At 45.0% G+C, this 566,052-nt stretch overlaps 5 protein-coding genes, 2 long non-coding RNA genes and 3 other non-coding genes across 31 annotated transcripts; 7 read left to right on the forward strand and 3 right to left on the reverse strand.

Annotated features, from left to right (window-relative positions):
- Positions 1 to 1,522: 1,522 nt before the first annotated feature.
- Positions 1,523 to 27,142, forward strand: LOC133234252 (uncharacterized). Of its 5 annotated transcripts, none has more exons than XR_009732081.1 (5): positions 1,523 to 1,779; positions 4,921 to 13,592; positions 22,189 to 22,362; positions 22,931 to 23,692; positions 26,639 to 27,142. It is a non-coding gene; the product is annotated as an uncharacterized LOC133234252 (long non-coding RNA). The 5 variants fall into 5 exon arrangements; XR_009732082.1 differs by lacking the exon at positions 26,639 to 27,142 and having other exon boundaries at positions 4,921 to 10,268; positions 13,476 to 13,592; positions 22,931 to 25,508; XR_009732079.1 differs by lacking the exon at positions 26,639 to 27,142 and having other exon boundaries at positions 4,113 to 13,592; positions 22,931 to 25,508.
- On the reverse strand, positions 3,170 to 12,812 carry BCL2A1 (BCL2 related protein A1). The gene is made up of 2 exons (XM_061394562.1): positions 12,393 to 12,812; positions 3,170 to 3,450 (listed from the first exon to the last, which is right to left on the reverse strand). The coding sequence occupies exons 1-2, from the start codon at positions 12,810 to 12,812 to the stop codon at positions 3,343 to 3,345; spliced, it is 528 nt and encodes a 175-aa protein (XP_061250546.1). The 3' UTR covers positions 3,170 to 3,342.
- A 37,774-nt stretch (positions 27,143 to 64,916) lies between the features above and the next one.
- On the forward strand, positions 64,917 to 119,824 carry ZFAND6 (zinc finger AN1-type containing 6). Of its 3 annotated transcripts, XM_061394569.1 has the most exons (7): positions 64,929 to 65,079; positions 96,043 to 96,203; positions 110,298 to 110,468; positions 111,686 to 111,794; positions 112,695 to 112,795; positions 116,460 to 116,573; positions 118,911 to 119,824. In XM_061394569.1, exons 3-7 carry the CDS (start codon positions 110,315 to 110,317, stop codon positions 119,057 to 119,059), a joined length of 627 nt encoding a protein of 208 aa, XP_061250553.1. In that variant the 5' UTR covers positions 64,929 to 65,079; positions 96,043 to 96,203; positions 110,298 to 110,314; the 3' UTR covers positions 119,060 to 119,824. The 3 variants fall into 3 exon arrangements, with proteins under 3 accessions (XP_061250552.1, XP_061250553.1, XP_061250554.1); XM_061394568.1 differs by lacking the exon at positions 96,043 to 96,203 and having other exon boundaries at positions 64,917 to 65,079; XM_061394570.1 differs by lacking the exons at positions 64,929 to 65,079; positions 96,043 to 96,203 and adding an exon at positions 75,318 to 75,403.
- An 11,718-nt stretch (positions 119,825 to 131,542) lies between these two features.
- FAH (fumarylacetoacetate hydrolase) lies at positions 131,543 to 162,002 on the forward strand. Of its 2 annotated transcripts, XM_061394565.1 has the most exons (14): positions 131,544 to 131,695; positions 135,319 to 135,429; positions 137,134 to 137,255; positions 137,772 to 137,821; positions 143,626 to 143,716; positions 145,890 to 145,987; positions 146,093 to 146,145; positions 148,368 to 148,467; positions 149,739 to 149,869; positions 152,177 to 152,252; positions 152,682 to 152,728; positions 154,135 to 154,236; positions 155,026 to 155,143; positions 161,803 to 162,002. In XM_061394565.1, the coding sequence occupies exons 1-14, from the start codon at positions 131,615 to 131,617 to the stop codon at positions 161,880 to 161,882; spliced, it is 1,260 nt and encodes a 419-aa protein (XP_061250549.1). In that variant the 5' UTR covers positions 131,544 to 131,614; the 3' UTR covers positions 161,883 to 162,002. The 2 variants fall into 2 exon arrangements, with proteins under 2 accessions (XP_061250550.1, XP_061250549.1); XM_061394566.1 differs by lacking the exons at positions 155,026 to 155,143; positions 161,803 to 162,002 and having other exon boundaries at positions 131,543 to 131,695; positions 152,865 to 154,227.
- An 8,777-nt stretch (positions 162,003 to 170,779) lies between these two features.
- Positions 170,780 to 287,560, reverse strand: CTXND1 (cortexin domain containing 1). 4 transcript variants are annotated; one of them, XR_009732085.1, is made up of 7 exons: positions 286,922 to 287,560; positions 243,349 to 243,467; positions 243,166 to 243,239; positions 221,206 to 221,334; positions 219,796 to 220,258; positions 175,526 to 175,688; positions 170,780 to 175,323 (listed from the first exon to the last, which is right to left on the reverse strand). XR_009732085.1 is itself a non-coding variant. In XM_061394584.1 (7 exons), the coding sequence occupies exon 7, from the start codon at positions 175,259 to 175,261 to the stop codon at positions 175,082 to 175,084; it is 180 nt and encodes a 59-aa protein (XP_061250568.1). In that variant the 5' UTR covers positions 175,262 to 175,323; positions 175,526 to 175,688; positions 219,796 to 220,258; positions 221,206 to 221,334; positions 243,166 to 243,239; positions 243,349 to 243,467; positions 285,584 to 286,104; the 3' UTR covers positions 170,780 to 175,081. The 4 variants fall into 4 exon arrangements, 1 of the variants encoding a protein (XP_061250568.1); XR_009732083.1 differs by lacking the exon at positions 286,922 to 287,560 and adding an exon at positions 285,584 to 286,165 and having other exon boundaries at positions 219,796 to 219,990; XM_061394584.1 differs by lacking the exon at positions 286,922 to 287,560 and adding an exon at positions 285,584 to 286,104.
- Positions 210,309 to 210,381, forward strand: TRNAG-CCC (transfer RNA glycine (anticodon CCC)). The gene has a single exon. It is a non-coding gene; the product is annotated as a tRNA-Gly (tRNA).
- Positions 225,022 to 230,617, forward strand: LOC133234258 (uncharacterized). Its single transcript, XR_009732086.1, has 2 exons — positions 225,022 to 225,161; positions 227,306 to 230,617. It is a non-coding gene; the product is annotated as an uncharacterized LOC133234258 (long non-coding RNA).
- On the forward strand, positions 275,217 to 478,630 carry ARNT2 (aryl hydrocarbon receptor nuclear translocator 2). Of its 12 annotated transcripts, XM_061394577.1 has the most exons (21): positions 302,261 to 305,483; positions 305,588 to 305,632; positions 306,223 to 306,466; positions 324,994 to 325,108; positions 332,677 to 332,724; positions 344,953 to 345,166; positions 350,342 to 350,555; positions 387,087 to 387,189; positions 389,818 to 389,883; positions 390,406 to 390,491; positions 424,192 to 424,268; positions 435,085 to 435,219; positions 437,691 to 437,765; positions 444,274 to 444,425; positions 454,512 to 454,584; positions 455,787 to 455,910; positions 460,654 to 460,753; positions 463,368 to 463,506; positions 464,230 to 464,395; positions 472,082 to 472,218; positions 474,555 to 478,630. In XM_061394577.1, exons 4-21 carry the CDS (start codon positions 324,996 to 324,998, stop codon positions 474,651 to 474,653), a joined length of 2,121 nt encoding a protein of 706 aa, XP_061250561.1. In that variant the 5' UTR covers positions 302,261 to 305,483; positions 305,588 to 305,632; positions 306,223 to 306,466; positions 324,994 to 324,995; the 3' UTR covers positions 474,654 to 478,630. The 12 variants fall into 12 exon arrangements, with proteins under 12 accessions (XP_061250566.1, XP_061250556.1, XP_061250555.1 ...); XM_061394575.1 differs by having other exon boundaries at positions 305,588 to 306,466; XM_061394576.1 differs by lacking the exons at positions 302,261 to 305,483; positions 305,588 to 305,632; positions 306,223 to 306,466 and adding exons at positions 312,573 to 312,859; positions 313,757 to 313,973.
- On the forward strand, positions 407,850 to 407,922 carry TRNAC-ACA (transfer RNA cysteine (anticodon ACA)). Its single transcript has one exon. It is a non-coding gene; the product is annotated as a tRNA-Cys (tRNA).
- Positions 468,970 to 469,042, reverse strand: TRNAG-CCC (transfer RNA glycine (anticodon CCC)). The gene has a single exon. It is a non-coding gene; the product is annotated as a tRNA-Gly (tRNA).
- Positions 478,631 to 566,052: the final 87,422 nt, after the last annotated feature.

The following is a 566,052-nucleotide window of genomic DNA, read 5'->3' on the forward strand; positions in this document are numbered from 1 at the left end:
AGAGCCAGACATCCTGGAATGTGAAGTCAAGTGGGCCTTAGAAAGCAGTACTACGAACAAAGCTAGTGGAGGTGATGGAATTCCAGTTGAGCTATTTCAAATCCTGAAAGATGATGCTGTGAAAGTGCTGCACTCAATATGCCAGCAAATTTGGAAAACTCAGCAGTGGCCACAGGACTGGAAAAGGTCAGTTTTCATTCCAATCCCAAAGAAAGGCAATGCCAAAGAATGCTCAAACTACCACACAATTGCACTCATCTCACACGCTAGTAAAGTAATGCTCAAAATTCTCCAAGCCAGGCTTCAGCAATACGTGAACCACGAACTTCCTGATGTTCAAGCTGGCTTTAGAAAAGGCAGAGGAACCAGAGATCAAATTGCCAACATCTGCTGGATCATGGAAAAAGCAAGAGAGTTCCAGAAAAACATCTATTTCTGCTTTATTGACTATGCCAAAGCCTTTGACTGTGTGGATCACAATAAACTGTGGAAAATTCTGAAAGAGATGGGAATACCAGACCACCTGACCTGCCTCTTGAGAAATCCGTATGCAGGTCAGAAAGCAACAGTTAGAACTGGACATGGAACAACAGACTGGTTCCAAATAGGAAAAGGAGTACGTCAAGGCTGTATATTGTCAACCTGCTTATTTAACTTCTATATAGAGTACATCATGAGAAATGCTGGACTGGAAGAAACATAAGCTGGAATCAAGATTGCTGGGAGAGATATCAGTAACCTCAGATATGCAGATGACACCACCTTTATGGCAGAAAGTGAAGAGGAACTAAAAAGCCTCTTGATGAAAGTGAAAGTGGAGAGTGAAAAAGTTGGCTTAAAGCTCAACATTCAGAAAACGAAGATCATGGCATCCGGTCCCACCATTTCATGGGAAATAGATGGGGAAACAGTGGAAACAGTGTCAGACTTTATTTTTCTGGGCTCCAAAATCACAGCAGATGGTGACTGCAGCCATGAAATTAAAAGACGCTTACTCCTTGGAAGGAAAGTTATGACCAACCTAGATAGCATATTCAAAAGCAGAGAGATTACTTTGCCAACACAGGTTCGTCTAGTCAAGGCTATGGTTTTTCCTGTGGTCATGTATGAATGTGAGAATTGGACTGTGAAGAAAGCTGAGCGCCAAAGAATTGATGCTTTTGAACTGTGATGTTGGAGAAGACTCTTGAGAGTCCCTTGGACTGCAAGGAGATCCAACCAGTCCATTCTGAAGGAGATCAGCCCTGGGATTTCTTTGGAAGGAATGATGCTAAAGCTGAAACTCCAGTACTTTGGCCACCTCATGCGAAGAGTTGACTCATTGGAAAAGACTCTGATGCTGGGAGGGATTGGGGGCAGGAGGAGAAGGGGACGACAGAGGATGAGATGGCTGGATGGCATCACTGACTCGATGGACCTGAGTCTGAGTGGACTCTGGGAGTTGGTGATGGACAGGGAGGCCTGGCGCGCTGCGATTCACGGGGTCGCAAAGAGTCGGACATGACTGAGCGACTGAACTGACTGACTGAGTGCTTAACACTCCAAGTTTCCAATGCAGTTGTTGCTATTAAGTCGCTAAATTGTATCCAACTCTTCTTCCGCGGGCACAGATTGGATCCCTGGTCAGAGAGCTAAAAAGTGAAGGACAGGGAAGCCTGGCATGCTTCAGTCCATGGGATTGCAGAGACAGACTCGACAGCAACTGAACAACAACAGGGAGCTAGGATCCCACATGCTGCATGGCAGAACCGAAAAAAAGGAAAAGAATCACCATGAGAGGTAAACATGAATTAACTAAAATCCCCTGAAGGGCAATGGGGAAAGGAGGCTCTGGTTTCTTTACTGGATCCCTGGACAACTTCAGAGGAAGGGTAAAACAGCCCCAGGGTGGGTAGAGATTGTATTGTGGGAGGAGAGGAAGAAGGACAAAGTCTAGAACAAGGTACTGCTGCTGCTGCTGCTAAGTCGCTTCAGTCGTGTCTGACTCTGTGCGACCCCATAGGCGGCAGCCCACCAGGCTCCCCTGAACAAGGTACAGTGCTCCCATATTGCAATCTGATGTGCTGATGTAAAAATCAGAACACAGGGGCTAATAAATGACATCATTTTCCACTTTGTGAAAATTTTTTTGTATTTGTTTTTGGCTGCATCCGATCTTAGGGTTAGGTTGTAGCAGTGCACAGGCTCAGTAGCTGTAGATTGTGGGCTTAGTTTCCCTGTGGCATGTGGGATCTTAGTTCACCAACCAAAGATTGAACCCATGTCCCCCATATTGGAAGGCAGACCTTCCAATGGACCTTCTACTGGACCACAAGGGAGTCCCTATTTTGTGAAATTTCTTAAATGGAGAGTTTAACAGTGGCTCAACGTTGAGTCATTTACCTGACTATCCTTGTTCAGATTCTCCCAAGGCATCCTCCATATCTCGCTGCCATATTCATAAGCTTTAAAGGACACCTCTGAAGTGAGCTGAGAGGGCATCAGTGGAAAACCACACGTAACCATTCAGGGGCCCTGGGGTCTTCAGAAAACTTGAATCCCAGAGGCATGTGGGCAGCAGACCTCACCCACTATCAGTCTAGACTGTGGTGTAGTGGTTTAGTCGGTAAGTTATGTCTGACTCTTTGTGACCCCAAGGACTATAGCCTGCCAGGTTCCTCGGCCTATGGAATTTTCCAGGCAAGAATACTGGAGTGGATTGCCATTTCCTCCTCCAGGGAATCTCCCTGACCCAGGGATCGAACCCGGGCTTCCTGCATCTCCTTCTTGGCAGCGGATTCTTTACTGACTGAGCCGCCTGGGAAGGGGCTTCCCTGCTGGCTCAGATGGTAAAGAATCTGGCTGTAATTCGACCCCTGGGTCGGGAAGATCCCCTGGAGGAGGGCATGGCAACCCACTCCAGTATTTTTGCCTGGAGAATTCCCATGGACAGAGGAGTCTGGCGGGCTACAATCCATGGGGTTGCAGTCAGATACGACTGAGTAAGCACAGCACCTGGGAAGTCCATCAATCTAGACTACTGACACTGGGAATGATTTGGGGGTAGTGGACACACCCTTAAGAAAATCTGCCAAAGACGTCACCTTCCGGGTCATCCTTCTCTTAATTCAGCCCCTGTTCCCTTTATTGAGCTTTATCATTTTGTTTTTAGACTCCCAGACAGTACACATCACATATATGTACAGTTTATTCACTAAAATGGGGAGAAAATTCCCATAACTTCAGAATGTCAAGTTACATCATCAAAGTTCTCTGTGTAGAAGTAGAAGTAAGTGTTGACAGTACTTCTTGTATGAGTTTAAAAAATTGGACAAATTTCACAATGTGGAGTGTCCTTTTCAGTCAATAGTATTGCTTCAGGCGACATAATGTTTCACAGATCTTTCCTGTAACTTCCAGAAAAGTCAGCCAGCCAGATTTGGTTTCAAACTTCTTTACAAACCCATTTTCCTACAAGAGAACAAAGTTAACATTTTAAAAATCAGTGGAGACTAAATTTGTTGGAATGAAAAGCAAATAAACTTTCATTTAATTAATGTAGGTAGTCTTCTCTATATTTTCACTGGTTTTATTCTATTCAGCCTCATTACCATTCTCTATCTTCAATTCCAGACCACCCTAGAGCAGTACTGTCCAACAGAAATATAGTGCAAGCTATATACGTAATCTTTTTAGCCACAGGTTTTTGGTTTTTTTTTTGCTGGATCTTTCTTATTTCCCCAAGCAGGGATTGAATCTTCTCCCCTGGAATTGCAACCATAGAGTCCTAACAACTGGACCACCAGGAAATTCCCAGTAGCCACATATTTAAAAGTAAAAAGAGGCAAAATTAATTTTAAAAATATAATCAATTTATCTAAAAATATTATGATTTTGGGACTTCCCTGGTGGTTCAGTGACTAAGACTTTGTGCTTCCAATGTGGGGGGTGTGGGTTTGATCGCTGGTGGAAAACTAGGATCCCACATGCCTTGCTGTGCATGGCCAAAAATAAATAAATACATAGATAAGCAAACAAATAAATTGTGATTTCAATATGCAAGCACGATGGAAATAAGATATTTTACTTTATTGGTACTATGTCTTTACTATCCAATGTGTTTGAACTTACAGCATATCTCAATTCAGACCAGCCACACTGAAACTGTTCAACAGTCACCGGTGACAAGTGGCTACTGTATTGGATGGCATAGCGCTGGAGGGTAGAGAGTCTATCTTTCCCCCGCTGCCCCCCACCCTTCTTTTTCTTCTGAATGTTTGGGACTAAAATATGCATTTATTAAATAATTTTATTTATTGATTTGTTTTTGGCTGTGCTGTGTCTTTGTTGCTGCATGCAGGCTTTCTCTAGTTGTGGCAAATGAGGGGTAACTCTCTAGTTTCAGTGCTCAGGCTTCTCGTTGCAGTGGCTTCTCTTGCTGCAGAGCAAGAGCTGTAGGTGCTTAGACTTCAGTAGTTGTAATATGTGGGCTCAGTAGTCGTGGCTCTCCAGCTCTAGAGCACAGGCTCAATAGTTGTGGCACATGGGCTTAGTTGCTCCAAGGCATGTGGGATCTTCATGGATAAGGATCGAACCCATGTCTCCTGCATTGGCAGGCGGATTCTTTACCATTAAGCCACGGAAGCCCCTGAAATAAGCCTTTATTTGTAAACTCCTTTGTGCTGAGAGTCATGAGGATGCAACAGTAAAGTCAGATTACATTCATTCCTTTTTTAATCAGACTTTTTTTTTTTTTTAAGAAGCATGTAAACTGGACCCCCTGGAGTAGAAAATGGCAACTCAATCTGGTATTCTTGCCCAGAAAATTCCATGAATAGAGAAGTCCATGGGGTTGCAAAGAGTTGGACACAACTGAGCAACTGAGAATGCATGTACACATAAACTGGACACTGTATTTAATTAACTTTTGATTTATTATAGAGCACCCTCACTGAAAAGCACCGCTGAGCTTATCCAGCCTAATGTCCTCTCTTATTTTGACAAATGAGGAAACAGAGATCCAGAAAAAAATGTTATGTAAGTAAGGTTACCTGATTTCTTAGTACCTGGACCTGTACTGAAATGAAAGCACTGCTCTTTTCAATCCATAAATTTTCAAACCACTCCCAAGGAGATTAGAAAATTGTTTAAAACAATTTTTTTAGATGTTCATCTAGTAAAGTTCCATTTCTGGGGTTACAAACGTCTTCAAGTAGTTCGTAGTTCATAGTCTAGTGTGACTAACACGAAAGTGTAAACCAAACATATTTCTTTGAGAACTCAGTAATGCTACGGAACTGTCTTTTGGAGCATCACCGGCAGCGAAGACTAACACCATTCAGAAGAGTTTTCCATTGAAAAGATTGCATAAGAAAGCCAACTTCCGCCTCCGTGTGAAGTGTGACGTCATGCCTGGAGACGCTTGCTGTCACATGCTCACAGAGGGGACAGGCTGCTCCTGCTTTTCTTCCTCTTTCTCCTGCCTTTACACACTCGGGCATTTCCCACCCGTCCCAGGTGTGGGATCCACTTCAGTGTTCCTCTTCCTAGAATTTCTATAAACCCCGTACTGTGGGGGCAACTCTACAATGATTTTTATTATTACCACAATGATCACCATTATGATCAGGCAGTTAATGGTTAATATGTCACCCTCTTATATTTATTAAAGTTCTAAAGCAACAACAAAGGAAAAAAACTGACAATTCAGCTATATGAAGATTCTTTTTTTTTTAAGCTATAAGAAACTAAAATAAGAACAACAGACCAGGATACTATTTATTACACATTTGCCATGAAAGAGTTCATTCAAACATAAGAGGAAATCATCAAGCCCTCAATAATTTAAAAGGCAAAGGCTGTTGAGAAGATAAATATCAATCATGAGCAAGTATATGGGGAAAAAACTCCACATTATCAGCTCTTAAATTCACATTGTAATGGAATCTTACTGTTTTTTAGACTTATTAACTTGACCTTGTTAATAGAAGTCTATTAAACCCTCAAGATTATGTTTAATGGTTCCACCTAATGCTGATCAAGTTGTGAGCTTGTCCCATTGGTAGCAAAACTTTTGAAGGCAATGTGTATTCCAAAATGTATGAGTAGTGTGATTATAGATGAACCAATCATTCTATTATAGATGAACCAATCATTCTATTGTGAGAAGGTGATCATGAGGCAGCCTCCTTTTTTTTTTTTTTTTTTTTTTTTGAGGCAAGGAATAAGACTTTATTTGGAAACCCAGCTGACTGAGAAGATGGCAGACTTTAGTCTCAAAGTAACCATCCGTTGGGCCCTGGATACCAAGTTCTTTTCTAGTGTCAGAGAGAGAAGCAATGAGGAACTAAAGTCAAAAGGCAGAATGGAGAGGGAGGGGCAGTGAAAGGCAGTCTTCTTTTATGCTGTGGGGGTGGAAAACCATCTCCATGTTTAGTATTGAAGCATTATCTCTAAGAAGGAAAAACAGAAAACAACCCAAATGTCTAGCTGTTGGAAATTGCTTAAGTAAATTATGATGCATAAAAATGATGGGATAGTCTATAAACATTGGAAGTGTTAACATGGAATACGTAAGGCGAGTTATTGTAAAAATTCCTCTGACGGCTCTGATCACTCTGCTATGTGGGGAACAGAGCATCGCATGGCAAGCTTGGAAGCAGGGAAGCTGGGAGGAGCCTATTGACACAGTTAAGTGAGAGAAGACAGTTGCTCCAGTGTGCTGGGTGTGCAGAATCAGAATTTGCTGATGCGTCAAATGCAGGGTATGCACGGAAAGAGTCATAGAGGACTCCCAAGGGGAGAGAGCTGAGCTGGTCAAGTGGAAAGGATATTCCACAGATACTCCCTGAAGGAGCCCTCAGGGAGACCTGAACTACATTTAACCTTATTCTTCATTAAATGATTTTTAAATCTCAAGTTAAAATTCAAAAAGATATACAAGAAGAATCTGGCCCCCAAATCTATTTTATATATCAAAGGATATATAAAAAATTTTGAGCTTGTATTACCTCATTTTGGAAATGCCTTTGCCAGGCTGAACACTTGGTTAATCATCTAAACGCCTGTGTAGGTCCTTTGATTTGCCCTCAAATTCACCAGACCATTATTGAGAGCAAGATGATCATAAGAAAATAAAACCTACTTTGCATAACACTTATGACTCAGACTTCAACATGCTGGTTACATGGAAAGCACCAGTTCTGATTGTACATTCCTACTTTCAAAGGGGGCTTTCTTTTGGTATTAGAGTAGTTTTAAGAATTTGCATATTTAAACTTTTTGGAATTTTCCATGTAACCTTCACAGTTGTATTAAATCTGACAGTTTACAAAACACTCTTACAGAAAAGTTCTTTCAATTTTTAATGGTATATATTATTGTCTTTATTATACATTATGTGAGGTGAAGTGAAAATGTTAGTCCCTCAGTTGTGTCTGATTCTTTGTGAACCCATGACTGTAGACACCCAGGTTCCTCTGTCCATGGGATTCTCCAGGCAAACATACTGGAGTGGGCAGCCATTCCCTTCTCCAGGGGATCTTCCCCACCCTGGGATTGAACCCGTGTCCCCTGCATTGCAGGGGAATTCTTCACTGTTTGAGCCACCAGGGAAGCCCATATATTATGGAAAATATTATTTTATATTATATTAGGAATTTGGGTCTCAAGTGACTTCAGTAACTCACCCAAGATCACACTTCTAGTGAGTGGGAAAACCGGAATTTAGATCTCACTTTCAATGCCAGTTCATTCCATCACCCCATTAACAAATATTTGCTGGCTATGTTCTATACCACAGGCCCTGGGCCAAGCATGATGTATTCAGTGTGCATTAGGTAGAGGTGATTCCTCTCATGTGAAGCTGGAGGTAGAGTATCCTTTCCACTCGACCAGTACAGGGGCAGGAGAGTGTTTTACTGAAGTGGGCAAAAGCAGGAAAGCCACCTGGCTGCAAAGGAAAGGCAGTCCCAGGAGGTGAGATGAGTGTCTTCTCAGACACATTCTACTGGTTTTTAAGAACCAGGCTTTCCTCATGAATGCCAAAGACTGCTAAGAAAAAACTAATAATAATAGCACTGGCTCTCCTGTCAGATCTACGAGAGCCTTTTCATTTCTAGTATGTCACGCTGGCAGAGACAGGAGGAAGTAATGGTAAATGTGGAAGAGGAATAAAAAGTGACATGAGAAGCAGCAAAGAAAAGAAAGAAAGAAAGGAAGGGAGAAACAAGGGAGGGGGAAAGGAGGGAAGGAAGAAGGAAAGAAAAGCAGCTCAAGATGATAAAAATGAAAAAAGAATAAATCTCACTGGTTCCCCCCCACTCCCTTTAGGGCATCTGTTTTAGATGGTGGCTAATATCTAACTATATAGCTGGTGATATAATTTCTGGAGATTACACCTATCTATTCAGGGAAGTTGGGCTTCCCCAGGTGGTGCCGGTGGTAAAGAACCCACCTGCCAGTGCAGGAGACATGTGAGACTCGTGTTCGATCCCTGGGTGGGGAAGGTCCCCTGGAGGAGGAAATGGCAACCCACTCTAGTATTCTTACCTGGAGAATCCCATGCCCTACAGTCCATGGGGTGCAAAGAATCGGACACGACTGAGTGACTGAGCAGATATTCAGGAAACTTAGGTGATACTATGATGCTACTAATAATAATAGCCCTAAACTTGTATTGAGTTTACTACTTAAGAAGGCTTTCTTTCTTTCCTTGCTATTCTCTAGAACTCTGCATTCAGTTGGATATATCTTTCCCTTTCTCCTTTGCTGTCTGCTTCTCTTCTTTTCTCAGCTATTTGTAAGGCCTCCTTAGACAACCACTTTGCCTTCTTGCATTTCTTTTTCTTTGGGATAGTTTTGGTTACCACCTCCTGTACCACCCCCGAAAGATTAGTAGCCTTCTAGAATTTCTCAGAGACAATTCCATACCATCCACTAGTTATCAATTCCAGGAACTTACAACATTTACTGTGAATAAGTTAAAATTTTTCAGGAATATTTCTTAATTTTGTGTGTGTTACAAATACAGTACAAGCTCATATGTTGTTTTTGTTACTGTTGTTGAGTCACTAAGGAGACATGTGAGACTCGTGTTCGATCCCTGGGTGGGGAAGATCCCCTGGAGGAGGAAATGGCAACCCACTCTAGTATTCCTAGTACTCTAGTGTCTGACTCTTTGCAACCCCATGGACTGTAGCCAGATAGGCTCCTCTGTGCATGGAATTTTCCAGGCAAGAATACTAGAGTGGGTTGCCATTTCCTCCTTCAAGGGATCTTCCTGACCCAGAGATCAAACCTGCATCTCCTGCAATGGCAGGCAGAATCTTTACCATTGAGCCACTCATATGAAGTTTGCCAACTAGGATTTCTCTACACATAGACCTCTGTGCTAGAAACCTTCCTGCATTCATTTGAAATCTACATAGCGTAATAGCTGCAATTCCCACCCATCCTTCAGTATAGCTCCCCACAGCACCCAGAAGAAAACATGACCAAATATCTTGCATGCTTTGTCCAGCCCCAAGTCAGGCTGAGTTCCAAGAAAAAAAGGTGATAGAGAAAGGAGAGTGATTGAAGGAAGCCCTTTCATTATGCAGAAAGATCTCAAACAAAGTGCAAAAGACATCAAGTAAAAGATTAATACGTATGATTTCATCAACTTTTAAAACATTTATGAGCACCAAAGACATCTATAGTTTTAAAAAGCAATCAACATATTAGAAGATATCCACCATATACAAGGGGCTTCCCAGGTGGTATTAGTGGTAAAGAATCTGCCTGTCAATGCAGGAGATGTAAGAGACATTCAATCCCTGGGGAAGATTTCCCTGAAGAAGAAAATGACAACCCACTCCAGTATTCTTGCCTGGCAAATCCCATGGACGGAGGAAACTGGTGGGCTACAGTCCATACAGTAGCAAAGAGTCAGACACGACTGAAGTGACTTAGCATATATAAAGCATATATATAAAATAATTTGTGTTCAGAATATTCCAAGAATTCCCACAAATCAGTGAGAAAAAGACAAAAAATGGGAAAATGGACACAGGAGAGAAATAGGCAGTTCCCTGAATAAGAATTACAAATAGTCAATAAACATATGAAAAGATGCTCAATGTGAAAAGACACTAGTAATCAAGGAAACTGATTTTAAAAAGAATTAAAACAGCAAGACAGAAGACTTCCCTGGCAGTCCAGTGGTTAAGACTCTGCGCTTCTATTGCAGGGGGCATGGGACTAGGATTCCATATGCCACAGGGTGTGGACAACAACAAAAAGATAATTAGGTATGTATTTTTAAGCCAACAGAGTAGGGAAAATACGACAGACCACCATAACGTAATATTAGTCAGCCGGGATGAAAGGAAATGTGGTGTATTCCATCAAGCTGTGATAGGAGGGTAACTAGGTTAGAATCATTCAGGAGGACAAGCATCTACTAAGTTTGAAAATGTGTTGACACCATGACTTAGCCATTCTATATCCCAGTATTCACCCTAGAAAAGCACAGGGAAGACATGACTAAAGATATCCAATGAAGTATCGTTCATGAGAGCTCTGGAATAACTCAAATAACTATCCATCAGCTAGAAATGATCATTCAACAGCATTCACATACAACAGCATATATGTAGTACTCTTTTGTGTGTATGTGTGGCCATGTTAGGACTTCCCTGGTGGCTCAGACGATAAAGCGTCTGCCAACAATGTGGGAGACCCGGGTTCAATCCCTGGGTCGGGAAGATCTCCTGGAGAAGGACGGGATCTTAGTTCCCCAACCAGGGACTGGAACCCATCCCCCTGCAGGAATCTTAACCACTGGATCTCCGGGGAAGTCCTTGTGCTGAGCTCAGTCATGTCTGACTCTTTTGGACCCCATGGACTATAACCCGCCAGGCTTCTCTGTCCATGGCATTTTCCAGGCAAGAATAGTGGAGTGGGTTTGCCATGCTCCCCTCCAGGTGATCTTCCTGACCCACAGATCAAGCCCATGTCAAGAACTATTTACACAAACAATTTCTGAAAGGCTACCCATTCCAGTATTTTGGCCTGGAGAATTCCATGGACTGTATAGTCAATGGGGCCGCAAAGAGTTGGACACAACTGAGCAACTTTCACTTCAAATATTAGTATTAGTATTGTTAAATATTATTTAACAACTTATAATATTTTTACAAAGAAGTGCTATGTATATTTTCTATAGATATATCCAACAAGCATTTTTTTTTAATTAATAGGGATGCTTTAATAATTGATAACAGTGGACAGCTTTGAGAAGAGGGGAGGCCAGGGATTGTGGGTTGAAGAGAGGATCTATGGGAAATCAGTGCTGTAAGAAAAGTGAGCATTGAGTTTATTGGAATATCAAGAAAAGTATGTACATTCAGCCGGGACAGGCCCCTTATCAATGAGTTGTGTGGGGTTTCCCTGGTGGCTCAGACAGTAAAGAACCTGCCTGCAATGCAAAACACCTGGGTTCCATCCCTGGGTCAGGAAGAGCCCCCTGGAGGAGAGCATGACAACCTATTCCAGTATTCTTGCCTGGAGAATCCCATGGACAGGGGAGCCTGGCAAGCTGTATAGTCCATGGGGCTGCAAAGAGTTAGACACGACTAAGCGTGCATGATATGCTACAATTTGAGTTGTGATCTAGGACCCCTGCATGGTCTCAGTTTTTGAGGCATTGATAATAAAGTGAATTTTTATTTGGAAAATCTTGAATAGATTCTAGCTGGTGATATAGTACATTATGTTTTTTTAATCGCCAAGCTTTCATGGCCAGAATTTGGTATATTAGAAAACTGGGCGGGGCAGGGAGAGGGGGCAGGAAGCAACAAACTCGTAAAAATTTACACCTGTCTTTTGCAACATAATAAATACCTAAATATAACAGATTCTAATATCAACTCATTCTGTACTAATCCTACATTGTCATGACAACCCTGGCAAGAGCTCAGTCCTGTGGACTAGACTCTGAAGAAGCATTAGGGAGGTGCTTTATTAATCCCCCAAACTCACTTCTTCAATTTACACTGTAGGTATAAAAACTGAAACCTCAAGTGTTTCTCAGCTATAAAGTTTTAAGATTCACTGGAAATCGGCTAGAAATGTCTTTTTTTATTATTTTAATTTATTTGGCTGTGCTGGGTCTTAGTCGCACCATGTGGGATCTAGTTCCCTGACCAGGGATTCAAATCCAGGCCCCCTGAGTTAGAAGTGCAGAGTGTTAGCCACTAGACAACCAGGGAAATTCCTCTTTATTTTAAAATTAAAAAAAAAATTTAAAACAAATTACTCAAAGAAAATATAATCCTTTAGGTAAATTTCTTTTTTAAATTACCAAAGAGACTTGCTATTTCAATTCCTATTTTAAAGTAAAGAACAAAGAAAAATACTTCCATCACACATACCCAGCCTCCATTTTGCTTTATCCACTCTCCTGTATTTTCGGTGATGAACTCCGCCACAAAGTAAGAAATGTCCTTGCACATGTCCATGTCTGAGGCAATACACTTGCCCAGAAGTTTCTTGGTAAGAATACCTTCAAAGGCGAATATGGTTACAATCCTGCCCCAGTTAACAATGCCATCTTCAAATTCCTTTTCCATCACTTGGTTGAATATTGTTCTGGCAGTGTCTACGGACACCACATCAAACTTATCCAAGCACTGCTTCAGAGTCCTTTCCACTTCGTCCTGGACAGAGGAAGCCACATCTTGTAACACCCTGGATGTTTTGCTTGGCTTGGATCCAGGTTGCTGTATCTGCAACACATATTTCAGATAGTCCTCAGCCAGCCCGTGAACGTAGCCAAACTCAGTGTCAGTCATCTTCTCCTGGCTGGGGAGCAGAGTCTTGAGCCTGCTCACCTGCAAGTGACCGAGACAGTCTGAAGCTCAAGCTTGTGGAGCCTGGTGAAACATGACACATGATAGTATCTGGAGGCCGGTGGAATTTCTGTTTGCATCATCTAAAGCTATCCTTCCTCCTGGTCGCTTTCAGGCGTGGGCTGCAAGTGAAAGAGAAAGTATAAAATGTGAAAGAGGAAAATATCTCAAAGACAGGCCACTTCCTCACCCTGTAAGTGATTAATGTAGTTTCAAAGAAGTGGAGGAATCAGAACCCTCCTGCATTGCTGGTAGGATTGTAAAACAGTTTTCACGAACTTTTACTGTGAAATATTTGGCAGTTCCTCAAAAACTTAAATATAGAGACTTTTCTGGGGGCCAGTGTTTAATTTCCACTTCCAACACAGGGGGCACAGGTTTTATCCCTGGTGGAGGAACTAAGATTCTACATGCCGAGTAGTGTGGCCAAAAACAAAGAAAAAAAGTTAAATATAGAATTTCCATATGACCCAGAAATTCCAGTTATAAGTATATGCCCAAAAGAAATGAAAATAGGGACTCACACAACTCCTGACACACGAATGTCTACAGCAGCATCATTTACAATAGCCAAAAGGTGGAGACAAACCAAATGTTCATCCACAGACGAAGGGATAAATGAATTGTGGAACGTTCTTAAGCCACAGAAAGAAATGAAGTCCCCATACACTTTACCGCATGGACAAACCTCCAAAACAGGACACCCAGTGGAAGAAGCCAAAGGTAAGAGCTCTCCTACTGTATCATCCCATTATGTGAAAGAGCCAGAATAAGTAAATCCACAGAGAAAGAAAGCAAATGGTGATTGCTGGGGGCTGAGGGGAGAAGGGAGTAACTGCTGAGTAGGTACAGGTTTCTGTCTTGTGATGAAAATGGTTTGGAACTACATCGAGGTGGTGGCTGGCTGCGAAACATTGTGAAGATGCTAAACGTCACTGAATTGTACACTTTAAAATGGGTCATGTGGGGACTTCTCTGGTGGTCCAGTGGGTAAGACTCCGAGCTCCCAATGCAGAGGGCCCAGGTTTGATCCCTGGTTAGGGAACTAGATCTTACATGCCACAACTAAAACCCAGCACAGTGAAATAAATAAATATAAAAAATAAAGGGAAGAAAATAAAATGGATCATTTTTACATTATGTGAATTTAACCTCCAAAGGAAAAAAGTTCAATATAGCCCAGTGGCTAAGCTGAATTAATGAAAATTTGGAATACAGCTTAGCAAACGGCCAGTAAACAGGGCCTCTCAAGCACTGCTGAGGCAACACGGCGCTTGACACTTTGGTGCTCAGATAGGATGACATGGGAGGGAAGAAAAACATATCTGCTTCATTCCTCACATCCCATTTACCCTAGAACTTTGGTTTTTTAGGCAAATATTTGTTGCATAACAGATGAACACACATTTTTTAGAAGTACAATCAAGAATGAAAAATACGTTTCCCAAGAGCATTAAGCAATGGGTTAGGTGTTAAACACATACAATTCTAAAGACTGCAACACAAGACACTTCTAGACAAAACTAAAGGGGTTTAGGACTTCCCTGGTGGTCCAGTAGCTAAGACTCTGGGCTCCCAATGTAGGGGGCCTGGGTTGATGCCTCAGTGGGTAAGGAGTCCACCTGCCAATGCACAGGAGATGTGGGTTCGATCCCTGGGTTGGGAAGATGCCCTGGAGAGAAGGGAATGGCTACCCACTCCAGTATTCTTGCCTGGAAAATGCCATGAACAGAGGAGCCTGGTGGACTACAGTCCATGGGGTCGCAAAGAGTCGGACACGGCTGAGCGACAGAGCACACACACAGGGAACTAGATCCCACATGCCACAACTAAGACCCAGCACACCCAAATAAAGAAATAATTAAAACAAACAAACAAAAAGACAAAATCCTGCTATAAGCCAATACCTCTATTTCCTCTTATTTAAGTCAGCCAAATTGTCCAACGTGCAGATAGAATTTAGGCGCCAGAAGGAACACTAAACTTGGCGTCAGAGGACCCAAGCCTCATTCCCACCCAAATCTCTGTTCCCTTACTCAGTATGTGCCCAGGGTTTGTAAAATGCAGCCATGCGCAATGAACTCCCAGGGGTGAGGTATGCAACTGATGACCCGTGTAGCACCTGTGACCACAGCTGGCACAATGTGGGGGCTTCATCAGCCCTAATTCTCCATCAATCTTTACAGACTAATGAGAAATTCGGCTTCCCAATAAGAGCATAACTTCCTAAACGCTTAGGTTCAAGTGAATTGCAAATCTGTCATTCATTTAGCTTTGGCACCAGTTCTGGGAAACAGTTGGTGGAAACGGTGAAAGTGTTGGCTAAGAAGAGCCCTGGGGAACAGACTATATGGCAATGAAGGCAGTCAGGGCACTGTATCCCTGTCTGCTGGCAGCATCTTTCTGTCGACCGAGAAGCCAGGGTTGCTAATAGGCAGGAGTAGAGAGTGGGAAAAAGAGTAAACAGTGCAGGGTCCCTAGAGAGATGGGATTCACTATTTTTGTTGTTGTTGTTCTATCCACATTTGGAGTAACTTTAATTCTTCGCCTCAGTGTTTCTGAAGAGTGGCAAACAGGAAAAAAAAAAAAAAAATCCCACATACCTTGTATTTCTGAATTATCTCCAAAGGGTTAAGGAGGATGGGAGAGCTGCTGCTTAGGGTGCTGGCTGAGAGGGACTTGTGGTGGCCGTGAAAATGCACCCCTGGGGCTTCCTTGGTGGTCCAGTGGTTAAGGCTCAGCCTCCGAATGCAGAGGGTGCAGGTCAGATCCCTGGTCGGGGAACTAAGACCCTATATGCCACAGGGTGTGGCCAAAAGTTTAAAAATAAATTAATTACTAAAATTAAAAAATAAAAAGAAGAAAGAAAACAACAATGCACTGTAAACCTTGTGCCACAGTGGCGTAATTGCTGTAACTGACCAAGGGCCCCACGGCTGGTCCTTAATCTATCGCCCCCATGACTTTGCACAGAGGTTGTGCTGCCTGCAGGCTGTCCCTGTCAATGACTGGTCAAGGCACAAGTAGGAAGAGCCGTCCCTGTAGGTCAGCCTCCTTTGAAAGGTGGCTCGATGACTCCTCATCAGCTTTGTGAAGAATGGCTGAGACTTTGCTCCAATTGAGACTCTTCCTCCTGGGTCCTCCTTCCTCCTGGTTCTTCTTCAGCCCAGGCCAGCCCACACTGTGGTCTGACAGCTCCCTCCCGGTTCTCCCTCACAGGCATTCCCCCCACTAAATCTCTCGCACATCTAACCCTCTCTTGGCATTTTCCGCCTAGAGTTATAGAACAAAGGAGCACACAGACCTGTGGTCAAGTCACTTCTCTGGGATTTCCCCTGGGGAGGTTCTTCCTCCCCTCCTCCCACCACCTGGGACAATGCCTCTTGGCCCACAGGAGCAGGAAGCCAAGTACAGCCAGCTTTTTCTCCTCAAATCATCCTTGAGCACCATAAGAACCATGGCAATGATGGGAAAATTTATTATAACCTGCCACCCCCCACCCCTGCCCAATTACATTCCTGTGGTGATGAGCATTTCTGGAAAAATAGTATGAGCAGGTGGTTTAGGAGTTACTGTACAGGGGACTTCCCTGGTGGTCCAGTGGTTAAGATTTTGCCTTTCAATGAAGGGAGTGCAGGTTCGAACCCTGGTCTGGGAGTTAAGATTCCACAAGCCTCTTGGCCAAAAACCCAAGACATAAAATAGAAACAGTGTTATAACAAGTTCAATAAAGACTTAAAAAAAAAGTCTGACTTTAAAGAGTTGCAATTCAGTCTCATAAGGTCAGGGTCTACCTTTTTTGCCCTGTCTTGCCAGTGTTCAAGCCTGGACCTAGGGAAGCCAGGGACAGATCTCTGTTGAATAAATAAAACATGACCAATGTCACACCTGGAGCCAACTACATTTAGGGCTCTGGGTTCCTTATCTGGAATTGAAAAGAAATTGTTGTAAAAAGTCTTAAATATTGTAGTCTGCTTTAGTTTATTTTGCAGTATTTCCAAATAATCACTTTTCCAGGATAGGTAGAGGAAAGACAAAGTCTTTTCCAGAAAGAATTATTTGTATATAAAGTATGAAAAGACTGGAATGGGGTGTGTAGGTTTAAAAAACAATCACAACCTAAAAGTTGAGTTGTTTTATTCGGTGGGAATTATTAGGACTTCAGGCTAGGAAGTAGCATCTTAAGTAACCCTGAGAGAACTGCTCCAAGGAGGTGAGGTGGGAGCCAGTTTATAGAAGTTTTGCAACAAAGGGAAGGTCAAAAGATTGTTGTTTGTTAAAGGAAAACCAGACATCTCAAGATAGTGCTTTTCTTTGTATAGGAAGATGCAAGAGTCTGGGCTCACTGAAATCATTCCTTTGATATGCACCCCAGGTATCTGGGACCAGTGTCCTGTGTTCTCTCATCCTGAGTTTCCTCAGGGCTTACCGGAGGGCATGGCTGCTAGATAGCAGGTGTTCTTTCCTTCTTAAGCTCCTTCAGGCTCCCTGACTCTGGAAGGTGGCACCTGCTGATGACTGTGAAATTCTTATTTACTGATAGGGCAGGAAATGTCCCATTTCTCAGGTGTGTTGGGATGGAGGGCCATGTGGGACAGAGACAAGTAGCTGATCATGAAGCAGGTATAGATACAGAAGGACGTATCCTTTGTTAATGCCACTGTGACCTGGGTTTGCATTCACCAGGCTCCAGGGCTTCCCTGGTGTCCCAGACAGTGAAGTATCTGCCTGCAATGCAGGAGAAGTAGTTGCATCCCTGGCTCGGAAAGATCCCCTGGAGGAGGGAATGGCAACCACACCAGTATTCTTACCTGGAAAATCCCATGGACAGAGGAGCCTGGTGGGCTACAGTCCATAGGGTCACAAAGAGTCAGACACGACTGAGCAACTAAACACACACACACACACACACACACAGGAACTACACCTCCGTGTCTATCTGTGGTGTTTATATAAATTGCCACATCTGTATACATATGTTATCTATTGCTTTCTAGGGAGTTCCCCAAATTCAGTGGCTTCAAACAATAATCATGCATTTTGCTCATGAAATGAACCTTGGGCAGGGCTCAGATGGATGACTGGTCTCTCCTCCATGTTGTCTGGGGTTTAGCTGGAGTGTTTCAAACAGTGGCAGCTGGAACAGCTGGGGTTGGCTGGGCATCTCTCTTCACGTAGTCACAGAATTTTTCCGTGTGGTCTGTCCAGCATGGCAATCTCAGATTGGTCATACTTCTCATGTGGTGGCTAAAGGTGCCAAGAGCAAGCATTCCAGTGACCAACATAGGAGTTGAATAGCTTTTTATAACCCAGGTTAGAATTCACAGAGTATCAGAACTTCTCTGGTGGTCCAGTGGTTAAGAATCCTTGCTTTGGAGGGGATTAGCCGGAACCAGATTGAATGGCAGCCGACGTGGGCATTGGCCACCGGCTGCAGGAATTCAAGCCTGACGTCTGGGTTAGAGTCCCCAGAGGCCGGCTGGGGATCTAGAGTCCTTACTTCTCTTCCAGAAATGGAACCAGCTCTCCTACCAACTCAAGGGTCTAGATTTCCTCCCAGGACCAAGGGATCCTAGACTCTTAACTCAACACACTACACCAGCTTCACATAAGGTCCCTGGATCTGAGCTTTAAGCTCTGATCTAGGCCCTCAGTTTATCTTCTGGACCCAGGCATCTTCCAGGCTTCCAATTCCTGTTCAAGACTAAGAGGCCCAAGGACAAGTCGCAGCAAACCAAACTGGAGTCCAGACTCCACTGGGGAGGAGGCACCAGGAATCTTCTGACCCAGGCAACCAGTCTGCTTCTCTTGACAAGTCTGCCCTTGGTCCCGAGCCTGGAAGGCCCTTTGGGGCCAGGAGACACTGGATCTTCCCCTCCATTTCTTCCCAGGGTGGTGGACAGTGTCACAGACGACAGACTGACCAAGCCACTAGGGTCCTTCATGTCCCTGCCTGATTTCAGCCAGAGACACTTGAGCATCTAGGAGAGAAGAAGGCCAGGAGGAAGCTCTCCACGGGCCTGGGTTCACACCGCCCCTGCCAACCCCTCTGTGAGACCCCCACCTCATAGACAGCCAGGTCGGTGCAGGCATACGGGATGATGCCAAGCATGTTGGGGAGGTACCCACGGTAAAGGGCGCGGGTGCCCTCCTGCTCCAGGATCTGCCTGGCGCAGTCCGGCAGCCCCTTGTACTGGCCGGTCTGCCGCAGGGTCAGCCGCGTCTTCAGCACCTGGGGAGGATGAGGAGTGAGGCAGCTTATTTGAGCTAATCGCCTCAATGACTCTCCAGCACAGGAGGCAACTGCTCAAGAATGCACATAGCTGGGTTTCAAACCCAGCTGCTTTGGCCTGTAAGTGCTCTCAACCCAAAGGGTGAGGGAGGGACTTCCTCGGCAGTTCAGTGGTTAAGACTCCATGCTTCCACTGCAGGGGGCACAGGTTTGATTCCTGGTTGGGGAACTAAGGGGGCTTCCCAGGTGGCGCTAGTGGTAAAGAACCCGGCTGCCAACACAGGAGACATAAGAGATGCAGGTTCAATCCCTGGGTCAGGAAGATCTCCTGGAGAAGGAAATGGCAACCTGCTTCAATATTCTTGCCTGGAGAATCCCATGGACATAAGAACCAGGTGGACTACAATCCATGGGGTCGCATAGAGTCAGATACAACTGAAGCGACTTAACATGCACACACGGGGAACTAAGATCCTGCATGATGTAAGATACAGCCAAGAAAATAAATAAAACTAAAAAAAAAAAAAAAATGGATGAGAGAAGTGATGTGAGCTGGGTGGAGACTGCAGTGGCCCTAACCCAGCCAAACTCGCCCTACCTGGACCTCAGGTAGGCAGATCTGCCAGTTTTCCCAAAGAAGCCAGAAACTGAAGTTTTTATGAAATGCCCAACATCAAAATGTTGGCAACTCAACAGCTGTGCAAAAGACAGCACACCGTGTATGGTAGGCAAAATTCTCAGGTGGTCCCCATGATTTTTGTCCCCATTATACACTTGCTCTGTTTAATGGCCTCCTTTGCCCTTGAAAATGGTCTACACCTGTGAGCATGATGGACTGTGACTCTCTTGGATCAGGGTACACAAAGGACAAAGGCAGAGAGATTCTGCAGATATAATAAAGCCCCTAACCAGTTAACTTTATTTATTTTTTAGGTTTTTTTAATTGGCATGTAATTGCTTTACAATGTTGCCTTAGTTTCTGCTGTACAGTGAAGTGAATCAGCTTTACATGTACATATATTCCCTCCCTCTTGGATCTCCCTCCCACCTGCCCCCCATCCCATCCATCTCTATCATCACAGAGGTGAGCTTCTTGTGTCAGTTGACTTAAGTTAATCAAGAGAAATCATCCTGAGTGGGTCTGACTCAATCAGGTGAGCCCTTTAAAAGAGTCTGAAGAAGAGATCGAAGGATCAGAAACACTCCTGGATTGGTTTTTTATATCTTGGCCATACTTCTCAGCTCACAGGATCTTAGTTCCCCAACCAGAGACTGAACTCAGGCCCATGGCAGTGAAAAAAGTGTGGAATCCTAACCATTACACCGTCAGGGAGTTCCCTAGGGTTGGTCTCAAACAAACTGTTATGGAGAGGACCGCAGGGCAGGGAACAGTGGGTGGCCTCCAGGAGTTGAGGACTCTGTCTACAGCCGTAAGAAGCTGAATGCTGGTAACAACCAGGGAGTTTGGCAGAGGACACCCAAGCCTCAGATGGGTCCATTGGTAGCCCCACCGACTGACACCTTGATTTCCACCTGATCAAATCCTGAACTGAGGACCCGACTAGTCAGTGCCCAGACATGACCCACGGAAACAATGAGATAATAAATCTGTATCATTAAAAAAAAAAAAAAAAATCCTTGCTTCCACTGCAAGAGGCACAGGTTCAAATCCCTGGTCAGAAAACTAAGATCCTACATGCTGTACAGCCAAAAAAAAAAAAAAAACCCGAAAAGAACTCACACAGTATCATTTCTATACTAGTCTAGTTGTACAAGTTATTACATGACTGCTCAAATTCAAGGAAAGGAAACATAGATATTTTTATTGATAAGAAGAGTGTCAAGAATTGGTAGCCATGTTTTAAAATTGCCACAGCATGCAACTCACATGCAAGGTCACTTATAGGCACAATCACGTACAATTTAACCAATGTCACTCTCCTACACGACTTAGTGACTGAACAACAACAATACCCTCCTGCCATCCTTTGGACTGGGAAAGCAGGGAGGCAGTTCAAATCTTTGAGTGATCCAGGAGGTCCTTCAAAGTCACCTTGCTCACCTCTATAACCATCAAGTTACTAGAGGTCTGAGAATCCTCTGAAAAGTAGACCCTCCGAAGACAGAGGTGTTCTAAGTGGCCTGAAGCACAACTGCCTGAACATTTCATTTCATCTCCCTCCTGACCTCAGAGATCTTATTAGGTCATGAGCCTACCTCCTGCTATGACCCAGGAGGAGAGAGCAATGACTGACAGTGGTGGAGTTTTGATGGGGAATCTGAGGGGAGAACCCTGAAGCCACCCTGGCTGACGAGTGGCCAGAGGAACCCAAACTCCGGGACGGGGGGCCCATGTGCGTGACTTCAGGGAGGGGCTGCTGAGGTCACACTCTCTTTTCTCCAAATGCAGACGTTGGGAGGAAACTTGCTGCGCTTTCAGCTGCTTCAAAGGAGGTGGCCCGGGGAAACTCCCAGCCTGGCTCACTCTTCAGGTCCTCTGAGCTTATCATGACAACTTCCTTTTTCCACGCCTCTTCCTTTTTTCACACCAAGCAGAGAACAATGGTCTTCAGTGGGAATGCTGTCGTAACACAAAAGGGAGGGGGGAATAGAAGTCACTTGCGTGCCCCCCACCCCTGCATCATCTCCCTGGGTCTGGTGGGGCCAAGCCTTGATCATCAGAAAGCACAATGGAAGCTTGTCCACACTCTGTGTCAGGAAAAACGAGTTGCTCAGTATGACAGGGCTCCCAGCGGAAGCTTGGTTCCTAGCCGGGAGATCAATATCCAGGAAATGCTATGAGCAAAATAAGCAGGTGGGACTTCCCCCAGTTCCCCTGTTGAATTTGGAGACAAGGCTGAAAGTGGGCCCTGAAGAGAACAACCATTGTGAACCAAGGAAGCTGAGAGGCAGAGAGGGAAGACAGCAGGTGTCATAAATGCGGCTTGTGGGGGTGGGTTTTTGACTAACATTGTAGAGGCTACAAAGGAGATAGAGGTGAAAAGAGGAGAGGGAAAAGCCAAAGAGAGGTTGATTTTTTTTTTTTTTGGTCTATTTTGGTGGGCTGCCATCTATGGGGTCGCACAGAGTCAGACACGACTGAAGCGACTTAGCAGCAGCAGCAGCAGCAGCATGGCATGTGGGATCTTAGTTCCTCCACACTGAATATTCATTGGAAGGACTGATGCTGAAGCTGAAGCCCCTATACTTTGGCCACTTGATGCAAAGAGTCGACTCATTGAAAAAAGACCCTGATGCTGGGTAAGATTGAGGGTGGGAGGAGAAGGGAACAACAGAGGATGAGATGGTTGGATGGCATCATCAACTCAATGGAGGTGAGTTTGAGCAAACTCTGGGATAGTTGAAGGAAAGGGGAGCTTGATGTGCTGCATTCAATGGGGTCACAAAGAATTGGACAGGACTCAGCAACTGAACAACAACCAGGGATCAAACAGTCCACATGTCCTGTGCAGTGAAAGTGCAGAATCTTAACTACTGGACCACCAGGAAAGTCCCAGCAGAGGTTAAAATTATAGATGGTCACACATAAGGTAGAATGTCTGAGTGCAACATGTCCTGATGTGTTGATTTGTGATACATCCCTTGTGCACACCTGTGTGCACAGGTGCGGGCCCAGACCCATTTTCCCTTACCCTCTCTGAATCTCACTGGAACACCCATTGCTCATTCTGCTCACCAAATGAAGGGCTTCGTGTTGACTATGAAGAGGAGCCCAAATCCTGGAAGGGTCTTGGTGCTCTGATTTGACCTCCTCTCACCCCAATTCTGCCCCCTGACCTGACTCTGTGATGTGTTCTCTTGTCTCTAGGAACTTGTTCTTCCAGCTGTCTCCAATGGCAGTGGCTTTTTTCTTTCATGCACGTGTCTTCAAACCTCCTCCATCTTCCACATCCAGTGAAAATAAGCCTTTCCCACTCACCTGAGCCAGGAGAAATCTCAGCATGTGTTCCCATGGGACCCTGTGCCCGTGCACATCTCCTGGTACATCTTATACTGAAGCCGTGCTGCTGGCTGGTGCCCTTGGCTGGTGGCTCCCCAAGGAAGAGAGCTATTTATCTTTGACATGCAAGACACACATGGACTGGATTCTACTATCATCATTGCCAGTAACACCAAATATTCGACCAATTGCCCGCTTCACAATCAGAGTGATCCTGGGGCTGAAGCTTTGTTACTATGTCTGTGAAGTTTTACTTGGCAAACTGAAAGTAAAATTATCTTTTCTTTCCTCAAATGTCACCTTGGGAGAAGTATAAGAGAAAAGCCTATTTGAATAAGACCTTCAAGTGATGTAGGCAGAAGGACTTGGACTTTCTTTTTTTAGAAAAATCAGTTGATCAGTTGTGCCAACTCTGCGACAACATGGACTCTAGCCCACCAGGCTCCTCTGTCCATGAGATTCTCCAGGCAAGAATACTGGAATGATTGCCATTCCCTTCTCCAGGGGATCTTCCTGATCCAGAGATAGAACCCAGGTCTCCTGCATGGCAGGCAGAATCTTTACCATCTGAGCCACGAGGGGCTGAAGCTGTATTACTATGTCTGTGAAGTTTTACTTGGCAAAGCAAAAGTAAAATTATCTTTTCTTTCCCCAAATGTCATTTCAGGGGAAGTACAAGACAGAAGCCTATTTGAATAGGGCCTTCAAGTGATCTGGGTAGAGGGCCTCGGACTTTCCACTCCCTAAATGGAATGGCCATAAGACACAAAGCAAATGCAGGAAGTGTGCTTGGTGAGAGCAAGTGAAACTGGGCCCCTTAAGGGCAAGTCTCTGTTGGAAAGGCCAGAACTCAGATTACCCCAAAGAGCAAAGGACAAACAGCCCATAGCCACTCACTAGGCTAATTGCTCAACAAATTTTACAAAGCGCCCACCATGCACTGGCCCTGCCCTGGAGCTGGGGATGGGTATGCAAGGAGTTTGTTTCATTAACACAGGTGTAAAGGGATCTCACATAAAACCACTGAAAAATTCAAATGCAGAATAAGTGCCTTGAGACTCTGAGACGTGAAGTTCAGCCTGAAGGAGAAAGTAAGGACTTCCCAGAGAAGGCTTGGATGTGGCCATACTTCCTGCTTTGGGAAGGAAGTTGGTAAAAATGAATGAAGTCCATGTGCAGAAAGGAGGGGGGCTGACAGATGGTGAGAGGGTCCCCGTGGCCTTCCAATCCTCTGTTCCAGTTGTTCCGTCCCTGTTCAGGTATCTGAGACATCTCAGGGTGCTTCCTATAAATTCTTTAAAAAAAAAAATTATTGTTGGCTGCTCTGGGTCTTTGTTGCTACATGCAGGCTTTCCCTAGTAGCAGCGAGAGGGGGCTGCTCTCTAGTTGGGTGGGGTATGTGGGCTTCTCAATGCGGTGGCTTCTCTTGTTGCGGAGCACAGGCTTTAGAACATGCAGCCTTAGTGGTTGAGGTACATGGGCTCAGTAATTGTGGCTCACAGGCTTAGCCCCAAGGCATGTGGGATGTTCCTGGACCAGGGATTAACCTGGTGTCCTCTGTGTTGCAAGGTGGATTCTTTACCATTGGACCACCAGGGAAGCCCAATAAATTCTTTTTCTTGTCAAAGTTAGAGTTGTTTCATGGAAGGGCTTCAAACAAATGTATTTCCCCAACACAGTGCCAGCAGAAGAGTAGGCTTTGCCTCTGTTAAGAAGTTTCCTGAAAAAATGGTCCAGATTAAAGTGTCCTAAGAAACACAGTTCATCATCGAGGGAGGTGAACAGTGGCTGCCATGAGCTAGATGCATTTGTGAGTGTTAGGTCCAGTGTTTCTCCCTTTCCAGTGTGGAACGGTGGTCTCATGACCTCCATTATTATTATTATTTTTTTGGTTGCACCGGGTCTTGATTGCTGCATGCGGGATCGTCTATCCTTATTGCAGCAGCATGCGGTCAGTCTTTAGTTGTGGCATGCGGGATCTGGATTGCCCTGACCAGGGATGGAATCCAGGCCCCCTGCATTGGGAGCACAGGGCCTTAGCCCCTCCCCTGCCTTTAAGGATACCTCCCAGTGGGCAGTGAGGGAGAAGACTCACTCCAGAAAAAGGCTGTGTTCCTTCATACCCAAAGGTTTCTGGGATGTTCTTTTGCTCCGCTGCACCAGGAAGCAGGAAGATGCTCTCTTGCTTGAGGGGGAACCCCCTGCACCCTGGCCTTAGTCAGAAGTCACTGTGGCATCAGCCATGAGCAGATCTCTCAAAGGAGAACAGATTCCCTCCCCTGACAAAGCCACTGACTCTGTGGGTTTTCTTCTTCAAGGAAAGGCTATAATTAGTCCTTGGAGGCCCAAGGCTCTTAGAGTTCAGAGAGCAGGGATTCAGCAGTAAAGCCCCACCCCCACCTTCCAGCAGGGACACAGCCCAGATGAGAGAATGGCCCTGGGGCCGGATAAGATGTTCTCAGATCTGGGTGCTAGTCCTGGCTCTGCCACTCACTTAAACCCCTTTACCTTCCAGAAGCTTCTATGGCTTAGTGGACACAGGGGAGGAAGGGGAGGGCAGGATGAATTGGGAGATTAGCACTGACATATATACACACTGTGTGCTCAGTCATGTCCGACTCTTTATAACCCCATTAACTGTGACCCCGTGAACCCCTCTGACCATGGGATTCTCTAGGCAAGAATACTGGAGTGGGTAGCCATTCCCTTCTGCAAGGGATCTTCTTGACTCAGGAGTCAAACCCAAGTCTCCTGAGTCTCCTGCATTGGCAGGTGGATTCTTTACCACTAGTGCCACCTGGGAAGCCCCTAGAATGATAACACCTACCGTTATAGATGTTGTGGGGATCAAACTCTGTAACCACATTCCATAACCAGCAGCTCCATGTCAGTGTGAGCTGCTTCTTTGTGCTCTCAGGACTCTGGGATTTGAGTGCTCCTAACATTTTCCCTCCTTCACAGTAGATTTTGCTGCAGGGCTCAGTGACCTTTCATTGCCTGGAACCAGAAGAATCCATGCACTGGGAGTGCCCAGGCCTGGTTTCTTGGCCCATTTTCCTTATTGGGCCTCAGTTTTTGCACCTGAAACCTAAGAAGGCTTCCCTGGTGGCTCAGTGGTAAAGAACCACCTGCTAAGGCAGGAGACATGGATTCGATCCCTGGGTCAGGAAGATCCCCTGGAGAAGGAATGGCAACCTACTCCAGTATTCTTGCCTGGAGAATCCCCATGGACAGAGGAGGCTAGTGGGCTATAGTCCATGGGGTCGCAAAGAGTAGGACACAACTGAACAACTAAACAACAACGTAAGAATGTTGGACCAGAACGTTTTCAGATTTCCTTCTACCTCCACAAATTCTTCAATCCTTATCTTAAATCCTTATAAGGCCTTATTAGCCTCCTAAAATAAGTCAAGTAGTGGCTACTCTAACAAAAAGGTGGGGGCAGGGAGAAGTCGGGAGAGAGATGAAACAAGCTAGGCAAAAGGCTGGAAATATGTGAAGCTGGTTAAGGAGCACTTGGGAGTTCTCTATTCTCTTTACCTTATGTATGTTATTAACACCATTTTTCTATGCTAGGGTTTCTCGTGTGGCTCAGTGAAGAATCTGCCTACCAGTGCAGGAGACATGGGTTCAGTCCCTGATCCAGGCAGATCCCCCATGCCTTGGAGGAACTAAACCCATGCACCACAAATATTGAGCCTGTCCTCTAGAGTCTGGGAGCTGAAACTACTGAGCTCATGTGCTGCAACTACGGAAGCCTGTGCGCCTAGTGCCCGTGCTCTGCAACAAGAAAAGTCACCAAGACAAGAAGCCTGTGTATCACCACCAGAGAGTGGCCCCTCTCACTCAAACCAGACAAAGCTCGCATGCAGCAATGAAGACCCAGCACAAAAATAAATACAAAGTTTTAAAAATTCTATGCTAAAAAATGTTTTTTTGTCTGTTTTTTTTTTTTTAATAAAAGTTCCATTGAATTTGAGTGTCTCTATGACCTTTATTTTCTGGCACCCTCGAGAAGTAACCACCCTAATAACAGGTACCTTCCAAAGGAAAGCCCCTCTCTCTGTCACCCTTGGCATCCGCATCTCCATCCCTGAGACAGACAACTTCAGCTGCTATGCTGCTCCAGCGTTAGAAAAGCCTGGGGACTTTCCAGAATCTTCAATTCCCACTTCCCATTTCTCAAGAGATGAACTATCACATTTCTAAAGAAAAAAGTCACGAACAGGGGAAAACTCAAATCCAGGGTCAGCCAAGTTAGAGGATTTAAGGAAGTCTCCCAGGGGAGCTGCTCACTGGTGAACTGGTTGCAGTTTGGGGTGAGCTGCTCAGCTCTTCCCTCAGCCTGAGAGGACTTGAGGTCACTCCCCATTGCAAACCTGGCTGGACTGGCAAACCCAAGGGCACGTGCTGCTCTCCCCAGCCCAGGAAAGGGCTCCCAGGGAGATGCCTGAACCTCTTCCCTCGGGGGAAAAAAGGGTTTTCAGGATTGCTGTTCTAGTCACTAAGTCATGTCCAACTCTTTGCAACCCCTTGGACTGTAGCCCACTGGGCTCTTCTGTCCCTGCTATTTCCCAGGCAAGAATACTGGAGTGGGTTGTCATTTCCTCCTCTTGGGGATCTTCCCGACCCAGGGATTGAATCTGAGTCTCCTCCATATTGGCAGGCGGGTTCTTTACCACTGAGCCACCTGCTGGCAGGATTACTGAAACTAAAACAGAACCCCAGGACTTGATCCCATGGGCTACAACTAAGACCTGATACAGTCAAATAAATATTTAAAAAAGAAAAAAAACAGAACCCTAAACAGAAGGAGGGCAACCCCAGCCCACCCGCCCTCTCTGGCTCTGTGCGCTCCCTGCCAGCAAGCAAGCCAGGGTTGTAAGGGCCACCTACTGGCTCCTGCCCACAACAGGTGAGTTTGCATCTACCTTGAGGAGTTGTGCACCTCTGCACAGCCCAGGAGGGCGGTCTTTCCAATCACGGGATTGCAGGCAGGCTGCAGATGGTGCCTGCAGCCAAACAAGCCTCCAGGGTTGCTGGCAGCATAAGTATCAGTTCAGATTTTACCAGATTTCCCCCTATGTGTGTTTAATGCAAAAAAATAGCCATGAACCTAGACCTGAATAACATAGGTTTTTTTCTGGCCCAGGAAGAGGACACTGGTGCGAGAGGAGGATTATGAGGAGAGGGAGGGGAAAAGAGTGCTGTGTTTACTTAATATCATTTCATGGAATATTTACCAAATATCCACTATGTACCTGGTTCTGAGCTGCGTACTGAAGTTAGAGAAAGATCAGACAAGCCCTGCCCTCAAGGAGTTCCCAGATTAGAATAAGTAGCAACAAGACAGATGATGTTCTTGTTGAGTGGCTAAGATGTATATGACTCTTTATGACCCCGTGGACTGTAGCCCACCAGGCTCCTCTGTCCATGGGATTTCCCAGGCAAGAATACTGGAGTGTGTTGCCATTTCCTTCTCCTGGGGATCTTTCTGGCCCAGGGATTGAACCCACTGTCTCCTGTTTAGCAGGCGGATTCTTTACCAATGAGCCACCTGGGGAGCCCAAGACAGATATAGAAGCTATTAAAAAAGAAAATAGATGGAGAAGGAAATGGCAACCCACTCCAGTATTCTTGCTTGGAAAAGTCCATGGACAGAGGAGCCTGGAGGGCTGTAGTTTACAGGATTACATAACTGAGCATGTGTGCATAAGGGTGGAGGGAAATAGGTTGGTAGCAATAAACTGGTAGAACTAAAAAAAAGAAAAGAAAATAGAAAGCGGTGAGTGTCAAGGAGGCATAGATGGTGATACAAAAATGCTTAAAAGGAAAACGAATATTTTTTGAACACCCAGCATGTGCCAGAAAGGATGCCAGAAACCTTGAAAACCTCATTTCATTCAAAGCTCATAGAAGTATCAACTCTATTCCACTGGGACGGAATCTGACCGCTAGAACCTGACAGGTCACACAGCTAGAAGCATCAGAGCAAGGAGTGACACCGGCATGGTCTGAATCCAAAATACATAGATAAAATGCTGCCTGTAAGTTTTTCTTACATTCACATACACACATAAATGAAGATATGTAAACATTTGTTAGCTCTATTCATCATGACAAACACATGAAGTGTCAGTTTTGTTCCGGATCATCAGGGCTCCTTTGTTGCTGGATTAGGCAAGCTCCTAGTCCAGACCTACCTCCACTGGCCTCCGTAGATCGCCACCTCGTGTTTCCAAGTGGGACTGCAGTCGAGGAACAGAAGCCTTTGCCTAGGTTTTGACTGTGCCAAAGCCTTTGACTGTGTGGATCACAATAAACTGTGGGAAATTCTGAAAGAGATGGGAATACCAGACCACCTGACCTGCCTCCTGAGAAATCTGTATGCAGGTCAGGAAGCAACCATTAGAACTGGACATGGAACAACAGACTGGTTCCAAATAGGAAAAGGAGTACATCAAGGCTATATATTGTCACCCTGCTTATTTAACTTCTGTGCAGAGTACATCATGAGAAACACTGGACTGGAAGAAGCACAAGCTGGAATCAAGACTGCTGGGAGAAATATCAATAACCTCAGATATGCAGATGACACCACCCTTATGGCAGAAAGTGAAGAGGAACTAAAAAGCCTCTTGATGAAAGTGAAAGTGGAGAGTGAAAAAGTTGGCTTAAAGCTCAACATTCAGAAAACGAAGATCGTGCCATCTGGTCTCATCACTTCATGGCAAATAGATGGGGAAACAGTGTAAACAGTGTCAGACTTTATTTTTGGGCTCCAAAATCACTGCAGATGTTGATTGCAGCCATGAAATTAAAAGACGCTTACTCCGTGGAAGGAAAGTTATGACCAACCTAGATAGCATATTCAAAAGCAGAGACATTACTTTGCCAACAAAGGTCCGTCTAGTCCAGGCTATGGTTTTTCCTGTGGTCATGTATGGATGTGAGAGTTGGACTGTGAAGAAGGCTGAGCACTGAAGAATAGATGCTTTTGAACTGTGGTGTTGGAGAAGACTCTTGAGAGTCCCTTGGACTGCAAGGAAATCCAACCAGTCCATTCTGAAGGAGATCAGCCCTGGGATTTCTTTGGAAGGAATGATGCTAAAGCTGAAACTCCAGTACTTTGGCCACCTCATGCAAAGAGTTGACTCATTGGAAAAGACTCTGATGCTGGGAGGGATTGGGGGCAGGAGGAGAAGGGGATGGCAGAGGATGAGATGGCTGGATGGCATCACTGACTTGATGGACCTGAGTCTGAGTGAACTCCGGGAGTTGGTAATGGACAGGGAGGCCTGGCATGCTGCAATTCATGGGGTCTCAAAGAGTCGGACACGATTGAGCGACTGAACTGAACTGAACTGAATATCCAGAGAAGGGGTTCCCTGGTGACTCAGATGGTAAAGAATCTGCTTGCCAATGCAGGAGTTAAACCAGTTAATCCTAAAGGAAATCAACCCTGAATATTCATTGGAAGGACTGATCCTGAAGCTGAAGCTCCAGTACTTTGGGCACCTGATGCGAAGAGTTGACTCATTTGAAAATACCCTGATGCTGGGAAAGATTGAAGGCAGGAGGAGAAGGTGATGACAGAGGATGAGATGGTTAGATAGCATCACTGACTCAATGGACATGAGTTTGAGCAAACTCCAGGAGATAGTGAAAGACAAGAAACCCTGGCGTGCTGCAGGCCATGGGGTTGAAAAGAGTTGGACATGACTGAGCGACTGAATAACACCAACAATATCATGTGGAAAGGGCTGCAGTGCCCATTACCAATGATTTGGCTTCAGTTGGAAAAATCCAAGCCCCTGGCAAGGGCAATAGCAACCCTTCTTGGGGAAGCACCTGCAAGTCTAAGTGGCTATCTCTTTTGTTTACAATAAAGTCCTTTGTATTTTCAGAAATCCCTTGTCTGTCACAGCTGTTTGGGAGGCACCAGAGATTTGGGAGGGAAGAGGTTGTCCTTTGAGTTGTTCACAGTCTAGAAAAGAGATGGCCAAGTGCATGAGCATTGCAATCCCATGTGCCAAGTGCTCTGATAGAAGGGAACACAGGGCAGGTTGGAGAGCCTCCCCACTAGATTACCAGGGAACTGGCGCTCTAGCATGTGTAGGAGTTTATCAGGCTGAGAAGGAGGCGTGGAGAGATAGGGTGGGAAAGAGAATAGATGTCAGGGGCCAGCTCAATATCACCCAGTGCCCTACAAATGGAGCCTCAAAAACCAGGGGAAGAAAGGGGAGCAGTGGTCAGGGGCCCCAGTCATAGAGTCTTAAGTCATGCTAAGAAGAGTAGTACTTATCCTGTGGATAGTGGGGCTTGAAGTAAGGCACTGACAAAGTCAGACTTGCATTTGAGAAAAAACATTTCAGCAACAGAGGAGACTCTGGATGGGAGAGGACTGGAAAGGATGAAGGCCGGGTAGGATGCTTTGGGGTTTTTCCTTTTCAATATTCATTTTTAATTATTTGGCTACAACAGGTCTTTATGGAGTCATGCGGGATCTAGTTCTATGCTCAAGGATAAAACCCAGGGGCCCTGCATTGGGAGTGTGGAGTCTTAGCCACTGAACCACTAGGGAAGACCTAGGATTCTTTTGTAATTTTGTAATGCTTGTGTGGGCTTCCTAGGTGGCGCTAATGGTAAAAAACCCACCCACCAATGTAGGAGACAGAAGAGACACCCTGGAGCGGGACATGGCAACCCATTCCAGTATTCTTGCCTGGAGAATCCCATGGACAGAGGAGCCTGGTGAACTACAGTCCATAGGGTAGCAAAGAGTCAGACACGACTGAGCATGCGCACACACAATGCTTGTATAACTAGGAGAGAGATGCTCGGGACCCAAATAAAAGTAGAGCTCCTGAGGATGGAGAGGAAAGGATGGGGGAAAGGCATTTGTGAAGCAGACCAGCAATGACTAGGGACAGGGGGATGAGGAAGCTGGAGGCGCACAGGAGGTAAAGGACACACTCTCAGACACCCAAGAAGGAGGGCGTGTCTGGTGGAGAGGAGGAGAGTTGCCCAGGACATGCTGAAGGAATATCCAAGGGAGGCAGTCCAAGGGGTCTGCAGCTTAGGAGAGGTGTACTTGGAGCTGTGTATAAGAGAGTGTTCATAGCAACTTATTCATGATAGTAAAAAACTGAAACAACTCAGATATCCCCCAACAGAGAAGAGATAAACAGATTTAGAATAGTAGTTCTCTTAGGAAGGAGGCTAAGTGATTTGAAAAGACACTGGGAAGCCCTTCGGTTTGCTGTAAGTTTCTGTCTTGATCTGAGTGGTGATTACATAGGTTTATATTCTGTAAAAATTCCTTGAGCTGTATACTTAAGCTCTCAGAGGATCATGCATGTTAGGTCACTTTAGTCATATCCAGCTCTTTGCGATCCTATGGACTGTAGCTGACCAGGTTCCTCTGTCCATGGAATTCTCCAAACAAGAATACTGAAGTGTTGTCATGCCCTCCTCCAGATATATATACATACATGTATAAAAATATGTACATTTATATACACATGCATACATATATATGTGTGTATATATTATTGTTATGTATATTATTATAGATATATATATACACATATGAAATGTATGCATATTTACAACATGTGTACATACATGTATCAATTATTTTATTATATATATTATTCTCTCTATATATATATTATCCTGGATATATATATATATATATAAAATAAGGAAAAAAAGAATACACAGTAAAAAAAAAATAGTGAAAGACTTGGATGACCACTTTGCAATAGAATACTAAAGGGCCAATGCTGCTGCTGCTGCTAAGTCACTTCAGTCATGTCCAACTCTGTGTGACCCCATAGACGGCAGCCCACCAGGCTCCCCTGTCCCTGGGATTCTCCAGGCAAGAACACTGGAGTGGGTTGCCATCTCCTTCTCCAATGCATGAGAGTGAAAAGTGAAAGTGAAGTCACTCAGTCGTGTCCGACTCTTCGTGACCCCATGGACTGTACCCCACCAGGTTCCTCCGTCCATGGGATTTTCCAGGCAAGAGTACTGGAGTAGGAGGCCATCGCCTTCTCCAAAAGGGCCAATAAATAGATATAAAGGTGTTTAATTTCACTAATCATCAGAGAAATGGAAATTAAAACCGTTTACTCCCACCAGAATGGCTAAAACTTAAAAGACCAACAATACCAAGTACTGGTACAGATACAAAGCAGCCTCTACTCTCATAACCTTCTGATGGGAACATAAACTGATACAATCACTAGTGTGCTGGATTTGTTCCAGTGGATAACATGCACACCCTAAGATCCAAAAATTCCACTCTAAGGTATGTCTCCAGCAGAAATGAAGGTGTGTATAGAACAGCAGAGTTGCTAAAGAATACCCGCAGTACCGTTATTCACAATCAGCAAAAATGGAAATAATCCAAACGCCTGTCATAGTAGAATGGATAAATAATCTGTGGTGCATTTATATGAAGGAAATCTATGCCACTTTGTAAGTGAACTACCTACAGCTACGCACAACAACCTCGATGAATCTCACATGGACACAACTGAAGCAGAGAAACAAAACATAAAAGGACATTCTACATGATTCCATGTATACAGTGCTTGAAACAGGCAAAACTAAATGGTAGAATTTAGGGCTGCATTCCTATGTGGTAACAAGAAAAAAAGAAAAGGCAGGGACGTGGTTTACATAAAAGTCAGGCTGATGGAGAGAGAGGATTGTAATTAGAAAAGGCTTGGGGGAGGAAAATTGAAGCTGGAGGAGGCGATGCTGGCCGACTGAGGAGGTTCTATTTCTTGAAGTAGGTGTTGTTACTTGGATATTTGCTTTATAATAATCCACGGAGCTGTGAATTTATATTTTATGCACTTTTTTTTCTATGTGAGTGTTACATTTCACAATATTTTTTAAAAAGAGACAAAAATTACTGGGGGGAAAATACAGTATAGAGGACTCCACCAAGCAGAGAAGAGAGAAGGGCATCAGAGAGATGCAGGCCTTATAGAGCCCATGCCACGGTGGGCAGGAGGGTTGTCTGATGGCCCCCAACAAAAAAGGGAGCAATGGGAGATGAAGCCAGGACAATTTCAGACCAGATTGTGCAGGACCATGAATATAGCCATATGTGAGCCTGTGAGGCTGTGCTACACTCAGCCAAGAGGGCAAGGGGTCCACCTTGCGTGTGCCGTGTCTGTTGGAGGAAGGGAGTTCTATTTTGCACAAAATTCCACCTCCTCAGGACTTCTCTGATGGCCCAGACTTAACCCAGCAGGTGGTTAAGATTTCACCTTCCAATGCAGAGGGTGTGGGTTCGATCCCATATGTCTGGGGGTCAAAAAACCAAAGCATAAAACAGAAGCAATATCGTAATAAATTCAGTAAAGACTTTTAAAATGGTCCCCATCGGAAAAAAAGAAACTTAAAAAAGTTCCACTTCCTGGAAGGGACAATATCTCTTCATATTATTTTCTCCTGTAAGTCTGAAGTTTTCTTTTTTCAATATGGTTAAGACAAGGGACTTTACTCTGGAGGTATTGCCACATGATAATGTGCACCAACATCAGACTCCTCAAGTCTGTGCAACACCCACTTCCCGGCCCAAGGTGAGGGCTCCTAAAGAGAGCCTTTGGCTTCTTGGCCATCCTCTGCCCCTCTACATCTGGGAAGCGTTCATCAAACATCACAGTCACCAACTCACGGGCTCTTTGCCTCCACTCAGCATCATTACTGAGGCTGGGCACAGATGGCAGAAGAATTAAGCCATTATAGTCATTAGTGGAATGTGGTGACCTCACAGGTGGGGCAGGTCCCAACTGTTCCAAAACACAGAATAAGGAAAGGCCAGACTGTTGGCAGAGATTTTACAGGGGCAGGCTTTGTGGACAGTGGGGTCAGAGGGACCAGCGAAGAGTCTGACATGAGGAGTAAGCCCTGCAACTGTCCAGGTGAGTTTCCTCAATCCCACCTCCCACCCCACTCCATTGCACTTTAGCTTCTCACTGCAAAGGCCTTGTATTGGGGAAATTCCCTGGGGGTCCAGGGGTTAAGAATCCACCTTGCAATGCAGGGGGTGAGGTTCAACTCCTGGTCAGGGAACTAGGATTCTACATGCTTTGTTCAGTTGCTCAGTCATGTCTGCCTCTTTGTGACCCCACGGACTGTAGCCCGCCAGGCTCCTCTGTCCATGGAATTCTCCAGGCAAGAATACTGTAGACGGTTGCCGTTTCCTCCTCTAGGAGACCTTCCCAACCCAGGGATCAAACCCATGTCTCTTGCATCTCCTGCCTTGGAGGTGGGTTCTTTACCACCAGTGCCACCTGAGAAGCCCTTCGTTTAGTTTACCTTCATCCTATGATTGTTTTTATTCTTGCATCCTTCCTTCTTGACATTTCACATACAATAGCCAGAGAGATCTTAAGATCTGTATCAGATCATGTTAACTCTCAGCTGAAAGTACTTCAATGATACACCATTATACATGCCAGGGGCAACTTAGCCCTCTTGGCACAACAAAGTAAAAAACCAGCACAGCCTCCCACCACCCAAATAAAATAAATAAATATGACTTTTAAAACAGGTCTGGTATTGGCTGAATATCTCCCCTTTATTAGATGGGTAAAAAACTAAGTATAAGCAAATACCCTTCAAGTCGGCAGGAAGGTGAGCAGGAAGCCATGCTATGTTGACCATTCCTCGTGAACACATCAGCACCTGCTAGGCTCTCAGCTGTCCTCTTTCCTCACTGTGGCTCTCTGACTCCCATTGGCCCCAGACTCCCAGACAAGCAAGACTTAGGGGGTCCTGGAGCATTGAGGGGCTTTAGCAACAAGGCAGTTTGGCTGCCGCCTTCTCCTCTGACCTCAATCTTTCCAAGCATCAGGGTCTTTTCCAATGAGTCGGCTCTTTGCATCAGATGGTGAAAGCATTGGAGCTTGAGCTTCAGCATCAGTCCTTCCAGTGAATATTCAGGCTTCATTTCCTTTAGGATTGACATGATAGCAGAAGAGATGGGAGACAGGCATGTTACTATGCTTCATCTAGTTGGAGTTAACTGCTCCACACTTTACCTGGTGGATCAGACAGTAAAGAATCTTCCTGTAGTGCCAGAGACCTGGGTTTGATCTCTTGGAGATCAAACTGGAGAAGAGAGTGGCAACCCACTCCAGTATTCTTGCCTGGAGAATTCCATGGACAGAGGAGCCTGGTGGTCCCAAATAATTGGACACGACTGAGTGCAGAAAGTGAAGAAGAACTAAAGAGCCTCTTGATGAATGTGAAAGAGGAGAGTGAAAAAGTTGGCTTAAAGCTCAACATTCAGAAAACTAAGACCATGGCATCCGGTCCCATCACTTCATGGCAAATAGATGGGGAAACAGTGGAAACAGTGGCTGACTGTATTTTTCTGGGCTCCAAAATCACTGCAGATGGTGACTGCAGACAAGAAATTAAAAGACGTTTACTCCTTGAAAGGAAAGTTATGACCAACCTAGACAGCATATTAAAAAGCAGAGACATTACTTTGTCAACAAAGGTCCGTCTAGTCAAGGCTATGTTTTTTCCAGTAGTCATGTATGAATGTGAGAGTTGGACTATAAAGAAAGATGAAAAAGAAAAAAAAAAAGAAAGCTGAGTGCTGAAGAATTGATGCTTTTGAACTGTGGTGTTGGAAAAGACTCTTGAGAGTCCCTTGGACTGCAAGGAGATCTGCAAGGAGTCCCTTGGACTGCAAGCAGCTGCTGCTGCTGCTGCTGCTAGGTCACTTCAGTCGTGTCCGACTCTGTGCGACCCCATAGACAGCAGCCCGCCAGGCTCCCCCGTCCCTGGGATTCTCCAGGCAAGAACACTGGAGTGGGTTGCCATTTCCTTCTCCAATGCATGAAAGTGAAAAGTGAAAGCGAAGTCGCTCAGTCGTATCCGACTCTTAGCAACCCCACGCACTGCAGCCCACCAGGCTCCTCCATCCATGGGATTTTCCAGGCAAGAGTACTGGAGTGGATTGCCATTGCCTTCTCCGGACTTAGCAGCAGCAGCAGCAGCTAATACATTTTGCATGACGGTTAGGAAGATGAGGCATAAGTACCTCAAAATGAAACTCAGTCATGTATAATTACCATGTAATGAAAAGAATATAATTTTAAATTATTTAATTTAAAAAAATGTCTGCATTGAGAGTTAGTGATCTTCCATTAAGGATAAATCCTCATGAAACATATGGCTTATAGTGGCCTAGGGGTCTCGCTTAAACCTCACCAAAGGTGAGTTCAATTAGAAGTTCATTTTGGTTTCAAACTTTATCAAAGCCTTGACTTTGTTAATAATTTCAATAGCTCATCTCTCTCATTTTAAGCCCTTCAGGCTCCATTACACCTAATTGTCTCCTGGATTTGAACCTATTGAAGTCTTTTTTTTTTTTTTTTAAACCCAGGTCTTTAGACAGAGCAATATTTTAATTACACAGAATGCTGTAATTTTTTAGTTCCCATTTTCTAGTCTCTGTTATTGTCACCTATTCATCTGCAAATGCTTAGACACGGCTACTCTTTCCAGGATGAAGAAGCCAGAAACTATTCTGACACTGTAATAATCTCAAACTATACAGGTTTTTCTCATAGCTTAAAAAAAGTGTGTGTAGCGGAGAGTTGTGTTTCATAAAGTTATCTTTTGAAATATGTTTACTCTGTTTAATGTTCTCATATTTTTAAAAAATTTATTTTCTATACCTAACAACTAATTTTAAAATTTATTTTCTATACCTAACTTTCTCTTTTTAAAAATTTCTGGTCACACTCCCATGGCATGTGGAACCCTAGTTCTCTGACCAGGGATTGAACCCACATCCTCTACATTGAAAGGCAGTGTCTTAACCACTGGACCACCAGGGAAGTCCCTGTTCTTACATCTTTATAATGAGAGGCCAGCAACTCAACCTACAGAAGTGGAAGCACAGAACCCACCCCACATTCTCCCACTCCTCCAAGCCCCCCGGTCTGTGGGGGGTGTGCAGGGGACACTGGAATTCTAAGGGAGCTCCCTCAAAACTGGGGTACAAATGGGGTCGATGGACCAAATGGTATAAAAAGGCTGGAGGTGAAGGTAGAGACGGAGATGCAAATAGAAGGGGAATATCCTGGACTGGGGGAGCCCCAGCAAGGATGGAAGTAAATTTCAGAATATGGGAGGTGAGAAGCAAAAATCCCATGGAACATTCCAGGGGGCAGGTTGAGAAGCAGGATAGGGGGCTCTGGTCTCCCTATTCTCTGGTCTCCCTACCCTCTGTTTTCCTGGGACATTAAATGTTGCTTTGTATCTGGGGCATGCATGCTAAGTCACTCAGTCGTGTCCAATTCTTTGGGACCCCATGGACTGTAGCCCACTAGGCTCTGTCCATGGGATTCTTCAGGTAAGAATACTGGAGTAGGTTGCCATGTACTCCTCCTGGGGATCTTCCTGACCCAGGGATTGAACCCACGTCTCTCATGTCTCCTGCATTGGCAGGCTGGTCCTTTACCACTATCACCACCTGGGAAGACTTCTGAATCTGAGGGAACCAGAAATTTAGGTTAGCTTATGTGATGACTGGTGGCAACCCACTCCAGTACTCTTGCCTGGCAAATCCCATGAATGGAGGAGCCTGGAAGGCTGCAGTCCATGGGGTCGCTAAGAGTCGGACACGACTGGGAGACTTCACTTTCACTTTTCACTTTCATGCATTGGAGAAGGAAATGGCAACCCACTCCAGTGTTCTTGCCTGGAGAATCCAAAGGACGGGGGAGCCTGGTGGGCTGCCGTCTATGGGGTCGCACAGAGTCGGACACGACTGAAACGACTTAGCATGTGATGACTGAGCAGCTTGTTGATACAGAAGCCTGAATAGTATTCTGGTGAGGAGACCAGTGGACATTCAGACAGTACCCCTGAAGCAGAATTTTTCAGCCTATTTGCCTAATACCAGCTCTGTGAGCAGTCATAGCATAAGAGTTAAGAGTCAGGGGCTAGTCTGTTGCTGCTGCTGCTGCTAAGTTGCTTCAGTCGTGTCCGACTCTGTGCAACCCCATAGACGGCAGCCCACCAGGCTCCCCTGTCCCTGGGATTCTCCAGGCAAGAACACTGGAGTGGGTTGCCATTTCCTTCTCCAGTGCATGAAAGTGAAAAGTGAAAGCGAAGTCGCTCAGTCTGTATGGGTTCAAATCCTGACTCTGCTGCTTGTTAGCTGGATGTCCCTGAGTTACTTAACCACCTGTGACTCAGTTTCCCTATCTGTAAAATGGGGATAATAATAGTATTTCTTCTACAGGGTTGTTGTGAAGATTTCATGATTAACACACGTGAAGATCCTACAACAGGGCCTGGAACATAGTAAGCATTCAATTAATACTAGCTACTATTGGTATTACTGTTTCCACTCTCTTGGTTCAAGATCCCGACATCTGAAACATCCCTCATAATTCTTCCTTCCTCCCCCAGGCTCCTCCAAATTCCTACCCACCTTTCTTTACCCCTGGACACCAAAAGTCCTTATTCACTCATTTTTTCTTACAGTAGCTGTAGAGTTCCTATCAGACAGAGCCTGATTACTTCACAAAGAAGCTATCCTGTTGCCTAAACAATAAAAGAAAATAATAATACATTGGATTTCACCAATTTTCAGAAAATATTCAAAAGATATTATTAAGAAAATGAGACTTGGAGGAAAAAGTAGACAGAATGCATATATCTGACCAAGGACTTGCACGCAGAATACACTAAGAACTTTTATAACTCAGTAACAAGAAGATGAACAGCACAACTTTGAAAAATGAGCACAAGACTTAAATCGGCATTTCACAATAGATCGACAGCTGATTAGCACATGAACAGAAGCTCGACATCATTCCTAGGAATGGAAATGCAAACTAAAACCACACTGAGAGACTTGGCAAGGATGTGAGAAAAGGGAATCTTCACACACTGCTGGTGGGACGGTAAACTGGTGCAGCCTCTACAGAAAACAGTATGGAGGCTCCTCAAAAAATTAAAAATAGAACTACCATCTGATCTAGCAATCTCACTTCTGGGTATATATCCAATGAATGAAATCACTGTCTGGAAGAGACATCTGCACTCCCGTGTTCATTGTGGTATTTATTCACAATAGCCAAGACTTGGACACAATCTAAATGTCCATTGAGAGATGAATGGATAAAGGAGATGTGGTCTATACATACAATGGAATATTATTCAGCCATAAAAGGAAGGAAATCCTGCCTGCGCAACCACATGGATGGGGCTTGAGGGCATTATTCTAAGTAAAATAAGTCAGAGAAAAACAAATAATGCATGATCTCTCTTATGTGTGAAATCTAAGAAATAAAATCAGCTTCCTAGAAACAGAGAGTAGATTGGTCGCTGCCAGGAGCTGGAGGCAATAGGAAGATGTTGCTCAAAGGGTACAAACTTTCAGGTACAACAATAATAAGTTGCAGCATGCAAACTCTTAGTTGTGGCATGTGAACTCTTAATTGGCCCAAGTGGATCTAGTTCCCTGACCAGGGATTGAACCCAGGGACCCTGCATTGGGAGTGTGGAGTCTTAACCACTGGACCACCAGGGCATGCTGCAACTAAAGATCTGGCATGCCACAATGAAGACAGAAGATCCTGCATGCCACAACTAAGATGTGGTGCAGCCATATCTTAATAATAAACAAATAATTATAAATATTTTTTAAAAAGAAGTTCTGGAGATAATGTATAACATGGTGACTATAGTTAATACTACAATATTTTATACTTGCAAGTTGCTGAGGGTACATTTCAAGCATTCTCACCAAAAAAAGGGGGGAAAAGATAATTCTGTGAGGTGATAGAGATGCTAATTAACTCGATTGTGAGAATCATTTATTTCACAGATATGCATATATCAAATTGTCACATTGTACACTTTAAGTATATATTACTCATTTGTCAACTGTACCTCAAAAATGGAAATAAAACACTTTGAGAGATTACCTGTCAATACCCTCTAGCATGGCTGAATTAAAGGAAACAAAAAAGATGAAAACAAGTGTGGCAAGGACATAGAACAAGTGAGACCTCATATACTCCTGGTGGGACTGTAAAATCGTACGGTCATTTTGGAAAAGAGATTGGCAGTTTCTTATGAAGTTAAACATAAATTTATCATCAACCTCACAATTCCACTGCTTGCTATTTTACTCAAGAGAAATAAAAAGATAACCATGCAAAGAAGCATACTCAGCAGCTTTATTCACAACATCCCCAAACCTGAAACAACCCAAATGTCCATCAACAAAGGGATGGATAAAAGAAATGGTACATCCATGCAATGGGACACTGATCAGCCATAAAAATGGATTGCCAATACATGCAAATACAGGGAGACTTTTTAACATGTTACGCTAAGTGAAAGAAGACAAACACACAAAAATTACACGCCATCTGATTCTTTCATAGGAAATTCTTGTACAGGCAGAACTCATAATAGCACTGACAGCAAATCGGTGGTTTTTTGGGGCTAGAGTCCAGGAACTGACTGCACAGGGGCACAAGGGAACTGTTGGAGGTAGTGGAAATATTCTATAGCTTGCTGGCAGTTACATGGGTTTCAAAACTTGTAAAAACCCACTGAACTGAAAAGAAAACAAAAAAAAACCCACATCAGATTGTATGTCTAAAATGGGTGCATTTTATTGTATGTAAATCTTACCTCAGAAAACTTGATTTTTCTTTTTAAAAAAAGCAGCCAACCTCATTTCTTTAGCAACAGAAAAACCAGTTCTAATTATTTAATTTTTTTAAACAAGTAAACTAGATTGGATACCTCTTTGTCCCAAATACTGTGAAGACATTCACTACTTTTAGAGAGAACTCTGACATCCTGAAGCTGTCCTTAGAAGCTTTGTACTACCTCCTCCTGCCAGCCTCTCTGCAACCATCTGATGCCTGCTTCTTTTTACTCCTGATGCTTCAGGCTACCCTAACCCTCCCACCTCTCCTCCAATACACCTCCTTCCCTGCCTCAGGGCCTCTGCAGGTGCTGTTCCCTCTTCTTGTGTGGTCTTCTCCTCCTCTGTTCATTTGGCCTACACTCCAGGCTTTAGTTTAGAAACAACTTTCTGCTCCTTTATGTAATTTTTTCTTCATGCAATTTGTCATATTTTAAATTATACATTGATTTATGTGATTATTTGTTCCCTGTCTGTTGCCCTAAAGGGCATAAAGGGCAACAATAGTGTCTGACTGTCTCATCACTGGATGCTTGAGGCTCAGCATTGTACCTGGCACTTTAGAGGCTTAAGAAGATATTCTTTTTTAAAAAATTAATTAATTAATTAATTAATTAGGGTGTTCCGGGTCTTAGTTGCAGCATGCAGGATCTTGGATCTTCATTGCAGCATGTGAGGTCTAGCTCCCTGACCAGGGATGGAAGCCAGGCCCCTTACACTGGGAGCTCAGAGTCAATCACTGGACCGGTAGGGAAGTCCAAAAGATATTCTTTAAATGTATGGATGAATGAATAGAGGAGGGTTTTTATTTTTATGTTTGTGTATCTTTTTTATCATACCAACTTATGTGTAAAGAGGTACCTTCCACTTAACATAAACAGAGTCTCATACTAGAAATTCCATGGGAAACTGAAGCTAGTCCTTACTTGCATTCTTTCAGGCAGAACATATAAACTGGACAGCTTTCCTTGTGTAGGAAATGTAATATCACAAGTTGATCATGTACTGATCCCCTCGTCATAATCCCCTGATATTGTTCCAAAGTGCTGAGTTGCTTGGTTTAGCATTTCCACAGTCTTTCTTTATCTTAGCTTTTAAAAACAAAAATGTACTTAAATGAATGATTTTGCTGGCTGCTTCCATACTGCTTCATTCAAAGTCCAAGATGGAATTTAGAAAGAGAACAAATAAAATTGTATCTTAAGTGCAAAGTACATGTCTGAGTATCTGCCAAATCGATACACTCAATCCAGTGTATTTCTTCCAATTCCATGCATTCTCCATTGGACCCCTCTTGAAAGTGTCAGTAGTTTTCATGAACCACACAGAACTGTCCCTTAGTTTCTCTTCTACTCTTTTTTAAAAGTCTTTATTGAATTTGTTACAATATTGCTTTTGTTTTATGTTTTGGGATTTTGGGCCAGAAGGCATGTAGGCTCTTAGTTCCCCAACCAGGGATTGAACCTACATCCCCTGCATTGAAAGGTGAAGTCTTAACCACTGGACTCCCAGGGAAATCCCTCCCTAATACTCTTAACATAACCAACTGCCTAGAAAGTACCATTATTGTCATTCTGTTGCCAAGTCGTGTCTGACTATTTGCCACCCCATGGACTACAGCATGCCAGGCCTCCTTGTCCCTCACCATCTCCCGAAGTTTGCTCAAGTTCATGTCCATTGAACTGATACAATGTTGTTCAACCATCTCATCCTCTGCCACCCTCTTCTCCTTTTGCCTTCAATCTTTCCTAGCATCAGGGTCTTTTCCGATGAGTCTGCTCTTCGCATCATATGGCCAAAATATTGGAGCTTCAGCAGCAGTCCTTCCAATGAGTATTCAATGAAGTGTTTTTAAAATCTGGGCTTTATTACTTTTCAGGTATAGTGAAGTCAACAGATCAGGAGACAACTGCCTCTGAAAAAACAGTTACACCCACAGACCCCAAGAGAAGGAGATGTGGCAGACCATGGGTGACACACAGAGAAGCCTCAGAGTCAGTCTGGGCGGCAGAGGGAGTGAGGCGCAGTTTGGACAAGAGCCTTCACTGGGGTTTCCTCAGGAAGTGACAGATGACACAGGCAAAGAAGCCTGAGGATTGGCTGGTTTAAATAATCTCAGCTGATGCTGGGCATATTGGGGGCTGTCCTTAGACACTTGGGGCCTTGCTCCTGGGTGATGAGGGCAGGTAGATAACCATCTGGAGTGGAAGAACCCAGTAAAGGAAGTGCTTAGGGGTACAAGTTCTGGATTGGTCTACATTTGAAAGGTCCACTCCCAGGTGAGTTGCTTACTGTTTCCAGGAATGGCTAATCCCACGGAAGGGCAATCTCTCCAGGGCCAGCAGGGCCCCAAGATGTCAGAGTATCAAAGAACAACAAACAGAAGATGTGACTAATATAAGAAGCAAGCTGAGTGTTTGGTCTGAAGGAATTCCCCAGATTAGTCCTTCAGTTATTAACAGACACACACACACACACACACGCACACATACAGAGGAAGCAGCTCCTGGGCCAGGGTTATTGAAACAGGTGCTCAGGACTTCCCTGGTGGGGATGTACAGGGCAGTGGGTGGAGTACATTTCAGAGATATTTCTAAGGCAGAATCAGTGAAATTTGTGTCTCATTACATGTTGGAGAGGGCAGGACTTGAGAAACGGATAAGTCAAAATTTAAAACTTTGAAATATTGACAGCATTAAGCAAGTGAAAGGACAACCCACAAAGAGAAGATGATATCTGCAAATTATATACCTGATAAGGGGGTTGTATTCAGAATACGTAAAGAACTCTTACAACCAATAATGAAAGATAAATAGCTCAATTAAAAAATGGGCAAAACGATACTTCCCTGGTGGTCCAGTAGCTAAGACTCCAAGCTCCCAGACTGATCCCTGGTCAAGGAAGTAGATCCTATATGCTGCAATTAAGACCCAGCATGGGTTTCCCTGAAGGCTCAGATGGTGAAGAATCTGCCTGCAATTCAGAAGACCCAGGTTCAATCCCTGGGTCGGGAAGATGCCCTGGAGAAGAAAATGGCAACCCACTCTAGTATTCTTCCCTGGGAAATCCCATGGACAGAGGAGCCTGGCAGTCGGTAGGGTTGCAAAGAGTCAGACATGCCTGAGTGGCTAAAGAACAAAAACAAGACCTGGCACAGCCAAACAAATAAATATTAGGGGAAAAAAAAGAAAGAGGTGCTCAAAGTATAGTTCTCTGCTTTCTTTCTAGAAGGAGAACGAACACGTCTTCCTTCTTGTTTCCTTTCAACCAGGACATTAGGAACAGCAACCACCTTTCCAACTGGAAGCTTCCAGTTATAACTCCCAGGCAACCTGGGCTTCTGTTTTCAGAAAAGGATCCCCATGCAGCTGGAACCAGAGCAGGGGCGCAATCCTCGACTCAGGGGAGGGCTGCATGCTGGCCTGCTCCACGCTCACAAAGTGCCTCTCAGAAGGCCTGTGAGTTACCAGGAAGAATCCAACCGCGCAGGGAGAGGCATTCCTCCCAGGGGTGGGGTGTTGATCACAGTTCTAGGTTCTAGACCACAGAATCCACTCCAGCGAGTTTGAGCAGAAAGGTATTTATGAAGCGTTAAAGGCTTCCTGGGTGGCTCAAGTGATAAAGAATCCGCCAGCTAATGCAGGAGACCTGGGCTTGATCCCTGGGTCAGGAAGATCCCCTAGAGAAAGGAATGGCAACCCACTCCAGTATTCTTGCCTGGGAAATCCCATGGACAGATGAACCTGGCATATACAGTCCATGGGGTCACGAGGAGTCAGACATGACTGAGCACAACACAACAGCAACAACAACAAAGAAACAAAGCAGCAAAGGCAGACCACAGAATCACGGGAGGGATGAAGAAGCAGACACCAGGAGAGGCTCTGGGAAGAACTCCCCAACCACAACACACAACTGGGCAGCCACGGAACCTTTGGCTCTTGCATGACCAAGAAGCTTCAGAAGCAGGAAATCTTCCACCACAGGCATCTCTGAGGAGTGGATTCCTAAATCAGGACGTCCCCAGCAGCCTCCAGGTCTACACGGCTTCTCCCACAGCCCCTGGCATATTTTCCTCCCGACATAATTCAACATCACACGCGAGGTCATCTGGTTGGTAAAATGTAATTCACACCTTGTATACTTGGGGGCAAGGAAGTCTAGAAAATGCCATTTTTAGCTTCAGCCTCTCATGCAATGGGTATGTCTGTGTCTATTAATCCATGTGTCCACCACACATGGTTTGGTACCTTTCACTGGGTCTAGTATATGTTTGTTTGTTTAAGATATTTTTTGATGATGTGGATCATTTTAAATTTATTGAATTTGTTACACTATTATTTCTGTGTTATATTTTGTTTTTTTGGCTGCAAGGCATGTGGGATCTCAGTTCCCTGATCAGGGATTGAACCCCCACACCCTACATTGGAAGGTGAAGTCTTAACCACTGGACTGCTAGGGAAGTCCCTAGTATATGTTTTTAAAGGACTAAGTGTGTTTACTTTTTTAAAACTGTGAACTACTGGACAAAATTCTGTCCCTGAATCTCAGTGGCTATGGCCCTACTCCCCATGATCCAGTTTTGCAGATGCTCACGGTCCACTATCCTGGACATTTAAAGATTTCTGTTTTCTACCTCTCTTGGCGTGTACATGGCTTTTTAGAACGTAGACTCAAATATTTGCCCAAACTCCAGCTAAAGATGACAGCTGCTTATCTAGAATGTGCTCATGTTTCCCAGCTAGACAAGCCATTATTTTTTGCTGGCCAGCTCACGAGGCTTAGCAAATGCTCTTGACCTTTTCTGTTCTCCTGAAATGCATTTTAAAAAATCCCTGTAGGGTGGGAGGATGAGGGGAAGGTATAATTAGGGAGTTTGGGACGGACAGGTATACACTGCTATATTTCAAATGGATAACCAACAAGGGAACTCTGCTCAATGTTATATGGCACCCTGGATGAGAGGGGAGTTTGGGGCAGAATGGATATATGTCTATGTATGGCTGAGTCCCTTTGCTGTATACTTGAAACTATCACAACATAGTTATTTTGGTACACTCCAATACAAAAAAAAGTTTAAAGAAAAAATCCCTGTAATCTATAAGACACACTGGTGAGGAATACCTTGTCAGTATCCTTGGGATTTATTACATCAAGATCTTGGAGTTCACATCTTCAGACTCTCACGATTTCTATGTGTAATTTTAGATAAGTCATTTAACTTCCTGAGACAGCAATTTTTTCACCTATAAAACAGGTCTGGTAGCAACTACTTCATAAAGCTGTTAAGAAAAGGAAACAATATATATAAAAACACTGTGCAAACTGAAAAATTATTGACCTGAGCTAGCAAGTAGACTTCATCTCATGAGCCAACTCCCATGAATTTATTAGTGCTGCCTGGAGACCTGGGTTGAGAAGGATTTTGAGGCTGTATCTGAGTTCATTGGGAAACAGCACAATGGATGGGTAGAAATGCCTGTTGTGATCACCAGAGATTGCTGTCATGGGAGGGTGTCACCTATATAGATGTCACCTACATGACATTACCATTCTGGATGTGTGGGTGGTGTAATTACCATCATAATTGCAGAAGTCTTCTTTGGTGGGCTTAAGAAAACCAGCCATGAAAGAAGCAGCAAAAAATCACCTGAAAAAGAACAAGGCTTGAAAGATCAAGGGAGAGACTTCCCTGGTGGTCCAGTTGGCTAAGACTCTACACTCCTAATGCAGGGGACCTGGGTTCCATCCCTGGTCAGGGAACTAGATTCCAGTTCTAAAGATCCCACAATTAAAGATCTTCAGTGCCACAACTAAGACCTGTCACAGCCAAAAAAAAAAAAAAAAAATCAAATCAAAAAAAAAAAGAAAGAAAAATTAAGTGATTTATTTTGTCGGACTAGGAATCCATTTCCAAAACAGCAAACTCTAGAAGGGCCTCAGCATGCTGGGAACAGAGCTGAACCCTTGGTTCCTTCTCACTTCCCTGGGAGCCCCTTCTCATCTGTTACCTGTCACATCTCCAGGCCGGGCCGTCTTCCATTGCCATGACATGGACTCCCAGATCCATCTTGTCCCCTCCCATGGCTTCACACCCTTCCAAGGGTATCTCTGGCTTAGATCTCCCCAGAGTTCTCTACCTGTGTATCCAACTGTTATCCTACAGGATAGCATGGACCCCCCCAAAAAAAATTAATAAAAACTTATTTTAGGCCATTGATATTGTGGAAATTTATTTTTCTTTCTTTCTTCCTTTATTTATTTTGCCAACTGTGCAGCATGTGGGGTCTGAGTTCCCCAACCAGAGATCAAACTCATGCCCCTTGCAGTGAAAGCACAGAGACTTAACCATTGCACCCTCAGGGAATTCTCTGCAATTTATTTCTTAGAGCAGTTAGTATTATCCTAACTTTCACAGTGGCCAGAATTAAACATTTCCACTTCCTTGTCTCAACAGGTATCTCAAATTCAAGAGAATTTAAGTTAAAATCATCTTTATGCAACACCTCCAAACTTGCTCTCTTGCTTTCTGTCTGCCCTGTCCTCTGTCAGAACCCTGGTTGTCACCTTGCATTCCTCTCTCTGCTTCCCTCCTGAAATTCAACCAGAGACCAAATCCTGCAGATTCTCTCCTGTCAATTCTCTCCTCAACTTTCCCACTTGTGCTGCCTTGGTCTATTCACCAATTCTCATTTTTCTCTTGCCCTGACAATTGGGTCAGTCTCTTAGTTGGTACCTATCTGCTTCAGCTCTAGTTCATCCATCCATCCATCCATCCAACCATCTGTCCATCCAACCATCCAACCATCTAACCACCCATCCATCCACCATTAATCCATCCATCTAACCATGCATCCATCCAATCATCCATCCATTCATCCATCTATCCATCCACCCATCCACTCATCCATCCATCCATCTATCCATCACTCATCCATCCATCCATCTAATCATCCACCCATCTATCCATTCAACTTGCATTTATTAAATGTATTACCCTGTGCTAAATAGTATAAATACTATAACAAATGAGTCTCTGACAGAGATGATTGGGAGAACCAACATTAATGAAATAGTTCCACTAATAAGTAAATAATTACAGATGCTATGAAAGAAAATGATGGGTTGTAATGAGAGTAACACACTGGGGCCTTAAACTGGTCGAGTGGCCAAGGAAGCCGTCTCCATGGAGATGACCTTCGAGCTGAGGTCTAAAAGATGGAGGAGGTGTACTGGCAAAGGTGGGGGCTGAGAGGAATAGGACTAAGATCTTCCAAACAGAGGGAACAGTGAGTGTGAAGGTTCTGAGGCAGGGAGGAGCAAGACACATTTGGGAACCTCAAGTCCAATGTGGCACAGGAAGTGTTAGTCACTCAACAGTGTCTGACTCTGTGATTCCATGGACTGTAGCTCACCAGGCTCCTCTGTCCATGGGCTTCTCTGGGCAAGAATGCTGGAATGGGTTGTCATGTTCTACTCCAAGGGGATCTTCCTGACCCAGGGATCGAACCTGGGTCTCCTGCATTGCAGGCAGATTCATTACAATCTGAGCCACTGGGGAAGCCCATGTGGCACTGGAACCAGTCTTTTTTTATCATCATATTCCCCAGATCTAACACAGTGTCTGGTAGATCATAGGGTTTCAGCAGTTTGTGAACAAGCCAATGAATGAATGGATAAGTGAAGCGATGGGTGACAGAGGACAGATGGGCAAGGCACTAAGCTGAAATTCATGGCATACAATATTCACAATGTACAACCAAGGATTAGAGCTTCAGCCTCGTCCTCTCCCTACTCTGGGTTTGCCCACCTCCAGCCCCTGCTCCACCCTATGTCCACAGGTGTTTATACCCTGTGTATAATTTTCCGGTGATTGCCTTCCTCCTCCTTGATGATGAGTTCCACCTGCACTCGTCTTGTTTACCAGTGTAGCCTGGGGCCCAGTCCACCGGCTGCACAGAGGAAACATTGTATATAAGCATTTAATGAGCTGGTAGGTACAGGAGGCCAACACCAAGAATCAAAGTCATGGGGGCAGGTGAGGGTGGAGTCAGCTGTGAGTAAGACATGAGTCAACTGCCTGGGTCAGTTGGCACGAAAGAGGCTACAAGCCAAATGGGGCACACACACATACATGTTGGTGGTACTTAAGAGCCACATCTAGAGACAAGCCCAGAGCCAGCACAGGTGAGCAAGGACGCAGGTGCAGGAAACACAGGGCAGGCCCGAGTCACCAGGGATGGCACCCTCTGGCTCTTCAAAAGGTTTGGCTTACACCTGATAGGTCACGCCATGGCTGTCAAAAGGAAACACCCACATTGGACACTTCATGGCTTCTCTACCACATCATGGCTCTCTGTGTGTTTGGGCCAAGTTCCTCTGGGACACATGCATTCTCAGGGGAGTACATTTTTCTATTAGCTTCAGCACCCTGCTGGGCTTCCCAAGTGGCTAAGTGGTAAAGAACCCGCCTGCCAAGGCAGGAGATACAAGAGATGTGCGTTCAATCCCTGGGTCGGGAAGATCCTATGGAGGAGAAAATGGCAACCCGCTACAGTATTCTTGCCTGGAGAATCCCATGGACAGAGGAGCCTGGCAGGTTATGGTCCATGGGGTTGCAAAGAGTCAGACACAATACACAACTAAGCGACTAAGCGTGCACACACCCTACTATTGCCCACCCAGTGCCCTTGAAGTAGGATCCAGCAAGTGTGTGTTGAAGCAATGAACAGCCGGCAGAAGACCTGGCAGTCAGACCAGCTGGTTGGGAGGACCTGAACAAACGGACCTTCTGCCAGGAAATCTAGCAACAAAAGGCCCCCAGGATGACTATGAGGTTGTTGTCTGACTGCTTCCTATTTGCTGCCTTGTAACCAGACTTCCTACAGTTGTCTATTCCTGTCCTCTTGTTTTGACTTACCAGCTTTCAGAATGATCAGCTTCACCATGTCATCTTGTCCTTTTAGCTCCTAGTTTCTGTAAGAGCTAAATTGAATCTTCCTGTATTTATTCATTAAACATTTGCTTAGTGCCTATTATGTGCTAGATACTAAATTTTCAGAGGATTCTGAAGGGTCTGGTAGAAAAGCCAGCCAAAAAATAAAAATGCAGGACTTTCCTGGTGGTCCAGGGGTTAAGAATCTGCCTGCCAATGCAGGGAACACAACAAGTTCGATCCCTGGTCCGGGAGGATCCCACGTGCCTTAGAGCAACTAAGTCCATGTGCTACTACTACTGGGCCTGCACACCTAGAACTGGTTCTTGCTAGCAAGAGAAGCCACCACAGTGAGAAGCCCATGCACCCCAACTAGAGAGTAGCCTCTGCTCGCCACAGCTAGAGAAAGCCTGCTTGAAGCAATGAAGGCCCAATGTAGCCAAAAATAAATTTAAAATAATTTTTTAAAAAATTTAAAATAAACGCACAAGATGCCTCGTTAGCGCAGTAGGTAGTGCGTCGGTCTCGTAAAATAAGCATGCACAATCCGGGGTGATAAGACAATAGAGCACCCAGGGGCCGCTGGGAACAGGTACCCAAATCAAAATAATATATGGTTTAATCTTTAGTGCTTTTTCTGACTTCATTTCCTCATATATAAGAATGACTAAGGAACCAGAATTGGAAGAATCTGGGTCAGAGATGCCATTCACTAATTGATTCCCACACACCGAGCCGTGGTGTGGCCCCTCAAACCATCTGGGAACAAATACCAACCCAGAATCCTTCAGGTTTCCAAGGCTCGAGCCTAGGGAGTTTACCTCAGGGCCAGCTATTACACACTTTGTGTGTGGCCACCTCTCCTTCTCAGCTGCCTGAGGGCCTCAGTCCTTGGGCCTCATTGCTCTCTGCCAGAGAGACCAACTGCCCCAGTTTCCCCAGGACTGGTTCCATTTTAGCATTGTCCCAGGAAGCCCTTCAGTCCCAGGTAAACAGAAGAGCTGATCCTCACCCTGCAGTCTGTACCCTTTGCCATATGTGCTGGTCTGCACACTTGGGCCAGGGCTGCAGGTCTGGGGCTCACAGCGGGAGAGGCGGTCCCTGGCACACTCGGAGGGACCTCGGTGTTAGCATCTGCCCCTCTGATGTGGCGCCCTGCCAGCCCCAGCTCCCAGGCCCCAGGCTGTTCCAACCTGCTGCCTGCTGACTCAGCCACACCTCAGCTGCTGAGTCAGTCCCCAGGGAGGCAGAAAGGGTAGCTCTGAGCTCATGAGGGAGGGCGGAGACATTCCTCCATCCTCTGTCTTAAAAGCTAGCAGAGTGTTCCAGGCCACAGTGGCCGAGGATGGATGCGCTCAGAGTAGCCTGGGTCTGTCCATTCAGTGGGGCTTAGGGGACGCCCTTGACCCAGGCCACACGACCGTCTGCTCAGGTCACCTCTGTTACGACTGCACATAGGATGTCCAGACCTGAGAATCAGCCTAGAGCACCCACATTGCCTGGAATCTAGCCCCTCTCATTTTCCCACTCCATGGGGATGCTTTAGAGCTGCCCAGCCCCCCTGGCCATTATCCGACAGCCCTCTGCCCCTTCCTGCCCCCAAGTAGCCTTGCTTTGCTCCCACCAGCTCCTTTCCACAGCTTAGAGCCAGGGCGTCCACCTCCTGGGCTCAACTCCAGGGTGCTGGCTTCCCAGTCGCCCATAGTCTGCAGTCTGGCAGCTGCCTGGACGAGGATCCTGTGTTTTACCCTGCACCTCCCCGGGAAATCTCAATGTTGAGTTTTCTGAACCTCTGAGTTGGCAGCTCCCTGGGACCATCCCACTCTACCCAGCTATCCTCTCCGGTTGGAGTCAGGCAGCTGATGAGGTGACAATGAGGCACCCAGGGAAGTGTCAACCTTCCTCTTTTCCTTCCCAATCAACACTTTCACCACCAGCTGGCGGCTGGGTCCCCTGAGAGCTGTGAGGAGGGTGTGGGAGGAGTGGGGGCTATTTCTAGACTAACCACCTCAGCGCTGAAAGGAGCCTGGCCTCCCACCTGTGCAGGGAAGCCATCTTGCTGCTTTCTGCAGAGAAGTCGCCTTTAGCCTTGGCTTAAATCTACCTGGTGGGATGTATCTAGTGTCCCATTTCTGGTGTCTAGGGACTGGTTGGGTCGTGCCCATCGTTAGGAAGGAGAAGAAGGAAACATGCTTCTCTCTTACAAGGAAAGCAGCCCCTTTGTGTACAGACGGATTCCCGGGTTGAACTTCTAGATGAGCTGAGTGGGCACCCTTGTGTTTGGGGTAAGAACTCTCCTGAAGTACATGTTGTTGTTGTTTAGTCGCTCAGTCGTGTCCAACTCCTTGTGACCCTATGAACTGTCACCCATCAGACTCCTCTGTCCATGTAATTTCCCAGGCAAGAATCCTGGAGTGGGTTGCCATGCCCTCCTCTAGGGGATCTTCCTGACCCAGGGATCAAACCCATATCTCCTGTGTCTCCTGCATTGACAGGCAGGTTCTTTAACCAGTCTAGCCATCCGGTAGCACTGGGGCTCTACCTCCACAAGCCTGTGGGATCAAGGGAAGAAACCTGGGCAGATGGAGTCTGTGTATCAGAATGACCTGAGGGTTTTCAAACAGCCTGTCCACCCCAGACTCCCAGTGCTGGGGTGGGGCCCAGGGGCAGGGGTGGGGAGTTTCAGGTTTTCTTGGACCAACTACTGGTGAGTGCAAGCTGGATCAGCAGGACCTACAGCACAGAGAATCTGGATTTGATCAGGCTGAGTCTGGGGCTGAGAAAGAGCAAAGTTCTGAGGGCTCAGGATTCAGGCAGCTGCCGGCCTGAGCAGGAAACATGGGCAAAGTGCACAGAGAGCCTTCGAGAGGCCCTGCAAACGGGGTGAGTGCACGGGACCTGTTGTAATTGGGCTCTGGTCCTGGTCCAGGCCTCTGCTGCTCCCTAAGATTTCTTTCTTATTCCAGACACAGAATCCATTTCCTTGAGTAACTGATCACACCTACCTCTTCCCACCAGGGAACTCCTTCTGTCTGGACTCTTGTGTCCCTGTCCATTCAGATGGGTCCCTGTCCTGTCCTGCTAGTTGGTCCTGCTCAGTGATGGTCTCACCTTTGGGCCTAGAGCCTTGTTCTAGGGGCCCATGCACTGACAAGCCAAGTCTGTGATCCAAACTAGTGCTTCTCAAAGTGTAAGATGCATAAAGATCCTCTGGAGATCTTTTCTTTTATAAAAATTAATTTTTTGTTTGTGCCTGGTCTTAGTTACAGCATGCAGGATCTCCATATGGGATCTCTTAGTTGCAGCATGTGGGATCTAGTTCCCTGACCACAGATCAAACCTGGGCCACCTGCATTGGGAACTCAGAGTCTTAGCCACTGGACCACCAGAGAAGTCCCTGTGTCTGTTTTTAACATAAATATAACCTTAACATAGTACTGTTCTGTGACTTGCCTTTTCACTTAATATATTACTGAAATACTTTCCTAAATTTTTGGTTTTATTCACTTAATTTCTACAGGGAGTTTACAGACTGTCTGTAAACTGAAATATTCAACTGAATAGTTATTGAAACTCACTTAGCATTTCTTTGATGTTATTCCTGATTTTATTTTTTAAATTACACAAGCAGTATCTGAATGCATTCAAAGTGTAAAAAATTCAAAGTACAAAGAAAAAAGAAAAATCTCAGTCTCCTTCCTTCCTTCCCCACCCCTATTTCCCCTGTCCAGCAACACCTGCTAGTGATTGTCTTTTGTATGCATTGACATGTATGTACATATTAATTTAGATGGAATCACACTGTATCTATTGTTATGCAACTTGCTTTGGTCATATACACACAAGTCAAAAGGGCCTTTACCAGCCTTGAATTGCCTTTACCTTTTACCAGATTTAGAAAAAGGAACTCCTTCCTCAGATAAAATATTTTTGTTAGGGTATTACTACACAAGCTGATCAGCTCTGCCAAAGGTACAAAGAGGTCTGGTTATCCCCAGCATCCACACTCTTATCCACATATAATCTGAACTCCCTGGACACAGGGTCCCTGGGCCTCCAAACAGCGCACCCTCCATTTCCAGATGAGGAATGGGTGTGAATCTCCAGACTCAGAGTTGGGCAGGAGGCAGGAATTGGTGCAGCAGGTGAACAAGAAGAGACTTCAGTGGGCTCCCTTGTGTGGTGGTCGACCTGAAGATGCTTTACTGACTGAGCTACTTGGGAAGCCCCTCAAGTTGGAGATGAACTTAATCGTATTCCACAGCTGCATAGTCACCCACAGGATGGCTGTACAAAATTTAGTCAGCTGTTCCCTTATTGACAGATATTTAGGTGGTTTTATTTTTTTTATATTTATTTTTTAAAATTTATTTCTTGGACTGAAAGGTGCTTTCCTGGTGGCTCAGATGGTAAAGAATCTGCCTGCAATGCAGGAGACCTAGGTTTGATCCCTGGGTCGGGAAGACCCCCTGAAGAAGGGAACAGCTACCCAGTCCAGTAGTCTGGCCTGATAAATCCCACGGACAGAGGAGCCTGGTGGGCTACAGTCCCTGGGGTCACAAAGAGTTGGACACAACTGAGCAACTAACACTCATTGGACTGTGGTGGGTCTTAGCTGCAGCACGTAGGATCTTCTATCATCCTTGTGGTATGTGAAATCTTAACTGGGGCATGGGGGATCTAGTTCCCTGACCAGGAATGGAACCTGCGTTAGAAGCACCGAGTCTTAGCCAATGGACCACCAAGGAAGTCTTGCATTTTAAGTTGTGAAGACTATGGTGTTCTGGTATTGTGGAGGGCCCAAACTGCACGACTGAGAGTCTTGGTTATGTCCTTTTCCAGCTTTACATATTATGAAAGCAATTTCCTAATTTTGTAGGCAAGACATAGTCTCTATTATTTGCATTTCTTCGCTTCCTGGTTAGGTTGCCTGTGTTTACAGCTTTGCTGGCCAGTTCCTTCTAGTTGCTTGCTAATTGTCTGCAGGCTACTCATTTATCTAGTGCAAGAGGCTGCATAATTTTAGCCATGATTGGATTTAGATAACTAATTAGACAACATTTATAACTACTGTTTACTGAATGTTTTTGTGCCAGACACTGTGCCAAGCGCTTTGCATAAACTCTTTTTACATTTAATCGATACAGTGAAGAAAATGGAATTATCTTCACTTTGAAGATAAGAGATTGAAGCTCAGAGAATTTAACTTATCCCACATCACTCAGCTGGCATGTGAAGGAGCTACAATTCAAGCCCAGCACTGAGTGCCCAGTGTTCTAATCACTGAGCTGCTTTTTGGCCAGGGTTTCTTATAACTTTAACACTCTGTGATTTATTGACCAATTCATTTGACAAACATATACTGAGCTTGGGGCTTACAAGGTGGCACTAGTGGTAAAGAATCTGCCTGCCCATGCAAGAGACTTAAGAGACGTGGGTTCAATCCCTGGGTGGGGAATATCCTCTGGAGGAGGAAATGGCAACCCATTCCAGTATTCTTGCCTGGGAAATCCCATGGACAGAGATTACAGTCCACGGTGACGAAAAGAGTCAGACAAGACTGAAGCGACTTAACAAGTACAAGCACAATATTGAGGGCGCACAAAGGGGCAAACATACATCTACCTGGTATCCAAGCACCAGAGGGGTTGCCAGGGGCTACCTGTCAGGACAACACCCATAGTGCTGAGTGAAGGCTGTGCTGCAGGCAGATAAGGGATCAGGGGATCCAGTGTTACTGGAACCTGGATGAGTAGCTGAATGGAAAAGGCCATGAGGACAGGAGCTGTGTAAGTTTCTGTGACCTGGCAGGACTAGGACCAAAAATGGGTAACCTAACTTCACGAACCTTCCTCCCTCCCACTTTCTGCCAGGGTTTCCCAAGGACCAACCCCAGATGGAAGCCGAAAGACAAGAATGCTCTCTGAGGCCATCTATGTGGGTCAGCTTCTCAGGGCACAGGGTTGGGGGTAAATAGGAAAAAAGTGTATCCTAAGAGGCAGACAGAAAACAAAAATAGGAAAGGAAACTATCCAGCATCATCAATGGTGGGTTCTCAGCAATGGTTGGGCATCCAATTGTCTCGCCCACTGAAGAGGACGCACTGTAGAAGCGGCCAGGAGTGGGGCCTGTTGGTCCAGGGCCTGGCCAAGGCAGGTCACTGATGCGTGCGAGAAAACAGGCTCTGATGGCTGTCAGGGGGGTTACTGAGAGGTTTTTTTATATAATTGTTTTAGAATAGTTTTAATCTCTTTTTAAAGTAATTTTTTGGAGTATAGTTGCTTTACAATGTTGTGTTAGAATAATTTTTAGATTTATAGAAAAGTTATAAAGATAGGATGGAGCACCCAGTTTCCCCTACTATCAACTACTTACTGTACATTTGTCACAGTTAATGAACCAATACTGGTACATTATTATCAACTGTAGTTCATAAATACTTTACTGAGATTTCAGTGTTGTTATTTGCTAAGTCGTGCCCGACTCTTGTGACCCTATGAACTACATGTGGCCTGCCAGGCTTCTCTGTCCACAGGATTTCCCAGGCAAGAATACTGGAGTGGGCTACCATTTCCTTCTCCAGGGGATCTTCCTGACCCAGGGATCCAACTCACATCTCCTTCATGTCCTGCACTGGCAGGTGGATTCTTTACCACTGAGCCACTTGGGAAGCCCAGTGGTTACATTCAGGTGAGAAATAACAAGGGGGTTGTACAGGACAGTGGCGGTGGAGTACATTTCAGAGATATTTCTAAGGAAGAAGCAGTGAAATTTGTGACTCATTAGATGTTGGGGAAGGGAAGACTTAAGAAAAGGATGAGTCAAAATTTAAAACTTTAAAATGTTGCCACCATTAAGCAAGTGAAAGGACAATCCATAAAGGGGAGATGATATCTGTAAATTATGTACCTGATAAGGGGTTTGTATTCAGAATATGTAAAGAACTCTCACAGCCAACAATGAAAAGATCAATAACTCAGTTTAAAAATGGGCAATGGATCTGAGTGAACTCTTTTTCAAAGATGATATACAAATGACCAATAAGTACGTAGAATGATGCTCAACAGCCACTAGGAAATGTAAATCAAAACCACAAGATATCACTTCATACTCACCAGGATGGTTACAATCAAGAAGATATGTGTTGTCAGGACTTTCCTTGTAGTCCAGTGGTGAGGCCTCCACACTTCCATTGTCTGGGGCTCAAGGTTGATTCCTGGTCGGGGAATTAAGACCACACATGATGCCCAGTGTGGCCAAATAATAATAACATTGTCAGGGGTGTGGAGAAAGTACAATTCACTCTTTGCTGATGGGAGTATAAAATGGTATAGCCCCTCTGAAAACAGTCTAGTACTTCTTCAAACAACTAGACAACAGAGTTACCATAATTTCACTCTTAGGTATATACTTAAGAAATAAACACGTATACCTCCACAAAAACGTGTACACAAATGCTCGGAGTAGCACCATTCAGAGTAGGCAAAAAGTAAAAACAACTCAAATATCCATGAACTGATAGATAAATAAAATAGGGTATGTCCATATAATGAAATATGATTCAGCAACAAAAAAGACTAAAGCATTGATACAACACAGATGAACCTTGAAAATATCATGCTAAGTGAAAGAAGCCAGTCATAGAAGGCCGTGTATTGTGTGATTCCGTGCTGCTGCTGCTAAGTCGCTTCAGTCGTGTCCGACTCTGTGCGACCCCATAGATGGCAGCCCACCAGGCTCCCCAATCCCTGGGATTCTCCAGGCAAGAACACTGGAGTGGGTTGCCATTTCCTTCTCCAATGCATGAAAGTGAAAAGTGAAAGTGAAGTCGCTCAGTCATGTCCGACCCTCAGCAACCCCATGGACTGCAGCCTACCAGGCTTCTCTGTCCATGGGATTTTCCAGGCAAGAGTACTGGAGTGGGGTGCCATTGCCTTCTCCGGTGTGATTCCATGAAAGTGAAAGTGAAGTTGCTCAGTTGTGTCCGACTCTTTGCGACCCCGTGGACTGTAGCCTACCAGGCTTCTCCGTCCATGGGATTCTCCAGGCAAGAATACTGGAGTGGGTTGCCATTTCCTTCTCCAGGGGATCTTCCAGACCCAGGGATCGAACCCAGGTCACCTGCATTGCAGGCAGACACTTTAACCTCTGAGCCAGATTTCCATATTTATGACTAAAATAGGCAGATCTATAGAGACACAAAATAAGTGCGTGACCCAGTACAAACTGAAAACTACTGTATTGGAACTATAGTTGATTTATAATATTGTGTTAGGGTCAGGTGTACAGCAAACTGATTCAGTTACATATAACTGAGTGTACCTGTAGGGAGGATTCCACATATAAGGTCTGAGCAGACACTAGATCTCCTGGAGACAATAAAGCAAATTATCATTTGAAGGTGAAGCAGTCTCCAATTAGACTGTAGCCTACCATGGGATTCTCCAGGCAAGAATACTGGAGTGGGTTACCATTTCCTTCTCCAGGGGATCTTCCTGACCCAGGGATCGAACCCCGGTCTCCCGCATTGGAGGCAGACGCTTTAATCTCTGAGCCACCAGGGAAGCCTTGAGCATCTATTAGGTGCCTGTGCTATAAACACTGCTTTATGTACACCCTGCCAGTGAGTTTTATATAACCATGTCAATGAAAGGGGGGCCTTTAGCTCTCTTTCTTCCTGCTATATCCTGGTACTTAACAACACAGGTTGGCAGAAAGTCAGCATCCAATGTTCACTGGATGGATACAAATGCAGTAGCTTTTAATCCACATAACAACCCTTTGAGGTAGGTTTTTGCCTATTTTACATGATTTGCACAAGACCACAAAGCTAATCGGCCTCCCTGGTGGTTCAGATGGTAAAGAATCTGCCTGCAGTATGGGGGACCTATGTTCGATCCCTGGGTTGGAAGGATCCCTTGGAAAAGGGAATGGCTACTCACTCCAGTATTCTTTCTTGGAGAATCCAATGCACAGAGGAACCTGGCGGGCTACAGTCCATGGGGTTGCAAAGAGTCGGATACGAACCCTTTCACTTTCATAAAGCTAATTAGGGGCGGCCATCTACCTGAATTCCAAATCACTATGCAATGCTGTCATCTCTCAGTACAGACTTGGGACACAGGGGACTGAATAGGCCACATAAACCAATTTCTGTAAATTCATAACAAATATACGTGAATACCCAACTGTGTTGGTGCCAAGGTTAATACCAGATACACTGGGCAAGAAGTGTAATGAAATTTAAGACAAAATCCCTATGAACTTACTCACGTCCTTGCTAGGTCACAAAGATCCTTCACAAATATTACTGTAAAAAAAAGTGAAAATATACACAATGGAATATTACTCAGCCATTAAAAAGAATACATTTGAATCAGTTCTAATGAGGTGGATGAAACTGGAGCCTATTATACAGAGTGAAGTAAGCCAGAAGGAAAAACATAAATACAGTATACTAACGCATATATATGGAATTTAGAAAGATGGTAACAATAACCCGGTGTACGAGACAGCAAAAGAGACACTGATGTATAGAACAGTCTTATGGACTCTGTGGGAGAGGGAGAGGGTGGGAAGATTAGGGAGAATGACATTGAAACATGTAAAATATCATGTAAGAAACGAGTTGCCAGTCCAGGTTCGATACACGATACTGGATGCTTGGGGCTAGTGCACTGGGACGACCCAGAGGGATGGTATGGGGAGGGAGGAGGGAGGAGGGTTCAGGATGGGGAACACATGTATACCTGTGGCGGATTCATTTTGATATTTGGCAAAACTAATACAATTATGTAAAGTTTAAAAATAAAATTAAAAAAAAATAAATAAAATTAAATTTAAAAAAAAGAAAAAAAAAAGTGAAAAACTGCAAGTGTTAGTCACTCAGTCATGTCAGACTCTTTATGACCCCATGGACTGTAGCCTACCAGGCTTCTCTGTTCATGGGATTTCCCAGGCAAGAATACTGGAGTGGCTAGCCATTCCCTTCTCCAGGGGATCTTCCCAACCCAAGTCTCTTGCATTGCAGGCAGATTCTTTACTGTTTGAATGGCCAGAGAAGCCCCAGTCCTCTACATAAACACAAGTTTCATTCCAAGAGTGAGTTGGTTAAGTCCAATTTGTTTGAAAGTCCAACAAAGTTAGCCTAGGTACCCAACTAACACAACTGGCTATATAATACTGTACTGTCGTAGGTTTATAGTATTTTTCACACAAATAATACAACAAACAAACACAAAAAATAAAGAAAACATTTTGAATCTTACAGTACAATACCTTGGAAAGTTCAGTATAACAGCTGGCACGTGGGGTTGGCATCACATTCACATCTTTGAAAGTTTTCAACTTAAAGGTTCACATGTAGACTTACTGTGTTGCGTTAACGGCCCCCCCACCAAATCCCCAATAAGAAAATTTTATCACCACTCCCATCAGGTTTCTACCCTCCACCCAAGTGATACTCTCCAAGGTGAATTCCATGTTGCTAAATGCAACAGTCAGTTCTCAGTCCTCTTCATACTTGAATGATCAGCAGCTTTTGACACTCCCTGTGTGACAATGTTTCATTTGGCTTCCAGGACACCAAACTCTGTTTTCCTTCATCCTCTGATTCCTCCTTCTTGGTCTCCCCCGTGAATTCCCACACTTCTCCGTGAACTCTGAGTTGTCAGAACCCCCAGGGCTCAGTCCTTGGTCTTCTGAGTACTCACTTCCTGATCCATCTCAAGGCTTTAAGTGCCATTTATGATGATGACTCCCTAACTTGTATCCCTCCAACACCCATGCCACAAACTCCAGGGTTATACATCCAACTGCCTGCCTGATGTCTATACTAGGATGTGCAGATAGAATCTCCAGTGCAGTGTGTGCAAGAAGAATCTCCTGATCTTCCCTCTGTCAGTTACACAAGCCCTAAACCTGGATATTACCTTTACCTCTTCTCTCTCCCACCCTCCATCCCATCTATGAGGAAATTGTTGGTTCTACCTTCAGATTATACCAGAATCTGACCACTTCTCACTGCTTCCACTGTCACCTGGTCCAAGTAACCATTATCTCTCACATGGATGCTAATGTGCGTGCATGCGTGCTTGGTTGCTTCATTCGTGTCTGACTCTGCGATCCCATGGACTGCAACCTGCCAGGCTCCTCTGTCCATGGGCTTCTCCATACAAGAATACTGGAGTCGGTTGCCATGCCCTTCTCCAGGGGATATTCCTGATCTAGGGACCAAATGTGCGTCTCCTGTGTTTCTTGCATTGCAGGCGGATTCTTTACCACTGAACCACGGGGGAAGCCGTAGATGCCAACACTCTGTCCTAAAAGATCCTGTTTTTACACTTTTTGCCATGTTGGTCTACTCTCAACACGACAGGCAGAATGATCCTTTAAAATCTAAGTCAGATCATGTGACCTTTCTGTTCAAAACTTGCATTGGCTGCACTTCCACCTTTCACTCATAGTCAAAGCCCATGGCCCCCAAGGTCCTACATGAGCAAGTCCTCCCAACCTCTCTAACTTCCTTTCTTACTCTCCGCAGCTCACCTGGTTTCAGGGTCACTTTCCTTGCCATTCCTGCCTAGGGACCCATGTTCTAGCAGTTCTGTCACGGGGAAAACTGACTGAAACTGCCCACCCTATCCAGGCACCACAGTAACCATGTGCATGAGTTATTTCATGACAGGAGGTCCTGGTAAGAAACACAGAACAAGCTACCAACAAACTAGAAGAATTCGGGAAAGGTCAAAAGGAGATGCCACATGTCCTGCCAACCTCCCAGAGTCCTCCGCTGGAATCCATCTTGGCTGAGTGATGCACCAGCCACCGGAAGGACCCTGAGTCACCAAATACGGGCCAAGCAAGATGACTGACCAGAGACAACTCGGACTCTAACTCCATCACCATAAAACCCGAGACTGTGAGCCACATAGCAGAGCTGGTCTCCTCGGTTCCCTTACCCTGCTGCTTTCTACCTGGGCACCCCTTCCCAATAGTCTCTTGCTTTGTCAGCCTGAGGGTCTCCTCCGACAATTCATTTCCGAGTGTTAAAGAACCCACTCTTGGGCCCTGGAAGGGGGTCCCCATTCCTGCAACAGTTCTCTCAGTCTGGAATGTTCTTCTCCCAGGTTTTCACGACTATACCTTCATCTCTTACAATTCTGTTCAAACCTCACTTTCTCAGTGAAGCCCACCTTGACAACCCTGTTGAACATGGTGACCCACCCTCCTCCATCCACCACCCTGCTCTACTTTTTCTTCAAGCTATACTACTTACCATCTTCTTACTCACAGCACAAAGACCTAATTGTGTTTTATATTTCCCCCATGAGAATGAAGAATCTATAAAGAGAGTGATCTTTGTTTGCTGAGGTTTCCCAAACTCATTAAAAAACTGAGACCCAAGGAGATTATGAGTATTGATCAAGGTCACTGAGTGACCCATCTGATTAGGAACCTGAATCCTGACCAAAATCCTAAGTTCCTTCCTGTAGTTCTTCTACCTGGAGACAAGAGGGCAGTGAATAGCTGAAAGTACCCCAGGTGGCCCAGGCTGCAATTATTCCTAGTATCGGAAGAATCCACCAAATTGTTCTAATTCACCATTTGATGCTTTCCTATTTCCCACTAAGTCAACGACTCAACGTGGTTTCGAAGATCTGTCAAATAACTGACCCCAAAAGGGTCTTGTCTCCATTATAACCTGATCTCCAGGTCTGCATTATCAGGGATGATGACCTTGGGCAAAATCCTCTTGTGCTGGGTGAGTCCATTGTTTGTATGTATGTTTTTACAATTAAATTTGAATGCCTTTTAAATCAACATTCCTGGGCAAGTCCCCCTTCTAATGCTCACACTAGGTTTAACTTTACAGGATGTTCCTTACCTTGCCCCTAAAGCATCTGTTTGTCACCTCACAACCTTTCACATTCGGTCCTTCCAATCCCACACTGCATTTTCCAGCCTCTTAAGGAGAGCAAGAACATGTTTCTCCAGGTTGCCAGCAGGCTGAGCCTTACACACTCTCAGTGCCAAAAACCAATGCCACCTCCTCCTTGAAAACTTTCTGGCCCCTATCTCTCCTCTATAATTAACCTCTTCTTATCCCAAAGGCCTATTGCAAAATACCTTAGTCAGTCACATCAATCTCTCTCTCCACACAAGTGAGATCCAACTAGGGTGAGGATAGTGAGATTTTTGAAACGGAAAATTTTAAGGGGCACCAAAAAAGTTCAATAATCAAATAATATTTTTTACTCCATTTTTTTAACATGAAAATTTCTTCCAAAATATTCCTAAGCAAAACATCAAATATAAAACCAAAAAGGACCCGCAGGACCCGGTCCACCTTCTACCTGCCAGCCCCATCTGAACCCCTCTAATCACGGCAAGACTGAATGACCTCGAACTATGAGCTTATATTTCTTGTGCTGCATCGGAGACCAAGGGTGAGAAGCTGCGGGGGAGCCATTCTGCTCAGCACCCCACGCCCCCAGCGCAGTAGCTGGGAAGTCCACTCAGCTGGGAAGTGGACGTGCACTTCTGCAAAAAGTTTTGCACAGGGGTCCAGGTGCCTGTGGGGGCGTGTGCATCCATGTATGTGTGTGTGTTGGGGCGGGGAGGACACACCTGTGCATGCTCGCTTCTACTAGTTTTCCTTATCTTTCCAAGCAGTGGCTCAGGACCGGGCAGAGTAGTGCCCCAGGCCTTGGATTCTGCGCTTGCAAAAATGGGGGGTGGGGGCACAATGTTGCACGTGGGGGAAAGCTCAGAATTCCTTCTTGCACAACTGGCAGGTGAAGCGCAACTCTTTCTGGCTACTCGATCCGGCACAGGAACATGCAGCCGCCTTCGAGGTAGCAGAGGGACCTGAACCTACCGCCCCAGACTCGATGACTCTCCTCTAGACCCCAGGAAACGCCCTCCTGTTGTCGGCCCCGCTACCACCCGGAGGAAGCCCCAGCGGAGGAAGGACAGTGGAGGCGGAGAGGCCGGAGGAGCGTCTCCCCTCGCTTCGCCCCGCCTCTGCGTACGCTCCAGCCAATCGCAGCTTGCTCCGAGCCCTGGCCCCGCCCCTCTTCGCCGGCTGCGGCCTGCGGCTCCGCCCCGGCCGGTAATAATTAGGCTGCGGGCGGGGGTTGCCGCGTCAGCGCCGGGCGCCAGCCAATCGCGGAGCTCTGCCCCGTAGTCGCGTCACAGGCCGAACAACCAAACAGAAAAGTTTAATAAACAGCGGACGGAGGGGCCGGCGGCGGCGGGGCCGGAGCTACCAGGGGTTTGGCGGCCTCACCTGTCCCCATTCACCGGCGGCGACCGGCGGCGGCAGGCAGCGCGTCAGGCGGAGGGAGCCGCCGCCAGGTGAGGAGTGGGGCCCGTGGGGCCCCGGCGACCGGCGCTTCCCTTCCCCCTCCCGCTCCCTTCCCCCACCGGCTCGGGCGACGCCAGGCCCGCCCCCGGCCCCTCCCGGCCCAGGGGAGCAGGAAGCGGAGGGCAGCCGGCGGGCGCAGCAGGTGGTGGGTGGCCGCAGGCCCGGGCCGGGCTTTTGCTGAGGGGTGAGGGGCTTCCTGGCCCCGGGGGCAGGGGCCGAGGTGCAGCGGACTCCCCCGGACGCGCGGCGGGCCCTCGAGGTCCTGGGCTTCCCGCTGGGGGCGGGGGCGGCGCGCCGAGGTGAGACCCCCCCTCCCCATTGCCCCCAGGCCTCGGGGGTGTGGGGAGCCGCCGCTGTCCTCCGATTCCGAGCAGTTGGCGGGCGGGGGCTGGAGGGACCCCGGGCGCCCTCTGGCGCGTCCCTGTCACCGGCCCGGGTCAAGTTCCTCGCCTCACGCCTCCCAGCCCGGGCCCTTCTTGGAAGGATTTTTCACCTGCCGTGTTTCCAGCCACCGGCCAGGGGGAAAGTCTAGCAAGTCAGACAAGGAAAGGGGGTCGGGGGGGGGTGGTCCTCTCTTTCCTCTGCTTTTGTTGGGTGGACTCAGAATTTCTCGATTTTCCTCTGGAGTAGTGTTTTCACGTTGCCGTCTAACTACGTAAACAAAGAAGAATAATGCGTCTGAGATGATTTTAACTTTTATGTAGAAAGTTTTGCCAAATCAACCACCCGATTAAGACGCTGCGATGATTTATCTTCACACTCAGATTAGTTCAGCAGTGTGAAGAAGTTACACACAGTTGTTTGGTGGTTAAAAAACTGGTTCGTTATTAATGATTTAATGCTCCGAGCAAGAGGTTTAAAGTCGTCTTGTCAAATCAAATTCGGAATTTGTTTTAATGTAAAATCCCATAGACTTTTAAGGTTAGTTACGTAATATTTATGTTACCAATTTTAGGACATTTTGCCGAGTTACCCTTAGTCCAGGGCTTCAAGGGAAAATGTTTTCTTTCTGCAGAATATGCACATTTATATTTCCCAAACAGATTATCTTTTAAACTTTTTTTTCTTTTACGTTTTAAAATGTATTTAAGGGAAATAGGGATTGCAGAAGTGTACAGGAGGAGAATTTCGGGGTTGTTGGCTTATTATCTCAATTGTGATGATTTAATTTCCTGTGTCAAAACAGATCACATTTTACACTTAAGTATATGCAGTTTATTGTATGTTAATTACAGCTTTTTAAGCAAAGTATTCAAAGTGTATTTAATACCACAAAGGTATGAACACACACAACACAGTATTAAAGTATGCTGTACACAATAGAGTATAAAGAGATAAAAATGTAATAAAAAGCCATGATTTCCATCTCCAAACCAAAAGTTGGAATATTACCAAAAGTTGCGTATGTTTATGAGTTTCTTATCTGTCTTACACCTCTGCCTGTCCTTTCCGAGGTCATCATTTCAGTCTAGTGTATTTTGTTTACCATCCCCTTGCGTTTCACAACATAACGTCTGTGTGCTCAGACTGTGTGTTTAGTTTGTTTTTCTTTTGAGCTTTTTTATAAAAAGAATATGTGGCTGTAGTTCACTCGTTTCATTGCTCTGTTAATATAAAGATTAATACTGTGTTAATCTTCCACGACTCATGGGCCTTTAGCCTATGTCTTTGATTCTGTTTTGCTGTCACCAGCTGTGTCCCATGAACATTTCTTGTTTCCTGGCTCCTGGTACACAAGTGCAAGAGTTGCTTTAGAGTGAATGCAGATTTCATTGGGACATTTTAGGTACTCAGGAGTAAAACAGATTGAAATACTGGAAATAAATGAAAAATTTTAGGATTCTCTTTTATCTTTTGATGGCAAATTCATATCCATAGTAATTGGTTCATAGTTTTTGAACATCTGCATGAGAAACCAGGATTCCTGTCAATCCGAATGAATCTTGTCCTTGGAAATCCCATGCTAAGAAGTCTGGCACTATTTACTGTCAAACTTTTCACTGCAAAAATGTAAATATAGTAGAAAAAAACACTTGATTGGGTATAAAATAAATCACTTTTCTGGGGTTCCCTTTCCCACTTTTTAATCTCTGGCAAGTTTCTTAAAACTTCTCTTGTGCCAGTACACATGTGTAAAAGAAACCTGTTCTGAGTTTATCCTATCAGTTACGCAGACTTTAGTTAAGTGAAGCACCTATCAAATGACAGAGCTTTTAAGGAAAATGATTAGGGCCAAGGTATTATTCTCTGAAATTACATTGATTGTGTCCTTTGGAACACTTTTGAGAAAGGTGTGTGGTGAGTATTGATCAGGATATGTTAGCAACACACAATTAAGTACTTTTTATGCCACCCTGCCCCCCACCCCCACTCCCACCCCCCCACCCCCGCCTCAGATTTGGGATTTATTGTGTGAACAGCAATGCAAAGATAAATTATGAAGCAGAATTAACTTCCTGAAAATGGTGTGTATATAAGTAATAAGAGTTTATGTATATCTTTGAATAAACTTTTTTATAGACATGAGAAGTGGTGTTTTTTGTTTTTTAAGAACAGTGCACGCAACCTGCAGACAAGTTGTCAGGAGGCTTTGTTTTGATAGGACTATTTTATCTTGCTTTAAAAAAACAAAAACAAACCTCAGTTTTGTATTTCATTACGAGGGCAGCTTTTTTTCCCCCTAAACCATCAGAAAAGTTAACAAAGAATGAGTAATTATTAATATTTTGGCAGGTATCCCACCAGTCTCTCTGTTTTTGCTTTTCTTATCCTAAACAATTAAACGTTGAATTCTAAGCAGTACTAGGCTGCTTCTGTGTTCAAAACTTAAACCAAATATGATCCATCTCAACACCTTTGTTGTACATGGTATGGTGGTGGTAGTCACCTCACTGGTATCTTTGCTTCAAGGTTCTCTCCCTTTCCTGTGCAGAACAATCGTTTCAATGTGTAAATTAGATTATCTTATTCTCAGACTCAAAACAAATCCAGATTTTTTAATACTCTTGACCAACAGTGTCCAATGAAAATACAATAGGAGCTACAAATGGGAACCACATAAGTAGTTAAACATTTTCTAATAGCCACATTTACAAAGAGAAACAGGTGAAATATTTTTTAACCCAAAATACTGTGATTCAGCAAGTAGTCAGTGTAAGAAATTACTAATGGGATATATTTTACTTATCTTTTTTCAGACCGTCTTCACCATTGGTTGTGTGTTTTCCGTTTAAGGTACCTCTTGGGCAGGCCTTGTTTGTGGCTGATCTAGACTGTTGGGCCTATCAGCCTCACAGGCTTATCTTATGCTGCTCATCCTGACTCCTGTACCCCCAGCAGTGCCGTATGCCAAGCTTAGTTTTCTTAAAATTGTTTTCTGCCTGAACACCCAGTCGTGTTTTGCTCAAATGTCACTCCTTATGAGACGCCATCTCAGATCACTTTCCCTGTCAGCTGGCTGTGTTACCTTCTTTGTGTCCTTTGAGAACCTAGCATCTGAAGTGATTTATCTGGTTATTGTCTGTATCCCCTGCTTGAAGTAAACTGCTTATGGGCAAGGATTTCCTCAGCTTTACTGTTCAGTTCAGTCGCTCAGTCGTGCCTGACTCTTTGCGACCCCATGGACTGCAGCACACCAGGCCTCCCTGTCCATCACCAACTCCCGAAGTTTACTCAAACTCATGTCCATTGAGTCGGTGATGCCATCCAACCATCTCATCCTCTGCGTCCCCTTCTCCTCCTGCTTTTTTTTTTAATCTTTCCCAGCATCAGAGTCTTTTCAAATGAATCAGTTCTTCACATCAGGTGGCCAAAGTATTGGAGTTTCAGCTTCAACATCAGTTCTTCCAATGAATATTCAGGACTGATTTCCTTTAGGATGGACTGGTTGGATCTCCTTGCAGTCCAAGGGACTCTCAAGAGTCTTCTTCAGCACCACACAGTTCAAAAGCATCAATTCTTTGGCGCTCAGCTTTCTTTATAGTCCCAACTCTCACATCCATACGTGACTACTGGGAAAAACAGCTTTACTGTTAGGTCCCTATATATTGAAAATAAGATTTTTAAAAGGTACATGGCGTTTCATTTTATGAAAGTACTGTTAATTTAACTAGTCACTTATTGTTTATAACTTGCTTCTTTATCCTTTTTTTCACTATTACAATGTGTGAAGAACATCTTAAGAGCTACATCTTACTATGTATTTCTTATTTCTTTAGGGTTCAGCCGTCTTAAAATTGCTTAAAGTATATGAACATTTTTTTTTACTAATGAATACTGACAAATTTTATCTTAAAAGTTTGACTAACATTGCAGTATAAGTTGACCAAACCTGTATGAAGTTCGATGAAAAATATGAGAGAGTACACATTTCCTCTCTATCTTTACCAGAAATGATATTTTTTCTTTCTTTTCATAAGATTTATAATTTATTTCTTAGTGAGTTATGATAATGAATAGAGGTATAGGTTCTGGACATCTTCTGGTTTGTCTTTGGCTCATTGGAGTGGTGTTTATATTTAGGATAGCCACCCTTTGACTCATCCTACTAACATTTTCCCTTGCTCTTCATTAGCCTTTTGTTTATTTACTTTTTTAATAATTAAAAGTTTTTGTCTTTTAAGAAGTTTAGGTTAATAACATTGTTTTTACAGCTTCTACTTTCATAGTTAATAAACTATCCTACCCAGATAACTGTTTTCTTCTAGTTCTTTGTGGTTTCATTTTTCACATCTCTCTCTTCTGTTCATCCAAGATTTATTTTGACATAATATGTGAAGTGAAAAAATTGTCCTTAGTTTTCCTTAGTAGTTAATCCGTTATTTTAGGCCCATAAAAGAAAACTTTTTCTTTTGCCTTCAAATAAAGCTGCCTTTGTCATATACTAAATACATTTATGTTTGGTTCTTTTTAGCTTTTATTCAGTACCAGTCAGTGCACATTGTTTTAGTAACTGGGAGTAATAATGTGTTTTCCTTTTGTTATTGTTAAGTTTTACCATCCTCTTCCCCCAACTCCCCCTACAATTTTTAGTTGTTGCTTTGTTAGTCCTCGAGTTTTTAGTTGATTCCTTAGGGTCTTCAGGTTGTTTTTGGTCTTGAATTTTTTAATTTAGAAAATACTGTTATTTCTACTTAATGTTTTATGTTGTATAATGAAAAAAATTTAATGCCATTAAGTTTTCCTTTGAGCCTAGTTTAGGTATTTTTTCCTTTACATTTAACCTGTAATATCTTTATTAAAATCCCTGCTGTTGCAGTTTTCTTTTTTTTTGTTGTTGGCAATTTTCATTCAGCTGTTCCTCTATGCTACTTGGGCATTGTGCTAAGTGTTGAGGAGACAGAGATGAATGATACAGGATCTTTGCTGTCATGGAGTTTACTGTCCGTTGGAAGAGCTAGGCTGTTAACAGACCACTGCGTAGAGTTTTCAGATGACAACTGCTGGGAAGGAGAGAAGTAGGGTGTGCTGATAGAGATTGGAAGGTGCTAGTTGGGATGTTCTGAGAATGTAACGTTTAAAGTTAGTGATGGTGTGTGTGTTTTGGAAGTTTTCTTAACTTCCCCAGTCTGTCACAGCATTAAAAAAAAAAAAAAAAGTGACACACTGAATTAGTTCTGTAAACATGTTTTGTAAAAATTGTCTTGCAAACAGGTTCAAGTCCCTGTCCCACCCCCTCCACACCATATCCTCCAGTTGGATTACTGCCTCAAACCATGTATGGAATAGAAATTTTGGAACTGTGATTCTGACTTCTAAGATCTGAAAAATACTGGGGCAAGTTTCCCGAGTAAACGGGACAAAAAGAACCTGGCTCAATTTAGGAGGTGACCGGAGATTGGAATGGCTGGAGTTTACTGAGTGAAGAGAGTGGGGCAGACTTTATTGCAAGACTTATTTCCAAGTGCTAAGGCTGCTTCCGCTTCACCACCTTCCTATCCTATTTATAGTCTGTGATCCAAATTGGTCACTTACAAATAAGCTGGATTATTTTGCTCCTTGGTACTTTACTTCATTATTTCTACTGTATTTTCACTTTCCTCCCACTCAGGATCTTTGCATAGGCTGTCCGCATTTGCTAAATTGTGATTTCCTTTGATAAATTAACCCTTAATGCTGGCAAAACAGGTTAAGTTCTCTGTTGGTTATATTTATTAATTTCCCATTTCCCATTGGACATTTCTTTTGTAAATACTTGTAACAACTGCAGTTCATTAAATGCATGTGATTTGTTTTAGCAGTCTTTTTCTCCTAGAGCTGTACTTTTCAATCTTGTAGTTACTAGCCACTTGTGGCTATTTAAATTAAAATTAAATAATGTAAAAAATTCATATCCTCAGTTTTACTAGTCACATTTCAGGTGCTCAGTATCCATATGCAACTAGTGGCTATTACAGTGGACAGCAGAGATAAAGAGTCTTGTGCAGTAATGAAAATTTATATTAATTTCTGAATAATTATGTGGCTAAAAGCTACAGTATTTAAGTAGCCATATCTGGCTATTGAAATATGGCAAGTCTGAATTGAGATGTGCAGTAAGTATGAAATATAAGCTTGATTTCTAGCACAAAAAAGGGAAAAGAGCTCAATTTTTAAGATATTGATTATATATTGAAGTAATGCTACTTTACATATTTCCTGTTACAGAAAATATTTATGACAGTTAATTTAACTTTATTGTAGTGTTTTAATGTGGCTACCAGAAAGTTGAAGATTGCATGGGACTCACATTATTTTCTAGGTGGTCAGCACTGGTCTGACTCTAGATCGTAAGTTTCTACAATGGAGGGACAGTTCACTATGGCGTTCACAGCAGCCAGTGGTGCCCAGCATATACATAGTAGGTGTTCAAAATGTTTGATGAATGAATAAGCTTTTCAGTAGGTAGAAAACATTACCTATTCAACTTTTGCTTTTTAAAATTGTTGGTTTTCTTCTGGACTGTAATTTAAAATTTTTTTCCTATGACTGTTGAGAAAAGAAGCTTTTCTTTTGATAGCTAAATAAAGAACTGTCCTTATTAAATAATTGCTGTGTATCATTCATCTTTTGGTTATGTTTTTCTGGCTTTAGGCTGCTAACCAGAGAGGGAATTTAAAGTCTGCCAACCTGTTTTCTGTCATTTTTCTTTGTGTAGCAGTTAACTTAGATGATCGATTGTGTGTTGTTTGGCACATGAAAATTCATGACTATTAAATCTAAATAATTGAGGACTATGAATGCTTTTCTTTTACTTATACTTTCGTCTCCATATTATGATCCCTGTTCCTTTTTAATTTACATTTATTGGTGACCTTGTCTGTTTCTTTAGACTTAGAACAATTTACTGTCTTACAGAAAGATATCTCTTTTTCAGCTTGGTTTATGCTTTTTTACCTGTTTACTTCCTAAATGTTTCCTTTGTGTTTTGTACTCTCCTGAATGGACCCTCACTGCCCCCCTCCTTCTCCCCCATACTCACTTTGTATTTTTTTCTCTTAATGAGAAGATAGTCATCAGGAGTTGCAAACTCAAATACATAACCTCACTTCTGTAGACACTGTGTATTTGTCAGGGAAATATTTCTTAAATATTTTTTTCCTCCATCAGTTGATGGTTTTCAGACTTTATCCTTAGTGATCCTAGTCATGTTTTGCTATTGTCACCAACTATTTCACCAGCTGTTGCCTTAACTACCTGTAGCACTCAGGGATATTACTGCCAAGGAATAATTTCTGTTGTAGGAAGAATATTTTGAGCCATTCTCAGTCCCTGAAAATTCCGTGGAAGTTTTCCCCCTGCTCTGAACGTACCAAAGGTTATTCCTAAAAGTCTAGGTATTGCCTTTTTATATAGGGTCTTTTTAATAGTAAGTGAAATGAGACCAAGTTGTTTAGTGGCTTGGTCTCTTCTAAACTGTTTTCAGTTGATAGATTTGTGAAAACCTCTGAACTCTCACAAAGAGTACACCCTTTGAATACTTGATGTTGGAAAAGTGATGTCACAAGCAATCAGGGAGCCTTGAGGAAGCCTTGACCCTTTTGCTGCCTCCCTGTTCCCAGGAAGCAGAGTTACTTTCAGATAACCTCAGTTGTGGTATCGCTCTCTTTTTAGTTATTTTTTCTGTTGTTTTCTTCTATTGCGGATTTAGAAGAGGAATAAAATACTCTTACTTTTAATCTGTAAGCCACCTAAAATGATATTTATCAACTTGCAGTTCTTTTAAATAGGTCCTGGAGGTCTTTGAACCATCTGGAATAGTTCAGTCTATATTTCCATCTATATTTTCTTTTGGTTATAAATGGAGGGGATTTTGGTGTTAGATTAGTGTATGTTCTACGTCTTTGTTGTACACAAATAGTTAAACTTTGATGTGAAAAATTGATGTTAGAACAAAGGTTTCATTTGGTTCCCATAGCTGAATACTAATTTTATGTTTGCCAAATTTTAAAAGTAAATGTTTGCTGTCTCTTTTTCTATAACCCTATAAAATTTTGGCCATCTAAAACTTGTTTTATGATGTAACTCAAGTTTGATGCTGTAACTCAAATTGTGTATTTTTTCTATTGTCTGCTCCTGTACCTCTTCTACTCCAAGGGTCTTTTTACATGTGTCCACACAGTGGGAAGAAAACCTGAACTTGACTTGTGAAGTACTGGGCATTCAAAGCTGTGAATCCTTGCAAAGGATCTTGGGACTGGACCTCTGTGAATTGGCTCTTTCAATTTGTCCACTTAAAAGGCATAATAGATTATGCAGCTGTTTGGGCTTCTGTGGGGTATTACTCCATATTCATGTCTAGTTGCAATTATGTGCATTTTCAGTTTCTTACAAAGACTTCCCGTTGTATTCAAAATAAGTTTGTTGGCTTTATGTTGTTTTAATGTATGAATTTTCTTTGAGGAAAAATGCTTGCAAGATTTTTAACTCAGAAAATATTGTTTTAATGGATGAATTTTCTTTGAGGAAAAAATGCTTGCAAGATTTTTAACTCAGAAAATGAAATTTAAATGAAAAGTTCTTACGTAAAGTAACTGAAAATATATTTTAAGAAGGAGCTACTCTGATTTGTTTTAATTTTGAGTTTTTTATAAGTTAGTCAATTTTGGTAGAGGTGAATACTCTTTAAATTTGTCATTCAATCAGATAATGATGAATGTCAGAGTAATAGTTAATGGATCAATCCTAAAAACGTAAACGGTTCTAATTTAAGCATACAGCAAAATTTAAAATACAGCAAATTTTGTAATGTACAAAGTGACCAAAGATCTTTGTTCAAAAGTCAGAATCTCTTTAGAATCTCTGTAGTAAAAATAACATTTAATGTAACTTATATTTTAAGAGGAGGATACCCTTCAGCTCTCCCTTAGGGTTACTGTGCCACCTTAGAGTAATATCTCAGTAGGATGCAAAATAGTGTCCACGTTTCTTTTAAAAAAAACTAAAAAAGAAAATGACTTGAACCATCCTGAAGTTTATACTTGAACATGTTCATTAGAACAAGTTGTCTTCTCCTTGTTTTTGCAATGGATAAGCATTAACCTTGCAAAACATGACATCAGACCTGTAAGTGTGGTGACATAGAAATAATATTTGCCTCATTTTTCTTCAGTTTTAAATAGAAGTATCAGTCTGATGTCACTGAAAATTTTACTCTATTCTTGTGATGTTGTATTTGATATCTTAGAAATTTTTGCATTCAATATTTTAGTGCTATGTATTTTCATTTAAGATACAGTTAAGTCTTAGAGAAAATACTATTTTGTTCTCATTAGCAAAATTTTTGTGGTGGATTTCTGTTGCTGTTTTAGAATTTTCATACCAAATGTGAACTCTATTGAAAAAGGAATCTTGTCTTTATAAAGCATAACTTCACTCTCAGGCTCTGTTAAAAAAAAAAAAAAAATCAAATAATTTCATTTGAAGGCATTGTATTTTAAACACTTGGTCACTGAACTGCAAATTAACACTTCTTCTGTGAGATTTTCATTGCTGTTACTTGGTTTATTTATTTTTTACCTAGACAAAAGAGTAAGCAAATAGTATATGATTGGAAAACTGAAACATTACCTACTGTTTCTTTAAGAAACCAGCTTATCCAGGGGGTTTTAGTATGTTTAACCTAACCTGCTAGCAAGGAAAAGTTCTTTAAAATAATGGATATTAGCCGTATCCAATCACAATTATCAGTTTCACTAACAGGGAGGAGATTTGACTCTTCAGCCACTAGAATTGGAGAAGGTGGAGCTTGGTATTCAGGTTTGGTTGCTTTGGAGTGCAGCTTCAAGTGAAGTTAATCTGAGGTGAAGCAAACAGAAAATTGTGGAGGTTTTGTTGGTAGGATTTTTGTTCTAATCTTTTAATGATCCTTTATTTTACACTTTTGCTCCTTTGTGCTTCTGTGTATGCTAGCTTTTGTCATTGTTGGTATTTTCTGATGCAAACTGAACATTAAAATTAAGCAGGGAAGCAGAACAAAAGGGCTGTTTGGACAGGAAATAGGTGTTCAGAGAATCAAACTTGACTTTCTTTTATCATTATTTTTAATTCAGAATTTAAGTGTCATTAAAAAATACTTGCATAAAAACCATCTCCAGTAACAGTCTTTTCTCTCGGATTGGATGTTTGAAGAGTCATTTGTCAGTTTTTATAAATGACATCTTGAGGAGAAGGTCTGTTTATGTCATTTTCCTTAAACTTAAGATGTGAAGTTGCTAAAAGACAGATATATGTAGTAGGTTTAAATGTGTCCTTTTTAAAGAATTGAAATGCCAACTGTTAATTTTTTTTTTTTTATCCCCCAGCATACATCCCCTCTTTTTAAACTTGAGTGTATTTTATATCTACCAATGTGTTGGTGCTTTTTAGTATGCTCATAATTTTAGTTTTGCTTTTTTTAAAAGATCATAGATTCATTTTATATAGAACAAGGTAAAACTTTGTCCTCCTTTCAAACTTCATTTCTTTCAAGGTGGACATAGCAATCAACACCCTTTTGAAACAGCAAATGAATGAATTTATATTTTTAAGAAGTATAGATAGGCTGCCAAAACTTAAAAAGTGTCTATGAATCTATTGACATTTCTTACTTAAGAAATAATTGTACTATGTTTCAGTACCAGAAGTTTCCTTTAGAGGCCCTTGTTTTTATATTGTTGCTCTTTGATCTCATAGAAATTAAGGTATAGAATAATTTGAATAATTGGCCCAAATGCCACCTAAGCATTTCAGTCAGTATACTTGTATTTACTATGCTGCTTCTTTCAGATCACGCAAAAGGTTTTAAATTAATGCTTTCTGCTCCATCTATTGCATAAGCAATACTATGTAATAAAATCAAGAAAAGTCACCCAAATATCCACAAGATCGTTGTGAGATGGTCTTATTTATTTCCCTGTTCTATTCTGTACCTTACCATATTCTTATATTTTTCCCATAATTGTGAATAAAGACAGTTTTCTATTTTTTATCAAACTGTATCATTTATTATTAAAATTGTTTTCATTTCATTTGCTATAGAATTCTCTTAGGTTAATAGGACCTTAATCTACCTAGTTTTTTGCCTGTTTTACATTTAGATTGTTCCTAATTTTTCACCATTTTAAATGGTATTGCTGAATAAACCTCTTTGTGTAAATTTCAAGATATTTTCTTCTGTGTTTCTTTTGGGAAAATCCCCTTGAGTGGGCTTACCTAGATCAAAGGCTATAAACACTTCAGTAGCCAAATTGCTTTTTAAAAAGGTTATTCCAGTTTATATTGCCACCAGAAAAATGTGCTTCAAAATTTCTCTAATGGGTAGCCCCTAAGTGTTCTCATTAAAGTGTGCCTCTGAAGGTGTCTGACTTGTTGATTAGTTTTTGCCTAAACTAATAGGCTATTTTAAATTCCGTTTTCTAAGATGTAGATGAATCTGAATCCATTTTCTGGACATTAAAATCAGCTGAAGAAAATTGGGAGAATTTTTGCCTATTTAAGTGAGCAATTATATCTTTGTTGGTTGTATTGTGTGTGTTGCTATCAGTTAAGTACAGGGCTTAATGTTTTACATTGGAATTGTTGCTCACACAAGTTTTCCTCAGTACATGTTTCTTCTGGTAGCACATATCAGAGGATTTTCTTCTAAGAAAAACATCAGAAACATTTTTAGAGAGGGAGCTGTAATACTTAACTTCACTCTGAACAGATATGAATAGCCTTTGTCACTTTGTGCATTTCTGGTTTTTTAAGTACAATATAGAAACATAGATCTATGTTATAAATCCAGGTTTTAAAATATTAGCACTTTTCTAGTGTTTGTTGGGTTTTCAGTTGAAGGTAAGATGACTTTATGTACACATAGTGTGTTTCTAGTCCTGTGTTCTTCCCGTTTGTCTTTAAGAGCATTCTTTGGCAATAACGACCGCATTGTGTATGTGCTTGGCAGCTAGTCTGTTAAATAGAATAGGCTAGGATTGTCAGGATGTGACCTTGTTAACTCATGTTCCAGAATAAACTTAAAAAGTTATTTTAAAGCAAAATTCTATAAGACATTAAAAAAATCTAATTTATAAATAGGAGTCAGTGATAAGTCATGGGTTAAGTTCTAATTCACTGGTGGAGCCAGTAGTTAAGCATGTATGCATAATCTTGAATTAAATAGTTCAGCTCATTTTTCAGTTTAAATAATTTACTTTCTGTAAATTTTTGCTGATAAATCTTTGGCTTTTTGTATATTTATGGGGGAAGTTTTTTTTCATGTCTGTTTTGTTTGTTGTGGCTTAGGAGTGACTTTTCCCCCCCAGATATTTTGGTTTTCTTAACATTTGAAATGGATGAGAAAAAAATTAAAACTGATGACTTTTAATTAATGAAGCAGTTGTTGTGAAATACATTTTCTCCATTTAAGTTTGCTAGGTGTGTCAGGATTTTATACAGATAATCTAAATACTTGATTCATGAGTAGAACAATTGTTTCACCTAAATATTTAAAATTTATGTTGGTGCTTAAACATTTGTATCATATTTCCTTTGTTCTGAATTTAAGAAAATGTATTTAATTTTCTTCTTAACTGATTCATCTTATTGCTGCCAGGTAGAGATGAAGGTAATTGTAAATATAACAGTTTTAGTGAAAGTCATTTCAAATTTGGCTATAGATTATATTTTAGTGAGTAGGCAAGATAAAGATTTACCTCCTCTCCTAGTACTCTGGTAACATTAGAACGTTGGGCTTCCCTGGTGGCTCAGACAGTGGAGAATCTGCTTGCAATGCTTTTCAGAACAGATAATCTTCCATTGTTTCTCTTCTGTACTTCTACTGCTGATTTCTGGTGGACAGTTTGAACTAAGGAGTATCCTTTTAGTACATTAGTTTCATTCCGAGGGTAGAGGCCAATTTTCTAGGGGGAGAAGAATCTCTAAATGACCTAATATTGAGACCAGATAACAGTAGCAGTAATTCTATTTTATTCTTTTAGAGTGAAAGAAAAAAGTGATTTAGAGGAAGGATATTAAATACATTCAGTGTCTGTTGTTAGTCTTCATTCAGGGAGAATGTATTGATTTCTTTTTCTTAATGACAGAGGAAAAAGGTTAATGGACAGAAAGTTGGTAAAATGTGAAAGAGCCTTGAAACTGTGGCTTAGTAGTTACAATGTCTCTTTGTGTAAAAGGGGACTTTACAGTTTTGCAATGGTTTTCCCTTTATGGCATCTTTATAAAAGTAGGTAAATGTTTTAGGAGTTTTTTTTTGTTTTTGTAACTTGAAAATGCTTATTTATTAACTGATAATGTATATTAACCTCTTTGGCTGAATCTGATTTTCTGTGTTTTTGTATATTGTTAGAAAAAAAATGAACTCAAAACATTATGGTTAGTACTGTTTTTGTAGAAGCGAACAGATCTTTCTATCCTTATACCCATTTTTTTCCTCCACAAATAAGCACCTTGGTTACTTCTCCTACTCCCACGTTTTTGGTAGGTCCGTGATTTCTTAGCAGAACTTAGTATATTGACTACGCTTTACTTCTTGAGACTCCTCCCCTAAGTTTAGTGATGTGCCTGGGCTTCCTTTTGTTTTTGAGATCTATCCTTGCTGTTTCCTCATTACAGCTTTTAAGTATTGGAATTTCATAGGATTCTGACCTTAACACTATTCTTACTCTATACTTTGGGATAATCTCCAGTCCCATATCATCAGTTAACATCTTTATATATTAATGGTTCTGAGATTAGTGTCTTAAATACAGATTTTTTGTTTGCACCTAAGACTCCTGTTCATCGAACGCTCCATGAATGTTTCTTCCACACCTGTGTTAAACTCATCAAAGCTAAGGGGCTTATTTTGTCCTCCCCAGCAGTGTCCTTCAAGACCTTTTCCCCTACTCTCAAAATAAATGTGCGGTGGTATAACCATGCATGTCAGAACCCAAGTGTCGCTCTGAGCCTTCCTTCTTTTCTTCCCAGTTAGCCACAACTTCCCATCGATTTAAAATCCATAGTAACTCTGGAATCAATCCTTTTTTTCTTCACTGTTTTAGCACGCATGACAGTTTGGTTTCTTAGATTACTAAAACAGTACCCTGACTGATCTTCACTTTTAGTTTTGGCTCTCTATAATACATTCTTCACTGTTCATTCACGTCTGTCTCTGCTTAAAGTTCTATAGTGATTTCTTATCACCTTTTGAATTTTTTACCAGCTGATTCTGTCCTAAGGGTTCTCTGAGGTAGTTACCCAACAACCTTAAGAGGGGGAAGTATTGTTACCTTCATTTAACAAGTGAGATGATTTAGAAACACTTCCTATTAATAATTTGTCTAGGGTTGCCTTAGCTTGTGAGTGGCTAGCATACTTTGAACTGAAGTTTGCCATATCAAAGTCCCTTTTTACCACCCAGCCATGTGACTTCTAGGCTAACCCCTGCTTACTAATGCGTCTCCCCGGCCCCTTCCTCCTCCCCCCACACACCATTCTGAGCTGTTAGCAGTCCTTCCTTCTAAGACAAACTCAAAACCTGTTGCCTGCCAGTCAGAATGGCTGCGATCCAAAAGTCTACAAGCAATAAATGCTGGAGAGGGTGTGGAGAAAAGGGAACCCTCTTACACTGTTGGTGGGAATGCAAACTAGTACAGCCACTATGGAGAACAGTGTGGAGATTCCTTAAAAAACTGGAAATAGAACTGCCTTATGATCCAGCAATCCCACTGCTGGGCATACACACTGAGGAAACCGGGATTGAAAGAGACACGTGTACCCCAATGTTCATCGCAGCACTGTTTATAGTAGCCAGGACATGGAAGCAACCTAGATGTCCATCAACAGATAAATGGATAAGAAAGCTGTGGTACGTATACACAATGGAGTATTACTCAGCCATTAAAAAGAATATATTTGAATCAGTTCTAATGAGGTGGATGAAACTGGAGCCTATTATACAGAGTGAAGTAAGCCAGAAAGAAAAACACCAATACAGTATACTAACACATATATGTGGAATTTAGAAAGATGGTAACCATACCCCTGTATATGAGACAGCAAAAGAGACACTGATGTATAGAACAGTCTTTTGGACTCTGTGGGAGAGGGAGAGGGTGGGATGATTTGGGCGAATGGCATTGAAATACGTATAATATCATATATGGAACGAGTCGCCAGTCCAGGTTCGATGCACAATACTGGATGCTTGGGACTGGTGCACTAGGACGACCCAGAGGGATGGTATGGGGAGGGAGGAGGGAGGAGGGTTCAGGATGGGGAACACATGTATACCTGTGGCGGATTAATTTCAATATTTGGCAAAACCAATACAATATTGTAAAGTTTAAAAATAAAATTTAAAAAATAGATTAAAAAAAAAAAACAAACCTGTTGCCTGAGGGAATTCCCTGGCGGTCCAATGGTTAGGACTCTGCTTCAAGGGCAGGGGGGCGTGGGTTCCATCCTTGGTTAGAGAACTAAGAATCTGCATGCCATGAGGTTCAAGAAACAACAACAACAACTTGGCAAAGCCTAATGTTTTCAAAGATGTAGTTCTGACAGTTTTTTGGAACCTGCCTAAAAAGATACAGAACATTTTAGCATCCCTAGAATGTAAGAAGATAAAAGATTGAAATATAGGAAAAATTAAGGTAGTTTTCCATGTGTGGTTAGTTTTGAATTTCATAGCTGTTGAATTCCTCACATATAATAAAAGCTTGAGACCTGGTTGTATAAGAGGAAGATTAGGCAAAGTGTGAACGCACTTCATCTGAGAGATTTAAAATGCTAATAATCTCCTTAATGTTAGCCAGAACCTTGTGTTCATTTTTGCATCTGGGTGTATAAAGAATCTATCTATGAACCCAAGTCATATAAGCTTCTGAGTAAGTTACAGATAGGGAAATAGGCTGCATGTATTTTATATCAAATATTGTATCATCAAAAAAGTTAAATACTAAAGCTAATCTTGTCTAGATTAGCTGGACATTCCAGTTTTAGAACATTTCTATCACTCCAAAAAGATTCTTTGAGTGTTTCTAAACAGGTCTCATTTCCATCCCCAGTCCTGGGTAACCAACCAATAGCCTGCTCTCTTCTCTGTAGATTGTTCTTTCTCAGCATTTGATATAAATTCAATCATTAAATACATGGTCTTTTGAGTTTGGCTTCTTTCATCTAGGTTGTTTTTGTGAGGTATATCCATGTAGCAATGTGTGTCATTAGCTTGGTCCTCCCCTTTCTTTTTTTTTTTTTTTTTGCCTCTTCTTTTTTTCCCTTCTTTTCTCCACCATCCTCCGCACCCCCCACCCCATGCCTTTTTTAATCTAAGTGGAATCAAACAGTGTTTATCCTTTGTGTCTGACCCATTTCACTTAGCATAATGTCTTCAAGGTTCATTCATCTAGTAGCATATATGAGAATTTCATTCCTTTTCAAGGCAATAATATTGCATTGTATGTATGTTTATCACATTTTTGTTTTTTTATCCATCCATGGCCATTGGGTTGTTTCTGCTGCTGCTGCTAAGTCGGGGCAGTCGTGTCCGACTCTGTGTGACCCCATAGACGGCAGCCCGCCAGGCTACCCCGTCCCTGGGATTCTCCAGGCAAGAACACTGGAGTGTTTCTACCTTTTGGCTATTGTGTAATGCTGGTATAAACATTGTAAATATCTGTTCTAGTTTTTGCTTTCAAATATTTTGGGTATATACCCAGAAGTGGAATTGCTGGATCATAAGTAATCCTATATTTAACTTTTTGAGAAGCTGCCAAACTTTTCCACAGAGGCTGTACCATTTTACATTCCTACCACCAATGCAGAAGACTTCCAATTACTCCACATCCTCAGCAAAATGTACTGATTTTTTGAGAATAGCCATCTTAATGGTATGAAGTGGTATCTCATTCTGGTTTTGATTTGCATTTCTTAATTATTAGTGATGTTTTCAGCACTAATCATGCTAAATGATTAGCATCTTTTCATGTGCTTATTGGCCATGCTTGGGTATACCTTCTTTGGAAATAACGTCTATTCAAGTCCTTTGCCTATTTTTGGATTAAATTGTTTGTTGAGTTGTAGGAGTTCTTTATATATTCTAGATATTAAGTATTTTTATCTTTTGCCATGTGTTTCCTCCTAGAAGTTTTGTAGTTTTAGCTCTTTTGTTTAGGTCTTTGATCCATTTTCAGTTAATTTTTGCACGTGGTATAAGGTAAAGGGTTCAGCTTCGTTATTTTGCATGGATATTCTATTTTCCTGGCACCATTTGTTGAAAAGACTGTCTTGGGTTAGTCCTTTATTGCCAAATAGTAGTTATTTTCTTTATCCATTTACCAGTTAATGGACATTTGCTGCTGCTGCTAAGTCACTTCAGTCGTGTCCGACTCTGTGCGGCCCCATGGACTACAGCCTACCAGGCTCTTCCGTCCATGGGATTTTCCAGGCAAGAGTACTGGAGTGGGGTGCCATCGCCTTCTCCGAATGGACATTTGGATTGTTTCCAATTTTCAGCTAATCTGAATAATGCTGCTATGAACATTTATGTGTAAGTTTTTGTGTGGCATACATTTTTGTTTCTCTTAAGTAGAAACCTAGAACTGGAATTACTGAATCATGTGATAACTCCATGTTTAACTTTGTAAGAAATGGTTTAACTGTATTCCTAAGTTTCTTTTGTGTTCTGTGTTCCCATCAGGAATGTGTGAGTTTTTCTCTTTAACCTTGCCAACACTTGATACAGTAGTAAGTCTTTTTAAATTTTACTGTTCTAGTAGACATGATGGAGAAGGCAGTGGCACCCCACTCCAGTACTCTTGCCTGGAAAATCCCATGGACGGAGGAGCCTGGTAGGCTGCAGTCCATGGGGTCACTACAAGTTGGACACGACTGAGCGACTTCACTTTCACTTTTCACTTTCGTGCATTGGAGAAGGACATGGCAACCTACTCCAGTATTCTTGCCTAGAGAATCCCAGGGATGGGGGAGCCTGGTAGGCTGCCCTCTATAGGCTCGCACAGAGTCAGACACGACTGAAGTGACTTAGCAGTAGACATGAAGTGGCATCTCTTTGTGGGGTTAATTTATGTTTCCTAAATGACAAATGTTGAATGCTACCTACTGTTCCTCTGGCTTTAGCCTCCTGTCATTCCAATTCTCACTCCCCTTTTCCCCACCACACTTAGTCTTAAGCTGTATCAAGACCTCACTCCCAGTACTTCCTCTTTCTTTTCCTTCGCTTCAGTTCCCTCTTCAATCATTTTTCTTCCTAGTATTCTTAGCTTCTAGTCTTGGAGCAGTTCTACCATTTATATACTCTGCTTTTAAACCTAAGCCACTGAATGCGACCAGAGAAAGTCACAAAATTTTTTGTTTTGATACCACTGTGAGTTTTTCTGTAGCTTTTTACTTGGATTTAGTTTCAAACTTAAATAGAAGCTGCATGAACAGTACAAAAAGGTCCCATTCCCTCTTCACAGATTCTCAGTTAATTGTTATGCTTTTTCCCATCTGATTTATATTGTTTCTCTCTCTCTGTGTAAAAATATAGGCATATATATATTTTATTTTCTGAGTCATTTGAGAGTAAAGCTGGAGACTTACCTTGGTTACATAGCTATTAAGTGGTAAAGTGGAGAATTAAATTCAGATCTCTTTTTTTGGTCTCCTTTGTATCTGGCACATATGTGGTGCTCTGAGAATGCTTCTTGACTTGACCAATGACTACACCTTACATGCTAGAATCTGTGTATATCTCGTCTCCTTTTGCGGTTTTAAAAGTATAGGTGCTTGAGCTTTGAAGTTAGACTCGCTGGATTTAGATCCTTGTTTTACCAGTTACTTACTAGCCGTTTGACCTGAGCAAGTTCCATAATCTCACTAAGCCTCTGTTCCCTCATTTCTGAAGTGGAGATGATAATAGTCGTACTTGTAAGGGATATTATTGTGAAGATTGGAGGAGACATTGCAGGTAAAGAATTTATCATGGACCCTCTTATTTCTGTTCTTCTTTTGTCCTACTACTCTGATTTAGCTATAAGCTTCTGGTTTGTCCTGGGCCATGATCTTTTACTGGCAGAGTTGATAAGACATCTAAGTGAATTTCTAGGCAGTTAGCAAAGAGAGACCTTTTAGGAGAAAGGTCTGGGCTAGAGTCATGTTTTGAAGACATTTGTGCAGAGCTGCTACTTAGAGCTTTGAAACTTGAACTTTGTACATAGGAAGACAGATTGCCGGTGATGAGATACTGAGATACAAGTCCAGGACCCACACACCTTTGGACATTTCAGTTTTCAAGTATTTTTTTATTGGCTTCTCAACTTCTGAAATATTTCAGTAATACCAACTTTTTAGCATCCATAAAATGCAGGGTCACATACCTGGAAGTAGTATAGAAATTTCAGGTAGTCCGATATTTCTGCCCATTCCCTGCACCCTTTCCGAAGGTACTTTTTTTTTTAATAAAATATTCTATCTTGTTAGATCACATATCCTAGGTTTTGATTCAGAAGATAACGGTCATTTAACATGGAGGGGGGAAGAGAAATCATCAAAGGAATTAATTCCAAAGTAAGATTTCATTAATGTTGTATTGTCTTTTTAGTCAGTAAGATGTCAGACACTATTCATTAGGTGATTGATTTATCAGAGAAGATGAGTAAAGGGAGATGCACCTGAAATGAGAGGAAGTGTAAATGATAATGAGAGAAAATGTAAAAAAATCACAAAAATCTTTGATGAATCTAGATGTTTAATTGCTGATTTGTATATGATTAAACTCCAAGCCATATTTTATCCTTTTAATGATTTGATAATTTTCTCAGAATAATTATCCCTTTGAAGGAAATGGGTTGCCAGGGCAGGACCTGTTGTCTGATTCCTTTTACAGAATGAGTTCCATGTAGATAAAAATTTTAATATTATTCTTTATGATGCTGTCTTCCTACGAAAATCAGGGGTAAAATATTCTAGAAAAATAGCACAGAACCTTGCTGATTTGTCACCAATATCCTTGGTTTGGTTGTCTCTAATAAGGAACAGATTCTGGGATTTTTCCTGGTGGTTCAGTGGTTAGGACACCCACACTTGCACTGCAAGGGGCTGGGGTTCAGTCCCTGCCTGGTTAGGGAACTGAGATCGTGCATGCCTTGTGGTACAGCCAACAACAAAGAAACAGTCCCAATTATAGGTATCTCTTAATACCTCACTCTGACTGAGCGTTAGAATTTTACATTCTAGAATTTAAAATTTTACTGTCTGATAATAGTGAGGAAGCTTACTTCTCAAGACCAAATCAATTGCAGTGATTATTCAGTTGACATTTTGGGATGGAAGCTGTTTTATATTTTCAGTACCATAATTCTTAAAATGAGACTGCTGCATAAATTGAGGGTGTGTGTTAATAAAGAGAGAACAATATCCTGTTTTGCTGCTTGTGTTTGCTTGATTTCACATTTGTGGTCCATCTTAAGAGAAAACAGGGGCTTCCCAGGTGGTGCTGGTGGTAAAGAACCTGCCTGTCAATGCCAGAGACATAAGTGACTCTGGTTTGATCCTTGGAGTGGAAGATTCCCTGGAGGAGGAAATGGCAAACCACTCCAGTAGTCCTGCTTGGAGAATCCCACGGACGGGGAGCCTGGCAGGCTACAGTCCATGGAGTCGCAAAGAGTCTGATACGACTGAAGTGACTTAGCACAAAGACAAAACAAAAAATATATATATGAATAACACAGAAACAAATATATTTCATACTAACCAGAAATCTTGCATGTAAAATGAGTCTAAAGTGGCTGTCAGGTTTTTTTTTTTAAGCCGAGGGGAAGGAAACTTGAGTGTTTGTTAACAGGAAAAAGAATTATTTTGTATTGCAGGTAAAATATTTTTTTCATTACCTGTCATTTGTTAGACCTAGCTCTTTAAATAGTTAGAAGAGATAAAAAGGTATTAAGTAATGTTCAAAGTACATAGGTAGCAAGATAATTGTACCCCAGAGCTTCTGTAAGGTGTTAGCCACAGCTGAACATTTTTAAATGATCGTAATCCCAGGAGGTCTAATTATTTCATAATTCACATTTGCTTAATTGGAATGTGTGTATTGAATGGACATTCCATCTTTTCAAGGGAAACCTTTATTGCATAGTTAGTTGGTTTTAGAAGTTTAGAAAAAGCAGGGAAAGAAACCACATTAACCACAGAAGTTATTCTCTGCAAAATACACCCACCTTGCAATAATACTGGCATAATGGCATAATTTATTCTATGAAATCAGACATTTGTATACCTGTCACGTGTGTATGCTAAGTCGCTTCAGCCATGTCCGACTCCTGGAGACTCTATGGACTGCAGCCCACCAAGGCTTCTCTGTCCATGGGATTCTCCAAGCAAGAATGCTGGAATGGGTTGCCATTCCTTGTCCTGGGGGGATTGAACTCACGTCTCCTGTGTCTCCTGTATTGCAGGTGGATCCTTTACCACTGAGCCACTCACTGGGGAAGCCCCACATGTCGCATATGTTACCTTTTTTATTTAAAAAACAAAACAGAGAAAAGTTCATAAAATCCTTAGTTGTTCATGAGAAATAGACATGTTGAAGGACTTGTTTTGTCTCTTCCATTAGTACAGGAGGGTAACACTGACAGTATTCTCATGTGGTTTGGTTCTCACCCTCTGGAAAGGATTGAGGCAGAGTGTGTGATACCAGGGTGCTTTTTTCTCTCTAAAATATTTGTTTTCTCATTGGGGTGCCTTTATCTTTTCGAATTAGTGTTTATATGTGTATGTATCCTATATAGAGTGGAGTTGCTGGGTCATAGGATAGTTCTATCTTTAGTTGTTTGAGAAACCACGTATCTTCCACAGTGGCTGCATCAATTTACATTCCCACCAACAGTGTATGTATGAGGGTTCCCTTTTCTTCACATCCTTTCCAGCATTTGTTATTTGTGTCCTTTTTGTTTGATGACGGCCATTCCTGTTGACAGGTGTAAGGTGATAATCTCATTGTGCTTTTGATTTGTGTTTCCCTGGTGATTAGTTGCATTGAGCATTTTTTCGTGCGCCTGTTGGCCATCTGCATTTCCTCTTTGGAAAAATATGTGTTCAAATCCTCTGCCCAGTTTTTAATCTGGTTGTTTGTTTTTTTAATGTTGAGTCGTATGAACTGTTTATATCATTTGCAAATATTTTCTCCCATTCAGTACTCTGTCTTTTCATTTGGTCGATGGTTATTTTTCCTTTGCTATCTGTAAAAGCTTTTAAGTTGAATTAGGTCCCGTTTGTTTATTTTTGCTTTTATTTCCTTTGTCTTAGGGGATGGATTAAAAAAGAATTGCTATAATTTAGGTCAGAGAGTGTTCGGACTATGAGGAAAACTCAAGACTTTTAAAACTTGCTTATCTCTTGAAATTTTGAATCATACTTTCCTTGGTCTTGGGTTTTCCTGGTAACTCAGAGGTAGAGAATCCACCTGCCAATGCAGGAGATGCCGGTTCAGTCCCTGAGTCAGGAAGATCCTCTGGAGAAGAAAATGGTAACCCACTTCAGTATTCCTTCCTGGAAAGTGCCATGGACAGAGGGGCCTGGTGGGCTACAGTCCATGGAGTTGCAAAGAGTCGGACACAGCTTAGCGACTAAACAACAAAAACAACAAATCCTTGGTCTTTGATTCTATATGACTTAAAGCCAGGTTCTTGGGACTTTTAACTTGCTGGCAGTATTTTGAGGCTGCTAATGGAACTAGTTGGACTTGATCCAGCAGGTGTGAAACAAATAAGGAGCTGTTATAGGGCCCATTGTTGATGAAGTAGATACAATTTCAGCTGAATGCTAAATGGCTTCAAAGAGTATGGTGCCCAGTAGTTTATTTTGTGTTTTATAACTGCACATAGAAATAGAAGAGGAAAGTCTGATCTTGGAATGGCATGTATCCTAACAGGAACTTAAAATTATCAAAATGATCTCTATGTATTATTGAAACAAGATCCAATGCAGATTTGTGTGTTGACTTCTAAGTAGTTTTAAAGTTAATATGCTGCTTTTTTTTTCTTAATTTAGGGAGACTTGAAAATTACAGGTGGTTTTTTCAGCTTTTGAAGTAGTGAAAAGATACATGTAGGATATTTTAATGGTGTGGAAAAGGGACTACATTGATTTTTCTTGAAAGGGAAAGTTGCTCAGTCATGTCCGACTCTTTGCAACCCTATGGACTAATACATAATACCAATATAGAATCCATGGGATTCTCCAGGCCAGAATACTGGAGTGGATAGCCTTTCCCTTCTCCAGGCGATCTTCCCAATGCAGGGATCGAACCCACGTCTCCTGCATTGCAGGCAGATTCTTTACTACCTGAGCCACAAGGGAAGCCCTTTATTTTACTTATGTATAGTAATAATGTCTGTCTTAAATGACCTATCAGTTCAGTTCAGTCGCTCAGTCGTGTCCGATTCTTTGTGACCCCATGAATCACAGCACGCCAGGCCTCCCTGTACATTACCAGCTTCCGGAGTTCACTCAAACTTGTGTCCATCGAGTTGGTGATGCCATCCAGACATCTCATCCTCTGTTGTCCCTTCTCCTCCTGCCCCCAATCCCTCCCAGCATCAGAGTCTTTTCCAATGAGTCACCTCTTCGTATGAGGTGACCAAAGTACTGGAGTTTCAGCTTTAGCATCAGTCCTTCCAAAGAACACCCAGGACTGATTTCCTTTAGGATGGACTGGTTGGATGTCCTTGCAGTCCAAGGGACCCTCAAGACCCTTCTCCAACACCACAGTTCAGAAACATCAATTCTTCGGCGCTCAGCTTTCTTCACAGTCCAACTCTCACATCCATACATGACTACTGGAAAAACCATAGCCTTGACTAGACGGACCGTTGTTGGCAAAGTAATGTCTCGGCTTTTGTGCTGTCTAGGTTGGTCATAACTTTTCTTCCAAGGAGTAAGCGTCTTTTAATTTCATGACTGCAGTCACCATCTGCAGTGATTTTGGAGCCCAAAAAAATAAAGTCTGACACTGTTTGCGCTGTTTCCCCATCTATTTCCCATAAAGTGGTGGGACCAGATGCCATGATCTTACTTTTCTGAATGTTGAGCTATAAGCCAACTTTTTCACTCTCCTCTCTCACTTTCATCAAGAGGCTTTTTAGTTCCTGTTCACTTTCTGCCATAAAGGTGGTGTCATCTGCATATCTGAGGTTATTGATGTTTCTCCTGGCAATCTTGATTCCAGCTTGTGCTTCTTCCAGCCCAGCGTTTCTCATGATGTACTCTGCATAGAAGTTAAATAAGCAGGGTGACAATATACAGCCTTGATGTACTCCTTTTCCTATTTGGAACCAGTCAGTTGTTCCATGTCCAGTTCTAACTGTTGCTTCCTGACCTGCATATAGGGTTCGCAAGAGGCAGGTCAGGTCGTCTGATATTCCCATCTCTCAGAATTTTCCACGGTTTATTGTGATCCACACAGTCAAAGGCTTTGGCATAGTCAATAAAGCAGAAATAGATGTTTTTCTGGAACTCTCTTGCTTTTTCAACGATCCAGCGGATGTTGGCAATTTGATCTCTGGTTCCTCTGCCTTTTCTAAAATCAGCTTGAACATCAGGAAGTTCACGGTTCACGTATTGCTGAAGCCTGGCTTGGAGAATTTTGAGCATTACTTTACTAGTGTGTGAGATGAGTCAATTGTGTGGTAGTTTGAGCATTCTTTGGCATTGCCTTTCTTTGGGATTGGAATGAAAACTGACCTTTTCCAGTCCTGTGGCCACTGCTAAGTTTTCCAAATTTGCTGGCATATTGAGTGCAGCACTTTCACAGCATCATCTTTCAGGATTTGAAATAGCTCAACTGGAATTCCATCACCTCCACTAGCTTTGTTCGTAGTGCTGCTTTCTAAGGCCCACTTAACTTCACATTCCAGGATGTCTGGCTCTAGGTCAGTGATCACACCATCGTGATTATCTTGATTGTGAAGATCTTTTTGTACAGTTCTTCTGTGTATTCTTGCCACCTCTTCTTAATATCTTCTGCTTCTGTTAGGTCCATACCATTTCTGTCCTTTATCAAACCCATCTTTGCATGAAATGTTCCCTTGGTGTCTCTAATTTTCTTGAAGAGATCTCTAGTCTTTCCCATTCTGTTGTTTTCCTCTGTTTCTTTGCATTGATCGCTGAGGAAGGCTTTCTTATCTCTCCTTGCTGTTCTTTGGAACTCTGCATTCAGATGCTTATATCTTTCCTTTTCTCCTTTGCTTTTCACTTCTCTTCTTTTCACAGCTATTTGTAAGGCCTCCCCAGACAGCCATTTTGCTTTTTTGTGTTTCTTTTCCATGGGAATGGTCTTGACCCTATCTCCTGTACAATGTCACGAACCTCCGTCCATAGTTCATCAGGCACTCTATCAAATCTAGTCCCTTAAATCTATTTCTCACTTCCACTATGAGTTACATTAAATTCTTGAAAAGAATATCATACAAACTAGAAAGTTTTAAGCACAGACTTGTCTTCTGGCATACTATTTTTAGATTGTCATAGGTTAATCTGCTGGTTGTTTAATGGCTTGGAAAGGGGAAAGGAACTAATTTAAACTGGATTTGTGTGTTCTACACGTGTTAAAGCATTCCCAGATTCTAAAAATTAAAGATGGAGATACTGGTAATTTGATTTTTACATGGGTGATTGGATTTCATATAATTGATATATAAAGGTTCAGGGCTTGTTTTTGTGATGTGGGTAAATGCAAGTCAAGTATTAATCCATTATATAAATATTTGAGTGCCTAGAACACCTGTTCTATGTAGGTGTGCCAAATACTAGAAATTTAGAGGTTAGCAAGACAGATGGCTCCTAAAATATGTTGTTATCAAAATATAGTGGGGCTGAATTACATGGTCTAACTTTGACCACAAAAGTGACTTGTGTATTAACATGTCTTGGAGCCTTTTTTCATTTCTTTCTATAGCACTCCCTTTCTCTTCAAAGTTGGGACCTGTATAATACGGAAGAGCTAAGGAAATATGGCAAATACAGGTAAAGGTTCATGATTTGCTGTGTCCTGTATTAGAGGTTTGCTGGAAATTCAGAGGAAGACCATGTTGATCTGACTTAATAGAGCTCTGAAGTGGGCTGTATTTTCTGACTCACATGTGTATGTGTTAACAGTCCCTTGGCAGTGTAGGTTAAGAGTTGATTTAGAAGCAGGTAGGTGATACCTGAAAATTTGCTCCCTGTCCTCCAAAATACATACACAGGTATACATACAGATGCCCATGTGCACATCCCATATTTGAGCTAGAGATTTTAGGTTTAAAATTGGATTAAATTTTTAGGCTTGAGTTGGTCATATTTCATTCACAGTATGAGTTGTTCTGATCCTTTTATTATAACTGTTTGCCTGCAGCATTTAGGGAATTGAGTTTTGAATCGAGATCAGAGGAAAAGTTTGTAGAGCTAGCAGATAGGTTTGGTACTGGAGAGTATCTGACACATGCTATCTGAGAAAAAGTGAGAGAAGGCAGGGTTTGGGATAAAATAATTTTGCCTGTTTTCTAGTTGGGTAGAATCCATACTAGAAGGGTTAGATCCCTGGCTGGGGAAAATCCCCTGGAGAAGGAAATGGCTACCCACTCCAGTATTCTCACCTGAGAAATCCCAAGGACAGAGGAGCATGGTGCGCTACAGTCCCTGGGGTCACAAAGAGTCAGGCACAATTTAGCGACTAAACAACAACAGTTCTACAAGTGCCTATTCAAGTGCCTTTTTTTTAAACAAGGTAGCGTTTGGTGCTATATCAAAGATTAATCTGATACAGAGCTTGCCTGAAAGAAGGCCACGGTTCAGTAACAGTGCTCCTGACTTGGAATTAGCTTAAGGACCAGTGAATATTCTACCAGTTAGGTTGCTCGTACCTGACAGAGGGTGTATTCAGATTAGTATAAGAGACTAAATCATCCCTTCTTCTTTGTCCTGACCCTTGTTTTCCCTCCAGTTCCTGCCTTTGTCTCTTTTAGGCTGTGAGCGAGGTGATGTGTTTTTCTGTTCCTTTTCAAGGTGAACCGTTTGTGAGATTTCCTACTAGAGAGACTACTGTTCTGGGCCTCCTGACAAGTAAAACAAAAATGGAGTATAGGCATAGGATGCAAATAATGATTGTGTAGTCAAAGCTGTGCTCTTAACAGCTCTTGCCATCTTGCAGAGACTGACTCTTACAGTTAGTAAAAGACAATTGAAGATAAATTAAAGTGAGGGAGAGTGTGTTAAGCCATTGGAGGGAAAGGAGAATGTGAAATCAGTGAAGTGGTATGTCGCTGTCAGGATTTTCTTCTTTCTTGCCTGTGTTCCTATTTTCTCTTTTTTTTTCTCCCCCTTTCCTTTTTTCCTCCCTCTCTTTGTGGATTTAGACCACTGAAATGTTGTATATTATCCATTTATACCTGGGCCTCTCAGTGATTAACATTCTCTTGTCTTTTCCAGGTGCTCTGTAGTCATTGTGGCATTGTCCGCTTATTGTGGGCAGTGCAGGATTTGCTTGGGTGGGACGTTTGTTTTATTAACGGTATTTCCCTTGTAGGTTACTGATCACTGATTATCTCTTGGCTTTGGTAATGCTTTGCTACCTGGCATACCCAGAAATTAACTTAATTTGGAGTTTTTAGCAAGGACACACCCACTACCGCGTATCCAGTTGAAGAATAGCTGTGCTGTCTTGTAGAAGTTTGTCTCTAACTGCATAGAGTAACAGGGTTGAGAAGAGGTGGACATTCACTTGAATCTTTAGCTCTCACATCGATGTTTTAAATGAGAGCACTGCTTCTTATAATTGATTAAAATGGATAGTCACGAATCAGTTTAGACTGCTGTTGGGTTGGATTTGAGTGTACAGAGATGGCTATAGGAAATGATGGTTCTCTTGTTCGGTATCTGGTTGAACTCCTTGAGAACATCAGGTCCAAATATTTATTTTTCTCAAGTATAATTTTGAAATTATAGAAAATTGCATTAATAATACAAATAGTTCCCATTTACCCCCTGGCAAGATTCACTCATTGTTAACATTTTGCTACATTTGGGCTATCACTTTATTTTTTTCTGAACTTTTTGAGAAGTTGTGTGCATCCTGTCCCTTTACCATGTAGTACCTAAAGACGTGTATTATCTAAGAACAGCATTCTTATAGTTTCAAGGACATTCCAGTTATCAAGGAAATTGATACAATACACTTCTTTAACACACAGCCCACATTCAGATTTCTCTAGTTTCCTCAGTAACGTTCTTTAATAAATTTTTTCCAGTCTAGGATCCAATCTTCAATCATTTATTGACTTGTCATGTCTCTAGTTTCCTTTAATCAGAACCCTATCCTTAGCCTTTCTTTGTCTTTTGTGACACTGACACTTCTGAAGAGTGACAGACCATTTATTTACGGAATCTCCCTCGATTGGGATCTGTCTGATGTGTCCTTGTGATTGAATGTAGGAGGTGTCGCAGTGATTGGATGTAAGAGGTGAGCAGGAATGCTTCGTTACTGCGTGTGATTCTCAGGGCCTCTCATCAGGAGGAGTGTGTCCACTTGTACTCTTTGCAGTGATACCAGCTTTGATCTTCCCATTAGTGTGGGAAAGTTACTGTTTTCCTTTTTCCAGTAAGCAATTCTGGGGAGATACTTTGAGATTTAATATATGCTCTTCATCATCAAACTTTCATCCTCAAAAAATTTTAACATTCTTTGGCAGTTTTGCCAGAATCTATTGTTAGTATGGTGGTTGAAGTTCAAATCTTTGATTGCACAAACCCAGTAGTATAGGAGGGAGTCTGTTCCAGCTGTTGGTTTCCTTGGCTTTATAAAGTATTTTGTGTTGAACTGGATTTTCTCTTCTGAGACTTTGACACATTATTTCAAATTTTGTACTTCTATGCCACTTGTGAGATAAGCCTGCTGTTTTCTTCTTTGTAACAGCCCCTCAGAATGCATTCCACTTTTGTCTTTTCTCTCAGTTACTACTCCCATTTCTAACAGTTGTTTGTTGTGAGAGAGAGCTTTCCTGAGTTTATAATCATACTCTTGGTTTCCTGCTAACACTCATTTATTAATGTCATAGATCTAGCACCAAATCCAGATACCAGTTCCAGATATGGTTTATATCAGTTCCAGATACGGTTTATTCACTACAAAAGATTGCTGTTGCTTATAATCTAGTTTGAGCACGAGGCTTTGGAGTCAAATAAATCTGGATTCAAGTTCTGTCTCTTCAACTTATTAGCTCTGTCCTCTTCAGCAAGTTCGTAACGTCTCTGAACTTGAGTTCCATAATCTGAAAAGAGTTGGTAATAATTGCAGCTACCTTTTAGGGGGGAATGAGGATTAAGTGTGCATGTAAAATTCTGGGAATGGTGTCTGTTGCACTGTAATCACTCATCAAATGTTTATTGTTATTATATAGAAAGGATGCTTCTATTTTTACACCCAAGATTGGTGTAGTTTATTTTTAGCTGTTGTTTTTTACTGTAGGCTCATTTAAATCTGTGGTGAAAATGAGAACGTTTTAGTGTTACTGAAGCACAGTTAGACTCTTGAATAAATATTTTAACTTATGTGAATATTATTCTATCAGTGACAACTTTGATAAAGTTTAGAGTCATTTCTTAAATTATTTATATGTCCATTATAAGTAGATTATAAAGTAACAAACATTTGAGTTATTTTGACTGAATCCTAAAACCTTTAGCCTTTTAGTGCATAGCAAATACACAATCAGTTTTTCAGCATTAAATAATATTTTAAAAATTAGCCAGTGAATTTTGAGTGTTTGTATGCTATTTCTTACAGCATTTTAAAACCATGTTGTTAATATAAATAGTAAATTACTTTGTGAAATCCTAAAACTTTTCCTAAAATTTACTATGGAAACTGAGTTTATTAATACACACATATTGGGGGAACAGTTATCCAGGTATTTTAGGACATATTGATTGAACACAATTTTATTTTCCAGATAAGCTGTCTAGAACACTTGGAGAACCTGTTTCAATAATTATAATATAGGAATTTGAGTCTGTGGGGAAATGTGCTGTAACCTTTCATTGTAATGTTAGAAGTATAGCTCCTCTTTGTATCACAACAGGACCAAGAGTCTTATTCTCCTTAGTCAGAGGGTCCCCAGGGATATTCTTGGTACACTCAGGGCACCCCATTGACTGTCTCTTTATAAAAAAAGTTCTTTCATTGGTGGTTATTTATGCCAAAGAAATAAGCTAAACTTTAGGGAAAAAAAGAAAGACCTAGTTTTGCTTACTTTGAGTATAAATGATTATAAAAGGTAGAAAAATCTATATGTTACAGTTACATATTGTTCTGTTACATACATTGGTGTCAGATAGCAAGTGAAATGTTATTCCTGATTTTACATTGCACCCCTTTTTATGTAGCTGTAAGAGTGAAAGCACTCCTTAAACTTGTAGACAATTAAAGTGTGCATAGTTAATTTGAACTGTCTCAACTCTCTTTCATGTTAAATGTGTTACAGGAATGAATCTGAAGTCTGCTGCAATAAAACACTGAAGGCTTTAAAATGTTTTCTTGCATAAAACTCAAACTTTAAGTAGCTGCTTATGAGGCTAGGGAAGGGAGGAAGCTAATGTCTGTCTCAAGATACAGGACAGCTGTTTGCTCATCAACCTCAACTGTGTGAGTAGACTTAAGCCTGTAACACTGTGTACTTAGGCATAATAATAACTTACAGTTTTAAAATCTAAAGTACTTAAAGATACACTTAAGTCAGCATGATGAGGTATTTTTTAGGGTCTATTTTTTTCTGGTGGGTAGAATGTTGAGGGTGGAATGGGTGATAGGTTTTTATTTATAAAGTATTTTTGAGAATAAAACTTAACAACTAAGTATCATTAGTGACCATGCTCTTTTTTCATTATTCTATTATTGTGAAGCAAAAGAAGAAAATTCTGTAGATCACTCTGTTTTATAGTTGATTTCATCCTTTTAAAATAAATATTTTAATCAATCATAAAATGTATTTTGGAAGTATGATGTGTTAGATATTATATAGAAAATAGTTCTTGGAAATAATTTAATAACTTAAATTGTAATTAATAATTTTTATAATGTCTGTGTTTAATCAGAGAGAGTATGTACTTCAAAATAAAGGAACTCTAGTTTATTGAATGTAGTTAGAAGTCTTTTACACTTGCCAACTTTGTTTTTAACATACTTAATATAAATTCCTGTGGAAAGAAGAATTCTCCTTTTTCTCTTACTAAAAGCTATCACCTTAAGAATCATTTTGGAATAGAGGGGTCTGATTTTTTTTTTCTACTTTCTTTTTTTGTTTTTGTATTGGGTTTTTTCCTTCTCCTTCATGGATTTAGGAGTAAGACTTTTTTTTTTTTTTTTAGGAGTAAGACTCTTAATTGAATGTTTCCCGCAGTAGAGAAACGTATGGTTTTATAGAAAAGATAATTAAAATATAAGACATTGCCATGAGCAGTGTGATGACCATGGAGGTTAAGATTTATCAAATCTTATTAACTATTTAGGGAACTATGAAATAAAAGAAATGCTGTTTGCAGTAAGATGAGCTTACTTTCTCTTTCACATCAGAATGTGTTGACTGAAGGAAAATAAAAATTGACTGATTTTAGAATCAGTGAGTGAGGAGGCTCTTAGAAAGCATAATGAAGAACATGTAGTGAATATGGATATTCTTATGAAAGTAGTCAAAGAGTACATGCCAGAAATGAAGAGAGGAATATAGATACATTCAAAAGTAGTTAAAAAACTTGAAGTTTCAGTCTGTTCGATTTTTTTTTTTTTTCCTTTTCTGGGCTGGTCAGTAAATGGACAGTACTGTATGAATCCCCAGGGGTTACCTTAGTCCTAATTTTTCAGTAGCTCTAAAGAAATCATGTTTAATGATGACAAGTCTCACTTTAGTAAGGTTTTAAGGTCTATAATATGAGGTTTAACTCTACAGTTTACAGTCATTTGGTATTTCCCCTGTAAAGGGTGAGTTTAATTTGGTACTATTTTGTGTAGTACTCTAGCACTCTATGCTCTTCTCTTAGTGTTTCTTTATTGTCGAATAAAGAAAATGTAGGTGAAGGAAGCCTTTAGTACATACTTAGTGAAAGTTTGATTTATTTATTTTTTTATTGAAGGATAATTGCTTTACAGAATTTTGTTGTTTTCTGTCAAACCTCAACATGAATCAGCCATAGGCGAAAGTTAGATTTTTAAAGATAAAATTAGGCAGAAAGGACACACAGTAGGAAACAAGAGAAGCTTGTATATAACTATGGAGGATTTGGGGGAAACTGTATGCCAATAGATTGGTCCTGTTTACATTTCTCCTTCTATCGCTCTGAGATGATTCTTCGTGTCTGTGTTATTATTCTACTGAGCAGGTAGAGCGGAGTGCTGAGGAGCTAATTAAGTTTCCTGGGCTAGGAAGTGCTTGCAGGAGAGAGTGAGCACCATTCGTAAACTCTGCTTCTGCTCTGTCCCTGGCCTGCCCTACCCTTAGCATACCACATAGGCTTCTTGTTGATCTTGCACTCACTTCTGTGACAGAGTTTTGCCTAGATCATATGTATATTTTAACTTCTTATGTTGTTGTGTCTTGCAATATGCAGTAACATGGAGTTCCTGAGTTACACTGAAAGCCATGTAACATGCATGGTTAAGGGCCCAGGGTGTACAGTCAGGCTGCCGATTCAGATCCTAACATGATAGTGAACAAATGACTTAAACCTTTCTGTGACTCACTTTTCTAATCTGTAAAATAGATACAGTAATAATTTGTTACCTGATACGGGGTATTGTGAGGTTTAAGTGAGTCATCGATACTTGCAAATTATTACTTTTATTATTAATCTTTTGTTTCTTCTTTGAGAGGAATAATAGTAAGTGGCCTATTCCAAGTCCTTAAAGTAATCAGTTGTAAGGCTTTAGGATCTAGAATTGGAAATTCAAAAAGGAGGGTATTTTCAGTTGGGTATCATGGAAGATCTCTCTTGATCAGTAGAATAGAGAACCTTACTCTCCTGCCTTCTGTTCTCCTTCTGCTGTATTAGCTAGCCAAGTTTCAGTTTTCAGTACACATATGTGGCTAAGTGTATTGGACAGTGCTGTTCTAGATGGTTGGATTTGAATCTGTAATATATTTACTTTAAACATGGCATATCTTGATGACACGCAGCTGTATTTGTCTAGAACATGAAAGATTGGTCTTGGTGTCAGATGTAACTCCACACAAGAGGAAGAAAGGAAGGGAAAATACTTATTGAGGAATATTGGTTAAAGTTAGGAATATTTTCTCTGACTTTTAGGTCAAGTGATTTTTAGGCACTTCAGCAAAGTCAGTATCAGTTTAGTCACTCAGTCGTGTCTGACTCTGTGACCCATGGACTGCAGCACACGAGACTTCCCTGTCCATAATCAGCTCCCGGAGCTTGCTCAAACTCATGTCCGTTGAGTTGGTGATGCCATCCAACCATCTCATCCTCTGTCATCCCTTTCCCCTCCTGCCTTCAGTCTTTCCCAGTATCAGAGTCTTTTCCATTGAATCAGTTCTTGGCATCAGGTGGCCAAAGTACTGGAGCTTCAGCATCAGTCCTTCCAATGAATATTCAGGACTGATTTCCTTTAGGATGGACTCACTGAATCTCCTTGCAGTCCAAGGGACTCTCAAGAGTCTTCTCCAACACCACAGTTCAAAAGCGTCAATTCTTTGGCACTCAGCTTTCTTTATGGTCCAGCTGTCACATCATACATGACTACTGGAAAAATCATAGCTTTGACTAGAGTCATTATAATGATATTTTAAAATAAGGCATGGATGGATGAACTAAGCAGTATTGAAGGTCTTGAGTTCTGTCAGTTTAATGCTGGAAGAGTGCTTTCTAATCTAGAAGCACCTTTGAAAGCTTGGCAATGTAATGGATGGCAAACTTAAGTCTCTCAGGAAGGACTCAGTACCAGTGTTTTATTATAAGAGAATCTTCCTCTGTTGGAGATGGTCCTGCTAAACCTTAAAGTAGTCTGGAGTCAGCACTGGTCATCACTCATTGTGTGTGTAGAAATGTGGTGTGTGTGTGTGTGTGTGTGTGTGTGTGTTTCTGCTGCTTCTAATAGGAAGAAGTAGAAACATGGTTTTATGTTCTGTAAGATTTTGCTGTTTTCTGGAATCTAATCAGGGGCCAGAACACATTGGAACAGATATCCATTCTAACTGAAAAAGGGAAATGGGAGATTATTTTAAAAGAGATGTGAAAAATCTCAGGGAATTGGCAAGAGGTTTACAGCTTTGGTACCTTTTTCTGTGTTTGGTGTTCTTCCTCTTCTCCACCACCTTTTCAGATTGGGCCATTGGGTCAGGTTTTCCCCCCTCTCTACTTAACTTTTCTGGAAATATCCTGTGGTACCAGTGGGGCAGTTAGAGTTAAGACCTGAAGGTTGTACATATTGTATTAAAAGGGAGTTGAAGGAGTCAATTGACATGCCTAACTTCAGTTTCTTTAACTGATTAAAAAGAAGGGAGGAACTCTATGAAAGTAGAGTGTTTTGGGTGCATTTTATAGTTTTGTGGCTCATAGGGATTATTGAAATTAAAAGTGACATCTGTGTATATACATGAAAGTCACACATCCGTATTCCTATCCTAACACTTGTACTGATCCTTATAAGCAGAGCTGTCTGTCATAACTTTCATCTTTTATGGTACCTCAGAGAGCAGTAGGCAGCACAAGTGTATAAGCAAGGCCCCTTAAATGAAGAACTGGGATAAAAAGAAAAATCGACCTATAATCATTTAATTTTGCTGTATCTTTTCTGATCACAGTCTAAACTGCATAGTTTTGAAGGTGTTTTTTCATGTCTTATATTTGAGTGCCTCTTGTGTACCTGCCATTGCTCTGGAACAGGAATTGGCAAACTGAAGCCCATTACCACCTCTTTTTGTTAATAAAAGTTTTATTGGAACAGAGCTATGCCCATTTATTTAGTCGTTTGGAGAAGAAAAGTAAATGAAAACACATAAATATGGGAACCAATGGGAAAATTTGAGTGGGTTCCCTATTTTGCAAAAAAAGGATATTGAATTGTTTTGTGCAGATAATGACTATGTCAAATTCTTTAAGATATGCAATATGGAACCTGCATAAAATTGAGAACATAAAATTGACTACAACTTTCATTATAAAATAACAACATGGTGTGCCAGCTTAAGCACATTGCTAAATGAAGCCCTCTCTGAGTGAACTGAATTAGAAAAAATACCCCGAAGCTCAAGAGAGTGAGGCTGAGCATCTTTGTTCAGGGCACAAACTGTATAACATTTAGTGGTCCTTGCTGGCAAACCTAGATCCTGTCTCGAACAGCAAATTCAGTTTCTTTAGAAGGAGCCTATTGCAGCCTATTTGCTTTGGGGTAAATGCTTATTTCCTGCAGGTTGTAGTACAAGGCTGCTACTTTGCAACACAGTTTAATTCACGTATTCAGCAAATACTGAATATCTACCATGTGCCAAGCATTTTTGTAAGTTATCAGTGGACAAAATGGACAGAGTCGCTGCTGTTACAGAGATAACATTTTAGTAGAGGGAAGATATAGATGAAATAAGTTTAATTTAATAGTAAAGATTAAGATAAGGGCACTGAAGAAAAATAAAACTGGATAGGGTAATAAAGGATGCTGGTGGTTATTTCAAATAGGGGGATGAGGGAAACCCTCCTTCAGAAGATGACAGGTGAGCAAAGGCCTGAAGTAGATGAGGGACTCCTGTCCTCCTAGTGACTTCTGGAAGGTAGAAGTTATAGCAGTTACAAAGGCCTTAAGACCGGAGCATACCTGGCAGTGTATGTGATCCGGAGGAGTGGGAGAGAGGAGGTCAGGTAATGGGGGAACAGATTATAAAGCGCCTCTATGTCGGTAGGGAGTTTGGCTTTTACTTGGTCAACTGGAGGATTTTGAGCAAGCATGCAGTGTGCTTTGTTTTAGATTTAACATGATCACTGGCTGCTGTGTTGAAAATACACCATAGGAAGGTAGTAAGAGAAGCAGGGGAGACAGATGTATCAGTAACTGTATTGGTTATCAATAACTATATAGCACATTACCCCCAAAACTTAATGGCTTCAAACAACAAACGTTTATTGTCTCACATGGTTTCTGTGAGGAATAGAGAAGCGGCTTAGCTGTGTAATTTTGACTCAGGGTCTCTCATGAGGTTGCAGCTCAGATGTCAGCAGAGGTTGCAGTCATCTGAAGACTTCACCAGGACTGAAGGGTCTGCTTCCAGATTCACTCACATGCCTCGTGGCCTGAGGCCTCAGTGACTGAGCAGTTGGGTCCCTCCCTACAGCACCGTCGGGCCTTCCCCAGAGCGAGCGATCCACGAGAGAGAGCAGGGCAGCAGCCACAGCGTGCAGCGTCTGCCGTGACTACGGACCATCACGTGCACAGCATTCTTTTGTTATCCAGACCAACACCCAGAAAATGCGGGTGGGGACTACCAAGGGCCTGAATGCCAGGAATCCTGGGGCTCTCTGGGGGTCGCCTTGGAGGCTGGCACCTGGTTTACATGGTATTGTCTCAGTGTCATCACAGCAAAGCCTGCCTTTCAGCAGTACCAGTGAGTTCCAGGGAGGAGTGACTGAGTCATAGGCCAGACTCGGATCACATGCCCACCCCTGAGACAGGTCTGGCTCTGAGGAGGCGGGGTTAGACCTATCTCAGCAAGTGAGAGAGAGGTTCTACTATCTGAAAGGGTAAGGAGGAAAATGTACCAGGCAGACAGAAACTGTCAGTTCAGGAATATGATATCTTCATGTCCAGTTATTAAATGCTTTTATAATGATTAAGACACCATGGATGTTATTTATATAGCCTTGGTGAATAGAAAGCAGTGTGCTAAATAGAGGACAGTTTGTACCAAGAACCTTGCTGTCCTTTTTCCCATCATAGCTACAACTCTGTGTAAACTATACCTGCTGTTAAAAGATTTGTGTGAAATATTGCCTTTCATAGTTTTTTCCCCTTATTGGGTGATGAACATATACTTAATTAAGAGATGAAGGTTAGGGAGCAAATAATACTTTAAATTTACATTGTCTGGATTAGAGAGAGTCCCACAGTTAGTAGGACCTCTGCCCCTGGGAGTCCCAGGCCCACCTAGACTCCCCACATTCTCTCCGGTGATGATTACATTAACACCATTTGCTTATTTAATCCAGGAATTGGCAGACTTTTCGTTCATCACCTATTTTTGTTCAGCACATGACCCAAGAATGGCTTTTGTATATTTAAGTGGTGAAGGTAAAAATCAAGAGGGACATTTTATAATGTGAAAATTCTAGGAAATTCAAATTTTGGTGGTCATTAAGTTCAGTTCTATTGGAACATTGTTGGTGGCTGCTTTGATGTGACAACAGTGAATTGAATAATTGTAACAGGTTGCATGGCCTTGAAATCTAAAATATTTACTATTTGGTCATTTACAGAAAGGTTTGCTGGCCCCTGATTTACACATTTTTGAGTGCAGCAGAGTAGAGTCATCTAAGGTGGGAATGCCAGTCAGTTTTCCTGAAGCCTATCTTCTTCACCTGGAAGCACCATAGTGGCCTCAATTTGTGAGACCTGTTGTGCTGGTCAGTGAAAACGTCTTTATGTCAATAACCAGGGAAGTGAGGTTTGAGTATACTAGAATTGGCTCAGAGGTCTCTTATCCTTGTATAACTTAGTGTGTTGAAACTGATGGATTATTTGCAGGGAAGGAATATGTGGTATCCCCCAGGATGTTATTCTCGTGTTAGCTGGACTCAAGCCATTTTGTCCTTCAGCCCACACAGCAGCAGGAAAGACAAGCTAACATAGGGACCTAGGAACTGCTGTACAGAGAGAGAGCTGCAGGGCACCCTCAGTACAGTAGGAACCCTAACTCAGAGTGAACAGGGTAACCCTAGACTATCAGAGTGAACAGCATCATCACCACATCTTCTACTCTTTCATCTGTTCACTTTATAGATGTCCCTAGGTTTTCTATAACCTTTGCAGAGATTCTTGACCCCCAGAACATATGTCTCTTGCCTATATGATAGCTGATGGAGCCAAATGCTGAGAACCTCTGTGGGAAATTACTATATGCTATCAGGAGACATTAATCTCAAACACCTGTGACAGAATGGGTATTCTTCTTTGATCAATTATTATTAATAAAACAAATTATAGAAGAGTGTTCAACTACTTTGCTCTTTTCTGAGATTTCCATTTGATAAAATTGCAGAGGATTAGCCAGTTTTGAGTGGTAAAGGCCAGGGGCAAAGGGAAAGCTTGTCTTATCACTTTGCGCCTGCAGTTTTAGTTCGAAGTTTAGTAGGCATTCTTATGTAACTCAGCATGTATATTTCTTTCTTCTCCTGAAATAAATGGTAATGATTCCAAGTTGAAAAGGTTGTAGGTGTTAACCTAAGAATTAAAACTCTGATGCTTATGAGCCAGGTGAAGGTAGCCTTGAGTTGGAGAGTATAGGCTCTCTCTGAGAAGGATCCAAGCTGATAGGTTTAATTTTGGGAACATCAGTCTACTGTTGTCAGGTTTTGCTATTTTCAAGAGGAGCTGAAAACCTGAGATTTTTTATTTGACATTTCCCCAACTTTTGGAAGTTAACAACTAATTAAAAAAAATTAATATGTGCTGGCTAACCAAACATGCCTGTGGGTCAGATTTCACTTGTTTGCCAGTTCACAACTTCTGTATTTAATTTGTCATTGTAAACCATATATCCTCCCTATTTATTTCAGGAGGAGGGAGAACAATGAAATGAAAAATTATATGTGCCTTTTATAACTGGTTTGGATTACTGATCATTCTTGCTGGGTGACTGTTTCAGTATATGAATCATGGGTACTGTGGTTGAAACATTTTTCATCAGTCTGTTTTCTCCCCCTTTCAATGGAAAATAACCCTTTTGGGGGGCCTGATGTGAATAGTCCAACAAAAATGAAATGTGTGTATTCAACAAAATACTTTGTATTATTCATAGTAGGCAAAAAGGGAATTTGAAAAGGGAAATGACTTGTGTACCTGTAAAGCATTTGAATAATGGGTGAGCTTAAGTGCCCCCATAAGGTGGTACAGAGAGTGTGTGTTGGAATACAAAACAGAGGAGGATCGAGGTGGACAAAAACGAAACCAGAAGAGGTAGAATTTAAGCTGATTCCTGAATAGGATTGTTGTAGGCAAAGTGAAGAAGCGGAGGGCATTTATGAAGGAAGGAGCAGTATGAGTTAGATTTTTGTTTCCAGCAATGAGCATGATTTGTTTCAAACAGATGGGAGCAAAGGAACCTCTGCTTTTAGGCAGAGCAGAGATAGAGCAGTTACTGAGTTTCCACTCTGTGCCAGGTACTCTATGGATGCCTTCTGTATACATTGTATTACTTAATCTAGTTATATAAATATGAACACCCTTTTAAGGAGTTGAAACCTAGGGAAGTTTAGTAACATGTTCAAGCTCTTATAGGCAATAAAAACAGCAAAGCTGGGCTCTGACCCCAAGCCTATTCACTTTGCACTCGGCATTTACTTTTCAGGGAAATTGGACTGGTTACGGTAAATTATGTAGAGCTCAGAATCCCAGGTCTGGTACTCCTTCCTGGGGCAAATATAGAATAACTAAACTGGAAGAAATATGATGAGAACTTGGTGTTCTAGGAGAATTTAAATAAGTGGATTTTGAGGAGAGGCAGTAGAACAGAAGGAAAAATACTATTAAAATAGCCCAGGTATGAAATGAGAATCAGAATTGGGATGAAAAGAAAAGAGCATGAGATATTTCCAAATGAAAATTATTGGAACTTGGTGACTGAAGTCTAGGGAATGAAGTAGAGTGAAATAAGTTTGACATGTATTTGCAGTTATAATTGAGTCTATGTTGCATTCATTCATTGCCGTTCTTTTGTCAGAATTTTAATAATTAGTAATGAACTTTCTTTGTCGTCTTAAAAGTATTTGATCTTGAATTTTTTATGCTAATGAAAATTTCTTAGGTTAAAAGACATATAGGAAAAAAGTTTCTCAAGAACTTCGTTAAGCTAATTAAAGCTGCATAATGAAAAATTTTAAGAAGCTGCATATTCAACCTTAAGGTTGAGTAAATGAATGAAATTTTAAATTATCTTTAAATGAAAAGAGTAAGAATTCGTGAATGTTCCCAAATTTGTAGGTTTGGCAGGACAGGATGGACTTTGAAAGTCATCCTCTTTTAATTTTGTTTTTGATTGGAAAAAAAAAAAAAAGGACATTGACCTCAAAGCTTACAGATATGTGGCCTTGGGCAAGTTACTAACTTTCTTTGAATATCAGTTTTCTCATTTAAAATGGGGATATCACTAATACTGACATCATAGGGTTCTGGAGAGAATTAAGTGAGGTAATATAAATAAAACAATGAAAGTGGTTTGTGGCCCATAGTAAGCTCTGAGTAAGTATCTGAGGAAGGTAGAGAGGACAGTCAGGTGTGGATTTGATAATGAATGTTAAGAGTCAAATCACATTTTCTGAATTCTCTTCTAATTCGTACTTTTTTTTTTTTTCAATTCCACCGTGCTGATCCATTTTTCACAGTCAGGTGTGGATTTGATAATGAATGTTAAGAGTCAAATCACATTTTCTGAATTCTCTTCTAATTCGTACTTTTTTTTTTTTTCAATTCCACCGTGCTGATCCATTTTTCTCTGGCGATCTCAGTCTTTACCTCCTTGGATTTGTGGTTCTATCTATAATCCCACAATACCTAGAGCAATCAAGGAATTGTTCTGCTTTCTCCTTCTCTTTCCTCTTTTCCTTCCTGAATGCCAGGTTTGTGGGCCCTTCCTAGTTACCTACCAAAAAAGTACCAGAGCATGGGGACACCAGACTTTCAGTTTCTCCAGAGCCACCCCATCTTTGCCACTACACTTAAAGATAAACTAGGACACCCTTTTGTGGCTCTTGGTCTTTTTTCTGAATCCTCATGAAAAGTTACATTTTGTGGCCTAACCATGAATAAATAAAACTGATTTTTTTCCTTTTATTTCTCTCTTTTCCTGTGAAATCCTTGGTGCTTTTTATCTGCCATGATAATAGTTTTTGAAAGCTTTTGACTTAAAAAATTACTGCTGATTTGCTACTGTGCAGGGTATTTTGGCTTGGGGAAATTGTTACAACATTTTGAATTTTAGTCTTACTGTTCAAAAGCAGAGGTTGTGATACAAAAAGCTTCCTGGTCATGTTGTACTTCTTACCTGTGACTCTCTGCTTGAGTTTTTATAGATAGTTCTCTTTTCTGCTGCTGCTAAGTCACTTCAGTCGTGTCCGACTGTGTGACCCCATAGACGGCAGCCCACCAGGCTACTCTGTTCCTGGGATTCTCCAGGAAAGAATACTGGAGTGGGTTACCATTTCCTTCTCCAGTCTCTTTTCTGGATGCTTGTAATTGCCAGCATATACTGAAAAATTTGTCAGTACTGGTAGGGAAAGTTTTTAATTCTTATATAATTTTAATGTCATTAATATGCAGTATAGAATAGTTGGTGATTTAGAACAGTGTTTCCTGAGAATTCCCTGGCTGTCCAGTGGTTAGAACCCGGCACTTTAACTGCCCGGGCCCAGGTTTGATCTGTGGTTAGGGAACTAAGATCCAGCAAGCCGTGAAAATAAGTAAGAACACTGAGTCTCAATCTTTTTCCTTTATAGCCCCCCCACCCCACTCCCAGGAGTCTTTTGAAACAGTTTTTTCCTTATTGGCTTCCTACCTCCATAAAAATTTAATTCCACAGATGCAGTTATCTATAGTATATATTATATGTCCATCTGTTTTATACATACAGAGTAAGGGGGTTTTGTATTCCCATCTCCAGGGTCAGAGTCTGTCTTCTTGAGCTGGTGCTGCTTGCCGTGCTGGTTACAGCAGCAGGTTCTCAGAATTTTTGGTTTCAGGACCTTTGAGTTCTCAAAAGTTATTGAGTACGTTGAAGACTTTTAGCCTTTGTCTGTCATATCTTGTGAAAATTTTATCATATTACAAATTAAAGTGTGAGAGAATCACAGATATTTATTAGTTATTAATTTATTTAAAAGTTATTGTGAAAAATAACTCCACCTTCAAAGGGTTCAGTAAGAAACATGATATTGTTATGCATTTTTGCAAGTTCTTTAAGGTCTGGCTTAGAACAAACAGCTGGATTCTCATGGTTGCCTCCGTATTCAGGCTGTTGGTTCATGGGGTTGCAAAGAGTCAGACACGACTGAGCAACTGAACTGAACAATGTTTAAAAAAAGAAAGCTGGTGTCATACAGATATGTAGGAAAAGGAAGGAGTATTTTGATAACCTTTTCAGATAGTAGATGTCTCTCTTCTTTGGTATTACACCAAAATGTGACAATTTGTAGTTTCTTAAAGGGATAAGTTACAGTGTAGAATCTCATACTGTGTAAAAATGTTTTGTCCTGTTACTCTGAAACCCATAGGTCTATCTTTCCCTTTGAGTGAGTGTTTTGTTCATGAATAATTTTGTACCATAGTATGTTGGTCATTTAGAAAATATTGATTTCCTGGCTTATGCAGATCTCCCAAATGTTGATAATAGAACCAGTACTCACATGTCATTAATATCACCACTAATCAGCTTCCCTGGTGGCTCAGATGGTAAAGAATCTGCCTGCAGTGCAGGAGACACGGGCTTGATTCTTGGGTTGGGAAGATCCCCTGGAGAAGGAAATGGCAGCCCACTCCAGTATGCTTACCTGGAGAACCCCATGGACAGAGGAGCCTGGTGGGCTACAGTCCATGGGGTCACAAAGACTAGGACATGGCCGGGCGACTAACACTTTCACTTTTTTCACTAATCATTTTAAGAGACTCTCTAAAAATTATTTGTCAAGCTTTTTTACTTTATTATTTAAATATTGTCCTTGGCAATAAATACCATTAGTTATTTTTCTTGAAGTAACAGGCTTCATTCATTTCTGAGAAAATATCTGATATAATCAAGTCTGAATAATCAGAAACAAAAAACCTGTTCTGTGAAGATGACTCAGCTTGTAACTCAAATAATTGTTCAAGTGCTTTTTCTTCACTCACCATACCTCTGTATGCCACAGGAATGCTTTATGTGTATTTCCCAGTTTGTCACACAAAATATTAACAAGTTGTGTGTGTTCGGTCTCAGGATTTAATAAATTAAGAATTTTGCTGTGACAGTATGATGATCAAGAATTTAGTAATGGTACTGTATGTCATGGTTTGACTCCTTGATGAGGCTCCAGGTTCTTACCACCTTTGCTGTTTACTCATCATTGGATTCTGAGATGACTTGGCTTCATAAAGTAAAAAAGATGTTTTTCAAAATCTCAGATTCTATTCCTAGGCCTAAAGGTCTAAAGATTATCAACAGTTTTAGGTTTTTCTTTTTAAAGGTAAATGCTAAACCTAAACCTGCTTTGTTTTATAATTCAGTCAAATGCATTATTGCTCTTGGTTCTGAAATTTGCATTAAACCCACCCCATTCACCCCTCAATCCACAACAGTGTTTGCAAATAATTTAGGTGAAAAAAAAATCTGTTAGTGGGAAACAGTGAAGGTTTCTTTCATTGTTTATCAATTCGAGAAGACTTCAGTGGCAAAACACTGTCCTTCATTGTTAGTCTTATCATTTATGATGTTTGAACATAGACTTCTCTGTAAAGACACCTATACCCATTTTGGAGTAACCTTCATTTCATTTGGGAGGCTTTTTGTTGTTGTTGTTTTTTAAATAAGATAGAACTTGTTATTACCTTCTGTCATGTTATTCATGCCAAAGAACCGCTTGCTGTATGGGAGGAATGGCACACAGGGTTCTTCTGTCTGCTGTAATTGATTATTGCCTGTGGTTCCCAAACAATTCCTCTGCCTGTTTTTAAATTTTAAGTACTTTAAATATTCTGTCCCCAATTATATAGTAGTATCTTCATTTAAGAGGATTTTAAAAGTACAAAGAAGATACACATTAGAAAAAAAAAAAATCTGTTAGCTTTCCCATCCTTAGATTTATTCTTTCTGATCCTTGTTGATGATTAATAGGTTTTTCAGCATTATAAATAAGCTGTGAAATACATGCCGTGTGTATATACACATAATGTATTTATAATTTTTTTCTGATTCTACCCAAGTTATTCTGTTGAAGGAGATGATGGGTTCAAAAGGGCAGTCTTTCACAAGGCTCTTAAGATGAATTGTCAATGTCGCTTTCTAAAATGGCTGACTCACTTTCTCATTTTACCAGTGTTCTATTTCTCCACATCTTCACCAGCATTGATATTATGTTAAATGCTTTTTAAACAGAAAACATTATGCAAGTTAAAACAAACTTTTTTAAGCAATAGTTAAGTGATTAGGCCTTACTAATACAACAAAGAGAAAACTGTATTTCTCATTCCTAGGTGTCCAAGCTGAACTAGACTTAAAGGATTTTTCTTAACATTCTGATGGTGTGGAGTCTTTAGATCTTTCTCTAGTTCATAACATTGTTTGAGCCAGTACAATCCTCCTTTTGTACAGTGAGGGTCAGAGATAAAAGTTCAGTTTTTGTATCCTTTCGATATTTTTTTTTCCTCTCTCTATGCCAGACAGCTGTAGAGTGGTTTGGGGAGGAGTATATGTGCATTTTCCTTTATTACATAAAGCGGATTTGGATAATATATGATTGTAGTATGTATCAGAGTTCTCTGCTCATTCTGTGTAAATTTCAGGTGTGCAACAGAGGAACATGGCTCAAGAAACTAATCACAGCCAAGTGCCTATGCTTTGTTCCACTGGCTGCGGATTTTATGGAAACCCTCGTACGAACGGCATGTGTTCAGTGTGCTATAAAGAACATCTTCAAAGACAGAATAGTAGTAATGGTAGAATAAGCCCACCTGGTAAGTAGTTCTTACCTGGTAAGTAAAACACAGCGCTGTTCATAACTGAGATACACCTGAGTAGCACAGGATACCCAGCACCTCTTCCTGCTTCCACACTGTACTTAAATTACTACATTTACATCAGGAAAATGTCTCATTACATATTGTAATGATCAGTGGTAGGGCAAGAGAAAGAGGAGGATCTCCACTCATTGAAAAGAACTACTGTAGATCCATCTCAGTCTTACGTGCTGTGCTCAAGAACTCTTATCTTACTAATTAATAAAATAGATGCACACTCCAAGTATGTAGAGCTGTCTTGGAAAATAAGCTCTGAATGAGTGGGGGCTGTAGGAGGACCTTGATTCTTTTCTCTAGGATGACTTCTGAGGCCAAGGTAGTTGGAGGAGAGAGTTCCACATGGATAGCCACAGATGATTTCAGAGAAAGCCTTCCTCCATTCTGCATAGGAAGGAGAGGTGGGGGCAGTTTGACTCAGAGAAAAGGGTGTTTGTTCATCCCCAGTTCACTTGAGTTCTTTATGCGTTTTTATGTCAGAGGATTCTCCTGGAATTGATGTGGCTTTTGCTTCAATGATTGTGTAAAAAGGGATTTTGAACATGAACTTTACTCATTTAGGATAGTTCTCATGTAGGTTAATGCCTGAATGTAGGTTTCTGTGGTTAATGAAAGTGCAGGCTGTTACTTAGTTCATTTAAAATTGCTTGTGGAGTCTATTTCATCATTGCTTCCTGTTCAAGCTGGACTTTAAATTTTCTTGAGGCTAAAATCAAGTGAATATAAGTTACTATATTGTTTTGTAAAATCATTATCTACATTTTTGCCTTATGAAGAACAGGTAAAATAATATAACCTGAGTGCAGATTTTAATTCTGAACTTAACATTTGCCTTACTGCTGAATTCTTTTTTATTTTAAAGATCTCATTGTGCACTATTATTTGGAAGACATTTATGAATTAAAGAGTTTGTGCGATAATCCTAAAAAATAGTAGTTTAGGTCTTGACTATGTATATTTTGTATGTGGTAAAATTAGCATCCTTTTCATAGGAAAATTATTGAAAACTTTTAGCTAAAGTAATGAACTGGTATATTACATAGTAAAACAAAACCCGTATACTGTATTTCCTGGGAAACTGGTCTTGGTTTTTTTAGATAAGGTGCTGGCCCGCCCAGGGCACAGAGTCACTAACATGCGATGTGGTCCTGTTGCAGCGCCTTCTGTCACAAGTCTGTCTGAGTCCTTACCAGTCCAGTGCACAGACGGTAGTGTCCCAGAGGCTCAGTCAGCGCTAGACTCAACAGCTTCATCTATGCAGCCAAGGTAAGAGGCCGCCTCGGAACTGTGGCCAGAGAGCTATCAAAAAGTAAGGCATTTTTTCCATATCTGGTCAGTTCTGTTATTTAAGGAAAACTATTTAAAGTCACTTTAGGATTAACTAGCAGAAACTTCTATCTATCTCATTATCACTGACTAGTCAAAAAAATCTTTTTATTGGTATTACATTACAGTGAGAGTAGGGAGTTGTCTTAAAATTTAATGAAAAGATTTGTTTTTCAGACAGCTTTTTTCTTTATTTTTCTTCATATGTATCCTGACCAACCCCTGAAGTCCTTTTGAAGCATGTTAAGTTCTTCTAGTCATAGGCCTTTGATGGAAATACTAGTGCTTTGTGTTAAAAAACGGTTTTGTCACAGGTTCTCTGTTTAATATCGTGTGATCCTGTTCTCTGTGTAATATCATGATGTCATCCTGATATCTATTTGTATTGTAGTGTATTTTCTTTTTAACTGAAGTCTTTTAGAAGTTGGAAACACAGAAATATTTGTTTCATTCTTACCCTGCTGTTAGGAAACATATACTAAGTTTCTGCTCTGAAGTTCCTTTTTCCAGTTTTCCTGAGTCCATCAGTGCATCATATACAACTTTGTGTTAGGGTTCCTGAAGCATGTCTTTATCATACTAGTGTTCATTTAGTAAATTCATACACAGTGGACACGTACTATTGCTTTATTTCAAAATCAAAAAATTTCTGGTCCAAATTGGTCTCAAGTTTCAAAATTCTGTAGTTATGTGAAAGTTATTTTTTTAAAAAAAGCATTTCTGGTTAATTCCTGTCTTAATGATCTGCTTAGATATATTGAACTCTTACTTATTAATCACTTAGTTTTTAGTCATGAATAGAGATCATCTTTTAAAATCTAAATATTTTTGCTTTTCTAGCCCTGTGTCAAATCAGTCACTTTTATCAGAATCAGTAGCGTCTTCCCAAGTGGACAGTACATCTGTGGACAAAGCAATACCTGAAACAGAAGACCTGCAAGGTTTGCACATGATCTAGCACATGTTTGGTCATTTATTTAACGTTTGAGTATTCCTAGCCAGGCACTCTCCTAGATGGCATGTGTTTTTAAAATTACCTGCCTGATACATATTTTTTATATTTGTTTTCTTTATGAGCAGGGTGTTTTACATTCTTAAGTATTTAATTGACTGAAATGTAGGGAGCCCTTTCCCACTTATATGTAATTAGGTCATCAGCATCAACATAGAAATTTAAAATCTGTTTTGTTTGAGCAATATAATTAAATGAATGAGTGGTTGTGTTATACTGTTCTCTTTTACTGTTTTGTCTGTTTTAACCTAAATATTCTTCCCTCTCCCATGAACCAGGGCTGCTGGTTTAAGAGGAATCTCTTGCTTTGGACTTGGATTATCTATTTACTTTGACTGGCAGTGACCCCCCCTTTCCCCACATGTGACTTCCAGGGCAACAGTCACACTCAGTTACTCTTATTTATAGCATGGCATCTCAAGTTCTTGCCCATGCTTTTCGTATCCCCATTATGTGAACCAAAGTGAAGTGAATCTAGGAAGACTGGAATATGTGTATGAAGGCTTTCTTCATGGGCAGAGCTAGTAGAGGAGGCATTTAGGATGCTGTGAAAAATCTGTGCTTGGTTAATGATATTCTACTAGTGTGTGGAAACGATGTATTAATTGAGGAGGATACTCTGGAAAGAAGCCTGAAGATGAGCTGTGTGTCACTTGACCTGTGACGTGATTTAAACAGACACGATGCTGTACCTATTGAACCCTTCCACTGTACATGGTGTTCACAGGGTGACGACAGATATACCTGGCAATCTTAGCTGAAGTTTGCTATAGTTTAAAATTTAGTTAAGCTAGCTAATTCCCCTTCCTCTGATTTCATGCCCAACAAATGATTGGCATAATTTGCCTCCTTGCACATTTTGCTGTAGAAAGAGAATGTAACTGTTTGATCAGGATAAATATTCCATGCAATTATGAATATTGTAAATATTCATGATTACTATAAGTGAATAATTTTTATTTTTAGTTAAATAGAAAAGTTTAAGGATGGGTGGAGACAAAGGGTATTTTTTAAAGGAGAAATAGAAAAATTCCCCAAATTTAGTTATCCATTAGACATGGGAAATAAGTTAAGGGTGATGTTAAAGCTTTCAGTTGGATGACAGTTGAAAACGGCAATGATGTGTTTGTTCTCAACAGGGAGGTTGAAAGAAGTGATGGTGAGACAAGATTTTAGATAGAGCAGATTGGAAGTGGTCACATTTCAAAACTTAAAGACTCAATTGGAGGCAGTAGATGGGTAAATGGGTGTTTAAATGTATGAGCAGTCTGAGGTTTGGAAGTCCTTGGCCCAGGTTGGAAGATGAGAGGCATAATGGAGAAGAGCAGGTAGGGTACCAAGTCTGCACCGGGGAGAGGATACATTATCTGGATCCTGGTTACTTTCAGGCCCTAGATGCAGAGAATTGAGAAACAGGGGTTGCTTGGCAGTCTCCAGAGAGAGCTAGGGATGGAAGAATGAAAACAGGCTGCTAACTATGAAGGTGTTATTTACGTCTTAAAGTTGAACAAATTTTAGAATGTTGATAGTGGAAAGTTACATGCTGCTTAAGAATAAAACAGCAGTGGTTTTACAAGTTTGACCAAAAACAAGATTTTAAGTTGGTAAACTGTTATAATACAAAGACCCATTTATGGTATATGGATAATAATAAGTTTTATTCGCCTAGTGCTGAGTACATTAATGGAAAAGATGGTCTTGATGCTATGTTAGGAGAAATTGTGCATGCTGAGTCGCTTCAGTTGTGTCCAAACTCTTTGCAACCCCATGGACTGTAGCCTGCCAGGCTTCTCTGTCTATAGGATTCTCCAGGAAAGAATACTGGACTGGGTTGCCATGCTCTCCTCCAGGAGATCTTCCTGACAAGGAATTGAACCCATGTCTCTTATGTCTCCTGCATTGGCAAGCGCTTTCTGTACCACTATTGAGGTTTTAAATAATGGGGTTTTAAACTGTATAGACTCCTTTTTTTTCCCACATGTAATTTCAGTGACTTAAGTTAAACCAGTATTAAGTACCTTTCAAGAACTTAGCATTCATAATTTCAGCATAGCAGACTTATTGAACAATCAGGTATAAGTTTCATATGAGTTTGAGAGGGTTAGTTTTCCATGTGTAAAATCTCTTAGGCTAGTTTTTTTTTTTAAGTCTTGCTTATACTGTTGAATTGAAAATGTTTTATTATAAACTTGCATACAACTGTGTATCTATACAGGTACACACACTCATGACACACAATATACCTGTGATTTCCCGATTTGATAGGAATAAACGCAGAGAATATTTTTTCCATCTACTTAATAGATGGACAAAAAGAAAAGATGTCTTTGACTCAAGTGCTGTAGTCATTTGAGCTGGAACTGGAACCTGGGCACCTGACTCCAGGCCATTATTCTTTCCACTAGACAGCTGTGGTGCTTCCTGGAGTAGGCTGTCTGTGTGTGTGTTCCTGCTGCCAGCTCCAGCCCCCCTCAGTTCCCAGGGTAGGGTCAGCTGGTTTGGTGACTTGCCCAGGTATCTGTTCTTTCTCTTCCTTATTGTTCCACTTGTATCCCTCAAGCAGAATTTATTGGATAGGAAAATCATCTCAGATGGAAGAAGGCACACGAGTAGCTGCTGTGTGCCTAAACCAGAATTCCCTAACATTGTTTATTGGAGTTTTCAGAGTGGTGTCCTTGAAACAGCTTTTTTAGATATTTTGCTTCTGTAGGTATTTTGCTCATAATCAGGATATGTTGCCACCAGGTGGGTGGTACTGCTTCCATTTGGTCCTCCTGACTCTGAAGAATTTTTTTCATGTTTAATTGGGAATTTACTGTGTTAAAACATCTTTCTCTTTTAATTATGCCTTGTGATTTAATAAACAGCAGTATCTCACTTATACAGTGAGAAATGTGTATCAGTTAGGAATGACAGGTTTCCAGTGACAGGTTTCCAGTTTATTAAACCCATAAGTTAGGGTGTAGGGGCAATAATTTGACCTGAATTTTGGTGCAGATGGCCTTGGGTTCACTACTTAATTTACTATCTTAATTGTAGTGTTTTAATCAATATATCTTATTCCCCATATTTTAAAGGTTTTATATGAAATATTCTGAGAATTTTGAACATAGTATTCCACTGAATCTTGGTTTTAGGATTTCTTTCCCTTGTACTCTTTGAAATCTACATAGTTCTGACTCAGCAATATTTAGAAGTTTGCATGTGACCATTTTCTTTCTTTCTCCCTTAGAATACCCAAGTAGTGTTTGTGTGTTGTATGTCTTTTATGGGTCAAATACATAATTACCAGAAAATTTTGAAAATACAGCACTTTCTAGAGTTATTGTTAAAATGTCAGTGTGTAGTTTAGCTTTTCTGCATGTGTGTATACATATGCAGAAAACATGTACATATTTTAACATACATTTATGCAAAGGGGGTCATATTATATAAACTACATTGTAACTTAACTGTGGGCAGCTTTCCATGCTAATAAATAAACACTCAATTATCTGAATAAACAGATCAGTGGGGGCAAGTTGGGGTAGCAACCACCTCTCCTCAGAATCTCATTGCACAATTAAGTTTCACTGCCTTCATATTTTTGTCAGCTTCAGTATCAGAAACGGCACAGCAGGCATCTGAAGAGCAAAGCAAGTCTCTTGAAAAACCAAAACAGAAAAAGAATCGCTGTTTCATGTGCAGAAAGAAAGTGGGACTTACTGGTAAGGGCCTGAGTCACAAGGTTTAAATTAAGATTTTATTTAAGATAATGTTTGACTTACTATTAATGGCTTCAATTAAGATTATTTCTGTTTCCATGTGAGTTAATAATGGATATGCTTCACCTCCTGAATTTTCTTAAGTAAAAGTAGCTTTAATTACATACCTAATAGTGAAATGAATAGCTTTTCTTTTAAAATTCATTTTAGCCGCATTTGAGAATGTTAGACAAGTAAAGTCAGTATGCCACGCTCTGTGAAAGGGCAGGGGTGTGTCTCCTGCCTTTAGAGAGCCAGAAATTGTTGTGTGAGAGAGGGTATTTAAGTGCTTGGTGAGCTGTGTGTAAAACGGCCAGTCATTGGTTGGTGGTGCGGGCTCACAGAGTTCATACATGTAAGGTGATAGACCTGTCCTGCCACCCAATAAGTAATCAGTACATGCTGACTGCTGTAACAGAGCTATTAGATGGTATTAAGAGAGGGGAAAATGTTCGAAATACTACTTGGCTATTTGGCAAAGCAAGTACATTTAAATCCAGTCAAGTAGATTGCTTTGGGAGTTCAGAGATGTGCGTAATTATTGATAATTCGTAGGAGAGGAGCAGAGGCCCATCAAAGAATCTGGAAGGTAGGATGTTTCAGCTGGGTCCTGAAAAGTGAGTAGGACTTATAACTGATGGACATAGGAGCATTTCAGGCAGGAAAAAAGATGGCTTGAATGAAAGCTCAGAGAAAGGAAAGAATAGGGCATGTTGAGGGACCATAAATAGGGAATGTAGCACAAAATATGTGCAGAAGGGTGTTTGAGACCATCAGACAAGGCTGATGGTGTGTACTCTGGTTACCTGATGAGGAAGAGTGGCAGCTGTAAATAGTTTCCATTTATTGTTTACTGTGTGAAGGGCATTCTGCTGAATACTCTGCCTAAGAAACTGACTTAAGAATAGATAGGATTTTGAGCAAAATTATGTTTTAGGAGGGTTATATGACTAAGGAGTAAATAAAAGAGGAAAGGAGATTTATAGTCTGATATCAAAGATGTTTTAAGACTGGCTCATGCCTTGGCGAGTGTATTTATTTAAAGAATACAAACATGAAAAAATAAGGCATTTTAAAGTGTGTGTGTATATATATACTACCTAATATATATGTATAGTATCAAATACTGTCTTTCTAATCTCAGAAACTTAGACTTCATGAATAGAAGGCTGTGACTTAGTAATTTCTATCTTGTCCAGTCTTGTTAGTCTGGTGTTACTTTTGTCTTCATTTTTCATTCATTATTACGAAGTCACAGGAGACTTCCTGGTGGTCTAGGAGTTAGGACTGCACACTTTCACTCCTGGGTTCAGTCCCTGGCTGGGGAACTAAGATCCCACAAGATATGTAGTGCAGCCAAGATAGTAATAATAAAATTTTAAAAATAGAATGTTATGAAGTTATAGAATATCTTTTGGAAGTTTTAAAAAAATGTGGTAAAGGAAGTTTGCATCAAATGTCAACATTTAAAATATTGATTGCTGTGTTCTAACAATTCCATCATATAGTAAAATCCTTTTTAGGGGTGCAGGACTAGTTTTATTTAAAGACTATTCACCCTGCTTATTTCTCTCTTTTGGCTTCAATTCTTGGGGCATTTCCCTAAAATAAGTAGCATTTATTGCATCTTCACTGTATGTTAGGCAGGTAATACTTCCTTGTTTAATTCTTACTATAACTGATTTCCAGAATTAGAGGTGCAGAAACTGGGGCTCAGGGAGGCTTGGAATTTTGCCTGTGTTAGTAAATAGATTCATGCTTAGGCAACCACAACTGGATCTCATGCTCTTAGTCACTGAGCCAGATTACAGTTCATATCTCCATTAGAGATTGGCCAAGGAGAGCTGTTTACAGTTCATATCTCCATTAGAGATTGGCCAAGAAGAGCTGTTCTATTTGTTAACAGTTCTGTCCAAAGTTTCATCTTTCTTAACTAAATCTTAAGGTTGTCTTCTGACAGTATGCTTATTTTTTCACATTTTAGTATTTGAGAAATGTCTTACATTTTCAGTTTATCAGTCCTGTTTTTGATAGGAAGCAGTTGTGTTTCGGGTGAAGAAACTTGAGCTCAGAGAAGTGGCTGTGACTTGGGCTGGCACAGACCTGTGTTTGTAGGTGGTAACAAGAACTGAAGCCATCAGCTGGTGAATTTGAGAGTATACTAGGTTGTGCAACTGCTAGTTTGGAATGATTCTTTAGATTGCTGCCCTACAGGCGTGATCTTTTTAACATTAATTATGTAGAGAGTTTAATATTTAGACCTTGCACTCAACTCATGTACGTGTATTGATCCATTTTCAGGGTTTGAATGCCGGTGTGGAAATGTTTACTGTGGTGTACACCGTTACTCAGATGTACACAATTGCTCTTACAATTACAAAGCTGATGCTGCTGAGAAAATCAGAAAAGAAAATCCAGTAGTTGTTGGTGAAAAGATCCAGAAGATTTGAACTCCTGATGGAATACAAAATCCTTTGACCATCTGCAAACTAAAAACTGACTTGAGGTTTTTTTTTCCTAGTCATTGGGAATGTAGAGCAATGTATCTTGCATAGACCTTTAATCATACATGTCATCAGAAGAATAGATTTTTGTTTTTGTTTTGAAAATGACTCTGAACATTTATTTCCATTGCAGTTTCTGTGGCTGAAAAAAGTAAACTTTACGAGTATTATCCTTTTAAGATCATTTAAATTTTAGTTGAGTGCAGAGGGCTTTTATAACAAATGTGGAGAAATTTTGGAGGGCTGTGATTTTTCCCAGTATTAAACATGCATGCTTTAATCTTGCAGTTTATTTTCTCATTGTGTATGTATATATAGCTTTTCTCTGCAGCACGATTTCTGTTTTGATAATGTCCTTTAGGGCACAGCTAGTTATCAGTAACTGAATGTATCTTAATCATTATGGCTGCTTCTGTTTTTCCTTAACAAAGGTTATACATATGTTAGCATATAGTTTCTTTGCACCCACTATTTATGTCTGAATCATTTGTCACAGGAGAGTGTGTGCTGATGAGATTCTAAGTTTGTGTGTTTTTAAGTTTTTTTGAGCGAAGGAAGGAAAAGCTGTATGCATTTCATTGCTGACTGCAGGTTTCTTTCAGATAATGTTCATTGGTCTGTGTGTATACAATATGAAGAATGATCTGAAGTAATTGTGCTGTATTTATGTTTATCCACCAGTCTTTGATTAAATAAAAAGGAAAACCATAATGTGCCCTTGTATTACTTTTTCTCCGTTACTCTTGCTGGTAGTTCATTTTGACTTCTGGTCCTTTAGTTTTCTGCTTTACTGATTTTGTGAGATGAGCTCTCACGTCTATCTGTGACTGATACTTAACGATGATAAATTGTGATCTTACATTCCCATGAGTTGAACGTGTCATATTTTCAAGCTCTTGTTTGTTTCTCTGTTCTGAACTCTGTCACAACGAATTAGTATCTAGTAGAAGCTTCTTTTTCTAGTAGGATTAGAGAAACTGAAAGGGCACAACTCAAACACGGAGAGCTGGAGAACTGTGGAGTAGAAAGATCTCCAAAAAGCCGTTTGTTCTGTGGTTTTTAAACTTACCTGGCAGCCAGCCTTTTAAAAACTTGAAATAGTATGTAAAACAGATTAAATAGTATTTTACAAAACAGATTTCTAAGGTTATATTTGTTTACTTAATACTTGTGTATTCTATCTTAGTATGTGTATTCTCCCTCCATATGTAATGATGACTTAGCATTGGAATCTGTAAATATTAAATAAGAGAAAACCATTGTGACTATCTTAGTAGATCCAATTAAAGTATATAATAGGATTTAACACCACCCAGTCATAATAAAAACTCTTGATAAATTAGGACTTGAATTTCTTTAAGGTGATAGCTTCTGTGTAAATCTATAAAACAAAGAGCATCTACCACAAAGAGGAAATTTCATACCCTTTTAAATTCAGAAACAAAGGGCTGGTTTTCCACTATGACTGCTTATGTTCAAAATTGTGTTGGAGATCCTAGTCAATAGAATAAAAAATTTTATAAGAAATAAAAAGTAGGAAACACTAATTATTTGTACATTACACGTTCTTATTTTGTAGAAAACTCAAATCTAAAGAGAAAATACCAGAAATACCAGGGTTTCATTACAGAGGTAGGTGTAACATTAATTTTCTGAAGCCAGTTGCATTTCTTTGTATCAGTAACAATCAGAAAACTGGAGGACACGTTTTACAATAGTATTAACACCAAGTACCTAGGAAATTAACAATGTATGTTGAAGACCTCTTTTAAGAAAAAATTTTCCAACAGTATTAAGAGGTAATAACTAAGACCTGAAAAAGTTGGGACAGAGAGAAGTTTGCGGCTAGGCAGACAATGTCAAGAAGATGTATTTTGTACCCAAATAGCCCTATAGATTCAAAGCAGTCCCTATCAGAGTCCCATCAAGTTTCCTCCTGAAACTTAAGGTGGTTCTAAATTAAAAGATAAAGACGAGCCCAAGGCTAGACATTTCAATAAAGAAAAATCAGGGAGGTGGGCATTTTTCCACTCTATGTAAGACTCATCATGAAGCCACGTTCATTAAAATAGCATGGTATTCACTAAGGGTCGTACAGAATCCTGATAGATTAGACCAATATACCCCAAAAAAAGCCATGCGTGAAATGAACTGGGTGTAAGAGATACAGCACACCACGCTGGGGGAAGGAGACTGTGATCATGACAGCTAGCCCAACTGGTCGTCAGCATAGAAAAGAGGTGAAAATTGCTCCCTATCTCACACCACAAGGAAAAAATTCATGTATTAAATGTAAAACACAAAATTTTCTAACTCTCAAAAAAAGATGATTACTGCTTCAACCTTTGTAGAAGGACTGTTTAAGACAACAAAGCATTGACTGCAAGTGTTACTGATGAATTTGTCTATTAAAATGAGGCATTTTAAACCAAAAATACCATATGGTAAATCCATCAAAGAAAGTGAAAACCCAGGTTACAAACCAGGAAAAGTTAAAATGCAAATTAAGACCACAATAAGATACTATTTTATACCCATTCAGTTGGCAAAGATTTAAAAGTGTTTGGCAGTATCTAGTTCTTAATGGCACCCCACTCCAGTGCTCTTGCCTGGAAAATCCCATGGACGGAGGACCCTGGTGGGCCTCAGTCCATGGAGTCGATAAGAGTCGGACACGACTGAGCGACTTCACTTTCACTTCTCACTTTCATGCATTGGAGAAGGAAATGGCAACCCGCTCCAGTGTTCTTGCCTGGAGAATCCCAGGGACTGGGGAGCCGGGTGGGCTGCTGTCTATGGGGTCGCAAGGAGTCGGACACGACTGAAGCGACTTAGCAGCAGTGTTTGAAAGGTTGCTGACATTAACCAAAAGTGGTTCAGTCTTTAGGACGGTTTGGAAACTAGTACCTTTTAAAATTGGACTTTTATACATCCTACAATCCACAAATTTTACTCCTCTAAGAAAAACCTGCATATAGAGAACAGTACACATGTACAGCAATTTTCAAAGCCTTGTTTGCAGAAAGCAAAAATCCAGAAACCACTCAGTTCCCCTTTGAAGAATGGATAAAATGTGACATATTCTTACAATGGAGTATAAACAGTGATCAAAACTAGTGGGCCCTAGAGACAACAAAATAGAAGTACCCGAAGCCCAAGGTCTTAATTACAAGGATTTTTAGGTGACCACATGTTAAAGTCGGGAGTCTGGGTGATGGTTTTTTTGTTTTGATATGTTTTTCCCATGTACATCATTTATTCCTTAAAACTTGTAGGAAAAAGCCCCAGATACTTAAAGGAGGTCATCGTTTTTAAAGATTATTATACAAATTGCTTAATTGAGACTTTAGTTCTGAGTAACTCAGCTTACTAGTATGCCCACCGTTTCTAATGTAGACTGTTTCTAACATTTAATGAAACACCAAAACCACGATTCATGGAAAGAAAAAAATGGGTAAGTTGAACTTCAAAGTTAAAAATTTCTCTGCAAAAGGCATTGCCAAGAGAACAGAAAGACAAGCCACAGACTGGGAGAAAATATTAGCAAAACACAGTGACAAAAGGCTTACCCTAAATAAAAAATAAGAAAACAAACCCAGTTAAAAAATGGTCCGAATATCTAGACACCTCATCAAAGAATACACAGATGGCAAATAAAACGAAAAGGTGGTCAATATGTCATTGGAGAATAGCAAATTAAAATGAGATGACACTAATACCTACAGGAATAGCTAAAATCCAAAATACAACACCAAACGCTATTGAGGATGTGGAGCAACAGGAATTTGAGTTCATTGGTGATGGGAACGCAACATGGGACAGAAGGAAGAAGTTGGGCAGTCTCTTAAAGTTAACCGTAGTCTTACAAGCAATTAGTTGCATTCCTAGGTATTTGTCCAAATGAGTTAAAGACCATGTCCACACCAAAACCTGCACCCAAATGCTTTTAGCAGCTTTATCCATAATTGCCAAAAATTAGCCAAGATGTCCTTCATATGTACCGATAAACGGTGGTACATCTGTATAATGAAATGGTATTTAGCAATAAAAAAAAAATGAGCCATCAAGGCACAAGAAGACGTGAAGGAACCTTAAATACATATTGCTCAGTGAAGCAGTCCAAAAAGAATTGCTAATATATGACATTCTGGAAAAGGCAAAACTACAGTCAAGAGGTGCTCTGCGTTCAGGTAGAAAAAGGAAGGGATGAAAAGATGAAGCACAGGGGGTTTTAAGGCAGGGAAACAGCTTCCATGACACTGTAATGGTGGATACATAACTATGCATCTGTCCAAACTTGTAGAATCCTACAACACAAAAAGCAAAAACCCTGGGACTTAACCTGGTGGTCAGGGGTTTAGACCACCTTTCAACACAGAGAGTGCAGGTTTGATTCCTGGTCAGGGAGCTAATCCCATGGTGCCTCCAGGCCTAAAAACCAAAGCAAATCAGAAGTAATATTGTAACAAATGCAATAAAGACTTTAAAAATGGTCCAGTTAAAAAAGGCCAACTCAGCTGGCATATGTTTAAAAAACAATGAGAAATAGCTTTGAGGCAGTATTCCATTAAAACATGGATGAACAGTATCTGCAACATTGGCTCAGACGGTAAAGTGTCTGTCTACGATGCGGGAGACCTGGGTTCGATCCCTGGGTTGGGAAGATCCCTTGCAGAAAGAAATGGCAATCCACTCCAGTACTATTGCCTGGAAAATCCCATGGACAGAAGAGCCTGGTAGGCTACAGCCCATGGGGTTGCAAAGAGTCGGACAGGACTGAGCAACTTCATGTTCACGTTCAAAGACAAAAAAAGGCAGGAAAGAAGAAAATTTGCAGAAAACCCAGCCCTTGTTGACCTGGTTCATTTAGCTCTGTTCAGAACAGTCGAGAAAAAGAGGGAACTATGATAAAAGACAAAGCACTTCAATGAAGCAAATGTCTTTTCTTAAGGCTCAAGCTCAGAAATGCTTATAGTCCATATTTTAGAGGGCACACTGTGTGGGTCGGGCTTCCCAGGTGGCGCTAGTGGTTAAGAGTCCAGCTGCCAATGCAGGAGATGCAAGAGATCTGGAGAAGGAAATGTTAACCCACTCCCGTATTCTTGCATGGAAAATTCCATGGACAGAGGATCCTGGTGGGCTACAGTCCATGGGATCCCAAAGAGTCGGACACAACTGAGCAGAGCAGTACACGTTTTCAAGGGCACACCATGTATTTGGCATGTATACCATACACTTTAGCATCAGAAAGATACATTGTGCAAACGTGAATGACATTTGGTTCTTTGCAAGGAGTTCAATATTTAGAGAACCTTGGAAATGAGCTCAGGTAATTCGTGTGCAAGTGAAATTTGTAGGGTGGGGAGAAGGGGAATGGATGGACTCCTGAGTGTTGCCCAAAAAGGCTACTCCCCTGCTCCCAGTGCAGGCAGCTCCACATCCTACAAATCTGAATGGCAGGGGCCAGCCTCTAGCAAGACTTTTTCACTCTGTATTCAGAAAGCCCTCTCCAGTTCTCAGAGTCAGGGGCAGCTGCTGGAGTCTCCTGTGCTGCATTTTCACATCCGAGGGAGGCATTGAGCTTGGTGCTACAGAGGCTCAAACCAGCCCTTCATGATGGAGGTGCCAGACTCGCCTCCAGTCCTGAAAGCATCCAGACCCTGCCACCCAGGAATTTACACTCCAGCAGCAGAGTAGGAAAAGGAAAACATTTTGTGCGTGCAGATCTCCATGGCTCCAGTACTACAACAGTCTCAAGCACTGCAATTTCTTCAGCCGATGAAAATAATAATGAAGCTTATTTGGGCACAAGGAAAAATGTTCAGGAGAAAAGTCTAAGGAAAGACTGAAAATTAGCTTTGCTGTAAAGGTGGAAAAAATCATGCACATACAAATAGAATGAGCAAATAACGTGAAAACTGCAGGATGGTGGGATTACAGACATGTTTTTCCTTAAAATTCTTTTTTATGATTGTTGTACATGCTCGACACACTCCCTCCCAGAAGAGGAGAAAGAAAATATAGTGTACTTGCAAGTTATTTACTTCAATTTTTTTCCAAACAGAGAACAGCTTTGGTACTTTTCAGACACTATATATAATTAGTGGGTTGGCAAGTCTATTTTAAAACTATGAAATCGTACTCTCCCTACAGCCATCTCACGCCCACACCCCTTCTCACACACACATCAGCCCTATGCCCTTCCCCCAAAAGGTTGATTTTCTCTCTACATGGCTTTTATCAGAGAAGGAAATGGCAATCCACTCCAGTGTTCTTGCCTGGAGAATCTCATGGACAGAGGAGCCTGGTGGACTACAGTCCATGGGGTCACAAAGAGTCAAACACAACTGAAGCTTTTGTAATCGAGGCTTTCACTAGGTTGTGTGTTCAGTGGAAGTTCCTGGCCCGTCGCTCACACAGCACACACTCAGTAAATAAGGAAGCAGTTGTGCACTATTCCCAATAGTGCCTGGATGAGGTGGGGGTGCTCATTGGTTATTGATTAATTGCCATTAGTCAACAGTTTTGTATTATTTACTTAAGTATTTATGGAGCACCTATTCTGTGCCAGACATTTTTGCTGGGCAATAACAAAGCTACAGAAAGAGTAAGACAGTTCCTGTCTCTAAGGGGAGAGACCAGGCCAGTATGGAACAAGCAAATAGTTCACTGTGTGTGCTTAGTCACGTAGTCGTGTCCAACTCTTGGCCACTCTATGGACTATAGCCCACAAGGCTCCTCTGTCCATGGGATTCTCCAGGCAAGACTACTGGAGTGGGTTGCCATGCCCTCCTCCAGGGAATCGTCCCAACACAGGGATATAACCCAAGTCTCCTGTGTCTCTTGCATTGGCAGGTGAAATCTTTACCACTGAGCCATCCTGCTGCTGCTGCTGCTGCTGCAGCTAAGTCACTTCAGTCGTGTCCGACTCTGTGTGACCCCATAGACAGCAGCCCACCAGGCTCCCCCGTCCCTGGGATTCTGCAGGCAAGAACACGAGTGGGTTGCCATTTCCTTCTCCAATACAGGAAAGTGAAAAGTGAAAGTGAAGTCGCTCAGTCGTGTCCGACCCTCAGCGACCCCATGGACTGCAGCCTTCCAGGCTCCTCCGTCCATGGGATTCTCCAGGCAAGAGTACTGGAGTGGGGTGCCATTGCCTTCTCCGCTGAGCCCTCCTAGGAACCCCAAATAGTTCATTGCCTTTTAGCTGAAGAGTCACTAGAATTCGGTAGATATTAGGTGGTACCTGGAAGGGGAACCAAAAATAAAGAGTCTGGCTGCTCCTCACTCAAAAGCCAGTGAAGAGGCCAGGTTGGTGGAAAGGAAAGTCTGCTTTATTTTGGATGCCAGCAGGGAGTGGGGTGGGGTAGGCAGATTCCTGTCCAAAGGCTGGCTGTCCCCCACTGACAGTCAGTGGGCAGGGCCTCTTATAGCCCAAGGGAGGGGGCTCCATGCAGAAACAACACAGTCAGCTCCGCAGTCATCTTCAAATTGGTCATGGGTGGTCTGACCAGAGTCATCTTGATTGTTTTAGGTACAGTTAATTTTCATTTCCAGGGTCAATTTGTTTCCATTTCTTTGAGGCCAATTCTTGGAAGTGTGTGGCTACAGTCTGATCATCATGTAGCTAACTTCTTCCACCTGGTACCGGTTTCAGTATCTATCAATACAAGAGAGCTCAAACAATATGGCTCAGAATATTATCTGTAGCCCTTGAGAAGGCATGAAAGGTCCTTGACTTTGTCTACTGCTTAAACTACTATTGTTTTGTCCTATTTGACTCCTTTTCTTTGCTTCTGCATTTTCTCACTTCTCTGATTTTAAAAGAGAGAAAAGGCAGGCTGCGGACAGGGGAGTGGAGGGGAAGAGGCCTTCTGCTCTGTTACTCCATTGCAGAAGGCCTCTGACAATAAAGCCACAGAACAGAGCTGGGACCCTTTCCTCTTTCTTTTCCCCCTTTCTGGAACCTGTGGAGAGGTTCCAGATCCAGAGCCCTGTGCCAGGGTCCTCTCAGAACTGACTGACCCCCATAGCACTTGTTGCCATGAGTCCCCCTGACCTAAGCTGACATAAGTCCCTCCAGCTCCCTGACTCCAAATTAGGTAAAATACCCACTCTATAGGGTTTCCCCAGTGGCTCAGTAGTAAAGAATCTGCCTGCAATGCAGGAGCCACAGGAGACATGGGTTCAATCCCTGATCGGGAAGATCTCCTTGAGGAGGGCATGGCAACCCACCCCAGTATTCTTGCCTGGAGAATCCGTATGGACAGAGGAACCTGGCGGTTTACAGTCCATAGGGTCTCAAAGAGTCAGACACGACTGAAATGATTTGGCACGCACGCATGCACCCACGCTGTAGCATCCTAACAAATCACCTACTTAATGCCACCCTCCCAGCAGGAATTTTCTTTATCTTGAGGCTATAAAAGTTGGTTACTAGCCCATGAAAAGCGTCGGCTCTCCCTTGAGCCTGCCTGTTGTTCCAACAGGGGCTCTACTCTAATAAACTGTTCTCCTCTCATTCCACCTTATGTCTGAAAATTCTTTTCCAACCTGCACAGGGACCACGACAGAACCACGACAGAAAATGAGTCAGACCACCTACCATTGCCAGAGACTGCCCTTCATGCCTTCTTTCCCAGGGCAGACTTAACTAAAACCAAGGTCCAGCCTTGGCAGAGGTACTCAGAACAGGAGATGAGAACAAGAACAAGAAGAACAAGAAGAGGCTGAGCCAGACTGAGCCTCTTACAGGGTAATCACTGGTCAGCCTCAATCATCGCTGGGCCTACGGAAGGGGGTCAGCAGCCAGCCACTCTTGTAATGCCCCCTCATCCCAGGCCTTCTGATTCCAGGCCATCTTATCTCACATGTTCCCACCGACCCAGCCCCTCCTCCTTCCAAGCCAACCTGCAGGACAGCCTTCCGAACTCTGAAAATTTTTGTTTTAATTTTTAAAAATTGAAGTATAGTTACATACAATATGTTATAAGTGTATGATATAATGATACAGTTTTAAAGCTTATATTCCATTTATAGTTATTATAAAATATTGGCTATATTCCCCATCTAACTGCAGAGTTTACCCTTGCCTGACTACTGACTCCTTTTTTTTAACTGTGCTAGGATCTGACAGCATCCTGGATGGTTAAGTGTGCCTGAACATTTTTTTGTGTACCTTTTGGCCATCTATATGTCTTCTTTGCAGAAATGTCTATTTAGGTCTTTTGTGCATTTGTGGATTGGATTGTTTGGATTTTTTGATATTGAGTTTCATGAGCTGTTTGTAAAACAGATAGCTAGCGGGAAGCTGCTGTATAGCACACGGAGCTCAGTTCAATGCTCTGTGATGACGTAGAGGGGTGGGATGGGGGCGTGGGAGGGAGGCTCAAGAAGGGCGGGATATGTGTATACATATAGCTCCAACATGAATTTGAGCAAACTCCAGGAGATTAGTGAAGGACAGCATGGCATGCTGCAGTCCAGGGGATCGCAAAGAGTCCGTGGACTGAGCAACCGAACAACAATAGCTGATTCACTTTCCTTGTACAGCAGAAGCCAAGGCAACATTGTAAAGCAACTAAACCCCAATTTTAAAAAAGTGTGTCTGAAGTGCTCACACAGATAACCTTCTCATGTTGTGTTCTCAGAGCCCTGGATGTAACTTTGTTTCTGAAAAGTTCTAGCTGACTGGACAAGAGTGATGACAAACAAAACCTTGAACTCTCCCTAACATTCTTTTCTCCCTCCCTCCTCTCCCCTTTCCTTTCCTCCCCTTCCCTTTGATCCCCTCCCAGCTTCCCTCTTTACCTGTTACTCACAATTTTAGTACTTGATTTTAACAGCAAGATACTTGGTATGCACATTACTGCTGATCTTATTGAAATGGCAGCATTGTTTTAGAGATGAGGACAGAGGCAGGAAGACAGGGAAGAACTGCTGGGGGATTTGGGACTGGCTGTTGACAAAAGCGTGCTTCAAGAATGAAGATAATTGAATCCGATTTAGGGAGCTGGACAGTGGATGACAGGAGATATAGGGCAAGATGTTGCGGGGAAAAGGAGGTGCAACTTCTTATTTACTTTCTGATCTTTCTATTATTCATTATGAAGTGTTTTTGAAGGGAAAGTGTTATATTTACAAACCTTAGGATGATTCTTCAATCTTTAAAATGCTCTTTTAAAATAATTTCTAGGGGACTTCCCTGGTGGCCCAGTGGCTAAAACTCTGCGCTCCCAAAGCAGAGGGCCCAGGTTTGATCCCTGGTAGTGGGACTAGATCCCACATGCTGTAACTAAGGGTTCGAATGCTACAACTAAAGATTCCGTATGCCGCAACTAACACTGGGCACAGCCAAATAAATAAATAAAAAAAATTTTTTTTCAAATAATAGGTTGTAGGATTTTGGCTTAAATTTGTTTTCAAATGTATTCAGTCAGCTCTGCTTGCATATCAATTAATTCATTAACTTTTGCCTCTAAGGTTGTGAGAATTTCCAAGCAAATTAATCAAAAGCCGGTGTTTCAAATACTGGTTTGTGTGTTGATATGTATTGTGCAGTCTATACTTTAATAATTTTAACTCACTTAAAAAATACTTTGTGAGGTTTGTGAGAAATTTGCATTCCTATTATAAACGTCAGTGCTGACCACTTTACCTTAACAGCTGTATTCTCTCCTTTTTTGATTGTCTTCTAAAGAAGAAAAGCAAAACTCAAGTACTAAGAAATGGTTACCTTTCTGGTTGGATGTCCCTTGGGAGGAAGAAGTAGTTAATTGATAACCAAGTCTGTGCCAGGCTTTATCTGACTATCACAGAAATCCAATCTCTTTTTGGAGAAGACTCTTGAGAGTCCCTTGGACAACAAGGAGATCAAGCCAGTCAATCCTAAGGGAAATCAACCCTGAATATTCATTGGAAGGACTGATGCTGAAGGTGAAGCTCCAATACCATGACCATCTGATGCAAAGAATCAGTTCATTGGAAATGACTGTAATGTTGGGAAAGACTGAAGGCAGGAGAAGGGAGTGACAGAGGATGAGATGGTTGGATGTCATCACCAACTCAATGGACAGGAGTTTGAGCAAATTCTGGGAGATAGTGAAGGATAGGGAAGCTTGGTGTGCTGCAGAGTCAGACGAGTGAGCAACTGAACAACAGTTCTTTAACAGATGAGGAAACTCATGATTGGAGAGGGTACTGTCAGAGGTGGCTCTCAAATCTTCATACTTTTAGCTTCATCCTTTCAGCTTCATCCTTTCCAGAACTGGAAAGAGTGTTACTGTGTAAATTTGTTCTTCCTCTCTCCCTCCCTCCCTTCTTTTTTCCTCCCTCATTCCCTTTCCTTCTCTTCCTTTTCTTTCTGTATTTTTCCCCCTCAGTCTCTCTTTTCAACCTTTACACACAAACACATAGAGCTACTGTATGCCAGAAGCTCCACAGGTGCTCCACGATTCATTCAATTCTATCAACTCTGTGAAATAGGAACCATTATCATCAACCTCATTCAGAGAAGAGAGCTGAGACAGAAAGGGGTTCAGTAACTTGTCCAAGGTCAAACAGCTTATCAATGTCATTTAAACACTGGCATGTGAAATAAACAGGTGACATATTTTCTAGAATATTAATTTTCATTAGTTTAGGCCTTCCAAACAGGCATGCCTGTTCCTTTCACCGATAAAGTGGAAATGCCATAGTTGACAGATGAGCATAGCTGATGAAGGCAGAAAAGATGCGACTGGAAACATAGCTCCAGCCCCGGAAGCGCCGTCTGGCTTCTGAGTGTCTGCTGTGACCAGGATACCCGACAAGACTCGTGTTGAACTCGTGCTGAGCTGAAGATCGGGCCATGCAGCAGGGGGGGCGGGGTGGGGTGGGGTGCGGGGAGTGCGGGATGAGGCTGAAGTCACCCGGGGCAGATCCTTAAATGCCAAGATGGGTGTTGCTCTCGGTAGGAACAAGGGCCCTGTCCCCGGCAGCTGGACCGAGGTCGGAGGGCCCTCAAAGAGGAAGCTGGGCTGCGCAGAGGTAAAGCTGTAGTGGGAGGGACAGGATGGATATTGAGGGGCTGGAATTTACTGAGGACCAGGCCTTGTGGAGGGGCGGGGCTCCAGGAGAGGCGGGGCCCGAGAAGGGGAGGTCTTGTGGTGGGCGGGGGCCCCGGGAGGGGCGTTCTCCTGGTGGGCGGGGCCCGGGAAGGCGCGGTCCCCTTAGTGGGCGGGGCTCCGTGAGGGACGTCTCTTGTGGGAGGGGTCGAGAAGGGGGGGGCCTTGGTGGGCGGGGCTTCGTGAGGGGCGTCTCTTGTGGGAGGGGATCGGGAAGGGGCGGAGCCCTCGAAAGGGGCGGGCCGGACCCTGGTGTGTCACCGGGTCAGCTCTGGCGGGAGGCGGGGGGGTCTGGGGGGGGCGGAGTCCGCAGGGGGCGTGGCCCTGCCTGCCAATCTCTGCGAGTCCTGTCCCGCAGGCCGCGCGCACACTGCCTCCCGGTTCCGTGCTCGCCAGCATGTCCTTCGTCCCGGTGGCCGAGGATTCTGACTTCCCCATCCACAACCTGCCCTACGGCGTCTTCTCCACCCGAGGCAACGTGAGCTGCAGCGCTCGCTTCCGGGCGCGGGGAGGGAGGGCGTCCCCTCCGCTCGGGACCCCCACCCTCCTGCCCCGCCCCTGGCCTCAGTCCAGCCTGGCCCCCTCTTGCCGGCACCCGACCGAGCTGGATGTGGGGCCCGGGTCGTCGCCCCTCGTGAAGACCCCCGGGGTCGCTTGGGCCCCATGAGCTGTGCCTCTCCTTCTCCTGGGAGGGGGCTGGAGGCTGGGGCTGATCGCCGAGGGTGAAAGTTGGTTCGGAACCTTCCTGCTGTTGGTTCAGATCCCTCCTGGTAGCTTTCCAGATGTGAGTTGTTGAAACCGTCAGCCTGTTTCTGCACATTTGCAAGAAAATTAAATGCAAAATGAAACGAAGCATGGCTCTCCCTCTCAGGCAAGCAGAGCAAGTTATATTAAATATTATTATTACAGAGAAGTTGAAACGCAGTCATACTGCCTACTCCGAAGTCATTTCGCTCTGTTTTCTTCACTGGAGACACCACATTATGGCGGGTTGTTCATCCTCCATGTTAGCCCCTAACCCTAGAAATATCCATTGAACCGGTATATTTAGTAACTCAGAGGAATGAATTCATTCACATAAGAGCCCTGGGATCCAAGAGGTTAATTTCTTTACCTCCAACTGGCTTTCTTTCAGCTTCTTGGGCTTCTTGGCAATCAAAAGAAGCCCTTTACGGGGTAGGGAAATGAAATTTCACTTAGTGTAGTCTGATGGGCAGAAAGAAAACTGTGGGGTTTATCATCAAATATACAAGAATTTCCGTGGGTGGGAAAAGCAGATTCCCTTGGATTTATTCATGGCATTTTTGGCTTAGCTTTCTGCTCGCAACTTTCATGGTAAGCTCCTGATTAGCTCTGAGAAGCCTCGAACTCCCAAACCTGCTTGTACCCAACAATGTTCAGGAACCGTTTGCTAAACGGAGCCTGTGGCAGTTAGCACCTTCTGGAAAGTGGTTTCCTACCCCCATGACTGATCCTTGTCCCCATGTGCAGCAAATGCTTGGATCTAGAAGAGTCAGCGTGTGGTTTCACAACTGCCAAGCCTGACTAGATGTCGCAAGGATGCCAAAGGTTAACAGTCCCCTGAAGGGCCTGAGGCATGTTAAACCTTAACCTGTGTTGGCCAAGCACACTCTGTTGGCCAGCCCTCCCTCTGCACTCCTCTGACATTCTGCTCTCAGCCAAGGGTCCGCACTTCTCCTCAGGGTGCACATCTGGAGGACAAATCGCATAGGCTGAAGCCTTTGCAAGAGGCAGGGGGCGTACTCTGACTTATCCCAGAGAACTCTAGAATGAATGCTCCTGTGGCCAGTGGCTTGCAGACTCCATACCCCAGCTGTTTTCATATTAGACTGTGCAAGGACAGCCACTGTACAGAGGTTCACTGCCTTCTGAAAAGAATGCTGAGGGTTGTGAGTTGGCTCCCTTGGCATTCCAGAAGGCTGAGGCCCTTCAAGTGGAACTGGCTGTGTTGAAGCTCTGGCTGCAGGCGCTGGACATTCCAGAGGTGGTGACCACCTCTCCAGACTGGTCAGGTCACCAAGGCAGAGTCCTCCCTCTCCTCTATGCCAGAGGCCAACCATGCATCATTTGGGTGGAACAGTAGTGAACAAGGGTTCCCAGGTGGCGATAGTGGTAAAGAACCCGCCTGCCAATGCAGGAGATGTTAAGAGGCGTGGGTTTGATCTCTGGGTTGGGAAGATCCCTGGAGGAGGAAATGGCAACCCACTCCAGTATTCTTGACATATGTACACTACTAGTGGAAAGCTGTTGTATAGCATAGGAAGCACAGCTTGGTGCCCTGTGATGACTTAGAGGGGTGGGATGGAGATATATGTACATATGGCTGATTCATTTTGCTGTATAGCAGAAGCTAAACAAAACTGTAGAGCAAATATACTGCCATAAAAAAAAGAGAAGTCCCAACAATTAATGGAAGGACTCGCTATCTCGAGTCCTAGGGTCAGGGTTGGTCGGACACACGGGCTGCTTCTCACCTTTATTTGCAGCCGAGGAAGCAGGCAGCCACCCTTATGATTAGGTCTTGGCTGCTGCTAGTGGCCTCAGCTCCCTTCTTCCTCCAGCAGAGTGTGGGTGCCAGGGTCAGAGAAATGGCCCAAGGGTCTACCAGCAGATCAGCCTCTTCCCAGTTGGCCTGGGGCCTCAGGCCTGGGTAAGGGTGTGGTTCTGGTCTACACCTGTCCCAGGGGCTGACGTGCATGGAGAGGTAACCATCTTCTCTTAGTCCCCGAAAATGAGCAGCCAGTGGAGATAAAGCCAGCCGTTAGCCCTACCTCTTAAACTCACTGGACATGAGATGGCAAAGCTGGTAGTTCAGGAGAACTGGAAGCTCAGCTCAGGACGAGTCCAGCTGGTTGAGTCTGTAGACATGCTCTCAGGTTCCTTCTTTGTTTGTTTGTTTGTTTGTTTGTTTAAAGCTTTACCAAGAGTCAAACACTTTCTGTTTATTTATTTGGCTGTGCCAGATCTTAGTTGTGGCTTGTAGGATCTTCATTGTGTCATACGAGGTCTTCAGTTGCTGCACACTGGCATGTGGGCTCAGTATTTGTGGTATGTGGGCTTAGATGCTCCATGGCATGAGGGATCCTAGTTCCCTGTCTAGGGATCAAACCTATGTCCCCTGTGTTGCAAGGCAGATTCTTAACCACTGGACCACCAGGGAAGTCCTTCTTGAATTCCTCGTTGATAAACCAAGTTCAGCACTGTGAGGACAAAGGCCAGGCTTTGCCAAATACTTGAGACATCTTCATATTCAGGCTTGAAGCCTGGATCTGATGGTGCAGAAAGGAACTTCCCTTGAATGTTCTGAACAGTCTGGCTTCCTGCTTCCTCATGACCTGAACTCTGCTCTGATTGAGCCATAACAGAGTACATTAGCCCAAGCCCCTGACCCTCCTCTGTGCCTGGGACACTGTCTGCTCTGCTGTGCAGAGGAATTGCCCTAAGAAAAAGCCTAGGTTTAACCTAAGAAATAATCCAGTTGCCTGGTGAGGTGGTGAGCTCTTTGTCACCAGAGGCATTTAAGTGACACCTGAGAAACTTTGTTGGGGACTTGGCCTGGATAAGGGTCTTGGACTATGCAGGAAACAGATTCTTTCCTCTCTGTGTCCTCGAGGCAGAGATGGTGCCAGACTCTGCCCAGACAGAGATGACAAGGTCAATTTCAGCCCTCTGAGAGGCAAAAGCAGCTGGGGTATGGTGCTAAGGATCCAATTCCTCAGCCCCTCTCTACAGTGTGCATCCATGCATAGTCGTTTCAGTTGTGTTGGACTCTTTGCAACCCCATGATTGAGCCCCCCAGGTTTCTCTGTCCATGGGATTCTCCAGGCAAGAATACTGGAGTAGGTTGCCATGCCCTCCTCCAGGGGATCTTCCTGACCCGGCAGTAGAACCCAAGTCTCCTGTATCTGCTATATTGCAAGCAGATTCTTTATTCACTGAGCCACCTGGAAAGCCCTTCCTCTCCACAGAGGGCCATCTATAAAGCAGGGCCCTTGGGCTCTTAGATAGACAGATTTGCTGGGTAAGTGAGCCCAGCCTGGCCAACTGCTCCCAGTGATGACCGTGCCATCTTCCTTCCAGCCAAGACCGAGGATTGGCGTGGCCATTGGGGACCAGATCCTGGACCTCAGTGTCATCAAGCACCTCTTCACTGGGCCGATCCTCTCCGGACACCAGGATGTCTTCAATAAGGTAGAACATTGGGATGTGGCTTGCACTGGATCTCAGTGGCCATTTGTTGCAAATGCCACTAAGAAAATGGTCTTTACTTTCCATTTCTTTTCTTTTTAAAAATCTATTTAGCTGTGCCAGGTCTTAGATATGGCAGGCAGGATCTTTGTTGCATAATGGGGATCTAGTTCCCTGACCAGAGATCAAATCCAGGCCCCCTGTATTGGCAGTGTGTAGTCTTGGACCACCAGAGAAGTCCCTGCCTTGCATTTCTGACAGCAGTGGTGCCTTGAGATCTCAGGGATTTTCCTTGGATAGTCAGTAATTCAGTTGTGTCCAGCTCTTTTCAATCCCATGGACTGTAGCTGGCCAGGCTCCTTTGTCCATGGGATTCTCCAGGCAAGAATACTGGAATGGGTTGCCATGCCATCCTACAGGGGATCTTCCTGGCCCAGGGATCAAACCTGGGTGTCCCGCGTTGCAGGTAGACTCCTTGGATAAGTTTGAGATTGTTATGAGATGGACAGTTTGGCAGGAGGCAGCCTTGGGACCCTGTAGGGTGAGTTCTGAGGTGAGATGACTGTCAGTCTCTCCACAGGCCTGGGCGCTCCCCAGTTGTCTCTGACATGAAGCTCTCCAATCCTCATTTTAAGACGCTTGAGTCTCTCCTTGTTCCAGGCTGAGTCTCTGCTTGTTCCAGGCTAGTGCCGGGCCCTCTGAGGGAGGGAGCCAGGAGCTCCGCTCTCTAGGTTTAAATACAGCCTAGGAGGAATGAACAGCTGGCCTCAAGTGCCCTCTGTGTTGCCACCACTTTAGAAGTCAGCCTGAAGGACAAGTACGTGGGCAATGGATGTGAATGTACTTCCCTGTGAACGGTCAAATGCTCTTTTTAAAAAAATATTTATTTACTTATTTGCACAGGTCTTAGTTGCAGCACAGGGTATCTTTGTTGCTCTGTGTAGAGTCTTTGGAGCATGTGGGATCTAGTTCCCTGACCAGGGATCAAACTCAAGCCCCCTGCACTGGAAGTGCAGAATCTTAGCCACTGGAACACCAGGGAAGTCCCTGTCTAAGTGCTTTGATGTGCATCCTCTCCTTCCACGGAAGGAAGGTGATATTTATTGAGTACCTCCCTATGCGTCAGGAGTTTTACACATACCTCTCATTCAATGCTCACAATGACCCTCTGACATAGGACTGGCATCCTCATTAGATTTGATGAGGGTCTAACTTGAAACAAGACACAATTTTCCCAGGTCACATGGCTGCAAGGATTGGAGCCAGGACTGGAACTCTGGCCTTGAAAATCCACAAGTGCTTTTTAGGCTGCACCTCAGTGGCTCAGAAACCTCTTCTTAGCTTATGTGAAGGGGGTTGGTGCAAGACCCCTGCAGACTTAAGGCCTCCGCTGGAGGAACGGGCCATTTTCATTGCAGGCTGGGCCGAGCTTAACGGGGCAGCCATTCCAGAAAGCAGCTCTTGGGCTTAGCCAATTGCCTATAAGGCCATGTGGGGATGAAACCCCAATAGGAACAATGACACATCTCCTCCACTTGATGAACAAATGATGGAACTAAGAACTAAAGTCCTGAGGGTTTGAATGAACTGGAGATAAGTGACAGGGGCCCCAGAGAGCTGCTAGGCTGGCTCCTGTCAACAGGAGGGGTAGTGCAAGGTGCTTTCCCAGCGGTGATCTCCTTTTCTTCTTCCCCATCTTGGTCCTAGCCAACTCTCAACAGCTTCATGGGCCTGGGTCAGGCTGCCTGGAAGGAGGCTAGAGCATTCTTGCAGAACCTGCTGTCTGCCAGCCAAGCCAGGCTCAGAGATGACGTGGAGCTTCGGCAGCGGTGAGGAGTCCGTGGTCCTTGGTGGGCAGGGATGAGGAGATATGCCTGGGCAGAGGGGGACAGTGTGGTCATCAGGGACATTCTGAGTCATGGCCTGGCTGCTTTGGCCTCATCTGGCTCCCACCTGGGGTACATTTTGGTGGGAAGGCTCTGGGCCAACAGGAATTACTTCTCTGGCTGGACTGGGGTGTCCAGGCTATGTCCGGCCCCCCGCCCCCCGCCCCCGGCCCCCTCCCTTTTCACTCAGCTATTCCTCATCAGCATCATCCGTGTGTTTGTCTGGTCTCTAAACTAGGGGAAGTTTGGTTTGTTTCCTAGAGTGGAACATAGAAGCAGGAGGGAGGCACCTTGCCTTTAGCGGGTGGACGTCCATCCTGGTGAGGCGCCAGGCCTGCCTGGAAGTGCTCGCTGCAGAGCATGAGCAGGGTTTGATCCAGGCTGAGTCTGTGGATGGCCAGAGCAGGGACCCTGCTTTGCTGCATGCTTGACCTTGATGCCCCTTCTTTGGTGTTTCAGTGCCTTCACATCCCAGGCTTCCGCTACGATGTATCTTCCGGCCACCATAGGTGAGTCTAGTCTCTTTAACAGGATGTGTTTGGAGCAGCTGCCTGCCCAGGGCCCTGTCCCTGCTTCCTGTGGGGAAGGTCACGGAGGAGGGACTCTGGGGCTGTCAGCGCCTCCCCATCAGGGACCCAGGCGCAGCGTTGACCCAGGCGTCTCTAAAAGCCAGCACTTTCACCAAGGGTAGTTGCTCACTGCTTAGATTTGTAGCTGGCTCCCTGGCTCCCTGGCTCCCTGTGTGTGCAGGAACTCACTCTCCTTTCCCAAAGGGCTGTGGTGGGGGTGCTCAGAGCTCAGTCCATGAGTCAGCAGCTTTGAGGAGAGAGGCCGGAGGGTCCTGGAGGGCCCCAGGTTGAGCCGTGTGTTGGATGTCTGATTGGAGTTTCAGTCTGAAATTTGCAGTTGTCCAGGGACTTTCCTGGGTGTTCAGTGGCTAGGAGTCCATGCTCCCAATGCAGGGGGCCCAGGTTCCATCCCTGATCAGGGAACTAGGTCCCACATGCCATAAGACCAGGCACAGCCAAATAAATTATATATATATGATGCTGCTGCTGCTGCTGCTGATACTTAGTCATGTCTGACTCTACAGACTCCTCTGTCTGTGGAATTCTCCAGGCCAGAATACCGGAGTGGGTTGCCAATTCCTCTTCCAGGGGATCTTCCTGACCCAGGGATCAAACCCGCATCTCCTATACTGCGGGCAGATTCTTTACCCACTGAGCCATTCTGGAGAATTCCTACACATACACACACACACACACACACATACACACACACATAAAAGTACAGTTGTCCAAACCCTCTTGGCCCGATCAGGCAGAGGGCTGAGCCCTTCCTCCTTGTCCACCAGCCCAGGGGGTGGGCGCCTGCCTGCTGTGTCAGCCTGGGCTCCTGGGTGCTGAGAGGCCAGGTGGTCCTGCCAGTCCTTCTGGGAAGATGTGACTTCTGCCTCTGCCCTCGTTTCTGTGGGCCACGTCCTGGAGCAGCACCCCAAGGCCTGCCTTGAAAATAATCTTCCAGAAGACAGGCACACACGGGTTTAGTATATTTGCTGCCCCTCATCTAAGGGTTTGAGGATGAAAGGCAGTTGAGCTGCTGTGCTCAGAAGCTCATAGCTCAAACCTGAGTGTAGTGAGAATGGAATTGTTTCCCTTCTAATCATCACCCCTGGGCTCCCTGCTTCTCCTCCCATACCCCCTTCATGTCCTTTCTCTTGGTTCTTCTCTTTTTCGACTTCTTTCTAAATGCTCCGCCTTTGCAGCAGCTTTCCTGAGGTATGATTTACACAGCCCACAATTCTCCCATTGTCAGTGTGCAGTTTAATGAGTTTTAGACAATATATACCGCTGTGCAGTCATTCCCACCATCACATTGGAAAACACTCAGTCAGCACAAAGCCTCTGTTTGTAGTCGGTCCCTGCTGTCCCTCCAGGCAACCATGGCCTGTCCCCAGTTTTACCTCTAGTAATTTCATGTAAATAGCATTACCCCATATGCAGGTCTACTGTGTCTATCTCAGCTGGTATTCCCCCTCATTATTCTTCCCCTCATATTATTTTTTCATAACGTGTATTCTTTTATTAAATGAAAATCAGAGACTTCCCAGGTTGTTCAGTGCTTAGGACTCGACGCTTCCAATGCAGGGGGCACGGGTTCGATCCCTGGTCAGGGAACTAGAATCTCACATGCCATGTGGCGCACACCCACATAGAACAAACCACTCAGCTTTGTAGTCTAAGAGGCCTTTAAAAAAATGTTCTAAAATTGTGGTAAAATACACATTATACAACGTTTACCATCTTCATGATTTTTAAGTGTATCACTGGTATCCAGTACATGACATTGTCCCCCATATTATTTTTAGCTTTTTGGAACAGGAGGTCCTGCCCGCTAAACTGGGCTGCGAGCACCACTGGCTGGGGTGTGGAGTGAGTGGGTGAGTGGCTGGGGTTCTTCCTCTCTCACTGTCTTATAGCCTGGCCTGGACACCATCTTTTCCCATCCTTTTTAAGTGATCATGAAATGGACTTTGTGTATAGATACTGAAAACCAACAAGGAAGTAGAAGCTGTTAATTTTCTTTGGCAGGAATGCTCTGAAATGTGTGCTGGTTCTACCCTGGGCTCCTACCTGGGCAGGTCTTACTGCAAAATTCAGCACCATGTTGTTCTAAAGTAAATGCTGGAGCGACATACACTTCTACTACGCTTTATAGTGTGTCAGACAAGTTTTTATAATTGTTTGGAAAGACTATGATTTAAAAAAAGATTCAGTCTTTGAGTCTGCCTGGATTCTCTCAAAGGAGAAATTGAAAGTGGAATAACCATGGCAGCAGTGACTCCCAGTGGGGGAAGGGAAGGGATTTTATTTGGGGCCTGCTATGTGCCAGGCATGGGCTTCCCTGATGGCTCAGTGGTCAAGACTTTGCCTGGGTTGGGAAGATCCTCTGGAGAAGGAAATGGCAACCCACTCCGGTATTCTTGCCTGGAGAATCTCATGGAAAGAGGAGCCTGGTGTGCTGTAGTCGATGGGGTTGCAAAGAGTTGGACGTGACTGAGCACAGCAAGAGCAACATTGTGCCAAGCACTATGATAAGATATATTATATAGATGTATTATTTCCTTTACTGTATCGATGTGCCTGTGATTGGCATCATTACTCCCAATGGAGAAACTGAGTTCTAAAGCATCAAAGGGACTATCTCAAGGCCACACATAGCCAAGAAACAGCAGACTCAGAATTCACAGGGAGGTTTGGGCATGTTGTCTACTGTGTGGGCCTTGCTTATCTGTGAACTAACAATAGAATGATCTACCTGAAGGCATCGTTTTAAAGCAGGTTCCTTCTGGCCCTGAGACCTATGATTTTATGAAATAAAAGGCACTTATTTCCATGTTTCTGTTACTAAGAGAAGAGCTATAATGTGGAGTTTTGTTTCTCTGTAAGTGATTTTCTGTGTCCCACATGCTTTCCATCATGCAAGAGAATTCCACATGTCCAGCGACAAATGGTAGGAACCCAGCCAGGCTTCCCCAGGGAGGGAGGAGGACAGGCAGGAGCCCAGGACCCCCTCCCTGACTCAGGTGGGTGCAGTCCAGCCACTTTTCATTTTTAAGATCCCAGATTATTTTTTTCCCCCAAAGACCTCTTCTTTAAAAATAATTTTTTTGTTAATTTTTGGCCACACATGTGGGATCTTAGTTCCCTGACCAGGGTTTGAACCTGTACCCAGTGCACCCCCTGCATTGGGGGCACGGAGTCTTAACCACTGGACTGCCAGGGAAGTCCCCCAAAGACCCCTTCTTGATTTGTGGATGCAACATCCTTTTTTATTAGATATATTAAAGGATTCTTCTTTTTTTTTTCCTGCCCCGTCATAAGGCATATGGGATCTTAGTTCCCTGGCCAGGGATCAAACCTGCACCCCCTGCACTGGAAGCATGGAGTCTTAACCATTGGACCACCAGGGAGGTCCCCTAAAGGATGCTTCTTTTTAGTCTCCTTCTGGTGTCTCTATTAATCCTGCTTCCTCTCTTTCATTTCTTTTGTGAGTTGAATTAGTACCTCTCTCATGGTGAGGATTCTTCCGGATGTTTGATGAGTCTGGGTTTTTTTGTGCTCATCTCTTTTGGGGTTGCACTGGGTCTTCTTTGCAACATGCAGGCTTAGTTGCCCTGTAGCATGTGAGATCTTAGTTCTTTGACCAAGGATTGAACCCACATCCTCTGCATTGGAAGGCAAATTCTTAACCACTGGACCATCAGGGAAGTCCCTTGTGCTCATCTTTATTTGGTTAGGAAACTCTCCTCCGTCAGGTGCTGGTGAATGCAGCTCTTCCTATAACCAGCCCCAAGGAAAGGGGTGTGGTCTACTTCTGATGGGGAGCTCTGGTTTTGTTTTGTGGTTGTGGGGAGACTGCCCTGCTTCTCCCTAGTGCTGAAGTCTCTGGGGGCATGACCTCGGCTCCCTGGACCCACCCCTTAGCCCAGGCACAGTCTCCTGCTATTGGCTGCTTGGGCGAAGCTGGGTAAAGATGGGGATGGCCAGCAGGGACTCAATCCCAGGCAGTCTCTTCAGCCCGGCCCTGCCTTCCCATCTCTCTGGCGGCCGCTGGATTTTGGCTCACTGCTTGACTTCCAGGATCCCTTACGATTTCCAGTTGGCCAGTGGTGCCTTCTTGTTATGGATTTATGCTTCTAACAAATATCTCAGCTGTTCTGTCTGTGCTTTGGGACTGAAGATGGAAAGCAGCCATGAAAGCTCAGGGTTCCCCTGCTCTAACAGACCCTCGTAGACTTTTCTCTCTTCTCATCCTTCATCAGGTGGCTCAGTGGTAAAGGATCCGCCTGCAATGCAGGAGACTCAGGAGACCTGGGTTCCATCCCTGGGTCAGGAAGATCTCCTGGAGGAGGAAATGGCAACCCACTCCAGTATTCTTTCCTGGAAAATCCCATGGGCAGAGGAGCCTGGCAGGCTACAGTCCGTGGGGTCGTAAAGGAGTCGGACACGACTGAGTGACTAAGCACACACTAAGCATGCATCCTTCACCACTGCCTTTTCTAGTCTAGGCTGTTGGTACTGGCCCTGTCCAACTTTTTATTTATCTACTAGAAATAAATTTTTTTTTGAAGAGAGGTTGTGGAGGATAAACAGGCAAACTGCCCCGACTTACTATTTGTGCATATTTGAGCAGTGCCCTGTCTATGGGAGCCTGTGCCTATAGCGTGCAGCCCACCTCGTCTGCTCCAGTCTGCATCACCAGGCCCTACTGAGGCCTTGCTCTTGGCACTACGTGTGTGTTAGTTGCTCAGTCATGTCCGACTTTGCGACCCCAATAGACTGCAGCCCAGCAGGCTCCTCTGTCCATTGGATTCTCCAGGCAAGAATACTGGAGTGGGTTGCCATTCCCTTCTCTAGGAGATCTTCTTGATCCAGGGATTGAACCTGGGTCTCCTGCATTGCAGGCGGGTTCTTTACTATCTGAGCCACCAAGGAAGCCCCTTTGTTCTTGTCACTGAGAGAGAGTCAAACAAAATGCGGCCTGGGCTAGGCTGCTCTGAAATGACTTCAGTCTTGCAGAGGGATAAGACCTGCACACACATGACTGGGGCACAAGTGGGACATGGAACCCTCCGGCCGGGAGAAGGGCTGGCTTGGATGCTGAGTGGTCTTGGAGGAGGGGTGATCCAGCTAGGGAGAGTGGGTGTGGCTTCATGCTCTAGGGGGCGGGGCCTAAACTGAGCTGCCAGGATCTGGACACGCAGACACAAGGAAGACGCCAGTCCCCCCAGGGGTAGTCACAGCTTGAGCAAAGGCCTGGTAAACAGAGCTGGTGGGTGGGAGGGGTATCAGCTATTCATTCGCAAATTTCATTGTTTCAGGAAATCTATTTTATTTTTATTATTATCTTTACAAATTTAAGAACTTATTTTTTATTATTAACTTGGAACTATTTTTGATACCCTTTATTTATTTATTATTATTAGGCCATGAAGTGCTGCTTATAGGATCTTAGTTCCTGGACCAGGGATCAAACCCGTGCCCCTGCAGTGGGAAGCTTGAAGTCTTAACCACTGGACCTCCAGGGAAATCCCCTAATTTGTTTCTGATTTTTCAATTGGGAGTTCTCAAAACAAATTTTCAGTGGTGTGAATAGCTTTTGGATGTTCCAGTGTTGCCGGGCATGCGCCTCCAACCCCTGTTGGCTAGCCTTCCTGGCTCAACCGCCCGGACCCTGACCCTTGGAAGCGGCCCTTCCCTGTCCTTCAGCATCCAGGTTGCTGACAGCATCTCCGTCCTTTCCCCTGCAGGTGACTACACGGACTTCTATTCCTCTCGGCATCATGCCACCAATGTCGGGGTCATGTTCAGGGGCAAGGAGAATGCACTGATGCCAAACTGGTATGTCCTGTACCCTGGTGTGGCTGAGCTCCAAGTCTGTCTTTCTGTGTCCAGCAGCCTGTGGTTCTGGGAGCCGCCAGGTCCTCTCAGGTTAAAGGAACCAGGGAGGAAAGCCCACAAGGGTCATGACATCACCACATCTGGAAACAGTGACCCCAGCTTCTGGTTCTCCTCTCGGCTCAGCCCTGGACCTGCTGTGGAATCGCGGGGCAGTCCCTTGAGGCTTGATCTAGAGAACATGGGTTGGAATTAGATACTGAGTCACCAACATCCTTCCAGCTCCTTTGATTTGTAAGCTGTGAATTATAGTTCTATTGGTGAATTCTAGTGCTGGTTCCTCTGGGAGGCTCTAGGGGAAGAATCCATTTCCTTATCTATTCTGGCTTCCAGAGACTGCTTGCACTGCTTAGCTTGGGACCCCTTCCTCAGATGACTGCAGCCTCTCGGTTCCATCTGCAACAGTGCTAATTCCTCCTTTGACCTTCTTCCCTTTACAAGGATCCTTCCAGGTGGCTCAGTGGTAAAGAACCCACCTGCCAGTGTAGGAGACATAAGAGACTCAGGTTCAATCCCTGGGCTGGGAAGATCCCCTAGAGTAGGAAGTGGCAACCCACTCCAGTATTCTTGCCTGGGAAATCCCATGGACAGAGGAGCCTGACGGGCTGTAGTCCAAAGGGTCGCAAAGAGTTGGACATGACTGAGCAGTCACACACACACACATGGTTACATGTAGGGACCACCTGATAATTCAGAGTAATCTCCATAATCTCATGATCATTGACTTAAGTCACATCTGCAAGTCTCTTTTACCTCAGAAGGTGATATTCACAGCTTCCAGAGGTTAAGACCTGGATATCTTATTTTTTTTTAATGTTGGAGTATAGTCGACTTACAATGGTGTGATGGTTTCAGGTGGACAGCGAAGGGACTCAGCCATATATACACATGGATCCATTCTTCCCCAAACTCCCCTCTCATCCAGGTTGTCACATAGCACTGAGCAGAAGTCCCTGTGCTGGACATGGATGTCTTTGCAGGGGCTATTATTTAGCCTCACACACATACATGCACACTCATACATGTACACACACACATACATACATATACCTACATACATACAGGCTTCTCATTGTGGTGGCTTCTTGTTGTGGAGCACAGGCTTTTAGGGCACATGGGCTTAGTTGCCACATGGTATCTGGTATCTGGCATGTGGTATCTTCCTGGAGGAGGGACTGAACCTGTGTCTCCTGCATTGGCAGGCAGTTTCTTAAGCCCTGGACCACAAAGGAAATCCTTTCTTTTTAATGTTGAGCAATGGCCACCTGAGGCAAAGAGCTGACTCATTGGAAAAGACCCTGATGCTGGGAAAGATTGAAGGCAGGAGGAGAAGGGGACGGCAGAGAATGAGATGGTTGGATGGCATCATTGACTCAATGGACATGAGTTTGAGCAAAATCCAGGAGATGGTGAAGGACAGGGAAGCCTGACAGACTGAACAACAACAGAAAATATTCCATTGTCTTATCGAGACCACATTCTTGCTCATCCATTTATTTGTTTCTGGACACTTGGGAGTTCTTTTCGATATTTGAACCATATATGTGTTGACTCACTTTCATTTTTATTTTGAAAGCATCTTGAAATTTAGTCACTCAGTCGTGTCCGACTCTTTGCCACCCCATGGACTGTAGCCCACCAAGCTCCTCTGCCCATGGGATTTCTCAAGCAAGAATACTGGAGTGGGTTGCCATTTTCTACTCCAGGGGATCTTCCCACCCCAGGGATTGAACCTGCATCTCTTGCATCTCCTGCATTGGCAGATGGATTCTTTACCACTATGCCACCTGGGAAGCCCCAGGTCCTTATTACTTATCTATTTTATATATGTGCGTGCGTGCTAAGTTGCTTCAGTTATGTCAGACTCACTGTGACCCCTTGGACTGTAGCCCACCAAGCTGCTCTGTCCAAGGGATTCTCCAGGCAAGAATACTGGAGTAGGTAGCCATTCCCTTCTCCAGGTGATCTTCCCAGATCTCCCACATTCTTTACCATCAGCCACCAGGGAAGCTCATGTATATATATGTTGACTCCCTTTCATTTCATCTGAAAACATTTTGAAATTTCATTTGTACATGTAACAGCATCAAAGCTTCCTCTTGCCTTCCTTCCTCAGGCTGCACCTGCCCGTGGGCTACCACGGCCGCGCTTCCTCCGTGGTGGTGTCTGGCACCCCGATCCGCAGGCCCCTGGGGCAGATGCGACCCGACGACTGTAAGTGCCCCCAGTGCCCAGGCCTTTCGGGGCTCCGCTCTTTGTCCCCACACGCCCAAGTCCATGCCTGGCACCCACTAACCTCTCTTTCTGCTGTTATTCCAGCTAAGCCTCCCGTTTATGGTGCCTGCAAACTCCTGGACTTTGAGTTGGAGATGGTAAGCCTTGTCTCGGTGTTTTACTGGCGTGGGGTCTGTATATACGCTAGGGCAAGAGGGCTCTCCCAGTGGCTGCCCTGGACAATGGGCCATTCCCTCATCTCAACCATGTTAATGGCAGTTCTGGGTCCCCACCTGGCCATCAGAAGTACCATCCAGCCTCATTACTCACTGATTCTGTATGTGTAAGTTCATTAACAGTTCATTTGTAACCTCCAAATCAGTAGTCGGAGAGGTTTTGAGGGGTCACCTGAGGACACACACAGGGTGGCAGAAAATTTGAATCTCAGGTTTAGGTGGTCCTCAGAGTGTCTCCTGGTGTGGGTTCCCTGGTGTATGCTTTGGGGTCCCCTGGTTGGACTGTGAGCGTGGGCCTCTAGGTTGATTGGAGGCAGGCTGGATCTCCGTGTATTTCCAGTCCTGCCTGGTGATATCTTTGGATTCCATCCAGGGGAGACAAATAGTCACTAGTCCCAGGAGGGCGTGCCGGGCCAGCCCTCTGCCTCTCACTGCCTTTGTGAGGCTGCCACGTGGCCCCTAAGAGACGGTCTCCCCAAGCCGGATGCCCCAGAGCAGGGCGCAGAGCCCCAGTTTGAATGGGACCAGGGTCTTCTCTCTGGGAGTATGGAGGACTTTGCAGGCAGATGCTTTACCTATGTTGGTTCCTGTCGGGGGGCAGAAGGGGTGGGCAGAAGGTAAATGGAAAGTCGGAGTGTGAAGAAACGGTGTATTGGGTGGGTAGCGAGCACAGATCATCTTGACGATGGTGGTGAGATTCTCTATAAGACGGCATCTTTCTTTTTATAATCTTGACGAAAAATGTGCAATGTTTAAACACCATCATAGAATGAATATAACTGGGACTTGGGTCTTGCAAACGTCATAGTTGATTCTGTGCGCTTCTGGTAGTTATTTTCCCAACATGTTCCTGCAGTGATGTCTAGACGCTCTCTTGTTTCCTGGATGTTGTGTTAGCGATGCTCTCCTTTCACAGATATTCTCGGCTACTATCTGCCAGTTTTCTGCACAGTGCTCTCTTATCAGTTTGAAAGTCTGTTTTGTATTGAAGTGCTTCCCCGGGGGCTCAGATGGACAAGAACCCGCCTGCCAGTGCAGGAGGTATAAGAGATGTGGGTTTGATCCCTGGGTCAGGAAGATCCCTTGGAGAAGGGAATGGCTATCCATTCCACTATTCTTGCCTGTAGAACCCCGTGGACAAGGGAGCCTGGTGGGCTATAGATTATGGGGTCACAAAGAGTCAGAAACGACTGAGCGACTAATACACTTTTGTATTTAATAGAAATTAACACTTCACTGTAATACATTGTAAATATGTTACTCCCAATGTGGTATCATTTTGCCTTTATTTGTTGTCTTTCTTTATGCAGAAATTTTACAGTTTTATAAAGTCAAACATGTCAATCACTTCCTTTATGGCATTTCCTTTTATGTCATCTTAGGGGTCGCTAAGAGTCGGACACGACTGAGCGACTTCACTTTCACTTTTCACTTTCATGTATTGGAGAAGGAAATGGCAACCCACTCCAGTGTTCTTGCCTGGAGAATCCCAGGGACAGGGAAGCCTGGTGGGCTGCCGTCTCTGGGGTTGCACAGAGTCGGACACGACTAAAGCGACTTAGCAGCAGCAGCAGCAGCAGACTCTCTCCACCTGAAGAATTTGAAGATTTGAGGGGTGTTTTGTTTTTCTAGTACTTGTTAGATAGAACCTTACTCTGCAAAAATTTAGATCTCTCATCTACTTGGAATTGTACGATGGGTTAAGGGGTGGAGTTTGCCCCCATGGGCTCTCTTTGCCACATCATGGAGTCAGCCTTCTGATTTTTTATGACATGAATACAAACCCTGGTATTTTCACTTTTCACAAGGCTTGTGAAATGCAGTGTGGGAAAGGGCAGAGGTGTGGGCTGAAGGAGATGAAGAGGGCTGCCGTGGTGATCAGGGACCACGTGCAGGGGTCTTGGGTGGGCACTGGCCCGCTGCTGCTCACTATGGCCCCGGCTGTGAGCAGGGCTGTGAGCAGGGCTGTGAGCAGGGGTGTGAGCAGGGCTGTGGCTGTCTGTCAACTCAGGTGCAGTGTAGAAGTATGGTGGATTTGTACGTAGCAGTCCAGGTATCAGCCAGGGTTTGGAAATGCCTGACCTTTGCCTTCCAGGCAAGGGCAGCAGGTCAGAGCCAGATTCTCATCAGCTTTCCCATGTCAGGCTTTCTTTGTAGGCCCTGGGAACAAACTCGGAGAGCCAATCCCCATTTCCAAGGCCCACGAGCACATTTTTGGAATGGTCCTTATGAACGACTGGAGTGGTAATTATGGGGAGCCGGGCATCCTGGTATTGAGCATCCTGTGCACTCTTGGGTCTGGGGGAAGGCTGGGTGTTTGGGACACTTTTTGCAGAAGCCAAGGTGGTCTCCTGGCTCTGGTTTGGTCAGAGGCAGCAGGTGGTCAGTGGTTGAGAGCACAGGCTTGGGTATCCAACAGACCTCTCGGCTCTGAGCTCTTGGCCAGTCACTTGACCTCTCTGAGCTCCAGTGTTCTTGTAAGTTGAACGGAGGGACATGACCAATATGTTTGAGCAATTTTGTGCCAGGCCCCAGGGCTGAACTCCTCCTGTGGACTCTCCTGCCAGATCCCAGTTGGGCACTAATAATATTTTTGTTGTTTAGTCACTAAGTCATGTCTGACTCTTGAGACCCGTTGGACTGTAGCCCACTAGGGTCCTCCATGGGATTCTCCAGGCAAGGATACTGGAGTGGGTTGCCATGCCCTTCTCCAAGGGATCTTCCCAACCCAGGGATTGAATCTACGTCTCTTATGACTGCTGCATTGGCAGGCACTTTACCACTAGTGCCAGCTGGGAAGCCCAATGATAATATTACTATTCCCATTTTACAGAGGTGAGGAATGAGGCACAGAGTGATTTCAGCTGGTTGCTGAGCTAAGATTTCAAACCAAACAGCTCCATTTCTGAGTTCGTCTCAACCCCTCTGCCTTATATAGGAGGAAACTGGTGCCAGGTATCCCAGGAACTATGAGGTTGAGATTCCAGACCCTTCATGAGGAAATATCCTGCCTGCACCTCCCTTTTAGTTAAACAGCAGGAAAACAAATATAATTTGTAAATACAGGAGTGCACAGAAGAGAATTAAGGAAGTGAACAAAGCAGGCAGATTTTATACCTTTTTACAAACAAATAATAAATTTGTAAACAACAGACAAAACACAGGATTTTGGGTCTGGGGTGCTAAATTATTGAAGAAGTAACAAGATTTGTTTGCAGTCTCTTCTTGGCCTTGAATTCCTGTCTTTTGTGACAAATATGTCTCTCTCCCTCCTGGTACTGGAAGAGTACTTTTCTTTTTCCTGTCCTTTGGTCATTTCACTCTTGGCCGCAGCCTGGCACGGTGACCTCAGAGAACCTCTGTCCTTGATCCCGGGGCAACCAGTTCATTGGGGTTGGAGCACCAGGGGTCAGCAAGGCTGAGCCAAGCGTCTGGTCCTTCGTCAAGGGGAGAGGGGAGACTTGGCCGGTGGCCCCGTCGGCTTCTGTCAGCCCTCCTTGTCCCTTCTCCTGTAGCTCGAGACATCCAGAAATGGGAGTACGTCCCACTTGGGCCGTTCCTTGGGAAGAGTTTTGGAACCACCATCTCTCCATGGGTGGTGCCCATGGATGCCCTCATGCCCTTTGCTGTGCCCAACCCGGAGCAGGTAAGACGTCCTCTATGAGAAGTCCCAAACCCGGGCCCCTCTGCCTCCCAGCTGTTTACCCATCCAGTTTGGAGAGGGTCTGGAGGGTAAGTGCTGTGTCTCCAGCATGCCCACGTGCTGGGGGGTCTTGACTGCAGGGACCTCTAGGCAAGCATGGCGCCAGTCATTCTGCCTTGTGTTTTCCCTGTTCCTTGCACAGTTCTGGGAAAAAACATGGAATTTTGTAACCTTTAGAATCCTCTGAGGCTACAGGAACTGGCCAGTTGGCAGGAGAAGGGGTCCCTTCCAGTATCACATTGCACAACCTCCCGGGTTGCCAAGTTGTGTTCTGTGTGATGGCGCCCCCTGGAGGCCGACTGACAGACTGCAGTGTGGAGTCAGACCACAGGGCATCCTGCTGCCGAGCCTCCTGGTCCCTGTACCACTGTCCTGGCCTGACTCCGGATCTTGGTCCTCACTCCTCAGGCTGTCACAGTCTGCTGCTGCCTCCATCCTATCACCCCCAGTGACCTCCACCAAAGTGCACTTGACCTTGACTGACGCCATGGTCTTGTGCCCTCTTCAGTATGGACCTCTTTGCTGTTGTCCAGTCGCTCAGTTGTATCTGACTCTGCGACCCCATGGACTGCTGCACACCAGACTTCCCTGTCCTTCACCATCTCCCGGAGTTTGCTCAAACTCATGTCCATCGAGTCTGTAATGCCATCCAACCATCTCATCCTCTGTCATCCCCTTCTCCTCTTGCCTTCAATCTTTCCCAGCATCAGGGTCTTTTTCAATGAGTCAGTTCTTCGCATCAGGTGGCCAAAGTGTTGGAGCTTCAGCTTTGGCATCGGTCCTTCCAGTGAATATTCCCAGGGTTGATTTCCCTTAGGATCGACTGGTTTGAACTTCTTTTGACCTTTTGGCAGCCCCCTACTGTTCCTAGACACTCTGCCCCTGGCTTCTGGCATGTGACCAGTCTCAGTCCTGTATCTTCTGCAATGCTCCAGTGGACTGTATTCTCCATGTGGGGGCAGCCCGGGCTGAGCTCTCAGCCTTGCTCTTCCCTCATTCCCAATCCTGCTCCCCTGAACATCTGACCCTGCTTGCTCATGGCCTCTGCCCCCACCTCACATGTGGCTCCCTGGACATGTCTCAGCCTGCTGTCTTCTCATGGAGCTGTACCGAAACACTGGGAGTCTTTCCCTGCAGACCAGTTCCTCGTGAGGCTCCGTCCTCCACCACTCCTGCCAGCATCTCCCTCCCCATCTTTTTCAGTCTCTGAGATTTGTCTCCTCCCTCCTCGGTGAGTCCCACTCTCCGAGGACTGCCTGGCCCACAGTCACATCCCTGGCTTGTCCCCTCCAGGCTTTATCCCTGGTCCAGCTCTTTGCTCACAGGCACTGCTCACCCTCACCAAAGACCTTTGGGCTCTATCTCCTTATATACCAATCCTTCCCAAATACTGTTAAAGTGCAACCTTCAGGATTCTTGCCACTTGTGAATGATGACTTACTGAATGCTTTTCTTTTTCTTTCTTTTTATTTTCCCATCCCTACACTGGTTCTTTGGGCTTCCCTGGTGGCTCAGTGGTGAATCTCTCTGCCAATGCAAGAGAAGTGGGTTCAATCTCTGGGTTGGGAAGATCCCTTGGAGAAGGAAATGGCAACCCACTCCAGTATTCTTACCTGGAATATTCCATGGACAGACGAACCTGGTGGGCTACAGTCCATGGGGTTGCAAAAGAGTTGGTCATGACTTAGCAATTAAACAACAACAAGGGTTCTTTATATTGAGATTTTATGGTTACAACCCAAATAGTGCTAAAAAAGAATAAATCCATACACTGCAAAAATAGCCACAGAATTGTCTTAGATATAAATGTATGCAAACATCTGCAAAGGATGCAGGCTGAACGCTTTTCTTTAAAGCAGCTTCCATTTGAAAACATAGTATATTTAGAAAAGGAACTTCTAGGTCCCTATCCATGTAACTAGCCACCAAGTCAATCATGAAAAGAAACACATAATCATGAAAATAAAGTCACCCCACATTAGCTTTTTGGACAAAGTACAGACCTTCTGGCCTGGCTGTCAAAGTGGTCTGTATCGCTGAGTCCAGGAGCACCAGGGGGACTGTGCACCCTTTGTTGATCACCCTGTCTTCTGCCACCCTCACCCCCCAGTGTCCAGGGACACAGCACTGTCCTGGAAAGAGGGGATGCCCCTTCTTCTCAGGTCGTCCTGGCCAGCTGCTCTGCGGTGGGGCCAGCCTGGCCAGCTCGGCCAGCCAACCCAGCCCCTCTGTGTTCCTCTGCCCTCACAGGACCCCAAGCCCCTGCCGTATCTCTGCCATGACCAGCCCTACACATTCGACATCAACCTCTCTGTTGCCCTGAAAGGTACTGCCCGGGGGTCGGAGGCTGTGTCAAACTGGGTGGACCCCTGAGGCTGCTCGGCTGGGCTGAGTTAAAGGCCAGTGGATCAGTAGTGAGAGAGCCCAGCTTTGAAGGCTACAGCTGAAGTTCAAGTCTTGGTTCTTCCCCTGACCAGCTCTGGGACTTTGGGCATATTACTGAATCTGTCTGTTACTAAATCTGTCTGGTTTGTCACCTGGCAGTGGGATAATGATGGTATTGACTTCTCTGTGGAAGTCCCCCAGCTCTGAGACCCTAGCCTATGAGCTTATTGGTTCATAGACTCTTTAGGTGGAGTCATATTAGACAATGGAAAGCCTAAGCCACAAAAGGGTTCCCCTTACAAGGTGGGATCCCCACTCCTTGATTAATGGAATTAAGTTTTCTGGTCAATGTTACTTGTCTTCCTAACAGGAGAAGGAATGAGCCAGGCAGCTACCATATGCAGGTCTAATTTTAAGGTAAGCTTTAAGGCTGGGCAGACTGCTTTTGGAGACGGGGGAGACCTTTCTTCCTGGCAGGACCAGGAGAAAAGCATCCATGTCGGGATGTGATGATGGGTCAGCGTGTGGTGGGTTGTTTCCATTTTTTTGGTAGAGCTACTGTGAACAGTCTAGTCGATGTCTCTGTGTGCATGAATGTGCATATGTCTGGATATCCAGGGATAGAAGTGCTGGGTCATAGAGGGTGTATATCCATACTTGGCTGAGGAGTCCTTCCAGAGACTTTGCCAAAGGGCTTGTTACAATTTGCACTCACCACGGGCAGCATCTGACATTTCGGCTGCTCCACATCCTGGTCAACAGGTGAGCCACTGGCATTTTCATTTCAGCTGTTCTGGGGATTGTGATTTCGCTTTGCATCTCCCTAAAGATGAATGCTGGGAAAGACCAAGGGCAGGAGGAGAAGGGGGCGGCAGAGGATGAGATGGTTGGATGGCATCACCGACTCAAAGCACATGAGTCTGAGCAAACTCCAGGAGATAGTGAAGGACAGGGAAGCCTTGGCGTGCTGCAGTCCCTGGGGTTGCAAAGAATCGGACATGACTGAGTGACTGAACAACAGTGACAAGGACGAATGCAGCTGGGCATCCTGTCATATGTTTGCTGACCACTGAACATCCTCTGATTCAATGTATTCCTGTTTCTTCTAGTCTCCCTCTTAATTTAACTTTATTCTGGGCTCCTTAGGCTGCTAAGAAGGAATGGGGGAGCCTGCTTAAGGGGGCTTTTGTGCAAAAATCCATTTCTGAGGTTTCCTTTTCCTGGGTGTGTAGCTTCAGGAGGGGCAGACCTGAGGAGCTGTGGGCTTGAGGCGCAGGAGTGCAGCCCCTGAGATGCTCAGCGGGCACATGGTCCTTGGTCACTTCCCACCAGGCCTGACCTCCCGTAGTGCTCCCTCATCCTTTAGGCTGCTCTGAGGTTCTGTTTGAGTTGTTCAGCTCTGTTGCCCAGTGTCTGTTCCAAGGCCTGAGGTCTTTGCTCACGAGACACTTTTGCTCTAGTGAGGACCTAGACCTTGTCAACTCAGGACTCTGGGGTGATTTCAGGACAAAGTGGGATTATGGACTCCTGAGCATGCTGCACGTTGAGGGTCTGAGCAGTGAGGTTTGCAACTCCAGGAGTGCTTCTTGGAGAAGGTGGGTTAGGGTTGGGCTAAAAGGAGCCCAGGAGCTAGGGCTCTAGCTGGTGAAGGGGCAGGGAGAGAACTGGGGTAGGTCACAGGGTAAGTGCAGGAGGACAGCTTGTCCTTGCTCTAGGGACTGGGAGAGAGCCTGGGGCGGGCTGCTGTGAGTGGGGCTGGCTGCTCCGGGCAGCTCAGGAGAAGCCTGTCCTGCCCGTCCCCGTCTCTGTGTCCTCGCCCGCAGTACATGTACTGGACAATGCTGCAGCAGCTCACCCACCACTCTGTCAATGGCTGCAACCTGCAGCCGGGCGACCTCTTGGCTTCTGGAACCATCAGCGGGCCGGTGAGTATGTGATTGGTTCCCCTGGGAGCTGCCTGCATGGAGCATCCCTATTCCCTGTACAGACTGGAAGGTTCTCCCTTGAGAGGGGAGTCCAGCCTGAGCATGCATATCTTACGACCCTGTCCACCTCATAGCTTCATCTATCTCTGGGTGCAGAAGGGGCTCCTTTTTCAAATGCAGAAGAGATCGGGATAGGGGAGAGAGGCTGCCTCTGTCTACTGGGGGGAGTGAGAATGACACAGGGGGCCACTGTTGTATCTGGTTGTCACCACCTCACAGCACATCCTTCCAGGATGAGGTGGCCCCACTGCTAACCGCCCCCACCATGAACCTTTGGTGATGACTTTGGTTGGTGCACGGACTAGCCACTTCCTGCAAGGCCAGACCTCAGGCTCTTTTTGATGGAAAGTCTCTTCCTAGCAGGGGGGTGGGGTGGGGGGGTGCCAAGCATAACAGCATCTGGGTAAGCCCCAGCCTCCAGAGTGGGCAGGGGCCTGGCAGGTGCCTGGCAGGATGGGCCTGGGCAGGTTGGCCCAGCATCCCCCCAACGCCCAAGTCCTGAATGAAGTAAGCAGGGCACGTAAGGTACCTGGACTTGAGGACATTTCCAGGGTGATTCCCACCAAGGCAGGGTCTCTGGGGGCTGTGGGGTCCCTTGCTCCTTCCCAGGCCTCACCCCTACCCCTCGCCTTGCTAACCACTGTCCACACCAGATCCGACCCACCCACCATGATGGAAATGCCATGATGTAAATGCCTGTGACAACTTATTCCCCTTCTTGCTATGAAGGAGCCAGAGAGCTTTGGCTGCATGCTGGAGCTGTCGTGGAAGGGCACAAGGGCCGTAGAGCTGGGGAATGGCCAGACCAGGAAGTTCCTGCTGGATGGGGATGAAGTCATCATGACAGGTGAGGGAGGGCGCCAGGCCCACGGGCGGCATCTCCTTCTCGCCATCCTCACCGTCTGCCGGGAAGCCATCTGTCCCAACTGTCCCCACTCCGGCCTTCCCGGCTCTGTGTCTGCTGCTTCTGGCCTTCACCCAAGCCCTGCCTGACAGGGACTGAAATGAAGTGAAGTGAAAGTCGCTCAGTCGTGTCCGACTCTTTGCGACCCCATGGACTATACATACAGCCCATGGAATTTTGTAGGCCAGAATACTGGAGTGAGTAGCCATTCCCTTCTCCAAGGGATCTTCCCAACCCAGGGATCAAACCCAGGGCTCCCGCATTGCAGGCAGATTCTTTACCAGCTGAGCCACCAGGGAAGCCCAAGAATACTGGAGTGGGTATTCCCTGGGAATACCCTTCTCCAGGGGATCTTTGTGACTCAGAACTCGAACTGGGGTCTTTTGCATTGAAGGTGGATTCTTTACCCGCTGAACTACCAGGGAAGTCCCAGCTCTGTGTCTGCTTGTTCTGGCCTTCACCCCAGCCCTGCCTGCCAGGGACTGGCTTTATTTACTTTTAATCTTTTAATCAAGCTGTGTTGCATGTGGGATCTTAGTTCCCCGACCAGGAATCACACCCGTGTCCCCTGCAGTAAAAGCGCAAAATCTTAACCACTGGTCCACCAGGGAAGTCCCCGCCAAGAACTTTAAATCAGAGTCTTCCTGGAGCAAAAAGACCAAGGAAGTCCAGCTCAGTGTCTCCTTCCCCCCAGATCAAATTGATAAAATAATAGCAGGTTTCACATTTTGAACTTTGCAGTGCAGAGACCCTGTGCCTTCTGACCTTGTGCCCTTTGACCCTGTGCCTATTACCTGACTGAGTTAGTGACAAGATTTCTAGCGGCCCATTCTGAGGGGCTTCCCAGGTGCTGTTAGTAGTGAAGAACCTGCCTGCTAATGCAGGAGATGTAAGAGATGCAGGTTCGATCCCTTGGTTGGGAAGATGCCCTGGAGGAGGGCATGGCAACCCATGCCAGTATTCTTGCCTGGAGAATCCCCAAGGAGAGAGGAACCTGGAGGGCTACAGTCAACGGAGTCACAAAAGAGCTGGACATGACTGAGCGTATGAGCACGCACATTCCAAGCAGGTTAGGGCACCCTTACCCCTTGAGGGGCCATTATGCCTATCATTTAATATTGCTGGAGAGGAAGGCGCCACCATGGTCAGAGTCACACAGATTCAGGTTGGACTCCCACATCGCCAGTAGCCCTGGGACCTTCCTCAGGTTATTGCATCTTTCTGAGACTCAGTTTCCTTATCTTTAAAATGGAGCTAAGGATACAGTGCCTAGTCTCACAACGTGGTTGTAAGGATGAGTTCAGTTCAGTTGCTCAGTTGTGTCCGACTCTGCGACCCCATGAACTGCAGCACGCCAGGCCTCCCTGTCCATCACCAACTCCCAGAGTCCACCCAAACCCATGTCCATCGAGTCGATGATGCCATGCAACCATCTCATCCTCTGCCATCCCCTTCTCCTCCTGCCCTCAATCTTTCCCAGCATCAGGGTCTTTTCCAATGAGTCGGCTCTTTGCATCAGGTGACCAAAGTATTGGAGTTTCAGTTTCAATGTCAGTCCTTCCAACGAACACCCAGGACTGATCTCCTTTAGGATGGACTGGTTGGATCTCCTTGCAGTCCAAGGGACTCTCAAGAGTCTTCTCCAACACCACAGTTCAAAAGCATCAATTCTTCGGCACTCAGCTTTCTTTATAGTCCAACTCTCACATCCATACATGACCACTGGAAAAACCATAGCCTTGACTAGACGGACCTTTGTTGGCAAAGTAATGTCTCTGCTTTTTAATATGCCATCTGCTGCTGCTAAGTCACTTCAGTCGTGTCTGACTCTGTGCGACCCCAGAGACAGCAGCCCACCAGGCTCCCCGTCCCCGGGATTCTCCAGGCAAGAACACTGGAGTGGGTTGCCATTTCCTTCTCCAATGCATGAAAGTGAAAGTGAAGTCGCTCAGTCGTGTCCGACTCCTAGCGACCCCATGGACTGCAGCCCACCAGGCCCCTCCGTCCATGGGACTTTCCAGGCTGGAGCACTGGAGTGGGGTGCAATTGTCTTCTCTGAATATGCCATCTAGGTTGGTAATAACTTTCCTTTCAAGGAGTAAGTGTCTTTTAATTTCATGGCTGCAATCACAATCTGCAGTGATTTTGGAGCCCAGAAAAATAAAGTCAGCCACTGTTTCCACTGTTTCCCCATCTATTTGCCATGAAGTGATGGGACTGGATGCCATATCTTAAAGTCTTCTGGATGTTGAGCTTTAAGCCAACTTTTTCACTCTCCCTTTTAACTTTCATCAAGAGGCTCTTTAGTTCTTCTTCACTTTCTGCCATAAGGGTGGTGTCATCTGCATATCTGAGGTTATTGATATTTCTCCCGGCAATCTTGATTCCAGCTTGTGCTTCCTCCAGCCCAGCATTTCTCATAATGTACTCTGCATATAAGTTAAATAAGCAGGGTGACAATATACAGCCTTGACGTACTCCTTTTCCTATCTAGAACCAGTCTGTTGTTCCATGTCCAGTTCTAACTGTTGCTTCCTGACCTGCATACAGGTTTCTCAAGAGGCAGGTCAGGTGGTCTGGTATTCTCATCTCCTTCAGAATTTTCCACAGTTTATTGTGATCCACACAAAGGCTTTGGCATAGTCAATAAAGCAGAAATAGATGTTTTTCTGAAACTCCCTTGGTTTTTTGATGATCCAGCAGATGTTGGCAATTTGATCTCTGGTTCCTCTGCCTTTTCTAAAACCAGCTTGAACATCAGGAAGTTCACGGTTCACGTATTGCTGAAGCCTGGCTTGGAGAATTTTGAGCATCACTTTACTAGCGTGTGAGATGAGTGCAATTGTGCGGTAGTTTGAGCATTCTTTGGCATTGCCTTTCTTTGGGATTGGAATGAAAACTGACCTTTTCCAGTCCTGTGGCCACTGCTGAGTTTTCCATATTTGCTGGCATGATCCAGTTTAATCCCTCAGGGGCAGGGGCTGTGGATTCCCCTGGGGTTCCCATGGTGAACTAGGAGGTGCAGGGCCCACGTCTGGGTTGTGCTCCACCACTACTGTAGCGCTCTTTTACAGACGTGAAAACAAAGGCCCAGCAGTGGGTAAATGACTTGCCTTGGATCTTGCAACCAGAAATCAGGAAGAGATTTCCCATCCAGGTAGCTGGTTTTCAGAACCCCGATTCTTCAGCCCTTTGATAACATCTAAAGAGCCTCACAAGGCACGTGTTACTTTGTGAGCACTTAAAATTGGCAACGGTTGTCACCGCTGTCCTCATCATTATTGATGTTTTTTCCAGAACCCACTCTTGAGAAGGCCCAGCATCCTGACCCCTTCTTCTTCTTTTTTTTAAATGCATATTATTTTTAAAATTTTATTTATTTACTTATTTTAATGACTGCACTGGGTCTTTGCTGCTGTGCACAAGCTTTCTCTAGTTTCTGGGAGTAAACTCCCTAATGGCAGTACTCTGTACTCCACGAAAGAGAAGCCCCTGCAATGGACTCCCTGGCACCCCAACTAGAGAGTAGTCCCTGCTCACCACAACTAGAGGAAGCCCTTGTGCAGCAGCAAAGATCCAGTGCAGCCAAAAATAAATAAATAAAAATTTTTTAAATTTTTAAAAAGAAAAGAGGAAAATGGAGATAGATGGATGGAAGTCTCAGGAACAAGAATAAAAATGATACTTTGGCAGGTGGGGCATTTTGGGAAGCTGGAAAACTGAGCTGTCACTATGGACACTCGTTCCCCTTGGGATGCAGTGGGGAGCAGGCAGAGGGTCTATGCTGTGCTTAGCCACTCAGTTGTATCCAACTCTTTGCAACCCCGTGGACTATAGCCCACCAGGCTCCTCTGTCCATGGGATTCTTCAGGTAAGAATGCTGGAGTGGGTTGCCATTTCCTTCTCCAAGGGATCTTCCCAACCCAGGGGCCAAACCCAGGTCTCCTACATTGCAGGTGGATTCTTTACCATCTGGGCCACCAGGGAAGCCCCAAGCAGAGGGTCAGTCTCCAGGAAAAAGCCAGTGACTGGGCTGACATCCCAGAGGAGATGAGCACGCTTTTCCCTTCCGTGTCCACAGTTGATGGAACCTAACTCAGTGAGGCCAGGGAGCTGCCTTCCCGTTCTGCCCAGGTCTCGGTGACATGCTCTGACTTGGGTGTGGACTTTCCTCACTCTCTGGCCTCTCTGGGCCCCTGGGCCCTGCCTGGATACACCTGCCCCCAGCTTCTCCTCCCTGGCCTGGAGAGCAGCAGCCTGAGGGCCCAGAAAGACGGTCCTGGGTGCAGAGCTTCACTTCCATCCTCAGGGCCATGGTCTTTGGGGGACATTTGGCATCAACTGGAGCCAGTTTTGCCGACTCTGAAGGGCAGCCAGGGATGCTGCTAGATGTCCCAAGTGCACAGGACAGCCTGTCTTGAGAATCATCCATCCAGCTCTAACTGTCACTAGTCACTAAGGTTCAGAAACCCTGTTCAGCATCTGCCCTCCAGCTGTAAAATGGGGAGGAAGTGGCTGGCTCTCCTACCAGGATGTCATTGTGTATCTGTGCTTAAGGAAGCAGGCAGTGCCATTTGCTGGGAGGGTTGGTGCTGTTGTGCCCAGGGCAGGAAGGAGCCATGTGACTGACAGTGCCCAGCGTTGGGGGTGGGGAGGAGAAAGACACTCCATCAGTGTTTGCAGCTCTCCAGGAAGAAGGCCCTTAAAAAATACTGCCTTTTGGAGTGACTTGTCTTGATAGATGATTGATGCATTTCTGCCAGGTTTTGCTTTTATAGGCTTCCCCCCCACCCCCGCCCCGGGGACACAAATGTTTCTGAGCATCAAGATTCAAAAGTGACTGATAGAACAATAATCAAACTGAGCAACAGAATAGGCAAGGATATTGCTCTGGACCAAAGGTGACCCTGAGTGTTAGGGGTTAGTGCTGGGGTGGCCAGGATGTCCTCAGGGATGCCAGGGACAGTGAGGGGCAGGTTTGGGGATGTAGTTGGAGTAGCCCACACAGGGAGAATGAGGTGGCTGGGCTCCAAAATTACTACAGATGGTGACTGCAGCCATGAAATTAAAAGACGCTTACTCCTTGGAAGGAAAGTTATAACCAACCTAGACAGCATATTAAAAAGCAGAGACATTACTTTGCCAAAAAAATTCTGTCTAGTCAAGGCTATGGTTTTTCCAGTGGTCATGTATGGATGTGAGAGTTGGACTATAAAGAAAGCTGAGTGCTGAAGAATTGATGCTTTTGAACTGTAGTGCTGGAGAAGACTCTTGAGAATCCCTTGGACTGCAAGGAGATCCAACCAGTCCATCCTAAAGGAGATCAGTCCTGGGTGTTCATTGGAAGGACTGATGTTGAAGCTGAAACTCCAATATTTTGGCCACCTGATGTGAAGAACTGACTCATTGGAAAAGACGCTGATGATGGGGAAGATTGAGGGCAGGAGGAGAAGGGGACGACAGAGGATGAGATGGTTGGATGGCATCACCCACTCAGTGGACATGGGTTTGGGTGGATTCCGGGAGTTGGTGATGGACAGGGAGGCCTGGCATGCTGCGGTTCATGGGGTCGCAAAGAGTCGGACATGACTGAGCAACTGAACTCAACTGAGTTGACCCATCTCCCAAGGCTGCCTTCAGTCTCATGCTATTTCCTCTGTTGGGCATGCCCTTTTCATTGTCCCCCTCCTGGCAAACTCCTACCCACCCATCAAATCCCCACTCAGGTGGGGTTCCCATCAGCAGCAAGTTCCCTCCTTTCTTCTCCTGTCTCCTCCACACTGCTCTCCCAGCACCTCATAGACTTTTCTACTCTAATTCATATTAGTTGGGCAGCTCCTGGTGAACGGACCCTTCTCAGGTACAGGGACAAGGGCCTCCTGCTGTCTGCCTTTCTGGAATTGATTGAATTTGTTAAACATCTGCTCTGGGGGAGGTGTCATGCTGGGACTTCACCCAAGTGTGTCATTAAATCCTCGCCACCCCAAGAGGAAAGGATTGCTATTCCCATTTGTAGACAAGGGAGTAGCTGAGCTCAGAGGTTAAACAAGCTGCCCCCAGACCCCCAGCTTATAATTCTCCTAATAGCTGACACTGAGCATTTGCCCTGGGCCAAGCACTTCTGGGAGTTCTCTGTGTATTAACTCACGTCATCTTTGTTATAGTCTTGCTCAGTGGGTACTATCATTAGATCCATTTCACAGATGAGGAAACTGAGTTCCCAGGAGACCCAAGTGGGTGCAGGAGCCAGACTTTGAACCCTGGCCTCAGGCTAATTAGCAGACCTAATTAGGATTTGAACTCAGACTCACAGAGGGAGAGTTGACCTCTGTCTCTTCCTTTGCCTCTCAGGAGAGCCATCGCTCCATCCTTGCACTACTTTCTGGGGTCCCTGACAGTGGGATGGGCCTGGAGTTCCATTTTGGTGCTCTGCCCAGGACCTGGGGAGGGTAGTTTTCTGTCGAATATACCTATTTGTCATCCTGATGGTGCCTTTCTGCCCCGAGCCCAGCCATGTGCTGACCAGTGCTGTGGCTGCCTGGGCGTTGGTTCCCTGAGCTTGGCGGCTCTGTGGCTGACCCCCTGTCCTCTCTCTGTTGCAGGGCACTGCCAGGGGGATGGGTACCGCATTGGCTTCGGCCAGTGTGCGGGAAAAGTGCTGCCTGCCCTCTCGCTCGCCTGAGGTCCTCTCTGCTCTCCCAGAAACACCAGACTGGCACGCCACCCCCTCCACCTCCCTGGGGGGACCAGGGACCCCCACTGTGGCTGCGGGCCTAGTTCTTCATTCAATAATAAAGCTGCTGTGCTCTGTCTTCATGCTCTGAGCCTGGCACGGCTGTGCACAATGGCTACTCATGTTCTTGGTTTGTTTTTGTTCTGTTATTTTGTTAGTTTGCTTTTTTTTTTTTTCGTGGCCACACCATAGACATGCAGAATTTCCCATCCCAGGGACTGAACCCATGCCCCCTGCATTGGAAGCTTGGAGTCTTAACCACTGGACTACCAGGAAGTCCTTGTGTTCTTGGTTTGACTTGGTGGGTCAAGGTGTGTACTGCTTCCTTGAGAGGCATTCTTTAACTTGTTTTTTGGTTTTTATTAGTGAGGGTGAGGGTCTGATGCTTTTCATCAGACATCCTGGGCCTCCTGGTATTTTCCGGAATATGGGAAAATAATGACACTTGTATTGGTGAAGAGTTCTCCAAAGAAACAGAACCTATAGGAGATTTATAGGGAGAGAGGTTTGTTTCAAGAAACTGGCTCAGGTGATTGGGCTTCTCAGGTGGCACTATTGGTAAAGAACCTGCCTGCCAATGCAAGAGACATAAGAGACATGGGTTTGATCCCTGGGTCGTGAAGATGCCCTGGAGGAGGGCATGACAACCCACTCCAGGATTCTTGCCTGGAGAATCCCATGGACAGAGAAGCCTAGTGGGTCCATAGGGTAGCAAAGAGTTGGGCACAACTGAAGCAACTTAGCGTGCACATGTGTGATTGTGGAAAGTCCAAAATCTGCAGGGTAGGGTGGGCTGGGCAGCCCGAGCCTCGGAAGAGCTGCAGTGTGAGTCTGAAGGTATCCCCTGCAGAGTCCCCTCCTCTTCCAGGGAGAGCAGGCCTTTTTCTCTTAGGGCTTCAGCTGACTAGATGAGGCCCACCCATATTAGAGAGGATAATCTGCTTTACTCAAAAGTCACCGACTTCAGTGTTAATCTCATATGAAAAATACTTTCACAGCCACATCTAGACTAATATTGGACCAAATTTCTGGGTACTGTGGCTCAGCCAAGTTGACACACAGATTTACCCATTGCAGTACCTCTCACATTTGTGGAGTCCTATCCCAAGGTCACAGGTGCGAGGTCTTGTACCAAGGCCACAGATGCAGAGCCCAGCACCAAGGTGACCTCTGGAACTGACTGAGCCCCCTAGCCAAGGTTGCCGTGAGTCACCCTGATCCTTAGTGGTTAGCTCCCTGACCAGTAAAAATACCCACCCTAACCAACCACCTAATGCCACCCTTCCAGCAGGAATTTTCCGTCTTGAGACTATAAAAGTTGGCTATTGACCCATGAAAACGGTTGGCTCTCCCTTGAGCCAGCCTGCTGTTCTAACAGCATCCCGTGGGGTCTCCCTGGTCTGTCAGGAGGTCAGCCTGCTGTGCTTGCAGAGCTCACATCATCTCTGCTCTTTGTTCTTAATAAACTCGCTTCTTTCTGCAATGCTCTGTGTCTGGAAATTCTTTTCTAACTTGTGCTTAGACAGATTGTATTCCTAGGTCCACCTCTGCCTAGCCAAGAATATACATGGAGATTCACTTATGTCTCAATATTTAAGAGAGATGAGCGAAGCCAACAAACTATTAAATACTCTTTATTCTTCTCTCTTGGCCTACATGTTTTCATAATTACAAAACAAAAAATGTTTGCAAAGCTATGGTTTTTATATGATTGAAAATTCACCAAATATCAACTATAAATGAATATAATTATCATTGCCTTTGAAGAATGTTAATGGGATGGTGATTGTGGGATGAGCACTAAAGATGTACAAATTCATGAATTGCTATATCAATATTTTTAAAATAAAATTTTATTATTTAAGTTAGTTTTTCTTGCCTTAATTTCATTAGAATCACTAATTATACTCTCTTAAGCTATTCACATAATTTGGGTTTTATTGACAGACTAATGTAAATGATGATAAAGTAAATTGAGTTACACTCAAAGTGTATGAAATGTAAATATTTTCAACACCTTAAATGTTAAAAATTGAAAAATTTATATTCATTTCCAGTTATTCTTTTTTAAAAAGATTTTTTGATGGGGACCATTTTTAAAGTCTTTATTGAATTTGTTACAATATTGCATGTGTTTCATGTTTTGGTTTTTTGGCCGAGGCATGTGGAATCTTAGCTCCCTGACCAGGGATTGAACCCACAGCTCCTGCATTGGAAGGAGAAGTCTTAACCAGTGGACCACCAGGGAAGTCCTCAATAATTTTTCTTTGACATCAAAATTATCTATTAAAATTAAAAGGTAAGATACAAATTATAATTAAAGAACATTAACATCAAATTTATTTAAATCAAGTTGAAATGTTTAAATTTATTTTAATTCAATTAAATTCTACTAAATACTTGTTATAAAAATAAAACTATTTGCAATCCTAGTGTTCAGTGTCACCTAGTTGCAAAGTAAAGAATTAATATCACTGTTTATTTTATGTAAGTATAAATTAATATAAATTAGTTGACATTGCAAAATGGGCCCTAGTTGCCATGTGCAGCTGTTGTGAATGCCATGCCAGAACCACACATTGAAAAACAAGGAAATGAATTTAGGGTAGGACTGAGGAATGACACTGGGGCAATCATCTGCTGCATTCATGCTGTAGGAAGTAGTTAATGACCATCAGGTTCTCTTACCACAGTGCTTCTGCTGCCCTGCGCCCCCTGGAGGAGGGAGGAAGTGTCCATCGAGAGTGTTGGCACTGACCCACCACACAGCTGTGTGGCATTCACATGGCATTTTGTTTTGAGGGCACAACCCAGAGGTGTGAAGAGTTCCTGGGGCTTGAGTCCCAAGGAGATAAGGGCCCATGTGTTCTTTATTTATTTTTTTCTCACTTTTTGGCCACACCGCTTGGCATGTGAAACTTTAGTTCCCTGACCAGGGATCGAACTATTGCCCCCTGCGGTGAAAGCTCAGAGCCTTAACCACTGGACCACCAGTGAAGTCCCCCCATGTGCTCTTGAATACATTCATGTGTGTGTGTGTGTTTGTGATGGGCTGGGCCCTCTGGAGCATGGATCCCAGGGAAAGCCTACCTCCTCCCCAGGCCTACAGGCAGTCCTGCGCCTTTACCTCTCTCTCTGGACCCCCACACTGTCTCAGACATCTTTTTGTATAAATGAAGACACTGGAGGACTTCCCTGGTGGTCCATGGTTAAGACTTCTTCCAATGCAGGGGTGTGGGTTTGATCCCTGGTCAGGGAGCTAGGATCTCACATGCCTTTTGGCCAAAAAACACAAAAACATGAAACAGAAGCAATATTGCAGCAAGTTCAACAAAGACCTTGAAAATGGTCCACATCAAAAAAAATCTTAAAAAGAATAGATGAAGAGACTTGTTCATTTCACATAACAAGAGAGTGGTAGAACGGAGCCTGGACTCCACAGCTTTGGACTTCTAGGGCTAATTGTGAAACAGTGGTTGGAACCTTGATTTTGATCCTTGGAAGTGAGCTTCTCAAGGCAGGGTTGTGCTTGACTTATCTTTGTGTCTAAACCCCTTTACACAGGTTGCTATTTAATCACTTCAGTCATGTCAGACTCCGCAGCCCCATGGACTGGAGCCTACCGCTCCTCTGTCGATGGGATTTCCCAGGCAAGAATACTGGAATGGGTTGCCATGCCCTCCTCCCAGGATTCAAACCTGCATTTTCTGCATTGGCAGGCAGGTTCTTTATCACTGAGCCACCAGGGAAACCCAGCACAGTAGCTGCTCATAAACATGTGTGGCATTGCATCACAGAGTTGCCTATCTCATCACTATGAGCTCAATATGAAGCTCTTCCAAATTATATTAGAGCTGCATTTGGTAATCCAAGAGAAGGAAAAGGGCTTCCTAGGTGGTGCAGTGGTAAAGAATCCAGCTGCCAATGCAGGAGATGAGATTCAGGTTCGATCTCTGGGTCAAGAAGATCTTCTGGAGAAGGGAATGGCAACTCACTCCAGTATTCTTGCCTGGGAAATCCCATGGACAGAGGAGCCTGGTGGGCTACAGTCCATGAGGTCACAGACAGCTGGACACAACTGAGTATCTGAGCAGAGCAGAGAAAGAAAAAATTCATGTGTTTAAGGATGGTCATTGCAGCACTCCTGAGGTAGCCCAAGTTTTAGCCCTGTGGGTGTCATCCCATCACAGCCCTCTGGAGTCATTCCTTCCTTAGTGTCTATTCATAGGAAGCTAGAGCCCCCATTCCATCTTCAAGGTGACACCCAATATTTCCCCACTTAATGGACTGACTGATATGAAATGGGGCTGACTTGTAATATTTGTTGTTGTTTAGTTGCTCAGTCATGGCTGACTCATTTGTGATGCCATAAACTGTAGCCTGCCAGGCTCCCCTGTCCATGGGATTTCCCAAGCAAAAATACTGGAGTGGGTAGCCATTCCCTTTTCCAGGGGATCTTCCTGACCCAGGGATCAAACACTCATCTCCTGCATTTGCAGGTGGATTCTTTACCACTGTGGAGAAGGAAATGGCAACCCACTCCAGTACTCTTGCCTGGAGAGTCCCATGGACGGAGGAGCCTGGTGGGCTACAGTCCATGGGGTCGCAAAGAGTCGGACACGACTGAGCAAATCCTCTCTACCACTGAACCAGCTGGGAAACCCCCACAGAAACAATACAAGAATGCAAAAACCAGATTTAGCACTACAATATTTTACGGCAGTAGAAGGTAGCTGGAGATTCTACATGCTATCAAACAATATGATACATGACCCCTAGGGGAGGAGTATAATTACTGGGAGGAGTTGTAGATTAATCAGCTGCTTCTCTGTGTAGTCAGGCTGAAGGAGTCTGAGTTCCCCGGTCCCTCTTAATGACTGTATTAGGCCAGAGGACACCCTTTTTCTTGGAGAAGTGAGCACAACAGAACCTAGTGAGGTCACCCTGTTCTTGGTGCAGAAGGGAGGAGAGAGAGTGGACCAAACTTCATAAGAAGCCTGAGAGGCATCAATGACTGACACTGATCCCCTCTCTCAGATAGTCACAGTTTGAAAGCTGGTTTAGAAGCTCTCACTGGGCCATGCCTAAGATCTGCTGGCAGGAAGAGCATCCGGGGCTCCATGCAGGTTCCTCTCCCTCTGTTCCTCCAGAACTGCTGGTCATCCTTCCCTGTCCTGCCGTGTCTTGGGAGGAGGAAGACCTCCATGGATGACGTCACCCAGGCTCCCGCCCTCTGGCTTCTGCCTGGGCTTCAGTAGAGGCACAAGCTGAGGGTGGAATGTAAGAGGAGAAAGAAGGCGGGGTATCCACGCTGCTCACCCCTTCCTTGCTGGGCTAGGGTTTGGGCGGCTCTGTAGCGTCTCCCTGCCTACCTATGGCTCAATAACACTTGCTTGTTTCTGATTCCACCATTCCCTCCCTAAGCAAGGGCTGCCAGTGGCTTCTTGTGGTCATCAATCCTGAACTAGCCACCATCCTTTTCTCTCTCTCTCTTTTTAAAAATATTTTCAACATATTTTATTGAGAAATAGTTGATTTACATGTTGTGCTTAATTTCTGTTGTACAGCAAAGTGACTGTTACACATATAGGTGTGTGTGTATATATATATATTGTTTTTCATTCTGATTTATTACAGTCTACTGAGTATAGTTCCCTGTGCTATACAGCAGGACCTTTTTGCTTATCCATCGTACAGATATCAGTTTGCACCTGCTCATCCCGAGCTCCCAGTTCTTCCCTCCCCTGTCCCCTCTCCCCGCTTGGCAACCACAGCCTGCTCTCTATGTCTGCAAGTCTGTTTCTGTTTAGTAGATATGTTCATTTGTGTTGCATTTTTAAACCCTGCCTACATTTTTGAAAATAGTCCCTAAATTAGACCCTCTTCAATCAATCAAACCCTCTTCAGTTGCTTCCTGACTAATAAAGCCATTGGTACCAGGAGTGGCATCAGGAAACAGGCTCTCAAAATAAATGCTGGGATTGGGTTTCTTGCATATTAGATGAGCACAGAGTAACCTCCTGACTGGGGGAGGCAGGACATGAATAGTCTGTACTGTGTAATGCTATCACAGTTATTGGAATATTATCAGTGTTGGCACAGGATGGAGTGCAGGTTGAGAGTAAAGCACTAGGAGAAGAGTTACTGGTGGGACTTCCCTAGTGGTCCTGTGGCTAAGGCTCTGTGCTCCAAATGCAGGGAGTCCACGTTCGATCCCTGGTCAGGGAACTAGATCACACAAGCCACAGCTAAAAATTCCACATGCCACAGTGAAGATTGAAGATCTCGTGTGCAGCAATAAGACCTGGCACAGCTAAATAAATGAATGAAAGAACAAATATTTTTAAAAAAATCATTGGCACTTAGTTGCTAGGGGAATATTGCTGATTACATGGATTCTAGAATGGGTGGGCTGCTCTTGATTGCCCTGGAGAGTTTACGTAAAGAGCAAGATAAACTCCAAATCTTGAATTCATAACTGAAGTGTCAGATGGAGAAGCAGAAGGCATGCATGCAGTGGTAAAGTGACTTTCCTCAGCTGTAGGACAGACGAAGGTCTGGCTTGCAGAGTTGCAGTGCCAGGGAACCGTGCAATGCCAGGTAATTGTGTGTGTCAATAAAGTCTCTTAGCTGAGGCAAGGACCTTGAAACTTGTTAAAAATACAAATTATAGGACTTCTATTTTGCTGTACAGCAGAAATGAACACAACATTGCAAGTCAACTATACTTTAAAAAGTAAACAACCTCCCCCCCCCAAAAAAAATTTATAGTACTTTGATTGACAAATTAAAGGACAGACAACAAGATCAACTGAATTAAACATTCTGGGGTGGGAGTCCAGAAATTGTGTCAGAACAAACTTTCCAAGTGATTCTGATGCATGCTAAAGTTTGAGAACCACTGTACCAGAAAGTACATTCTGCTGCATCCCGATCAATAAAGATAATAAAAAGAGTTCACCTTCATCAGGCAGGAGGTGGTGGCACACCTTAATTGTATTCCCTCCAGGGTTCGCCTGCTCTTCTCTTTGTTGTATTGTGTGGGACCCTGATCATCTTGTCAACCCACAGCAGCTCACGGATGGCTGCTATATTGATGCTTGTGCTCAGTCGCTCAGTCGTGCTGTACTGATGACATGGTGCTAACTATCTCTGCTGAGTGGAGTGTAGCAAGGACCGCAAATGGCATGGGCTTGCCAGAAGGTGAGAGCAAACCCCTATGGACTGGCAGGAGGATTCTCTACCACTGAGCCCCCTGGGAAGCCCATCATCAATGTATACTAACGCCAATCAAAATGAACAAGTGAATATATCTCTTACTTCTTAAAATGAAAATCTTCGTTCCAAATAAAATTCGCTTTCCCCATTTCCATGGGGAAATGATTTGTTCACGCAGATCCTGCTGTCTCTTAAAGCCCACTCTCTGGAGCAATCTTTCTGGCCAAGCTCAACACTAGCCCTTCTGATCTGAATAGAAGATCTCCTTTCGGGTTTCTTACGACTTGGCTTTAAGTGTGTGCTCTGGTCTAACGTGGAAAGTCTTCAGCAGCCATGTGTCCATCTTTCTCTCCACCCACTGTTTGAAGGCAGGGACCCCCAGGCACCTCTCTTCTCTGTTCTGGTGCAGAGGGGCTGCTCAGTGGCTGGGCAGTAAGGATGGCAGCCCTGTCTCTAGTTTCTGCCATCACCCTGTGTCTGGAAGACCCGATGGGTAGCAGGCACCCTCCAAGGTCAGTGTGGGGCCTCTGCATGTGCCCTCCACATTGCAGAAATTTCTTGGGTTCCAGCGGCTGGGGGCATGTTGGGATATCCCCTGGTAGGTGAGAAACCTCGCTTTTCCTTGTGCCATCCACTATGAAGAACGAGGCTCAGTGGTTTATGAACCTCTTTGGGTTTTTGAGGCAATGTGTAGTATCTTCGTGTGTACCACTCTGCTGCATGTAATGGGTGCATCCTAGGGTTGCTATGTTTTCTTATAATTTAATTTAATTTTTATTTTTTTGGCTAGAGGATAATTGTTTTGCAATGTTATATTGGGTTGTCTTAGCTGACGATGACCAAGGACCTATGGATTCAGGGCTGGCATGGCTGAGGCTGTCTGTCCCTTTGGACACAGCCAGCCTGGTGTACTGTTTGGACGGAATGACTGGGTATGTGAACGTGGACCAGGGAGCTCGGCTCAAGTGCCTCTCAGCAGACTGCGCCATAAACAAAGAGGGCACTGCAGGCTGTCCTCCTTCACACACGCAGGACTGTGGACGTGGAAACACACTTGTGGACACGCCAGGCTTTGAAATTCTCCCCACCTGATATTTTGAAGCAGAACCAGCTCCTTTTGGATTGAGTTAGCCTCAAATTCTGTAGCAATTTTATAGGAGAGGGAAGCATGGATGTTTCAATTCAATAAGAAGGGACTTCCCTGGTGGTCCCGTGGCTAAGACTGCGCATCCAATGCAGTGGGGAAGGTTCCATACCCGATCAGGGAACTAAGATCCTGCATGCAGCATGGCACAACTCCCCGCCAAAAAAAGAGTAGCAATTCAATAAGAACATGTAGATTAGAGCAACTAACTGGAAAAAATGAAACAGAGTTGATGGAAATTGATAGACCAGGCAGGTAAAACTGGTGTCCTCTATTAGTCATACCAGCCTGTCCGAGCATTCTCAGGGCTCATGTTTCTGCTAGGGACCGTCACTGATTTCTTGCTTCTGCTGTTTTTCTCCACCTCACCTGTCCCTAGAATGACATCACTTTCCAGATAACATTTCATCACATCACCCACTTCCCAGATATCTTCCCCCCAACCAGATGTCTTTATTGCCCCACAAACACCACGGCCAGAAGGTGGATTGTATATCAGACTTTACTGAGGGTTTGGGGTAACAGGAAGGGACTGGAGTAGAGCACAGAACAGGCAACAACTTAAAATCAACCACCAAACACCACTGTCTGGAGACCCCGTCACCCGTACCCTGCAGGGGGACTTTTTCTCTGATCATATTTTGCCTTAAATCCTGGGTTGAGGAGGTCAACACCTCTTTCTCTCTGATGTTTTTCATTTTCTTTCTGCCAGCTTCCAGTCTTCAAAAATTCTCTCCATTTCTTTTGCTGAACAGTTTACCTCTTCATCCCAAGCCCTAACTTCATCTCAGGCAGCTACAAACTGGCTAAGGTGCTCTGATGACAAAGGACCATCTCCTCCATGCTTTAGTAGCTAAAGCAACAACAAAAGCTTGAAATTTCAGTTGGGTTTTCCCTTATTATGATCAAATATTTAGATGGCTCTCCCTCCCCCATGTGTCTCTAAGGTGCAGCGGGTGTTATTTAAATATTTATTATCCACCATCCTGAGCAAGCCCCAGGGTTCATCATATCTGTCTTAAGCTTTCTTTATTTTTATTTTGCAACATATATACTAGGGAAAAATGAAAGCAATCCAAATGCTTAATAATAGGATTCTGGATAACTATGCACATGCACTAGATGGTATGGTTTATAGCCACTAAAATGATAAATAGGAAGACTGTAGCAGAAACATGCTTATGAAGAAATGTTATGAGATACTGATTAAAATACTGTAACAGAAGGCTTTTATGAAAAAATATATTTTGCATGTGGACAAAGATGAGAAGGGAACACATGGACGCACAATGGAAATCACTATTATCTGGAGGCTTATAATAGGAGTGATTTTGAAATTTTCCATCTTTTGCTGAAATGTTATTATTTCCCTTTGCCACCAAAAAAGTCAAAAGAGATAGGGTGGGAAATATTAACAACTCTAGGTGTGGGAAAGAAATAAGTGAGACCAGAGGACCCTCAAGGCAGTGCTTCTCAAACTAATTGATCATATTATTGATATGATCCTTCTATGATCTATTGATATGATCCATACTATTGATCCTTCTCTAAAAACATATTGATGCATTTAATTAATGTGTGTGCATGCTCAGTCACATCCGACTTTTTGTGACCACCCTGGACTGTAGTCTGCGAGGCTCCTCTGTCCATGGGATTTTCCAGGCAAGAACACTGGAGTGGGTTGCCATTTCCTCCTCCAGGGGATCTTCCCAATTCAGGGATAGAACTTGAGTTTCCTGCATTGGCAGGAGGATGCTTTACAACTGAGCCACCTGGGAAGCTCATGTTCCTGCATAGAAATCACTCGGTGGATCTTGCTAAGAGATTTCTGGGCCCCACCTGCAGAGATTAGAGTTCTGGAGGTCTGGAGTGGGGGTCCATGATTTTGGATTTCTAGAAAGTTCCTCAGTGCTGCAGGTGCTATTTGTCCTTCATCAGGGTTTGAGTAGTACAGTCCTCGGGCACCTGTTGTTCACTCCTTAGAGCTCTAAAATATCTCCAAGTGAGGTCTTCAAGACCTCTTGTTCCTCAGGATCTTTGCTGATTGGGAGTTGGTTCTGACTGGCACTGTAAATCCATGCTGATGAGCTGTTCACAGAAGTGCTTGGTATCTCTGAGGTAGTCTGCAGAGTGAAGGCTGCTGCTGGGCCTGAGGCAATGTGCAGGGTCCTTGCTCTGGTCCGTCCCCTCAGACGGAGCCTCCAATGCATTTTAGCCCACTGCCTTTGCCAGCTGTCCCTTACTGCATCCCACAGCGTGGAAGGTGGCATGGGGAACAGCTGGAAATGCCCTGGAATGCCACCTGAACAGCGGTGCCCTTGTTCACTTTCAAGGTGGTCACCTAGTGGTGATGGTGCTTTGGAAAGCTATTTCCCAGGTGACCCGGGATGGGGTGGTACTGATGGCGGGGATGTGGGTGATGCGAAGGGAGCCTTGAGCTTCTTCCCAGCTGCAGGTCACTTCTGAGGGAGATGGCAGGCATGCCTTAGAGGGATAGAATAAATACCTTCAGAATCAGGGGGTGTTCAGGCGGTCTCATTTAACTGCATATTGTGTTTGCAGGATTACTGATGATAATGATGATTATGTAAATTAATAAACACCATATTTCTTGAGGTCAGGTGCTGGGTGGGAGAGGTCGCTGTGAGCATTCCTCTGACCAGGTCCTGGCCAGGAGGTCTGGTCTTTCAGAAGGGCCCTGGGAACCAAGGAAAACCCAGGGTTCCAGGTTCCTCTGAGAGAGGGGAATCCAGACCCCTCATTCTCCCAGTTCAGACCTCTGGCTTCTCCTGGGAGTGGTAAAAATAAAAAAAAGACATGTTCTCTCATTTCATCCTCACAACAACCTTGTGAGGTAGATGTTATTCCCTCATTTTACAGATGAAGAAATTGGGGATCAGAGAGGCTGAGTTATTTGGGATCATAGGGCAAGAAAGTAGAGGAGCTGGGACTCGGGACCAGGTTTGTGGACTCTGGTCCACTATTCTTGCTGCAAGGTCGTAGATTTAGGTGATGGAGTGTGAGGGGCGAGAAGGGTGGGAAAAGAGGGAAAGGAGTCATTATAATCAACAACTTATTCCTTGTCTCCCCCCACGACACATTTACATTCAAAGCACTCCCCTCCTGCCCTTTCATTCACATGAGGCTTACACAAAACAAAAAGGGCAAGGTTTTTCCTCCTCCTTTATACAACGAGGGGATGGAGGTACAGAGAGGTAAAGTGACTTGCTCAAGGTCACACAGCCTTAGAGTGACAGACATGAGTAGAACCCAGGTCTTCCTGTCTGATATTCATCTCATATACTGTGTGCTCTCAAGAGGTCACTGGGTGAAATAATTTTTCATGAAGAATAGTGGGGGAAAAAAAGAAACATATGACCAACAGAGATAATTATTACACCATGACCTATCCACCAATGGAATACTCTGTAGCCAGTAAAAATGATGGCTATAACCAGCCTAGACAGCATATTAAAAAGCAGAACATTACTTTGCCAACAAAGGTCCATCTAGTCAAGGCTATGGTTTTTCCAGTAGTCATGTATGGATGTGAGAGTTGGACTATAAAGAAAGCTGAGCGCCGAAGAATTGATGCTTTCTAACTGTGATGTTGGAGAAGACTCTTGAGAGTCTCTTGGACTGCAAGGAGATCCAACTAGTACAGCCCAAAGGAGATAAGTCTTGGGTGTTCACTGGAAGGACTGATGTTGAAGCTGAAACTCCAATATTTTGGCCACCTGATGCGAAGAACTGACTCATTTGAAAAGACTGTGATGCTGGGAAAAATTGAGGGCAAGAGGAGAAGGCGATGATAGAGGATGAGATGGCTGGATGGCATCACCGACTCGATGGACATGGATTTGGGTAGACTCCGGGAGTTGGTGATGGACAGGGAGGCCTGGCGTGCTGTGGTTCATGGGGTCACAAAGAGTCGGACGTGACTGAGCAACTGAACTGAACTGAACTGAAGAGTTTGATGACATGAGAAAGTGTTCATGCTCTAACATGAAGTGATGCAACACCATGCACACAGTTTGACTATTGAAAAATATATGTAAAAATACTGAGAGAAAATATATCAAGATGGCGGCTTTGGGGAAGTAGAATTATAAGTATTATTTTCCCCCTTTCCTTCTATTATTTTTCTGTATTTTTCCAAACTTCTAAAATACACATTTCATTTATAACAGGAAAAAATATACCCTTCTATATTTTAGTTTAAAAAAATATTGCTGGGAAGCAGCCCCTGTGCCTTTTGTGAATTTGAATCCATCTGCTTCCCTGGGTCACCACCCTGGCTCCACTGCCAGCCCATTGGGAAGGAGCTGGGTTTCAGGTGGATGTCTGTGCTGTGCAACCCTGGGGCTAGTACGTGTGCTTCTTGGCATGATCAGGGCAAGGGTCTCCTCAAAACTGGACCACTGTTATATGATATGTGCTGTATCCAATGCCAAATGGGGTTTGGGAGCCAGGGAAGGTGACCGCCCATAGTCTCACACTGAGTCCCCAGCCTGGAACCCGGGCCTACTGACTCGCAGACCTCTCATCCCCAGACTGGCTGGCCATGGCACCGCCCACAGCATCCCACGCATCTCAACCTGCTGCTCGTGTGGGAGTGGACAAGGCTAAGTTGAGCCACCTCCACCCCTAGTAGCCGAATCTGTTCCCGCCTGCCCCCAGGCGCTAGCAGGCTGGTGGCCAGGGGACGGAGGTGTGTCCCGGGGCAACCTCGTCCAGAGAGCACCAGGGTCTCGGTCCCTCCCCACTGCCTCTGCCCGCCCGCGCCTCAGTCGTCCAGGTGCTGCTCCTCCCAGGTGGACGTGGGGATGGCGCTGTAAGGGTCCATGATGACCTTGGCACAGCGGATGATCATCACGATGAGGAACAGGCAGAGGAAGACGAAGCAGGCCAAGGTCAGTCCTTTGTCCACGTCCACGTAGACAGGCTCAGGCGTGGGGTCCTCCATCTCTCAGTGGCAGCTTCTGGCTCCTCCTCCGGCACAGGGTTGACTGGTACCATCTTCCACCCCTGCAGAAAGCCAGGGCAGTGCAGATCAGAGGGTCATGCCCACTTGCCTGTGGTGGGGGTAGAGGTGGGGGCAGAGCACAACCCTGGGTTCTTATATGCCCCCCTGGAGTGGAAGTTGGCGCCTTCCCCTTCCCTCCTGCACGTGAGAGCTGAGACCTCGTTTTCAGATGCCCACTGAGGTCTCTTCCCAGAGGGCACTCACCTGCTGGTCAGAGTGATCACCACTTCATAAGGGCCACTGGGTGGGCATGCACCCTGGGTGCGGCTGCTTCAGGAGGGAGGCGGGGGTGACCAGACATCACAGCTGGAAGCCAGAGAGAGCAGTGGCCTTTCCTTTAGAAAGCAGGGACCCAAACTGGCAGCAGCTGAAACAGAATATGACAGAACAAGGCTGGTTACTTCCCATGACACCCAGACTTGAGCTGGACTGGCAGGAAAGTCTGGCCTGGAGAGTTCCTGCCTGGGCATCGTGGTGGGAGCAGTCACACTTTACACCAAAGCTTTTTTCCTTTCCTTCTCTCTTTTAAAAAATATAACATTAAAAATTGTGATAAAATAGACATAACATAAAATTTACCATGGTGACCATGGTTAAGTGCACAGTTTGGTGGCTTTAGGACGTTCAAATCGTTGTGCAGCCATCACCACCATCCGTCTCCAGAGCTCTCTTCAACTTGCAAAACTGAAACTGTGCCCATGAAACCATTGGGATGAACTGGAAGATTGGGATTGACATACATACACTATTGATACTGTGTATAAAATAGATAACTACTGAGAACCTACTGTACAGCACAGGGAACTCTACTCAATGCTCCGTGGTGACCTGAATGGGAAGGAAATACAAAACAGAGGGGATATATGTATATGTAAGTCTGATTCTCTTAGCTGTATAGCAGAAACTAACACAACATTGTAGAACTATATTCCAATAAAAATTAAAGGTAAAATAAAAATACAACTGTAAAAAATTGTTGTATACATATTATAAAATTTACCAAAGTGACCATGGTGAGGTGAACAGTTCAGTGGCTTTAGGGCTGTGTTTCACAGCTGGACTCAGTCTGGCCTCTCAAACACAGGCTGAAATCCTCAGCTCAGCGTCTGCCCTAAGTTAATATCAGAGACCCCACACCAATTATAAAAGTCAGACCTTGGAAAAATTGGTGATTCTCCCCTGTCTTGTCTGGGGCCAGAACTGGGCCCTATAACCTGGCAACGTGCCCCAGAGGAAGGTTATCGGCATTTTCTGGATCCTTAAGCTGGGATGAAAGCCAAGAGCGTGGATGCAAAGAACAGATTCTTCCACCCTCCAGATGGTGTGCGTTGATTAACGTTAATTACAGGGCGGACACACATCCCTTCCAGCCCCCCTTCCCAGTGAGGACCTGACGCCCAGCAGTGATGCAGCTGAACCCAGCTGCCATTCCTGGGAGCTGAGGGGCCGGCCTTCCCAGGGGTCAGCTCAGTGGTCCCCAGCAGAATGTAACTGTCCTTCAGCATGGAGCCTGCACAGGCCAGACACTCCATCTGCCACCTTCTCAGGGTGGCTGGAGGGGAACTTGCTCCCGAGTCAGGGTTTCTGATCTGGGCCAGTGAGCAACCCTGAAGGGAACAGCTGGTGGGCTGACCTGGCACAATTGTGAAAGCAAGCAGTTTTAGGGTTTGGGTGTAGCAGATCCAAATGGCTTCCCAGGTGGCGCTAGTGGTAATGAATCCAATGCAGGAAATGCAGGAGACATGGATTCGATTCCTGAGTAGGGATGATCCCCTGGAGGAGGGCATGGCAACCCACTCCAGTATTCTTGCCTGGAGAACCCAAAGACAGAGGAGCCCGGTGGGCTGTAGTCCATGGGGTTGCAAAGAGTTGGACATGAGACTGAACACGTACTCTCCTAAATGCCTTATCTCCAACTACAATCCTGTTGAGTGTCAGGACTTCAGCATATGGATTTGGGGGTACAGAATGCAGTCAGAGCAGCATGTCAGTTTCTCAAGGGCAAGCTCCAAGACTGACCAAGGGCCACTACCAACCTGGACCCAGGACAGGCCCCTGCCTTGTGGGTTCACAGGAAATGCCAGAGAAGATGCAAACTTGCTTAGCTTCTGCCCTCCGGACACTAACGGTAGGAAGGCAAGGAGACTGAAAAAGCACATCACTTATTACTTCGGGGCTAAACAACTGGCTGTATCAACAGTGTGAATTCAATCAGGTAACAAAGACCAGAGCTGATCACGTGCAGTAATCTGCTGGTTCTATAAATAGTGGCGGAGTCATTATGAAAGGTGACCCATCAGAATCACTTCCCCAGATGACAGATGGGTTAAGTGGAAGGCGTTTGCTCAGGACACAGAAGAGGCCCAGTGTCATAACCCGACACTGATTGTGTTGTCCTGTGGGAGTGCACTTGGTGGCCCCACTCCTTCATCAGAGCAGTTAACAGGCTTGCCAGAGGGAGATGATGAGTCTGTGCTAAGAGATGATTAAAACCAAAAACAACTTAGGAATTTGTTTGGAAATCAGCGATTTTTAGAAGACGGCTGCTCTCGTCTCCCTATTCTAGGCTTCAGCTGCCACCTTTCCAGCCTCTGGGCAACCTTGCTCGTTTCAGACTGGGCCCCACAACCCGAACTGGCTCTGCCCAATCTATCCTGTTACTGTTCTGAAGTCGATTTTGGTATACGGAGTGGTACGTCTCAATCAAGTTTTGTATGTTCTGTGGTTTGTCTCAAGTTTGAAGTTGAGGGGAGACTCTGCCAGCAACCAAGGACCTCTGTTCAGACCTGAATGGTGGGTATTTCCTCCACTGGCAGGCCTTGTCCCTATACTTGTGTTCGTAAATAGACAGTTAACCACCCCCTACATCGTCTAGTTGCTAAATATACTGGGAATGTGTGTTCAGTCGTGTCTGACTTTTTCGGGACTCCATGGACTGTAGCCCTCCAGGCTCCTCGTTCATGGGATTCTCCAGGTAAGAATATGAGAGTGAGTTGCCATTTCATCCTCCAGGGGATCTTTCTGACCCAGGGATCAAACCCATGTGTCCTGAGTCTCCTACATTGGAAGGTGGATTCTTTACCACTGAGCCACCTAAGAATCCCAAGTGAATATATTGTGCAGTGTTAAACACACTGCACCCTTAAGCTGTTTGTTCATTTTATCTTCATTTCAAAATCTGAACATAAAGCTAGCATATACTTGAACTCTTGGTGAAATTTAAATATTAATAAAATGGTATATCCATAAATACATACCATAACTACTACTAGGGCTGGAAAGATACATGGAGGGGATGGACTTCATGCAATATTGTGGAAAGAATGTTATTTTCTAATATTTAAATATTTTGATTCTTACATTTGATTTATAAAAAACATTGGCTATATTTGTTCTATTTCCCCAGGTATGGAAAAATGCAAACAAATCAGTCAAAGGTGCACAAGAACACACTGTCCAGCTACTAGAGAAGAAGCGACTCACTGGGAGGCTGTTGGAAAAATGCATCTTAGAAGGGAAAGGAAAACTAAAATGAAGGTGGAACAAGAGTATACCAGCTTTGGGCACTTTTGCAGTCAGACAGGGCTTCCCAGGTGGCTCAGATGGTAAAGAATCTGCCTGCAATGCAGGAGACCTGGGTTTGATCCCGAGGTCGGGAAGATCCCCTGGAAAAGGGAATGGGTACCCACTCCAGTATCCTTGCCTGGAGAATTCCATGGACAGAAGTAGCCATATAGGGAGGGGAAAGAAACTGCACAAAGATATGGAGGGTTTCATCAGCAGTCTTGCTGACACTGTAACATCAAGATCTGAGGCATGGGACTTCCCTGGTGGTCCAACGGTTAAGCCTCTGTTCTTCCGATGCAGGGGGCACAGGTTCGATCCCTGACTGGGGAAGTTCTGCATGTGGTGTGATATGGCAGAAAAAATAAAAAAAGCAAGTCCGGTGCCCTTCCCAGTCTGCTGATCCACCAGGTGTGGCAGTCACAGCCTTGGTGGTGGAAAAAACAACAAGAACAGTCAGAGGAAGGGCATCACTGAGAGACCATGAAAGGCAATGAGAGGAGAAAAGGATCAAGGCTCTTCTTGTCCTTACACTAAAAGATCCGTTATTTGTGGTAAGCTTAGTGAACTTCTGTTCCTTATAGAATCACTGTCAAATAGAAAACACGACTTTCTAGTGACTCTAGATGATTCTCAAAAAGAAATCTTCATTTCTGAAAGGCAGTAAATTGAATAGTGCCAAAAAGGGCACTAGCTTTCTACTGGTTATGAGGAGCAGGTTAAAAAAAAAAAGATAACGCTACATTGTTAAAGTGTATACGTTGCTTGTTAGTCCTAAATTTTTTATGAAATAAAAAGACGCTTACTCCTTGGAAGGAAAGTATGACCAACCTAGACAGCATAGACTTCCCTGGTGGCTCAGATGGTAAAGCATCTGCTTACAATGTAGGAGACCCAGGTTTGATCCCTGGGTTGGGAAGATCCTCTGGAGAAGGAAATGGCAACCCACTCCAGTACTCTTGCCTGGAAAATCCCATGGACGGAGGAGCGTTGTAGGCTACAGTCCATGGGGTCTCAAAGAGTCGGACACGACTGAGCGACTTCACTCAGACAGCATATTAAAAAGCAAAGACATTACTGTGCCAACAAAGGTCAGTCTAGTCAAGACTATGGTTTTTCCAGTAGTCATGTATGGATGTAAGAGTTGGACTATAAAGAAAGCTGAGCGCCGAAGAACTGATGCTTTTGAACCGTGGTGTTGGAGAAGACTCTTGAGAGTCCCCTGGACTGCAAGGAGATCCAACCAGTCCATCCTAAAAGAAATCAGTCCTGAATGTTCATTGGAAGGACTGATGTTAAAGCTGTAACTCCAATCCTTTGGCCACCTGATGCGAAGAGCTGACTCATTTGAAAAGACCCTGATGCTGGGAAAGATTGAGGGCGGGAGGAGAGGGGATGACAGAGGATGAGATGGCTGGCTGGCATCACTGACTCAATGGACATGAGTTTGAGTAAACTCCCGGAGTTGGTGATGGACAGGGAGGCCTGGCGTGCTGCAGTCCATCGGATCGCAAAGAGCTGGACATGACTGAGCAACTAACTGAACTGAACTGAACTGAGTCCTAAATTGTATCCCAGTCTTTTGTGACCTTATGGACTATAGCTCACCACGCTCCTCTGTCCATAGGATCTTCCAGGTAAGAATACTGGAGTGAGCTGCCATTCCCTTCTCCAGGGGATCTTCCCTACCCAGGGATGGAACCTGTGTCTTCTGCATTGGCAGGTGGATTCTTTACCACTGAGCCATCTGGGAAGCCCAAATATAGCTATAAAACAATGTAAATGTTAAAAAAAGAATTAAAAAAATAAAAGTTACATAACAGAAAAACTTCATAAAGATAACTTGTATCTAAAATTCTGCATTATTTCAATAAAAACTAGTAGAGGGAAGGTGGAACTAAATCAAAATGTAATAAAATTTTTATATCATTTGGGTAGTGTAAATATTTTAATAATTTTAATTAATTCAATAATTTAATGTAAATTTTAGTTTAATACTGATAGAACAGTGTAGATTAAGATACATGTTTGAACATTTAAAGATAACACTAGGAGAATGATATAAAATAATTGACTATTAAATTAGTTAGCTGAATAGACATTTTTATTGCCTATAGGGAATATACACTGATTTTAAATGTTTACAGAATAGTTACAAAAATTGATTTGGTGTTTATTTACAAAGAAAACATCTATACATTTTATACATTTTAAAAAGTAGAAATTTTACAGGCTATATTTTCTGACCACAAAAGATTAAACAAACTAACAGAGCAACAAGCTATTTGATTTTAATAACGTTAAAAAATAATGATTGAGCTAATGAGAAAATTAAGCATAATTACAGAATATTTAGAAAATCACTCTAATGAGTATTCTACATATTAGAAGTTATGGAGTGAGGTGAGTGACATCTGTTTATTATATTCAGGGCCAAAACCATAGCTTTCATGATTGAACAAGAAGAATTAAATGCAGGGAAAGAAGAAATAAACTGAGACCATTATAAAAACAGCATCAAGGAAATCTGGAAGATGAAATAAGAATTAAAAGCAGAATTTAACAATTCACAAAACAGAGCACCAGTAGAATTAAAAATAAACCACAGAGAAAGGTCTTTATAATAGTTTGAACCTGGATAAACCTCTGGCAAAATTAATCTAGAAAGAAAGAGGAAAGACAAGTATACACCTTTAAGAATGAGAAGAGCCAACTGACTGGAAAAGAACCAGACGCTGGGAAAGATTGAGGGCAGGAGATGAAGGGGGCGGAGGATGAGATGGTTGGATGGTATCACTGACTCAATCAGCGTGAGTTTGAGCAAACTCTGGGAGATGGTGAAGGACAGAGAAGCCTGGCATGCTGCAGTTCACGGGGTCGCCAAGAGTCGGACACGACTGAGCGACTGAACAGCAACAGGAGTGAGAAAGAGGCTATAACCACGGATACTAAGGAGATCAAAAACATAAGGGGTGGTGCTGTGTAAAACCCATCAGTACATTTGAAAAACTCAATGATATGGATGTTTTCTAGAATGTAAATGGTCAAAATGGACTAAAAATGTACTGGGACATAAAATTAAGCAATGTCCATGAGGTGTTTGTCAAGAGGGTCTAAGCAATCCAAGTTGGGCTGGCGTACAGCAGCCAGACCAGGGCCAAGTCCGTGAAGCTGCACAAAGTCCTCCAGGGCATCCTGATCTACCTGCAGTGCCCCTGGACGGAAGGGCACCCCTCTTTGTTCTGAGAACTGGGGACAGCCTGGGAGCCACCATTAGGATTCCTCTCCTCTCGCACATCTGTGCTCCCCTTTGCCAAAACAACAAGAACACATTCCTTGCCAATATTTCTACTGAACAGCTCAAGCTCCAATGTCACCAAGTTTGAATACATTTCCTGGGACTAAGAAGTCCCGAAGGTGCTTATTTATGACCAAAGGGCGAGTTGGCTCATGCCTTCCAGATGGAGTGTCCTCTTAGTATCCAAAGGATGCCACATCACCTGGGGAAGATGGTTGATATTAACAGCTAGGAAGTTTTTACTTTACAGCATGGGTGGTTCTCCCAGGTGTGGGCTCTTCCAGCCTTCCCAAAAGCTCTGTCAAGAAACCCTGGGAAGAGACCTAGATTCTTCGCTTTGCTGCTATACACCAACCATATTCCTGGGCCTCTAGTTAACCTCCAGGATGGCTGATTGCCACCCATCCCAGGATCCACAGCCCCAGAGGTTCAAACCACTCCTCTCCTGGGACTTCCCTTCTGGTGCAGTGGTTAAGAATCCACCTTGCAATGCAGGGGATGCAGGTTTAATCCTTGGTTGGGGAACTAAGATCCTACATGGCTTGGGGCAGCTAAGCTCATGTGCCACAACTAGAGGACCCAAGCACCATAACGAAGATCCCATGTGCCTCAACTAAGATCTGATGCAGCCAAATAAATACTAAAATGCTACTCTCTCAATTCATCCCACTCTCTCCTTCCCCTTCAAGAGGGAGGGGATATATGTATACCTATGGCTGATTCACTTTGTTGGTATTGCAGAAACCAACAGAACAATTACCATCCAAATTTAAAAAGAAAAGCAAAAGCAAAAAAAAAAAAAAAAGCATTCCTCTTGCACAACGGAAACCAACATAACAATTATTATCCAACTAAAAAATAAAAATAAAAAAACAAAAACCAACCCATTCCTTTCTTAAGAGACCCCCAATTCCAGGCAAGGACCTGCCCCAAAGTCTAATGTTTTTATCCTCATGATGACTTTATTCTAGAGGCTGTGTTGCTCTTTCCTCCCTCCAGATACTGTTTAGGCAAGGCGTGAGCTACTGAGGCAGATTTCCAGAACGTGAATCTCAGGGGCAAAGGGTTAGAGTCTCAATCAGTATCCATTCATGAGGCTCTCAGACGACTCATGCAAACACGCCCGCCTCTCCCAGCATTTCTCTAGATCTGTGCATCAGCAGTTTATCTCCCAGAAAGAAATGTCAGAGTTCCACCTCTTTGAATATTCTGCCACACAGAACCAACATGACATTTAAAAAATGTCTGTCTGTATCTCCTCTAGCGATAGAAAACTTTGAAGACCGTCATCCTGTTTGAGAGGGCTGGGGCTCCGTAAACTGCAGGGCACATATGTTTTCTGCCTCTACTTGTGTCACACATACGGCAAAAGAGAACACTTTCTGTTGACAGTATTTCCCCCAAATTCACGCAAATCCTCTCTGCAGAGCTCCACAAATTGCCTTCCTGCATTTGAAGGGTAAACTAGCAAGAGCCCAAAGTTTTGCAAACTGGCAAGAGATGTTTCTCTTCTGAAGAACATAATTCATTTCCAGCCATGAGTTGAGATGTTCTCACTTCCTTCTTACAAATTTTACAAGTGTTATCTAGCAGCAGGGGGGCCAACAAGCTGACATTTCCTATGCTGCAATTCTCAAAAGTAATTTGAGCCTCGTTTTGGGTAATCAGTCTTTCAGTGTAAAGTCAGAAGCAATGAACTTGGACATCATCCAACCTAGAGCCATTATTTTAGAGTTAGGGAGACAGGCTTAGAGAGGGCAAATGATGGGACTAATGATCCCTTTATAGGACCAGCACTCTTCTTTCTTTTTTTTGACCATACCATGCAGCATGTGGGATCTTAGTTCCCCAACCAAGGATCAAACTCATGCCCCTTGTAGTGGAAGCGTAGAGTCTTAACCACCAGACCTCCGTGGGAATGCTGGTTGCTGGAGAGGACAGTGATGTGACACTTTCCATGATCTCTCCAACAAACATCTCTGGTTTTCCTGAATTCCTTCCAATGACAGAAGGTAGGTGCGAGTGCCAGGACCAGAGGCAGAAAATTCATCCTGTGTTTTTTGTCTGTGCCAGTGATAAGCTGGGCCTCTGTCTTACTATGGATTGCAAAGCAACACAGCTCTAAAAAGAAAAATCTAGGAAATTGAGACAAAACTGCCAAAGATGAGGGCTGCTGGAGATTCAAGCAGGCAAGGGGTTGGAGTCCTATTTCAATGATTATGGTATTTGCTCACTACTGTATTTAAAATGGATAACCAACAAGGACCTACTGTATAGCACAGGGAACTCTGCTCAGTGTTATGTGGCAGTCTGAATGGGAAGGGAATTTGGGCGGGAGGGGGGAGAATGGATACATGTGTACCTATGGCTGAGTCCCTTTGCTGTGAACCTGAAACTATCACAACATAGTTAATCAGCTACACTGCCATACAAAATAAAAACTTAAAAAAAAAGACTACGGTGTTGGCTATTGGTTCCTGGTAAGTGATTTCCACCAAGTTAAGCAAGTTTTATTTCTCTAAGTTTTAATTTGCTTACATAGAAAAAAAGGGGATGATAGGATTATTGTGAGGATTAGATAAAACATGGGAAATTCTCAACACAGAAACTGGCACCTAGTAAATGCTGAATAAATGCTAGCTGTTCCTATTAATTCTAGTATTCTAACAATTTTCATGGGACTTCCCTTTCTAGATGAACATGTGGATTTTTCACTGTCTATGAATAAATACCTTAATGTTGAACCAAATTTACATGCTGGAATAAATTCTACTTGGTATACCATTTTTAAAACACTGCTGGATTAAAATATTAATATTTTATCTAGGGGATATTACTACCATGACTAAGTAAAATGGATCTATTGATTCTTTTGTGTGCTATTCTGCTAGATTTTTGTATCAAGGTTATGCTAATTTCTAAGCACAAAAGGAAGATTTCTGTATAATTCTGTCTCCAGTAGTTCATATCTGTTCCTTAGAAGTTTCTTGAACTCAACTTGTGTGATCTTTTTTGGAAATGTGTGATGAAGAATACTTTTCAATTAAAAAAAAATGTTTATTTATGTTGGCTGTGCTGGGTCTTCGTTGCTGCATGCAGGCTTTCTCTAATTGAAGCGAACAGGGGCTACTCTCTAGTTGCAGACTGCAGTGGCTTCTTTTTTGTGGAGCACAGACTCTAGGGCACAAAAGCTTCAGTAGTTGTGGTGCAGGGGCTTATGGGAATCTTGCCAAACCAGGAATCAAACCCGTGTCCTCTGCATTGACATGGGGATTCTTAACCACGAGACCACTGAGGAAGCCTCTCTTTCAATTTTTTAATGGATGTTGGCGTATTTAGATTTTCTTCTTCTTCTTATAGCAATTAGGGAAACAATTTTCTGCAGGAAGAAATTGTCCATATTATGTAAATATTCAACTTCAGTGACATAAAATTGTAATGGTCTGCTCTTACTGGGGTTTCCGTGGTGGCTCAGACAGTAAGGAATCTGCCTGCAATGCAGGAGACCTGGGTTCTATCCTTGGGTTGGGAAGACACCCTGGAGAAGAAAATAGCAACCCATTTCAGTATTCTTGCCTGGAAAATCCCATGGACAAGGGAGTCTGGAGAGCTACAGTCCCCAGGGTCACAAGGAGTCAGACATGACTGAGCCACTCACACTTTTCATTTCCTATATTGATACATGCTAGTTCATACCTTTTCTCTGTTGCGTAGAATTCTGTGGTTGGACCACGATTTGTTCATTTCCCCTCCAAATGATGAACACTTTATTATTTCAAATTTTTAATGATGAAAATAATGTTTCAATGAACTTTCTTATGCATATACCATTAGGCCAGGTTTTTTTTTTTTGCTGCTGCTGCTGCTGCTAAGTCCCTTCAGTCATGTCCGACTCTTGCGACCCCATAGACGGCAGCCCACTAGGCTCCTCTGTCCCTGGGATTCTCCAGGCAAGAATACTGGAGTGGGTTGCCATTTCCCTCTCCAATGCATGAAAGTGAAAAGTGAAAGTGAAGTTACGGGGTGTTAACTGGACTGCAATTCTTTAGTCCTATAATTAGACTATCTCTAAAAAGACTCTGATGCTGGGAAGGATTGGGGGCAGGAGGAGAAGGGGACGACAGAGGATGAGATGGCTGGATGGCATCACTGACTCGATGGACATGAGTCTGAGTGAACTCCAGGAGTTGGTGATGGACAGGGAGGCCTGGCGTGCTGCGATTCATGGGGTCGAAAAGAGTCAGACATGACTGAGCGACTGAACTGAACTGAACTGAACTTTCTTGTGCTCAGTAGCTCAGTGGTGTCTGACTCTCTTCGACCCTTTGGACTGCAGCCTGCCAAGCGTCTCTGTCCATGGGATTTTTCAGGCCAGAATATTGGAGTAGGTTGCCATTTCCAAATCCAGGGGATCTTCCCAACCCAGGGATCAAACCCATATCTTCTGTGTCCCTGCATTGCAGGCAGATTCTTTACCTAATGAGCAATTGGAAAACCCCTTGTGCTGTGCTTAGTTGTTCAGTAGTGTCCGACTCTTTGTGACTCCGTCTCTGTCCATGGGATTCTCCAGGCAAAAATGCTGGAGTGGGTTGCCATGCCCTTCTCCAGGGGATCTTCCCAACCCAGGGATTAAACCCAGGTTTCCCGCACTGCAGGCATATTCTTTACCTTCTGAGCCACCAGGGAAGCCCCTTGTATATTGTCGATTTTTCCTCCAAAGTGGTTGTTCCAATCCCCACTTTCTCCAGCATTCTTTAGAAGCTGCTACCATTCATATCCTTTGTAGGACTTGGAATTGTCAGACTTGCATTACTGCTGTTCTGGTGGCGTGAATGTATGTCATTGTGGATTTAACTTGCATTCCCCTTATTTCTAATGACATTGGGTATATTTTTTACATTTACTGGCCATTTCATTTTTCTCTTTTTGAATTGTTGGGTTACTTTTCTTTTTCTTGTTTGTTTCTTCATTTTAGATATCATTCCTTTATTGGTCCTGTGCTTTGCAAAATCTCCCCACGCTTCATCTGTGGCTTGTCCTTTAAATTTGTTCAGAGAATCTTATTTGTACTTGCTCAAATTGTTTTAAATTTTAATATAGTCAGCCTCATTCATCTTTTCCTTTATAATTTATACTTTCTGTAACTTTTTTTTAAGGCCGTGCTATACAGTATGTGAGATGTGATGTGATGGATATGATGGATATGGATATGAGAGTTGGACTATAAAGAAAGCTGAGCACCAAAGAATTGATGCTTTTGAATTGTGGTGTTGGAGAAAACACTTGAGATTCCCTTGGACTGCAGGAGATCAATCAGGTCCATCCGAAAGGAAATCATCCCTGAATATTCATTGGAAGGACTGATGCTGAAGCTGAAACTCAAATACTTCGGCCACCTGATGCAAAGAACTGACTCACTGAAAAAGGACTCGATGGACATGAGTTTGGGCAAGCTCCTGGAGTTGGTGATGGACAGGGAAGCCTGGCGTGCTGCAGTCCATGGGGTCGCAATGAGTCGGACACAACTGAGCAACTGAACTAAACTGATACAGCATGTGAGGTCTTAGTTCCCCAACCAGGGATCGAACTCTTGTCCCCTGCATTGGAAGTGTGGACTTTTAACCACTGGATCACCAGGCAAGTCCCATTTGTGACTTCTTAAATCCTTTCCTATCCTGATGTCTTGGATATATTCTCCTATATATATTTTCTAGAAGTTTGAAATTCTGTTTTTCTTAGAGTTTCATCCATCTGAAACTGATTTTCATGTTATCTGATATGGAGTTTAGAGCTATGTCTCCCCCTATGGATAAAGTATCATCTTATCCCCATGTATTGACTAGTCTGTCCTTTCCCCAGTGATTTGTAACACAACCTTAAGCCTCCATCTACACACTTCTGGGCTCTCTATCCTTTTAAAATTTGTTTACTGTCTCTCCTTGTGCCAGTACATGCTGTCTTCGATTCCATTATAAAAACTTTATAGTACATCTTGATATATACTAGTCCAAGACCTTCATCTTGTAATTTTATTCAAGAGCCCCTTGGCTCTTCATATATGTTAGAATCATTTTGCTGGGATGGTGACTGGCAATCCACTGAATTCATAAATTAGTAATGAACTGCCATCTTGATGGCATGGAGTCTTTCTACTCGTGACAAAAGTACTCAGGCTCTCATACATGTTCATAGATCACCTTTCATCATTTTCTCTATGTGAAAATGCTTATTTTCTGCTTATTTCTGAGTACTTAATATATATGTTATGATTTTCTTTGATATAATTGGGGGAAATTGAACATAGATTGAATATTGTATGATATTAGGGTTAAGTAGATCAGATCAGATCAGTCGCTCAGTCGTGTCCGACTCTTTGTGACACCATGAATCGCAGCATGCCAGGCCTCCCTGTCCATCACCAACTCCTGGAGTTCACTCAGACTCATGTCCATCGAGTCAGTGATGCCATCCAGCCATCTCATCCTCTGTCGTCCCCTTCTCCTCCTGCCCCCAATCCCTCCGAGCATCAGAGTCTTTTCCAATGAGTCAACTCTTCCCATGAGGTGGCCAAAGTACTGGAGTTTCAGCTTTAGCATCATTCCTTCCAAAGAAATCCCAGGGCTGATCTCCTTCAGAAGGGACTGGTTGGATGTCCTTGCAGTCCAAGGGACTCTCAAGAGTCTTCTCCAACACCACAGTTCAAAAGCATCAATTCTTCGGCGCTCAGCCTTCTTCACAGTCCAACTCTCACATCCATACATGACCACAGGAAAAAAACCATAGCCTCGACTAGACGAACCTTTGTTGGCAAAGTAATGTCTCTGCTTTTGAATATGCTATCTAGGTTGGTCATAACTTTCCTTCCAAGGAGTAAGCGTCTTTTAGTTTCATGGCTGCAATCACCATCTGCAGTGATTTTGGAGCCCAGAAAAATAAAGTCTGACACTGTTTCCACTGTTTCCCCATCTATTTCCCATGAAGTGGTGGGACCGGATGCCATGATCTTCGTTTTCTGAATGTTGAGCTTTAAGCCAACTTTTTCACTCTTCACTTTCACTTTCATCAAGAGGCTTTTGAGTTCCTCTTCACTTTCTGCCATAAGGGTGGTGTCATCTGCATATCTGAGGTTATTGACATTTCTCCCGGCAATCTTGATTCCAGCTTGTGTTTCTTCCAGTCCAGCGTTTCTCATGATGTACTCTGCATATAAGTTAAATAAACAGGGTGACAATATACAGCCTTGACGAACTCCTTTTCCTATTTGGAACCAGTCTGTTGTTCCATGTCCAGTTCTAACTGTTGCTTCCTGACCTGCATACAAATTTCTCAAGAGGCAGATCAGGTGGTCTGGTATTCCCATCTCTTTCAGAATTTTCCACAGTTTATTGTGATTCATACAGTCAAAGGCTTTGGCATAGTCAATAAAGCAGAAATAGATGTTTTTCTGGAACTCTCTTGCTTTTTCGATGGTCCAGCAGATGTTGGCAATTTGATCTCTGGTTCCTCTGCCTTTTCTAAAACCAGCTTGAACATCTGGAAGTTCACAGTTCACATATTGCTGAAGCCTGGCTTGGAGAATTTTGAGCATTACTTTACTAGCGTGTGAGATGAGTGCAATTGTGCGGTAGTTTGAGCATTCTTTGGCATTGCCTTTCTTTGGGATTGGAATGAAAACTGACCTTTTCCAGTCCTGTGGCCACTGCTGAGTTTTCCAAATGTGCTGGCATATTGAGTGCAGCACTTTCACAGCATCATCTTTCAGGATTTGGAGTAGCTCAACTGGAATTCCATCACCTCCACTAGCTTTGTTCGTAGTGATGCTTTCTAAGGCCCACTTGACTTCACATTCCAGGATGTCTGGCTCTAGGGCAGTGATCATACCATCGTGATTATCTTGGTTGTGAAGATCTTTTTTGTACAGTTCTTCTGTGTATTCTTGCCACCTCTTCTTAATATCTTCTGCTTCTGTTAGGTCCATACCATTTCTGTCCTTTATCGAGCTCATCTTTGCATGAAATGTTCCTTTGGTATCTCTGATTTTCTTGAAGAGATCCCTAGTCTTTCTCATTCTGTTGTTTTCCTCTATTTCTTTGCATTGATTGCTGAAAAAGGCTTTCTTATCTCTTCTTGCTATTCTTTGGAACTCTGCATTCAGATGCTTATATCTTTCCTTTTCTCCTTTGCTTTTTGCTTCTTTTCTTTTCACAGCTATTTGTAAGGCCTCCCCAGACAACCATTTTGCTTTTTTTGCATTTCTTTTCCATGGGGATGGTCTTGATCCCTGTCTCCTGTACAATGTCACGAACCTCATTCCATAGCTCATCAGGCACTCTATCTATCAGATCTAGGCCCTTAAATCTATTTCTCACTTCCACTGTATAATCATAAGGGATTTGATTTAGGTCATACCTGAATGGTCTAGTGGTTTTCCCTACTTTCTTCAATTTAAGTCTGAATTTGGTAATAAGGAGTTCATGATCTGAGCCACAGTCACCTCCTGGTCTTGTTTTTGCTGACTGTATAGAGCTTCTCCATCTTTGGCTGCAAAGAATATAATCAATCTAATTTCGGTGTTGACCATCTGGTGATGTCCATGTATAGTCTTCTCTTGTGTTGTTGGAAGAGGGTGTTTGTTATGACCAGTGCATTTTCTTGGCAAAACTCTATTAGTCTTTGCCCTGCTTCATTCCGTATTTTTTTGTTGGTTATGATAGAGGTATTGCAGTTATGACTATATAATGTAACTTCTTAGGCCTATTTGTTACACATACACACAACACACACACACACATGCATGTATCCTGTTCCTCAGAAGAAATCACTATTCTGATATCACCATGCATTAGTTTTATCTGTTTATAAACTTCTTATAAATGAAACCAAGTGTGCACTTTTGTGTCTGACTTCTTTTGCTCAAATTATGATCTATGACTTTTTAACCACATTTCCGCATCTATCAATAGATCTTTTTTATTGCTGTGAAGTATTCCATTGTGTGACCACAGCACAATTTATTTATTCACTCCATAGCTGTTGGCCATTTGGGTTATTTCCAGCTTGGGCCTCTTATGAACTGTGCTGCTAAGAAATTGTTGTACTTCTTTGCTTATCTTTTGGTGAATATATGTACTCATTACGATTGGTTGTATTCCTTGAGGTCAAGTGGCTGGACTGTATAGTAGCTGTACGCTCAACTTCTGCAGATATCGCCAAAGAGTTTTCCAAGTTAGATGCACACTGGCATGCCTTTCAGCAATTCTAGTTCCTCTGTATCCTCATCAGCATCTGGTATTTTTAGACTTTTACATTTCAGCCATTCGGATGGGTTATATTGTGGGTCATTTCCTTAATGTGAAATGAAAAGGGTTTTTTTTTTTTTTAGCTATTTGGCTAGCCTCCTCTATGAAATGCCTATTCATGTCTTTTGAGCATTTACTTATTGGGCTATGTGTCCTTTTGATTCGTAGGCATGAATATATTCTAGATAAGAATCTTTTGTCAGATCCATGTATTGCAAATATCTTCTCTCAGTCTTTGTGTTTCCTTTCCCTTCCCTTACTGATGTCTTTAGTGAACAGAAGGTCTACATTTTAATAAAATACAGATCATTAATTTTTCCTTTTATGGTTAGTGCTTTCTACATCCTATGTAAGAATTTTTTTCCTACCCCAAAATCATGAAGATCTCCTATGTTTGCTCCCTAAAATTATATATTATATCCCAGAATTAGAAAATATATAATTTCTGGGAGCAAATGAATGTCCATGTTTGGTATTAAGTAAGGTTCACATTTTTTCCCCAGACATCGATCTCTCTTGCACCATTTATTGATAACACCATGTTTTCTCTTATTGTATTACAAGTCAAATGATCCATATAAGTGGGTTGATGTAATGATTTAAAAATACATCCCCAAATCCTTCCAAAAGGGGCAGTCCATGGTCCCGCCCCCTGAATGTGGATGGGCCTCTGTGGCTGCCTCAAGGAATAAAATGAGGTGGAAGTGATGTCGTATCACTTCCAGGGCTGGCTGAGTTACAAAGGGTCACATAACCTTTGTGGTCTCTCTCGGACACTGGCTCTAGGAGCCTTTTGCCATCATGCCAGGAACTGACTGGGGCTGCCACCTGGAAAGACTGCCTGAGACCACCCGTGGGCAAGGCTGTTCCTGCTCCAGTTGTGTGAGTCTTCCCAACCCACATGCCAGACAAGTGAGTGAGGAGACTTGGAGACCCCACTCCCAACCAGCATCTGGCTGCCATGACCTGAGAGATGCAGAACTGCCTAGTGGAGCCTACTTCAGCTCCCAGATATGTGATCAAAATAAATGATTGCTATTTTTGAAAATTATTTTTAATTGGCAGATAATTGCTTTAAACGTAGTGCTGGTTTCTGCTATACAACAAAGTGAATCAGCTATATGTATACATATATCCCCTCCCTCTGAAGCCTCCCTCCCACTCACCCCAGCCCACTCCCCTAGGTTAAATAGTTACTATTAAGTCAAGATTTGGGTAATTGATTACACAGTAATAGATGACCAGAACCGTCTATTTCCGGACTTCTTTATCCTGGTTCTGTTGTCTTTCTTTTTACCAAAACCACATTTTCTTATGCTAGCTTTATCCTAAGTCGTGCTCAGCTTGTTGGGATGTTGGATATCCTCATATTTCTGTCTGCTCACTTCTACAAAAGGAGCTGTAGAAACGATATTGGAAGCCACCGTGGCTCCTTCAGCAATTACTTGGGTTTGACGCCCCCAGTCATCTGCTCTAAGAGCTGTGGGGTTCCACCCTGGGCACAGTAACTGAAGCGGAGAGCAGTGGGCGAGTTTTATTTCAGAGAACTTGGGCCAGACCCAGAGGGAAGAGTTTAGTTCTTCCCTCCTCCCTGGGGAAGGTGGCAGCTCAAAAGCCACTCTGAGAAGCAAATCCCAATCACAGCCAATAAAGAAAGAATAGGGCAAATAACCAACAAGGACCTACTGTACAGCACAGGGAACTCTGGTCAATGTCATGTGGCAGCCTGGATGGGAGGGGAGTTTGGGGGAAAATGGATACGTGTGTATGTATGGCTGAGTCCCTTCACTGTCCACCTGAAACTATCACAACATTGTTAATCGGGTAGACCCCAATGTAAAATAAAAAGTTTAAAAAACCTCTGTGATGGGTTGAGGGCAGAGCTTTATAAGACCGTGTTTCTCTAACATCCATCCGCCTAATCTGGTTTCTCCTCCAACTCCTGAAGTGAGATTTTTTTTTTAAGATTTTTTTTTTGATATATGGATCATTTTAAAAGTCTTCATGAAAATTTGTTACAGCATTACTTCCGTTTTTATGTTTTGGTTTTTGGCCCCAAGGCATGTGGGATCTCAGTTTGCCGACCAGGCATTGAACCCGAACCCACCCGGGGACTGGAAGGTGAAGTCTTAACACTGCACTCCCTGCTGTGAGGTCCTTCCTGAGAGTTCTCCTCCCACTCAGTATTTGCTGGGGGTGGGGTGAGGGTAGGGCGCCAAGTGTCCCCTCCCCCTGCTTTTCTCCCTGGCTTTCCTGCTTGGGTTAGCAAGTCTCCAAGAGCATATTCTCTGCTTCATTTAGGAAGCAGTCCATGCACCAGGCCCTGGGGGTAAATGGCAAGCTTCTCCTGCAGGAGGCTCTGGCATGGTTCTCAGATTGGAGTTTTTCAGTTTCTCCTGCTCCCTGCGGCTGAGTGCTCCAGCGCTCCTGCTGCCCGTGCCTGCTGCTCTGGCCCTGCGCCTTCTGCTGCTGCGGGACACAGACCCCACTCCTGTCTTGTGGGAGTCAGCCTCTGACATAAGAGTTGAGCATTCAGTCATTGATGTCAACCTGATTCTGTCTGCTTCACAGCTTCCAGAAATATTTATACCCTTCTGCTCCACTGAGGACACCCTAACCCCTTTTCAGCACTGTTACAGATGTCTGTGTCTACATTTTGTCAGCTTTTTAAAAAAAAATAATAATTTGTTTATTTGGTTGCATCGGGTCTTAGTGGTAGCACAACATGTGGGATTTTAGTTCCCCGACCAGGGATCAAACCTGTGTCCCCTGTATTGCAAGGCAGATTCTTAACCAGTGGACCACAAGAGAAGTACCTGTTTGGTCTACATTTTATTTCTTTGGTAATTTTAGTGGATGTAAAGAACCAAGAGAAGGAAAAACATAATCAGTTCTTCATTTTGAAATGAGCAAGATTTGTCCCCCTCCCACCCATATCTTTTTTGAGAGTTCCCTGGTGGCTCAGGTAGTAAAGAATCTGCCTGCAATATGGGAGACCCACGTTCAATTCCTGGTTGGGAAGATCCCCTGGAGAAGGGAATGGCTACCCATTCCAGTATTCTTGCCTGAAAAATCCCATGGTCAGAACAGCCTGGCGGGCTACAGCCCATGGGGTCGCAAAGAGACACAACTGAGTGACTAACACTTTCACTTTCACCCATATCTTTGCTCTTTTGTCTATTAACCAGTCTAGTCTTCGTATCTTATTTCTGGGGATCATGGTTTACTGAGTTTTATTGAGTGAGCATAGCACATTCTATTTAAATTTTACCTCTGTTCCGTGAAATACATAATCTCCTTCGTGCTTCCCCCAAATCTTGAATTCCAGCTCCTTCCTTAATGTTACAAAGAGAAACAAATCAAACACAGTAAACTTGACATGCAAAAAAAATGTCCCTGTGTTTCCTACAGCAGATGGAATGTCCTTCACAGGCACCCACCTTGGCGAGCAGTCGGGGCACTGACTCATCAACAATATCACAGTCTTCCACTGTAAATATCACAGTCTTCTACTTCAGCTTTTTGGTTTCCTTTATTCATTCTTTATCTGTCATTCAACTGCCTGCTTCACACGGAGGCTGACTTCAATGATCTGTTGTTACTGATGTTGTTCAGTCGCTCAGTCGTGTCCAACTCTTTGCGACCCCATGGACTGCAGCATGCCAGGCTCTCCTGCCCTTCACTATCTCCTGGCGTTTGTTCAAATTCATTACCATTGTGTTGGTGATGCTCAGGTCGTCCTCCATGGTCTTACTTCCTCCCACCCCTGGGTTCTTGCCCCTCTCACATGTTACACCCCAGGATGTTTAGTGATGTCTGGGTGCCCTGCCCATTGTGCACAGGCAGTGGGAAGCCAGGAGCACCACCTCAGCCAGTGGGCCTCTGTTGGGTCCACTCCTTACTATTATTGATTAGACTATTTTACAGATCTGAAGAGTGGATGTAACTTGTGGAAAACTGATAGCAATGCAGATGATTCTTGCCTGGTAGCAAGGCAAAGAATTTTGCCTGGAAGAAAAATCACCCCAAAGGTTACAGTTTATTGCTCTGTAGCATGTTAGAAATTTTGCCTGTAAATCAGCAATTGTGTTCAAGCAGTCTTGCTTTCAGGGACTTGGAACAATTTACTTTTTCCAATTATCTTGGAGTCAGCCTTACCAGCCTGATAGCCCCTTCATTAATGAATTGAATAAATCATTGCTCACTTTATATACTGGGATTCCCAGGTGGTTCAGTGGTAAAGAATCCACCTGCCAATATAGGAGATGCAGGTTCAATCAGTGGGTCAGGAAGATTCTCCTGGAAGAGGAAATGGTAACCCACTCCAGTATTCTTGCCTGGAGAATCCCACAGAGAGAGGAGTCTGGCAGATTGTAGTCCATGGGGTTGCAAAAGAGTTGGACAGGACTGAGCTAATGAGCACACACAGAAGGTGGTACCTGGGTTCCAGGGAGGTAGAGGGTGTGGATTCTTGTCTCCTGGCCATCCTGGTTTCTGTGACCCCCAGCTCTTCTCTGTTCAAGCTGTTGGCTTGGTAACTTGAGGCTGGTGTTTCAGTGCTTTGGTTGACATAGCTTCTCACCAGCTTGCCTAGGCTGAAGAATCTCTGAGCCCTCTTCTCTACTCCATCCACCTGACGGCTGTGCAGCTCCGGAAGAGGGTGGTGAGCCTCAGCACTAGCTCCAAGGACACACAAAACCCAAGGAGCTGGAAAAAGCCAAACTCCACAGCCACCTCACTGGGACCACTACATTCAGTAAGCTGTGTTTTTAAACAAGTCCACTTCATCCAAATTGTTAAACTGACCACAAGTTGTTTGTTTATACCCCTCTCTTACTATTCTGTAATATCTGTAGGATCTATAGTAATGCAGCCCTTCAATCCCACCCCGCCCTGTTTTTAACTAATGTGTATTGGAGTTGCTTTACAATGTTGTGTTACTTTCTGCTACTCAGCAGAGTGAATCAATCACACAAATACATACACTCCCTCTTTTTTGGAGCTCCTTCCCATTTAGGTCACCACAGAGCACTGAGAAGAGTTCCCTGTGCTATACACTAGGTTCTCATTAGTTATCTATTTTATACGTAGTATAAAAATGCAGGGCTTCCCTTGTGGCTCAGCTGGTAAAGAATCCGCTTGCAATGTGGGAGACCTGGGTTCGATCCCTGGGTTGGGAATACATGTATACATATATATGTGTATATATACATATCTATTATATACATATATATGTGTGTATATATACATATGTATTATATACATAGTGTGTATTGATACTACGGGTCAGCAGTATTCATATGATGGGTCAGTAGTACTGATATGATGGGTCAGTAGTATCAGTCAATAATATCATTCCCAATCTCCCAGTTCATCCCACCCACTCCCGGCCACCCTTAGTATCCATACGTTTTCAATGTCTGTGTCTCTATTTCTGCTTTGCAAATAAGATCATCTATACTATTTTTCTAGATTCCACATTCATCCTTGTTATCAGTAATGAGCGTTTTCTTTCTGTTTCTTTACCAGTTTATCCATCTATGAATCCCTTCAAAATGCGTGTTTGGGTTTGATGGTTTGGATGCGTGCTTGCTACCTATAACTGAGATCTACCTTGACTTTCCTACATCCTTCCTTTGACATTGCCATTCATCTTCCACCTCCTTCAGCTGGAAGCATGTATCACTGATGCTGGGCCTTTCTTCTTTTCCAACCTGTGCGTTTAGGGCTATACATTTTCCCATAAGTAGTGCTTAGCTGTAACCCACAAGCTCAAAACATTTTTTTAAGTTTGTATTTACTTAGAGATTTATCTATCTATTTCTGCAGTGCTGGATCTTTGCTGCTACACGCAGGCTTTCTCGAGTTGTGGACAGCCTGAGCTGCTCCTCATTGTGGTGTGAGGACTTCTTATCATGGTAGCTTCTCTTGTGAGGAGCACAGGCTCTAGGGCACATGGACTTCAGTAGTTGTAGCTCCTGGATTCCAGAGCATAAGCTCAGTAGCTGTGCTGCACCGGCTTAGCTGCTTTGAGACATGTGGGATGTTCCTAGACCAAGAATCAAACCCATGTCCCCTGCATTGGCAGATGGATTCCTATTTACTGTACTACCAGAGAAGTCCTCAAAATATTTTTAAATCTACACCGCAATTCCTTCTTGGACATATAGGTATTTAAAAGTGTGTTGCTTACTTTCCAAGCATTTAGAGATTTTCTGGTTGCCTTCTTGCTATTAATATCGAGTTTAACGCTACTTTGAAGTCCATCACTACTTTTCTGTGTCCATCCCACTGTCCTAAAGGGTTGGGGACCCCCAGTCCTCAGTCAGCCCTCAACCTGTCTAATGCACCTTGCCCCTCCAAGTCCAAGTGAGAAGAGAAGTTGGGAGATACATCTCATCACCTTCAATCTCTCTTTCCCATTTTGTCTGCCATTTTTTTGTCCTGCCTTCTTTTTTTTTTTTTTTTAATTTTACTTCCTCTGGGTCTAATTCTCCTTCTTGAATGCAGCTAATATCTCATTAAGAATATGGACAAGGCTCTAAACCACAGGAGAAATTTATGAGCCAAGTCCTCTAAATTGGTTTGTGAGACACTAAATAAAGAAGAAAATAAGGGAGTTTGGAAATTTTCTTCTCAGGAAAATAGCCTGGCTTGCAAGGCTATTATTCTGCTGCATAATCATATTTTTGATTGTGTCAGGAACTGAATATGAGTGTGGCCTTCCTTTCTGCATCCCGCCAGTAGCATTCTAATCTCTTCCCCAGCAGATTGTTGTCCAGGATGAATCAGGTGAAGGTGAAAGAGAAAATCCCATTAACTTGGTAAAAATACTTCCCTTCTTGCAACCACGGAAGGGTCTGTGCACACTGAGAGCAGCCATGGTCAATACCTGTACAGAGTTTCTATTTTGGAACACGGTTTCCATTCACGGTTGTTGTTAAAGCAATAATAATGGACTGCTTTGGTTACTGAGCTAAGCAGGTTCATGAGATTATGTCCCAGTCTTGGGCACGTAGATGGTGCGATGCTTCTGGGACCAGAGTGGGATTGGAAGTGAGGATCCACAGTGACTCTGAGGAGTTCCTACCTTCCTATGTTTGAAGGGTGGGCATGGGGACAGCCAGGCTAGAATGGGGTGCGGTTTGCCTGGAACACTGAACACCTAAAGACATGCTGTCAACAAGCGGAGCGATGGTGAGGATTGTGAACCAGGGCAGTGGCAGTGAGGACAAGCAAAGTGTGGACAAAGGGGTCAGTGAAAAAGGGAAAACGCTTGGCTTTTCTGTTCCTCCCTTCTTTTCCTGAAGCACAGAGAACTCATTTACAAATCTCACTCATTTGGAGCGATTTAATTGTCTTATAACAGACCAGTAGCCAAAGAGATGTTTAGGAAATTGAACCTACATTTCTAATCTGAGTGCCATTTCATTTGCGTCCTTATGTAATTATTTACCTTTTCAACACTGGCAAAGAGCCTTTAACAGATTTTTCTTTTAAAGGAAGAGAATCAGAGCTTCCCTGGTGGCTCAGTGGTAAAGAATCTGCCGCCAATGCAGGACACACAGATCTGATCCCTGGTCTGGGTAGATTCCACACGCCAAGGAGCAGCTACTGCAACTACTGGGCCTGTGCTCCGAAACAAGAGAAACGATTGCAGTGAGAAGCCCTCACGCTGCAACTAGAGAGTAGCCCCTGCAACTAGAGAAAGCCTGTGCAGCGATAAAGGTCCAGCACAGCCAAAAATAAGTATAAATAAATCTGTTTAAAAAAAAAATAAAGGGAGAGAATCGGGCTTTTATCTCCTCATAATGAAATTGGGTTGCACGACATGGATGAGCAGTGAGTCCCTGAGGGAAGTGATACAACCAGCTCTGCTCAGTCTTCCTCTCCCCCTCCCCACCCAAAGCCTCAGCAGGGGGTCCTTTTCATAAATAATCAGGCTGACTCAGGTATATTGAGCCGTTTCCGCTGTTAATTCTCACCTGCTACTGCTGCTACTAAGTCGCTTCAGTTGTGTCCAACTCTGTGCGACCCCATAGACGGCAGCCCACCAGGCTTCCCCGTCCCTGGGATTCTCCAGGCAAGAGCACTGGAGTGGGTTGCCATTTCCTTCTCCAATGCATGAAAGTGAAAAGTGAAAGTGAAGCTGCTCAGTCGTGTCCGACTCTTAGCGACCCCATGGACTGCAGCCTACCAGGCTCCTCCGCCCATGGGATTTTCCAGGCAAGAGTACTGGAGTGGGGTGCCATTGCCTTCTCTGGTTAATTCTCACCACTGTAGTTAAAATCTCAAAGCCCTTTCTTAGGAAAGGCTTTTTCTTAGGAAAACAGCAGACACTTGTAGGAAGTTCCTTTCTTAGGAGGGGAGAGAAGTGGTTACAAGTTCAGGTCCTAGAACAAGATGTCCAGACTCAGATTCTGGCCACCTGGCTTGCCGGCGAGGTAACCCTGGACAAGTAATGTAACTTCTTCAAGCATCAATCTTCTTATCTTTAAATGGGGGATAATGATAGCCCACAAATCTCACTGGATCTCTGAGAAGAATAAATGAGGATATATGTCAAAAGTGCTAAGTGGAGTGTCCAACAGAGAGTAAACATGTTATGAAAACAGTCACTGTTGTTCTTATTTTTGATGGTTTCCCTCCATAGATGTCGCAGGGCTTCCTAGATGGTGCTAGTGGTAAAGAACCCACCTGCCAATGCAGAAAATGTAGGGATACTGGTTCGATCCCTGGGTCGGGAAGATGCCCTGGAGGACGGAATGGCAACCCACTCCAGTACTCTTGCCTGGAGAATCCCATGGACAGAGGAGCCTGGTGGGCTATAGTCCATGGGGTCACAAAGAATCAGACATGACTGAAGTGACTGAGCACATATACACTCCACAGGTGTCCGTGTCCCACGCTGACTGCCCGAGTAAACCGGATCCCATCCTTCAGCCTGCACACCTGCTCTCAGCGCTGGGTTCCCCGGGACACAGACGACCACACGGCCGATCACCTGGTGTCCTCTGACAAGGGAATATCTCACAGTGACTGAGTGACCTAGGCTGGATCAGAGGGCTGGCTGCACCTGCTGATACGAGGGGTTCAGGGGAGCCGCACAAGCCAGTGTCTCCAAAATGACTCAGACCAGCAGAGGCACGCTGCAGGACACTGACTTGGCTGTCCCCGGGAGTAATTAATCTCCCTGAAACTGACGGCCCCTTCAAGGCAGGCAGCCACAGTGGCTGTGTGCATCGGAGCTGCAAGACTCCTCTGCACATGTGAAGATGTTTGTGAGCACAGATGATGCCCCCGAGGGCATCCTTCAGAGTGGGAGCAAACTGCTATGGAAAGTCCAAATGACCTTGAGCAAGTCACTGAGCCCTGGCATCCTCACCAGGAAAACAGGCAGGTTGTTGTGGGGGATTCCATCCTTGTGCGCAGGGCACCATGTGGAAGCCAGAAAGCAAGGAGCACCAGCCTTCTTCCTTCAATGCATTTGCAGACTTCTTGGTGGGGTGGGGTGGTGACAAGGATTGAATATGGCAACTTGACCTTTTGGAGGCTGACCCTCTGACCCGGGGGCACTTGGATGAAACTTGGAAAAGAAATCACAAACAACAGGCAATGTGCTAAATGAGGAGGGTGATGGGGGTCAGGGGTGGGTGCGAGTCTGGGCAGAAGCTGGGTAGAGGGCAGAGCAAGATGGGCTACCTATTATTATGCACAACATCTAGAAGTCAAAATGAGGACTCTATGCTTTGTCTGTGTCATATTGCCTCTGTCAAAATGTCCCTCTCGGACTCCCCTGATGGCTCAGTAGTAAAGAATCCACCTGCCAAGGCAGGGGACTCAGGTTTGATCCTTGATCCGGGAAGATCCTATGTGCCTTGGAGTAGTAACTAAGCCCATGGTGCCACAACTACTGAGCCCACACTCTAGAGCCCATGTTCTGCAGCAACAGTAGCCATCACGATGAGAAGCCTGGGCACCACACCTAGCGAACAGCCATGGCTCTCCAACACTAGAGAAAAGCTGGTGCAACAACAGAGACCCAGCACAGCCAAAAATAAATAAATTAAAAAATTTTTAATGCCCCTCTCTTCACAACTGCAGCTTCACGGGTCTACTCCCCAATACCCCACAGTGTTCCGGATACCCCAGGTCAGCTCTGAACACAAGGCTGCTGCTTGGCTGTGGCCTTCTTCAGTGAGGCAGGGACAGTGAGCTGCAAAGAGCAGCAGGCTGAAGGGTAATCCCCGTGGAGTTTGAGTAATGGCTCTGCTTGTTGATAGCTGTGTGACCTTGGTCAGGTTGCATGGCCTCTCTGTGCTCTTCAACCAGAGTCCGTCCCCTTCCCCTGCCCCTCAGCTGTTTGTTCTTCCCTGTGGAGTCTGGGGGAGATGATGAGGCAGGAGAAGCTTCATCTAGTCAAGCAGGAGAACCAGTGTACAGGCTCCTGTGTTCCTCCATTTAGGGTGTCCTGTTGGGTTACCCCAGTGCCTCCAGGGACTCGGTAAGACACCTGAGTAGCAGAAACCTAGAGAATGGCTCTCTCTCTCTCTGGGTATCTGAAGTGCATTTCAATGTGAGTTAGAGAAGAGATTCAGGACAGAGGCTACCCCCCACCCCCCAATCTTTTGGCCATGTTGCATGCACATGTGTTTCCCAGGGAGAGGAACTGGCCAGCCTGACTGACCTCTTCAGCTCAGCATCTCAGAATGAGCTTGCCCCAACTTGTGTTCATCTGCATAACCTAGTTGTAAGCTTGTCTGGTGGGGAGCAGTGGGGGTGCGTGGCATCACGTCACTCTGGAAGGCTGCAGGGGAAACCAAGTCCCTGTTTCTAGTTCCAGCTCGACCTTTGTCCTGAGGGCCCATCTAGCCAGTTGGACGTCCTCCCTGGGATGTCCTGGTTTGTTGCTCCTGGCCACAGAGAGGTGCCCTGGTATAGTTCAGTGGTTAGATAGCCCTCCACCCACCCCCCAGCCCCCCCAACATCGCAGCACCACTCTGCCAACACCTTCCTCTTCCCACAGGCTTGAACCTATCTCTGTCCCCTCATGATGATGGCCTGGAGCAAACTATTGAACCCTTCTGAGCCTCAGTTTGCTCATCTGCAAAATGGGAACAGCAGAAGTAATTACCCAAAGGGGTGCTGATGAGAACTAAGAAGAATTAATATATACACAAAGCACTTAGAAAAGCATCTGGGGACTTCCCTGGTGGTCCAGTGGCTAAGACTCCGTGTTCCCAAAGCAGGGGGCACAGATTCAATCCCTGGTGTGGGAACTAGAGCCCACACGCCACAACTAAATTTCCCCTGTGCTACAACTAAGACTGGAGCAACAAAGTTAATTAATTATTTAAAAAAAAGAAAGAAACATGTCTGGTTCATAGCGAATACTATATAACATTCCTCAACCAGCTGTCTATATGGACTTATCTTTGGCTGAGGCCTCAGTCTGTTCTGGCTGCTATGACAAAACCCTGCAGACTGGGTGGCGTGTAAACAACACAAACGTATTTCTCACACTTCTGGAGGCTGGAAGACGGAGACTGGGGTACCCGCATGGACAAGTAAGGGCCCTTTGTCACGTTGCAGACTTCCCACTGTGTCCTCACAGGGTGGAAGGGGCCAGGGAACTCTCTGGGGTCTCTATGATAAGGATGCTAATTTCATTCATGAGGGCACTATGCTCATGACCAGTTTGAGCACAACTAGGAGCTCCAGTGGCACAATAGGTTAGTACATGGTACTTATACGGTAGCACATGCAGAGCAATGCCAAGGTTGTGAGTTTGAGCCTCACTGGAGCATAACCCTTTTGGGCCTTCCCAGGTGGGTGAAAAAACATGATTGAGTGACTTAGCACACACACATGCAGACCCAAATAAATAAATAGATAAATACATAAACTTGTTTTTTTTTTTTTTAAAAAAAAGAACACTGCCTCTTTCTACTCCAACTCCCTACCCCTGGCCTCATGTCCCCTCCAGTCTAAGGTCTTTGAGAATCAGCAGCATTTGGGGGATCAGGCCAAGAAGAAGCTCAGATGGAAACACATTCAGTTTGAATTACTGGAGTGGATTTCCATGGTCCACAATGATTTGTGTATAAAGAAGCCACTCATAACAAGGTTTCCCTGGCTATAAAGTGGCAAGATTCAAACCATGGCTTGACTGACTTGATCTTTAGACTCCACTGTATTGGCTTTCATGTGTTTATGGTGGTCATGACAGGCTTCTGAGTCTTTTTTTTTTTAATTTTTGACCACACCCTGTACCAACGTGCTGATATCTGATCTGATAGAGTGCCTGAAGAACTATGGACAGAGGTTTGTGACCCTCTACAGGAGGCAGTGATCAAGACCATCCCCAAGAAAAAGAGATACAAAAAGGCAAAATGGTTGTCTGAGGAGACCTTACAAATAGCTAACAAAAGAAGAGAAGCTAAAGGCAAAAGAGAGAAGGAAAGATATACTCATTTGAATGCAGAGTTTCAAAGAATAGCAAGGAGAGATAAGAAAGCCTTCCTCAGCAATCAATGCAAAGAAATAGAGGAAAACAATAGAATGGGAAAGACTAGAGATCTCTTCAAGAAAATCAGACATATCAAGGCAATATTTCATGCAAAGATGGGCTCAATAAAGGACAGAAATGGTATGGACCGAACAGAAGCAGAAGATATTAAGAAGAGGTGGCAAGAATACACAGAAGAACTATACAAAAAGATCTTCATGACCCAGATAACCAGGATGGTGTGTTCACTCACCTAGAGCCAGACATCTGGAATGAGAAGTCAAGTGGGCCTTAGAAAACATCACTACGAACAAAGCTAGTGGAGGTGATGGAATTCCAGTTGATCTATTTCAAATCATAAAAGATGATGCTGTGAAAGTGTTGCACTCAATATGCCAGCAACTTTGGAAAACTCAGCAGCTGCCACAGGACTGGAAAAGGTCAATTTTCATTCCAATCCCAAAGAAAGGCAATGCCAAAGAATGCTCAAACTACCATACAATTGCACTCATCTCACATGCTAGCAAGGTAATGCTCAAAATTCTCCAAGCCAGGCTTCAACAGTACATGAACCATGAACTTCCAGATGTTCAAGCTGGATTTAGAAAAGGCAGAGGAACCAGAGATCAAACTGCCAACATCTGTTGGATCATCGAAAAGCAAGAGAATACCAGAAAAACACCTACTTCTGCTTTACTGACTATGCCAAAGCCTTTGACTGTGTAGATCACAACAAATTGTGGAAAATTCTGAAAGATGGGAATACCAGATGACCTTACCTGCCTCCTGAGAAATCTGTATGCAGGTCAAGAAGCAACAGTAGAACTGGACATGGAACAACAGACTGGTTCCAAATTGGAAAAGGAGTATGTCAAGGCTATATATTGTCACCCTGCTTATTTAACTTATATGCAGAGTACATCATGAGATACGCTGGGCTGGATGAAGCACAAACTGGAATCAAGGTTGCCGAGAGAAATATCAATAACCTCAGATATGCAGATGACACCACCCTATGGCAGAAAACGAAGAAGAACTAAAGAGCCTCTTGATGAAAGTGAAAGAGGAGAGTGAAAAAGTTGGCTTAAAACTCAACATTCAGAAAACTAAGGTCATGGCATCTGATCCCATCACTTCATGGCAAATAGATGGGGAAACAATGGAAACTGTGGCTGACTTTGTTTTTTGGGGGCTCCAAAATCACTGCAGAATGTGACTGCAGCCATGAAATTAAAAGATGCTTGCTCCTTGGAAGAAAAATTATGACCAACCTAGACAACATATTAAAAAGCAGAGACATTACTTTGCCAATGAAGATCCATCTAGTCAAAGCATGGTTTTTCCAGTAGTTATGTATGGATGTGAGAGTTGGACTATAAAGAAAGCTGAGCACTGAAGAATTGATGCTTTTGAACTGTGGTGTTGGAGAAGACTCTTGAGAGTCCCTTGGACTGCAAGGAGATTCAGCCAGTTCATCCTAAAGGAAATCAGTCCTGAATAGTCATTGGAAGGACTGATGCTGAAGCTGAAACTTCAATACTTTGGCCAACTGATGTGAAGTAGTGACTCACTGGAAAAGACACTAATGCTGGGAAAGATCAAAGGCAGGAGGAGAAGGGGACGACAGAGGATGAGAAAGTTGGATGGCATCACCAACTCAGTGAACATGAGTTGAACAAGCTCCTGGAATTGGTGCTGGACAGGGAAGCCTGGTGTGCTGTAGTTCATGGATAGGGTCGCAATGAGTCGGACATGACGGAGCGATGGAGCTGCACTGCTCCATGTGCGATCTTAGTTTCCTGAGCAGGGGTTGAGCCCACACTCTCTGCATTGGAAGGTGGAGTCTTAACCCTTGGACCGCCAAGGAAGTCCCTGCTTCCTTAAGCAAACACTGGTTAGCCTGTTTCCAAAGCCTGGTCAGCGCCAGACACCGTTTCCCACTCTCCATCTCTTCCCATGTGCTTTCCTGTCTTGTGGCCCCTGAGCAGCCTGGACACCCCACTTCCCCAAAGTGGATTCCACACCACTGTCTTGTGTGGGAGCTTTCCCAGCCTGAAATGGCCTGGCCAAGCCATCTATGTGGCTCCTGTTGATTTCTTACTGGACTGGCATGCAATACTGACACCCGTGAAGCTGCGATGAAGCTCTGAACACATCATGCCACGCTCTCTGCAGCAGAATCAGTTCCTGATCACCTGGTAAAGTGAGACGTCTCTCCATGAAGGCTCCCTTCTGGAAGTCCTGAGGACTTTCCAGACATCTGTTAAGGGGAGAAGGATTTTAGAAGCTAATTTATCTCACTGATTCACTGATGGGAGCTCTTTAAAAATACATCTGTTTATTGGCAGCACTTTGTACAAGATATAAAAATCAGTGGCAACTGTCACATTTAAGGGAAAATAAAACAAGCATGTAAATGCTCAAGGAGCCCTTAATGACGGATGTTATTTTCTTTCTAGCAGCCAGCATCGTGATTCCGAAGTCAACCGGACATCCTGGGATGTAGGCAAGTCCACAAGAGAAACCTGACTTTCTGCTCCTTTTGGTTCTGCTTCCTAACAGGCCCCTGGGAGACCAGCCCTACAGGGAGAAGTGCTGGAATTTGGCCAGTACCAGCTGCTATGTCAGAAAGACTTAGTGCTCACGCACTGTCCCCTGGTCAAGGTCTCGGAAGTGAGGGAGAATTATGGTACCTCAAGGCAATGGCACCCCATTCCAGTACTCTTGCCTGGAAAATCCCATGGGCGGAGGAGCCTGGTAGGTGCAGTCCATGGGGTCGCTAAGAGTCGGATACAACAGAGCGACTTCACTTTCACTTTTCATTTTCATGCATTGGAGAAGGAAATGGCAACCCACTCCAGTGTTCTTGCCTGGATAATCCCAGGGACGGGGGAGCCTGGTGGGCTGCCATCTATGGGGTCGCACAGGTCAGACACAACTGAAGTGACTTAGCAGCTTAGCAGCTGCTTTAGAAATAAAGAAACTGGTTCCTTAGGTATCACACAGATCCCCTGGAGAAGGGAAAGGCTACCCACTCCAGTATTTTGGCCCGTTATGTGTGACATAGGTTGAGAAGACTTGGGGACACCCTAAAGAGAGACAGGTGCTGCATTATGACTGCATCACGGTCACTCCAAGTAACTGGCTCTGTTGAGAGACAGGAGAGATGGACGGGTCCTGAAAGGAGCTCCTTCTCTCCAGATGCCCTTCACTGTGTTTTCAGGGGGCTTCCCTGTTGGCTCACACAGCAAAGAATCCGTCTGCCAATCCAGGAGACACAGCTTTGATCCCTGTGTTGGGTAGATCCCCTGGAGGAGGGCACGGCAACTCCAGTATTCTTGCCTGGGAAATCCCATGGACAGAAGAGCCTGGCAGGCTACAATCCTTGGGGTCACAAAGAATCAGATACAACTGAGTGACTAGGCATGGGTGTTTTCAGGGATTTGGTGGCAAGTTTGAAACTGCAGAGGCTCCCTTGGGCCACCAGGGGCTCCTGTGAGCCTAGGCAAGAATCATCTGTCAATAATAGAAGATCTCAGGGCTGATACCCTGGGGCAGCGTAGGGCTGCCAAGCTATGGTCCGTCTGGCTGCTCCTCTCCAGAACAGCTCTGAATGGTCTGTTTTCTAAATCAGGCCTCATATTCCACTCCATGAGACAGTGCCAGATAGTGTCCAAGTCCAAGGTCACAATAGCATCCTCTGGTAGACTTGGGCAAAAACACGTTACGCTCAAGGGCTTCCCAAGTGGCTCGTTGGTAAAGAATCTGCCTGCCAATGCAGGAGACGAGCACACACGGATGCTATGCTCGGGCTGCAACATGGCTATGCGTTTACTTTCATTTTAATTTTAAAGAATTGGCCATTGGGAGATTTTACATAAGATTCAGAATCTCTGTTTTTGGAAGATTGTCAGATCTGCTGCCCTAAACCTATATTTCTGCCTTGCAATGTGTGGATTCGTGCTCAGCTGTTCAGTTGTGTCTGACTCTTTTCGACCCCATGGACTATAGCCCACCATGCTCCTCTGTCCATGGGGATTCTCCAGGCAAGAATATCGGAGTGGGTAACCATGCCTGCCTTCAGGGGATCTTCTCGACCTAGGGATCCAACCCATGTCTCCTGAGGCTCCTGCATTGGCAGGCAGATTCTTAACTTGCAAACATGTAGTCAGAGCTAAGTTGCCAGTGTCCCCCACCTTTTTAAAAAATATATTTATTTGGCTGCCTTGAGTCTTAATTGTGGCATGCAGAATCTTCACTGTGTCATGCGAGATCTTTCCTTATAGGCTCGGTCTTTGCCATGTGCACACTTAGTTGCTCCATGGAGTAAGGGATCTTAGTTTTGTCCCCTGCATTGCAAGGCAGATTCTAACCACTGGACCACCAGGGAAGTCCCCCGTCAGTGTCTCCTTCAGACTGCTCCTGAGTCTCATTTTCCATAGTCCTCACCACTCCCTATCATCTTGGACCCAGCCTCCCTCAGTCATCACGTCTCCTGCCCAACCTCTGGAGGTATTTGATTTTGCTCTTGAGAGGCAAGTGCTGCTTAAAGAAGTAGACTGTGAGTTAGAACATACAATCTTTTTTAAACATTTATTTTTAATTGCTTTACAATATTGTGTTGGCTTCTGCCATACATCAACATGGATCAGCCATAAGTGTACACATGTCTCCTCCCTCTTGAACCTCCCTCCCACCCCCAACCCCATCCAACCCCATCCCACCCCTCTAGGTCATCACAGAGCACCAGGCTAAGCTCCCTGTGTCCCTCATACAGCAAATGCCCACGGGCTATCTATTTTACATATGGTAATGCATATGTTTCCATGCTACTCTCTCCATACATCCCACCCTGTCCTTCCCCCACTGTGTCCACAAGCCTGCAGAACATGCAACCTTTGCTACACAGTGAGGTCAAGAGCCTTGGGCTTGGCAAAGACTTCATCTGTGACCACAGGAGCTGCAGCTTCCATCCACCAATCCTCCAGTTCCTTTCAGCCACCTCCTCTTCACTCCAGAAGGAGGCTGGGTAAAGTTCACTTGCCCATTTCCCTGGACAGGTGTGGGTCAGCATAGTCAGCAAGGCCTGGCTTCAGGACCCTCCAGGGTCTCCTGTGTGGCCTGGTTATCAAGGGCTGCAGGAGGTGCTCCCAGCTTGGTAAATACTAAGTTAGATCTCTCCAACATACACTGGAGAAGTTACACATGTGGCAGTAGCCATCCAATGGGTTTTGTTCAATTGCCAAGTCATGTCTGACTCTTTGTGACCCCATGGACTGTAGCACGCCAGGCACCCCGTCCCTCATCATCTCCCGGAGTTTGCCCAAGTTCATGTACATTGAATTGGTGATGCCATCCAATCGTCCTATCCTCTACTGCCCACTTTTCCTTTTGCCTTCAGTCTTTCCCACCATGAGGGTATTTTCCAATGAGTCAGCTATTCGCATAAGGTGGCTAAAGTATTGGAGCTTCAGCTTCAGCATCAATCCTTCCAATGAATATTCAAGGATGATTTCCTTTAGGATTGACTGATTTGATCTCTTTGCTGTCCAAGGGACTCTCAAGAGTCTTCTGCTGTACCACAGTTTGAAAACATCAATTCTTCGGCGCTCAGCCTTCTTTATGGTCCAGCTCTCACATCCGTACATGACTACTGGAAAGACCATATCCTTGGCTATACAGACCTTTGTCAGCAAAGCGATGTCTTTGCTTTTTAATACGCTGTCTAGGTTTGTCATAGTTTTCTTGCCAAGAAGCAATCATCTTCTAATTTCATGGCTGCGGTCACCATTCACAGTGATTTTAGAGGCCAAGAAGAGAAAATCTGTCACTGCTTCCACCTTTTACCCTTCTATTTTCAATGAAGTGATGGGATTGGATGAGAATTCATGATCTTAGTTTTTTTTTAATATTGAGCTTTAAGCTGGCTTTTTCACTCTCCTCTTTCACCCTCATGAAGAGGCTCTTTAGTTCCTCTTCGCTTTCTGCCATTAAAGTGGTATCATCTGCATATCTGAGGCTGCTGAGATTTGTCCCAGCAACCCGATGGGTAGCAGACACTTCACCACCTACAGAATTCCCTTGGTTCACTGCCACCTCGGCTTGTTCTCTGGGCATGTCTCTGAAGCCCTAGAAGAGATGGCATGGGTGGCCATTGGATGGGTGAGTGAAGAGGAGTGGACTGGGTGGGACCCTGCAATGGCAGAGTCTTCACAGGTCAGTGCCCAAGAGCTTCAGTAAATACTTTGGACAAGAGGCCAAGGATATTCTCTAGGGCCAGGTAGGCAGTGACTATTAAGAGAATCTAGACTCAGGACTTCTCTGGTGGTCCAGTGGCTAAGACTCTGCACTCCCAATGCAGGGGACCCAGGTTCAATTCCTAGTCAGGGAACTAGATCCCACATGCTGCAATGACAACAACAAAAAGATCCTGCGTGCCACAACAAAGATCAAAGATCCCTCATGCTGCCGCTAAGACCCAGGGCAGCCAAATACATACACTTAAAAATTAATAAAAAAGAGAATCGAGAGTCCTTAGTGTCATTACCTCTTTTCCTTCCTTTCCTGCAAAATTCCAGTTGCAAAAGCATCTCTCTCCTGTCCCCCTGGGGTAAAGAATGCCTCCCAACTGGGAGTCCATGAGATGAGATGGGATGTAGACATGGTTGTCTCAAACTGGGCTCTGCCGACTAGTGACCAGTGAGGGAGCCTGGGTGGGTCTCTGTGCTTCCTCACAAGAATGGGGTGGGTGACCCCCAACTCTCAGAGCTGCCCGCTTACACAGAGCAGGAACACAGGAGAGCATCTTTGCACAAGTGTGTGTTACCGCCTCCCTCCTGGTGGGGAGCCATAGGTGCTGGAGGAGTCTGATACTCCGGACCATCTGGGTGGTGGGAGGAGCCCGGCTTCGAGGGAGCGCATTGCCGCACACTGTCCATCTTCTGGGTCCCCACGTCCATGCAGGGACCGCCATTCAGCACCTGGTTGAATTTCACATCCCAGTCACGAAGGGGGTGGGAAATGAGAAGATAAGTCCAGACCATTAATTATTAATTACCTTTCTCTGTTTAGAATCCTTGTTCATTGCAGAACACAAAGCAATCTTCTCATACCCTACTAATGCCTTCTCTTCTCTGAGACCAGCAAGCCAGAGTCAAGTGAACAGATGAGGCCTGAGAATTTATGTGAAATTTATGTGAGACCCAAGCTCAGGATGGTGGGGGACACACTGGTGAATGATGTGTCAAAATCAATAGACCCTACAGCCATCTTTTTATTATTCTTTTTCTAAGTATTTCTTTTAAAAACATTTAATTATTCTTATTTTATTTTTATTTTTTGGCCACGCAGCATGTGGGATCTGAGTTCCCTGACCAGGGATTGAACCTGCTGTGCAAAGTCTGTCAGTCATGTCCAGCTCTTTGTGACCCCAAGGACTATAACCCGCCAGGCTCCTCTGTACATGGGGATTCTCCAGGCAAGAATATTGAAATGGGTTCCTATTTCCTACTCCAGGGGATCTTCCCAACCCAGAGATCCGAACTCAGGTCTCTTGCCTTGCAGGTGGATTCTTTACCAACTGAGCCACCAGGGAAGCCCATTAAACCTGCAGCCCCCTGCAATGGGAGTGTGGAGTCCCAACCACTGAACCACCAGGAAAGTTCCTCCTCTTTTTAGTCCCAATAAACTGAACCACAGGGAGGGGCAGCCTGACAAAAAGAGGGTTGACTACGAGAGGCTGGGCTTGTAGCTGTTTGCTCCCCAGGTAAGACGTGGGGCAGAGCCAAACCTGCCTCTCCGAGCAGGACATGCAGGATCTTAAGGGATCTCTAATTCAGAAAAAAATAAGGATCATGAGGGCTTCCCAGGTGGTGCTAGTGGTAAAGAACCCACCTGTCAGTGCAGGAGACACAAGATACTCAGGTTCAACCCCTGGGTTGGGAGGAACCCCTGGAGGAGAGCATGGCAACCCACTCTAGTATTCTTGCCTGGAGAATCCCATGGACAGAGGAGCCTAGTGGGCTACAGTCCATGGGGTTGCAAAAAGTCAGACATGACTGAGTACACATGCACACACACATAGATTGATGTGGGAGCAATAGATTGAAAGAGGACTTTGGTGATAGAGAAGTAACGGTCAAAGACACAGTCATCTAAGACCTAGAAACACAGATTTCTTTCCAGACACAGCCTCTACTGTTTGTCCTTCTGTGATTTTTCCAGGGCTGGGGCAGAGGAGATTGAGGCCATGTCAGCTTGGACAGCAAAGCTTTGGCTACAGGCAGTGCTGACAATCGGCTGTGTCATGACTTTAGTGGAAAGCAGGAAATCATAAGATGCCTCGAGTGATGTCCATTGTGGGAGTGAACGTGTCTCTCTGGGTCTAGAAGGAAAGAGAGGACGTTTGTGCTTCTGTCCAGACAGAATGAGCTGGGGCTTGGTGGGGTCCATGGTTTAAATCATGGCTCAGGTGGTAAAAATTCTGCCTACAGTGAAGGAGTCACAGGAGACATGAGTTCAATATCTGGATCTGGAAGTTCCCGTGGAGGAGGAAATGGCAACGTGCAACATTTTCTAAGGAGCATTCTCAGAAATCAGAGTAATTGCTGAACAAGAAGACAGGTTTTAGGAGAACCAGAATCCACTGAGCATGTAGATCGATTAATGACAATGTCCTTGCTCGCTTGGAGATGTGGCCACCGGGGAGAGGCAGGATTTTCGAAGCTGGGCTTGCTAAAAGTGCCCACATTTCTCCATTCTTTTATAGACACTGAGATGGATATTTTAATGTTTTAACTGGGTCCCAGGGACGGGAGACACATGCTTTGATCATCAGCAAACAATTCTGCCTTGTGGTTGATACAGATGGAGTCCAGGTCTCGTCCAGGGAGTTGAGTCTAGAATGTCCATGTGGCCAGTCCACTGGTCCACTGGACAGGAGCACCTCTCCTGAGCATTAGTTAATAAGACAGGGGAGGGCTTCCCTGGTGGTCAAGTGGTTAAGACTCAGCCTCCCAATGCAGGAGACACACGTTCAATTCCTGGTCCAGGAAGATCCCACAGGCCTTAGAGCAACTAAGCCCGCCTGCCTAGAGTCTGTGTTCCACAACCAGAGAAACCACTCCAATAAGAAGCCTGTGTACCGCAACAAAGAGTAACCCCCACTCTCTGCAACTGGAGAAAGCCCCCACGCAGCAACAAAGACCCAGAACAGCCAAAAATAAATAAATAAATCTTGAAAAATTATATCAAATCTATCTTTAAAAACAATACAAGGAGCAGACTATTTCCAACAGGAGGGCCATCTTGGAAAGAATATTTTTATTTTTTTGGCCATGCTGTGAGGCATGCAGGATCTTAGTTCCCCAACCAGGGATCAAACCCACACCCTTGCACTGGAAGTGTGGATTCTTAACCACTGGATCACCAGGGAATTCCCAGGAGGGCTGTCTTGGAAGCTGAGCAACTGTTGTATTGATGGAGGTCTGGATTCAGGTCCACTCACGCCCTCCTGGGGCTTGGTACAGAGGCTGTTCCTCTGCATGGGGCCTCACTGCTGTGCCAGTCTGGACCACACCCTCTCAAACGGGTCAAGTTCAAACATCATTCCCTCAGATGTTGTTATGAACTTAACTGTGTCCCCTGCTCCCCTCAGTTTATAGGTTCAAGACCTTAACTCCCAGAACTTCAGAATGCGACTGTATTTGGGGATGCGGGCCTTTCAAGAGGTAACAATGTAAGAGGAAGCCATATGGGTGGACCCTAATTCAATATGACTGGGGTCTTTACAGGGCGTCCCAGGTGGCTCAGTGCTTAAGAATCTGCCTCAGTGTAGGAGACGAGGGTTCGATCCCTGAGTCAGGAAGATCCCTTGAAGTGGGAAATGGCAACCCACTCCAGTATTCTTGCCTGGGAAATCCCACAGAGAGAGGAGCCTGGCGGGCTACAGTGTATGGGGCTGCAAAGAGTCGGACACAACTAAGCGTGCACACACACACACACACAAAAGGGGTCCTTATAAGAAGAGGAGATTAGGACACAGACACAGAGGGAAGACGAAATGAAGACCCGGGGAGAAGGCAGCTGTCTTCAAGCCAACAAGAGAAGCCTCAGAAGAAACCAGCCCTGTTGACACCTGGATCCCAGGCTTCTCACGTCCAGCCTTGAGAGAAAATAAGTTCTTGTTGTTTAAACCCCACCCCCAGCCTGTGGTACTTTATCATGACACCCTAGGAAATTAACACAGGTGTCCTGGTTGCACAAGAACCAACTGATTCAATGCAGGCAGCCCAAGGTGGGCACAGGTGACCTCCCCAAGGCCCATCGCCAACACTGTATCGGTAGGATTGATAGGCTGCCCCCTAGAGCTGGGACTTCCGTCTTAGCAAGTCTGGGGACAGGTTGAGCTGCGAAGGGATAGATTTTTGTCACTGTTCCCAGGGCGTATAGGAGGAGCCTAAGGAACAGTGAGGGGACTGTCATCTTATTTTGTGTATGTGTGCTCAGTCACATCCAAATCACGAGACCCTATGGACTATAGCCTACTGGCTCCTCTGTCCACAGGATTCTCCAGGCAAGAATACTGGACTGGGTAGCCATCCCTCCTCCAGGGGTCTTCCCAACCCAGTGATCGAACCCTGTGTCTCTTATATCTCCTGCACTGGCAGGCAGATTCTTTACCACTGCGCCACCTGGGAAGCCCCGTCATCTTACTGCTGTGTCTTAAAACTCCTCAGGGTCTTTTACTTGTCTACAGTGCCCAATGAAATACCATTTTATGAGCCAACTCCAGGCAGTTGTTGAGGATTCTGAGGCCTCATTCTGGTTGTGTGGGAAAGGATGTCATGATTGATCAGCAATGTCTGCTCTGGGCAAGCAGAGGAGGCATGACAGAGTGTCCAATCTATCTGCAGCTTCTAGAACATAAGGATCTCAACCTAAGCCAAGGAAAAGTCAGTGTAGCCAAAGAGAGCTGGCTGTGATGATGAAGATCCTGCACTTCCAGGACACCTGTTGGCTGTCAATGCCAACCGTTGGATGACAAATAGATGTCACCTCTGGCCAACCTGTTATGGCCACCTGAGCATGAAAATTCATGTCCATGTTCATGTTCGTGGAAAGAGCATAATATTTCAAGCCCCATGTCTGCCACGGGTGTGGACTGAAGGAGTGACTCCTTCTTGGATCTTGCTCAGTCTGCAAGGGGAACCTCAGGGTTTCTTTGTGTCACGCTGTCCCAAGGTTGAGGACGAAATGCCGTTCTGGAGTCTGCGGGGTTCTATGAGCCGAGGCATTAGGAGTGAGATCTTTTAGAGGAAGGGTCCAAACCCTTCTGGAGCCTGGCTTCCCTCCCTGGGGCATGCACACCACAGAGGATGCAAGAATGTGGCCCAGAACAGAAGGTTACCTCTTCCCAGAGTGGTGTTGGTGGTGGGCTGTCTTGCTTTATAGTAACACAGAGTTGCATTATGTAGTAGGATAAAATACTTAAAAACTTTAAGTATTTAACTAGGTACTTTAAACTAGGTACTTCCCTGGTGGTCCAGTGGTTATGATTCCACCTTTCAGTGTAGGGGACATGGGTTCAATCCCAGGTCAGGGAACTAGGATCTCACATGCTGGGTGCCAGTGACACCTGCAAGCCACACTACAGAGCCAACTAAGACCCGACACACCCAAAAATAAATATTTTAAAGAAAGCTTTAATAAAAAATACTTTAGGCATAAAAAATACCAAAAGAATCTCAAAATATTTAAAAATTCCCAGAACGGAGTATAAATTACTTGGTGGCGGTGGTTTAGTTGCTCAGTCATGTCCAACTCTTTGCAACCCCAGGGACAGTAGCTCACCAGGCTCCTCTGTCCAGGGGATGTCCCAGGCAAGAATACATACTGAACATGAAATGTGTGCCTTGAGGCCAGTTGTTTACTGAGACATAGGGGCACATTCCCTCTTCTGTCCCTGGGCCAGCAGGCAGGCAGGACATGACTAGAGGGGGCAGGCTGCAGGCACACGAAGGATGCTTGTTTGGCTGGGAGCCCCTGCTATGCTACAGGAGGGGCCTCTTAGATGGCTGGGGCAGGCTGGGGATGCTGGGATCAGGGATCCCACCCTAACCTCTTCCCAGCTAGAATGCTGTCCCTCTATGTTCCTGTTGAAATAAGTTTTCCGAGGGGGCTCCATCTGGAGGACTTGAAGCATCATCATTCCTGGAGGGATCACCTTCAGGAAAGGCCAGCATGGGGCATGTGTTCAAGAACACACAGAGGAGAGACTTCCCTGGTGGTCGAGTGGTTAGGACTTTGTGCTTCCACTGCAGGGGGTGTGGGTTCCATTCCTGGTTGGGGAACTTAGATCCCACATGCTGTACAGTGAGGCCAAAAAAAAAGAAAAAAATTTTTTTTTTAAAGAGAACACACAGAGGAAATCCATGGAGCACTGAAGTCCTTGGTGAAGCTAGAAGCAGACTCTAGAAGGGGAGGTCCACAAGGACTTCCTTTGTAAACACCTACTATGTGTTAGAGAAGCTTCCCTGATGGCTCAGTGGTAAAAGAACCTCCCTGCAATGCAGCAGATGCATAGCTTCCCAGCTGGTACAGTAGTTAAGAATCTGCCTGCCAATGCAGGAGATGAAAGAGACGCAGGTTCGATCCCTGGGTTGAGAAGATCCCCTGGAGGAGGAAATGGCAATGCACTCCAGTATTCTTGCCTGGAACATTCCATGGACAGAGGAGCCTGGTGGGCTATAGTCCATGGGCTTGCCAGAGCCAAGAGTCGGACATGAATGAGTGACTGAGCACGCACTATGTATTAGGCTCTTTCATATATATCACCAAATATGATTTCCACAACAACCCAGCAAAGAAGGCGATAGCTTCCTAAGTTTGAAACAGGGAAAGAGTCTCAGAACGAGTTAGATGATTCCCTGGAGTAATAATTGACTGTAGTAGAAACCGGTTACAGAGGGACCACTTCCCAGGCTGAAACATGAATGACCTCATTTAACTACATCGTCACAATGTGGAACCGGTCACCAGAGTTAAGTGCAACTATATATATATATATAAAGATATATATATATATATACACATATAGTGTGTGTGTGTGTGTGAGTGCTGACTCTACATCAGGAGTGATTTCCTTTTAGCAACTTCATAGGATAGGTGAGAAGAATATAGGTTTCAAAATCAAATGATCTCTGTTTGGAAGACCAGCTCTCCTACCCTGAATTAACCTTGAGTAATTCAAGTTGCTTTTCTGATCGTAAATTTCCTCATCAGGAAAATGGGGATGGTAATCCTTACTCTGGGAATTAAATGACAGCATGTAGAAAATGCTTAGCATACAATAAGTGCCCAACAAATGGAACGACTTTCAAGTATGGCTTCTCCTGGGATTTTATGAATGTGAGAACAAAAGCTCAAAAAGGCATCTGGATGAAATTAAGGTCATCTGACCAGAGGCAGAGCAGGAACTAAATGCTGATTTATCAGACACAGACCTCGGGGCTCCTTCTCCCCTGTGGACACAGGATAATTGATTTTCACAGGACTGCTCCCCAGTCATCAAGAACCATCAAGCTTTTTGATCGTAAGAAGCACAGAACACACTTGAGGAATATTTCCTTCCAAAACAAGTCAAATAGTTGAAAATGTTGCCATGTTTGATGTTTTAATGCGAACTTCAGTTATCTAAAAAATTCACTGACATGGACCAATTCCAGAGCCTCTGATGCCAAAATTCAGAACCTTTCCGGTCTTTCTCCACATCAGGACTTATTATAGCATTAGCCTCAGAGTCTTGGAACCTTGCCAATTTTATAAACACTGTTCTCTCTATTGTGGCTGGACAGGATAATTTAGGGACATTTTCCTTGATACCATTTCATTTTCCACTTACATCGTAGAAATACTGTCGAATCTAAATGACACTACACAAACCACCTTAGACTGCAGCTTTTGAGTCTGTGCTGTGATGGTGTGGCCTGGTAGTGTAAATATTTGTTGGAGAAAGATTAACAAGCAGGGCATTATATTCGGAATGGCTGCCTTTTTCATTAACCCTGTAAGAAAATACACCGGAGTGATAGCTAGTCCTCTAAATCACAACTTTCAAGCAGTTAATAGAACATTTATTTTCAGGCTAATTCAGGTTCGTACTGCTTTTAAAACCCTTTCTTTTACCATAACCTTGTCTATCTAAAATGTACATCTTAATGATCTAATGGCTGAGAATTTGCAGTAAATTTCCAAACATATTTGGGTGCAGAGATACATTATACTTCAGGCATTCGTTACTTGAATGGCATTCAGAAATATTAAACACAACTGGAAAAAAAAAGTGGGAAATTAATCACTTGGAATAAGAATATATTAAAGATTATACAGCATCAACTGACAGCTTACTCACAATATCTCTTTCGGATAAATGTGAAGTCATAGCTTCTAGAATAGATTTCCAGGGTAAGTTTGCACTTGACAATTTTCCTTCTTCTCGTGTGTCCTCAAAGCTACTACATGTCTTAGGTTGAGCCATCCCTGAAAATGTAGCTGTAATCCAAATTCAGTTTGTAAATCACATCAAAGGCCTTGGATGTTGGACTTTCTGATGTCCTAAATCCACTGTGCAGCTTTGCAGAGACCACAGATCAGGTCATTACAGTTCATCTCAAGTGGTGGATTAAGGAGAAGGAGGGAAAGGACAGGAGACTCAAGGCATCGAACCCCTAATTGACTGGATCCACACTTCATGGAAAGGAGTAAGATTGCATCCTAGACAATGATTTTCTGACTGGATTCTGGGGAGGCTCAGCTAAACCCCCATGGTGATGAAGAAGACGCTGCAAGTTAATGCAGAAGTGGACGAACATGAAAACAGACTGGAGACCCTGCCTGGGACTTCATTTCTGGATCCAAAGCCACACGATGACCTTACTGAGCATCTAGTGAGAAGGTGGATCACCTTGGTCTTTCCTGACAGGTTTTCCTTTCCAGAACGTTCCTTATGGGCCAAGAGACGATTATAAAATTCAGTTCCCTAATGCGTTCTGCCTCCCACCCCCTCAAATCACCCAGACACATTCTCCACTTTTACAGTGACGTGGGAAAAAAAAAATCTGAAACTCTGTATGAGGCTGCAGATGAGGACAAAATCAGAGGGAGCCTTGACATTTTAGACAGGCTGCCGCCAACAGAACTTTCCCCAGAAAGTTACATCTAATATGACCTTCATCAGCTACACTGAGAAGGATCTGTTCCAGGTTACTGTCAGCCACAAGAAGGGACTGAATTTTAAGCAATGAACTTAAGGAGAACAAATTTCCAACTTTGATTCAGTTTCAACTCAGACTCCCTAAACCCCTCCTTGGAGAAGAGCCGAGGACTCCGAAGGGAGAGGGTACAGCTCGAGGGAGTGACGGTGCTTGGAACACAGCCCAGCGCTCTTCCAGGCTTTACAGACCCGAGCCCCGCAGCCGAACACGGACTGCTGCAACGCAGAGCCGGCGCGGCTCCCACCCCGGCCGCCCCAAGCTGCTGCTACCTGCCGGCGCCGTCCGGCCTCCCCTGTCCATCCAGGCGCACTCAGGGCGCCGTGCCACCGGAAGGGGTCCCGGCCCCGGGTGGCCATGCGGGTCTCCTCGAGGCGGCGGATCTCCTCCAGCAGATCCTCTGCGCGCGGCCGGCCGGCTGGCTCCGTGGCCGGGGACCACCCCTCTTCCTCACCGTGCCCCACGCGACGCCCCGGTCCCCCGACCGCGCTGCGCTCCGGCCCCGCAGGGACCCGGGATGCGCCCGCAGTGCTTACCTGGCGAGGCAGTCCGGTGCGCTCGCTGCGGCGCGTGCTGGTCGGTGGCGCGGGGGGCGCTGCCCAGGCCGGGCTGGGCGGGCTGCGGCTGAGTCAGCGCCCCGGCGGCGCGGGCGAGACCCGGCCAGCCGCCGAGAGGGGGCTCTGAGCGGAGCGGCGGCCGTCCTGGCATTTTAAAGGCGAGGCAGCTGGATGCTGTTCAAGCGGAAACGCAGGGAGAAACTTCAGCCCCTGGGGCAGAGCAGAGCGTGGGCCGCGCGGAGGGGGCCCGGGAGCCCCTTGCCGGCGCACACACCAGCCTAGGCTTTTCTGATACGCTCTTCACAAGCTCTCCCTTCAGATTTTTCCTTTATGGGAAAGCGAACACCTCTCTCAGGGCATCCTCCTTCCTGCATTATGCTTTTTAGTGAGACCAACGTTTGCATCAAAGTTAGGAGCAAGACCAGGAGGCCAGCTGGAAAGTCTGGTGAATGCAATTAGACAAGAAAAGGAAAAGGGGGTTAAAACATTGAAGTTGTGCATTTGTAAACAAGCCAGAAATGGGAGGGGGAGCTTTTTAAATACTGGGAAGTAGGAGAAAAACAGTGACTATATGCAGTAGAAGTGATTGTCTAACTGAAAAATCTGAACTGAAGATTGAATGAAATAGACGCCTTTTCCAAGGAACTGGCCGATTACAAAGTAAAGATACCAAATTAAGTCTTCTCCTGTATTTACTAACCAGTTAGAAATGCCAGTGGTGGTTGGGGGCGGGGGGGGGGGATCCCATTTTTACTACTAACAAAACCGTAAAAAGCTAGGAGTATAAATTTACCAGGCAATATCTCCTACTTGGTCAATTTATATTCTTAACTTTTTATGGTTTTGCTAGTAGTAAGAATGGGATTTTTTCCCCACTGACATTTCTAACTGGTTAATATTGATAAATGCATAAGAATATCTTTTGCTTGGGCTTTCCAGGTGGTGCAGTGGTAAAGAATCTGCCGGCTAATACAGGAAATATTAATACAGGGTTCGATCTCTGGGTAGGGGAGAAGGAGGACATTGCAACCCACTCCAGTATTCTTGCCTGAAAAATCCCATGGACAGAGAGCCTGGCGGGCTACAGTGCATGGGGTCGAAAAAAGTTGGACACAACTGAGCAACTGAGCGCGTGGGTGCATGGATGCGTGCGCACCCCCCCACCCCCACACACAAACCCACCCACCCCCCCACACACACACCCCCACACACACACCCCCCACACACACACCCCCCACACACACCCACCCCCCCACACACCCACCCCCACACACACCCACCCACCCCCCACACACACACCCACCCCCCCACCCCACACACACACACCCACCCCCCACACACACCCCCCCCCACACACACACCTTTTACTTTGTTAAGAGCAGTGCTTACTCTGGGATGAAAAGAAGCAAATATTGTAACCTTGTCGAATTCTCTTTACTTTAAATTCAATCCAGTCGTCTTCAAATAGAATCTTCTATTTGTCAAGTAGAATCTTCTTTTTCACTGATTCTAGGTCTCCTGTGGAAGTGTAAAGACAGAACAGTCAACAAAATGTTGATAAGAAAGAAAGTAAGAGAAACTAGGCCTGTTGGATGTTGAAATGAAAGAATGCATAAGTAAATAAATATGTGCATAAGTAAATAAATAAAATGCTGCATTGACTGAAGCCTTACCACTTAAGGAAGTGCTTTACATGTATTAATGCAATTTGATGCTCACAACATACCTGTGATGCAGATACTAATATTGCCGCCACTTCAAGATAAGAAAATGCAGGCTCTGTAGGATAAACAGAATCACACAGCTAGAAGTGCGGGATTATGGATGTGAGGCAGACACCCTGCTTCCATAACCTATGCATCTGTGTTTAAGCCTCTGTCACACTACGTTGCCTTTATCACAAAGCAACGGTAATTAAAACAGCATGTTACTGCCCTAGAGATGACTGTTCAGTAGAGCAGGTCGAAGAGCCTAAATTTAGTACACAGGAAACTGTGGTGTTAAAAGGTGGCGCTTCAAGTTGCTAGAATAGAGACATTTTTCCAAAAATGATATCGGATTAGTGGAAGCCGATTTTCTACCTAGTTCCCTAGCCCCAAATAAATTCCAAATCCATCAAATACGAAGTGTGAAAAAATGAAGCCAAAAAATAATTAGATGACTATATAGGTGAATATTTGTCGTAAACCTGGGATTGTGAAGTTCTTTCTAAATATATCATGAAAACATAAAAGACTGATAGGTGTGATTTAAAAATCCAAATGTCTTTGTTAAAAAAATGCACCATAAAATGAGTTAAAAAGCAAATAACAGAATTCCCTGGTGATCCAGTGATTAAGACTCCATGCTTCAGGAGCCACAGGTTTGATTCCTGGTTGGGGAACAAGATCCCACACGCCACATGGCATGGCCAAATTAAAATAATAATAATAATATCATTAAAAATAATAAATAATAAAAATGTAAACCATTTAGCAGGGTGTCACTGAGTGGGTTCAGTCCTCTAATTAACCTTTCAAAAATGATATTTGCCCAGCTGCCCCTACTCACCATCTACTGGGAGCAAATCAGTGGCATTCGTCGTAAAAGGATGTCAAGTTTCTGCTGAGTTTTTAATTCAGAGGTCGTCATCAACAAAATTAGTTAAGTGTCACTCACTTGCACCTGATTAGAAGTTCACCAACCTGTATGTCATTCTAAACTTGAAAAATTACTAAGCAAAAGAATATAGAGAAAGCTAGATAGTCTAGTCATTATAAGCCAATATTGAATAATATGGAAAATGCTTTTAGTTTAATATTAAATGATAAAATGCAGCATATAAGCTATATATCTTACAATCTTAATTTTAGTTTTATTAAAATATACAGAATATGCTTACGCAGATAATTCATAGAAAAAATACTGGAAGAAACCAAAGCACTTATCTCTCACAGGTCATTTTTATTCTGACAATTTTGCCTGAAGTTCCATGTTTTCTAGAATGGATAAGTGGTGCCTCCTGACAACCTCTTCCAGTGCTAGTGTTATTCTGACCTCTAGTAGCCTCTGGTTCTCACTTTCTGACACAGGAACTGCTAATCTGTAGTGTAATCATAGTTTCCAAAAGCCTGAGGATGGATCTGCTGTCAGGCTGACTGACCATTGTCGATCTAAGTCCTAACAGTTTGTGTTTTCCCCACAGCCCCAGTTTTGTATTATCTTTAGTAATCAAGAGAATAACAACAGGGACATCACTTGGTGGCTCTTTGAGTGCTGGAGTTGGCTTGCACGGAAGCCTGCCTTCTTTGGAAAGACTACAAGTAGGATTACCTCCTAGTGGCTCAGATGGGAAAGCATCTGCCTACAATGCAGGAGACCCAGGTTTGATCCCTGGGTGCAGAAGATCCCCTGGAGAAGAAAATGGCAACCCACTCCAGCATTCTTGCTTGGAGAATCCCCATGGACAGAGGAACCTGACAGGCTATAGTCCATGGGGTCACAAAGAGTCAGACATGACTGATCAACTAAAACTTTCACAAGTAGGGTGACACCAACCATCTCCTGCAGACTCTGCTCTTCCCTGCTTGGAGATGTCATCATTGGCATCAGCTTGTCCCTCCAGTGATGCCACTGAAAGCCCAGAGTCTGTTCCTTGGGTGCCTAGTAATTCACAGGTATCAATGCATTGTCTGCAGCAGGTGACAAGCACTATGGCCTCGTCAGGAAGCAGACATGTAGCATCCTGGCTCCCAGTTCCTGCCAGTGGCCCAGGGATCCTTTAACTTCAGTGGTGGGATTCGCAAGCAGACAGTTGGAAAATATTTCCAAAGTCTCTGGCTCTAACCCAGCGTGGGATGGATTATGGCTGAACGCAGTAGGTTTTCCATCTGAGCAGATGCTCAGCAAGGCAGCGGAGGGAAGTGGTATCCTAGGTGCTAGTACAAGCCTGCACTAGCTTGCAAGAGCCAATTTTAAATTTTTGGAAAATTTCAAGGCAGTGTGTAAGTCATCGGTGGCTTGAAATCACCCGTAACATTGTTAGCAGTCTTCCCTGGTGGCTCAGTGGTAAAGAATCTGTCTGCCAATGCAGAAGATGCATATCTGATCCATGGGTTGGGAAGATCCCCTGGGGGAGAAAAAGGCTTGGGGCTGGGGAGTGTTGTACTGGTTGGTCTCCAAGGCTCCTTCTCTACCCAAGGTTCCTTAATGCCCCGGGCCAGGGCAAGGCAGCCTGCCATCTGTGGCTGGCTGCTTGGTGGTTTCAGTAGAATTGTGGTCTTCTCTTGAGTCCCGCAGAGGGAGCATAGCCAGAGAAACCAGCTTTGCTGTTGGTGAGGAGGTTCAGAAAACAGACTCCTCTCTGCCTTCAATCCTCAAGTTATTTTCCATTATGTTTTCTTACTCTCCACTTACTAGTTCTGGTTCTATCTACAGAATACATTCAGAATTTGACCACCCCTCCAAGCAGTGGTCTGAGCTACCCTCCATAAAAACCTACCACTGCTGGGACTTCCCTGGTGGTCCTGTGGTTAAGAGTCCACCTTCCAATACTGGGGACACGGGTTCAATCCTCGGTGGGGGAACTAAGGTCCTGCATTCTGTGGGGCAACTACTGAACCTTTAGTAGAGAGAGAAGCCCGCAGCGCAAGGAAAGATCCCACATGCCCCAACTAAGACTCAATGCAGCCAAAAGTAAATAAATATTTTAAAGATAAATAAAACAAAAGGTCTCTTTAAAACAAAGGAACAGGGACTTAGCTGGTGGTCCAGTGGTTAAGACTGTGTTCCCAATGCAGGGGGCCTGGATTCAACCCTGATCAGGGAACTAGATCCCACAGGCCGCAACTAAGACCCAGTGCTGCCAAAAAAAACCCCAAAACAAAACAAAAAACGAACAGATGAAAAACCTACCACTGCTTTGCAAAAATCTCCATGGATTTTCCATTTCACTCAGCATACCAGTCAAAGTCTTTTGATGTAGGAGATCCTTCTGGTCCTTCTCTACCCTAACCTCCAGCCCCTTCCTGGCTCCTGCTTCTTCAGCGTGAGAGTCAATAAGCTCTTCTGCATCCTCAGATCCTTCCTGCCCCACGGGCCTCTGCACTTCCTGCTTTCTCTATTAGGACATTTTTTTCTTCAGAGATCATCAAGAATAACTCCTTCCCTCTTTCCTTTGCTCAAAGGTAAGATAACTCCTGTGACCATTGTATGCAAAATAGGAACTCGGAGCTTTCTACTGTCTCCCTTACCTTGCTCTGTTTATTTGTAGCGTTTATCCCTGATGTGCTTGCTCAGCCACATCTGACTCTTTCCCACCCCATGGACTATAGCCCCCAGGCTCCTCTGTCTGTGAGATTCCCCAGGTAAGAATACTGGAGTGGGTTACCATTGCCTGTTCCAGGGGATCTTCCCTACTCAGGGATTGAACCCCGGTTTCCTGCATTGGCAGGCAGATTCTTTACCACTAGCACCACCAGGGAAGCCCTGCTGTCCTTACTTGTATATTTGTTTGTGGTCTGTCTCTTCACTTGAGAGCATGTTCACATGGGCAGGACACTGTTTTCTTAGGTTCTGTGTCTTTAGCAATGGGCCTGAGTTGAGGACATGTATGGTCAGGTGGGGTGCCTGGTGTGGAGGTGAGCCTGTTGCCTTGGTGAGGATGAGGGAGCCCCGGCCTCCCATGCTGGGTGTTAGGCACTGGCGGAGGGTCTGCCTGTGAAAGCTCAGCTGTGAGCTTCTCCGGGTCTGGCCATGTCGCCACCCAAAGGAAGCCTGCTTGCCTCATAGACCTGAGAAGAGGAGACCTAAAGACCCCCAGGAAGACCAGAGGGGTCACTTCAGGAGGAGCTTGGAAAGGGCTCCCGGGCAGGATTCTGCACATGACCTGGAACCAGCCTTTTGCTCTCTCTGGTCGCCTTTTCTCCACTGGACTAGAACACCCTGAGCTTCAGCTCTTATGTTCCATTCCTGGATGGGCGGAGGAAGCGGCTTTTGAGGGAAAGATTTGGAAAATCTGCAGCTGCTGGCTGTTGTTTGAATCGCGGTAGTGTTTCCGTCTGTGTTCTGGGCTCTGCCGCTGCTGCTGAGGCTTGCCTGTGGGGTCAGCTCCCCCGCCCTCTTTCCGAGCCCTGAGCTTCAGGGCCAGGACCTTTAGGCTGATTCATGCCCTCAATGAGCTGGAAGGGCAGTGGGCAGCAGGTTCTGGTGCCAGCCCGTCCTTCCTCTTTGCATTTTGCGGAGGTCTGATGGATGACCCAATCTTTAACAAAGAGGCTCCAGGGAAGGAGATGGTGGTCCTGTCAGCCAGACCAGCTCAAGGCACGCAGGGCCCTTTTTCCTACGAAATCTGTGCAGGCAGGGTGGAGGAGGCAGGAAATGAGAGCTGGTTGGCAGGTGACGAAATGGAGAGTATAGGGAGGTTAAGTACATGGTCCAAAGTACTGAGACTTCAGTCTCAACTCCCAGAACTAGGGCATCTCTCTTGAGCCTTCATCTGAGGCACTTTCTGCCACATCCAACCGCCTGGCCTGCCAGTGTCACGTTCCTCCTCTTGAAGTCGACATTGCAAATGTGTGGTCACGTGGCACCAGACCTCCCGGTCTACCACCTCCCTAGGTTCTGCCAAGTCAAGAACTCAGGGTGTTTAGCTTGAAGGAGAAGACTCAAGGGTGTTGATGCTCAGCATCACTCAGGGCCTGAAACGCAGAGAAGGGAGAAAAGTTCGGAGGAAGTGCAGGAGGGAGGTATCAGGCCAGCCCATGGCACTGTTCCTTGTTCCCAAAGTCTCCCAAAGAGGGACATGCTGCTCTTCTGTAGTCTGACTTCTTCATTCTTCTTTGCTTTGGATTGGAGGAAAGTCACAGAAAGAGGCCGACATTGCAATAGATGTGTGTCTTGGCTGAGCAATGAGATCCCTAGTAGTAGCAATTTAGTTGCTGTGTAGTGTCCAACTCTTCGGGACCCCATGGACTGTAGTCCGCCAGTCTCCTCTGTCCATGGGATTTCCCAGGCAAGAATACTGCAGTGGGTTTCTATTTCCTCCTCTAGGGGATCTTCCTGACCCAGGGATTGAACCCAGGTCTCCTGTATTAGGCGGATTCTTTACTGTCCAACCCACCAGGGAAGCCCCAATGAGACCGTTAAGGATGAACAACTGCTGCCTGCTTTCCCTGTGAAAGACAGGGAGAAACCAAGGAGATGCTGCAGGCTTCTCTTCCTCTGGAACTGAGCGAGGCTCTAAAGGATAAGAAGACCTTTGTAGCCAACTTGAAATTTTAGGGAGCCCCAACTTTTCTCTGTGGTTATCTTCTTGGTGAGGCAGAGAAAAAATAAATCTTAAAAAAGAAATAGGTGCATAGTAGAGAACAAACATATGGATACCCAAAGGGGAAAGGGGGCTGGGAGGAATTGGGAGATTGGGATTGACATATATACACTTCTATGTATAAAATAGATAACCACTGTATAGTAGTGTTATTGTCACTCTGCTCATTTAACTTCTATGCAGAGTACATCATGAAAAACGCTGGGCTGGGTGAAGCACAAGCTGGAATCAAGATTGCCGGGAGAAATATCAATAACCTCAGATATGCAGATGACACCACCCTTATGGCCGAAAATGAAGAACTAAAGAGCCTCTTGATGAAAGTGAAAAAGAGAGTGAAAAAGTTGGCTTAAAGCTCAACATTCAGAAAACGAAGATCATGGCATCTGGTCCCATCACTTCATGGGAAATAGATGGGGAAACAGTGTCAGACTTTATTTTTGGGGGTCCAAAATCACTGCAGATGGTGACTGCAGCCATGAAATTAGAAGATGCTGACTCCTTGGAAGGAAAGTTATGACCAACCTAGACAGTATATTAAAAAGCAGAGACATTACTGTGCCAACAAAGGTCCGTCTAGTCAAGGCTATGGTTTTTCCAGTGGTCATATATGGATGTGAAAGTTGGACTATAAAGAAAGCTGAGTGCTGAAGAATTGATGCTTTTGAACTGTGATGTTGGAGAAGACTCTTGAGAGTCCCTTGGACTGCAAGGAGATCCAACCAGTCCATCCTAAAGGAGGTCAGTCCTGAGTGTTCATTGGAAGGACTGATGCTGAAGCTGAAACTCCAATCCTTTGGCCACCTGATGAGAAGAACTGACTCATTTGAGAAGACCCTGATGCTGGGGAAGATTGAGGGCAGGAGGAGAAGGAGACGACAGAGGATGAGATAGTTGGATGACATCACCGACTCAATGGACATGAGTTTGGGTAAACTTTGGGAGTTGGTAATGCACAGGGAGGCCCAGTGTGCTGCAGTCCATAAGTCGCAAAGAGTCAGCCACGACTGAGCGACTGAACTGAACTGTATAGCACAGGGAACTCTACTCAGTGTTCTGTGATGACCTAAATGCGAAGGAAATCTAAAAACGAGCGGATATATATATACATATAGCTGGACTTCTCTGGTAGCTCAGACGGTAAATCTGCCTACAATTCAGGAGACCTGGGTCCAATCCCTGGGTCCGGAAGATCTCCTGGAGAAGGGAATGGCAACCCACTCCAGTACTTTTGCCTGGAAAATTCCATGGACAGAGGAGCCTTGTGGGCTACAGTCCATGGGGTTGCAAAGAGTTGGAAGTGACTGAGCTACTTCACTTTCACTTTCTTTCATAGCTGAGTCACCTTGCTGTACAGCAGAAACTAAGACAACATTGTAAAGCAACTATTCGCCGATAAAAGGTAATTAGAAAAAAAGAAAAGCCTGGACTCCAAATGGTTACAGCCACAATGTGGTAGAACTTTTATCAGTCAGGCTCCTTGAAGGTCTATGTGGAGCAGAGCTCCCTGCTGACCCCTACTGGTCATGGACAACTTCAGCAAGAAAAAGATTTCGTAGCATTCAACAACTGACATTTGTTAGTTACATTTTGCACAGCATAACCCAGCCCATACAATGTCCAAATATGAGTCTTCTGCATTGGCAGGCAGACTGTTTACCGCTGAGCTACCAGAAAAGCCCATGTATGCATATGTGTGTGTATGTGTATATGTAACTATATGTGTCTGTGTGTGTATATGTGTGTATGTATGTGTGTTGAGAGCTGGTACTGAGGTGTGTTCCTGCCCCCAAGAAGATTAGGATGAAGTTGGTGCTGCAAAGCCCCGTCTACTGTGAACCCTCTTTCCCATCCTTGCTGAAGCCTGGCGCTACTCCTCCTCTGAGAACGTGGCCTCCTCATCCCATTCAAGTCCTCTTGAAGTGGGACTGAGCCCCAGCTTCCCTTCTGCTTTACCCCCAGAGACAGGCACCCACTGTTGCTTTAAGGGGCTCCTCGGATGCTCTGGGCAAGCAGAAGGCAATGACAAATGGCTAGGGGTAGGTGGACTGCAGAGTTTCCGGGACTCACAGAGTTCTCATTATAGTCCGGATCCTAGGTCTGTGGTTCCTGACTCTCCTGCGAGTGGGTCTGGACAGATGCTTCCCAGGAAGCCCTCAAAAGCCCACAGTCCCCTGCAGAGCCATAAGGATCCCCGCTCCCAAATGGACCACTTGCCTCATAATCCCCAGGCATCCTGGTCCCCTCGGGGCTGGGTATGAGGGCTCAGTGCCAGGCACCACTGGCATCTCCCCAGATCCTCTGACTCCAGGTTCCAAACCTCAGCATTTTCTGCCAGATGGGGCGCAGTTCTAATTCAAGTAAGCTGTGCCTCCATGAAGGTATGAGCCAGCGGAAGACAGGAAGAACTGAGAGATAAGACTTTAAAAGCTTTGAGCTTGAGGTAGGAAAGGAGAGAGGCTGAAATGAAATCTAAGGCCACTCAAATCTCTGTCTGTCATCAATTCTTATCTTCTCCCCTAAGGCTGATGAATTTGTCATTGAAAAGGGTCAGCCAGACAGTAGTGGAGCGAGAGTTCTGGGTACCCTTTACTGTAATTTCTATTGCCATGGTCACTGCCGATGTCCCTTCGATGACCTGCCTCCAGAGAGCCTGAACATTCAGAATGCAGGGCAATGACCTGCCGTCTCTAGCTACAGAAGAAGGAGGGGACCCCAGTTGTTTGTGTCTGCTATTCTTGTATCCTGTGCCTGGTAATTTCATATTCCCCGCAAGCCTGCCAAAGAATGACAAATATTTCTCTCATTGTCTCTCCCTCCCTATCCACACACACATATGCCTCTTCCCTCTTGTCTCTGACTCTGCCTCTGTCTGTCTCTCTCTCTATCACACACACATACATACACACACTCATATAACAAGTTATCTACCAGGTTGCCATCGTAGATTCAGTGAATGAAGAAGACAGAGTCTGTGTTCTCGCAAAATGTATAATCCAGTGGTTAGAGTTGCATTAAAGAAATGTGTACATGCCACAGAGAAGAACAAAACCTGACCCCATGTTGGGTCTGTTTCTTCTACTTTAACCTTAGCTTCCTGTTGCTATTGGTCCTCTCAGCACTGAAAGGATGCTGTCTATAGCTCTAAGCACATATAATGGCCTGCCTCAGGGAACCCTGCTGCTCTGCCTGATGTTAAACTAAAGTGCCTTTGTTCAGCCCCCAGGGAGACACCCTGACCCTGCCCATCTGTGAGTGGCTACAGGAAAGAAGGAATTAACACATCCCCATTTAACACATCCTGTCCCCAGTGCTGGCCAAGCCAGGACATGTTTTGTAAGACTCAACGACCGTTTTACTTTACCACCTCACCTCCTGCCCTTCTCTGTTCTATAAAAAATCCAGACCCTGGTAAGATGGTACTCTAGGACACTAGTCCACCATCTTTTCAGATGCCTGGCTTTTCAAATAAAGTCACTGTTCCTTGTCTCAGCACCTCATCTCTTGATTATTGGTCTGTTGTGCGGCAAGCAGCTGCTACTGCTGCTGCTAAGTCTCTTCAGTCGTGTCCGACTCTGTGCAACCCCATAGACAGCAGCCCACCAGGCTCCCCCGTCCCTGGGATTCTCCAGGCAAGAACACTGGAGTGGGTTGCCATTTCCTTCTCCAATGCATGAAAGTGAAAAGTGAAAGTGAAGTCGCTCAGTAGTGCCCGACTCTTCGAGACCCCATGGACTGCAGCCCACCAGGCTCCTCCATCCATGGGATTTTCCAGGCAAGAGTACTAGAGTGGGGTGCCATTGACGAGTTTGCAATTGTATTGTGTCATCATGGAGCATCACAGGGAGGTCTAAGAGAATTTAACAGGATGTGGGCACTTGGGGAGGCTTCCTGGAGGCAGTGACATTTGTGTGGACACTTACAATGAGAAGGAGTTATTAATAGAAGACAAGGATTAGGGAGAGGGAGGTAGCAGCATATGTGAAGGTCCTGAGGTATCAATGAGCTCCACGTGGCAGGGAAGCAGCTGAAGGAGGGCTAGGGTAGAAGTGGGCATGGCAGGAAATAAAGCCAGAGCGGGAGCAGAGGTCAGACACGAATGACCTTGGAGGCCCCACAAGGATTTTGCCCTCATTCTAAGAACAGTGGGTGGCCTGAGCATGGTTCTAGGAAGAGGGACACTTGGTCAGATTTGCATCTTTTTAAGAAAATTTATTTATTTATTTATTATTTTATTATTTTGGCCATACTACACTGAATTTGAGATCTTAGTTCCCTGAGAAGGGATCGAGCCTGAACCCCTGCAGTGGAAGCAGGAAGTCCTTACCATTGATTGGACCACCAGCGAAGTCTCCATATTTGCATCTTAAAGCCACCTGGGGAGAACTACAGGAGAGCAAGGTAGACGCAGGTGTCCATTCAGAGGGACCAAGGTGGCAGTGAGGATGGAAGAAGAGAAGAGGGACATTCAGACATGCTTGAGTAGAGCTAATGGGACTCGGTGGGAACTAGTTTTGGGTGTTTCGAGAGAGGGGCCTGCCAGGGACAGTGCTCAGGGTTTTAGCTTGAGCCATCAGGTGAGGTTCGGGCCGAGAAGTCCTTCACTGAGGTCACGAGTGGATCTGGGGACAATTGATCATTGTTCAGACTTGACATGTTAGGGTGCCTGTGAGGTACTCAAGTGGGGATTTCTGTGAGGTCCACGGAACAGGCGCTCAGAAGAGAGGCAAAATTGTGGGGATATGTGGGTAACTGAAGTCCTGCAGCAGACTGACTGCCTGGGGGACAGCAGAGACTTCAAGAAGAGGGCTCCAGGGTTTACTTCCTGAGGGAGGAGGATGAACTGGCTAAGAAGAGGGGCATAGAGTGGCAGAGGGCAATCTTGGGGAAGGTGCCAACCACACCAAGGGAAGTTCTTTCAAGAAGGAGGATGTGTTGGACGCCATCGAGAGCCTGGAAAAGCAAGTCAGTGGAGATGGATAAGCAAGCCTGGGGCTCAGCATGTCAGAGTTGTGAACAGTCTTGAATTTCCGCTAGAACAAGTGTGGTGGGGGTAATGGAGGGAACAAAGGCTGGAGCTGGCAGAGGAGTGAGCAGGAGGGTGTGGATGGAGGAACTAAGGTCTTGACAGCTCTCCAGAAGTGATGAAAGTGGGGGAACACAAGGACTTCAGGAAAAGGGCTTCTTGTTTATTTCACTTGCTGGATTTTTGTTTTGTGTGTGTGTGTTTGTGTTTCATCTGAGCAGTTAGGAGGCTGGATCCAACAAAGAGGGAGAGGCTGGTGAGGATAACGGGGGATTCTAAAACCCTGAGAAGGCTGGGAGTGGGGTGCAGGGGGAGGGGCTGATTGCTACTGGGAGGTGGGGGTTGAGGGGGCTCCCCTATGGGATCAGGGTGGGAGGAAAAAGCCCGAGAGCAGATGAAGGCAAGTCTGTGGATGCCAAGGAGGTTCCTGTCTGGTGGCTTCTGTCTTCTCTGTGAAAACTGAGGCCAGCTGATACTCAAAGAGTGGGGGAGACAGAGGAGGGGGCAGAGGTTTTAAAGAATAAAGAAAGTATGAAACTAGTGAGTTTCAGCTTTTTCATAAGCAAGGTTTAGGGATAACGAAAGGGCTCCTGTTATCACAAATGGCAAAATTTCATTTTTTATGACTGGGTAATATTCCATCCAGGCTTCCCAGGTCGCTCAGCAGTAAAAAATTTGCCTGCCAATGCAGGAGATGAGAGTTCAATCCCTGAGTCAGGAAGATCTCTTGGAGGAGGAAATGAAAACCCACTCCAGTATTCTTGCCTGGAGAATCCCATGGTCAGAGGAACCTGGCGGGCTACAGTCTATGCAGTTGCAAAGGATTCAGACATGCCTTAGCAACTAAACAACAATATTCCATTGTGTATATATACCACATCTTCTTTATCCATTCATTTATCAATGGGTACTTAAGTGGCTTCCATATTTTGGCTTTTGTAAATAGTGCTGCAATCAATGTTGAGGTGCGTATATCTTTTTCAATCATTGTTTTCATTTTCTCTAGATAAATGCCCAGAAGTAAAATTGCTGGATCATATAGTACTGTTTTTAGTTTATTGAAAACTATACTGTTTTCCATAGTGGCTGCACAGTTTACATTCCTAGGCACAGTGCATCAGTGTTCCCTTTTCTCCACATCCTCACCAGCACTTATTATTTTTTGTCTTTTGTATGATAGCCAGGCTGGCAGAGGTGACGTGGTACCTCACTGTGGTTTCGATTTGCATTTCCCTGATAATGAGTGATGTTGAGCATCTTTTCATGTGCCTGCTGGCCACCTGTATGTCTTCTTTGGAAAAATGTCCCTTCAGATCCTCTGCCCATTTTAAAAATAGTTTTTGTTTTTTTTTTTTATATTGAGTTGTATGAGTTCTTTATATATTTTTATTATTGTTTTGTTTTAATTTTTTAAAGTTTTTTTTGACGTGGACCATTTTTAAAGTCTATATTGAATTTGTTACCATATTGCTTCTGTTTTATATTTTGGCCATGAGGCATGTGGGATCTTAGCTCCCCAACCAGGGATTGAACCCACACCCCTGCATTGGCGGGGAAGTCTTCTAATGTCCAAAGTCTTCCAATGTCCAAAGTCTTCCAATGTCCAAAGTCTTCCAGTCTTAACCAGTGGACCCCCAGGGAAGTCCCTGTCTATTTTGGGTATCAGTTCATCAGATTTTGGTTGCAAGTATCTGCTCCCGTTCAGCAGGTTACCTTTTCATTTTGTTGACGGTTTCCTTTGCTGTTCTCAAAAACTCAATTAGGAATCAAGTTTAGAATAAAAACAGGGAAATTTGTTCAGGCCTGCCTGAGGTTGATAAGCCAGAGACAGACTCTCAAGAGGCTCTTAGAACTATTGTGCCTGTTAAAAGTCAAAAGCAAAAAATGTTCATTTTCTAGATAAAGGATCATTCATCAAGATGACATACTGATATTTACATAAAGTTCACCAAAGACTCATAGTCCAGGGAAGCATGGGTATTTCAAGCGAGCAGCAAGTCACCATGACCCCCTACAGAGCTGGGAAAGAATGTCTTTCTTTTCAGAAGTTCATTGCTGGCATCAGAAGGAAGGAAGAAAATTGATCTTCAAGCTTGAGCAGGCACTCCCATCTCTGAGGAGGTCTGGTTAATGTGTAACATAGATGCACACTGCATATTAGGGAGGGAGGGCAGAGGCCCACAGGCACACACAGAGAATTTTATGTTTAATTTTTCTTTGTCCTGCCTTAAAGTATAAATTCAAAAGCTTTTCAGTTGGATGCTGTTCCATTTGTTTATTTTTGCTTTTGTCACCCTTGCCAAGGAGACATAATCAAAAATATATATATATATTGCTAAGACTGATGTCAAAGAACTAACTGCCTGTGTTTTCTTCTAAGAGTTTTATGAACCTTGAAGGTATTATGCTCCGTGAAATAAGTTAGACAAAGACAAACGCTGTATGATTTCACATATAGGTGGAGTTTAAGAAACAAAACGAATGAACAAAACAGACTGAGACTCGGAGATACAAAGTGATGATTACCAGAGGGGAGGACAGTGAGGGTGGGCAAAATAGGTGAAGGGGACGGAGAGGTTCAGATTTCCAGCTGTAAAATAAAGGAAGAAGTCACGCGATGTGATGTATAGCATGGGGGATACAGTTAACTGTTGTTTGTCAGTCGCTCAGTCCTGTCTGACTCTTTATAAAAATAAACAAGTAAAGTAGGCAGAGTCTTACTGCTGGACCGCCAGGGAAGTTCCGGCAACTGCATCCTTGAGAGAATGTTGTACAGACAGCCCCAGGGTCTGTGACAGTTGTTGCCATGGCAGCAAAGATTGGATCTTTGGGGTCTGGACTTAGCAAGAATGTTAGGCTCCTTCTCGATCTTGCTGTGTTATTACCCTTGCTCTACATCACTTCTCACACATCCTGGGGCTCGTGGGAGCCAGCAGAGTCTCCCCCGGTTGTTGTCAGCACCAGGCCATATGGTGGGAAGAACAATGAATTCCCCGTGTGGCTGAGCTAGTTCAGTGTGCTTTTCTGTTAAGTGGAGGAACATAGCCACGTCCTTCCAAATGCCATGGAAACAGGCCACATAGCGTGTACTCTGCCCTGGAGAGTGGGCAGGGGTCCTCTCACAAAGACACTACCTGTCATACAGACAAATAGAAACTAAAATCCTCCCTGTTTTATTGATCAGCTCTTCTGTATTAGACACCACTGGGGCAATAGACAGAAGTAAGACTGTCCCTGGAATTAAGGAACCAATTGGGGAGGCAGACACATCATCAAGTGATGTTCAACAACAGGGCGTTAAGTTCTGGATGACCGAGAAGACGGAGCATAAGATTACATCACCAACCCTCTACTGGGTCTTCCAGGCACCTCTCCATCACTCGCTTCCATTCTCGTGTGTTCTCTGTGCTTTCTCTCTATACCTTTCCCTCTATTTATTGCAATCTGACTTCCCACCCGTAACTCTCCAAAAGGCTTATCTCACCTATGGTGTCCATGACCTTAAATAACTAAATCCAACAGCCCTAATGTTTTTTTTCCTTCCCTTCTTCCTTTCTTTTCTTCTGTCAACATTTAGCTCAGTTTCCATGTTCTCTGTTTCACCCAGCTTGGACTGCTATAAAAAAAATGCTGTAGATTGGGGCACTTGAACAACATGCATTTCTTTCTCGTGGTTCTGGGGGCTGGAAACTCCAAGATGAAGGTGCTGGCAGGTTCTCTTTCTGGAGAGGGTCTTCTTCCTGGGCAGGCAGACGCCGCCTTCTTCCTGTGTCCTTCCTTGGTGGAGAGTGAGCTCTGGGGTCTCTTCCTCTTCTTATAAGGGTGCTAATCCCATCCTGGGAGTTCTACTCTCATGGCCTCATTTAAACCTAATTCCTGGACTCCTCAGGTGGTCCAGAGGTTAAGTATCTGCCTGCCGAATACAGGGGTCACAGTTTCGATCCCTGGTCCCGGAAGATCCCACATGCCCTGGGGCAACCAAGCCTGTGTATGACAACTACAGAGCCTGTGCTCTACAGCCCATGCTCCACACGGGAAACCAGCACGATAGGAAGCCCTTGCTCTGCAACTAGAGAGTAGCTCCCCATCACCGCAACTAGAGACGGCCAGAGCGCAGCAGTGAAGGCCCAGCACAGCCAAAAATAAAAATTAATAAATAAAGCACTTAAGAATAAAAAACAAACCTAATCACCTCCCAAAGGCCTCACCTCAAACTATTATCAAGTTGATATTCTACACAGAAGTCTGAGAATTAGGTTTATGAGGCCATGAAAGTAGAGTCCCCAGGATGGGATTAGCACCCTTATACCTAGAGGAAGAGACCTCAGAGCTCACTTTCCTCTCCCAAGAAAAGACACAGGAAGAAGGTGGTGTCTGCCAGCCCTTAGTCAAACTGAAGGTTAGGGCTTCAGCATGTGAATTTGAGGGGACACAAATGTCCAGGTCATAGCACCTTCCTTCTTCCATTGACCACGTTGTCCATCTCCTGTGGCTTTCCTCCTCTGCGGTAACTGTCTTAGGCTGCCCAGTTGGTGTGTCCTTCTTAGGGACAGAAGCTCCCTGGGCGGGAGCTCAGTCCTGGGCCCTGTCCTTGCCTCATCCATGCACCATCCCTTAGACATCCTGCTCACTCTCAAGGCTCCAATGACCATCTCCGTGCTGACAGCTCCCAACAACCAAGCTACCCTCTCTTCCGACCTTCAGACCCACTCCTCCAAACACCACTGGCTGCACATAAGGCCACTCTATTGCCTCGTGTCTAAGACTCAACTGATATTTTCCCTCCCTACCCCAGCTCCTCTCTTCTTCCCAAGTGTTTTGTCTTTGTTGGTGGCACCACACCCACCCAACTTCTCAAATCCAAGATGTGGAAGTCATTCGTGAGCTCAACTCTACTCCTCACTCTCAACAATCAAGCCTGGGTATTTGCTCATTTCCCTCCATCCCTGTTGTCCGCCTGTCATCCTCTCTCTCCCAGATAATTGCAGCAACCTCCTAACTTTAATTTTCAGGTTGGCCCTTCCCATTCTTCATCATGTGGTTGAAATAATCTTTCATAAATCAAATCATTTCACTCTCTTGCTTAAGTCCTTTAAATGGCTCCAATTGCCATTGGAGTAAAGCAAAATCTATTATTATAGAGGTATTTTAGGACCTTACTGAAATCCACATTGAGTTCTGTCTTGGTCCCAGAGGAAATTTCAATTTATTTACAGCATAGAAGTAAGGAGAGGATTTCAAGACTGGAAGACTTGAGACTAGAGAAGAGCTTCTTTTTTTTCCCTGCCACCTCTTCACCCTCCACTAGAAGCAAGATCAAACACCATTCAGATGTTATTCACCCTGATTTCAGTCTGATGGTGAAGGGATTTTTGTTAATAATCTGGGAATTTTGGACACATATATTTTTTGAAAGAGGATGGTCCCTCCTGGAAGGCCTTGCCTACAGCTGGAAAACCGCCCCCAAGCTAGGGGATATTTTAGCTCCTTCATCACTTCCCCTGAGGCTGAAATCGTTGATTGTCTAAGATGAGATACTCGGAGGTCAGCCTCCCTGACTTCATACCAGGGGGTTCGGTGGGAAGGGTTTTGTCCTAGGATTGACAGTGAACAGAAGCATGATTTCTACACAAAGAAAATTTTAAACATTGCATGTTCTGTTTGCTGTAGTATGTGAAATACACCTTTTCTGAGGAGGTTTACACTTATCTTGCCATTGCTTGTTCAAGTTCAATAACACAATGTGATGCAAATCCTATGGCCAGTGTGGAACTTGTATCCAGAACATATTAAAAAACTCCTGCAACTCAACGATAAAAGGACAATCAAGTCAATTAAAAATGCGCAAAGAATCTGAATAGACTTTTCAGCAAAGATATGTGCAAGATAGAATATTTATCTGTCTATCTATCTGTCAGTCTTCATCACCATTTCTCTGTTCAAGATGGTCAAGAAGCACATGGGAGAACTTTGAAAACATTATGCTGTGTTTTAGAAGCCAGTGGCAGATGGCCTCGTGTAGTATGATTCCATTTATCTGAAATGTCCAGAACAGGCAAATCTGTAGTTTCCAGGAGCTGGGGGATGGCTTAGGAGAAAATCAGGAGTGACTGCTAGTGGGTATGGTGTTTCTTGGGGGGATAATGAAAATATACTGAAAGTAAACAGTAGCGATGGTGGCGCAACTTTGAACATACTGAAACCCCCTGAATTGTATACTTTTAAAAGGATGAGGGACTTCCCTGGTGGTCCAGTGGCTAAGACCCCATAGTCTCAATGTAGGGGGCCAAGGTTCCATCCCTGATCAGGGAATTAGATCCACATACCACAACTGAGAGATCACATGCTGCAATTAAGACCTGGTACAGCCAAATAAAGGAATATTTTATAAATTTTAAAAAAGGAGGAATTTTGTGGTATGTAAATTACATCTCCTAGGGGCAGTGTTAAAAAAATCTGCCTGCAACGCAAGAGACCTGGGTTCCATCCCTGGGTTCAGAAGATCCCCTGGAAAAGGGAATGGCAACCCACCCCAGTATTCTTGCCTGGAGAATCCCATGAACAGAGGAGCCCAGTGGGCTATAGTCCATGGGATCACAGAGTCAGACAAGACTAAACGACCAACACACACACACACACATGCACACAAAGTTATATATATAAAAAGAGTGACTGGGACAGTGTTGAACCAAGTCATAGAAGAGTGAGTAGGATGTGGGGGGAGTCTGTGGGGAGACCTGGAACATTCTGACTATGTGGGTGGCTGGGGTACGATTGTGTCCTGGCAGGATGTTCTTGGCCAGGATGTGTGGAGTGGGTTTGGACTGGGAGGAGGTGGGGACCATATTTATCAGTATGAAAGATATGACCTCTATGCTTAGTGAACTGGAGAACTTCCTGGTCCTGACCTTAGCACCCTCTGCCATGTGCCCAGCTGAAGAGGCGTCCCAGGCACTGAGAAATGACTCACCCCTCTCCATGCTCATGGTCCTCGTGAAGATGGATTATTCCCCAGCTGCTTGTCAACACCATCTGGGTGGTGGCCTGGGTCACAGCTCTTCTTCCCTGAAAGGATCCCAGCAGTGTGCGGGTCCATGGGCCCTGGGTCCTGGCCACGAGCTGATTGGTCTGCAGTCACTACTGACCCCAGCCGGGGCATTTGAGTGTCTGTCTGGGACGCAGACACAAAGAGATACAGGCGGGGTCTGTCTGTGGCAGTGGCCTTGAGATGAATCTCAGATTTCTGGGTCTCAGGTTTCTGACACTGCCCTGGCCCTGCCCTTCCTGAAGCCTGGCGGTAGAGGGGCGGTGGGTAGAGGTGGGGTGAGGGGTCAGCTATCCCACAGATGCCTGGGGCCACCCTATCTCTTCCAGGATATCCTCTTCTGAATGTCCCCCATGGGCTGGAGAGGTGTCATCCTCCAGACAAGTCTTCAGGGCAGTTGAACCCCATGTGGCCTTGAAATAGAGTAGGACCCTGCGGTTCTTGTTCCTCCTATGTCTTACGTCTGCCTTTTGCCTGTGGAAAAACTTTAGCCAAAGAATAAGCTTAATCAGAGAAGTGAGAACATGCAGACACAAAGGAAAGCAGTCGAAGCAGGCCAGTGCCCACTGTGTTCTGGAATTGGGCATCTTTGTGATTTCGTCTTCAAATCCCCTAAGCCTAGCATCTGGGGCCCATCAGGATACATCCTGAAGGACTTGGCACTTCTTTTTTTTTTTTCAAGATTTATTTATTTACTTATTTTGGATTGTGCTGGGTCTTCATTGCTGCACAGGCTACCTTCAGTTGTGGGGAGCGGGGGCTCCTCTCTAGTTGTGGTGCTCGGGCTGCTCTCTGCAGTGGCTTCTCTTCTTGCAAAGCACAGGCTCTAGAGTGCTTGGGCATCAGTAGTTGTGGCTCATGGGCTTAGTTGCTCTGAGACACATGGGATCTTCCCGGACAAGGGATCAAACCTATGTCTCTTGCATTGCAAGGCAAATGCTTAACCACTGGACCACCAGGGAGGTCCAGGATCTAGTATTTCTTGATTGTGATTATGAAGGCACCACATCTGGCCTCCCCGTCAGCCTATGGTCCAGAAGCCCTGCACGCCCCTCTTGTGGTTCAGGAAGTGCATCCCCTTCTCCGCTGCAGATCAGTATCTGTAGAGAGCTGCTGTGACCCACAGTGGACCCACCATAGATGCAGCGAGAGAACCAGGTACAGTGAGGCCATCTATGTGGGTGAGAGGGATAAACCATCAGCCTGAAGGTTTAGTTTGATGTAATAGCACCAGATCTATGGAGTGCCACAAGTCAAAATTCTTGGGGAAAAAAAAACCCAAAAAACTATCAGGAGTCAGAAGTGAAGTTAGCCATGTTGTCAGGGCTTGGAAAGGCCCCAGAGGCTACTCTGTTATTCATCCAGGTCCTGGGAAGGTGCTGCCCAGAGTGACTTGGAGGGAGTGACAAGTGTGGCCAGGGGTGATTCTTGGTCTTCTAATTGATCCAGGAAGTTGTTTTGAGACAAACCTAGGACCTGGGATCCTTCACTGCAATGTTTGCACCTAGACACACCTCTCTTCCAGCAATAAAATAGAAAGAAATTGTAGGGGACTAAAAATAACCATGTGCACGAGCAGCTGGGGCAGACTCTGCACCTCGGAGAAGGCAATGGCAACCCACTCCACTACTCTTGCCTGGAGAATCCCATGGATGGAGGAGCCTGGTAGGCCGCAGTCCATGGGGTTGCTAAGAGTCGGGAACGACTGAGCAACTTCACTTTCACTTTTCACTTTCATGCATTGGAGAAGGAAATGGCAACCCACTCCAGTGTTCTTGCCTGGAGAATCCCAGGGACGGGGGAGCCTGGTGGGCTGCCATCTGTGGGGTTGCACAGAGTCGGACATGACTGAAGCGACTTAGCAGCAGTAGCAGCAGCAAAGATACAAAGAGACCAAAAAACCCAACTGTCACTTCTGAAGAGCCAGGAGCAAAAGCAGGGTACTGCACATGCCCGCTGTACACATAGCACCACCTAAGAGGTGGGCAGACCACCTGAGTCACTCCTCCAGCCTCATCCTTGGATACACCCCTACCCTCACCCTATATAAGAAACAAGCTCGCCACCCCTCCTCTTGGGGAGCAAGCAAGCAAAGGACCCTGTTGTTTGTTGTCCCTACTTCCAGCCGCAGCAGGGACCCCAATTAAGCCTCGCCCGAGTTTCTTGTCTGCCTCCAGTCAATTTCTATTGATTAAGGAGGCCAAGAACCCTGAGAAGTAATAGTTCATCTGGAGGACTTTTAGCATGGGAAGTGTGACCCCATCAACTGAATCATGTGTGATGTCAATTCCAGGACCTAACGGAGTGGGCGTGGGGGTGGAGCATGAATGGGGGCTACACACGGGATCAGGATCACCACGTTTCTCAAATATGACTTGGCATATTCTTGCCAAACGAGATACGTACACAGATGCATTGTGTTTTTGTGTACATGTTTTAAAATGTTGTTTTCATTAAATGTAAACATTTAAGGTAGACTATAATTTCCCTGAATCCATTCTGATACTTTTTCACTTTTTTCCAGATACTGGCAGCCTTTAAAAAATAAAAAATCAATTGGTTCGAACCCTTCTCAACAATGAGTGGTCCTCCCAAATTATATTAATCAGTCATCAAGTATTCAAATATTCATATAACACCCACTGGGTGCAAATATGAGCGAGAAATATAAGTTATGCAAATTAGACATTTCAGTCATTTAAAAATAATTTCCTACCCATATGGGCCCTGTTGTTTTAAGTTTCAACCAAATGATAGCACTTGTCATTGGCCCACCGTGCTGTTTCGCTTCCCCATGATTGCAGCCGGCCTGAGTTGTTCAAAGGCCAAGGAAGTTTTTGAGTCTCCACGTGCAGGAGGCCTGGTCTGAGTGGGAGCCCCTGGTCCCTGCACGCCCGTCTTTGACATCAAAGCAGTCTCACTTCTTGGAAAGTGAGAGAAGGGGGATTTGGTAAAAGTGATGATCTTTTTTTCCCCTCAACTTTTTATTTTCTATTAAAGTATAGGCAATTAACAATACTGTGATTGTTTCAGGTGGACAGCAAAGGGGCTCAGCCATGCATACACATGTATCCATTTCCCTCAAACTCCCCTTCCATCCAGGCTACCACATAATATTGAGCAGAGTTCCCTGTGCTATACAGTAAGACCTTATTGTTGTCCATTTTAAATATAGCAGTGTGCACGTCCATCCCAAACTCCCTATCCCTCCCCCACCCTTCCCTGCTTGGTAACCATAAGTTAGTTCTCTAAGTCTGTGATTCTGTTTCTGTTTTGTAAATAAGTTCATTTGTATCTTGACTGTCTTATTTTATACTTCCTCTTTTATGCTTTCCTCTCTTTTCCAACTATTATTTGTTAAATGCTAATATTTTTTCTTGCTGCTTTTTTCTTTATGCAGATTAGAAGCTATGTATCTTATTTACGACACTAGTTATTATGTTTAAGGAAAAAACACATTTGAACTTGTCTTTACTCCAGTGAAAAATAACTCTAAGTAAAATAAGAAATTTGATATGCCTTTAAATGTCTCATTATCTCCCCCAACATTTAACATGATATTTTCTTGGAATAATCTATCTACTCTTTTAGCCCCAGGTTATTATTAACAGCCTCTTTTTTCCTAAAACTTTTTGAGGATGTATATAACGTCTGCATTCTCCAGTGTTCTTGCCTGGAGAATCCCAGGGACGGGGGAGCCTGGTGGGCTGCCGTCTCTGGGGTCACACAGAGTCGGACATGACTGAAGTGACTTAGCAGCAGCATAATGTCTGCATTAAGTTAATATTCGTGTTAATGGGTGGTTTTAAACTTAACTACACATTTTATAGGTTTCATACATCATGTCTTTTATAATTTGTCTCCTCCGTGCCTGCGGGCTTCATTCTGACCCTTTTTAGGGGATGTGGGGAGTGGATCGATTGTGCACTGCTGCACGGTGCTTCCTATGTTCACACCTGTGTTGTGGCTCACCTGGGTGGAGTGTCATTCTCCTTCCCTTGACCTTGGCTTTGCCGTGTGTCTTGTCGTGGCTGGCGGTACAGTGGCTGAAATGCAAAAAATATCAGTTCTGAGTTTGGACTTCAAAAGTCTTCCCTCTTCTGCTTCTCCTCTCGCCCCTTGGGCCCCAGCAGGGGAAGAGAGGTCCTGGCTCACCTGCTGGTCCCAGGGAGGAGACGTGGCAGAGCTCCCCATGGCCTGCAGAGCTCCAGTGAGGAGCAGTGCTGTCCAGTCACATCCCTCCAAGAGCAGCCAGGCCCAGTGACCACAGATGCCTGCAAGGAGATGCAGGATGCACAGTGGGTGGAGACCAGTCTTGACACGTTGTCTTCAGAGCTGCCTCCATGGGAAGGCTCTGCTAGCTGGGCCAAGGTGAGACTCACCTGGGCTAACATAATTCTGCCATGATGGGGAGTAACTCCCAGGACAAGGGCCAGTGTGTGATGGCTTTCTCCTGAAAACCAAGAAAACTAAAAACACACTGCTCTCAGTATAACCCCGCTGTTGAAAGTTCTCTGACAATCAAGGAAGAAAAAAAACTTAAAAAATTTTTATTTATTATTTATTTGGTGCCCTGGATCTTGGTTGCAGCACACAGAATCTTTGATCTTAGTTGTGGCATGTGGGATCTAGTTCCCCGACCAGGAATTGAACCCAGGCTCTCTGCATTGGAAGTGAGGAGTCTTAGCCACTGGACCACCAGGGAAGTCCCAAGAAGTGAAAGAAGCTTGATCTTGAGGAAGGAGAAGGAAAAATTACCATGACTTATTTACAGGTAATACAATTGCCTACTTAGAAAACTGAGAGAAGAAATCGAAAAACTGGAAAAATTAATTTAAAGTGGCTGACTACAAAATAAACATTCAAAAATCCATAATTGTCCTGGTAATAATTAGATAAGAAATATCATGGACTCTGAGCAAATAACAACATAATTTATAAAATGCTTAAGAGGAAACAGGATGAAATTGGCTGGGTCTTCATTTTTAATAATGTTATGTTTTTCACTGAGAGACATAAAAATCAACTTGAATAACTGAAGCAAAATGCCTAGGCAGTGAAATAGTTATTCCAAGATATTAATTCTCTCAAAACCAATTTATAAATCTAATGTTGATTCTAATGAAAATACAAGATCATTTCTGAACTTGTCAAGTAGATCTAAGTTCATTTAAAGGAATAAATGCTCACAAAGAGCCAAGACATTCTTGAGGAAATAAAAATGCCAGTGCTTGTGCTATGAGCATTGGCTGAAAGCTATGATAATTAAACGAGTCTGGTTATAGTTCAGAAATAGGCAGATAAACAGAAAGAAACTAAATGCTTCAAGGAAATTAGTATTGAGAAAGATGGCATTTCATAGCAGTGGTCAAAATAATGTTAGTTTTTTAAAAAAGGAAAAGTTCCACTGTTGGTAGTAATGTAAATTGGTGCAGCCACTATGGAGGGTCCTCAAAAAATTAAAAATAGAACTACCATATGATCCAGCAATCGCACTTCAGGGTATTTATCCGGAGAAAAAGAAAACAGTAACCCATTTTCACTGCAGCATTATTTACAATGGCAAATCACGGGAGCAACCTAAGTGTCCATCAATGAATGAATGGATAAAGAAGATGTGGTATATAGAATAGTATTCACCCATAAAAGAATGAAATCTTGCCATTTCAACCATGTGGATGAAGCTTGAGGGCATCATGTTAAGTGAAATAAATCAAACAGAGAAAGACAAATACTGCATGATCTCTCTTTTATGAAGAATCTAAAAAGTAAAACAAGAATAAAAAGTCAAACTCATAGAACCAAAGAATAGACTGGTGGTTGCCAGAGGCAGGGGCTTGGGGGGCAGGGAGAAATGAGTGACGTGGGTTAAAGGTAAAAAGGAAAAATAACAGATTTTTTAAAAAAGCTACAGCCAAGACTTTAAACCTGGGGAAACCACCAAAGGGACGTTACATGCCACGGAAGCAAGTCTGGGGCCTCAGGGACCTCGGCAGGGGACTCCAGTATGACTGTCAATATGCACTCTCCTGGTTGTGTTCACTCTGGGCAGGCTTGGGCTCTGGTGAGCCCTGGCCTTCAGCCCCTTAAAGGTATGTCTTAGCTTCTGATAATTCTTTTGTACAAAACAGGTGCACAAGAAGTACCCAGCACATTCATTTTGCTATACAACAAGAAACTAGCATTGTAAAGCAACTATGCTCACACACACACACACACACACAAACCCTGGAAAAAATAGATAACAAACAGGGAACTCTACTCAATATTTTGTAATAACCTATAAGGGAAAAGTATCTGAAAAAGTATACACACATACACATATGTAAAAGTGAATCACTGTGCTGAACACTTGAAACTAACAGTGTTGTAAATCAACTCCAATTAAAAAAAGGTTTAATTAAAAAAATTTTTTAAAGTACCCAACACAAAGTAGGTGCTCAGTAAGTGCATCCTAAAGAAAGGAATGAATGAAAATGGATTTCAGCCTTAAATGCTGCTCAGTGAAATATCGATTGATTGATTATATCTTTATTTATTTGGCTACACTGGCTCCTAGTTGCAGCATGCAGGATATTTAGTTGCAGCATGCAAACTCTTAGTTGTGGTATGTGGGATCTAGTTCCCTGAGCAGGGATCGAACCTGGGCCTGCTGCATTGGGAGCATGGAGTCTTAGCCACTGGGAAGTCCCAATGAAATACTGATTTAAATTGGGTTGTTTCCATCGTCAATCTTAGGACTTATGTCTGGAGCCAGAGTTTTCCCCCTTAAATGCAAAAAACCACAAACATAAATTAAACTTGGAAGTATTTTTAATGAGAGATACCTTTGGTAATGTAAGCAAATGAGATAAAAAAAACAAAGCTAGAAACTCTGACATATATATCAGAATTAATTCCAGGTGGATAAAATACGTATATGCTAAAATAAATAAGAATGTTGTTGATTTGTCCACGTAATGCCTTTCTGACTTGTGTTTCCTAGTCTACTTCGTCTATTATGAAATCCTTCTATTATTCCTCTACTATGTTTCTTTAAAAAGTCATTATGCTGAGGTCAAACATACTTCTATTTCAACAGAGACAAACTCAAACAAACAGGCCAATATGCAAACTACAGTTTTGAAAGCAGCTAAAGTGTTGAAGTTTTACAGAGACAGAAACAAATTTCACATTTATTTACCAGCAAACCAGGACTATGGTTGCCTTATGCTGTGATCTGAATGTTTGTGTCCCCAAATTCACACGTTAATACTATTTGAAGAAAATGCAGAAGGAAGAGCTACAGTGCTTTTCATTCCAATGAAATGTTTATTTCCCTGATAAATGGGCTGTTACCACATAACACATTATGGGTCCTCTCTGAAATCATTGCTCATTTTCATCCAAGAGACCAATTTCCTCTACCTTCAGTGCATATCCTCATGGCGGATACTTTCCAAGAGTTTAATAATGCATTTGCAATCTCAGAATCTTCCTCTCCAAGGGACTGTCTCTGTCCCTCAAGCATCAGTGCAACTGTGACCAATGTTCTGTTGTTGTATTTACTCTCAATCACATATGAACATAGTCAAGCACCTGAGTTTTCATGAGCCTCTCCCCTGTTTTCTATCCTCATTTCTGTTAACTTCTCTTTTTGGCAACATCTGAAAAGTGAAAGTGTTAGTCGCTCAGTCATTTCCAACTCTTACTGTGATCCCATGGATTGTAGCCCACCAGGCTCCTCTGTCCATGGAATTCTCCAGGCAAGAATACTGGAGTGGGCTTACATTTCCTTCTCCAGGGGATCTTCCTGACCCAAGGATTGAACCCAGCTCTCCTGCCTTGCAAGCAAGTTCTTTACCATCTGAGTCACCGGGGAAGCCCTGGCAACATCTGAAGTCTGTGTCAACTCCCATCCTGCTAATAAAGATGTGCAGATAAGATGCAATGAGCCTTGGGACTTCCCTGGTGGTCCAGTGGTTAAGAGTTCGCCTTCCAATTCAGGGGGTGGAGATTTGATCCCTGGTCAGGGAACTAAGATCCCATTTACCTTGAAGCCAAAAAACCAAAATGTAGAACAATATTGTAACAAGCAATATTGTAACAAATTCTATAAAGACTAAAAAAGAAAAAAGAAAAAGATGCAATAAGTCTCAGCCATTTGGGGTATCTGAGGGATAACAATGAAACATTTTCTATATCTTGCAGTGAATTTCATATAATAGATGATTACATGTCACACTCCTCTGCAGAGGATGCTGATTCTACTGTATCAGGAGAGGCAATTTCTGGTGTCAAATGAGGTGGAGAGTGAATGCGAGTTTTCCTAAACTTTCTCCTGTATGTTCAACTTTTGCACTGAACTCATTAGAACTGATTTATGGGAAGTCACCAGAGACATTTCCAAGTTGATGAAAAGAAGGTTACATTCATTCGTCAGAAAGACAAACTGAGTGGGTTCTCCATAAAAAATATACACTCAACAGATAAAAACGCTCAGTACATTTGTCTGTGCCGTACAGTCAGTGCGGCAAAGTAACCCTGTGCTGAAAGGTGTTAAATCACTGACAGACAGGCGCCGTTTTGATTTGGTAGAATTTGTAATGTTTTGCAAAGAGGACGCTTGGTCTGTCGGTCGCCTAAGTGACTTATGTCAGGAAGATCTGTGTGCTGATGTCTCAAGGGAAAGACTAGTGAACCATTTCTAAAAAGCTCCAAGTTAGAGTTAAATCCTTAGAGCATCCATACAATAGAACTGGGACTTGCCTGGTGGTCCAGTGGTTAAGACTTTGCCTTCCAGTGTAGGGGGTTTGGGTTCAATTCCTGGTCAGGGAGCTAAGATCCCACATGCTTCACAGCCAAAAAAACACAGAACATAAACAACAGGAGCAATATTACAGAAAACTCAATACAGACTTTAAAAATGATCCACAACAAGATACATAAATAAAAATGTTAAAGAAAAACAAAGCAAACGAAAAGAATAGACCAAAGGCTGAGTTGAATTTGTTCTCAATCTATCTCTCTCTGCCTCTCTTCCACCCTCCTTTCCATGCTGGTCTGTTTTAGATATTGAGCTAAACAAAGCGCTGGTTGTAACCTCAGCTTAAAGGTCCAACTTTTGTCCTTTGCAGATACTGGCAACAAGCCCGAAGTGGATAACCAAGCACAGATTTGAAGATGTCTATTTGTCTGCAGGAGGCTGCTTTATTTTTGAAACTTTTCATCCATCCATGTTTCCATCCATTTCTTTATGCCCTCACTCACACCTCCATTGTCATTAATTTGTGGCATAGCTCTCCAGAGTGTAGATACAAATGTAAATTTTTAAAGTCTTTCTTGAATTAGTTACAATATTGCTTCTGGGCTTTTTGTTTTGGTTTGGTATTTTGGTCTCAAGGTTTGTGGGATGTTAGCTCCTGGACCGGACCAGGGATCAAACCCTCACCCTCTGCATTGGAAGGTGAAGTCTTAACCACTGGACTGCCAAGGAAGTCCCCACAAAGGTAAACTTGAGTTCACGTTCTCCCTTTTGTACATAAAAGATAGCATATTATTCCTACCGTTCTGCACTTTGTTGTTTTTGGCTCTGATTCAGCAGAAGAGAGACTTATTCCCGCTCCCCCTGCCCCATCCAGTGACAGACTATTCCATCCTGTGGAATCACTACACTGTTTTCAATTTTTTTATAAAACCAGTTTTCTTCTGATGAGCATTTTGGTCATTTCCACTCTTTTAAACTTAAAACTACAGTGAATAGAAACCAAGTTATTCTGTGCCAGTGCTAGAGTATCTGGTATAATTTCCAGAAGTGGAATTGCTGACTGAAAGAGCGAAAGCGCTTATAACTTGCACGAAGAGTGCTACATTCTCCTTCGGGGGCGATGTGGTACCAATTTCTACCGCTTCCCAGTGGCACACGGAGTGCAGGAAGTGGAGAAAGTCGCCCCCTGGTGGAAGCAACCAGGGATACATTATCTGTAGAAAACTTAAAAAGCTGATATTAAAATCAACTGAAATTTGGTGTGTTTTCTTTCTGACCCCATGAACTGACCCCATAGACTGTTGCCTGCCAGATTCCTCTGTCCATAGGATTCTCCAGGCAAGAATCCTGGAGTGGGTTGCCTTTCCCTTCTCCAGGGGATCTTCCCAACCCAGGGATCGAACCCAGGTCTCCTGCATGGTGGGCAGATTCTTTACTGACTGAACTATAAGAGAAGCCTGGAAATTTGACAGTTCCTGATAAAAGACTTCTTCCCTCCCCCAGATCTTTGATTGGTCTAAATTCTAAATAAATTTCAGCAGTCACTGTTGGATTTTAATAATCTACACGTAATCATTGGGTTCTGTCTACGTGGAAATTAACCTGGAAGACTCATAGTCAGGCTGTTAGCCCCTTTCAAAGTCAGCTATTGGTGCAGAATGAGAGGCAAATGGTTACCAAGTCAGGGTATGCTTCTGAGCTGGGGGCCTACTTCTGATGCAGTCCTGTCTTGAGCCCACATGGTCCTCCATATCCTGGGCTTAAACAGCACTTCCTGGTGGTCCAGTGGTTAAGACTCTGCGCTGCCCAGAGAAGAAATATTGTGTGACATTTCTTATATGTGGACTCTAAAAAGAAATGAAAAAAAAATGAACTTATTTACAAAACAGAGACTCTCAAACTTAGAGAACAAACTTACGGTTGCTGGGGGGAATGGTGGAGGAAGGGATAGTTAGGGAGTTCGAATGGACATGTACACACTGCTATATTTAAAATAGATAGCCAACAAGGACTGACTACAGCACAGGGAACTCTGCTCAGTGTTACGGGGCAGCCTGGATGGGAGGGGGCTTGAGGGAGAGCTTATACATGTATATATATATATGGCTGAGTCCCTTTGCTGTTCACCTGAAATTATCACAACATTGTTAATCAGCTATACCCCAAAATAAAATTTTAAAAGACCCTGTTCTTCCAATGCAGAGAGTGTGGTTTTAATCACATGAAACTAAAATGCCATGTGCCCTAGAGTGTGGCCAAAAGATTAAAAATACAAACAAACACAAAACTAGGATTATGCAATGACTGTAAAGATGAAAAAAACAAAACTCGTTACTTCAAGTCTGTCCTTCTGTGTGATCACTTAAAGCTTCTACTTGCATTTAAAACTTTATAAAAATTAGTCTTGGAAACAGAAACTGCAGTGTTATTCCCTATTACCAAGACAGATGGATAGGTAAACATTTAAAAATGTTTGTTAATGAAATGAAAAAGCACTGAGCTGTGATATTTGTGTACTGTAGGTTCATGTCTGTGCCTCCTAATCGTTTTTACTGATATGATTCATTAGGGGTGTGAAGTTCAAGAAAGGAAACAAAATAACTGCACTTCTCTTCTGGCCATAATAATAACGCTTCCTTTGACTTCATTTTTACTGAAAATAATTAATATATATAACACAAGAGGTGTTATATTAACATATGATCTTCTCAGGGTGTCAAAATCTGCCTGGTATCTACTTCTCCTCCAGCAAACATGAGGAGGAGCCCAATAATGTCAAAAGTGAATACTGTCATTATGTTGTAGGATGTCTGCCAAGCTGAACATTGGATAAAAACACCTCGGTGTTTTTTTTTTATATTTTATATTTCTCTTATCACGGGTTATGGTGGACATTTTTCCCTATCTTTAAAGGCATCTTCAATTTCCTCCAGCTTTTTTAATTTGGGGCATTCACTTTTCAGTTCTTTTTCTTGTTCCCTCTCCTGTTTTCTTCTGGGAAAGTCTCCTTCAAACCCTGGTACCCAGAACAATGAGACACTTTCAGTGGTTGATCGCTCAATAGAGACCAAGACCATCTGCTCCCTTGTTCTGGACACCGCTTCTATGAATACAACCCCAGCATCCATTATTAACAGCTTCCTCAACTGCTGGCTGATGCTGAGTTTAGAGTTCACCTAACCTCTTAATTCCTTTGGAAATGACACACCCCCTTAGCCATATCATCCGTATTTCTGTACGTGTGCACTTAGCTTTTGGAACCCAACCAAGGATGCCTTGTATCATGTGTAAGCTTTATTAGATTTATACCATTATTCCAGCCTGTGGAGATTATTTTGCTCTTTGCTTCTGGCACCTGCGGAAGCCTTTAAGGCTTCCAGCATCATATCAATAGCAAATTGAATAGTCAGAATCATCTGTCCTTATTCTGATCACTAAAAAATGGGGGAGTGATGCCAAGGCTAGACCCTTAGGGAAGATGAGGAGATATAGTTCCCTTCAGCTGACATTATCTCATGAATGAGCACATTGCAGGAACGATTTTGACATACTTCTTAGTACTTTACCATTATTTAGAAAGAAATACATGCTTTTCATAGAAAATTTACAAGATACAGGAAAATATAAAGTAGAAAATGAAACCTCCTCTCCAGAAACAACATTGTATCATTGTATAATGTTAATATTTCTTTATAATATGTATCTGTGCTGTCAGAGAGTAACTCCCAGCCACATGTCATTATTAAACCTTGGAAAGTATGCTGGTCCAAACTGAGATGTGATGTGAGAGTAAAATACACTGGAGTTTGAAGACTTAGCATGGGAAAAAAATGTAAATATTTCATTAACAATTATTTATACTTATTACATTGTTAAAATCATGCTAATTTTGGAATATTGGATTAAATTATATTATTCAATTAATTTGAGTTGCTTCTTTTTACTTTTTTAATTTGGCAACTGCTGCTGCTAAGTCACATCAGTCGTGTCCGACTCTGTGCGACCCCACAGACAGCAGCCCACCAGGCTCCTCTGTCCCTGGGATTCTCCAGGCAAGAATACTGGAGTGGGTTGCCATATTTGGCAACTAGAAAATGTTAACTTATGTGTGTGGCTCATTATATTTCTATTGGGCATTGCTGCATATTTTCTGCACACTAGACACTCATGTGCCGTGCTTAGATGTTTAGTTGTGTCTGACTCTTTGCAACCCTATGGACTGTGGCCCTCCAGGCTCCTCTGTCCATGGGGATTCTCCAGGCAAGAATACTGGAGTGGGTTGCCATGCTCTTCTCCAGGGGATCTGCCCAACCCAGGGATCGAACACAGGCAGATTCTTTTTTTTAGACCCTCATGGTTTGAATATATCTGAGTGACCTTTTTTTATTTCTTAGTTTATTTTTAATTGGAAGATAACTGCTTTACAATGTTGTGTCAGTTTCTACTATACAACAACATGAATCAGCTATATGTATACGTATACCCCCGTCCCTCTTGAGCCTCCTTCCCACCCCTCACCCCCATCGCACCCCTCTAGGCCACCATACAGCATGGAGCTAAGCTCCCTGTGCTGCACAGCAGCTTCCCACTAGCCCTCTGTTTTACACTTGGGAGTGTGTATACGCCAATGCTGCTCTTCCAATTTGTCCTACCCTCTTTTTCCCCCCACTCCAGTACTCTTGCCTGGAAAATCCCATGGACAGAGGAGCCTGGTAGGCTGCAGTCCATGGGGTTGCTAAGTTGAAGACTGAGCGACTTCACTTTCACTTTTCACTTTCATACAGTGGAGAAGGAAATGGCAACCCACTCCAGTGTTCTTGCCTGGAGAATCCCAGGGAAGGTGGAGCCTGATGGGCTGTCATCTTTGGGGTCGCACAGAGTTGGACACGACTGAAGCGACTTAGCAGCAGCAGCAGCTCCTTCCCCCACTGTGTCCACAAATCCATTCTTTACATCTGTATCTCTATGCCTGCCCTACAAATAGGTTCATTAGTTTCATTTTTCTAGATTCCATACATATGCATTAATATACAATGTTTGTTTTTCTCTTTCTGATTTGCTTTGCTCTGTGTGACAGACTCTAGGTTCATCCACCTCACTGCAACTGACTCAATTTCATCCCTTTTTATGGCTGAGTTATTTATTCCATTGTATATATGTACTGCATCTTCTTTACCCATTCTTCTGTCAATGGACATCTAGGTTGCATGCATCTGAGCGACCTTAAATGCTCATGACATGGATGGGTTATCCATGTCTTCTTTCAGGTATGTATCCAATCACATGTGCTAGAGGAAGCAACTTAAAGAAAAATGTCCAATAGCTCGCCACCATCTTAGCCCCTATAACTCTGGTAAGAGCTAAGTCCAAGTGGGCTCAGAGATGCACAGTCATCCAGGGCTGGCCAATGACAGATTCCATCCTCCAATCAGCAGTGAGCATGTGACCCAAGTTAGCACAATTGTAGGCAGCTCCTGGACCTGTACAACTCCCTGAAAAGAGATGCACTGTTTCCATCAGGGTGGCCTGTAGAATAAAACCCTTCATCTGCTGGTAACTGTTGTTAACCACACACACAAAGATAGCGATGGGGAGGGAAGCAGTACAAGAGATGGTTGGGGACAGACCACTTTGTTTGTACACCTGGATACAACCATTCCTGAAGCTGAAATCCCTGGACTTTTCCATTAAGAGTCAATATAGTCTATTTCCCACTTTTCCCTCTTAATTCAGTTTTAGTGACATTTCTGTCACTTGCAACCTGAAGAGGCTTAACTAGCACATGTACTGTGAGTCTTTTGTGCAGAAGCAAATGCTTTATCTAGTAAAAGAGTCTGGCACCGGTCCAGCATCTGTAACTTATTGGCATTGCCCCTCTTGACTCATTCTGTCTATACTGTTAATTGCTCTGAAGTACCAAATGCATCTTTTCTTGGGATGTTCATCACCCCACCTTTCTCCATACACTGTGTCCCAAGCCAACTGCTATGTTGATGATGTAAATGAAGAAAAACTGCAATGTTTTCTTGAGTTTATGCAGTTATTCAACATTATCAGCAAAGATAGAAGGTGGTGAAGATATCAGAACGTACTCCTTGACCAAACCAAGGGTCTGTTTTATCTTTTCTTATCCCTGTCCATGCCCATATTGTTTATTTTTGTTGTTGTTTCATTGCTAAGTCATGTCTGACTCTTTGCCACCCCATGGACTGTAGCCCACCAGCCTCCTCTATCCATGGGAATCTCTAGGCAAGACTACTGGAGTGGCTTGCCATGCCCTCCTCCAGGGGATCTTCCTAACCCAGGTTTCAAACCCACACCTCCTGCATTACAAGTGGATTCTTTACCACTGAGCCACCAAAGAAGCCCCATATTGCTCATACCTGGGGCTATTTGAGATCACACTATCTGTAAAGAACATTTATGATAATTTAACTCATGATTGTATCTTGAACGATATGACAAATGTCAAAAACATTTGAAATGCAATCTGTAATGACTGATGATAATTATGTTAACATGGTATCAGTTTCCCCTTCTTTATTCAGTAGAATTTGGGAAAGTGATTCTTAATATCCAGTTGGATTTTTGGTTTTATGTTTTATAGTTTTAATTGATTCATGAGTGTTAAATGTGGCTCCTGCAATTCCTACTTTTTGGATCATCAGTTCAGTTCAGTTCAGTTGCTCAGTCGTGTCCAACTCTTTGCGACCCCATGAATCGCAGCACACCAGGCCTCCCTGTCCATCACCAACTCCCGGAGTTCACCCAAAATGAGGTCCATCAAGTCGGTGATGCCACCCAGCCATCTCATCCTCCGTCTCATCACCCCACCTTTCTGCATACACTGTGTCCCAAGCCAACTGCTATGTTGATGATGTAAATGAAGAAAAACTACAATGTTTTCCTTTTCCTCCTGCCCCCAATCCCTCCCAGCATCAGTCTTTTCCAATGAGTCAACTCTTCACATGAGGTGGCCAAAGTATTGGAGTTTCAGCTTTAGCATCAGTCCTTCCAAAGAACACCCAGGACTGATCTCCTTTAGAATGGATCATAAATTTTATATATTATGATATGTAATACTATATAATTATGATTATAATTTATATGATCCAAATGGATCTTGTGTTATTATAAAATTTAATGATTTATATAATCATTTTTATAAGTGATTAATTGTAACTTGAAAATATGATGTCATGTACAGTTCTAAGTATGATTATGTATATTTGTACATATACATACACACATATATATATATACATGCACAGTGCTATTGATTCAATAAGTATTCAACCTCTCAAGTTTCACGTTTGGTCTGTTTTATCTATAATGCATTCATAGTGCTGTGTTAAATCTTCCAATACCAAGGGCAATGCCAAAGGACTTTGTCAAGGCTTTCATTTATGCGTGTTCACTATCAGCCAACAACTTCTAAAATCATTCCAAATAAACATACAGTAAAAAATAAAACAACCCAACCCTGCTTTGCGGGGCACATTTAGCTTCAGGGTAAGTCCCTCAGGCCCTTCTTCTAATCAGAACCCAAAATCATTCCAAAGGGATAATTTGACTCCGATTGTAACTGTGATCTTGGCAAATCATTTAAAAACCATTCAAAGGACTTTCCTGGTGGTCCAGTTGTTAAGACATGTGCTTCTACTCCAGGGTATGTGAGTTTGAACTAAGATACTACATGCTATAGCCAACTTAAATCTTTAAAAATCATTCAGGAAATATTTATTGAGTAGCCACTCTTTTTTAGGTAATATGCAAGATTTTAGTTCCTCTGTATATCAAATAAGTTTGCTTTGTTTATTTTTATCTTCTCATTTTGTGTATGGCTTCATGGCTATTAAGCTTTTTATTGTTGATTATACCTCTCAACTTAAAAGACTTCTCACCCGACCTGCCCAGGGTACCAGTTATCAGTTGGTTTCCTCTCAACTTCCCATATTATCCTTACTCTGCTTCATGTCACTGGAGCTGGCTCCTGTAAACACTGGATATAATATGTGTTTGCTGTTGCTGCTTGAATGAAGAATTTTTCTCTCTATCTCTGTAAGTCAAATATTATGCCTTTGTAAGTCAAACACCCCTTTTTCTCAGCACAGTCTGTATGATCTGACTCCATACAATGCCCTTGTTATCAATATAGTGACCGTGGTATTCACTAACCGGGCTGTCTATTTCATAAATAACAAACAAACATTTGTTTAGGCTCTTATATGTACACAGCACTGTTGGGGAGGAACCTTGGGAAAGCATTGTAAACTCATTCAATCTAAAGTCTTCACTGGGACTTCCCTGGTGGTCCAGTGGTTAAGACTCCACACTTCCAATGCTGGGGGTGTGGGTTTGATCCTGGCTCAGACGGTAAAGGATGGCCTGCAATGCAGGAGACACATGTTCAATCCCTGGGTTGGGAAGATCCCCTGGAGAAGGGAATGGCAACCCACTCCAGTATTCTTGCTTGGAGACTTCCATGGACAGAGGAGCCTGGCGGGCTACAGTCCATGGTGTTGCAAAGAGTCAGACATGACTGAGCAACTAACACTTACACACTTACTAAGGGCTTCCCAGGTGGCACTACTGGTAAAGAACTTGCCTGCCAGTTCAGGTAGACATAAGAGACACAGGTTCGATTCCTGGGTCAGGAAGATCCCCTGGAGGAGGGCATGACAATCCCCTCCAGTATTCTTGTTTGGGAAATCCCATGGACAGAGGAGGGCTTTAGTCCATAGGGTCACAAAAAGTCGGACACAATGTTGAAGTGACTTAGTATCCATTCAGGGAACTAAGATCCCACATGCCAGACCATGCAGCCAAAAAATAAAGTATTTCCTATTTGTCAGACTCTAGCCTGGCTATTCGGAGAAGGTAATGGCAAGCCACTCCAGTACTCTTGCCTAGAAAATCTCATGGATGGAGGAGCCTGGTAGGCTGCAGTCCATGGGGTCACTAGGAGTCGGACGTGACTGAGTGAATTCACTTTCACTTTTCACTTTCATGCATTGGAGAAGGAAATGGCAACCCACTCCAGTGTTCTTGCCTGGAGAATCCCAGGGACGGGGGAGCCTGGTGAGCTGCCGTCTCTGGGTTCGCACAGAGTCGGACACGACTGAAGCAACTTAGCAGCAGCAGCAGCCTGGCTATTGAGGAGATACGAGTGAAGGCAGGTGTGTAGCTTTGGCTGTCTGAGGGGAAGGTAGACAGCACAGAGCCCAGCAGAGGGCAGGGCCCTGGTATTGCCAGTGCATCAGTGTAGGAGCGGAGTGCATAGGCAGGCCAGACACAGAAGCTGTGTCACACTGTGAACTGCATACATTCGCCAGGGCAGTGGGACCCAGGCCCTTCCAGAGAGAGGCACGGGGGCTTCCAACAGGGACATACCTGCTATATCCCTAGAAGGTGGTCTGCTCCACGCCATTTTTAAGAGACTGTTTCCATGACCAAGAAAGGCAGACCTGACAGCGTACAGGTGGTGATGGGTCATGGTAGTGAGATGACTTGGGCTTTACAGTCATCCATTGTTTTATTTGTTTTTAACTTTTTATCTTGTATTGGGATATAGCCAATTAACAACGTGATAGTTTCAGGTGAACAGCCAAGGGATTCACCATACACATACATGTATCCATTCTCAGTCATGCATATCCATATACATGTATCCACTCTCCCCCAAACTCCCCTCCCATCCAGGCTGCCGCACAGCATTGAGAGAGTTCTGTCTATACAGCAGGTCCTTGTTGGTTATTCTTTTAAATTATCTTTTTAATTTTATTTTAAAAAACTTTTTGTTTATTTTTTATTGGGGTATAGCCTATTCACAATGTTGTGATAGCTTCGGGTGGACAGCAAAGGGACTCAGCCACACATATACCGTCCAGCCTTTTAGGCCAGCGATTTCAAACTCAGAGAGGAAGCCTTGAAAAGTGATTGCAATAGAAAAGGGAAAATGGAAAAGAAATGACTTGTGCCTAAGCGCAAGTGATTCATGGACTGCCATTTAGTTTTTAATTCCCAGCAAGCTTGCTTCATCTTGGTTCCTGTGCCATCAAAGGAAATATAACGTGTGATTTCATCACATTTATTCCCAGTGATGTTAAATAAAGCTGAAAGCTCGGCTGCACATTGATGTGCACTCGGAGCGTGGTCTGAAGCTTAATAAAGCTAATTTAAAAGAACTCAGGCCATAACATTTATCTTTCACCCAAGTCAGAGGAAGAACTTGGATGCATTCTTTTGAGCAAATGCATCCCCTTCTTTAAATAAAGCTGCATGGTTCACTCCAGCTTTATCTGTAAAAATGCATACCTCCTAAAGTTTATAGTTTAATTTCTAATTCTGTGAGAAATAATACGTACACAAATGTAAGGCTTAGAGTCTGTCTAAGTGCAAAATCACAGGAGCCCTAAATGTTAGGGATTAAACTGTCACTTCATCCCTTTCATTTCACAGATGCAGGATCAGGCCTGGGCATGAGAAGTGACTGACCCAAAGTAGACAGTGTCTAGCTCCTTAAGGCCCAGACAAAAGGGGAATTTGGAAAGCAATGAGACACTCTGTTCAAACAAAAGCAAGAACTAAATAAGGCTTCTTCTTCAAACCTGAAATGACTTGAAGTTTAGATTCTAGAGCAATTCAAGAGACATTTTCCTTTAGAAGTTTACTTCATTTGAGGCCATTTGTCTTCCTTCCTTAATCCTCTTGGGCGTGAATTTAATATCTTTACTCTAAAACAAATAGCTCCTGTAAGGCTCAAATGACAAGAAGGATATTACAGTCTACCAAGTCCAATAAGATCATGAATTATTTTGCTGGCCATTCTCTGAGTCGGTTGAAAAGTTATGGGTTGAAAGTTAAAATATTAACTTCTCAGTTGGGTCTGACTCCTTGTGACTCTCAGGACTGTAGCCCACCAGGCTCCTCTGTCCGTGGAATTCTCCAGGCAAGAATATTGGAGTAGGTTGCCATTTCCTTCTCCAGGGGATCATCCTGACCCAGGGATCGAACTGAAATCTCCTGTGTCTCCTGCATTGGCAGGTGAATTATTTACCATTGGTGCCACCTGCGGTAAATAACTTCTTACTGACTCTAAAACTAATATATCTTCTTTATAGAGAATTTAGAAAGCAGGATTTGGCCACATGTCAGGCTGAGCTTCCATGGAGAAGGTGTCCCTCCTATTACAGCTACATGGAAATGGTAGATAGAATGTAACCAAATGATGGGATGTAGCATTCAAGTTCCCCTCCCCACCAACCCTTCATTGATGTGGAGGAAATTCAACACAACACGCATACGACATAGTGGCAGAAGGGGTTCTCTTATTTGAAAGGTGTCCTCTCTTCACTGTGAACTAGAGCAAAGTAAACTGTTCCAAAAAGGACTCTGAACTCAGATACATGAAAAAGAGGTTTCAGTTTAATTTTACTGGTTTAACTTGCTGCCCCTCCAGATATCTTGAGTTCTCCCTCCTCCCTCCCTCCCTCTTTGTCTTCCCTCCCTCCCTCCTGGTAATGAAACTGACTTGGAGGATACAAAGCAGGGAGGGATCAAGAAGATGCTTTGGAGGGGCATGAAGGACTAATAGTTGAATGCCTTCCAGTGATTGGGGGTGTGCTGCTGAAGGTGCTAGGAGAGACGGATGGGGCTATTTCATAAATTTCCCCTGGAGTTAACACTTCACTTAGCATTCTTCCTGCAGATCCTGACACAATTAAAAATTCTGTTTTCATCTTCTTGCAACTTGTATGAGGCCTGAAGGGATTTTTCTTCAGGGCCATTGAACACGCACAGAAAGATGATTTAGGGAAACATTAAACTGCATGTAAAGTCTTCCTATATTATCTTTCTGATCTACCTCACTGCAAGGAGAAGTTGAGCTCTGTGAGGCAGGCGCTGCCCGAAGGGCACGGCCCCCAAGTCTGCTATCAGAGCCTCGGCTCTCTGAGCAGTGACCATGCCCAGGGAACTGGAGAGGCTGAGGGGCAAGTGGGGCAGGGGGTGGGGAGAATCACAGGCATGGGGAGGGACCAGCCCTGCTCCTGGCCCTTGCCTTGGAGTAGAGCACAGCCCCTCAGGGAACAAAACCCATCCTGGGGTTCTCAGCCCTGCTAGAATGCTGGTGCTCAAGCTGGGAGTGAAAGCCACACAGCGATGCTTCTAGAAACACCGCACATCATATCCACATGCTCATTTTGTTCCAACCTTGGACAAGGAGATCCAACCAGTCAATCCTAAAGGAAATTGACCCTGAATATTCACTGGAAGGACTGATGCTAAAGCTGCAACTCCAATACTTTGGCCACCTGATGTGAAGAGCTGACTCTTTGGAAAAGACCCTGATGCTGGGAAAGATAGAAGGCAGGAGGAGAAGGGGACAACAGAGGACAAGATGGTTAGATGGCATCACTGACTCAATGAACATGAGTTTGAGCAAGCTCCAGGAGAGTGGGTGTAGTTCATGGGGTCGGAAAGAGGTGGACACAGCTGAGCGACTGAACAACAACTCTGTGTCAGGCCTCATTCTGACAGGCAGGGCAATGAACCCAATTCATTAGAGTATGAACCCAGTTTCCACCGAGCCATCAGGGAAGCCCAAAGAAAGAAAATACTAAACTAAAGAAAAGGATCTACATGTGTACCTGTGACTGTATACAGATATATCCAAGCAAGGAAAATGTAAGCAGAAATACACAAATATTTTTGAAAATTGGACACCTTAAGACAGGAAAGATGATTTACATATGAGGAGGTGGTTGCCACAATAACTACTTCTTTTTAAAAAACCTGTATTGTTAAACTTGCCATAGAAACATAAGACTTTATAAGCTGAAAAGCGATATACTTTTAAAGTTCAACAGACATAAGCTTTGAACATATCATTTTAAAAAAGAGTGACATTCAGTTAACATCTTAAAGATATAAATAAACTTATTTTGTCTTAAAAAAACTTTTAATTTAATCTATTTAAATATTTAAAAAGAAAATCTTGTGGTTGGATGCAAAAATTTCAATCAAATGATGAAAATACACAAAAACCATACAAAAGTCAAACCAAGCAGAATTCTATCTTGGTATTTAGAGACAATGATCTCTTCTGGTCTTTATACCTAAAAATGATCAGAGTATTCTGCTTTTTTTTTTTTAATCTTTATTGAATTTATTACAATATTGCTTCTGTTTTATGTTTTGGATTTTTGGTCAAGAGGCATGCAAGATCTTAGCTCCCTGACCAGGCCCTGAACCTGCATCCCCTACGTTGGAAGGTGAAGGCTCAACCATGAGACTACTAGAGAAGTCCTGAGTATACTGAGGATCAAAGCATCATTCTTCAATATCTACTGAGTGTCCATGTCTACTGGTGAGGAAGAAGGCTGGACACCACAGACAATTCAAAATAACATGTGGGCAACTTCCCTGGTGATCCAATGATGAAGACTCTGTGCTTCTAATGCAAGGGCCATGGGTTTGATACCTGGTCAGGAATTAAGATCTCACGTCCTGTATGGCATGGCTAAATCTACTCCCCTCAAACAAAACCAAACCCAAAATAACATCTGGACCACCCCAAGTTTCTTTACTCTGATAGGCACCAGTCCAAACTTCCTGCCCCAGATGCCCTACTAGAAAACCCGCCATGGTGTATTCAAGGACATGTTTGGACTGTACATAGAAGCAGTGAACTGGGAGCATGTGGTTTTTCAGGCTTCCCCGGTGAATCAGCATGATAAAGAATCCACCTGCCAATGCAGGAGATGCTGGTTCGATCCCTGGATCAGGAAGAAATCCCATAGACAGAGGAAGCTGGTGGGCTACAGTCCATGGGATCACAAAGAGTCAGACACAACTGAGCGCAACAATAAGCAAGCTCTGTTCCAACCGAATGTGTGGCTTCACATAAAATATCAGACTGGATCTCAGCCACCAGGGGCTTCCACAAGAGAGAGTGGTTATGATGTAGAGGGTGTGGGGGGAGGGAAAACTAATTCATAATTATGACTTAATATCTGTGATATGCATCCTCATGCATGACTTCTTCACTTTCACTGCTGAATATTCATGTATCTTAGTTACAGTTCAGTTCAGTTCAGTTGCTCAGTCGTGTCTAACTCTTTGTGACCCCATTGACTGCAACATGCCAGGCTTCCCTGTCCATCACCAACTCCCAGAGCCTGCTCAAACTCATGTCCATCTAGTCAGTGATGCCATCCAACCATCTCATCCTCTGTTGTCCCCTTCCCCTCCTGCCTTCAATCTTCCTCAGCATCAGGGTCTTTTCCAATGAATTGGCTCTTCACATCAGGTGACCAAAGTATTGGAGCTTCAGATTTAGCATCAGTCCTTGCAATGACTATTCAGGACTGATTTCCTTTAGGATTGACTGGTTGGATCTCCTTGCAGTCCAAGGGACTCTCAAGAGTCTTTTCCAACACCACAGTTCAAAAGCATCAATTCTTCAATGCTAAGCTTTCTTTATGGTCCAACTCTCATATCCATACATGACTACTGGAAAAACCATAGCTTTGACTATATGGACCTTTGTTGGCAAAGTAATGTCTCTGCTTTTTAATATGCTGTCTAGGTTTGTCATAGCTTTTCTTCTAAAGAGCTAGCATCTTTTAATTTTATGGCTGTAGTCACCATCTGCAGTCATTTTGGAGTCCAAGAAAGTAAAGTCTGTCACTGTTTCCATTGTTTCCGTATCTATTTGCCATGAAGGGACCGAATGCCATGATCTTAGTTTTCTGAATGTTGACTTTTAAGCCAGCTTTTCATTCTCCTCTTTCACTTTCATCAAGAAGCTCTTTAGTTCCTCTTTACTTTCTGTCATAAAGGTGGTGTCATCTGCATATCTGAGGTTATCGATATTTCTCCTGGCAATCTTGATTCCAGCTTGTGCTTCATCCAGCCTGGCATTTCGAACCATGTACTCTGCATATACAGTGATGTGGTATTGGATCATATATATGATGTGGTGTTGGAGAAAGACTCTTGAGAGTCCCTTGAACAGCAAGGCGATCAAACCAGTCAATCCTAAAGGAAATCAACCCTGAATATTCATTGGAAGGACTGATGCTGAAGCTGAAACTCCAATACTTTGGCCATCTGATGGGAAGAACTGACTGATTGGAAAAGACCTTGATGCTGGGAAAGATTGAAGGCAGGAGGAGAAGGAGATGACAGAGGATGAGATGGTTGGATGGCATCACTGACTTGATGGACATGAATTTGAGAAAGCTCTTGGAGTTGGTGATGGACAGGGAAGCCTGGTGTGCTGCAGTCCATGGGGTTACAAAGAGTCAGACACAACTGAGAAGCTGAGCTGAACTGAACTGAATTAAACTCTGCATATAAGTTAGATAAGCAGGGTGACAGTATACAGCCTTGATGTACTCCTTTCCCAATTTGTAATCAGTCCATTGTTCCATGTCTGGTTCTAACTGTTGCTTCTTGACCTGCATACAGATTTCTCAGGAGGCGGGTAAGGTGGTCTGGTATTCCCATCTCTTTAAGAATTTTCCAGTTTGTTGTGATCCACATAGTCAAAACCTTTAGCATAGTCAGTGAAATATATGTTTTTCTTAGTTACAGTATATCATAATTTAACTATCCATTTTCCTGTTCCCCTATGAGATATTTCTGGGTTTTAGGTGTTATAATATTACTTGAAATGCTTATATACCATCTCCTGGTGCATTCATGTAAAAATTTCTCCAGGGTATATACTTATAAGTGAAATTGTTAGGTTATAAGTCATACACATTTCTAACTTTACTGGATATTGCTGAATCTGTTTCAAAATAGTTCCCTTCATTGTTTCAAGGTGGCTGCAGCAGTTCCAGACATCACATCCAAACACAACAACGGTCACAAGAAAAGACATAGTCTTTTCGAATTCTTCTTCTTGGAAATGAGGGATTTCTCAGAGACCTTACAACAGACTTTGCTTTAATCTAATAAACTGAGATTGTCATATTCCTGTCTCTAAACCACCATTGGGAAATGGAACCCGTTAGGCCTGATCTTCCTCTCCTTCTTTAAGATTTATTTATTTATTTGTTTATCTTTGGCTGCACTGGGTCTCCGTTGCTTTGTGCAGGCTTTCTATAGTTGTAGAGAGTGAGGGCTACCCTCTAGTTGGTGGTGCACAGGCTTCTCAGTGCAGTAGCTTCTCTTGTTGCAGAGCACAGGCTTCAGGGTGTTCAGGCTTCAGTAGTTGCAGTGCATGGGCTCAGTAGTTGTGGCTCTTGGGCTTAGTTGCTCTGCCGTATGTGGGATCTTCCAGGACTAGGTATTGAACCCAAGTCCCCTGCATCAGCAGGTGGATTCTTAACCACTAACCTACCAGGGAAGCCCAGATCAAAGTGCCTTCACTTCTGCATTATTATTGATGCTTGGAGCCAGGTACTTCTTTGTCGTGAGCAGCTGTTCTGTGCTTTGTAGGATGTTTGCAGCATCCCTGTCTTCTATGAACCAGATGCCAGTAATACCTTCTCAGATGCCACAACAAAATTGTGGTCAAGATACTGCTGGATATCATCCAAGATGGGGGGAGGGATGAACAAAATAGCCTCTGACTGAGAACCACCGGCTTAGACTTGGTGTGGAAGAGACAGAGGGAATTCAGCCACTATGACCACGTGACTCCAAGCAACAAGGGTCAGGGCAACAAGCATGTGAATCTCCCAGAATCATGTGTGAAGTTTTTCCATGCAGAACACTGCTGTTTCTATTACAGGCTTCTTCCTAGGAGATGCTGGACTGATAGGTGTTTCTGCTGTCAGCCTGGCAGAGGATTCATGTGAGTCTGGAGTGAGGCAGAAGGTACCTATGAACATGAAACAAACTCAGTTGTGCAAAGAGGAGAGCTGTCAAGACAGGAGCCAGTCACGTCATTACTATTGGGGTTTGGTTTCATTTCCAGGTCAAAATGTCACTGAAAACGTGATTCTAGTTTCCCTTTAGCTCCCTGACTCTTTTATGATCTCTTGCAAGTGCCTTAAAAATATTGTTGGATATTGAAACAAGATGTGCCTGGTTTATTTTTTTTTCCACCCAGTGTATATATAGCATGGGCTAATATTCAGTCTTCTGTTTCAGTGACAGTGACATGCTGTTCCTAAGGGGTGACAGAGTTGCAGCAGCTTTCTCTGCAGTTATAGAACCCTTACTTCAGGATCTCTCCACTCTCACAACCTATTTGTCTTAAGCTGGAGAAAGTCCATCCTAGGGGCTATTGCAGCAATAGCTTCCACCCGCTCAGTGTTCTCTGAAGGTCATGATAAAGTTAGGACATCTTTGACATAAGTGGAGATGTTCTGTCGACAGTTGGAGATGAGAAACTAGTGTTCATATATTTTTCAAATGTGATCAATTGCAGGACTTACTTCTAATATACCTACTTTACAGATGAGAAAACTGAGGCACAGAGATGTTAAATAAATTGGAACTCTTGGTGTCAGTAATCCTCAGGGCAGGGGCATAAGATTCAGAAACTAAGTAGGTGGAAGAAGAGACAAGTGGTTCCTGCTGAGTCACTGGAGACATTGGTTGGACCAGAGATGTGACCGTTTGGGATCCAGCCCCCGGGGAAGTAATCTACAAGTGGACTTGAATTCAGACTTCTCACCTAAAAGCTTTTTTATTTCTTGTACTGAGAAATACTTTTTTTTTTAATTAATTTTTATTGGAGGAAAGTTGCTTTACAATGTTCTATTAGTTTCTGCTGAATAGCAAAGTGACTCAGCCGTAAGTATACATATGTCCCCTCTTTTTTGGATTTCCTTTCATTTAGGTCACCATAGAGCATTGAGTAGAGTTCCCTGTGCTATACAGTAGGTTCTTACTAATTATCTATTAATATTTTACACATAGTATCAATAGTTTATATATGTCAATACCAATCTCCCAATTCACCCCACCCCTTCCTCTCTTGGTGTTCATATGTTTGTTCTCAACGTCTGCATCTCTATTTCTGTTTTGCAAATAAGGTCATCTCTACCATTTTTCTAGATTCCACATACATGAGTCAATATACGATATTTGTTTTTCTCTTCCTGACTTACTTTTACTCTGTATGACAATCTCTAGGTTCATCCATGTATCTACAAATAAGCCAATTTTGTTCCTTTTGAGGCTGAATAGTATTTCATTATATATATATATATATATATATATATATGTACCACAGATTCTTTAACAGCCTTTTTCATTATTCCGAGTTGCCACCTCATCACCCCATTGATTTTTACTACTTCGGTCACATTTTCCTCCACCACAGTCCTGGTGGCCAAGAGAAGAAGCGGAGGCAGCTGTGGCATCTTCCCTGTGGCCAAAGATCCCCTTAGAATAGGAGACCAGAGAGCCTCTTTACCTTCTGTTTTCTTCAAGGACAGCTATCTTGGGAAAAGTAAGAAGCTCTTAGAAAAAGTAAGAAGCTCTTTAGTAAGATGTTGAGTCTTTCTCAACATCCAGGTCTTTTCCTTATCTACAAAGAAGTTTCAACCTGCTCAGGATTTGTAAAGAAAACGCTCCCACCAGCATCTTCCAGGCTCCTGAGAGAGTCTGGGACACTAAGATCACAGGAGCAAATAGTAGAGGGAATACTTCCATCCTGCCAGCTCTAAAACCACCTTTTCTGTCTCCTATAAAAGTATTCATTCTATTCATTGGACAGCCATGGAAACTGATAGCAAAAGCACTTTTAATAAGTTTCCTAACTCAAAAAGCTTAATCACAGTTTGGCAGCTTTTCCATAGGACACCAAAGCAAAATCTCTGTCTTCTCCCGCTTGCCACTCAGGTCTGGGTATTAGGCACATTTTTCATATAACGTCTCAGGAGTTAAGTAAGGAGAAACTGTCAGCTTCCTGACCCACGGTTGGCTCTGCTTCCCCTCTTTGTGCAAACTAGACCTCTTCCATGAATCAATATCTTCCTTTGAATTTGCAAAGAAGGGAGAGGACCTGTAAAATGTAATTCGTGAATAAAATGTGGGGGAAAAAAAACAAAACAGCACCTGCCTGAAAGTTGGAGGGATGCTGGGGGTGAGGTGAGCAGAACAAGGTTTGAGCAGAGGGAAGCGGGGAAGCCCGCAGAAGGTGCAGGAATCAGAATGGAGCTGCAGTAGACAGAGATCAAGGTGGTCCAACTTAGCTACACAGAGGGCTAAGACCTGAAGGATGCCTGGGATGGGGGACAGGACACGGGGCCAGACCAGGAAGTGGTCTGTGTTGTGGCCAGTGTGAGGAAAGCAGGAGAGACTCCATCTTGAAGCCTGTCACCCACCTTAAAGATAGGATGTGAACTGGGCCTGAACCCTGTCCAAGAGTGAGGAAACTGTTGCTAGTGAAAACCAGGTCTCCTGGAGACTTCCCTCCCTACAGATGACAAACAGATATAGATTGTAGTTGAGGTCAGGCTGCCCCTGTTAGATTAACCATGGAGACATTCCCCCTTGATGTATAATCATCGCCCCCCCCCCCCCCACTTAACTTTAATTGTTTGTTCTTCTAGCACCTATCTGTTGTAAAACTCAGTCAGATACAACAGAGGTTGCAGATGATAGCTTATGGTGAATGATGTCGGATTTGTGATTTCCGAAGAAGATTTAGCTTCAGGACCAGGGACCAGGCTTGATCACTCAGCAGCTTTTGTGTAGCAGAGTTTTATTAAAGTAAGCAAAGGGACAGAGAAAGCTTCTGACACAGACATCAGAAGGGGGGTGGAGAGTGCCCCTCTTGCTACTGTTGGCAAGGGAGTTATATACATTTTTAATTAGTTATTACAATAAATCAGAAGAATGTCTTGAGGTTGTAAAGATCTTACTAGACTCACTCCCATAATTTACATTTTAAGATAACAGGATTAGCCAGAAGGTTTTCAGGAAGGAGAAACTGGTCTCAAGCAGGATATATTGTTGTTATATAATCCTTAAAAGTGAAAGTGAAGTCGCTCAGTCCTGTCTGACTCTTTGCAACCCCATGGACAGTAGCCTACCAGGCTCTGTGGTCCATGGGATTTTCCAGGCAAGAATACTGGAGTGGGCTGCCATTTCCTTCTCCAGGGGATCTTCCCAACCCAGGGATCAAACCCGGGTCTCCTGCATTGCAGACAGACGTTTTACCGTCTGAGCCACCAGGGAAGTCCATATAACCCTTAGTACAGAGTTTAAACTGAGTTGTTTGTTGTGTAATCATCAGTTCCGGGCTTAAAGAAAAAAACATTTTATGTGACTAAGACTAAGGAAAGTAGAGAAAAAGGATGTTTGTCCTTTCTTCCTCCTTGAGAATTCTAGACCCCTATCTCCTCCTTGAGAACCCCAGACCTCTTTCTCCTCCTCCTCAAGGACCCCAGACTTCTTATCAACCTGCCTAGGAAGTGACTCTCTCACTAACAAGTAATCAGTCTCGTAGCGGGGGGTAAAAAACTGGTCCTCTCAGAAACATCAGGGTCCTTGTTGGGAACTGATTACCCTCGGACCCGCTGTCATAATAAACTGTACTCCACTGTCTTGAGTGTCCTCCAAGGTGTGTTTTGTGACTCCGGATTCCACAACAGTCTGGAGTCTAACAGCTGGACGATGTTAATAAATTCATACGGAGTTCAGTTCAGTTCAGTCGCTCAGTCATGTCTGACTCGTTGCGACCCCATGAACCTCAGCACATCAGGCCTCCCTGTCCATCACCAACTCCCAGGGTTCACCCAAACCCATGTCCATTGAGTCAGTGATGCCATCCACCCATCTCATCCTCTGTCGTCCCCTTCTCCTCCTGCCCTCAATCATTCCCAGCAGGGTCATTTCAAATGAGTCAGCTCTTCGCATCAGGTGGCCTGACTATTGGAGTTTCAGCTTCAACATCAGTCCTTCCAATGAACACCCAGCGCTGATCTCCTTTAGGATGGACTGGTTGGATCTCCTTGCAGTCCAAGGGACTCTCAAGAGCCTTCTCCAACACCACAGTTCAAAAGCATCAATTCTTCAGCGCTCAGCTTTCTTCACAGTCAAACTCTCACATCCATACATGACTACTGGAAAAACCATAGGCTTGACTAGGCAGACCTTTGTTGGCAAAGTAATGTTTCTGCTTTTTAATATGCTGTCTAGGTTGGTCATAACTTTCCTTCCAAGGAGTAAGCGTCTTTTAATTTCATGGCTGCAATCACCATCTGCAGTGATTTTGGAGCCCAAAAAGATAAAGTCAGCCACAGTTTCCACCATTTCTCCATCTTTTTGCCATGAAGTGATGGGACCAGATGCCATGATCTTAGTGTTCTGAATGTTGAGCTTTAAGCCAACTTTTTCACTCTCCTCTTTCACTTTCATCAAGAGGCTCTTTAGTTCTTATTCACTTTCTGCCATAAGGGTGGTGTCATCTGCATATCTGATATTAATATTTCTCTTCTCTTGTGTTGTTGGAAGAGGGTATTTGCTATGACCAGTGTGTTCTCTTGGCAAAACTTTGTTAGCTTTTGTCCTACTTCATTCTGTACTCCAAGGCCAAATTTGCCTGTTACTCCAGGTGTCTCTTGACTTCCTACTTTTGCATTGCAATCCCCTATAATGAAAAGGACATCTTTTTTGGGTGTTAGTACTAAAAGGTCTTGTAGGTCTTCATAGAACCGTTCAACTTCAGCTTCTTCAGCATTACTGGTCAGGGCATAGGCTTGGATTGCTGTGATATTGAATGGCTGCCTTGGAAACCAACAGAGATCATTCTGTCATTCTTGAGATTGCATCCAAGTACTGCATTTCGGACTCTATTGTTGACTATGATGGCTACTCCATTTCTTCTAAGGGATTCCCACCCACAGTAGTAGATATAATGGTCATCTGAGTTAAATTCACCCATTCCAGTCCATTTTAGTTCGCTGATTCCTAGAATGTCAACGTTCACTCTTGCCATCTCCTGTTTGACCACTTCCAACTTGCCTTGATTCATGGACCTAACATTCCAGGTTCCTATGCAATATTGCTCTTTACAGCATCAGACCTTGCTTCTATTACCAGTCACATCCACAACTGGGTGTTGTTTTTCCTTTGGCTCCATCCCTTCATTCTTTCTGAAGTTATTTCTCCACTGATCTCTCGTAGCATATTGGGCACCTACTGACCTGGGGAGTTCATCTTTCAGTGTCCTATCTGTTTGCCTTTTCATACTGTTCATGGGGTTCTCAAAGCAAGAATACTGAAGTGATTTGCCATTCCCTTCTCCAGTGGACCACATTCTGTCAGATCTCTCCACCATGATCTATCCGTCTTGGGTGGCCCCACACAGCATAGCTTAGTTCCACTGAGTTAGACAAGGCTGTAGTCCATGTGATCAGATTGGCTAGTTGTCTGTGATCGTGGTTTCAGTCTGTCTGCCCTCTCATGCCCTCTCTCAGCACCTACCATCTTACTTGGATTTCTCTTACCTTGGACGTGGAAGGAATAAGGAATAAAGGGAAGAGGGGGCTGCCCATGAGAACAGGGCCAGCAAGAAGAGTATAGAAACATCCAGTGGGCTGGGATGCAGAGCAGTGTCCACTCATGCTGGCTAGGAAGAGTCCACTGCTGAATATTCAGGACTTTTGTGAGTTTGCTGACATCATGTGTCTAAGGAACAGAGCTGGTCAAAGGTTTAAGCTGGGATTCATTAAGCTCAGGCCATTTCCTGTCTTTCCCTTCACATCTCTCAGGCCAGGAAGCAGATAAGGATGTTACTTTGAATAAACTCTTCAGATTACTGTTTCCTTTAGGGTCTCAGTGATCCAGTCAGGGCTTCTGACTATAAACAGATCTGTCATATAAACTCTTAACCAAGGAAGGGGTGAGTAGCTGTCAGGAATCCCCATCCTCCTCATTAAGCAGTGGTGGGCTTCAAACTTCAGTGAGTGGGGCCAACCCACTGTACTCAGTATTTCCCTCCCCCCACCAACCCCTGTGGGTTGTAGCAGTAATATGTTGTTTGTTGTGACTCTGTGTGACCTCACAGACTGCAGCCCACCCGGCTCCTCTGTCTATGGGATTCTCCAGGCAAGAATACTGGAGTAGGTTGCCATTTCCTTCTCCAGGGGATCTGGCCATCCCAGGGATTGGACACGCATGAAGTAACACTGAAGAAGCTGAAGCTGAATGGTTCTATGAAGACCTACAAGACCTTTTAGAACTAACACCCAAAAAAGATGTCCTTTTCATTATAGGGGACTGCAATGCAAAAGTAGGAAGTCAAGAGACACCTGGAGTAACAGGCAAATTTGGCCTTGGAGTACAGAATGAAGCAGGACAAAAGCTAACAGAGTTTTGCCAGGAGAATGCAGTGGTCATAGTAAACACCCTCTTCCAACAACACAAGAGAAGACTCTACACATAGACATCACCAGATGGCCAACACCGAAATCAGATTGATTATATTCTTTGCAGCCAAAGATGGAGAAGCTCTATACAGTCAGCAAAAACAAGACCAGGAGCTGACTGTGGCTCAGATCATGAACTCCTTATGGCCAAATACAGACTTAAATTGAAGAAAATGGGGAAAACCACTAGACCATTCAGGTATGACCTAAATCAAATCCCTTTTGATTATACAGTGGAAGTGAGAAATAGATTTAAGGAGCTAGATCTGATAGACAGAGTGCCTGATGAACTATGGATGGAGGTTCATGACATTGTACCAGAGACAGGCATCAAGACCATCCCCAAGAAAAAGAAATGCAAAAAGGCAAAATGGCTGTCTGAGGAAGCCTTAGGAATAGCTGTGAAAAGAAGAGAAGCGAGAAGCAAAGGAGAAAAGGAAAGATAAGCATCTGAATGCAGAGTTCCAAAGAATAGCAAGGAGAGATAAGAAGGCCTTCCTCAGTGATTAATGCAAAGAAATAGAGGAAAACAACAGAATGGGAAAGACTAGAGATCTCTTCAAGAAAATTAGAGATATCAAGGGAACATTTCATGCAAAGATGGGCTCAATAAAGGACAGAAATGGTATGGACCTAACAGAAGCAGAAGATATTAAGAAGAGGTGGCAAGAATACACAGAAGAACTGTACGAAAAAGATCTTCACGACCCAGATAATCACGATGGTGTGATCACTGCCCTAGAGCCAGACATCCTGGAATGTGAAGTTAAGTGGGCCTTACAAAGCATCACTAGGAACAAAGCTAGTGGAGGTGATGGAATTCCAGTTGAGCTATTTCAAATCCTGAAAGATGATGCTGTGAAAGTGCTGCACTCAGTATGCCAGCAAATTTGGAAAACTCAGCAGTGGCCACAGGACTGGAAAAGGTCAGTTTTCATTCCAATCCCAAAGAAAGGCAATGCCAAAGAATGCTCAAACTACCACACAATTGCGCTCAGCTCACACGCTAGTAAAGTAATGCTCAAAATTCTCCAAGCCAGGCTTCAGCAATATGTGAACCATGAACTTCCAGATGTTCAAGCTGATTTTAGAAAAGTCAGAGGAGCCAGAGATCAAATTGCTAACATCTGCTGGATCATCGAAAAAGCAAGAGAGTTCCAGAAAAACATCTATTTCTGCTTTATTGACTATGCCAAAGCCTTTGTGTGGATCACAATAAACTGTGGAAAATTCTGAAAGAGATGGGAATACCAGACCACCTGACCTGCCTGTTGAGAAACCTGTATGCAGGTCAGGAGCAGCAGTTAGAACTGGACATGGAACAACAGACTGGTTCCAACTAGGAAAAGGAGTACGTCAAGGCTGTACATTGTCACCCTGCCTATTTAACTTGTATGCAGAGTACATCATGAGAAACACTGGGCTGGAAGAAGCACAAGCTGGAATCAAGATTGCCGGGAGAAATATTAGTAACTTCAGATATGCAGATGACACCACCCTTATGGCAGAAAGTAAAGAACCAAAGAGCTTCTTGATGAAAGTGAAAGAGGAGAGTGAAAAAGTTGGCTTAAAGCTCAACATTCAGAACACTAAGATCATGGCATCTGGTCCCATCACTTCATGGCAAAAAGATGGGGAAATGGTGGAAACTGTGGCTGACTTTATCTTTTTGGGCTCCAAAATCACTGTGACTAAACCACCATCAAGGTGTAAAATATGTTGATTTGTTACACTTATATATTATGAAATACTTATCACAATAGAGTTAGTTAATACCCCCATCACTTAGTGTAATTACTTTTTTTGTGTGGTAGGAATATTTAAGGTTTACTCTTTGGACAAATTTCAAGTTTATAACACAGTATTGTTAACTATGGCCCAGGGATCCCCAACCTATAATCCAGGGGTCCCCAACCTCCAGGATCTGATGCCTGCTGATCTGAGGTGGAGCTGATGCAATAATGATAGAAATAAAGTACACAATAAATATAATGCACTTGAATCATCTCAAAACTGTCCTCCACACCTCTGACTGGAAAAATTGTTTTCCACAGATCTGGTCCCAGCTTCCAAAAAGGACCACTGCTGTGGCTAGGCTGCATGACCACGTGTTTTCATTGCAGAACTTCTCACAATGGCATGAAAGCTCCAGTGTGGGATGCCGTTGAAAGCAAGAGAGCTTTCTTGCTACATTTAGCACAGATGGTCAGAAGGAAGCCTCTAAGTAGGACAATGTGTGTGTACTAAGTCGTTTCAGTCATGTCTGACTCTTTGCGACCCTGTGAGCTATAGCCCTCCGGGATCCTCTGTCCATGGGATTCTCCAGGTAAGAACACTGGAGTGGGTTGTCATGCCCTTCTCCAAGGGATCTTCCCATCCCAAGGATCGAACCCACGTATCTTATGTCTCCTGCATTGGCAGGTGAGTTCTTTACCACCAAACCATCCAATACATGTGTTTAACTTCTGACTTATTTAAATATGAAGAGAAATTTAAGCACTCTTTGAGTGTCAACAATTCCAGCTTCATCAGTTAGGTATAACTATAGTAAACGCATCTGACAGCATTTAAGCTATTCTTTTTTCTTTTTGCCTAATTGTAAAGCGGGGGGCTAAAATCATTCGCTTTGATTTACCCAATTTCCAACTGTCAAGTGCTTGCCTGATGTGATTATGTTAATGTGCCAATTGAGTTTGAAGTCCTTCGTTGTACATGCTACTTTCAGCAAAATAAGAAAGTAGATCTGAAGTATGTTTTCTTTGATGGTGTTCTGGGATATAAATAGAACAAATGCCTTGTGAGAGCAGGAAATGTTATCTTTTGGGTTGAGCTGGCTTAGGTACAATTTAATTTAAATAATTGAACATATTTATGAGGTGCAAGAGCCAAATAAAAAAAGAGCATTTGAGCTGTGTATTGTACTTTGCTTTCACCGTTTGAGCTGCAATAACAGTGAGCATGCTGCTGTGTGGGTCACAATGTTTTAGGGGGGACACAAGCTGAGAATATTCTGCTTATGTGCCCCTCAAAGCCATCTTTTACTTGAATTTATATCGTGTTCTATTTTTTCCTGACTCAGCTTACACAGACATTTTTTGTTATCTTACATGTTAATATTACTTCTGATTTTCATTTTGAAATCTCAGAAAAAGACCTGAGGCCCAGGTCTTGTAGGAGACAAGGAATATTTATTAAAAGAGACTGAAAGAATCCATTGTTTTCATTTGCAAATAGTCTCAGGAGTAGAAAGAACTCAGGAATGCCAGGTCCCTGCTCCCAAGATCATCTCAATGGGCTTGGGGATTTCTGATGTCGACTTAAGAAAATGTAGAATGTGAGAGTTGTGAGTTAAGCTTTATTCGGGACAAAATGAGGTTGATAGCCCAGGAGAACAGCACCTTAAAGAGCTCTGAGAAACTGGTCCAGAGAGGCAGTGGGGGAAGGTCAGTATAGATGTGATTTTGGTGAAGGGGGAGTACATGCAATCTAGCATGTATTTTTTGCAGGAGGTTATTGTTAGTCGCAAGGAGCAGTGGTCACCATGAAGGATTTTAGTGCTTTTCTACATGTGAGGAGATGCAAGAATTTGAAACCAGCTCCTGAAAATATATATCTAAAGACTTGTCCTGCCAGTTTTCCCAGAGCACAGAGTGCCTCATTTCTGCTCTCCAGTCTGAATTCCTTTCCGGGGTGCTGAAGGTCAGCAGCTGCAGAAGCACCTGATTTAATCCTTGTAGAGGTAGACGGCAAGTGCCAATTTATAGTTGACACTGGTTAACCTGTACTGCCTCAAGACAGAGCCAAACGTCTGTGTGTGAGTACTCTGTATTACAAGACCTGGAGGGCAAAGTAGGTGGAGACCGTAACGTCGAAACCAGAGCTGTGAGCAGTGTGGTGCAGACTGCCTAAGAGCTGATGTGTGCAGTCAGACCTTGGATCTGTCTCTTACTCGCTTGGTGAGTTAATCACCCTGAGCCTCTGCTTCCTTATCTGAACAATGGGCACAACACTGTATTTCATTGACACCATCAATTGTAAAATCTATTTATTTATAATTGATTTATGTACCACAGCAAAAATCACACACACACAAGAAACACTTGGGTTTTCACCATTTCCATAGGTGTGTGGCTGTGAGATGTTTCTATCAACATTTCAAAAACTACCCTGTGGGATACTGTAATAAGAGATGAATGTTTTTACATATTTGTTAAAACCTATAGAATACATACCACTAAGAGTGAGCCATGATGTAAACTATGGACTTGGAGTGATTATGATGTATCAATGTAGGCTCATCAATTGTTTTTGCTTTAAATATTTATTTATTTTTATTTATTTGGCTCTCCTGGTTCTTAATTGAGGCAACGAATTCTTAGTTGCAGCATGAGGGACCCAGTTCTCTGACTAAGGATTGAACCCCAGCTCTTTGCATTGGAAGTGCAGGCTCTTAGTCACTGCACCACCAGGGCGGTCCCCAGACTCATCAGCTGTGACGAAAGTATCACTTTGGAGTATGATGTTGATAGTGGGGAGGTTGCACTTGTGTGGGCAGAGGGTATATAGGGACTTTTTGTACTTTCTGCTCAATTTTTCTGTGACTCTTAAAACTGTTCCAAAAAATATACAGTCCACTAAAGAAAGAAGTGGAAACATTTCTAGATTAGAGGAAATGACAGAGACATGGCAACATATGATCTCACACTGGACAGAATTTTTTTTTATATAAGGAACGTTTTTCAGGTAATTGGGGAAAAATAAGTAGGGTGTGTGGCTTAGATAATTATTTAATCAGAGATAACTTCTCGATTTGAATAATTATAATGTGCTTATGTAAGACAGAGTCCTTGTTCTTAGGCAATACACACTGAAGTATTCAGCAGGGCTTCCCAGGTGGCGCTAGTGGTAAAGAACCCACCTGCCAACGCAGAAGACGTAAGAGACGTGGGTTCGATCCTTGGGTTGGAAAGATCCCCTGGAGAAGGCAATGGCAACCCACTCCAGTACTCTTGCCTGGAAAATCCCGTGGACGGAGGAGCCTGGTGGGCCACAGTCCATGGGGTCACAAAGAATCGGACACGACTGGAGACTTAGCATGTATTCAGCAGAAAGGGCTGTCATGTCTCCAGTTATTCTCAAATGGTTCATAAACCATTTGAGATTGTTCAAATGGTTTGAACTGAAACCACTGAAGATGTACACAGAGAGAGGAAGTGAGAAAGCAAGTACTGTGAAATATTGATGATTGGGGTGAATGGCAGGTATCTCAGTGGTAAAGATTATCCACCTGCCAATGCAGGAAACACGGATTTGATCCCTGGGTCAGGAAGACCCCCTGGAGACAAAAATGGTAACCCACTCCAGTATTCTTGCCTGGAGAATTCCAGGGACAGAGGAGCCTGTTGGGGCAATAGTCCACGGGTTTGAAAATGAGTCAGACATGGCTTAGTGATTAAACAACAACAACAGATACAACAAGCAGAGAGAAATGGAAAATTTCAAAGGTTCACCTCTAAATCATATACTAGATGGGTTTTCAAGTTCCCCTCTAGAAGTCTCTGACCATGATTAAAACAGGTAGATATTCAAAAGACCAAAAGCTAACCCCTCAATGAGGGAGACTAAGCATTCCCAAAATAAATGTTCTTGAACAGAAACAGATTTCCCTTGAACACTGTGACCTACAGGAAAGGAAATCATTGTCACCTGCCCTTTATTTGTGGTCATTTGCATGCAAATGATTGAACAGTCACAGACCAGTTGGCTGGATAATGAGTTTGGTCTAGACGTGTCGTATCAGAGAGACCACTGTGGATGCCAACAGAATTTCGAATATCACCTGGAAAGAGAGATTGATCATTAACTCTGTTAATCCACTGGGCATTTTTAAGCAAAAATTACCTCTGTAAATATGTAACATGTGAGAAGACCCAATGCACACAGTATTATCTGATAAAAACATCCAGAGAATCTGGTTATGCTGAAAAAGAAAATTGTTGTCGTTTGTGAGGTGGTTTCCAAAATGGATTAACACAAACAGGAAAGTGATTATCTAACAAAATATTATTTTCACATGCTGAAATTCTTCATTTATAAGACCAAATCAAAAATGCCCTAGCTTGTGAAATAGTAGTGTCAGAGTGATGTGAGAGTCAGAAAGTGCTGTACATAGAAGAGTTGTTATAATTCCTACTGGAAATGGAATTATTATAATCCTTCTCATGCACTGGGAAAAAAGGAAGACTTACATGGGCTTTCCTGGTGGCTCAGCTGGTAAAGAATCCACCCACAGTGTGGGAGACCTGGGTTGGATCCCTGGGTTGGGGAGATCCCCTGGTGAAGGGAAAGGCTATCCACTCCAGTATTCTGGCCTAGAGAATTCCATGGACAATATAGTCCATGGGGTCACAAAGAGTGGGACATGACTGAGTGAATTTCACTTTCACTCCACTAAATGGCATAGAGCATTGAGCTTTGGGTGGAAGACCTTTTTTCATACTCATTTCCCTCTTGTTCTCCAAGAGTAACTGATGTAGCTTTTCACATGGATCAAAACTATAGCAGGAAATTAAAAATAAAAATCCAGCCTAGAGAAGTTAAAAAATAGAGATGCTAGGGTTCTCTATCACTGGAAATGCGTGAGATGTTATAGATAGAAGCAACATTTCATTCTATGTATCCTATCAAGGAGGGAACAGTAGGGAGGCATGGTGGATTACAGGCTCTCTCATGTCTGATAAGATACTTAACCACTCTTTCCATGAATATTAGAATATTTCATAAAAAAAGAAAAAGAAAAATTGTCACTCAATCATGTCTGACTCTTGTTGACCCCACGGATTGTAGTCCATCAGGCTCTTCTGTCTGTGCAATTCCCCAGGCAAGAATCCTGGAGTGGGTAGCCACTCCCTTCTCCAGGGTATCTTCCCTACCCAGGGATCGAACCCAGGTCTCCTGAATTACAGGCAGGTTCTTTACCACATGAGCCACCAGCAAAGCCCTAGAATGCTTCAAAGGGGTCAGGATATGAACTTGGTATAAAAGGAAAAAAAAAAAAAAAAGGCAGTAGCTCACAGCTTAATGAAACAAAAACATAAAAAATCAACCCCAGCATAGAGAGATATATGCTGAAATGAAGGAAACGGAGGGAAATGGAGCCCCTCCGTGGAAGAAATCATGAAGTCACTGCTTCTAAGTGAGGAGGCAATAATGGTAAGAAGGTCATGGGTTGCTGTTGTTGTTTAGTCACTAAGTCGAGTCTGACTCTTGGCAACCCCATGGACTGTATAGCCTGCCAGACTCCTCTGCCCATGGGGTTTCCCAGGCAAGAATACTGGAGTAGGTCGCCATTTCCTTCTCCAGGGGATCTTCCCAACCTCAGGATCGAACCCATGTCTCCTGCCTTGGCAGGCAGATTCTTTACCACTGAGCCATTAGGAATGGGGGTGGGGTGTGGGGCAAAGGAAGCCTCCTGGTGTGTGTAGGAAATAACAAGTCCTGAATTTTACTACGGAGAAGGCAATGGCACCCCACTCCAGTACTCTTGCCTGGAAAATCCCATGGACGGAAGAGCCTGGTAGGCTGCAGTCCATGGGGTCGCTAAGAGCTGGACACGACTGAGCGACTTCCCTTTCACTTATCTCTTTCCTGCATTGGAGAAGGAATTGGCAACCCACTCCAGTGTTCTTGCCTGGAGAATCCCAGGGACGGGGGAGCCTGGTGCGCTTCCGTCTATGGGGTCGCACAGAGTCGGACACAACTGTAGTGACTTGGCAGCAGCAGTAGAACTTTACTAGAATGTAATTGTTGATGGGGAATGGAGATTGAGTGTCAGAGGTAAAGGTCCTTTCCAAAGGCTCAGCCCTTGGACTAATTGGTAAGTGCTTCTTTCGTTGCCTGCTATATCACTTTCTGCATTTCTCTTTGTTAATTTTTTCTCCTTCTTTCATTTCTCTCACTTTGCAGCGGCCATCTGTGCAAACATCTTCCTAGCCATTCCATCCTTCTCTTGGAATGGCAGCCCTGTGTTCTTGAGCGCTGCTTCTTCATGGCTCCAGCCACAGGGCTTCATCAGGAGCCTCATTCTTCTTACAGGATCAGGTCTCCTATCCCAAGAAGGGACAGTCAAAGTCACCTGCCTCATGGGCACAGCTGGCGTAGAGGCAGGCATCTGAGCCAGGGCCAGCCCCAGCCTCCCTCCATTCATGGGGGCCACACAGAGTTTCAGAGAGTTTGAGAGCATCTCCCAAGAGACGAACATCTCCAGGAAGGAAGATTATGCCTGTCCTATATGGTCCAGTCACTGTCTGCAAACCCACTCAATCACAGCCACCCTGGGGGCCAAGTAACTCTGGCTCATGCTAAGAGGAAGAGCTTCAGTCAGATTCAGGAGCAGAGTCTTAGGGGTCCCGAGTTACAGCCAAGAGTAAATAATAAACTTCAAATCAGCATGTTTTATAGTTGCTTTTGTTGTTATTCTGTCAACCACCAGAAAAATCTTAGCTAAAATCTGCACTGTGATTTTTGTCAGTTTCTTCTTGAATTCCATTTCATATATATTTTTAATTGGAGTATAGTTCCCTTACAATGTTGTGTTAGTTCCTGCTGTACAACAATGTGAATCAGCTATACTTATACATATATCCCTTCCCTCTTGAGCCTCCTTCCCATCCCACCCCTCCAATTTCTTCCTGAATTTCTAGTAGTATCTGTTGTATACATTTTCATGCCATGTATTTGCATTCCTGGCCTCTTGCCATCTTAAAGTTAAAAGAAGATAACAATTCCTGGGATGTTATGCATCATACAAAGGAAGTCCTGTCTCTCATAGCAAAGGGATACAAGCAGAGTCAAGGTGCTTGCTTTCCCCCACCCAGTCTTACCAACATTGTGTCTGGCAACCCAAGTCATTCTGGGAACACCATACCCAGAATCACATGCTGTGGGACCCAATCCCATGGGTCTGTGTGTGTGTGTTTTAATGCAAATCTCAGCTTCCAAAGCAAGATCCTCATTTGGAATTTAAAAGAGTTCTAGGTTGTTTAACGTTTGAGTGGAATTCCTGAGCCTGTTAACTGGTCACAGTCTACTAGCTCTCATAATTAGCAAGAGACATTGTATTATGCAAATACCACTCAGTTTTCAACAATGACTAACCGCTCTGTTTCAGACTGTTTACTTAAGAGTGGGGTTTTCATCCACAATCGATGTTTCTGGGTAGTTACTTATTTAACACTGAGAGACAAGAGAGGATGAGCACCCAAATCACTCATTCCTCTACTACTTCTCAACACCCTCCTCATCCCACCGCCAGCCCCAAATCCCGGCACTGTGGGTGACTTGGCTCCAAGTCTTATCTGGCTAGAAATACAGATCATTGGAACAGGATAGAAAGTCTAGGGGTAAACCCACGCACCTAAGGTCACCTAATCTATGACAAAGGGGTTCTTTGCCTGGTGGCTCAGACGGCAAAGAACCTATAATGCAGGAGACCTGGGTTTAATCCTTGGGCCGGGAAGATCCTCTGCAGGAGGGCATGGAAACTCACTCTAGTATTCTTACCTGGAGAATCCTATGGACAGAGGAGCCTGGTGGGCTACCATCCATGAGGTTGCAAATAGTTGGACATGACTGAAGCAACTTAGCATAGCACACACACAGCACAATCTATGACAAAGGAGGCAAATGCATACAATGGAGAAAAGACAGTCTCTTCAATAAGTAGTGCTGGGAAAACTAGACTGCTACATGTAAAAGAATGGAATTAGAACACTGCCTAACACCATACACAAAATTAAACTCAAAATGGATGAAAGACCTAAATGTAAGGCCAGATACTATAAAACTCTTAGAAGAAAATATAGGCAGAACACTCTGACAAAAATCATAGCAAGATCTTTTTGACCCACTGCCTAGAGTGATGAAAATAAAAACATAAATAAACAAATGGGGCCTAATTAAACGTAAAACCTTTTGCAGAGCAAAGAAAACCATGTAGAAAACAAAACCACAACCCCTATAATGTATATGGTGACTGCAACCATGAAATTAAAAGACGCTTGCTCCTTGGAAGAAAAGTTACGACAAACCTAGATGGCATATGAAAAAGCAGAGACATCACTTTGGTGACAAAGGTCCATCTAGTCAAAGCCATGGTTTTTCCAGGAGTCACGTATGAATGTGAGAGGTGGACCATATGGAAGACTGAGTGCTGAAGAACTGATGGTTTTGAACTGTGGTACTGGAGAAGATTCTCCAGGGTCCCTTGGACAGCAAGGAGATCAAACCAGTCAGTCTTAAAGGAAATCAACTCTGAATATTCATTTGAAGGATTGTTGCTGAAGCTGAAGCTCCAATACTTTGGCCACCTGATGCGAAGAGCTATCTCATTGGAAAAGACCCTGATGCTGGGAAAGACTGAGGGCAGGAGGAGAAGGGGATGACAGAGGATGGAATGATTGGATGGCATCACTGACTGAATGGACATGAGTTTGAGCAGGTTCTGGGAGACAGTGAAGGACAGGGAAGCCTGGCATGCTACATGCAGTCCATGGGGTCTCAGAGAGCTGGATACAACTTTGCAACTGAACAACAACAACAAATTATGGGAGAAAATATGTGCAAATGAAGCAACTGATAAGGGATTAATCTAAAATATACAAACAGTTCATGCAGCTCAATAGAAAACAAAACAAAACACCAAATCTTATCTAGCTATTGAGCTGTGTGACCTTGGGAAAGTCAGTTCCCTGCCTTGAGTCTCAGTTCTCTCATCTGCAAACTCTGGGGGCTGAATTGGGTGATGCCAAAAGGCCCTTCCACCTGGAAGGTGTGGGGATTGGGGGAGAAGATGAAATGTCTCCTTCTCTGTTAAAACTCAAATATGTTTATTACTTACTAAAAACCACAGCACCACAGACTCCAAGCAGACTATAGGACACAAAGTGTCCCAGTGTCTTGTAGTCATCCACATTCTTTTATTGCCATGGACAAATGCAAAAAGAAGGACTAAAGATATTTGCAGAGTAACATTTTAGAAAAATGGGGAGAAGGCGACAGCACAGTTAAGGCTTCCCCAGTGGCTCAGACGGTAAAGAATCCACCTGCAATGTAGGTGTTCAATTTCTGGGTCAGGAAGATCCCCTGGAAAAGGGAATAGCTACCCATTCCTGAATTCTTGCCTGGAGAATTCCATGGATAGAGGAGACTGTTGGGATACAGTCCGTGAGGTTGCAAAGTGTCGGACATGACTGAGCGACTAACACTTTCACTTTTCACTTTTCAACAGCACAGTTGAATATATGTGTGTCTGTGAGTAAAACGGTCATGTTCGCTACAATTTTAGTTTTTTAGGGAGACTATTACAAAATATATTTGGAGATAATACCAAAATGAGCCACATGGAGTGGCTGACATATGAATGCCAAGGAGAGAAACTGGCTTACTTCTAAGGGGTGTGGAAAGTTGGAGAAGGGAAAGAGTTTGGTGGCAGTGAGGGTACAGTGATGCTGGGGCCTATGTGAAGATACTCTTACAGAGCAGAGCCTAAAAAAGAATCGCCTGGGTAGCAGAAGCATTAAAAATGGATTTTTACCTTGCTTGAGATGGAGTGACAAATCTTCAGTCAAATATCCTTGTTGTTCTTGATTAGTCGCTAGTCATGTCTGACTCTTTGTGACCCCATGGACTGTAGCCCCCCAGGCTCCTTTTTCTATGGGATTTTCCAGGCAAGAATACTGGAATGGGTTGTTAATTCCTCCTTCAGGGGATCTTCCTGACCCAGGGATCAAACTTGTGTCTCCTGCATTGGCAGGTGGATTTTTTACCACTGAGCCATCAAGGAGGCCCTGTGTATTTGTTAAGTGCATGGGGTTATTTGAGTGTGCTGCCATTTGGGAGGATGTGGAAGAGAGGCTGAGCTCTCATTTAACTGACGCTGGGAAAATCAGGGGCAGCGACTTGATACAAGGATGGGGTGTACCCAAGCTGTTCTCTCTCTATACCTCATTATCTGTCTAGGCCTGGTCCACCTTTTTTTTTTAATTACTTTTTAATATTTATTAATTTATTTGGCCACACCTGGTCTTATAGTTGTGGTACATGGGATCTAGTTCCCTGACTGACCTCAGGTAACCTTGGCCTGCAGTGGTTTGAAGTAGAGCTTCAGTTCCCCACCGGAGATTGAGATGGGGTCTTGGAGATAAGAGGACCTAGTCACTAGGTCAGTGGTCAGTGACAAGGCCCTTCAGCTTTGCAGAAAAGAGTTCCCACAGAGATAGAAAGTTGTGAAACCAGTATTTACTAGAGTACAGTTGGTGTGGATAGACACACAGGCAGGCTCAGAGAGAGAGTCATGCCCTGGTGGTAGTTTGAATCACTTTTAGTGGGTATTTCTTCCAGGTTTCCTCTGGTCAATCATTTAGATTTGCCTGGTACTGACTCTGTATTTGGTATATCTCAGGATCCCTTCAGTGTGCGCGTGGGCATCTCTTAGCCAAGGCAGACTCTAGCGAAGAGGCCTATGGGTAGGTTGACAACACTTACTAGGGTGGCTGCTGCTGCTGCTGCTAAGTTGCTTCAGTCGTGTCTGACTCTGTGCGACCCCATAGAGGGCAGCCTACAAGGCTCCCCCGTCCCTGGGATTCTCCAGGCAAGAACACTGGAGTGGGTTGCCATTTCCTCCTCCAATGCATGAAAGTGAAAAGTGAAAGTGAAGACGCTCAGTCATGTCCGACTCTTAGCGACTCCATGGACTGCAGCCTACCAAGCTCCTCCGCCCATGGGATTTTCCAGGCAAGAGTAGTGGAGTGGGTTGCCATTGCCTTCTCTGACTAGGGTGGTGCCCCCTCCCTTTTTGACCACCATGGAGCCTTTCTGTGCATATATAGTCGGGGAGGCCTCCTTAACTTTGAGAATGAGGAATATGTGGTCTTTTATGTCTTATTTGGGCAGGGCCCAGTGTCCTCCTTGGGCTTCCCAGGTGGTGCTAGTGGTAAAGAACCCACCTGCTATTGCAGGAGACATAAAAGACTCAGGTTTGATCCCTGGGTCTGGAAGATTCTCTAGAGAAGGGCAAGGCAACCCACTCCAGTATTCTTGCCTGGAGAATCCCATGGACAGAGGAGCCTGGAGGGCTATAGTCCATGGAGTCACAAAGAGTTGGACACGACTGAAGCGACTTAGCAAGCACAGCCTCCTCTGTCATCCTGTTTTTGTGGAATTTCTACTATTTTTAAAAAAATAATTTTTATTTATTTATTTTTGGCTGGGCTGTGTCTTCCTTGCAGCACATAGGCTTTCTCTAGTTGCAGTGAACAGGGGCTACTCTCTAGCTGCAGGGCTTGAGCTTCTCATTGTGGTGGCTTCTCTTGTTGGGGAGCATGGGCTCTAGGGCATGCAAACTTCGGTGGCTAGGGCACGTGGGTTCAGTAGTTGTGGCTTCTCAGCTCTGGAGCACAGACTCAATAGTTGTGGTGCTAGGGCTTAGTTGCTCCATGGCATGTGGGATCTTCCTGGATCAGGGATGGAACCCTGGGTCCCCTCCATTGGCAGGTGATTCTTTACCACTGAGCCACCAGGTAAGCCCCGGGATTTCTGCTATTATGGAGTTTCTGTCTATAAGGGAGAAACTGTTCAGTGTGGGTCCCATCTATCTCCTGCCTCATGACCAAGGATGGAACCCAGGAGCCCCCTGCATTGGGAGGTCAGAGTCTTAGCCACTGGACCACCAGGGAAGTCCCACCAGCCTGGCCCACCTTGGTGCTGGTTGCATTCATGCCCTAGTTTTCCCTTGAAGAGTCTTTCTTTCCACCTCTCCATATTCTGCTCATTTTTTCAGAATAGTGTGTGTGTTCTTCATCACTTTGGCCTCTCTCTGCCCCCATTCATTCATTCACCAGTGACCATACTGAGCCCCAAGCAGCTGTGTGCTTCTGGAATACAAACACCTTATTCTGCTGCCCTCATGGCCACTCAGACTAGAAGTACAGGGAGGGCAGAGCCCCTGTGGCTCTCTTTCCATGGTCCACCCAATACATCGCCTTGTCCAGGCACACAGCAGACATTCAATTTCATGGAATCGATAAACAAATGAATATCATTAAGCGCCTATTAGTCAAATCAATAGTGACAAATACTCCCCTGGAAGAAAATGCTGATTTGAAAATAACATCCCAAGCATTTTTTCTCTACTCGCCCCCTCCTTCTCCACCAAGTGCTTCTTTGTAAGGATTTAAGACAGTCTGATGTTTTTGCAAACGTGTCCACATTAAGAGGCCGTCTTGCCCTTTGTGGGTCTCACCTGGGAGGGGTTCATTCGTCACTGGAGCCTTCTCAGTGGGTGCCATCTCCTTCCTATGAGCAACCGTGCTGTCTGGCGAAGAAACAGTCCCTCCCAGCTCTCTATGGCTAACTTCACCAGGATAGGCAAACAAAAGCTCTCAGAGACTCTTAAATTCTCAGGTGGTTGTGTAAAAGCTCCTGCAACAACTTCGGGTGATAACCAAAGACAGTCACTGTGCAGAAAGGGAAGTCGAGCTGACAGCCTTTCCAAGGGCCGAATCCTGCACAGTTTCCCGGGTCTGGTGTTCGCTGGGTGCCCTCGGCAGCTTCCTTCCGTGTCCGTGGCCTTGGAGGTGCCGGGGGCCTTAGGAGTCTCGGCCCTGGGAGCCGAACGGCGCGGCGCCGGCATGCTAAGTGGGCAGCACTGGGGCGCCTTTGTTTCTCTCCATCTTCCCTCTGAATCTTAATGGGCGGCCCCCCACCCTCTCGGGCCCGGCCCCCTGGCCCAGGAACAGCGCCCCTTCGAGCTGTGTCCGGGACCCCCGGGGTGGGGGTGGGGGTGGGCGAGGGGAGACTCGGACCTGGAGAGCGGGGAGGGGGCGCGCCTCCAGCCCGAGCCTGGGCACCTGAGCGGCCCCGAGGGGGCGGCCCCCGACTTGGGGGTCCGGCCGCCCGCCGCCCCAAGTCTCGCGGTGCTGCGGCCCGGCCCGGGGAGCGGCGGCCGGGCGCCCCCCGCGTGTGACAAAGGCTGAGGCCGGAGAAGGAGGCCGGGGAGGGGGCGGAGGCGACAGAGGCGGGGGCGCGGGCGGCCGGGCGGCGGGAGAGCGCGGAGCAGCGCCCGCCCGCGCCGTCCTTTGTGTGGCGGCGCAGGGGCGGCGGAGGGGCGGCGGCGGTGGCGCCTGGGCCTGCGCCGGCCGCGTCTGCCCCGGGGGGGAGCCCGGCTCCACGCCGCCCCCGCTCCGCGCCCCCGCCCGGCGCGCGCCCAGCCTCCCGAGCAAGATGGCAACCCCGGCGGCCGTCAACCCTCCGGGTGAGTAGCGGCCGCGGGCCCCGCGGCAACCCGCGGGCCCTGCCTGGGGCCGGAGCGGGCGGGAGGGGCTGGGCGCGCCGAGCGCCCCCGGGGACGCGGAGCGGGGGAGCTGGACACCCCCATCCCCGGGTGGGGTAGAGCGGGGCGCTGTCATTCTGCGCGGCAGCCTCAGCCTCAGCACCAGCTCCAGGATCTCCATCCCGGTCTCTGCCCGTCCCGATCTCGGGGATGCGTCCCCTCCGGCCCGCGGGCGGCGCACGCCGGCCTCGCATCCCTGGGAACCAGAAGCGCCTGTCCGGGATCCCCTGAAGTTCCGAAAATACCCACCTTCGCCTTCCCCATCCAGCGCCTTTTTCTCTTCCGGCCCGGGCCCCTGTAGCATCAGGCGTCAGCCGGTCGGGACGGGTAGGAGGGTACAGCGCTGATGAAGGGAAAAGTTCGGAGCCAGGATTCAACAGGGTGGAACTCCGGGATGGTCCCCTCAAGCTCTGGTCCTTTGATCCCTTGGCGACTAGCTACTGTGTGTCCCCATCTTTAGTAGACACACATGCACACAGCCTGTAGAAACAGCGTGGAGAAGCCCAGGCCAATTCAACGTCCTCTGCTTTATAAGGCTGACCAGCTCCCAGGGTGCTGTCTATGACAACTCTGCTTACTGGGCGGATTTCAAAAAAATGAGAAGAGGTCCTGATCAAGTGGGAATAACGACATGGTTTGGAATAGTAGCAGAGAAATTCTGTTGTGTTTGGAGAAATGCTCTACCTTGTGAATAGGACGGCCGGAAAGGTGTCTTGAGAATGGAAAGGCGGACAGCTGGGCTGACTGCTACAAAGTTTTGGGTGCTGTGCAGTGACTGCTATGGCCGTGGCGTGGTGTTCGGCCCCGGTGGAGGGTGCGAGGGAGTCAGACAGAGGCCAGCCCTCGGGAAATTCCTGGTAGCCGGAGGTCGGAGGTCGTAGTGGGGGGGGAGGGCGCGGGTGGAGGCGGGGGGCGCGGGTGGGGGGCGGGGGCGAACATACGCAGTGTCTAGCAAAGGAAAAAAAAAGTTAGAAAGGAAGGATCAGTTTCATCTGAAGTAGTAAGGCAAAGCTTTTGGAGACTGGGCACTTTAGAACTGCACTTGGAAGAGTTGGAACACAGACCCAGGTGCGAAAGCCACTTGCAGGTGGGAGGCATGGTGTGAGTCACGGCGGACTTACTCTGAGCATGCGCAGATGCAGTGAGTGTTGGGACTCTAAGCCGGAGAATTTCACACCGAGCGGTTTGGCAGTGGCCAGACTTTACAGTGGAGAAGGCAATGGCACCCCACTCCAGTACTTTTGCCTAGAAAATCCCATGGATGGAGGAGCCTGGTAGGCTGCAGTCCATGGGGTCAATAGAGTCGGACACGACTGAGCGACTTCACTTTCACTTTTCACTTTCATGCATTGGAGAAGGAAATGGCAACCCACTCCAGTGTTCTTGCCTGGAGAATCCCAGGGACGGGAAGCCTGATGGGCTGCCGTCTATGGGGTCGCACAGAGTCGGACACGACTAAAGTGACGTAGCAGCAGCAGCAGACTTTAGAGTAGGAGGAGAGGAGGACAACAGAGGATGAGATGGTTGGATGACATTACCGACTCAATGGACATGAGTCTGAGTAAACTCCAGGAGATAGTGAAGGACAGGAAAGCCGGACCTGGTGCAGTTCATGGCGTCACAAAGAGTTGGACAGGACTGAACAACAACAGGCTTTAGAGTGGACCGACTGAGGAGTATGGACTCCCGCATTCCACATTAAGAGAATTCTCTATGATATTGCACAGGGAAGTTACATGATCACAGTGCTTCTGGGAGATTAATTTGTTAGCTCAGGTTTGAGGTAACATAGGAATGAGGGAGCAAGACTGGAAACAGAGGGGCCGGGTTGAGATGAGGCAGGTGCTGGGGAGGAGGGACTTAGTGGCCCTGACTTGGAACACAGAGAGGAAGGACAGTACTGTTGGGCAGGTGGAGGAGCTCAGACTTGCACCTCTTAGATTAGGGGTAGGCTTAAAGGAGACACAGACACAGAGGTGAGGAGCCTGAGTAGCTCTAAGGACGGAGGTTCCGTTTGCAGAAATAGGGAGTCTAGGAAGAACAGATGAGTCTCCTGTCCAGATGCTGAGTTTGAAAACAGCTTTGCCAGTTTGCTTGTGATTGAAGCCTACAAGTTCAACCTGTTCAGCTACTTAAAGATCAATGTTAAGTTGATGGATTTAAATGTTATATTAGGATAAGCAAAGGATGTTAAATGAGGATATTTTAGTCCAATATAGGTTTATAATGGAAATAGGAATAAAATCAGAGGCAATGTACATTAATATATGTAGGCTATGGGGTTTCCCCAGTGGCAACCCACTCAAGTATTCTTGCCTGGAGAATCCCGTGGACAGAGGAGCCTGGTGGGACATGGTCCCAAAGAGTCGGACACGACTGAGCGGCTAAGCATGCACACACACACACACACACACACACACACACGCATGCATGCATGAATGCATACATACATACATACATAGCATAACATTGCTGTTTAATACATTTTGTGTATCACATTGTTCCATGAGGCAAATGTAATAAATACAGGGCAACTGCCAGCCTTGGCCATGCTGAGCACATGACTGCTGGTGCCTTAGACTTTGGAACACTTGAACTGTGCAAGTGGAGGGAGTTGTTTTTATTATTTATAAACACCCAACTTGCTTGATAGAGACAGTTGGGTGTCTGTTTTTCTCTGTTGGCAGTGATACCAGAGATACTGAGCATGATGCGATCTTCCCAAGGGAAAAAATTCCTTTAGGTGGTTGACTTTTCTCTTACTTACCCATCTTTTCTTTAAAAAAAGAAATTATTTATTTGGCTGGGCCAGGTCTCAGTTGGGCACTGGGGATCTTAAGTCTTTGTTGCAGCGTGAAGGATCTTTAGTGGCGGCAGGGGTCTAGTTCCCTGACCAGGGATCAAACCCTGGCCACCTGCATGGGGAGCACAGAGTCTTAGCCACTGGACCACCAGGGAAGTCCCTCACCTGCCGTGGTCTTTGGAGCAGGATGGGTTTGGCCCCCTGCTGTTATGAGATCTGCCATCGTAGTCCGTGGGTTTAGCTCCCATCTCCTGGGGCCCCTGACCCCTCCCTGCTGCTGCTGCTTAGTTGCTTGTTCGTCTCTGACTGTTTTTGACCCCATGGACTGTAGCCCACCAGGCTCCTCTGTTCATGGGATTCTCCAGGCAAGAATAATGGAGTGGGTTGCCATGCCATCATCCAGGGGATCTTCCCGACCCAGGAATCAAACTGTGTCTCCTGCTTTGGCAGGCAAGTGAGCCACTGGGGACCCCTCCCTACTTCTAGGTCATTTGCTGTCCCTGTCTTGGTTGCTGATTCTATGGCAGTGGCTGATTTTTTAAAATTTATTATTATTATTTTATTTTTGGCTGCACTAGGTCTTCATTGCCAGGTGTGGGCTTTCTCTAGTTGTGGCACCTGGGCTTAGTTGCTGCGTGGGCATGTGGGATCTTAGTTCCCCACCCAGGGATAAAACTCATGTTCCCTGCACTGGAAGGTAGATTCTTAACCACTGTACCTCCAGGGAAGTCCCATGTCCAGTGTCTTTACACACTGAATTTCATGGTATTTAGAAGACTGTTGATGGCAAGATCAGTTCAGTTCAATTCAGTCACGCAGTCATATCTGACTCTTCGCAACCCTATGGACTGCAGCACACCAGGTCTCCCTGTCCGTCACCAACTCCCAGAGCTTACTCAAACTCATGTCCATTGAGCCTGTGATACCATCCAACGATCTCATCCTCTGTCGTCCCCTTCTCTTCCTGCCTTCAGTCCTTTCTAGCATCAGGGTCTTTTCAAATGAGTCAGCTCTTCACATCAGGTGGCCAAAGTATTGGAGTTTCAGCTTCAACATCAGTCCTTCCAATGAACACCCAGCGCTGATCTCCCTTAGGATGGACTGGTTGGATCTCTTTTCAGTCCAAGAGACTCTCAAGAGTCTTCTCCAACACCACAGTTCAAAAACATCAATTCTTTGGTGCTCAGTTTTCTTTGTAGTCCAACTCGCACATCCATAGATGACCACTGGAAAAACCATAGCCTTGACTAGACGGATCTTTGTTGGCAAAGTAACGTCTCTGCTTTTTAATTTGCTGTCTAGGTTGGTCATAACTTTTCTTCCAAGGAGTAAGCATCTTTTAATTTCATGGCTGCAATCACCATCTGCAGTGATTTTGGAGCCCAAAAAAATAAAGTCTGACACTTTTTTCACTGTTTCCCCATCTATTTGCCATGAAGTGATGGGATCAGATGCCATGATCTTCGTTTTCTGAATGTTGAGTTTTAAGCCAACTTTTTCACTCTCCACTTTCACTTTCATCAAGAGGCTTTTTAGTTCCTCTTCACTTTCTTCCATAAGGGTGGTGTCATCTGCATATCTGAGGTTATTGATATTTGTCCCCGCAATCTTGATTCCAGCTTGTGCTTCTTCCAGCCCAGTATTTCTCATGATGTATTCTGTCTATAAGTTAAATAAGCAGGGTGACAATATACAGCCTTGACATACTCCTTTTCCTATTTGGAACCAGTCTGTTGTTCCATGTCCAGTTCTAACTGTTGCTTACTGACCTGCATACAGATTTCTCAAGAGGCAGGTCAGGTGGTCTGGTATTCCCATCTCTTTCAGAATTTTTCACAGTTTATTGTGATCCACACAGTCAAAGACTTTGGCGTAGTCAATAAAGCAGAAATAGATGTTTTTCTGGAACTCTCTTGCTTTTTCAATGGTCCAGCAGATGTTGGCAATTTGATCCCTGGCTCCTCTGCCTTTTCTAAAATCAGCTTGAACATCTGGAAGTTCATGGTTCACATATTGCTGAAGCCTGGCTTGGAGAATTTTGAGCATTACTTTACTAGCGTGTGAGATGAGTGCAATTGTGCAGTAGATTGAGCATTCTTTGGCATTGGCTTTCTTTGGGATTAGAATGAAAACTGACTTTTTCCAGTCCTGTGGCCACTGCTGAGTTTTCCAAATTTGCTGGCATATTGAGTGCAGCACTTTCACAACATCATCTTTCAGGATTTGATATAGCTCAACTGGAATTCCATCACCTCCACTAGCTTTGTTCGTAGTGATGCTTCCTAAGGCTCACTTTACTTAACATTCCAGGATGTCTGGCTCTAGGTGAGTGATCACACCATCGTGATTATCTGGGTCGTGAAGATCTTTTTTGTACAGTTCTTCTGTGTATTCTTGCCACCTCTTCTTAATATCTTCTGCTTCTGTTAGGTCCATACCATTTCTGTCCAATAGCCTTTTCAGTTCAGTTCAGTTCAGTTCAGTTGCTCAGTCATGTCTGACTCTTTGCGACCCCATGAATCGTAGCACGCCAGGCCTTCCTGTCTATCACAAACTCCCGGAGTTCATTCAGACTCAAGTCCATCGAGTCAGTGATGCCATCCAGCCATCTCATCCTCTGGCGTCCCCTTCTCCTCCTGCCCCCAATCCCTCCCAGCATCAGAGTCTTTTCCAATGAGTCAACTCTTCACATGAGGTGGCCAAAGTATTGGAGTTTCAGCTTTAGCATCATTCCTTCCAAAGAAATCCCAGGGCTGATCTACTTCAGAGTGGACTGGTTGGATCTCCTTGCAGTCCAAGGGACTCTCAAGAGTCTTCTCCAACACCACAGCTCAAAAGCACCAATTCTTCGGTGGTCAGCTTTCTTCCCAGTCCAACTCTCACATCCATACATGACCACAGGAAAAACCATAGCCTTGACTAGACGGACCTTTGTTGGCAAAGTAATGTCTCTGCTTTTGAATATGCTATCTAGGTTGGTCATAACTTTCCTTCCAAGGAGCAAGTGTCTTTTAATTTCATGGCTGCAGTCACCATCTGCGGTAGCTTCTGTCAAAAAACAGGAGTGATATCTGAAAAAGAGATATATTTATTTCTCGGGCATGATTTATTGAGTAACTAGTATGTATCGGTAGCTAGGTGCTGTGCTAGCTTGAAGTTGGGAAGAGCTGGGCTGGTTTGAGGACCCAGAAAAGGCCAGGGTGGCCAGAGAACATTGGGTGACCAGGGGTGATGGTGATGTGGGAGGTTGGAGAAGGGAGTAGAAGCCACTCATGGGAGGCATGGATTGGGATAAGGGGTTGAGATTTGGTGCTAAGAGCAATAGAGAGCGCAAAGGGTCTTGAGCAGGGGAGGTACGTGGTACCACCTGCAGTGACTGCTGTATGGAGAGTGGACTGGACGGAGGCAAGAGGAGAAGCCAGCATCCTGTTAGAGCTTGTTGACATGGACAAGGGCGGCGGTGAGCATGGAGGGAAGGGGATGGAGTTGAGATCTATTTGGAGGGCAGACTGCTATGCTGAGCAGCTCCAGAGACACCAGTTATATCCTTGGCCACATTGCCTGCAGCAGCCCTTTTTTGGGTTAGCACCATATATGGTGTGGGGTTGGGGGAAAGAACAGTTGAGGTTGACTCCTAACACCTGGGTGGTAGGAGATGATGGGGAGATAGTGAGGTGCATGTGGCCGTGGGGTGTCCGTGAGGCTCCTGCACTTAGCACTGTGGTGGAGGTCCCATGGAGACACTGGCAGGGAGCTGCTGGGAGGCCGTGGGCCAAGTGGATTTGAGCAACCAGGGCTGGAGATGTAAGTGAAGAGTGGTGTTTGCCAGCCTCTCAGCAGCTTCTCTAAGGCCTTTCCTTGGGGTATGTGAGCTCTCCGAGAGTGGAACACCTGGACCACATCCCTTGAGTCCCCCAGCATCACCTCCATAACTGCCTCATCCTCGGCCTATGCTGAGATACATGGGGAAGTTACTTCTGTATCTTTTCCAGAACTACACCTCCATTGCGAGTGTCAGCTCAGTGCTGGGCTGTCCTTAGGAAAGGAGCGTGCAGTAGACTTGCCCAGGGGTGGGATCCACTGCATGGGGAGCCAAAGAGGTCCTCACACAGAAGCAGGTAGAGCCGCTGTCATGCGGGTCAAGCTGGTGGACTAGCTGAACACACAGAACTTGTTGTTCAGTGAAGAAAAGCGAGGTCTCCCACTTCTCGTCAAGCCCTTTCCCACTTGAGGGCCTTAGCCTGTGCTGCTGTGTTCTCTTCTGAGGATGAAGAACTGCTCACCTGTCCTTCCTACTGTCTCCTACCCACTCCCCACACCTAACCGTTTTCTCCCATGCCACTCCTTTTGTTTCCTTCTGGTCTCAGCTTGAATTCTTACTCCATTGGAAGAGGTTCTCCTGATGCCTTTATCAGTGGCTCAGTGATAAAGAATCCGCCTGCCAATGCAGAGACCTGGGTTCAATCCCTGGGTTGGGAAGATTCCCTGGAGATGGAAATGGAAAGAAATCCCACTCCAGGATTTTCGCCTAGGAAATTCTTTGGACAGACCAGTCCATGGGGTCACAAAGAGTCAAACATGACTTAGCGACTAAACAACCACCACCACCGCTGCTGCAGAAGGAGAACAGGTCAGACTGGTAGCAGCCTGGGGACCAATTGGTAGTCTCGGAAGACCCGTATGCTCACCAGATTCCCTGTGGAAATCCCACAGGGTGCTCCCCTTCCCAGCCTTCTGCTCTGGGTGTGAAACTGCTGCTGTGTCCTGTGTGCGCACCAGCAGTCATGGATAAGGCCCCCTGGGCTGGTTCTCATTCACCTGCCTACCCCACCCCGCCAACCCAGGGGTCGACACGGGTCTCAGGAAGGTGGCATTGAGGACCACTGGCTTTGCAGTTGGAAGTGAGGCCCTTTTCATATAAGCAGAGCCTGCATGGTTTTCCAGACTGTGACAGTTGGGCCATTTTCTGGGCAAATTCATAGCAAAGCAAAAATGTTCACCAGTAAGGAGTTCTTGATTTTGGACATCGTGTGGGGCATTTTTTACTGCTCCAGGCATGTTTCGAGGGCAGCTGAGCGGAGCCTAGAGAGGGTCTTCTCCCAGCACCCTTCTGAGGAACTGACTTCTTTCTCCCCCATAATCACTTTTTCCCTGAATACAACAAGAAAGATAATGTGTGGATGATAAGAAATTTGAAAAATACACAAAAATGCTAAGATAGTTCTCCTACCCGCTATTAATATTTTTGCATATGTTGTTACAGATCTTAAAAAACATTAGAAATTAATACAAAATAGAATTTTAGTGTATATTACATATTGTATATTGTAAATTAATTCTATGTTGGAATAAAATAAACAGTTTGCCGTTTCCTTCTCCAGGGGATCTTCCCGACCCAGGGATGGAACCCACGTCTCCTGCATTGGCAGGTGGATTCTTTACTGCTGAGCCACCAGGGAAGCATTTTATTCCTAGTTATCACCAGATGCTATTCTCTTTCTTATTTGAAGAGACTCTGACTGAGCCAAGTGGCAGAGCATCTAAGAACCCAGACACGGGGGCCCAGAGATGTGTCCATACAGTGCTTATGAGCTGTGGAGGCGGGGGGCATTCCTGGTTGTCACAATACCAAGGTGGGTGGGAAGGTGGGGGGAGGTGGCATCTTGGGGGTAGTGGCCAGGGATGCTGGCAAACATCCTCCAGAGCACAGGGCAGCTCCCACCACAAAGAATGATCCAGCCCTAAGGGTCACCAGTGGGAGGCTGAGAAACCCCGGTCTACAGGGACAGGACTTCTCGTGGGTCTCTGGGCAGTGGCCACTGGGAAAGGAACTTGAGAGTTCCATGGGGCATGTGGCTGACAGGACACAAAGAGGCTGGCCCCCGAGGCCACCACTTCAGAATAAGAAACCATGGTGGCTTTAGAAACTAGATGGTACTTTTCAGAAAATTATGATATCCACAGTGAAAGTTAATTTAAATGGAAATAACAGAACTGCATGAATTTTTTTTATTATTATTTTTAGAACAGCATTGCTCTTTCTATCACATCAGCAAGTTCGAAATGAGGCCTCATCTGGGTTCATTTGCTGTAATTTTATATGCTTGATGGATTCCAAGCCCCCCAAAGAATGAAATGAATGAATGTGATCAAGGATCACAGCTGTGTTCTTTCTCTTTGAAAGCATTTCAGACCAGAAAACTTCTAATTCGGTTCATCCAGCCTTCCCTGGGCACCCCTCTGCCCCCCTGTACCGGGTTCTGGGTGGGTAGAGAGATTCTGAGTGAAATAGGTTGGCTGCACTGTGTGTGCAGCTGGTCTCCTCAACAGGCAGTATTGGGACAGTCTTATGCCAATGACCGGTGGACTTTTACGGACAGGCAAGAACGTGGACCCCCACCAGCTCCTCCTGAAGGGCAGAGAGAGAGAGAGTTACAGGAATGGCTTGGAACAGGGGCCCCCAACCTCTGGGATCTAATGCCTAATGATCTGAGGTGGAGCTGATGTAATAATAATAGAAATAAGTGAGTGAAGTGAAAGTCACTCATCGTGTCCAACTCTTTGCGACCCCATGGACTGTAGCCCACCAGGCTCCTCTGTCCATGGGATTTCCCAGGCAAGAATACTGGAGTGGGTTGCCATTCCCTTCTCCAGGGCATCTTCCTGACCCAGGGATTGAACCCAGGTCTCCTGAATTGCAGACAAATTATTTATGATCTGAGCCACCAAATGTAAGGTACTTGAATCATCCCCAAACCGTCCCCTCTACCCCTCTGCCTGTCTGTAGAAAAATTGTCTTCCACGAGTCCAATCCCTGGTGCCAAAAAGTTTGGGGACCGCTGGCTTGAGGGTGCACAGCTCATTTTAGCACCAGAGTATATGCCTTTTCCTAACGTCAGCCTCACAAACCACAGGTCTCTATTTCCTGCTGCCCACCCAGCATCTCCGTCCACGTGTCCCCCTCATTTTGCAAAGCCAGTACCCCTTCCCCAGGTCCCCTGCAGCAGTGAATGGCATCACTCTCCATTTACTGGTCCAAGCCTGACATTAATTATTGTAATTGCTTATCCACCTAATTAAGCAAATATTAATTGAATGCCAACTGTGCATGCACAGCAGTGTGCAAAGCCAGGCGTGGTCCCCATGCCCACGGAGATCCCTGCGGGGAGAACTGGTTGTTTATTAAAGAGTCATGAGCAGGACGGTATTATTAAAGTAAGTATTAGGGGGAAAAGGTGTCTTTGTATCCAGATGCAATAGGAAGCCATTGAAGTGTTGTGAGCAGGAGGTGAATTTTGAAAAGACCTCTCTGGCTGTTGAATCAGGCCTACAGGCTGAGGGCGTCCATCCCCACGGTCCAGGGAAGGGACTGCAGAGGCCCTCTCTAGGTGGCAGCGGACATGGAGAGAAGCAGGTGAACCTCTGAGATGAAGCCAACAGAACCAGATCAGAACCAGATGATGGATCAGATGGAGCTGGTGAGCGCGGCAATGGCCAGGTTCCTGATGCAGTCCCTGGAAAGGCAGGGTACCATTTCCCAAGACAGAGATTGTTGATGAAGTCCCAGTGTTTGCGGGTATTTTGGTGGAAGGGGCAGGGAGGTGATGGATTCAGTCCTGGACCTGTTGAGTCTAAGGCATCAAGAGTTCAAGGCATGTAGGTGGGGCTTTGCCAGAAACCCCAAGTTGCTTCATTTCGCTTAGAGCTGAGATTTTCTTTTCCACTGTAGGAGCCTCGATATTAGGAGCTTCCCACATGGTTCAGTGGTAAGGAATCTGCCTGCTAAAGCAGGAGACACGGGTTCCATCTCTGGGTCAGGAAGATCCCTTGGAGAAGGAAATGACAACCCACTCCAGTATTCTTGCCTGGGAAATCCCATGGACAGAGTAGCCTGGTGGGCTGTAGTCCATGGGGTCGCAGAAGAGTCGGAAACAACTTAGCAATTAAACTACAACAACATCTCTAATATTATTGAATGAATGGATGGATGGATGGTTTGGTCACCCAGTCTCCTACATTTAAAACCAATGCAAAGCAGCGTGACCATGACAAGGTTCATTTTTTTTGTTTTTAGTAACTTTTTATGCTGCAATAATTACAGGCTTACAGTAACGTCTTAAGACTACAGAACTCCTGTATGCCCATCATCTAGATTCCTTAAATGTTAACGTTCACGTTTGCTTCATCAGTTTCTTCAGGTTTTTTTCGTCTATTTTCTGAACAATTTTTTTCTGAACAATTTGATAATACCTGGTAGACAAAAATGAAAATGAAAGTGTTAATCGCTCAGTCATGTCTGACTCTTTTGTGACCCGGTGGACTGTAGCCCACCAGGCTTGTCTGTCCATGGAATTCTCCAGGCAAGAATACTAAAGTGGGTTGCCATTTCCTTCTCCAGGGGCTCTTTCCAACCCAGGGATCGAACCTGGGCCTCATTTTAATTCTAAATACTTGAATGTGTGTAAACTGAAAATAAGCACATCCTTCTACAGAACTGTGATTTATGAGCAAGATCGGGAGGTTGGCATCCATATAACAGTGTATTCTAAGCTGAAAACCTTATTCATTTTTACCAGTTGTTCTTCATAGCCAAAACCATTTTTTTGGCTCTAGGTTTAATCTAGGATGACAACTTATGATGTCTCTTTAGTCTCCTTTATTTAACTGCTCCTTTAATAACTGCCCTGATTCCCCACCCCTGCCCCCCCGCCCCCCACCCATAACGTTTTTACTGAGTACAGGCCAGTCACTGTGTAAAATACCCCGCAATCTGGTTTTGTTTGATGTTGCTGCACAATGACCTTGGGATTAGGCTTTTAAACGTGTCTGTTATCAGGGACACAACAAAAGTGATGTTATATCACAAGGCTGTTTTTAGCAGGCATTACTTAAAAAGCAAGATTCTGGGTTGATAAGTCAAGGTCTTGTGCAGACAAGGCTAAGCAGAGGTGATTAGTGGTTCCAGATGCCCTTTCCTGTGTGGATGCAGAGAGTGTGTTAGCTGCTCAGTCGTGTCTGGCTCTCTGTGACTCCATGGACTGTAGCCCGCCAGGCTCCTCTGTCCGTGGAATTCTCCAGGCAAGAATACTGGAGTGGATAACCATTACCTTCTCCAGGGAATCTTCGTGACTCAGGGATCAAATCTGGGTCTCCTGCATTGCAGGCAGATTCTTTACCATCTGAGCCGCCTGGGAAACCCTTCCCTGTGTGCTCGGCAAACTTCTGTGGGTTCTATACACCAATCATAGGCAGCTTCAGGTGTTCCTTGTCAAGTACAAGTCCCAGGTTTTTTTCTATTTTTTAAAGACTGTAAGGGTAACATTTTCCTAAATAAGTATCGACTTCATTTGACAAATAATTATAATCTAACTATGTAAGGATGATCATATCTCTAATAAAGTCAATAGGAAGTTGAAGGGTTTAATTATCAACTTTCCTGACATACAAATTGGAAAGCTTTTCAGGTAAGTTGCTCATGTGGAATTCCTGGAACGCGTTGCAATTAACAGTCAGATCTCCATTCAAACAGTAATTAGTGTATGATTTGACCTGTTCTTTGTGGCTGATGCATATCTAGGGTTAGATATGTATTTGTGTTTATTTTAGGAAGTGAATTTGCTGCTTTTTTTTTTTTTTTTGGCTGCGCTGTGTATGGAATCCTGCACATCCTGCATTGAAAGTATGGAATCTTAACCACTGGACCACGAGGGAAGTCTGCTGCTGCTTCTACGGTCCATTTAAAAACACATTTGCATTTTATTGTAACTTCCTAAAGAAAGACCTAGTGACTTAAAAATCAGATGTGGGGGGTGAGTAATTTGCCTGCAGAAACTTGCTGAGTTTTTCCCAAGGTCCGAGAATTCCCCCTCCTCGCTCTCTCCTCTCTGCTCCCTTCCCTCTCCTGTCTCCTTCCTTATTTCTTCCTCCTTCTATCTCTTTCTCCTCCACCTCTTCCTTTCTTCCATTTGTCCTCCCTCCCTTGTCCTTCTCTCCCTCCCCGATCCCACTTCTCTTTCATCAAAGACCCAAAGGAACCAGACAGGGTGGAAATGTTCAGATCACTCCAGTAGTTCATGCTGGGTCATCTTGCTGCTGCTAAGTCGCTTCAGTTATGTCTGACTCTGTGCGACCCCATAGACGGCAGCCCACCAGGCTCCCCAGTCCCTGGGATTCTCCAGGCAAGAACACTGGAGTGGGTTGCCATTTCCTTCTCCAATGCATGAAAGTGAAAAGTGAAAGTGAAGTTGCTCAGTTGTGTCCGATTCCTAGCGACCCCATGGACTGCAGCCCACCAGGCTCCTCCGTCCATGGGATTTTTCAGGCAAGAGTACTGGAGTGGGGTGCTGCAGGTGTGTAAAAACCCAGACTCTGACTGTGTGAGTGGTGACGATGTAAACACCATCCACTGGGAGATGGTACAGGTGAGGGCCTCAGTCTTCCCCTCTGTAAAATACGCTGAATTCTCTATCAAGCACTGACTGTGCTGTGTGCTCAGAATTCAGAGATGAGGAGGACACTGCCCCCTGGGGTTGAGACAGGCCACGGCCGACCTGGTGTCTGTGGCTTGTGGGCTGGCTGGTTACCTCCTCGTTTCCACTGCTTCCTTACCTGTATAGAGGGGCTCCTCGCTGGGTTTTGAGGAGGATTAGATGGTTCTACTTAAGAACTTTGGGGATGAGGCTTGGCACATGGTAAACACTGGGTCAGAGGGGCCTTTGCTTCTCGTCAGGACATGGAACACAGCACAGGGTTCAGGAGTGAAGGACAGACAGCTTTCCAGCTGGGCAGGGAAAACTTGGGGAACAAATAACCAAATGTGCTTATGAAAGAGATGGGGCTCTTGTGCAGTAGGCAGTCTGGGTTTCTGGGGCTCTTCTGTGCATGTGGGGGTCATTAGCTGTCCGTGCTCCAGTATTCCTCCTTGGGAAGAAGGCCATCAGCCGTGGTGGCAGTCCCCGCCCCCGCCCCCACCCCGCTGGACTCCAGCTTTCCCCTCCTGTTGTGCTGTGATTGTCCTTCCTGCCATCCCTCCCTGTTTGCTAGACTCCCTGTCTTGGTCCTGCCCCTGAGTGCAGACCAATACATAATGCCCTGTCACCCCCCTTTATCCTCCCTCACTGGCATAGTAGGGTGGGGGGAGGGTCCCATCACCCTAGAACAAGTCTCCCTCCTGGCCCCTCCATCCTCTAGACAGACTGTGATGGGTGCCCCACCCAGGAGGGTCCCCCGTTGAATGCCCAGGGCTGCTGCAGTTGCAAACATTATACCTGGGTGCCTGGACGTTGCCGCTGCAGGCAGTGGCTTGGCACTCTTCCCCACCCTTTCTCCTTCCACCTCTTAAACCTGGCTTCATTGGGCCTCAGACTGCATCCTAAGACATTTCAATTTCACAAACACTTTGTGGACAGAATGGGCATTAGAACGTGTGTGTCTTTTTAAGTTTATTCGTTCGTCTTCGTGCATTCAACCAGTATTCATTAACTGTCTGCTTTTTGTTAATCATGGTGCTTAAGTGCTGGGATTATCCTGGTTAGAAAGCACAGCACAGTCTGTGCCGTTGAGCATCCACAGTCTCCATCCATAGCCTGCTAGCAGCCCTTCCTTCCCTTTGTCATTCAGGCTGGGTATTCTGGTCCTTTCCCAGAACATAGGCGCTGTTGTGCCTATTGACCACTAGGTGGCGCAGTCACACAGGTAGCTCAGTTCAGTTCAGTTCAGTTGCTCAGTCGTGTCCGACTCTTTTCGAACCCATGAACCGCAGCACGCCAGGCCTCCCTGTCCATCACCAACTTCCGGAGTTCACCCAAATCCACGTCCATCGAGTCGGTGATGCCATCCAGCCATCTCATCCTCCGTGGTCCCCTTTTCCTCCTGCCCCCAATCCCTCCCAGCATCAGAGTCTTTTCCAATGAGTCAACTCTTCGCATGAGGTGGCCAAAGTATTGGAGTTTCAGCTTTAGCATCATTCCTTCCAAAGAACACCCAGGACTGATCTCCTTTAGAATGGACTGGTTGGATCTCCTTGCAGTCCATGGGACTATCAAGAGTCTTCTCCAACACCACAGTTCAAAAACATCAATTCTTCAGCACTCAGCTTTCTTCACAGTCTAACTCTCACATCCATACATGACTACTGGAAAAACCATAGCCTTGACTAGACGGACCTTTGTTGGCGAAGTAATGTCTCTGCTTTTCAATATGCTATCTAGGTTGGTCATAACTTTCCTTCCAAGGAGTAAGCATCTTTTAATTTCATGGCTGCAATCACCATCTGCAGTGATTTTGGAGCCCCCAAAAATAAAGTCTGACACTGTTTCCACTGTTTCCCCATCTATTTGCCATGAAGTGATGGGACCAGATGCCATGATCTTCGTTTTCTGAATGTTGAGCTTTAAGCCAACTTTTTCACTCTCCTCTTTCACTTTCATCAAGAGGCTTTTTAGTTCCTCTTCACTTTCTGCCATAAGGGTGGTGTCATCTGCATATCTGAGGTTATTGATATTTCTCCTGGCAATCTTGATTCCAGCTTGTGCTTCTTCCAGTCCAGCATTTCTCATGATGTACTCTGCATAGAAGTTAAATAAGCAGGGTGACAATATACAGGTAGCTAAGTCACTGGAATTAGACCTGCTTGTTAATACCCAGTGCTGGCTAGAACTAGCCTCTAGCCCGGTTCTAGAGGCTCTGCCTGTAGGCGGTGGTCAAGTTGAAAGAAGATTGGCCTGACATTTGTATTTCTTTATTAAAAAAAATTTTTTTTTAATTAATTTATTTATTTGGCTCTGCCAGGTCTTAGTTGCAGCACTCAGGATCTTTAGTTGTGGTGTGTAAGCTTTTAGCTGCAGTATGTGGGATCTAGTTCCCTGACCAGGGATGGAACCTGGGCTCCCTGTTCCAGTGGTTAAGACATGTTAGTTAAATGCAGACCTCCTGGATTGATTCTCTATCTCTTCTCTCATTCCCCTGCTCCTTGATTGTTTTCCATGTAGGGGGTATATTTCTTTAGAAAGCAAACCTTCAGTCTCATTCCTTGGGAGAAATGTCAGCCCATTGGCATTAGGGGTTAGAAGTTTGTTATTATCATTAATGGGATGGTGTTGGGAAGGTAGAGAGGATGAGGCATATGTCATTGTGCTGCCTTTAATTGGAAAATAGTGGCTTTTATTTTCTTTTTCTTTTTTGGACTGTGCTGCACGGCATGTGGGATCTTAGTTCCCCAGCCAGGGATTGAACCTGCTGCATTGGAAGCGTGGAGTCTTAACCACTGGACCACCAGGGAAGTCCCAGAAAATAATGGCTTTTCAAAGAAGCATCTAGATTCACTTTTTCTTTTAAAAGATTTTCTAATTGGGTAAAACAAAAGAAGCCAAACTATACCATTATGTACTACTATTTACAAATTGGAAAAAGTGATTTAAAGGTTTGAAAATAGAAGGGCCAGCCTTGGTGTGTCAGGCCAGTGCAGACAAAAAGAAAGCTGTGGTCACAATGTTAAAATCAGTAAAAATGAAATTATTGTCAAAACATCTAATGGTAAGAAGAAATTATTACCCTGTGATTTGTTGGTTTTGATCTTAATGCACCGAACAACATTTTATAATTGATATGAATTTCTTATCACTTGCAGTGAACGCCCATCTTATTGGTGTATTTTTAGCCATCAAATTAAAGCTGCCTGTCCCTTCCAGCTGGCTGTTGGAACATCCAATGCATGTTTCCTGGGGAATACGACCCCCCCTTGGTCATTTGTGACACCTTTGGACCTTCAGCACTCAGGAGAATTGGAAATGGGCTGTCTATTGTTTAGTTCAGGTGGGCCATCAGGAAGTTACAGTGCCGAAAAAGAAGCAAAATTAGGAAACTGGTAGATGAATTATTTATTTATTGTTAACGCATAGTTTGACAGTCTTTGTTTCCTAATCCAGAAAACTGAGTCCCTTTATTGGGACCATTTATATGTACAGACTTATTTCTACCACTTTTTTTCCTTTCTGTCCCACTTTTTCTTTTTCTTACCCCCTCCTTTGTTTTATTGGAGATGAAGGTCATATTTACCATTCTCTTCTTTCTTGCTCTGCTAGTTTGGAGGTCATATATAGTATACGTGTTAATTACCACTTTGGAAGCATGATTACGCACACTCAGCAGACTTTAGTAATACTAAATGGCCTAGCATCACCTCAGATCACCCCATGAAGCACATGCTAGTATTATTTACTTATAGTCAATGCATATTTATATTTATTCTGTGTTCATCACTCTCTTTGCTCAATAAAGCAAAGAGAGTCCTCCTTGTGCCTGGGACCTTCCATTTGGGGTTACTTTGGTTTCCTTATCTGTAAAATGGAATAATAACAAATACCTATCTTCAGGAGCAGGTGAGGTGAGCTGTTGAAATGAGATGTAAGGTGTTTAGCGGTGTTTAGCAGTGTGCTGGACAGTGTCTGTGCTCAGTATGTGTTAGCCCTTCCTATCATTGGAGTTATTCTGGCTTCAAGGACCATTTCCACAGGGATCTGAGAAATGATTCGTAATGGATCTGAGCAATGGCAGCCTTGAGCAGTAAGCGTGGAAGCACACAGCAACTCCTAACACTAGGAACACAAACCTGTCAAAGCAGCGAGTCCCATGATCAGTTATGTCACATGTCCTTTTCAGCGTCTATTGAGATAAACTCAGGGCTTTTTTTTAAAGCTTATTTAAGCTATTAATAGATCTGCTAATGGTGAATTATCTGCATCTTCCTGGAATAAAAGGAACATGGTAACACTGCACAGTTCTTTTAATGTTATTATTGTAAGATAATGCTGGATTTGATTTACTAAGATTTTATTTAGGGATTTTCCATCCATATTAACGAGTGAGGTGTTTTTGCAAATACAGAATTTGCAGTGTAGTTGGTGAAGTGTGCTTGTCGAATAATTCGTATATACAGATTACAAATATTCATTGTGTCTGTGAGAGAGAAGAAGGAGAAAGAAGGGGAGGAGAAAGGAGAGAAGGAGGAGGTGAAAAAAGAAAGATGGGGAAGATGAAGCAGGGGAGGAGGGGGGCAGGGGAAATAGGAGAGTAGCAAGAAGAGGAAGGAGAGGAGACACAGAGAAAAGGAAGTCACAATATATTTGTCAGGATTATTTCACTCTCAGAAGACATCCCAGAGACTTCCCTGGTGGTCCAGTGGTTAAGACTTCACCTTTTAGTTCAGGTGCTATGGGTTTGATCTCTGATCAGGGACCTAAGATCCCACATGCCTGGCAGCCAAAGAACCAAAACTATAAAACAGAAGCAATATTGTAACAGATTCAATAAAGACATTAAAAATGATCCACATCAAAAAAAAAATCTAAAAAAAAAAAAAAGCCCAATTCAAACCAAACAATAATTGTCCCTAAAGTTAAGATAGCCAGGTGGGCACTTGGCTTCAGGTAAAGATCCGGAGGTGCTAGCATTGTGCCTTTCACCCTGTTTATCTTCGCTAGGTCCTCTCGCCCTCCCTCCTTGTACTGGTTTTAATCTCAGGCAGAATCCCCCTAGTGGTGGTGACGTTACATCTCATCAGTGAAACTCCAGCAGAAGTTAGATGACATTGCTGAGCCGGGGTCTCCTGCCAGGGCATGCAGTGCTCTGAACAGACCTGGGCATGTGCCCACCTTTGGGAAGGAGAAAGAAAGACTCTCTCTCTAAAGAGAGTCTCCATCACAGCTTTAGATGTTTTATCTGGCCTCACCTTGTCTTGACTTTAACATATCTGGCTCTATGTTTACAGGTCTTTTTTACTTTTACTTTTTGGCTGTGCTCCATCTGTATTGCAGCGTGTGGGCTTCTCCAGTTGTGGCACTTGGGCTCTCTAGTTGAGGTGTATGCATTTGGGTCCCACTTGAGCCACGCAGACTATGAGTGGAAGGGGGGACATACCTGAGATGTGGTTCTCAGCACTGTCACTGAAGTGAAGAAGGGGACGTCGGGACAGGCAGTACAAGACATTCTGGATTATCCCTAGTTGATCAGGTGCGTTTGTGTTTCCCAGGTTTCAGTTACCTCATTTGGCTTGCACAAAGCTCCCATGAAGTTTTTATAAAGTATTGTCTAAAATTTTTATTTATTTATTTTAGGCTGTGCTGGGTCTTCTTCCTGTGTGCAGGCTCTCTCTAGTTGCGGTAAGCAGGGACTACACTTCTTTGCAGTGTGCGGGCTTCTCATTGCGGTGACTTCTCTTGTTGCGAAGCACGGGCTCTAGGGTGATTAGGCTTCAGTAATTGCCCTGAGGCATGTGGGATCTTCCCGAATCAGGGATTGAACCCGTGTCCCCTGCATTGACAGGCAGATTCTTAACCTCTGGACAAGCAGGGAAGCTCCCATGGAGTTTTATTTGATATCATCTTCCTTCCCGTATTTATGGAGGACCCAGGGATTGAACCTGGGTCTCCTGCATTGCAGGCAGATTCTTTACTGTCTGAGCCACCAGGGATGTCCACTGAAGGTCTGCTTAGAGTAGCCTTGCTTCTGTCAAGATGAACATAAATGAGATAATCAAGATGAAGATGAACAGGCACTCAGAACAGGGACTTGAGCCTTTAAATAGCTCCAGACAAACAAGAATGTCCTTCCTGGGAGCCTGAAATGTTGTATAGTCATTGACTTTTTAAATGGATAGACTTTGTGCTTCTGCAAGTGTGGCTCTCTGAATGGCTGTTTTAAAATCTGAAGTCATAATGGGCACGTTTCTTTCCCACTCTCTTCCATGAAGATGCCTGTATCCATAGCATCTCTACGGGAGGACCCCTGAGGATTCTGATCCTTGTTGTTTAGTTGCTCAGTCACGTCTGACTCTTTGTGACCCCGTGGACTGTAGCCTGCCAGGCCCCTCTGTCCATGAAATTCTCCAGCCAAGAATATCGGAGTGGGTTGCCATTCTCTTCTCCAGGAAACCTTCCTGCCCCAGGGATTGAACTCAGGTCTCCTGCATTGGTCTTTACCATCTGAGCCACCAGGTAAGCCCATGATCTCTATTTCAGGTTCCCCAGTCCATCCATGAGGCTCAATTGAATTAAGTACTTTAGAACTAGAGGTTTATCATTTTATTGGTGTATGTATAAAAGAGAAAAGATGGAAATGTGATTGATTGCCTCACTCCTTCTGTGGCCAGGAAGGTAGAGTCTTGAGGTCTGTGTTTCTTCTCAAGATAAATGTTGGTTTTTTACTGGTAGCTCCTAACAGCTCCTGGGTCATGCTGGTCTCCATATTTCCTTTTTTACAAAAAAAATTTTTTTTTCATGTGGGCCATTTTTCAAAAGGATTCTCAGGTGGCTCATTGGTAAAGAATATGCCTGCAATGCAGGCGATATAGGAGACTCGGGTTCAATCCTTGGGTCTCCAAGATCCCCTGGAGAAGTAAATGGCAACTCACTCCACTATTCTTGCTGGGAAAATTCCGTGGACAGAGGAGCCTGGCAGGCTACAGTCCATGGGGTCACAAAGAGTAGAACCCGACTGAGCAACTGAGCATATTTTTTAAAAAAGGTTTTATTGAATTTGTTACAATATTGTTTCTGTTTTATATTTTGGGGGTTTTTAGCTTTGAGGCATGTGGGATCTTAGCTCCCCAATTAGGGGTCAAACCTACACCTCCTGCATTGCAAGATGAAGTCTTAACCACTGAACTGCCAGGAAAGTCCCCTTGTCCCCATATTTTCTACTTTGAGCATAGCTGGACAAGTAGAGTTGGGTTTTAGGATATCATCTTAGAGAAGACATAAAACAGCAATTACAGGAGCTCCAGGCTGCCACCAGAATTCAGTTCCTCTCGATCTTCTTTCAATTAGAGCAAAACTCAACTTCTTAATGGTGCCTTTCTCCCAAGGCTACTACATAGGAGGGGCAGGGCCAAAGAAAGAAAGGATTTGGTGAACACAAGGGTGTGGTCATCAGTCACTGGGTGATTTTCTCTCTGACTTCATGAAGAGAAACAAAGTTTTCACTTCTCCTAACCTGGTTAAATTATCTTGTTTATTTTTTAAAATAATATTTATTTGGCTGCACTGGGTCTTAGCTGTGGTTTGTGAGATCTTTAGTTGTGGCATGTGGGATCTAGTTCCCTGACCAGGGATTGAACCTGGACCCCCTGCATTGGGAGTGTTAGCTCCTGGAGCACCAGGGAAATCCCTAAATTATCTTGTTTAGAACACATTTCAAAATGAAAGGTGTTCTTTCTGACACAGTGCTGTTGAACAGCTATCTTCACGTGGGCCATGATAATGAAATAGTGCAGACTGGGTGGCTTCACCAGCAGAAATTCATTTTCTCACCATTTGGAGGCTGGGAAGCCCGAGGTCAAGACGCCGGCCTGTTTGGTTCTTGACAAGAGCTCACTTCCTGGCTTGTAGATGGCCACCTTCTTTCTGAGTCCTCCCAGGCTGGGAGCAGAGAAACAAGGAGAGGAAGCCAACTCTCTCCTGCTGCTGCTGCTGCTAAGTCGCTTTAGTCGTGTCCGACTCTGTGCGACCCAATGGACAGCAGCCCACCAGGCTCCCCCGTCCCTGGGATTCTCCAAACAAGAACACTGGAGTGGGTCAGCTCTCTCCTATCTCTACTTAAAAAGAAACTAATTCCATCATGAGGGCGTCATCCTTATGACCTTATGACCTCCCAAAGACCCCACCTCCAAGTACTGTTCCATTAGGTTTTAGAGTTTCAACATGACTTCCAAGGGGACACCCTTCAATCCCTAGCATTGGCACAAAATTATTTTTAGGATATGCTTGTGAGCTTCATCGAGTCCAACCCTTTGCAACCCCCTGGACTGTAGCCCACAAAGCTCCTCTGTCCATGGAATGTTCTAGGCAAGAATACTGGAGTGGATTGCTATTTCCTCCTCCAGGGGATCTTCCTGACCCACAGATCCAACCCACGTCTCCTGTGTCTCCTGCATTGGCAGGTGGATTCTTTACCTACTGAGCCATCGGGAATGCTTATTGTAGTGATCCATGTTTGGAGTGATAAGATCCTAGACTCCGGTGGAAAAAGTGAGAAAGGACACCTGACTTGCAAGGTGGGGCTCTGTGGCTTTGGTTTGTTCTGCTGAGACCTGAGCGTGCTGCTTTGTGTCTCTGTCTGCCTCTCTTCTGAGACATTTAAGAGTGACTTCTTGGTTCACCGCTCAAATTGATTCTGCACTGAACTGCCCCACTCCATTCTGCATTTGCGGCAGTGACTGGTGGTATCTGATAGAAGACGGGTGCTCAGAAAACCCTAGCGGAAGGAAAACAGGGAGTTTGGGGCCTCCAGACTGAAAACAAGTGAGGTTCTGCTGATGGAAAGACTGGAAATCAGCTTACCAGATGGTTTGGGAAGGAAAAACGGAGTTCCATTTTAGACTATGGAAGTGTGAATTGAAAGTTGCTCAGTCGTGTCCTACGCTTTCAGATCCAGGAAAGCCCGCCAGGTTCTTCTGTCCATGGAATTCTCTAGGCAAGAATACTGGATTGGGTTGCCATTCCCTTCTCCAGGGGACCTTCCTGACCCAGGGATCGGATCTGGGTTTCCTGCATTGCAGACATATTCTCTATCATCTGAGCCACTGGGGACACCCTTAAAATACAGAGGTTGAGGTTAACTGTGATATTGCTGTGGTGGTGGTGGTTTAGTTGTAAGTCGTATCCAACTCTATGAGATCCCATGGACTGTAACCCGCCAGGCTCCTCTGTCCCTAGGATTCTCCAGGTAAGAATACTGGAGTGGGTTGCCATTTCCTCATCCAGGGGATTTTCGCAACCCAGGGACTGAACCCACATCTCCTGCATTGCAGGCAGATTCTTTACCACTGAGCCACCTCTATACATTATTGCCAAGTAGTTGAAGATCACATAGTCATACATCTTAGGAAGATAAAAGTCCTTTGTTTTAACCCTGTAGTCATGGCAGGGGTCCCCAGGATAAAGGTGGCCCCATATCACCCCAAGCCCTGCTTGGCACTCTCTTGGTGACTTGATCATTTATAAGGCATTTAGACAGTCCCATCCTGTCTCATGGAACATTCTCTGCTGCTCTTCAATTCTACTACAATTCCTCCTTATTCCTGAATCTGTCTTCTGAGGGATTGCAGTCTGCATCTACTAATAGCTTGGGTCTTCACTGTTGCTCGTGGGCGGGAGCTACTCTCTAGTTATGGTGCATCGGCTTCTCGTTGCAGTGGCTCCTCTTGAGCACAGACTCAAGAGCACAGGCTCAATAGTTGTGGTGCACGGGCTTAGTTACCACTTGGCATGTAGGATCTTCCCACAGCAGGGATCTAACATGTATTCCTTGCATTGGCAAGTGGATTCTTAACCACTGGAACACCAAGGAAGCCGCATGTATCTTATATATTGGGAGATTCTCAATCTTAGCTCATCTAGAATGCCTGTGTACGTTTGAAACAATATTTGGAGAACAATAAGTTCGTGTGGCATGCCTTGTCTTGGGATCGTTGTTACTATACTATCAGTGTAGATATGATGATGACCTGTGTGATTGTAGGGTCATTGATCACCCACAAGTTCAAGGATGCCAGAAACGATCCTGAAATACGTATTTCACTGCTTGACCATTCAAAGGTTGAGCCATTCATTCAGAAGCCAGGGCCAGATGCTAGGGTAAATATTGTAAAGCTGAATTTCACTGGATCCCTGACATCTATGTCTGTCTCTAAGCTTTTGTATCCTGCCCTACTAATGTACCCTGAACATTTTCCCATGACATTATTCTTTGAAATCGTGATATTTAATGGTTGAGTGATTTTTATCTGTGTGGGTGTTCCATAATTTATTAGCTTTTAACTTTATGTCAGATGTTTTAGTTCATTTGGTTTCTGTTCAACTTCAAACTGTATTTGGACAGTCAGCATGCATCTGAGTCATTCATTTTTCCCTTATCCTTCATATTCTTGGCCACCATGTCAAGGGCTCGGCAATAATCAAGAAGTGGCCTCTTCTGCTTTATACAGGAAGGTGTCTTGCATATTTGAAGACAGTTTCATCTCTCCTTCTGCCTCAAGGACTCTTCTTTAACCTGGGTTTTAAGCGAGGCTCCCTCTAAGACCCTCTCAGGGCAACCTGTCCATTGATTGACCCCGAGCCTTCAACCCAGGTGACCTGCCCTGTATTCTGCCCGACCCATGAGACCCACTTTCCTCTGATGGTCTCTGGCTGTTGATTTGACTCAAGCATGAGATGATCCATGGTGGAGGCCCCACTGTGGTTAAAGACATGGGCCTGTGTTTGTCATCTCCCAGAGTGGGCAGATTTGAGTGCTGAGTTCACACTTAACTGTCTTCCTCTAGAGTTGTTACCTTACCAGTGACCTCCCGACCTTTCTTCTGCCATTATTGGCTACCTGTCTTCTCCCTGGGGGTCTGGGTTTTGCCCTTTTTATAAAGTTCAAGGTGGGCTTGGGCAGAGCAGCAATACAAGTGCTGGTACCCTAGTAGACTCTGGTGCAATGTCCGCATTCCAAAGGGCACAGCACGGCCCAGGCGGGCCAGGGAGCAGGGCTCTGCATAAGCAGGCATCATTAGCTGAGTGGGAGGCCATCTCCCAAGGCTGCCTTGGGACTGGTTCCAGTTCCCTAACACCAAACCTGCCTGCCAGCGAGAAGTGACTCAGGCCTGCAGCCAGGGCTCTGTGTCCAGGTGGGAGGTGTCAGCTGATGGAGGCAGGACTGGCCTTTTCTTCTTTTCCTGGGTCCATGGCCATCTCTTACCCTGTCCAGCACCTCCTGCCCTGCTGCAGAGAGCACCTTCCCCACCCCATCCCCCCACCCCCCACACTATTGCCTGTTTGTGGATGAAGGCTGCCTTACAGAGGATGTACAACAGGTTAAAGTCTAGAAAGGACTTGGAGTTAGAGTTCCTTGCTTCTCAGTCTAATGGCTTTTCTGTACATTGTTTTGTTTTGTTTTGTTTTGTTTGGTCACACCTTGAGGCCTGCAGAATCATCCCGGACCAGGGATCGAACCCATGCCCCTGCATTGGAAGTGCAGTGTCTTTTAACCACTGAACCGCTAGGGAAGTAAGTCCCTTTTCTACGTTGCGCTGTGCTTAGTCACTCAGTCGTGTCTGACTCTTTGTGATCCCATGGACTGTAGCCTGCTAAGCTCTTCTGTCCATGGGGATTCTCCAGGCAAGAATACTGGAGTGGGTTGCCATGCCCTCCTCTAGGGGAGCTCCCCAGCTCAGGGATCAAACACAGGTCTCCCACATTGTAGGGAAGTTCTTTACTATCTGAACTACCAGGGAAGCCCAAGAATACTGGAGTAGGTAGCCTATCCCTTCTCCAGGGGATCTTCCCAATCCAGGAATTGAACCGGGGTCTCCTGCATTGCAGGTGGATTCCTTACCAGCTGAGACACCAGGGAAGCACCCTTTTCCTATACATTGTGCTATAAAAATCCCACCCTCCAGAGGATCTTTGGGAGTTCTGTGCCTTGCCTTCCTTCCAGAAGTGGAAAGGACCCTTTCTCCCTTGCTTGCTAGGAGGACTCATTTTTGATCTCTCGCTGAAATATTTTGATAACAATCTAGAGATTTCAGTATAGATTGTGGTTGCGCAAGAAATCCAAATCACCAGTTTTTCAGAACCTAAGCAGTTAACATTAGAAATTTTGCTGCAAATAAATTGATCAGTATGCAAGACAGTTGTCACGGCTGAATCATGGTCCACAGTTAAGGTAAACAGATCTGTGATGACATTTTCTGAGCGGAATACAAATGTAACTCATTTCCTCCCAGAGCTTTCTGACATTTCTTCTACACGGATAACAGATTCTCCCAAGAAGGTGTTGGTCACAAGGAAGAAAGATCTTTGTTTAATCCCTCTGTAAAGGTATGGCCGTGATATTTGATGTGCTATCCTTGAAAAAAAAATTGTTCTAAGAGAGATGAATAGTGGGGAGGGCATTTTTCTTTGGTTAGCTGCCCCTCACTCCCTCCCAATCATGGGGGGAACCCTTTTGGGTTTTTGCTTATTTGAATGGTTATTAAAATATTACATTGTCATATTGTGAAAGTTTGCATGTCATTAATCTTTTTTTTGCAATGTGACAATCAAGGGATATTTTTCTTTATTTAGATTCATATGAAATAGTAGTGAGGGGAGATGAAACAGAATGTTTTTCCATTTTCTCACGTTCTTTTCATCTGTAATGCTCTCAAGTTTCACATTTTCCCCCAGGTTTTCACTGCCTATACTGTGTTTTAGAAATTCTATACACCACCTCTGCATTTGAAATGTGAAATAGTCCTTAGCTAGATGCTGCATCGTAAGCCGGCTCTGTGTTCTGTGTTATGGTGAAGCTTTCAAAAGCCTCAGCTTGTGCTGATGTTGAAATGAGCTGAAAACCTGCAACTTTGGGTAAGGGCGGGCAGAGAGTCATTCCATCCCTGTGTGTGACAGGAAACAGAGTTTCCTGGGGTGGGGGGATGGATATTGGCATTTGGGGTGGGGTTGCTCTGGATAGAGCTATGCATGTCTGTTTGTGCGTTTGTCATTGGTTACGGCCAGAGATCCTGAGCAAGGAGCTATGCCGGAGGGTTGCATTTGAGGTGGGGGTTTCATTCTAGATCCTGTTGGGAGCTGCATTTGGGAGAAAATACCTGCAAGGACAGGAACAAGAGGGCATGCCCCTCAAAGCGGGGCGTGAGTAAGTCTGCTCAGAAATCATGGGGCAATAGAAGGAATCCATTTGGGAAAAGGGCACCTTTCACACCATGCTTCATTCCTTCCCAAAACATTTACAGTCCTTGGCCAAGATAGCGCAGATGCAGCCTCCTCCAGGAAGCCTTCTTGGATCTCCCCAGCCATTCCCACCACCCAGGGTCCAGTCTTTTGCACAACTCACAGCTCTAGTGTGAAATTGCCCAGCTATGTGTCATCACACTCAGGACTGAACTTGTCAGTGGCAGGATGGGGTCTTTTTGTTGCCAGCTCTCCCACTTGAAGCACAGTTCCTGGCTCAAAATCAGAGCTTTGCAAATGCTATTTGTAGTGGGTACAGGCCCTGTTTTCTTACAGCAGCTTCTGCATAAAGAAGGGATGTCCTGATTAACCCCATTTCTTAGTTGAAGAATAGATGGGGAAACTGAGTCTCATGGCAATGAAGCCAGAACTAGAAGCAGATGCCTCTTTAGTGCGGAGGAAGGTGTAGACACTCATGTCTCCACTTTTCTCCAGAGTCCCCACATATCAAGTGCATGGAGTGGTTGATGTAAATATGCGACCGAACCAACCACATTTTTCTTCCTCCTCCAGAAATTTTTTGCCCTGTGCAGTCTCAGTGTAGGAGGATCAGGTGACCAAGGCTTTTTAGAATCTTCCCTTCTGGGCTCTGACGATGACACATCATGTATTCTGAGGCACTGACATCATCTCCTTCCTCCTGAACGCCTCTTGGTGGCTCCATCATTCAGGCTCTGTCATCTTTCACCTGGACCATCGTGACCTTGAGTCATTCACAGGAGAAGTGCAGGTACAAGAAGAATGAATCACCAGGGACCAGACCTAGAATGGGAGGGGCAGGGACTGGCCAAGGACAAGCTTCCTTGGAAAAGTGATGTTTGAGCTGAATCTGAATGAGTGGTCGGAGTTAGCTTGGTGAAGAGAGAAGAGAGAACTTTCTGGCCACAGGACATAGCGCATGCAAAGGCCCTGAGGTGGGAGGGAATGTGGTGTGTTCATAAAACCGATTGGGGCAGTGTGGCCAGAGCCCAAGAGGTGGGCAGGAGAGGTGGACGGCAGTCTGACCACCCAGGGACTGGCTGGGAGCTCCACATTTGTGCTGAGAGCAGAGAGAAACTGCTGGGGGATAGAAAGAAGCAAAGGCTGGACCGGTCAGCTCCAACTCCCCTGTGAATGATGAGGGGGGAGAATAGAAGCAGAAAGACCAAGGGAGGAGGCCCTGCAACAGGCCAGCAGCAGAACCTAGGGGACAGAGGGACTGCGAGGATGTGGCAGCAGGCCTTGATGGCTGGGTTTGGGAATTGCCATTGAAGAGACAGTATTGATGCCGCTGCCTGCGTGAGTTCACCTGGAGAGAGAGCAGAGCAGAGGGGGCTGTGTAAGCGCCTGGAGTCCTAGAGGAGGGGCAGCTGGCTGAGGAGAGGAGGAGGGGCCTGCGAGGTTGCAGAGAGAGGATGCGGCCCCTGGCAACCAGGAGCGTCTGGTGATGGAGTGGGCAGCTGCCCCCGGCAGAGAAGGGCGGGGTGGAGACGAGACCCCCATGATCATGGCAGCTCCCTAGCAGGGTGACAGAGACACAGGCCTGATGGAAGGGGATTGAAAGGAGACTCGGGGGTGAGGAGATCCTGAGGGCACGCGACGGGGAGCAGTGACTTTGCCCCATGTGACAACTCTTACTCTGACGAGTTCTTCATCTGCTTTTAGGGTCGATTTGCATTTTGATATGTGGTGTTTTGATCAGTAGGATGCGTTCATGTTTCTGTGGCACTCAAGCCTCTCCATTTTAAAATTTATTTATTTATATATTTGATTGCACCGGGTCTTTGTTGCGGCATGCAGGATCTTTAGTTTTTTCTGTGTCCACGAGGAGGAAAAAAGTTTTCACTACTCCTACCCTGGTTACATTATCTGTTTATTAAAAAAAAATATATTGTCTATTTGGCTGCACCGGGTTTTAGCTGTGGCACTTGGATCTTTAGCTGTGGCATGTGAACTCTTAGTTGCAGCACATGGGATCTAGTTCCCCAACAAGGGATGGAACCTGGGCCCCTGCATTGGGAGTCTGGAATCTTAGCCACTTCCCTGGATGTTCAGCAGGGAAGTCCCAAGCCTCTGTTTTTGTTTTTTTTTAAGGTGCTGACCATGACCTCCACACACCTCTCAGTGGAATTCCTTTGCCGATGACCACTTGGGACACCCAAGAAAACTAGAGTGGAAAGGATGTGGATGGTTCACCCAGGATTTCTGGGCTCCCCTACTGGGCTGTGTGAACACTCTGAAGGCCGAGTAGAGCTGTGTAGGGCTGTGGGGTCCCAGAGCTGTGATAGGGGCACGTGCACCTCTTCAGGTGAGGCTCTCATGGATGAGAGCATGGCGTCGCCAGGAGGGAGTCGTGTCCACATTGGTTCAGTGCGGAGGGTGTGCTTGGGTGAAGTCCTTCAGGGACCTTGGGAGAGTGGAGGTTGGGGGCAGCCAGTGGACGCACTCTCAGGGCCTGTCTGCTGACCCTCCCGTGGGGTATGGGGCAGGCCAGCCAGGTTAAAGGCAGAACTCTGGGTAGGGAGCTGGAGTGAGGTCAGTGAAGGACAAGAATCCCAGCTCAGGCTCCCGGGGCTGTGGCAGCCCCTCTTGGCCTCCCTTTGCATGGGCATCACCCTGAAGACATTTTGCGTGGGGGCTGCAGAGGAGTCAGTCATATGGCCAGCTCCCTTCTGTGGCCCACTGTCCCCTTTCCTGCACTCCTGTGAGACGTACCCATAAAAACCAAATTGCAGAAGTGACCTAATTCCTTACAGAAAGAAATTATACTAAGTTTTGTTAGTGTCTGTGTATATGTTACCTGGCTTCCCAAGTGGCACTAGTGATATGGAATCCACTTGCCAGCACAGGAGATGTGGGTTCGATCCCTGGTCCGGGAAGATCCCCTGGAGAAGAAGGAAATGGCAACCCACTCCAGTATTCTTGTCTGGGAAATCCCATGGACAGAGGAGCCTGGAGGGCTACAGTCCATGAGGTCTCAAAGAGTCGGACACAACTGAGTAACTGAGCATGTGCACGTGTGTGTTACTTAGCAAAGGCTTAGACATCCTTTTATGTTCCAGACATCATGCTAAGTGCTTTACAGATATTAGCTTTTTAAATCCTCATAGCAATGTCATGAGGAATTTACTGTTTATTATGGCCATTTTCTAAACAGAAGACTGAGGCATAGAGAAGCTAACTTTTGCTCAAGGGTTCTGGAAAAGTACAGACACGCACACACAATATCTGCTTTAAAAAGCATTTTTGTCTTGGGGGGAAGTAAAAGGAAAAGAGGGACCATACCTTCTGCCAGGTATCTGACATAAGGGATCTTCCTTAAGCCCCATAGTAACTGTGGATAATGTGGGCATTTTCGTTATTTATAGATGAGGAGTCTGTTGCTTAGGGGATGATCCATAATTTGCCTGTGGCCACAGAGTGACCCCAAAGCATGGACACTTTCTGCACGACACACAATGTCCACCTGGATCTGTGATTTAGAGTCTGGATGTTACGATGGCTCCTGTCGCCCCACCTCCCCTACCTGGGAAAGGGTCTGCTGGCTGCCTAGCCTCTGCCTGCGCCTGTTGAGGAGGCGAGGGCCCTACAGGGGTGGGACTGACCCATGAGAGCTCTTTTTCCCCCTTCACAGCCCTGTGGCTGGGGCATAGCACTGACTTCTCTCTGCCCCAACTCCCTGGTCTGTAAAATGGGCTGATTTATGCCTCTCTTGTAGGCTGGATGTAAAGCTCATATGAAGAGATTAGAACCGGGTAAGCACCTAATGTAAATCTTTTAGGTAAATCTATACCTATTAGCTATAGGTATACATTTAGCCCCTCCTTTTTGGATTTTCTTCCCGTTTTGGTCACCACAGAGCACTGAGTAGTTTCCTGCGCTGTACAGTAGGTTCTCATTAGTTATTGATTTTATACATAGTGAAAGTAAAAGGCAAGTCGCTCAGTCATGTCCAACTCTTTGCGACCCCATGGACTGTAGCCTACCAGGGTCCTCCGTCCATGGGATTTTCCAGGCAAGAGTACGGGAGTGGGTTGCCGTTTCCTCCTCCAGGGGATCTTCCCGACCCAGGGATTGAACCTGGCTCTCCTGCATTATAGGCAGATGCTTTACCGTCTGAGCCACCAGGGAAGCCCCTAGTAAGTGTATATATGTTGATGTTTATCATCATCATTAAGCCAACCCATTCCATTGTTGGACACTCTTTTTATTAAGAAGTCATCCTCTTCCTTTGACTCATTCATTCACTGCTTCTAGCTCTCCAACTGTATATGCTTTCAAATGTGTCTTACAGTGAAACCCTTTAAAAATATTTATTTCTCTATTTGTGTTCATTAAATTAACACATCATTTGATTAATGTTAAATTAGCACAAGTTATTTGGGAAAAAATCCTAGTATATTCAAAAATAAAAAGAGCTTTTAGGAGGAAATAAAACCCACCTATAATTCCCACAACAAAAATAGCCAAGTTTAACACATTGGTGTTCTTGTATCCGCCTTCCCGTCTTTTTCTGCACATATAGCAAGTACACACGCACTGCCCTGGCATCCTCTTGTGCGTGCATGCTCAGCTGCTTCAGTCATGTCTGACTCTTTGAAATCCCATGGACTGTAGCCCACCAGGCTCCTCTGTCCATGGGATTCTCCAGGCAAGCATACAGGAGTGAGTTGCCATGCCCTCCTCCAGGGGATCTTCTGGACCCAGAGGTAGAATCCTCATACTCCTGTGGTTCCTGCATTGTAAGCGGGTTCTTTACCGCTTAGCCACCAGGGAAGCCCTTGTGAGGCGTGGGTAATTTGATGTCTCTTGATACATACTGCCAAGTCCTCCTACACAGAGGCTGTGTTCTTGCACACCCAGGGTATGACTGTGGCCAGGTCGTCACCTGTTAGGTATCTGATGCTATTTCCTCTCTGCCCAGTGCTATAGTCAAGGTTCCACTTTACTTCCTTTTGAAGTGAAATTCAGAAACCCTGCACATCAATAGTGTACTCACAGGACTATTTTCCATCTAATTGAATAGCATTTTCTATTCCACTTAAAACCATGCTCTGCCTGGAGACCCTCACCTCTGACACCAGGTGAGTGAACTTTCTCTGCCCACTTTTCCTGGATGGATGTCCTAGGAGCTTTGCTAACTTATAGTCAAATCATATGGAGAAGTTGCCAGGTTTAGGCAGCAGATAGTCGCTTATCCAAAGAAGGCTGACAGCAGATCAGTTGGTAGATATGGATGCAGGTTATAGATGAGAGAGATGTATTTTTTATATTTTTATTTGAATGTACTAAGAGTGGTTTTTAAAAGATGTTAGAGAAAAGTTTAACCTTTCAAGTGAATTTTGGTCTCATCGATTGCATATTTTGCTTGGTTTGTTTGGTATCTAAAACACTGTGTTAGTTACCACAATGACATTTGGTAAAATGAGACATCCATTCCATGAATCAGTTAAGAAATAGGAACAGCAGCAGATTTCCTTGACGTCATAAACTGTATTTGTCTTAAACCCGCAATTATATTCAAGGACCAAGCAAGTTTATTTACCATCACCATAATCATGATCATTTTAATCATTGCTGCTTGAGAGTTTTTTCCCTTCCCAGACACTGTTTGAGGCTCTTTATAAACATTATCCTTAATTTTTCAAGTGATCCTTTAAAGTAGATTATTATTAAGAAGTTTTTGGGTTGTAATTTGAAACCAGATATGTTTCATTGCAGAACCCCATGGCCTTTCTATTCCCACTTACTGGTCATTATTATCAAATATCTTGGAAACTCTGGTCAATGAAATAAGACTTGAAAAGAAATCAAACATTTAACTATTTGAAGTGAGAAAATAGTATTATTTGTAGCCCATAGACTTGGTAAAATTAGAAAGACTAATTCATAAGACTTAATGACAAATTATTAGAGCAAATTTGAAAATTTGGTGAAATGGCAGGACACATGGCAATGGCCCTAGAAACTCTTTATCCAGGAATTCAGATTTTGAAAGGATAATACATACACAGAACAGCAAGGGAGGGGAGGGCAGCACCTATCTTAGCTGCTGGTCAAATCAGTTGATATCACTTGTGAAGAGTTACTGCAGCACAATTGTCTTCATAGCTACTAACCAATCAGAAAGTATCTGGGAAAGGTGATCTCATTCACACTAGTAGCAGTGATCATAATACACAATACAGTATCACATCATAGTAACATCATAAAGTAGAAATAAACTGAATGCTGGGGCTTCCCTGGTGGTCCAGTGGCTAAGACTTTGAGCTCCCAATGTAGGGATCCCAGGTTTGATTCCTGGTCAGGGAGCTAGACCCCACATTGCCACAAGTAAGAGTTCGCATGCTGCAACTCTAGATCCCATATGCTGCAACGAAGACCTGAAACAGCCAAATCAATAAGTAAATAGAATGAAAGTGTTAAAGAAGTTAGTCATTATTAAAAAAAAAAAAAAAACTTATGGGGAAAAGGAAGGACTAGAATAAATGAGGTTAGGACAATTGATCTTTTCTTTTGCTGTGGACTGAATTGTATCTTCCCAAAATTCATTTGTTGAAGCCTTAACACCCCAGTTGACTGTTCTGAAGATAGAGCTTGTGGCAGGTAGTTAAGGTTAAATGAGGTTATGAGGTCATGAGTCTGCTGCAGCGTCACTTCAGTCGTGTTCAACTCTGTGCGACCCCATAGATGGCAGCCCACCAGGCTCCGCCATCCCTGGGATTCTCCAGGCAAGAACACTGGAACACCAAGAACATTGGTGGTCTTATAAGAAGAGAAAATGTGATAATATGGAGGGAAGGTGGCAGTCTGTAATCCAGCAAGAGGGTTCCTACTGCAATTAGTTTGGCTGGCACCTTCATCTTGGACTTCCCATTCTCCAGACTGGGTGGAAATACATTTCTTTCATTCAGGCCTCTTAGTGTATGGTATTTTGTTATGGCAACTGGAGCTGACCAATACATCTTAAAACTCTACCTCTTAAGGCTTTGTCTAGTGTTAAAAAATCTTTCAGCCTAAAAAAGCAAGCAATAAATAGGAGAAAGATTGTTAAGTATTTTCAGAAAATTTGGTAAAGCTTCAGTATCTGTCATAAAAAGCATCTTACAACTAGATGAGAAAGAACATCTGAAACTTAGAAGAGAAATGGATATAAGATATATGAATGCAGGGGGATTGGGGGGGTCCAAGAGGGAGGGGATATATGTATACCTGTGGCTGATTCACTTCATTGTACAGAAAAACTAATGCAACATTGTGAAGCAGTTATCCTTCCATCTAAAAAAATAAACATAAAATAAAAAAAGATATACAAATGCAATTTACAAGAGAAAAGTAGAACTAGAATGAGCCACGTTTTCTTAGAAATGCTTCTTGAAAATGAGAAAGAAATCTAAAACAGAGTATGTGTATACATAAAGTGATTCAGTTTGCTGTACAGCAGAAATTTAACAATATTGTAAAGCAACTACATTCCAATAAAAACTAATTGAAAAAGAAATGCTTCTTGAGTTGGGGAAGGGGTAGTTTTGGCCATTGCGGCTGGTGAGCCGACATCCATCTGTATTGTTTGGGTGGCCCTCTTTGCTGGGGATGCGTTTGTGCCTCTCAGTCTTCAAATTCTGTTAATGTATTTGCTGCCTTGCTCCTCTCCCCCTAAAGCCACCATGCTCTGGCTTTATGACACACTCACGTCACATGTAGAGATTGCAGCCGGCTCAGTGTATCTGTCAGGTGACCTTCATGAAGCATACGCTTTCTCCATGGTAGAAACTACTTGTGTCTACCTGCCAACTTACATTTGGCATCTTGCACCACGCTGGGAGGGCACAAGAATGTACCCAGTGGGCGTTGATGGAGGCAAGCTGGTTGTGGGCCTGTCCTCACTGGCCCTTCTTCTGGGCCGATGAAACTTAATCATGGGAAATGGCCACGCAGAAGAAGACGACAGCAAGTCTGGGCCCCCCCGTGGCCCAGCCCCTGGTCCAGGGGGCGCACCTGGGCAAGGCACTGAATCTTTCTTTGCGTCCCTCATCTCTCTGAGGAAAGGACTGGACTTTCCAAACTCCTCAACCCTTGCCCCATAGACAGGGTTTCTGTGGAGCATTACGGTCCACAACTTTGTTTTCCCCACATAAAATGGGACAGATATCATCTTCTTTCCTAACTGCGCATTGTCTTCCATTTTCCACTCCTTCCTCCTCCTTGCCAACCTCTGAGCCAGAAGGTGACTGCAGGTGGGCCTTTCCAAGTCTGCAGACACGGGCGAAGATCTCTCACAGCTTGACATGTCCTTAGTTCAAAGGCAGGAACGAGGTAGTTGACTTTAAAAAACTAGAGTCACGTGAAACATTATTTGTTAAGAAAACGCGTTTTAGGAGTCTCCACATGGCCTTCCCTAGTGGTCCAGTGGTTAAGAATCTGCTTGCCAATGCAGGGGATACTGCGTGGGTTCGATCCCTGATTTAGGAAGATCCCACATGCAGCAGAGCAACTGAACCTGTGCTTCACAATTACTGAGCCCGCATGCCTTGGAGCCTGTGCTCTGCAACAAGAGAAGCCTCTGCAGTGAGAGGCCCGCACACCGCAACAAAGAGTAGCCCCTGCTCGCTACAGCTGGAGAAGGCCTGTGAGCAGCAGTGAAGACCCAGTGCAGCCCCCCAAATTAATTAATTAATTAATTGATAAACATTAATTACAGACCTTTATGGTATCCTGGGATCAGTTCAGTTCAATTCAGTCGCTCAGTCGTGTCCGACTCCTTGCGACCCCATGAACTGCAGCACGCCAGGCCTCCCTGTCCATCACCAACTCCCGGAGTTCACTCAGACCCACGTCCATCGAATCAGTGATGCCATTCAGCCATCTCATCCTCTGGCGTCCCCTTCTCCTCCTGCCCCGAATCCCTCCCAGCATCAGAGTCTTCTCCAATGAGTCAACTCTTCGCATGAGGTGGCCAAAGTATTGGAGTTTCAGCTTTAGCATCATTCCTTCCAAAGAAATCCCAGAGTTGATCTCCTTCAGAATGGACTGGTTGGATCTCCTTGCAGTCCAAGGGACTCTCAAGAGTCTTCTCCAACACCACAGTTCAAAACCATCAATTCTTCAGCGCTCAGCCTTCTTCACAGTCCAACTCTCACATCCATACATGACCACTGGAAAAACCATAGCCTTGACTAGATGGACATTTGTTGGCAAAGTAATGTCTCTGCTTTTGAATATGCTATCTAGGTTGGTCATGACTTTCCTTCCAAGGAGTAAGTGTCTTTTAATTTCATGGCTGCAGTCACCATATGCAGTGATTTTGGAGCCTAGAAAAATAAAGTCTGACACTGTTTCCACTAGTCACAGTTAAATAAATGTCCTCCTATTAGGACTTCTCAGTCTGTTTTGGGTAGACTTTGGAATCTTGGAGAAGGGAATAAGGGTGTGGCTTTTCCCTTGCGCGTTTGACCACGGAACCCTTTTCTTGGAAAATCTTAAGGGCCTGATGTTCTGTGAGGCTTACTTTGGGAAGTGGTGACTTTTGTTTTTGCCCGTGTTTGCATGGGCAGTGACTCAGCCTTTAGTTTGAGGCCTTAATGGACTTAACATGGTTTAGCTTCCATTTCAGGAAAAAATACAAATTTCTTATCAGAAGCTGGCAGATGTCAGATTATGAGGTCATTGCTGGTCGTACTGCCTAGCTGTCACAAATACAGTACATTCACTGTCTACAGTGGAGAGGATTACACTAGTTGAAAGAAAAACCTGATAGCTCTCAAATTTTTGTGAATCTAGTGGAGTAGCTAAATTAAGATTATGTCTGTTAGTACTGTGAGATTTTTCTTCAGAAGTTTCAAGGGGACTAGTTTAAGTTGACCTTGCTAAGTCACTTCAGTCGTGTCTGACTCTGTGTGACCCCATAGACGGCAGCCCACCAGGCTTCCCCGTCCCTGGGATTCTCCAGGCAAGAACACTGGAGTGGGTTGCCATTTCCTTCTCCAATGCATGAAAGTGAAAAGTGAAAGTGAACTCGCTCAGTTGTGTCTGACTCTTAGCGATCCCATGGACTGCAGCCTACCAGGCTCCTCCGCCCATGGGATTTTCCAGGCAAGAGTACTGGAGTGGGGTGCCATTGCCTTCTCCGGAATATGTTTATTAAACACAATGTCTTTGGACATAACTGAGGATCAGATGCCTCTGTGGTTTCTGGGAGGAGGCAGAGCTGTAACTTCTGAGCATCACCAGCATTCCTTCACTAACAAGGGTCCAGATTTTCATATTTATCCCAGACTGTCTTTCTGAAATACATTTTTGTAGACTCTTGCTTCCCTTCTGCCCTGGATAAGAGTTAGGCTGAGAAAATCGAGCCCTGTGCAAGTCATTCCCAAGAGCAATAAACAGGATCAGAGAGGCCGCTGGAGGATTGCTCTTGCCATTTAATGGTCTGAGGACGGGGCGTCTGAGTTCACGAGCTTGCCACAAGTGGGAAGGAGAAATTCTTTAACTGTGGTTTCTTTGAAATGTAGAATGCTGATCATTGCCTTAACAAGCTTCTGAAAATTTCTAGCTTGTAAGAAATAATATATTATGGTAGTGAAGCACGGGGAAGGCACTCTCATCTAATGACAGACCTACTTATGCTTTAAATTAATAATTCTGCCTCGAAGGCCTGGCTGTAGAAACAGGCCGTGCAGCCTGTTGTTCATTCTCTAAGCTGTGTCTGACTCTTTGTGACCCCAGGGACTGCAGCATGCCAGGCTTCCCTATCCCTCACTATCTCCCGGAGCTTGCTCAAACTCATGTCCATTGAGTCGACAATGCCATCCATCCTCTGTTGCCCACTTCTCCTCCTGCCCTCAATCTTTCTCAGCATCAGGGTCTTTCTAATGAGATCACATCAGGTGGCCAAAGTATTGGAGCTTCAGTTTCAGCATCAGACCTCCCAATGAATATTCAGAACAATGAATTTAGGACTAATTGGCTTGATCTCCTTGCAGTTCAAGGGACTCTCAAGAGTCTTCTCTGGCGCCACAACTCAAAAGCATCAGTTCTTCAGTGCTCAGCCTTCTTTATGGTCCAGTTCTCACATCCATACATCCCTACTGGAAAAACCATAGCTTTGATGATATGGACCTTTGTCAGCAAAGAGATGTCTCTGTTTGTTAATACACTGTCTAGGTTTGTCGTAGTTTTCCTTTCTTGTGGCCTGAGGGGGTGTTTTTAAGGCCCTGGGACCTCACGGTCTTCATCATGAATGGAGGACCAGGAAGGGCTCTATAGTCAGGGATTCTGAGTCCAGATTTAAGCGGGGAGCAGACTTTCTGCTTGAACACAGATGCCCAGGGTGAGGTCGGAGCATCTGTGATGCTGCTGCAGGAGACTGGCTCTCTGGGTTTGCCCCAGTGGGCTACCAGTATTTGGGACCAGCAGTGGTTCTTTCCCTGTAGCTTGTGCCGTGTGCCTGAACTTCTGAACATCTTACCTGCCTCCACGTGACAGGAGACAAGAGTTCTTTATGAATGCTGTTAGCTATGAGAACTTTTTTTTTTTTTTTTAACCACTGAAACTAAATATAGGCATGCTGCCTGGGATGTTGTTTTCCAGAGGAGAAAGGCAAAGCCCGGACTAGGGAAGGGCTTAGTCAGGTCACATGACTAAGGAAGGGCCAGTACCCAGGTTCCCCGGTTCTTCTTCCAGGTGGTGCTTTTGGTTAGCTGGACAATTTTTCTGCTCATTCCTGGACTTCTCTGTCATTAACAAAACCTCTCCTCTTTGCTGAATTACAGAAATGGCTTCAGACATCCCTGGCTCAGTGACGCTGCCCGTCGCCCCCATGGCGGCCACTGGACAGGTGAGGATGGCAGGGGCCATGCCCGCCCGAGGAGGAAAGCGGCGATCCGGGTAAGCCCCCTCGGCGTTTCTGGGAACTGCGTTGGATATGCGTTGCACAACATTCTTGACCTGTTAGGAAAATATTGTCTCTCCCTGTCCCAGAGAGTAAGAGCTCAGCAGTTTGCATCCTGTTTATTAGATTCCGTGGGATTCCTAACCAGGCATGTGATCGCCTCTAAGTGTTTTTGGGCCTCGGCACCCAGCTGGGGACTTCTGTTTGCTTGTCCTTACTGTGAGAACGGCTCTGTGGTCCTGCTGGGCCTTGCTCCAGCCATCTCTCTCAGGGAGGGGGCTCACCCATCCGTCCGCCTGAGCCCACCAGCCAGAGGCACCCTGAGGGTCGAGCTTCAGCTCCTGTGGGCAGCAAGGATCCCTCTGGTGCTTTCTGTTCTTTGCTCTGGGTACCAGTCTTTGCCAGTGCTGTGCAGGAATTCCTCTCAAAAAACAAACAAACAAACAAAAAAACAAAAACCTGGCTCTAGTCCAGCATCTAAAGGCTGGGCAGCTTCCACTGTAACCTACTCTGCCCGTAATGTTGGTAAGAGTGATGAGTTCTGGTGGGACCGGAAAGACCATCACTCTTGAGCCGATGGAACCCAAAACAGCAGGTACTCATGATGTAACACATCTGTAACTGAGTGCAGGTCTCAGAAACAAATCAGCCATCACAGATCCCTGCAAGAAGAACACAGTCTACGTGGTCAGACTCTTGTTTATCAACCAACTCCTTTTCTTCATTGAATCAACTTCATTTTCAATGAAATATTTGATATACAAAGTTTCTCACATAGAGTCAGTTTGTCCTATGAATGCATTTTCCCATAACACAGGTTCTCTCCAGGAAGACAAGGCTCCTCATTTGTAAAATGGCCTAGCATTTTAAACCCAAGAGTTTCCTCTTAACCAATGCAATTCTTAAAGGTGCCTGGGCTGCCCCCAGCAGGGGTGGAGGTGGGGGGCAGGTGTATTTTGAGGACCTAGAATGGAATAGGATAGGATGAAAAAGTGCCTTCAGTGTTATCATTTTAGATGGTGAAAAGACTGCTGCCTGTGTGCTGGTCTTCAAAAGAGGGGCTAAGATTTTGGTGATTATGGAGGGGGTTATGGAGCCTGGTTCCCCACTTTCCCTTGGTTCAGCTCCCTCCCACCCTTGAATGCCCCCAGGGTGCTGATGCAGCCAGAGTTCCATCTTTACCGTGGGACCCACTGAGCTGTTGTGAGCAGTGGGGTGCCTGGGGCCACACTCCTCAGATCAGCCTGCCTCCAGCGCTTACTGCAAACCCAGATACCCTCCTTTAACCAGCTCTTCTTTCTAACTAGGTGCTAAGCTCAGTGGAGTCTGGGTTGTTAAAAGAATGCACTTGCTGTCAACATATCAACTTACTGCATTTTTTTTTGTTAAAGAATCCAGGTCTTTAAAAAATTATTTTAAATGCCTTTGCTCTCTCACGTCCATTCCCTGGGGACAGAGCCTCAGTGCAGCCCCAGTCCTTTTTAAGAAGGTGGCACAGGACTCTCTGATGCAGGAAGGTAGGGCTGGGCTGGGCACCAGGCACAGGCAGAGAGGCTGGAGCCCAGTATTGAGGGGAGGAAAGTGGTCTCTGAGAGACTCTGCCAGGAGTCTGTGCCATTACCCCTACCCCCGCCACCTGCCCGCCCCCAACCCCTGCAGAGTGTGTGCTAGGCTTCAGCGAGCTGAGGCTACTCCCCTCCCCCGCCCCCGAGTTCCTGGCCCCAGCCTGACATCTGGACCCTGACTTCTGCTGGCTCCCTGAGCTGATGATCGGACAGTGGACTCAGGCTTCTTTGTGAAGGAGTCCTCCCAGCTGCCCCTTTCCCTCCCAGAGCACGTATACTCAGTGTGACTCTGGAGGTGGAGGAGGACCTTGGTGGGGTGAGACTGAGACACAACCTAGAGCAGGGGTCTCCAACCTGCTGGGTCCCCCATGGTACTGGTCCGTGACCTGTTAGGAACTGGGCTGCATAGCAGGAGGTGAGCAGCAGCGAGCAATGGAGCGAAGCTTCATCTATACTTGTAGCCGCTCCGCATCATTCGCATCACCACCTGAACTCCGCCTCCTGGTGGATCGGTGGCGGCATTAGATTCTCATAGGAGCTCAAACTCTACAGAGAACTGCACATGCAAGGGATCTGGGTTGCCTCGCTCCTGATGAGAATCATCCTGAAACCTTCCCCCAGCCCCATCAGCAGAAAAATTGTCTTCCATGAAACCGATCCCCGGTGCTAAAAAGGTTGCGGACTGCTGGCCTAGAGTTCTGCTCCACTTAGAACCAAGGAAGCCCAACGCCAAGCAAAAACACCAGAGGTTCAAGGGGATGAGCAGCAATTGCTGACACACCTTCCCAAGCAGGAGGAGGAGGACACACACCTCTGGAGGCAGATCAGGGAACCAGCCGCCTCCCGGAGGCCTGTCCTTCATTATCTTCATTCTTAGAGCCCTACACCTGCCTCCATTTCCCCCTTCAGAGGGAGCAGCCAGAAAACTGTGCTTCCTTCTGCTAAGCCCCTGGGACTCATGGGGGGAGTTCTGTGTCTCACAAAGAAACCTCCCTTTTCACAGGGTGGTTTCCAGAGTAATTCTTACCTCTGATATTTTTACACTTTTTGCTGAAATTCTGTGATGGAGGCCATCACTGTTGTAGAGTAGCCACAGCAGTGATAAGGCTCTTCTGCTCTCAGCCCCCATGCTTGTACAAAGGAGACCCCAATGTAAGTCACGTTCCTCAAATAGCAGGTCACCCCTCTCGGGGTCCCTGCCCATGAACTGTGGCCATTTACACATGCTTCTCCATCCCTGCCATCTTGCCCCTCCTCCTCCTCCTCTCCTAGAGTGTTCAGCACAGTTAGAGACATAGGGAGGGGGAGAAGGAGAGAGGAGAGGTGGGTTGTGTTGTTGTTCAGTCACTCAGTCGTGTCCAACTCCTTGTGACCCCATGGACTGCAGCATGCCAGGCTTCTCTGTCCTTCACTCTCCCGGAGTTTGCCCAAACACGTCCAGTATTCTTGCTTGAAAAGTCCCATGGACAGAGGGGCCAGGTGGGCTACAGTCCATGGGGTTGCAGAGAGTTGGACATGACTGACGTGGCATAGCATATTAGCACACATGTCCATTGAGTTGGTGATGTCATCCAACCATCTCATCCTCTGTCGCCCCCTTCTCCTTCTGCCTTCAATCTTTCCCAGAATCAGGGTCTTTTCCAATGAGTTGGCTCTTTGCATCAGGTGGCCAAAGTCTTGGAGCTTCAGCTTCAACATCAGTCCTTCCAATGAATATTTAGGGTTGATTTCCTTTAGGATAGACTGGTTTGATCTCCTTGCTGTCCAAGAGGTGGGCTGTGGCGGGTGGAAAGATCCTTCCTCCTGCTCCTCTTCCCTACCCAGGTCTTCCCACTCTGACTTGGTTATTCTGGTGGAGGAACTTGTCCCGATTCCCAGGATAACTACCCAGCCCTGGGGTTTCAGAGCCAAGTAGAACTGACCCCTAGTGGGTTTGGCTCCCCTGGCCACATGCCTGGCCCAGTGCCGAGGATCCTCTGGCCCGAATGTTCCCTCCACTCCCCTGACAGCCTCCCCAGTACACGTCTTAGCAAGCTCCGTGCTCTGCGGGCAGTGGGGACACAAGGTGAAGGTTCAGAAGTTTCAGATTCTTTGCAAAGTGATTCCACATGTGTGGGGGAAGGAAGCAGAAGCCAGTCACCTGGGCTGCATTTTTGTAGAGGACTCCCTGATCCCGGTGAGGGGATGGGATGGGGCTGGGGGGCACCCACAGGGCACACTGGGTTCTTTTCAAAAGACCGAGGAGTGGGCTGTCATTAGGTTGTGCCCACTCCAGAGGCAGCCCCTATTGGGAAGGGGAGGTAAGGGTGGTGGGGACCAGGAGTCCTAGCCCCTTCCTGCTGCCTTGGAGTCACATGCTGGGCTTCTAAAGCATCATCACTGAGGAGAACGATTTCCAAATCGTGTGCAGCCAGTACACCAGCGTCCCCCTGCAGTGTAAGCCCGTGGCTGCTGGAATGTGGTTACGTAAGTACATGTTTCGCTCGCTTCGGATTTATGCAGTAGTGATGCTGTCATCTGGCATTTGCTGGCACCCATGTCCCTTCACCTTTTGTCAATAGCAGCTTCGAGCAGCCCAGGGTTGCTCCTTTGCTGAGCTCTACAACCAGCCTGGCGGGCACAGCCTGTCATCTTTTCTCATAAGAGCAAAAGTGGATTCTTTGATGACTCATAGTGGATGATGCATTATTATTATTATTACACAATCGCTGTGAGGCAGATTCACATTGCTCACTCTGAACCAGACGCAAGCTCAAAAGTGCCTTTCACGACTTTTTATTGAGGGTAGAAATCATGCTCAGGACAGGAAAGTGAGGCAGAAGGCATCTTCAGCCCACCTTTAGAGGACTCTTACCTCATCCACTGATGGTACCAAATTCTTCAAAGTGAACATAATAGGACTTAAAAGTCATATTTTGATTTCTCTCCTTTATTATCCAGATGCTGTGGTATAATAGAGATACATAAAAGATACAAAACAAAGGATGATTTACTTGGAGTTTTTATAGCAGGAGAAATAAACAGAGCTATTGGAGTCATATTTGAAGTGGAGCATTTGAATTGGTGACAGAAGACCCAAAGGCAGGGTCTTGGCAAGGAGTCTTCCAAAAGACCCTTCTGTCCTCAGAAGTTGCAATTTTTCTGTGTGGCTGATGAGCAGTGAGTCGTTTTGGGGTCAAGTGAGTTACCCTGAGGATCTGAACAGTCGTTTGTATCCTGTTTTCTCTCCTGAGTTCACCCCGACACGATACATTTCACAATTCCTACATGTGATCGCAGCTCATATGTGATCACACACCTGCATGGGTAGAAAGGTACAGATTTGTGGTCCCTGAATTTTCATAGAGAAGTCCTGCTTCCTCAGTTTTCAGCAGGCTTCAGAAAACTGCCTCCAGAGCCTGGCACTCCGTCTCTTAACACTCTGCTTGATTGGGTTGACGTGGTCCAGACCGGGACCGTTTACCCTGAGGCTCTCCTCTCTACCCGTCTGCCGCTTGAGGATGGGGTAAAGAACTGAGCTGTCCTTATGAAAATGAGGGTGACGAATAGTCCTGGTTGGCCTGGGGCTTCCCCGGTTTCAGCACTGAAGTCCTGTACCCCCACGGACCCCCTCCTTCTGGGAAAATCAGGACGATAGGTCACCCTCAATACCCCAAAGATCTGCAGGCTCAGGAGGGACGGCTGACTAAAAAATTGCATCTTGCAGGAGCCAGATGATCACACTCCTATCAACTGGAGCTGAAAGGCATTTTAAAGATAACTGATCATCTCGCACCCACTTGAGGTTTATCTAAATGCTTGCATAAATCCATTGGAATTCTGAAAATGCGATTTCTTTTTCTTAACCACTGAGCTGTTTTTGACAGCCCAGGGGTGTTAAGTAACCTTTCTGTCTGCAGCAAAGTCGCTCTTACCCATGATGAACACTAGGTGACAGTGTGGTTCTGCAGCACTGCAGAAGCCCAGAGACAGGCTTTTTAGTGCTTTCTTCTCCCGGATTTCGGAGAAGGCAATGGCACCCCACTCCAGTACTCTTGCCTGGAAAATCCCATGGACGGAGGAGCCTGGAAGGCTGCAGTCCATGGGGTCACTGAGGGTCGGACACGACTGAGTGACTTCATTTTCACTTTTCACTTTCATGCATTGGAGAAGGAAATGGCAACCTACTCCAGTGTTCTTGCCTGGGGAATCTCAGGGACGAGGGAGCCTGGTAGGCTGCTGTCTATGGGGTCTCCCAGATGTAATTTTCAGGAAAGGTGAGGCGAAGCCTTAGTAGTTAAGCAGCATATTGGTGACTTTCCTTCATTTAGGAAGTGGTGCATTCAGCCTTCATTTTCCCACAACATAGATAACTCCACTGCTGCTGTCTGGTACCCCGTTACACACTCTGCATTGTGGGGGGTCCTTGTCTCTCTCTCCCAGGGATGTTTTAATTCTATTTTTCCTTTCTTATAATTTTTCTTCCCTGCCTCCCCTCCTCTAATTGTACACAAGTATTTTTGTTATCGTTACCGTTATCTCTTCAGTTATATAACTCCTTTTGTTCCTTTATTCTGAATGCAAGCCCTCAAGTCTGGAAATTGGGGGTTCTAAATAGGCATAAATCCCATCAGGTCATCTCAGATCAGAACTCTGGTCACACTGCTCATAAAACAAGATAAAAATAAACAAATGATTGTAAAAAAAAAAAACAAAACAGTGTTCCTTTGCCCTGTGTCATCCCAGTCCTTTGGTTCCCCAAGTAACCCCAAAGCCTGGAGAGTTTACCTCGTTAGGGGCCTCTCCCATGTGCTTGTGGAGTGATAGCTCTTCCCTTGCAAGTTGGCCTGGGAGCCCCGAGCCCTCCGCACCTCACCACTACCCGCTGCGCCCAGCCTGAGAGCTGCGGGTGGAGTCACATCTCCCATGAGGCCAGCAGCCGTGGCACCTGTAGTGTGGTTCTGGAGCACACCCGCCATTCTTGTGGCGAGCTCCTGGCCACCAGGCAGGCTGGATTCCCTTCTGCCTGGAGGCCACGGGAACTGTGTCCCACTCAATCCATCAGCCCCCCTAAGAACAAGATGGGGAGTGCAGAATGCCTGAGAAGTTCTTCCGCAAGGAAGCCCACTCCCCGTGAATGTCCGGGAGAATCAAAACATCTGTACTGTTTCTATTTTGTTCCCAAAGACTCTGGGTACACCTCGTACTAATTAACTGTTCTGCCCTAACATCTTCAAGGAGAAAAATTAATTGACATTAGAGAGGCCTGCTTTGTTGTTTTTCTTTTTTTGAGAAGGAGAGTTTGGGATATCAGCTAAACAAATATCAGTCAAAACTTTTCTATGTTTGTTTGGAGAGACTCAGTAAAGTGAAATCCGAGTATGTCTTGGGTGAGTTTCAATAAGCAGACAGCCACTCTGACTAGCTCAGGCACTAAACAACTGTATCTCCTCCCACATCCATTTACTTGGACCCAGAGTTTATAGGGTAATGGCCTTAAATGCCTTTTTCACTTAGACTCATCGAGGCCAGCCAAGTCATCACATGGCACAACTAGCAGTATGCCTTCTTTGCCTCTAAAGCTTCTTGTTTCCAAGCTCCCTGGAGCTTTCTCCATCTGTTAATATACCACTAGATAGTCAAAGGAGGAAGTCCAGTGTTGATACATGACGTGGAGGGGTGCAGGTGTCCCCAAGGATGGTGGGAAATATGGGGTGCTGACTTTTCCAGCACGGCAGCCTGTAAAGGGTTCTTGAAGGGTCAAGTCAGTATTTCAGCACTGTGCAGGAGCCCTCAACCACGTGATTAATGACACTGGTACCATAGACCTTTCATTTTGCCTTTTCTTGTCCCAAACCTGTTTGAGGACTGTGTGGAGATACTGTTTATTGCACTGTCAAGGGCTGGGATTGTTGGAGAGCAGTCTGACCAAATCAACCCCTCTCTGAGCCAACAGCTCATGTGTCCAGTTAAATGTTCTATTTCTAATGAATGCTCACTTGTGAACTTGACTTTTCCAGAATGGACTTTGATGATGAAGATGGCGAAGGTCCCAGCAAGTTTTCAAGGTGAGTTTCCTTTATGTTCCCTAGATTTAAAGAAGCCCAAGTAGCCAGTTATCACCTTACTGGAATCTATAGGGGTTTGAATGTCTTTCGTCATTGAAAAAAACCATTGCCTGTTACATGGCATGGGAGGGGAGTTTGGGGGGAGAATGGATATGTGTATATGTATGGCTAAGTCCCTTCACTGTGCACCTAAAATTCACAACATTGTTAAACAGCTGTACTCCAATACAAAATAGTTTTAAAACCTTTAAAAAAAGAAGAAGAAAGCCATTGCCTGTAGCTTGACGGCCTTGTCCTTCATTCTGTGCTTATATTTGGCTCAGGGACAGGTAACTCTTAGCAAAACCTGCCATATCCCAGCCTAGATTTTCAAAAGTTAAGTATTAACAAGTGATTAACTCTGTTGGCTTTTTAAATTAAACAGACTGCTAGTTTTAATGGATCCCTTTTTAAAAGACAGGCCTAGAGTTCAAGTTTATAAAAACAATCAAGATAAAGCCTCTTTTTCTACCATGGGAAATAAGGAGAAATATAAGAAACCTGGGTGGCCCTGTTCTGGATGCAGAAAACTGGACCTTAAGTTCCTAAGAGCTACGTCACTCGCTGGCCACATGACAGCATCTCTAACTGGGCTCTCAGGGCTGTCTGGAGTGCAGACTGCCTTCCAGAAGGATGCTAGCCCGCGGGTGCTGTGACAGTAGGTGCATCACTTACATGAAGTGTGAGGCGTGCCCTGTCCCATGGCTCTTTATTATTATTATTATTATCTTGTTTTAAGTTATGGGAGAAAGTTTGACAATGTTGAGAAAAAGAGCAAAGATCATTCCATCAATCTTAGCAAACTTCCCATCTACATCAGTTTACTTATGGAAGGACCTACCGTGACATTCCTCCCCACTCCACCCCACCACCCCCTCCACTGCCCAAGAATTCCTAATTCTTGGTTGCTGATGAATTTGAAAACCTCCCCTGGGTGATGGGTACCTTTCTCTGGTGTGCACAGCCCACAGTTTGGACTGGCAGCCTCAGTTATTTTATAAAGTTTTTTAGGACTTCCCTGGTGGTCCTCAGTGATCAATGCAAAGAGATAGAGGAAAACAACAGAATGGGAAAGACTAGAGATCTCTTCAAGAAAATTAGAGATACCAAGGGAACATTTCATGCAAAGATGGGCTCGATAAAGGACAGAAATGGTATGGACCTAACAGAAGCAGAAGATATTAAGAAGAGGAGGCAAGAATACACAGAAGAACTGTACAAAAAAGATCTTCATGACCCAGATAATCACGACAGTGTGATCACTGACCTAGAGCCAGACATCCTGGAATGTGAAGTCCAGTGGGCCTTAGAAAGCATCACTACGAACAAAGCTAGTGGAGGTGATGGAATTCCAGTTGAGCTATTTCAAATCCTGAAAGATGATGCTGTGAAAGTGCTGCACTCAATATGCCAGCAAATTTGGAAAACTCAGCAGTGGCCACAGGACTGGAAAAGGTCAGTTTTCATTCCAATCCCAAAGAAAGGCAATGCCAAAGAATGCTCAAACTACCGCACAATTGTACTCATCTTACACGCTAGTAAAGTAATGCTCAAAATTCTCCAAGCCAGGCTTCAGCAATCCGTGAACCGTGAACTTCCAGATGTTCAAGCTGGTTTTAGAAAAGGCAGAGGAACCAGAGACCAAATTGCCAACATCCGCTGGATCACCAAAAAAGCAAGAGAGTTCCAGAAAAACATCTATTTCTGCTTTATTGACCATGCCAAAGCCTTTGACTGTGTAGATCACAATAAACTGTGAAAAATTCTGAAAGAGATGGGAATACCAGACCACCTGATCTGCCTCTTGAGAAATTTGTATTCAGGTCAGGAAGTAACAGTTAGAACTGGGCATGGAACATAAGACTGGTTCCAAATAGGAAAAGGAGTACATCAAGGCTGTATATTGTCACCCTGCTTATTTAACTTATATGCAGAGTACATTATGAGAAACGCTGGGCTGGAAGAAGCACAAGCTGGAATCAAGATTGCCGGGAGAAATATTGATAACCTCAGATATGCAGATGACACCACCCTGATGGCAGAAAATGAAGAGGAACTCAAAAGCCTCTTGATGAAATTGAAAGTGGAGAGTGAAAAAGTTGGCTTAAAGCTCAACATTCAGAAAACGAAGATCATGGCATCCCGTCCCATCACTTCATGGGAAATAGATGGGGAAACAGTGGAAACAGTGTCAGACTTTATTTTTTTGGGCTCCAAAATCACTGCAGATGGTGACTGCAGCCATGAAATGAAAAGATGCTTACTCCTTGGAAGGAAAGTTATGACCAACCTAGATAGCATATTGAAAAGCAGAGACATTACTTTGCCAACAAAGGTCCGTCTAGTCAAGGCTATGGTTTTTCCTGTGGTCATGTATGGATGTGAGAGTTAGACTGTGAAGAAGGCTGAGTGCCGAAGAATTGATGCTTTTGAACTGTGGTGTTGGAGAAGATTCTTGAGAGTTCCTTGGATTGCAAGGAGATCCAACCAGTCCATTCTGAAGAAGATCAGCCCTGGGATTTCTTTGGAAGGAATGATGCTTAAGCTGAAACTCCAGTACTTTGGCCACCTCATGCAAAGAGCTGACTCATTGGAAAAGACTGATGCTGGGAGGGATTGAGGGCAGGAGGAGAAGAGGACGCCAGAGGATGAGATGGCTGGATGGCATCACTGACTCGATGGACTTGAGTCTGAATGAACTCCGGGAGTTGGTGATGGACAGGGAGGCCTGGCATGCTGCGATTCATGGGGTCGCAAAGAGTTGGACACAACTGAGCGACTGAACTGAACTGGTGGTCCAGTGGCTAAAACTTTGCCTTCCAATGCAAGGGGTGTGGGTTCTATCCCTGTTCAGGGAGCTAAGATCCCGCATGCCTCGTGGTCAAAAAACCAAAACATAAAACAGAAGCAGTATTAGCAGTATTGTAACAGATTCAATAAAGGCTTTAAAAATGGCCCACATTAAAAAAAAAAAAAAAACTCTTAAAAAAAAATGTTTAGAAGAATGACGTCTGTATTGAACTCTGTACCCATGACCTCCCCCAGTTTGCTCATTCCCTTGGAAGTTACTTTTGGTCGGGTTCCTTTTACCCGTATTATAGGTGTGAATTGAGCATCCTTTCCCCAAACCCAAGAGGAACAGGCATCTAGTTCCTATTTCTGGGCTTCCCTGGACTCTCCAGGTCCATTGGAAGTCTCAACCTTGATTCACTTTCCTCCCTGAGAACTCTTGAGTTCCACCCTCCACTCAGTTCCGGTGATACAGGAGCGAGGAAGTGGAACCCTCTTTGATCTCTGATGACCCTTCTAATCAAATCAAGACAGGTTTCAACAACAAGAGCATGTATTATTTTCCCCTGGGTGCAGACAGAACCCAAGCTTGATGTCCACCTCTTTCTTAGGATACATGTGAATAGCAGGGAGCGCTGTGTTCCTGAAAGGAAGCTGACCTGGGAAATAAGGGCACATGTCACCCCAGCTTGATTTGCGCCTGCCTTACACAGCCTTCCTTTGTGAGGAAACAAAGCCTTGTGATTCCTCTGGATCAGAATTCCCCTGGAGATAACGTTCCATAGTGTGTTGACCTCAGGAAGCGACGGTTCCTGGGTCTCAGAACAGAAGGAGGAAGAGAGAGATGAGTGACATTTGCTTGATGGAAGATCAGTGTCAGTGATGAAATAACAGTGCAGGGACACAGAGAACTCATTGTGTGGGGTCCCACCAGGAAGAAACAGAAATCCTAGACTCTGCTGTAAGCCTGCCCTTGAGTCAGGTTGTACATAAGTCAGGGTTCAAACCTGGGCTTCTGTGAACCACATCCTTCCCCCTCCCCTCACATTAAAAATAAGAGGGAAAGATGGGGTGAGCTTACAACATATGCTGGTGCCCGTGGGAGCCTGGGGCCACTTCAGTCTGACGGCAGAAGGGTTGATGGACCCGTTGGCTGCTGGGGACATCTGAGCTGCTCCTAGCTGGGGAGACCACTGAGTTCACCCCTCCCTTTGCTTTGCCAGCTGCACTGGCCACCATCCAGAGGCAGGCCAGAGAGACTGCTGCAGGCTGTCTCCCTCGGCAGCAGGCATGGCATGCCTTGGGGCGGCTTCTGTTTCCTCCTCCTGTGTTCACAGTCAGCCAAGGGAGCCCTCAGGCCAGGTGTCAGAAGAGAGGGTCAGAGAGGCAGGTGTCTCGCCAGCAGAGTTTGCTGTCTCAGAACCCAGCCAGCATGCTAGGCCATGGTTTGTGTCACCCTGAACTACCCTGGTGGCTCAAATGGTAAAGATCCCCCCTGCAGTGCACAAGACGTAGGAGACAGAGGTTTGACCCCTGGATCCAGAAGATCCCAGGAGGGCACAGCAACCCACTCCAGTATTCTTGCCTGGAGAATCCCATGGACAGAGGAGCCTGGTGGGCTACAGTCCATAGGGTCGCAAAGAGTCGGACACGACTGTGCAACTAACACTTTGACTTCTTTACATCACCCTGATGTGTGTGCAGCCAGCTTTCCCAGCTTCTCTTGAGGGTGGTCCCAAATTCAAATGTCCCACCTGCTATCAGACGTCGTGTCTCAATTTCAGATTTGGGGAATATGGTCACAGTCACATAGGAGGTACATTGTAGCCAATTAGGTTTGCTTCCTATGTTCTCACAGCAGGTCTCAGATGTTAAGCTGCTTACAGATCACACAGATGTGCACACATGCATTTTTAAATAGATAAAAGAGGATTTATTTATATATGTGTGGATGTGCTAAGTCTCTTTAGTCATGTCTGACTGTTTGACCCCGTGGCTCTAGCCCTTAAGGGATGGGATTCTCCAGGCAAGAATACTGGAGTGGGTTGCCATTTCCTCCCCCAGGGGATCATCGCAACCCGGGGACTGAACCCATGTCTCTTGTCTCTTGAGTTGGCAGGTAGGTTCTTTACCACTAGCGCCACCTGGGAAGCCCTTATATATATATATATATGTATATATCCCCTGCCTTAATCCAAAAAATACTGATGGTGGCTTAAAAAGGGATTGCAAAAAGTTTTTTAAAAGATTTATTTATTGTATTTGGCTGTGTTGGGTCTTCACTGCTGTGGGCAGGCTCTTCTAGTTGCAGCCAGCAGGGACTACTCTGTAGTTGTGACGCGTGGGCTTCTCACTGTGGTGGTTTCTCTTGTTGCCACCACCACAAGAGAAGGGCTTGTGGGCTCTAGGCATGCAGGCTTCAGTAGTTGTGGTGCATGGGTTTTGTTGCTCCGAGGCATGTGCGATCTTCCCAGACCAGGGACTGAACCCATGTCCCCTCTGTTGGCAGGCGGATTCTTAACCACCAGGGCAACCCCAAGTAACTTTTTGAAAAATGTTCAAAGTCTTAAATATATTACTCTTCCCCTAGAGCTAGCTGCTTCCAAACTCAATATTTTTCATGCTTTCTCTCTATTGCTTGGTGACTATATTTGCTTCTCCTTTCTGCAGTTGTCGTCTTACAGCTGATTTTTGCTGATTTGTCAACAGATGTTTTAGTTTTGGTTTCACCAGTTCTGGAGGAACTGTGTAGGGGTACTCAACTGCTGGGCACATGTACACGCCTGTGCGCACGCAAGGGTGCACACACGCAGTGCCAGGGCCAGAAATGCCCTGAGACTCGCTTCACCATTCCCAGGTCTCAGGCTTCCCTCCCACATGCAGTTGATGCTGCTCTGGGGGCTGTGACATGCAGGACAGGGCTCTGCTGACCAACGTGCTCCCCTCTCCACACACAAAGTCAAGGGCAACCTGGGGGGCAGAAGCCGGTCTGCAGGGGCCAAGGAGTAGACTGGGGATGAGGAACTGAAGACCAGAGGGGACAGTTTATTGAGCAGTTTGTTGTTCAGTCACTCAGTGGCTTCCGACTCTTTGTGACCCCATGCACTATAGCCTACCAGGCTCCTCTGTCCATAGGATTTCCCAGGCAAGTATACTAGAGTGGGTTGGCATTTCCTCCTCCAGGGGATCTTCCCGACCCAGGGATTGAACCTGGGTTTCCTGTGGCTCCTGCATCGGCAGGCAGATTCTTTACTGCTGAGCCACATGCATTGTGTAGTGGTCATTAAAACAGAAGAGTGGACACATGAAATAGAGATATTCTTAAATGTTGGGTTTATTTTTTGTTTAATTTTTGGCCATGCTGGGTCTTCCTTGTGGTGCTCAGGCTTCTCTAGTTGTGTCACATGGGCTTTAGTTGCCCACATGGCATGTGGGATCTTAGTTCCCTGACCAGGGCTCAAACCCCAGGCCTCTGCAGTGGAAGGCGGATTCTCAACCACTGGACCACCAGGGAAGTCTCTAGATTTGGAGTTTACATCTTAGGAACACCCAAGTGCTCACTCCCAAACTTTTCATTTTTGTTGCTATGTGCTATCACCCTGATTTTTTGCTGAGTTCTCACTCATTCTGCATCCTTTCTCAGGAGACTCAGAAGGTCTTGGATGTTCTCATACCTGTTGCTCTGAATTCAGCTATAGTGCATGGGGCTGTCTACAAACCTGGAATCAAAAGACCTGGATGGGTTTTATTAGCCTCTCTTCCACCCCTTCCTTCACCCTTCACCTTTTGAGGACCGTCTCTGACCTTCCCGGGGTTCCACCTTTAATCTGTATGACTTTCAAATGTTCCCTCGGACATGGTCGAACCCAGTTGCATCAGCTCATAAGGAGTCGTGATATTTTGTAGGGTTTCGCCAGTCAACTGCTAACATTATCTAATAGTAAAGCTAACCACGATAGGAAGGTTTCCACAGAATTTTTTCCTTTTTTATCACACCCATTTTTACATTTTCCTCTTGGTTTTGTGCAGTATTTATGCTTGTGGACATTTTTTTTCCCCTGTCTCTCTGGGTTGTGATGGTATTTTCATCTTTCCTCCTGAATTCATCACCCTGTTTTATTTAGAGCTCTGACCATCAAAACCCCATTGATAAGGGGGAAGCATGCAATGTGGATGTGTCCTTCATTTCCTTCCTGGCAGAAAAAAAAAACAAGATTGTCATTTCACAGAATTCTCAGCGTGCGTCTTAGCTTAGAGAGCCAGGCGTTTTGTTTCAAGGTGGAGGATGTTCAGAGTACTTCTGATGCAGAGAGGACGGCCAGGAGGGAGCAAGGATTACCCTCATCTCATCAGTCACCTTGTGGGGGACACCTTGACTTGGCCATGTAGATTCTGTTTAGAGTAAGGAGAATTTCAGCTGAGCCTTCTGACATTGCCGAATCAACACCCAAATGAGCACTCTCAGCCTTTCCAGATGCTCTCCCTGCCTCGATAGCCTTTGTTCCCTTTTTTTTTTTAACTGTGATTTTTTCTTTTTTTTTTTTTAATTGGAATATAGTTGCTGTACAATGTTGTGTTAGTTTCTGCTGTACAGCAAAGTGAGTCACTATACATCTATCCCTTCTTTTTTGGATTTCCTTCCCATTTCAGTCACCACAGAGCACTGAGTAGGGGTCCCTGAGCTATGCAGTAGGTTCTCATTAGTTATCTGTTTTATACACAGTATCAATAGTGTATATGTGTCAATCCCAATTTCCCAGTTCATCCCACTCCCCTCCTCCCTTGGTAATTAACAAACTTGGTAAGTTTTTTTCTGCATCTGTGACTTGAATTCTGCTTTGCAAGTAAGTTCATCTCTACCATTTTCCTAGATTTCACTTGTAAGCAATATTAGAGAACCTGCCTGTCAATGCAGGAGATGTAAGAGATGTGGGTTTGATCTCCGGGTTGGGACAATCCCCTGGAGGAGGGCATGGCAGCCCACTCCAGTATTCTTGCCTGGAGAATCCCCATGGACAGAGGAGCCTGGCTGGCTGCAGTCCATATGGTCACAAAGAATTGAACATGACTGAGTGACTTTGCAAGCACATACAATATTTGTTTTTTTCTTTCTGATTCTCTTCACTCTGTATGACAATCTCTAGGTCCATCCATGTCTCTGCAAATAGTACAGTTCTATTCCTTTTTATGGCTGAGTAGTATTTCATTGTATGTATGTACTACATCTTCTTTATTCATTCCTCTGTTGATGGACATTTAGGTTGCTTCCATGTCCTGGCTATTGTAAATAGTGTTGCAATGAACATCAGGGTGCATATGTCCTTCAGAATTATGGTTTTCTCCAGGTATATGTCCAGGAGTGGTAATACTGGGTCATATAGCAGCTCTGTTGTTAGTTTTTTAAGGAACCTCCACACTGTTCTCCATAGTGGCTTTGTCAGGCTTAGTTCTTATGAACCAGAGAAGTCTGGCAGAGAACTTGGGTGTAGTTCTCTGAGGAACAGTGTAGCCTGTGAGGAACCAAATTACCAGGGGAGATAGCCTGAGACAGTCTTGTTGTTTCGGTGGGTTGGAGCTGAGATTAGGGCTGGAAGCTGTGGGATTAATGCTGTGTCGAGTGGAGACAGTCCTCTGCCATCAGGCCTGTCTGAATCAGTGACCTCTTCATAGCTGTTTGACTCTCATGTCATCCAGCTTCAATTCTGATGTCCTTCTCTCCTTGTTCAGTGACCCCAGCTCCTTCTGTTCTCCTGCAGAGGTTAACCTTGATGTGAAGTGACCCACGTCTCCTGTACTGCAGGAGGATTCTTTACCCGCTGAGCCACTGGGGAAGCCAACAGTCCTGGATGACCCAAGGCTTTGTGGGGAAGAGGGGATCGTTTCTGGAGGCATAAGTAGCCCCAGGCTGTGTCTGTAGAAGCTACCAGGCTTCTCTTCCCCATCGAGCCTTAAGTGTCTCTGCCTGTTTGTCTCCCCGGTGTTCCAGCTCTGACTCTGGGAACAGACAACGCTCTGCTGGGGAGCTGAGTTCAAGTCCTGGTAAATCAGTTCCACTCTGAGCCCCAGGGTCATCCTACACAAACGACATTCCTGAAGATAGTGTGGGATGGACTTGGATCCCACGCTCTGGTTTCCCTTCGCAGACCTGCGGGCCCTGAGTTGGCAGAGAAGCGCGAGGCAGCATGCAGCCACAGCTCCTCCTCCTTGCCCTTGGCTTCTGCAGCCATGTTCCTGGGCCAGGCGGTTGGTCCTCTGGTCCCAGCAGAGGGGTCACGGCTGATGCTTTGCTGTGTCCCCAGCGGTCACTGCTACCGGGCCCCTGCCCTGGCACCCACGTGCAGAGGGGCTCATTGCTTTATCGATGCTGCATGTGGGGCCCACGGAACTCAGATGCTAAGTACACAGGCTGCCCCTGCAACTCCTCCAAGCAGATCCCCATCGCTCCGCACCCTGTGGAGGAGGTGGCTTTGGTCCTGGAGACACTTCCTTCTGTTTTCACAAGATGGCATTGTTCCTGTTTCTTGCCTCCGTGATCCTTCAAAATGGAACCATATATATACATATTTTACATATATTTTAATAGATTCAGTAGCTATACTCACTTGTTTATCAGAGCTTGTTGCTAGGTAATTTGCAGCTCTTCCTCATTTTGACCTTCTGTTGGTAACTCTTTCAGTCTCATTTCATGAAGTAGAGCCTTTTCTGCACTAGCCAATCGATACTGTTTTAAACAGTTGTCCTCATGTCTCCTTCAAGCACCTGTTCTCATGAGTTGGGTTGAATCAGCATGGTGACGAAATTGCTTTAGATCCATTTTAAGAACTTCACAAAGACTCTTGTTCTCAGATGTTTTACAAAACAAGTTGGTCTGTGGGTCTTTTGGAAATGGGATCAGAAGTAGGCATGCCCTAGTCCTGCCTTGGGGTGGTCTCTGTGGTAACTAGCAGGAAGCGGGGAGGGAAGGGGCTTGGACTCTACCCTGCATATTTGGGGCATGCCTGAAGGAATGGAGAGGAAGGTCTGGGTCTGCGTTTTTGGGAATATCCACAGGATCACAGCACACAGACTGAACTGAGAGCCTGTCTGCTCCTGCCCAAAGGCTTCACTCCAATTCCAGCCCGTTCTTTGATCCCACTGATGCTCTTCCCATAGTGCACCCCCTTTACCTGCTGCCAGGTCAGGGCTAACTGCCTCTCAGCTCCTCCCGCACCCTCTCAGCCCCTGTGGCCCCCAGGACCACCTCCTCCTCTCCTCCCTTACTCTCTCCTGTGGGCTTTACTTTCCATGTGCCTCTCAGAGCATTTGATCACGCCTGCCTTCATTTCCACTCTTCAAGGTGATGTTTTACTGTCCTGACCAAACGCTTCGCTCCTTTAGGACGGGAGCGGGACATTCCTTGGTCCCTTTGGCCCATCCTCTCTGGGCACCTGGCTCAGTGCTTTCTGTACAGAGGTGCTCACCAGGCCCACCCAGGTCCAGTCACTTCAGGCTTTTATTTTTTTTAATATTTATTTACTCATATTTATTTATTTGGCTGCATGGAGTTTTGGTTGTGGCACACAGGATTTTTAGCTGAGGCATGTGGGCTCTAGTTCCCCGACCAGGGATGGAACCTGGGCCCCCAACATTGGGGGCCGAGTCTTAGCCACTGGACCACCGGGGAAATTCCCTCACCACAGTCTCACTCCCCTCGTTTTGTTTGTATGTTCACGTGAGACCTGCCCACAATCAGGCCCACTTGGCATCTGCTCCTGGCCTGGAGGGCAGGGTGTGCAAAGTCTCATGAATACAAGCAGTGTGTGAGGCAGCCTTGCCCAGGGCTCTTCCTTTCTTGCTGTCACTGCCACCCTCAGCCTATGAGCACCGATGAAACCCTAAATCCCACCAGACACGTGTGCTGTGTTTTTAGACAATTCTTTTACCCCACGTGACAGCTTTGTCTCCGTGTCGTGGAACTGGATTGGCTGTTACTCCCTGTCAAGCCTAGAGGTGATCATTTCGAGACAGAAACACTTTCCTGTCCCTTCTGTTCGTTTTTTATCTTAAGCACGTCACTGAGTGTCACTTTCAGAATTCCTGGCAGTGCTGGGATTTTTTGGCTCTGTTGTTAGAGAGCAGGTATGCATATTCTGTTACTAGGCTGTGGAAAATGTGCTGCTGTTAGAGCAGGGGCTTGTTCACAACGTGATGGGATGTGGGTCTGTGGCGTGGCTGTCTGCTTAGGGATTCCAGGAATGGCGAGGAGGCTAGACGTGTTTCTCATTGTGGGTCAAGGTAAACCATTTGTTTCAAGTCGGTGATAACTATTACATTCAATGTGTGTGGATATTCGTGCAAGCCTAGCATTCGTGGGTGCACTTGGAAAGCGTGTTTGGTTCACTTTGGACGCCTGAAGGGTCATGTCTTCATTCTTTATGCTTATTAAAAAGTATTAATACCTAGGTACATGTGAGCAGTGGAAGCTTTGAAGACATGTTTAGAGATGAGACTGAGGTATCTGTGGAAGTCTGTTCCCACCCCATGCCCTGAGACAGAAGCTTGCTAAGGTGTCCAGAAGCTGCTCTAAGATGTGTTCAAAGCATGGAGGTTCCTTAAAAAAAGTAAAACTAGAACTGCCATATGACCCAGCACTCCCACTACTAGGCATGTACCCAGAGAAAACCATAATTCAAAAAGACATACACTCCCCAGTGTTCATTGCAGCATTATTTGCAATAGCCAGGACATGGAAGCAAGCTAGATGTCCATTCACAGAGGAATGGATAAAGATGATTGGTACGTATATACAGTGGAATATTACTTAGTCATAAAAAGGAACAAAATTGGGTCATTTATCCAAAGAGATGTGGATGGATCTAGCCTGTATACAGAGTGATGTCAGAAAAACAAATATGTATGGATGGAATGTATATTAACACATGTATGTGGAATCTAGAAAAATGGTACAGATGAGCCTATTTGCAGGGCAGGAATAGAGATGCAAACAGAGAATGGATATGCGGGGAGGTGGGACGAACTGAGAGAGTAGGATTGACATATATGCACTACATGTGTAAACAGATAGCTAGTGGGAAGCTGCTGTATAGCACGGGAAGCTCAGCTCAGTGCTCTGTGATTACCTAGAGGGGTGGGATGGGGATGGGTTGGGAGGGAGGTCCAAGAAGGAGGGGCATATGTATACATATGGCTGATTCAGGTGGTTGTACAGCAGAAACTAACACAACATTGTAAAGCAGCTATATACCCCACCGACACACTCACATAAGGCACTGAGTGAGCCATCACGAGTTCGTCTTTTGGTGACTTGGTGTTAGGGATGTGCCGTTTTACCCCGTTAGACAGTAAGCCCTGGTCTGATCCGTCTCTCTTCCCCCACCCTGATCTTGTGCTTTCGGGAAGAGAGAACCACAGTGAGATCGAGAGGCGGCGGCGGAACAAGATGACTCAGTACATCACCGAGCTCTCGGACATGGTTCCCACGTGCAGTGCGCTGGCCCGGAAGCCTGACAAGCTCACCATCCTGCGCATGGCTGTCTCTCACATGAAGTCCATGCGGGGCACCGGGAACAAGTCCACGGACGGTGCCTACAAGCCTTCGTTCCTGACGGAACAGGTACCTGTTCACTCCTCGTCTGTGCTCCTTGCTCCCCTGGTAACCACATTCCTGGGAGGGCAAAGAGTGGCGAGAATGACAGCGTCACCAAGATGAGATAAACTGCATGGGGTGAAAGGCTGAGGTGGGGACGAAAGCAGGCAATTTTATTCCTACACTTCACTAGGGAACTCTCTTCTGGGGACTGTCTTTCTGATTTTGCATCCTCTGCTTTTTTTCCCCCACCATGTACCTTAATAAGACAGGCTTCCCTGATGGCTCAGTGGTAAAGAACCTGCCTGCCAGTGCAGGAGATGCAGGTTTGATCCCTCGGTTGGGAAGATCCCCTGGAAGAGGAAATGGCTACCCACTCCAGTATTCTTACCTGAAGAATCCCATGGTCAGTGGAGCCTGGCTGGCTACAGTCCATGGGATCGCAAAAGAGTCAGACACGACTGAGTGACTGAACAACAACCACCTTAATAAGAGTGACTGAACAACAACCACCTTAATAAGACATCACTCAAAGCAAAAAGAGATATTGTGCTTAGCACATGCTAACCCAGGAAAAAGCCAGCAAACCCAGTTCTGTGCTAGACTAGCAGTGACGGTCGTCATCATGAGGAAAGTTTTGGTAGATGTCGCAGCAATCATAGTGACAAGGACTTAACAGCCAGCACGTAGCCGGCCTCTGCCCTGAGCCCAGTTGAAGTCATGTCCTTTCTGTGCAGGATTTCATTGAATCCTTATTCTGGCTCAAGGAGGAAGCTGCTGTTATTCATCCCCGCTTTAGAGATGAAGAAGTGGAGGCTTTGAAAGTGTCTACTGCTCAGTGCAGACCAAGAGGTGACACAGGGTGGTCAGACCCCAGAACCATGTATTTTAACAGCTATCCTGGTCTTTGCAGAGTTGGGAATAGTGAACCCGAGAGGTGGTCTGTGGGAAGTATTGATCTATTGTAATTTGACCATTCCACATCCTGGAAGGCCTGTGTTCTGGGTCCTTGTTCTTCCCCGTGCTGGTCAGATACTGTCAGCTTGTATTCTCTCATCTGTAGATAAACATGAGCTTTCTGCCTTCCTGACCCTGAGGGCTTCTTCAGGATAAAGGGGACAGTGGACTTGGTGCCGGCAGGGGGACAGGGAAGTGATGTGTTGTCAGGCACACGGGCAGGAAGAAGTGTTCAGGCTCGTCAGGGGCTGCCTGGGACAGAGTCAGCGCTGGCCTGCTGGGAGGGAGCCCCACATGTGCATAGAAAGAGAGCAGAGGAAGGGGTTCCACATGGGTAGACTTGAGAAACCGGTGAGAACAGAGCCTTGAAGGAAGGGGTGAGAAGATGTGTCCAGAGACAGAATCGTGTGTTTTGCTGGAGTGAGGAATCTAAGCATTAGGTTTAGAAAAAGAGCAAGGAAAGAGGAGCTCACATGAATTCCTGTGTGGCAGACTTTTTAGCAAGGGTTTTTTGTCATCCCAGTGCCCATATGCTCTTCATCTCAAGGTTTGAAGAGCTGTGGCAGTGGGGTGACCCTCGCTGGGAGCCATGGAACACGGTAGTCCAGGGCAGAATGCCCAACCCATTTCCACCTCTGTAAAAGGGTTAACACAGCAGTGGCTCCCACCTGGCAGGGTTGTAGAGACAGGTAAGGGAGGAGGCAGAGTAGAGTGTTTAACACGGGGCTGGAGTGGAATGAAAGATGACTAGCTGGTGGATAGTGTGAAAGTAGTGTTAATCGTTTAGTCATGTCGGACTCTCTGTGACCCCGTGGACTATAGCCTGCCAGACTCCTCTGTCCATGGAATTCTCCAGGAAAGAATACTGGAGTGGGTTGCCATGCTCTCCTCCAGGGGATCTTCTCCACCCAGAGATTGAACCCAGGGTCTCCTGCATTGGCAGGCGGGTTCTTTACCATCTGAACCACCAGGGAAGCCTAGCTGGCAGGTAAGCAGACAGAAATGCATTATGCACGTCCTAACCGCTGGGGTTAGTAAAAGGCTTTTCCTCTACATTTCTTTAATCCTTATAAAAACCCTGTTGGGGTCCCTATTTGACATTAATTTCTTTAAGTGACTGGGGATTAAAAACATGGAGGGACTTTCCTGGTGGTCCGGTGGCTAAAGACTCTGTGCTCCCAATGCAGGGGGCCCAGATTTGATCCCTGGTCAGGGAGCTAGATCCTGCATGCCCTAACTAAGAGTCTGCATGCTACAACTGAAGATCCCACATGCCACAACTCAGACCTGTTGCAGCCAAATTAATAAATATATTTTTTAAATGCTTTTTAAAAAAGAAAGAAAATGGAGAAAAGAGAGAAGACAGTTATGCAAGTCACATGCATCCTCTCCCCCCATTCATCTCTCCGTTCCTTGGTAGGCTGTTGATAATGACAACAGCCACATATGTTAAGTACCTACTGTTCGCCAAGCCCTTACTAAGTCCTTCACATTCAAGATCTCATTTAACCTCACAAAATCTTTCCCCCTACCCCAAGAAAAAAGCATGAAAAAAAAAAAAAAAAAAACAGCCAGAAGCCAAAGATACTACATCCGGAGCCCAGACTTGCACAGTGAAGTGGAAGAGCTGGAGTTGGTGGTCTCCTTTGACTCCACCGTCTGCGCTTTGAGACCTTCCTGTTGGCTTAACAAAGATAGGGGCAAGACTGCTTCTGGATTCAGGGCACAGGACTTTGGTCATGAGTGGGGTGCTCCCAGAAGATGAAAACCAGAGGGGAGGGTGTAGAAAGAGGGGCCCGTGAGGAGGGTGAGCTCTGGCCTATAAGCCCTTCCCACAGTCCCTAAAAAGGGCTGAAACTGTGAAAACATAAATGGAGTCAACTTGTCCACTTCCTCTCCTTTGGAGATAGAATTCTCTACTTTCCCAGACAACCTGTTTTATGTGTTACCGTCCTTCCTGTTGGGAAGACCATCTCAACACTGAAAATAAAACTGCTGACCCAGTCTTCTGAAGTAAGTCATCATCAAGAGGGATGGCACAGCGGAAGTGCGAAACAAGACAAAGGGGGAAAATAAACGTTTCTTTAAAAAATGATTGTATAGCCCGCTTCCGCACCCAATTCCCAGGCAAAGGATGTTAGAGTTCTGACTCAGCCGAGGGCTCGGAGACCTCCCTGGGTTCTGCTCACCAGCTGACTCACGTTTCCTAGTCTTTGAGCTTTTGGGCGCCCTCAGGTCGGACGCCAAGGGCGGGGCCGGATGCTCCAGGCTCCACACAGGTGGCCCTTACTCTGTTACGGCAGGGCTTCCAGTTTTTGTTGTTGTTGTTTAGTCACCCAGTTGTTTCCAACTCTTTGTGACCCTATGGACTCCTCTGTGTCTGCCAGGCTCCTCTGTCCTTGGGGATTGTCCAGGCAGGAATACTAGAGCGGGTTGCCATTTCCTACTCCAGGGGATCTTCCCAACCCAGGGATCGAACCCGAGTCTCCTGCTTTGGCAGATGGATTCTTTACCACTTGAGCCACCAGAAGCCCACCTGCAATTACACGGAAGCAAGGAATTTGGGGCTTCCCAGGTGGCTCAGTGGTGAAGAATCCGCCTGCCAATGCAGGAGATGTTAGAGCTGTGGGTTCAGTCTGTGGACAGTCCATGGACAGAGGAGGCTGGCGGGCTACAATCCATGGGGTCACAAAAGAGCCAGACACAATTTAGCGACTAAACAACAAAACAGCAAAGAATTCCCAGCAAGAATTGTTTGCCAACCGCTGACCAGAAGAATCCCTTTTTTCTTTGGGGCCTGAGCAGTGTGTGAGGTGGATGGAGAGCTGGCTGTGGACTCTGGCCCACGTGGAAGAGTTGGTCCCCAAGTCCTGCAAGGATGGAGCCCCTTGCATTCAGCAGGAAAGGGCCCCTGAGCCTGGCATGAGACTGACAGGGGAGATAGCTGCCCCTGGGCTGCCTGCAGGCACTGCAAAGAAAAGGCATCTCATTTGAACAAAGTTGATCTTGCCCACTCTGCATCCCTCTCGGGATGTTGAGGGCTTCCTGCCGCCCATTCATCCATCCTTCCTGCCGGCACCAACAGTCATGAGCCTGTGAGTCAGTGTGACTCCAGGACTGGCACAGCTAAACTCTCTTCTCACCGCCAAGGGACACGGACAATGTTGGTATCCCTGCCACCTCCTGGGATTACCCTGGGACTCTGTTGAGATGTCAGCTGTCACAGAGTTCTGGGAGTTTGACAGATGATGTAAAGTGAGGCCCTCATATCCACTGCCAGCATTCAGCTCAGAAAGGAAGAGAAGAGGAGTGGGAGCACTAGCAGCATGGCAGGCGGTGGCTGGGGAGACGCCTGCTGCCTTTCCTTCTCTCTTCCCACTTTCTCGTGGTCCTCCCCTCCCTTCCCGGACCATCGTGTGCTCCAGTGACATGACTGCAGTTTGAAAATGTAGGAGAGGCCATTCACACCTCTGTGACCCAATACTTTCTGATTCCACTGGGCTGGGAATTTCCTCTTTCCTTAAGCGAGAGCAAGTTAAGGGACTTCCTTGGTGGTCCAGTGATGAAGACTTTGCCTTCTAATGCAGGGGGTGCGAGTTTGATCCCTGGGCAGGGAGCTAAGATGCCACATGCCTCATGGCCAAATAAAAGCATATTTTAACAAATTCAGTGAAGACTTTAAAAATGATCCACATTTTAAAAAAATCATAAAAAAGAGGACTAAAGACAGTTAACTGTGTTTGGAGCAGCTGTATCTTAGGGCTTAGTATGAGCTTTCTGAACTTCTTTTAAAAAAATAACTTATTCATTTATTTTTGGCTACACTGGGTCTTCATTGCTGAGTGGACTTTCTCTAGTTGTGAACAGCAGGGAGTACTCTTCCTTGTGGTGTGGGGGCTTCTCATTGCAGTGGCTTCTCTTGTTAATGGAGCACAGACTCTAGGTGCATGGGCTTCAGAGTTATGGTGCACAAACTTAGTTGCTCCTTGGCACATAAAACCTTCCTGGGCCAGGGATTGAACCCGTGTCCCCTGCATTGGCAGGCAGATTCTTATCCTCCGTACCACCAGGGAAGTCTGCTTTGTGCACTTTTAAAGCTCATTTTCCGGGAAAAAAAAAAGAGTTCCTAAAAGCATTTGTGTATCATAATGAGCTTCTGAATGAAAATTGAAGGTTGCTAATAAGACTGTTTACCTGACCTGGGTTTGTCCATGTCAGGTCCTCATCGTGATCTTCTCTTCCCAGGAACTGAAGCATCTCATCCTTGAAGCGGCTGACGGGTTTCTGTTTGTAGTGGCAGCTGAGACGGGCAGAGTGATTTACGTGTCCGACTCTGTCACCCCTGTGCTGAATCAACCCCAGTCAGAGTGGTTCGGGAGCACCCTCTATGAGCAGGTACATCCTGACGACGTGGAGAAGCTGAGAGAGCAGCTGTGTACCTCAGAAAACTCAATGACAGGTCAGTGTCGCTCTCTCCATGAAGTTTTCTCCCTAGAGAAAATCTTCTTTCCTTAAACATACCAAGGAATAACACTGGAACAAATATATTACATATGTAAAATATTTTACATATTACATATGTAAAATAGATAGCCTGTGGGAGTTTGATGATGACGAAGGGTGCCCAAAGCCAGTGCTCTGTGACAACCTGGAGGAATGGGGTGGGGAGGGAGGTGGGGGGGCACAGAATAGTAGGGGACACATGTATGTCTACAGTCGATTCACCCTGATGTATGGCAGAAGCTATCACAATACTGTAAAGTAGTTATCGTCCAGTTAAAATAAGTAAATTTTAAAAGTACTGGGAAGTTTGAGGTCAGAAAAAGTTGCCTACAGGTGAAGAAAATGTTTGACTGCTTTCATAAAGGGTTTGACTTGTTTAATAGTTTCATTTATCCTGTAACATGTTAAAAACTCATTTCTTTTTTTAAATTTTATTTTATTTTTAAACTTTACATAATTGTATTAGTTTTGCCAAATATCAAAATGAATCCACCACAGGTATACATGTGTTAACGCATGATTTTTTCCTATATTTTACCTCCAATTATGGGATGTTGCCACTAGGAGGCATTGTTTACACATTAGCCACAACCCACAAGTGTGTGATTATTTATGAACCTAATCATAGGTGTTGATTTTCCAGGCCTTACTTATGGGAAGTGAAATTTCTTATTGAGACATTTAAAATACAGTTAGCTCTGCTATACCACAAAATAACATGTTATAAAAATCACTGCAAGAAACAAAATCATGAAATAAAAACCAGAGGGCTTGGGAGGGGAAAGTGGGCTAGATTTTTAGATAAGAACAAAACTAGGAACCTAATAAAAATGGGAGCATTGCTTGACACATTAAGTGGCTAAGAAATTTATGGCACTTGACCTTGAAACCTGACTTGAAGCTGACTTGTTTAAGTGAGCCTCAGAACTTGGGTGTTGGTGTGAAAGTGGTCCAAGGATCATTGTGTGAAATCAGGCAGAAATCAAGAGCTGTAACACAGCATGTGGATAGTTGTGGCTCATAACACACGTGGTAAATCAGGGCAGCTGCTGTGTGCCAGAGTGTGTACATTTTGTGAATTCCGGTGTGGCTCTATTCAGCTGGGTGCAGTTTCTGTGTTCATGTAGTCCTTCTTACAGATAAAATCAAGCATAAGCAAACACAGAATTCACATTCTGATCAAATTGTCACCCAATGTATCAGTGAATTGCATTTTTAATTGTTTTGTTTATTTATTGGGCTGTGTTGTGTCTTGGTTGCAGCATGTAGGTTCTTTGTCGTGTCATGCGGAATCTTCCGTTGCAGTGCACAGACTCTCTAGTTGTGGCTTGAAGGCTCAACAGTTGCAGCACATGAGCTTAGTTGCCCTTTGGCCTGTGGGGTTTCAATTCCCCGACTAGGGAATGAACCTGTGTCCCCCTGCATTGCAAGGCGGACTCTTCACTGCTGGACCACCTGGGAAGTCCCAAGATTTGCTTTTTCAAAAAAGCATTATAGGAGAGCTGAGTATACCATGATAGGGCTTCCCTGGTGGCTCAGACAGTAAAGAATCTGCCTGCAATGCAGGAGACCCAGGTTTGATCCCTGGGTCTAGAAGATTCTCTGGAGAAGAGAATGGCCACCCATTCCAGTATTCTTGCCTGGAGAATTCCATGGACAGCGGAGCCTGGGGGGCTCTAGTCCATGAGGTTGCAAAGAGTCGGACGTGGCTGAGCAACACTTTCTACCATGATCCCTATGTTCCGCTTTATGACAGATCTGTTTGTGCAGCGTGTTCCTCCTACCAACACCGAGAGCCACTGGAGTCTCATTTTCTTCTGAGTCTGCCTAAAGTACCTCTTCAATGCTCGGCACACAGTAGGTGTTCCGCAGAAGCCTGGTGAGCAGTGAGGCAGTGCTTTTATATTGTAGTTTCATGCATTGGAGAAGGAAATGGCAACCCACTCCAGTGTTCTCGCCTGGAGAATCCCAGGGACGGGGGAGCCTGTTGGGCTGCCATCTATGGGGTTGCACAGAGTCAGACAAGACTGACGCGACTTAGCAGCAGCAGCAACAGCAGCAGTCTGCTAGGGTTGACATAACAAAATACCACACACTGGGTGGCTTAAACCACTGTCATTTATTTTCTCACAGTTTTGGAGGCTGAAAGTCCAAGATCAAGGTGTTGACAGGTTTGGTTTCTGGTAAGAGCTCTCTCTTGGGCTGCAGACAGCCACCTTTTCGCTCTGTGTTAGGGTTAGTTTCTCAGTTACGTCTGACTCTCTGCAGCCCTATGGCCTAGAGCCCACCAGGCTCCTCTGTCTATGAGATTCTCCAGTGAGAATACTGGAGTGGGTTGCCATTCCCTTCTCCAAGGGATCTTCCCAACCCAAGGATCAAACCTGGGTCTCTTGCATTGCAGGTGGGTTTTTTACCGTCAGAGCCACCGGGGAAGCCCCTCTCTCCAAAGGGCCCAAATCTCTGGATAGGAGTCCCATGTCCAGTCTTCTCACCACTCAAGATGAGCTGGGTCTATACCATACTACCAAACTATACCCCAATAAAATTAATTTTTAAAATGTTTTTAAAAAGTGACAGGAGTACCGCTGTTTCTGAACAATAATAGTAATTTTCTCAGTGTTGGTTATCAATGACACACACAAAGGAGGAAGGTAATGAAGGATTAAGGTATGTGGACAGTGTCTACGATGTGCAGGGATGAGCTCTCCGTATGTGTAAAGCAACGGTGCTGAAACAGACTCAGAGAAAGACATGGTCCGCCATTGCACAGCTGGGGCTGAACGAGAGAACTCCCTACAGACATCGTAGGGGACACGCCTTGGGAAGTTAACGATCTTGGAAGGGATGTGAAAGGGAGAATACATCAGCCGGGAAGTGTTGGTTTGACAGCTGAAATCACCTTCCCTGAAAAGAGCGGTCTTTTTTTCCCCCGACTCCAGTATGTGAACACAGGATGTGGCTTTATGAAAGCAGTCAGGAGACCCAGCTGTGGTAGTCAGTGGGTGGGGGAAGTGATGGTCAAAGGCAGGTCAGTTTCCGGATCAAGGGTTTAACAAACTGGCTTGCCAGAGTTGGGTGGACACTTCTGTCTGTGGGAAGTTTTAATGTGTGTGGCAGTGTTGAAAAGGGCAGCGTGAACCACATTTGGAAAGAAAGGTCCCTGGAGTGGACGTTGGATGGTGGCCTTGGCAGCCAGAGCTGGTGTAGTGGAGTGAGTTCTCCAAGATGCCAGAGAAGAGCCAGTGAACCCTGAGTGGCTGGGCTCCATGAGGTTGGGTGGAGAAGGGTGGTGAAGAGGACCGGGTCTCTTCTGGAACCAGAGAGCGTGCAGTGCGAATCTCCCAGGACACACAACGTGAAAGCATATTGACCCAGCGCAGGGAGCTTGGGATAGGGCCTCAGGGTTTTGCTGGACCAAGGACTGGGCGGGAGCTGGGCTTTGCAGCCAGCCAAAGTACAGATGTAATGAAAACTAGTAATAAAAAACCGCAGGGACAATATGATGCCTTCAGTGATTGGACTAGGGCTTCTCAACCCTCCTGTCCTTAGGCATGGTGGGTTTCAGGCCCGGAGAGAGATGACATGGCCCATTGGATGGGGCATCGGGTGGGAGGCGGGGTGTGGAGCCAGGCAAGAACTGCTGGGGTGGGGCTGATTTAACCAGGGCAGCCTGGCGCACTTGACCCAACGAAGTTCCCCTTCTCTGAGCCTCCCAGTCAGTAGAGAGTCCCTGTTCCATGCATAGGTTTTGCAGGGCGTCCTGGACTGAGCATGTGGGGCCTTGCGTGTGCGTGGTGACCGGGGGATAAGCCACCTAATGACAGTGGGGCCTGCAGATGCCCATGCTGACTTGAGGATCCCAGAAAAACAGTGCTTGCACAGAACTGTTGTCACTGCGGGTGGTGGTGGTGAGGGAGTTCTTCTTTGTGGAATTAAAATTTTTCCCCTGGCTGGAGGAGTGGTGACAAAGAGTGTGTCAGAAGATTCACAAAGTCTCCTTGGAATGGAAACCAGGCATCATGGAATTGTTCAGTTGCTAAGTGGTGTCGGACTCTTTGCGACCCCATGGACTGCAGCATGCCAGCCTTCCCTGTCCTCCAGTATCTTCCGGAGTTTGCTCAGATTCATGTCCATTGAATTGCTAATGCCATCCAACCATCTCATGGAGTGGTGTGGACCAGTGCAATGATGTGACTTGTCTGTGAATAAAAGCTGAGGTTTATCAATGTGAGGAGGGGCAGGGGAAAACCCTCACCTAGCAGCAGCAACACTGCTCATAGAGAAAGTGCTGGGAGGGCCTTGGGAGCCCCTTGCTGGTTTGCAGTCTGCGATCTTGGCTGGTTCCGTTCTCTGCCTCTTGTGCTCCTTATCTCAGCCTAGGACATTGCTAGGGCCCTTGTAGCTCTATTCTACCCTCTTGCCCAAGGCCCCGGTATAGAATCTAATCCACTGATTGGAGAAATGGTAGGAGGTTGGAGAAGAGGAACTAAAAGCTGCCACCAGGTTCCTGCCTCAGGGCCACACCCACAGGCCCCTCTGGACCCCATTCCCATGAACGCTTCCTTGTGGGTTGTCACAGCCTGGTGGGGCAGGGTGGCAACATTGGCCCTGGAAACCGAAGAGCTATGCAGAACACAGGACATCAAAAGTAAGTGGGGAAATGTTTTCAGATCTCTAAGAAAAAGTTAATTGAATCTTAGCTTTCCATGAAAATGAAAATTATACTTTAAGTATTATTTTTAAATAATTGTTTTTAAAATGCTACACAGAGACATGCATCATGTAATAAGGGTAGAGTTTTCTGTCTCTGAACAATTATATAAGTGACTTTTGAGTAGAAGGAAAAGAGGTCAAGAAATGACTGAAACTGTGTGCATGCCAAGTCTCTCAGTCGTGTCTGACTCTTTGTGACCCTATGGACTGCAGCCTGCCGGGTTCCTCTTTCCATGGGATTCTCCACGAGAGGCTTGCCGTGACTTCCTCCAAGGGATCTTCCTGAGTCAGGGACTGAACCTGCGTCTGTTACGTCTCCTGCATTGGCACGTGGGTTCTTTACCACTAGCGCCACCTGGGAAGCCTCTCAATGGCCAGTATCCAGTTGAAATCGGATAGCCAGTAACCAGATTTTGCACATCCAGCTTCTTAGGTTTGAATCAATAAAGTTCCCAAAGGGAAAAAGAAGAGCCACAGAGAAAGCATATTCATTCTCCAGGACTCAGATTGGCTGTAGCTTGAGGGGGATCCTGCTGAGGAGTGTTTACTCACAAGAAGAACCCAGCTCCTTGTGAGAACTTATCTTGGTAGGAGAGTCAATGGGATCTGTCATCTCCCGCTGAGTGACTCTGGATGTAAACCTGGAAAATCTCTTTGCAAACAATGCCTGGGGGGTGGGGGCAGGCAGTGCTGAACTTTCCCTCTGCAGGGGTCATGGGGATGTTGAGGGTTCTAAGGCTGATGAGAGGGAACCAGTGCCTTCCTCCCAGAGACCTCCATGCCAATGGGAAAGAGCAGCCATGGAACCGGTGTGGTTCAAGTGACAGAAGATCAACTCCAGGGGATTGAGTGAAGAAGGAAATTCATGGGCTCGTGGAACTGAAAGGGGTGTATTGGCTTCAGGCTCAGAAGGATCCAGGTAACTTGAGCCCTGCTAGCGAAAGCACAGTCAGTCTCTGTTATTCGCACATTTGATGTTGATGAATTTGATAGTAGCAAAATTTACTTGTAACCCCAACATCAGTACCCACGAAGTGTTAGAGGTCATTTGAGGACTGGCACAGAGGCCACACGGGAGGACACCCTGCCTTCTGGTCTCAGCCCTCATAACTAGAAACACGTGCTCTTCTCGTGTTTTGTGCTGTGACGTTTGGTCTCTTTGTGCTTTCTGTCAGTGATTTTGCTGTTTAATGTGACCCTCTAGAGTGGTGCTGAAGTCTCTCTAGTGTCCTTAAGCACAGGGCTGTAATGTGCCCTCTGGAGAGAAGACGTGTGTTGGATAAACCTCGTTCAGGCATGAGTCATAAGTGCTGTTGACTGTGAGTTCAGTGTTATGAATCAAGATGTGTTAAAGAAGGTGTCTTTAAATAGAAACACAGAATATAAGACTCTGTGTCCATTGATTAATAGAGTGTTGTGACCAGAGGCTGGCAGGAACATAACCCTCAATCTCCCTTAGGAGCAATGGTTCAGTGTTTGCTCATTTCACTGTTTGCAGTGACTCCACAGAACAAAACTACTGCGAATGGTGAGAATCAACTGTGTGTCTTTTCTCCTAGCTTTGTTTCTTTTTAAAGCTTTATTGAGGTGCAACTGATATACCAAAGATTGCACATATTAAATGTATACAATTTGATGAGTTTGGACTTAGGCCCACACCCATATACCATTACCAGCTTCAAGGTATTAAACATACCCTTCACCTCCAAAACTGGAGAAGGGAATGGCTACCCACTCCAGTATTCTTGCCTGAAAAATCCCATGGACAGAGGAGCGTAAAGGGCTATAGTCCACAGGGTCGCAGAGTCAGTCAGACACAACTTAGTAACTGAACAACAAAGCTTTATAACACCAGCAGAAATAGGTTGCCTTTTCAATACTTCTAGCAAAAATCCTGGGACTGGCTCTCCTGGATTAGCTTGGGCCACCTGCCTTGCCAGTGGCCAGGGAGACTGAGCTGGCCTGTGAGGCCAGCGTCTCCACCCAAGACACTTGGACCCAAGAGCAGGGGAGATGTGATTTCCTGGGGAAGTTAGTGCAGTCACTCAAAGGGAGAAGGGAATGCCGAGCAGGCTGACCGCAAGTTGGTGCTGGCTGGGAGAACCAGGCTCAGGGTGATCCTGGGGAGGGGTGGGTGTTCTCCCAGAGAATGGGGAGCATCTCCTCTTACTGGGAATGCTGGGGAGACTGGGGTGACAGGATTCTGAGCTGAAGATGGAGCCAGTGTCAGGTATGGAGGAGGGCAGTGGTCAGGTAGAAGGCTGATGGAGGGAGGGGCCCTCCATCAGAAATAATTATTATGGATCTCAGAGTGACCTGAGCTCCAGCTCACTGTGTGGAGGGAGAGGAACCAAGGAGGGGTCCCAGTGGTACCAGACTCTATGACTGTAACGGGATGCGCCCGAGGGGTGGGGCTCAGAGGGCCAGCAGTGCAGCCAGCTGCCCAGGAGAGCACAGAGGGGGCAAGCCCTTCTCTGTGTCTTACACGATGTAGCCTAAGACCCCTCCCATCCCCCAGCCCTGTCCCCTGACCCTCTCCCTGTGGGACAGGGACAGCCCTGGTCCTGGCTAGCAGACACTGGAGACTCCTGTTCAGTGACCTCGAGCACTGCGCTGTGTAGGAAGTGCCTGGATCCATGGACTTGTCAGACTAGGTTTATTGGTCCCTTTCCCCACTTTGATTTTCTGTGGCTTTGTTTCTGCTTGGCTCTTTATTCAGAGAATTGGGTCAGCCTTTTGGTTCAATATAAGGAAAAACTTTGCAGTTGTTAAAAGTGTCCAAAGGCACAGAGTATAAGCAAGGCTGGATTATATTTCTTCTTTCCTCCTTCCTTCTTTCTTTTTCTTTCTGTCTTCCCTTCTTTCCTTCTTCCTCTCCCTCCCTTCTTCCCTTTCTCTCTCTCTTCCTCCCTCCTTTCCTTCCTTCTTTCCTTCCCTTGTCTTCCTTCCTTCTTTCCTCTCTCCATCTCTTTCTTTATCCAGTCATTACTTTTTAAAAGTCATGTATGTGGGACTTCCCCTTTGGTCCAGTGGTTAAGACTTCACCTTCCAATGCAGGAGGTGCAGGTTCGATCTCTGGTCAGGGAGCCAAGATTCTACACGCCTTGTGGTCAAAAAATCAAAACATAAAACAGAAACAGTATTGTAACAAATTCAGTAAAGTCTTTAAAATTTAAATCATGTATTCATTCATTCAACAAATACTTGTTCTGCACGGCCATAGAAAGCTCATCTGGGACACAGCCTGTCCTTCTCATCACCGACAGGCGTTTCCAACTGTTGTTGGATGAATGGACCCCCATTTCCTAACTATTCCAAATGATTTTTGATAATCTGGGGCGAGCCTCAGCAGGATTGCTCCCCAAAGGCTTTAGCCGGAAAGCTCCTGTGCATGATTCACATGTCCCAATCAGCTGTGATTAAGCTTCCCTATCTTCCCAAGAGCTTTGCCGAAGTCCAGAGATGCTTTCAGTCTTGGATCACTGGGTTTGGCCGGGCCGCGGTCAGGCCACAGGGAGCAGCTCCCCAGGAAGCCTGCTCATCCAGCTTGGCTTGACGACCTGTCATCACACTGCTCCTGGGAGGGGTTAGGATGCTACATAGGCTCTGCAGTCTCCCTGCTCGTCTGCGAGAGGGGACGACGCCTGCGGGACTCAGTGCTCGTTTCACTTTTCTTTTCTCACCCAACCCCAACAGTGAACTATTCATAGCTATAGCAGACTCTTTTACCTTTTTAAATTAATTAATTAGATAAATAATGTATTGTTTTTGGTTGTGCTGGGTCTTTGTTGCTGAGCGCAGGGTTTTCTCCAGTTGAGACGATTGGGGGATACTCCCTAGTTGCGGTGGCTTCTGTTTGTGGAGCACGGGCTCTACAGTATGCAGTCTCTAGAATGTTGTGGCACACAGGCTTAGTTGCTTTGAGGTGTGTGGAATCTTCCCCGACCAGAAATCAAACTGGTGTCCCTGCATTGGCAGGCGGATTCCTAACCACTGGACCACCGGGAAAGCCCTTGTCTTACATTCTTATAGCACGTTTCTACCCTATGTTAGTAGAAACATGCTGCAGATTAGACCCAATCTTGTGAGGAGAGGTGACCAATACACCAATACACCTGCCCTGCCCTAGGACTGGGGGAAGGGGTTGGCACTGGTACTTTATAAAAGCTTTCTGGTGACTCTGATGCACAGGTGGGCTTCAGAACCCTCACTCCTCTGGGCCTGAGTGCAGTTCTGTTCATGGAACGAGGGCGGGTCGTGGTGGTGGTGGTTGTGTTGAACTTATTTCACAGGTGAGGAGCATGGTGCTTGACATCTCACTGGGAGCTTCCCAGGACCATACAGCTGAGGCCCAGCAGCTCCTACAGATGGAGCTCATCCTCAATGCAGACAAAACATCTGTTTCTTCTGAGGCATTGAGATACAAAGAAGCCTGGAAAGCCTTGGCCTGGCCCAATGTAGCACATGCAGAGCAGTCCAACCCTGGACTCTGGGGGCCGTGCTCAGAGGGAAGACAGGGCAGCAGTCCAGTTCAGGGTCACATGAGTTGTAGATGGTGTCAGAGCTTTGAGACTACAGTCAGATTCCCCAGGGGTCTCCAGGATCCCCTGGTCTAGTGCAGTGGTTCTCAAAGTGTGGTCCCTGGTCCAACTGTGTGAGCATCACTTGTGAACTTGTTAGAGGTGTCAATTGTGGGCTGAACCCCAGACCTACTGAATCAGAGGCGCCAGGGGCCCAGTAATCTGGATTTTCTCCCATCCTCCACATCATTCTGCTGCACGCTGAAATCTGAGAATCACTGATTTTCAGAAACCATCCTGGAACTTGAGCTCAAATCACCCGGATTGAGTCCACCTCTATTTTAACTTTGTCAAGCTCTTTCATGTCTTGAGTTTAGCATTCCTCCTCAGAAAGATGGGGATACATGGTTTTATAAAGAGTCTTATGAACAATGAAGCTGAAGGCACATGTGTATTTGACCTTGGGAGGTAGACCCTGGTAAGATGTAGTAAGTGTGCTCTGTGAACCAGCAGCACCTTCGTCTCCTGGGAGCTTCTTAGAAATGCAGTCCTAGGCCCTATCCTGAGCCTGCCGACTCAGAGTCTGTTGGGTTGGTCAAAAAGTTCATCTGGGTTTTTCTGTATGATGTTATGGAAAAACACGAACAAACCTTTTGGCCAACATATACATTTTAATGAAATGTCCGAGGGATTTATGTGCACGGTCTAGACTGAGAAGCCCTGAACTAAAGAATTCAGCAAGTTGTGGTTGGGGACTTGCGGCAGCTGGGGTCAGGGGCATCCTCTGACTGCTAGGCATGGCTGGATACTGGCAGGAAGTGGTAGAATTGGCCCCAGCACCTTTTTTTTTTTTTTAAGACTTTTTTGATGTGGACCATTTTTAAAGTCTTTATTGAATTTGTTACAGCATTGTTTCTGTTTTATGTTTTGGTTTTCTGGTCCTGAGGCATGTGGGATCTTAGCTCCCCGACCAGGGATTGAACTCACACCCCCTGCATTGGAATGCAGAGTCTTAACCATTGAGCCACCAGGGAAGTCCTGGCCCAGCAATTTCTGCTGACCAGCTTGGATTTGCCCAGCTCATGGGTCCAAGGCCAGGCCTTCAGGGAGAGCAGTTGGAGGAGCAGCCTTCGGAGGTTTGCAGCCCTGGGACCTCACTCAGTAGCCCACACGTGGCAGACTCTCTGTCCGTGTGGGGAGGAGGTTGGCAGCCCTGGGACCTCGCTCAGTAGCCCACACGTGGCAGACCCTCCGTTCGCGTGGGGAGGAGGTTCACAGCCCTGAGACCTCGCTCAGTAGACCACACGTGGCAGACTCTCCTCTGCGTGGGGAGGAGGTTTGCAGCCCTGGGACCTCGCTCAGTAGCCCACACGTGGCAGACTCCCGGTCCTCGTGGGGAGGAGGTTAGCAGCCCTGGGACCTCGCTCAGTAGCCCACATGTGGCAGACCCTCCGTTCGCATGGGGAGGAGGTTCGCAGCCCTGGGACCTCGCTCAGTAGCCCACACATGGCAGACTCCCCGTCCATGTGGGGAGGAGGTTCACAGCCCTGGGACCTCGCTCAGTAGCCCACACGTGGCAGACCCTCCGTCCGTGTGGGGAGGAGGTTTGCAGCCCACACGTGGCAGACCCTCCGTCCATGTGGGGAGGAGGTTGGCAGCCCTGGGACCTCGCTCAGTAGCCCACACGTGGCAGACCCTCCGTTCGTGTGGGGAGGAGGTTCACAGGGTCGGTGGTTACCATACTCCACCGGGGAACAGGAGGGGAGCAAGGAGCTGAGGATGGCCCTTGAGGACCCGGGCTGGAGCAGAAGCAAGCCCGGTTATGAATGACGGCACAGAGGACAGCAGGCACGCCTGGGAAAAGAGCCAACAGTTGTCAGCATTGAGCCTCACCCACCGAGGCAGCTGGGCCTCCTTCATGACACTTTGCACAGGAGGGCAAGTACAGAATTATGTCAGACTCAGCCACACAGTTGGGTCCTTCAGGGAAGAATGTCAGGCCGATAATTGGTCCCACAGGGGTCCCTGAACTGGGAAGTCCTCCCCGGTGGTATCAGTTCTGGAGAAAGATGGTCTATTTCCAAATGTCAATCATAAAGGTAACTTCATGAAAACCAGACTTGAAAATCTATAGCTTATTTTCCTTGGAATACCCAAACTTCATCTTTGGACTGATGCCAGACCCTGAAATCCTAAACACCTTCAGCAGTTCATCTGTTTGTTGCCATATTAGGTAACGTCAATACATGTGCCCCCCGCCAAAAAAAAAGATCCCCACTTTATCCAAGTCAACTATGAGCACCGTTATAGCATTTCTGTTGTTTGAAATCAAAATAAAGTGTGTTAGTGGCAAGGAAATCATGTTTATTTGATTCCAGCTCCTTAGAAATTGCCCAATTGTGTAATAAACACTTAGGCCACTGGAAAAAGCGTTTAGAGTTGGGTCGCCAGAGGTGCTTGGTGAACGCACGTGAGAGTGAAATCTGAACCTCGCGGGCTGGCTGTTTTCAGGTCTTCCTAGTGCCTTTCCCACTGGAAACCACAGCCTGCTTAGATGTGTTACCCCAGATGTCTCTCTGGCGCCTGTTCAGTTCTTTCTCATTGTTAAATATTTATACAACCTGCCTTGTTTTGCTTTCCTGTGTCCATAGCCTGCTGATGCTGCTCAAACGTTGGTGTTTTTCTCTCCTGTTTATGGTGAAAATTATTTCATGAATCTGGACAGGTTTCCAACTGGGGCTGCTGGGTTCATTATCGCTGTGGTGTCACAGCAGATAAAGGGCTCGGGCAGTGTTTGCACAGACATCCACAGATTGTGGCTGGAGAGTCAACTTCTCCACCAGCAGGGAGAGCAGAGAGAGCTCCCCCAGCCTGCATGTGTGCTCACTAGGGTGGCTGGAGGATGATGGGGGTGGGCATGGGGGTGAGGCGAGGCCACTGGGGATCGTGGAAGGATCCCTGCATGTGGAGTCGGATGCACCTGGTGACAGTTATGGTTCACGACCCTTTATTTTGGGTGAATGACTTAACCCTCCTGGGCTCAGTCCCTCACCTGTAGATACAGACCTACAGGACTGTGGTGAAGTTTGCACGACGTGACGCATGCATGCGTGCTAAGTCACTTCAGTCATGTCTGACTCTTTGTGACACTATGGACTGTAGCCCGCCAGGCTCCTCTGTCCATGGGAGTCTCCAGGCAAGAATATTGGAGTGGGTTGTCATTCCCTTCTCCAGGGGATCTTCCTGACCTAGGGATCGAACTCACATCTCTTATATTGCCTGCGTGAACAGGTCGGTTCTTTACTACTGGAGCCACCTGGGAAGCCTGACATAACATGTGGGATAGTATTAATGATTGCCTTTGAAAACTGGGGAGATTTCGTTCACTTTTTAAAAAATATTTATTTATTTGTTTATTTATTTTTGGCTGTGCTGGGTCTTTGTTGCTGCAAGTGGGCTTTCTCTGGTTGTGGCATGCAGGGGCTACTCTCTAGTTGCGGTGCTCAGACTTCTCATTACAGTGGCTTCTCTTGCTGCAGAGCAGCAACTCTAGAGCACAGGCTCAGTAGTTGTGGCACAAGGATTTAATTACCCTGAGCCATGTGGAATCTTCCTGGACCAGGGATTGAACCCACGTCCCCTACATTGGCAGGTGGGTTCTTAACCACTGGACCACCAGGGAAGTCCTCATTCACTTTTAAATAACTGAAAATTAGATTCAAACATCTATCTGAATCAGTGGTTTTCCAGACTGTCTTGCTTGCTTTATTCCTCTTCTTGCCCCAGTAAAGTGTCACTTAGGATTTTGGCACTGTTGACAAGGGAAGGCAGGTAGACTGTGACCTTTCTGAGTTTTGTCCAGTCGTGAAAGGATGGCTTCCTCCTCCCACCCTGTGCTCGAGACCATCTATTGCACATTCAGGAGGAGGGGGTGTGAAGATGCGCACGCGCTCTTTCTCTCTTTGTTCTGTTGATTAATTCGTTCATCCAGCACGTATTTATTGAGTACCTACTCACTTTGTGCAAGATGCTGTACTGAGTGTTGGGGATACACGTGTGCTCTGTCGCTTCAGTCGTGTCCCACTCTTTGCGACCCCAAGGTCTGTAGCCCACCAGGCTCCTCTGTCCATGGGAGTCTCTGGGCAAGAATACTGGAGTGGGTTGCCATGCCTTCCTCCAGGGAATCTTCCCAACCCAGGGATCGAACTCGTGTCTCTTACATCTCCTTCAGTGGCAGGCAGGTTCTTTACCAACAGCACCACCTGTGAAGCCCCACGAAACTGATGCAGTCTGTACCAGACTGATGCTCTCATGGAGGTTACAGTTCAGTGGGGAAGAGAAACAGCAAAGAAATGATCACTCGCAACACACTATGACAAGTGTTAAGAAGGCAGAGGCTGGGGGTCAGGGAGAATGAATAACATAGGATCTGGATTGTCAGGGCAGGCTGGAGTGGGCTCCTGTGAGTGCGTGAGGCTTTGTGAGACCTGGCAAGGAAGCTGAAGGCTACCCACGGAGACGGCAGTGGGTGAGGAGCATGGGTGCTTAGTCCCAGAGCAGTACGTACCCAGGGCACTGCAGGTCTTTAACCAGAAGAGTCCTGGCTTCCATGTTGCTTCTGAGAAGCTCATTGCAGCTACAGAGTGGAGAACATGTAGGGAAGCCAGCCTGGGGTGTGGGAGGAGTCAGGGTAACGAGGGTGTTCGAATTGTCCAGGGGAGGTGATGGAGGCAGGGGTTAGGATGGTGTCCTTGAGCTGCAGTCACAAATCACCGCAAACTGAGCAGCTTAAAACAACAGAAATTTACTGTCTCCCAGTTCTGGAGGTCAGGAGTCCAGAATCAGGATGTCAGCAGGGCTGAGTCCTTCTGTAAGCTATGAGGAGACTGTACCAGGCCTCTTTGCTAGCTTCTGGTGGTGGCCAGCAATCCTGACACTCCTTGACTTGCAGACATGCCACTCCCATCTCTGCCTCCATCATCAAATGCTTGTATGTCTCCATGTCCACATTTCTTCTTTCTATAAGGATGCTGATTGTATTGAATTAGGAGCCTCTGTGATAAGAGCGTGACCTCATTTTAACTTGGGTATAGCTTGAATGGGCTTCCCCAATGGCTCAGACAGTAAAGAATCTGCCTGCAATGCAGGAGACCTGGTTCGATCCCTGGGTCTGGAAGATCCCTTGGAGAAGGAAGTGGCAACCTATTCCAGTATTCTTGCCTGGAGAATTCCATGGCAGAGGAGCCTGGTGGGCTACAGTCCATGGGGTCACAAAGAGTTCGACATGACTGAGCACCTAAACAACAACAACACAACAATGTTTTCCATCCCATTATAAAGGCATGTGAATTAGACTTGAGAACTCTGAATCTTGCTTCAGATTCACTCTGAGATTTCACCACATGAAAGAACCACTGGTGCATTTCTTTGAAACTAAGATCGCCTCCTAAAGATCTGTTTTCTACAAGCCCATTTTTGTATCCTGGCTATTCTTGAACCGAGGAACATCCAAGAAATGCTTGAAACACAACCACTTTGTAAATACGTTTTAAAAATTTCTGGCTCCTGAAACAGTGGTTCTCATATCTCCATGCACATCAGAATCTCACTGGATGTTTTAACAATTGTGATATCAGGTCTTCACCCCATTTCTCTGGATTCCACTGTGTCAAGCCCAGCATCTGTGTTTGTAAAAGCAACCCTGGTGATGTCAGTATGAACTAGATGCTGCACCCTGGGGCATCTCCTGCCGGATAAAACCCCATCCAATCAAATAATACAGCCTCATCTGCTTTACACTGGGAGAGAGAGTTCAGCAAGATCAAAACCACAAAGAAACAAAGTATTAAAAATGTAATCAGTTAACAACACCATTGAAAAATGAGCAACTTCAGCATTTTTGAACCTCTTTGCAAGAGTCTTGACTTCCTTTTATTTTTTAATGATTTATTTGTTTATTTATTTTGCTGCACTAGGTCTTCATTGCTGAGCTCGGGCTTTATCTAGTTGTGGCAGGCAGGGGGTACTCTGTATTTGTGGTATGCGGGCTCCTCAGTGTGGTGGCGTCTCTTCTTGCGGAGCACAAACTCTAGGTGAGCGGGCTTCAGTAGGAGCAGCACACAGGCTCAGTAGTTGTGGTACGTGGGCTTAGTTGCTCCAAGGCATGTGGAACCTTTCCAGACCAGGGATGGAACCCGTGTCCCCTGCATTATCAGGTGCATTCATATCCACCGGACCACCAGAGAAGTCTGAGTCTTGATTTCTTAATGAAGTATCTTTTGTCCTAACTTTGTGTCTTTTTTCTTTAATGTATTTATTTGGCTGCACGAGGTGTTAGTTGCTAGCTTTGGCATGTGAACTCTTAGTTGCCGCACGTGGGATCTAGTTCCCTGACCAGGGATTGAAACCAGGCCCCCAGCACTGGGAGAATGGAGTCCTAACCACTGGACCAACTGGGGAGTCCCTTTTGTCCTAACTTTGATGCTCAAGAAGTACAGACAAGGACCCTTTTCCCCCCTCCATGTATCAATATAAGAGGTAAATATAACAAAAATAACGTAGAGTAGCACTGTTTTTAGACAGATGAAATTATCTGGACTCATCGCTTCCTGCTGGTATGATTTCAGTTTCAGTAATATTCTCACGTGATGGTCATATTTTGTAATGCTTTGGTTAAAAATAACTCAATTGCAAAAACCCCAGTGTGATCAAGAAAATTAAAATAGTTTCCTTTCACTTTATTAAAAAATAGAGACACACTGCCCTCTGAAAGGTTGTGACTCACGCCTGACGGTTAAAGAAAAGTGCACATTTAGCACTCATCTTTCCTGTTTATTGCTTGCTCAGGAGACGTTAATTGAGGAAAACATCTGCATACAGTTTTCCCGTTATTTTTGTAGATTCTTTTCTTATCCTCCAGTTTTCTCAGGCAGCCATCCGGGTTTCAGTTCTCTGCTCTCTGGTGATGACATGAATTACTCTCCAGTGAGTAGCTGACAGTGTCATTCTTTAACCTTGAGTTGAAGGCTTGTATGCTGGGGACCTAGAGTCACTAGAGCAGTGTGCTGTGTGGACCCCAGAAGTCACAGGGCCAACATTTCTCTGGGTCACGGTGCATCTTCCAGAGCACGTCTGACTCTGTGGAATGTCCACAGGGGCAGAGCTGATGGCCTCGGCAGTCAGTCCCATCTGCTTTGGAATAATATCCTTGTGCTCAGCCAGTTTGGTCACCCCTGTGGTGGTGGTTTAGTTGCTACGTCGTGTCCGACTCTTTGTGACCCCATGGACTGTAGCCTGCAAGGTTCCTCAACCATGGGATTCTCCAGGCAAGAATACTGGAGTGAGTAGCCATTTCCTTCTCCAGGGGATTTTCCCAACCCAGGGATTGAACCTGGGTCTACTGCATTGACAGGTGGGTTCTTTGCCACTGAGTCACCTGGAAAACCCTAGGGCCTGGAGTGGCAAGCATTTCCCTAGCCATGGGACTGACATGTGCAAAGGCCCTGTGGCATGGAAGCTGCTGTAGGGTTTGGGGAGGTAAATAAGGCCATGCAGTGTGATGAGGGGAAAGACCAGGCCGTGGTAGCCCTGGAGGACAGTTATGCACTAGAATTCAAACCATGTGCAAGAAATGGTCCCTGAAAGCACATTCACATAATCTGTTCTTCATTTTTATGCCTTTTTTGCTCCAGGGAAGGAAATGGTTTCATTTGGAATCCAAGAATGAAGGGAACTAATATATAGAGAGATGCTCTGTGAAGTAACTTCACAAATATTTCTCATTTAATCCTCATGACAAGATGTGGTTTTGGGAGTTTTGTTGTGTTTTTTTTTTTTTTTGCATATGGATATCCAGTTGTACTTTGGGCACCTGATATGAAAAGCTGACTCATTGGAAAAGACCCTGATGCTGGGAAAGATTAAGGGCATGAGGAGAAGGGGATAACAGAGAATGAGATGGTTGGATGGCATCACCAGCTCAATGGATATGAGTTTGAGCAAACTCCAGAAGATAGAGAAGGACAGGGAACCCTGCGTGCTATATATATAGTCCATGGGGTCGCAGAATTGGACTTGACAGAGTGACTGAACAACAACAACAATCCATTTGTTCTAGCACCTTTGTTGAAAAGACTGTCCCTTTTCTACTGAATTTTCATATAGTTTTTTTTTTTTTTTAATGTGGGCCATTTTTAGTCTTTATTTAACTTGTCACTATATTGTTTCTCTTCTGTGTTGGTCTCCTCTGTCAACTCTGTTTTGCCGTTCCTGCGATGATCTCCTGATGATTCCCGCAGAATGTTAGATGTTTGCCTGTCACACTCACCTCCTTTTTCTTTTTTTCCTGTGACTTCTGGGACAGTTTCTCAGTGGGTCCTTCTAATTCATCAACTGAGCTTTCAGCAAGGTCACTTTGTACTGCCTCCACTCGAGTTTTCAATGCCGAAATCATGTTTTTCATCTAAAACTAATCTTTCCTCGTCTCAGATTGTTCCCTTTTTAATTTACAGAAGATCTCCTCAAATATCACTGAGATTTGGTATTCCGAAATATTGTTTTCTGTCTCAGAATGTGTTTCATGGAGTGGTATGGTATTCTTCTAACTTTTCAGATCAACTTCCTTCTTTTTGGAGTAGAATTTTTTCATCTTTTAATGATTTTCATCTATTAAGCTAACCTTGCCCACTCCCTCACCTTTTTAATCCTGGGTTCCTAACATTTATTGAAACTTGAAATGATTCAAGTCACTGTATATTTCTTTGAAACTTAGTTTGTTTAGGTTGAGGGCCTGATTGTCTGGGAAGGGCTGAGGTTTTGCAGGCAGCGGCAGCTATGTGTACTGGGCAGCCTCAAGCTGGCAAGAGCGTCGCCCACTGCTCTAAGCAAAATGCTGCCCCTTGGAAGCAGCCTCTCCAATTTATGGGGCAGGTGGCTGCTGTAAGTCAAAGTCATGTGAGAGCTCTGCCCCTGGCCTTTCTGGGTCTAGACCCTGGGCAACCTCTCCTCTGCTTTCTGGCCCCCTGTCTCTTTCCTGCTTGCAGAATTTGTTGTTGGTCTGTCACTAAGTCGTGTCTGACTCTTTGCAACCCCATGGAAGCAGCACGCCAGGCTTCCCTGTCCTTCACTATCTCCCACAGTATGCTCAAACTCATGTCCATTGAATCAGTGATGTCATCCAACCTCTCAGCCTCTGTCACCCCCTTCTCCTTCTGCCCTCAATCTTTCCAAGCATCAGGGTCTTTTCCATAGAGGCTTCTATTAGGGAACTCTTTTACATCCTTCTCAGGCAGCCTATTCCTTTGCAATTGTTGGGCTACACGACTGCTCATATCCATTCCCATCACATCCTTAGATGTACAGTTTCTTGCAGAAATCCCTCCATGTTTCTGATCCCTCTGCTGTACAGCAAAGTGAATCGGTTATATGTATACATGTACATTCATGCATGCATGCTTAGTTACCTCAGTTGTGTCCGACCCTTTTGAGACCCCATAGATGGTAGCCCACCAGTCTTCTTTGTTTTGGGGATTTTCCAGGCAAGAATACTGGAGTGGCTTGCCATTACCTCCTCCAGGGGATCTTCTGGACCCAAGAATCAAACCCTGCATCTGCTGTATTGCAGGCAGAGTCTTTATTACTAAACCCCATATATATACACATATGCCCTCTCTTTTAGATTTCCTTCTTATTTAAGTCACCACAAAGCACTGAGTAGACTTCCCTGTGCTGTACAGCAAGTTTTCTTCAGTTATCTATTTTATACACAGTGGTGCATATATGTGAATCCCAATCTCCCAATTCCTCCCACCACCACCCCTTCCCCCTTGGTGTCCATACATTTGTTTCCTGCATCTGTGTCTCTATTTCTGCTTTGCAAATAAGATCATCTGTAGCAATTTTCTAGATTCCACATAAAAGTGACAGTTGTTCTTTTCTGACTCACTTCAGTCTGTATGACAGCCTCTGGGTCCATCCATGCTCCTTTTGTATTTCTCTGATCATTTCAGGAGCAATTTTCAGGGCAGGCGATGCTTGACCTGCATTTGCCTTCTTGAACTGCGTGTCAGCCTGGGCTCTGTTCACACCCCAGGCAGCCCTTCTCCAGCCGAGGACGGAGAGTAGGGTTAATCATTCCCCCTTGAGCTTGCATTTCTGGCATTTTTGAAGCATGATACCCTGAGAGGAATGTATTTCTTTAAATCACACTCCAGCATATTCCAAACAGGATGAGGAATTTGTACTTTGTCTACAGATTAAATAGCAGAAGAGGTTCTGGCCGCAGGGGGGCTGAGGGGTGACGATTTTATAATGAATAGCAGAGCCTGGGCTGAGCATGAGGCACTCGTGTGATTCATGTTTGGAATGCAAGCACTGGAGAAAGTGGTCAGGCTCTCGGTCTCAGGGACTTCTCAGAACTGTTGTTCAGGTGATTGAGGTTGATGTGGCTAGTCACCGGTGGTGGAACTCTGTGCTTTGGATTTACCCCACATGTTCTGGTCTTGGGCTTGTCGTTGTTGTTTTTCAGTAGCTAAGTCGTGTCCAACTCTTTGAGACCCCATGGACTGCAGCATGCCAGGCTTCCCTGTCCTTCACTATCTCCTAGAGCTTGCTCAAACTCTTGTCCATTGAGTCAATGATGCCATCTAACCATCTTATCTGCTGTTGCTTCCTTTTCTTCCTGCCTTCAATCTTTCTCAGCATCAGGGTCTTTCCAGTGAGTCAGCTCTTCACATCAGGTAGCCAAAATATTGGTTCTTCAGCTTCAGCATCAGTCCTTCCAATGAATATTCAGGGTTGATTTCCTTTAGGATTGACAGGTTTGATCTCCTGATGTCCAAGAGATTCTCAAGAGTCATCTCCAGCACCACAGTTCAAAGGCATCAATTCTTCAGCACTCAGCCTTCTTTATGATCCAACTCTCACATCTGTACATGACTACTGGAAAAAACATAGCTTTGACTATATGGACCTTTGTTGGAAAAATGATGTCTCTGCTGTCTAGGTTTTTCATAGCTTTTCTTCCAAGGAATCTTAATTTCATGGCTGCAGTCACCATCTGCAGTGATTTTGGAGCCCAAGAAAATAAAGTCTGTCACTGTTTCCATTGTTTCCCCATCTATTTGCCATGAAGTGATGGGACCAGATGCCATGATCTTAATTTTTTGAATGTTGAATTTTAAGCCAGCTTTTTCACTTTCCTCATTGCACACAGCGATTATCCCTTTGATGCCCTCCTTTTGCCCTACTCCTGCCTAGTTAGTGGCTCATTAGCACCTTCCCCAGATGGTGGGGTGGGGGGAAACAGAAAGACTGACATGAAAACCAGACTGCCTGGCAGGGAGGCTCCTTCTTGGTGTCTGCTCGGAGCCTCTTAGTTACTGCGCTCAGTCCTTTTTGCCAGCTCTAGTCAAGGGTTCCCATGAGCCCTTTTTTTATTTCCCTGTTTCACAGCTACAGGCTAGAGTTATAACCCAAACCCAGTCACTAGTTCCCTCGGTCCAGAAAAGCTAGAGGGCTCAGAGGATCGATGTTACCCCTCAAAACTATCTCTGCTCCTGAAAGCAGTCCACTCCGGGGCTGCCCAGGAGATGGTTCTGCTCAGTGGACGTTGTTCCTGTTGTCAGTTACTTCTTCTCAATGTTGACTTAGGAAAAAAAACCCCACAACTTAAAGGTGAGAGTTATGTTTTATCCAAGGACCTTACTGAGGACTATGGCCTGGTAATCAGCCACTCAGATTGCTCTGAGGAACTCCTCCAAAGATGTAAGGGGAGAGTCAGGATATGCAGGTGCTCCTGTGCTCAGTCACTAACTTGTGTCTGACTCTTTGTAACCCCATGGGCTGTAGCCTGCCAGGCTCCTCTGTCCTTGGGATTCTCCAAGCAAGAATACTGGAGTGGGTAGCCATTTCCTTCTCCAGGGGATCTTTTCAATCCAGGGATAGAACTTGCATCTCCTGCGTTGGTAGATGGATTCTTTACCACTGAGCCACCAGGGAAGCCCCAGATATATAGGAGTTTTTGCTAAAAACAAAAACAAATGCAGCCAGATAGTTGAACACGCAAACCTTATCGTTAATCACAAAAAACAGACATCTCAAAGATGTTAGTCCTTTCTTTGTATGGGAAGATGCACGAGTCTGGGCTTAATGAAATCATTCCTCTGATCACATCTCTGCTATCTGGGGCCAGTATCCTGTTTTTCTCCATCCTGAATCCCCTCAGGGCACACCATCAGGCGGCTGCAGATGCTGATGGCTTGATGGCAGGCAACATTTGTTGTTTACCTGAAAGGCAAGAATTTTCTGTCTACACCAGCCAGCTTTTTCACTGCAGACTGAATGCTGTCTGTGGAGAGCTGGGGTTGTGAATCCCAAGTCTGGCATCTCTCTTTCCCTGAGTGGCAGAGGTGGGCAACATTAGAGAGTCATGCTCGCCTTACAAGTTTTTGCTTCTGAAATCAAAATGATTGTTATTCTTGCACTTAAAATACAAATCATATGAGTTTCCCCAGGCAGTTCTGGGGCAGTTAGAAGGTTTGCTTTTTCAGTATGATGTGGCCTTTGCAAAGCACGTTCAGTATCTGTTGCCAGCGACATCAGAGGATGGGTGGGTCTATGCGAAGCACATTTCCTAAAATCTGGCAACTCTGGCTCATCTGCCTCTGTGTGAGAGATGGCGGAACAGCCTCGAAGGCTGGGCTCCTCTGTTCCCTCCTGTTCATGCCTTCCTGGCCCCTGTGGCAGGGCCTCAGCCTTTCACATTGAGGTCCATCCGGACAGGACTGCAGCCCTTTTGCAGACCCCTCACTCCACTATCCCTGGGCTTGGGGCATCCCGCCTCTCCAGCTCCACCTCTCTGGACCTCCAGGGCTCCTCTTCACACCCCTCTTCCAGGAAGCTTCCCTCGATACCCCTTGGCGCTCTCTAACATGAAGCGCTCTCTGCTCCGTGCTGCCCTTGCACTGTCTGTCTGTGCCCTGTCTGCACTGCTCCTCCTTAGTTGAGTTGGTTGAGTAGCTGGATGAGAATGGTGTCTTGTCTGCCCCTAACTGTGAGCCTGCTGAAACCTGCACTTGGAAGTTTCCATCAAGGGGAGCCGATTTGTAGATTCCTGCTCCCTGTGCGCTTCTAGTTGTTCATGAGCTTCCATGCACCTTCTGTTGACAATATTATTTTGACGAAAAACTACTGTGTGGTTTATTTCCATTTTTGGGTAATTGGGCTGCCTTTTGTAGTCCATTCCTGTCCCAAACTCATCGGATGGCTACCGCCCTCCTCTCCTCTCCTTCTGTGAGTTGTGAACACTGGATGTGATGTGGGAGAGCCTGCCCAGCACATAGTCTTGATGGGCAGCATGTAACTCTAGCTGGGTAGAATGGCCTCCCTTGGTTGCTGCCATTAAACCATGTGTCCTTTCTCATAAAACACCTTCCAGAGTCAAGCGCCAGTGTTCCCAGCAGATAAATAGCTCTGAATGGGCTAGTGTGACACTCATAGCCTGCCATTTACTGGAGAAGTGGGTTTGAAGGAGATGTAGCTTTGATCCCTGGGTCAGGAAGATTCCCTATAGGAGGAAATGGCAATCTATTCCAGTATTCTTGCCTGGGAAATCTGGGCTTCTCTGGTGGTTCAAAGGATAAAGAATCCACCTGCAGCGCAGGAGACGCAAGAGACAGGGTTCTATCCCTGGGTTGGGAAAATACCCTGGAGAACAAAATGGCAACCGACTCCAGTATTCTTACCTGGAGAATGCTATGGACAGAGGAGCCTGGCGGGCTACAGTCCATGGGGTCGCAAATAGTCAGATATGACTGAGTACCCACACACACAATTGAAAGGAATAGAGGTACTGTCCTATCAGAGAACAAAGCATTCCCTGAGCCATAGGGGATTCCTAGAGGAATAACACAGTGTCCCTGGTGACTTCCCTGGTGGTCCAGGGTAAGACTTCTCCTTCCAAAGCAGGGGGTGCAGGTTTGATCCCTGTTCTGGGAGCTGAGTTGGACATGACTGAGCACACATACACACGGAAGCTCAGATTCCCCACATGCCTTGCAGTCAAAAAACCAAAACATAAAACAGAAGCTATATTGGAGCAAATTCAATAAAGACTTTAAAAATGATCCGCATTAAAAGAAAAAAAAAGTCCCTGTCCTGAGAAGCTTGAAGGCTGTCATCACTAGTAAATGATCGCATGTGGATTTGAAAGGGTAGAGCAGTGTTGCAGATGAGATAATTATGAATTTATTCTTGATGAGAAAAAAAAAATGTGGAAAAGAAAAGTCTTCTTTCCAGAGCAAGAATTTTAGAGACGAGGGGAAAGGGAAGCACTTTCTGATACATTTCATCTCGTAGCTTCAGCTTCATGTTCATCTCCAAGCGTCTGCAGCATCAGACCCCTGAGTGTGACACGGGCAGTGCTTCTGGGTGGCATTAACCTGGCACAGCTCGGAGTAGAGCAGCAGGAATCCAGTCAGCCACTCCTCCCGGGCCCCAAGAGGCTTCTCTGGAGGGGAGCTTTCTCACTCCTTTCCCAAACCTGAATGAGCTTTTGCTCTTTGTGAACCTGTCCCACTGAACTGTGGACTGCATGGCTAGCCCACCCTATTCTCTGAGAGGCTCTTGGAGAACTGCCCTCTGTCCCTAAAGACAAATGGAAACCTAATTTTTAAAGGAATCTCCACACTGTTCTCCACAGTGGCCATTTACATTCTCACCAACAGTGCAGGAGGGTTCCCTTTTCCAGCATTTATTGTTTGTAGACTTTTTGACGATGGCTATTCTAGCTGGAATGAGGTGATACCTCCCTGTAGTTTTGATTTGCATTTCTCTAATAATGGGCGAGTTGAGCATCTTTTAATGTGTTTATTGGCCATCTCTACCATATGACCCAGCAATCCCACTGTTGGGCATATACCCTGAGATCACAATTCTAAAAGACACATGTACCCCAATGTTCACTGCAGCACTGTTTATAATAGCCAGGACATGGAAGCAACTAGATGTCCATTGGCAGATGAATGGATAAGGAAGTTGTAGTGCATATATACAGTGGATTATTACTCAGCCATAAAAAGAAACAAATTTGAGTTGTAGTGAGGTAGATGAACCTAGAGCCTTATAAGAGGCAAAGTAAGTCAGAAAGAAAAAAACAAATATATTAAGGCATGTATATGGAATCTACAAAAATGGTACTGATAAACCTAGTAGAGAAGAGACTTGTGGATACAGTGGGGAAGGTGAGGGCGGGACAAACTGAGAGAGTAGCATTGACATATATACACTATCATGTGTAAAACAGATAGCTAGTGCGAAGTTTCTAAATAATAGAGGGAGCCCAGCCCAGTGCTCTGTGATGACCTAGAGGGGTGTGGTCAGGGGAGGAGAGGGAGGCTCAGGAGGGAAGTGATATATGGAGATATATATATATATGTATATAATATGACTGATTAGTGTTGCTGTCAGGCAGAAACCAACACAAAATGGTAAAGCAATTTTCCACCAATTAAAAAAAAGAGAAAGCTGTCCAGGAGCAGAGGAGCCAGAGCGAGGGACTGGAGGGCTAGGTAGCCTCAAATGTAGCCGAGTTTCTCCATCTTCCTAGGGTAGGATCCATCTCTCACCCTGATTTCCTCTGAGGTCACCTGTAAAGAGAGACCGTATGTATAGAGTCTGTCATCCAAACATGGACACTTTGAGAGTGAAAAGAGACCCCACTAATAACCATGCTGGATCATTAGGCAAAAGCTGGTATGTGCAGTGTGGTCATTCTAACCACACCTGCCCTGAGGGTGCTGCCCCTTCCAGAACTCCATCCAAATACAGATGAAAATCCCTTCCAGTGGTGTCCTTGGGATGACTGATATGGGCTAGCATGATCTACAGGTCTCTAAAATCAGAAGGAAAAACTGAAAAGCAGTAAACACATAATAAGAATTACAAGGGGGAAAAAACTGGCATTTCCCCAGTCTATGCTTCTGATCCTGAAACAGCTACTGGCCGGCTCCGATCCCCTGCAGATGGCTGACCTCCTGTCCCCTCACTGCCCATCTGCTTCTGCTTGGTGGGTGCTATCTTGTTTTCTGCTTGGTGGGTGCTATCTTGTTTGCTGCTGAGGGAAGTATGCTGTGAAGAGCACAGACTTTAGATCAGATCCTGACTCCCTACTCCCCTGTGATGAGGCCCATCTTGGCTGGGTTTTTCAGTATCTTTGGGCTTCGGTTTCCCCATGGGGACGATGCAATCCACCCAGGGGCTAGCAAGAAGAGGATATTGTTGTGGGTCTCTGCCCAGGGTGCCAGGAATAAAGGGCTGCATTGTTCACAGAGAATTACAAAACACATGTAGAGAATGGACTTGTGGACTCAAGGCAGGAAGGAGAGGGTGGGATGAATTGAGAGAGTAGCATTAACATAAATACACTGCCAGGTATAAAATAGCTAGCTAGTGGGAAGCTGCACTGTAACACAGGGAGCTCAGCTCGGTGCTCTGTGATGACCTGGAGGAATGGGATGGCGTGGCTCAGGAGGAAGGGGATACATGTATGCATGTAGCTGATTCATGTTGTTTTGTAGTAGAAACTATGGCAACATTGTAAAGAAATTTTATTCCATGGGGAAAAAAAAATAAAGCCCAGTAAAAGTTAATGGCTGTTTATGATCACCCTGTACCAGCAGTTCTTGGCAATATCAGTGATAAAATATTTCTCCCCTCTGAGGCTGATGGCTCCCAACACCTTTCTCCCCAGTCTAACTTGGTACACCACTATGACCTAATTCCTCAGGTTGTGATGTAGATCAAACAAATAATGCACAGAAAATGCTTAATAATATTTTATGATAATAACCGGCCCTTAGTAAAATCCTCTGAAAGTTAATCCTTTGTCCTTCCTTTTCTGTCCAAAGTCAGAGATTGTTGTATTGATATGGACTATTTGATTGCATGCTTTAGTTGTGTCCGACTTTTTGCGACTCTATGGACTGTAGCCCTCCAAGCTACTCTGTCCTTGGGATTCTCCAGGCAAGTGACAGAAATTACAATTGAACTAGTGTAAGCATTAAAAGAGGGAACTTTCAGGCACCAATGATTTGAACACTGAGAGGGTACTCTTTCACTGGTTTATGTTTTCATTGCTTTCTTAGAATCAACTTCATTGTCTTAGATACAATTTAGTCTCATTACTGCTGAAAAAAACATGTTCAGATTCCTAAAGAAAAAGAGAGGAGTGGTAGAAGTCGTCATATTTTGCCTTTGGAGGATCCTGATTGACGTGGCTGGATCATGTCCTAATCTTCCGGCCAATCACTAAGGCCGGAGGAGTAAGATATGATGATTGGTCCAACTTGTGTCAGGTTGGCCCGCCCTAACCCAATCACTATGGGCATAAGGTGGATGAGGTGCTAGGATTGGCCTAGCTTGTGTCATTTGCTCAGTGCTCAGCCAGTCACCATGGACATAGGGTGGATGAGGTACTATGATTGGTCCAACTTGTGTTAGGTACCCAACACTTAACCCAATCACTGTAGCCTAGGGGATGGGATCTTATAAGATGAGGGCTTCTTGTTTGACTTTCATAATAATGGAATATAATATGTGTTAGTTGCTCAATCATGTCCAACTCTTTGCAATCCCATAGACAGTAGCCCACCAGGCTCCTCTGTCCGTGGAATTCTCCAGGCAAGAATACTGGAGTGGGTCACCATTCCCTTCTGCAGGAGATCTTTCCAACCCAGGGATTGAACCCAGGTCTCTCACACTGCAGGCAGATTCTTAACCATCTGAGCTACCAGGGAAGCCAATAATGGAATAGCACAAGGTAACCAACAAGGACCTACTATATAGCACAGGGAACTCGACCCAATATTCTGTGATAACCTATATGAGGCAAGAGTGTTAAAAAGAATGAATATATGTATATGTGTATGTATAGCTGATGGACTTCCCAGGTGGTGCTAGTGGTAAAGAACACACCTGTCAGGGCAAGAGATGTAAGAGACATGGGTTCGATCCCTGAGACAGGAAGATCCCCTGGAGAAGGAAATGGCAACCCTCTCCAGTATTCTTGCCTGGAAAATCCCATGGATAGAGGAGCCTGGCGGGCTATATATAGTTCATGGGGTCACAAAGAATTGGATACAACTGAAGAAACTGAGCATGTATAACTGAATCACTTTGCTGTACACCTGAAACTAACATAACGTTGTAAATCAACTACAATAAAATAAAACTTTTTTTTTAAGAGAATAGTACAAAAGCATTGTGGTGGAGGAAGTTCTGGGTAGGTGGAGAAACAGATGTCCCTAGTAACTCTACTGCCCAGAGACCCCCCTCTTCCAGTTTGAGAGGAAAATACTTTGGCTACAACTTGAGTACTAAAGAAGATTCTTGAGGGTTCCTTGGAAAACAAGGAGATCAAACCAGTCAATCCTAAAGGAAATCAACCTTGACTATTCATTGGAAGGACCTGAAGCTGAAGTAGCAATACTCTGGCCACCTAATGTAAAGAGCTGACTCACTGGAAAAGATCCTGATGCTGGGAAAGATTGAAGGCAGGTGGAGAAGGGGGTGGCAGAGGATGAGACGGTTGGATGGCATCACCGATTCAATGGACATAAGTTTGAGCAAACTCCAGGAGATGGTGAAGGACGTGACACGACTGAATGACTGAACAACAATAGCGGCAACTTGAGAATTGGTATATTTGTACCCTTTAGCTGTGTCAACACCTGGCAGAGATAGTGAACTATGAAGAAGATGTATCCACCTCAGTGGCAGAAGGGCGGCTCTCGCCCAGGCTCCAGAGATGCAGTTCATGGTCTGGAGCAGGCCTCATGCACACTGCTTAGATTCCTGGGTTGTGGAGGTGGGGTGGGGGGTGGTGTTTGTTCCTGTGTGCACAGCTGCTCTCGTGGCTGGGCTCAACCTCTTGAGAATGAGGACACATTGTCACTGGAACAGCAACCAAAGTCTCTTCTAGCCCCTGGGCTCCCCTTTTAGGGGCCACACATTTTTGAAACAACATCAAATGTTGTCCATCATGGAGCCATCACTGTGCTTTGGTTGCTAATCATTTTCTCTTGTTTTCCTCCCTTTTAAACCAAGATAAGATGTTTCCAGTTTTCTTAAGGATTCTTTTGATGAAATAATTCTAATTTATACTTGTGTTTCTGTGGTAGCCTGGGGAACTGTTTTATGAGCACAAAGCCTTCTTTTGTGATCTTATCCAAGACAAACTTAGGATCCTTCTTTGTTTCAAAAAGTTACTACTGACCAAAATAGTACTTAAAAAATCAGCTTACTGAAAACAATTATAGAAGGGCCCTCTGCCCATAGAAAAGGCTACTCTGTTGTTGGAATCGTTATAATCATTGCTCTTCTAATGTAGGAGTCAGCAAATGTTTTTTTGTAAAGGGTCAGATAGGAAATATTTTTGGCTTTGTGAGTGATGTATTTATTCTCTTTCACAATTAATTACTCAATTCTGCCTTCATAGCCTGGAAGCAACCATAGGCAGTAAATAAGTGAATGGCCAGGGCTGTGTTCCAATAAATATTTAAAAACCAGAGACTGAGCCAGCTGTGGGTCATAGGTCAGAGTTTGCCAACTCTTGTTCTAAAGCATCTTTTCTTTTTAACTGTATTTGAAAAGTTGTAGTTAAAATCTGAGATGTGTCATAATTCTTTCCATTCCATGGAGTGGAAACACTGAATATTGGTCAATGTGCTGATCACAGGGCTCACTAGGAGCTGGTATTAAGAGCCTTAAAATTTTTTTCATCTGATGCAGTAATTCCATTTTCAGGAACCTGTCCTAAGATGATATGGCTATTTTTTCCTATATAGTTATTTACCACTGCATTATTTGCTGTGGAAAACCTAGAAATGACTTAATGTCCAATAATAAATTCTCTACTCAAAATAATACCACAGAGCCTTTCAAATAACATTGATAATTAAATCCTTATGAGTTTATATTGTAATATAAAGTGGAAAAATATACACCATGAAACCTCATTTAGTTAAAAGAAATGAGCAGACACGCATAGAAAAAAGATTGACAGAAAATATGCCTAAGTGTTGATATTGGATTGGTCAGAAACGTGCTTCGGGTTTTCCTGTACAATGAGACGGAAAAATCTGAACGAACTTTTTGGTAACTCAATAGTTTAGAGAGGAAGATTATCTGGGCTTTTACTATATGTATGGTTGCTTGAATTTTTTTTAATTTTTTTAAAGATCACTTTAGTTTTAGAGGCTTTCCTGGTGGCTCAGAATATGCTTGCAATGCAGGAGACTCAGGTTCAATCCCTGGATCAGGAAGATACCCTGGAGAAGGAAAAGGCAACCCACTCCAGTATTCTTGCCTGAAGAATTCCATGGACAGAGGAGCCTGGTAGGCTACAGTTCATGGGGTCGCAAAGAATTGGACACAACTGAGTGACTAACACTTTAGTTTTATAATTTAAAAAATTTTATTTTAAGGAAAAATAAGGAGTTCTTCAACCTTTTAGCCTGAGACAGTGTTGTGTGCATTATTCTAGAATCTTCCTTAGAGAAGCCAAGAGGCAGGGGCTGGGCCAACTCTAAGAGAGCCTCTCAGACCTTTGCTCTGTATTTCAACACAGTTATCTTAAAGCTCACAAAGCGGCTGCCTGGAGCCTGCCAGTCACTTATATTCTAATTCTCAAAGGAGGTTATTGAGCTCCTCTGTTTAAGTCTTTGAATCCCCACAGAACTGTCAAAGCAGACAGGTCTGATCCTGTTTCCAGTGAAGGAGACCAAACACAGAGAAAGGAGGTGACCTGCTCCTCTCCCACACTTGCACACACAGGAGCTGTGACTCCTATTGTTGCTGCCCTGTTCACTTTAAAGTAGCAAACCTAGACAGTGTGTTAAAAAGCAAAGACATCACTTTGCTGACAGAGGTTCATATAGTCAGGTCTATAGTCTTTCCAGTAGTCATGCATGGTTGTAATTACTGAGCTGTAAAGAAGGCTGAGTGCCGAAGAATTGATGCTTTTGAACTGTGGACTTTTGGACTCTTGAGAGTCCCTTGGACAGCAAGGAGATCAAACCAGTCAATCTTAAGTGAAATCAACCCTGAACACTCATTGGATGGACTGATGCTAAAGCTGAAACTCCAGTAGTTTAGCCACCTGATGTGAAGAGCTGACTCATAGAAAAAGATCCTGATGCTGGGAAAGATTGAAGACAGAAAGAGAAGAGGGCAACAGAGGACGAGATGGTTGGATGGTATCACCGACTCAATTGACATGAGTTTGAGCAAGCTCCAGGAGATGGTGAGGGACAGGGAAGCCTGGTGTGCTGCAGTCCATGGAGTCGCAAAGAATTGGACATGACTGAGTGACTAAACAACAACTTCAGATTTGGGCTATGTCATCAAATCTCTCCCAGATTTGGGCTATGTCACCAACAGTTCTCCTTCGTACATTGAATTCAGACAAAATACCTGCTTCCACAGCTGCCTGTTGTGTGGAACATTTCTGGGGCTTCTTTGGTAAAGGGGCCATTGTGTAATGTGAGCCCTCTACCCTGGTGACCAGCTCAGAGAAAAGCTTGTGGCTTTTGTCCTAGAAGAAGGAAGCTGATTGGGTGGGAGGCTTTGGGCACCGGAATGACTGTGTTCAAAGAACGATGAAGCCAGAGAGCCAGAGTGAAGGGACTAGTGGATGTGGAAGTTGTGGTCCAGAAGGGGATATCTGAATGTAAAGCCTCAGAGGGAGCAGTTGTGGATGCCTGTGAGTTCCACAAAACAGTGGTGGCTGTACTGTGTCTGCCATGGAGTAGGGGGAGCAGGCTCAGAGGTGAGGAGGGCAAGGACAGAGGCAGGGAGGTTGGGTGGATCCTTCACATGGATGCCGAGCCCATCCATGGTGGTAGCAGGTCTTGGGGGCAAAGAGAAAGAGTATGAGTGATGTGCTGATGTCTAAAATGAAAGAAGAAAGTGACCCTGAGGTTGGAAGACCACAGAGACCACGAGGGCTTGTGGGTGGATGAGGCTGACGTGGTGCGTCTGGGAGGAGCCAGGGTTATGTGAGAGGAGTGCTGACTTGGAAGGGCTCTGGATGCCCAGGAAGATGGCAGACCTGCCTCTGAGCCCATAACACATAGGATATGGGTGAACAGGTTTCTTCTGAGAAGTGATGCCACCGAGGAAGGAGAAGGTCAGGCTTTCTGAAAAGAGTTGAGGATGTCAACATTTGTTTATTTCAGAGTGGACATTCCAGAGGGCACCCTGGAGGAGATTAGGGAGGAGAGGACCAGGGGCCTGGGATGGCGGGAATGAGGACCGAGAGGAGAAGTGACCAGAGTGGCCGGGAGTTTAGGCACTGGCTGCAGGAAAGCAGGATGGGATTAATGGTGGGATCAGCCAGTGATGGCATTGACAAGGAGGGAGTCCTCCTGACCCAGTGGATGAGGTTGGGGGTGGGAGGAGATTCTGGAAGGTGTCAGCATTGGCCTGGTTGATGGTGCTTCTTAGAGACCCACTGGGGACCTGCCCTAGAAATCCAGACCCCTGGTTCGAGGCAGACCCGAGGTTTCTGTGGGTCAGGAAAGAAGTAAAAGCAGTGTGTGTGTGTGTGTGTGTGTGTGTGTGTGTGCTCAGTCATATCTGACTCTTTGTGATCTCATGGACAGTAGCCTACCAGGCTTCTCTGTCCATGGGATTCTCCAGGCAAAAATACTGGAGTGGGTTACCATTTCCTACTCCAGGGGATCTTTCCAAACCAGGGATCGAACCTGTGTCTCTTGTGTCTCCTGCCTTGGCAGCTGGGTTCTTTACCACTTGTGCCACCTGGGAAGAGCAGTATAAATAATAGCTATGTCTCCATATTCTGGGGAACCCTATCATAAGTAAACCCAGTTCCCAGGTGTCCATGGTATAGGGAGTGATTCTCAGTCCATCATGCTGGGACTCACTGCCCAGGGCCAGGGGATGGTCTCATACCTCCATATATCTTCCCTGCTATTAAATCTGTCAAAAATCCAGTTTCCATAAGCCCTTCAGGAACACACCTACTACAGAAAGTAGGCATGCTTTCCATTCCTAAGGAGCCTGGAAAGGGGCTCATTGTGCCAGAGGAAATTGTAGAAGCGCACAGAGAAATAAACTCCGAAGGAGTCATCCCTCAGGGTCACAACAGCAGACCATGGAAGTGTGTTTTCTCATTTCCTCGTGTTCCAGGGCTCATATGCTTTGCAGCTGTGATTTATTTTCAGAGCACACTTTGGAATTTTACAGACTTTCAAGCTGGCCTTCTTCTCAGCTGAAGCCATTTGCCATTTGGTAGATGACAAGGCCAGTGACAATTTCCACTAAAACAGCTGTGAAAAGAAGACATCTGATAGACGGGTGTCAAAGCTGGGATGCAGACAGCGCTGAATCACTGACAGACACCAAGGGTCTCCACTGCATGGGAAGTGCCAGAGTCTCTCCCACCCCTGACCAGCAGACTGAGAGCTGGGCCCCTGATGGGCTTGAATTCTGGGGTACATGTCCTGCTTAAAGATGTGTGGCTCTGTAGTGGGCATGGTGTAATTGCTGGTGTTCAGAGAGCTGAGTGCCCCACACCCTACAGAGCCCTGGTCCACATGGGGTTTGAAGGCTGCAGGGTCCCAGCTCCTGAGCAGAAGGTAATGGGGAAAGAGAGCTGATCCTGCCATTCAAAGCCCCTGCTGCCTCTTCTCTGCTTGGGGCAGTGCGGGCCATTTTGGCTGGGGGGTGCCTTCTTCAAGGACCTTTTGATTTCAAGTGATAGAAACCCATTCAGGGACTTCCCTGGAGGTCTAATGGCTGGGAGTTTGACTTCCAGAGGAGCCTGGTAGGCTGCAGTCCATGGGGTCCCAAAGAGTCTGACACGACTGAGCGACTTTACTTTCACTTTTCACTTTCATGCATTGGAGAAGGAAATGGCAACCCACTCCAGTACTCTTGCCTGGAGAATCCCAGGGACCGGGGAGCCTGGTGGGCTGCCGTCTATGGGGTTGCACAGAGTCGGACACGACTGAGGAGACTTAGCAGCAGCAGCAGCAGCAGCAGCAGAGGTAGAGGGTGGTGTGGGGTGGTATGGGTTCAATCCCTGGTTGGGGAGCTGGGATTCCACATGTTTCATGGCCAAAGGACCAAAAAACTTGGAGCAGAAGGGTTATCATGGTAGATTCAATGAAAGAAAAAAGTGTTAGTTGCTTGGTCGTGTATGACTCTTTGTGACCCCATGGACTGTAGCCCACCAGGCTCCTCTGTTCATGGGATTCTCTAGGCAAGAGTACTGGAGTGGATAGCCATTTCCTCCTCTAGGGGTTCTTCCCGACCCAGGGCTTGAACCCTTGTCTCCTGCAGTTCCTGCATTGGCAGGTGGATTCTTTACCACTGAACTGTCTTTGAAGCCCCCATACTAGCATGTTACTTGATGCCAATTGTGTTAAACAGTCCTTTCATGGATGGATAAAAATGACTCAGTCCAACTAGCATATATAGTCCTGCCTCAGAGCCCATGCAGGACCTGACACAGAAAGCAAAATCCACAGAGGCTCAAATCTCTTCTGTGAAATGGGGTACTATCTCTTACATAAAATCGTATAGCATTTGTACATATCCTTGGCTGTGCCTCACATCACATGGGGTCTTAGCTCCCCAATCAGAGATCAAACCTTTGTGCCATGCAGTGGAAGCTTCGAGTCTTACCCACTGGACCACCAGAGAAGTCCCCCTCCTATACACTTTAATTCATTTCTTGATTACTTGTAACGGCTATATGTAATAACAGTGTAAATGTACGTGCGTGTGTACTGGGTCACTTCAGCCATGTCCAACTCCTTGGGAGGAAGTAAGAAAGAAAGGGAGGGAGGAAAGAAGGGAAGAAGGAAGAAACAGATATGAAGCTCTGCATGAAGAACCTAGAAAAGATTTCCCAGAAGCTGTGCTGTATGAGGTAGTCCTGAAGGATGAGTTCACCAGGACGACAGCTTGTGTGGAACAGGGAGAGAATTTCTGGCAGGAGGGACCACACCTGCAAATGTGAGAGGGCACAGGGCACTTGCAGAAACACCTGCCTGCTGAGGGCTCTGATGAGGCTATGGTCCACAGAGCTGCTCCCTGTACCGCGTGGAAGTCTAACCACATCTGGTTACTGAGCACCCAAAACGGGGCTAGTCGGAATTGAAATGTGCTGCTCTTGTAAAATGCACACCAGTTTCAAAGATATAGTATGAGAAAAAGCGACATAGCCTATTAATAATTTTTGCATGAATTACATGTTGAAGGATAATATTTGGGGTATATTTTTAGAAGTAATTTTACCTGTTTCTTTTAACTTTTTAAAAACTGCTTCTGCTAGAACATTTAAAATTACATAGGTGGCTCTTAGTATGTTTCTCTTGGACAGGATACTTGGAAGTGTAGGGGAAATGAGGTTGAGTGGCAGACAGGGACCAAAGACTCTCTAAGGTCCTGTGAGCTCCTGTAAGCAATGCAGTTTTAAAATTTTTTCTTTTGTATTGGAGTACAGTTGTTTACAATGCTGTATTAGTTTCAGATGTACAGCAACGTGATTTAGTTCCATATGTATCTGGGCTTCTCTGGTGGTTCAACAGTAAAGAATCACCTGTCAATGTAAGAGACATAGCAAATACAGGTTCTATTCCTGGGTCGGGAAGACCCTGTAGAGTAGGAAATGGCTACCCACTCCAGTATTCTTGCCTGGAAAATTCCATGGACAGAAGAGCCTGGCAGGCTACAGTCCATGGAGTTGCAGAGTCGGTTATGAGTGAGCAACCAAACAACAAATACATATATCTATTCTTTTTCAGATTCTTTTCTCATATACGTTATTACAGAGTATTGAGTAGAGCTCCCTGTGCTTTACAGTAGGGATACATGAAGAGGTCTGGATATACACACTACTACATGGAGCTTCTCTGATGGCTCAGATGGTAAAGAATTGCCTGCAATGCAAGAGACCTGGGTTCAATCCCTGGATTGGGAAGATCCTCTGGAGAAGGGAGTGACAGCTCACCCCAGTATTCTTGCCTGGAGAATCCCATGGACAGAGGAGCCTTGTGGGCTACAGTTCATGGGGTCTCAAAGAGTTGGACATGACTGAGTGGCTAATACACACACACACCATATAAAATAAATAATCAACAGGGACTTAGATCTAGCAATGCAGTTTTAAGCCAAGAGGTGCACAGTCAGATATGTATTGTCTAGACAGCCATCAGCCATGTGAAAGGTGGATCAAGGGGAAAGGATGCTGAGGGCTGGAAGTGAGTCTCCCTTGAGGAATAAGTGATGAGCCAGGCAAGATGGCGAGGCTGAGTGTGCAGGAGGTGACGGAGAGGAAGGTGAAATGACATTTAGAATTCTGACTTCGATTGTTGTTGGCTGGAGATGCTTTAGCTGGTGTCTGGGTGGGGTTGATGCTGCCTTTGAGGTGTGCAGTCATCCACTGGTGGTTTAGATCTTGGTGCTTCAGGTGTAGATGTAGGTTCAATAGGGTAGAGGGGATCCTCAAAACCTTGGAGTGGCTAAAGTCACACAGGACAGTGGTCTCCAAACTTTTTGGCAACAGGGACCAATTTCATGGAAGACAGTTTTTCCGCAGACCGGGGGTGGAAGGATGGTTTTGGGATGATTTAAATACATTACATTTCTTGTGCACTTTATTTCTGATCTGATGCTGCAGCTGATCTGACTGGAGGGACCAGTCCATGGCCCAGAGGTTGGGGACTCCTGACATAAGGGATAGATACATAGAACAAGCCATAGAACCATGGCTGAGGTTGGAGCCTCTGGGAGAGGGAGGAGCCTCTGGGGGAGGCGAGTGGAGAGTGCTTGTCAGAAGCTAAGGGGAGGGAGGATTTTCAAGAATCATTGTGCCTCAGCAAAAGCAGTCAGATAAGTCAAAGGGAAAGCATGTTTTGGATTTAGCAATAAGAATGTCGTTAGTGAGCTTGGTGAATGCCGTTTCCATGAAGCCGTGGAAGACAAAGCCGACCTGGGGGGACTTGTGATGGAATTGGACAAAGCAGAGATGGCCGGTGTGGACCACTCTTTGAGAAACAAAGCGTTAGGACTGTGTGGATTTCATTGCTTTAAGAATGTTGGGAATTCCAAGAAACAGTTTGCATGGCCCCATGTGTTTTCACTTGGAGAACTCTCCCCTCACCTGCACCCCACAATCAAAGACAGAGGTTCATGCAAATGTCTTTTCTCTCTCTCTGTCTCTGTCTCAGGCCGGATCTTGGACCTGAAGACCGGGACAGTCAAGAAAGAAGGGCAGCAGTCATCCATGAGAATGTGCATGGGTTCCCGGAGGTCCTTCATCTGCAGGATGAGGTCTGTTTGGGGAAGCGGTTGGCTGGGGCTCTGGTGGGGCTACTCCCTTCCCCCCTGCTGCTGAGCATCCTGAGGGGCTCTCAGATCACACCTTCACCCTGGTGACGTCACCTCCTGACTACAGCCCTGTGTTACCTCCTTCTTGGTCTGTCTCACCTGTAAAGGGAGAAGAGGAGTCGGCAGTTGGACATAGAATTCTGGAATTCATGGGAGAGCTTGGGGCTGAAGATACAGAGTTGAGGGTTGACATCAGAGAGATTGGAAAAGACCCTGATCCTGGGAAAGACTGAGGGCAGGAGGAGAAGGGGAAACAAAGGATGAGATAGTTGTATGGCATCACCGACTCCTTGGACGTGAGTTTGAGCGAACTCCGAGAGATGGTGAAGGACAGGGAAGCCTGGCGTGCTGCAGTCCATGGGGTTACAAAGAATCGGACACAACTGAGCAACCTAACAACTGCACAGACCGTCTTCCCTCTGTTCAGCCGGCAGGGACAAGCTGAGTGGCTCAGACTCACATGCATTAGTGTCCACCCAGGGACAAAATGCATCAGTTAATGCATTCCAGCACAGGAAGGGCTTTCCTCAGTGCTTTGGCCAGTAAAGTAAATGCCCATCCTAGCTAGATGGACATTCAGTGTAGCACAGCAAGGTGAATTCTTCATTGTGCCATCTAAGAAGTTGCCTTGTGCATAAATTTATTGGAAGCATCAAGTATTCCATTCCTAAGTAGCCTCCAATGCCCCTATTTATTTAATTAATTTATTTGTCTGTGCTGGGTCTTAGTTATAGCAGGATATTTGATCTTCATTGTAGCATGCGGAATCTTTATTTGCAGCATGCAAACTATTAATTGAGGCATGTGGGATTTAGTTCCCTGACTAGGGATTGACCCCAGGCCCCCTGCATTGGGAGCACAGAGTCTTAGCCACTGGACCACCAGGGAAGTCTAATACCATTACTGTGCTGTGCTTAGTTCCTTAGTCGTCTCCAACTCTTTACGACCCCATGGACTAGAGCCAGAATTTTCCAGGCAGGAATACTGGAGTGGGTTGCCATTTCCTCCTCCATGAGATCTTCCCGACCCAGGGATTGAACCCAGGTCTCCTGTGTTGGCAGGCAGATTCTTTACCACTGTGCCACCTGGGAAGCCCTCCAATACCATTATCACTGACCTATCGACCAGAACCAGGTGGTCCCCTCCCTGCCCTGGTAACCTCTGGGTTGCTTTTCCCAGTGCCACACCCACACTACCTGGATTTACCTATGAAGCAAGAGTACTGCCATCTGCTGAGAGCCTGGCCTTCCCCTCCAAATAAAGCAGCTTAATTTCAGGAAGACACTGGGCGCAGCCTGCCAGAGGGCAGAGGGCTGTGCCAGCATCCCTAGGCGGCTACCTCTTGGATGGATCCTGCTGTGAAAACATGCCCATTCTGGCAGCTGCCCCAGGCCTCAGAGTATAATTAGACTCTTGTTTTTGCTGCACTGAGCACCAAGGCATTGAGGACATCATCTACTGTGAAGTTGGGAAATGGAAGTGCGAACTGAGAACACAGGTCAGAGGTTGGCCACAATGCAGGCTGTGGATGCTTGGAGCCTGGGATGCAGAGACAGTTATGGAGAAGGGAGGCAGAAAAGATGCTGCTTGAAAGGGCAATGGGACACCTCACACCGCCTCCCTCTCAGAGAAGGACCCATAAAAAGATCTGATTCCAGACTCCTCCTCCTCCTGTCTCCAGTTTGTCCATTGCCATCTGCAGGCTCACAGTGGTCTGCTCATTCCTAGTGCCAGAACAGTGCAGGAGAGGAGGGACTTTCTACACTGTGAATCTGAAGCTTGAGAAAATGATTCTGTTTGTCAACTGGCAACATCTGTTTTGAGTTGATGCCTCTGCTCGGGCCTGAAGAGACGCTGTAGCTGTCATCACCACCCTTCCCTTGTTCCCTGAAAGCCCCCACATTACACTGAAATGATCTGCAGGGTGGAGCATGGCCAGGATCCTCCGAGTGTCTGTCCATAGGTCTCTGGCTTCTGGGCTGGACCGGAGACTGTCTACCTGTGCACTGAAGAATGGGTCCCCTCCGTTGCCTTCGGTGATGATAGGAATTCATAGACATACAGCCCTGCTTCTGCACTTTGGAAAGAAATTAGCTATACGGCTCACCTGAGTAAGTGCGGTCACATTAGATAAGGTCCATATACTTGCCTTGAGAGTTGCTTGGATTGCCAGGAGGTCAAACCAGTGAGTCCTAACAGAAATCAACCCTGAATATTCGTTGGAAAGACTGATGCTAAAGCTGAAGCTTTAGTACTTTGGCCACCTGATGCAGAGAGACAACTCATTGGGAAAGACCCTGGTGCTGGGAAAGACTGAGGGCAGGAGGAGAAGGGGGCGGCAGAGGATGAGGTGGTTGGATGACATCACTGACTCAATGGACATGAGTTTGATCAAACTTCAGGAGATAGTGAAGGACAAGGAGGCCTGGTGTGCTGCAGTCCAAAGGGGGTCGCAAAGAGTCAGACATGACTGAGTGATTGAACAACAACAAATATACTTGCCTGCAGCACTGTGGGCTTTATATGCTTGGCTGGCTCTTCACTCGTTCTAATGTGTTTCTCACATCTTAGGTGTGGAAATGCTCCTTTGGACCATCTTCCTCTAAACAGACTAACCACCATGAGGAAGAGGTTCAGGTCAGTAGGCCTTTCAGTTTTTATCTTTATTTTTAAAAATATTTATTTATTCAGCTGTGCTGGATCTTAGATGTGGCACATGGGATCTTTAGTTGCAGCATGTGGGATCTAGTTTCCTGACCAAGGATCGAATCTGGGCCCCCTGAATTGGGAGCACAGAGTCCTAGTCACTGGACCACCAGGAAAGTCCCAGTAGGCATGATGGATGTTGGGGGGCTATGTCAGTGGATAGCTTCAATGCACTAAGCTAAGGAATAGCTGAACTTAAAGACAGGCTTAGCCATAGAAAGCACCAAGAGACTCACACATCAGAGTTACTGTGGCTCAGCTGAGAAAGGTGTTGGGTGGATTTATTTTGGATATGCATACTATGAGGGAGGAGGGAAAGGGGGATGGTGGAAGTGAAGATTGAGAAACACAAGGTCAACAGGTGAACCCAGAAGCTTAGGTACTAAAGGAGTCATGGGCATCCTTGCCTCACCCCCAGGTGCTGAAAGCCAGCTCATGATGTTCTTTCTCTAGGAATGGCCTTGGCCCTGTGAAGGAAGGAGAAGCCCAGTATGCTGTGGTCCACTGCACAGGCTACATCAAGGCTTGGCCGCCAGCAGGTAAGGAGAACCTGCATCTTCATTCCTAGGGTACTGAATGCTGGTTCATGTCGCCATGTATCCTGTTAGACATGCATTCTTATAGAAAGAGACTGGAAAATACTCTTATTTTCCTTTGCAGTTAGAATGTGATGGTCTTTGTAATGGAAAAAAGTCTTGCTACTTGAAACAAAGGTTTGTAAAAGAGCAGTCCTGCAAAGGTGATTGGCGCTTCACAAATCCTTTCTGTGATCTGTCACTGAGAGCACTCTGGAAAGTCAGAGAGACATTTGAAATGATAATTGTTTTCAAGTCACTAGAGAAATGCAAATCAAAACACAATGATGAAATACCTCTCACACTCACTAGTATGGTTAAAACAGACAATAATGCCTGTTGGTAAGGGTTTGGAGCAACTGGAACCCTCATCCTTTGCTGGTGGGGGTGTAAAATGAAGCAGCTGCTTTGGAAAACAGTCTGGAGGCTCCTCAAAATGTTGAGCCTGGAGTTGCCGTATGACTCAGCAGTTTCACTCCAAGGTATATACTCAAGAGAACTGAAAGCATATGTTCACAAAGAAAACTGTACCTGAATGTTCATAGCAGCATTATTCATGGTGGCCAAAATGTGGAATCAAATTACATGTGTACATTTATGGATAAATAAAAAGTGGTATACCCATATGATAGCTTCAATGCACTAAGCTAAGCTAATAATAATTCAGCAATAAAAAGCAGTGAAGGAGAAGGAAAGGGTGGGACACATTGAGAGAGTAGCATTGATATATACATTAATACAATACCATGTGTAAAATAGCTGCTAGTGGAAAGCTGCTATATAGCACAAAGAGCTCTCCATTCAATATTCTGTGATGACCTAGAAGGGTGTGATGGCGGGAGTGGGAGGGAGGCTCATGAGGGAGGGGTTGTATGTATACTTATAGCTGATTCACATTGTTTACAGAAGAAACTTACATAACACTGTAAAGAATTATCCTGCAATTAAAATTGACTGGCAGATGCCAGGGCTGGAGAGGGGGGAAAAAAAGCAATAAAGTACAGATTCATGTTATAATATGGGTGAACCTTGAAAACATCATGCTAAGTAAAAGAAAGTTAGACACAAAAGGCCACATTACAGTTCCATGTATGTGAAACATCCAGACTAGGCAAATCCATTGAAACAAAAAGTAGATTTGTGGTTTCCAGGTTCTGGGGGGAGAGGAAAATTGGGAGTGATGGCTAATGGTTGGTGGTGTTGTTGTTGTTCAGTTGCTAAGTCGTGTCCTACTCTCTAACCCCATGAATTGCAGTATGCCAGGCCCCTCTGTCCTCCACTATCTCCCGGAGTTTGCTCAAATTCATGTCCATTGAGTCAGTGATGCCATCCAGTCATCTCATCCTCTGCCGCCCCCTTCTCTTTTTGCCTTCACTCTTTCCCAGCACAGGGTCTTTTCCAGTGAGTAGGCTCTTCTCGTCAGGTGGCCAAAGAATTGGAGCTTCAGCTTCAGCATCAGTTCTTCCAATGAATATTCAGGGTTGTGTTTCCTTCTGAGGTGACAAAAACGTTCTAAATTTAGATAGTAGTAATAGCTGTGCAACTGTGCAAATCTACCAAAAACCACTGAATTGTATTCTTTAAGATGGCAAATTTTATAGTATATGAATATTTTATTTTACCTTAATTATATTCCTTCTCTGATGCTCTTCCTTCCTTTGTGGAGATCTGAGTTTCTGATCTATATCATTTCCTTCTTCATGAAGACCTTGTTTTTAACATTCCTTACAGGACAACTCTGCTGGTGATAAATTCTCACCATTTTTGTTTTTCATAGAAAGTTATTATTTCTCCTTCACACTTGGAGGACAATTTCACTGGATGTAGAATTTTAGGTTGGTGGTTATTTTCTTTCCACACTTTAAGTATTCACTTCACTTTCTTGTTTGCATGGTTTCTGATGAGAAGTCTACATGATTCTTATCCTCATTTTTCTATATGTAGTGTGGGACTTTTTTTCTGGCTTCTTTCAAGATTTTTCTTTGTTTTTGGATTTTTGAAGTTTGAACATGATAGTATAATTTGTTTAGTTTTTGTGGGATTTTTTGGTTATTATCGTTGTTGTTTTTTAGTCCCTGTTGCTACTGCTAAGTCACTTCAGTCGTGTCCGACTCTGTGCGACCCCATAGACGGCAGCCCACCAGGCTCCCCCGTCCCTGGGATTCTCCAGGCAAGAACACTGGCGTGGGTTGCCATTTCTTTCTCCAATGCATGAAAGTGAAAAGTGAAAGTGAAGTCGCTCAGTCGTGTCTGACTCTTAGCGACCCCATGGACTGCAGCCTACTAGGCTCCTGCATCCATGGGATTTTCCAGGCAAGAGTACTGGAGTAGGGTGCCATTGTGCCCAACTCTTTGTGACCCCATGGACTGTAGCCTGCTAGGCTCCCCTGTCCATGGGATTCTCTATGCAAGACTACTAGAGTGGGTTGACATTTCCTTCTCCACAGGATCGCTCCAACGTGGGGATTGAACCCACGTCTCCTACTTGGAAGATGGATTTTTTACCACTGAGCCACCAGGGAAGCCCTATTGGTTGGTATTTTTTTCTGAGCTTCTTGGGTCTGTGGTTTGGGGTCTGTCATTAACTTTGGAAAATTCTTGGACGTTATTTCTTCAAATATTTCTTTTGTTTCATTCTCTTCTCCTTTTGGTATTCCAATTACATGTACATCTTTTGAAACTGGACTACAGTTTGGGGGTATTCTGTTCTGATTTTGTCTTTGCATTTCAGTTTTGGAAATGTCAGTTGATATATCTGCAAGCTCACTGATTCTTTTCTTGACTATGTCCAGTCTACTGATGAGACGTCAAAGGCCTTGTTTTCTGTTACAGTGGTTTTTTTTTTTTTTTCTAGGATTTCCTTTTTATTCTTTCTTAGAGTTTCCATCTCTCTGTTTACATTACCCATATGTTCTTTATTTTATCTACTTCTTCCACTAGCTCTTTGAACATATTAATCATAGTTATTTTAAATTCCCAGCCTAGTCATTTCAAAATCCATGTCATATCTGAGTCTGGTTCTGATATTTAGTTGTCTCTTTGAGCTATGTTTGTTCCTGCCTTTTAGCATACCTTGTAAATCTTTGTTGAAATCCAAGTGCGATATATCAGGTAATAAGAACTGAGGTAAATAGGTCTTTACTGTGAGGTTTTATATTAATCTTGCTTGGGTGTTCTTTGGAAGGAATGATGCTAAAGCTGAAACTCCAGTACTTGGGCCACCTCATGCAAAGAGTTGACTCATTGGAAAAGACTCTGATGCTGGGAGGGATTGGGGGCAGGAGGAAAAGGGGACGACAGAGGATGAGATGGCTGGATGGCATCACTGACTCGATGGACGTGAGTTTGAGTGAACTCCAGGAGTTGGTGATGGACAGGGAGGCCTGGCGTGCTCCGATTCATGGGGTCGCAAAGAGTCGGACATGACTGAGCGACTGAACTGAACTGAACTGAACTGAAGTTGGCAATGTTTAATGTTTGAGATATAGATAGACAGATATCAATATATCAGTTTTATTTATAGTATATCTTATTTGTATATGTTTTTCTACTTAGACCATGCTCATGCCTATGCTCAGTTGCTCAGTACTGTCCTACTCTTTTTGACCCTAAGGATGGTAGCCCACCAGGCTCCTCTGTCCATGGAGTTTTCCAGGCAAGAATACTAGAATGGGTTGCCATTCCCTTCTCCTGGAGATCTTCCCAGCCCAGTGATGGAATCTGCATCTCTTGTGTATCCTGTATTGGCAGGCAGATTCTTTACTACTGCACCACCTAGGAAGCCCATACTTAGATCATAATGCATAAAATCATCAAGGTGTTGCTTGCCTTAAGGTTGGGCTCAAGGACAGAAACTCAGAGGGCAGTGATTCATTTACAGTCTCCAGAGCCTGGACCTTAGCTTTGTAGATCCATAGTCTTGACCATGCTTCAGAACTCATCAGATCTAGGGTTCTTAGAGAGAGTCCTCCAAAGCTGACGTGTTAATCAGGTACAACTCTGTAATGCCCCGGGGCTTCCTCGTCACTGGCATGAATGTCCATGGCTATTGTCCAGGAAATCTATGAGGTTTGAAAGTACTTGAGACAACACATTTGTGCTGGAAGGTTGTTTGATGAAAAGCAAAGAAGAGCAAAGGGCTGTGGGCAGCCTGGTGAAAGACTTCTAGCTGCGGCTCACTGGGACACGTGATGGCCTCATCCGTGCCATCTGCTGAGCAAGGCTCTTGGGCACTAGACAGAGGCCCAGCCCTTGGAGAATGCAAAGATGTATTGGTGGGGAACAAGCAGGTACACAGATGACTCCAGGAGAGTGTGGGCAGGAGGCTGTGGATGGAGGTGGGGTCCTTCACCTGCCCCAGGGTCAGGAGAGGCTCCCCAGATGAGACTCTGTAGAAAGCTACCCCAGTCCTGCCAAATTCAGCCTCTTGGGACCAGCAGATCATCTCCTTCTTGATGCTTTCCTCATTTGAATTCATCGTCCTTGTTATACCAGGCAAACTTCTCTTCCCGTTTCTGGCCTCAAAGTGCTCTTTTTCTACCATTTTATTTGACTGCCACGCCTGCCTATCACAAGAAAGGAGGCTGAGGACCAAGGTGCAGGCAGGTGACTGCATCCAGAGAGTCTGCCAGGAGGATTCAGGGCAATTCCCTGGTGGTCCAGTGGTTAAGATTCCACTCTTCTAATGCAGGGGACATGGGTTCGATCCCTGGTTGGGGAGCTAAGATTCCACTTGTCATGTGGCCAAAAAGAAAAATTCTAAAAAAGTGATTCAAGGCCAGCTTTTCTGGAGTCCTGTGGAGTTCTATACACGAGAGAGCTGAAGGGTACAGGCTAACAGGGCGGAAGGGGTTGTGAGGCATTGAATCTCCAACAACCGCCCTTGAAACTTTGCCACATGAGAAATAGTTGAAGGAGCCAGGACTGTTTATCTTGGAGAAAGCAAGACATGATTTTTGTCTTCAAGTATTTGAGGGGGTGTCATATGAAGGAGGAATTTAACTTACTTAGGATAGTTCCAGAGGGCACAATTTGGACCAAAAGGCGGATTTTCACTGAATAGAAAGAAATGAGCAAAAGCTCTGAACAGGGTGTTACATACATTTACAAATATGAATACACACACATGCTAAGCATCTGGAAGGAATTCAGCCTCCTGTTCATCAGAACTGCAAGTTAAAATAATTTTATACCATCTTCTCTTATCTATCAAGTAGCAAAAAATTTATAAGACAAAATACACAGTATTGGGAAGGTTCAGAAAAATGGACATTTTTGTGTTCTGCTGTGCGTGTGTGCTCAGTCGATTCAGTCATGTCCGACTCTTTGCAACCCTATGGGCTGTAGCCCGCCAGGCTTCTCTGTCCGTGGAGTTTCCTAGGCAAGAATACTGGAGTAAGTTGCCATGCCCTCCCCAGGGGATCTTCCTGACCCAGGGATTGAACCTGTGTCTCATTAAGTCTCCTGCATGGCAGCCGGATTCTGTACCCACCTGGGAAGGTCAATGTTCTGCTGATGGGAATTTAAATCAGTACAAATCTTCTGTAGAATAACTTGAGAGTATATATTAAATGCCTTAAAATGTGCAACCAATGTATAGGAATTAATCAGAGATGTGTGTATTGTGTGGTTAAACATTGTTGTGAAAACCTTGAATTATTTTAAATTTCAAAGTCTAAATATTGTAAATATCTAAATTTCAATGATAAAGAATTGGCTAAAACTAGTATGAAATGTCTATATGATAGGATACTGTGCTGTGTGCTATGCTTAGTTGCTTTAGTCGTGACTAACTCTTTGTGACTCCATGAACCGTAACCTGCCAGGCTCCTCTGTCCTGGGGATTCTCCAGGCAAGAATACTGGAGTGGGTTGCCATGCCTTCGTCCATCAGATCTTCTGAACCCAGGGATGGAACCCGGGTCTTCTGCATCTCAGGTGGATTCTTTACCGTCTGAGCCACCAGGGAAGCCATGATAGGATACTAGACAACCATTAAATAGGCGTGCTTTCAGAAGGTATTTGAGAATGGAGCATGAGACTTCCCTAGTGGTCTAGTGTCTAAGATTCTACTCCCAGTGTGGGGGGCCTGGGTTCAATCTCTGGTCAGGGAACTAGATTCCACATGCTACAACTAAGAATTCATGTGCTGCAGTTAAAAGATTCTGTATGCCAAAATGATAAAGATCAAAGATCCCACATACCGTAGCCAAATAAACAAATAAATCTTAAAAAAAAATAGTGAAGCAAAGTGCTAAGAAGTATTAAAAAGAATGACAGGTTATGCAATCATGATCCCAATTTTATTTTTAGATTATAAGTGAATGGTGTATCTATGTGTTGAAAAATTGTACATAGAATAGTAATCGTATCTCTGTGTAGTAGACTGTTGGTTACTTTTTTCTTTTGTCTTCAGTCTTGCATTTTCCAAATTTTTACATGACTTTCATCATCAGAAAAAAATGACATTTTTAGGCAATCAAGCAGAATTTTCTAAATAGCATTTCATACCACTGGATTGAGTGGTTTGCTGTGAATTCAGAAATTGTGTCATTTTGTTTGTTTGTTTGTTTGGTTGGTTGGTTGGTTGTATTTGGTTGCTGTGTTTCTATAAAGATGGAAGTTCTGGAAATTAAGCTTGTATGCACACATGACGATTCAATCATGCCTCCAGCATCCTGAATTTATATATATCTTGTTCCGTGGCTGTTAATACTGTTTCTTGATTAATAAGTCCATTGTTTTTTCTGTTTAAACTTTTTTTAATATATTGGAGTGTAGCCAATTACCAATGCTGTGATGGTTTCAGGTGCACAGCAGAGTAACTCAGCCATTTTTATACTTGTACCCATTCTCCCCCAAACTCCTCTCCCATCCAGGCTGCCACATAACATTTTACAGAGTTCTCTGTGCTATACTACTCTAGGTCCTTGTTGGTTATCCATTTTAGACATGCTGCTGCTGCTGCTGCTAAGTCGCTTCAGTCATGTCCAACTCTGTGTGACCCCATAGACGGCAGCCCACCTGGCTCCCCCATCCTTGGGATTCTCCAGACAAGAACACTGGAGTGGGTTGCCATTTCCTTCTCCAATGCATGAAAGTGAAAAGTGAAAGGGAAGTCGCTCAGTCGTGTCCAACTCTAGTGACCCCATGGACTGCAGCCTAGCAGGCTCTTCTGCCCATGGGATTTTCTAGGCAAAGTACTGGAGTGGGGTGCCATTGCCTTCTCCGCCATTTTAGACATAGCGTGGACTATATTCACTTGATTCATAACTCCATTCATTACACATATCACACACTATTTTACATTTAGAGCTCTCAAGACCAAATGCATGCTTCATTTTCTCAACCCAGTGGTGAGGTCAGACCTGGCATGTAAATGTATTACATTTCACATAGTCTCCAGGAGATTGTGATGGACAGGGAAGCCTGGTGTGCTGCAGTCCATGGGATCGCAAAGAGTCGGACATGACTGTGTAACTGAACAACAGACCACGTGGGTGGATGGATGTGTGAAAGGAAAGAAGAAAAAAGTCTGCCTTGATTTAAAAAAAAAATAGTTGTTAACCTAAGGGGAATGGGTTTTGAAAGAATTCTTTGCCAGAATTTCCAAAGATGTTTATAGAATCCACTTTCCCAGAAATCTTCTGAGATGGCACAGACAGTCATCTGACATAGATGAGGTGGCTGGAATAAGGTCATTGGCATGCTTACTGTATAATAAGGTCATGGTACCGGAGCACTGGAACAGCCACTCACTTGATGCTTGAATGATGCCTTGTAAATGTCCATGAGGAATGCTGTCCCTACTTGCTCATAGGCTTAAACTCCTTAATTATAAACAGTGACTTGGTTAGGAGGTATGAAGGTGCCTAAGCACCAGAGTTGCTCAGAATATCTACAGGTGACCTTAGCAGTCTCTAAAGGTGAGTAGAAGCAGTAGACTTTGTGAAGCAAGCAAGGACCTTGTGAATACTTCTCTGACAGCCTGCTGGCAACACTTGTGCTTATTTCTGAACCAACAAGTTGTGCAGGCAAACTTTTACCTGGTACCTGTTGACTCCATCGAAAACATAAATGTCCCCCCAAATTCTGCTATATTCCAGAAACCCTTTCTATTACACAGTGACTTTCCCAATTAGCCTCACAGCATTGTATACTCTATGAAAGTGAAATGTTTGTCGCTCATTTGTATCCGACTCTTCAACCCCATGGACTATAGCCCACCAGGCTCCTCTCTCCATGGAATTCTCCAGGCAAGAATACTGGAGTGGGTTGCCATTGCCTTCTTCAGGGGATCTTCCGACCCAGGGATTGAACCCGAGTGTCCCGCCCTGTAGGCAGATTCTTTACCATCTGAACCACCAAGTATACTGTATAAGCTTCATTTAAAATATTTGAGCTAGGGACTTCCCTGGTGGTCCAGTGGTTAAGAATCTGTGTTTCTACTGCAGGGGGCACAGGTTCCATCCCTGGTTGGGGAACTAAGATTCTGGCATGCTACATGGTGCAGCTAAAAAAAAAAAAAAAAAAATCTGGTGCATGACTAAAGCAAATACAGAGTTCTACAGTTGCTCTGTCCAATCCTTCCTTCTAAAGAAGTCAATATTCTGTGTTCAACGTAGCAAAGGAGACATCACCCTCGGTGCAGAAGAGATCACCCACAGCAGGTTGTATTTTCCAGTGTGTGAGGTATGCTCAGAGTCCAGGGGTAGCTTTGAGATGGGAATTGCCTCCACTCCATGGTCACTGCCCCAGCGCCTTGCATTTTTCAGACAGGCATCCTGCTTTGAGCCAGACTCCATGTCTATCACAGGGATCTCTCCTCTACTCATCATCATCTGATGTGCTTGGTTCATCACCACAGAATAATTCGTGGAAAATGTCTGATTAACTGGCTGTGTGTCTGCACAGTAGAGCCAGGATCTGCCCCAGTGGAGGGGGTGTGCTTGACTGAGATCAGGTTACCTCCCTCTGGGACCATCCTGATCAGGAAGAGGGTTGGTTCTTGGCAGCCTCTGGTGCTTTCTCATCGGTGAGGCTGATGCTTTCCTTCACGATGCTGCTGGACTTTCAGTAAGCCTCGGCCACAGCATGCCAGAGGCCTGAGGTTATTTTGGGGTTTTAGCTAGAATCTGCATTGGTCAAACCAGTGTTGCCACTTCACCAGACAGCTCAGCCCCACCATGAGCTCATCCACGACAGCCCTGCGCGTCTCACAGTTTGCTGGTTGAACACGGTGTGTTGTTTTTTTTCCCTTCATTTGAAAGTCTCCAAAGGCTGGTCTTCTGTGTGGAAGCCATGCACCCACAAGGCTGGATTCCCTCCTCTCACCAACCCTCAGCCATTCTGTCCTGCCCAAGCTGGACATATTGATATTTGATATTCTGGTTGGACATCAGAGCCATGACCTTAACTTGTGAGATGGAGCACTGGCCACCTCTTCCGTCCTCCTCATTCTCAGGCAGGGCAAAGCCACTCTTCAATTTCTTTCAATGGATACTTTCTGAGCACTAGCCATGGGCCAGTTATGTTCCTAGTTCCTGGGGACCCTAGGGGGAGTCTGATATAGCACCTGCCCTTTAGAAGCTCAGTGTGGGCTTCCCTTATGGTCCATTGCTTAAGAATCCACCTGCCAATGCAGGGGACACTGGTTTGATCCCTGGTCTGGGAAGATCCCACATGTCGTGGGGTAATTAAGCCTGTGCACCACAACTACTGAAGCCTGTGCTCTACAACAAGAGAAACCACTGCAATGAGAAGCCTATGCTCCACAGGAGCGTGACCACACCTCACTGCTACTGTAGAAAACCTGCACACAGCAATGAAGACCCAGCACAGCCAAAATAAGTAAACACGTTAATATTTAATTAAACTAAAAGAAGTCACAGCACAGTGGAGGAGACAGTTAGGCATGTGGGTCATTGCAAAGCCCCAGATCAAGGGTCACACAGAGGAGTCATGAGAGAAGCACACGGACAAGAGATCCCGTCTACTGGGAGTGTCAAGGTTGTCTGTTCTCTCCTATGCTCTGAGGCCAAGCCTCGCTGAAAGCCTAATAGGTGGAGAGTAACGTTTGAGCTGAAACATGAACATAAAGGAGTTTTCTAGGTGGAAAAAATTGCTTTCTAGGCATACTGAGTTGTGTTGGTGAGTGTAGAGGAGGTATGTAATGATCACAGTCTTCATTTCAGAGTGCTCACAACGTGCGAATCACTGTGCCAAGGACCCTGTGCACTGTGCTTCAGTGTTTGTGAAAGTGTTAGGTTGCGCAGTTGTGTCTGACTCTTTGCGACCCCATGGACTATAACCTGCTTCTGTAGGCTCCTCTGTCTGTGGGATTTTCCAGGGAAGAATACTGAAGTGGGTTGCCTTGCCCTTCTCCAGGGCATCTTGCCAAACTGGGGATTGAACCCAGGTATCCTGCATTTCAGGCAGATTCTTTACCATCTGAGCCACCAGGGAAGCCCACTTCAGTGTTCACAACAACTCTCATGAGGTCCAGGCATTGTAATTACCTCTGTTGGGCAGGTGACATGCTGGAAGGTCAGCATAGCAACTTAATCAGCCCAGTTCACACAGTTAGTAAGCAGCCAAGTCTGGGAATGAATCTAGGCCTTACTGATGCTCTGATGTCGGGGAGAAGAGAGGTTGCTGCCTTGGGAATCGTGTGTGATTGACCGTGGCTGGAGGGAATGTGGTCAGACAGGTGGGTAGAATCAGATCCTGGAGGTGAAGCCTTGTATGCTAAGCCTGGGGGTTTGGAACCCTCCTCTGCTCTCTATGGAGTGTTACTAAAAGCCACTGAAAGTTCTTAAAGATCATTCTAGAAGTTGGATTGAAGTGAGAGGAGGGGCAAAGATAGGTCTGACAGTGAGGGGCCCAGAGAGGACTGACTCAGGAGAAACTGTGAGGCCTGAACGAAGGCAGTGGCTGTGCAGATGGAGAGGTGCATGTCAAGTGTACGGACAGCAGGGAGATGTGAGCTGATGGGAGAAAACAGGTAAGGGCTGGGCCATGCTGGGTACACAGCTGGTGGGTGAGGAGGCTGGAATTCAACCCCTTGGAGGCCATACCGTAGAGTCCATGTGTTTTAAGAACTATGAGAGATTGCCTACCCCACCCCTGCCAATTAATGTGTAAATAACACGGGACTTTGGATCTGCAATTTAGATTTTAGATATGTTGTTGTTGTTGTTCAGTCGCTTAGTCATGTCTGACTCTTTGTGACCCCATGGACTGCAGCATGTGGTCATTATTTTATATTATCCATCTGTCTTTCAAGAAACAGGCTTGCCATTTGCAGTCAAGTCCAGGACTCTGTTACTGACAATTCTTCCATCTTCCTGGTTTACTTGCTCACCTCTGCTGGCTTCTGGACTATGTTTCCTCCGTATCTGATATCACGTCTCAGTGCCAGGTGGGCCCTTTCAGTTTGCAGACTTAAGCCCTTCCTGTGTGCATGCTCAGTTGCTGAGTGTATCTGATTCTTTGCAAACCGTTGGACTATAGCCTGCCAGGCTCCTCTGTCCATGGGATTCTCTAGGCAAGAATACTTGAGTGGGTTGCCATTGCCTCCTCCAGGGGATTTTCCTGACCCAGGGATCGAACCCACATCTCCTGCATTGGCAGGCAGATTCTTTACCACTGAGCACCCGGAAGGGTCGCTCCCTCAAGACTTGTCCCCGTTCTTGCCACTGTCAAGCCAAAGCAGTTCTGACCTTGTAGTTTGGTCTTGCTGGGGACCCTTCCACAGCCTCCCTTTTCCTTCATGTGTAGCTTCCTCAGCACTTCCCTTCACCCCATCTTGCCCAAACAATCCTCCCTGGTTTCTGGTATTGAGATGTTCGTCTCTCATCTCAGACTCTGGGAGTTTCTACAGTAACTTGGGAGGGACGGGTAGTTACTTATATGGTCTCAGGTTGCTCTTTTGACCCCAAAGCACCTGTTGTACTTCTAAGCTGTCCTTTGTAAAGTGGGAGAGCCAGGTCTTTAAGATCACCACCAGGAACCCTGAAATGCAAAACACCTACAAGTCAGCATTTCCTAAAGTGTGTCCTGAGATCTCAGTCTCAGAGATACTTCATAAAGAAAGGAGTCCCTGGTCAATAATTAGGGTACCTTTCTCTCTCTTAGAGACTTGTACTCCGAAATTCTATGTTTCCTGAGCATGCCTACAGTGATGAAACTTTTTTGTCTTTGTTTAAACTATGTTTCCCAAATGTATTTGGCCAGAATATCGTTTTTTTCCACTAAAACTTTTTACTGTCCCCCAGAGAATACTTTGGAACCATACTGTGAACAAGTGGCTGTTTTTTCCCCCTGAGTTTGGTGGAATGCAAAAAAAAAAAAAAAAGTCTTAATTCTCATGTGAAGATGTGAGTCCCAGAATAGACTCCACCCAGCATTACTGAAAAACAACCCAACTTTCCGTGAGTGTTTGCACAGGGTTAATGCAACCCTTTAGTTAAACATGAAGAAGCCTTTCTGGCCAACAGCTCTAAGCTTCATCCGAGACAGCAGTCTCCAGTTACACTTCACTTGTGTGCTGTTTATATGACTCGGGGTTTATTTAGAGCTGGCGTTAGTGGAGTGTGTTTCCAAAGAAAAGGTAATTGAATGTGGGGCAAAACGGGCTTGTGAAACCAATTAGGAAATCATTGAGATCTGTTTAAATGGCTGGAATTATTCCGTTCCTATTAAAAACCACTTTGAGAAATGCTGAGGTTCCTGCCAGGAAGCATTCCCTCCTGACACCATCCCTGCCAGCCCTGGCATCCAGCCTTGGCCACCCGCCCTTCCTCAAAGCAGCCTGTTCTTTTCTCTGTTGTAACACTAACCACCTGGCATTGTGATGCTCTGGTTCTCTGCTTCCCCCACCTGCTGGCAACTCCTTGAGAGCAGGAGCTGGTGGCATGCACGCTGAATCCCTTACTGTCAGGCACTTAACAGGTGCTCAACAGGTATGTCAAACTGATCCCATGGCCAAACTCTGAGCTGGTGTGGGGCCAAGAAAGTCAGAATTAAAGAGAACCTTCAGCATTACCCCAAGCCAGCCCCTCCTCTCCACAGAGGGGGAATCTAAAATCCTGTAAGACTCCACATCTCAGCTGACCCCAGCACTTCTCCCCTTCCCTTGACCACAGCCCAGACCCTGCAGGGGAAACCTGCAGCCAGGCAGAGTTCAGATGCCAAGCGGCCAGCTCAGGAATGGGATGATTCTGTGTCTATTGACTAGTGTCGGGGAAGCCATCACCAGCATCATAGCAAAAACTAGAGTCGGACATATTGAGCCCCACCTGCCAGTTGTTGTTATTGTTCAGTCGCTAAGTCATGTCTGACTCTGAAACCCCACTGGCCCTGAAATTGGTGACTGGTGGGGAGCCTTTGAGGTTTTTTAGAAAAGGAGCTTGAAGTATGGTCAAGGCTGTGCTTTGGCAAAATGAAAAGTAGCAATAGCATAGGGAGAGGTGGGGCCAAGGAGGGAAGATGGTTGGAGTACGTGCTAGAAGAAGAGACTTTTGAGCACCTGTAAAAGGAGGGTCAGGCTTACCCAGTGGTTCAGGAAGAATCCACCTGTGCAGGAGTGCAAGAGATGCTGGTTCGATCCCTGGGTTGGAAAGATCCCCTGAAGGCAGGCATGGCAACTCACTCCAGTATTCTTGCCTAGAGAATGCCATGGACAGAGGAGCCTGGCAGGCTACAGTCCATAGGGTTGCAAAGAGTCAGACATGACTGAAGCAACTGAGCGTGCACGCAACAGGAGGGTTGTGTGAAGGCGGTGTCTGGAGGGGTCCAGTGTCCGTGACTGGGGGCTGTTGGAGGAAGGAACATCCTCTCCTGGGGAGGGGGTCACAGTCAGGGAGATGGAAGCACCCAGATCGCAGAGCCCATGAGATGCAGACAGCCAAGGATGCCGGTCTTCGACTACAAAAGATGAAATTCCCAAGGACCACGTAGAAGGTTATTTGGGAGCTAGTTACTTCGAGCAAGGCCAGGTGGAGGCTGGTCTTCATTGAGAGGAATGTGGAGCAGAAAGCAGCAAGACACTGATGGTGGTGAGAAATGACAGCAGAATCAGGATGTGAGTGCTACTGGGGGACTGGCTACGATGAGTGGTGAGTTAGCATCATGGCAGAACTCTTGGTGCTAGCCAGTGCCCAGCCTGCCCAAGACAAAAGTATTGTGACCAGAAGCTGGAGAGACAGTGTGGCCCCAGAGCAGGGATGGGTGACAGGTGGGCTGTTGGACACAGCCCTACCTTTTAGATACCTGTTCTGCACCAGCGAGGATTTATAGCTTCTAGGAGCTAGAAATGGGGGAGAAGTCAATCAGTGAAGCATGTCATTTATTTCTGAACTTTGTATGTGCCTGCATGCTAAGTCCCTTCAGTCATGTCTGACTCTGTGTGACCCCATGGACTGTAGCCCACCAGGCAACTCTGTTTGCGGGGATTCTCCAGGCAAGAATACTGTGGTGGGTTGCCCTGCCCTTCTCCAGGGGATCTTCCCGACCCAGGGATTGAACCTGAGTCTCCTACTTTGCCAGGCAGATTCTTTACCATCTGAGCCTGAACTTTCTATAACTGAAAGCTAAAGATAGCAGGGAAGAGCCACAGCTAAGCCACCAAGAGAATGAGAGGGTCAGTCATCTGAGCTTCCTTTGGAAAACAGTCCACTGCTCTCCAATGACATCCCTCTTCTGTCAGGGGGAGATAGCATGGACTCAAGAGTCTTGAGGTGGGCAGGAAACCTAGGGGAGCCTCATGGCCCATTCCTCTCTATACCCCTGGTGAGACTCAGGCCTGGAAAGGGCAGCCCTTGTGCCCCCTAATTCCTTTTTTCCTGACATCCTGCTGGACCCCAGTGTGGCTTTATTGTTACAGGCCCTTAGCCCTTTGTTTATAGATGATGCCTTTCTGGAAATGAAGCTCTATCTTCTGAGTTCAAGTTTATACAAGAAATACTCATTTACAGCCTTCCCTTTAGGCACAAGAAGATGGCGTGTTAATTTTCATGATTCAATGGCAGTTAATTTGGAAAGAAATGTTGCATCTCTGCCAAACATTTGACAATTAAATGTCCAGCATCATCATGTGCATTTTCCTTCAGTTTGGTAATCAGGAGCAGGATTCTAAAGGCTGGATTTAAGTACAATATGCTCATGTTTCTGACATGGTTGGAGAATGAGGTATGAACTGGGAAAATTCCCCAGGTGTGTGAAGCCCACCTTTTTAAATATAAACATCACAGGCCAGCCTTTTTCCTTAATCATTTTTTATTATCATTACTATAAAACAGCCCATCTTATTAAATTTAGAAGTCTATAAAATCTTAAAAATTAAAGTTCACCTAAAACCCATTTTTTAACAGATTTTTTTGATGCAGACCTTTTTTAAAGTCTTTATTGAATTTGTTACAATATTGCTTTTGTTTTTATGTTTTGGTTTTTTGGCCATGAGGCATGTGGGATCTTAGTTTTCCAACCAGGGAATCGAATCCACACCCCCTGAATTGGAAATCAAAGTCTTAACCACTGGACTGTAATCAAAAGGACATCTTTTTGGGGTGTTAGTTCTAAAAGGTCTTGTAGGTCTTCATAGAACCGTTCAACTTCAGCTTCTTCAGCGTTACTGGTTGGGGCATAGACTTGGATTCCTGTGATATTGAATGGTTTGCCTTGGAAACGAACAGAGATCATTCTGTTGTTTTTGAGATTGCATCCAAGTACTACATTTTGGACTATTTGTTGACCATGTTGGCTACTTCATTTCTTCTAAGGGATTCCTGCCCACAGTAGTAGATATAATGGTCATCTGAATTAAATTCACCCATTCCAGTCCATTTTAGTTCGCTGATTCCTAGAATGTTGACATTCACTCTTGCCATCTCTTGTTTGACCACTTCCAATTTGCCTTGATTCATGGACATAACATTCCAGGTTCCTATGCAATATTGCTCTTTATAGCATCGGACCTTGCTTCTATCACCAGTCACATCCACAACTGGGTATTGTTTTTACTTTGGCTCCATCCCTTCATTCTTTCTGGAGTTATTTCTCCACTGATTTCCAGTAGCATATTGGGCACCTACTGACCTGGGGAGTTCCCCTTTCAGTATCCAATCATTTTGCCTTTTCATGCTGTTACCAGACCACCTGACCTGCCTCTTGAGAAACCTATATGCAGGTCAGGAAGCAACAGTTAGAACTGGACATGGAACAACAGACTGGTTCCAAATAGGAAAAGGAGTACATCAAGGCTGTACACTGTCACCCTGCTTATTTAACTTCTATGCAGAGTACATCATGAGAAGTGCTGGGCTGGAGGAAGCACAAGCTGGAATCAAGATTGCCAGGAGAAATATCAATAACCTCAGATATGCAGATGACGCCACCCTTATGGCAGAAAGTGAAGAGGAACTAAAAAGCGTCTTGATGAAAGTGAAAGAGGAGAGTGAAAAAGTTGACTTAAAGCTCAACATTCCGAAAACGAAGATCATGGCATCTGTTCCCATCACTTCATGGCAAATAAATGGAGAAACAGTGGAAACAGTGTCAGACTTTATTTTTCTGGGCTCCAAAATCACTGCAGATGGTGACTGCAGCCATGAAATTAAAAGACACTTACTCCTTGGAAGGAAAGTTATGACCAACCTAGATAGCATATTCAAAAGCAGAGACATTACTTTGCCAACAAAGGTCCGTCTAGTCAAGGCTATGGTTTTTCCTGTGGTCATGTATGGATGTGAGAGTTGGTCTGTGAAGAAGGCTGAGCGCCAAAGAATTGATGCTTTTGAACTGTGGTGTTGGAGAAGACTCTTGAGAGTCCCTTGGACTGCAAGGAGATCCAACCAGTCCATTCTGAAGGAGATCAGCCCTGGGTGTTCTTTGGAAGGAATGATGCTAAAGCTGAAACTCCAGTACTTTGGCCACCTCATGCGAAGAGTTGACTCATTGGAAAAGACTCTGATGCTGGGAGGGATTGGGGGCAGGAGGAAAAGGGGACGACAGAGGATGAGATGGCTGGATAGCATTACCGACTCAATGGATGTGAGTTTGAGTGAACTCCGGGAGATGGTGATGGACAGGGAGGCCTGGCGTGCTGCAGTTCATGGAGTCGCAAAGAGTCGGACACGACTGAGCGACTGAACTGAACTGAACTGAACCACTGGACTGCCAGAGAAGTCCACTGAAAACCCAGTTTAAAAAATTTTAGTGTATTATGAAGTAAAAAGTCTCCCTTTCCACCCTGGTTCTATTCTAGACATTTTAAATTTTTCATGGGTATCATAAATGTTTCCAAGTTAGTACTTAAACAGTGCAATCCCTGGTAGCTCAGACGGTAAAGCATCTGCCTACAATGCTGAAGACCCAGGTTCGATCCCTGGGTCAGGAAGATCCCCTGGAGAAGGAAGTGGCAATCCACTTCAGTGTTCTTGCCTGGAAAATCCCATGGACTGAGGAGCCTGGTAGGCTACAGTCCATGGGGTAGCACAGAGTCGGACACGACTGAGCAACTTCACTTTCACCTAATTAATTCTTTTAAATGATTGTATAGTATTCCATCAGCTGCTCCCCAAATTGGAACTTTAAGATGGTTTTCAGGGACTTCTTTGGCAGTCCAATTGTTGAGACCACCTTCTAATGCAAGGGGCACAGCTTCAGTCCCTAGTCAGGGAACTAAGATCCTACATACTGAAAGGTATGGCCAAAAATTAAAAATAAATCAAAAAAATTTTTTTGAAGATTGTTTTCAGTTTGGGGCTCTTGCAAAGAGTACCATAGTGGATGTCCTTGCACATGATTCTTTTCCCATGAGCACTTGTGTTTCTGCAGGATGGTCTCAGAAGTAGAATGGGATGATGCAAGTATATTTTAATAGATGTTATCAAATTACCTTACAAGGCAGATTGCAAATGGGTCCATTTTTCCCCTCTCCTCCCAACTCTGAATGTTTTCATTCTTTTGTAAGTTTTGCCAATCTGATAAGTATTTGGGGGGGGGGTGAGGGGAGATGATATATTTTAAATTAGATTGTCTTCATTAGTGAAATTGAGCATCTTTTCTGGATATATCGACTATCTGTACTTTACTGTGAGTTGCTTGTCCATGGTATATATGCACATTTTCCTGTGGAGTGATCTGTGCTTTCCTTATTTACTTGTCCAGATAGCCTACTGTCTGTGACCCCATGGGCTGTAGTCCTCCAGACTCCCCTGTCCTTGGGATTCTGCAGGCAAGAGTACTGCAGTGGGTTGCCATTACTTGTAGGATGTCTTTATAATATTATGAATATTATACCTTTGTCTACTGTATGTTGCAAATCTTTTCTTCCAGGCTGTTGTTTCTCTTCTCGTTTTGTTTTGTATTATCTTTCATCGCACAGAATTTCTCATCTGCTTACATAAGGGGCCCAGAACATGCTCTTGTCTTTTCCCCTAATAATTCAGAGTTGGCTTGACAAAAGTCTAGAGCTGGATGGGAATTGAAAGGATAATTCAAAGGTGCCCTCAAGGGTTTTCAGCTCTCTGCTGTCTCCCTTGTGGCTATTGTTTTTTTGTGTGTGGGTTGTTGTTTGTTCCTTTTTATGCTCCGTAAGGATTCCCTGTCTTCAAATTCACCTGGTGGTAAATAACTTCATTCTTTCCAGGTGTCTCTTTTTATACTGTGCTATCCAATCACAGATTTCTGGTTCTCATCCTTTATCGTCTAAACCAGGGGTCTCCAACCTCTGGGATCTAAAGCGTGATCATCTGAGGTGGAGCTGATTGATGTCTCAGGTGGCATAGTGGTGAAGAATCCGCCTGCAAACACAGGAGATGCAGGTTCAATCCCTGGGTTGGGAAGATCCTTGGAGGAAGAAATGACAACCCACTCCAGTATTCTTGCCTGGGAAATCCCATGGACAGAGGAGCCTGGCAGGCCACAGTCCATGGGATCACAAACAGTTGGACATAACTGAGCACGCATGCCACGCCATCCTTCATGATATAGACCAGGGGTCCCTAACCTCTGGAATCTAATGCTTGATGATCTGGGGTGTAGCTGATGTAATACTAATAGACATAAAGTGCACAATAAATGCAGTGGGCTTGAATCATCCTGAAACTGTCCCCACTGCCTTCCATGAAACAATTGTCTTCCACAAAACTGATCCCCATTGCCAAAAAGATTGAGGACTACGGGTCTAGACCAATAGTAACTTGTCGGTACCATGGACAGAAGGAATGAAATAGACTGTGAGTGGGGCTGACAGCCTTTCCTGAAAGCGAAGTGCCCAGACTGTAGTGAATGACCTTTGAGATCTGTTAGCGCTGGTAGAGACCTTGTTCTGGTTTGCTGAGACTGATAAATATAAATTTGTTCACGGAGGAGGTGGCTTTTGTAGGCTTTTTTCTTACATGAGAAATACTTACTCGGTGCCTCAGCCTTGACTGCATGGGACTCAGAACTGTGATGCTGTAAAGGAACTGTGCTAGACTTGTTAAGACACCTCCTTCTCCTAACACATCCCCAGAGACATCTTTCTCTGGCCAATGCTAGTCCCACCAGACACAGAGACACACCCGACTCTGATGAACCCTTGTCTATAAAGCCTTCAGGAGTATTCTGCCAACAACTTCCCAGCCAAGAGGTGTGTCACATGGTACTTCTTGTTATAGATATTTTACATCTGTTTGTCTCTGCTGCTTATGACAGGACCAGATCATATGCATTGCTGTATTATTTAAGCTACTGAGCACAGGGCTTAGAACATAGAGGGGCCCCGGTGAGTGTTTGGTGACTGAGTTTCTCTTTCGTCTCCTGCTTATGCACCCTGCAGAACCTACCCAGAAGGAACCCAGGTTTACTAATACCCCTATTTAACACTGTTATTTAGTCATTGCTATGGAAAGAATTTGTGCAAGTTTATAATAAAACACAACACTAAGAAAACAGAAGCAGCAAGCAGGTTTTATTTTACGGCCTGCTTTGATGAACTGTTTTGTGTCTGCTTCAATAACTGGTGGGAGGGACGTCCCTGGTAGCCCAGTGGTAGAAAATCCACCTTGCAAATCAGAGGACAAGGGTTTGATCCCTGGTCAGGGAACTAAGATCCCACATGCCTCAGAGCAACTAAGCCCACACACAGCAAGTACTGAGCTACATGCTCTGGAGCCCACTTGCCACATCTAGAGAGGCTGTGCATCACATCAAAATATCCCACATGTGACTAAGACCTGATGCACCCAAATAAATGAATGAATGAATGGATAAAATAACTGGAGGGGGGGAAATATGCCATTATTTATTAGTGATGCTTGTCTTGGGTACAGAAAGGAGGTGTCTCAGTTCACATGTTAGATCTGTGTCATGGCTAACCTATATGTTAAAAATGAACACATAGAACATTCACAGAGGTGTTATGGGTTGGAATGAGTTCCCTACAGAATTCATGGGTTGAAGCCCAGTATTTCAGAATGTGACCTTATTTGGCAGTAGAGCCCTTGCAGATGTAATTAAGTTAAGATGAGATCATACTGATGTTGTGTGGGCCCCTAATCCAGTACGACTTGTGTCCTTATGAAAGGGTAAACCAGCTACTACCTTTGTGCAAAGAAACCTATCTTTGAAAAGTGGAAATCAAAATTAAACTCTCATTACAGACTATTTTGTAATTAACAACTAAGGCCCCATTCCATATCAAGACTTCCTGGATGTGACCAAAACAGTGCTTATAGGAAAGCTGTGGTTTGAAGTGCTTTTCTTATTAAATGTGGGAAAACTAGGATTTGCCTTATGAATTAGGAATTTAACTTATGAAAATAGAATTTATTTAACTTACAAACATAGGATAACAAAATAACATGAGCAAACCAAAAGGATAGAATTAATGAACAAATATAAATAAAAAAGATTAAATTAGAAAATAAAATTATTATCCTGTTGATAATAGTTATTCATCAAGACTGGTAAAAGAAAACCTGTAGGGAGTGGGATGGGATGGAGAAGATGGGAAGGAGGCTCAGGAGGGAAGGGATATATGTGTACGTGTATGGCCGATGCATGCTGTTGTACAGCAGAAACTAACACAACATTGTAAAGTAATTATACTTCAACTGTAAATAAATCAGTTCTGTTCAGTTCAGTTGCTCACTCATCTCTGACTCTTTGCACCCCATGGACTGAAGCACGCCAGGCCTCCCTGTCCATCACCAACTCCCAGAGTTTACTCAAACTCATCTGCATTGAGTCGGTGATGCCATCCAAACACCTCATCCTCTGTCATCCCCTTCTCCTCCTGCCTTCAATCTTTCCCAGCATCAGGGTCTTTTCAAATGAGTCAGCTCTTTGCATCAGGTGGCCAAAGTATTGGAGTTTCAGCTTCAGCATCAGTCCTTCCAATGAACACCCAGGGCTGATCTCCTTCAGAATGGACTGGTTGGATCTCCTTGCAGTCCAAGGGACTCTCAAGAGTCTTCTCCAACACCACAGTTCAAAAGCATCAATTCTTCGACACTCAGCTTTCTTTATAGTCCAACTCTCACATCCATACGTGACCACTGGAAAAACCATAGTTTTGACTATGGTCAAAGACGGACCTTTGTTGGCAAAGTAATGTCTCTGCTTTTTAATATGCTGTCTAGGTTGATCATAACTTTGCTTCCAAGGAGCAAGCGTCTTTTAAATTTCATGGCTGCAGTCACCATCTGCAGTGATTTTGGAGCTCAAAAAAGTAGTCTTTCATTGTTTCCATTGTTTCCCCATCTATTTGCCATGAAGTGATGGGACCAGATGCCATGATCTTAGTTTTCTGAATGTTGAGCTTTAAGCCAACTTTTTCACTCTCCTCTTTCACTTTCATCAAAAGGCTCTTTAGTTCTTTTTCGCTTTCTGCCATAAGGGTGATGTAATCTGCATATCTGAGGTTATTGATATTTCTCCCAGCAATCTTGATTCTAGCTTATGCTTCATCCAGTTCAGCATTTCTCATGATATGAGAAAGTACATTTCTCATGTACTCTGCATATAAGTTAAATAAGCAGGGTGACCATATACAGCCTTAATGTACTCCTTTCCTGATTCTGAACTAGTCTGCTGTTCCTTGTTCAGCTATAATTGTTGCTTCTTGACCTGTATACAGATTTCCCAGGAGGCAGACTAGGTGGTCTTATATTCCCACTTCTTTAAGAATTTTCCATAGTTTGTTGTGGTCCACACAGTCAAAGACTTTGGCATAGTCAATAAAGCAGAAGTAGATGTTTTTCTTGAACTCTCTTGCTTTTTCGATGATCCAACGGATGTTGGCAATTTGATCTCTGGTTCTTCTGCCTTTTCTAAATCCAGCTTGAACATCTGGAAGTTCATGGTTCACATACCGTTGAAGCCTGGCTTGGAAAATTTTGAGCATTGCTTTGCTAGTATGTGAGATGAGTAAATAAATAAAGACTGGTAAAAGAGAAAACTTCTAATAAGTCTAATCCTTATTTTTTAAAAAAAGAAAATAAATGCATGTTAATGGTAAAGAGATTTATCAAAGAAAGTTTAAAACCTTATAAACATAGTGTGCATAATTTAAATTTATACATGTTAAAATCTTTGGGAAGAAAGTTAATTTCTGGGAAAATTGAATCAAAGAAAGGTCTTTTTTTTTTTTTTTAATGAGAGGAAATCAAAACTAAACAATAAGTTGAAAAAGCTATTTTTTCAAGAACAAAGAACAGCTCTCCCAATGGTGCCAGGCCTCAAAATTTTATGAGTAAATTATTTAAACACTTACAAAGCATAGGAAGACAGCAAGTGTTTGGCTTTATTTCTTAAAGTTCCCAAAACTTTAATACAAAACCTGACAAGGGCACTTCAAAAAGGAAAACAATGAACCCAATTTCATTTATGAACATACAGGTGCTAAATACAACACTAGCAAATCAAATTATATATTTATTAATTACAAGACTACTTGAATGGTTTAATATTAAGAGATCTGTTAATATAATTAATTAATGGAGGGGAGTGAATTGATTTTATCTATTAATGTTGTTAAATAAATGTTTATAAATCAATAATAGAAATATGTTTCCTTAGTGCAAACAATACAAATATCTGAAACCAACAATCAATATCTTACAGACTGGTGAAATATTAGAAGGGTTTTTATCAAAATGAAGAATATAAAAGGAATGTTCGCTACTGCCTCTATTAATCAGCATTTGTGTTGGAATTTTTACTCCAGGAACTAAAATAAGAAAAGGAATAAAGCATAATTACTTGAAAGGGAGAAAAGAAAGAAAATTATAGAATTAACATTACTTGCAGATAATATGCGGAGAAGGCAATGGCACCCCACTCCAGTACTCTTGCCTGGAAAATCCCATGGACGGAGGAGCCTGGTAGGCTACAGTCCATGGGGTTGCTAAGAGTCGGACACGACTGAGCAACTTCACTTTCACTTTTCACTTTCATGCATTGGAGAAGGAAATGGCAACCCACTCCAGTGTTCTTGCCTGGAGAATCCCAGGGATGGGGGAGCCTGGTGGGCTGCCGTCTATGGGGTCGCACAGAGTCGGACATGACTGAAGCAACTTAGCAGCAGCAGCAGCAGATAATATGATTACCTAAAACATAAAATCAAATCTACTGAAAATATTTGAGAGAATTGGGTACAAAGCCATTTATAAAATACTAAAAAAAATCAGTAACACATTGGAAAATAAAATGTGAAAAGAATATCCATCTATAAAAATAGCAACATTTATATATAAAAAACTATAAAACACTGATGAAAGAAATCAAAGATGACACAATAGATAGAGAAATATATCATGTTCATGGATCGGAGGGAGAAGGCAATGGCACCCCACTCCAGTCCTGTTGCCCAGAAAATCCCATGGATGGAGGAGCCTGGTAGGCTGCAGTCCATGGGGTCACTAAGAGTCAGACACGACTGAGCGACTTCGCTTTCACTTTCCACTTTCATGCATTGGAGAAGGAAATGGCGACCCACTCCAGTGTTCTTGCCTGGAGGATCCCATGGACGGAGAAGCCTGGTAGGCTGCAGTCCATGGGGTCGCACAGAGTCGGATACGACTGAGCGACATAGCAGCAGCAGCAGCATGGATCAGAAGACAATATAGTGAAAATGAATATACTACCCAAAGCAATCTATAGATTCAATGCAATCCCTATCAAGCTACCAACGGTATTTTTCACAGAACTAGAACAAATAATTTCACAATTTGTATGGAAATACAAAACACCTAGAGTAGCCAAAGCAATCTTGAGAAAGAAGAATGGAATTGGAGGAATCAACCTGCCTGACTTCAGACTATACTACAAAGAAACAGTCATCAAGACAGTATGGTACTGGCACAAAGACAGAAATATAGATCAATGGAACAAAATAGAAAGCCCAGATATAAATCCACACACCTATGGACACCTATACAGTGGAGAAAAGAGAATCTCTTTAACAAGATAATACCAACCTTATGGCAGAACATGAAGAAGACTTAAAGAGCCTTTCGATGAAAGTGAAAGAGGAGAGTGAAAAAGTTGGCTTAAAGCTCAACATTCAGAAAACTAAGATCATGGCATCTGGTCCCCTCACTTCATGGCAAATAAATGGGGAAACAGTGGAAACAATGGCTGACTTTATTTTTTGGGGCTCCAAAATCACTGCAGATGCTGACTGCAGCCATGAAATTAAAAGACGCTTACTACTTGGAAGCAAAGTTGTGACCAACCTAGACAGCGTATTAAAAAGCAGAGACATTACTTTGCCAACAAAGATCCATCTAGTCAAAGCTATGGTTTTTCCAGTAGTCATGTATGGATGTGAGTTGGACTATAAAGAAAGCTGAATGTCGAAGAATTGATGCTTTTGAACTGTGGTGTTGGAGAAGACTCTTGAGAGTCCCTTGGACTGCAAGGAGATCCAACCAGTCCATCCTAAAGGAGATCAGTCCTGGGTGTTCATTGGAAGGACTGATGTTGAAGCTGAAACTCCAATACTTTGGCCACCTGATGCAAAGAGCTGACTCATTTGAAAAGACCCTGATGCTGGGAAAGATTGAAGGCAGGAGGAGAAGGGGATGACAGAGGATGAGATGGCTGGATGGCATCACCGACTTGATGGACATGAGTTTGAGTAAATTCTGGGAGTTGGTGATGGACAGGGAGGCCTGGTGTGCTGCAGTTCATGGGGTCATAAAGAGTTGGACACGACTGAGTGACTGAGCTGAACTGAACTGAATTTAACAAATGGTGCTGGGAAAACTGGTCAACCACTTGTCAAAGAATGAAACTAGAACACTTTCTAACACCATACACAAAAATAAACTCAAATCGATTAAAGATCTAAATGTAAGACCAGAAACCATAAAACTCCTAGAGGAAAACATAGGCAAAAAGCTCTCTGACATAAATCACAGCAGGATCCTCTATGACCCACCTCCCAGAGTAATGGAAATAAAAGCACAAATAAACAAATGGGACCTAATTAAACTTAAAAGCTTTTGCACAATGAAGAAAACTGTAAGCAAGGTGAAAAGACAGCCTTCAGAATGGGAGAAAATGAAGGCAAATGAAGCAACTGACAGAATTAATCTCAAAAATATACAAGCAGCTCATGCAGCTCAATTCCAGAAAAATAAATGACCCAATCAAAAAATGAGCCAAAGAACTAAGCAGACATTTCTCCAAAGAAGACATACAGATGGCTAACAAACACATGAAAAGATGTTCAACACCACTCATTATCAGAGAAATGCAAATCAAAACCACAATGAGGTACCATCTCACGCCAGTCAGAATGGCTGCTATCCAAAAGTCTACAAACAATAAATGCTGGAGAGAGTGTGGAGAAAAGGGAACCCTCTTACACTGTTGGTGGGAATGCAAACTAGTATAGCCACTATGGAGAACAGCGTGGAGATTCCTTAAAAAACTGGAAATAGAACTGCCATATGACCCAGCAATCCCACTGCTGGGCATACACACCGAGGAAACCAGAATTGAAAGAGACCCATGTACCCCAATGTTCATCCCAGCACTGTTTATAATAGCCAGGACATGGAAGCAACCTAGATGTCCATTGACAGATGAATGAATAAGAAAGCTGTGGTACATATACACAATGGACTATTACTCAGCTATTAAAAAGAATGCATTTGAATCAGTTTTAATGAGGTGGATGAAACTGGAGCCTATTTATACAGAGTGAAGTAAGTGAGAAGAAAAACACCAATACAGTATATTAACACATATATATGGAATTTCAAAAGATGGTGTAATGATGACCCTATATGCGAGACAGCAAAAGAGACACAGAGATAAAGCACAGACTTTTGTACTCTGTGGGAGAAGGCGAGGGTGGGATGATTTGAAAGAACAGCATTGAAACATGTATATTACCATATGTGAAATAGATCGCCAGTCCAGGTTCAATGCATGAGACAGGGCTCTCAGGGCCCATGCACTGGGACGACCCTGAGGGATGGGATTGGGAGGGAGGTGGGGGGGAGGTTCAGGATGGGGGACACATGTACACCCATGTGTGATTCATGTCAATTGGGCTCCAAAATCACTGAAGATGGTGATTGCAGCTATGAAATTAAAAGATGCTTACTTCTTGGAAGAAAAGTTATGACCAACCTACATAGCATATTGAAAAGCAGAGACATTACATTGCCTACAAAGGTCCGTCTAGTCAAGGCTATGGTTTTTCCAGTGGTCATGTATGGATGTGAGAGTTGGACTATGAAGAAAGCTGAGCACCGAAGAATTGATGCTTTTGAACTGTGGTGTTGGAGAAGACTCTTGAGAGTCCCTTGGACTGCAAGGAGATCCAACCAGTCCATTCTAAAGGAGATCAGTCCTGGGTGTTCTTTGGGAGGAATGATGCTAAAGCTGAAACTCCAGTACTTTGGCCACCTCATGCGAAGAGTTGACTCATTGGAAAAGACTCTGATGCTGGGAGGGATTGGGGGCAGGAGAAGGGGATGACAGAGGATGAGATGACTGGATGGCATCACTGACTTGATGGACATGAGTTTGAGTGAACTCCAGGAGATGGTGATGGACAGGGAGGCCTGATGTGCTGCAATTCATGGGGTCGCAAAGAGTCGGACACGACTGAGCAACTGAACTGAACTGATGGCAAAAACCACTACAATAGTGTAAAGTAATTAGCCTCCAATTAAAAAATTAATTAATTTAAAAAAATAGCAACACTTTAAAATGCATGTTAGTAACCTTAACATGAAATGCAAAATGTTTCTTAAACTACAAAATAATATTGAGGGATATGAATGTAACTAATGTGTGAATTATGTATGAATATATCTAAGTGGAGAGTCATGTATTCTTTGATATAAAGGCTTAGTATTATGAAGATTTCAGTTTTTTATAAACCAATCTACATATTTAATATAATTTTAATAACTGTCCCAGTGGAATTTCTTTTAAAAGAAAGTTAATTCTGAAATTTGTATAGTCCACTAAATATAAAAGTAGCTAGTAAAATTTTCATTAACAGTACTTGGGAGTAGTCACCTTACTATATGTGAAAATATCTTTTAAAGCCTAACTAATTAAGATGTGATCAATGAACTTTCTAAATCCAATTATTGAACAAACATAAAAGACCTAAAACAGACCTAAGTATCTTTAGAAATGTGGTATTTGATGAGGGAAGCATTTTCAAAAGGAAAAAGTAGTGCACAGTTTGAGGACAACTGACTGATCATTTGCAAAACCATGAGATACAGCATATCAAAAATTTCAGATTTATTAAAGGTAAATGTGAAACTATAGAGTGCTATATGAACATATGAGTGAATATTTTACATGATCTTGGGATAGAGCTTGTACTTTTCAAAGAATGACCCCCAAAGGCAAAAACCAGAGTAAAAACGGACAGTTTTGATGATCTATACTTTAATAATAGTGTAGAAATAAATGAAGAAAACACTTTAAAGGAAAGAAAAACATAAAAAAATAACTTAAATGAGACCCACATATATTCTTAAAAAAAAAAAAAACTATTTGTATTGAGTATAACCAGTTAACAGTGTTGTGATAGTTTCAGGTGGACTGCAGAGGGACTCAGCCATACATATACATGTATCCACTCTCCCCCAAACTTCCCTCCCATCCAGACTGCCATAGAATGCTGAGCAGAGTTCCCTGTGCTGTACACAGTAGTTCTTGTTGGTTATCCATTTTAAATATGGCAGTGTGCACATGTCCATTCCAAACTCCCTGTCTCTTCCCCCATCCTTCCCCCTGCCCCAGCCACCATAAGCTCATTCTCTAAGTCTGTGAGAGACCCACCTATATTCTTAATACATCACAAAACTTTTTAAATAAATGAGGAAAAAACCCACAAACAGAACTTTTGTATGGCAAAATTGTGTACAGGCTGTCCATAAAAGACCAAATGGAAAACAAATATATGTTCAAAGAAAAGCAAATATAACTAATAATAAAATACCATGTATACTCTCTGAGATGGCAGTTTCATTCCAAGGATTTATATGCTAAAGAACTCATTGATATGCTCTAAGATTTTGTGTAGAAGGATGCATGGGATTGTATTTCTTGCGCATGTGAAAAACTGGGGGAAAATAAAATGCACTAGTATCAGAGAGATGGGGTTACAGAAATCACAGCACATCCATACAGAAGAAAGATGAAAACACATAAATATTTCTCAATAAGCTGAAAAGTTTCCAAAGCAGGTTATAAAACAATATATAAGGAAAAAAAGATATTTTATTACACACATATACACACAGTAAAGGACATAAGGATTTTACTGTAATCAAGGTTAATTTTAATATTTATCTTTTATTTATCTATAGTTTTCTAGGGTCTTTCCTGAGATCCAGTGGTTTAGACTCTGTGTGTCCACTGCAGGGGACATGGATTCTGTCCCTTGTCAGGGAACTAAGATGCTGCATGGTGTGGCCAAAATAAAAAATGGTATCATATAGTCTTCTAAATTTGCTTCAGAAAGACTGGCCAGAAATATACCAAGACATCATTTTTTTATATTCTTTTGGTAGGTGGCTTTTTACTCCCCTTATTTCTACCCCCTCTTTTTTTCAAAATATTGTTTATATACCAGCTGCACTGAAATACAATTCATGTATCACAAAGTGTACAAATTAAAGTGTACCATTCAGTGGTTTGGAGTGTATTCACATAGTTTTACAACTATATCATTGCAGTTAGTTTTAAAATATATTCGTTATCCCAGAAAGAAATTGCACACCTATTAGCAGTTAGCAGTTACTCCTGTTTCCCCCCAAATCCTAGACAACCACTAATCTACTTGTTTGATCTTATGGAATTGCCTGTTCTGGACATTTCACATAAATAGACTCATGTAATATGTGACTTTCTGTGATGGATTTCTTTCACTTAGCATGATATTGTCAAGATTTATCCATATTGTAACAGGTGTCAGTATTTTCTTTTTTATTGCCCAATAATATACTAGTATCTGAATCTGCCACATTTTGTTTATCCATTCATCCCTTAACAGATATCATGGTTGTTTCCACTTTGGGTCTGTTGTTGCTGTGAACATCTATGTACACATGGACATATGTTAGTGGACATATGTTTTCATTTCTTTCGGGTGCACACCTAGGAGTGGAATTTCTGGGGTGTATGGTAGCTCAACGTTTAGCCCTTTGAGGAATTGCCAGATTGTTTTCCAAACCGACTGCACCATTTTACATTCCCACCAGCAGTATTTGACGGTTCGTTTCTCCACATCTCCACCAGCACTTGTTATTGCATTTTAAAAAAATTGTAGCCCATCCTAAGGGATATGAAGTACTCTCATTATGGTAGTGACTTGCATTTCCCTTATGACTAACGATGTTGAGTATCTTTCCATATGCTTACTAACCATTTGTATACTTCCTTTGGAGTAATGTTCACATCCTTTGCCCTTTTGTCAATTGGGGCTATATTTGTCTTTTTATTGATGAGTACTAACCGTCAAAACCATTTTAAAAGATCATCTATTACTTGAGAATATTACCCAAACGTTTGGAAAATAGAGAACATCCAGATATCTGGATGATAATCTGGAGATTACACATCATTTCCTGTCAGGCTTTTGGTCAGGAAAGCATGTGAGAGCTTGATCCTGAATCCTTTCCGTCAGCTGCTGCCAGAGCCCACCCCTGCCTTCCTGTGGTCACCCACAGCCTCCTCCAGATCCTGGTAGTCTGAGCAGTGATGATCACAGCTTCCTTGGCACTGGGGTCCCTACGGCTGCTCGTGGGGTTGTGTCGGAGCCACCTATGCAGATATTCAGCCCCAGTGTTTTAGGTGCCAGCCCTTCCATGGGAAAACTGAGCCCAGCATCCTGAGGAGAACCTTGAGACAGGCACATAAATCAATTTCTTTAAGGAAGTTTGGGTTTACTGAAGAATTTTCTGGATATTTCACAAACACTTACTTGGCTGTCACTCACAACTAAAGATTACCTGCCTACATTAAGACCAAAACTATTTATTTAATAAGTTGCAACTTTCCACTTCATTTCTGCAAAGCCAAATTATGGTAACATAATTTTAGCTGGTGTATTAAAATGCATTCTTACAAAGGAGGCTATTTATACACTTCAGTTCAGTCACTCAGTCATGTCCAGCTCTTTGTGACCCCATGGACTGTAGCACTCCAGGCTTCCCTGTCCATCACCAACTCCCGGAGCTTGCTCAAACTCATGTCCATCTAATTGGTGATGCCATCCAACCATCTCATCCTCTGTCATCCCCTTCTCCTCCTGCCTTCAATCTTTCCCAGCATCAGAATCTTTTCCAATGAGTCAGTTCTTCCCATCAGGTGGCCCAAGTATTGGAGCTTCAGCTTCAGCATCAGTCCTTCCAATGAATATTCAGGACTGATTTCCTTTAGGATTGACTAGTTTGATCTCCTTGCAGTCCAAGGGATTAAGAGTCTTCTCCAATACAACAGTTCAAAAGCATGAATTCTTCAGCACTCAGCTTTCTTTATAGTCCAACTATCACATCCCTACATGACTACTGGAAAAACCATAGCTTTGACTAGATGGACCTTTGTCAGCAAAGTAATGTCTCTACTTTCTAGGTTGGTCTAGATGCTGTCTAGGTCGGTCATAGTTTTTCTTCCAAGGAGCAAGCATCTTCTCATTTCATGGCTCTGGTCACCAACTGGAGTGATTTTGGCGCCCAAGAAAATAAAGTCTGTCACTGTTTTCATAGTTTCCCCATCTATTTGCCACGAAGAGATGGGACCGGATGCCATGATCTTTGATTTTTGAATGTTAAGTTTTAAGTCAGCTTTTTCACTTTCCTGTTTCACTTTTATCAAGAAGTTATTTAATTCCTCTTCACTTTCTGCCATAAGGGTGGTGTCATCTGCATATCTGAGGTTATTGATATTTCTCCCAGAAATCTTGATTTCAGCTTGTCCAGCCCAGCATTTAGCATAATGTACTCTTTATACACTTTATAATATAATATATATTATATATATATATGATGTAGTTTTTATACACTTAAAGGACTTGTATCTTTGGCTCCCATTAAGTCTTCTCCTCTGCACATCTAGGCTGATGCACCTTCCTTTTTTTTTTAATTTTTAAAATAATTAAATTTATTTATTTATCGACTGCACCACATAGCATGTGGGATCTTGGTTTCTTGGCCAGAGACTGAACTCAAGCTCTCTGCATTGGAAGGCAGAGTCTTAACTGGACCACTGGAGAATTCCTGATGCAGCTTCTAATTGAGACATTTTATTTTGATGATAAAACAGGGCTTCCCAGGTGGCACTAGTGGTAAAGAACCTGCCTGCTACTGCAAGAGATGTAAGAGCTTTTGATCTCTGGATTGGGGAGATGCTCTGAAAGGAGGGCATGACAACCCACTCCAGTATTCTTGCCTGGAGAATCCCATGGACAGAGGAGTCTGGTGGCCTATAGTTCATGGGGTCGCAAAGAGTTGGACACGACTGAAGTGACTTAGCACACACTCATGCATTTTGTTGATAAAACCACCACCATTTTATTATACTCAGATTCTGTGGGCTAGGGATGGAGACAGGGTGCAATATGGATGACCTGCCTCTGCTCCACAATGTCTGGGGCTCATTGTCTAGAAGCCAAAGAGCATCACTTCCACTTATTTCATTGATCAAAGTAGTCTCAAGGAAACCTAACTTCAAGTCTTGATAGAAGGTACATAAAGAGCATTTGTGACTACTTTTAAAAATATACAAAAGCTCTCACTCAACACTGGTGGGGTGAAGAATGAATCAGCAAATGAACTGTGGTGTCTCTAGGCAGATAGTCTCAGGGATCAGCCAGTAACAGCCTCGCCCTGCAGAATCCCTCCTTCTACAGGGTAGAACAGAAAAACATGATTTTTTCATCCTGACTGGATTCAAGGGTTCTTCCCACCACTCACTGTCTCCTCTGCTTCCTGTTCTGGACTGTAGCATAGTACCCTCATCCTTGTGTGGCAAAGGTGTATCTGAACCCACTGTTCTCTTTGTCCACCAATACACTGTGCATGCGTGCTCAGTCGCCTAATTCATGTCCAAATCTTTGCGACCCCGTGGACTGTGGCCCACCAGGCTCCTCTGTCCATGGGATTTCCCAAGCAAGAATACTGGAGTGGGTTGCCATGCTCTCCTCCAGGGCATCTTCCCAACCCAGGGGATCGGACCTGTGTCTCCTGCATCTCCTGAATTGGCAGGTGGATTCTTTACCACTGAGCCACTGGGGAAGCCCACAAATATACCTGCTACCAGCAATTGAGGAGTAAAGTCAGGGAAGTGAAAAAGAAGCTGACATTTGGGTCTTGGGCTGAGGGAGGTTCCACACCGTCCTCGCATTCAAACCTCACAGCATGCGATGGACTATATCATACCCTTTTGGGCCTCAGTTTTAATGCAGGCTGAGATGGAGCTTGGCTCAGTGGTGAAGAATCTGCCTGCCAATACAGGAGATCCAAGAGACGCAGGTTTGATTGCTGGGTCAGGAAGATCCCCTGAAGAAAAAATTGGCAACCCACTCCATAATTTGAAGTGTCCGTATATGCTTATTACCCCTTATAACCAAGTGTTTTAGCCAAGTTTTGCAAATTTATACATGAATAATTTGTTTCATCTTCCTTCAGTTCTTCAGCATCTTCCATAGATGCAGATGATAATGTACCATGAAATTATCAAAAGAGGGACTTGTCTGGTGGTTCAGTGGTTAAGACTTCGCCTTCCAGTGCAGGAGGTGCAGGTTCGATCCCTGGTCAGGGAGCTAAGATCCGACAGGCCGCAACGAGCAGTTCGAATGCCTCAACTAAAAAAGATCCTTCATGAAAGATCCTGTGTGCCTCAGGGCCAAAACATAAAATAGAAGCAATAGTGCAACAGATTCAATAAAGACTTTAAAATGGTCCACACCAAAAAATATATATATATTAGAAAAACAAATTATCAAAAGACATCAGGCAGAGAGCTGAGCAGGAAATGAGCAAAGGACTGGTTAATTCATTGACTGACTTCCTAGACCCTGCAGGGTCCACAGTGGACCTACATTTTTGATCATGTAAGTAAAATCATGGACACCTGTACCTCTTTTCAAGTCGCCCTGGACATGCTGCTGACTCTGGCATCTTTCATTTCAGGAATGACTATACCTGAAGAAGATGCCGATGTGGGACAAGGCAGTAAATATTGCCTAGTGGCAATTGGACGACTCCAGGTAAGAAGGAGGTCACTGCCTTTTTAATCTCCAAGGAGGGCTTGCTATTGCAGCGAGCAAGAGTCTGTGGTCTGGATGACTTTTTCCATCTCCCATGTCCTTAGCATTGTTGGGTTCTGCGTCTCACCTTATGGGAGAAGATGAGGCTGAATTTGGGAGAAGAATGGGGGAACTGTGACCCGCGAGCGGCAGAGTTCTCACTTTAATGAGAGTCTGCGTCAGCCCATCCTGATATGCACCAGTTATTGCAAAGTTGAGCTCTGCTCACATCACACCCGTTTTTGTTTTTTTTTTTTAATTGAAGTATAGTGAATTATGCTAAAGCTGAAACTCCAGTACTTTGGCCACCTCATGCGAAGAGTTGACTCATTGGAAAAGACTCTGATGCTGGGAGGGGTTGGGGACAAGAGGAGAAGGGGACAACAGAGGATGAGATGGCTGGATGGCATCACTGACTCGATGGACATGAGTCTCAGTGAACTCTGGGAGTTGGTGATGGACAGGGAGACCTGGCGTGCTGCGATTCATGGGGTCGCAAAGAGTCGGACACTACTGAGCGACTGATCTGATCTGATCTGATCTGATAGTGAATTAACAATTTCATGTTTTTTTCTGCTATACAGCAAAGTGAATCAGCTCTATGTATAGAAATATCCCCTCTTCTTTAGGTTTCCTTCCTGTCACCACAGAGCATTGAGTAGACTTCCTTTTGCTGGACAGTAGGTTCTCATTCAGTTCAGTTCAGTTCAGTTGCTCAGTCGTGTCTGACTCTTTGTGACCCCGTGAATCGCAGCACACCAGGCCTCCCTGTCCATCACCATCTCCCAGAGTTCACGCAAACTCACGTCCATCGAGTCAGTGATGCCATCCAGCCATCTCATCCTCTGTCGTCCCCTTCTCCTCCTGCCCCCAATCCCTCCCAGCATCAGAGTCGTTTCCAATGAGTCAACTCTTCACATGAGGTGGCTATTTTATACATAGTATTGGGCTTCCCAGGTGGTCGAGAACCCACCTGCCAATGAGGGAGACACAAGAGATGTGGGTTTGATCCCTGGGTGGAGAAGATCTCCTGGAGGAGGGCATGGCAACCCACTCCAATATTCTTGCCTGGAGAATCCCATGGTCAGAGGATCCTGGTGGGCTATAGTCCATAGGGTCATAAAGAGTCAGACATGACTGAAGCCATTTAGCACATCAATAATATATATATGTCAATCCCAATTTCCCAATGCATTCCACCCTACTTGGTGTCCGTAAGTTTGTTGTTTACTTCTGTCTCTATTTCTGTTTTGCAAGTAAGTTCATCTGTACCACTTTTCTGGATTCTACATATTTGTTTTTTTTCAGTTGCTAAGTCGTGTCCAACTCTTTGTGACTGCATGGACTGCAGTGCACCAGGCTCCTCTGTCCTTCATTATCTCTCAGAATTTGTTCAAATTCATATCCATTGAGTTGGTGATGCTATCCAACCATCTTATCCTCTACTGCCCTCTTCTCCTCCTGCCCTCAGCCTTTCTCAGCATCAGGGTCTTTCCAATGAGTTGACTCTTTGCATCAGGTGGCCAAAGTATTGGAGCTTCAGCTTCAGCATCAGTCTTTCCAATGGGTATTCAGGGTTGATTTCCTTTAGGATTGACTGGTTGGATCTCCTTGCTGTCCTAGAGATTCTCAAGAGTCTTCTCCAGCACCACAGTTCGAAAGCATCCACATATAAGTGATATTGTATATATTTTTCCTAATTCTTTTCCTTTGTAGGTTATTACAAGATACCAAATATAGTTCCCTGTACTGTATATACTGTCAGTCCTTGTTGTTTTGCACCCATGTCTAGTCACTGTGAGTGTTTCCCTGTGGTCTGCAGGATAAAGCACCCATTCACCTTACAACCCCGTCTCCTCCCTCCCCTCTCCCATGCCCTATTCCAAAACTACATCATCCACTTTCCACAAGCCTGCCATGCACATGCCCACCATTGTGGACATCCACAGGCTGTTACTTCTGCCTGTTGTTAAAGGAGGCTTCTTAAACAGGAGAACTCCTTTTCTTGTTTACTTCTGTTTCCTCATCCTTCAAGATCCAGTGAAACGACTCCCTTGTCTGCTTAGTCAAAATGAATCACACGCCTCCCTACTCATCCAGCATCGAGTTTATATGTCAGTTAAGTTTCTTTGCTGTTTTCATATAGTTAGTTGAGGGTAAGGCCCTTCCTTGCAGACTCCTCAAGGGCAGGAAATGTGTCTTTTTCATCTTTTGAGAATTAGGTATTCTGAATAATGTATTAATGCATAAATCCCACTGGCTTGATGTTTGGCGCACCCAGTAGCCACTAAGTCTTTCTTCCTGTGGCATTGAGGGCCTTCCGATTACTGAGTGAGGCCGTAGTAGATGTAGTTCAGAGAACACTGATACTGCATGTCTGTGGCTTCCTGGATCTCACTGTTTTCAGACAGATGAATAAGCTTTTTCATTAACACATGATAAGCATTGTTTATTCCTTGCAAACAGGGGAAGAAGGAATACTTGAGTGAATTCAGTTCACAAATGTAGAATTTCCAAACAGTATAATCAGTGCCTTAGACTCGTTTGGGCTTCCTTGGTGGCTCAGTGGTAAAGAATCCACCTGCCAATGCAGGAGAAGCGGGTTCAATCCCTGGTCCTGGAAGATCCTATGGAGAAGGAAATGGCTACCCGCTCCAGTATTCTTGCATGGGAAATCCCATGGACAGAAGAGCATGGTGGACTCTAGTCCATGGGGTCACAAAAGAAGCTCAGAAGTGTAGAGAAAGTGGTCCACTGTTCCAGTTAGTCCAAGATATGACCAGGGCAGTTTCAAACATTTTATTTATTTTTTAAATTAATTTTAAGTCCCTTGGACTGCAAGGAGATCCAACCAGTCCATCCTAAAGGAGATCAGTCCTGGGTGTTCATTGGAAGGACTGATGCTAAAGCTGAAACTCCAATACTTTGGCCAACTCATGCGAAGAGTTGACTCATTGGAAAAGACCCTGATGCTGGGAGGGATTGGGGGCAGAAGGAGAAGGGGACGACAGAGGATGAGATGGCTGGATGGCATCACTGACTCAATGGACATGAGTTTGAGTGAACTCCAGGAGTTGGTGATGGACAGGGAGGCCTGGTGTGCTGCGATTCATGGAGTCGCAAAGAGTCGGACACGACTGAGCGACTGAACTGAACTGAACTGAACTGATAGTTGCTTTCAGGTAACGTTGTGTTAGTTTTGCTGCACAGCAAAGTGAATCAGCTGCACATATATCTCTTCCTTTTTAGATTTCCTTACTATTTAGGTCATCACAGAGCAGTGAGTATCATTTCCTGTGCTATACAGTTCTCATTAGTTATCTATTTTATATGTAGTGTGAATAGTGTATAAGTGTCAGTCCCAGTTTCCCAGTCCATCCCACTCTCCCTTCCCTGCTTTGGTGTCCGTATGTTTGTTCTCTACATCTGTGTCTCTATTTCTGTTTTTCCAGCAAGCACATCTGTACCATTTTTCTAGATTCCACAGATAAACGATATTATATAGTATTTGTTCTTCTCTTTCTGACTTACTTCACTGTGTATAAGTCTCTAGGTTCATCCACCTGTCTAAATGGCACAATTTCATTCCTTTTTACGGCTGAGTAATATTTTGTTGTATACATGTACCATATCTTCTTTATTCATTCCTCTGCTAATGGACATTTAGCTTCCATGTCCCAGCTATCATAAGTAGTGCTGCAGTGACCATTGGGATGCATGTATCTTTTTTAAAAATTTATTTTAGTTGGAGGCTAATTACTTTACTATATTGTGGTAGTTTTTGCCATACATTCACATGAATCAGCCATGGGTGTACATGTGTTCCCCATCCTGACCCTCCTTCCCCATCCCGTCCCTCAGGGTCATCTCAGTGCACCAGCCCTGAGCACCCTGTCACATGCATCAAACATGGACTGGTGATCTATTTCACATATGATAATATTCATGTTTCAATGCTATTCTCTCAAATCATCCCACCCTCGCCTTCTCCCACAGAGTCCAAAAGTCTGTTCTTTACATTTGTGTCTCTTCTGCTGTCTCGCATATAGGGTCATCATTACACCATCTTTCTAAATTCCATATATATGTGTTAATATACTATATTGGTGTTTTTTTTTCTCACTTACTTCACTCTGTATAATAGGCTCCAGTTTCATCCACCTCATTAAAACTGATTCAAATGCATTCTTTTTAATAGCTGAGTAATAGTCCATTGTGTATATGTACCACAGCTTTCTTATTCATTCATCTGTCGATGGACATCTAGGTTGCTTCCATGTCCTGGCTATTATAAACAGTGCTGGGATGAACATTGGGGTACATGGGTCTCTTTCAATTCTGGTTTCCTCGGTGTGTATGCCCAGCGTGGGATTGCTGGGTCATATGGAAGTTCTATTTCCAGTTTTTTAAGGAATCTCCACGCTGTTCTCCATAGTGGCTATACTAGTTTGCATTCCCACCAACAGTGTAAGAGGGTTCCCTTTTCTCCACACTCTCTCCAGCATTTATTGCTTGTAGACTTTTGGATAGCAGCCATTCTGACTGGCGTGAGATGGTACCTCATTGTGGTTTTGATTTGCATTTCTCTGATAATGAGTGGTGTTGAACATCTTTTCATGTGTTTGTTAGCCATCTGTATGTCTTCTTTGGAGAAATGTCTGCTTAGTTCTTTGGCTCATTTTTTGATTGGGTCATTTATTTTTCTGGAATTGAGCTGCAGGAGTTGCTTGTATATTTTTTTATAATAATTCTTTGTCACTTGCTTCATTTGCTATTATCTTCTCCCATTCTGAAGGCTGTCTTTTCACCTTGCTTATAGTTTCCTTCATAGTGCAAAATCTTTTAAGTTTAATTAGGTTCCATTTGTTTATTTGTGCTTTTATTTCCATTACTCTGGGAGGTGGGTCATAGAGGATCCTGCTATGATTTACGTCAGAGAGTGTTTTGCCTATGTTTTCCTCTAGGAATTTTATAGTTTCTGGTCTTACATTTAGATCTTTAATCGATTTGAGTTTATTTTTGTGTATGGTGTTAGAAAGTGTTCTAGTTTCATTCTTTGACAAGTGGTTGACCAATTTTCCCAGCACCACTTGTTAAAAAGATTGTCTTTTCTCCATTGTATATTCTTGCCTCCTTTGTCAAAGATAAGGTTTCCATAGGTGTGTGGATTTATCTCTTGGGCCTTCTATTTTGTTCCATTGATCTATGTTTCTGTCTTTGTGCCAGTACCATACTGTCTCCATGGCTGTTTCTTTGTAGTATAGTCTGAAGTCAGGCAGGTTGATTCCTCCAGTTCCATTCTTCTTTCTCAAGATTGCTTTGGCTATTTGAGGTGTTTTGTGTTTCCATACAAATAGTGAAATTATTTGTTCTAGTTCTCTGAAAAATACTGTTAGTAGCTTGATAGGTATTGCATTAAATCTATAGATAGCTTTGAGTAGTATATTCTTTTCACTATATTGATTCTTCCGATCCCTGATATTTCTCCATCTATTTGTGTCATCTTTGATTTCATTCATCAGTGTTTTATAGTTTTCTGTATATACGTCTTTTGTTTCTTTAGGTAGATTTATTCCTAAGTATTTTATTCTTTTCGTTGCAACGGTGAATGGAATTGTTTCCTTACTTTCTCTTTCTGTTTTCTCGTTGTTAGTGTATAGGAATGCAAGGGATTTCTGTGTATTAATTTTATATCCTGAGACTTTACTGTATTCATTGATTAGCTATAGTAATTTTCTGATGGAGTCTTTAGGGTTTGCAAACGGTGAGAGTTTTACTTCTTCTTTTCCAATCTGGATTCCTTTTATTTCTTTCTCTTCTCTGATTGCCGTGGCTAAAACTTCCAAAACTGTGTTGAATAGTAGTGGTGCGAGTGGGCATCCTTGTTTTGTTCCTGACTTTAGGGGAAATGCTTTCAATTTTTCACCATTGAGGATAATGTTTGCTGTGGGTTTATCATATATGGCTTTTATTATGTTGAGGTATGTTCCTTCTATGCCTGCTTTCTGGAGGATTTTTATCATAAATGGATGTTGAATTTTGTCAAAGGCTTTCTCTGCATCTGTTGAGATAATCATATGGTTTTTAATCTTTCAATTTGTTAATGCATTGTATCACATTGGTTGATTTGTGAATATCAAAGAATCCTTGCATCCCTGGGATAAAGCCCACTTGGTCATGATGTATGATCTTTTTAATATGTTGTTGGATTCTGTTTGCTAGAATTTTAAGGATTTTTGCATCTATGTTCATCAGTGATATTGGCCTGTAGTTTTCTTTTTTTGTGGCATCTTTGTCTGATTTTGATATTAGGTGATTGTGGCCTCATAGAATGAGTTTGGAAGTTTACCTTCCTCTGCAATTTTCTGCAAGAGTTTGAGTAGGATAGGCCTTAGCTCTTCTCTAAACTTTTGGTAGAATTCAGCTGTGAAGCTATCAGGTCCTGGGCTTTTGTTTGTTGGAAGATTTCTGATTACAGTTTCGATTTCTGTGCTTGTGATGGGTCTGTTAAGAGTTTCTATTTCTTCCTGGTTCAGTTTTGGGAAGTTTTACTTTTCTAAGAATTTGTCCATTTCTTCCAAGTTGTCCATTTTATTGGCATATTGTTGCTGATAGTAGTCTCTTATGATCCTTTGTATTTCTGTGTTGTCTGTTGTGATTTCTCCATTTTCATTTCTAATTTTGTTGATTTGATCATTTTCCCTTTTTTTCCTGATGAGTCTGGCTAATGGTTTGTCTATTTTATTTATCTTCTCAAAGAGAACTGGCTTTTAGCTTTGTTGATTTTGGCTATGATCTACTTTGTTTCTTTTGCATTTATTTCTGCCCTAATTTTTATGATTTCTTTCCTTCTACTGACCCTGGGGTGCTTCATTTCTTCCTTTTCTAGTGCTTTAGGTGTAGAGTTAGGTTATTTATTTCTTTCCTGTTTCTTGAGGTAGGCTTGTATTGCTATGAACCTTCCCCTTGATGTGATGTGATGTGATGTGAAGTAGCTCAGTCATGTCCGACTCTTTTCGACCCCGTGGACTGTAGCCCACCAGGCCCCTCCATCCGTGGGATTCTCCAGGCAAGAATACTGGAGTGGGTTGCCATTTCTGAATCCTATAGGTTTGGGGCTGTGTTTTCATTTTCATTCGTTTCTATGCATATTTTTATTTCTTTTTTATTTCTTCTGTGATTTGTTGGTTACTCAGAAATGTGTTGTTTAGCCTCCTTATGTTTGTATTTTTAATAGTCTTTTTCCTGTTCAGTTCAGTTCAGTCACTCAGTCGTGTCCGACTCTTTGTGACCCCATGAATTGCAGCACGCCAGGCCTCCCTGTCCATCACCAACTCCTGGAGTTCACTCAAGCTCATGTCCATTGAGTCTGTGATGCGTCCAGCCATCCCATCCTCTGTCATCCCTTTCTCCTCCTGCCCCCAATCCCTCCCAGCATCAGGGTCTTTTCCAATGAGTCAACTCTTCGCATGAGGTGGCCAAACCATTGGAGTTTCAGCGTTAGTATCAGTCCTTCCAATGAGCACCCAGGACTGATCTCCTTTAGAATGGACTGGTTGGATCTCCTTGCAGTCCAAGGGACTCTCAAGAGTCGTCTCCAACACCACAGTTCAAAAGCATCAATTCTTTGGTGCTCAGCTTTCTTCACAGTCCAACTCTCACGTCCACACATGACCACTGGAAAAGCCATAGCCTTGACTAGATGGACCTTTGTTGGCAAAGTAATGTCTCTTCTTTTTAATATGCTATCTAGGTTGGTCATAACTTTCCTTCCAAGGAGTAAGCGTCTTTTAATTTCATGGCTACAATCACCATCTGCAGTGATTTTGGAGCCAAAAAAAAATAAAGTCTGACACTGTTTCCACTGTTCCCCCTCTATTTGCCATGAAGTGATGGGACCAGATGCCATGATCTTAGTTTTCTGAATGTTGAGCTTTAAGCCAACTTTTTCACTCTCCTCTTTCACTTTCGTCAAGAGGCTTTTTAGTTCCTCTTCACAATAAGGGTGGTGTCATCTGCATATCTGGGGTTATTGATATTTCTCCCAGCAATCTTGATTCCAGCTTGTGCTTCTTCCAGCCCAGAGTTTCCTGTAGTTGACATCTAATCTTACCGTGTTGTGACCAGAAATGATGCTTGAGATGATTTCAACTTTTCTGAATTTACCAAGGCTAGATTTATGGCCCAAGATGTGATCTATCCTGGAGAAGGTTCCGTGTGAACCTGAGAAAAAGGTGAAATTCATTGTTTTAGGGTGAAATGTCCTATAGATATCAATTAGGTCTAGCTGGTCCATTGTATCATTTAAAGTTTGTGTTTCCTTGCTAATTTTCTGTTTAGTTGATCTATCCATAGGTGTGGGTGGGGTATTAAAGTCTCCCACTATTATTGTGTTACTGTTAATTTTCCCTTTCATACTTGTTAGCATTTGCCTTACATATTGTGGTGCTCCTATGTTGAGTGCATATATATTTATAATTGTTATATCTTCTTCTTTGATTGATCCTTTGATCATTATGTAGTGTCCTTCTTTGTCTCTTTTCACAGCCTTTATTTCAAAGTCTATTTTATCTGATATGAGTATTGCTACTCCTGCTTTCTTTTGGTCTCCATTTGCATGAAATATCTTTTTCCAGCCCTTCACTTTCAGTCTATATGTGTCCCTTGGTTTGAGGTGGGTCTCTTGTAGACAGCATATATAGGGGTCTTGTTTTTGTATCCATTCAGCCAGTCTTTGTCTTTTGGTTGGGGCATTCAACCCATTTACATTTAAGGTAATTATTGATAAATATGATCCTATTGCCATTTGCTTTGTTGTTTTGGGTTCGAGTTTATAAACCTTTCCTGGGTTTCCTATCTAGAGAAGATCCTTTAGTATTTGTTGATGAGCTGGTTTGGTGGTGCTGAATTCTCTCAGCTTTTGCTTGTCTGTAAAGCTTTTGATTTCTCCTTCATATTTGAATGAGATCCTTGCTGGGTACAGTAATCAGGGTTGTAGGTTTTTCTCTTTCATCGCTTTAAGTATGTCCTGCCATTCCCTTCTGGCCTGAAGAGTTTCTATTGAAAGATCAGCTGTTATCCTTATGGGGATCCCCTTGTGAGTTATTTGTTGTTTTTCCCTTGCTGCTTTTAATATTTGTTCTTTGTGTTTGATCTTTGTTAATTTGATTAATATGTGTCTTGGGGTGTTTCGCCTTGGGTTTATCCTATTTGGGACTCTCTGGGTTTCTTGGACTTGGGTGGCTATTTCCTTCCCCATTTTAGGGAAGTTTTCAACTATTATCTCCTCAAGTTATTTTCTCATGGACTTTCTTTTTGTCTTCTTCTTCTGGGACTCCTAAGATTCGAATGTTGGGGTGTTTAACATTGTCCCAGAGGTCTCTGAGGTTGTCCTCATTTCTTTTAATTCTTTTTTCTTTTTTCTTCTCTGCTTCATTTATTTCCACCATTCTATCTTCCACCTCACTTATCCTATCTTTTGCCTCAGTTATTCTACTGTTGGTTCCCTCCAGAGTGCTTTTGATCTCAGTTATTGTATTATTCATTATTGATTGACTCTTTTTTATTTCTTCTAGGTCCTTGTTAAACTTTTTTTGCATCTTCTCAATCCTTGTCTCTAGACTATTTATCTGTAACTCCATTTTGTTTTCAAGATTTTGGATCATTTTTATTATCATTATTCTGAATTCTTTTTCAGGTAGACTCCCTCTCTCCTCCTCTTCTGTTTGGTTTGGTGGGCTTTTATCATGTCCCTTTACCTGCTGAATATTTCTCTGCCTTTTCATCTTGTTTAGGTTGCTGTGTTTGGGGTGGCCTTTCTATATGCTGGAAGTTTGTGGTTGCTCTTTATTGTGGAGGTTGCTCCCTGTGGGTGGGGTTGGACGAGTGGCTTGTCAAGGCTTTCTGGTTAGGGAAGCTTGCGTTGGTGTTCTAGTGGGTGGAGCTGGATCTCTTCTCTCTGGAGTGCAGTGAAGTGTCCAGTAGTGAGTGTTGAGGTAGTCAATGGGTTTGGTGTGACTTTTGGCTGTCTGTATTTTTGTGCTCAGGGTTAAGTTCCTGTGTTGTTGGAGAGTTAGCTTGGTATGTCTTGCTCTGAAACTTGTTGGCTCTTGGGTGGAACTTGGTTTCAGTGTAGGATGAGCTTTTGTTGATAAATGTTCCCTGGAGTCAGGAGTTTTCTGGTGTTCTCAAGTTTTGGATTTAAGCCTCCTGCCTCTGGCTTTCAGTTATTCTTACAGTAACCTCAAGACTTCTCCATCCATATAGCACCAATGACAAAACATCTAGGTTAATGGTGAAAAGATTTTCCACAGTGAGGGACATCCAGAGAGGTTCACAGAGTTACGTAGAGAAGAGAAGAGGGAGGAGGGTGATAGAGGTGAGCAGGAGGAGAAGAGGGGGAATCAAAACAGGAGTGAGCAATCTAGCCAGTAATTAATTCCCTATTTGCTCTCCACTGTATGTATCTTTTGAATTATGGTTTTCTCAGGGTATATGCCCAGGAGTGGGATTCCTGGGTCATACGGTAGTTTTATTTTTAGTTTTTTTAAGGAACCTCCCTACTGTTCGCACCAATTTACATTCCCACCAACAATGGAGGAGGGTTCCCTTTTCTCCACACCCTCTCCTGCATGTATTGTCAAACATTTTGAACTCATTGTACTCATGACCTGGAAGGATCTGTGAAATTAAATCCACGTGGATTGTTCTCTAACTCAGTCTCCATCACCGTCTCTCTCCTGTTAAAACTTCCTCCCTGTGGATTTCTCCATTCCAGGTGACCAGCTCTCCTGTGTGCATGGACATGAGTGGGATGTCGGTGCCCACGGAATTCTTATCACGGCATAACTCTGATGGGATCATCACGTTTGTGGACCCAAGATGCATTAGTGTGATTGGCTACCAGCCTCAGGTAGGTGGTTTTGAGCTCAGGGAGTAGGCTAGAGATTTAGTTTCATTTAAAATGCACCTGGGCTTCCCTGGTAGCTCAGATGGTAAAGAATCTGCCTGCAATGCAGGACACCTGGGTTCAATCCCTAGGTTAGGAAGATCCCCTGGAGAAGGGCATGGCAACCCAATCCAGTATTCTTCCCTGGAGAATCCCATGGAGAGGAGCCTGGCAGACAATAGACCACGGGGTCACAAAGAGTCGGACACGACTGATCGATTAACAGTTTCACTTTTAAAATGCACCTACCTCATTTGTTCAGGATATAATACAGTGATGATACAGGGAAACACAGCATAAAAATCCATCTCCTTGCCTGGGTAATGGCCTTCCAAAGCAAAAAAGGTTATTGTATGCAACTGCACTGCTTAAAATTAACTCTCCATTTTTTGTGCTAACCATTTTGTTTAATCTAGCTCTAGATTTTTCTCAAACTAGAATTAAGATGTTCTATGAAAAAGAGACTCTCTTATCAATTAATTTTGATGAATACCAAACAGGAAATCTCCTTAGAAACTTTAAAAGTATATTCATGTGAAAGACCCTGAAATGTCTTAAAGATGTTCCCTGAATTTTGTCTCACCATTTGTTTCTCAAATGTATATGGATCCTCTTTTTACAGGAGGCACATTTTCAAGGTCTTTTTTTTAAGAAAGTGGAAAAATACAAAAGTCACAAGAAATACCAAAAGTCAAGAGAGATTGTTCCAAATTAAGATAAACCAAAGAGATAAAATAACAGTATTCAATGTAAAAACCTTCCTTGTGTCCTCAGCCTGAAGATGTATAGCTATAAAGGACAACTGGGAGACAAGTGAGGAAATGTTAATATGTTAGGTGATTTTATCAAATTGATCTTTTAAGGTATAATATGGTACATTATGGATTTGTAAGAAAATGTCATTTATATGGGGCTTCCCTGCTAGCACAGATGCTAAAAATTCTGCCTGTAATGCAGGAGACCCTGGTTCAATTCCCTGGGTCAGGAAGATCCCCTGGAGAAGGGAATAGCAATCTACTCTACTGTTCTTGCCTAGAAAATTCCATGAACAGACCATGGGGTCGCAAAGAGACACATATTTCATATATCAGGAGTGTCGTGATTCCTACTAATTGTTTTCAAATGATTCAACAAAAAATTAAATATATAAATATATTTTAAATGTATTTTAAAATAAGATATATATAAATATATTTTAGATATATTTGTGCATAGGTATGATATTTCATTTGTATTTACTTTTTATGTTTCACTTATACATTTATATTTGCATATATGTGAAAGAAAGAGAAAAATGCAAATGTGGCAAAATACTGACAGTGGATGAATCCAGTTAAAACGACCCACAGGTGTGAATGACACTACCCTTTCAACTTTTCTGTAGATTTAAATTTCTTCCAATATAAAAAGCATTTGAACAAAAAGGAAAGAAGAAAAAGAATCTTTGTTCTGAGAAACAGAGTTTGGGTGACATTGATGGGTTTTTTTAAAATTACATGTCTATTTTATAACTAGAAACAGACTAAATTGAAATATGGGAGCCATTCATTGAATTCTTCATCTCTAGACTGATGTAAACCTCAGAATACTGGGATGGAATGAAGGGGGAAATTAATCTCTTTCCAAATTCACTGTGACCTCTGATGACTTCTGTTTCCAGCCAGATTCATTTATCTGCCGGCCACCTTCCATGGGCATCTGGATCTAGGTGTTTCTTGGCACAGATAAGACTCCTTTCCCGTCAGCGTCAGCACCCACTGAGGCCATTTGCTGATTTGGGTTCTGATCGATGACTTTGTTGAAACTCTTTGCTGCTGAAGATACTTCCAACTGGACCAGTTTCCTATAACCCATTTGCTTTTGGACGGTTTCTCTCATTCCAGTTGGTTTCATTGCAAAACACTTTTGTTTGGGGTTAACTCTGGGTCCTTTGAATAAAACATAGATGAACGAAGGTAGGTAGTCAACAGACTTAACAAGTTTAGTTATTTTATGATAACTGCTTTTCTCCAGGCACAAGAGAGCTGCAGTCCCCCCATTTAAACGATTCCGGGTTTCATAGGCTACACGTCCATCTTCATGCTACCACTTGTGTTCCTTTCATGTTTATTAAAATGTTTATTAGAGCTCACCTGTACATTCTGCCTTTCCAAGGCAAACAGAAATAAAATTGCATTCTGAAGCTGCTGCTCTAGTGCCTTAGCAAAATTAGAAGTCAGTACTGAACATGCCAGAGGCACTGAGGATGGAGCACCAGATGCCAGCTCCTTAATCGCTCAAGGAGAACATTTCCATCCACTTTTTCCCCCTTATGATGGTGTGAGCTAAAGGAGATGAGTTGAAGGGGATGTATGTGAACACTCTTGTCTAACAGTGATATATAAACAATGAAATGTGGGGTTGGGGAGTATTAAAGCTTGTCTCTCTCTCTTTAGGACCTTCTAGGAAAGGACATTTTGGAGTTCTGCCACTCTGAGGATCAGAGCCATCTTCGGGAGAGTTTCCAGCAGGTACATGAATGTTTATTTCCAGCTGATGTAGGAGCCGGGTACACGTGGATGTGGTCCTTCTGTGTGCCAGGCAGGCAGCAGGGACCCCCTCTCCAAGGCATCAGAGGGCCCCTGGAATGAAGGAGCTCACAGTCCAGTGGGGAGGGCAGACCATCAGTAAGGAATTTCCATGTCTTGAGAGAAGAGCAAAGGAGGACAAGATTGACAGGGTGAGCAACAGTCTCCAAGGGGAGGCAACAATCAGGATGGGTCTTAACAGATGAGCAGAGAAGAAATGACAGAACATTCTAGACAAGGGGCCAGCACCAGAGATGCAAAGAAGAGCACAGCCTGTTGGGAGAGTTTTAAGTAGTTCCTCATGGCTAGAGCGACACTGGCCGGCTTGTAGGGAGGAGGTGGGCAGTGGTCAAAGAAGAGGCCAGATTCCGAAGGGCCTCATATGCTATCACCGGGAACTTAAATTCTCTCCTGAATCGTTTAAGTGAGAATTCCCTTGAGGATTTGAAGTGGAGCGATGTTTTTGAAAAACCGTTTTGGCAGCCCAGGTATGTGGAAGAGACAAGGATGCGAAATAAATGGAACAAAAGACAAATCAGAAGGCTGCTTCGGTTGCCCTAGTGATGAGACCAGAACTGGGGCAGGAGCAGCAGAGGAGGTGGTTGCTGGGTAGCAATGCTGACAATGTGAATAGAGACAGTGAAGGAGAGAGAAGGACCGAGGATGACCGTGGAGGTCTGAGAGAAAGGCCACTGAGAGAAATGCTCACTGCATCCAGAGCATCGTTAGAATTAGATGCTGTTTACTGAGCACCTACTATGTTCCAGGCAGTGTGGAAACCCCTTTTGCACACACTGCTTCCCTGAAACTTCACAACAGTCACAGGAGTGGGTGTGATTATCCTCGTGCTACAGGAGAGTCAGGTGAAGCTTCGTGAATTCCATAAGGTCACGTGGGTAGGGAGTGACAGAAGCGGGACTATCACTGTGGACCTGCCCTCTCTTGAGCCCGGGTCCACCTGGGAGGAGAGAGAGAGCCAGTTCCTCGAAGGGTTCCAAGGACTCACTTCAGCCCCTGCAGGGAAAAGGATGGGTGATGTTACAGAAGAAGGGCCTTTGAATTGCTTTTTAAGAGGGAATCATGGTTTGTCATTCATCTGAGAGAATAAGTCCTTGACATTCTGCTTTGCAAGTGGTTCAGAATGAGCGCCTCCGACACTGAGCTGTCTTGTGAAAGGCATGGAGCTGTCTGCATGCACAGACCTAGGGCTCCAGTTACACCACACCTGTGCATGCAGATCACATGACCCGACTTGTGCCCTGCTGCTCTGTTCTTCCCAAATATCACCAGCTCCTGGTTACCTTTCCACCTGTTAGACTGCTTTGTTGTCCATCCTTCGTCTCTGCCTGCATCTTCAAGCCGTGATACTCTAGGGCTCTGTTCCTGGTGCCTTCTCTCCTTCTGTCTAGTATCCAGGTGATTTTACCTACTGGATGAGTTCAGTCCAGATCATCACCTGCGGATGTGCAGATACCTAGCCCACACCTGCACTTGAGTGCCCATGAACCTTCCAACACAGTGCTCCACTCTCTTCTCACAGCCCCCAGTCTCCTTTGTACCACTGGTCTTCTGGATACAAAGGTCAGAAACCAAGAAAAAGTCTTCACCGTTCCCTTGATCTCCCACATCCTGCCCAATCGGTCCTCCTGACTCCAGCCCCCCTCAAAAGACACCAGTAACCTGCCCTCTCTCCCTATCATGTTCTTACCGACCTTGCCCAGGCCATGTATTTTGAGTTTTACAACAGCTTCCTTGGGCTTTCCAGGTGGCTCAGTGGCAAAGAATCTGCCTGCTAATGCAAGAGACATGGGTTTGATGCCTGGGTTGGAAAGATCCCCTGGAGAAGAAAACGGAAATGCACTCCAGTTGTCTTGCCTGGGAAATCCCATGGACAGAGGAGCCTGACAGGCTGTAGTCCATGGGATCACACTCAGACACGACTTAGCAACTGAACAACAATGGACCCTTTGCCACACATATTTTATCCTGTATAATCCTCAACCCTTCACAATATCTTATCATTCCTACTTTTTGCAGTGAAAACCAGGACTCAGAGAGGTTCAGTCATTTGCTGCAAGTCACACAGCAAGGTGATAACAGAACTGGAGTCAGAGCCTGCCTCCTTCCAAAGTGTCCACCTCCATCCCCAAACTCCCCACACAGACCTCTCCATCTGACAGCACCTCAGAGATTTTAAACTGCTGACACTGTCAGAACCTAGTTAGTTTGGAAAAGAAAGAGAAGGAGTAAAACATCGATCCCACCCCAGGATTCTGCTTAAGTAACCCTCGCTCTGAGAGCAGCCACCTCATTCCTGGGGCAGGAGGTGAAACCAAAGCAGCCCCACCCGATAGCCAGCAGCCAGGGTGGGTCACCTGGCTCAGCAGGCAGCAACCAGCAGCCACAAGGACACGCTGGAGAGCCAGGCCAGGGCTCCTCGCCTGTGTTCTTTGGGTTCCAGCCACCAGCGGTCGGGGTGGAGGACAAATGTTGATAAAAGGAAGTGACTTATTTTTGCAAAAAGCACAGAGGAGGCTATGTGAGTTCAGAGCAAGTCCTTGAACTCTGGATTTAAACAGACGTTTTGAACAACCCAGATGTAAGACTTTAGAGTGGGATCGCGAGTTTGTGAGGAATTTGTGGTTGGTGGGATGACAGCATGCCAGACGGGGCCCCAGACGGGGTCTGCTCTGGACTCTGATGCCCTCTCTAGATCCCAGGTGACCTGGATGTCAGATGGAAGAGTGGGACCCAGGGAGATAAGGCAGGCTCCTCCTTCTCTCTGCTCAGATGTCTTCCACAGTGATGATGGTGGTGGTGGTGGTGATGAGTAAAGGTGTTTGCAGGAACAGCTGGGCTGGGCTGGCTTTATACCTGGCCTTGGTGGTCTCAGGTACTAGCATCATACCTGAATAAAGCACAGGTGAATGCACCAGCCTGGTCTCCAGGCCTGGACTGTGACACCCCCACTGCCTTACATGCCTGGTCCCACCCACATAGCACCTTAGGTCTCCCCGCCCCCAGACACGTGCTCATCTGCGCCCTCTGCCCCAGGGAAACCCTCTCCAAAGCTTTGTTATTGTTCAGTCACTCGGTCGTGTCCGACTCTTTGCAGCCCCATGGACTGCAGCATGCCAGGCTTCCCTGTCCTTCACCATCCCCCAGAGTTTGCTCAAACTCATGTCCATGGAGTCGGTGATGCCATCCAACCATCTCATCGTCTGTCACTTACTTCTCCTTCTCTCAATCTTTCCCAGCATCAAGAGTCTTTCCCAATGAGTCAGTTCTTCACATCAGGGGGCCAGAGTACTGGAGTTTCAGTTTCAGCCAGAGCTTTACCAGCCAGCATGTCACCCAAACCCACCTCCCTCCAGGACCCTTTCTGGATCCTGAGAAAGCCTATCCTTGACTTCTTGGTAACCCATGGCACCCGATCGTATGTTTCTGTTGTAGTGTTTGCTCTCCAAGTTACAACTACCCATGCGCCTGCCCCTCCTGTGCTGGTGAGAGGCTCTCTGGGGACAACACGACGGTTCTGTCTCAGCTCTAGTGAGTCAGGGAAAGACAGAGGTCAGGTAGAGGTCAGGTAGACGTGGGGTCCCTTCCTGCCTCTGCTCCTCCTCAGTCATGAGGCTTTGGCAGGAGAGTTCCCTATTTTCGTTGTTGTTGTTCAGTCGCTCTGTCATGTCCAACTCCTTGCGACCCCATGAACTACATACAGCACACCAGGCTTCCCCATCCTTCACTATCTCCCTTAGTTTGCTCAGACTCATGTCCATTGAGTCGACGATGCCATTCAAGTGCCCTGTGTTATATCTTTTTTAGTTCTCTAATACTTCGGAGATCCTTGGCCAGATGCAGTGGAAGCTAATTGCTTCTTGGGACTTTCCTGGTGGTCCTGTGGTTAAGACTCTGAGCTTCCAGTGCGTGGGACCCGGGTTTCATCCCTAGTCAGGGAACTAGATCCCACATGCCACAACTAAGACCCAGCACAGTCCAATAAATAAACAAAAAGAAACTAACCTTTCCTTTCATGGTGCCCAATGGGAAGAATCAGATTTCTATCCCATGAGAATGGGATGAATGGGGCTCTTTTCATTTCCAAGTTGAAGACAACAGGCCTTTAATTTTGAAATTAACCTCCTCTGTCACAAGGCTTTGGCAGGAGAGTTCCCTCCTTTGTGGCTCAGCTTCCAGATACACCAGGCACTTGTGAGGACCACGGGAGGTGACACGCACAAGATATTTGTAGGTCAGCCCTCGGCAGGTGCAAGTCTGGGCTCCCTCCCGCCCTTGGTCTTTACCCATGGCTCCAGGGGCCAAGGGGCTTCCTTGGTGGCTCAGATGGTATAAAGAATCTGCCTGCAATGCAGAAGATGTGAGTTCAATCCCTGAGTCAGGAAGATCCCCTAGAGAAGGAAATGGCAACCCACTCCAATATTCTCGCCTGGAGAATCCCAGGGACAGAGGAACCTGGTGGGCTACAGTCCATGGGGTCACAAAGAGTCGGACATGACTGAGCGACTAACGGCAGGGGCCGAGCTCGCACACAGGCGGTGCCTGAGAGTGTGTGTTCCATGGAGTTGAAAAATTTCACACATCTCAGGCATCCTGGTTGGAGGAAGCAGGAAAAGGCACCATCCTCAAGCTTCAGAACACAGTAGACATGGTCTCACCACGGGGGCGCTGCCTGCATCCCAGGTGCTTTGTGCGGACTCAGAGAACCCCCGGAAAACGGCCCTGAAGGGCACATGGCCTTGACCTCTGGCCGGCTTCCTGTTGAGGCTGCAGTTTTGCTAGTGGGCACCCCTGGGCGTCCTGGCCTGGCCTCACCCCACCACATTGATATGTTGAGTCAGCTCAGGAAATGTGCTTGAGGCACCTACTCTCTGCCGGGTCCTGGGCTGATGGTGCAGGCTCTCGGTGACCATGGGGTCCCTGACCCCAGCTGCTGCTGACATTCAACCAGAATAAAGTACAGGTGCCTGGGGTTAGGGGGCAAGGACCTGGGTCCCAGTTCTTATCTCTGGTCACATTGTGATCCGCAGTCAGGAGGCTGGTTGCTTCCCAGCCCCAGGATCTGGGATGCACAGACCAGGAGGGGGTGCTCCTGTTCCCCTTGCTTTGTCCTGGAGGCATCATCACACCCAGTCCTGGACCCACCAGCCATCTGTATCCTTTCTCCTTCTTTCCCGATTCAGCTGAGAACTGGCCCTGGTGTCACCTTCTGCACCCACACCCTGCCATCTAGTCTCGGCATCTTGGGGTTTCTGCGTGGGATAGATTCTGTGTGTGCATAAAGCTGGAAAGCCAGCTGTGTGTCCCCTGAAACATACTCGTGGTTTGGAAATAAGATTTCGGTTCCTGTCCCAGCTTTTCTATCCAAGTTGTCTGATCTCGGGCAACTTATTTTATTTCTGTGATGCTCAGCATTATCTTTGTAAATAGTAAAAGCCCACCTCTTCAAGTTCCTGTGAGGGATTACATTGAGAAGTATCTTGGAAACTGTACTGCAACATAAAAGTCATAATAGAGGAGCTTCCCTGGCAGTCCAGTGGTTAAGATTCCCACTTCAGGGGGCAAAGTTTCCATCCCTGGTCAGGGGACTAAAATCTCGTATGCCTCATTGAGGAGGCCGCAAAAAAGTAATAATAGATAATGCATAGAAATTTGTTATTTTATTGTATCTCCTCCCAGAGAGTATATTTAATCCAGTCTGTAATGTTAAATGGAGTTTAAGAATTTCTTAACGTGAAGCATGAGGAAATAAACCCACGAGTACAACGTCACTACGTACCTGAGTTAACTGCATCTGGGGCATAGGCACCAAACTCAGAGTGCCCTGGTAGCCAAGGCAAAAAGGGAAACCCTCCAGTTTATAGAGTTTTCATGGTCTGATTTCTAAAAGCTAAAATGTTCTGATATAAAATGGGCTTTGAAGGGGTGGGTGGAACAAATTGGGAAAGGAGCATTAACATACATCCACTATCATGTGTAAAATAGCTAGTTAATGGGAAGGTGCTGATTAGCACAGGGAGCCCAGCTTGCTGCTCTGGGATGACCTAGACAGGTGGGATGGGGAGTGAGAGGGAGGGAGGCTCAAGAGGGGACGGGATATATGTTTATGTAAAGCTGGTTCACGTTGTTGTACGGCAGAAACTAACACAACATTGTAAAGCAATTATACGCCAGTATTTTAAAAAGGGCATTGACTAATTGGTTTCTCACTGGGGGGTGACAGAACAACCCAAGTGTAGTGTCCCATCTCAAGGGGGAGTGGACTGAGCTTTCCCTAAGGGTGACCGCCCTCCCTCCATGCCTGTCTGTGGCCACGATGCTCCTGTCCTGGGCTCCCACTGGCCCCCGCCAAGCCTGCACTGCCTGCTGCCTCCCCACTCTGTCTGGCACCTTCCTTCCTCCCGCTGACTTCCTTCTCCAAATGTTTGCTCAGGTGGTGAAGCTGAAAGGCCAAGTGCTGTCGGTCATGTATCGGTTCCGCACCAAGAACCGCGAGTGGGTGTTGATCCGCACCAGCAGCTTCACCTTCCAGAACCCGTATTCCGACGAGATAGAGTACATCATCTGCACCAACACCAACGTCAAGTACGTACCCACCCGCCCCTCCCCAGGTCCCAGCCTGCGCTAGTGTTCCGTGATGCTCTCCTCCCTGCAGGCTCTGGCTCTGCCGGCAGCTGCAGATCCTTGCAGGAGACTAAGAAGCAGGACGAGGCAACACTGGCCCCTCTTCACTATCTCCTCCCTAGGTCCCCCTTCTCAAGGCTCTCCTGATTGGGAGCCCTCAGAGCTGATTGATGACCCTGGTGGTACTTCCTCTCCATCACACGGTTGGTCGGTTCAAAATGCTCTGGTTTCCATGATCTTCTCCTCCCCGAGTGCAGAGCCCAGCAGAGTGGAGCTGGGGGCTTCCTTGGGGCTCCCTGCTGTGCCAGCTGAAGCTGGGAGGTGGAGGAGTGAGGCTGAGCCTCTTGGCAGTTCTGGGGCATGGGGGGCAGGTGGCACAGCAGGTGAGTGCCTCAGGGTCACAGGGCTTCTTGGCTGTCTGGTCACTGACGCAGTCCTCTGAGATCCCTGCTGGCTTTGCTGCTGTACCCTACGTGTGTTAACACACAGACCTGAGCTCCGGTCATGGCCCCTGATTCCCTGCTGTGTGACCTTGACTGTGTCCCTTCATCTCTCAGCCTTCATTCCCCATTGGTGGAAGGGGTGATAACAACTCTCTCTCAGGTTCCCCGGAAGGTTTGATGAGGTCGGGCTTCTAGATACAGGCAGGTCATGCCTCCTCTCTGGACTTATTCTCGAGGAAATATCAGCAATCCAAAGAACCAACATGGACAAAGGCAAAATGATGTCCACATGCATGGGAGCACATGGAAGCCGTGCCCAGTGTTGGGGGTAGGGGGGCACAGTCTGCAGGGCGTGAGACGAGCTTACATGGCGGAAACTGTGCCCACGCGTCCGCGTGTCTCCGGTCAGCAGCACTGCTGCCCTCCACTTTCCCAGGTTCCACACTAAGCTGTGGAGTCTGTCCCCACCCTGGCCACCTCCCCGTCCTCATCTATGATAGCCCCCCTCCCCAGACACCAGCACCTCCAGGCCATCACTGTGAGTGACCTCCTGGCTTGCCCAGAGCTCTCCATTGCCATCCCTGGCTCCCTGAGTTTGGTGGTTCCCCTCCGGGTCCCCGGAAGCAGCCTCCTTTCTAGCACCATGCTGGACCACAAGGCGCAGAGCTGGGCAGATGGGTCCACACAAGACCCCTCAGAGGACCGGTGACCTGGGCTTCAGTCCCAGCTCCCACCTGGGCAAGTCACCTGCTCTTTTGAAGCCTCAGTTGCTCATCTGTAAAATGGGGAGAATGACAGGCCCCACCCACCCACCCACCCTTGGATCCTCAGTGTGGATGGTGCTTTTGCATCTCTCTGGTGGAGCAGCAGCCCTGGGCAGTGGGATGGGGGGTCTCCAGTGGTCATTACTGATTTGATGGAGGCAGCTACATCCCCCCTGCCACGTGGCGCAGCTGCACGGCAGTTTCTTGGCTGTTCTCTGCCAGTTCCACCAGACTGACTAAGCACGCATTGCTTCTAACTCTGAGCACATTGTATTGTCTTCCAGCGAACGGGGAAGCCGGGGCCATCTGTGTGAAACCCTCCTTGTTCATGTGGGTCTGTCTAGTACCCTCCTCTCCTGCTCTGCTGGCTGCCAGCCAGGTCGAGGCCACCCTCTCCAGGACCAAGCCCTCCACTTTCTTTCTAGCTCCTGGTACATCCTGTCTCCCATGGGCCGGTACTCATCCAGTCGCGCTGCAGGTTTCCTCCAGAGGCCCTAACCTGGGGACATGCCTCCTGATCTTAGAATACCCCTCTGTTGCCACCGTCCTTGCTTCCCTCCCTGCCCTGCCACGTGTTTGTATTGGACGCCCTCACTGTTCATCTCCCCTTGACCCCTGAGAACCTGGTGTGGTACCAACACTGCTAACTTGCTCTCCCAGAAGCCACCAGGGACCCTCGTCAATAACCCGTTCTCACTGGTCATTTTTCCCTAACTGTCAGGGCATCTCCTCTCTCTTTACATCTTACCCCTTGACTCATCTGATGCTCTGATTCTTCTTACGCCTCCTTCTCCTAGTCAAGACTTTCTTGGTGGTAAGAATAGCAGGAGTAAATCTAGTTAAATTGTAGATCCACTAATGCAAAAAGGTAACTTTTTTTTTTCTGCTTGGCCTGTGCTATGTGGGATCTTAGTTCCCTGACCAGGGATTGAACCCGCACCCCCTTGATCACAGTGGAAGCATAGAGTCTTAACCACTGGACCACCAGGGAATCCCCATATCTTTATTATTTTTTAATATCTGACTTTGTCTAGTCACTGCTTGGTAAACTCCAGTGAAGGAGTTTTTGCTTCTCCCACTCTTCCCCACTTGGGCAGGAGAGGGAGCAAAGTGGTGCCTGTTAGTGCTGGGCCTGTGTCCTGCCCTGGCCTTGGAGAAAATGAAGAAGCTTGAGAAACAGGAGGAAGAGTGAGATACACAGGGTGTAGAATCTCGAAGCTCCTTCTTTGTTCAGCAGCTGGGAGTGCAGAGGTGAGACACAGGCCAGACCTGCAGGGGCTTCTAGGAGGAAGTAACAGGTGGGCTCATTGGCCTGAAGCTGGGGTTGGGCAGCAGGAGCCCCAGGGAATAAGGCTGAAATGAACAAGAGAGCAAGTCTGCTCAGCATCTGTTCAAATTGCAGCTCATCTGTAGGCTCACCTCGCCTGTCCCAGCCCCACCAGCTACCTGTGCCCAAAGCTATGGAGATGGGCCAGCCTACCACCATGCCAGGCCACGGGCAGCATCCTAGAACGTCCACCGTTTTGATGCCAACATATTAACCAGCTCTTAGTGATAGCTACCTCCTCTTATGATCCTGCCCCTCCTCTCTTCTGTTCACCCTGTCTGCCTTCCTCCCCACACCTGGGCTCTCTCCTGGTCCTCCCTCTGCGTGTGTGATGCCTGGTGTCCATGGCCTGATCCAGGGAACCTCGGAGGGTGTGGTGGAAACAGCGCGCCTGTCACTGAAGCCACTTACATGCAGGCCACGCTCAGCGGTAAAGAGCCGGGTCCCAGGTTGGGGATCAGCAGAGTCCTCTGGATTTGGGGCAGAAGGACAGACTGAAGCTGCCCCTTTGGGGGGTTTTGGTTGTTTTATATTTATGGCTATTCTTTTGTTTGTTTCACTGCATCATCATTGCTCTGCACGGGCTTTCTTTAGTTGTGGTGTGCAGGCTTCTTATTGCAGTGGCTTCTCTTGTTGCAGAGCATGAGCTCCAGAACTCAAGGTTCAGTAGTTGTGGTGCACAGGCTTAGGTGCCCCGAGGCATGTGAGATCTTCCCAGACCCCTGTCTGGGGATCGAAACCATGTCCCCTGCATTGGCAAGTGGATTCTTAACCACTGGACCACCAGGGAAGTCCTCCCCATGCTTCATTCACTTCCAGCATGAGTACAAGCTTCGGCACTCACAGTTGCATGCTTTGTTGTGACGCAACACAATGGATGGTCAGTAAGCATCTGTGCCAGGTGTCCAGTGCTCTCAGGATGCCTCTGCTCTGGTCCCCGCCACCCCAGGTGTCTCCCATCACATGGAGAGCGTGAGAAGTGAGTGGCAGGAGGGAGGGAATGCAGGAGGGAGTAAAAAGCCACAAGGAGGGCACAGGGGAGGCAGAGAATCAACAACTTACACCCAGGGCCTCTGAGAACGCATCCCTGGCAGGTAGCGTCACGAGGAGGCCTGGAAGGAAAGGAAAGCTCCCTCCTCCTAAAAGCAGCCACAGGCAGAGGCTCTGACCTATTTTCCTGGAATTCAGGCATCATGGACGAAACAGAACACTCTGTCCCAGGGATGTCCTTACATCTCAGAACGATCACTGCCCGCAGCTCACTGAGATTGGACGGAGTGAGGAGCGACCCCCCACACGGACTCACAGCAGAGGCTGAACTAGTGTCTGCTGGCTTTTAAGGGCCTCTGGGTGAGGATGTAGCAAATGTTGCCTGTGGACAGCAGAGGGCAGTGACAGCCATCATGTGAACAATCCAGCTTCCAGTTTATACCTGACTGTCCTCGCCAGCAATAGGCAGACTTGTTGTGGAAAGGTTCTTTCATGCTCTCTGCCTGTGGGGGACAGGCAAACCCAGTTGCATTCAGTCCGGACCATCCAAAAGAAACATCCCAGGGAAACAGTGTGAATGGTTAGTGTTGGAAGCTGCTGAAGGGGAGGCCTCTTTGTCGCCTGCTTGCCTGTTTTCTTATTACGTCGAGGCAAGAAAAGGGAAAGTCCAGAAAGCACAGGCTCCCGTTTTACATGCTGGAGGCCCAGCTTTGAAAAGTGCCCACATCTGGGTGTCTGGGGAAAGACACCATCAGGGAGACATGCTGTGGGCTGCCACTGAGCAGGAGCTGTTCGCACGACCCAGGCGCTGTGCCTTCCTGTGCCCCCACTCTCCTTAGGGATGGAAGGCATTCCTGTGCATCTGTTGGGGCTGAGCACGTGCCCTCCTGTGCGACCACCCCTTACAGAGTCACTGCGGGTCTACATGACCACAGCTGCGTTTTGTGCTGGTGTGTATGTGTGTCCTTGAAACTCCATGGTCCCCATGTCTTCCAGGATGGCTTCCTGGTGGGCCCAGCCCACCCGGCCAGTAGTTGGCAGGATGTGCGAGCAGAGAGTAAAAGGAAGCAAAGAAAACCTACAGGGAAGGTGTAGCTCCTGGTCTGTGCAAAATTTAGAGTCAGAAAGGAGCCGAAACACCCTGTCAAATCACCAAGCCCCATCTTATCTTGGGTCTGCCCTCTTGTCCACCTGCAGCAGACAGCTGGCAGAAAGTCAGGGCCCACAGATTCTGTCTGGGGTCCTCTCTGGCCCACCTCTTCCTCCTCTGCCTCTTCTCTGAGGCAGACACCTGGCAGAGAGCCGGGGCGCACGGATTGTGTCTGGGGTCCTCTCTGACCCACCTCCTCCTCCTTTGCTTCTGCCTCCATCAAGGCTTCACCGTCTCCCGGGTGACCATCCATCATCCCTGCTGGCCAGTTCTCCCTGCCTTCCATCTGGCCCTGGAAGCATCTCTCTAAAACCACACTCAGCCTGCTCCCTGTCCTGGATCAGACCAGTTCTGAACCCTTTCACAGGCACCCAGAGCCCTTCACAGGGGGCATGCAGACGGTGCTCAATCCATGGGGGTGAGGGGGCAGGATATTATTATCCTTGAGAGCAAATTGATCAGCTGAGCTTGCCCGCCCCCTCACCCCCACCACCCTGATGGCTGTGAGCCGGATTCCTGTTACTCCCAGGGGTACGATGGCAGGCTGCCCCCGACTGCCCCCCTAATGGCTGGTTGCTCACTTACTCTGGCTGAGTAAAAACCTCTGCCCTGGGAGCATCAGAAATAATTGACAGCATCTGCCAGCATGCTGCACCTCCTGATGCAGAGAGGCCACTCTGACAGGAAGCCCGTGCTTGGTGTGTCTGTTCGCTGATCGTTAGCTCTGGACCCCAGCTAATGGGTGGTGGGCGAGGGCAGCAGTCTGTGGAACAGGATCCGGTTCCCTCCCGTGTGCTATGGGTCAGCTTTCAGCCCAGCCACTGTGTTTCTCCCTCTCTGGAATTTGCAAGCACACTAAGGTTTATTTTCATTCCATTGCCATGAAATGTCCGAGAAAGCTCCTCCGACCTCTTCTTAGAATGGGGCAGCCCACGGGTCAGCACTTCTTCCCCACGCGCTCAGCTGTGGAAGCGGAAACCAAAGGCCCAGACCGAACATCTCATGTCCAGACCACAGGGACAGTGAGGTTGGCATCCTGGATCTTTGCCAGCCGGGCCTGAGACTTTGTTTTCTTTCCACATCCCAGTGAAAGTCTCTGTCTGTGGTCTCAGAGCCCCCAGAGCTCAACAGTGCAGAGAGCAGACACCCGTTGTAACACCTCTGGCTCTGATCATGTGTGATCATGCTTCTGTGCTAACTAAAGCCCTCGCCCTCCTCCATGCATCACAGACACACCCCAGGGCGCAGAGCTGGGCAAGTGGGAAGGGCTGGGTTTCTGCCCTGTTCACCCCAAGCACCAGGCCCCCCGGCACAGCAGCACAGCTGCCCACTCATCAAGATTCTGTGCTTGGGTTGGACACCAGGGCTGAACCACGAGGTAGGAGTGGTCCTTATTTCCCGGAAAACCTCTTCTGTGTTCAAGGTTGAGCGTCTGAAAGCTTATGAAAGGAAGAAGGGGGTGGTCCATGGATTCCTGCCCTGGAGGGGAGCTCACTGCTAAAAAAATCCCACAAAAATCCCAAAGCACAGATTTTTGTTTTCTCCTTCCTGGTGGCTCAGGATGGTGTCTTGGGCTCACAGGTCTGGGATGGGACATGTGGAAAGGTGGTTCCTGTTACACCTTTGGGATGGAGTTCAGGGCTGATGGAGACACATTTGGTTTTGTATCCTAGGTTTGCCGTACTGACCAATGTCACCTTGGGCATGTCACTGAACTCTCTGAGCCTCAGTTTCTTTATCTGTAAAATGGGACATTTTTCAGAGATGTGACAGCGTTGATGAGGTTCTGGCTCTGAGTACCACACTTGGATTTTAGAGGGCATGCCAATGAGAGATGAGGGTGCCCACAAGATGTAAATCAAAGTAAAACAGCAAAGCTGTCAAGTCAGAATCAGAAAATACAGAAAGTTGTCATTTTTCAATAGACGATTATATCAGTTCTTTAAGATGTTTTTGAAATGTCCACTTTTTTTGAAAATTATTTTTAGTGCTCCTGTTTCCTGGTGTTGCCGGGCTTAGTCACATGGTGCTGGTTTTATTGTTAAGCTTTTCTCCAGGCTCTGACGCCAAGGTTGGGAGACATACTGTGTGCTTCCCTGGTGGCTCAGTGGTAAAGAATCCACCTGCCAGTGCAGGAGACACTGGTTCCATCCCTGGGTTGGGAAGATCCCCTGCAGAAGGAAATGGGAACCCACTCCAGTATTCTTGCCTGGAGAATCCCATGGACAGAGGAGACTGGCAGGCTGCAGTCTACGGGGTCACAAAGACTCAGACATGACTGAGCGACTAACACTTTCACACTTCTCACTTTCAGATACAACCTCCCTTCTTCCTGTGTTGTGATCCCTAACTCAGCCATTGTTTTTGCCAACTTATCTGTCTGCCCCTGGAGGCTGTCAGCTCCCCGAGGCCAGAAACCACATAGGTTCTGAGTTATCTTTTCTCTCCAGTGCCTGGCAGACACTTGGCATAGATAGTTCAGCACACTTCACTGAAGACATGGCTCACCTGGGCGTAGTTCTTTTTTTTTTTTTTCTGGCTGCACTTGGAGGTATATGGGATCTTACTTCCCTACTGCTGCTGCTCCTGCGGCTAAGTCACTTCAGTCGTGTCCGACTCTGTGCAACCCCATAGACAGCAGCCCACCAGGTTCCCCTGTCCCTGGGATTCTCCAGGCAAGAACACTGGAGCGCCCCCTGCATTGAAAGCTCAGTGTCTTAACCACTAAGCCACCAGGGAAGTCCTGCCGGGCTTAGTTTTAAATAAACTATTCACTGGGTCTTCCAACTGGGTGGGGTCCTCTTTTAAGATGTCTTCCCTTGTGGGGGACACACATGCTAGGGGCCCCAATTGAAAGGCGCGACTGGAGGAGAACAGTGTTCAGATTGTACACCTCTGAATGCTGAGGAAAAGAGTTGAGAACCACAATTCAAGTTATTCTATATTTCTCCAAAGCAGAATTGGAACTCAAACTGGGAGTTGTAGGGAGGTGCGTGCGTGCTAAGTCACTTCGGTTGTCTCCAACTCTTGCAAACCCATGGATTGTAGCCTGCCAGACTCCTCTGTCCATGAGATTTCCCAGGCAAGAATACTGGAGTGGGTAGCCATTCCCTCCTCCAGGGGATTTTCCCAATCTAGCAATTGAACCCGGGTCTCCTGCATTGGCAGGCAGATTCTTCACAGTCTAAGCCACCTGGGAGTTTTAAATATAAAGGGAGTTTTAAATATCTCTACCCCAAGGGCTGTGAGCTTACATTGTGAGGCTAATGTGGTCCATCTGAATGCAGACTCTGAGCCGAAAGGGCAGGGTGAACGGGAGCCCTCCAGGTCCTCAGATGCTGATTCAGGTTGTGACTGTTCAGCAGCTGCCCCTCTCCAGGGACCTGCTCCCTGACTGAGCTCCACAGCTGCCTGTCCTCTCCAGGGAGGGCCTCAAGGGCTCTCCTCCATACACCTCAGGCTGCAAGTGAGGAGGGCAGGGGATCTGTGAGCCGTTGTCCTGCCTGCCACTTCCTGTCCAGGGTGTGGCCAGGAATGACAAAGGGACACCCCAGCATCATTCATACTTTCATAGTGAAAATGAACACGGAAAATCTTTCCAGTTAATGCAAACTCTTAAGATATTTTTTTTCCATGTTCCAAATCTCACTCACCCACACAGGACATAACGTTTGTAGCTGTAATCACAGCATCCGTAACATTTGGTGCTGAACTTTCCCCCACACTCTTGTCATACCTTGTGGTGTTTCCAGTCTTCACTGTGGTGGCCGCTGCTGACCGTGTTTACTCAGCAAATGAATAGATGTAGTTTACAAAGCCACTCCCCTGTCACAGCCAGCTGTGCGGGGACAGCTCTTGTTTCCTGCCCCTGAATCATTTCCTTAGTACAGCCCCTGCGGCAGGGCGACCACCTGCAAGGCTGTGACCGCAGCCGCCCCTTCTGATGTGGCCACCGTCCTGTTTTCCGAGAAGACTGCGTCCACACAGGCTTCTCTTGCAGGGTATGAGCGAGATAGTTTCAGTACCCTGCCAGCACACTGAGCGCGCTTTTACCAACTTAGTAGGTGAAAAACTGTACTTTGAGATTATTTTAATTTGTGCTTATTTTGCTTATTTTAATGGTGAAAATATTTCCCTACTTGCTCATTATATGTGTGTATATATATACATATATATATATATATATTTATGTATTATTGTTGTTTAGTCGTGAAGCCATGCCTGACTCTTTTGCCACCCCATGGACTGTAGCCCTCTCGGCTCCTCTGTCCATAGGCTTTCCCAGCAAGAAATCCCATTTCCTTCTCTAGGAGGTCTTCCTAACCCAGGGATCAAACCTGTGTCTCTTGCGTGTCATGTGTTAGCAGGCAGGTTCTTTACCAGCTGAGCCACCAGGGAAACAAAAGCAACTATACTCAATAAAATTGACTTTTTGAAAAAACCCACTTATTTCCTAAATATTGGCAACCTAAGCTGGGTTTGATCCCTGGGTCAGGAAGACCTCCCCGCCTCCAGCCCGAGAGGAGGAAATGGCAACACTCCAATATTCTTGCCTGGAGAATCCCACGGACAGAGGAACCTGGTAGGCTACAGTCCATGGGGTCGCAAAGAGTCAGACACCACTGATCGACTAACACTTTCACTTTCCAACTTAAAAAAAAATCTTGGGTTGTAAGGCTGAGGAACATCTGTCCCCATTTAGATCTTTAGAGGCTCACGGGATGTTCTGGGAAGACCCCTGGCCACCCCTTTCCCTCCTCCCCCAGCCTCAAGGCCACCGCAAGTCATAAGCATCACCCAGGTATAAAAGAACGGTACCTCCACTCTCCTAGTTTTACCGTTGCAGTTACCCATTTCTGAAATGAACTAGGTGGTTCCCTTTCTACTTGGAGTTTCATGGCTCGTTTATGTAGTTAAGTTTCGCTGTTCCTTTTTTCCCACCCACATCCCTGGACCTGGTCCCCTCAGTGTTGTCACCAGATCTGATGTGTAACCGACTAAGTCAGGAAAACAAGGGGCCCCTCCCCCACCTCTTCCTGGTGGTCTCTCTGCCTTCCTCCATCTTTTGTCTCACCCATGCCCTTCTCCCTTGGGCTCTGAGGAAATATTGTTGACAGTAGCTTTCGAAGTTTAGATCTGAATATTTTCAGTTCTAAGGAAATAAAACCCGTTGATTACTTTAACAAAAAAAAAAAAAAGACTTGGAGCCTTAATTTGGAACATGAAGAAATAAAATCAATCAAAACTGAAAACGATTTAGAGATCCAACAGGTGTCACCCGCTGTGCCACTGGGGAGCAAGGGACATTCAGGCTCCTCCCTGTCATCCCCACGTCTTCTTTTCCTGACTCTCTGCTGACCCCTTGTTTCACAGGCAACTCCAGCAGCAGCAGGCAGAGCTGGAAGTGCACCAGAGAGATGGGCTGTCATCGTACGACTTGTCGCAGGTGAATTTCTGGAAAACTCTTTCCCAGCTAGAACTGTCTCCAACCAAAGGACTGCAGACTAAATCCCCTCGGCCCAGCAGGTGGTGTTGCTCCCTCCACCCACACTGCAGAAAGCATTTTGGCCCCCAGAGAGTGTGTGTGCGCAGTGGAGGTCTACCGTGACTCTGCCATGCAGAGTGTAGAACACAAGCGTTAGGAGCTGCGGACAGCCAGTACAGTAAGTTCCCTCCATACGAAGTTCAAGCTGTGAGCTTTCAAAAATACAAATGTGGGTTTGCATATCCAATCACATGAGTTAGTTCTCGTGTCTGGCGTACACTATCACGTGCGTACAGCCTGTACAAATGGTTGTGCTCATGTGTATTTTACTGTACAGTACTATATAGAGGACAGCAGTGCAGTGTCTATTTCAAGCCCAGGGTGTCGGGAAGCAAGCATAAAAGCAGTGATGATGTAGCTGGTGCTCCTGTACTTTTTAAGGTACTGTACTGTAAGATTAAAAATGTTCTTTTAATTTTTTTGTGTTCATTTTTTTGTGCAGATGTGTGAAAAGTATTATAAACCTATGAGAGTAAAGTACGATATAGCCAAGTGTATTAGTTGGGCACCTAGGCTAACTTTGTCAGACTTACAAACGAATTGGTCTTAAGAACATGCTCTCGGAATGGAACTGGTTCGTATGTAAGGGACTTACTGGTACTGAGATCCAGAGGCTGTGTGGGAACTTGGAGACCACCCAGCTCTGAACCTTGTCAGCTCTGCAGCCTCCGTGCTGCCCCTCCCACCTTTAATCTGTACCCTGATGTTCTCAGGGGACCTCTTCCTGGCCATCTCCTCAGGGCCCCCTCCTTCCCTTCTCCTTCCTTCTCTTCTCACTGCTTCTGGCCTTAGAGAAACTGAAGCTTGTGTTGGTACTTGGCATCTCTCTCCAATTAAACTTTATGTTCCCTTTCCCTGATATTTAGACTAAGTTGATCATTTTTATTTCTCTCTCTCCAAGTGATCGGTGGAACTCCAGTGAGCCTTCTGTGACCCTTTGTTCACACCCACACCTGTGTGTTCTATCTTTCACATATACAAAAGCTCCCTGCCCTACCCAGCACCCCAGCCTGAGATGCCAGCGATTCTGAGGGAGAGGGATCTGGTGTGTCTGTTCTGCCCCTCACACCCAGGGATGCTGTTGTGTTTTCACGTGCAAACAGGTGCCTGTCCCCAACCTGCCAGCCGGAGTTCATGATGCAGGGAAGTCCGTGGAGAAGGCAGATGCAATCTTTTCCCAGGAAAGAGATCCGCGGTTTGCCGAAATGTTTGCAGGAATCAGTGCATGTAAGTTCCCGAAGAGTGCTGATGTGGTGAGATGGTGGGATTTATAGTTGCCTCCAGCTGGCCACCCTTGGGGGTGAATTTACAGCGACTACTGCAAGGTGTAAAAGGAACACCAAATTCAGGGGTCCTAATGAATCCTCTCTATTCTCAAACTCATCTCTCATTTACCTGTTACCTTGGGGCAACCACCTGACATCTCATGGGCCTTTGACATCTCATCTTCAAAATTTGAGGAATTGAAGTAAATGAGCTCTATTCATCATGGTACAGTTTAGTATTATCAAGCCAAAGACATGTCCCTATTTTTTAAAAAAATTTTAATCTCTAATGTAGAGAGGACCATATTTGAAAATAAAAATATGCCTAAAAAGGAAAATAAAAATGATCCAGTATCGTACCACCTACATTTAATCTTTTTTAACTTTTTAAAGCTTGTCCTTTTTGTCTTTCTACACGTTGTTGTTCAGTTGCTAAGTTGTGTCTGACTCTTCGCAATCTCTTGGGCTGCAGCACACCAGGCTTCCCTGTCCTTCACTATCTCCTGGAGTTTGCTCAAACTCATGTCCATTGAGTCAGTGATGCCATCCAACCATCTCATCCTCCATCTCCTGCTTCTCCTCCTGGCCTCAACTTCTCCTCAACTTCTCTCATCAGGGACTTTTCCAATGTGTCGGCTCTTCATATCAGGTGGCCAAAGTATTGGAGCTTTAGCTTCAACATCAGTCCTTCCAATGGATATTCAGGGTGGATTTTCTTTAGGATTGACTGGCTTGATCTTCTTGATGTTGAAGGCAAAGCAACTAACATGGAGGGAGCACAGCCTCCCAGGAGGAGACAAATGGGTTAAAGATTTACTGAGCATGGCCCTGCCCACTAGAGCAAGACATATGAATTCTTTTTATATACAGAATTGAGCTCATACTGTTTGGTAGCTTACTTTTTCACGTGTCTATTACTAACATCTTTCTAGGTTGTTAAATAATCTGCATTGTTATTGCCTGCATAGCGTTCCATGGTATGAGTGTTCATAAGTCATCCTTTGCAGTGGTCACCAGGGTGTCCACCTGTGTTAGTGTCGCTGTTAGAGAAAGTGGTACCATTTATGGGACTTCCCTGATGTCCAGTGGTTAGGACTCTGTGCTTGCACGACAAGGGTTCCAGGTTCAGTCCCTGGTCAGGGAACTAAGATCCCTACTTGCCGCACAGCGCAGCCAAAAAAATAAATAAATAATAAAACAATATAAGAAATCTTATAAAGAAAATGGTGCTGTCCAAAGTTCAGGTGTCACATGGAACCCACTTGTGTAGCCGCCTCACTCCCCAACTCAGACTGCCACAGAGATCAGTCTGTGATCACATATAAAACTTGGAAATGTTGTTGTCAGTTCCAAAATTCAGAAAAAAAGATTCCATTTTCATGTGATCAGCGAAATACAGCACAATTGGGATCAGTTTAGGGAGATGTTGCTGACTCATGCCACAGAATCGTGGGAAACGCAGTAAAGGGACAGGACCCCCAGTACCATCCTCCCAAGACCAAGGAACAGGGACAGCGTGGCCTAGGGGAGGACAGAGAGGCCCTAAGCAGATCCCAGTCCTCCTGCTGTCAGCTCGTGGGGTGGAAGACCCCAGCCCTATTCCCACGTGGCTGGGGACTACATGCTAGGAAAGCAGGAAGCTGCCTGAACTGGTGGCTCAGACAGTAAAGATTCCACCTGCAGTGCAGGAGACTTGGGTTCGATCCCTGCATTGAGAAGATCCCCTGGAGGAGGGCATGGCAACCCACTCCAGTATTCTTGCCTAGAGAACCCCATGGACAGAGGCGCCTTGGCGGTCTATAGTCCATGGGATCACAAAGAGTCGGACACGACTCACTGACTAAGCACAGCACAGCCTGAACTGAGGGCAGCAGGTGCCAGCGCAGCCCAGCGCCCGGCTCCGAGCAGAGGACAGACCTGTTAGCACGACTCAAGGGCTCCCTGCTGGTGCTCCCCCTCCTCCCCATCACCGGTCATCCACATGTGCCAGCTGCCCACAACAGTATTTCTTCCACTTTCATAAAGAGATGTGGTTTCTTCCAGCAAGAGGAAGCAGTCCCACATATCACTGGTTCTTCTTCCTCTCAGATAATCCTGAAATATTTGGCCACACCCACAGCATTTCTGGGAAATCCATTTGAAATTTTAATGTTGTACAGACATAGACATCTTCCCACAGAGATGACAAAATAGAAAAAAAAAGTTAACAGAAAAGGAAAAAGAAGGGGAAAGAAAATATGTAATCTCAAAATTTTTCCACCAGCCAAGCTGCTTTCCTATATGAAAAAGCAACAGAGAGTTGGTTCAGTGGTTAAGAATCTGCCTTTCCATGCAGGGGACATGGGTTTGACCCCTGGTCAGGGAACTAAGATCCCACACACAACGGAGCAACTAAGCCCACGTACTAGAAATACTGAGCCCTCACACTCCAGAGTTTGTGCTCCACAATAAGAAGCCCTGGAGCCTCAACTAGAGAAAAACCCACACATCACAAGAAGACCCAGTGCAGCCAAAAAAGAAAAAAAGGAACAGAAGGACCTTCTCAGATATGTGCCATCTACTTATACTTCCTGGAAAAAATCACTTGCAGGAGAAGTCATTGTGAAATGAATCAAAATACAGAACCCAAGATTGGAAATGAAAGGTTGGAAAAGTAGTAGCAATGAAAAAGTGAAACTAGTAACATGTAGAATTAATATAAAAATTCTTAGAAGATAAAAAGATATTTAAAAATAAATAAAAACCCAAGTCAAATCAGTTCAGCAAAAATACATACTTTGGGCGAGGGTACTAGGAACAGAAATTTCTCATCAGTCTATACTATTTTTATCTCTGACATTTACAAAGATATATAACTTCAAATATTAAAAACATAACTACTAATGAATGATTTAAAAAAAAAGAAAAGGAAAGGAAAGAGGTCTCACTTCCAAATCATTTCCAAGAAAAGACAAGGACATTTTTAGCAACTTGCAAAATACTCAGAAGAAAAATAAAGTGAAATAGAAGAAACTATGAATAGCATGAGTAGTGCAATAAGTTGATGTCCAAGGGCTCCTGATTGCTAATTCTGGAATGGTATGCCCCAAAATATGATAGTACAGAGTGATATGATACGATATGATAAAATATGATAACAGAGTGAAACTATTTAACCTGAAAGAATAGATGCTGATGGTGCTGCAAAACCAAGGAGGAAAGCAGAGGTGTTGACCTTGCTGCACAAAGAAAAGTTAGAGCATTCAGTGAGGAAAGAAGCTTATATGTCATGAACACTGAAATGTGAAATCCAAAAATAGTTTGAAACACAAGAAATCCTGATAAAGCCAAATTGCAGTGGAAGATTTCAATATGCCTTTCTTCATCTCTAGCCACTCATGTAGCTCAAAGTAATAAGAAAGATATAGAAGGTTAAAATTTATATATATATATATATATATATATATATATATATATATATATATATAATTTTATGTGCATGCGTGCTCAGTTATGTCTGACTCCTTGCAACCCCATGGACTATAGCCCACTAGACTCCTCTGTCCATGGGATTTCCCAGACAAGAATACTGGAGTGGGTTGTCATTTCCTCCTCCAGCGGATATTCCCCTCCCAGGGATCGAACCCACATCTTCTTATTGGCAGGCAGATTTTTTTACCACTGAACCACCTGAGAAGCCCATGTGATTTAATAGACATATGTAATTTTGTACCCCACAAACATTCTGGAGCACTGAGAAAAATAAATGTTTCTTATTTAACCAACAACCAAAAATCTTAAATACATGAGAAAAAAAATGGCTTGTTTATACTCAAGAGAAATTCAGAAGTCTCTCTTACTCCTGCAACTTTTAATTTTATTTATTTTTTGGCAACCCCATGTGGCTTGCAGGATCTTAGTTCCCTGACCAGGGATCAAACCTGTGCCCCTACCAGTGGGAGCATAGAATCTTAACCACTGGACTGCCAGGGAAGTCCCCCTCCTGCAACTTTTAGCCTCGTCTCTTTCTCTCCAAGATCCAAGGCCTTGTGATTAGGTTAGAAATACACACCCAAGATCTGGTCTCTTTCCATCCTGTAGGGATTTCCCATTGAGCAACACCATCATCACAGTAAAAGACAATGGAGCAGTAAAACTGTGCAGTGCCTCCGTGTTTTTAAAAACATCATGGAGGTTTGTTGACACATGTGGGAGATTTAGCCATGGTCCCTTTAGCCCAATCCCTGGGCCCCAAGTCCGGGATCCTGAGTGTCCATCTCTGCTCGTGGTCACCCAGGGAAGGATCTGCCCGCTCTGCCCACCTCCCCACCAGCAAGCCAGAGACAGGTGCAGATGTGGGGTCTGTCCAGGCACAGGATAGCTGCCATGTAACTCATCTGCATCTCCTTTATTCTGGTATCTTACTGCAAGTGGAGATGTTAGAGATTATAGGAATAAGATGCAAGTGACGTCTTTGAGCTTCTGGGGAAATGGGAGGGTGCTTCGAGGGAGCCCCAGACCCCTCAATTACAAGAGAGAGTGAGAGAGCTCCCATCCCCACTGCTGTTTCTCAAACTACCACCCTCTTGCTCGTGTCAGATCTAAAGGCCCAGCTGGGGTTTGAGCCCATTTCTTTAGCCTCTCTGTGGGGGTGCTCGGGGCTCCCTGCCCTGGAGTCTATAAGGCGGGAACTCCTACAGGATGACCCTTGCTCTACTTTTCCCAGCGGAGAAGAAGATGATGAGCTCAGCTTCTGCGGCAGGAACACAGCAGATCTACTCCCAAGGAAGCCCATTCCCTGCTGGACACTCGGGAAAGGCCTTCAGGTACAAGCTGGGAGTGCGGGACATGAAGCAGGGGTGGGCAAGAGGGCAGGAAGAGGCCCCTACTCAGTGAAGCCCTGGGTCTCAGAGTCTGACTCTGTGTGCAGCAAATACTGCCAACCTCACTTTGTGCTTACCCATTCGAATGCCCGGGCTTCCCAGATGGCTCAGTGGTAAAGAACCCACCTGCCAGTGCAGGAGATGTGGGTTCAATCCCTGGGTCAGGTCGACCCAGAGAAGGAAGTGGCAACCACTCCAGTATTCTTGCCTGGAGAATCCCATGGACGGAGGAGCCTGGTGGGCTACAGTCCATGGGGTCGCGAAGAGTCAGAGATGACTGAGCACAGACACACATTTGTATGCCAGGGCCAGGCTGAGGGGTCCGGGAGCTCCAGTTCCGACCTGCAAGCCCTTGATGAGCCACCATAAATACAAAGTGTCGGTTGCTCTTTCTTGGATGTGAAAGGTGCCAGCCACTGTGTTTGCAGAGGTGCCTGCCATGGAGAAGGGAGTGAGGTGGCTCTAGCCAGGACAGACCTAGGGACACCTGACAGGGCAGCAGAAAGGACCCTGCCCCTGGGTTTCTAGAGGCCACAGCGAACTCCAAGGGGGAGAGGACCACTCAGCCCATCACACCTGGGGTCTCAGCCTAAAGGGCTGCTCATGGGAGGTATAAGTAGGATGTTGTGCTTCCGGGGTTGGTTCTTAGCATCAGGGGTCTCTTGTAAGTCACTGAGGAAGCCAGCAACACCACCAGGGATGGGGCCTGGCTCCAGGGGCTCCCAGGGCAGCAGGAGCAGGGGCTAGGGAGCTCGGCTAGGGCACAGACATCTTCAGGGAGGGTGGTGGGCACTTGTGGTAGCCATCAGGTACCCCCAGACCCACTAGCAGAAGCATCTCAGACCCGTGCCTGGTGGGATGGGGCTCCCCAAGCAGCCTAGCCTCTGGCTGACTTGGCCAGAGCTGAATGTCCAGTTGAGAATCAGGCAGGGACCAAGACTGGGCAGGTGGACCAGCCACCCCAGGAACAGGTCCCAGCCAGGATGGCCCTCACCAAGGGTCAGTGGACCGACTTCAGGGGAGGCAGCAGGTGGTCAGCAGCTGCGCCATGAGACATTAACCCCTGAGGTCACAGAGTAGCTCTGTCAGCCCCGCAGCTGGGCTGTAGTAGATGGTGACTTGTTCTGAGTCTCTGGGGAACTCTTTCCTGGAGCAGCTACTCTCTAGTCTGGGGATGGGAGGACAAGATGGTGGCCCCCTGTGAGCTGCCCCTGAGACATAATCCCTGCTGGTCACCTGGCTCTGCGGAGCACTGGCCAAGGCTCCAGGCTCTTCCCCTGCTGCTGGTTACTCACCCACTCAGCACATGGTGACCTGCTGTAGTTCCATGCCAGGCCCGCCTAGGCCTGTGTTCATCGAGTCCTTGTAACACTTGCTGCTTCTCCCTCTCCCTCCCCGCCCCCTGCCATCTGGACAGAGGGCAGCCAGGATGGAGCAGAGGTGAGGAGGGCTAGCCAGGCACAGCATGGTGGGGGCAGGGGGAGGGGGAGGCCCAGAAACAAAACAGCAGATGGCCACCTGCTGCAAGGGCAGGTGCATAGGCATCAGGATTGTGCTGAGCAGAGTCCAGGGACGGGAGACATGGGGACTCCTGGAGTCTGGGAGGAAAAGAAGGAGATGAATATATCAGTCTTGACTACTGTGCTCGACTTGGGAGTTTGGACTCATCACTGGGACGACTCATGGTAGAAGAGGGGCTTGAGGAAACAAGGTCCTGGAGAAAGTTTGTGATGACAGGGGTGTAAGGGGTGGAGTGGAGGAGTTGAGGCTGCAGGCAGGTGCTTAGGACAGATGGTCCAGCCAGAGATGCTGAGTCTGCACCAGCTGTTGTCACTGAAACAGAAGAAGGGGGCAGTCCCCTTGTGGAGCCTGGCATTGGGGAGGCTCTCACTAGATCACTGGTCTATAGAACGAATGGGTTAATTAGTTAAAAGAGTGCCACGAAGCTGTAAGCTTGTAGGACGGCCAGTTGCCTGTACATCTGCAGGGCCTGAGCTGGATTGAGTGGGAAGGGACATGGGATGAGTGGCACTGAGCCCTTGGCAGGATGGCACAGCTGTGGCTGCATGTCCCTAAGTTTGTCCCCCACCCAAGTCCTGCTGTGGTCCCACAGGCCCTGTGCACCAGGGCACCTTTCCTGGGGTCCACAGCACTCCTGCCAGCTCTCCAGTCAGTGCTGTGAGGGCAGCCAGGGCCAAGCGGTGGAGGAGACCCCCGCCACCCCAATAGAGAACAGTGATCAGAAAAGGCCCCGAGGTCACTTACACACATCAAGAGGGAGATGGGAAAGGAGCCCTGTGTTAAGTGAGGAAGGGATCTCAGGAGTGAAGTTCCTCTTAATCACGGTTAGTGCAGGAATTTTTTTTTTGTGGCTGTGCTGTGTCTTCATTGTGGCACTGTGGCGTCTCTAGTTGTGGCACACAGGCTTAGTTGCCCCTAGGCACGTGGGATCTTAGTTCCCTGACCAGGGATGGAACCTGAGCCCCCTGTGTTGGAAGGTGGAGTCTTACCGCTGGATCACCAGGAAAGTCCCATGGTGCTCTTTCTTCCTGCGCAGCTCTGCCGTGGTGCACGTGCCTGGAGTGAACGACATCCAGTCCTCGTCCTCAACAAGTCAGAACATGTCCCAGATCTCCAGGCAGCTCAACCAGAGTCAGGTGGCCTGGACAGGAAGCCGTCCACCCTTCCCAGGACAGGTATGGGCGTCAGCAAGGGTATTGCCCCAGGTCCCCAGAGGGCGCAGAGCACCTGAGCTGTGCTCTCTGGGAATCCCGGCTCTGAGAACAAGTCAGCGCATGGAGCTGGAGCTGACTGCCTCAACCACAGCCAGGCTCCAAGGAGCACGGAGGCAAAGGGTACTTTGAGAACCAGGTACCCATCAATGGTACCAAGTCTGTTTTCACAGCATTTTCTCCCAGCAGTCTGGAGGCAGCTCTGGGGAACCAGGGGAGGGGACAGGCACTCAGAGACCGTCCATCAGGAGCAAGCCCCTCACCACTCAGAACCTCAGTTCCCTTGGCCCCGGAGTGCATGAGGTCGTCAACCTGGGGACACACCTGCCTCCCTGTTGTCACTGTGGGGACATCTGTATCCTGGACTGGTAGAGTCCTTGCCAAGGTCCCCCCTTCCTCTGCCAAGGAAGGCAGAGGACTTAGATCACTGAGTTCCTGGAGGGCAATTTCAACCAGACCCTGAAGATCCAGGACCTGAGTCCTGTTTCTTGGGCCAGCACATGTTGGCCTAATCCTGGGCATGGTGCCCAGCAGGCCAGGAGGCCACTGGAGTCACTATCAGCCCAGAGCAGGGCTGCCAGTGTAGGCTGGACCTGCGCGTGACAGTGACCAACCGGGGCCATGGAGGGTGTGGGGAGGGGGCCTGCTGGTGATGCTGGCCCTCTCTTCGCTTTGTCCTGATTGTAGCAACTCCCCTCGCAGTCCAGCAAGACTCAGTCTTCTCCCTTTGGGATCGGAACAAGCCACACATATCCTGCAGACCCCTCGTCCTACAGCCCTCTCTCCAGTCCGGCTACCTCCTCGCCCAGCGGGAATGCCTACTCCAGTCTGGCCAACAGAACTCCAGGCTTCGGTAGGTGGGGACAGAGGGGAAGAATTCCTGGGAGAGCCAGCTAAGATCATTTCTGAACATTCTGGTGTGGGAGTCTGAGCCCTGGGCTCTCAGAACCCTGGTACCAGGTCTGGAGATTTCCAAATTCTCTCTGGCCATCAGGAGGCCAGAGGCAAGTCCCTAAGGGACTTGCTGCCTAGACCTTGGCTTTGTAGATTGACTTTATCATTGTCAAGGCTCTGGGTCTCCTGTGCACTGATGTCATCTGAGTACTATTTTAACCATTTATGGCCCTTGGCAAGGACTTTTAGATCACCCAAGTCAAAAACCCTATATAGTAAGTCCCCTACTTGTGAATGAGTTCTGTTCCAAGAGTGCATTAATAAGTCCAACAAAATTAGCCTAGATATCCAATTAACACAACTGGCTATATAGTACTGTACTGCCATAGATTTATAATACTTTTCATACAAATAATACATAAAAACAAACCAAAAAAAAGCAAGCATTTTTAATCTTACAGTTCCATATCTTGAAAAGTACAGTAGTGTAGTACAATAGCTGGGCATATTTGCATCTTTGAAAGTTTTTATATAGGGAACTTACTGTGATCTTGTTTCAAAAAGCTGGGGAAGTATGGGTCATAGGGATGATGCATTGCGTCAATAAATTGTGTACATGATAAACATCGTAAAGTTCGCTCTCTTTTTAATATTACAAGAGGGATCCTATCCCATGGAAGAACACTTTGCTTAGCTTTGTTTGCACAACTTCAGGCCCTAACGGGTTAACCGTCTGCTCCCTCTGGTGGACTTCCCAGGAGCCCCTGCCACTGCTCACCCTGCGGGTGTTTAAATGACCCACTCCGTGTGTCTGCCAGGGTCTGAGTCCCACGTCACAGAGCAGGAACTCAGAAAGGATCCTGGTGCTGGCAAGAAGCCTGAGCTGGTGTCCCCTTCCTGCAGGGCTGTCTGTGGAGACAGTCATGCTCAGGGGGCATTTCCTTTCCAGAACGCATCATTCTCAGGCAAGCCTGAAGCAGACACCTGCGTTTCCATTTGAGCCGCAAGTGTCCTTTTAGGGCTATGTCAGCTTTAGGAAGTATGTGGCGCCTTGCCCTTGGCCCACACCTGAGTTGTCAGCTGCCCCCACCCCCTGTCCAACCCCACCGCTAATAGCAGCACTTCTGGCCCCACAGCCCCAGGTCTGGGGGTTGGGCAAGCATTTCCCAACCCTTTATCTGTCCCTCCCCCTCAGATTCAGGTGTCTCTCTGCATGAATCCCATAGACTTGTAGCAGGTTCTCACACTCAGCCTTTAAATATCCTTGCCAGATGACATGGTGAGTTTAGAAGCACAGTCCCCTGTTTCAGGAAGGAGAGGCCCTTCCTGAAAGGCAGCTGCTTTCAAGCCAGCCAGGAGCTCAACTTGGACCCACCCTGAGGTTGGAGGTCCCTGGTTCCCAGGAGGGCCCCCTGCTCGCTGCATGTGGAGAGACACCACCCCTATGACCAGTCTGAGCACACTTGGCATGCAGGCACCTAGTCCTTCCTGGGAGCACAGGGCCCACCGGGCACTGACCTACTTGCTGGCCCTCCTGATGCCAGGCCCTGTGCTGAGCCCTGGGAGGAGACTCGGCTCTGACCAGGTAGAAGGTCACAGTGCAGACACCGAGGCAGGGGAGAGAGACAGCTACAGAGAGGCCGGCAAGCCAGTGCTGGAGGTGCAACAGCCAAGTCTGTTGGAAGCAAGTGGGGGAGTCTAGAGAGGCTCCCAGGAGAGTCAGCATTCCCCCTGGTATGGCCTAGAAGTATCTCAGGGCGGCCCTAACAAGAAATGAAGGGATGCCACCCCCTGCCCCAGCGACTAGAGCCTTTAGCTCTGTGCCTCTGTCTGGTCTCCACTTACCGAATGCTGGGCTCTGAAGTGCAAATGAAGGTGGAACACAGGAAGGACAGAGCCAGGGGCTGAGGCTGCCACACAACTCTCTGACCAAGAGCAGGACTGCACAAACGGGGCTCCAGGCTAAGCAGCCACTGTTACAGCTGCCATGCAGCTAGCTTACTTCGGATGATGATAATATTGTAATAATTATGATAGCAGCTCACTCACACCACATACTGACTTTGTGCTCAATGCTTTACACACTTGAATTTATTTAAAGCTCATGGAGGGCTTCCCAGGTGGTGCTAGTGGTTAAAGAACTCACCCGTTGGCCAGTGCAGGAGACATAAGAAAAACAAGTTCGATCCCTGAGTTGGTAAGATCCCCTGGAGTAGGAAATGACAACCCGCTCCAGTTTTCTTGCCTGGGAAGTCCCATGGACAGAGGAGCCTGGCAGACTACAGTCCATAGGGTCACAAAGAGTGAGGCACGACTTAGCGACTGAGCATGCACACACATACATATGCCTTCTGAGATGGCCCGCACCCTGTCTGTGAAGTGTGTCTCTCTAAAAAGGTCTACTTCTTACCTATCAGAAAAGAAAGAAATGTCTCTAGACGTTACCTCCAGGATGGCGGGTAAGGGCAAAATCACCCATGCCTGAGAACCACTGAGCTAAACCCAACCACTTAGGACCTCTGAATGAGACTTCAGGTAAACCTTGAGTCTTAATGCACTTTCCAAATCAAATGAATCTCACCAAAATTATTAGTTAGCAAAAGCTGAAAAGAGAACATTGAGTGCCAATAATTTTTTAAGGAAGTTGTCATCCCCTTTGTCTACAGTCTAGAAATTGACAAGCTCCCCAAGATTCTGACTCTTGCTGTGAAAGCCCACCCAGTCGGCCCAGATGGTAGCAACCTACTCGTATATTCTGTTTGGAATCCCTGGGCTGGCAGGTGGCCCAGGCATCCAGCCAGGGGATGTAGCAGCCTAGGTCTTACGCAGGCAGCCCACAGAACACAAGAAGCACGGCGTGGCTGGAACCCATGCTTAAGGTTTGCAGTCACACACGTGGTTTTCGGATCGATGAAGCAACACTGGGGCTTTTTCCAGAAAGAGGCTTGTAGGTACATATCCTGGGGGCAGGCCACAAACATGCCCTGTTTATGGTCTGTGGTACTGGTCAGTCGGGGCCAGGGTTTAGTCTAAGACCCCACAGGGCTCTATCATCCTGGGGAGGTTATGTTGTAGTTATTACTCATTCTTTAATCAGAGAGGTCACTGATGCAGCTCAGAAAAAAGTGTCAGGAGCAGAGACTGCATGGAGGGCTTTCCCCTTTAACTGTCCCACCACATGACGGGTGAGGTCATCTTCTAGATTGTCGGTGGATATAACTTCCTCCAGGAAGATGCAGATTGGCTTAAGTCTCACAGCCCTGTCCTTCCAATTGCCTGTGCTTCCCTTATAAGCAGTCTTAACAGTTTCAATTGGGCTTCACTGCTGGTTCAGCAATACAGAATCCACCTGCCATGCAGGAGACCTGGATTCAATCCCTGAGTTGGGAAGATCCCCTGGAGAAGGAAATGGCAGCCCACTCCAGTATTCTTGCCTGGGAAGTCCCATGGACAGAGGAGACTGGTGGGCTACAGTCCATGGGGTTGCAAAGAGTCAGACATGACTGAGCGACTAAACAAACAACAATTCCAATTGCCTAGTTACTCATCTGTCTTTCTCAATGAATTGGACCATTGCAACCCACTGCATCGCCAGCCACTGCTCAGTGTCGGGTACATAGCATTCACTATGAAAACTATTTATCAAATCAATGCACTTGGGCTTCAGCATCAGACAGATCTCGGTTCAAACCCTGGCTCTGGTATTCATAAGCTAAATGAGTTGGGCACATTTCCTGACATCTTTGAGCCCCAGTGTCTTCATCTGAAAAATGTGGAAGATGGACTCATCTCTTAGCGTCAGAGTGAAGAAGAAATTAAAGAATGTCTAAAAAGTATCCCGAGGGATGCCTAGCACCTAGTCAGTACTCCAAAAATACCAAGCCCTTTCCCTGCTTCCTTAGCTAGCTTATGCGGTTTCTAAAGCAAACCAGTTCTTCCCTGGTGGTCCAGTGGTTAAGACTCCACATGCCCAGTGCAGGGAGCATGGGATTGATCCCTGATTGAGGAGCTAAGATCTTCTATGCCACGCAGCAGGGTCATAAATAAATAGGCATACCCTGTAACAGTATTAACTATTTAGTTATCATGTTGCATTTACATCCCTATAAAAATAAATAAATGAATAAAGCAATCCAGTTCATTAATTTTTTTTTTCTATTGCACGCAGTTAAGAAAAGTACTTCCCTTCCCAGAAGTTTAAGAATTTTTGTTCTGAAATTTTGTCTTGTTCATGAATACAACCACCCCCAGACACAAGTTGGGGAAGCTAGTCTTCCTCTAATCCTCCCCCTCCACCCCCCTCCCCTGGCTCTGGCTGTCAACAAGGAAGACTGATGAGAAGATGGGTATTAGCTTCATTATAAATTGGTGATATCCAGGAAGCCTCCAGTGGGAATAGAAGTGAAAGTGTATAGAGCGTTCTTATTTCTTCCTCCTTTGCTCCTCTTTCCTTCCTTCATTCTTGCCTTCAGCAGATACTTTGTAAAATTTACTTGGCTGTGTGGGATCTTAGTTGTGGCATGTAGGATCTAGTTCCCTGACCAGGGATTGAACCTGGACCCCCTGCATTGGGAATGCAGACTCTTAGCCACTGGACCACCAGGGAAATCCCAGCAGATACTTCTGCTTTATTCCAGGCACTGTACTCAGTGAAGCCTGGAACAGACGTTTTAATAGATAAGGTCCCTGGCCTTAAGTTACTCACATCTGGGGATGAGTCATCTTAGCGTGAAGGGCACCATCCTGAGAGACAGCACAAGTGCCACAGGCCAACTGAGGACAGAGCATGGAGTCAGTCGTTCAAGGTCACATTCGATCAGGTCTCGGAGTACAGGTAGAATCCTGCAGGCGCAGAGCAGGGGGAGGACGCACACGCCAGAGAGAACACAGGTACAGCGACACCAAGCCAGTCATCCCTGAATACATGAGGACAACCCTCATGGTCTGCCCCAGCCCCACCTTCAGCAGAGGTGCCTCTGTCCATCCATCCTCTGTCCCAGCAGCAGATGGCCCAGCTCGTGCTCAACCTCAGGGCCTCCAGGACGGGGTGGGTATCTGACCAGTGGGGCTTCCATCACTGCTCCAGCTGGGGCTGCTGCACATTTCCTCTTCTTTTTTTAAGCATTTTATTTACTTATTTATTTATTGCTATGCCGTGTCTTTGTTGCCACATGTGGGCTTTCTCTAGTTGGAGCAAGCAGGGGCTACTCTTTGGTTGCAATGCACAGGGTTCTCATTGCAGTGGCTTCTCTTGTCTTGGAGCACAGTCTCTAATGTGCACGGGCTTCAGTGGTTATGGCCCTGTGGCATGGGGGATCTTCCCAGACCAGGGATCAAACCCGGTTCCCCTGCACTGGCAGGCAGATTCTTAACCACTGGACACCGAGGGAAGTCCTATGCATTTAATATTGCTACAGTTTTGAACCAGGACTGTTCTAGATTGTTCTATTCACAAATCATGGCAACCCACTCCAGTGTTCTTGCCTGGGAGATCCTATGGACAGAGGAGCCTGGCAGGCTACAGTTCATGGGGTCACCAGAGTCAGACACGACTTAGCAACTAAACCACCACCATTCCCAAATCGGGCCAGGGGACATGATTCTATGAAAAAGTTGTCCCTGGCCCGTGGAATATCGTGAGAGAGTGTTCGGGAAAGGCATTTCAGCAAAGCCAGATACATTTGTTTAAACAACAAAATCCTGTATGCACAGTAGATTTAATTCCTTCTTGTGTGCAATCAGGAATTGTATCCTTACCTGAGTTTCTGGATCCCTTTACCAACTGTGATCACGCAGAGCTTGAAAGGTGCCGTGGTGAACCATTCAAGGGAGTATATGTTTTATTAAAGCCCTTCATGTCTCAGGCAGTAGGTGAGATGTGAGAGAGAAAGGGATTGACTCTTCCCTTTGAACACCATCTAAACTACCACCCAAGATGAACCCAGTGCCCACTTATCAGGTGGGGAGTGGGGTCGCCCATGGTCAGAACAACTGTTGAAGAACAAGTAGGGCCAAGATGGGACCTGTTCTGCTCTATAGAGCTGGACAGTGAGCCTGTCACCTCCAAAATGTCATTGAATGGTTTGGAACAAGGAAAAGTGCCTGCAGTTTTTAATATGCCTTAGGATAAACCAACCCTGGTAGACTTAAAAAATAGTCACAACCTGAAAGTTGAGAATTATGTTTTATTTGATGGGACTGGGCTTCCCTGATGGTTCAATGATAAAGAATCCTCCTGGCAATGCAGGAGACCAGGGTTGGATCCCTGGGTTGAGAAGATCCCCTAGAGTAGGAAATGGCAATGCACTCCAGTATTCTTGCCTGGAAAATTCCATGGACAGAGGAGCCTAGCAGGTTACAGTCCATGGGGTTGCAAAGAGTCAGACATGACTGAGCATGCACAGGATTTAGGACTTCAAGCCTGTGAGGCAGCATTTCAAGTAACCCTTAGAGAACTGGTCAGAGGAGGTGAGGGGAGAAGCCAGGTGATATAGAAGTTTTGCAACAAAGGGCAGGTAGTCTGAACATCAAAAGATTATTGTTAAAGAAGACCAGATAGCCAGGTTAAGGAATTTAGCACTTTTCCATGTATGGGAAGATACAAGAGTCTGGGCTCACTGAAATCATTCCTTTGATGTACACCTCACCTATCTGGGGCCAATATCCTGTTTTCACATCCTGAGTTTCCTCAAGGCTCCCAGTAGGGAGTGGCTGCAGACTGATGGCTGCTGGATGGCAAGTATTCTTTTCTTCCTCGGTTCCCTCAGGGCTCACCAGCTCCCCATCCATGGTGTCTGCAATTGCTGATGATTGTGACATCCTTGTTTACATATATGGCAGGAAATATTCCCTTTCTCGCCCCCTTGGGTTAATCTTTAAAATGTTTTAGGCAAAATTCTGCTCTTTTTTTCTAAGTTTTGTTTTTCCACCAGGTATTTTTTGTAAATTGTGGACAGAGCAAGGTCGCTCTTGTTCACAAATTTATCTGGCAATTCCCACAAAGAGACCTATCTCCTTGTCTAAGCTGTACCCAAATGCCTTTCCTCTCAAACTAGTGGTGCTGAGAAACACTCTGCTAAAGAGACGGGCAGAAAGAGCCATGGCTCTTGGCCCCCATGGAAGGACCTTCATGGAATGCCAAGTGTGGCTTCAGCTGAGTTACCCAGAAGGCAGTGAGGCTGGTGGAGGTCAAGTTTTGCTGAGTGAGGCTCTTCTACTGGCAGGACAGGGTTCCTTTAAAGAGCAGCCTGTGAGCTGGGGTATCTGGAGTGGCAGAGACTGCATATCGATTCTCCTGCACATCTAGGAGATGGCTTCTCGGCCACAGACATGCCTCCAGCAGTGATCATGAAGGACTGAGGGCTGTAAGACTTTACCCTGGCAGATGCGCTCGGGGAGAACCACCCTCACTGCCCAGTACCCGCACCATCTGGCAGAGAGCTCCTGTTTCTCTTTCACCCATCCAGCCCTCGGGTGCCAAACCAGCTTCTTATCTGTCAGCCAGCATGAGGCAGAGGGGGACAGTGAGCACTGTCAGCCCGCTCTGGATGGAGTGCGGGGGTCCTCTGGGCTGTAGTGGTTCTTGGGTCTCCTGAAGTCATGGGCTGGGTTTTAAAGGAAGTGTCCTCTATGTCGGATCTTTCAGCTGAGAGCGGACAGAGTAGCGGGCAGTTCCAAGGGCGGCCCTCGGAAGTTTGGTCGCAGTGGCAAAGCCAGCACCACGGACAGCAGAGCGGTGAGCCGCACTCCCACCAGCAGCCCGGTCAGACTGAAGTGTTCCAGGTAAATCAGCGAGCACCGCCTTCTCGTAGGTACCCGCGCCTTCTCTCTGCTTCCTTTCCCCCTCGGTCTCTGCCTCCCTGCTGTAGCACCGACTGCTGATAGAGATTGTGAGTTCTGGCCCCTCCCGGGAAGGTCATAGCCCCAACTCCAGGGGCTCCAGGAGGAGAAAGAGGCGAGGCTCCCTTCTTGAGCCCCAGGCACGTGTTGCTGATTGAAGCTGCCTGGGTGCCTTGCAACTCCTCCGTTGTTTGATCCAGCTGTCCTCAACCGTTTTGGCACCAGCAACCAGTTTTGTGGAAGACAGTTTTTCCACAGATAGTGGGAGGGGATGGTTTCGGAATGATTTAAGTGCATTACATTTATTGTGCATTTTATTTCTATTGTTATTACATCAGCTCCACCTCAGATCATCAGGCTTTGGATACCAGAGATTGGGGACCCCTGGTTTGAGCCATTCCCTAAGTGTGCAGCAGTAACAGATATCGCTGGCATACCACAGTACAGGACTCGGCCCCCTTGGGTGTCAGAGCCCCACTTTTCAGCCAGGAAAGTTCTCACTGGGAAGAGGCTCCAAGTGGGGTTGTGTCCTGTCCACCCTACCAGGTCTTCATGAGGGAGAAACACCTGATAACAAGAGCCCCAAGTGCCTTCTGTCACATTCCAGAGCCTGCCCCGCAAGGCGTGGCTGGAGCAGGGCTCACCTGGGACCCACAGGACTACAAAGCTCTCATGGGAGAGCTCTCCATTTACCCCACCCTCACCCCAAGCTGGAGCTTCCCTAGTGGCTCAGTGGAAAAGAATTCACCTGCCAATGCAAGAGACGCGAGTTTGATCCCTGGGTCAGGAAGATCTCTTGGAGGAGGAAATGGCAACCCACTCTGGTATTCTTGCCTGGGAAATGCCGTGGACAGAGGAGCCTGGTGGGCCACAGTCCATGGGGTCACAAAGAGCTGGACATGACTTAGTGACTGAACAGCAGCAACGCCTCAAGCTCCTTTCCCACCAGTTCAAGCAGCACCTTCACAGGCAAAGCTGTAGAACCCAGGTCCCCAAAGAGACAAAATCCTTTTATACTTGCAGAGAGGTGCCTCACCCAGGCCCTCACCTGACCACCCCTGACCCATCCATGATGACTATCCCCCCTTCCTCCATCCGTCATGCTGAGCCCTGGCCCCTCCTTATGCCTCACAGTCACCATTTAAGCAGATTTCCCTAACCTGGCTCTTCATGGTAACGATGCTAAAAAGAATTTTTGGTCAAATACATTTGTGAGACATGATTAAACAGTTATTCAGTTTCTTTTTTAAAAAATTAGAATATAATTGCTTTACAATGTTGTGTTAATTTCTGCTGTACAACAAAGTGAATCCGCCATGTTTACATGTTTACATGTATCTCCTTCCTCTTGAGCCTCCCTCCCACCCTGCCATCCCACTGCTTTAGGTCATCACAGAGCTGAGCTTCCTGCGCTATATGGCAGCTTCCCAATAGCCCTCTGTTTTACACGTGGTGGTATATATAGGTCAATGCTACTGTCTCAGTTTGTCCCACCTTCTCCTTCCCTTGCTCTGCCCACTCGTCTATTCTCTACATCTGCATCTCTATTCCTGCCCTGCAGATAGGTTCATCTGTATGACTACAGGACTTAACAGAGCCTTTATGTACTAATGATGACTGAGGGTTTACAGAAGGGCAGCAAAGTACACCTCGTTTCCCAAACTCATTTGTCCGCAGAATTCTTTTCTCCCAGAGTGTCTCGTGGGCCAAGAATTGGACACAGCACACTTTGGGGAAATTGCCATAAAGGATTGAAATATAGCTCTGCCCATTTTCTGGATGGGTAGTCTGAGTCCCAGAGAACTTGAAGGACTCGTGAAAGGTGAAGTCTAACCCCACAGGGATTTGGCCTTGTCCTCGATGTACACGGTGAAGACAGCCCACTCAGTTCTCCTTACACGTAGCCCTCCTGCCCTTCCCTGCATCGCAGTGCTGTCGTATCTTGATTGTCGGTTGTGTATATAACTTGCTTGGTACCAAACTGGTACCAGTGGGCCTCTTGTGCACCCTGTGTCCTGGCTAGGCTTTAAACAGACAGAGCTTCCTGCTGCAATGACATCTCCCAGGACAGCAAAGCTACCCAGGGTCTCAGACATTGGAGGAACCCAGCAGAGCATCTGTCAGATGGTGGGGGCCGTGGGGAGGGTACGTGTTCCCAGGCTGCCCTGTTGGAGAGATGCCGTGAGGGTGGCGGGCAGGCTGGGCTCCTGGGACGTGCCACTGCCCAGGAGAATGAGGGATGAGCCGACTCCCCTGCGCTCTTTTCCTCTCTCCTGCAGGACATGCTGCCCATGCCCGGAGATCCAACCCAGGGGACCGGCAACTATAACATTGAAGATTTTGCCGACCTGGGCATGTTCCCGCCGTTTTCGGAGTAGCTGCGGGCAAAGCCAGGCTTCACAGAGCAGTGTCCCCCCTGCTGTGACGTCGACGCCATCGTGAACGGGGGCCCCCCTTGCCCTGCTTGTCCTGTGGCAGGACCCCCCCCAGCAGAAGACACCTCATTTCCCCCCGCCCCCGCCGTGTTCCCCCTGCCACTGTCGCATTGCTCAGCTTCTAACCCTCAGCAGTGGCTGCTCCGCCACCAAACAGGAGCCTGGTAGACGTCAGGGGTGGGTTTATTTATTGTATTTTACTTGTGTGTGCTTGGGAGGCCGACCCATTGGGTCCCTAAAATCTGGTTGTGAATAATCTCCTATCGGACAATTTGTGTCTATGTAAAGTTCACTTACAGCCGAGAGAGCCCAAGCGGCATGCCCAGGCCTGCCCTGGAAGCTGGAATCTGGTTTCTCCTGGCTTCTAACTTCTGTGTCCGCATGGGGCTCAGGGAGTAGTGGGGAGAGAGGGCACAAAGCCTGTGTTCTCAGAGCTGGAGGTGAGCAGCCGAGGACCCCCAGGTGGACGCCGGCTCCTCTGTCTCCCGGCTCAGCCGCATCTGTCCGTCCGTCCATGTTGCCATGAGGCGTGTACTTTGTGCCACGTAATGTGAATCCTTGTCCTGAAGGATGTGCTGTGCCCATGTCTGTTGTGTGTGGCAAGAGCGAGAGTCTAGAATCCAGGGTGTGTGATGGAGGTGGAGCCCCGGCCAAGCTGAGGAGGACACCCTGACCAGAGGGAGCCAGGCCTGGGGCCTGGGTTCCAGGCAGACAGGCTGAACTGAGCAGGCGGGCACTTGACGGCGACCCCAGGAGTCCCGGCCCAGAGCTGCTTGCTCTGCTAGGTCAGTTCTTCAGTCCAGGCAGGGGACAGCGGCTTCTCAGGAGGGGCAGAGGGCGGGTCTTCGAGGGAGAGGACTTGGGCTCCAGTTCTGGTTTTGCCACCGCCCCCCACCCCAGGTTGTCTCAAGACAGAGTGAGAGCTGACTTCTAGAAGCTTGCCTGGCTAACTTCTGAGCCCCTGGTCCCTGGCTTGTTGTTTCTCTCAGATCTGAGATGATTCCCCATTTTTACTTACCACCACTCCATCCCGTGCCCTTTACAGTAAGGAAGGAAACTCCTGTGTCCTCTTCTTTTCCCAATGGTCCCCCTCCTGTCCTGCCTCCCCATCCCATCAGCTCACCAACACCCATAGGGAGACAGGCTACCTACCCGTGGCCACCTCGCGGCAGGCAGAGGAGCCCATGCCCCCTGCAGGCGCCTGGCTCGGAACAATCCTTGTACCCCTCCTCCTGGGGTTCTGAGGGGCCCGGCGGAGTGGAGTCGCTTCTGGGCTACCTGAGCCAGGAGTGAGCCCCATCTGCAGGAAGGAGCCACGTGGAGAGTGTTTGCTCTCATCCTCTGAAAACTGCATCAACCCCAGCGCTGGCCAGCATCCAGAGCGGATGGGCGTTCATTCTGGCCTGGGAAGCTCCAGCTGTTAAAGTCCAGCATTGTTCACGAGCTTACCCTTGGCTGGTAGCCAGCTTTGTGTGATCCCAGGTCATGGGCTCTAAATTAAAACTGACCCGACAGTTTCTAGAGTGGTTTTTAATCTTCGTGTATATAGTGGCGATTGGATTTGGGGTTTAGACGCACGGATGTCATTTTTAACCTTTAGAAGCCTTTTGGTTCCTGGGATAATGGCAGGTGGCTGAACGTCCCCCGACCCTGACAGAACCAAGACCCAGAAGGGGCCTCCCCTGGGTGTGCCCCGCTCCTGGGCTCACCTCTGCCCCCGCTGCAGCCTTGAACTTGTCCCAGACTGTAGACTTAATTATTTCCCAAGAAGAGACACCAAAATAGCTTTTGGATCAAAGAATGGGTTCTCGGTGAAATGAAAACAGACTTCTTGTGACTTTGAGTCTATAAATTTGAGTTTGAGGGGGGAGGTATGTTTGTCTCTTCTGGTTTTGGAGGGAGTTTGGGGGTTTTCTAAGGTGCACACACTGATTGGCATGCTGACTAGGAGCCTGCCACCCACCCGGGCTGTACTGGGTGCTGAGGGGATGCAGGACAGAGGAGAACAGTCTTGCCCCCAGGACCTTTCATCTACTTACACAATGTCTAGGATGAGGACCTCTCAGTTCTTAGTCCTAGTAGGCAAGGATTCGTGAGCAAATGAAAGCCAGATGTAATGGAGAGCATCATAACTAAACAGCCTCAACCTGACTTCCCTCGTGGTCCAGTGGTTAAGACTCTGAGCTTCCACTTCTGGGGCCTGAGTTCGATCCCTGGTCAGGGAACTAAGATCCTACACATACCACAGTGTGGCCAAAAAGAAAATAAATAAGTAAGCCCACCTCCCCTCCCAGCTGTGTCCCAGGAGCCCTGGAGGGGTGTGTGGCTGCAGTGTGACTGGCAGTTTGAGTTTTCTGTTTTCTGTATTCCCCATTCCACGCTTTGATTGTGAGTGTTAGAAGCACCATGTGGCCACTCAGAAAACAGGGAGCACCCAGAGGACCACATGTCTGAGGGATGCTTTCTGCCCACCCCCCCCCCCACACACACACACAAGGAATTTTGAGACAAATGAGCATTAAAGTCCTGGAGAGCCTAGTAATGCCAGTTTGTAGAAGCCTTGATCCTGCCCAGCCAGGAGACTAGGATGCCCATGGACCCTGCGTCAGCGTGGCCTTCAGCTCAACTTCCTTTCCTATTGGAGATGGACAAAAAGCTGGATTGGGAAGGGGAACAACACTAGGACTTTGGCTCCAGGACTCTCTTCCTCATTCACACCTCATCTTGCATCTCCCAGGCCTTCCAGTGGCTTCCTTTGGCTGAGCAAGCAGAAGGCTCTCCCCTCTAAAGCCATGTGGTGGCTGCCTGAACCATTGGTGAGCACACAGACACAGCCACACTGAGGCTTGGCCAAGGCTGGGTTAGTGACTGCGATGGTGGCTACAGGGGTTCTAGAACATTCTGCCTCTATATGCCTCCTACTGGCTTCATCTGTAGTTTTGGTTTCAGGGAGCAACAGAGGCATCACAGACACCCACATTCTTCTCTGCTTCCCAGTTGATCAAATTCACCCTTTTGTTGTTTCGTGAATACCTGTTGCAATGAGAATACTGATAGTTGATGGGACTGACATTGAAGAGCATGACTCTCCTGAGTCCATAAGAGACTCTGTCCCCCAGACCAGCCACCCTTGACACTGTCAGTGCTGTGACCAGGCTCAGTCTAGAGATGAGTCAGGCCCTAGGGAAATGACCGTGTTCCCTTCCCTCTACGTCAGCCCCTGGACTAGCAGATGAGCCCTGAATCTCTACCCCCCCCACAACCTACCTGCTCCCTAACATTTATGACATAAGCAGGACCCTGCTGGTCACTTAACAGCAGTAGCCAGTCATGAGTCAGGGTGGAAATGCTCCTTCTTTTACTGGGAAGTATGGGTTTGATCATTAAGTCGCTGTGTCCTGACTTGCCAGGGACAACCCAACTTGTCCATTCAGCCCTCTCTCCTGGCCAGATCTTCATCTTGGGTATGAAGGGATCTGACTGTCCTTTTCCTCGCTGCCTGTGGGCTGGGGCAGCTTGAGAGGCATCATGCTGGAATACTGGCACCTCTTCATGCATAGGTAGGTGTGCCTGGGTCTTGGGGCCAAAGACCGTGGAGTGGTGACCATGTGGAGGTGGAAAAAGGGAGGTTTTTCCACCTTTTATGGGAACAAGGCAGCCTGCTTCCGGTTAACAATCTCATTTTCCTCCAAAAACAAGATAATTCCCAGATGAGCTTCAGAGGACAGTTTCAGCACTTAATCGTTTCTCTTTTAACCTTTCTTCTTATGAATGTGAACTGTGCTGTGGATAAATCATTTGTATTTCTTGAATGTTCTCTATGACTAACAGTTATTAAGTCAGTTGTGTATATGTGTAACTAATGGAACTGCCTTTTAAAATTTCATTACAATAAAAATGACTTTGCTCTGAACACTGAATAGCCCAGGCCAGCTTTGTCACTGAAGAATTTATAGAACCTGCTCTTGAAGTTGGGTAGATGCTCTCATATTACTCTTCCTAAGGGCTGTGTTTTGTTGTCCCCAGAAAAGGGTGTAGAAAGCATGTATGCTAAAGAGTGACTGTCAGGGGATCTGGGTACATAAAATTTTAAAAGAAGCTAATAACTCTCAGCTTTGTGTGTTAGGCAAGGCTCTCTGGAAGGCTCTTTGCAAATGCTATTTTTGTGACCATTATTAACCTCTGTGATGTAGATATTACTCCTGGTTTATAGATTCAGATATTGGGACTCAAAGAAGTTAAGTGACTTATCTAAGAACACAAAAGGTTGATCTTAGGTCTCATTACAAAACCTTGTATCTGTTGTACTCTTCAAACATTCATTTCTTTCTTAAATTCTCCCAGGGACTTTCCTGGAAGTCCAGTGGTGGTCCCATGTTTAAGACTTCACCTTACAATGCAAGGGGTGCAGGTTCCATCCCTGGTTAGGGAACTAAGATCCCACATGCCTTGTGGCCAAAAAATCAAAACATGAACTAGCAAGTATTGTAAAAAATTCAATAAAAACTTTTTTAAATGGCCTACATTTTTCTTTTAAAAGAAGATGTGGGATTGGCATAGAGAAAACTAGATTAGTAGAATACCATAAAGAATCTGAAAGTATGCACATGTTCAGAAAGGAGAATATTTGGTATGTGCACCTCTGAAGCAAGCCAAAGCTGTTATTTACAAGAGTCAGCATTACAAATCATGGGACCAGACAGACTTCCAATAAATGGTGCCAGGGAAAAGCACATGGGGAAAAGAAGTAAGTGTACCCTTATCTTACACAATGTACAAAAGATAAATTCCCCGCAGATGAAAACATCTGAGTGTTGACAAGCAATAGATGTAAAATCTTTAGAAAAAAATCTAGGAAAATATATTGATGAAATCAGTTAGCGAAGGAGATTTTAAACCAGGCAAAAAGACCACAAACTATACAGAAATTTTTTAAAGTTCTGTTTGAAAAAAAAAAAAAAGTTTTGTTTGAGGTCACTAAAACATAATCAGCTTAAAGAAATGGACAAGACAACCAATAAACTGGTAGAAATATTTGCAATGTATGTACCTAACGAAGTGGTATTCACATCATTGAGAGAGACTGTTCTGAATATAAGGAGTCATAAAAGTCAATAAGAAAAATACAACTCAATAGATAAGTGGCCAGAGGCTTCCCTGTCGGTCCAGTTGTTAAGACACTGCCTTCCAGTGCAGGGATTACAGGTTCAATCCTTGGTCCAGGAGCTCACTTCCCTAGAAACCGAAACATAAAACAGAAACAAGATTGTAACAAATTCAATAAAGACTTTAAAAATGGTCCGCATCAAAAAAACAAAAAGAATTGTTTTTAATAGATAAATGATCAGAGTTTGAATTGCCAGTTCATAGAAACTCAGTGGCATTAGATGTTGAGAAAAGACTGAACCTCACTAGTAATGAAGGGAAATGCAAAATTAAAGCAAGATAAGGTCTATCACTCAGATGTTCCAGGTCTGATAACTCAATTGTTAGGACCATATGGGGAAACAGGACAGACACTCTGGGAAGGGTACACAATATCCTGACATATCAAAGATGTACAAACCCTATGACTCAGTGAATCCAAGTGTCTGTCCTAGGAAACCTCCCACATGTGTGAGACAAGGCAGGTAAAAGGAGATCTACTGCATTGCTTGTTGCAGTGAAAAATTGGGAACCTGCCTAAGCATCCTTTATTAAAGAAATGAATCAACTGATTGATGTAGGCCCACAACATTTGTGTGCTGCACTTAAAATGATTTTGTAGAGGTGTGCGCACCTTCTAAAAACATACTATTACATTTAAAAGATTGTACATATTTTATAACTCAGGGCAATTACGTATTGTGTTTCTGCATAAATAGATATGCAGCAAACATTTTTTAAAAAGAATCTCCTAAATGGATAGGTACAACTGTGAACAGAGAGAGAAACAGTGGACAGAGTGACTTGTGTGGTTGAATTCCTTAAAGCAGATTAAGGCAGAGGAAAGAAAGAGGTGTTGATTGAAAATAAAAAGAAATATATGGTATTTGTTTTTCTCTTTTTGTGTTTTTCTCTTTCTGTTTTCTCTTACTTCACTCTGTGTGACAGTCTGTAAGTCCATGCATGTCTCTACAAATGATCCAGTTTTGTTCCTTTTAATGGCTGAGTGATACTTCATTGTGTATATGTGCCACATCTTCTTTATCCATTCATCTGGAGAAAAAGTATCTGAAACAGTTATGGCAAAATGTTAAACAGCTATTTCATCTTGGTGATGAGCATATGGTATACTTTTCTCAAATTTGCTGCATAGTAGAAAAAGTGTTAGTCACTCAGTCATGTCCAACTCTATGTGTCCCAGTAGACTGTAGCCCACCAGGCTCCTCTGTTCTTTGGATTTCCCAGGCAAGAATACTGGAGTGGGTTGCCATTTCCTTCTCCACAGATCTTCCTGACCCAGGAATGTTCCATTGCATTGATATAAAATTCTGTGTGCATTTATATTCATTAAAGATGAAACTCTAGTAACCTGTCTCCACATGATAGAATCTCAAGTGAATTTACCTTTTATGTAATAAAAAATATATATATTTATTTGCTTACTTGAGTGCACCCGATCTTAGTTGCAGCATCTAGTTCCCTGAAAAGGGAATTGAAGCTGGTCCCCCTGTGTTGGGAGCTCAGAGTCTAAGCCACTGGACCACCAGGGAAGTCCCTCTCCTTGTAATTTTTAATGTTATTTGTTTTATGAAGAATGTATACTACTTATAAAGTCTTGAAAAATAATGAAAAGCAAATCATCTGTCAGAATAAGAAAATAAATGACTTAGCCACACTACCTTGAAATCGTTGGATCCCTTGTCGAGGAACTAAGATCCTGCATGCCACATAGCGAGGCCAAATAAATAATTTGTTTGAACCTTGAAACTTTGAACTTAAAAAGGAAAAAAAGAAAGAGCCATGGCTGGACACAGCTATGCCAGACCAGGCAGTGCAGGAATTGCCAGGTAAGTTCAGAGGAGAAGAAATAGTGAAAAAAGCCCAAACAATTGCCAGGACATGGCTTCACCTGCACCCTCCCTTTATTCCTCCCCCAGCAGTAGACAACTAGATAAAAATACACTCTCATCATAGATAGAGCAATAGTAATTCTTTTCCTGATGTTACTAATGATGTACACTCATTATTTTTAAGAGTGTAGCATATAGAAAAGCATGAAGAATAAAAGTATTCTGATTCAGGTTATTGATGAGGGGCCCAATGAACAGTGAAAGGCAATGGGGATGAAGCACAGGGATGTGGAAGCGTGAGGCTGCTCAGGTTGGGAGGGGGAATAAAGCAGGAAGAATCGGCCAGGTTCTCACGGTGCTCCCTCCATTTCCAAGAGCCACCTCCCAGCCTCCCCTCCCAACAGCTCCTTATCTTCCTCTGGGAGGAAAATAAGGTCATCTCCCTGTTAACCATGTTGAAGCCCAACAGTTATGAAGTTAATTCTCCTGCAAACCCTCTCAAGCATGCTCTTTCCATAAACACTTGTGTGGCACCTGCCACTTGCTGCACACAGGGCTGGAGCCACACAGTGAAGATCCAACCCCACCCCTAGAATATGAGGTTCCTAACTTATGGCTCCTGGGGGAAGGATGGAGGAAGGGATAGTTAAGGAGTTTGGGATGGACAAGTAAACACTGCTGTATTTAAAATGGATAACCAACAAGGACCTACTGTTACAGCACAGGGAACTCTGCCCAGTGTTATGTGGAAGTCTGGATGGGAGAGGGGTTTAGGGGAGAATGGATACATGTATATGTATGGCTGAGTCCCTTTGCTGTGCGCCTGAAACTATCACAACTTTGATAATCAGCTATACCCTAGTACAAAATAAAAAAGTTCTAAAAAATGCATTAGAAATTTTTTTAAAACCTTGATATGAAATATCTGAAATTATTGTCATATTTGTGATGGGATGTTGTATAATTATTGCTCTAATTTTATCTTTGTCTCATCCAGTGTCGGACACGACTGAAGCGACTTAGCAGCAGAAGCAGCAGGCACTTGATAGGGCTTCCCAGGTGGCTCAGTGGTAAGGAATCCGCCTGCAAATGCAGGAGACATGGGTTCAGTCCCTGGGTTGTGACAATCCCTTGGTGAAGGAAATGGCTACGCACTCCAGTATTCTTGCCTGGAAAATCCCATGGACAGAGGAGCCTGGTGTGCTACAGTCCATGGGGTCACAAAGAGTCAGACACCACTTAGTGACTAAACAAAAACAGCAATAAGGCACTTTATGTGTTTGAATTAATAAATGATATTATTTAGTTGTTATGATTGAATGAGTAGCATTATTGAATGTCATTAATGAATGACAAATGTCATTTTAAAATGCCCATTTTGATTGCTAATATGAAGTAAAAAATTCTATTGTGGTTATGTTAATAAAAGGAAATCTTTACATGAAGAAAAAAAGTAAAATGGATAACTGACAAGGTCCTACTGTACAGCCCAGGGAATTCTGCTCAATGTTATGTGGCAGCCTGGATGGGAAAGGAGTTTGGCAGAGAACGGATACATGTATATGTATGGCTGAGTCCCTTTGTTGTGTACCTGAAACTGTCACATTGTCAATCAGTTATACTCCAATATAAAATAAAAGTGCTAAGGATTTAGGTGGAGAGCACCCACCCTGCAAATGGACAAGGGGAGGTGGGTTGGGGGAAGAACTCAGAAGGCTGTGATTTGCATGACTTCGTCAACAGGTCCCAACAGATGGGGCCCATCAGAAGCAGAGCCTCCCCACTGGGCGCCCAGCTTGTTGGCTCTGCTTTTGCAGAAAGTGCTTAATGGGTTCCCGTCTCCAAGCCCAAGACCCTTATAAATCATGAAATAGGTAAGCCGCCCCTCAGCAGGACACCAGATTAAAATGCCTGGAATGCAGCTGGCCTCTGGTTCTACAGCCCAGCTCCTAATTCTTCCCACACATTTCACTTAAGACTCGAATAAAAATGCCAAAAACAAAGAAACGTGACCTGGCGCTGACGGGGAAGAAAAAAAACATTTCATCACAGCGGTTTATCAGTGTGTGAGCCCTGCTATTCCCCCAAGGTCCTTGACAGTAAAAGCCGTGCTGGCTCATGTTTCTCACGGAGTCTCCACATCCCTAGAGGGCTGCCATGTTTTCATCATGGCCACACTGGGGCCTAAGCTGGACCTGCAGAACTGAGCTCCACCATGATGACATCACACATGGGTTACTGGAAACCTTGGTGATCCGACAGACTCCCGGCTAGTCTTCTGAGATCTGCCTTTGGAAGCCATGGAAAGTCACCTTGTCACATCAGCTCAGCGAGCAGCCAGGATCCCGAACGCTAATAAGATGCTAGAAACCTTGGAGTTATGTTTTCTTAGGTTCACTTCCCACTGGCAGAATGAGGTGTTAATGCGCTTCCAAGTCACCACGTAAGGGGGGTGGGGAGGAGACTTTTGTCTTAGGCATGGGTGCTCACACACTTCCTGTGTGGCCTCTTCCAGGGGCCAGCTCCCTGGAAGGTGGGACAGAAGAGAAATGACCCAGGTTGTGGTCCTGAAGAGGCTTTCAGTGGGGGCTTCTTCAGGCTTTCTGTTCACCAGTCTCTGTGCAATACATCGGAAAGTACATGAAACTCAGCGAATGGTCTTTAAATGATAAGGAATTCCTTTGCTGGACAGCTGAAACTATACAACATTGTAAATCAACTCAACTCCAATATAAAGTAAAAATTAAAATTTTATGGAAAAACTGTAAGAAATTCATTTTGCTCTAAGTCACAAGCATTGGACAGAGGAGGCAGAGGCAGGTTCCTCAATTGTCCAGCTCCACAGTGAGTTCATCACGACTGCTGGCAGCTTGAGAGGTTTCTGGATAGGTCTCAGACCCTGTGTCTGAGCCAGGGATGGGTGTGCACACTTGTATTGTCATTCCTGTCTGCCTCAGGGAGATGGAACGCATGGAGGGCAGTGGCAAGCTGGGATGAGACACGGTTAGCATTGGGTCATGATGAAAACTGGCTGAGCTCAAGTGAGAGGGATGGGCTGGGGTTGGGGGCAAACAGAAAGAGGACCAAGATCAGGAGGATTGGGGAAGTAAGAGCTTCAACTCTGGAATCTTCAAGCTTTGCCCCTTACTTTGAGTGATTCTCCTACAATTTTGTGGGTATGTGGTCAGGGAGGAAGTGTGAGGAGGTGCAAAGAGTAGTAAGTGAGGGGTGGCATTTAGCCTAATCTGAACCAGGATCAACAAGGATTTCTAAAAAATAACATCCAGGAAACGCTTGAGAACCCAAGGGTGAAGGCACTTTCTGTTGCCTGAGAAGACAGCTTCATAATGCTGGAGCCAGGTGATAGAGAAATGGCGTGTTCCAAACAGACAGCCTGAAGATAAAGAAGAGAGGGCAGAGGTACTCCCTGGTGGTCCAGTGGCTAAGAATCCACCCTCTAACGCAGGGAGTATGGGTTCAATCCCTGGTCTGGGAGCTAAGATCCCACATGCCTTGTGGCCAAAAAACCAAAACATTTAAAAAAACAGAAGCAGTATTGTACCATGTTCAATAAAGACTTTGAAAATGGTCCCCATTAAAAAAAAAAAAGAAGAAGTTAAAGTAATGGGAGAGAGGCAGAAAGTCAAGCTGTGTGGCAAGGGCCAAGATGGGAATGTTGGTTCTCAGTGTGCCCAGGGTCTTCCAATCCTGGAAATGGCCCAAAATCCAAAAGAACTGAACCCCAGCATGACTTCAGACCTTCAGCATGTAGCAGACTACAGAGATCCCTGGGACTCTGTTATTCTGCTGGGGAGAAAAAAGTGGCTGCCCACAGACCTCCATCCAGGTTCACACACCCCAGCTCTCTGCTTTCACTTTAAGGCACCAGAATCTGGGTCTCCTTATTGAAGGGCTGTCCTCAGCCTGCTGGATTCTACTTTGCAGAAGCATACAGAGCCCAAGTGCCTCAGATTTTTACATCTGCCAAGACCAGCTCTTTACCAATGATCAGTGACAGTCTTGTAACAAATACTACACTGCAGCAAAGAATAGGAACAGTCACACTTCATTTTTCTGTCAGAAAAACAAGAAATTAAAAAATATTTTTAAAGCTATGCCTGCAAAGAATTTCACCTTTCCTTTTCAATAAAAATAAATCTTAAATTTTAGAAATATTTGATAGTGTAGATGTGGAAAGGACTTTGTCTACAAAGAAACCTGTTTTTCAGAACTTCCCTTTTGGTCTAGTGGTTGAGAATCTGCCTGCCAGTTCAGGGGACACTGGTTTGATCCCTGGTCTGGGAACTAAGATCCACATGCCATGGCCCAGGTGCCACAACTGCTGAAGCCCACACACCATAGAGCCTGTGCTCTGCAACAAGAAGCCATCACAATGAGAAGCCAGCCTGCTGCAACCAGAGAGGAGCCCCTGCTCACTGCACACAGCAACAAAGATCCGACCCAGTGCAGTCAAAAATAAATTGATTGATTAATTAAAAACCAAGAATGAGGAAGAAAGTGGTCATCTAAAAAAAAAAAAAAAGTCTATTTTTCCCAGGACTAGGGAAATCTACTTATCCTGGTTGACTTGAAACTTTTCCCTTTTTAGCAGTGGAAGTCCGAGAATGAGGAAGAAAGTGGTCATCTAAAAAAAAAAAAAAATAAGTCTATTTTTCCCAGGACTAGGGAAATCTACTTATCCTGGTTGACTTGAAACTTTTCCCTTTTTAGCAGTGGAAGTCCTATGTCGCAGAAATGAAGAAAACCAGGACATCTGGTCACCTACCCAGGACCTCAACATTGCCTGACAAAGATAGAACCCCTGAAGAGGAAGGAAGATGCTGACTGGGTTTTATGGAAAACCCAGTTAAACCCAGAAGTTTAACGCTGGAGGGAATTTTGGTAATAGATAAGGAAAAGGGAGTTCCGAATTCTGTTTATTCTGTTTCCCAGAAGCTTGGGCAATAGAGGAAACTTATCTCAGCCTGATTCTTCTAGATGAACGAGTCCAAGAATCATACCCACAAAGAGCCCATGAGAAGCTGGTGATTAGGTGGCGCAATGGTAAAGAACCCGCCTGCCAATGCAGGAGACACAAGAGATGAGGGTTCCATCCCTGGGTGGGGAAGATCCCCTGGAGGAGGGCATGGCAACCCGTTCCAGTATTCTTGCCTGGAGAAGAATCCCATGGACAGAGGAGTCTGGCAGGCTACAGTCCATGGGGTCACAAAGAGTCGGACATGACTGAAGCGAAACATTGTTCTTCTCTGCATCACATTCAACACGACAGGTGTATGGAGAATGACCCTTCCACTTTGACCTGAAAAAGACTGACCAGGTCATATGTGCACATTCTACCTGAGTCCGCCTCATAAAGGGAGTAGCAACTGAACACAAATCTGGCTTGGCAGTTTGGCTCACAGACGAAAACCTTGAGTTTTTTAGTTTTTTTTTAAAAATTTTAATGTCTTTTATAACTTTTTTTAAAGGTTTTCATCAATTATCTATTTTACAATAGTGTATATATGCACAGTATCAACAGTGTATATATGTCAATCCCAATCTCCCAATTCATCACACCCAACCCTGAGTTTTTGAGGTTGAATTTCTGAGAAGGGGCTTCCCTGGTGGCTCAAATGGTAAAGAATCTGCCTGCAATGTAGGAGGCCTGGGTTCCATCCCTGGGTCAGGGACATCCCCTGGAGAAGGCAATGGTAACCCACTCCTGTATTCTTGCCTGGAGAATCCCATGGGCAGGGGAGCCTGGCGGGCTATAGTCTATGGGGTCACAAAGAGTCGGACACGACTAAGAAACAGAGCAGGAAGGCAGGATGATCAACCCATGACATAAGGCAAAGGGTGGGGGGAGAGTTCCACTTGCCTGGTCTTCCACCAGAACACGCAGGAATGCAGACTTTCTGTCTCAGACGTGTGATGGTTCAAACAGAATATGCAGAAGTGCCTGAAGCAACATGGAACGTCCCTGCTACCAACACAGCTGCCAAGGAAAGCACGTCGGGTCCTGAAGAAGCACTTGGACAAGCAGAGACAATGAGCTGAAACGACTGGTGGATCTGATGTAGAAACAGCAGGCCCAGGAGTAATGTCAAACAGCTGGGCATCCTCAGTGCCAGATGGTGGTCATCCTGGACTCCCACTGCCAGAGAGCACTGACCAAGCGTGAGGGTTCCGCCTCTTCCTGAGACCCTCCTTTCAAGCACATCCATCTGCCACCACTGCCGCACCATAGTTGCACAGATCTAGAAGATGTATGCTGAAGCTGAAGCTCCAATACTTTGGTCACCTGATCAGAGGAGCCAACTCATTGTAAAAGACCCTGATGCTGGGAAACATTGAAGGCAGGAGGAGAAGGGGGTGACAGAGGACGAGATGGTTGGATGGCATCACCAACTCAATGGGCATGAATTTAAGCAAATTCTGGGAGATGGTGAAGGACAGGGAAGCCTGGTGTGCTGCAGTCCATGAAGTCAGAAAAGAGTCGGACATGACTGAGCAATTGAACAACTACGAAGAAGACGTGGTGCTTACAGAAGCCTCGGGACAGCTGACCCCAATCCCCAGGGCACAGATTCCTCACCCCAGCAGGAGGGAGAGAACACAAGGTCTCCAGCAGAGAGGTGGTTCTCAGGATGCTGAGAATTAACTGCACTCTCTCTAAGAATAGAGTGGACTCACTGAGAAATGAAAGATGGAAGGGGAGACCATTTCTGGAGAGGGAGCTCCCAGCTTTCTAATTTTTTTTTTTTTTGTAATTTATAAAATAATTTGTTATTTATTATTTTTAAAAGTTACTACTTATTTTTCTTACTAGTTATTTTTCTTCTGGTTGCCCTGGATCTTTGTCACTGTGTCCAGGCTTTCTCTAGTTGTGGCATGCAGGCTTCTATTGTTGCAGAGCACAGGCTTGGTTGCCTCATAGTACGTGGGCTCTTACCTCCCTGACCAGAATTGGAACCTGCATCCCCTGCACTGGAAGGCGGATTCCCAACCACTGGACCACCAGGGAAGTCCCCCAGCTCTGTAATTTGTTGGGACAAGAGGAAGGCAGAAATTATGGCGAGGTTAAAGAAACAGGGCAGTGGAGACCCCTGACAGGACAGGAGCAAATGGCACATGTCCCTAAAACTGGAACTGTCTCTTCTTGCCTAGCAATCTCCATCAGAGAAGGCAGTGTGGGAGAAAAAAAAATCATGTACCACAGAGAGAAAGACCAGCTGTTCTCAAAAATGTGAATCCACATGTTTTGATTTTCTTTAAAAATAACATCTCTTTATTTTATTTATTTGTTTTGGCCACTCCACGGAGTATTCAGGATCTTAGTTCCCCAACCAGGAATCAAACCTGGGCCCCCTGCACGGGGGGCACAGAGTCTTAACCATCGGATCACCAGAGAAGTCCCTGAATCCATATGGTTTGAGACTAACAAATAGGTTCAGTGACAAAGGTTAGGGATTTTTGTTCTTTTTTTCTTTGTTTTGTTTTGCATTAGAAACATTGCATTCTTATCTTTCTGAAATCTTTTTTCTTAGGAGGCCAAGATTATGCTCCAGAAATACCCTAGAACGGATAGATAACCTAGGATGCAGTATGGGTATATTCATCTCTGTATCTCTACCTCCCAACACAATGTCTGGAAAAGTGATCAAGCATGTTTTTAGATGGACTGAATATGAGGAAGTGTATCCAAGAGCCATGATAAATTTGCCCACTGGGGTACCATACTTTCCATCTGTATTCACCTCCTTGGCCTGGAAATAATGGTGACATACTCACAAAAACACAGAGACTACAGGAGGTTGACCTAAACTTGCAATTACAACTCTGACTTTTGGGGGGTTATCATTCATGCAAAAGGGTGGAACAAATCCCAGAGAAATTCCCAGTGGACCCTGGAAATTCCTAGATGATTATGGATCAATGGCAAATGTTGAGTAGGAAGAAGTTCAAAGGAGGGGCTGGATGTCCGCATGCTTATCTCCTGGACAGTGTCTCATCTCCAGTTCCTTTAGTGCCTGCTGCCTGACCCAGCCTCTTTGAGTCTGATGAGATGCTCAGTCCTGGGATCTTCCAGGAAGGACCCCACACAGGAACGCCTGGGATAGGCAGGGCCTGGACCTGGAAGTGTTGTTCAGAGACTCAGTGTGTGGATCTGTAAATCACAGACTTTTGCTCCTGTTTATTTACATTATGTATATTTTTTGCTTCCATATGGGCCTATCCAATTTGTGTTGGGATCTGAAGACTGCAAGAAGAGGAGCACAGTTTTGGGAGGAACAGTCAGATGGTGAGTCTGATTGAGTTTAGAAAGAGGAGAATACATTCAGACTTCAGAGATAAAGTCCTTTGTCCTTTATCTGGGCTTTCCTGGTGGCTCAGACAGTAAAGAATCTGCTGCATTGTGGGAGGCTAGGCTTTGATCCTGGGGTGGGAAAGATCCCCTGGAGAAGGGAATGGCTACTCACTCCAATATTCCTGCCTGGAGAACCCCATGGACAGAGTAGGCTGGTAAGCTAGAGTCCTTGGTGTCAATGGTCCTTTATCAATAGTAGAGGGTATTTGGGGAAAGCTAGGTCACAGCTACCATGCTGAGTCTGAGGCTCAGAGCATCTGTGGAGATGAGATCAGTGTGGTGGGGTAGAGTGTAATGTACGTGTGGACAGGGTTCAGCTCCAGTTCAGATACACACAATCTCCAGCTGCCATGTTTGCGTTTCTCAGCATCAGTGATGTCTGTGAAGGTGCTTCTATCATGGGGTGAGCGAAGGGTGGAAAATGGTATTTCCAACTCAAACAAGATGAAGATGGAGGTATTCTGGAGCAAGCTAGGAGATGTCCATGCTGACATAAGATAACAAGAGGGCCCAAGATAGCAAGGCTCATATCCATTCCAGGCATGGGTCAAAGGTAAAAGTGACTATGCAAGGCATGGAGCTAGAGAACACTGCCTTTTCTGAATGGGTACACCAGCCAATGCTATCTTACCTCTTTTTCTGTTCATAAAGAAATACAAAAATACAGGAGGGAGTGTGTTTTAGGAGGAGGATTATTCTGGAAAGAGGATGGTGATTACATTTGTTGAAATTCTTCCAGTGACACGTGTTGCATTTTTCAAGTGGAGATAAAGTTCACATAGCATGTTCCATTGTCCAATGTGGTGGTTTCAGCCTATAAACAAGGTTGTGCAACCATCATGACTAATTCCAGAACATTTCAGCACCCCATAAGGAAACCCCATACCCCTCCTCTTCCCCTCCTCCCTTCAACCCCTGCAGCCACTAATCTCCTTTCTGTCTGGATGGATTTGCTTGTTCTGTACATTTCATATAAATGGAATCCTACTGAATGCGGCCTTTCGTGTCTGGCTTCTGTCATTTAGCCATAGGGGTTTCAAAGTTCATCCATGTTGTGGCGTGTATCAGTACTTTAATCCCTTTTATTGCCAAATAACATTCCTTTGTATTAACATGCCACTTCATTCTCTTAACAGCCTTTCAAAAAGCTAACTTCTTTAATTTTACCCAAGTCCCAATGATTAATCTTTGTTTTTGTGGATGTGATTTTGGTGTTCCTAAGCTAAGAAATCTCTGTCTAACTCAGGATCACCATGGTTACCTCTATGTTTTTCTACTAGATATTTTATCGTTTTTTAAAGATATTTTAAACCAAGATTTAATTTTTAATTTTTAAAATGTATTTATTTCCAGCTGAGCTGGGTCTTCATTACTGCGGGGGGTCCTCTCTATTTTCTGCGTGGGCTTCTCACTGTGGTAGCTTCTCTTGTTGCAGAGCACAGGCTCTAGGGCGTGTGGGCTCAGTGGTTGTGGCTCCTGGGCTCTAGAGCACAGGCTCAGTAGTTGTTGGTCCGCAGCACGTGGGATCTTCCCAGATCAGGGATGGAACACATGTCTCCTGCATTGGCAGGTGAATTACCACTGAGCCACCTGGGAAGCCCTGATATTTTATCATTTTATATTATTCTTGGGTACTCTCTCTTCATATGTGTTGCTTCAAGGGGTTTATTTCATCTTTGTTTTTTGTTTCCTTTTTCTAATTTTGGAGGAGGGCAATGTTCTCAGCTCCATGAGATTGGGGATCTCTGTTAGTTCACTGGTCTCCCCTACAGCTGGGAACATTACCTGTCACACAATGGATACATGATGTTTGATAAATGAATTAACTCGTTTGCCAGAAGCACCTCTGCTTCCTCGTCCTACTGGGTGAGAACTTCTTCTACTTCACATTCTTCTTCCTACACAATGGACTGCATTGTCCTAGGTGTGAGCCACCCTCCTGTTCCTTGAGTGTGTAATGACGGAAAGGCCTACAGAAGGAACATGTCCAGGGACCTCCCTGGTGGTCCAGTGGTTAAGAACCCGCCTTCCAATGCAGAAGATATGAGTTCAGTCCCTGGTCAGGGAACTAGGATCTCACATGCCACGGGGCTACTGATTCCTTACCCTATAGAGCCTGTGCTCTGCAACAAGAGAAGCCCACGTGCCACAGCAAGGACCCAGTGTGGCCAAAATTTAAAAAGAAGAAAGAACCTATCCAAATTACTAAGAGAGAAAAGACATTAGAATGTATATCAAAAATGCTTTCCACACTACTTTAGGCATTGTGGTTGTTGCAACAGAAGATTTATTTGATTCAGATTATTTTAGAGTTATAAGGGAAGCCTTTCCTATCAACAATATGAGGCCTTCACGTATTGGGGAATTAGCTAAAGTAAAACTACAGTGAGACATCATTCCCATCCATCAGAATGGCTGAAATGAAAAATAGTGACAACACCAGACACTGGCGAGGATATAGAGAAGATAGATGGCTCAGACATTGCTGGTGAGCATGCAAAACAGTACAGCCACTCTGAAAAGTAGTTTGGCAACTCCTTTCAAAACTAAAGAAGTGGATTTACCATACAACTCGGTAATGGCCCTGTTGGGGATTTATCTTAGGAAAAGGGAGACTTATTTTTCACTCAAGAAATTGTAAACATTTTAAAAAACTGTCAATGAATGCTCATAATAGCTTGTAGCACAGGGGAAAAAAGAAGCTAAAGTTAACTTAAAGTTAACCTTTAAAATGCATTTCAATATGCAGTACATGCTAAGTTGCTTTAGGCGTGTCTGATTTTTGTGACCCTCTATGCAGTAGATACAGACAAATACTACTTGATTCCACTTATACAAGGTACCTAGAATAGTCAAATTCATAGAGTCAGAAAATACATTGGTAGATGCCAGTGACCAGGGGAAGTGGGGGAGAGGGAAAAGGGAGTTAGGGTTTAATTGGGACAGAGTTTCAGTTCAGCGAGGTGGGAAATTCAGGAGACGGATGATGGTGAGAGTTGCACAACAGTGGAATGTGCTTAGTGCTATTGAACTGTGCAGTTAAATATGGTTAAAATAGTATGTTTTACATTATGTGACTTTTACCACAATAAAAAGATATTAAAAAAAACCCAACAGACTATTGATTCATGTAATAGCTTGGGTGAGCCTTGAGAAAAGCCATTCTCAAAAGGATACATGCTACTTGATTCCATTAATGTGAAAGTCTTCGTGAAATAACATCATTACAGAGACAGAGAGGGGATTAATGGTTGCCAGGGGTTAAGGAGGGACAGATGGGTGTGGGTAGGGAAGGTAACATGAGAGGGCCTTGTGGAGATGTTACAATATCTGCACTGTGGTGGTGGTTCTGCAAGGCTACTCACACACACACACACACACACACGTCTTGCATAAAGCTACACACACGTGCACACACATACAAGTGAATATAAAACTGGTAACATCCGAATAATCTCTATGGACAGCACCAATGTCAATTTCATGGGTTTGCAGTCATCTAAGCTATGAAAGGGGCTTCCTTGGTGGCTCAACAGTAAAGAATCCACTTGCCAATGCAGGAGACACAGGAGACCTGGGTTCGATCCCTCGGTCAGGAAGATCCCCTGGAGGAAGGCATGGCAACCCACTTCAGTGTTCTTGCCTGGAGAATTCCATGGACAGAGGAGGCTGGTGAGCTACAGTCCATGAGGTCACAAAGAGTTGGATACAACTGAAGTGACTGAACTGCACATGCAAGCTATGAAAGAGGGAAACAAGGGGGCAGAGAAGACAGGAAAAGGATGCTTGGGACTTCCCTGTACATTTCTCCACAGCCTCCTATGAAGCTATCATTATTTCAAAATAATTTTTTAAAATGAGTCAGTTCAGTTCAGTTCACTTCAGTTGCTCAGTCGTGTCTGACTCTTTGTGACCCCATGAATTGCAGCACGCCAGGCCTCCCTGTCCATCACCAACTCCCGGAGTTCACTCAGACTCAAGTCAATCGAATCAGTGATGCCATCCAGCCATCTCATCCTCTGTCGTCCCCTTCTCCTCCTGCCCCCAGTCCCTCCCAGCATCAGAGTCTTTTCCAAGGAGTCAACTCTTCGCATGAGGTGGCCAAAGTATTGGAGTTTCAGCTTCAGCATCAGTCCTTCCAAAGAACACCCAGGACTGATCTCCTTTAGAATGGACTGGTTGGATCTCCTTGCAGTCCAAGGGACTCTCAAGAGTCTTCTCCAATACCACAGTTCAAAAGCATCAATTCTTCGGCACTCAGCTTTCTTCAGTCCAACTCTCACATCCATACATGACTACTGGAAAAACCATAGCCTTGACTAGACGGACCTTTGTTGACAAAGTAATGTCTCTGCTTTTCAATATGCTACCTAAGTTGGTCATAACTTTCCTTCCAAGGAGTAAGCATCTTTTAATTTCATGGCTGCAGTCACCATCTGCAGTGATTTGGGAGCCCAAAAAAATAAAGTCTGACACTGTTTCCACTATTTTGCCATCTATTTCCCATGAAGTGATGGGACCAGATGTCATGATTTTAGTTTTCTGAATGTTGAGCTTTAAGCCAACATTTTCACTCTCTTTTCACTTTCATCAAGAGGCTTTTTAGTTCCTCTTCACTTTCTGCCATAAGGGTGGTGTCATCTACGTATCTGAGGTTATTGATATTTCTCCCGGCAATCTTGATTCCAGCTTGTGCTTCTTCCAGCCCAGTGTTTCTCATGATGTACTCTGCATATTTAAGTACAGTATATTTCTAAATTACAAAATGCTTTTCCAGTTATGCCGATATGAATTTGTGTCCAACCTTCAAGAAAGCCAAAAGGGAACCATAATTTTTTTTTAACAGACATGTATTAAGGAAGTACCATCAGCAGTGTCAAATGACACAGCTGTCAAGTAATATCCGGCCTGGAAAGTGTCCATTGACCTTGGAGCTTAGGAGTCACTGGGGACCCAGCCAAAGCAAGGCCAGTGGTGTAGCCAAGGCAGGATCCAGGCGTCCTTTCTGTGAAGACTAGCCCCCAAGGGCACAGACTCCAGGAAAAAAAGAGGTCCCCAGACCTCAATCACAAGGCAACACCCAGCTTTCAGAAAAACTCAGTGAATGAAACAAGCATCTAGTTGACCTGATGGCTTTGGGCAGAGCCGGCGGGTGAGGTCGTGAGGTCCAGAGGTCCCAGGATCATGCAGAGAGCCAGTGGGCAGGGAGATGGGAGGCCCTGATGGACACTTTTTATTGTACAAGCACATGTTCAAGGTCATCTAAGGATTGTAATTGGAGTACTCACCCAGGCTGCGCTCATGCCGGCTGTACGTGCCAGCCTTAGACGACAGTCTTAAGAATAAAAGATGGGACCACGTGCACTGTCCTTCCTCCACTAAGTGGTCATTATTGATCTCAGGGATACAGCGTTGGTCTCATGAGGCTAGAAAAGACAGTTGCAAGTTTCTGTCATTCAGTCATAGACCCTTGGCCACACAGAGCCATGTGCAGACCTTCTGATCCATTCTCTCAGAAGCTGAGAATTTATTACATCAAATTTACTCAACATAAGGAAAAGTTAAACCCAGAGAATTCTTCATTTCAGTTATATTTGTGTAATAAGTAATGATTTAATATTAAACTATGAATATTTCATTCCCTTTGTCCTCGCCTGCCCTTCCCAGCCTCCACTCAGGGAGCAGGAAGAGCCCCTATCTTGGGAATAGAAAGCACGTTTTAAAGAAGTGTTTATTTATTTGGCCGTGTTGTGTCTTAGCTGCGTCATGCGGAGTCTTCCAGTTGCCATGTGTGAGCTCAGTGGTTTCAGTGGGTGGGCTTAGATTCTCTGTGGCACATGGGGTCTTCAACCTACAACCAAGGATCTCCCGCTTTGCAAGGTGGATTCTTAATCATTGGAACAACAGGAAACTCCCAGAAAGCACCTTTAAAAAGAGAGATTATATATAGATGCAGAGAAAATGCTGAAGAGACTTTGCAAGATTCGGCCTGTACTAAAAGTTTGAAAGCATTTTATAGGCATTTTATAGGATCTAGACACAAAAACACAAAGCCAAGATTGGAGAGCTGAGGAGCTTTTACTTCCCTTTGGGTACAGAAGACTCATGATGGCCTAATAATGATCTTTTTGCCTGTAAGGGTTCAGAATATGTCACCTCCAAATATGCCATTTTGACATAGTGATTATTTTTAATTAAAGATATTTGAGAAACAGCCAGTGCAGGATGCACAATCTGACCCTCTTTTGCCCCCTGAAAGCAGAAGATAAATCTCCCATGAAATTGCCCTCCCATTCCTGTCTGGGAAATCCCCTGGACAGAGGAGCCTGGTGGGCTACAGTCTCTGAGGCCTCAAAAGAGTTGGACGTGACTTAGCCACTAAACAACAACAACCAGGAGGGTAGAAGGCAACCTTATCACCAGAGACAGGGAGTTTAGGGCTGAAAAGGCTGTAGAAAAATATTTTATTACTTTTTTATCATCTTACTATACTGAGCCCCAGTTATTTTTCCGTCAATTCTTCACAAATGTTTCTTTTTTAAAACTTTATTTTTAATTGGAGAATAATTACTTTACAATGTTGTGATGGTTTCTGCAATATATCAACATGAATTAGCCATAGGTATACATGTATTTTTTATCTGAAAGGGATAAACCTGTTCTGGTCACTTCTTTGAGTTTCATATTTAGTGGGACTCCTGTTTATACAGCCTTAATCCAGCTTGTTTGTCTTATATTAATCTGTCCTTTGACTACAAGTTTGGGAGCCACTTGCTCATTTAAAACATGAAAGTGAAAGTGCTCATCACTTCTGTTGTGTCCGACTCTTTGCAACCCCATGGACTGTAGCCCACCAGGCTCCTCTGTCTATGGGATTTCCCAGGCAACAATACTGGAGTGGGTTGCCTTTTCCTCCTCCAGGGGATCTTCCAGACCCAGGGATTGAATCTACATCTCCTAAGGCTCCTGCATTGCAGGTGGATTCTTTACCATTGAGCAACCAGAGAAGTCCATCCTGGTCAATATGAGCACTCAGTGTCTGATCCTGAATCAATACAACACACAGAATCTGATCCCGGGTCAATACTAACATCCAGTGTCCAATCCTGGGTTTGCCCACAACAGAAAGTGGCAAGGTCAGAGGATGTCACCAACAAGAGAAGCAGCCCCTGCCAATGTCTAGGGATCAAGACTTCTCTTAATCCCCTAGAAATTAGACCACCTTCAGGGAGCTGAAAACTGGAGCAAAAGCAAAAGGAGAGTCCCAGACTTAATTCCAAAGATACTAACTTTTAAAGCAGAGTTGAGTGAAAGAAAAAGTTTCCTATCATCTACAGAACTAACCTGAGTCCAGTCTCAGAAAAATAAAGTTGTATTGACACACAAGAGAGGTGTGGCTATACCTTGTTGCCATGCCTCCATGACAGCAGGGAAAACTTGAACACGAGGGACTGTTTAGCAGCCACAGAAGTCATCTCCGTGAAAAGGCTGGAGCAGCTTGAATGAACGTGGGCATAGCCTTGACAGAAGCAAAGAACTTAAAATGTGTCTGTTTCGGATGCGGTGCTGGGTGGCTTTGTGTGCATCCAGACATCAAGTACAAGGGAAGTGTGGATGGGGAATTAAGGAATTTGGTGGTAAAGAATCCACCTGCTAATGCAGGAGATCTGGGTTCAAGCCCTGGTCCGGGAAGATCCCACATGCATCAGAGCAACTAAGCCCGTGTGCCACGGCTACTGAGCCTGTGCTCTGAAGCCCAGAAGCTGCAACTACTGAGTCCACATGCTGCAGCTACTTACACCCAGAGCCCTAGAGCCCATGCTCCACAGCAAGAGAAGCCACTGCAAAGAGAAACCGAGCGCTGCACCTACAGAATAGCTCCCACTCACTGCGACTAGAGAAAAGCCCGCACAGCAACGAAGATCCAGCACAGCCAAAAATAAATGAAATTAGAAAAAGAAAAAGGAACACCAGCTTCTGGGATTTCCTAGAAGGGAGATGCTAAGCTCAAAGTGTGTCTTTAGGGAAAAGAGATGTGCTGTGTTAGTCACTCAGTCATGTCCCACTATTTGCGACCCCATGGACTATAGCCCGACAGGCTCTTCTGTCCATGGGATTCTCCAAGCAAGAATACTGGAGAGGGTTGCCATTCCCTTCTCCAGGGGATCTTCCTGACCCAGGGATCAAACTTGGGTCTCTCGCATTGCAGGCAGATCCTTTATTGTGTGAGCCACCAGGGGAGCCCTGGGAAAAGAGGCAGGACTGTGGGAGTGTCTCTCTCTTTCAAGCAGCCCCATTACTGAACAGACTGCTAGATACCCGCTCAGGTGTACAGCCTTTGAGGAACTCTGTCTCGGTGTTTGACCACCAAGCCAGAGCGATGCAGGCGTCCCCCAGGAGCCCCCACAGACCTGTCCAGGGTGTGTGAGGTGCCATCTGGGAAGTAGGGAAAGCAAGGCTGGACTTAGACACCTGCTTCTCCCTCTATGTCTCACACCAGATGAACAGCATAGGCACAGGGAGAAGGGTGGTCCAAGAAGGGGGCCAAGTCCAAACAGCACAGCATCCTCAGCCAGGTGGTTGATAGAAAGGCGTATCCTCCTCCAAGGATGTGTGTGTGTGTGGGGGGGGGGGGGCATGCAACAGGGGGCGGAGCTTGTGAAGCAGAGAACCACCACCTTCCACCCCCCACCCCATTTTGTAGACTGCCCCCCTCCTTCTAAAGCCAACCCAGCTATGAGTGGGGAGCTTGCTGACACCTATGGTTCCACTGCTGGAAAGAGAAAAGAGGAGCATTCTTGTCACCGTATTCAGCAACACTAGACTTGCCTCTCAGCCCATGTTGACTAGATAAACCATACCATCAGAATGGTCACTCCTCCGGGCCGACCTGAGATCCTCTCACCCAACCCCTCACTCATATTCATCACTAGATCAACCTCTGCAAGACTCCGGATTTTCTCTGAAGTCCCAGGTACATATTGTAGCCGCTATGCAGTGTGGCCCTGCTTGTTTGGTTTATTACTCTCTGAGAGTCCTGGAGATCAAAAATCCAAACCTAGTCTCACTGTGCTCTAGAACTAAGGTGTCTGCAACTGGCTCTCTTCAGGCGGTTCCAGTAGAAATTCCTTTCCTTTTCCAGCTTCCTCGGGCTGCCTGCACTCCTTCTCTCAAGACCCCTCCCTCCAATAACTCCAACCTTTTCTTTTCACAGTCAAGCATCTTCAACTACCAATTCCAATTCTCCTGCCTCCCTTATATAGGGTTCGTGATTCCCTTGGTCCACCCAGATAATCCAGGGTCATCTCCCATCTCAAGATCCTTAATTTCATCACATCTGTAAGGTCTCTTTTACCATATAAAGTGACATAGTTCCAGGATGCAAGCATAAGCATGTGGACCTCTTTGGGAGGCATTGTTAAGCCTACCACACCTCCCAAGTATACTAGAGTCTCATTCAATCAGAAGTGCCGTGGTTCTCAAAAAGCAGCCGTGTTGGGACTTCCCTGGTGGTCCAGTGGTTAGGATTTCTTCCAATGCAGGAGGTACGAATTTGATCCCTGGTCAGGGAGCTAAGATGCCACATGACTCCTGGCCAAAAAACAGAAACAATATATAGTGAATTCAATAAAGACTATAAAAATGGTCCACACCAAAAAAACTTTTAAAAAAAAGCAGTCATGTTACAATACGGTCTGTTCTCAGAGTTGCCTCACAACACACCAAGGAGGAGGGACAGAGCCCTGGACAGTCAGGAGCCCTGCATTTGAGCCTTCAGGGTGTTCACTACTCCACATTCTCATCCTCTGGTGTTTCCGGGTATTAATACAAAAGGCAGTAACTCGGGACTTCCCTAATGGTTCCACGGTAAAGTACCCATCTGCCAGTGCAGGAGACACAGAGACACGGTTCCATCCTGGAATCAGGAAGATCCCCTGGAGGAGGAAATGGCAACCCACTCCAGTATTCTTGCCTGGAGAAATCTATGGACAGAGGAGCCTGATGGGCTACAGTTCATGGGGTCACAAAGGGCTGGACAGGACTTATTGACTCAACAACAACCACCCAAGGCTGCTATGCAGATGCATGGCGATGACACATGAGGGCAGCGCTCCCCGTGCACCCGGGAAATCGGCCTCCTGTCCTCCATGTGCCCCTCCCCACTTAACACGTCCTGCTCTCTCGTACCTGTGACGCCTACAAGTGCTGAATTTGACCATGATGAAGTCAGCTCCGTGACAGGAACCATTTTTCCTCTGCTGGCAGACTTCAGTGAGGGCCTCTGCAATTCAAAATGCAAATGACTCACATCTGATGGATGTGCACCATAATTCAAGCATGTCTGGGTTCCCCGTCACTGTCAAGGTCGGTGGAAACTCCCTTTAAACAGATACACATACACACTCACGTACATTCACTGCCCAGGACACTAGGGTCTACTGATACAACTTCCTGCTAAGTCAGCAAACACTGAGTGACCCTGCTCCCCACCATGAGGACATGACCTGGGCAGATAGATGGTGGGGACCCAGAAGGAAAGGAGAAGTAGTCACTGCTGTCCCGGCGCCTCTGCAGCCTCTCAGCACCTCCCAGCCCAGGCTCCTGCCCTCTAGCTGGTCTTTCACACTGTGGCTCACAAAGTATCTGTTTAAAAGTGTGAATCTAGGGCTTCCCTGGTAGTCCAGTGGCTAAGAATCCTCCTGCCAACACAGGGGACGCAGGTTCAATGCCTGGTCTGGGAAGATCCCACATGCCACAGAGCAACTAGGCCCATGTGCCACAACTACTGAGCCTGTGCTCTAGAGCCCTCAAGCTGCAACTACTGAAGCCCGCACACCCTGGAGCCCATGCTCCACAAGAGAAGCCACCGCTCATCACATGCTCAGCCATGAAGAACCAGCACAGCCAAACAAATAATAAAAGTTAATTAATTTAGAAAAGATAAACATGCAAATCTGATTGATGCTTCTCTTCCTAAAACCCTTTATGGTTCCCCCCTGGCAGAGTCCATGCTTTGGCACATGGCCTTCAAGCGCTGCCTTAAGGCCCAGCCTACCCATCACTCCAGCTTCACTGTCCGCTGTTGCTTCCCTCACCCACTGGCCTCCACTTGGCTGCTCCTGCAGGCTGTCTCTGGCCTCCTTGCCTTTGACTTTGCAGCAACCTTCTTTTTGATGCCTAAGTCCTTAACTAACGGTCCTTCCAAATTTAGCTCAGGCCTGACTCCTCCAGGAAGCCTTCTCTGGGCCCCTGGCCTGATGAGGCATTCCTACCCGCAGGCTCATATCTGCGGCAGGGGCCACTTTGCATGGAACAGCTGTGGGTATTTCTTAACAGATGGTCCTCTTAAGGACAGTGGCTGCCCTGCTCACTTCCATATCTCCAAACCCTCATACAGTGCCCGGCACCCAGTAGGAGAAGAGGATTAGAATGAATTCAACTGGGACTTCTGTGGTGGTCCCATGGTTAAGACTCCCAGTGCAGGGGGCCAGGTCAACCCCTGGCCAGGAAACTAGATCCCACATGCCACAACTAACTGAAACCAAAAAGATCCCGCATGCCACAGTTAAAAATCCTTCATGCATGCCACAAGGAAGATGGAAGAGCCTGAGTGCTGCAATTAACACCTGGCACAGCTAAATAAATAAGGGACTTCCCTGGTGGTTGCAGCTTCCCAAGTGGCTCAGTGGATAAAGAATCTACCTGTAATGCAGGAGACACAGGAGACTCAGGTTTGATCCCTGGGTCAGGAAGATCCCTGGAAGAGGGCATGGCAACCCACTCCAACATTCTTGCCTGGGAAATCTCATGGACAGAGGAGCCTGGTGGGCTACAGTCCGTGGGGTCACAGTCAGACACGACTGAGCAACTGAGCATGGACACACTGGTGGTCCAGTGGTTAAGACTCTCCCTTCCAACGAAGAGGGTTCGGATTCGATCCTGGGTCAGGGAGCAAAAATCCCATACCCCTAGTGGCCAAAAAACCAAAGCATAAAAGTAGAGGCAATATTGTAACAAATTCAATAAAGACTTTAAAAATGGTCCACATTAAAAAAAAAAAAACTTTAAAATAAACTAATTAAATAATTTATAAAAAAGCAAACAAATAAAATGAATTCAAGAAATTCATCCCAGTGGAAGATGTTAAGCTACCCTGTTTTGTGCTCTCTCCAAAGTGGCTCAGCTCCCCAGCGTTGGTAAATCTGCCCGTTGATGCTGCAGTTTATAAAAATCTCCCTTGGTGGCAGTAAACCATTAAACCAGCAAGTTCAGCACTTTAGAAACTCCCAGAAAAGGACAAATGTGACGGAAGCTGGCATTCATTACTCACCACCAACATTGGTTTTTCCACCAAATGTGATTCTTGATTAATGCTTTCGTAAAACATTTGGGAAAAATAGAAGAAAGCGGTTAATGTGATGTTCTCCGATTCCCACATCCCTGTCTACCATCATCAGCAATATATTACCCTCAGGCATCTGGTGAGCATCTCTCCTCTCTGCTCAACCCTTTGGAGTCACAGGGAGAGATTCAACACCATTTGAAGCAACCATGTCGATGAGCGACACATTGATGTCACTGACCCCAGGAAGACGGTGAGCAGAACAGTCACCATCTCCTGCCTGAAGGCTGACGTGTGATCCAGGAGAGCTATTTCATTTATTTCTTCATTTCCTCCATTCCCAGCCCTCAAATGGCTTTGGGGAAAAAAAAATTTTTTCCCAACCAAGATTTGGACCCCACTGATATAGAAGGCAATCAGCAACTGACGAAGATTTCTTGTAATAATTGTTCAACAACAGTTACCTCTTGTTGACACTAAATGTGCTGTCATTTTTCCCTAACAGGATCTCGGTTTCATAGTGACCAACCTCACACTTTACAGATGTGGGAGCTCAGTGAGACTCATCTTAACTTTTTATTTATTTATTTGTGGCTGTGCTGGGTCTCTGTAGTTATTCAGAGGCTTTTCTCCAGGTGTGGTGCAAAGGCTTCTCATTGTAGTGGTTTCTCTTGCTGTGGAGCACAGGCTCTAGGGTGTGCCGGCTCAGGAACTTTTGGGCATGGGCTTAGCTGCCCATGGCTTGTAAGATCTTCCCACCTGTGCCCCCTGCTTAGGCAGGCAAATTCTTAACCACTGGACCACCAGGGAAGTCCCTCATCTTAACTATTGACCAGAGACGTATTACTATGTGTTTTGTTATTCAAACATTTTTGACCAGAGATTTATCAATCTACTATTAGAGAGAGATACAATTAACATCACCATGGGAAGTTGTTAGAGCTTCAAATTGATCAAGTGTTCATTATGCAACTTACGATTGTCATAATCACTCACATTTTGTTACATTAGGTCCTTGTTCCAACCTTGTATATGTCATCAATGTAAAATTTCAAAAATGATGCATCCTGAAATTTTGAGTGAAGCAGTTTCTGGTGAATTTTATACTTTCTCTGATTGTCCGAGTGACATATATACTAGCATCTCAGAAGATGATAGTTCTTCAGAACATAGTTCTGATTCAGATGATGTGAATATTAGACCAACAAAAAGACAAAAAACCTTAGTGATTGATTCTGATACAGAAAGTGAACATGAAACTCATCGTACTGGAGAAGGCTCCTTTGCGTCAATCCTTTGCTTTGGGTTGAACACAACATTTCATGAAAATTAGAAGGCTTTATAGGTGTGTCAGGTATAACTATTGAATGTAATAACCTGCATTATTTCACTATAACAGAATTAATTTGGGGGCCAGCCAAAATAAAACCCGTCATAGGCGATAGTTTCTGCAAAAATCCCCCAGTCAACAATGAGTTAACTAACTTTACCAAATGACTCAGTCAGTAAGTGACTGAGCCTGAGGTTTGACTTTAGGACAGCTCTGATACCAAAGCCCATGCTCTGAGCTACTGCATTCAGTGTGTATGTGTGTGTGTGTGTCTGTGTGTGTATGTGTGTACGCACTCAGTCACAAAGTCGAGTCTGACTCTTTTCGACCCCATGGACTATAGCCCACTATAGCTCCTCTGTCCTTGGAATTCTCCAGACGAGAAGGCTGGAATGGATTGCCATTTCCTACTCCGGGAGATCTTCCTGACCCAGGGATGGAATCCACGTCTCATGCATTGGCAGGCAGATTCTTTACCGCTGTGTCACCTGGGAAACATTCAGTATCTGAGTTGTCAAACTCTGCCCCCAAATCCATGAGTTCTGATTCAGACAATCCTAGCAGCCAGAGGTCATCAGACCCACCACTCTCTTATCACCCACATAATTTCTGCTAAAGCAGTGAACTCGTTGCCTCCCAAGGTGGTTGGTCGGGTTCTGCTCAGCAAACATTGTGAGGTGAGCCTTCCCCGTGCAAGTTCAAAGCTATTGTCACTCCACCCATTCACACTAGTTTGACCTCTGGGACCTCATAGAACCATCTTTTGCAGGACGGCCCTTGGGATATCTGGAGATGTTAATCCCTTTCCTAGGCTCTATCAAGACACAGAATGGAGCCCAGAGACTGGTCAAGGGGCCAACACAGAAGTTGAATTGAGAGTGGGGACCGATCTTGAGGAGGTCATTGGCACTCAGAATTGCTGGGGTGACACGTAAAGTCTTCCCAAATTCTCCATCTGCCAAATGGAGCTGAACTTAGACTTCTGCCCTGGAGACGAGGACAGCAATGGCTGCTCCCGTAAGAGGCATGGTGTGTCCAGAGGCACACCGTGTGACGAGGAAGGGCCATAGCAGGGTGAGATGATACAGCAGCAGGGGCAGTCACTAGGCCTGGCCCATCCCTCACTGCATCCAAGGGCCCCCTTGTGGAAACACAGTGGCCAGATCTAAGTAGTGATTCCCAAGTTCTAATCCTGTCTGACCAGATGGACTCCCCAACTTAGAGGGGATGGTTGTGACTTGGCTCTCCTCTGTTCCTTTCTCTTCTTTTGCTGCTGCAGTCTCTGAAAAAGAGTTGAATACTGGGGCTTCCCTGGTGGCTCAGTGGTAAAGAATCCACCTGCCAATACAGGAGACACCATTTCAATCCCTGATCCAGGAATATCCCACATGCAGTGGGGCAACTAAGCCTGTGCACCACAACGACTGAGCCTGTGCTCTAGAGCCCAGGAACCCCAACTACTGAGCCACGAGCCATAGCTACTGAAGCCTGCCCACCCTCAACAAGAGAAGCCACTGAAATGAGAAAAGTACCCCGAATACCACAATGAACAGTAGAGGGCCCAATTACCACAACTAGAGAAAGCTCCCAAAGTCGATGATGAATGGCATCAACAACTCAATGGACATGAGTCTGAGCAAACTCCAGGAGATGTTGAAGGACAGGGAAGCCTGGCGTGGTGCAGTCCATGGCATCGCAGAGTTGGACATGACTGAGGGACTGAACAACAACAACAGAGAAACCCCTTTCAGCAACGAAGACCAAGCACGGCCATTATATATATAAATAAATAAAATCTGTTTTAAAAACAATTGGATACGAGGATAGCAGACTTTCTCTGCAGAGGGCCAGAGAGTAAATATCTTAGGCTCCTGTGGGCCATACAGTCTCTGATACAACTACTCAACTCTTCTAACACAATAAGAAAGCAGCTATAGACATAGGCACAGGTCAATGGATGTGGTGGTATGCAGCAAAACTTTAATTTTAGACACAGACTTTAATTGTATACCATTTTAATGTCAACAATATTACTTAATTTTTTTTTCAAATATTTAAAAATGACTCGAAGCTTGCCAGTCATACAAAAATAGGCAAGGGTCCTATTTGGCTTAGAGCCCATAGTTTTCTGACCCTTGGTCTATAATGTTTACTGATGCCAGTGTCAGCTGGCGTGAGAGACTCTGGACCATAGGATTTCCCAAGGGCTTTGACCCAGGACTCTGAACTTGAGCCACGTGCAGTTATATCCCAATGACTCTTCTGGGAATAATGTGGATCCTGGCTGCGTGTGGATCCTCCCCTGCAGCTCCATTTCTGTGCCCAGGGCTGTGCCAAGTCCAACATCAAGTGCCTCGTCACATCCGTTTGTGTCTTCACTTTGTGGTGTCACTCCTTGGAAAGCTTGGCCTGCACAAGAGGAATACTTGACAACTGTCTGGAGCTTTAACTCATTGCTGAAAAAGGGCTTGGGGGAAGAAATATGATCAAGAGAAAACGTGAAGGCTTCGGGACAATAGCAATTTGACAGGAAACCAGGCACTTAGGGAAGCAGGAATGAACAAAGATTTGGGGAAGGCCACTGAGTGGATCAGCTGAGTTGCTTCATTCATGTTCAACTGCTTGCCATCCCATGAAGTGTTGCCCTACAGGGTCCTCTGTCCATGGGATTCTCCAGGCAAGAATACTGGAATGGGTTGCCATGCCCTCCTCCAGGGGGATCTTTTCAACCCAGAGATCAAACCCAGGTCTGTTTATGTCTCCTTCATTGGCATGCGGATTCTTTACCACTAGTGACACTTGGGAAGCTCCAGTCAGTGGAGGATTCAGTAGTTATTCTTCCTGGAGCTGAACATTTCTATTCCCATCATAAAACATTTCTTAAACTTGATGTACCTTTTTTTGGGTGCTGTGATGAGAGAGTTTCTAGTTAAAAAATACAGCTAATTTTAGTATCTTCCGTTGTTTGTAGCAAGTTGTTTTCTTAATCTGGACTTGGGGGTTTTGAGTTCTATTAAATATTGTTATTTCTTTTAAATCCTTTGTTTGTCTTAGGAAAGTCCCAGGGCTCTTATTCCCGTTTGCATGCTGACTTGCTCGCCAAAACCACTGTGTTCAATTCTGTTCTGTCCTGTTTGCTGTGCCGCCTGGGGAAAGGAAGACCACATGGTCAGAATAGAAGTAGCAGGACCAGAGTCGGAAGACAGAGGCCATCACCTACCAACAGGTCAACGGACTCACCTTCTCTGTTCATTGCTCCTTGCCCCAGGAATGGGTATAAAACTCCGTGTTGTGAAGGTGGGTGAGAGGTACAGAGTAGACACAAGAGTCAGGTCTTACTGCTCACAGGAGAAGTCCAAGGTAGAGTAAGTCTCCTACATACAAACCTTCAAGCTGCAAATTTTCAAAGATGCCAATATGCATCACTGGATCATTTTTTTCAAGAGGGTAGATAGAATTGAATCCAGCAAGGAATCAGAACCTGTGCCATCCATGTCAGGCATGAGTGACATCTCAGCTTGCCCTCCATCTCCTGTTGCTGACGACCCGTCCACTCTACCATCTCCCACCTCCTCTCCCTCCTCCAGTCAGTAACTCTCCTTGCCTGTTCACTCAATGCCAGCCCCTGTGTGCCAGCTGTTGTACTATGTACTCCTGTACTTCTCAAGGTTCTGTACTGTAAGATTAAAAATATTTCCTTTATTTGTTGTGTTTGGTTTTATATGTATTATTTGTATGAAAAGTATTATAAACTTATTACAGTACGGTACTATATAGCAGATTGTGTTATTTGGATAACTAGGCTGACTTTGTTGGACTTAGAAACAAATTGGACTTACGAACACGCTCCCAGAATGGAACTTGTTTGTATGTAGGGAACTTACTGTACTTTTGCCAGTCGAGTTCTGACCCACTCCCCAGGGAAGGAAATGAGACATTTCCAAGTTGTCAGCAGAGTGATTACGTGAACCACATGTTGAAGCCATTGTAAATATCTATTAGTTCCCAGATTATGGGACATGTTGATGGGTTCTGAGAACATATGATTTCACTTATGTGACGTATCAAGTGTCATCAAATTAATAAAGACAGAAAGTAGGGTAGAGGTGACTAGGAGCTGGAGGAAGAGGGGACCAGGCAGTCAGTGTTTATTGCAGATAGAGTTTCACTTTCGAAAGATGAAGTTCTGAATGTGGATGCTGATGACAGCAAAGTGAATGTACTTAATGCCACTTAAAAATGAATAAAATGGTAAATTTTATGTCTATTTTATCACAATGAAAAAATCACCCATTCACAAAAGAAATACAGGGCTTCCCTGGTGGCTCAGTGGTAAAGAATCTGCCTACCAATGCAGGGGACACAGGTTCAATCTCTTGTCTGGGAAGATCCCACAGGCCAAGGAACAACTACATCCAGGCACCAAAACTACTGAGTCTGTGCTCTAGAGCCCAGTAGCCACAACTGCTGAAGCCAGCATGCCCTAGAGCCCATGCTCCACAACGAGAGAAGCCGCTGCAATGAGAAGCCCGCACACCGAAATAGAGAGTAGCTCCCGCTCACTGCAAGTGGAGAAAAGCCCGCATAGCAATGAAGACCCAGCACAGCCAAAAATAAATAAAATTATATTTTTAAACGCAAAACATACACTCCAAAACCTATAAAACATTGTTGAAAGAATTCTAGAAGACCTAATAAATGGAAAGACATCCCATGTTCTCGGATTGTAGGACTCAGTTCTGTTAAGCTGCTGCTAAGTCGTGTCAGTCGTGTCTGACTCTTTGCGACCCCATAGACAGCAGCCCACCAGGCTCCTCTGTCCGTGGGATTCTCCAAGCAAGAATACTGGAGTGGGTTGCCATTTCCTTCTCCCAGTTCTGTTAAGATGGCAATACAATAGAGCTACAGATTCAATGCAATCCCTCTCAAAATTCCTCTTAGTTTCTTTGCAGACATTGACAAGCTGATTCTAAAATATATATGGAAGGCAGTTCCCTGATGGTCTAGTGGTTAGGATTCTGGGCTTTCACTGCTAGAGCCCAGGTTCAATCCCTGGTGTGGGAACTGAGATCTTACAAGTCTTGCTGCATGGCTAAATATATATATATATGGAAATTCAAGGGACTCAAATTAGTTAAAATTTCTTTCAAAGAAAACATAAAATTGGAGGGCTCATACTTCCTAATTTCAAACTTACTGCAAAAATGTAATTACGGAGACTTCCCTGAGGGCCCAATGGCTAAGACTCTGCACTCTCAGTGCAGGGGGCATGGGTCCTATGCCTGGTCTAGGGACTAGATCCTGCACACCACAAGTAAGACCCAGATGCAGTCAAATAAGTAGATATAAGCATATAGTTTAAAATATATATATATACTCACACACATATATATAAAGCTGCAATTATAGAGAAGCCAATGTGATAGCGGTATAAGGTTAGATGTATAGATCAATAGGATTGAGCTGAAAGTCCAGAAATAAACCTCACATTTAAAGTCAATTGATTTTCCACAAGAGTGCCTAGACCATTCAATGGAGAATGAATAGTCTTTTCAACAAAATGGTTTTGGACAACTGTATATCCACGTGCTAAAGAAAAACATTGAACGCACTACCTCATATGGGGTATAAGTTAGGGGGTCCAACTTCATGTGCAAAATTTAACTTAACATGGATCAAAAGATTAAATGTTAGTGCTAAAATAAAACCCCAGACACTGCTGGTGGGATTATAAAATGGCGCAAACACAGGAAAACTGCTGGGCAGCTCCTCAAAAGACACACAGCAATTCCACTCTTATGAATATACTCAGGAGAAACACAAAGATGTATTCACACAGAAATTTGTACAATAATATTCATATCTGTGCTATTCTTAGTCACTCAGTCAGGTCCGTCTCTTTGCGACCCCATGGACTGTAGCCCACCAGGCTCCTCTGTCCACGGAGATTCTTGAGACAAGAATACTAGAATGGGTATCCTATCCCTTCTCCAGGGGATCTTCCCAACCCAGGAATTGAACCAGGGTCTCCTGCATTGCAGGCGGATTCTTTACCAGCTGAGCTACCAGGGAAGCCTAATATTCATAGCAGCATTATAGCCAAAAGTGGAAACAACTCAACTATCAATCAACCGATGAATGAATAAGGAAAATCATGCGATATGTCTATATGATAGAATACTGAAAGTGAAAGTTGCTCAGTCATGTCCGAATCTTTGTGACCCCATGAACTATACAGTCCATGGAATTCTCCAGGCCAGAATATAGGAATGGATAGCCTTTCCCTTCTCCAGGGGATCTTCCCAACCCGGGGATCAAACTCAGGTCTCCCACATTGCAAGCAGATTCTTTACCAGCTGAGCCATGAGGGAAGCCCAAGAATACTGGAGTGGGTAATCTATCCCTTCTTCAGTGGATTTTCCCAACCCAGGAATCACACTGGGGTCTCCTGCATTACAGGCAGATTCTTTACCAACTAAGCTATCAGGGAAGTCCTGATAGAATATTATCCAATCATAAATAAAAGGGGAAGGACTTCAAAGAGATCAAACTGGTCAATTTTAAAGGAAATCAGTCCTGAATATTCATTGGAAGGACTCAAGCTGAAAGTCTAATACTTTGGCCACCTGATGTGAAGAACTGACTCGTTGGGAAAGACCCTGATGCTGGCAAAGATTGAAGTCAGGAAGAGAAGGGGATGACAGAGGATGAGATGGTTGGATGGCTTCACCTACTCAATGGACATGAGTTTGAGCAAGCTCCAGGAGTTGGTGATGGACAGGGAGGCCTGGTATGCTACAGTCCATGGGGTTGCAAAGAGTTGGACACAACTGAGCAACTAAACTGAATTGAACTGATTCAAGTTACAGCGTGGATAAAACTAAAAAAATATTATTTTAACTCTATTGTATTCTAAATAAAAAGGACCACATATGTTTTATTTCAGTTGCATAAAATACATTAAATAGACAAGTTTAGAGAGACAAAGGTGATCTGTGGTTGACTAAGGCTGAGGGGCAGTGCCTGCTAATTGCTACCATTTCTTTTTAGGGGGATAAAAAAGTTGCAAAATGGATTGTGGTGATGACTGCACAACTTTATGAATATACTAAAACCATTGAATTGTGTATTCTAAATGGATGACTTTTATAGTATGTGAATGGTATCTCAAAAAAGCCATTACCAAAAAAATTATCCATAGTCATTGTTAGTATGTTGGTATGTATTTTTACAATGTCTTTATGGCCTTTTCCCCACATATTTTATTAAACACATTTATTTATTGATTTTTGGCCACACCCTGTGCATTATGTGGAATCCTAGCTCATACCATAAGGTGTAAAGGGTGTAGTGCCCATCACAGGGGTCCTTGGGAGGCTGGGATTCTCTGTTCCTCCTACACAGCTCCCTAGATGTTCCACTGGTCTCCCCAGACTACTGGTTTTTCCAGTAAATCACATACGGATATGAGAGGTGGACCATAAAGAAGGCTGAGCACCAAAGAATTGATGCTTTTGAATTGTGGTGCTAGAGAAGACTCTTGAAAGTCCCTTTGGATGGCAAGGAGATCAAATCAGTCCATCCTAAAGGAAATCAACCCTAAATATTCATTGAAAGGACTGATGTTGAAGCTGAAGCTCCAATTCTTTGGCCACCTGATGCAAAGAGCCAACTCATTGGAAAAGACCTTGATGCTGGTAGATTGAAGACAAAAGGAGAAGGGGGTGGCAGAGAATGAGATGGTTGGATGGCATCACCGACTCAATGGACACGAGTTTGAGCAAACTCTGGGAGATAGTGAAGGACAGGAAAGCCTAGTGTGCTGCAGTCCATGGGGTCCCAAAGAATGGAACATGACTGAGCAACTGAACAGCAAGATGCTCCACAGATGCCTCAGAAGCAATGGGGATAGGGTAGCAGGTGCCAGCTTTAGTCCATTTTTGCTTCCCAGGTCACTGAGTCACACAACAGTGAATGTTTGTTACTGTCACTGAGCTCAGTACTTTATGGTGAACCTGGTCACTTACATCTTCATCAGTCCCACATGATAGGCATGGTCTTTGCTTTACAGATGAGAAAACAGAGGAAGTTTATGTCATTGTCTGAGGGTACAGAGAAATCTGTCACCATCCCCTGCCTTCTCAGATCACACTGTGAAATGTGGGAAACCCAGAGATAAGGCTCCATCTGATTTTGAGATTCTGTGGTATACATCCTTCATCTTGTTGGCAAACATCTATGAAATCCTGCTTTGCTCACAGCAGGCCCTGTGCATGGCTGTTGCAGGCATATGGGTAATATTGACTACAAGATCCCTGTCTTTAGGAAGGTCACTGCTTGCTTAGTCCCTTAAAGAATAAATGCAGCTTCATTTTGCCTATTTCTTTTTTTTTTTTTTTTTTGGTTGCACAGCATATGGGATCCTAGTTCCCTGACCAGAGATCAAACTCACGCCTCTGCATTAGAAGCACAGAGTCTTACCTTAACCACTGGACCTCCAAGGAAGTCTCTTGCCTAACTCTCACTTGATGAAACCTCCTCGTCCTTTTTTTATCTATGTAGCAGAAACCTTGATAAGCTTTTCTTACACCTCTTCTCAGGCCAATGGTAAAATGCCTCTGACTTCCCCTAGTCTTTGGACAAGAAAGGCTAAGGGAGCCGTCTGCCTAAGTCTAGGCTCAGTCGTCATTCCTTTGGATCCCAGCCCCTCCCCACCAATGGTCAGTCTCCATGGTGACGGGGTAGGCACTTGAAACTGCCCCCAGGGAGCTGGTAATGGCTTTCTGAGTGATAGCTTTGCTGCTTGCTCCCCGCCCCCTACCCACTTACCCTTGGCCCTGGGAGCAGGAGGGTGAGTGGTGATGGGGGAGGGGCTGTAAGGATTCACAGTCTGCTCCTGGGGCTGCAGAACTCTCAGGGCATCTTCAAGGTTGAAGCACCGTCCCGCGGCATCAGACATTCACTGTGCTTGCTGTCCTCTGGGTGGGAACTATTATCTGTAAGAAATTCAGACAGACTGGCTTCAACCAAACCCAGCCCATTCTGAGAAAGGAAGTTAACCAGGAACTGAAGCTGGTGTATTTTTAATCAAAGTGTGGTTCTCTGACCAGCAACATTAATGTCTTCCGGGAACTTGTAAGAGGGGCAGGTTCTTTCCTCCCCAACTCCCTCCTCCCAAGGCAGACCTACTAAGTCAGAAGCTGAGGAGGGTTGGCGGGGCAGACACAGTGAAATCATTTGGTGTCATTTCAGGGGGCCTCCAGAGAGCTCTGGTACCATCGTCATCGTTTATGTCTCAGCACAGAAAAGAATTCAGTAAGAGACAAAATGATAGATAAAAAGTGGTTTATTAGAATAGGACACCTGTGAGGTTTATAGGCAGACAGATGAGAAATGCCACACTCTGGGAACATACTGGACTGGGCCAATTTTATAATGAAAGGAAAAGTGGAGCAGACGAAGAGAACTCCTTTGTCTTTCTTGAGTAGACGCCATGCTTCCATCATCACTCCTCCTCCAGGTTGGGCAGGCAAGTTTTCTTGTCCCTACAGATCAAGCTAGGTCCACAAATTACTGTTTTTCATGTGTGCAGAGAGCGTGTCCTAGGGATCATCAACTTGCTGAGCTCACTGGGCAGGATGTGGGCTCATGCCACCACTGTTTTACTGTTTGGGGGCATATCTCCTGCTTCTGCTGCATGGTTTTGTTGCTAAGCAAGCCTGCTTGGTTCCGTGGTTAAGCAAACTTGCTTTCTTGAGTAATCACTAACTTACAGGTATCCCATATTTATTCTACTTATAATCCCCTGTGCTAAGTCACTTCAGTCGTGTCTGACTCTGCGACTTGATGGACTGTAGCCCGCCAGGCTCCTCTGTCCGTGGGTTTCTCCAGGCAAGAATACTGGAATGGGTTGCCATTCCCTCTCTAGAGGATCTTTCTGACCCAGGGACCCAACCCAGGTCTACCTGCATTGCAGGTAGGTTCTTTACCCCTGAGCCACAGGGGAAGTCCCCATAAACCCCTGGTGGGGTGAACTATTTAATCACCTACTTTGTCCCTTTATTCTGTCCCTATCACAGTAGTCTGTGTTTCGTCAAGCCCCCCACGTGATCCCAAAGTATGTTAAAATTTGAGAGCTGTTTTTCTAAAGCAGTGGAATTCAAATTTATCTGTACTTTGGGCTCAACTGGAAGCTTCAAAGGGGGCTTCCCAGGCTGCCTGTAATGCAAGATATGTAGACAAGGGTTCTATCCTGGAGGAGAAAATGGCAACCCACTCCAGGATTCTTGCCTGCAGAATCCCATGGACAAAAGAACCTGATGGGCTACAGTCCACAGGGTCACAAAGAGTCAGACACGACTGAGCATGCAGCAGGCAGACACGCCCATCGCCGTAGTGGGCTGCAGCCAGCTTGTACCAGCTTGCAGGATCTGGATACAGGGAGTTGATTACAAAAGCACTGAAAAGGCCAGAGAAGCAGAAAAAGAAATGGAATGAGCCCTACAGGAGAGAGCTGACAGGGAGCAGGTGCTGGAGTCTGGGATCTAGACAGTCCTGAGTGGCAGCTTGCACCCCTACCACTGCCAACACTTTGGTGTTCCAGGAAGTCAACGCCTATATTCCTGCCACATCACAGCAACCTGAACTGGAACCCAGGAGTCCAGCCTCCCCACTGCTGCTGCAGGAACAACAGCTAGGAAAGCCTTCTATTCCCCATCTTCCAAACTTCCCCTAGTGCCCCCCAGGCCAGCATCTAGATGCAGTGTGCAGGGCCCAGCCTCCCTTCACACCAGGCAGTGCATGGAGGAATGGAAAGGGGGCTGAGGGCAGAAATGACCAGCACAGAGTGGAGGGGGGAGACTTTCATGACCTGAGGTACTTAAACAGGGAAGTACAGTAAGTTCCTTATACATGAACCTTCAAGCTGCAAACTCTCAAAGATTCGAATGTGAGTTCACATGTCCAATCACGAAAGTTAGTTCACGTGTCTGGCGTACATTGCCATGTGCTTGCATCCTCTCCAAGTGGTTGTGATGTAGGAGATAGGTGGACTCCTGGTTAGACATTTACAACTAGCCTCCTGTTTGCATTTCGTGGGGCACGAAGAAGTGGGCTTCAGGCTGGACACTTAGAACTGTTAGCATTTCTTGAGACAAGAGATAGGTGGGCTCCAGTTAAGGCATTTACAATCAGTCTCCTGTTTGCCCTCTGAAATGAAAGTAACAGAAACAAGGTAAATAGCCAATGTTTGTCTCTTGTAAACACCTTAAGGAAATAGTCATGTTAACAGTCAAGGTAATAGTCATGGTAATAGTCAAGGTAATTGTCACGGTAAGGACAAAGAGGCAAATCCTGTTTGAGTAAAGGATTAAGGGATCTCTGTTCCTCCATTTTGGGGACAAGGAAGACATTATACATGCACAGAAAGTGGCTCCTTGTGGATCAAAAGTCAGGGGATAATGCCAGGCTGTAATGAGTCTTTTTCCTCCCAGAAACCTTCACTTCAAGATCCATCTTGGCTGAGGGGTGCATATGTGCCCAGGGGAAGGTCCCAGGGTATGTCAGGTGTAGAAAAGAAACCAGACAATTGGTCTGAAGGAAGACAAAGACCCAAAGAACAGACATATTAAATGACTTAACCACCTCTTAGTATGCTCCTCTTCACTAGGGGGGATGCCCCATACCCTTCTCTCTACATGTGCATCGCTGCCTTGCTTCTGTCTTAACTAAAAAAACAATTTCTCTGTGTATTCTCCTACTTGTTCTTGTGCTATGTCTGTAATAATAAACTTTGTACCTGCGTTTATAGTTTCTGCCTCTGTGATAAGTGCATTTTTCACTGGAGGCAAAATCTAGGGGAAAATATCTTCTAGCCTCTAGCCCTTGCAGGCCTGGTAGCTAGGATTCCTGGCTCTTCAGGCTATCCAGGTTCAACTCCCAGGCAGGGAATTAACATCTCACTTCATGCCACCTCTCACTACTGCCTTGCTGAGATCAGTTGTGTTTGTGTGTACTTCACTGTACAGTCCTGTATAGTACATAACAGCATAGCATCTTTATTTCAAGCCCAGAATGTCTGGAAGCAAACATAAAAGCAGTGCTGATGTAACCAGTCCTACTGTGCTTTTCAAGGTACTGTAAGATTAAAAATGTTTTCTTGGGACTTCCCTGGCAATTCAGTGGTTCAGTTGAACTGCAGGACACCAGGCCTCCCTGTCCATCACCAACTCCTGGAGTCTACCCAAACACATGCCCATCAAGTCAGTGATGCCATCCAGCCATCTCATCCTCTGTCGTTCCCTTCTCCTCCTGCCCCCAATCCCTCCCAGCATCAGAGTCTTTTCCAATGAGTCAACTCTTCGCATGAGGTGGCCAAAGTACTGGAGTTTCAGCTTCAACATCAGTCCTTCCAAGGAACACCCAGGACTGATCTCCTTTAGGATGGACTGGTTGGATTTCCTTGAAGTCCAAGGGACTCTCAAGAGTCTTCTCCAACACCACAGTTCAAAAGCATCAATTCTTCAGCACTCAGCTTTCTCCACAGTTCAACTCTCACATCCATACATGACTACTGGAAAAACCATAGCCTTGACTGGATGACCCTTTGTTGGCAAAGTAATGTCTTTGCTTTCTAATACACTATCTAGGTTGGTCATAACTTTCCTTCCAAGGAGTAAGCGTCTTTTAATTTCATGGCTGCCATCACCATCTGCAGTGATTTTGGAGCCAAAAAAAATAAAGTCTGACACTGTTTCCACTGTTCCCCCTCTATTTGCCATGAAGTGATGGGACCGGATGCCATGATCTTCGTTTTCTGAATGTTGAGCTTTCAGCCAACTTTTTCACTCTCCTCGTTCACTTTCATCAAGAGGCTTTGTAGTTCCTCTTCACTTTCTGCCATAAGGGTGGTGTTGTCTGCATATCTGAGGTTATTAATATTTCTCCCAGCAATCTTGATTCCAGCTTGTGCTTCTTCCAGCCCAGCGTTTCTCATGATATATTCTGCATAGAAGTTAAATAAGCAGGGTGACAATATACAGCCTTGATGTACTCCTTTTCCTATTTGGAACCAGTCTGTTGTTCCATGTCCAGTTCTAACTGTTGCTTCCTGACTTGCATACAGGCTTCTCAAGAGACAGGTCAGGGGGTCTGGTATTCCCATCTCTTTCAGAATTTTCCACAGTTTATCGTGATCCACACAGTGAAAGGCTTTGGCATAACCAATAAAGCAGAAATAGATGTTTTTCTGGAACTCTCTTGCTTTTTCCATGATCCAGCAGATGTTAGCAATTTGATCTCTGGCTCCTCTGCCTTTTCTAAAGTCAGCTTGAACATTTGGAAGTTCACAGTTCACATATTGCTGAAGCCTGGCTTGGAGAATTTTGAGCATTACTTTACTAGCGTGTGAGATGAGTACAATTATGCGGGAGTTTGAGCATTCTTTGGCATTGCCTTTCTTTGGGATTGGAATAAAACTGACCTTTTCCAATCCTGTGGCCACTGCTGAGTTTTCCAAATTTGCTGGCATATTGAGTGCAGCATTTTCACAGCATCATCTTTCAGGATTTGAAATAGCTCAGCTGGAATTCCGGATAAGGCAATGGCAACCCACTCTAGTACTCTTTCCTGGAAAATCCCATGGATAGAGGAGCCTGGAAGGCTGCAGTCCATGGGGTCGCACAGAGTCAGACACGACTGAAGTGACTTAGCAGCAGCAGCAGCAGCAACTGGAATTCCATCACCTCCACTAGCTTTGTTTGTAGTGATGCTTTCTAAGGCCTACTTGACTTTACATTCCAGGATGTCTGGCTCTAGGTGAGTGATCACACCATCGTGATTATCTGGGTCGTGAAGATCTTTTTTGTACAGTTCTTCTGTGTATTCTTGCCACCTCTTCTTAATATCTTCTGCTTCTGTTAGGTCCATACCATTTCTGTCCTTTATCAAGCCCATCTTTGCATTAAATGTTCCCTTGATATCTCTAATTTTCTTGAAGAGATCTCTAGTCTTTCCCATTCTGTTGTTTTCCTCTATTTCTTTGCACTGATCACTGAAGAAGGCTTTGGGAGTGGCAGCCGAGAGGAGCTACCCCACGTCCAAGGAGCAGCGGCTGCATGGGTGCAGGAGGGCCGAGAGGAGCTACTCCAAGTTTAAGGTCAGGAGGGGTGGCCATGAAGAGATACCCCTCGTCCAAGGCAAGAGAAACCCAAGTAAGATGGTAGGTGTTGCGACAGGGCGTCAGAGGGCAGACACACTGAAACCATAATCACAGAAAACTAGCCAATCTGATCACATGGACCACAGCCTTGTCTAACTCAATGAAACTAACCCATGTCGTGTGGGGCCACCTAAGACAGACAGGTCATGGTGGAGAGGTCTGACAGAATGTGGTGCACTGGAGAAGGGAATGGCAAACCACTTCAGTGGTTTCATTCAATTCTTGCCTTGAGAACCTCATGAACAGTATGAAAAGGCAAAATGGTAGGATACTGAAAGATGAACTCCCCAGGTCGGTAGGTGCCCAATGTGCTACTGGAGATCAGTGGAGAAATAACTCCAGAAAGAATGAAGGGATGGAACCAAAGCAAAAACAATACCCAGCTGTGGATGTGACTGGTGATAGAAGCAAGGTCCGATGCTGTAAAGAGCAATATTGCATAGGAACCTGGAATGTTAGGTCCATGAATCAAGGCAAATTGGAAGTGGTCAAACAGGAGATGGCAAGAGTGAACATCGACATTGTAGGAATCAGTGAATTAAAATGGACTGGAATGGGTGAATTTAACTCAGATGACCATTATATCTACTACTGTGAGCATGAATCCCTTAGAAGAAATGGAGTAACTATCATGGTCAACAAAAGAGTCCGTAATGCAGTACTTGGATGCAATCTCAAAAATGACAGAATGATCTCTGTTCATTTCCAAGCCAAACCATTCAATATCACTGTAATCCAAGTCTATGCCTCAACCAGTAATGCTGAAGAAGCTGAAGTCAAATGGCTCTATGAATACTACAAAACCTTTTAGAACTAACACTGCAAAAAGATGTCCTTTTCATTATACGGGACTGGAATGCAAAAGTAGGAAGTCAGGAAATACCTGGAGTAACAGGCAAATTCTGCCTTGGAGTACAGAATGAAGCAGGGCAAAGGCTAATAGAGTTTTGCCAAGAGAACGCACTGGTCATAGCAAACACCCTCTTCCAACAACACAAGAGAAGACTCTACACATGGACATCACTAAATGGTCAACACCGAAATCAGATTGATTATATTCTTTGCAGCCAAAGATGGAGAAGCTCTATATAGTCAGCAGAAACAAGACCAGGAGCTGACTGTGGCTCAGATCATGAACTCCTTATTGCCAAATTCAGACTTAAATTGAAGAAAGTGGGAAAAACCACTAGACCATTCAGGTATGACCTAAATCAAACCCCTTATGATTATACTGTGGAAGTGAGAAATAGATTTAAGGGACTGGATCTGATAGACAGAGTGCCTGAGGAACTATGGACGGAGTTTCGTGACATTGTACAGGAGACAGGGATTAAGACCATCCCCATGGAAAAGAAATGCAAAAAAGCAAAATGGCTGTCTGAGAAGGCCTTGCAAATAGTTGTGAAAAGAAGAGAAGTGAAAAGCAAAGGAGAAAAGGAAAGATATTTCCATCTGAATGCAGAGTTCCAAAGAATTCAGCGATTAGGACTCTTCATTCCCAATGTAGGGGCCATGGGTTCAATCCCTGGTCAGGGAACTAAGATCTCAAATGCCACATGGTGTGGCCAAATAAAAAAATTAATTAAAAAAAAAGTTTTCTTTAGTTTTTGTGTTTGTTTTTCATGTATTATTTGTGTGAAAAGTATTATAAGCCTATGACAGTACAGTACTATTAATATACAGCTGACTGTGTTAGTTGGGTACTGAGGCTAAGTTTGTTGGACTTAACAAACAAATTGGACTTATGATCTCTCTCAGAATGAGACTTGTTTGTATGTAGGGGACTGACTGTATCTCAATTGCACCCCAGGCAGAGTATCAGCTCGGAGTGGATTTGTCTCAGCAAAAACAGATTTGTTTGTCCATTCTCTTATTCACTCATGCATTCACAAGCACGTTCATTTAGTTATTCGTTAATCCAGCAAAAATCCAGCCAACAGTGAGTGATGGAAGCGTCCCTCCTTCCCTCTTTTACACCCTACTGACTCCAAGTTTCTGTGTGGGCTTTGAGGATTCCCTGTAACCATTTGTCCTGCACAGAAACTGGAGCCAAGAGCAACGGAGAGTGGGTGCGGACACCCCACTGGGCACCGCTCACAAGCTCAGTAAATGGTCTACGAAGCTGGCGCTGTGGTTCCTCCTCTTTTGCCACTGCTCTTGGTTCAGTGTGTTAGCAAGTATGTGCCCGACACACAGTGATGCCAAACATACCAAACGTCAGAGTTTGGAGCAGGGAAAGGTTTATTGCAGGGCCATGCAAGGAGATGGGTGCTTGCATGCTCAGTCCTTCATGCCCTAAAAAGCCCCAAGCTCTCTGAAGGGTTTCAACAAAGCACTTTTAAAATCCACTGAGACAGGGGGTCGAAGGGTCTGTGATCAGTTTATGCACAATTCTCTGATTGATGCTGAGCTAACATGGGGGTCACAGGAGTTAACTCAGGGTCCAAGAGGCCTGGGGCTGTGTGCTCAAGGTCTTCAAGTAGTTAACATATTCCATTTGGTGGGGGGTTTCACATCTGCAGAACATCTCAGGAAATTTGCATCAAATACTATTTGTATCCCTGGAGAAGGGCAAGGCAACCTACTCCAGTATTCTTGCCTGGAGAATACCCATGGACAGAGGAACCTAGGGGTCTACAGTCCTTGGGGTCGCAAAGAGTCAGATATGACTGAGTGACCGAGGGACTAAACACTATATGCGTCAAATACTATTCAGAGAAGAGCTAAAGCAGAGGATATGGGGAAAGGCCTGTCCTGGGATGGCCCCAGAGGGTCCTGCTTGGTTAGAAGTTTACCCCCAGGAGAGCAAAGAGAGCTTTCACATCAGTCTTTCTATGAAAGAGGCAGAAGCGTAACTTCTCCTTGAGGAGGCAGCCCTTTCTGTGGCACTGAATTCTAAATAGAATCTGTTGAGTGGAGCTTTCTAGCACAAACTGGCCCGGCAAAGTCCATTTGAGCACTTCCAGTGGGGGCATCAGAGAGAAGCCCAGGGACCAACAGGAGTCCTCTGCGTCGAGAGTACCGGGCCCCACAGGCACTTGGGAGTTTGGGGGAAGAGCGTGTATTGTGGGGGGTGGGTATCTGTGATGAGATGAGGCCCCCTGGTGCCCTCCAACCTCAGCTTTTGCTGATCACAACCACCTAGCCGAGCCACCCTTGGGTTGGGATGAACAGAGGGTGCATCCACCGGGGAGGGTCACTGTCCTGCTGAGTTGTCTCCTGCTTCCCATCGAAGCCTGCTGGGGGAGGGGAGGCTGATGATGGTGGGAAATGGCCTTCAACCTCAGCCAAGCCAATCCCCCTTTTAAAAAAATCACCCTTCCAGCTCCTCTGGCAAGAGCCTTACACAGAATCAGGGAAGCCTCTGTGTGAGTTGAGCAGGGACAGTCTGAGGGGAGGAACGAAAGCACCTGAGGACAAGGATGCCCTGCAGGCCAGAGTATTGCTGTTGTTCAGTTGCTCAGTTGTATCTGACCCTTTGTGACCCCATGGACTGCAGCATGCCAGGCTTCCCTGAACTTCACTATCTCCTGCAGTTTGCTCAAACTTACATCCATAGAGTCAGTGATGTCATCCAATCATCTCATCCTCTGCCGTCCCCTTCTCCTCCTGCCCTCAATCTCTCCCAGCATCTGGGTGTTTTCCACCGACTCTTCGCATCAGGTGGCCAAAGGATTAAACATTCATCTTCAGCATCAGTCCTTCCAGTGAATATTCAGGCTTGATTTCCTTTAGGATTTATCTCCTTGCAGTCAAAAGGACTCTCAAAAATCTTCCCCAGTACAATTTAAAATAATCAGTTCTTTGGCGCTCAGTTTTCTTTATGGTCCAACTCTCACGTCTGTCCATTACTACTGGAAAAGCCATAGCTTTGACTGTACAGACCTTTGTTGGCAAAGTGATGTCTCTGCTTTTTAATACACTGTCTGGGCTTGTCATAGCTTTTCTTCCACGCAGCAGGTCACGGTGGCCCCAGTGAATAGATGTGGCAGTTCCAGAGAGGAGATTCTGGTGCAGCTGAATGGGTCTTGGTGAGCCACCCTGGGTGGGGTGGGCACGGAAACAAAAGGAGATGTGAGGTTGAGTCTCAAGGAGAAAGCAAAAGACAGAAAAAGGAATCTGACATGAAGGATAAACAAAGTGAATAAGCAATACATAGAGTAAGAGGTGACAGATAAAAATTGGCACTTGTCATGGGCACGTGCCATCTGCTTCTACAAGAGTTAAACCATGTGATGCTGTGGCTTCTGCCTTTTAACACCCCCTGGAAGGAGTTCTGGGTGGAGAACAGGAAGAGGAACTCTGTGCTTTGGGAAAAATGGGCAGAACAGGCCTTTGAATAGTTAAATATTTTCAGAAGTTGATTTTTATGAGCCTTAGGTAGGAGTTAGAAGGGCTCCGGGTTAGGTGTTTACAAGAGACAAACACTGGCTATTTACCCTGTTTTTGTTGTTATTTCCATTTTGGAAGGCAAAGAGGAGGCTGATTGTAAATTCCTCAACTGGAGCCCACCTATCTCTTGTTTCAGGAAATGCAAACTGGAAACTAGTTTTAAGTGTCCAGCCTGAAGCCCACTTCTTCATGTCCCATGAAATGCAAACAGAAGGGCAGTTGTAAATGTCTAAACTAGAGCCCGTCTAACTCCTACCTCAAGCCCAATTTATGTATCTCCTCAGATCTAGAAAAGCACTAAAATCCTTCATGGTGATGACTGCTCCTCAGGACGAGCAGAAACCTTCTGTAAATATATGTGCTTGATTGCATGTATTCCCCCTTCACCAAAGGGCTTCCCAGGGGGCGCACTGGTAAAGAATCCACCTGCCAATGCAGAAGATACAAGAGATGCAGGTTCGATCCCTGGCTCGGGAAGCTCCCCTGGAGAAGGAAATGGCTACCCACTCCAGCATTCTTGCCTGGGAAATCCCATGGGCAGAGGAGCCTGGCAGGCTACAGTCTATGATGTTGCAAACAGTCAGACATGATTTAGCAACTAAACAGCAGCAGCCTGTGGGAGAAACCATGGTGTCTCCCACCCAGAGGGATGAAAGACTGGTCAGCACATTTCCACTGTTCTTGGCTATGATGTTCTATGGCCAGAGTGACCCGGATGCAGAGGCTCAGCAGGAAGAGGAAAGCCATCATCGCATGCAACTTGACGTTCTCATGGCAGGAAGTCAGTAAGTTATATGAGAATTCTCTAGAGGTCAAGTTGACAGTCTCATTGTGTTTTGCAGAGATAGCAAGGGAAATATTTCATTTCCTGTTTGGTATGTGTCATTTTGTCATCTGGAGCTGACATCAACTTAGTGGAATCAACCTTGATGGAGTTGTCTTCCAAAACCAAGAGGCCAATAGCCTATCAGAGGGCACCTGGTGATCAGCCTGTGAAAGGAAGAGCGTCTCAGTGACCATAAAGCTGACCATACGTGGAGGCACCTGTCAGCACTAGGAATGAATCGTTCTCATGGTGGGAACTACCAGAGGGCCGTAAACACGTAGAGATAGATGGGTGATAAAGTCCAGGTGAGCTGTGTCTCAAGGACACTGAGCCCTTGGGTCTTACCCTTCTGTATGCTACTTATTATTATTATTATTTATTTTTTTTGGACACGTAGCATGTGGGATCTTAGCTTCCCAACCAGGGACTGAACCCCTGTCCCCTGCTCTGGAAGCTTGGAGTTTTAACTTTTGGACTATCAGGTAAGTCCCTGTGTGCTACTTGTTGATCCATCCTTTTATTTGCTGCTTAACAGAGCTAAAGCAGAGACTCTGCCCACTACATTTCTTGGATCCACTTGCCAGAGGGAGTCCTTTTAGAATTTGCCAAAAAAGAAGCATTAGAGAGAAACTGAAGAGCGGAAAGGGGAAGAGGGACTTCCCTCCTGTTTTTCCCTGTTTTTGGCCAAATTGCTCGAGCACAGCATCTCTGGGTGTCCCCAGGACCAGATACCTGTGAAATGCCAGGTCTGGAGTGAATATAAAGGTATTTCTTTAAAAAGGTCTAGAATATCATCCAAAATGTGTTCAGCAGCTTCTGAAAGAAGACCAGGGCAAATACTATCACAGGGGGAAAGAACAAGTCCAGAGAGCCAGGCTCCTCCCTGGTTATGGAGGATGAAGCATTCGGAGACAATTCAAGGAGAAAAGGCTACAGGCTGTTAAAATAACACATAATACAACCATGCACATACACAAATGTTCAACTCCACCAGTATTTTTTTTTTAAAGGAACAAAAAATCAATAGTGAAATGCCATCTTCTACTCCTGTAGACAGTTTACTGTATATGATAAACATTGATTCTCGGGAAATAATTATTGTTAGGCACAAAATAAATTATGCAGTGGCTTCTTTACTGACATGCTATTTACAACAGTGAAAAAGTTAAGACTGTATACCTAATAGCATGATGTTAGTTAATTATTGTAACTTGACAATATGAAATACTACTTAGAATTTAAAGGTCTAAATCATACATTTAAAGTATATGAAATGTACTATGTAGGCTAAGTCTACTATATAGAATAGTACCTTTAAAATGTCTAAGTTAAAATAATCCTGTAAACAAGAATCTATTGACATATAAAAATGCTTGCAGAATAACATTACTTAATAAAATAGAAAAAGCAAAGTTAATAACAAGTAGTATAGGGATTTTCCTGGCAATCCAGTGGTTAAGACTTCGCCTTCCAGTGCAGGGGTTTAGGTTTGATCCCTGGTCTGGGAGCTACGATCCCACATGCCTTATGGCCAAAGAACCAGAATATAAACAACAGAACCAACATTGTAAAAAATTAAATAAAGACTTTAAAAATGGTCCACATCAAAAAAAACAAATGGTCACTATGATCCCATTGAGCTAAATACATGCGTGTATGTATGTAAAAGAAATTTCTTTAAAGGGAAATTTTTCAAAGTCCTCTTGCCCAAGTCCCACCCCAAACAAATTAAATCATGATAATAAGTTATTGGGGGAGTTCCTGGTGGCCAATGCAGGGGACATGGATTCAACTCCTGGTCTTGGAACTAGATCCTGTAAGCCATGGTCCAACTAAGCCCATGCACCACAACTCCTGAGCCTGAGCTCTGGAGCCCACGAGCTGCAACTCCTGGAGCCCGCTTGCCTAGAGTCCGTGCTCTGCAACTCCAGAGTAGCCCAGCTCACCACAACTAGAAAAAGCCCTAGTGCAGCAATGAAGACCCAGTGCAGCCAAAAATAAAAACAGTAATTTTTTTTTTTAAGTACTTAGTAGTACTCAGGGCTCAGTAACACCTCAGGAGATTACCACGTACAGTCAGGATTGCAAAGCAGTGCTGTAAACACACCTTGTCTTAATCTATGCACTCTTCTCTCTACCTCTAAAATTAAAGTGCTGTTTCAATTTTTTTATTAAATTGGTTTGATTTAATTAATTTCATTAAAATTTTGTTCCTTCTGATTGAATTGATTCTTTTCTAATTTAATTTTTGATGAATTCCATTGGATCCCAATTGATTTTTTTTTTCTGTGTGTGAACATTTGGTCTTTAGGAAAACAGACAGTTCTCATGGGACAGGCTTGTGGCAGAGAAGTTTGGAGCACTTTGCTGGGTTGAGGTGTCTGGAATGTCTCTGTAGCCATCCTGACCTCACCTGGGTAAGCCACCTTCCCCGCTCCCCATCTGAAGAACAAACCGTCTATCTCTGTTTATTCCACCATGCCTTTTTATTATTTTTATTTTATGTTTTGGCAGTGCCACACAGCACCCAGGATCTTAGTTTCCCAACTAGGGATCGAACCTGTGCCCCTTGCATTAAAAGTGTAGAGTCCTAACCTTTGGACCAGCAAGGAAATTCCCACGACCAAGCTTTTTTTACGGAGTAAGGAGTCAGGTGAATCACAGCAGAGCCGAGGGGACTGCGCTGTCTAGTGGACTCTCATCTTTGCAAGGAGGTGGATCCAAATGTTTTCAAACACAAAAATGGCATTGAGCACCTCAGCAAACTCAACATGTAGCGCCAGCAGTAGGGTGGAAGCCTCCTAAAGAGCCCCATCCCGCTCCACCCAGCTTGGTCCAACTACTGGGACCCCTCCCATCACTCAGAGTCTCTCTGGACTTACCACCTGCTGCCTGTCTGTGTTTCCACGGAGACTCTGTTGCTAAAGGGGAGGAAAAAGAATTTTCTCTCTACTCTTCTAAGTTCTGTGGCTGAGATCCCATATGCAGTAAAAGATTAACAAGGGAAAAGTTTAATAATATAAATATACACCTCGTGTATGGGTTTCCCTGGTGGCTCAGCGGTAAAGAATCCTCCTGCCAGTGAGGGTTCCATCTCTAGGTCCGGAAGATTCCCTGGAGAAGGAAATGGCAACCCACTCTAGTATTCTTGCCTGGAGAATTCCATGGACAGAGGAGCCTGGTGGGCTGCAGTCTATGGAGTCAAAAAAAGCTGGACACGACTGAGCGACTAAACAGCAACAACAATATGAGCCCCACATTCTGTCCAATGAGCTCAGTAAGTTAATGATCCCCGGGACATGCTTTCTGCACACATAAAAAAACAATAATTTGTGGACTGAGCTTGACCATGTAGGGACAAGAAAACTCTCCTGCCCAACCTGGAGGAGGAGCTGATGATGAAAACGTGATGTCTACTCAAGAAAGACAAAGAGGTTCTTTTCCCCCTCTCCGTTTTTCCTCTGATTATAAAACTGTAGCCCAATAAATTCTCAGGGCATGGCATTTCTCACCCAACTGCCTGTAAACCTCACAAGCGTCCTATTCTAATAAATCACTTCTTATCCATCACCTTTCTCTTGCTGAATTCTTTTCTGTGCTGAGACATAAAGGACTACGGTACCAGAGCTCTTTGGAACGCCCAAAAGGACACCTAATGGTTTCAGAATCAGCTGAGTTTGAAAAACACTTGTCCTTCCTGGGAACTTGTTAGAAGTATCAACTACTGAGTCTCACCTCAGGCTTAGCAATTAATGCCTCAAGTATTTTTTAACATGCTTTCCAGATGATTCTTGAAGTGAAAAAATGGGAGAACTGCCGCTTCTTTTTTTTTTTTTTTCAATCAAGCACATAGCAGTTCTTTTTTATTGGAGTGTAGTTGTTTTACAATGTTATGCTATTGTCTTCTGTACAGCGATGTGAATCAGCTGTATGCATCCGTATATCCCATCCTTTTTGGATTTCCTTCCCCCGATGTTTGAAAACAACAGTCATAAAACCTTACTGTTCAGTAGAACTGGTAGGGGAGACTTCGTTTGAAAACAGTACTGAAGCTTAGGCCTCAGAAGGTGATCCCCATTCAGTCGCTTGAAGTGAGGTCCAGTCATTGGTTATTTTTGTTTGTTTGTTTGTTTGTTTTAAGTTTTCCCGGTGATTCTAATGCCACCAGGTCAGAAAATCTTGGTTTTTAAATTTTTTAATTGAAGGATAATTACAATGTTGTGTTGGTTCCTGCCATACATCATCATCGATCAGCCATAGGTATACGTATGTCCCCTCCCTCTAGAGCCTCCCTCCCACCACTTACCCCATCCCACCCCTCTAGATTGTCGCAGAGCCCTGGTTTGAGTTCCCTGAAACATATGAAAACCTTAGATTTTTTAAAAAAGGTGGCCTTGAGCAGAATCCTCTAGAAGGAGCACGGACACACACACACACACACACACACACAGATACACAAACACACACACACACACACAGCAGGAGCTCCAGCTGGCCCAGCAGAGTTGCAGCATCTCTAATGTTTATAACGCAATTAAATTCATGTCTTTCGTTAGTGACCTTTGGTTAGGTTGAATCACTTCCTTTGGAAATAAGAGAAAATGCCTCCATTGTTTTTGACAAGTTCTCTTCATCTTTGAAAACATTTTGCGAAACAACTTTTCTCCTACTAGGAAGCCTCCAACTTCCGCTAGATTTTGTCTCTACTGACCTAAGCAGACAACCACATAATGTCGTTGGGAAAATGTTTGGTTTAATGGGGATATTTTTCACATCAGAGTTGAAAGTGCTCAACTTCAGCCACTGCGATCCACCCCACCCTGCCCCCACCCCATTTTATGGCAGGGATGCTGAGACCCAGAGAGCCTCCAGATATCTCGTTGGAAGTGAACAGAGCCTTTATAGCTGAGCTGGGAGCAGGGCCAAGCCCTTGCCACCTCCCCCAGGTTTATTTTTTCCAGATGACACTATATGGGCAGTAAACATCTCACTGGAACTCTCCCTAGTGCAATCGGAAAGTGCAGGGCCTCTGGGCATCAGCATACCCAGGTTCGAATCCTAGCTCAACTAGATGCCAGCTGTGAGAATTTTGACAAGTGACTTCCTCTCTCTGTGCCTCAGTTTCCTCATCTGTAAAATGGGGATTGGGACTTCCCTGGCTGTCCAGTGGTTGAGAATCTGCCTGCCAATGCAGGGGGACATGGGTTTGATCCCCATCCAGGAAGGTCCCACATGCTGGGGAGCAACTAAGCCTGTGAGCCACAACTGTTGAGCATGTGTTTAGAGCTTGGGAGCCACAGCTACTGCCCCTGCCCTGGAGCCCATCTCAGCAACAAGAGTAGCCACTGCGATGAGAAGCCTATACACTGCGTAGCCCCCACTTGCTGCAACTAGAGAAAGCCCTTGCAGCAACGAAGACCCAGGGCAGCCAAAAATAAATCAATAAAAAAGTTTAAATGGGGACGCACAGAGTTCTTGTGGGAATTAAAGGTAAGGCACACAGAATGCGCTTGCCTGTAAGTAAGTGACAATCCTTCCTATGGTCCATGAGGTGCTTCGCCCCATTGTTTCTGCACCAGCTTCCAGCCCTTCTCTCACTTTGGCCTTACGTCCCCCTCCTGGCACTCTATTTCTCTGTCCTGGGGGTCTGTGTGCTAAGCCAAAAAGCCTGGACCCTCACACCCCAGTAGTGGGAAATGCTGCTCAGTAAAGTGAGTAGGTAGAAGTTTGGGATCCAGGAGTAGAGGAGGGCGCCTGAGATGAGGATTTTTGAGCACTCTTGTTCGGAGCACAGACATATTGATATATCCAGGCCATCAGCAAACCTTGCCAACTGGGCTGCTTGGGATGATGACCTTGGTCCAGGAGGAGCTTGAGCCCTTTCAACAGTGATCCAAGAATTCTCCATCATCAGAGACTTGGCCTGGAGCATGGAGACTGCTGCGGCCATGGTTTGGCCCCTGATGGGCCATGAGACATCTGGCTGGACACCGGGCTTCTCTGACCCATTCTTCCCCTTGGCCCAGAAGGTACAGACGGCTTCCACCGGTTATAAAGTGCTATGACCTTGTTGCAACTGATCCTCACAATGACTGGTAGTGCGGGCAGGTGTTGTTACCCCATGTGATGAAAGGAGAAGCCGACTCTCAGGAAAACTTGCCAAGGTTGTGGTTTAGTACAAGGAAAAGGCGCAGAGGAAGCAGCCCCCAGCCACCCAATGCCACCCTGTTTTCTTATATCCACCTCCATGGGCTGACCTCATGCCCCCATCTCTCCCCCCACCATCCTGGCCAACCAGCCTGGGCTTCTCTTCTCAGTCCTTCCTTTTCCATGGAAGTTTACCTTTTTTCTCCACCAGGGCCTAGTTTAAGGCTAGACTTTTTTAAAAAAATTTTTGTTGAAATATAGATAGTTGACTTAAAATGGGTTGGTTTCAGGTATAAGGCAATATATATTGCTCCAATACGTTGGCCACCTAATGCAAAGAGTTGACTCATTGGAAAAGACCCTGATGCTGGGAAATATGGCAGGAGGAGAAGGGGGCAACAGAGGATGAGATGGTTGGATGGCATCACCAACTCAATGGATATGATTTTGAGCAAACTCTGGGAGACAGTGAAAGACAAGGAAGCCTGGAGTGCTGCGGTCCATGGAATTGCAAAGAGCTGGACATAACTTTGCCACTTAACAACTATTATATATATATATATATAAAATATATATAATATATATATTCTTTTTTAGATTTTTCGCCATTATAGGTTATTACAAGATATTAACCCTGTGATAGTAGGTCCTTGTTGGTTATCTATTTTATAAATAGTAGTATGTATATTTTTAATCCCAAACTCTGATTTATCCCCCAACCCGGTTTCCCCTTCAGAAACCATAAGTTTATTTTCTACGTCTGTGAGTCTATTTCTGTTTTACAAATAAGTTCATTTGTATCTAAGGTTTGCTGCTGCTGCTGCTAAGTCGCTTCAGTCGTGTCCAACTCTGTGCGACCCCAGAGACGGCAGCCCACCAGGCTCCCCCGTCCCTGGGATTCTCCAGGCAAGAACACTGGAGTGGGTTGCCATTTCCTCCTCCAATGCATGAAAGTGAAAAGTGAAAGTGAAGTCACTCAGTCGTGTCCGACTCTTAGCGACCCCATGGACTGCAGCCTACCAGGCTCCTCGGTCCATGGGATTTTCCAGGCAAGAGTACTGGAGTGGGGTGCCATTGCCTTCTCCAATCTAAGGTTTAGATTCCACAAATGTGAATATTTGTCTGTAGATTTACTTCACTTGGTATTTTGATCTCTAGTTGCATATATATTACTGAAAATGTCATTATTTAATTCTTTTTTATGGTTGAGTAGTATTCCACTGTATATATGTCCCATATCTTCTTTATACATTCATCTGTCAATGGACATTTAGGTTGCTTCCATGTCTTGGCTGTTGTAAATAGTGCTGCTATGAACATAGGGGTGTGAGTATCTTTTCAATTTATAGTTTTCTCTGGATATATGCCCAGGAGTGGAATTACTGGATCACATGGTAGCCCTATTTTTTAGTTTTTTGAAGGAGGCTAGAGAAGGCAATGGCACCCCACTCCAGTACTCTTGCCTGGAAACTCCCATGGACGGAGGAGCCTGGTGGGCTGCAGTCCATGGGGTCGCTAAGAGTCGGAGACGACTGAGTGACTTCACTTTCACTTTTCACTTTCCTGCATTGGAGAAGGAAATGGCAACCCACTCCAGTGTTCTTGCCTGGAGAATCCCAGGGACGGGGGAGCCTGGTGGGCTGCCGTCTCTGGGGTCGCACAGAGTCGGACACGACTGAAGTGACTTAGCAGACTTTAGACAAAGTGATCCAGTCTGGCCCACAGTGGGTTCATCCTTTACCACTGTCAGGAAACTGAACAAATAGTTAGCAAGACTTCCTCAGATGAAATGTCACTCCAGAAGAGAATGGCTGACTCATGCATGACAGAGATTTCCGGTGCCTTGGCAGGTCAGAGACACAGCTGCTGCTGTTGATGGAGCTGGCCCCTGGAGGGTGGAAGGGACACGGAACTAAGGAAGAACTGAGAGGCTCACCATCGGGCGTACTGCACTCCACTTTCTGACCTCAGCTTCTCCGTCTGTGCCGAAGGTGGATCTAGGTGCTGGCTGACGCAACATGCAGCTCCGGTGTTCCCATCCTCCTTAACATCTCAGCACCCATTGCTGTGGGTCTGTGGATTCATGGGATATACTGGTGTTTCCCCCTCCACTTCCCTACCTCCTTTATGAGGAATTGCAAGTTCCCTAAAAAGTCTCCAAACCCACTGTCTCTCTTCCAATAGCTTTGATACACTACAAGCCTTTCCAACTTCACCCAGGCTTTCACCATTCTGTTTGCATCTTGCAGACAGAGAAACTAGAAACAGGAAAGCAAAATGTTGGATTCAGAGTCTTTCCTGGTGGTCCAACGGTTGAAAATCCAACTTGCAATATAGGAGACATCGGTTCAATCCCTAGTCGGGTGACTAAGATCCCACATGCTGTGGGGCAACTGAGCCTGAACTCTCTGGAGCAAAGATCCTGTTTGCTACAACTAAGACATGAAGCAGCCAAAAATAAATAAATACTTTTGAAAATAATTGTTGGCTTCAACAAATAAAACTTTGGTAGCATTTGGCTGTCAGACTTGTGGAGTGAGTACAAAGTGGGTGGGATCTTGTTCTCTCTTTCAAGGCCCCAGATTAAGACACAGTCAGCAATGGAGCCAGATCAGGGCCACTGGAGGGGAGGAACCAAGAACCGGAGGGGTTTGGAGGAAGGAACTTTGCTCAGTGTGGAGACACCCAGCCAGTCTGGCAGAGTCTATCCTGAGTGGCAGGTCCAGTAAGGAAGGAAAAGTGGGTCACTGTGGGGTGTTGGTCTTCCTTTGCATTTATTGTACAAACAAGTAAAACAGCAACAATAGAAATCAGGGGGAAAAAATAAAACAACTATGATTTTTTTCCCCTTAACACATCAGACGTTTCTATTTTTCCAAGTCCTTTTCCAGGCCCTGGTGACATTTATACAAAAATGTTTTGTTGCACTAAACACAGCAGGGCCTGACTCTGAACTCAGCTGTTCCCACTCAGCCTTGCATACGAGCATTCTTCCATGTTGCTACACAAGCTTCCCCAGTTTAATAGCTGCTCCGTGCATCACTGGGTGCTTTCGTCAATGCCTCCACGATAGATGAGTTGTACAGTTTCCTGAAGCTAGCGCGGTTATTAATGTGAGTCAAAAGGTTTATTCACTTAGTCAACACTGAACTTCATGTTATATTTTTCTTATTTCCTTGATAACTTGGAAGGTGAAATATGTATCAGTTCTCTTATTTGCAAATTGCATCTCCTTGTGAACCAACTACTGCAAGAAGGTTAAAGTATCGCACTTCTTCATACAGAGGAGGAGAAATGTGGTATGACATCCCTTATTTGTAGAATCTTAAAAGAAATGATACAAATGTAAGACAAAAAGAGACTCACAGACTTAGAGAAAGAACTTATGGTTGCCTGTGTGTGTTAGTCCCTTACTCGTGTCCGACTCTTTGCAGCCCCGTGGACTGTAGCCCGCCAGGCTCCTCTATTCATGGAATTCTCCAGGCAAGAATACTGGAGTTGGTTTGCCAGTCCATTCTCTCCAGGGAATCTTTGCCTATACACACTGCTATATTTAAAATGGGTAGCCAACAAGGATATCAAGGAACTTGCTCGATGTCATGTGGCAGCCTGGATGGAAGGGGAGTTTGGAGGAGAATGGACACATGTATATGTATGGCTGAATCCCTTCGCTGTCCACCTGAAACTCACAACATTGTTAATTGGTGATACTCCAATACAAAACAAAGTTTAAAAAAAAATTATCTCACTTCTGTGAATGAAAAATGTTGCTGCAAATCAGTAAAGAAATACTGTTGTAGCCATCCATTCATCACATTATAATAGCCCCAACAGTGGGCCCTGAGGGGACTTGGGAGGAGAAGACACAGGATGCTGGCCCCAGACAGTTAGGATGCATATAAAAGGAATGATTTTCAGTGAGCCCACTCTCATCTTCCCACACATGCTCCTGCTAAGTTGCTTCAGTGATGCCCAACTCTTTGCCACCCTATGGACGTAGCCCTCCACACTCCTTAGTCCATAGGATTCTCCAGGCGAGAATACTGGAATGGGTTGCCATTTCTTTCTCCATCCCATATGTAGAAAAGTGCTAAATTCCTTTACTTGAGAGGTCTGGTTTCTTTAATTAGCGGTAATCTCTCTCTCTCCTTCTCTCTTTTTGTTTAACCCATAATGGGAACATGATTAATCTAACAATATAAAATAATTACATACAATTTGGCGGGTCAAGCAGAGTGATGGGGTAAGTGGAAGTGCATGCATGCACATGTTTTCATCTGCTCAGCCAGTCTTACGTCTTTTGGTTGGAGTATTTAATCTATTTACATTCAAAGCGAAAGGGAAAGTGAAGTTGCTTAGTCATGTCCAACTCTTTTTGACCCCATAGACTGTAGCCCACCAGGTTCCTCCATCCATGGAATTTTCCAGGCAAGAGTACTGGAGGGTTGTCATTTCCTTCTCCAATTTACATTTAAGTTAATTATCAATATGTATGATCCTATTACCGTTTTCTTAATTTGGGGGTTTATTTTCTGTGCGTAGGGCTTTTCCTTCTCTTGTTTTCTGCCTAGAGAAGTTCCTTCAGCATTTGTTGTGAAGCTGGTTTGGTGGAATTCTCTTAATTTTTGCTTGTCTGGAAATCTTTTGATATTCTGACTACCTGGTCTTTGTTGCAAAAACTCCTATATATCCTGGCTCCTCCCTTGCCTCTTTGGAGCAGAACCTCATTGTTCTGAGAGTCCCGTGTCTCCTTGGCTTTCAGTTCAGTTCAGTCGCTCAGTTGTGTCCGACTCTTTGCGACCCCATGAATCGCAGCACTCCAGGCCTCCCTGTCCATCACCAACTCCCGGAATTTACCCAAACTCATGTGCATCAAGTCGGTGATGCTCTCCAGCCATCTCATCCTCCGTCGTCCCCTTCTCCTCCTGCCCCCAATCCCTCCCAGCATCAGGGTCTTTTCCAATGAGTCAACTCTTCGCATGAGGTGGCCAAAGTATTGGAATTTCAGCTTCAGCATCAGTCCTTCCAGTGAACACCCAGGATTGATCTCCTTTAGGATGGACTGGTTTGATCTCCTTGCAGTCCAAGGGACTCTCAAGAGTCTTCTCCAACACCACAGTTCAAAAGCATCAATTATTTGGCGTTCAGCTTTCTTCACAGAACTCTCACATCCATACATGACCACTGGAAAAACCACAGCCCTGACTAGATGGACCTTTGTTGGCACAGTAATGTCTCTGCTTTTTAATATCCTTGGCTTTAAGTCCTTAAAATTTCCACCGAATAAAACATAACACTCAACATTTAGGTTGTGCTTTTTTTTTCAGTTGACAGTTTATCATCCCCACACCCTCTGCTTTATACGTAGAGAAACAGGGCCTCTGAGCACTTAAGTAAGTTGCCCAGGGACTTTCCTGGTGGTCCAGTGGTTAAGACTTCACCTTCCAACGCAGAGGGTGCAGTTGGATCCCTGGTCGGGGAACTAAGGTCCCACATGTCTCATGGCCAAAGAACCAAAACATACAACAGAATCATATTGCAACACATTCAATAAAGACTTAAAGGAAAAGAAATTTGCCCAAATGACACAGGTCATGAGGGGCTGAGCCAGCTGGCCGCAGAACCTAGAGTCGCCTTGCTCTATGAGGAGCTGGATGCTGATGGGAGGTTGATCCATGGACACTGGAGATCAGCTTTTCTTAATTTTCAAATTCTGTCGCGTGCTGACTCTTCGTACACTGACATCATCCTCACAATGTCTGTGGCTTCTGGAGCGGGAAAGAGAATTTTGCTTCTTGGGAGGCCCCTGAGAGTCTCTGTCACCCTGGGTGTAGATGACACCATCGGCTGGTGATCACACAGGTGCCAGTAATGAGCAAGTGGCTGTGCCCACATACCGGTACCCTGCCTTGCCTCTTCCTCAAGCTTATCAGCCAAGGTGCTGCAGACCCCAGCAAGCAAAGGTCAGGTGGGGAGGGACTGGCATTGTGTTCTAGACAGGGTTTGACCGAGAGGAGAGTGCGCACTGTGTCTGTCTGGGTGTGTATACTGGGGCAGGTGATGCCTCCAGGCCTGGTGCTGGGCAGCCAGCCCTCTCATCCCACTGCAACTGGACCAAACACTGAGTGTCAGTTCAGACGGAGGCTCCTGCAAACACAGCCTGTCAGTCCCCACACAGTGTCTGCCCTGGGCTGGCAGGCAGCCTCCAGCTTCCTGCCTGGGTACAGCACCCTGGTTGATAAGCTTGAGTACATAGGGTATCCAGTTATAAAAACTGAATTTATCATCTCTCTGCATGTGTGCTAAGTCATTTCAGTCATGTCCAATTCTTTGGCACCCTATGGACTGTAGCCAGCCAGGCTCCTCTGTCCTTGGGGATTCTCTGGGCAAGAATCATCTCTCTAGATTTAACTAATTAAAACAATTTTAGGGTTGACTTCTGAATTTTTAATTTTATATTGCTTATTTATTATAGAGGCACAATAAATATAATTTCTCTTTTTTCTTGTGTTATTTCTTCTTAGTTTCCTACAGTCTTTTTTAAAAATTTTATTTATTTTAAAATTTTTGGCCTCACTGGGTCTTTGTTGTTGCATACAGGCTCTCTCTAGTTGCAGTGCTTGGGCTTCTTATAGCAGTGGTTTCTCTTGTTGAGGAGCACAGGCTCTAGAGTGCAGGCTTAATCACGGGCTTAGTTTCTCTGGGGCTTGTGGGATCTTCCCGGACCAGGGATTGAACCTGTGTCCCCCGCATTGCAAGGCAGATTCTTAACCATTGGGCAACCAGGGAAACCCCAAATATATTTTCTATTTTAAAAAGTGTAACAAAGCACTCTACAGGTAACCCTCACAAGGACCCTGGTGGCAGGTGAGTGTGGCTACTCAGAGCTGTTTATCCTCACTCTCCTTTGGGTTCTGTGCTCCTGCTAATGAAAATTAAAGCCACATTGCCTTTTAAATATTTATTTATTTATTTATGGTCTCACCTGCAGGGCTTGTGGGATCTTAGTTCCCTGACCAGGGATCAAACCCAAGGCTCCTGCATAGGAAGCATAGAGTCTTAACCACTGGACCTCCAGGGAAGTCCCACATAACCTTTTTTTAAGCCACTGAAAGCCTAGAGTGAGTTCCATTGTTGTTCAGTTGCTCAGTTGTATCTGACTCTTTGCGACCCCATGGACAGCAGCAGCACATCAGGCTTCCCTGTCTTTCATCATCTCCCAGAGTTTGCTCAAACTCATGTCCAATGAGTTGGTGACGCCATCCAACCATTTCATCCTCTGTTTTCGCCTTCTCCTCTTGCCTTCAATCTCTCCCAGGATCAGGGTCTTTTCCAAAGAGTGAGTTCAGAGGGGAATGGTAAGGAGGGCGAGGGGCCTCAAAAGAGTATGCCCTCCCAGAGAAGACTGTCTGGGCTGAGCTCACAGGAGACACAGACCACGGAGGGCCCACCGGGGCAGTGAGAACCACCCTGCAGGGCTCTGCCAGGCCAGACAGACGTCTGGAAGTCCTCAGGGGCTTTTGGAGGCCAGTGCAGGGCATCCACGGGCCCCTTGTGAAGCAGTAGCACTGGCCAAGGGGTTGGAATTGGGGACAGGATTCAAGACGCTTGAACTGAATGAGAAATGCATGCTGGGGAGTTTGCACCCTCAGGACAAGGCAGAGGGTGGCTGAGCCAGCTCCCTTTAGATGCTGTTCTGCTAGAGATTCTGTGCCTGGATGAGATAGTTGTCAAAAGGGTGTCACCCTGGGTCAAGAAGATCCCGTGGAGAAAGTCATGGCAACCCAATCCAGTATTCTTGCCTGGAAAATCCCCTGGATGGAAGAGCCTGGCAGGCTACAGTGCATGGGGTTGCAAAGAGTCAGACATGACTAAATAGCAAAACAACATAAGCAAAAGTGCCTGGTGCGGCGGCACTGCTTGGAATAATTTGCGATCCACACGGTTTTCACGACCTTCTCCAGGTTTTCCCCCTTCATCCTCCAGGGGACAGAATGCGAATGAGTAATTGCATCTGACTCCACTATGACCTCAACTGGCACATCTTCTCAAGAAGACTTTTGTCTCCTGACTGCCCTTCAGGGGAGTGTGTTTATATTTATGTCTCGTTTATTCTCCTCCTCAGTGGGTTGTGGTTTTCCGGGAGAGAAGTACATTTCGCTTTAGGATAAAATGGAAAATCCGATTGTTCAATACTCAATAAATCCCATTTCCTCTTCTTTTTTTTTTTTTTTTGAAAGATGAGCTGTTCAGGCACGTGAGGGATGATGACTGCTTGAGAAATACAAGGCTTCCGGTACTGGTGCCTGATCAGTTTCTGTGGTATCTCGGCCTTTTCATTTTAATGACATGAATCTTCTCTGCCATTAGGTTCATCTCACCAGAGCATCCGTCCATGTTCATTGATCACTCAGATCTTTACTGACAGGCCCCAGCATGCACTTTGTCACTTTCCACTCACATGCCTTCTGCTTGGAAATATTGGATTAAGTTAGCAGCTTCCAGAGATGCTGTGCTCCTCCCAGGTCTTCACATGTGCTGCTGGAATTGCAAAGAACACCTTTATTTTCATTACCTCCCTGGACCACTCCTCTGCATCCTTTAAGCATGAGGTTAGGATACTCCTGCTGGCACAGTGGATAAGAATATGCCAGCCAATGAAAGGGACATGGGTCCTCAATCCCTAGTCCAGGAAGATACCACCTGTGGAGTCCACAGCCCTAACTACTGGAGTCCCAGAGCCCTAACACTCGAGTACCACACTACTGAAGGCCATGCACCTAGAGCCTGTGCTCTGCAACAAGAGAAGCCACAGATAGTACAGAATCTGCCCACAATTTGGGAGACCCGAGTTTGATCCCTAGGTGGGGAGTATTCCCTGGAGAAGGCAATGGCAACCCACTGCAGTATTCTTGCCTGAGAAACCCCATGGACAGAGGAGCCTGGTGGGCTACAGTCCATGGGATCCCAAAGAGTTGGACACAACTGAGTGATTTTCCCTTTTTCACTTCCACAAAGGTCAAATATACACCAACTTTCAAAGACTTAGTAGAAAAAAAAGAATGTGAAATATTTCAGTCATGATTTCAATGTTGATTGTCTGTTTATGGTTGAGACGCCTTACTCTCACTGCAGTAGACATGGGTTCGATCCCTAGTCAGAGAAGTTCCACATACCATGCAGTGTGGCCAAAAAAGTGGATATATGTACGTGTATAACTGATTCAGTTTGCTGTACACCTGAAACTAACAAAACATTATAAATCATAACATTATAAACATTATAAACCATACTTCAATAAAAAAATTTTCTAAAAAGATTTCTTATTTGATCCCCATTGTCTCTTAATGAGTCATTTCTCCTTCCTCCCTCACTCCCTCCCTCCCAACATCAGCTCCTTCCATCTCATTCCTCTGAGAATCTGACCTGCCCACTGTCTTCCCTGTCACTCCTCCTATATTCATGAAGTCTCCTTGGCTCTCTGGCTCTCTGCCTTCCTCTCCACCCTCACTCCTGCCTTAGTTCTTGGTGACTTTTACCTCCAACCCAGCACAGCCCTTCTCTTCCCATTATCACCCTCCTGACCTAGGGCTGCTGAAATCATTTCAAGCATCTTGCTCTCCTTTCAGCTTACTTCTATAACACCCCAATCTAATAATTCTTTGACCTGAATCCCTCAATTCCCCTCTCTCTTTTCCCCATTAAAATTCCAAAATCCCTTTACTTCCCTCATATCTTTGTGGGTCATTATCACAATCTCTTCTTTAAAATATCTCCACTTCCCTTATTCTTCCTTCCTCTGTCATCATTCCCTGGCAAAACTCCCACTCTGGTTGATTCCACCTCGTGGTTTTCCTTGTCCTTGCTCCTGATCCCCTGAGTGTCATTGGAGGAAAGTTCACAATCTAGGTGTCTGGTCCACTTTGCTTATTTATTTATTTGGTTGCACTAGGTCTTCGTTGCTGCACTCGGGCTTTCTCTAGTCGAGGCGATCGGGGGCTACTCTAGTTGCCATACCCAGGCTTTTCATTGTGGTGGCTTCTTTTGTTGCTGAGCATGGGTGGGGGCTTCAGGAGTTACGGTGCACGAGCTTATTTGCCCTGCAGCATGTGGGATCTCCCCGGACCAGGGATCAAACCTGTGCCCCCAAGAATTAGCAAGCAGATTCTTATCCTTTGTCCAGGAAAGCCTGACTAGTTCACTTTAAAAGTCATAACCACAAGCTGGAACAGTCAGGCATCACCCCGTGGCAAGTCATTTTTTTTTTTTTTAAGTAAATATGCTTTTCTCTTCCTCAAGATGACAATTTTATTAAGTCAGGCTACTTCCCCCCCCATGTCCATCTGAGGACCAGATGTCCACTGAGAAGCTGTGTCTTCCCTTAGTACTGTTTTCAGGACCACCCGTGAGTGTCTCTGTGGGGACAGCAGTCTGTTTTGGGCTAGAACCAACATGCGGAGCTGATTGATTCATGCATGACCCAAGCATCAGTTTTTCCTTCCTCCCTCAGCTAGGAGTAGAGAACCTTCTTCAGGATGCTATGGGTGAGAGCTAATGCCTTGATGCATCATCTCAGGACTTCCCTGGTGCCTCAGTGGTTAGTACTCTGTGCTTCCACTGCAGGTGGCACAGGTTCGATTCCTGGTCAGGGAACTAAGATCCCACATGCCATGTGGTGTGGCCAAAAAATAACAATAATAAATAAAATGCAAAAATGTTTTTTAAATCTTAAAGAAAGAAATGTATCATCTCAGTACAGCACAGAGATTATAGCCAATATCTTGCAATAAATTTAAATGGAGTATAATCAATGAAAGAGCTTCTCTGGTGGCTCAGACAGTAAAGAATCTACCTGCAATGCAGGAAACCTGGGTTCAATCCCTGCTACTCACTCCAGTATTCTTGCCTGGAGAATTCCATGGACAGAGAACCTGGCAAGCTACAGTCCACGGGGTTGTAAAGAGCATTGAATCACTATGTTGTACACCCAAAATAATTCACCTATACTTCAATAGAAAAAAAGGAATAAAAGCCAGTAAGAAAGAAAGGAACGAAGGAAGAAAAAGGAAGGAAGGAAGACAGGATTTCAGATGGCGGCCAGACCTACTGAAACAGAGTACGTGCTAAGTTGTGTTTGAGTCTCTGAGACACTGTGGCCTGTAACCCACCAGACTTCTTTGTCCATGGGATTCTCCAGGCAAGAATACTGGAGTGTGTAGCCATTTCCTCCTCTAGGGAATCTTCCCAACCCAGGGATTGAACCTGAGTCTCCTGCATTGCAGGCTGAGCCACTTGGGAATTTGAAAGAGAAGCCACGTTATAATAGGATCCCCCAGGTGAGTCCAGTACACACTGAAGATTGAGAAGCAGTTATATAAAACATGCTATTCTGCTTTTAGATAAAAAGAAAGCAATCCATTTTTATTATGGAGGGCTGTTGATAGTGGCAGGAATTGTGACTACAAGTTGGTAGCCTTTATGTTTTCATTAAATTACTATTATATATCTGTAATGCTATTTTCTCAATTTTATTGTCACTGTATTTCTGAATGGTTATGAATGCTCTATCTATTTATACACTTGATTGAAAAGTCTCCAGAGAAACAGTCCTAAATCTCTTTCCGTTCCTTTCTCTCAGGCTTTAAATGGTACTGAGCCTTTGTCTGGGCTTCCCAGCTGGTGCTAGTGGTAAAGACTCTGCCTGCTAATGCAAGAGACATAGAGTGGCTGGTTCGGTCCCTGGGTTGGGAAAACCCACGGAGGAGGGCATGGCAACTCACTCCAGTATTCTTTACAAAAATCTTTTTTACTTTTTAATCAAAGGATAATTGCTTTACAAAATTTTGTTTTCTGTCAAACCTTACTCCGATATTCTTGCCTGGAGAATCCCATGAACAGAGGAGCCTGGCGAGCTACAGTCCTTGGGGCCACAAAGAATCAGACGTGACTGAAGCACACACATGAGCCTTTGTTTAACAAAATGAAACTTTGTTTTTCACAGTCAGTCAGCAGACTTCCTGAGGATTTACACTGTGAGTGATGTGGAAGGGTGAGACAGGGAATAAAAAACTACTGACATAGTTCCTGTTTTCAGGGGGCTTACAGTTTGTAGCAGAAAGCTAATACCCTCATCCAAGCAGCCACAGAACAAAGGAGAATGTGGGTCATGGAATGAGAATCCTTAGACAAAGTGTCCTGTGATTCAGAGATGGGAGTGGTCACTTCCTGCTCCTGGGCTTAGGGAGGCTGTTATTAAGAGGTGGCCTTTGTGCTGAAGGATTTAGACAACCAGAGGTGGAGGGAAGCTGTTTTTATTGGAGAGGACACAGACACACTCGCTGATGGGGCTTTAATCATTAGGGTGATGCTGATGTGTCTAATTAGGAGACTTGGTTGTCAGGGGCAGATACTCAACCCACTTCCTCATTAAGGCAGAAAAGGAGATTTTGGGCTCATGGAATTCATAGATTTGCTTGTTTGTTTGTTTGTTTGTTTTAGACATTAGGACTGACTTTATTCATCATAAAATTAAATAATTAGATGGGTCATTGTTGAAGTATTTTTTTGAGAAACATAAAAACAAATGCCAACCTTCCCATATTTCACACAATTGTGGCCTTTGTAATAGCAGCAGTGCAATCTACCACAGGAAATCTTTTCCTGAAAATTTCATCCAAAAAAAATATGGTTTTTCCATCAGTATAGATTTTATATAATTTCAGTGGACAAAGCTGGAATTGCTTGAAATATTGCTCCTCTTACAAGTAATTTAAAATATTAATAGTATTTACCATTTCTTCTTTTCAATACAGTGACTGATGTTAGCTTTGGGCTATTATTTTTATTCATTAATTTTTTTTTAAATTTATTTTTCTTTATAATATAAAACATCAGTGTCTCTTTTGCTGTCTCGTATACAGGGTTATCGTTACCATCTTTCTAAATTCCATATATATGCGTTAGTATACTGTATTGGTGTTTTTCCTTCTGGCTTACTTCACTCTGTATAATAGGCTCCAGTTTCATCCACCTCATTAGAACTGATTCAAATGTATTCTTTTTAATGGCTGAGTAATACTCCATTGTGTATATGTACCATAGCTTTCTTATCCATTCATCTGCTGATGGACATCTAGGTTGCTTCCATGTCCTGGCTATTATAAACAGTGCTGCGATGAACATTGGCATAGATTTTTAAATTTTTATTTTTATTTATTTATCTATTGGCTGTGCTGGGTTGTCGTAGCTGCGTACAGGCAGAAAGCAGGGTTTCCTCTCTGATGTGGAGTTCTGGCTTTCTCACTGTGGTGACTTTTGTTGTGGAGCACGGGCTCTAGGTGCTGCTGCTACTGAGGGCCATTCAAAATCTGTTGTTTTACATACTTTTTTTAAAAAAAAAGTCTTTATTAAATTTGTTATAATACTGCTTCTGTTTTATGCTTTTGTTTCTTTGGTCACAAGTTCTCTGCATCAGAGATTGAACGGGCACCTCCTGCATTGGAAGGTGAAGTCTTAACCACTGGACTGCCAGGAAAGTCCCTCAAAATCTGGTCTTAAATCAGTTTTCTGGGGGAGGGCCAAGCCACACAGCTTGCGGGATCTTAGTTCCTGAACTAGGGATTGAAAGCAGGTGCCCCGCAGTGGAAGCTCAGAGTCTTAACCACTGGAACACCAGGAAAGTCCCCAGTTAAAAAAAAATTTAAAGCTTCTTTCCATTTGTACCCACTTGGGTCTATACATCAGATATTTATTCTTCTATACTTCTGCCTAGCTACTTCTTCTATATGAACATATTGGCCAAATTCTACAATTTTGAACTTAAAACCAACCTCCTTTCCTAAAATATTCTCTCCCTTTCCCAGCAGCGCTCATTCTTCTGGGTGCTATCTTACACACCCTTGGAATTCGACACTTGTAACACCACTCAGTGATGACCTTTTCACATTTGCATCCTCTGACCCCCACGCAGAAACCCAGTTGCAATCACAATGAGTGTTTCCCCTGCGCCTAAAATAATGATTAAATGTCTCGGTGAATTTGAAAGCTATGACACAAAGTAGGCTCTCTTGATTACAAGGGATCCCCAAACTCCCATTCCGCCAACTATTGAAGATAAAGTTTGATATAATCAGATGCTGTGAGAGGACACTCTATTCTAACGCCACCCATCCAGCTTTTCCAGAGCTCTGATGTGGTTTTCCCTTTGACTGACCCCTGAATCCTGCTCTCTGCCATCCATGCCCGCAGAGTCCAAATTCTAGCCCTTGGAACTTCCGGAAGTACAATCAGACTTCCCAAGTCAGCCCTCGTGATTTGTTCTTCAGACTCAATATCGAGCGTTCTTTCAAGAACTCTTCAGAAGGCAGGGTGTGAGGTTGTGAGCGTGCTTCAGCCTATCTGGAGCAATCTGGATATGTGGCTCCAACATGGCACGTAGCACCCAGGTGTGGTCGGACTGGGGAAAGGACATCCACAAGGAATGAGCAAGAAGAATCGCCAGTGGTATCGAGGGCACAGTTGAGATTGCGTTAACGTGCTGTAGTTAGTCATAGCAGTGTTCAGCAGCCCATGAGCAAGAATCAGACAGGTGTTTGCGTTTATCCAGGGCTGGAGACTGGCAAGGACAGAGTCCTTGGACAGAAGAGGACTCCCTGGTGGTCCAGTGATTAGGTCTCTGAGGGGCACAGGCTTAGTCCCTGGTTGGGGAGCTAAGATTCCACAAGCCACATGGCATGGTAAAAAAAAAGTGAATTTGTTCAGGCTTTCCTCTCTACATTCTCAGGACAAATTGGTATATATTTTAAATCTATTTCTCCTCCTTATTTGGCACAGCAAATGATAAGACACCTTCCACATTATTTTCCTTATAATATGTCGCTTAAAATTGGATACATTCATGATCCCTTTAACAGAGACTGCACAAGACGACAAAATAAACTTTGTCTCCTCAGACTTTCAGAACTGAAGTGGAGTTTCTAAGTCATCTATGACTAGGGTTCTTCTGTAAGTGTGTGAGAATCAGGCTCCCAGGTTGGGTGCCATGAAGGACAGGAATGGGCCTTCTAGATCTCTACTCTCGGTTGGAAGAATATGGGGGGTGGGGACTGGGGTGCATATGTAAAACCCTCCCTTACTAGATTGACCATTTCAAAGAAAAAGAATGGTGAAAATTAAAGCAGGAGTAATTTGTTCACCATAAAGGAAAAATGTCTGAAAATCAGAGTCTTTAAACAACATCACAGGAAAGCCAAACACTGACCTTCTTTGAAAAAGCAAACTGCACCTGACTAGGAAATAATGCCCCTCAAGGGGGTGAGAGCACTACGTATGTCACAGGGACAGTATGACCAGATCAGAGGGCTTTTGACTGAATTTAGAAGAAGAGGGAGATGGAGTTTCTGGCGGTCCAGTGATTAGAAATCCACGCTTTCACCACAGAGGGCTCAAGGAACTAAAATCCTATAAGCTCTGTGGTGCGGCCCAAAAAATAAATCAATAATAATTTTAAAAAAAGAAGAAGAGGGAGACAAAAACAGAAAATCTGTGAAAGCAGTTACTGCGGAAGACAGGTTCAACGTATACAGAAAGAGCCACGTGATTTACACGAGACTATTATTTGAAAGAGTTTATGTGGTGTTGGAGAAGACTCCTGAGAGTCCCTTGGACAGAAAGAAAATCAAACCAGTCGTTCCTAAAGGAAATCAATTCTGAATATTCATTGGAAGGACTGCTGTTGAAGCTGAAGCTCCAATACTTTGGCCACCTGATGCAAAGAGCTTACTCATTGGAAAAGACCCTGATGCTGGGCAAGATTGAGGGCAGGAGGAGAAGGGGGCAACAGAGGGTGAGACGATTGGATGGAATCACTGACTCGATGGACATGAATCTGAGAAAACTCCAGGAAATGGGGAAGGACAGGGAAGCCTGGCGTGCTGCGGTTCATGGGGTTGCAAACAGTTGGAAATGAGCTAGCAACAGAACAACAATCACTAAGTTATGTCCAACTCTTGTGACCCCATGGGCTGTTACTTGCCAGGTTCCCCTGTCCATGGAATTTCCCAGGCAAAAACACTGGAATGGGTTAATATTTCCTTCCCCAGGGGATCTTCCCAGCCCAGGGATTGAACCTGAATCTCCAACGTCTAATGCATTAATAGGCAGATTCTTTACCACTGAGCCACCTGAGAAGACTCAATATGGATCACAGTAGAGTATAATACATGCAACCTTGCAAGAATAGGGTGATTTGGTGTGATAGGAACTCAAGATAGGAATATGAAGATTCAAAAACATATACACTTTTTAAATGACCATTTATATGGGAAATTGGACTAGTGCTACAGACTCACAGAGCATGACCATAGACTGAGGGCCAGGAACTGCACTGGGCCCTGAAGATATGATGATATTTGAGACAAACAGGGTTCCCACCATCTTGGAGGTTCCAGGCCAGTGGGGCTAAAGATAAAGAGGGTAGCATAATTAAGGAATTGAGAGAAGATTCTCATGAGGTAGGGCATGATTAGAGACAACATTAGAGAAGATAAAGAACTCAGAGGCCATATGAAGGAGTTTAGACCTTACTCTCAAGCCAGAAGGCAAGGAGCTGCTACAATCTCAGTCCCAGAGATGGCATCTTCCACCAAACTGTGAGCAGGCTCCCGGCTACTAACCTTGTCTTCCTGAGATCCTGGATGGTTGACATCTGCCAGGAGGGTCGCAGCCTGAGATCAGCTCTCCAGAGGAGACCTACAGCACGCCTGAGACGGTGCTCTCGCAATGCACCCGGGAAACCGAGTGGTCGGGACGAGGGAGGTGACTAAGATGCACGGCCCACCTGGGGCAGTGCACTCACCAAGCACTTGGTTGCCGGAGCTGCTCTGACCTGGGAAGGCCAAAAAACACACACCCAACCCACAGAGACTGAACCAGAACTGTATCTGAGTGTCTCCTGTGGAGGTATGGGTCAGCAGTGGCCTGCTGCAGGGGCTTTGGGTGCAGCAGACCTGGGTATGGCATAAGCCGTCTTGGAGGAGGTCACCATTAACCCCACCATTGAACCACCAGAACTTACACAGGACTGACTCTTGGAGGGCATAAACAAAACCTTGTGTGCACTAGGACCCAGGAGAAAGGAGCAGTGACGCCACAAGAAACTGACCCAGACATGCCCAGGAGTGTCCAGGAATCTCCAGCAGAGGTGTGGTCGGCAATGGCCTGCTTCAGGGTCGGGGGCACTGAGTGCTGCAGTTGTGTCCAGGGCCTTTGAAGGAGGCCGCCATTATCTGCATTACCTCCACCATAGTTTGGCTTCAGGTCAAGCAACAGGGAGGGAACACAGCCCCACCCATCAACAGAAAATTGGAGTAAAGATTTGCTGAGCATGGCCCCGTCCATCAGAACAAAACCGTTTCCCTCTCAGTCAGTCTCTCCCATCAGGAAGCTTCCATAAGCCTCTTATTCTTCTCCATCAGAGGGCAGACAGGCTGAAAACCGCAATCACAGAAAACTAACCAATCTAATCACATGGACCACAGCCTTGTCTAGCTCAATGAAACTATGAGCCATGCCATGTACGGCCACCCAAGACAGAGAGGTCATGGTGGAGAGTTCTGATAAAACATGGTCCATTGGAGAAGGGAATGGCAAACCACTTCAGTATTCTTGCCTTGAGAACCCCATGAACAGTATGAAAAGGCAAAAAGGTGCTCGGTCTTAGCGCCATCTTTTGAGAAACCTCTGTGCCATGAGAGTGAAGTGGAGGAAGGAGCGAATGCGCAGGCTGAAGCGCAAAAGAAGAAAGATGAGGCAGAGGTCCAAGTAAGCTTGTACACCCATGGAAGCCACAGAAGCAGAAACAAGGGAAGCCAGAGGCCAGGGACGCTGGTACAAATTGTGGACTGCATGCCTACTGTCTAGAACCTCTCGATGGCTCTGGAACATCTATGGCCATTCTGATCGCCTTGACCACCTTTGAGAGACCTACGTCATATCAAAGCCGTCCCTTTTGGTCCTTTGCCCTGGACCTGTGATAATTATGGACTAGTCCTCTTCTCAGTCGTGGCTGAATGTAACGTGTACAATAAGTCATCTCCATCGCTGTCTTAGCTGAAGAAAAAAAAAGGCAAAAAGGTGTGACACTGAAAGATGAACTCCTCAGGTCAGTAGGTCAACATGCTACTGGAGAAGAGTGGAGAAATAACTTCAGAAAGAATGAAGAGACAGAGCCAAAGCAAAAACACCACCCAGTTGTAGATGGGATGGGTGATGGAAAGAAAGTCCGATGCTGTAAACAGCAATACTGCATAGGAACCTGGAATGTTAGGTCCATGAATCAATGCAAATTGGAAGTGGTCAAACAGGAGATGGCAAGAGTGAACGTCGACATTTTAGGAATCAGTGAACTAAAATGGACTGGAATGGGTGAATTTAACTCAGATGACCATTATATCTACCACTGTGGGCAAGAATCCCTTAGAAGAAACGGAGTAGCCATCATGGTCAACAAAAGAGTCCGAAATGCAGTACTTGGATGCAGTCTCAAAAATGACAGAATGATCTCTGTTCACTTTCAAGGCAAACCATTCAATATCACAGTAATCCAAGTCTATGCCCCGACTAGTAATGTTGAAGAAGCTGAAGCTAAACTGTTTCTTGAAGACCTACAAGACCTCCTAGAACTAACACCCCCAAAAGATATCCTTTTCATTGTAGAGGACTGGAATACAAAAGTAGGAAGTCAAGAGCTACCTGTAGTAACAGGCAAATTTGGCTCTGGAATACAAAATGAAGCAGGTCAAAGGCTAACAAAGTTTTGCCAACAGAATGCACTGGTCATAGCAAACACCCTCTTCCAACAACACAAGAGAAGACTCTACACATGGGCATCACCACATGGTCAATACTGAAATCAGATTGATTATATTCTTTGCAGCCAAATATGGAGAAGCTCTAAAACAGTCAGCCAAAACAAGACCGGAAGATGACTGTGGCTCAGATCATGAACTTATTGCCAAATTCTGACTTAATTGAAGAAAGTAGGGAAAACCACAAAAAACTGTGGAGAATTCTGAAAGACATGAGAATACCAGACCACCTGACCTGCCTCTTGAGAAACCTATATGCAGGTCAGGAAGCAACAGTTAGAACTGGACATGGAACAACAGACTGGTTCCAAATAAGAAAAAGAGTACGTCAAGGCTGTATATTGTCACCCTGCTTATTTAACTTCTATGCAGAGTACATCATGAGAAACGCTAGGCTGGAAGAACCACAAACTGGAATCAAGATTGCCGGGAGAAATATCAGTCACCTCAGACATGCAGCTGACACCACCCTTATGGCAGAAAGTGAAGAGGAACTAAAAAGCCTCTTGATGATAGTGAAAGAGGAGAGTGAAAAAGTTGGCTTAAAGCTCAACATTCAGAAAACTAAGATCATGGCATGTGGTCCCATCACTTCATGGGAAATAGATGGGGAAACAGTGGAAACAGTGTCAGACTTTATTTTTTTAGGCTCCAAAATCACTGGAGATGGTGATTGCAGCCATGAAATTAAAAGACACTCCTTGGAAGGGAAGTTATGACCAACCTAGATAGCATATTGAAAAGCAGAGACATTACTTTGCCAACAAAGGTCCATCTAGTCAAGGCTATGGTTTTTCCAGTATGGATGTGAGAGTTGGACTGTGAAGAAAGCTGAGCGCCGAAGAATTGATGCTTTTGAACTGTGGTGTTGGAGAAGACTCTTGAGAGTCCCTTGGACTGCAAGGAGATCCAACCAGTCCATCCTAAAGGAGATCAGCCCTGGGTGTTCTTTGAAAGGAATGATGCTAAAGCTGAAACTCCAGTGCTTTGGCCACCTCATGCGAAGAGTTGACTCATTGGAAAAGACTCTGATGCTGGGAGGGGTTAGGGGCAGGAGGAAAAGGGGACGACGGAGGATGAGATGGCTGGATGGCATCACCAACTCGATGGACGTGAGTTTGAGTGAACTCCAGGAGATAGTGATGGACAGAGAGGCCTGGCGTGCTGCAATTCATGGGGTTGCAAGGAATCAGACACGACTGAGCAACTGAACTGAACTGAACTGAACTGAGGGAAAACCACTAGACCATTCAGGTATGACCTAAATCAAATCCCTTACGATTATACAGTGGAAGTGACAAATAGATTCAAGGGATTAGATCTGATAGACAAGTACCTGAAGAACTATGGACAGAGGTTCGTGACATTGTACAGGAGGCAGTGATCAAGACCATCCCCAAGAAAAAGAAATGCAAAAAGGCAAAATGGTTGTCTGAGGAGGCCTTACAAATAGCTGACAAAAGAAGAGACGCTAAAGGCAAAGGAGAAAAGGAAAGATATACCCATCTGAATGCAAAGTTCCAAAGAATAGCAAGGAGAAATAAGAAAGCCTTCCTCAGTGATCAATGCAAAGAAATAGAGAGAAACAATAAAATGGGAAAGACTAGAGATCTCTTCAAGAAAAATAGAGATACCAAGGGAACATTTCATGCAAAGATGGGCTCAACAAAGAACAGAAATGGTATGGACCTAAAAGAAGCAGAAGATATTAAGAAGAGGTGGCAAGAATACATAGAAGAACTATACAAAAAAGATCTTCGTGACCCAGATAACCACGATGGTGTGATAACTCACCTAGAGCCAGACATTCTGGAATGCGAAGTCAAGTGGGCCTTAGGAAGCATCACTACAAACAAAGCTAGTGGAGGTAATGGAATTCTAGTTGAGCTATTTCAAATCCTAAAAGATGATGTTGTGAAAGTGCTACATGCAATATGCCAGCAAATTTGGAAAACTCAGCAGTGGCCACAGGACTGGAAAAGGCCAGTTTTCATTCCAATCCCAAGTAAAGGCAATGCCAAAGAATGTTCAAATTACCACACAATTGCACTCATCTCATACGGTAGCAAAGTAACGCCCCCAATTCTCCAAGCCAGGCTTCAATAGTACATGACCATGAACTTCCAGATGTTCAAGCTGGATTTAGAAAAGGCAGAGGAACCAGATATCAAATTGCCAACATCCGATGGATCATCGAAAAAGCAAGAGAGTTCCAGAAAAAACATCTATTTCTGCTTCATTGACTACACCAATGCCTTTGACTCTGTGGATCACAACCAACTGTGGAAAATTCTTTAAGAGATGGGAATACCAGACCACCTGACCTGCTTCCTGAGAAATCTGTATGCAGGCCAAGAAGCAACAGTTAGAACTGGACTTGGAACAACAGACTGCTTCCAAATTGGGAAAGAAGTACATCAATCCTGTATATTGTCACCCTGCTTATTTAACTTATATGCAAAGTACATCATGTGAAATGCCAGGCTGCATGAAGCACAAGCTGGAATCAAGACTGCTGGGAGAGATATCAATAACCTCAGAGATGCAGATGTCACCACCCTTATAGTAGAAAGTGAAGAACAACTAAAGAGCCTCTTGATGAAAGTGAAAGAGGAGTGAAAAAGTTGGCTTAAAACTCAACATTCAGAGAACTAAGATCACAGCATCCAGTGCCATCACTTCATGGCAAATAGATGGGGAAACAATGGAAACAGTGAGAGACTTTCCTTTTTTGGGCTCGAAAATGACTGCAGATGGTGACTGCAGCCGTGAAACTAAAAGATGCTTGCTCCTTGGAAGAAAAGCTATGACCAACCTAGACAGCATGCTAAAAAGCAGAGACATTACTTTAACAACAAAGGTCTGTGTAGTCAAAGCTATGGTTTTTCCAGTGGTCATGTATGGATGTGAGAGTTGGACTATAAAGAAAGCTGAGTGCCGAAGAATTGATGCTTTTGAACTGTGGTGTTGGAGAAAACTCTTGAGAGTCCCTTGGAATGCAAGGAGATCCAACCAGTCCATCCTAAAGGAGTTCAGTCCTGGGTGTTCATTGGAAGGACAGATGTTAAAGCTGAGACTCCAATATTTTGGCCACCTGATGCGAAGAGCTGACTCATTGGAAAAGACCCTGATGCTGGGAAAGATTGAAGGCGAGAGGAGAAGGGGACAACAAAGGATGAGATGGTTGGATGGCATCACTGATGCAATGGACATAAGTTTGAATAGGCTGCAGGAGTTGGTGATGGACAGAGAAACCTGGCATGCTGCAGTCCTTGGGGTTGCAAAGAGTTGGACACGACTGAGCGACTGAACTGAACTGAACTCATGTCAAGGGGATATCACCAAAAGATTCAAAGCAGGGATATGACATGATCAAATTTTATGTGGGACAAGAAATGAGGCAGAGGCTAGAAGCTGAGATGGCAATCTAGGGAAGAAAGGATTATAGACTGGGTTAAGGTGGGGATAGACAAGTAGTGAGAAATTAGAACCGGCAATACCCAGGTCAGTTACAAATAGAAAGTGAAAAAGAAGAAGGAATCAAAGAAAATATCAAAATTTCTGGCTCTGGCTTCTTGGCTGTGCCATTCATGGTGTTGAGAATATAAGAGGAGTGCTGGCTCAGTGGAATGGGAGCTGGGGAAAAAACTGAGCTCAGTCATGGACACGTTGACTGGAAAGGCTCTATGGATCAGTCAGATGGAGATGTTTGGAAGGCAAGGGGAAGAGCAGTTTAAAGATGTGAGGTGAGCAGTGGACTAGTGTTCAAGATTATCCAGAGAGAAAGAAGCTGTCAAAATGATAGTATGCATTTGCCTATGTCTGTGAAAGAGGATTGGAAGCAGACTGCATGTAGGTACCTTTTTAAAAAAATTCTGTTTTGGCCGTGTTGAGTCTTAGTTGCAGCATGGGGGAACTTTAGTTGCAATGCACCTCTGTAACTGTGGCACACAGGCTTCAGAGCACTCAATTTCAGTTCCCCACCCCCCACCATGTGGGATCTTAGTTTCCTGACCAGGAACTAAACCTGGGATCCTTGCATTGGAGGGCAGATTCTTAACCACTGGACCACCAGGGAAGTCTCAAGTAGGTACCTATTTTAATATTAATTCTATTCATACTCATTCCACAACATTTTTTGCTTTAATTTTAAAAAATTTTATTAATTTATTTCTTTATTTTTGCACCATGCCAGTATGTGAGAACTCTCCCAGGGATCAAACCTGTGCCCTTGCAGTAAAAGCACAGATTGTTAACCACTGGACCACCAGGGAAGTCCCAACCTTTTTGGCTTTTTTAATAAATAAATCTATAAGGGTTCAGTGTTCTGGAGGTCTTAGTCTGCCAAATTAAGAACATAATTGCCTTCTTGGGGGACATGGCAAACATCAAGAGCTAAATGTAGAATGGGGATGTCTATTAGTATTTCAACAAAAGTTGATGTCATTATTATAAACATTGGTGTCCCAGTTATTGATGGAGAAATGATGGACCTTAAAAGTGTATATCCCTGGCTCTTCATTTTTCTTTCTCTTCTATTCAGGTTGGGGAAAATCTTTTCCTAGCATTTTCACTCACATAGATTTTCAGAGACCCAAGGAATTGTAGAGGATCTAGCCTCTCTCTCTCTTTTTTTTTTTTTTTTCTGTTGCAGCATCCTAACCAATGGACCATCAGGGAATTCCCTCCAGTCTCTCTTAGAACTGCCAATTGGTGATAAGTTCACATGCTGTAAAGACAAGACACAGCGCTCGGGTCAAGAAATTCTCTTGACGTATCAAGACTCTTAAGAATGCATCTCATGGTCTCCTGGGTTTAAGCTGTATCTCAGAAATTAGTGGCATGCAAATTATTTGACTTGGCTGTTTGCATAAGATGTCCTTGCCATGCTTCAGGGCATACCAGACACAATCATACCATAATTACAGGGGAGCTCTGGGGACTGGCTTCAATTAACCAAGCTGCTTCTCAGTTATCATTATATTATCCATATTTATAGCATTTGACATTTCCACAGTGCTCTTTAATCATATTGCATGTGGGTTGCCTTAATCTAAATCTTTCAGCATACTTGGGATGCTGGCTGTTCCTGTTCTCTAGATCTTCCAGATGGAGAAAGTAGGCAAGGACCAGTATCCAGTGATAGAACCAGAGAGCTACAGTCTCAGGTCTTCTGGGCAGGCCATTGGTGGTTATGCATTTATTCTAAAATTCAAAGGCCTGCTGGATAAGGTTGGGTAGGTCAGTGGGATGATAAGACACTGAACTAAAGGCAAAGACACTGTCTTTATTTATTTTTAAAATATTGATTTCTATATGTTTATTTGATCCTGGTGGGTCTTTGTTGCTGCAGACTGGCTTTCTCTAGCTGGGGCAAGCAGGGGCTCTGCTCTAGTTTCAGTGCACAGACTTCTCATTGCTGTGGCTTTTCTTGTAGCAGAGCATGGGCTCTAGGTGTGTAGGCTTCAGTAGTTGTAGTACATGGGCTCAGTATGCGGTTCAGAGGCTCTAGAATACAGGCTCAGTAGTTGTGGCACACAGGCTTCCTTGCTCTGTGGCATGCAGGATTTTCCCAGACCAGGGGTGGAACTGGTGTCTTGCATTCCAAGGCAGATTCTTAACCACTGGACCACCAGGGAAGCCCAAAGACACGGTCTTTAGTCCAAAGGTCTGAGGACTGGACTTGCCTGGAGCAATGCAATCTCCGAAGCTGAGTGTCCTAGCAACCACTGTTCTATCAAGACAAGAGTTGTAGGGTTTCTGCTACTGCCAAGCTGAGTTAACTCCAACTTCTTTGGGTCTAACGGTTATCTAGTCTTTCTTGGTTGGACAGTTTAGCTTGGGCAGGGCAGAGAGGCCTGTCTGAAATGGAGATACCAAATATAGGACCCCACCCTCTTCTGCCTGCTGATTCCTCCCACAGCTTGAGCCTGGACTCTAACTGCAGAGATTCTGACAAAGTCTTACATCTGTTTATGAATGGATAATATTACCACTCTGATCTGCACGCAGCAGCCCCATAGAAAACATTGACTCTACTCACAGCATACAGTTGTCACATGGAGTTTGATATGCATACTTTTGCATGTAGATCTATGATTGTCTTTGGCCAGTTTCCTTCAGATCCATCTAGAAATGACTTCCCTCTGTCATTCCACATCAGATTCACAAAGAAGACAACCACTCCTGTCAACTCTCCAACATTTCTCTCTTTCACTATAAATCACAAATCTCTCATCTAAGTTTATAGATACAGAAATCATATGATTACAGGGATGAACTTGTTAGAAAGATTTTTTTGCACTGAATGTGAAACCAAATGAATGTTAAATTGTGTGATTTTTCCCCCCCAATTTAATTAACATTATGCTTAGGTTTTGCTTTCTCTCACTTGATGAGTAATTTTAAAGAAGAATAACCTGTCTGAGATTCCTTCCTAAAGCACAGTGTTTTATCAGGCACTTCAGGCTCATTTTGTAAATGCCATTACTCGGTCAAGTGTTTTTTTTTAGTGAATGGCTTTCCCAGAACCTAACCAGGTCCTCACTCGACCTATAGTCACACATCGTCACACACTCCAAGGCCATGTTCCAAACCTCAGCATTCTTTATTTTCTTTATTTTTAATTGGAGGATAATTGCTTTACAATGTTGTGTTGGTTTCTGCTGTACAACAACGTGAATCAGCTATAAGTATACATATATCCCCTCCCTCTTGAGTCTCCATCCCACCCCCAGCTTTCCTTATTAACCCATTGAATCCTTTGGAGGGAGATAACCACCAGCAAAACTTACTGACCAGCTGAAGAACTCCTTTAACCCATCTACTCATGACCTCACACTCTTCACGTAAATAGATTTCCTCTCTCATTTACAACTGATCTTGTAGGTGAAATATCCTTGGTCAAGCCTGGTCCTCTCTTTGTGTTCTTGATTCTCTTCTGCACTCAACCTCCTTTTCTAGTAGTCATGTACGGATGTGAGAGTTGGACCATTAAGAAGGCTGAGCGCCGAAGAATTGATGCTTTTGAACGGTGGTGTTGGAGAAGACTCTTGAGAGTCCCTTGGACTGCAAAGAAATCACACCAGGCAATCCTAAAGGAAATCGGTGCTGAATATTCATTGGAAGGACTGTTGTTGAAGCTGAAGCTCCAATACTTTGGCCACCTGATGTGAAGAGCTGACTCATTGGAAAAGACCCTGCTGCTGGAAAAGATTGAAGGTAGGAGAAGAAGGGGACAACAGAGGATGAGATGGTTAGATGGCATCACCAACTTGATGGACATGAGTTTGAGCAGGCTCTGAGAAATAGTGGAGGACAGGGAAGCCTAGGGTGCTGCAGTTCATGGGGTCACAAAGAGTCGGGACACAACTGAGCAACTGAACAACAAAGACTGCATCTCAGACCAACTTCTCCTTCTGTCCAATTTGATGTCCTTCACAGTTTTTGATTCTAAGCACTCTCCCTGGCAAACTTCCCAAATGTGAACCTCAACTCACAATCAGCTTCCCAGGCAACACAACCTGCGACAAGTCCTTATTTACTGGCTAGCATGGAGGTAGGGCTTTATAAATATGAATTCTCTCCCTCCAGATGCTGATTGACTTCCTGGGTTGCAACTTCAACTACCTGTCCCTATACATTCAGGATATTTTCTCTTGCTCAAAAGTCACCTTCCTGGGGACTTCCCTAACAGCCTGGTGACTAAGAATGTGTTTTCACTGCTGAGGGCTTGGGTTCAATTCTTGGTTGGGAAACTAAGATCCCACAAGCAGTGTGGCAAGACAGAAAAAAAAAAAAAAAAAGCCACCTCCTCCCTGAAGTCTCTCCTGATTGCCTGCTTCATGGGGGTGGAGTTTGATTGCTTTCCTGTTGCTAACAGAGGCTTATTTGCCTCTATTAGCACTTGCCTGACTGGGCTGGCACAGAACAGGAACTGAATGGATGCTGAGTGACTAAGCGAGTTCTGCCTGTCCAGCAGGACATTCCCCTGTTGTCAGAAACCAGGGCCACCCACTTGGAGCCCATCCCAGATTAGAGAATGTGTATCATTTATGGTTTCCAGGTCCTGCCTCCACTTTGTTTATTCAGTTCAGTTCAGTTCAGTTCAGTCGCTTAGTCTTGTCCGACTCTTTGCGACTCCATGAACTGCAGGATGCCAGGCCTCCCCATCCATCACCAACTCCCAGAGTTCACTCAAACTCATGTCCATCGAGTCGGTGATGCCATCCAGCCATCTCATCCTCTGTCGTCCCCTTCTCCTCCTGCCCCCAATCCCTCCCAGAATCAGAGTCTTTTCCAATGAGTCAACTCTTCGCATGAGGTGGCCAAAGTACTGGGGTTTCAGCTTTAGCATCATTCCTTCCAAAGAAATCCCAGGCCTGATCTCCTTCAGAATGGACTGGTTGGATCTCCTTGCAGTCCAAGGGACTCTCAAGAGTCTTCTCCAACACCACAGTTCAAAAGCATCAATTCTTCGGTGCTCAGCTTTCTTCACAGTCCAACTCTCATGTTTATTATGTCTCTTTAAATCCATTTATCTAAAGAATACAAAGTTCCAGTTTTGTTAGAAGCCATGGTATGGAAGGAGTACAGGCATCTGATAAGATGGTTCTTTGGGACACTAGTCCACCAGCCTCTTGGTCTGTTGGCTTTCAAAATAAAGTTGCTATTCCTTGCCCCTACAACTCATCTCTCGATTTATTAGTCTTTCAGGTGGCAAGCTGCATGAGCTTGGGCTCTGTAACAAAAACAATTTTTAATGTGGTTAGAAATTGACATCCCAGCTCTTTACTGATCTACATGGCAGAGTAGAGGCTCAATAATATTTTGCTAAACATTTGTTCTAACCAGGAAAGTGAAAGTGAAAGTGTTAGTCATTCAGTAAGTAGTGTTTGACTCTTTGCAACCCCATGGACTGTAGCCTTCCAGGCTTCTTTGTCCATGGAATTCTCCAGGCAAGGTTACTGGAGTGGGTAGCTATTCCCTTCTCTAGGGGATCTTGCCGACCCAGGGATCGAACCCAGGGTCTTCTGCATTGCAGGAAGATTCTTTGCTGTCTAACCAGGAAAGGGGTTAACAAGTGGGCACAGCAGAGAGACAATACATATGATGAGGGTTGCATATTAAGGTTTCAATGAGAACATTATTGACATGACTCTGTCCATAAGACCAAGGTTAGGGGAATTCTCAGTGGTTAGGACTCTGCACTTCCACTGCCAGGGGCCTAGGTTCAATCCCTGGTTGGTGAACTAAGATCCCTCATGTTGCATAGTGCAGCCAAAAGAAAGAAAAGAAAAAGAAAGGACCAAGGTCAGGCAAGCATTCTCAGTTCAGTCACTCAGTCGTGTCCAATTCTTTGCGACCCCATGAATTGCAGCATGCCAGGCTTCCCTGTCCGTCACTAACTCCCGCAGTTTACTCAAACTCACATCCATCGAGTTGGTGATGCCATCCAGCCATCTCATCCTCTGTCGTCCCCTTCTCCTCTTGCCCCCAATCCCTCCCAGCATCAGAGTCTTTTCCAATGAGTCAACTCTTCGCATGAGGTAGCCAAAGTACTGGAGTTTCAGCTTCAGCATCAGTCATTCCAATGAACATCCAGGACTGATCTCCTTTAGGATGGACTGGTTGGATCTCCTTGCAGTCCAAGGGACTCTCAAGAGTCTTCTCCAACACCACAGTTCAAAAGCATCAATTCTTCAGCGCTCAGCTTTCTTCACAGTCCAACTCTCACATCCATACATGACCACTGGAAAACCATAGCCTTGACTAGACAGACCTTTGTTGGCAAAGTAATATCTCAGCTTTTGAATATGCTATCTAGGTTGGTCATAACTATTCTTCCAAGGAGTAAGCGTCTTTTAATTTCATGGCTGCAATCACCATCTGCAGTGATTTTGGAGCCCACATGCTGTCCAATCGATGGAGTGGGTAACAAGAGAATTTGTAAGAGGTTCAATGAGAGGAAAGAAAAGAGGTAATGGAATAGGAAATTATAATCAGAAAATGGATTGCAACTTCCAGGGAATGACACAGTGCCATATGATAACAAGGTCCAGGTAATGACAAAGTTTGTGTATAGTTCAGTGGAGAAGAAATGAAACCATCAGGAGGTGTGAGGCAACAGAGAATTGTAAAGTCAGGCTCTTCACCTGGTGGGGCCTCACTGAGAGAAATGACTGCCTCATTTTTAGGGAAAGGAAGGTAGAGAAGGGAGGAGAAGGAGAAGGTAAGCACACTGCAAAAAAACAAAAAACAAAACAAAACACTCCGAGCAGAAAAGCACATTCCTGCGCTAGGCAGGTAGCAACATTGTGAAAGCTCAGGCAGCCAGATACTACAGACTCCAAGACAGAAGGATGGTCCTTGAGAGTGGGGTGTGAGCTATTTTGTTAATCTTTGCATTTCCTGCAGAAACCACCACATTTCTGGCACATAGTAAGTCTTGGTAGAGCTTTGCTCAACTCAATTATGGTAAAATTACTTTGTCCTCATGTGAATAAGAAATTATCTTTGGGAAGTTAATTTTTGAAGAATCTCCAAGTATCCAGAAGAACATCTTCATTATTCTAAAATACTTTCTTTCCTCTTTTTTTTGTTTGGTTGATAATAACTTATTCATTTTAAATTATAAAATAATACACACCTAGAACTTAAAGAATATACTCAGAAACAACCAACCAAACCCAAACCCTTAAAATCTCATTCATCAGTGGTTTTTTTTTCTGGGTTTAAACTTTTAAAGTATATTTATTGATACATGTTGTACAGATTTTGTGTTGTTTTCACTAGGCATATTCTGGATATTTTCCTATGATAACAAATATGGCTCTTTCATCTCAGTTTTAATGGCATATATTGGTCTATTGTCTGGATGTACTATCATTTTCTTTCTTAGACTCTGATGTTTTCAATTTTTTGTTTTGCTTTGTTTGCCATTACAAACTGTACTGTTACAAACATCCTAGTATTTAAAATCTATGTGCAAAATGGATTATTTCCTTAGGCTAAATTTCAACTTGAATTACTTGATTACAAGTTTGACATTTTTTAAGTCTTCTACAGATGGTGACTGCAGCCAGGAAATTAAAAGACGCTTACTCCTTGGAAGGAAAAGTTATGACCAACCTAGATAGCATATTCAAAAGCAAAGACATTACTTTGCCAACAAAGGTTCGTCTAGTCAAGGCTATGGTTTTTCCTGTGGTCATGGATGTGAGAGTTGGACTGTGAAGAAGGCTGAGCGCCGAAGAATTGATGCTTTTGAACTGTGGTGTTGGAGAAGACTCTTGAGAGTCCCTTGGACTGCAAGGAGATCCAACCAGTCCATTCTGAAGGAGATCAGCCCTGGGATTTCTTTGGAAGGAATGATGCTAAAGCTGAAACTCCGGTACTTTGGCCACCTCATGTGAAGAGTTGATTCATTGGGAAAGACTCTGATGCTGGGAGGGATTGGGGGCAGGAGGAGAAGGGGACGACAGAGGATGAGATGGCTGGATGGCATCACTGACTCGATGGACGTGAGTCTGGGTGAACTCCGGGAGTTGGTGATGGACAGGGAGGCCTGGCATGCTGTGATTCATGGGGTCGCAAAGAGTCGGACATGACTGAGTGACTGATCTGATCTGATCTGAATATATATTGTGAAGTTTCTTTTCAGAAGGTTGTCCCAATTAGTATTTCCACCAGAAAGTTCTGAGAGTGCTTACTTTTCTAAATCATGTCCAACAGACCCCTAGTGGTTTTTATTCCATTAAAAAAAAAAATTTGGGTCAGTGCAAGAAAGTTAAAAATAAATTTTTTAAATTTGCTTTTAAAACTGAATCTAAACTTTTTCTCACATACTTATTGGTTATTTGTACTCCTTTTTATAAAATGCTTGTTCATATATTTTATCCGTTTTCCCCATTGGGGTATTTTTCTTTTTAAATGAATTGATGGCAAATAGTTTGGCCTAGATTGTTTCTCAAAATCCTAAAAATTAAAAAAAAATGTACTTTTTTTTATTATGGAAAAGTTTTACTATATACAAGAGTAGAGAGAACTGCATATGAAACCCCCATGTACTCATCAACTCAAGCCCCAGATTCAACAATTATCAAGTCTTTATTAATCATCTTGTTTCCTTTTTTTTTGGCAGCAAGTCCTCAACATCATCTCATTTCGTCTATAAATTAATTTCAGTATATAGAAGATTGAAAATTATGTGGTCAAATCACTAACTTTTTCTTGTGTGGTTTCTGCCTTTGGTATTTTGCTCAAAGATATATAAATCTTCATCTATATTTTCCAGCTGTCTTTTGGTTTCCTTTTTAAAAAATCTTTGATTTTTTTAATCTATCAGAATTGAACTATCTTTTTTCAAATATTTAGCTAATTGCTGAAATAAGTTAGTATAATCCTACCAATTTGAAACATCAAATTTATTACATGTGAAATATTCACAGACAGCTAGATCTGTCTGGTCTTATGCCGATATTACTGTTTTTTTGAGTATGTCCTTAACATTCATTATTGTAAATTCCCTGGAATAACACTACAGATCAATCATTCATGGACCGTTTTGATGTGCAGCTATCCAAAATTAAAAAAAAAAAAAAAAAACCTTAAAATTGAAGCCATATTGTTCATTATCACCACAAAACTAAATTGCAAGCTCAGCATATAAAAGGCTGTGCCTTCTCACGCCCCATTTTTTAAAAAATCACTTCTTTAACCTATTACATGTTTGCACATGAAACAAACATTTAGAGATTATTAGAAATTGAATCCCAATAACCAGTTAAGTGTGTTTAGAGTTCCTATTATGCGCTAGGACATAAGGTTTTATGCTGATTGTGCAGGGGAAACAAGTTCTTATCTTCAAGCAGCTCATCAAGTCCAAATTCTGAGATAGATTTTGGGGACTCTGGCCCTCCCATTAAGAATCCGTGAATAGGAGAAGACTAGTAAGAAATGCAGGTCTGAGGACATAATCATCCGTGCGAAGAATGGAACTGTGAAAGCACCTATCTGTGGGTGGTTGGTGTTTGATTTCTCTCAATCCTTATTTCTCTGGTGCTTTTTCATCATTTTATGGGTCTCTGAGCTCTCCCCAGCTGGGGCTCCAGTGACCTCATTTACAACACTCTTGATAAGAGCCCTCAGGCTGAGAGGTTCTGGGAAAAAGATACTTCACCTCCAAAAGCTTTCAGTTGAATGGCAGGCCCTTACCCTAATGAGCACTGGTTCAGATTTCCCAGAAAGGCTGCAAATGTCAACTATGCTATCTTCAAAATTATCGGCTTGATTTTCTTCACTTTTCCAAAGGATTTGTTTAATAGATATCTCCTCAAAATTCTACCCCATCTTTAGTCATACTTCAATAATTTTTTTAAATGGAGGAAAAAGCAGCCATAGCTATTCCACTGTTATCAACAAAATATTCTTTGATTTTATTGAGAAAGCAGTTAAGAACAATGTTTGGATCTTTCGTTTCTGTTCCCTGAATCAGATTCCTAATTATTGCATTAGGCTACAGGTAACAAAATACTCAACTATTAATACAGTTACATAAAGTGACTTATTGTTCTCATATAACAAGCAGCTCAGGGACTTCCCTGGTGGTCCAGTGGTTAAGACTTTAGCCTTCCAATGCAGGAGGCGCAGGTTTAGCCCCTGGTTGGGGAACTAAGATCCCACATGCCTTGTGGCCAAAAACCCAAAATACAAAAGAGAAGCAATATTGTAACACATTCAATAAAGACTTAAAAACAAAGTAAAAAGCCCAGGTGAAAGCAAAGCTGGGCAGTTGTTCAGCAATGTCCTGAAGGGCCTAGACTTTTCTCTTTCTACTCCACCATCTTCAACTATGAAATTCACTCTCATTGTGGCAAGGTGGCTGTCATAGCTCTAGTAATATAATGCCTGCAACCCAAGTGGGAATTAAGGGACAGGAAAAGAGAAACATGCCAGATGAGTTTGGCTCTGTTAAGTCTTTCTAGAAGCTCCGAAAAACACTTCACTTGGAGACTACTGGCCAGAACTGTGTCCTGTGGCCATCTTCACAGCAGGGGAGGCCAGGTGACTATGTGTCTTAACTAGGAGCTTTGTTGCCCAGAACAAACCCGGTCACTGTTATCAATAGTAAGAAAGATGGGAAGAATGCCACAACTCCTTAGCCAGCGGACATGTGTAGTCTATTCCTAGGGGGATGCTGGCATGGACTTGGGCTTCCTTGTGTCTTTCTCAAAGCCTGTACTCTGACAATACTGTCTGAAAGAGAAGGAATAACCTTGGTCTCGATGCATTCACTAAATCACTCACTCATTCTTTAATTGATGATTTAATATTTGATGAGCATCTTCTTTAAACAAGGCATGGAGGAAACAGTGACCAAAACAGACATCATCCTAGCCTTCACAGAGCATTCAGTCCTAAATTTAAAGAAAGAAAAAATAAAACAGGGCACTCTATTTTTTCTTTCCCCCTCTAATTTGGTTATGTTGTTCAGCTTGTGGGATCTTAGTTCCTTGATCAGGGATTGAACCTGGGCCCTGCAGTGAAAGCGCCAAGTCCTAACTACTGGACCACCAGGGAATTCCCAGGGGTTGATGTATCTTCGATCTCTCTTTAACTTCCACTGAAACAACCATATCCAGTTTTGAAGCATAAATATCCTCTGATGGTCAGTGAAAAATGCTGTCACAAGTGGGGTGATCTTGAGCAACTCAGAATCAGGCAGACTGATTTGGAAGAAAACTTCAATGTGCAAAAAGCCAATATTAATAATAGAGACCAGTGCATTTAACTACTTGGAATACTGTTCCGTTTACTGACCCAGAATGGCTTAGCAGGATGCAGAGTTATTCTGTGTAGCAAATCGTTCAGTGAGCTTGTTGAGGGCAGGAGGAGCTGTCTTAGCCACCTCTGCATTCCGCAGATTGACTCAGTGACCAACTCATGGTAAGTACTTAGTAACTATGTCTGCTGACCCAGACTCGAAGTTTTACCCTTCTCTCTTCCTCTAAAATGCAGGAAGAGCCACATGGATATTCTTTAAGATCAAAGTGATCAGTCAGTAATCCCTGACCTTTGAAAATATATTTGCAAATATATAGGGCAAATTTATTCTTCCTGGGCTGCATGTTGAAGTTCTGCAACCAGTATGCCAAGACAGGCTGCCACCTTTGTCGCGGGTGTGAGAGGTGTGGCAGAGATATTAAACTCTCCCTCCTGGGGAGGGGCATTGTGTTGAGGGGCTACATAAATTTGACTATGACTAGAAGAGGCATGAGGTGAGAAAGTTTGGGGAGCTCTATTCTACAGCATACACAAAAACTGGTTTGGGGTAAAACTTCACCAAGTGTGAATAACTTAAAAATAAACTTCAGATACATAGTCTGAACAGTCTTCGTCAACCAGATTTTCTTTAGCTAACTTTTTGGATAGCTCAAAAACATCTAAAAATCACTTTTGTGAAGACAGTCTTTTGAAGCCAGGTCCGAAAGGTTACTGGAATCAGTATGGGCAAATTCATTTAAAAGAGGGTCTCAATTTAATATTCCCACAAACTTGAACCAACATACTGTCCAGGGAAATAAACACTATTTGAATCCACCTCTGTGTAATCTTCTAAGAGGATGAAAATAAAAACCAGGCTTTTATTATTTATTGGTATTACACTGCATGACGCTCCACAAATCCTTTAGGAATATAAATAAACAAATATTTTTCCTTTTGGCTGGGCAGCAAGTAGGATCTTAGTTCCCCAACCAGGGATTGAACCTGCACCCCTTGCATTGGAAGCACAGAGTCTTAACCACTGGACCACTAGGAAAGTCCTCCAAATTCTATTCTAATCTTGGAAAGATTAGGGAGTGACACACTTGGCTAATCATCTTAACTTCCCACAGAAATATCACCACTGAATCAGGTGATGGTTCAAATCAGCAAATGGTTCAAAACTGTTTCCTTGGCTTTTGGAGTTTTGGTTTGTTCTCTCTCTCTCTCTCTTTTAAAAAATTCACAGGGAAAGTGTTCTGAATCTTCTGCCAATACTCTAATTAAATTGTAAGGTGTTTGAAAGCAGGGACTGTCTTCTCTTTATAGCTTCAGCCCAAAAGTTCTAACATCTTAGGTACTGTGAGCATAAGAAACATTACATCAATAGATGCTGAATACAAACAGTATTTTTGTATCGAGTAGCAAGTTATACACCTTTTTAAAAAGGGAAACCTAACCTCCAGAAGATAAAAATTTGGTTTTGGGGCCTTCCCTGGGGTCGCAGAGTCCGACACAACTGAGTGACAACAACTGGTGGTCCAGTGGTTAAGATTCCACGATTACAATGCAGGAGGCGTGGGTCCCATCCCTGATTGAGGAAGTAAATACCACATGCTTCAGCTAGCCAAATAAATTAAAAGAAAGAAAGAAAAAAAAAGGTTTTGGGTGAAAGGTCACCAAGTGTGAATAACTTTAAAATAGACTTCAAATATTTAATCTGAACAAGCTTTGCTAACCAAGTTTTCTTTAGCCAATTTCTTGGATAGTTTCAACAACATTTAAAATTTATTTTAGTGAACAAATAATCTTTTCAAACCTGGTCCTGAAGGTTACTGAAATCAAGATGGGCAAATTCATTTAGATGAGGGTGCTCAAAAATAACACCTTCCACAAAAGCCAGGAGGAAAGTTTAAATTCTCCTGGACATCTGTGAGTTAACACAAGAGACCCAGAGTGGTGATGCTGCCAATTTCCGTGTCTCTAGCTGCCCTGTTGGCAATCAGTAAGGGTATCTCCTGTCAATTCCTCAAAGGGAATTCAGCTGCCAAATCAGGAGGAAAAAGGAAGTTGTGGAAGGCTCTGTGAAATTGGCACCAGAGCCTACTCAGTTTCAAGGCACCGAGAGTAATATTTGAAAAAAAAATCACTTAAAGGTGAGTGCCAAGATTACAAGGGATTTAAATCATTGTAAAATCTTTCCTGATTAAGACCATTAAAAGTACTGGATTCCAGAAACAAGTCTAGAGGAACTAGGGCTGTAAAGGACACCTAGTTAACACCAGAAAATCTACTGCCCTTGAGATGAGAAATGACAGTGGCAATGTAGTATAATACTAAATATACAGAGTGGCCCTGTTATAATAGCTGACTTCTATGGACACAGGATTTACTGAAGGCCCAGTCATGCCCCTAGGAAAGTAATACTGTGGCTGTAGTTTAGTTGGTAAGTTGTGTCTGACTCTTGGTGACCCTATGGACTGGGGCCCGCCAGGCTCCTCTGTCCATGAGATTCTCCAGGCACGAATACTGGGGTGGGGTGCCATTTCCTACTCCAGGGTATCTTCCCCACCCAGGGATCAAACCTGGGTCTCTGCACTAGCAGGCGAATCCTTTACCACTGAGCCACCAGGGAAGCTCAGTGCTGTAGCTACATAGGCAGAAATAACTCCTGTAACAGGGAGATGCAGCGATCCATCGGCGCTCTGTCCTACACCACCAGTTCGCCTGATGGTCCTGAGACTTCGGGAAGAGCCAGCTCAGAAAGCACCAATGGACACAAAGAGCCAAGAATTTCAGGTTCAAGTCTCTTTCATTCGTTAATTCTTCAACAAATCCCCAAGAATCTCCACGCATGACAAAACTTGGATTTAGGGAAGAGAATTCCTGGGAGAGGTGAGAGAGAGGAAGAGTCGGATTCGGGAGTGTACCTGCTCCCCTTCAATTGTCCCCACCCTCCACCGTCCCCCGATCGGCCCACGTGCCCCCATGCCTAACCCGGAGCGCTCGGGTCTTGCTTCCCAGGGTGGCAAAGGTGCCAGCGTCCCCTCCCGGAACCCCTCTGGGGATCTGCCCACCTGCCCCTGCATAC

Source organism: Bos javanicus, chromosome 21, assembly GCF_032452875.1.
Source record: "Bos javanicus breed banteng chromosome 21, ARS-OSU_banteng_1.0, whole genome shotgun sequence".
NCBI classification, from domain to species: Eukaryota; Metazoa; Chordata; class Mammalia; order Artiodactyla; family Bovidae; genus Bos; species Bos javanicus.

Excerpts from the sequence above, each read along its gene's own strand:
- BCL2A1 (XM_061394562.1), bottom strand. The coding sequence starts at position 12,812 with ATGACTGACACTGAGTTTGGCTACGTTCACGGGCTGGCTGAGGACTAT. Across the intron at positions 3,451-12,392 it reads TAAAGCAAAATGGAGGCTGG|GAAAATGGGTTTGTAAAGAA; the intron begins GTATGTGTGATG and ends GTTCTCTTGTAG.
- ZFAND6 (XM_061394568.1), top strand. The coding sequence starts at position 110,315 with ATGGCTCAAGAAACTAATCACAGCCAAGTGCCTATGCTTTGTTCCACT. Across the intron at positions 111,795-112,694 it reads GCTTCATCTATGCAGCCAAG|CCCTGTGTCAAATCAGTCAC; the intron begins GTAAGAGGCCGC and ends TTGCTTTTCTAG. Across the intron at positions 112,796-116,459 it reads TGAAACAGAAGACCTGCAAG|CTTCAGTATCAGAAACGGCA; the intron begins GTTTGCACATGA and ends TATTTTTGTCAG.
- CTXND1 (XM_061394584.1), bottom strand. The coding sequence starts at position 175,261 with ATGGAGGACCCCACGCCTGAGCCTGTCTACGTGGACGTGGACAAAGGA.
- ARNT2 (XM_061394571.1), top strand. The coding sequence starts at position 286,564 with ATGGCAACCCCGGCGGCCGTCAACCCTCCGG. Across the intron at positions 332,725-344,952 it reads GGTCCCAGCAAGTTTTCAAG|AGAGAACCACAGTGAGATCG; the intron begins GTGAGTTTCCTT and ends GCTTTCGGGAAG. Across the intron at positions 464,396-472,081 it reads CAACAGAACTCCAGGCTTCG|CTGAGAGCGGACAGAGTAGC; the intron begins GTAGGTGGGGAC and ends CGGATCTTTCAG.
- FAH (XM_061394565.1), top strand. The coding sequence starts at position 131,615 with ATGTCCTTCGTCCCGGTGGCCGAGGATTCTGACTTCCCCATCCACAAC. Across the intron at positions 146,146-148,367 it reads TGGACTTTGAGTTGGAGATG|GCTTTCTTTGTAGGCCCTGG; the intron begins GTAAGCCTTGTC and ends TTCCCATGTCAG. Across the intron at positions 149,870-152,176 it reads CTGTGCCCAACCCGGAGCAG|GACCCCAAGCCCCTGCCGTA; the intron begins GTAAGACGTCCT and ends CTGCCCTCACAG.